Genomic DNA, 493423 nt, shown 5'->3' with positions numbered 1-493423 from the left:
TTGTAAGGCTACAGTGGCGGGATTGAGGTTGTATGTGTTATCCTCTGGAATGAGATCTTTAAGACCGATTGCTCGTTGGCTTTTTTTTTTCTTCTTTTTTCCCAGGGAAAACCTTTTAGGATCAGCTGCCTAGACTGTAAGTGTGAGACGTGAATTAATTCCCGTTATTTGAACTGGATGCATTCATCATTTGGGTCCTCATTACAGGTGATTAAAATGCCAAGGAGCTTGGGCCAGGTTTAGCTTGTTGGCGGGAGCCTGAGGTGTTTGTTAATAATAGATGCTTTTCTGGAGCGGAGACAGCATGGAGAGGCGAAAATGGAAGGTTTTGTGAAACAAATACAGCGAGGAGGGTGGGAGGCTGAGGCACAGGGGTTGTGGATGAAGAAGCAAGAGTGTGGAGAAGATAACTCAGAGATTTACAGAGAGACAAGACAGAATGTAGAGCAGGGGAGGCAGAAAATAGCTGCCTTTTGTGAGGCGGTCCCGCAGCCTCTTAGGTATTCTGCACACCTTCTCTGAGATGGTGAGCATGGGGAGGAGGTTGCAGCGGGGTGAGAGACCTCGACTGGAGGTCAGACGACAAGCATAGCAGAGTGTAAGCCTGCGGCAACATCAAAACCACATGGTTCCCTTCACCAAAGTGCATGAGCCTGACCCACTTTCTAACCCCTGTAATGTGTCTCCAGGCCCGTGTGTGGCCTTTCCCCTCCTGGCATCACCTCATGACCCCGCTCTCTATTCAGCTCACTATTCTGCCTCATGCTGACAGCTGAAAGGTGCCGTCATGTTTCTGGGGAACACTGAAGGCAACTTCCATCACAACTCATAATCTTTGATAGAACACATTCTGGAGTCGTTCCTCGCGTCTTTAAATGTTGCTCAGGATGAGTCAGGTTCATGTTTTCAAGCTTTTTGATGGTGCCAATTTTTCTCTAAATCGTTGATGCCATCAGCTCAGTACTTGACTGAGTTTGTCAACCGGGCTAGGTTCTTTGGTTGAGCCGCTCCAGACTTATAAGAATGGATCTTCTGTTGTGTCTCTGCAAAAAATTATGAAAGAACAAATACCTAAAATTAGGGATGTCCCAATTGGGTTTCTGTCAAGACGCTTTTAAATGATCGATATCAGACTGCCTGACTAAACCCAACTTAAAGTACATCAATGTTTTAAAAAGTTTAATTAGAGAAATTAACATAGCACTGCACTCCTCTCCACCAACTATTAGAATCATTTCTGACTGCAAGCTCTTTATGATCCAATGGCCTAATTGCCCTCATTAGACATAATTAACTAGTTAGTGTCAGCTTGTTTTATCTATAAAAGACAGAATGGCAAATAGGTGTAAAAGTATCCATATTGAGACACTTGAATTGAAGACTACTGCTAATGTTGGCTTGTGTTTATTCTTTGTGTTTGGTTTAGGTCTATGTATCAAAAATCAAAATCACAATAAGTATTATGGAAGGTATTGTCAGAACTGTAAACGTCCACATGTTGATGTAGTTATTTGTGCAGCAGTAGGAATAATTTTGTAATGTCCCTTTTCTTTTTTTTTAATCCAAACAACCAAAACAAAACCGTCATTTTTCACTTCAAATTATGGTGCTAAATGTGGCATCTGTAATGCAGTCCTAAATAAAAGGCTCTTCCACACTGCAATTGATTTATCTGTAACATTCAGACAGGTCAAATGTGATTTGGGTTATTTATCATTAAAAATAGATTTTTGAAACATAGTTTAAGATTCGTGGAAGCTTTATTCTATTCTGCTTTGAAAGAGTCTCTTAAGGTTTTTATGTTTTTTTGCTTGTTTGTTTTAGAATTACCTGACATTGAGACAAACATAAAAAGTCCTATATAGTACTCCATATACAGATTGGTCAAACCTGGACTGAGTTATTCTACTCTGATTATTGGATACATAATTTTTATGAGGTCTAATACCTAGTGTCGTACTGATCAATAGTCTTTCAGTTCCACATTGTTCTGGGGGGGAGGGCTGCCAGAGTGCTGCCAAAAGAAGGCACTTCTCTACAAATCTCCGCTGGTCCCAACAGCCGCTAGTGCTGCTGTAGTGGAGAGCAGCTGAGATGCAAGTTGTTAAATTTTACAACATTCGAAGCGCTTAATTAATGAAGCAAGAGAACAACTTTTTATGCGTTTTGTCTGTACAGAAACAATTTGAGCCGCACGAGATATGTTATAACTGAATCTTAAGCAAGTCATATAACAGAGAGGAGACATGCTAATGTTAGCCAAACACTTCAGCTAGCTGCTACGCAAGAAAACATTGTCAATATAGCTGGAGGAGCAAGATTGTTTGCGAAGAAAAAACTAATTTCATTGGTGTGATGAGGTTATACTGATCAAATTTAGTGTGTTACTGAGATTTAAGGCATATAACATTGATTATGTTTCATATTATACTAGGAGTCAATATTGTGGTGAACAAGCTGCTACTGTAGAGAAGTTATATTGACAAATACCTAATCTTATGTGATTCTGAACAATATCTGCAACAAAAATGTTCTATCTGGGAAGTTAAAAATAGCATTTAAACTCCAACATAAAAAGAAAAGCATTACAAAACACAAAGACTGGCAGTTAATGGTCCATTAGCTGACAGTGTAACTTACAGTATGTTTTTCTATTTATTATACTTTCAGATATCACTTATCTACCACTTTTCTTTTGCCATGTCATCTATTTCGTCTTCCATGTGTTCACAATTGTTCTGAAAACGAGTCTAAAGAAAAGCTTTTAAAAGGTCTGTAGATCAAAGGTTTCATTTCAGTGTTGCTAATTTGGGCTTTTCGTTCCCTAATGGGATTTCCAAGGTTAACTTCCACCAACATGGCGTCTGATAACACAGCTTACTGTCGTTAATGGCAATCGTGTTGTGCAGAAAAATTACGTCGGAGCCCTGATGTGTTCACTTTGCGGTCAATTGCTTTATTTAGAGAGATCATCGCGCTCACTTCAGCGAACTGAAGAGCCTTTTACTGGCCCGGTTCGAGGGGAGTAATGGGAGAACTGAGCTCCTTCAACAAGTGAGTTAGCACGTTCCACTGGCAATGTTTCATTATCTCCAACCCAGCAGGCGGTGTTAGTCAAAGTCACACATGAGACATCATTTCTCTGGCAGGCATTGTTCCTAGGAGAAAAAAAAGGAAACATGAGTGTTGAGCACAACCAAAACATCACCGGTATCGCTCTGGAGGAGGTGGTGCCGTTGAGTAAAATATGCACAGGCAATTCCAAAGACTATGCATTATTGAGAGGAGTAAATGGGTCTGGAATGAGCATCATGGCTCATTAATAGTGAATGTGATTACTGTTTCTGGGAACACAGCAGTCTGGACAAGAAGAAAGATCATTTAAACGGTCAAATCCAAAAACTAAAGGTCTGCATGTTTACTCAGCAACCAACTGTCGGCATCAAACCTATGACTCAAGCCGAAAACTCGTCCCTGCCAAGTGTCCTGTTGTGATTACTAACATCTCACCGTGAAAAGCCACTTGACTGGTGTTTGCCAGGAGAGTTTGGAGACAGGTTGGAGCCGGGTTTTTTTATTTTTTTTATTTTTTTTGACAAAGCTGACTGAAAACGAGCGAGCAGTTTCATAACATGGAGTCGTCGGGCTGAGTGAAGGTGACACTCCGGTTGGTGCCTGCGGAGCGACTCCCCTCCTGGTTGACAAACAGACTAAGTGACACATCGAGATCCGGAGGCACATTCGGAAGATCTGATTTGACGTGAACTCAAATTATCGTGTTGCCCCCCTGAGGGGTTCCCACGCTGAATGAACAGATGCCTTCCTCGCTTACTTCTCCTCTCTCGCAGCCTCCAATCTTTCTGTTACATATGCTTCAGGGTGATGGACGACTGGAGAGGCTGGCTGCAGTTTGCACCAGGCAAACCAGGCACCATTAGGAACCATTTTCTGCCCATTTCCCTGATAGCTGCTATCTCTTATGGAAGTGATTTGCTCTCCTTCTCTGGACTATGTGCTTCTCCGCCAATGATGGATCTCCCATTGATTCCCCGGTGCAGGAGATCACTAAAGGAGCAGTGCAGGCAGCCAAGCAGATGTGCCAGTCGGCTCTCAACTATTTATCAACTGCTGGTGAAGGGGGACGTTTAAAGCTTCAATCACAGTGATTTACTTCGAGTGCTAATCTTGTTATCACTTCAGGCTTATGATACCAGAGAATACGCTGTTATTGGGAGGTCTTGGGTCAATATTATTATCTTAAGTGCCACCAGGCACTTACAGTGTCTTGCAAAAGTATTGACACCCCCACCCTTTTTCCACATTTACAACCATTTACTTCAGTGTATCAGTGTATTTTGGGGTCTTAAATTGGTCAATGACTTTGTTTTGTTTTTTTAAAGTGTGAATTTCCATTCAAGCCTTTAACTCTGATACCACTAAATAAGATCTGAGATGATCTGCAATCTAACTTTAATACAAGAGAGACAAGGGGGTTAAATGAACTAAACAAAGCTATATTAAATCCTGTTTTCAGCACTGTAGAAGACACAAAAAAGAAGATGGCCAAATGAGACTGAACTTAAATTTATTGGCCAATTTTCAAAATACTATTTAAAGGAGCCTGTCTCGCATAAAATATAGTGGCAGTATTGTGTTGAGAGATTGTTTTCTTGGTTAGATTTGCGTGGGTTGAGCTAAACATGAGGGGAAATTTTGAAGAAAATCTGTTCAATTCTGCCAAATACTAGAGGACTGAGCCAGAGTTGATGTTCTAACAAGACAGCAATCCTAAACATACAACCAGAGCTGCCATATTGCTGTTTCGTATAGAGAGGACTCAAATGCAGGCAAGTAGATGGACAGATAGAATGCAGAGTTATTTTATGAATGGCTAAATTTTAAAGACAAAGTCCAAGGTAGAGCAAGAAAATCCAAACCTGAGACTTTGTCCAGTAGTGGAGGATGAGGAAGAGGAGGATGAGGAGGAACAGGAGGTAGAGGAAGAGGAGGAGAAGGCAGCAGTAGAATCCAGCACAAAATGAAAGGAAACAGGAAGAACATACTAAGGGAAGTTGATAACTGGGATAAGGTGTAGGTGAGACTAATTATTGAGAAACTTCAGAAAATAGACAGCAAAGGAAACCTTATGGAACTGATAGCTAAACAGAAATAAACATATGGAAACTAGAAAACAACACAATCGCCAAGCAAAATGAAACTCGGCACAAGAACGAGCCAGAACACTAACCCAACAGGTGACTAACAAGAGCAGAGAAATGATTAAACGAAAAACTTGAAGCAAATTCAATAAAGTTCACAGATGAAGCAAAACATAACAATCCACTTACTGGGAACTGAAACTATAAATGGAAACTTTTAAGGTACAGAACATATAAAATCAACACAGAGTCCTTAACATGATGCCAACATTGGTCCAGTCGTGGCCCAGAGTTCTAAGGGGTACGAATACATTTGAATACATTTCCAAGTCTGTTTACTCTGTGTTTCTCCTGTTAATCCGTGTCTCCGTTTCACTTGCATATTGTTGAATATCCACTCACAGAAATCAGCATGGCTTCAGGCCCTAAATAACCAGCTCATGGGGGGATTATGAAAAGGCCATGTTTCTGAGCGTTAATCTTATTTGTTGCTTCGAGTGGAGTGAGTGTGCCTAATAAGATGATACATGAATCCTCAGCGTGACATTCGACGTGAATTGTGCGCTGATTGGGTTCTGTCCGATCAGCTGATCGAACAGAGCGGCTGCAGATGGTTTGCACGTTTAGGCCTGCGAAGGCATCTTCATTAAACCGGGAGTCTATTTTTCAATATGAAGTCTGCAGGCTGATCGTATCGCTGCACTGCCACACGGTCATTTGAAATGCAGATGCAGAGGCCTTCACTGCCTTTTGATGCAAGTTCACCTTCAGCGACCAGCTAGAATGAGAACGTGACGGGGATGCAGAAATACAGCAATAATCAAACAAAGGTGGATTTGGGAGTGACACATGATTGCCTGATGACAGACTGATAAGGAGAGAGGAAGAAAAACAGAGCGCAGAGATAAGAGCCAGTGTACGGCATGCACATGACATGGATGAACAAGTGCAGAAGACCAGCGGCGTTCAAAATGTTTGCACATCTGCAGCAAATCCATAATGTAATCTAATGGTGCTTGGAAGCGCCGAGCAGCACATAAACAGACAAGTGGCTGTTTCAGGGGTGTGAATAAAACTTTTAATTCAGAGAACAGCTGCCACAATGTTTTCTCTTTCTCTCATCAGGGCTAGAATATCCATAAAACCGCTCTCTGAATCCCATTTAAATAACCTATATCAATTCTACTATAAAGAGTGAGTCAAATATCCAACCAGAATTACACCAGGGCCTTACTCATGGCCCTTGTGCAGATAAGAGAGAATCTGTAATCAATTCAAACTTGTGCCTCCAACTTTTGTTTTTAAACCTCAATGAAGTTGTTTGTTGTCTGTTATTCCACCCTGGAAAAAAATAGCTCAAATTAAATATTAAAAGGTCAGAAAGTTACATGATATGGTGATAACTTGTGACTGAGGCTGTGCTAACAGAGAGAGCAAGGACACAGGATGAGGCAGTGATTGAGGAGAAGCTCCAGCTGAGGCAGGAAGACAGGTAAGCTTTCTATTTTTAGGCTACAGACAGGTTCTGGGAGAACCGATAATGGGACCAAAGGTGAGATATTCAGACAGGACGGGAAAACGAAAGGGTAACTTCACAGCCTCTTCTGTAGGGAGAAGAAGACAACAGCCTAGAAATAAAACTTTTAAGTGGGCTGACATTTTAATTTGACTCAGAGACGTTGATGTTTGCATGTTAGCAAGGTGGAGCGCTGCACTCTAGCATCTGCAGCAGCAGTGCTGGTGTTGAGGGAAGGTGGTGGTGGTAGTGGGGGATGGAGGGCTCACTCTGCCTATTTCTCTCTCTCACTCACACACACATGCTCTCACTCCTCTGTTACCTTGGCAACATACTTTCTGCATAGAAATAGCATCCCTTGCTGTGCCCCACACACACACAAACACAAGTATGTCTTTCTATTTTCACAGGGACTTTGCACTGACTTCCATTCATTTTTTCATTCATTTCTGTAGCCTAAACCAGACCCAAACTCTAAAACTTGCCATTACTGCTACATGTCCAACCATAAACCTAATCCCTAACCAAAAACAGAACTTGTTATGGGGCCCGGGCTTTTGGTCCTATGAGTAGTGGGTCCTCACAACATTGTATGTGTTCAGGAAATGGGTCTTACAATGTATCAAATACAAGACCACAGACACACACACACACACACACACACACACACACACACACACACACACACACACATTCCTGTACTTCTATACAAACTGAGAACTTTGTATTGACTTCCAAACATTTTATTAAAGCGGCAGTATTATGTAAGGTTTACTTTTTTGAGTTTTATATCACATTGTAATGTTATGCCTTCATCAAAAACATATCTGGAGTGTTGGCTTGATTCTTTCATACATGTGTAAGAAATCCTGTAATCTCCCATGGCAACCACTCGACTGTGCAAAACGCCTGGGTGGACCAAGTATCGCCTTAGAGACGCAGCTCCTCATCGGAGCTGCAGTTTCAAGGTTTCTCAGCTTCTGCTTCACAGAGCAGCCCTATAACCCAACTCCTTCACTCAGCTCCTTAAGACTAGTCAGCAGTAATTAGCAAACACCAGGTGGTACTGTGCTTCAGCTGAGCCCATTATATGAGTTACTTCTCAGTGCAATGCTGGTGGAAAACATTGTTAAAGGCTTAATAGAAGAGCCATGTTGTGATGACTTCCTGAAGGCAGAGTTTAAAAAAGAGCAGGATATTTTTAAAAAAAACAGAGGCCAAATTTCAAGACGTTAAAATACAGTCTATTTTTTTTTAAGTCGTATTTGATATGTATATCTTTTTTTATAACAACAAAAGGTAACAGTTACTTGATTGTACTATAAAATGACACAATGTGGCTGGAAAACACATAATACAACATTTATGCCTAACCCACCCAGACATATTCCTTAACCGTAACAAGTACTAGTCTATTCCTAATCCTAACTTTAGCCAAAACTTAATTCACACCAAACCTCTAAACCTAACTAATAGAATACAGTAGCTCTGCAAAAAAAAAAAAAATAAGTGAGGAGTGGAAAAAGGTCCTTGCTTTCCACGAATGACCTCCCTTTGTTGGTAAACATCATTGAAGTGGTGCTCTCCATGCAGTATATACAAGTACACACACATACGCACATACACTGTATGCCTTTTCATCTTCACAAGGACTTTGTGTTGACTTTCATTAATTTTTCTCAAATTTTTATAGCCTAACCTTGACCAATATATATATATATATATATATATATATATATATATATATATATATATATATATATATATATATATATATATGTATTTAAATTAAACTCAATTCACCCCCTAGTCCTAAACCTAACCCTGAACCCATAAATTACACTTCTTCTTATGGGGCCCAGTTAGCAGACACACACACACACACACACACACACACACACACACACACACACACACACACACACAGACACACGCACGCACAAAGCAGACTTCAACAGTTTTAAATGTGTGAACAGATTTGACCTACAGAAATAGAGTTATTACCGTTCAACTTGTCTTACAAGCAATTTGGCTGTGAAGAAGCAATTTAGAAGCTAAGGAGGGATTCTCACTGGCAGCGCCTCATCTTATGTCGAGGAAGGTGTAACCTTCAAAGAAGCTCAGCATTTTAAGAGTGAAGATCTCTCTCTCTGTGTGTGAACCAAGAATCAAGTGTAAATTATTTGAGTGTTAAAACCAGACCGTGTGCAGATGGAAGCTTCAGCTTTACAAGGAGGAGGCAGATCCCTTCAGGGGTGTTATTAGGAAGCGTAAGACAAATGTTAAACCACCGGAGAGAGAGAGCTGCAGTGTCTCCACACCACACAGACAGAAAGAGGTTTAGTCTTATCTCCCTCGCTCGGCTTCGGTGTGATAAACCCGCGTTTGCTCGCCGTCAGAGCGGCACAAGAGAGGCAGAGGAACTAATGAAAGAAGATTCGGGAGCTGAGATTGCTGGCGAGATCCCACTCAGCTGCAAATAAGCCAGGACTTGACCAAATCAGAGGGTGAGAGGGAGAAAGAAAGAAAGAACGAGAGAGAGGCAGAGTGATGGAGATAACAAAAAAGAAAAAGAACAAAGGCCAGGTAAACATGTGGGACAACTTTTTTTTTACCCCTCTCTCTTTAAGAAAAGGATTTGAACTCCTGGGAGAGAGGGAAGCTGTAATGAAATAAGCATCTGAAAGAGAGCAGGTGTTGAAGGCTTGACAGACTTCAGCTGCATAACAAGTAGTGCATTCACTCGTCTCCCCCCGCTTTTGTCAATCAAAACATCCAGTGCTGTAAATAAATGCTCCCTCAGAAGAAGAGGAGAAGAAGAGACAGATATCCCCAAGAGGAATCAGCTTTACATACTCTGACTTGCTTTCTTACTCACGAACGAAAACAAGCGGTGGGAGGAGGGGCTGGGCTCGAACGTCACTTCAGTCAAAAGTTAGTCCCAGGTAGAAAAGAGAGAGAGAATGAAACAAAACAACACTAGGTGTGAATTTAAAGTAGGAACACTGAGCTCAAACTCTGAGGCTAAGAAAGCCAATAAGACATCCCAAATGCGCCAAGGTGAAATTATTTGATTTCCTCACCTGGCAGGCAAAGAGGGACAGGAGTTTTCTAACAGGGAGAAGCTCAGGAGGAAACTCTTCAAATATTAACACTTGCTTTAAAAAAAAAAGTATTCGTAAACCATGAACTTTTTTTCCACAGCTACAGTGCGTTATAGTGGAGTTTAAAGGGATTTTACGTGACACATCGGCACAAAATAAGACGTGAGTGAAGTTAGGTCCCGCCCGCCTCCATTACGTCAAACAAAATCTGTCAAAAGTTTGTGTTTGTGTGGCGCTGTCATTTTAAAGATATTAATGTTTACAGATCCCTTCAGGGGTGTTATTAGGAAAAGTCAACCTGCACCATAGACATTTACAAAATCAAACAAATGTGGCGTCAATCAACTGTGCTACGAAAGTTTTAGCTGCACAAGTAATGTATATCAATTTCTTTTGACTAATCTTCTTTGAAAACAGCTGTCAGACTGGATGGAGAGTGAATGTAAACAGTTTGTTCATGTCTCTCCAATTAGACTAAGATCTGGACCTTGACTAGGCCGTTGTAACTCATCAATATGCTTTGATCCACAACCATAAAACAGGTTTTCTTTCAGGATTACCCTCCCTTTAACTCCAGGTATCTTCTCATTAACTCTGACCACCGTCTCTGTGATGAGCCGAACTTGGTGGTGCTAATTTAGAAATATTTGCAAGGAATTTTGCAGTATTTGCGCTTATGTGCGACGGTAAATGTGACCTTTTGCTACTCGGCACATCGATCACGGACTAGAACTTGACAGAAACCTGTCAATCAGAAACTGATTTGATTGATAAAATAATATGTAAGCACAAAACTGTTATCTTGAAAGTTTGATTTATGTGTCCTTATGGAGTCTGGAGGACCACATAAAAAGCTAGTTGGCTCCTAGGCCTTGAGTTTGACCCATGTGACGTCTACTTTTCATGTCACTTAACCTTCTCCTCGTTTTTCACCTAAAAATCCCAGTGAAATAAACTGAAGTTTTTGCTCGCATCGTGACGAAATGAGAAAAAGGTCGAGAGGCATAAATACTTTTCAAAGCACAGGATGTTTCTCTTTAAACACGCAGAGAGTTGGTGATTAAACATCCAGAGGCTGCAGATCAGCACCACGGATAGTAGCACTGCCGCTGCTGTTTGGGGCCCGAAGGGGGCCATGGGAGCAGGTCTGGAGTCTGCAGCGGGAGGGATCCAAAGAGCGGGATCTTAGCGGGACGCTGACATAGCCTGTTTGTGTTAATCCTGCTGGCTGAGCGGAAAAAGGAATGGACTTATGAGGCGAGTCAGAAAGTGCCAACGGAGCCCCGAGAGAGGAGGATGGAAATCCTCCTGAAGGGATATAGCTTTTAGGACGTTATCCTGAGCTCAAAACGAATTAAAACTGACAGTCTGTCCTTATGGACGGTTAGATTTAGTTTGGCTTGATCCCGAAAAGAAACACACAGATGCAAGATATCGTGCGGTGTTCTACTTCCTGCTAATAACATCTGCTGTTGCACTCTGGAAAAGGCCAGCTTTATAAATTCGTCTGTAAATCTGTTTTCACCCAATGAGGATGAGGTTAGCTCGTTTTTTTTTTTTTTGCCAGCCTTGTATGAACTGAATGTTTAGGATGTACCTGCAGATTCCAAATGATGCCTACATTAGGGGAGAGCTGCTCCAAAGCCTGCAAGATGTTTTTTTTTTTTTTTTTTTAAAGTCAGCCTTCTGGCTTTAATTCTCTCGACTTACTGCGTGACATTTCCATCTCACCACAGCGGGTCTGTCTGCTCCACCTGCTGCAACACATGCAGGAAACTTTGATGGATGCTTTTCACCGACCGGTTGTCTTTTTCTCTCCAAACCTGTGAGGATTCTCGACTTGGCTCCATATTGGTTTAGTACATGTCAGTCTAAAGCATCGACTCCCATTCCATTCCAGAATTTAAGAGCAAAAATACACTCTTAAAAGTTTTTTACAGTTAGCCATTGAGCTAGTTATGAAATAAAATATAATCTTGCAGAGTTTTCATCAGTTCCTGAAGGGTGCCATAACTTTTTCCTCAGATATATTTTGTTAAACAAGGTTATTTTTTTTTTGTGTTTATGTGTAATTAAATCCCCTTCTTCTCTCAACATGCCACATAAATTTTTGAACATCTTTTGTCAAATAACTAAATATTTAATAGACTGTCAGATTAGTTACATAAAAATATGTAAGCTTTATTTAATTTTTTTTTTTTTACATATTTGCTTAAACTACCACTATGTTGTGATAGTATGACATGAGACAGATCATATTAAAAGAAAAAAAAAGCAAACTCCGATTCCACCTCCCTATGGTCATACTCAGTCAAAAACGACCAATCAGAGCCAAGAGGCGGGTCTTAGTGCTGTCAATCAATCTTCTGCTAAATATGGTAATGTTGGGGGAAAAAAAAAAAAACGTTACAAGAAAAGCTGTTCATCCTTTATTAGTAGCCATGCTAACTAGCTGTATATTACTAGAGAGCAAAGGGGAGAGTGTGGGAAACGTGTATACAAGAATGATTGACAGCGCCAAGACACTCCTTTTAGCTCTGACTGGTTGTTTCTGACCAAAGAGAAAAAGGCAGAGGAACTAGATTTTTTACACCTTATCTGTCTCATGTTATTCTGTTACAACATACTGACAGTTTTTCAAAAATGTTACAAACCATATTGTTGACATAAGTTACATACAGCAGTTTTAATGACTTTTTGAAAAATCTTCTTCCTTTGTGACCAAGCCCCTTAGCAATTTGTACCAACACATACTTAGAGACCCCTTGAAGAAGATGCACAGAGAGAAACTGTAGAGTGTAGCTTGCCAGAGTTGGAATGACCCATTTTATTGTGGGCAGTTGAAATACATGGGTGTAAATACCAACAAAAGGAAGATAATGGCTGACCTCTGTACATTACATTCTAACAAAGAAGTGATGGTCTCGCAGTCTTTACCACGTACGCGTCAGAACCTTCAACGTGACCGCCGCTGAGTACGATTATATTACTCATTCATCTGTGTTAAGACAGTTAATATAAAATATAAAGCAACTCATGACTAAAAGTTTAATTGGTTAACACTTTAAATCACACCTCTATCTATGTCTACTTAATTTTAATACAGCCATACAATACAAGTATACAAGGTTATTCTGTGGTTAGAGAAAAGTACAACCAAAGATGGCGGAAATGCAAACATACAGTTGGTTTTTCGACTCCTTCTATGTGTGATTCGGGTGGAACGTGTCATCGGTATGATCTTGTAACGCAGGAAAATAAAAGAGAGAAAAACTGTTTCGCTAAACACGGCCTGAGACAAGTGTACAATATGCACACTTGGAGGGAAATAAAAGCAAAAAATAAAAGTAATAATATATACCACTGTTTCTCTGACTTCTCAGGTAAAAATAAATCTCTGATGTTTGTCCTTGGGTTCCATCTTCTGGTAGCAAAGTGCCAATAGAGAAATGGGGACAGGTGGCTGGGAGGGTCGTCTCTGTGTTCCTCATCCAACGTGACAGCAGGGGGAAAAAAGGAGGATTTGGGGGGGAATAAACAAACAACGTAATTTCAGTGTTTTATGTCTTTTAAACTGTCAGACCTTTTCGTTTTGTGTTTTTTTTTTTTTTGTATAAATCAATGAGTCTCAAGGTTTTCATCACGTCTTGAAAAGACGTTTTTTTTCCGCCTTCGTGGCTCGACGCTGACAAACGGGCTCTCATTGGTTGTTTTTGGCTTTGGCGTGTGTGAGAATGTGAGACTTCAGGTTGGTAGACTGGGCGAATTTCTTATTGCAGCCGTCGAACGGGCACACGTAGGGCCGGTCTCCGGTGTGGATCCTCACATGTGTGCGCAGGTTGAAGTCCAGAGAAAACCTTTTCCCGCACCCTTCGAAGGTACACTGGAGAAAGAAAAACAACACGATTAATCTGTTGATATAGGGAAGTCCCTCGACTCTCATTCAGTTTTTGTTTACTGTAATCTTCTATGCATTCAGTACAAATTGATGTAATAAATTACTGCAATGTAGTTACCATAAAGAATGATCAACATGGTCTTAATGCTCATTAGCTCAAGATAATTTAAACAGTGTTTACTTAAATTAGCTGGGTCATTGCAGGTTTCATCAACTAAACTTCAAGACCATTCTGAAAGAATTTAAGACATGTAACACGACAGAAATGTGCAAACACAATTGCAAATAAAAAGATCATACGGATTGGCAACAGAAGTCAACTAACGGCGAAGACGAACATCTTCCAGCGAACTGACAGTAAATATACGTATACTTACCCATGATCGATGTAAAAAAAAAAAACCCTCACTAGAAAGCTAATTGGCAGCTAATTAGCGGTTGCTGCAACCGCCTCGAGTCACAGAACGCAATGAAGATTGCGTTCTGTGACTCAGAAGATTCAATTCAATTCAAATTCAAAAATAGTTTATTGATCCGAAAGGGAAAATAATGTCTGTCCACGACTCAAACTTTCACATTAAAGCCTTAATTTTAGATACATGAGCTTAAGACGTTTTAAGGATGTTCGGACACCCTTAGTCCTGATACCGACCTGAAAGGGTTTCTCCCCTGTGTGGACAAGCTGGTGGCGCTTGAGTTTGGAGCTCTCGACGAAAGCCTTGCCGCACTCTGCGCAGACGTGAACGCGGGGTCCGTGGGTATGCAGATGCTTCCTCATGGCCGAGTTATCCCTGAACATCTTTGTGCAGCCCTGTGGGGGAAGGACGAATAAAAAGGGAAGCACGGCGCTGAGTTGACAAACAAATAATGGGAGGTTCGTCGCAGCGACAGTGTCGATATTTTATTGATGTGCGAGCGGGGTTACGTTTCCTTTCATACAAATGTCAGCGACAAGTGCTCTCAGCATCTTGTCGAGCTTTCGGAAAGAGGCTCTGAAAAGACTAGAACAACAGATCTATACCGTGCTGAAGAGGCGATGCTCTGCTAACAGCCCGAACGAAAAAGAGCAGACTGCTCGCAGAGCAAAGAAAACCATTACATTAGTGGCCTGATTGTAATTGTGCATCAGAGCACTCAAGTGCTATCAATGCTTTTCAATAGCCTTCAGTAAAAAAAAAAAAAGAGAGAGAGAGAGAGCAACAGGCAGAGCTAAACCTGCGTGAACAGTGAATTTCATTTCAAAAGGGTTCTTGAGAGAGGCAGCATCTTTAGACTCACTTTATGGGGACAGGCTATCGTTCGGGGAGCGTCGTCTTCTTTCACCTTCCTGGGCTTCATTCTGATGAGAGCGGAGGGGGAAATAAACGGTTAGAAAAAATAAACACGGATAAAATCACTCTGTTAACAAAAGGTTTAAACAGAAGTTTAATGCAACCCATTGAAGTAGAGATGCACCAATCAATAGGCCAAAGATCGGGACTGGCCGATTTTCCCCCTGAATCAACTCTGGCCTGTTCAGCAGGTCAAATAAAATCAGATAAAGGGAAGGAATGGATGCTTTGATGCACAAATAAGAATGCTGGTGTGATTCTTTGTTCTTGATGGCTTCAAAACTACTCCCCCTTATCAAAGAATATGCAGTCTATTGAGGAAAACCAGAATTTGGAACTGGGGAAAAAAAAAAAAAAAAGATTGACTATTGTATCTGCTGAGAAATCAGAGTTAAGCCCAAGATTATGCCTGTTAGTAAAGAACCAGTTCAGGAAACTTTCTAAGGAAACTTCAGTCAAGGTGTTTTCAGCTGAGCCAATGCTCAGTTCAAAAAATGAGAACAAACTTTACTTTAGACATGAATTTATTGTGTGTTGATGCGACTCGTTCAAAACTGAAACACAATGGACATTTTTAAATGTTTCTTTTTTTTAACATTACAAAAAAAAAAAAACCCTGAGAAATATCCACTGTGCTTCAGTTTTGAATAAGTGTGCATTTATCTTCCTGTTGGTGAGAATTGTGAACAAAAATATTGGTGCTAAAATGTTGAGATTAAATAATATCAAATATATATTTTAAATATGAATCCCCCTTACACCTTAATTTTGTAAACATGCAGTTGTGGCCTGTTTAAAATTAACTCCACTTGCACCACCTCATTTTTTTTTTTACACATCAACATATTTGGTCTCTGTGTGTGAAAGCAGGGTTTAAATGTGTAGGAGCTGTTGTGTTTAAAAATAAAAACACAAAAATAGACTCTGATCTCTGCCATGTACCACGTTGTGTGCGCCATCAATTTCACTTAACAGGGCTTTTTGCTCGTGTAACCGAAACATTGGATCAAAATTAAAGCGCAAAATAACTCAAACACTTCTAAGTTAATATTTAAAATGCAAGTATTGACATTTAAAACTGAAGCAACAGAAAACAGCGTCTTCAGCAGCTGCCTGCTTATTCACGGGCTCTGTGTTGACAGTGTAAACACGTCTGTTTACCGCCGGGAGCCGCTGACGCAGAGACGCTCTCACCTGGCAAATTCAGCCAGCTGTTTGGGGTCTGAGAGGTCGATCCCCGGGATGCCACCAGGGGGCAGCTTCTTCCCCGTCATGTACTCGGAGTAATCCGGAGGAGAGTTCTCCCCGACGATCTGCTCCTCCACCACTGACTCATGGTCAATGTCTTTATTGTCATCTAGGAACACATTACAGAGACTGAACCGATAACATATTGGTGGAACCCTGGCTACAAGCCTCGGGAGTTGGAGAACATCTGCTACAGCATGCAGGCCACCTGATTATGCTAACAAGCACTTCGGTGCGGCATAATTAGTGAATAACATGAATACGTTTATCACTTCCTCACTCTTGTAGTAATCACAAAATTGCAGTTTGATATTACACAGCAATTATACTTACCACATTGTTATTTTGATTTTTTTTAAACGATTAAACATGATAAAAAAAGTAGGATACATTCCACCATAACATTCAAATGAAAAGTGCTGTAAATGATAACTATATACACATCAAGTTAAGGGGTGATGATTTAAATCAAATGCCTTCATAACCTGCTGAAAACAGGTTATGAAGGTATTGTTTCACTAATTATTTGATTATATATTGATAAAGATTTTTTTGCACAATAAGAAAGGCCAGAGCAACAGTAAAATGCTGTATTTAATGGAATGTCTGAGCAAAAATCAATATTGCTTTCGGTTCAAAATGGTCAGTTTTTAAGTGCACTATTTTATACTTTAAAATACGATCAAACCGAATTTGTTAAAATAAATTAATGACAAAAATGTATCAATTAAATTGCAAAACATCACAAATATTTTACATTCTCTATAATATTTTCTAAAAAAAATAGCTATGTAAGGGTAGTTGTTTCCACTCGAGTCATTAATACAACATATTTTAATACGGGCCTTTAAGCACAAACGTCACAAAGTTTGCAGTCTCTTAATTATATTAATTTTATAAATGACGTTTTACGTTTATTTCCATCCTCAACATTCGACATTTTTAAAAACACTGTTAGGTCAGAAAATGCATTTCTGCTAACATTACTCTTCACCAGCCAGCAGAGAGCACTAAAAATAGAGTAACACATGAAAAAGGTATGGCTCTCACTAAACGGGCTAGACAACTTGTTTTACCAATGTGTTTGATTCACTAATGGACCTGTTAAATACTAGCTCTGGAGTGTTTTTAGAAAGATACTTGTATAATGTTGACTGATTACTGACTGCTGTGTCCCTCCGCTGTGTTGCTTTTAAAGGCTTAAGCCATAAGGAGTGGTTAACTGTCAGCCGCATGAACCAGACAAAGCTAACGGCTAAATAATATACTCAAGAAATAGTTCGTAATTACAAGAATATCGTCTACATAAAAGTTAAACCCGAATTAACACAGTCGCCCGGAGCTACAGTGGCTATAATTGCGCTGAAAGTGCGCCACAGTTTTGAGGCCTGCAGATCTGTTAGACCCAGCTCTCTCCCGACCCGGAGCACGGCCGCCATCTCTGCCCGGCCGCGTCTATCGCCATCTTTTCGGGGCCGCCGCCATACTTACGAGTCTCGGGGAATATGGCGGCGCCCAGCAACACCTAAAACATGGCTTCCCTTCAAAACAAAAACATTTCCATATGGTATAGCAGGGTTTTGCATCGAAAAACCGGACTAAACGTCGATTTTTATAACGGCGCGACGGAGCACTCCAGGAAATAGTCTGGTGCAGCAGGACAACGCCCTGGGAATGAGGCCTCATTGCAACGGAGCTTACAGACACTGTATGGCTAAAGTTACTTACCCGATGCCCACATTGTAACAGAAAATTCTCCCTCCAGAGTCTTTATTTGCACCTGCTTTTGTTCCCATTTCCTCCCACCAGCGTCGGGGCCGCTTAAATAGCTCTTTTTGCCTGCTTTCTTTCCACCGGTGCCGCCTCCTCGCTTCACCCGACCCATCGCGCTTTTTCCAGCCACAGTCACTAAAGTCTGCTCGATGTACTCATCCTCGACCCCAGGTGCTGGCACTGGGATGAGGATCTGATCCTCGAATCCACCCCCGCCGTCCGTGTGCAGGTCCGAATCGTCTCCGCCGACCACCTCCTCCCGGGTCTGGACCAGGATAACCTCCTGGTGGTGGTGGATCGAGCTGGGGTCGTCCGTGACCAGAGGCTGCAGCGCAATCATGGGCTGCCCATCATCATCATCGTCGTCGTCGTCATCCCCGCCGACCACCGTGGTCTCAATAGTCTCCACTGGTATCGTTTCTACTTCTATTTCGTGCAGCTCCACGATTTCGGCCGGCATCTCCGAGCCGTCTGTCTCAATGTACAGCGTATCTCCGGATGCCATATTGAAATCCGCCAGTTTGCCTCTCTCATTCACGCCGTGTTGTGCTCCTTGTTTTTGGACCTCACAAACACTCTCACACACACCCCCTTGGTCCGCTCCTGCCTCCGTCTCCTCTCCCTGTTCTTCGATAACAACTCTCCTCACTGCGTTCCAAGCCAGTTCTCGTCGCCACTATGCTCTGTCATATGCAATAATCGCGAGATTTCAGTGAGCTCAGCGAGAACGGGTTTGCTGTGGCATGGGGATCCAGGGGGGATTCCAAGCTATGTGGCTGTTAAAATATCCGACGAGTTTCACGATGTTCATAATTCATCTAAAAAATATGTGTAAATACAGTTAACTTACTTGGCATACGATGTTGATCACACTTCACATCTTCTCTCATTTAACGCAATAAAAAAAAAAAGTTTTTTATTTTATTTAACTCTTCTGATTGCCCAACATGTCTGGAATATTTTTATGTATTTAATTTTATATATGTAATTTATGCTTATCCGATATATATGCAGCATGTCAATAAAATTATCTCTTTTAATCAAAAAACATAATTATAGTTAAACCTCCAATGATTAAAAAAAATCTTCCTCTAATTAAGTATATGGAAGACCATAAGTGCCACACATTGAATAAAAATAACTAAATGCACATATGTGACAATTTCATGAAATCAGAAATGGATAAATTAAATACACCAATAACATAATTAATAAATATATTTTTGTATTTTAATGTTGAAGTTTATTATATTTTAAAATCACATAATTATCATTTAAGAGTTTCTTTATTACTTTGCAAAATGTGTCTGCACTTTGCACAGTGCTATTATTTAAACTTTTACTGTTCCTTATTAAAGAAACCATAACAATGACTGCACAAGATAACATCAGACCAGTTACATTAACAACCACAGAGTTTGCACCACTCACTTGACCAAATCTAATCAAATTATTCAGGGTCAAAAGTGTCACAGATGAATAAATCACTGATTAATTACTTTATTCTATCTTTAGAGAATAAAAATTTGACATAAATACATACATTTAATTAAAGATATACTCAATAAAATGTTTTTTTAGTTACAAAACAGTCATTTTGTTGCACAGCATCATTTGTCTGCCAGACTAACCCCTGAAAGTCAGTGGGTGGAGCTAAGACTGCTAGTTAAAGGTGATCGGTCTGAAGTGCGCGTTAGCGAATCAGATTTGAGCATTCACTAGTTTACCTTTCTGGTTGTTTAAATAGTTTCATAAACCACTGCACCCACATGCACTGTATAAAATTATCAAATGAATGCTGTGATAACTAACATTAAAATATGTCTTTAACATATTTAATATTCAAATGATTTACGCAATTATTTTCTTATAATAAAGTATGTAAGAAAAATAATGACAGATAAATGATTATGGACACATTTGTTTATTTTTTGTATGTTTCCAGTTTCATTTAAATCACCAAGTCACTTTTGTTCCTCCGTACTGGGTTGAGTGATGTTTGTATTTGACTCACTTAGCCCATTTCTTTATTTATATTTTATGTAAGTTATTTGCATGCTACTGCATTGTAACTGTTTTCAACCTTAAATATTAAAGACATAAATGCGAGTAGCTCAGTTGTTGCCTTCATTCTTGATTTGCACCAGGTGTAATTTTGTGATCCTTGTTTAATCACCAAAACAAAACGCACAAAAAACAAGACACCGATTCATCCAAGACATTGTTCACAGTTTTATTTGAATTCATTTGAAACTCGTTTTGTTTTTTCCCCTCCTCAAACCAGGAAGCACTTTGTCATAAAGGGAGACAATAAAATGAACAATACTGCACCGTATCTTTGCAGCCAATAAACATTTTTTATTAACAACAAGATCACAAAAACTCTGGTGTTTTGTTTTTATTTATTCATTTATTTTTTTTACCTCAGAAGATTGCATTATCAAAAGAAGTTTATTTTTGTTCTTGGTTTCACATTGAAGGCTATTTTTCTTCTCTCTTTTTTTAAAAAAGTTTCTGTGGTGGTTCCAAATGTACTTGATGTTGGTGAAAGGGAAAAATAACAAAAAAAGAAAAATTAAACAATTATAATATTTCAGGTCAGGTGGTGAAAAGCAAAAAAAAAAAAAAAGGGACTGCTTGTGAATGTAACTCAAACGAAACTTAATATAAACAATGTATAAAATACAAAAAAAATCCCCGACTTACATTGATGTGCAAGAAAACATCGTTACTATCATTTTATCATTAGAATGATAGAAATAATAATAATCATGGAAAAATTATATTAACAAAAAATATTTCAAATAAACTCCAAAAAGAAAAAAAAAAGAAAAAACAAAAAAATCCAATAAAATAATTTTGTATTTCATAAATTTCCTTTGGACCAAAGGCAGAGAGGAGAGACGGGCAGACAAACAGACGAAACATGTTAACAAAACGGAGCAATCAGTGCGAGAATGTGGCCCTTTTTCACGGTAGAAACAAACAAACCAAATGTTACGCAGACGCGGCCGAGGCATTACAGTAACGGCGCCGCATCGCTGAACACGACGACTGGATGTCACAGTTTGGGCCTCTGTTCCTGACTTCTCCTCTTCCTCCTCGTCGTCTTCAGGGCCTCAGCAGCGGCTGCAGGGGGCAATGGTTTGAGAAAGCGATTCAGCTCTCAAAGTTTATGTCGTGCTAACTCGACTGAGTTCATTTCTAATGGCTGTGTGGAGAGAGAAGACGGGGAAATAAGTTGGGGTTAAACTGCAGGCAGGTTTCTGTCAAGACAGACACAATCGATTTTAAAGGGACATTTCTCATGTTTTGACGCAGGACGTCATGTGCAGTCAGCATGTTGCGATCTTGCTCTCCGAGAGGCTTCGGTAAAAATAAAACCGTTCCCCTCGCATCTGGAGATGTAGTGAGACTACAGGGAACCTGCCATTTTACTTCCAATCTAAAGAAAAAAAAATCCTACCTGTTTATGCAAACACTCTAATAAACCTCTACGCCACTGTAATCACTGTTTGACTTTAGGCATTTATGGAACAATGTTTCATATGAAAACATGTTGCAACATGGATGCTGATGTGATGGCAAAAATCTGCAAGGCTTGGAGAAGCAGCTAACTTCGGCCTCCGGGTTAAAACAACATCTCTAATTGTTCTTCTTGTTTTTCTCTTTTTTTTTTTTGTGGTCCCACAATTCTTAGCTTCCTTAAAAATCCTTTTAGGACAAATGAAACTGAAGCACTTTTTAAATTTATGCTTTACTACTTTTAGTTTATCAGAAAATTAAAAAAAAACAAAAAAAAAAACTTATGGATTTCTTAACAGAAATCCATATTTCTATTATCGGTAAAGACAAGCGAACGCGCCTTTGAGCTAAAACGCTTATATTGCTCTTCTGGGGACTGGACAATAACAAGATAGTTACTCATCTAAAACTGTCCATATCTGGTGTCGATGTAGTTATTTTCAAAACTTAAAAATGGCTACAAACAAGGCTGGATGAGGCCCTAAGTCTGTGTTGCCATGATGCTCAGTGGGAGGACAATAATCTCGCTTTAGCGAACTGGGCCAGTTTTTCAGTGGAAAATACAGCTGGAATAAAACAAATACCTTTGCGGCTTTTTGCACATCTTTACTAAAATGTGCCAATATAACAGGTTTAAACAATAATTGAACATTATTGCTTAATTGCCCATGTTAAGTTTTGTTTAATTATGTATTTATACAGATTTCTCAAACATGTTATACTAATTATTATTTATTGCTCATTACAAATGCAGATTTTCTATCCAACTACCACAGCTCTGCTCAAAATTACATCTATTTGATTTTATGACATGAACTGGACTTACTGCAAGCATTCAGACCAAGTTATTAAATTGCTACATTTACTTTTCTAAGTATCTAGTGCAACCTAGTGGTTACAAAACCACATAACCAGTTAGACTGGTGCAAACCAACCGGGTGTAACATTCCAGCGGCATGGGTGTAAAAAAGAAACGCACCATCAATGATTTCATCCTTCACTTTGTGCAGTTCGCGGAAAACCTCATCCAAGATTTCCTGTAGAACAAGAAATTGACATTCTTTTTATGTACAGTAGAAACAGAAGTTCACAGAAAACAAATGAGAACACGTCACGTAATCGAGGTGATGCGTGGATTATCATTTGGCTTTAAAAGTAAAAACTGTGGCGAACAGACAGTTTTTACTTTGAATATAAACCAGCGTATTTAGCATCGTGTCGGTTTTCCCTTTGTGCTGCCATGCAGTTTGAGCAGTTTGGTTTTACTCCACCTGCTTCATCCTGTCGAGATCTAACGAGTCTGTGTCGCTGACACTTCCTGCTGTTCGTAACCTGTGGGACAAAAAATGTTTCTTTTTTTAGGAAATCATCTGTTTCGCTGACTGCTGCTGTTTGAGCTTCCCCGGCTCTCACCTCGAAACCATCGACCTGTCTGCAGAGTTCGCTCGGTCCCAGGGCTTCTTCGCACCGTCTGTGTGACAAAAGCAAAATGTGATTATTTCTTTTTTTTTCCCTGCTGCAGGATAATCAGATGATTGGCGAAATAGCAGCTTGTGCAGCTCTAACGTTGTTTCCTACCTGTGGAATTCTGCGCACCCCGAGTGTTGGGCGACGAAGAGTTTGCATCATCCTGGAGTAAAACGTGGGAGGAAAAAAATATGGCTTTTCAGCTTCGTTGCACTGGAATTACATTTATCTTCATTTAACTCAGCAAGCACTGACAAGTGACGCCGTTTTGATTGTGTAATCACCACCATCGTCATCGACTGTATAGCTTTGACTGACATTTAGAACAATTTCAATCCATCACTGCTGCTGCTGCTGGTCCACTTACGTTTTGGCTGTCGTCAGGCTTCTCTGAAGCCGCTTTCCTTCTGGAGGAAAGAAGAAGCCTCAATTAAGAATGACATATTTCACCTAAATAAGTAAATGGCAATTTTATTTGTCAAACAGACCATGGACACAAAAGATAGAAAGAAAGAAAGGAAGGCAGACAGACAGATAGAAGGAAAGAAAGACAGAAAGAAACCTTTAAAAAAAATTAGCTTCTTTTTTTTGTATAGACTGCACCAAATATAAAAGCCACTTGAGACCAATAAACTGAGAAAAAAGAGAGAGAAGTGAAAAAAGAAAGAAAGAAAAGAAAGGAGGATTTTTTTGGGGTTGATTGCTCTGACCTTCGGGCCAGGAGAGCGTTCATCTCCTCCATCAGTCCTCCACTTCCTCCACTCGTTCGATTGGCTTCATTTTTGGTACCTGAAGAGCCGTCCTCAGGCTGACACACAGAACTTACTTTAGACGGCTTCTCGATCATGACCAAAAGAACAATTCATCGTATGTGTCATCAAAAAAAGAAAACAAAAAAACCCCCATGAATAAGTCTTACCCTTTGGACACGGCGAAGTTTGGCTCCAGCGATCATTGCGGCGAGGCCGGTTGGCGCGGGGCCCTCGTCCCCCTGGCTGCCTCCTCCTATAGGCAGCGGAGGAGGAAGAGGAGGGGCCACCGCTGACAGCGGCGGGGGGCCCGGTGGCGGCGGAGGAGGGGGAGGGCCGCCCATGTTTACGGGTGGAGGTACTACAGGTGGGGCTACGGAGAGCACAGCAGGGTGGCCTTGGAAAGGAGAACCTGGAAACATCAAGTCAAAGGTGAAGAAGACGTTTTATTTACCTCCGGATGCTGCTAATGATGGTTTCAATTCACTTGTTTTGTGTGAGTGAGAAAGTAGAAACTTTAAGTGTCTTCGGTGTGTGTGTGTGTGTGTGTGTACCTGAGTTGGAGGACCGTCGTTCCCGCTCCATGTGCGCCTGCAGCTGCTGCTGCTGTTCCATCATCTGCCTGAAGGCAAATGGAGAAAACACAGCTGCTAATTCATCATCCGAAAAAAAACAAAAACATAATCATTGAATATTTGATTCAATTCCAGCACCAAAACAGTTGAGACAACCACTTCACACGAACAGCTGAGGATCTGTAGAGCTGAACTCAAACCTCCTGAATTTTTTTGCTCCAGTACAAAAGAGAGGCATCCCCGTAGCATGATGCCTCCACCACCATGTTCTACTGCGGGGATAGTGTTTTCAGGGTAGGTCTGCAGTTGGGCTAAACTCTACTGAGTTTGATGATGATGATAATAACGGATTGAGCAAAGCTCCACAAGATGTTCCAAATTTGGATTTTTATTTTCTTATCTCAGATTTAAAGTCTCCACTACTTCCTCCCTGACCTGTCCGCTTTGTTTCCTGGCTGCCATGACGCTGCTGTTCTCCAACAAACCTCCGAAAATAATTTCCCGGTCTACCTGTTGTTGATTTTATCCATCTATATCTTTTGATAAGTCGATTTAATGTGAAAATAAAAAATAAAAAAATAATATATATATATATATATATATCTTGCTCAATGCCACATTGTTTTGGCATTGGGATAAATAAACAAGTTAAAGATTAACAACTAATATATAAATTGTGCATTTGAAACAAAACAGACATCATTTAAAGCAGAAGTGTTTTGAGTAAATCCAGGTATTTCTGCAACTTCCTGATTTTGGTGTTTAAATAATAATAATAATAATAAAAAATTTGTTTGCAATTTAAACAAGCAAGATGCCGTCTCGACCATTCTGGAGAAAACATTCGTTTAGATGATTTAAAACGTCCAGTTGACTGGACATTTTGGAAAACATCTGCCAACCAAGGCATCGCTCTCCCCTTCATCTCCACAGTTCTTCCTTATTAAAATCACATTTTCATTCCGTCTTTTTGTGACATGCGCTCTTTTATAATGCACAAAGCATATGTATGTCACACCCTAGGAGGGGAGGGAAGGAGACGGCTCGTGGGGAGGAAGCAGAGTCATCCAGCTGTGAGTTGGACGGGAGACGAGCTGAGACAGCAGAGCATCTGATGTGACAGCGGAGACAATCTCCCGCCACGATCGCAGCTCCGATCCTGGGAATAGTTCAGCAGACATGGAATCTACTCCATTTTCTACAACGTGCGTGTCCCTCTAAAACCTGGGATCTGGCGATCAGATCAGCCAGCGAGCTGGGAAACTGAAACCGAAACGAAAAGAGCCAGTTGTGATTCTGCGAAGGGAGAGAAGAAATCTCTCAGTCGCCCATCCATCTTTTTTCTCAATTGTGATTATTACAAGTCAACGGCGGCGCACGCAGCAGAACCCATGAGCTGCAACTGTTTCAGATGTCGGTGCCTCAAAATGTCACAACGCTGCTGCAGAGCTCTAAATATAGCCAAGAATCCTTTCTTCCTTTCCAGTTTGGTTTTCTCCGTGTCACTCTGACTGTTTTCCTCTCCTCAGGAGACGGCTGCTTCCTATTAGCAGAGCTGAGCTGCAGCATGAACACAAAGCTGAGGAAATGTCAGTGCTGCTCATTTCTGGCAGCAAAATCAGATCTCAACTCATTCAGTTTATGTGATATCAATATTTTTACTAATCATAACGCAAGATAGAGTCACAGGTACAGCTGGAGCGTATTTTAGGTCTTGGTTCAGTGTAACTGTTCACATTTCGTCTTACTTTACTGTGTAAATTTATACATAAGTGACTGACAGGATGACTGTGCATAGAACATGGATGGATAACCTGATCAGGTTTTAAGAAACTAACAGCTGAGGACTGAATGGAAGAATGCACATTTAAAGCTGAATGTCTTTATTGTTAAGAGATTGAAAGTGTTTTATGATTTGATTCTTCTCTGACCAAATAGTGATCAGATGGACCGCTTTCCAGTGGCTTCATGTTTCAGTTTTTCATAGATACAAAAAGATCTGACAAATCTTGAAAGATTTTGAGTCCTTTTCCTGAAATATTTTTTTCAAACCTTTGCCTGACAGAGGCACCAGCTAAATAAACCATCCAAGTTTACTTTTGCACTTAATATAAAAGTTTTTTTTTTTTCTTTTTCTTTTTGCCAAATGTCGTAGCTCAACAGTTTTTGGGACCAGTTGCAAAAAAAAAAAAAAAAAATACTGGAATTCTCTTTATTTTAAATAAAATTTGTATCATGTTTAAGTTTGTAAAGGAATCTTTTTATGTCGCTCCATTGCTTCGTTTGTGTTGTTTTTTTTAAAGGTCTCTCTTTTGGCATATGTAAGTAGTCTAATTCTTGATTAAAAATGGTTAAAATATGGCTGCCAGGTGGTTACGCTGGTGTGGAAGCTATAATCGTGGATGTACTGCAAAATTTTGATTTCAAGCCTCTTTTCTGTCAAATTATAGTTCAAAATAAGGCCACTAGTGCAAATCCCCCTAACCCCCAAAAAAACATACACAAATTGCCTCTCTGATTTCCGAGACTTTAAGTAGAATGTTACGGAAAACTTTAGGAACGCACTAGCATCATCCATTTTTTAATTCAAAAAAGACAAAAAAATGGGGAGGGGGAAAATACATCTGAATTTTTGTGACATATATTTTTGCTCTCTCTTTCTGTCACCTTCCTGTTTTAATAGTGTGAAATGAATCAATCAGCATCTCAAAAAACGACGATAAAACAAGTAAACGCATAAAAAAAAACAGATTCTCCAAGTTTCCTTTTATCAATATAATCCAGTGAAATAATTGGATTGTTTAACAAGATTTCATTTACAGGACAGACCTGTTTTGATTAAACATAGAAAAAAAAACACACAGTAACATTTCATGTAAGTAAGAAATTTGACTCTATTAAACAAGCCAATAAAACAGGACCTAAAAACAAAGTGCAAGTTTTATAAGATGTTTTTTTTTGTTTTTTCAGCCTCAAGTAGCAAGTCCAAACCCAGAGGTGTTATTTTTTGACGCTGCAGCCATCGCTGCGCTGACGTCAGTGTGTGTCCGAGTGAATGTGTTTCACCTCGCTCTCTGAGCGTCGATCTCGTCCGAAGTGGGGCCGTTCTGGACCTGCCGCTGGAGAGCTGGACCTGCAGAATCAAACCAGAGCAAAAAGGCAGAGAGAGAAATACGGATAAGGCAACAACACTGTGCTCAACAATCCATCACCAGCGCCTTGGATGTTCATTATAATTAGTGCCAGTCGAGACAATTAACCACCCAAGTGACAGGGGAATTAAGCAGGAGTTAACCATTATGTCACCTCTTTGTGGGGTACTGACTAATGCCGGGTGAAAAGCATGCTAATCCGCAGTTTAAATGAGCGCAGATTGATTCATCAAGCTCTTGTGAAGGCAAGTTAAACACCAGAGGGATGTGCTCTTTGGCTTTTTGTTCCGCAGCGCGAGACGCCTTGCAGAAGGATTTCGACGTCACACCAACAAAACTTTATTTTGTTCCGCTGGGATTTCTGCGATAGTCCGACACAAAGCGGCAGACGATTGAGAAACGGAAGGAAAACAATCCGTGGTTTCCAGTTCATGTGGAGTATGACAGCAAGGGGTTTGGCACAACTGCAGACTTATGAAGACGCAGCCGTCCACCTAAGCTAACAGGATATTAATCAGAGAGGAGTTTACCATCTACTTTCCATTGTATATAAATGCACAGCCTTGTGTCGGTCCATCACATAAAATCCCACTTGAACACCTTGAGGTTTGTCGTTGTACATTAGTGGAAAAAAAACTTCAAGGGGTATGAATACGTTTGCGATGAGCTGCATCGTAGGATGAAAGTGACTAATAAGTCTGTTTTTCTTTTTACGGTTTGTGCTGCAGGGCCCCTGCAATGTAATCCCTTTAACACCATTAGGGAGATCTACAGATGGAGAACCAGATAGGGTGTGTGATTACTTCAAGTCGCGATAAGACGGGAGCAAAAGCCACTTCAAGCTGAGGGATTACAATAAAATCAGAGGGATTCGTCGTCTTTTTACAATGAAGCCTCCAGTTTGACTGAAGTCCCTCAGCGGTGTTATTAAATGTGTCACCGAAGAATCAAGAAGACATTCGTATATATACGTAAAATGTTTCTTTAAAGAAGTAAGTATTAGGATGAAGTACGATTGTGATCATTGGATCTTTAAAGTGTTTCACAGCTTCTCTTTTGTGATCTCGTGGATTTCTTTTTCGACAGAGGGCTGTGAAACAAAGCAGAACTAAAAAAAAAAAAATGTTCACATTCGCCACGTCCTGTTCTCGTCTAATGAAAAGTGTTGCTTTACATAATAGCGCTACGGCTTTCAGGGTCACTACTCTCTGATGGAAGCGGCTTTGGCTAATGGCTCCCATTGATCAAGTAACACAGATCCGAAAATAACACAGGCCAAATTAAAGGACGCGAGTCAAACCTGGTGTCGGGTGATTTACCCGATTGAAGACATGTGAGCATTGGTAGGTCTGGTGTTTACCTTACAAACAAACAAAGAACTTTGTTTCCATGTATTTATTCATGCGGAGTCATTTTCCTTCTTGTTTTTTAAGACAGAAACACCAAAACATAGCTCTGTCTTTTTTAAAGGAGTCAGTCATGAGCAATACTTTTAATCCCTTAATTTAATGTCCAACAGAATACAGTCGCATCAAACGATTTGAAAGTGACGTGAAAACATCAAACATCTATTGCCACAGTAATCTCAAGCATGTGTCGCATTTTCCCTTAAAATACTCGGGCAAAAATGAGTTGTATCAAAAAGGAGTTTTATCATGCTGGTCGTGGACCCACTGACACCAGGTGAGTCCCACTGCACCAAGACTCAGCTCTTCTCCTCAGCTCTGCATGTTAAGTGCAGCAGTGGGCCAAACTGTTTATTTTTAGATACACATATTCAGTTAAAGGTTAAAGACTTACTATTAAAACACACACAAGAAATGAGTTTCTAACCTTTACTGACATGTTCATCATTTTGACGCCCTGCCTGATGTACTCTGCTCTAGTCTCTTTGGTATCTCTCTCAAAACTATGAAAAAATGAGGCTGTATGCTGATGACATTTCTTGATACAACATTTAGCACTGGGATATTTTAATCTGCCTCCGTTGGTCCCTTCGTCAGCATTTTGATCGAATGCCTGCACATTCTTTGTTACATTTTGAAGGATATAGCTTTCTTCCTACCAGGACAGACTTCTAAATCCAACATGGCTGCCTGTGTTTAGCAACAGCTTATTAATAACTGTATTTAAAAAATATTGACTTGTTTGTATCCCATTTTCACAAACTGTACCGTTTTGTGAACATGTGGGAAGTGTTTCCAAGAACAAAATCCAAAAAATCCAAAGAAATGATGTTGCCTGTATTGTTAATAGTAATTATCCTGCTCCCAGAGCACATCGGTCTTTTAAACAGGAAATTATAATCTAATTAAACTGGGTTTGATGTTATTCTCTGATCCATTTAAGCAGAACTTGTCACCAGCTTTGTCCCAATAGTTTTCTGTTCCCTGCTGCTGTTTTAAACTGGAAGTTCTCGTACTTTTCTCCACCAGACTTCCTTTAATCTTTGTTGAACCAAACATAATTTTTGCAATTTATCTGAGAAATTCATCTTTTTGGCTGTTGAAGCTTACCAACTCTTTATCGTTTTTCTTTTTGTCTTTGTATTCACTTTGCAAATCATTGATAGTAATAATTACTTCTTGCAAGTTTGAGAACCGTAGTTTAACAGATTTAGTTCAGGTTTGAAAATGTTTCTTTTACTCAGTGTCAGTCATGAGAGGCTCAATAAGAAATCGGAGGACTTCAAATTACTACTTTCTAATTAAGTAACTGTAACATTTATCCAAATGTTTTGGCAAATGTCAACTTGGGTCTATTGGCATTTCCCGGTAAATAATTTCTGCTTTGGCTCTTCACAAACCAATGTTGTTGTTTTTTCTCCACACAAACACAAGGAAACTCAAAAACACAAATCAAGCACAGTTTTAACCACAGACAGAAACACAGCAGACACTTTTTTTCTTTTTTTTTTACCTACATGACATGCTGAAGAAGAGGAACCGGCCGTAGCAGAGACAGAGACACTGACAGACACACTCTCCTCTGACCATCTCTTGCCTTAAGCTGCCTTTACTCCTCCTCATCATCATCATCATCGTCCCCATCCATCACCTCCCTCCCCATGTTTCTTCCTCTCCTCACCTGCCCTCCTGTCTACTCCACTGAGTCAACGGTATCGTCTGTCATCTTCATGTAAATGACACCGGCAGCGGCAGCGACAGCAGCAGCCGCGTAGCGAGCAACTCTGGTTAATGTTTCAAAAGGTCGAATTTTCTCTCTGCTGCACAGCGAAGGCGCACAGAGACCCAGCCTCTCTGAAAGATATCGGCTTCATCTCTCACTCATCAGCAAACTACTGCATAATAATGTTAAGAGTGCATCATTTTTTTTGTTTGCAAAATGAAATTCAACCAGCTTAGAGTAAGAAATATAATGTATCAACATCACGATTCTATGCATGCTTGACAAACTCGGTAATATTTCACAGTGGTACAATAAAATGCACATCTTAGCAGATTTGAATGTTAAAAATGCATTAAATAAATTAACATAAGCGTACAGAAAATGTTGAGAACTGAGAAGTGGTGGAAGATTGTTTTATGTCTTTCATCCACAAACAAAAAAACTTTTACAGCTATATTTAGCACACAATACTTTTGTTGTAAGTAATTTTAGAAAAGTCTTAGTCATAACTACCAGTATTATTTTTCTTATATTCTACCAGTCAAATAATTCTTTCAAATTGATTTATAGTCAAATGCATTACATCCATGAAATACACCCAATTTAACTTATATGCTATATTGCAAAGCCCTGACACATTCTCAAAATTTTAAATTGCTTGCTCCATGAAGCGAACTGGTTACTTGATATTTTGTACGGAAGTGACCAGGTCCTTACTGGTTTTATTGAATTACAAATCAGAAATGTAACCTTTAAGTTCCTGGAAAGTACAGGTTTCAATATATTCTGCCATCTTGTTTTTTTTTTCTTAGTTTGAGCTAATTGTTCTATAACATGAAAGAAGAGATCCTAGTTATTTATACAGATAAGCTTATAAAGGACTAGCTGTAATTTAATTAAGATAATTTACATCTTTGTGGTATCTTATTTGAATAAAGTAAAATCAACATCTCTGTGTGGGTTTATTAAACTCCTTAAGTAAATCCATCACAAACTCAGTGAAGACCCGAGGTCACGCTTGAACCCACCTCACCACCAGAGGGCGCAGTAGACACACCTGTTTAAACAGCAAAGAAACATCTTTTTTCTATAACTCTCGTATTATAGCATTCATGCTAGGTCAATGAGTTTATGTCTTTTTATTTATTTATTTATTTTTTTGCTTCCAGTGCAAAAATGTGGCTATAAAAATCAAACTTACTCATATTGTGCTTTCTGTATAGTGTGTAATTTCTATCGGTGGCTGCTGCCACTCAAGCCTCTTTGCGCCGCCGCCCCACGTCATTAGGCAGATGAAAAGGTCCGCTCTCTAGCACGGGACCCAGGGGAGATCTTCTCAATGACTCATTCAAATTAAGAGGCTGGAGGGGGACGACGGGGGACACTCACTGCTGCTACTGCTGCTGGGGAAATGAGTGGCAAGCTGTGAAAGTCACTCTGTCTCCGTCTCGTTCTACTTGCCTCTCTCTCTCTTTGTGACTAACTCAGGCATGAATAGAGAGTTACTGCAGGACAAACTGCACATCTCACATGCTCATGCTATGCTAACGAAGTGTTTTAAAAAATAGGACTTAACTCCAGCTCCAATGAATCCCTGGTGACTCCCAGTGTAACCAAAGCTTGAATTAATGTTATCAATTGCACTCTGTTCTGTTATGTCAATAAGAAAAAACCCATTAGCCAGAGTTTGTTAGACTTAGAGGACACTGTTGCTTAACTTAGCTGCATTTTGACAGCTACTATCACTCTTGAACAGGTTGCTCTGAACTGCTTAGATCAGCATTTATGGCCCATTTGCCGAGGATGCTGTGTCATGATGCAGGCAGCAGTTAGGAGATGGTCTAGGAGTTTCACTGATTTATGCTTAAGGTCTCAGGATATTGCTGATAGCAAATAAAAGAGACTTCAGCTGTTAAAGAGATGCAATAGACTGAAGAACTTGTGTGAACATGAAGGATAAAAGTAGAGCCATGTGCACAAATCAGCATGAATCAGATTTTAAAATATAACTTTTTAGTATTTGTGTCTCCATGACGACGTATGAAATCTTGCAACGACCAAAGCCACATAACTGCAGCATTTTAAGACTAAAAACTATAGCTATACTTCATGCTAGCAAGGAAATAATGGGCTATGCTTTTCTATGTAGGATAGAAGAGTTTTTCCCAATTTAGGGTAATAAAGTTACTGTAGGCAGTTTTAAAATGTATGTTTTATCAGAAAACCAAAACTTCAATGTGGCCCAATAATCAATAAGAGTCTAATATTTCCTAACTTTGTTTTGTCCAAACTACATATTCCTAGAAAAACATCCTCCCTCCAGAATGAAAAGTTCATCTGGGCACCAGCAGCAAACCTATCCGAGTGCAAAGTGCATGTGTGGTGCAGAGAGGGGAGACCACACCTCCATCCTGAGCGCTGAGTACGTTGAGGGCAAAGAGCATGGCGTTGGAGAAGGTGGTGGCCTCCTCCTTGCTGGCAAAATTGAGGCCGTAGACCTGCCTGGCATCCCTCCATTGGTGAAAGGTTGGGGTGGCTTGGTTGTACTTGAGGCCTTTCACTATGGAGTAGTTGATAACTACCTGCAGGGAAAAGAAGAAGAGAAAAGTGGGGAGTTAAAAACCCATCATGTAAACAAACTGGCCTGTACAAGTTTCTAAAATAATTTCAATCTAAGATCAAGAGTCCAGAGCCAAAAAGTCTGACTCGTAAACCTAATGGACTAAAATAAAAATGGTGGACTCCACCACTGCAGAAAAGATACAACAATGTGGATCCATCTTCACAAACACATGTAAATATGCGTTTACGTGTCTACAATGCAAACTGTAGACACGTAAACGCACAGCAATTCAGAGGACTCGCTCGGTGTGAGTCTAGGACGGTCTAAATGTGTTGCGTTCCTCCCGTAGCGTCGAAAACGTCACTCCCCAGGCTACCTGCTGGTCTTGCAGCTTGACGCCCACCACTCTGAAGGTGTTGCTGGCAGTGTTGTGGTAGATGTTGATGCGGCTGAAGCCTTGCTGGCCCGGCTTGATGGGGACCCACTTCTTGCTGGTGTCGTCGTAGACCATGACAGAGGCCCGCGCCTGACAGATACTCTGCTCACTGGCAAGGACAAAAGGACGGAGAGAGGAACGAAAGGCTTAGGAATATTTAAGTGCTTCAGAGTCTCCTTATTAATATGCATGAGGCCGAATCTAATTTGGGAAGATTCAGAGTTCTCAAGGTCTATTTTGGCCAAGTGTTGTCGTAAGTTGTAGTATATCTGCCATGAGTGTAGTGATGCAAAGGGCAACACTTCCTAGTGTTATTTGTGAGCAAATAAAACAGCATCCAATGCTACTAACAGAGATTTAACATTTTTAAATATTTCAATTTTGAAATTAAAGGGGTGTCCTAATCTCATCCTGACCAAAAACTGCATTTTTCTGAAAAAAAGTTTAATTTTAAAAAGTTGGTCGTAACCTTCCAAGCATTGTTGAAGCCAATATTAAATATCCACACGTATCAAATATGTTGGGAAAATTAACAGGCTCTTGAAAGGTGACCAAATTATTTCACATCACTGCGGGTGAAAAGAAAAAAAAAGAAAAAAGAAAAACACTGATTCTCTCAGTGCCGTTTCTTTTCTTCCAGACATAACATCTGCTAAGCAGACATATCAGGGGGATCGGGTCAAACACAGTCACTGCATTAAAAACTCTTAATTTTGACTGTAGGATTTAGTCTCATCTCCACTGCCGAGAGCAGATTTAAAGTCTGTTACGGTTAAAGCTACCAAAATAAATAAATAAATAAAAAAATAGCTGAAACCCATAGTTTACTATTAGAGAGGGAGGACAAAAGCAAAAGTTCTTACAGCCTGTGGTAAAGCTGTATGGAATAAATGTGCCAATAGACTAGCAATAACCACACTTATTTACTTATATTACTATCGCTATATTGGTATCTTTTTCATATCTCTGTGTTTCCATCATGAAAACCATTTTATTGAAAACTATAAAATAGGTTTGAAGCTACCTAAATGATCCAAAGTTTAGATCACGACTGCATTTTGGTTCTAAAAACAGAAAAGAATGTTTAAAAAATACAATAAAAGTGGCAGCTTACAGCTTACTTTCTCCATAAAATGTGAATACGTCAAAAACAGTTCTTATAAATATATGAAACCGGTTAAATATCTGTTAAATATCTGAGCCTGTTTCATTGGATTACTTGCAATACTTCAAGCAATGATTGAAAGTTTCTGCCACCCACAGGTCAGACAGGTTTGGCTTTAGTAATTTGAAATTAAAGTATTGGACCACTTTCAGTACTCCTATAGTCAGAGTCTTCTTTTTTAAAACACATATCTCCCAATGAATCTGTAATAAAGTCTGTTCAATCAAATAGTGAATGCAGTGAAATTTAAGGTCTGGTTTTTAAACGTTTAAATGTAAAAAAAAAGAAAAAAAAAGGCTCGTTTTCACCAATTTTGTACATCTTTACTGGGGTTGCTAATCAATCTGGAATCTAAAATGAAAGCACAAGCTTTAAATCGAGAATAAATTATTTGGTTTTCATCTGTAAATAACAAGGAAAGCAGCTGAAAAACACACAGAACCAGAATCAAGCACAGTTCAACGTCTCCTCGTCAGTGCACTTGAGATCGGCCCCAGCAGGGCAATGATGTGTTTAATTTATTTTGGTTAAGTCGCCGAGTGAGTCCATTCATTTTTTAAACAACGTTCGAGGCAGCTGGCTCTAAAAAAAAAAAAAAAAAAAAAAAAAAGTAGGCGCTGCAGGCCCGGAAGCATGAATAAATGAGGTTCTTGTGCTAAAAGAGACTGGAGGTGAAGAAAAATAGAGACAAAGCAAAACAAGAGAGTTTGATTCTGACTGACAGCTGCAAACACAAACAGGAACGCTTCGTATATCTCTATACGAGTGCGACGTTCGGCAAGCTGATGTGCAGAGCATGAATAATGAATTAAATACTTATGAATTTACCATGACGGCGCACATTTGCGCACTCGCACATGCATGTGAACTCAAGGCACAGCGAGTTTAAACCGCATCATCCGAGATCACTCCGCTGCCAAACGGTGCAACAGTAAAATCGAGCCTACTGGGACAGAATCCTTTCCTCCAGTCCGATATATTCAATAAATTAAAAAAATAAAAATCTCCTTTGCATAACAACAGTTTTGAGAGAGCGTGTTATTTTCCGGTCTGGATTAAAACGTAATCTGCTTCCTCTGAGAGTCTGAACGCCATAACCTTGAGGGCAGAGACGATGATGACACCCACAGGCCACACACACAAAACGATGAAAACAGAAAGCAGCTCCACCAGGGAATACATTCACAGTCTCTAATGCTCGAATCGCTTTCAGATGATCCAGATATAGTAAATGCTCTCCAAAGGGAAAAGTTGATAATCGATCTCCAACGTGCAGCGTCCATCGATCTCTAATATGAGGAATGAATTTCAGCGTACTCTGCCAAATTCACTAGCGAGATTGTGAAATTGACCCACATTCTTTAAACATTTGATTGTTTCAAGACAACAGAAGAAGTTTTTTTAATAGCAATTGCGTACTTATGATTATGTGAAAGCTTAGGCAATGCTGTGCAGATCTTACATATTACAGAGAATAAAGAAATACAGCTAATTTCATCATAATGTTGATTTGCTTCTGAAAGGCACTCAGAGATTTTTGCGCATTTTCTTCCACTCAAAATGAATCCATTAAATACCGGAGCTGCGAGTCTGTGTTTCCACAAAGTATTTAATGAGTAAATAAAATCAACATTTGAATCTGAACTCGTTTTAATGAACCGACAGATTTTTTGAAAAGCATGAAGCAAGTCAACTTGCTTCTCCAGAAGTCTGGAGTTTGGTTAATGAGGGTTTGTGATGATAAATATATGAATTATTCATTCGGATTCCTGAATTTTAAACGATTCCTCAAGTTTGCACATCATTTTCAGGCAGAAGCAGAAAGATTACTATACATGCACGCACAACAGGTCAAGTCAGCTTCTGTTTTCCTCGTTTCAGGGGATTCCAGGTGTTTTGTCAAAACCTTTTTACTTCTTTATATAAATTATTCCTGCTTATGGCAAAACATGTTGGTAAAAATATATATTTTTTCACCCTCAGTCTCTGATTATGCCACCTGGTCCCGCTCTAACCCGTCATGTCAACCCATTAGCTTCTTCCCTGTCTCTTATTTCTGGTGCTTCCTGTCTGGTTGCAGTAAAAATGTCCTCTTCTGGCATCATCTCCTGATTTGAAACGAGCAGCGCAACCATGAGCTGTCAGACTAACAGGGATGTGCTGTTGATTCACAGAAATCACAGGAATGAAAAATAAAGACGTAATTAAAATCTGCATGCATTAAAAAAAAAAGAAAAAAGTAAACCCTGAGGCAGGAGATATAAGTAGCACTTTGATCTTCTCTTCTGTGGATGATTAGGCGGAATTTGAAGTTCCCACAATATCTGGTTGGTAATGGTCTGACTGGAGGCTGATTCTTCTTTCACGTCTGCTTAATTTAGAGACATCGACTGAAATTGCACTCGTCTGTGAGTTGTTTTGAAGCCGAGAGCAGTTCTGTTAATTTTTTTTTTACTATGTGGTCTCGGCTCATACAACTACGGCAACTTGAAAAAGTATTTATACCTTCAAAAATGATAAGATATGGGAGTTTGTATGATAGTAATGCGACTGTAAAGGCCTATAAATTTGTCAGTCATGTTTCTTGCAGTAATCTGCACTGGTAGGAGGCTCGGCCATCCACTGGAGGACTTGCAGCAGATTTTACAGCGCGCTGCCCTGCAGACATCACGGCATCAAAGCCACTCTGTTGTGGCTCCACTCTCCGAGGGACGTGCTGCTCAAGGCAAGCGGCGCGCAGACAACAAAGACAAATTGGACTAAAATAGCAGCACACACCGCTGTATGCTAATTTCTGTTCTCGGCCAAGTTGAGATGCATATCTACGCACTCCGGTTCTGGTGCATTAGGACTGGCAAGGCATGGAAAAGCTGGTAAGTGTCGTTAGCTTAGCTGCGAGTTGAAACAAACTTCCAGACTAAGATAAGAATAGAGACTTAATAATGATTCAAGAAGTAATAATGAGATTCCAAGTATGAAGCAGGTTGACACCTGAAAGGACTTTCAACAGGCAGAACAAGGCAAATCTACGTACAGTTTTAAAGTTAGCAACTTTATTTGAGTCTAGAAAACCCAGAAATGTGCTACCTGCAAATTAAGATAAGAAATAAGATTCAAATTTCAGATGAAAACAAAGCAAATTTTAAAAGACAAAGATTTTTCTGATGTGGTTGCTTTTTTTTTTTAATGTCATCCAAAACGATTGACTGTTTGCCTTATGTTGCAGCCGTTAGCTAAGCTAAAGAAATCAGTGTTGTGTTTCTTTAGAAGAGAGAGGAAACATAAAACTAAACAAAATTAAAAACATGGAGAAAAAAAAAAGAGTAAATACATCATTCAACAAAACCTAAAATCTGAGTCACTGGCCCGAACAAACCCACTGAGTCACTGTCCACAAAACACAGCAACAGTTTGTTAGAAGTGACACGACCTTTACAAATACAAAAACCTTGAGGCCGAGATATTCATAGCCATCATGAACTGCAAAAACTCAGAGGTGAAGAATCGGATCTCCAAGTCTATCCGTTCCAAAAACAGATAGTTGTTTTATGTGTGAACTGCAGATATGAAGCCTTGAGTTGAGCGAAGCTGTTGGAGCGAGCAGCCCGGTGAGTCACTGCAGCACGCTGCTGGGGTTAATGAGTCTTCCACGGCTCAAAACAAGCTTATGCTGCATGGTTATGCGGAGGCCTGTGCAGTTGTGGGATTCATAGACTTTGACCCATTTCACACAAACAGAAAACCAAAAAGATTCCCGTCTCAAACAAAATGGACTTTCAAAGAGATTATTTCACTCCTATATACAAGCATTGAAAGCACTGTGCAAATATATTGAAGGGTAAAATGAAAGTTCAGTCACCCAGATGAGTTTCCTCTCATTCTCAATTCATTGGGTTTAATATGACACCCTTTAAGAGCTTCAAATGTTTTCACTTTCTATAGAGACTGCATTTCTGGAAGGTTCTGAACATCCTCCCGTAAGGGCATTTCTGAGGTCAAACACTGATGTTGGACATGTCCCATAGTGTCTGCTTTACTTCATTCCAAAGGAATCTCCTGCTGAACTTCACTTCAGTGAACATTCAAGAGCTTAATGCTGAAGTCAGATTCAACATATTTGGAGAAGTTGGGATGTCAATATAGAGATGCCCAAGTAGCCATTGTTTGCAGAACTTCTTACAGACATTGCTTTAAGTTTTATTTTCCATCAGCAAACACCACTTTTAATTTGTTCAATTTGGAGTTACAGGCACTACTACGTTTAACATGAGTTTTAGATGCACTCTTACAAGTGTGCCTTGTAAAATGAATAGGTTCCTACCACAGCTTACCAGTGTTGATGCGAGGAGCAGCCATATTGAAACACAAAGTCGGGCCTTACACATCGTAACTTGGGGCAGTCAGAGTTTGATCCAATTTCCGAGTGAGAGGTGTGAAGTTGGAATTTCCAAGTTCCGACTACAAATGGAACGCACCGTAAATACTGGAGAGCTGCAGCAATGACGAAGCGTAATAAATAACCACAAAATGGGCTGAACAGAAACTCAAAGGATCTAAAACCACAGGGGGAAAGTCTGACAAATGTTTTAAGAGAGATAAATACAAAAATAAAAGAATACAGGAAACTAAATACAAAGGAGCAAACATATACGACCTAAAAGGGAATGCTAATGACATAGCAAGACCACCAGTATAGCAATAATAATGGACACAGACACTCTAACACCCTCGATTTGTGAAACTTACCATCACTTTATATGGCCTGCCACATCAAGGCTGAGTTGCTTTTATTCACACTTAGTTGCAACAATCCTAACAACTGACTGGAATATGCAGCAGAGAGAGAAGCTCAAGACTGAACTTATTGCACAACTACGTTGAAACTCACTGAGGTTTGAAAGTGATCCATTCAATTGAATTTATTTATATAATGCCAATAACTTGGATGATTGAGAGAATATCCCAGGCAATATAGTGTAACTTCTTTTATCAATAGCGTTGTCGGTGCATTTTTATTCACTACAGTTAACCTCTATGCATCTAAACGCATTAAAGTTTTTCTTTTTTCCAGAATTTGTGGATGAGGAGAAAAAGCCAGATCACAGAGGGGCCCTTTGTGCTGCCCCCCCACCCCCGGCCGACTGCTTACAGGGAAACAGCGAAATCTCCAGAGTGAGCGGACAGAACAATCGGCACCATAAATTGTTTGTCTCTTTATCTCAGTCCCTCACAGAATGTTCTCTGTTTTTGCAGACGGCAGGACAATGATGAAGAACCCTCTGCGCTGGGAAGCGGCCAGAAAAGTGGCGCAGTGAAACTTCTTCTGCATGCCAGCAAGTATGTATGCGTGTGTGTATTTCTGCGTTTGTGAAGAGCCGACTGCATAAAACATCAAAGCTGCATAAAGCAGGAAGAAGAGCAGCTGACAGCTTAAAGATTTATAAGTGTGCAAAGGCAACAAGACAGAAACCTCAGCTAACTAAACCTGCAGAAAGTGGGATAAATTGTGTCTGCAGTCCTAAACTTTGGGGCAAGTTGGTAACATTTAAAAACGCCTTGATTAACTTCTGAACTGAACGTGAATTTACATGAAAGTTTTTGCAGTTGATGCTAAAGTAGAGCTCACTTTCAGAACCGTTCCTGCATCTGTGGAATGAACAAAGCCTTCACACTCCCAAGTTTTTCACATTTAGAATATTTTAACACGATTTTTACATTACAGGCCAACAGAAGGTGCATAATTGGTCACTTTTAGCTGCACCTCTTCTGGCTTAAGTTTCGACCAGCAAAACAGCTCACACTCAGTCAGAGTGTATGGAGAGCATCTGTCAGTACCAAACATTACACACAGATAGACTTTATTTACTAACTGTGTGACTTCTGATGGCAATTAATTGCTCTAGATTTTCAAGTGAGGGGGAATACAGATGTATGCCATATTTTGTACATTTTATATGTTAGTATTTTTGAAAATTGTGCATTATTTTCCTTCCACAGTTTATTCCCGATCTGGCAATAAAATAAAATCACTGACATTGTTTGAACTAAAAGGCAACAATACCCAAAAACAGCTTCTCAGCCTCTGTGAAACGCATACACAAGCTGATAAATTGGTGCAGCATAACAGCTTGTGTTTACATGTTCCTGTCCTGTGGGACAAAACCATCCCGTTGTTCATGAGGCCAAACTTAAAGAATGTAAACCATCACGCAAAATGGTGGCCTGTAACATAAGCAGTCTGCCTGCTGTGTTGTATTTCTGATGTTTAGGTGGTGGTGCTGATCTGTGGGAATGAGAGCAACACAGAAAACTCCAGAGAGACAGGGGAGAAAAAAAAAAAAATGTGCCAGTGCTGACAGCCTGACTTTTACACAGCCAGTCTGCTCTAGTGCAAACAGTTATAAAACAAACCAAATGGGTCAACTTGCAGAGAAGAAGTCTAAAAATAAACTGGCCCCAGCTGAACCAGGTTCCAGGTCTGCAAATCATGCTGCGTAATTTTCAGAGCTACGACAGGAAAACTCCTGAAACGTGGACAGACTGAAAGAGCGTGACGAAGCAACGTTCATTAATGTTGGATACAATCCCACAGATTACAACAGTGTTTTGAACTGTCTCTTTAAGGTTTGCACGGTTTGGACCACTTTAGAGGACACAGATGTGTCTTTTGGAGTGTCAAATCCATGTTTTAAAAATGGTACCTTGCACATTAATTAACGTTTATATATAAATACATGTTATTAATACTATCCTTAGATTTTCCTGTCTTGTTATGAGTCAGTTTGTAACTATTTTGTCTATATAATATAATTTATTTGTTGGCTCTTTAGCATAGTATGTTGGCACATGGTAGAATAACATGGTTTTAATTATAAATTTTGATAATTATTGAGCCAGTAAGTAATATTTTTCATTAAATTGAGAAAAGGGGTAGGATTTGTGTTCACTTCTTACTCCTTTTCAAACAGAAATGTGGAGGTAAACACATTATTTTGGCCCTGCTTATGTATGAAAGTTTCTCTGTCCTATTGATTGCTTTTTTTCTTGTTGTTAAAAAGCTGTTTGAAATAAATAAATCAAAATTATTATAGGCAAGTTTCAAATTTCCATCTAGTCTAGCAGGCTACCTGCTAACGGGATGGTAGCAGGTTACGGGCTAACTGTTTACATCCGGACTAACCGGATGTAACCGGCTAACTCTTTAAATAATATTTTTTAAAAGCCTCATTATGCAATAAAAAATATTCAAAAAGGAAAAAAAGAGGGTAAACAGTTGGTTGCAATATGTAGTCTCTAATGGTTCGATAATTTTGACTTTAAGTATGTAAGTTGAATAGAGTTAGCATTAGCAGTGCTAAAAATAGAGTTGTAAACAGTTCAGCTATGCTGAGGTAAACAGAAGTAGGAAAAGTAGTTTATGCCCCTAAACCACTGGAACAAACAAATCTACTGCATAGTTTCCGCATGCTAAACAGATCCATGTGTTTTGTTTGGGTAAAATAACAGACATCAGTATTTCCACGGTGCACTGCATGTCAGGCTGAATACGAAAACTCCTTTAACATCAACTTGTGTATTTTTAAAGCCCGGTCCGAACCTTATGATCCAGCGGAGGAGAAACACTCACATTCACGCAGCGTCACATGCTCCCAGTTTCTCCTGCAGCCTAGTGGAACCGCGCTACGGCATGCTAATCTGTTGGCATGACAACTCGAGTGGGATATTAGCTTGGCCTAGAAAATATGGCTATGCAGAAAAGATGAATGAGCAGCGAGACATGAATAAAAGACAGCCTCAGACAGCATACAGCCTAATTATAGACTCCGCTGTGTTTTTCACAACACTGCACATCGTCCTGTCTCAATAAATAACTGTTTCTGCATCTTTGCGTGGCTGTGCTGGATGTGTTGCGGTTCTCCTCTCCGGGTTTTGCTAATTCGCTTAGAGGTTATCTGGGATAGCCAAAAAGGTACAAGAGCCCATTTCGGCGCCATAAAACAGATCTGAATTTATAGTTTAATTCCAGCTGAAAGCTGTGAAGAGTGTGCATCTAGACAGGGTGGGTTTTACTGCTGCTGCGCTTGATTGCATCAGGCATTTGGGAGAGTTCTTACCCCATAGAGCTAACGCTTAGCATCCAAAGAGCAGTGGCAAATTATTTCAAGTAAATGTTTTTTTTATCCTACATGTGGCATATATTCTGCACATTTGGAATCATGCAGGAGGATTCCAGGAGGCTGAACACTAACACAGAGGAAACAAATATTAGTGGTCTTCTACTACATGTGAAAACAATTTACTGTACATCTGGAGTAGGATAGCAAGACAGACACATTTTCTTCCAAATAATAATAAAAAGGCATGGATACATTCTTCCAAAATCTTGTGGTTGCATGGTCTGATGAAAGTTAGCCTTTTTATGACCCTAGACCTATGCAAACCCTGCATGATGCTCTCTGCATATCTACTTGTGGTCCTATGACCAGGTAGTGATAGACAAACATATGGGTAGACTGAATAATGGCAGTGTAGAAGCTGACCAGCAGCTCCTGTGGCAGGTTGTACTTCTTGAGTTGCTGCAGGAAGTTCAGTGTCTATGTGTCAGGACCATCTCAGGCTCCCAGGAAGTGATCCACAGTGTTGCTGAGGATGGTGAGGGGAGGCAGCGTTGGGTTAGTTCTCTGGAAGTCCATTGTCAACATCACCAAGATGGACCAAATATAAAAATCTGACCAAAATGTTCTTCAGAAAAGTATTAACTACTGCTCTTCAGAAAAGTATTAACTACTTTTCTGAAGAACAGAGTGTATTGGCTTAAGCATTGATATTACTACATAGCACGGTTTTCAAATTATTTATCATGGTCTGAGCTGTTTACATCACACAAACTTGGGCTTTTAAAAGAGTTGCATATACTTCCAAGAGCCACTACCCCATTTGGGATTGTTTTTTTTCCACAAACTAAAATACATGTTTTTGTTGTTAAACTGATTTATTTTTATAGTTCTAGTTTTTTTTTTCACGTTCACAAAGGGAACCAAGCTTCTTTGTTAAATAAGGTTCCACTGAAGACAGAACCAGGAAATCTGCTGACAGTTTCACAACAATGGAGGCCTGCTGTGAGCATAAATGCTTCAATAGGAAGACGTCCTGGGGGCGTCGTGAGGTGTGGCGGAGGAGCGGTCTGCCCCCATTCTCTCTTTGCCCAATTCCTGTCTAGTAACTCTGAATGAAGGCTTCTAGTACAATATGTTCTAGAGTTTATTTATGTCCAATACGTTTAGGGTTTAGGGTATCAAAACTTGACTTACAGTAGTCCAGCTGGAGAATTTATTTACTTAAGACTAACAAGAGCAAAGGCAAACGTTGCAATACTGTATGAACTTAAATGCACCAATCTTCTCAGAAACCCTACTTTCAAATGTTAAAGCAAAGCAATTTCTCTTCAAAAATGCTAAATAATACAATACACTTTCATGGAAATTTGAACGCCACTTTTCGTCGTAGACAGACATTCCTCTGGTTTGTTGTCTGTGGCGATTTTGATCTCGTCTGAATTAAATGTCAACAGGACGTTTTATACCATGTCCAGACCCCTCAGGCCATCCTCGTCAGTCCAACTGAAGCAGTGACGTCTTGCTACAAATGCATCACAGAAAAAGAAAAAAAAAAAAAAAATCAAACCTGCCCTGGTGAGGGTGCAGCGCACAAGTCCAGAACGATCAGTCGATTGGTCCCAATCAAGCCACGTATGGGTTAATGAACCAAATGAACGAGCCGACGGATGGAGAATTTTTATTAGTTGAAGCAGAGAGGATAAAACGAATGCATGTGTGTTTTGAAAAGAGAAGAAAACATCCCAACCATGAACATAGCGGGAGCAGTAAACTTGGATTGTTTTTAAGAAAGAACATGAGGAACAAATGTAGAGTGGAAGCAAATAAAGCTGGGAGACACCCTGAGGCCTCGCTCCTCTCTGGGAGGCCATTTAACTGCTACTTTTTATTGTGGAGCCTCACACACACACACACACACACACACACACGCACACACACGCAATGCAGACAGTTCCTATATGGTCTATATTACATCTAAACATTTTCTGACAATTAGATTTAGTGTTTTTCTTCAAGGAGCAAACACACAGTCCTTGAAGGAGGGGTTTCCGACCCGTCCTGCTCTGAGAAGTGCCCCAGTGTTGGACGCGCCGGCCTTCCTGCTGGTGCTACAAACCATCGGTCAGCGCATCGAATGACCCAGAATGTTTCACAGATTCCCAGCTGTGCTCTCTTTATGTTTGACATACATTCACGGCAGCCTTCATCTCTAATCTGTCAGACCACGGCGCAGTGAGGGGTGAGGAATGATAATGCGGAAATTTTGGTCTCCTCTGGGAATCCTAAAAACCCAAAAGCCCCGGCTCTCATCCTAAAACATAATCCTCAAGCAGTAACTCGCATTGTATCGGCTCTTGAGTTTAAGTCAAAAGCTTTTAAGGTGAATGAGCAGAAAAGGCTGCGGAGGGTAAAATCCCAGGAGCAGCGAGGGCGTTTTGTCCTGCAAATATATGAAACGGTTGTGTTTCCATGATGCTAAAGCTAATGTAGCACAAGAAGAAAACAACCCAGAGCAAAATATGACGGAGTATATCAGGAAAGTAGCAGCCAAATAAATAACCAAAACTGAAAATTTGCCCATAAAATAGCCTGCTATGTTGTATGATCTTAATCTTTTTAGACTTTTATGAGTAAATCTGAAATAAGCAGTGAGAAAAAGTTACCTTAACAGGTCAATTCAATTCAGTTTTACTTACATGGCACCAATTCTCAAAAAATGCCGTATCAAAGCACTTTGCAAAGAAAAATCTTTTTAATTCAATCATACAAACATTCCAATTGATCCCAGTTATCAAACAATACAACAAGCTCAATTAATTACTCAAAGTGGCTTAAAAATGCTTCTATCTAAGGAAACCCAGCATATTTTCCTTACAGAGTGCTTGTTAGTTGAAGCAGAACCAACAAAAGGTGCTTTTCGGTCAAGGGAAACTGGATGAAACTAGCTTGCCGAGCCCTAAACCAGTGACTAGCTGGGAAGAAACCATAAAAATCTGATCTTTTTAAAAATTTAAGACCACTCATAATAGCAAGACTGTAAAAATACTACTATTACTATTCTTATTTTGCTAAACAAAGCATAAACAAGAGCCAGTTTGGTGACATCCTATGGAGATTTATATTTACTATCCTGATCTTCTTCAGACAGCAGATTTGGACCTAAAGGGCTTCCATATAAGGAACTAAAATCAACCATTCTTTGTTCAACACGTTTTGACTTAATTATCAACACAATATCAACCTGTTAAAGTGAATCGACCTGTTTGGCAGGAAGCAACATAATGAAGAACATAAAAGCAAATTATGATTATAGATAGTAACACAATGTAGTCATGGTGATGCTTCATTTCTAGACAAAAAGATGAAACCTGGATACAACACCGTGTTATAGTTGGATTGAGCTTTTGTGTGTGTAAATGGATTTAAATCTGATTTCATAAATGGATTCAACTGGAATAAATGGCTTTTATATCTCCATTTATATCTGGAGCTGTTTGAAGATGTGTCATGTTGCTAATTTGTTGAGTAAATTTAATTGATTTAACTTGAAATAAACAGAGTCATTAGCTAGACTAGAACAGAAAAAAAATTTGTTTTATTTAACTAAATTCAACCTAATCAATATAAAATTTCAAATGGACAAGTTTCTTTACTTAATGTGACTCAGTCCGGTCAGAGCCAACACCTTCGCTGCAGCTGGTAGAGTCCCTGTGTGACGTTTTGTACTTAAAGCCACCATATGTTGAGCTGTGGTTGAGTGGATTGGTTGTCATGGTTTTCAAGCTATCATGTGGTGATCCTGTGGTAACCATGGAGCCCCTGGCTGGTGCAAATTTCCCAGCATTCTCCCAAAGCTTTTTCTAAGACAAATGGCACGCCCAAGATCCATGTTTAAACGTCTATTTTTTTTCCCCTCACAGTCGAACCTTCCTCTTTTTTCTTCCTTAATTTCACCTCTGTCTGTCTAACCCAGCAGCGCCTTATAGATGTTCTTTCTCTTCATTTTGCTTTGGTTTTCTCACCATCCAACCCCCTCTCCCTGTTTTCTTCTTCCCCCCTCCTCGCTCTCATGTAATTTCCATCATCTGCTCTTCTCAACCTCCCCGTCTCGTTTGGTTTCTCTAGAGAATTTGCAACCAATCTGAATCCCACAAAAAATAAAACCACCCCAGAAACACATGTTTAAGAAGGAAATCTTGAAAAAGTATTGTATAGCATTAGTCTGAGGTACAATACCGCACTCTTATACAATAATATCAGACAGTTGTGTGAAACATCTCCATAAAAGCAAGATATGAAAAGTTGAGTGGAAGGAAAAAGTGTGGATGATCCATAAGGATTAACAGGTTTTAGTTAGCTGTAAACCATATCAAGTAAATTAACCGAAATTAACACTTGAACAATATCAATATGTGACAGGAATCTTAATAATATATCTGTATTATATTGGTCCTGCTGAATAAAACTGGCCAACTCTTTTTATATTTACACAGCAAAAAAATAAGATCACGTATTTTGCAGATAAAGCACAAATGTGATGAACCTGCCTAAAGGATCCATATGAATTAAAACGTGTCTGCTCCAAATGAGTATCCGTTGCAGTAAATCGGATTTGCTAAACGCGATTGCTTGAATTAGTTTCGTGGAATCAGATATTTAATCTCTGCAGAGGCACACAAATAACTCTCAGTATGTTAGTGTGGTGTGAGGCGCAGCAGGAAATGTGAAAACCTTGAGTCTATATAGTCACACGCTCAACATTGTGATCGTTTGAAAAACTCCACTGAAGGTTACGAATAAGTTCTCAGTAGTCAGTATATTCGATTTTTCTCCTGAGATCGCGCAGATATGGTTAGGTATTGAAAGATGAATTTCCGTCAAACTTACATCCCTCCCCGTTTTTGAAATCCTGACTCATTTTGCAGACGGCTTCCCTCCTCCTGTTGGTCCAGCTGTGACTTCCACATCGCCATCAGGGAACTCTGCCAGGCCGTGACAGTGACACGCTTTAACCCAAAATAGCTGCTTTAGCAGCAATGAGGCCTGGCCACCCTTAAAGCTGCTTAGTGGGGCAAAACTCCGGCTGAGTCCCTTAAAGCTGCACTAATCAGAGCTGTTAGAAGAGGAACAGTCAAATGTATTTCGTATTGGATTACGAGCACATCCCAAAGCTGTCGATGCAAAGATTATTCTCCAAAAATTGTACACAATTGTAAGCGCGGCACCACATCGACATATTTTTACTCGAGACGTCCAAGAAATTACTCAAGTAAGAGTAAAAAAGTATTTGGTAAAATGGCGACTCGAGATCAAAACAAATGACATCATCAGATGAAACGAAATGTAAACCTATGTTGAATTTTTTGGAATTTTAAAGACCAAAATGAAAATTATTCATACAACATAATTACAAAAATAACAAAATCAAACATTTTTCCAAATCAAGTTCTTTCAATATGAAACTAACAAAAATTACAGATGTGTGTGTCTGGTGAATCTTTGGCTAAAACAAGCTTGTTTGTCATTCAGTGAAGTTACTCGCAGAGTGTAGTGTATCCAGAAATTTTTACTCAAGTAACACTAGCTATTCTTCATAATAAAATCACTTAAGTGAAAGTAAAAGGTACTGCAGTAAAATACTTCTACAAGTACAGTTTGTCAAAAAAAGTTACTCAACTAAAAGTAACTAGTCACAACCCAAATCTAGATTTTTGATCAATGCTAACAAAAATATTTTTTTCCAATCAGTAAATTAATGAAAGCTGACAACTTTAACCATTTTCAATCTATAAACACATTGACCATTGTGTACCAAAGTTTTTTTTTTTTTTTAAGTTTCATGAAAATCCCATAAATGTTGAAATTCCCTCATTTTCTGTTGGATTCATAATTAGCATCAATCAGTCATCAATCACTCTGCCAGACCTCAAAGAAAATCATAAACCGGTACCGGTCTGATGAGTGCATCTCTAGATAAAACCACCGAGGGTTTTTTTTGTTTTGTTTTTATTCCCCACTTCATCACAAAGCATGACGTCTCAGCAACACCTGAGCGCAAAGGCACAATTACATCCCGACAAGACAAAGAGAGGGGAAGCTGTTGCTGATCTGAGCATGCGTGTTCAGCAGCCCTGCGAGCATGACGGCAGCCGTCGGACGCAACAAGCCGCCCTGAACACTTCCAGCTTCAATTGGAGAGAAAGACTGACAAAAGAAGAGAGAGAGAGAGGACAAAAGAGCCTCACAGGCTCCCAAAAAAACGGAGGACTGCACGTCCATTAATGGCAAATCTAACCCAATCGCAGCACTATCTGCCTCTCTGTTGTGAACTTGGTCAGCTTCCTCACAGGCGATCAATGGGCCCCCTGGTTCTTCCAGGGCCCTGACACTTTTCTGCACAGCTAGCTTATACATAAGAGCATCAAGCCCCATCCCCCTGCAAGGCCAGTCAGGCACTCACAGCAGCACTCATCATACACAGACCTGCCTTATATGCTGCAGCAGCAGCTGGAGGATCTACTGAAAAAAAAAAAAAAAAAACAATCATGTGGCATTAACTAAATTCTGCATGGAAATGAAAACGGAGCGGCAGCGACGAAAGTCAAAAGGAGGGGAGCATGCAGAGGATTTATCGTTAATAACTGACAGATTTCTCATTCACAGAAAATCAACGTCTTGCGGTTTGGAAGCCTACCTGACTTTGAACTCGGCGAGCTGTGGCTGCACGCCGGGTTCAGCGCAGTAGATCTGGGGGAAGTAAAATCGATGTGACTGAAGGTTGATGTCCATGGCGAAGGATGCAGATAAAGTCCTGTTATGTGCACAACAACCAAAATTAAAAAAAGGAGACAGGAAACGTCCGGTCTCAGGTGTTCTCTTCTTTGTCTGTCCTGAAATCAGTCGCTGACACTCCCACTGAAGGTCGGGAACATTCCAGTCACCTTCTCTGTGAACAGCCGCAGAGTTTGGAGAGTGCTACCGCCAGAAAGGCAACCCCTTCCTCTTCATCTCCTCCGTGTACTGAACACGCAGTCACCTCTGCTGTCTGCCACTGAATAGGCACACTAACCTATTTCCCCACTAGCAGCTACTGTACACTCAGCAGCTGTGAGCGCAAGAACAAAGATAGCTCCTCTACAAGAGGCTGTCTCCCAAAGAATCGAGAGGCAAAACGTCGGATTCCAGTCACCGAGTCATCCTTTAGAGGGTAAAGATGCAACCGTGGGAGGAGACAGGAGGAGGGGGAAAAAAAAGCTGAATTATGGATGAAAGAATTGCCTGAAATAGGAAGGCACTCCTCAGCCACACACAGAAGACTGAATAGGGAATGAGAGTCCTTTGGATTTTTTTACGCTTCATAGGCAGAAGAAAGAGGAGGGTGTAGAGGGAGGGGAAGAAGTGGAAGAGATGGAGACCGAGAGAGAGATTCCCGGTGTTGTGAGGCGTTGCCCTCACTCTGTCTCTCCCCTCTCTGTCTCATTGGATTACCTCCTCCCTTTCTGTGCCCCCTCCCCTCCTCCCATCCCTTGCCCTCCCAGCTGTGACAAGAGGGGGAGAGGGGCTACCAGCCCCGGAGGCTGCTGGCCCCTGATTGGCCGGGGCGTGGATGCGTAAGCCCGGACGGAGAGAAGGAGCAGGGGCGAACAGGACGAGCAACAGATTTTAATTCATCTGATGGGCCCTCGTCACTTCCTCATGTATGATTTGACGAGGCGTGCCAGGCTGGGGTGAAACACACACACACACACACACACACACACACGCACACACGTTCGCATGGCTATGTTTGTGGGGACTTTCCATCGACTTCCATTCATTTCTACAGCCCAAACCTTACCCCTACCCTTATCCTAACCCTATCCATTACATACCTAACACTAATCCTAACCAAACCTCAACTCACAACTCAATCTGACCCCTCACCCAAAAACAGCATTTCCCCTTGTGAGCACCAGGCTTCGGTCCCCACAAGGAGCAGTGGGTCCCCACAACGTAGTGTGGGGAAAATGGTCTCCACAAGGTATTACAAACAAACACACACAGTCACAGACCAGCATGTATGTACACACACTGATCCAGCAGCTTATGCTTGAGGTTCATTAACCTAAAGTGACGCAGGTGGAAAGGGAAAACTAAACGCGTCCATCTGCTCTGCATATATTAAGTGTAAACAATCAAAATCATGTCGGATATCACTTATATTAATACTAAGATACATTAAATTAATCGATAAGAGCTTAAAAAAGAAAAGAGGAACAACGCATACAATATTCTGTTGCGTCTTTCCGGATGAATTCTCTAATCTCCTTGACAGGTTCAACAATAAAAGCAGTTTACCAACAAATCCCTCCCGTATTAACTGTACAGCCCAGAAAGTAGACCCAGCTGAGGTTTGCTTCACATCACCAACATGTGTCCCACTCCGTTCAGCCGGAAGGAGTTTCCATCGATGGCGTGGAATTGCTGGATGACACGTTTTGTGCTGTAATCGATGTGCAGCAGACAGCACAGTTTAATACTATGCCACCGCCGACCCCCACAGCAGTGTCTTAAATTTTCATTTATGTTGGAAATCCTGAGCGCATCAACCAGTCTTGGATTTTTTATTTTTTATTTACATAAACGTAATTGCAAATGCCTGAATGCCAAGAGTTTTGCTGTGAATAAAGTTATTATAGGGCAAGTTCAGAAATTACGAAGCAAGGTCATTTGCTTCGAAAAGTCATTACGATTTGTGTTGGGGGGCTTTTTAACTCAAAATTGTCACAGAAAAAAAAGAAAAACATTAAAACATTTAACCTTTTAGTTACATTTTTTTATTTTTCCCCTCCCCCAATCAAAGGTTCCCACCGGAACTTTTGTGTTCACGTTTCTTGTACGCCAGTGAATGTGACGCACAAGCGACATCCAATGGATGACAAAAGCCGCTTCTTTTCTCTTAATTAATTTTTGCTTCAAAAACTGATCTGATGATACGCTGGAAAACACTATTATGTTTGAATTGTGGTAAAAGGAGTTAGCCTGTCAGCGAAGCTACTACCTAAAACAGAATCTCACTGCTAGCCATGTAACCGCAGCACAGACATCCAACGCTAAAGTCAGCGTCCACAGTCCACATTTCTAAAGACGTATCAAATAAGTTACATGAATAATCTGCAACACTCGAATTAAAACAAAAATCTTGAGCTCATGTCTCTATTCAATAATTTAACAGCAAATGCTAAATTAGTATTACCTGCTAATTTAGCAATTTAGTTTCACACATCCTGGATGCTGAGGTGAGTGGAGCGTTTTTATAGTGCAGCTAGAGATGATAGCTACAGTCATAAGTGGATTGTTGTGATATTTGTGTTTCAACTGTGTGGGTTTTGAAGGAAACTTGTGGGGTATTGATGGTGTGTGTTGAGTTTTCAAATTCTCCAAAACAAATACAGCAGCCTACTTTAGCTTGGAATCAAATTATTTATGCTTCAGCGTCCAAAACACACAGCAAGGCGACGCTGTGGTGTTATTTTTCGCTTTTTTCCGTGGCGTGTCTTCCTACAGTATTGAACAAAATGAGAGGAAGTCGTTATGTGGAAGCCATTTGGTTAAACTGATCTCATAAGTATAAGCTGTGAAGAATATATTTTATATGTGAATTATTTGGGTTTGCCTCCTCTGTTAATGTAAGAAAAAAAATTGTATCAATATTAATGCAATTCTAATTGTGAAGCAATTTGTTGGACTTGATTGCTGAGATAATGGAAATTCATAAAACTCATGAGAAATACTCTTAAAATCCACAAGTTGTTGAGTATTTTCCATACTCACCAAGCAAATTAAATGAATTCTGTTGTAATAGTTTAAATTCTCCAGGTCTTTTTCTATCCCGATCACATGTGACACTTTTTGAGCAGTAAACAAACTCACCAAAAAGCCCACTACCCATTTACGAGGCATCCAATTAAGCTAACAGAAACTCACTCTGGATAGAGGTAACTTCCTCTTCAATCACACAAACTGAACCATTTCTGGCCTTTTTTAGGTTTTTGCCAACAGGGTTGATGCTCTTCAAAATACGATGCTCTCCTGATGGTTCTGTTTCTCCATCGTGTTGACCTCTGGTTTAAGCCAAACGACATGTACATAGATCGCCAGTCACAAATATATTATACAACAGGGTAACCAGAAAGGCAAAAAATACTGTTTTCTTATCCTTTGAAAGACCAGAATAGCACAAGAAAATCAAAAATACAGAAAATAAATTTGAAATTGCTGAAACTTTAATAGCACCAATTCACCTCTATTTATCTTGTAAAATGACCCGACTTTTACAACAGCACACACTTTAAAATCATACGGGCCAGTAAATCATTTTACTTCTTTTCCTCATAAAGCGATCTATATCATATCACAGCCTATGTCTAAGAAGCAGAAAAGCTTCACAGGAAGTTGAGGAAGTGGATGTAAAACGTACTGTTGGCAGACAGAAGAGCAAGCACGTCTGATTTATTATTATTTAAACGTGACGATTAAAACAAACCAAAAAAAAGTGCAGCTTTGGAAGGACAGGTCAGGAGACGGTGTAGCGCCTCAGAGAGGAGGAAGTGAGTCGCGTGGAGAGAAGAAGTGGGGAGGGAGGGTGAGACCAGAAAAATGGAGAAGCAGATGAAGGTAGAAGGGACGTCCGGCTCAACCCGCGCGCGCCCATCCCCCACCGCGCACTGTCAGGTCAGAGCCAGCAGCAGCAGCAGGCTGGGGTCTAATATTAAACTGCACAACTCTGATGGAGTGAGTAAACACAACCCTCTGAGTGACCATGTGTGCACTCCAGCCAGCGACTCTAACCTGCCTATTAGCGCACGGCGGGGGGGGCGGATGGCCTTCTGTCTGACACACAGCGTGGGTGGGATGGTTCCCCACACGAGCAGAACGTGATCGACCTTCAGGTGAATGAATGGATGAATCATAACGAGGTTATGATGCTGCAAAGTAATTAAGACAAATGAAATGGTGTGCAAGACCCTGAAAGGAGATATTTCAGGGTCTGTTAAATGGATTATATGTTTTTTTGGGGGGGCTGGGGGGTTTCCCAAAATTGTTAGCCCCAAAAATTATAGACCTTTTCATTGAGCGCCAGCTGCAGTTGTGCGATGAAACTTTTAACTTGCTAAGAGCTTGTAAAATTAATTCAACCTGAAATTTTTCTCAGGTTGAATTAGTGCGTTAGTTTACGCATAAACTAGGAGGAGTCAGTTGAGAACGAATCATGCAAAGAAGCCATAGGAATCAGTTTAGTCTTGAGAAAATAAAAGAAGTTATTGCTCACAAAGCAGGAGAAGGACATAAATAACGACAGCATTTTCAAGTGTCGCAAATTGGAGTATCGACAAGAAATCGGAAGAGCCTTGCAGAGGTAGGAAGATTTGTCTCTCGAGAGTCCAGAATAACTGCTGACGCTTTTCCAAGCTGGAAATTAAAATATCAATAGACTCTTAATTTCTATCGAGACCGCAGAGATTGGACTCCTCCTTCAAGCCAGACTGAAGGATAGCAACAACAGCCTGGAGAGAGATTATGCAAACTGGAAGAATGTCCTTATGAGACCGACTGAAACGTTGCTCGTGTTTTGAAGGAAAAAATACAAATCTGCAGAACATTGTCTTCCTTGTGAAACACGGTGGTGGTTCCTATGAGGCTGGACTTTTGATCATTAAAAAAACAAGCAGATTTTATAGCTTTTCATAAAAGAGCAGGTTGGTGTGCGTAGCTTTTTCTTTCTCTTAATAAATGAAATCTTCAATTGGAAAACTCCTTACTTAATTTACTCAGTCAATCTTTGAATGACGTTCAAATAAACGCAATGATCTGAAATTGAAGAAATCTGTAGAGGGGCTAATCCTAAACATTTCACATCTCTAGATGTTGTAGCTGATTTGATCAAATATTCTTAACTACCTCCAGCTGCTCTCGATGGAATAGACAACAACTGGTTAACACGGTTAACCAGCAAAACCGAAGCATCTTCTAACCCCAGGCTGTGACTGGGTGACCTTTAGGCTCTAAATTAAATTCCCAATAAACACAAAATATGAATTAAACGACTGGATGCTTTTTCAGGTTCCATGCAATTCGACATGACGTAATCTGCCTTTCATCCCTTCATCTCCGTGAATCCACCCGTAAGCAAAGTGATGAGGAGGAAGAGGCGGATTAAATGATGATGAGAGACGATCTCTGACAATTTCTGTCACATGCACACTCTTCACGTCGCGCCTCGGGACTGAACGCGAGTGCGAGCGAATATAAACTCGGTGTGACTCAGACGAGATGTGTGTTTTTTAATAATTACACCACACACCAACAGGGGGAGAAGCAGAGAGGGTAGATTGCTGCAAAGGAGGTGGGAGAGCTTTCCCTCTCATTCACAAAGATTTGATTATCCCTCTTCGAACATCACAACACACACACACACACACACCCACACACACACACATTTGTGTTGATCAGCCTGCCTCTGGATGCCTCAGCATGCCTAATTATGACTCATAAACTAGGCTGCTATCAGCCAAAATGAGCCGTTTTCATCCAAACAGAGGACAGGCACGTGTACACACACACACACACACACACACACACACACACGCACACACACACACACACACACACACACCTGCCGCCGGATGCAGGGTAATGTGAAGCATCCTTCTCTATTTTTGTGTATGCCAGGCTGATTTCGGACAAATGTAGCTGATGTTCCTCACAGGTGTGTTGTAGCTTCAGATTCATGCCCAGACATCACAGAGAAAGCACAGAAAAAGAACATCTGACACAGTTTGGCCTGATTATCTTTCACAAACAGTTCTTTATGAACAGTAAAACTGGAAGTGTTTAAAGTATTAAATGTTTTAAGTGTTTTTAAAATGTCTAAAAGTGCTGTGTGGGAGATGGAAATGACAATTTTCCTGAGGGATCTATCTACACAGCTAGCTAACTTGATAGGTAGCTACGTTCTGGCTAGCTAGCTAGAAGCTAGCTGTTGATCTATCAAAATTAACAGCTATATTTTGTGAGATATGGTGAATATTAAGACAAACAGCATTATTTCCTGCAATTATTGTTCACATTTTGCCACATTCTAACCACAAATTTTGATTATATTGGTATTTTATGTGATAAACACTAAGTAGAACATAATGCTGTTTGTTCATTAACGGTCAAACGTCTGAGGGATGTTGATCTCACCGGATTTTATTTATGGATATCATGGGGAGGACAGAATACAAGTGAGTGTCACACTTTCCATATTATTATTTTTGCTTAATCCCCACCAAATAATTTTCCATTCTCTTCCCAGTCCTCCTACTGCAATAACTTCTATGTACAGCCGCTCACCTCCAGCCCAGATCCTGTCAGCAGCGTCTTTAACCCGCCTGGTAGAAACGTTAAGGAGAAGCAGAGCGAACAGTCAGCAGGTGGTACCGGGTGGTACCGGGACTTTGAGCTGCGTCGCGACTTGAGGTGACAGTCGGAGTACCGTGTCTTACATCATGATATTTGATATATCGGTGGGACCGACTCAGACTGCCTGTAGAGAACGGGGCATTTAGCAGCCTGATTAAGGTCAGAAGTTTTCTCTGCTGAAGTGTTTCTGTGTTTAGAGGAGAAAGCAGGTTTTTTCCCGCTATTGTGATGACAATTACAAAAATAAACAGACCTACGTTTTTATTCACAAACCAGTGTATAAAAAATATTCTTGCCCATAATTTGATAGAGGGCACAGATCCGCCCCCCTCGTCCTCACCGTGGACCCCGTGTCTAAACAACATGGAGGCTCTGAGAGTCTGAGGGCAGCCAAACTAGTTTATTTTAGCTAAATTATTATATCTAGCTAAATATTATTGCTGAGCGGCGCAAGCAGGCCTCCTGACATACAAATAAAAAAAAATAAATAAAAAAATTGGAAAAAAAAAATGTTGAAAAAAAAAAACTTAAAAAGGGCACTAGGGGCATCAAGGATAAAAGGGGCAGTGGCTCAAGCCCCCAGCAGGGCCGAGCGCAAATCGTGACACCGCACCTACTACTGGCACTTCCGGTGGCAGGTGTGACAGCTGCCACAAGTGCCACTGCGTTCGGGACTAGCTGCCAGTGCTGCCGCTGCGTTCGGCTGACTTCGGCTGACCTCGGCACCTGGTACTGGCACTTCCGCTGACACCTGCCACAAGTGCCACTGCTTTCGGGACTAGCTGCCAGAGTTGCCACTGCGTTCGGCTGACTTCGGCTGACCTCGGCACCTCGTACTGGCACTTCCGCTGACACCTGCCATTAGTGCCACTGTTTTCGGGTCTAGCTGTCAGTGTTGCTACTGACTTCGGCTGACTTCGGCTGACCTCGGCACCTCGTACTGGCACTTCCGCTGACACCTGCCATTAGTGCCACTGTTTTCGGGTCTAGCTGTCAGTGTTGCTACTGACTTCGGCTGACTTCGGCTGACTTCGGCACCTTCCAAGGGTTGCCACGACCTCATACTGGCACCTCCCACGCCTCACGGACCGCTCTCGCCTATTTTTGCTGACGAGATTTAGGGCGGCCATCTTATAGCGTTCGACCGCTCCACTCAGCGTTATATGTTTAACAGGCACAATGACGTATTTGAACATTTAATCTTTCATAATACGCTGTTTTGTTACTGGAAACCTTATACATGCAGCCATATTTATAAACAGTTGTATTTTTAAAGTATTTTAAATTGTATTATACATACTTCAGCATATTTAACCCTCGTGTTATGTTCGTTTCTGATGTACAGCTATAATGTTCGCGGGTCAATTTGACCCGGGAACCTCTATAGTGTCAGAAAAAAAAATCCTCCAAATCTTTTTTGTGTCTGATTATTAACTCCTATACTAACCATTTCAATCAATATTTGTGCAATTATGTTTTTTATTCCTCACAAATAAAGGATCAATGACAACAATTTACTCATTCAGACAAAAAAATGTGATTTACATTTTTTTTATGCCCACTGAAAAACCTAAACACAAAATAACACTAAGTATCTTTGAAAGTGACTTTTTGTAAATTTTTTAATATTACATTTAGATTTTTTTTTTGAAGGGGTCATCTTTATAATTGAACTTGAGACACTATTCTGCCCTGGGTCAAATTGACCCGCTGACTAAAATCAAGATAAATGAGTCCTGAAGATGATCCTCCAGGTGGATTTCCAGTTTAAACCTGCATGTTCAAAACATAACTGGGTTTTTCATCACATGCTGCCCAGATTTTTATGTCATATTTAGCTGGTGTGGAAGGCATATATTGCATAAATGAGCAGCGACCTCTGAATGCCAGCAGTGATCTTTATGAATGCCACAAATCTTCCATCTACTGTGACATTGGAGCCTGTTTTATAGAACAGAGGAAGTTACAACCCACATGTTCCACACTGTTCTATTAGCTGCTAGTTTGTCTTGTCTGTCGATTGTCAAATCAGATTACTCTGGAGAAAAGTCTCCAGAAACATTATGGCCCGAAATATTACCCTGCCTGTCTCTGCATCCCTTAGACTGGCTGTTGATTCATCCTTTGACTTGAAAACTCTGGTCAGAATGAGGACCCCCCTCAAATATGCATGTAAATGCATCTGGTCCAGCTCCTTCCAGTTCTCTCCAAAAACTCGCCTTCCTTTTAGACTTGTCATTTCAACAATGATTTTCTGTATTGCACTAGACACGAGTAGCTCAGACTGACTTGTTGTTTGTGATGTGAGTTACTGCCATCCTGGCATGATCAACAAGAAGTTCCAGAGCTTCCATGGTTGTCATCTTTTTATTTCCCTGCTGCTCATTTCCTGATCTCCGACAGTGATGATATTACATGTACCTTCAGTGTGTAATGCGTTTAGGAATCCCTTGCAGAGAGTATTTATGTCCCCCCCCCCACTTCTGCTGGGTGTCCACTCAGTGTGGGTGGAGTTTGCCCACAGGAACAGAAAAGGTTCCTGTCAAAAGTTGCATGAACACCTGCTTTCTGGCAGCTTCCTAGTGAAGTAAAGAGAATAGTGAAAGAGTGGGTTTGTGTGCATGTTTAGGTGTGTGTGTGGTGTGTGTGTGTGTATGTGTGTGTGTTCATGCATGTGTGGTGTGGTGTTTGTGTGTGTGTGGTGAAATATGTCTCATGTCTCATAGGTGCAAGGAAACAAATAGAATTGGACATTGTTTTAACCTTTTTACCCTTCAACTTGTATGGCGGGTCAAATTGACCCGAACAGTACGTCTGTAACAAATGGACCTAGGGGGGGCTGCAAGTGTGTAAAATGAACTATTTTCATTTTATACATAGAGTGCACCTATTAAGACAAATAGAAAAAGTGTCATGCAGAAAAAATACTTCTATTTTTTTTTATTTTTAAACTTTGAAACGGGTCAAATTGACCCGGAACATAACAGGAGGGTTAAATATGCTTAGTGGGGAAAACAATAGAATAGGAATAGAATATTCTTTGGTGACAGCTTCTGTGTCAGATTTAATATGAATGAATTTATAATTAATGAAAATAATGGTGGATCTGTCACAAAGTATTGCATTTCCTCTTAAGTATTCTGTTCCCTTAAAAAAGCAAATATGCCCTGGTCTATTTTTTATACAGTCTCAAATTTCAGTTTCCAATAAACAGCCTCAGTGAAAACATGTTGACAGTTGCCATAAGCTGTCACTTGTGCCACGGGCTTCTGGGTAAGGTGCCACTTGTGCCACCTTACCACTGGGTAAGGTGGCACAAGTAAGGTGACCATGAGTGCCACAGGCTGCTAACCTCATTCTCTATCTGTTTCAGACAGAATGTAGCATATGAATAACTTTAGTTCAAACAAATAGAAATAAAATATATCTTAATTACAACATAATTCTCATACATATTTAAATATACAGCCGGTGTTCAGACTTAAACAGAGAAAGACAACTCCTGCACTGTCAGATGGGACCTCTTCTGCAACAGCTGATAATAGCTACCACTAGGTACCTACCACTACAACTGACACTCGGTTGCCATGGTATGTCAGTGCTGACAAGCTCCTGTCAATTCCGGATTATAATTATTTTCATACAATGACCTTAATATAATGCTATTGATTATTAAACCGGGTAAGTTCACTAATATTGACTTATTAGTTAATATTTGTGACAGTGGCAACATGAGATATTGACAATTCCAGAGTGACATTATGTTCAGCATGGTTCCATGACGGTGCACAGGATGTCATAAGTTATAGTGGCTGCCTGGTCTATTATCTAATAGACCAGGCAGCCACTATAACTTTCATTGTTTTTTGTTAAGATAATGCAATTTTAAAAAAAAGAAATATGTTATCATAATTTTCCAAAAATGCCTGTTAACCATTTTTAAATAGTTATTACTTGTTTTTATTTATTAAATTTAATCCCCACTATTTTTCATTATTTGTCAAGTTTATTACAGATTTGTGTGGCATAAATGAAGGTTGCTTCTCTGTGTTTGTTTCTGGTTCTGTTCATTGTCTTCAAAGTTTTCTTATTCAAAGATGAGAAAATGACTAAAATCTGAGCTACAAAATGCATTTCAACAGCATTTTCAAGGCAGCAGGAGGACTTTCACTTTCAAGTTAAACCACCTTCAAATTTTTTTTACACCAATATTGAATATTGATAAGTCAAAACACAAAGTATTTACACCTCAAAAAATTTGACAATGTGTGAATCCTAAGCAGCATTAAGAACAAGATTGTTACATATTTTTGGAAATAAAAATTACTTTGGGTTATACTTAAGATGAAAATGCTTTTTTCAAAGAAAATTGTGCTGCTTACATATTATTTTATTTGGCAGATATGTTTCAACATTTTTTCAAGTTTATGTCACAAAGTATATGCATAGTAATTTATTTGTCAATATTTATTAGCCATTGTATGTAAATACTTTAAACAGCAATTTGAAGTCTACTGTAAAATTCATGTTTAGTCAACGTGTGAATTTACTACATCAGGATCAAATAACTTATTATTCCTCCATGAGAAATTATGATCATTAAGCTTAAATTTATTTTTCAAACTTTAATAATTTCTACAATATACGTTATACAGAGTCTGATTATTATTACTATTATCCAGTTGCAACATTTGGCTTCCTGTTGCACTATGTCAGCCACTGTTCTGCGATATAAACATGGGCAAGGGTTGAATGTCATTTTGATTAAGTAAAAAGTCCTATTAACTATCAGTGATGTGTGATTAACCAGATGTGTCCTTGAACATAGTGACAGGTTCCACTGTAATAGTGACACTTTATAGTATATTCAATTGGCCATCTTGCTTGAATTAAACTCAGTCAAAAATATTCAAAGTGTTAAATGGATAAATAACCAATTACCATTGAATTTTTTTTTATAAATACGCATTATAAGTAACACGTTTTCAAAAAACTGTCATTGCCATCCCCCAAAACATCGGCACCAGTTGTGACAGCTCTGAAACATCCTGGACACCTAACGGTAGCTCTAGTGGAAGCCAGACTCAGCTGTTACAAAGGTGCCGAAACCAATGGCATCCCTTATACCTGCTGTGTATTTAATTAATACAAAGACGAAAGGAGTCGGCTGGATTATTCAGATGAACTTTAGTGAATAAATAGGATGAACGAATCATACATGATATACAAAACGTGTAGGAATTCAGCTAACATAAGTATTTCTGCGAAAAAAACCTCTTATTAAATTCTGTCTTCTTCGTCTGTCTTTAAGTTCTTCTTCTACTAGTAATAAAGCATCATGGGATATGTAGTCCATTTGCCTAAGTCAGCGGCAACACTGACAGCTAGACCCGAAAACAGTGGCACTAATGGCAGGTGTCAGCGGAAGTGCCAGTACGAGGTGCCGAGGTCAGCCGAAGTCAGCCGAAGTCAGTAGCAACACTGACAGCTAGACCCGAAAACAGTGGCACTAATGGCAGGTGTCAGCGGAAGTGCCAGTACGAGGTGCCGAGGTCAGCCGAAGTCAGCCGAACGCAGTGGCAACTCTGGCAGCTAGTCCCGAAAGCAGTGGCACTTGTGGCAGGTGTCAGCGGAAGTGCCAGTACCAGGTGCCGAGGTCAGCCGAAGTCAGCCGAACGCAGTGGCAACTCTGGCAGCTAGTCCCGAAAGCAGTGGCACTTGTGGCAGGTGTCAGCGGAAGTGCCAGTAAGAGGTGCCGAGGTCAGCCGAAGTCAGCCGAACGCAGCGGCAGCACTGGCAGCTAGTCCCGAACGCAGTGGCACTTGTGGCAGCTGTCACACCTGCCACCGGAAGTGCCAGTAGTAGGTGCGGTGTCACGATTTGCGCCTGCTGTCTCTCCAAGCCCCCTTCACCTCCCCATCCCCTCTGCATGTGCCTGTGTTTATGAGGATGTACAGATGTTGTCCAAGTATGCCATTCGAAGTCTCCATTTGGCGTCTCCAAATGGCACACTTGGACAACACCTGATATACAAATTTCAAATGACTACCTCCTCAGTGCTTCAACGTACAGTCATCAATGAGGCTCTAATGAAAGATAATGACCAGAGGAATCCTCTGGTAGATACATTACTGTTAGAGGAAATGACTTAGAATTATATAAATAAAATAGCATATCTGGAGGGGTGTTAGTGTACAGTAAAACCTCCTCCCCCTTCTTGCAATACACTGTCCGTCTGCCCAGTGGCGCAACTGCAAATTATTCTGGTGGATGCAAAAACGTAAATCGGCGCCCCCCTTCCCCCTCCAGACAGGGTTTTGGCGCCCCCTCTGCTGCTGCGCCCCTATGCGTTGCATGCGCTGCATACCCACTTTTTGCGCCACTGCGTCTGCCCCCCCACACAACAGCACGCTAAAGAGGCCGGTCCTGACTCGGAGGCAGGTCCTGACTCTGGGGCAGGTCCTGACTCGGAGGCAAGTTTGTAACTGCAACATGACCAAATGTGAAATAAGATAAGGTTTAGGAATATTCCCAAGGCACAGTATTTGTAGCATTATAATGACTGTGATGTGCTTAGTGTTTTCTGGTCCAGTAGAACTGGTCCTGTTAAGTTTGAGTCAGTTAGTCTGATGGGGTGGGATGATGACTGGGAGGCACTTGCCCTCTAATTACCCCCTGTTTCTACCAAACACCTCTTTGTTTACACCCTAAGGAGAGTCAAGTCCAGGGAGTGCTGCTAGCTGTGAACATTTCACTAAAGTACCAGAACCATGCCTGTTTTTGTGCTCAGCTCTTTTATGCTTTTCAGTGTAGTTTATGCCTCCGACCCTGCGGATCCAGTTCTGCTCGGACCTCCTACCATCGGGTTCAGCTCTTCGGTCTGCTCAGTTTGTAAGCCTATCCCCAGCACACTGTTTCTGTGCCACGGCATCAGCTATACCGGCATATGTGGATCCCCAACCTGCTCGGCCACGACTCCCTGAAAGAGACCCAGCAGCAGTCGGCCGCCCGGCTACTTCACTGGTATTTGTGCATCTCTACAGAGCGCAGGCCGGGCTGTCTTTCAGAACAGGTCCGATATCAATTCAGCAAACACTTACCAATTATGGTCGCTGGGCAGTAGGTCACACACACACACAGATACCACCAACTGCTTCCGTCGATACGCATCAAGCACCACCAATGAAACCGGCTCAATACATTTCACACTTTGCTTTTAGTTTCATGAAACCGTCCAGAATGAAACCAGTTGGGGGCATCGACAATGAGAGGAGGCCGCCGCGGGGGAAGCTCGGCTAAATAAAACTGAACGAGGTTTTTTATCTTGGTTATTTAAAAAAGAAACAGACCTGAAAACCATTGCACAACACTTTGTTGATATATACTAATTTGTGAAAGACAAAGCACGCAATAAGGTATAAAGTCAGAGTCATATTAAGTAACAAAACACTGTATAACGCTGACTTATACACCGAAAAAAGGCCTAGCACCTCAAACTAACAGCTCCTTGTGTTCGGCTTGAACTGAACAGGATTTCAGATGACCCACATGAAGCTGTGGTTTGTTTGAAGGCGCAGTCGGTGTTGCCACCTAGAGAACACCTGCATGTAGTACAGACTGCCATAAACCACAGCGGCCTGCTGCATGGAGAAACACTTAGCAATTTGTTGATGGGTTTTATCAATGCATTCTGCCACAACCGGCCCCTTTTGAGAATATTCAAATTGAAAATGAGTTTGACACCCCTGGTTTGACATCCCTTCCTACTTATGAGTTTTCTAAAATGTGAGAAAATTCAAGAGGTTTGGATATTTCTCACGAGGAATATGATACTTTATCCATGACCTTTAGCCTTCAGAGTTTAGGCTCGGGACAAGAATTCAGAAATACGCCTTTGCACGACTAAACACCAACTAAACAGTTCCTTCCTAATTATTCCACACCTCATGGCGACGACTCTTTCGCAGCTAAGCTCTTCAGCCCCACCCAACGTCCGTGCAGCAGCACTGCAGCTGATTGGGTGGAGAATTTGGCTCCCAGTTTTATTCCAGCTGATAGGTTCTCATTGGCAACCAGTAAACCCAGCGCTTGCATCCCAGAGACAGAGGTGTCTCCGTGCACGGAGGAGTTTACTCCGAGCTGATTGGCTGCCAGCCTGGGAGGTGTGTAAGGAGTCCATGCATGCGCACATAATGTTTTTTTTTTTGTTTTTTTTTTTGGGTTGATCAGAAGTGCTGGCGACTGCTTCTGCAAAGCTATAAAATGAAAATGGGCGTGCATGTAAGCAATCCCAGAGCAATCTGCACGTGCTGTCTGATTTTCACGATACTAATTGGTTTCTGTGTGCAGACAGCCTCCATGTGACACACAATAACAGCTGATCTAATAAAAATAATAGTAATATTTAAAAAGAAAAATAATCTCCAGCTTGTTGCTATTTTCTGTTGGCTAAAAGGTCGACGTGCTGATCAATAAATTCCGGTGATGCACCTGTGGCGATGCGGAGACAGGCCTCGGAATAAACCGCACATATATTTCCGCACAGATTTCATCTGATTTATGTTGCGAAACAATCCAAACAATATTTGATGTCTGTGCAGCTGAATTGTGTAACTCCTTACCTCATCTTCCGCCGCTGTCCGACTGAATTACGTTCCTCTGTTTCAAGTTCTTTGAGTCTTTATTTTTGCCTCTAAAAATAATAAATAGTAGTAATAATGATGAAATACGATCCGGATCCAACAACGGCCGCACGTCTGGTTGTTTTGAACAGAAGCCGAGAAGAGGAGCGCAGTGTGTGCACAGATGTTGGAGGATGTCAGGGTGTGGGGAGGGGGGGGAAGCGGCTCTGCGCGGATCTCCACGGGTTTTCTCCTAGAAATGACGGCTCATGGCGCGGGCGTGTGTCAGGAGGCTGCTCGGTCAGTGGGAGCCATTTCTCAGAGGGAGGCGCGCCGCTTTCCCAGAGACAAGAAGCCGGGCGGTGTGGCTGACAGCGGCTTCTGAGGTGCCATCTTTCCCTGCCTCCGACCGCTGGGAGGGAGGCTGGATGGAGAGGGGAGGGTGAGGGTGTGGTGAAGTGGTGTTGTTGGTGATGGTGGTGGAGGTTGAAATGTGGGGGGGGGAAGGAGCTCAGCGTCTGAAATATTCATGGCAGGGTGGGTTTGTGTTGCACGGCAGCGCCCTCTCTCCGCCGACGGAGGAACTGCATGACAGCTGTGGTGCCGCCAATAGGTGGTAGAGGGGGCATGCTAGTTCTCCTCGGCTAGATAATCATATAAAAATATCAATTTCAATATATTTAATATAATGAATTGGTTTCAGCATTTAATTATTTATTTATTTTAAATAGAAAAATATTTTCACATGTAATGCTGTCATATCCTGCCAGTGCATTAGGCTGGCAGTCACCTTTGTGGAAACAAAAAAGTTAATGCTTTTAAATTTTGTTTTTATTTGTTGTTGTTGTGAATCATGTGTCTGTTTTTGTATGTCTATGTGGACCATGAGTCTGTTGAATCAATCAATCATATTTACTAAATATTTTTTAGATTTTTATCTCTACTGCAGATCAGGATTTGTTCTCATTTTCTTTCTCTTCTTCCCGTCTTTCTTTCGAACTTGATGTACTTCAAGGATGAATTATAAACTTCTTACTAAAGCCAACGCAGGACAGGTTTACTCTTCATACATCTGTTTGAAAAAGTGTAATTTTCCACTTTTACTAAAAGATTTTAATTTTCTGTTGGTGGGAAACTCCTTCTCCTTTATTTGTCCTTGGCTTTCATTTGGCTGAGCATACGTCACTTTGCACAACTTCCAAAGGACATATTGGCTTGTTCAGCCGGCTATTGCACTGAACAGTCCAGCTTTAAAAGTAATCAGATATGCATCGAGCAGGCTTTTCTTTTCTGTTTAAGAAGTCGAGTCATTTTGACACATTTCATCAGGCTCTCTAAGAGACACCTCACACAGAGATCAACACTTTTTATTGTCTTTTCTGAGTAAGAACAGACATTTTGAGGTGGAAACTAACATCAAACACACACACGCAAAAAAAAACACATTGGCGCACACAGATAATCCAGTCGTCTTGACAATAAGTTATTTCCTCGTGTACGTCACTGAGAGTGCTCTCATAGAGGAGGCAGAAGTTCAGAAAAACGATGCACAGATCAAAGCACGTGACCAGTGAAGCTATCGCTAGGATGTGGTATGCAGGGAAACTAAAGGCAGAAAAATGTTCAAAAGAAGTAAACATAAATCACAATACTTGATGTAGTCAGATGGGATAGTTACAGGTAAGTGGTTTGGTGAGCCTCTTTAGGAGTTTTATGAATTCAGTTGCAGGGAGATTGCCATAAAATTAGTCGCAGATTTTGAAAACTGAAGTCTCTAACCAGCGTGAACTTCTTTCAAGACAAGTTAGGAGTGTCTGTCTGCGTCAGTAGCAAATCTGAAAGTACTGGCTGGGCGACTTGACCGGGCTGATGTAGCTGGACATTTCCTGCGCTGAGCTCTGGCCCGTTACGGTTTTCTGGAGGTTCAAGGTGAAGGACGGGGTTGACTTCTTCTTCTGCGGCTGGCCGCCCCTCTTGGTCAGCGGGGGCCCGGGGCCGGCCACAGGCCCCCTGTAGGCGGGCATCGCGGACGCCGACTTGGCCTCCTCAGAAGACCCAGTCTTTCTTGCGAGGGGGCTCAGATAGATCTGCATAGTCACTAAGTGAAGTGGTGAAATATGGCGAGGAGGCCCAGAGAACGGACAGAGGTTTGGGATGAAAAAGAAGGAGTTCCAGGGGATGAAAGAGAGAAAATGGGGAAGAAGAGAGACAGAAATGGATGCAAGAAATGGGGTGATGGTGCACACAGTTATGGTATGATGTGAGCAAAAAAATAGGAAAACAAAAAGAAAAGCTCACACACAGTTCTGTTGACTACGACGTTTTCTTCTAAGCTAAAGTCTTTTTGCTCCATGAGACAAAGCCTACCTTTGCAATGTGTCACCCGCCTTGTTCCTGCACCAAAACGCCACAGAAAACAGAAACGTCGTTAATTCTGTGACATGTCTTTTGAGCCAATTCTTCTTCTATTTGTCCATCGGCGCTGTCATTTTATTGGTATTTCTTCTTTCCTGATCAGATTATCAAAAGCACACAGGAGTGTTTCCTTACCTACGCTCACAGCAGGCTCACTGGATTTGTTGCTTCTGGTGTGTTGACATAGAAAAACAAGGAATAGAAGAGAGAATTAGTGAAAAGAACTGAGAATACCAGAAGATAAACTGATTAAAGATTGTCTCATAGACGCGTATGTTATAGAAAGAGACAAGAACAAATTTAAGAAGAGGGAAGAAAATGGTATGCAGAAAATGATGCAAGGTTTCCTAAATTGTTTTTTCAGGAAACAATGAATCCTTTTCCTCCCTTTTCACAATTTAACGCTACTTTGACTTGATCTAAAATCCTAACAATATGCACTGAAGTTTCTGGGTGCAACCTGGCAAAGAATAGGAAAGTTTAAGTAGTACACACGCTTTTGCAAAGACATATTTGGCTGCAACTCAAATTACACAGCCTCATAACGACTGGAACTCTCTTACTCTTCAGGAACTTTCTTGCAGACCGAGGCTGCGGACGCGGGTCGCGGCTTGGTGATCTTACACGGACTGTCCTTCGCACTGCCTGGAGGGCTCTTCACACCGCTGGAGAGAACAGAAAGAAAAGTCCATCAGAAAAGAAGTGACGTGAAATCCCAAGAAGAAGGGATGAAATCAATTTGTGGCTGCTAATAAGTTTTTTCCTCTCTCTTTTTTTTTTCTTCCATCGTAATTAGACACTGAAAGCCTTAATTGAGTGGAGATTTACCTCTCTCTGTGTAATTATTCCAGAACAGCACAGATACAGCGACAGCAGATTAAGGTACCGCGGAGAGAGGCCATCAGGCTTTTCTGACTAACACTATCTAATGTCAGTATCGCTTGAAAGGTAATTGAGAGGAAGAGGTTGCTGCTTGGAATTAAAGGCCAGCGTAGGGGATAATCACCGAGCCTCCGTGTGCGGTGTCTCTGAGATAATGAAGGGTGTCTGCTGATTGCACCTTCCTTAATGAAGAACAAAGCCTCACTCTGATTGGGGTGCTTTCGAATCAGTGATGTATGTTGCAGCTTCCTCTCTCCGCTCTAATTGTGTTCATCATCTGCATCATGCCGCTCTGAAGGAGAGGAAACGAGCGGCTTTACCTCAGAGGTGGCGGCGCGGGGCTGTAATTCCTCGCCGTGGCGCTGGAGGGCACTGTGGAGCTCTTTTTGAGGGAAGTGGAGCTGGAAGTCGACATGGAGGTTCTGGGGGGCAAAGCCAGGGAGACGGGCCTAGCTGTGGAGACACGGACACACAATTATTCATCACAGGTTATCAGTGAGGAATAATTATTCACTTTTCGATTTCAAATTAAAAGTAAATAGTCTGCAGGTAAGAATAACATGTAAAAACAGAAATTTAGAAGAGACCTCAAGGGCAAAGGTACAACATAAGAAAAATGATACAGTACACTTCTTAAAAATGAGTGATGAAAAGAAATCTGCAACTGAAAAAAATGTTACATGTCCATGTGTATTTTGTGCATAAAAAAAGAACAAGAAATTACAAAAAAATAAATAAAAAATGTGAAAAAACACCTCTAGTGTGTCATATTTCAAAAATGATGCCTGGATAAGTTTGGCAAACATTTACAAGTCGATTGATTTAAATGTGAATTAGTTTCAGTGTTCAACTTTCCCCAATAAGTTACAATCATTACTATTAATTATCAGTGTTTATTGCAGCAACAGCATAGAGAAAGATTGTTTTAGAGAAACAATAGAACTTTGCTCAAACTTTAATACTATTTTTACCATGATCTAGTTACAAATACAAACAAAAGTACACATTTTTGCCTCAACATGTATAAATGTCAGCACTTTCGGCACTGCACAGGAGGTAAAGAGATGATGTGTCATATTGAATGGTATGTAGGTTTAAACATTGGTCCTGAACTGTTCCATTGTTTTGGATGAGCAGGGCAATTTGGGGCTTTTATGGAGAGTGGGTCTTAAAGAGACAGGAGTAGAAGTCATGGGTTTTCAATAGTGGACACTTAATATTTCAGGAATGTTTTGTTTTTTAAAAAAAAAAAAAGCAGTGAAGAAACACATTCTTTAATCATGAGGAAATGTAGGAATCTTGCAAATAGATGCTTTAAAAACTAGATCTCGATGCGGTTCAGTCCCACAACAGTTTGTCAATTTCTGACCACCTTTAAAGCCTTCATCTTAAAGACCAAATGCACGTCTCTGCTCACCTTTGGCGCCCGGTGTTTTCCTTCCTGCAGCGGCAGCGGCAGCTGCCTGGTGCTCTTCAGAAATGTTGAGCCTCTTGAGGACGTCAGCCAGCGCCAACTTCAGCAGCTGGATCTCATCCTCCTGCATCTGCATCCTCTGCTCCAAGTAGGTGAGCCGGTCGGCCACGTCCAGGCCGCTGGTTGCCGAGCTGCGGTCATCTGAGAGGGACCAACGGAAATCAGGAAGATGAACACAAGATTTCACGCCCAGAGAGTGTGCAATCTTTAAACTGACTAAATGAGATTCGCGCATTTTCTATCACTTGTTATGTCTCACATAGCAGGACAAGAGAGCGACCGCATTAGAAAGAACATTTGAAAGCATGCAAAATGTTTGTTTAACCAAAATAAAAATCAAACTTGCAGAATTTATCCTGGAGACTTTACCAAATTACTTTGCCAAAAAAAGATCCATAAGGAAAAAGGTTCAAGGCGTAAAATCAATTAGTTCAAAATGGTTGTTTGACTAAAATCTGGACAATGATGTCACAAAACTTTTGTACTGTACAGCTCCTCAACGCTGTCAACACTCAGCAGCACAGAAGCAACAATAACATCAAGCATCAAGCAAAATCTCTTTCCGTCGCCATCATTTTTTTGCTACAAATTCCTGCTCAGGTCAGAGTCGGGTACCATATGAGCTGCTGGATGCCGATGAGAAGCTGGGGTATCTCTGCTGACCGCTGGCTCTGTCCTCAACCAGCCCAGATGTCCTCCTCCTCTTCTTCTCCTCTCTCGAACAAACCCTCTCAGTCCTCTGCACTCCTCTGCCACCCATCAGGCTTCCTTGTTGCTCCTCCATCTTATTGTTTTACCCTCTAAGGTCTCATCTCTCTCACTCCAGTCATGTGGCATTCACAGATTGCTGTTTGTACGGTTTTCAGGTTCCAGCATCCGACTTTCGCTACAGCTAAAAGGACGTCCCGGTGCCTGGCTTACTCTAGGACTCGATGGTGATTTGGTGAGGCTTTAAGCCTCCAGCTCAGGATGTGTGTCTATGAAGGTGGGGGTTGGTAATGCTTAAAAACTAAGAAGTCATCCAATTCGACCTGAATTGTCCCTGCCCATGAGTACACAGATTTGCATGAGTCTGGTTGTGTGTGTGTGTGTATGGGAGTGGAGAGTACAATGTTAATCCCAATCCCAAAGTTAATCTCTTTGACCCCGCCCCCACAGATAATCCCATGTCACTATATGAGGGAGGGACAAAGTAGAAACATCAGAGCTGGACCTGAAGCTACATTGAGGGATGTAAACAACTTGAGATTTCACGTCACAAAGGTTTTTGGAACATTGCATGGTCATGAAGGGGAGCAACATAAACATTTAGAGCATGTTCTCATTGATTTGGGTAAAAAATAAAAATAAAAAAGGAAGCATAATTCCTTTTTCAATTTTCTGAATCAGAGCCAAGTTTTATCTGCAGCTGCTAAACAGCAGTAAATCCACTTTGTCATCAAAGTTCTCAAACTTTGGAACAAAGATCACCCGGTGCTTGATTTACAAGATATTTTTCTTATTAACTGTTTGCAAACTAAGTACATCTAAATTGTGATGAAGAGGACAACGTGGTGATCAAACCCAAATTAACTGTATTCCAGTAGTCTGAAAGGCACTCAGGTGGGCTAATTGTCCTGTGATCACACCAACTACTACAATGGTCCCCCAGTATCCATTAGGCTTATCTGCTGACAAATAGTTAAAATTTATAAATGTCTTAATAGCTCAGACACCAAATACACCTTAATTTGCATTTATACACACAGTGGAAGCGGCGTTAGCGCAGCTGCTGAATGTAAAATCTTCAGTCTTCCATATTTCCGTACTTACGGATACAGCCAATCAGCACCAAGAAAAAATGATTGGCGCTCCTGGATTGGCTGCTTTGCAAACGCCAGCTGGGAGCATCCAGGAAGCTTTGCACCACGCAATCTCGTTCAAATATTTAAAAATATGCGCTACAAAACAGGTGCAGGCTCTAAACAGGTGAATCTGAACAGCAAATATGTGATACAGAATCATAACAATTTATGTCTCCAGTGTAAATTATTATTTATTATTATTATTATTATTATTATTATTAATCTGTACCGCACCTAAGACAAAGTTTTATAATATCAGCTTCGTAAAACGTGGACCTTTCAGTTAATTAACTGAAAAATGTAAGCTTGTCAATATTAATGTAAAGCAGGCTTGTAGTAAGAATATTTTCTTGGTAGTTTTTGAAAAATGTTTGTATTTACCAAGGTGGTACTTGCTATAAAAAAGTTTGACATTATTAAACAGAAAGTTTTGTTTGATAAAAACTACATTATTCAGTCAGCGACGCCGTGAAGGTTGTTAGCTAAAGTAGCTATTTGATGTTTAAACAGAAAGCTAAATATTAAAACTAAAATAAATAATTGGATACATATTTCCAGTAAATGGATAAAAGTTCAGATTATTTTAAAAGCACATGCATACAACAGTAATAAAGAGACAAATGTTAATTAAATAAAAAACATAAAGTTAGTTAAACAGCTAGCTAAAATTGTTAGCTAAAAATCCGCTAAGATTTCAAGTTTAAAGCAAACATCTAAACTTTGATAAAGCGCTACAAGTGGATTTTTTAAAAAACCAATAAATAATTTGTACATAAAAATATTTTTTTTTAAAATAACACTAGCAATAGCACAATAACACTTGAATAAAGTTGTGTGTGCATAATGGTTCATTGCTAATTGAAGAGATTTAATTACTGTATGAATAATGAGAAATATGAAGGGATAGATGTTAGATCGTATTATCCTAAATGTTAGAAGTCTTCCTATCCACCCTCTTGGTGCCTCTTTTTAAACGTAACTTTTTCCTCCTAATAACAATAATCTGCTGCCTTTGAGGACTTCACGTATAATTACTAAAGCATTCAGCCAGCAGTAATCTGCCTCTCACTGTGGGCTGTGATCCTCTGCTGGCCTGTGATCTCCTGTGTCTGTTCCTGCCCTGGCCGTGACTTCATCCTCGTGCCGCGTCCATACTCTCCATATGGGATTGGGATTAGAATAGCACAATAATCCTGCTGCTGTAAAAGAGAATTAGCGAACCCCGAGCTCAAACTCTGCACTATAACTCAGCAACAAATAGCATGTGGTCGGGCTTCTAGGATGCATTTCCTGCAAACGCAATGCATTTAGGAAGAGATGCATGTAAGCATTTGTAGATGTGGGTTTCCTTTAAAACTGAGACATAGTGAGTGTTTTAATCCCCGTTTGCAGATGGTGTCATTTAAATGACAGAACATCTGTCTTCCCACATCAGCTCTGCACAAAAACAGACGTTGTAGGCAGCTTTGCAAAAGCATCCTTCATTTATCATTTCACTGATATGCAATTCCTGGATGTTTTAAAGTCATCTCATCTGACAATTTCTTTGGCTGGGTGTAGCACATGAGACGAGATTTATCACCAACGGATTAATATGCAGAGTATGAAAATGTCAGGTATTTTATGGTTCCTGCTGATATAAATCAATATGCAGGGAACAAATAATATGATTAACCATATTCAAAGTAGAAGTGTTCAATCCTCTCTGTTGAGGACTTGAATTTCAGGAGATTTGAGCTTTTTACTTTTCACCTCTTAAAACTCACATCTCCTTGATTCCTCCTTCTGAAGAATCACAACTGCAATAAACCAACATGAAAACTTTCAGCCACATGCGCGTGCAACTTTTGTCAGTATGAACATGTCATTTCTTGCCCTCTTTGACGATCCTGGAAACAAACCGAAGCGACTGATCTCGCATCCTTCCACGGAGGCCCAGAGGCAGGAACCAAACGGGTTTAATTTATCTGACGGATCTGAACTCCCTCAAACCCTCTCAGTTTTTACCTGTCATGAAATCAGTGTCGCTGTGATAGCTCTCCTTCAGCGAAGGCGTCCTCAGCAGGCCCTGGGCCGTCTCCTCCATCTGCAGGTTGTGGTCGTCCAGCTCCTCCATGCTGGCGTCCTCTTCTGCTATGATTGCCTGCATGTCCCTGACTGAGGATGCAAGATTATTTTGATCTGAACTTGCCTGGAGAGTTGATTCACCTTCCCCAGTCCAGCAGTGGTTCCCACCTCCTGCTTCCCCCCTCTCCTCACTGTCACCTAATATCCTGTAAGGAGTATGAGCACAGGGTGATGTCACTCAAAGGACAGATTAAAGACCTGCTAATCCACCTGAAGCTCAAAGGGAGGATAGGAGTGTGCAAGAGTCTTTATTTTATTAGTAGGTGGAAAATGCTGGTGGGAACGACAAAACAAACTCTCCCATCAAGAGTTCCAGCTGCAAACACACAACCGCTGTGTCAAGGAGGCACCGAAGGGTCCTGACCTCCGTCCTGAAGAATGGCATTCTTCTGACGGAAAAATGAAACGTGTCAGAGTGAGGCTGGAGAATCTGCTGTTGCATGCAAAGTTTCTGACAAGGACACAGTCACACACTCCCCCAAAAAGAGCTTACACAAGGCCACCATCCAGCGTGGTCAGCCTGGGCCTACTGTAAGGATGACGAGATCCAGAGATTAGGGAGCAGAATTTGATTAATTACAGTCATCAGGAGGACAATAAGCCGGATGTGGTGATTAGACTAACAGGGGAAAGAAACAGTGCGAGATGAAAAGCTAGATAGGCGATTAGGTTTGCCCCCCACCCTGGTGTGACATAGGTTTTGGGTTTTTTGTGTCTATTTTGCAGTTTATTGGATTGATTCTTTCTCCAGCAGATGTGTCCGTTTGCTGATGCGTCGAGGCTTTTCGGTCTCACGGAGGAAGTCGTAAGTCATAAGAACGAATGAGAAACTTTAAACGAGAAACAAACACGTTCATCTATTGAGTATAATCCAATAAAGTCTTTGCGTCCTAACACGCTCACGTTTTCTCATCCGCTGTGATGAATATCCATCCCCAGTCATCATTTCTCATCATCAGACTTCCTGTTAAGTCAGCTTGCAATCTGTGGTGACAGAAAACGGTTTCATCGGGAAATATTCCGACAGCATGAGCTTCCCATTTTGACAGAGTCAGACGATGGCTTACAGTTTTACCATTCTGCTTTCAGTCTTCATATGAAGGATTTAACAGACCACTGTGACATAGTCAAAGCTTGGGATCTTGTTTCATCAACCCTTTAAATCTCTTCGCCTGTCTGCTGTGTTCCCTGATTTTCATTATTCTGAACTAATGTTCTCTGGGAAAAATAAAAAACCCTGGGATCTTCAAAGAACATAAGTTTTTACATGATTTTTGTGAAAACCATGTCTTTGTCGACTTCACAATGACTTCTTTCTTTTAGATATACCTTAATAAATAGCAACATAAGGGCCCAGACATTTTAGTCTGAACATAGAAACGTGTGTTTGGAGCCATCTCAGGTCAAAGGGTGTGTCTAGTTGTATTATTAAGTCTAATAAATTAACTGCTCAGGCTGTTCTTCCTGCTCGAAAACTTGGAGGTCAGGAGAGAATTTAACAGCCATCTGCTGCCAATGTCTCACTACTGCCCTCATGTGGACATGATCATTATTACAGCTGATTGGAAGGAAACTTGCCCACTTCCTGTTGATATTCACGCTGTGACCTTTGGTTCCCTTTTCTGTCTTCATCCACAGTCATGTTCCGATAATTACAAAGAGCAGATTTGCTTTTTCAAATAAAAGTAAACTGAATAAACTAAAAACAGGTACTAATTGATCTGATCTGCCAAGTTGGCTGTAGGTTAAACAACAAGCAACATGCAATGATTTAAAAAAAAAACAAAAAAAAAAAACGCAGAGTCACCATTTTCACAAAGGACTTAAATTTTATAAATATTCTCTCAACATTACATTAAATCAGTTGGGATGATATAGTCTTTCAAATAAAATAAAATAATAAAAATCCAAGAAATCTTCAGAGAGCATGACAAAGTGACAGTGATCTGATACACATAACTCTTTCTACTCCAAAAATATCTAAACTGTATATTCCACATTTTCCAAATATATCAAAATATATGCCAACAATAAGCATCAATACAGGCCACAGAGAAAGCTGAATCTCACAGGTTTGTCGGGTGCTTTTGTCTAATGGAGTGAACACACGCACACAAGCGCACGCACGCCCAAACACACACCCACACGCACACACATCAGCGAAGGTTACTCAGTGTTTCACATCATAGTTCGCTGAAACTTCTTATTCCTGAGTGCTCGCCCAACCTTGTTGCCATGGAAATAAAGACACAAATGTCTCCATGCAAAAAGCCTGTGGCTGATTAGGTTATTGAATGACAGCAGGCTATCTAAGTCCATGTGTTTTGCAAGGCTGGCCAGCACTTGGGAGAGGAACACATGGCTGTCTGAGCTTTCCTCGGCTGCTTTTCCAAGAAGCGCCTGCATCTGGCCGGCGAACAGATAAGGGACGTTGGTGTGACAGCATCTGTAATCTTGCTTTGCCTGACCTCTATGAGGCAAAAAGACATCTTTATGATTAATGATTAAGCTAGCATTAGCTTAAATGCTAATTCTCACCTAAAAGCTAAAGCTGACTTGCTGAGTGGACCGAGTTAATGCTAGCCATCCAGCTAGCGAAAGCCAGCGTGATAATGATATAATTTATGCTAACGTTAGCATAATGTTTCCTCTATCCACCAATTGACCTGAACAAGACAGAAAAGGGCAACCGTTTTGAAATACTGTCAGCCTACATCCAATAATACTTTCCATCTTTCGCAAGTGACCTCTAACCTTTTGCACCAGGGTTTCTGGTTTCAGCTTAGGACCTCAGAGGAACTTCCTGTCCCCTGTTTGTCTCATTTTGACTTCAGCTAGTCAATGAAAGCTCAAGTGACCCTTCTCCCAAACTACACGCCTGAAGGGATAGTTCAGGATCAACGCAGAGCGGGTTTGTTGAAGGTCGCAAGATATGAACCGCTTCTAACATTTACAGAACCTCAGTTAGAAAAAGTCCCGACCTGTCCCGTTAAGGTCGGTCCGGTTTTGGGAACCAAATGGAGGTCCTCAAGAGCGAAGGTGCTTTTGGCGAAAATTGCTCAGGTCTCAATGAAGCTAACCTATGGTTACGTTTCTGCTATTAAACCTCACTAAGCTTCTAAGATTACAAATAAACAAAAAAAAAACAACTGCTTTCTATCCTGAAGCACAAATACACAGGATCTACATAATTAGTCCCAAATAACTTAAAACTGACATCTTAATATATTCAATCGTTTTCTCCATTTAAATATACTTTAAATATAATTATTACAGATCTTGGAAGGGAAAAAAATAATAATAATTTCTACACTGTGCATTGGCTGTCTGCTTGTTTAAAGATTGCCCCGTGCTTGCTGGGGTTCAGATATGTTCTCCTTATATTTCTCTTTCGTTTGGTCAAACATCGACTCTAGACCGACCTGATATCTACTGAAAAAAAAGAAAAGAAAAGCAATGCATATACTTTGTCAAGATTTCTTAAGTTCATTCTTCAAAAATAGTAATTCTAAAAAATATATTGCATGTGCCATCTTAGCAAATCGACATAATAAAATATTCTTTAGGAGGAGGAGAAATTGTAAAGTAAGGAGAATATATAGACTTATATCTATTTCCTTTTTGAAGACTCCAGCGGGGAAGAGAGGGGGATGTAGGACTTGATTTAGTTTTGAGTCAGGACTGATGCGCTTCAAACAGAAGAGGGAGAGAGGAGATAAACATGGCTTCAGAGAGTGGGGATCTTTTACAGCTGGAACTCGAACGCACGCAGACGGGGAATAAAGTCGCAGGTTTGGAGGCGATGAGAGGGCGCGTGGTTTGTAATCGGCAAAAGCTTCATCTGAAAGCATGGAACACCCCATCCCTTCAGTCCAGTCACACATCTATCACAGTGCTACAATTGCCTGCACAGCAAGTCAGGTCTAAATCCCGAAGCCTTCTGCACATCTAGTCACATTAACAGTGTGGATACATACATAAATATATACCGAGTATTTATAGGACTATATGTGAGGGGAAAAAGAAAAAGGAATGACTCTAGATCCATACTGATTTCATCCAGTACGAAGAGCGTCAAGTTACAACATGGCAAACATGTCGGCCGACTCGTCTCTGCTCATCAAAACGAACAGTTTGCACAATAATGTCTCCTTCGCAATAAAAACAGCAACGAATGCGCTACAGTAAGCCCCACCGTTCATGTCCCGCCAACGTCTCAGCAGCTCCAATACGAAACAAAGAGGTGATCGTGTGTTTTCATGAGGGGATTGGTTTTAGTGCAACAAAACGTGGGGACAAGTGTTGACGACGAGACGGAGGTTTGGGGTGCTCATCCTCTGGTTCGTCCTGGACGGGCTGCGGGGGTTAGGAATCAGGCGAGAGTTGGCGACATGAAAGCTGTCCTAAACATGGAGACTGGAAAGGAACTGAAATACAGCACGCTGCAAAAGTGTTCGCAAATTTTACGTCTCGTCACAACCACAAACTTGGATGTGCTTAACGCTGATTTTAAGTGGAAGACCAACACGCAGTAGAGCCAAATAAGTCACAATCGAAATCTCAAAAGGTGACAATTTGTATTCACCGCCCTGCAACAAATTGCTTTCAGAACACAGCTGGTTGAACTGAAAGTTACCCAATCCACAAACGAAGGAAGGAAGGAAAAGTGACAAAAAAAAAAAAAAAAAACATTAACAAACATTAAGGAGTAAGTGCTCTGGTTAGATTAATTTAAAATGAAGTTTTTTAGCTTGTTTCAAAAACACTTTGTATTGAGAAAACCTAACACTGCACCATATTTACTGTTGAACACAGTAGCGGAAGCATCACATTAAGCAAAAACTATACATGCCAAAATATTTCATCTGATTTTAGTTCGTAAAAAAACAAAATTTACATGACGGCTTTTCTATCACGCGCAACTTTGTGTTGGTCTAACACATAAAAACCTGCATAAACATTAAAATTCACGGTTGTAACACAGGAACATGCTTAAGGGGAATGAATACTTTTGCGAGGTACTTTTTCTTCTTTCTGGTCTCTTATATTAAGTGCATAAAGTCAAAACATCGGTCGTCATGTTCAGCCTGACATCAGCGTGGTCTCGTCATTTACCTCAAATAAGCACAACACGCTTCCTCTTCAGTCGGTTGATTAACAAACTCGACTGACTGTGATTTTGTTTCTCACCATATAAGTAATAATCATATGTTATCAGGAATACACGGTGATCTTTGCCCTCAAGCCCAATCAGTTGCTTGATGTGAAACTGTTTAATTCAGCGCCAGGAAAAAAAAACAAAAAACAACAAAAAAAAACAAAAAAAAAAAACGCTCCACTTCATCTAAAGCTACTTTCTTACTTGGTTTGATTACAAAAGCCTCCTAAATGTCACTATATTTAACCTCAGTGATAACACTCAACACACAAACACACACACACACACACACACACACAAACATGATGTGTAGAGTCAAATCAGGGGAAAAAGGATGACACTCTCCATTAGCTGCTCTTTCACCCATGCTTGTCGAGCGGCGTTAACGCGGAGCTGACAGGGCCGGCCTCGCGTTTCCCTGGAAGCGCCGGAGCAGCGTGCTGGACCGTCGCTGCACCGGCGGCTCTCAAACGGAACAAACATGATTGTTGCGCTAACGTGCTTCGGGGGGGGAGAGAGACACGGCTCTGACCGGCACGGCGCTCGACCAGGCGCTTGGCTTTTCTGGCAGGGAAGGCGAGGTGGGGAAAAATCTGAGCGGATGGATGGAGTTTAGCTCTCTGAGCTGAGATTCCCTACGACATTCTAACTTCTTGGTATGTAACTAAAGGGATCTGTGCTTCATAATGTGTACATGCAGTCACCCCGCTTTTCACACTGATCGCGAATGGGGGGTTAGGTGGAGGTCTTCAGTCCTTCAGCTGCCCCTCCTCTGCGAAGGCGGACGATTGCAACGACTGATTCAAAGGTGCGACGACGGGGGAGAAGAGACGGGAGGGAGGCTCCCGCTCTACTGCAGGTTCTTCAAGATGCGTCCGTATCGGAAGTCGTAGACGTGCCGGCAGAGGTACACCAGCTCGGGGTCGACGTCCGTGGGCACGCAGCGGTGGGAGGGAGGGGCGAAGTCAGGCCGGAAGGGCACCATGCTGGCCCTGCCAGGCGGGGCGCCTTCGGCACGCCGCTTCACCAAGGCACAAAATCTGCAAACGAAACGGTGGGACGAGACGACGTGAAAGCAAATCTGTGAGAGAGACCCCGAGATTCGACGTGGAACAAATGACTCGAGAGTTTTTTTGTTTTGTTTTGTTTGTTTTTTTTCCACTTACCGACAGTACTGGGCTAGAGGGAGAACGTAGCATCTGTCTTCTATGCAGGCCACACTATTTTCATCCTGATGCCGAGAGGCGAAAATCTCATTCTGAAACCAACAGTGGGTGTTCAGCGTCACATCACCACAAGTGTTTTTTTTATTTTTTATTGCTGTGCCCCGAAAGACGACACGAGAAACTGCAACACTTTGCAGCAGTGAGCACAAAGGAAACTACAACTGTTCATGAGAGATTTGTTGGGGTGTCTCTTTGTTTTACCATGCTAGAAAAAAACAAAAAAAAAACGCTCTAGTGAGCTCACACTGCCGCTGACTTTCACTGGAAACATTTTCAGAGAGTGAAACCGTTCCTCTCCTTGTTCTAGGGTTTCTGCAAGGCTGAGGTCGAAGAGATACCATCGTTTTTTTTTTTTTTTTTTTGTTTTTTTTTGTGGCAGTGTGGTTAAGCTCAGGAACCAAACAGCTATCGACAGTCTCAGGGCTGCCGAGACAAAGATAATGAAGTCTCCAGCAGCAGCCACTGTCCACGCTATTGTGTGTAAACAACATTCCCCCTCCATATCGCTGCTACTTGTAAAATGTATATTGATACACACTTAAAAAAAAACATGTACTGCATTAAGCTCGTCCTGTAACAATAAATGTATTTGTGGCACAGAACAGGTTGCGCAGCCGTCACCGTCCCACTGGGAGAAATTAATTCCTAGCTGCAGTCTGCCGAACGCCTCACCTCACAGTGTGCTCTGGGATCTCGGCCTCCCTGGGTGTGCTCAGGTCTGTAGTACCAGAAAAGGCTCATCATCAGCTCTCCTGAGGAAGACCAACACACACACACACACACACACACGCACACACACACACACACACACACACACACACACACACACACACACACACACACACACACACACACAGACACACACACACACACACACGTCAGCTGAACACACTCTGCCGTACATTCTCGCACAGGACCGATCGAACCGGTCGGTCATCTCTATCTTTGTCCGTCAGATTTGTCTATAAAAAACTAACCTCTTTACAGATGTGACACAGTCAGCTGATCTAAATTAAGATATATGAAAATTTAAATGTATTCACTTTTTGTGTTTTAGAGTTTTTTAGTTACATTTTTCAAAGTGTATGAGAGTAAATGAAGAGAATTTGGTGGAACATCAAGACCAGGCAAGTCTTCTGAATAGTGCAGGTGTGCTGGGATGCAGGATGTGGAGTTCAGTGTTCAGCTGCATCAAAACTCGGTTCAGTTTCTGGTTGTATACGTTTATGTGAGTTGTTCTTTTTGGCTCATGGCCTTTATTTTTTTATCAGCGTCCTGACATTGTTGTTCTGATTAGAATACAAATTCATGGATAACCTGCATCCTGACTTCTTACCCGTTTTGGGGTCCTCCCACAATGCTGATATCTTGGCAACATACGGCAGGGACTTCTTCCTGGGACCGGATCGCAGGAGTACAGTGTCTCTGACATGGATCACTTCGCCGTCCCTCTCGACTCCCTCGTAACACCTCCGCATTGCGGCCTCATCTTCTCCCTGGCATTACAAACACGCAAAGTTTACAATAGAGGAAGAAAGCGGGAAGATTTACAAACTTTTCTCCCGAGAGACAAGCAACCTACCGCAATGAAGACCTCCCTCTCTGTGGGGATGCCAACAGGCCGCCAGCCGTTTGTTGCACGTCTGCGGCTGATCTTCTTCTGCTTGCCGCTGCCGAGGCTTGGCACCGGGGTCGCCTTTTTCGTCAGGAGCCGGGTGTGGCCCACGGAGGAGCCGTTGGAGGCCTTTGTGCTCTGAGGGCATTCCTTAGCTAGCTTTAACATGGCCTGGGGCTGATCTCGGCCAGACAGAGGGGTCAGCAGGCGGCTTTTAGTCTGTGTGGAAGTGGGCACGCTGGACAGCGGACACTGGGCGATTGGCATGGTGGGGGGAACAAGAAGGGAAGGGCTGTGGTCGCCCTGTGGGGTTGTGTAAGCCTCTGGAAAACAGCAAGGAAGCACACATTTATCATCCGTCCAAGTGCTTTTTAATTTCACCTCAGAGTTTTATAATACAGACTTAGCTGGTCTGATATGATCCTAACTCAGACAATGTTAGCAAGAATAACTAACACAGAACCCAGATTAACCTAGAAATCATCAACCATGTTGGGTCTTGACTGAAACCATTTATAGTACCACAGAAACTATCTGCCCCATCACAGATTTCTCCTATGTTTTGGCTCAATTGTTTGACTTTTGTATTTGCTCAGATTATTTATGTTATAATTTTGTTCAATGAGCTGAAACTTTTATGTCCGTGTGAAACTGATGATTTCCCAAATCTACCTGGTCAAGGTTTCCTCCAGAAAACTTGCTAATCCCAGTGGTTGGGCGCTTGGCAGTCAGTCATCCAGCGGCCCGTCGTGTTTTCGAGTTAAAAAATGTTTAAAGTTGACAGGAAATTTGAAAATATCACTTGATAATTATATGTTATTGAAAGACTGGAAGATTAATACCTGAACACCAACTAGAAAGCCTTAAAAAATGCAAACATTTTAAAAAGACTTACATAAATCAGTAATGCTAAGCCTGGTGGGGGCACAAGTAAAGCCTGGTGGCCCGCCAGGCTTATAATACACTGGGGGAAACCCTGCTGGACCTATGTGGGAACATAATTACCCATATTGTTATATCATGATCATTTGTGATTAGCCAAATTTGTTGTGTTGCTTACTAACAGGCCTTTAGATAAAAAGGTAACACTTTATTTGATGGGATGTGCATAAGACTGACATGATCCGTTCATAAACGTGACATAACATCTGTCATGAAGGTGAAAAGTTTTCATGAAGTGTCATTCAGTAATGACACTTTTAATGCAAAGTTGACAATTTTGATGGACTTTTAATACAAGTTTGTATTAATAGTGCCAACCAGGTTTAAAACGACCTAGTCAAAGTCATTGCTGCAATAGACTTAAACAGGCGATTTATGCTTAAAATCTCTTCGATGTGACTGAACTGAAACAGTTCTGGATTCAAGGACTGAGAGTAAATCCCAAAAGTCATGTAAAATTTTCACTGCCAGCTGTTGCCGTTGTTAGGCGTAGTGGGCGGATTGTTCTAGAAAACGTTTTCCCCTTAACTAATTAAATAATAATTGGAAACCTAGTTCTCGCATTTCGAATGTGATCTCCTCTGAAGCATTTAAGAGTAACAAAAAAAAACAAAGGTGGTAATCTTTCATCATACTGTGTACATATTGGCAAAGTGTCATAAAATCACAGTGAATGTTCTTAAGAGATATGCAGATTCAATCTGCATAGTTTTACTTGCAGCTAAAGATAGTTTTAAGAAGGCACTGACTTCTACTTTATGACAAATAAAGCTGCTTTAATGCAATTTTTTTTTTATCCCTGAGCAGCTGAATTGGTTTAACCAATAAAACAAAGCAATCAGTTCTGACCCAGGCTCCGATAAAGACAACCTGCTGTCCAACATCATCAGCTAACAGGAGCACAGCCGTGAATTTGCTCAAGGCTCGACTTCCAACACAAACACGGCCAGTTGAAAGCATCTACAAAAAGGCTGCTTTAGTTTTGAAGTGTGCTAAGATCACATCTTGATTTACTTGGTCGAAAACAAAAAACCCAACCTGACAGATTTAAAGAGAGCTTTTTATTACAAGACGTGGTGGAAAATTTTGCCACCAAGACTGAAGACTTGCAATCATTTTGGGCTCTCATCAACATTTCTTCCATCCATTTAATTTGATTTTCATCCATTAGAGATTTCCTGTCAGATTATTTTGAAGACGTAAAAAAAAGGAAAAAAAAAACACTAGTATTGGGTTTAAATTTATTGTAAGTCTGAAAATTAGACATACAACTTTAAATATATGCCCAACTATTCACTCCCCTCTTTTTTAACTGGCTTGTTAACTTCTCCTCATTGACCACAACTAACAGCAGCTTTCCTTATTTTATAGTGAACAATGTGGTCATGGTCAGAGGCGCAGTAGACAAAAAAAAAAAAATAAAAAGGCTAAAAAGCTGCCAACGTTTAAAGAAAAACCTAGAAGGACTTTCAGGGACCTTGTAGAATTATGGAATAAGATCACTTACTTCGTGTTAAAAACAGAAAGCTAAGATCAAACACATAATAACAAGATATTACCTCTTTATCATACCAGCTTTATTATACTTTCCCTGTTTTGTTTTTTTTTGTTTTACTGCAGTGCCTTTTTCTGGCACTTGACATATAATACAGTAAGATATGGAAATATGGACGTTAAAACTTGGGACCAAATTGGGCTTCCAAACTGTCAAGACCATAAGCACGCCGACAAATTAGCTATAAAAGTCAATCTTTTATAGCGGCCATCACAAAGCCCTGAATGTTGTGAGCAGAGCCGAGACTGGCTCGGTGAGCTACAGGGCCGATAATCAGACTCAATCACAGCCATTCTGTCAAGAGGACCGGGCCAGAATTTCGGTAAACTAATATGAGACGCTTGTGAAACCAAAACATTTTCATTCAAGGCAATTGTAATACATCTTAACTTCTAAATTTAAGAAAAGTTCAGTAAAAGTCTAATAAATTCTGGTCATTCTAATTGGATAAAGCAGGAAAAGTTTAGTTTGCTTTAATGTCACCAATTGCAGTTTTCTGGTCTTTGATCTTTTAAAAGCTTGACATGCTAATCCCAATTTCGCCTGAAAAGTCATTAAGTATAGCGACAAATTTGGCAACAGTGGGGTGACTATTGTTAACCTGGTGAGTGTGTCAGTCAGGCCTTTCTCATTGCAGACCATTGCAGACTAAAAGGGCTGATAAGATCAGTGGACAAGATCGGTTTCACAATTAAGTATTGGCCGATCGCCAACTATTCAAAACTAAGAAAATCCGAGCTGATTTATCGGTTTTCATTTTTCCACTCACCTGTCTTGATGCTGTGCGTACATCCGGTACATCCTGCACTAAAAGAACAACCCCTGCCTGTCACTGGAGGCAGCGCTCTGTAGCTGTAGCCACTGATCCCGCAGGCGTCGCCGTAACAGGGGGAAGCCACAGAGTTGCAGTAGGCGGGGTGGCCTAAACCGGACGGGTGTGACACCTGACCCCCCAGCAGCTTGGATCCGGTAATGCGACTGGGGCACAAGCCGGTGGAGCTGAAGTTGAGAGGCCGCGTGGCCAGGGCTGCTGAAGTCTGTCCAGTGTGCGTTGGGTGGGTGATGTGGACGTAGTACCCGGGGAAGCAGTGGTCAGCGGTGCAGAGGCATGGGTGGGGGGTAAGGGCGAGTGCTCGGTGTGGGTGGGAATGTGTGAGAGACGGCGAGGTTACTAGGCACTCTGGTTTCACGGGGGTCATGGCTGAGTTCAGAGACTGGTCATCGGAGTCTCCGTACGGCTGCTGGCCGAGGAAGCAGGCCAAGCGGTGGCAGTACTCCACAGAACCCTCTGGGGGACAGCAGTAGTATGGGCTCAGTTCGGTTTCCAGTTGCTCCTCCTTCACCTGCTTCAGCGGGAAACCTAGCATGCTACGAGACTGATACCCTGGTTTGGTCAGGCGGTGGGTGCAGCTGCCCGTTTCCCACTCCACCTTGGGTTCAAAGTCCGCTTTCTTCTTGCAGGCAGAGCAACTGCTGGGCGGTGGAGGGGGCTTCTTGCCTTTCTTGTGTAAGTGGTGCTTGTTTTGGAGTTTGACGCTGTGTTGCTGCTTTGGGGTGGAGGCCGCGGCAGGAGCCGTAGAGTTGGACGTAACGGTTGCGGTGGGTGCAGCCTTTACTCTCTGCTTACTGGTGGCTGAGGAGCTTGTTAACTTCAGCAGGGCTGCAGCATTGAGTCCAGCTAGTCGTCTTGGTGCAGGTGCGTCTAAACACTCCTGACTCATCCAGACTCTTTCATCGCCTCGGCTGGTTTTAGCCTTCTTGCTCGGCTTAGGACTTTGGCACAGTTCAACCTTGTTGGGTGGAGAGACTTTACTAATGTTCCCTCGTGAAGCTTTCAGACTTCCAGACAAAGAACTTCTGGCTGGATCCAGAGAAGCCGCTCCGTCCAGAGGATCCTCCTGCCTCCTGGCCTGCTTGGCCGCTGGTTGGGCGTCGGTGGGTCTTTCAAGCAGTAAACTATTCACTGCCTCTGCATTGAGAGACGCCAGTCTGCGCTTGCGGGGCTGTAGATCTCTCAGCTCAGGATAGTCAGCAAGACGTTTGTGTTTTGATTTTAGTTTGGCTTTTGGTAGTGATTTTGCCTTCATCCTGTCTCTGGTTTTTCCCGTTTGGGGTTTGGTTTTGGGCCTGTATTTTCCTCCTTTGCCTTTAGACCTGCCCTTTTCATGTGAGCCTTCTTCCAATCGGGTAAGGAGAACCTGGCAGCTGAGCTCCTCCTCTGGATTCCCACCCCGACCACGCAGCGGGTACAACTTTCGGACCCGTTTCTTGTCCCGTTTCTTGTCCCGCCTTTGGTCAAGCTGTCTGCTCTCGTCTGACTTTCTTTTTCCGTCTCTCTTCTCATTCATCCTCTTGGGCTCTTGGTCTTTCCTTTGTCTTGTGACCCCACTTATCTTCTTTGTCCTGCCGAAACGTAAGGTACGCTCAGGCCAGTCGCCGCCCATAGTGCTACCATGAGGACAGGTGTGGCTGGTGTCCCACCAGTCAGAATTAGTGTGGTTCTGCCGGAGGGAAGCGGTCTGCCTTGCGTGGGTCATCACATGTTTCTCCAAAGTGCCTAAAGAAACGAAGCAGAGGTTAGGTTAAAACGTTTTGCACATACAACTGAACATTAGGCTTAGTTGCAGTTTTAAACATATCTTGAGAAGTTGCTATTTTTCTTAAAGAGAAGACATAAAAGAGTTGCAGCAATACAAAAATAATCAGTCAGAGACTGGATGGACAATTTTTCATATCATACAACTAGTTAAAGTAGTTGTTATTTTTCTCAGAAAAAAATACATCTCTGTTTTAGCTTTAAGCCACAATAATCAAAATAAAATAAAAAATCATTGAAATATACAATTGAATATCACCATGTGTAATGAGTTTATATATGGCTTGAAATACTGATTTTAATTGCTGGAATAAATTAAGTTTCAAAGGATTTTTTAACTTTTTACAGTGCGTCCGTTTTACCGTGACTCCAAAAATATACAAAGCTAGGGGAAAGATCTGTCTTTATTTTGTTGTGACACAGAAAACAAAAGCAAAACAAAGCCCTTTCGTACAGTTTTATGTAAACAGCAGCAGCAAATGACTAAGTGCTTGAAGAGACCTGGTAAATTCTTCACCCCAATGATTTTTTGGACCTGACCGTATAGTGAGCTCCAGCTATTAAAATGTTTCTGATCCTGATCCTGATTTGTATGCTTATGATGCAAAAGCTGACACACTCCCTTCTTATATTTAATTCGTTATCAGCCAGAATACACACACAGCATGTAAAGCAACAGCTTAAGACCAGTTGTTTAGTCTCAAATGTTTATGTTGATAAGTGATCAACCCAAAAAAAATAAATAAAAAAAAATAAAAATAAAAATCCTTCCTCAAATAATTTCTCTCAGTGGAGATAATTGAGACCAACAAACAAGCTGACTAAAAGCAAATTTAAATGGTTTCACATTTCTGGTGTCAACAATCAAAATAAATAACATCCACCAAAAAATTACAAAAGATATATTAAAAAAACAGCTTCAATAACTAAGCAACAGATTTACAAGACAAATTATAAGAGACTTGTTGAAAAACAGACAAATAATGCCCATTCATAAATCAATGCTTGAATATTGGGTAGAAGGTAAATTGAAGTCATAAAGTGGAGGTTGTAAAGGTTGGTTGCCTAGCAACCAAATGGGATGTTTTAAGACGAGTGAAAAGTGTTACAAAACCTGACGTTGTTGGTAATCTAATTTAATCAATACCTTCATTTCCTTTTTCATTTCGTTTAACGTCGTCGTTGTACAAAACACCTTCATGTTAGCAGGCTCACCTACTTTATTCATCTTAAAGGGACAGTTCAGATTTTTCAAGTGAGGCTCTGGGAAGTTGTTACCAGAAGGCAGCGTTCGGCAAGAGTCCAGATGAAGACTGGTCAAATCTGCAAAATGTTGTCTTAGTCATTGAAAATTTTGATTAATTTATTTTACACAACCCTATGTTTACCCAGGAGTCTGTATGCTTAACATGTTTTATTTTCAGCATGAGGACGAACTCAATGTGACGCACACTGACGTACATTTAATCAGGAAAAAAGACAACAAAAAAAATGATAAAATACAGCCATTAGTGCAGTATCTAGCTACTGCACTTTTATAAAAGATTAACTTTTTCCATAGTGTTCAGCTTTTTCACTGTTTTTATCAATTATGAACTGCTTCAGTTTAGGACTGAATGTGAACTGAACTATTCTGCACAAAACAGCGACTTTATATAAGACCACATATAGAAACAATAAGACTTTATTATTATCCACTTCAGCTAAAATTCATGTTTTGCCTGATGTGGTCTGTATAAAAAAAATATAGCACCGAAATGACCGTTTTTGTTTTTTCACAAGAATAAAGAAGAATCCACCTCAGATTTTACTTCTCTTAACCATTTTAGATTTTGAATTAGAATTAGAAGAACTGTATTTCTTATTTTAAATTACTGAGATTTTATACAATATTGTTGATACTGAAGCCTGGAAAAATTAGGTAAAACATGTAACCTCTACCGAAAACAGAAAGCTTGCTCACAGGAAGTAGAAACAAATTAAATATTGTTGAACAATTGACTAATCTTAAACATACTGATAGATGGGTTACTTGAGTACATAGTAGACCTCAGCTGCTTTAATTTTTAATTTCGGGTGACTGAAATCATTTCTAGGGTCGCCTGGAGTAGAGCTACTCTACAAATCTTACCTCCACAGAATCTTATGTTAAAAAACCCAAACATTTATTTTAAAACCAAACCAAACCAAACCAAACCAAACCAGTGTTACTTCAGCCAGTTAAATCCACACATCTACAAGACTATCACCAAAGTTCAGCACCTAAAGCTAAAAACCATAAAGGAAGTCTGGGATATGAAGCAAACAATCAAAAAAATTTATGGCAGCCTGATATTCTTCTTATTTTCATTCAGTTGTCTTTGCTGTAGAGGACAATTACAAAAACTGAAGTTCATCCCTTTCAAGTGACAAACCAGAAATTGAGACAAATCTGCCAGTAAATGAATTTAAAGAGCTTGTCTTGTTTTCCACACGCAGCACTGGAACAGGATTTCATGCTCCGTTGTTCCGAACCCCGACGCCACATTTATTGCCTCTATTTGAAAAGCTTAATTTGAGCCGTGTAAGGTCCGACTCTTATTAAAAGGCCCATCTGCTCTGTGTTATGGTAAAAAGCAGTAGTGGGTGGAGATAGCAGAAAACCAACTGGTTAGTAAGTGCTTTTAATATCTTGAGGAGAGAAATTTCCAACAGCAGAATGAAGAAAAAGCTTCCAGTGAGTTGGTGTGTGAAAGACTGATGTGCTATAAGGATACAGTCACTTACAAACACAGCTGTCAAACAGCAGCGCAGCTTGTTTTCACAGCTCTGTGTGACCCTAACTCTTGTTGTAACGCCACGAGAGAAGCTATATTTTAAAATACCTTCCAGAAACATTCATTCCTCTTCAACCATTCAATTACACTGACTGGGGTTTGATATGACAGAATAGCACATAATTGTGAAATGGAAAGAAAATTATTCATTTGGAAATCTGTAAAGTGCGGCATGTAAATATATTCAGCCCTGAGTAATTATTCAGCTGCGGTTAGAGCTGCAGGTCTCCCGCAGTACGACTCTTTTGGCTTCTTTTTGCCGAGTCCTGCCACCGATTCTCTACTGGAATATGGTCTGGACTTTGACTAGGCCTTTCTAACAGATGAATAAGCAATGATCTAAACTACTCTGATGTAACTGGCAGTTTGCTAAGGTTTGTGGACCAGCTGGATGGTGAACCTCGATGCCAGTCTCAAGTCTTCGGCAGCCGCTAACAGATTTTCTGTAGCTGGACGATAAGACTGATAATAGTTTCATATCAGATGATATCAATAATCATTGATTAGTTTTTTTTGTTTTTTAATAACTGAAATGTTGCAAAAACTGGCTATGTGATTTCCCCCCCCAGTTTTATCCAGTCTCTTCTGGAGCTGCTGTATTAATTTTCTCACTTCACTCCACGTTTTTTTTTTTTTTTTTTTTTTTTGAGAAATTAAGACGTAAAACCTGAAGCAAGTTACTCAACAGGTTGTTGCTAGGTAACCAAAGAGCAAGTGAGTTAATTGATGCCACCAACCTTGCATAGCTGACCAGGAGAGGTTGAGTGGCTAAAGCCTTTCCTCTGCCTACATCCCCCAGAATGCTGTGCAGTTCTGGATCAGCATTCACTGAAATCATCAGAAATCATCAATTGATATTGATCACGTGTTTATCATGATTTACATTGTTATTGATTTATTGCCCAACCCTAAACTCCCCATCTATGGCTTCATTCATCTGTCTTTTTCCACTGTGGAAAAGTTCATCCATACAGAATGATGCTGCCACTACCATGTTTTGACTTTGAGGGGCTTTTTGCATGAAGCCCAAAAGGTTTGACTTTAATTTAACATGCCCAGAGCGTCTTCCTCGTGTTTCACCACTTAAAACCTCAACGAAACACAGCTAACGTAGAGACTGTAACATAATAAATTGTTTAAAAAACTCAACTAGTGTCACTTCTTTTTAATTGTACTGCATATTGACATTGAAAATAATTTTTAAAAATGATTTTATGCAAATATCAACTGTAATTGGAATAGCACCTTCCACTGGACTTTTGCAGACCTTTTACCAGTCCATAAGACACTTTAAGATTTTTGAACCACAAGCAAAAACTTTCTACATGATAAAAATGTACCTTTGTTCTTCTACTTTCTCCTGACTAATTATCTTTTTTTCCCCAACTTACAAGAACTTTTTGTCCTATGTCATTATGTTCCATAATTAGTCTCAATAAGATAATGAAATCCTCCCCCATACAGGCAATTGACATGCATTTTTATCCTCACGCTCGTCTCAGTTCCCCTCTTGTTCAAAATGTGAGCAGACACAAACGCTGCCATTAAAATTTGCTTAAATGAGCTTTAGATCACACTCCCGTTAAGAACTGAAGAGAATCGTGAAGAAGATTTCATTATGTTTCAGGAATTTCATCTGCGGCGGAGCAGGCCGAACGCTGCCGACTGCTCAAAGTTCACAGCGGATCCAGATTTGTCTGCAGTGTAAACACATTACAGGCTAACAACTCCAGCTGAAATGACGGCTCTTTACGAGTCGAGCGCTGGCAGGACGACTCAGACATGTTGGATTCTGTCCGCCCCAATCTGACCGGGCTTGTGCAGCCTGAACAAGAAAGATGAGTCCGGCGTAAAATGTGCAAAGCGAGCAAAAAGCGAGGTGAACATTTAGCTGCGGGGCTTCTGAACCAGGTTGTTTCGGAGGGTTTGAAACTGAACCGGTGAGATCCCAGACCGTCTGCATGGTGCCCCACCTTACTAAATATTTACAAAACCAAAACGGCTTCAGGAAATGATGCCCTCGCAATCTCCTCCCAAAGCTTTTCTTTTGAGTGTTTATGAGTTGAAACAAAAAAACAAACAGGTAGCGTACAGATTTAAGCATTTTTGTAGCAATGACATTTTTACCTCTTGGCCAAGATGTGGAAAAAGTATTCACACCTCATGGGATTTTGAGTGGTTTTGTAATAAAAACTGAAAGTATTTCAACACACAAAGTAGCACATTAACGTGAAGTACAAGGAATAGAGTATGCCAACTTTAAAATCGAAGTTGTTGCAGCTCATTAGGAAAATCTGTTGACAAGACAATTACTAGTTGTGCTCTCGTAAAACCTGGTCTTTATGAAAGAGTGGGAAAAAGAAAGTTGTTGGGGGGCCGGAGGGGAGAACCCCATCAGAAATCTGATTTGCAGTTCCCTACAAGCCATAGGAGAAGCGGAAGTTGAGTCCAATGGCCTTGTATCCTGCATGCAAAACAGGATGAGTAAGAAAACAAACGCTGCGCAACACGCTGAGTGCTCCACAGTGTGAACCACGGTGGTGGGAGCATCATTCTGAGGGGTCCATTTTCTTCAGCAGAGGGAAGACAGTAAAATTAATTCAGTTTATAAGCGAGCAAAGTTACCTGGCTTCTTTAAGAAGGTAGTGCTAAGTAATCATGTGTTTGAAAGGCCTAGTCAAAGTTTTAAGACCTGAAAGTGCTAACCCTTTTAGGACATCAGACACGTAATGTGTGACTTGTGTCAATGAACTACATGCTGTAACTGAACTTATTCAGATTTTCATCTTTATTGATTCTCTCACTGAACAAATGTGGGAGAAAAAAAAGTAAAACTAACAATCCCAACAATATGGACAGCTTTGTTTTTTGATTTATTTTTTACATTATTAACTGGAATTTATTGTGACAATGATAAATCTAAGTTTGTAAAAGACATTTATCATGATAAATGATAAACAATATAATTAATACCCACGTCTGTTTACACTACTTTGTGTTGATTTTTCCACATAAAATCCCAACAACCTGCCTTGAGGTTTGTTGTAAGATGACAAAAAAGTGAAATTATGAGAGCGAGTAAACATTTCTGTAAGGCTCTCTAGTGGTGTGAACCTTGTGGGCTGAAAGTGACAATCAGGTCTCAAAAGACATTTTTTAAGATGCATTTAATTTTCTTTTTCTTGTAAAAATTAATTAAATAACCTGCCAGATAAATGACTCTCAGGACCCGAACAATCAATGCCCCATCAACTTCTGCTATTTCTGAGAGCCTCTCGCATATCAGTCAATCACCAATCTCCAGTGTGAGCTCGGCCCGATCAATCACTCTGTTTTTACACAGCGATCCGCCGTCCAGCAGAGCCAATCAGGATTCATATGCAGCTTAATATTTCATGCTACATCCTCCACCCCCTGCATGGCATTCTCTCTTGTGTGGAGGCTCTCTGACCAAAATGCAATTTAGTTCTTTAAACACAGTTGGGCCTGGTGATCCTCAGGAAGTAATTTCCCTTTTATGGGAAGATCAATGACCCTGTGCTCTGTCTCTAATTGGTTAGAAAGCGGAGCATTAGATGCTCTCAGGGCATCAAACAGCAGACGCACCAGGACTCCTCTGCTGTGCTCAACGCAGTTTCTCAAGACTCCACTTGAGATCTAATGGCCTCGACGATAAATGGACACTCTGTTCGGAAAACGCGCCGATTTCTGATTATTGCAATCATAATGAAAGCCGGCAACTGCTAGAAATTGACCTTGTGCTTCAGAATTGAAACAGAAAGTAACGTGACGGGACGCCAACTGCGCATGAAATGTGATAACATTAGTTCAAGGCGTTATCTGCAGAGGGTCTGAGGACACAACTAAAAAGAATCATAACACGACTTCCACAGGCAGAGATGAAAACGATGCGGCAGAATCCCAACCCACTTTTCATTATGGACCATTATTAACTGTACATCTTCTTATCGTTTTACTGTAACACTACAGTTTATCTGGTACATTCAGAGAATCCATGAATATTTCACGAAGGACAGCACAATATAACGTCATTAATAAATAAGTATGTGGTATTTATATGTGGGTTTCATCACAGATTCGCAGTTATGTTCGGACAGATTGGGAGGTCCAGATTCAATCTTAGTAAAGACCGACTAAGAAATAAAAACAAGTAGGAAATTTGCATATTATGGGGTACAATTACTATAAACTACAAGCATTTCATTTTAACAGAGTAAGGTGTTCTGATCATAAGTTAAAAACATGGTAGAAATAATTATGATAAAGTATTTAGTATATTTTTCAGACATAAAAATCATGTTTTAACTTCTTTCTTACAGCCTGTGACTGACTACAACAGAGTGGGTACTTTAGAGATTTTTCTAATGTCATAAAGTACGTCCCATGTGATGAAATAACAGCCACAAGTAAAACAAAATGTGTAAAAAAAATACTAAGTGAATTTCTAGAGATAAAAATCTTACCAAGGCCTTCTGGTTTTACTGTTAATCCTCATCTTTGCTGTTCCACAAGAACCGTCTTAGGGATTCTTAAACAAGCTGTCGACATTTTTTTGTTCCATTTTTAATATCATAAAGTAACAAGTAGGCAGATAAAAGTGATTAAAATGCAGCCAACAACCGACACGTTTACAAAAGCTTTCCAAAGTTATCCAACTCATTCGGCTTAGTTCTAGAGAGCTGCATAAAGCAGGGAGAAATGGTTTGCAAAACAAGTGATTCGGGAGGTAAATCTGAACACAAAATATTCGTATTTTCTGAAAATAATAGAAATTTGTTTTAAAATGTTGCAGAATATTTTAAAAAATAGCCAGAATGGAAGAGCTTTGGTATGGTTTTGTCAATTAACGTCACATATAAGCAGGTTTAAACAAAAGATACAAGGTTTCCCCCAGAAAACTTGTTAAGCCCGGTGGTGTTTTTAAATTTTTTTTAAAGTTGACATAAAATTTGAAAATATCAGTTGATAGTTATGTGTTATTGAAAGATTAATACCTGAACACCAACTATAAAGTCTTAAAAATGCAAACATTTTAAAAGACTTAAATAAATAAGTAATAGTAAGCCAGGTGGGAGCACAAGTAAAGCCTGGAGGCCCGCCAGGCTTATAATGCACTGGGGGAAACTCTGGGACAGATACAATGAAACCACAGGAACATGGTCGAGGTTGTTTATGTTTAGCAATTCTCTCTTAGCAATTCTGTGCTAATATTTGATAATAAAAATTAACTTAAATCACTTTGTTGATGAAAAGACAAAGTGTATGAGTTATCTCCCAGCTATCACTAAAATCTGTTATTTGGGAAAATTATAGTTGCTTGTTCTGCTATATTGATGATTAGGGTTGGAAATCGATAAACACAGAATTAATCTACTTTCCTGGCTGTCTCAGTCCCTACACACACACAAAAGTAATTATAAAGTTGGATTTTTCTACATTTGTAACTGCGACATTGTCCTTTTATAATGAAATAGTTATTTTAAGCACTTTTACCCATCTGTTCAAGAAGCTCCAATAAATGGTCCTTGAACTACTTTCCTCTAATATTGTGAGTAAAAGCGGTCCCTCTGCATCTCCACCTTGTTTGAAACTCCAAAGCTTGGAGTTTGTCTGACGCGGGTTACTTCAAGACAAACGCCGTCAGACGTTCAAAAGACGATGCTTCAAAACGCTCTGTGATCCGATGATGAGATCTGAAGCCAAACGCCGGCGGCGCGTCAACCATCCCGTCTCCTCATTCAGGTCGGATTGCATTCAGCGAATTAAGAGAAAGTGACGGACATCTGGGCTCCACATCTGTCCAATATTGATTTGAGAGTCACTCCCGCCTGTTGGACTCATGGTAACGCAGCAGGTTGCTGTCAGCTCGTGTAGCCGTCGTTACACTGTACGCGTGATGCACCGCCAGCTCACGCAATAAAAACGAAACTCTGTCATTTCACGGAGGTGAAGAATGAAACCAAATCTGATATTGGCTTTGACATCTATCTGCTGGTTGCTGTATTTAAAATACTAGGTGAGTGTACATTTTCTGGTTTCTATGGTTTATATCTGCGTCATCTGACCTGAATATGACATGTGCACACTGAGCCTACACAGTGCATAACAGAACTCAAGTGCTTACTAGGAAGGAGGATCAACTAAATGACTAGAGCGGAGATGCGCAGTGAAATCACCGTGACTTCAGGAGCAGCTGCTAAAAGGAACAAGAGTCAAGACTTCCTATAAAAAAAAATAAATAAATCAATTTTTTCCCCAATGTGACTAATTTCAACACTTCAAATTGAGATTTTACAGAATTGTACTTGCCCAGCAAACACAAAACACATTAGAACATTATTTTCATCATGTTCTCGGGTTAAATCAGGCTAATCTTTTCTGTTTCAAATCAGTTAGATTTAGCAACATTTAATTCAAGAGCTAAATGACAGAAAAATCCAACTGATACGTTTACATACAATGAGATTAACACAGATAATGACATCATGGCTTTGTAGGGTCAATTCACACACAAAAAACTATTTTTATTTAATGCAGCCCTTCAAACAAACTGCTTCCAGTTTGACATAATGCAAAAGAAAAAAAAAAGATATCAAGCAGAGAACTGTGGACCCCCACAAGTCTTCACATGTCCGGTTTATCAAATTTCGAGATTCCTGAAGGTGCCACCTTCATCTGATCAAAACATAAACAGCATGGGGATTTCCAACTATTGTGCTATTCAGACAGGATTCTGTTCAGAGATTAATGTGTTTTGGTGTGAATTTTGTGTATAATCCCCATTAAAAAAGAAAAACCCTTGTGAAAATACTGACTGAAGCTGGTGAGAGAAGATGATTATCCTCAGCAAAAGGAGTCCAGAGAAAGTTTAGACAGACTTAATGCCAGAATGAAGAACAAAACAAAACTGCATACCAACATCTGGTTTCAACTGGGTTGCATATCGAATTGTAATGTAAAAACTAAAACGACAATATCAACTATCAAACATTTTCCTGACTCTGCTTTCTTTACGGCTTCAAACGCTCTCCCATTAAAAATATACGTTCAGAGTCCATCCGTCTGGAGAAGTATATTATCAATATATCTTGTGTGAATGCCTGACACTTGAAATATAATATCCTAATAAATATTGCAGCCAAGCAGTCGTTTGATATTGCAATATAGCACACACTGAGAAGCGTTGCCGACTCTCGTCCCAGCTGTGAACTGCATCGCCCCACCCAGACAGTCACGGCTTAAAGACACCAACAGAACCAGAAAGCAAAGAGAAACCCTACGGTTCTTGAACAAGGCGCCCCCCTTCTCCATGACTACATCTTGAAATCTCGTTTATAAGCGCCACAAAAAAAAACAGCCTCGCCCTCATGCTGAGCAAGAGTCTTTGGTTCGCCCATAAACGCATCCCCAGGTACATTGACCTCTTGTAGAGCCCCCATGCAAAGTAATTCTAAGTATTGTGTCCTTAGGCTGTAATAGATATAGATAAATCAGTTCTGCTTTGTTAGAAAAGCACAACTGTCTCTTCTGGTTAGTCTGTTCAGAGAAAAATCGATCAAAATAAAAGATCTGCCGATAAAGACGGCTGACCGATCAATCAGCGCACCCCTTTGTTAGTTCTCACTCAACAAAAGAGAAAGCAACAGCAGAGGAAAGGAGAGACTAGAGAGGGTATATGGAGTATAAACCACATAAGAGTTATAGTTAGAAGTCAGAGGGTAGGAGTGGGATAGCAAGAGATGCATCTAATCCCTGACAAGCGAGAGGAGAAACGCGGTCTGTGAGTGTTCGCGCGCTTTTCGCACAGAGCGCACCAGACAACCTCATGGTCACACAGTTTTAATAACGGCAAGTTCTTGAGACAGACAGCAATCAGGGAAAATTTTCTTGTCAGGGTAACAAGTCCTGGTCGAGCCTCGCAGACCCCATCCTGTGTAGGTAGAGGTTGCCAGGCAACGGGGGACGGAAAAGTATGCCGGTGTTTTAAAAAAGCAAAATAAAGATTATCCGCATTTATAAATCAGTGTGGGACAGATTACGCTTGTGACTGGCCCCCCGGCAGAAGCCGCAAGCATTAATGACACTGAGAGTAACAAGTGCTATAGATGGCAGCAGTGGAGCGTTTCCAAAGAAACATGTTGACTTGGTGAAAGTGAATTATTAAATCTAGACTGAGGCAGAGAAATGTTGTACTAGGCAAACGCAGGAAGATGTGATGTGGTATGTTTGGAGTTTTGAACGACAATTTGGACAGTGTTCAACACTGTGACTGAAAAAAAAAAAACTTAAAATACAGCAATTATTCACGTATCGACTCAATGAGAGACGATGTTTAGAGTAACTCTGTTCTTCATAGGACTGAATGAAAAACTTTGAGGTGGCTTTTTAAAGGCCATTTTTCTGAGTTTTTGTTCAATTTCACACCATTTTCAAGACATTTAAGTCTATTGTGATTTAAATTAAGACTGAGTGTCTAATCCAGCTACAGTAATCTGGAAAATTGCACTTTTTTTTTCCCCTAATGGCAGATTTCTGGTCTGAAATCTACATTTATTTTTAAATATCTCAACCACCAACTTTGGTAGCAGATAGTTAGCACAATGATGCCATGGTTTTCAACATTTTTACAGATAAAAATCTGAAAAATATTTGTTAGTGGTTTAATACACAAAATTAAACAAAATCATTAAAGTTACGGATAAATATTTAGAAAAGTTCAAAGCAAAGCTAAGTTGCAAAAGAGTTTCCCAAGTTTAAACCTCTAACAATCAGAGAAGACACAGCCTAGCAGACAGGTTAGACGTTATTATAAATATTTTTATTACACTTCACAATTCTGCACTACATTTTATTTATTCATCCTATATAAAATAAATCAAAACGTTAAAACATTCGAAGGTGACCTTTTACAGTGTAGTATTCCTGAAATCCCTGTATTCAATATAATCTCACAAAAATAAAATTACTGGTAGTAGTGGCTAAGGCGCCAAGAAGATTTCTTTTTTATTTCAATTCCTTAAACAAACTACAATAAGCAACTTTCAAGAGCAGAATACCATCACGGGTTCACAGACAAGGTTAAATACACAGTAATAAATTCCTTCCGATGGAGCTGCTTCCTACCGTGCATCATGGGCCTTGTAGTTTTTTATAGCATAATAACACCGGACTTCTATTTCCATAAATACAAAGCAGAGAGCAAATTAAGGCTGGCAGTGTGTTTCTCACAGTAAGCAAAGCAATGAAAGGCACAATGAAAGAAGAAAGATAGACTGAATGTACTTTAAAGTGTGATATGGAAAAGACTTCTAAATGCCTAAAATTGAAATTGGTAAATGTATTTTGACATTTTAAGTCTGTCCTACTACCAGACATGCTGCTCACTTCCAACATTTTAAAAGCAAATATGAGTTTACTATCCTTCCTACACTTTTGCATGACCAGTGTTCTGCAGGGGATTGCTTGGTGTTGCCCAACCAAGGGTGATGCAGTCCAAGAAAAGCAAAGACGAAGGAAGACAAGCCTGCTCACACTCACACCTCCGCCCAAATCAAATCAAGAGTCGCCGTTTGAGCCCCAGCCTGATTTATGTCTTTGGAGTGGAAATCAGAAACCAAAAGAGTTCAGAGGAAACCAATGCCAAGCCAAGAGATCTAGCAGATTCTTCACAGACAGGCCCCAGCTGGTCGCATGTTCAAGCCTTAAAACCTCTGTCTTGTGAGGCAGCAACACCTAACATCCAGCATTTTAAATGGCAGCCAGTAAATTGCAGTCTAACCTAACAGATGACAGGTTTTCCCAGTGTGAGGCTCAGCTTAAGGAATAGGTTAAAGGTTTGTGATGTGTTGAAGGAGCCTGGATAGATCAGCTTTGGGTTGAGTTCAGAGGCTTTCCAGGAGCGCCTAATTGTGACTTCTGTTTTTCCTGGGATGCAAATACGACAAGACAAAGAGATCCATTCTTAAAAATGGGAAGGACAAGAGAACATGACATTCAGTCAGATGTTTGTGACTGTGAACCTCATATTACTCATTACTCATAATCAGCCCATATTGGAATTGATTTTTGTTTTTAGAAGAGATTTGGCTCTGATTAAATCCTTCTTCTACTACTTATTATTTACTATGAGAGAGAAAAATCTACCTTTCCGTTTATTAAAGACAAAAAAAAAAAAACGTGCAGTAAGCCACCAAATATTCAGAATAGTTTGCATGATTAGAACAATAACCATAAAACAGCTGGTGGCTATCACACCACCCTCATCATCACCTAGTATTACACCTGCAATTAAACCTCATGTACTCGGTTCTGCCTGGAAGTTTCAGGCTTTCATGTGGAGCCACGGCAAACACCCGCAACGCACGCATCCAAAATAAATAACCGGCCAGGTGAGGTTGCTGAGAGCTTCTTACTTCACATTTTTCCATGCCAGGCGAGCTGAACCCGAGCCGCCGCCGCCGCCGCCGCGCTGGCTGGCTCGCCTGGCACACACCGACCGAGCCTGATCCAAGAGGAGGCAAGAACCTGAAACATTAGGTCACCGCTCCTGTTTTCTCCGGGACTGTCTCTGCAGCATTGATCCGGATTGAGCTACCGACACAAACATCCATCCACACGTTTGTATTTAGAGTGTAGAAATTACACAGACGAACAGGGCCCAGTATTACAGCAGGATGGAGAGTACAGTACAGCCTGACGTAGCTGCCCATCTGAAGTAGCCAGCCAGGCTCTAAATACGGGTTAGAGAGAGGACGGTGTGGTGTGGTGGTGGTGGGGAGGGGGAGGAGAGCGCTTTACCCCAACACACACAAACTAAAGGGCACTCACCCCTCTCCTGGTCACACACTTATTATTGTTCGGGTTGAGTATTACTCACACGGCGGCTGGTGCGGTCGCGGTCCTGGCGGAGCTCGGCAGCGGCAGCCCCGTGCGTCGCTTCTGCTGCACGAAGCGGAAAAATGGGCTCCGCTCCTCTCCGCTCCTGGCGGTCGGAGCAACTTCAAACATCCAGACAGCGACGCGATACACCGAGGTGCGTTAACTCCTTCGCCTTTCCTCCTTCTTTTTAACAAGGCAGAGGAGGAGAGTGGGGGGGTAGTGGAGAAAAAAAGCGTCGAGCGAATCCGCAGGGAAGGAGGGAGGCGAGGCGGGGAGGTGGAGGGAGTCGGGACTGGTGCGGCGGCGGAGCTCCGCAAACTGGGAGAGCTGGGGAGGAGTGGAGCGGAGAGGACGGTCGGTGGCGCTGCCTGCGAGATCTTCTCTTTCTCTCTCTCTTTCCCCTGTTTGTGTGTGTGAATGTTTGCTCTTCCTGGTTGGGCTTCCACAGAATGGCAGAAACTTAATCTAAAGGCAACCGCGCCAGCACGGACCGGCCTGGCTTTACGGACCCGACAGCTGTTCCAGGGTCAGGAGGTGCGGGGAAGTAAATATGTGCGGGTTTCTCGGTTCCTCTCCACGATAGCGCTGCGCTACATGATGGGAAGATTGGTGTCAGGCCATTCTTCCCCCCCCCGCACAACTACACAGAGCCTCACCCTGTCATTTCGTCGCGACCAAACCACCGAGAGTCAACCACCAGTGTCGAAAACACGTCCAGAGAAAACACATTTAGTTCTATGTTAACAGTGTCACATGTGGTGGATATATGAAAGATTTAAAGGCGTCTGGTGTCTCAGAGTGTGAAACTCCGCACAGTGCCATTTTACTGAAAGAGTTGATAAAGGTCAATCCGTTCCCTTTAATTTTACCGACAATAAGCTGGCATCGAAAACAAAATCCCACGACTAGATCTCCAAACTAGACGAGTTTCTGTAAAAAGAAAACTCAAGACTGCTGTGTCCATGTGATGAAACTCAAGAGTTCTTTCTTTCCACACTTTTACTAACATGTCTTGCGCTGCAATAATTATCACAAGAGCTGCAACCCCTTCCAGCTCCAAGTAAGAGAGAAAACAAAATGTGCTGCAGCTTCTTTGATGGCAATATCGTTTGAAATCCAACAAAAAAAAGGAGAAGAAGACGACGAAGGGATTGCAAGATCATCTCCATTATTGCATCTAAGCATATGTCTAAACCTTATCCAATTATCATTCAAATAAAAAAGGCACATCAAAGAAAATTCTGCTGTTTGATGTGTTTATAGCCCAAGAATGAAGAGATTTAGTAGTTTTGATGCACTTAGTGGGTAGAAAATAAAATCTGATTTTAGTGTTTGACCTCCCAGTTGGAAGCAGAACAGGGGAACGTTTCAGAATAAGATCTTTGGTAAACTGAGTGGAGCATCTGTTCGTTCCAGAATTTAAACCAATGGAAACTGCATCGCTGTCCTAAACAATAGCAATAGATAATACTTACAGGAGCTATGAATTTAGTTACATTTTCTAAACTTTTCCACACAAACTAAACAGACTAGAACTTTTTCTGACTTTTTCCTATTTTATAAGAAATTCTCCAACAGCTGTTGTTCTTCTGTTTTCTCCCGTTTTCTCATCCACGTGTGAACCTTACACCAACTGTAGACAAAAATGTTCAACAATGTTTTATGTTTGTCCAATGAGCAATTCAAAATGAGTTTTTTCATTAAATTTGCTTTATGCGGACACAAAATTGTAAATGTTTTGCATGAAGTGTCTTTTTCTTTGGGCTCAAATCATTAATTTTAAATTATTTAAAACTGAAAGAACATCTGTAAAATCCAAGACGTGAAAACTATAAAAGATGTTCAAAACTTTTGGAGAGGTGAAACAATGATGGATTACCATTTTCAATTTGCGGCACTTTGGAGGTAAGGACTTTAGAAATTAGGAAAACCATAAACACTATTGATTAAATCTTAGAATTTTATTGTCTATAACATTGTTAGAATCTCAGCCAATCTCATGAAATTATATCACTTTCACTTAAGTTTTTAATCAATATAAAACTTTATAAGTTTAAGTTAAACAGGTTAATTAGTGAAAATTACTATTTGTACAACAGTAAGAGTTGCTGGACTGTCAATATGGATGAAAAGTTTTATTTGTTGATGCAAAGGAAAACATTTATGGATTACCAATTAAAAATGTCAAAAAGTTAAATAAAATAATAATACAAGTTGCATTCGTAGGAATTTTTACAGGTTCAGATAATTGATGCACGAGAATAGAAATAGAGCAGATATACGCTTTAATTTCCCACAGAGGTGAAATTCTGGCGTCACAGCAGCAACAACAATAATACTGTAGCTATTGTCAAATTAAAAGTATTGTGCAGCTGGTTTGGTTAATTTCGAGAAGAAAAAAAATGTACAAGATGTGCATGGACATATAGGTGGATAAAAATCAACAACAGACCATTTACAAGAAACTTTGCAAATAACAGCAGAGTTATGAAGACCCTTTGAGTTTTGTTCTTACAGCTGCTGGGAGGAAGGATCGGAGGTGATGTTTCCTTGTGCACCTAGGATGCAGTTATTTCTGGACATATTTCCACTCCATTTGAATACATTTACAAAGTTAGTCCAGTAAAAGATGAATTTATTTTACATATACTTATCATGACTGGCAAAAATGGACTTTAGAGACTGAGTGGCACTAATCTTTATTGAATCGTCACTTCTTTTTTTTTTTTTTTTATCCCAAATCTTAAATTTAGCCTCTTAAAACATATAGGCATTGATTATATTCCATCCAGCCTGCATGTTGTTTCTGTTTTTATCTTTTACTCCTGCCACAGATGCTTAGAAAGCCATTTTTTTTGTCCACTGGTAAAACTGTTATTTAATCTGAATGAATCGGACCCTGCCATCAACGAAACAGCCACTTTGCCACTTTATGCCGACACCAGACCTCTTTCAAGACTAGAAATGGAAAACATCGTGATGAAAAATCAGACATGCTGAAGGGGCCAAGCTGCATACGCACGCAGCATGAACCTGAACGTATTCAGACTGAATCAATCCAAACTCGATTCACAAAGTATAGGCTGAGCTCTTAGTGCTGTGGGGGGAAGCAGTCTGAATGATTCTGTCATTGTCCAACATCAACGAACCAATATGTCAAATTCTTTACAGGAGCTGATCTAATCAGGCGTTTCATAACATATAAATAGATAAAAACAAAAGTGGCACAGTGGTTTGGGGGCCAGCGGGTTGCCTCGAAGCAAGTAGGTCTCTGAACAGGAACGTTTTAAGATACGGTGCTGTGAAACAGAGTTTGTGACTTTACAAATTTCTTCTGTCTTTGCTTTCTTTTTTGTCACGCACACTTATTTTGTTTCAGGGCATTTAACTAATTTTACGATTAGACAAAAATAATCAGCTACCCAAACCGACCTGGTCCTTTGTGAAAAAGTAACGACTTTACTTCACTGTGGAGAAATTTGCACCCAAATCTGGACTTGGAGTAGGTCACTCCAAAACGTTTGGACCGTTTTTGTTTTTTGTTGGGCACTTTTAGCCATACATTTGTGGACCTGCTATGCAACGCATGTGTTCTTGAGCATAAAGTCAAAAACCGACAGGTATAAACCAGATCTTATTTTGGCGAACATGGAATATTTTTGTCATCAGTAGTTTTGGACTGTAGACTCTCCTGGAAGCACTTTGTCCTGTCTCTACGTCTAACTGATGAAGGATAAACACTGGTCTTAACGAAGGCAAAGAAGGATGCATTGTCAGTGCATTCTTGCAGTAAATCTGGGCCAGTCTCTAATGAGAAGGTTCCCCATGGTTTCATGTTTTCTCCACTTGTGGATAATGATTCTCACTGAGTTTTGCTGGAGTCCCAAAGCCTTAGAAGTGACTTTTCCAAACTGAAAGACGCCAAAGACATTGTTTCATCTGGTTTTTGTGCTGTTTTCGAGATGTTTTAGCCTATGCTACGTTATAAGACTGATTCTTTTTAAAGGGTTTCTTGACTCTACATTTCTGACTGATTATAGAGTTGAATTTGGATTCAGTTTTCCAAAAGTCTGCCATTAATTGTAGTCAAATATCTGACAAAAAACAACTATGTCTAATCTTATCAACTAACTCCGTAAATACTTTTCCTGCAATCTGAATATAAAGAAAGCAATGCAAAAAAAGTAAACTGCAACACATCTCCAGTACTTCTGCATTGTGAAAGAGGTATTCTTTCACAAACACCTTGTCAGATACTAAACAAAAACTATCTAAAGGCTAAGGTTAACTTCTTTAGCAGGGGTGCCAAGAATGTTAGCAAGTACTGTAAACACGTCTCAAACAACCTTGAGTCCCAATCTGGGCGCCGGCGGTACAGCAAACACAAACCTTATCATTGTATCTGTCAGAGGTGATTTTTATTTCATCCAAACATTCTTGTTATCAATTTTAGAGAGTTCATAAGGAAACATTAGTGTCAGTAAACGTGCTCGCTCTTGTAGGCTGCGGCCTCACTGGAAATTAAAATGAACACCACAACATTGCGCTTCCATTAAGGCTGATTGAAACAGTCCACATGGACTCATGAGTTGTGTGATTGAAGCTGAAGCTATCCTTTTGCAGATGATAGTGATTGTTGATGTTAGTTATTGACGACAGAGCTGTTGAAAACATTTTATTTTAAATGCCATCATCTCTGGTCTTCAGCAGTTGCATCATTACACGCAGTCTGGTGTTATATTAATTGTATTCGTAGGCTTCTTTTTTTTGTTGCAACATAAAAACACATGGAGATGTTTTCCGTTTTCTCAGACTATTTTGGTTTATGCTGTACAATAATAATGCATCTGTCTTGTCATAGTTTGTATTCACAATAGTGTCAACTCTGTCTCACTCCCCCTCTTGTTTCACAGAAATACACCCAAATACACACACCTCATTTCATAGCCACTCTCTCACACAGAAACATCTCATTCACCTCAGAATCAGATGCACACACATATACACAGTTGATTTGCTTAGCCTGAGTTGAAATAATACATTTGCTACAAACTTCTCGAGGACACGAGTATTGTACTGCGTTTCATTTCATTCCTTTCCAAATAGTAAATAGTCTATTAAATTTTTAATTGATTTGATCTGCAACACTGGCTGATTTGGAGAAGGAAATAAAATTATCACTGTGGAATTGTAGTTATTTTTCCGACTCTTCATTTGAGTGCTTGTATTAGACTAGGCGATGAAATTTATAGGCACATCAGCCCCACCAAGAATTATTTATTTTTCATGTTTCCCACTAGCCGCCACTAGCGGTTGAAGCTGAACAAAATGCTGAAACTATGGAAACTGGGACAATTTCAACAATTTCCAGCAGAACTTTGTAAGCAGTCTCTCTCTGTGTATCTCTGCACATCCACCGAGTAAATATAGAGATGCCCAAATGCCTCAGAAAACGAACCAAAAAAAGCCAAATAGGAATGTTGACTCTTTTTTTTTTTTTTGCTCGGCTGTACCAGAAAGGCTACATAACTGTTTTAACACTGAGAGAGAAATCCTGAATGATAGGATTCCGACTCGCTCGGTATGTGGAGAAATTCTTATTGCACTAAGTGTTTGCTGAACGGTGTCACCTAAGCTTACCAAACAAACAAACAAAAAGACAAGAGATAACTATCCACTCATTAAAAGCGCAGCTTATTTAGCAATGGACTCGCACAATACTGAACTGGATGTCCAGCTTTGCCAGCCAAAACGCTTCATTACCTTTTCATTACAACAGACACCATCAATTTGTGTCTGGACGCCGTCTTCCGCCCAGATACTGAGCGAGCCGGAATCCTATCATTAGAGGACTATTACACCCTGTCCGATGCTGTAACGTTTCCGAACTGTGCTGCAACAGGAGGAAATAGCATCCAATCAGCCCCCATCCTCAGCTGAACAGGTGAATCCACTCATTTCTTCCTTAAACTGCCACATGTCAAAGATGCTCCTGTCTTCCTTAAACTCGGACCACAAATACGCTGTGCCTAAACCCCTGCTGGGAAAGATGCAGCCGAAAGCAGCTCGAACTTGGAGCCGTGCATTCAAAGGGTTATTAACAACAAGAGGTTATAAAAGAACAGATAATTCACATGAAAAAGTCAACAGAATGTACTTTTTTTTTGCACAGCTCAGTCTGTTTTTTAATATTCAAGTCCACAGAAATGACACTCAGGACTTATTCTGCTACAACAACTCATATTTAGAGGGCTAGAAATAGCTATTGGTTATGTTTTATTAGGAATGTAATGGTGTTGTCACTGCAGGCAGCGACTGTCACGAGGGAGCAGAAGCATGCTACAGATGGGGAAAAATGGTCTTCTAACAGGAAGAGGACACTGTGAAAAGGTCAGCATCACGGCACATTTTCTCTAATAAATTAGAAGCCCGAACTGAAGCGAACATGATCAAACGAAATCAAACCACAATAGTTAGATGTGCGCCCTCAGTGTTGTGGTCCCTGCCACTGAAGAATCCAGCCCTTTTTTCTTCTGAGCTATTTTTTGGGGTAGCCAGCCTATGATATAACTTTCCTACACTGTAGTATTAAAACAGGATTACCTTAATAAGAGAGAATAAATTTTTCTTAAAACTTTGGTAGTACCTCGGTGCCAGTGATCAGCTTCATCAAATTACAGATGAAGAACATGCCAACTACTGCAAGTAATTTCCCTAGAAGAATACCAGCTCAGCTTTTCTGGTGCCATCAGTTTTCTCTAAATCATTCACTTTTTCTGAAAAAGTCTACATTTTTTTGTGTTAATGGATCCAGGTGTTGAAAGAAGCATGTACAAAGTAGACAGCTATTCTTCATTTTTTCCAGCAGTTCCAAGTTTTTACTCGACTCTGGAAAGTTTCTCTTTCATTAAGCCTGTATAGGTACATCCAAAACATTGTTAGAATCTCAATTCTTTTTCCACCACATACAAAATATTGTAAAAACTGATAATTTGGGGAGAAATTTATGTGTTCTTAACCTTTTAAAATTTGGTGTGAAGGTCCAAAAGCAGTTGCTAGGCTAGGCAGGTTTTACTGAGCTGCTTGACCAAAAGGGATTGTGCCTTTTTTTTTCCAGATATCAAGGAATGGTTTCAAAATATAAAAGGTATAAAAACTTATGCTTTTAATTCCCTTAAATGTCAAAGTTCACTCATGTTGTTCAAAGTGCAGATTAATGGAGAGCTGCCTGCATTAATCAACAAGGATCTTGTAAACCAATGATGTAGCTAAGGCAGGAAAAGCAACAGTATTGTCCATATTGGAGAAATAAAAAATGAATGCCCTTTTAAAAACATCATAAAAGCATAAGTTACAGATTATGCACTCAGGTATTTTTTTAAAGTCTGCTGAAATACAGCCGCTGCAGATTTTTAGAGCTACTGATTAAACAGAGTGGTGCAGGATGTTTCATACAGACAAGACAGATTTTGTAAGGAGCAGTCAGTTCAAAGCTGAGTCTTACTTTAGTCTGTCACTGACTCTGATTAACATATTTCCCACCAGTCAGAGCAGCTAATAGAGACAAAGTATGCCGCGCTCCCAACAGCTGCTCAGCCTCCGTAGACATATGCTTTCGTCAAATCCCTTATTCTGAAAATCTGCTCTGAAAAAAATAAAAAAATAAAAATCTACATCTGAGTGTTTGATTATTTCACAATGGCTCATTTAAAACCTGAATTACCATTTCGTATCACAGAACTCCCAAGATTACTCAAACAGAATCAAAACGTAGACGTCATCTTTGATAAGTTGCTCGAGTCCTGGGCCTTCCTAATTGTCCACTTGGCGGAATGAAATACACAAATCAGAGTCCAATTTTAGAGCTTAGCAACAAAAATCCTTTTACAGAGAGGAATAAGAAGAATAGGCAGTCTTTTATTTCCTCCCAAAGGAGAGCAAAGATACATAAGCCTCAAAATGTGACACACCCAGGGACGACTCAAAGGTCTAAGAGAGGGATCTCTGGCCCAACAGACTCAGTTTAACCTCACCTGCAGATCTGAACCTCATCACAGGCGTGACGGCGCCAGAAGCCCCCCGGACCTGGCAGGGCAATGAACATAACTTCAGCTATCAGGGCAGAGCTTTAATACCAGAGAGGCCGCGGGAGGTTAATTACAAAATTACAGCTAAAACACAGCATCGTCCCTGTTAAGAACATGACCGAGAGGGCAGCTGCCAACACTCGCAAGGTAAAAACAGGAGCTGCAAAAGAGGGCTTGACAGATGAAATCAGATTCACTTAATGAGTACGAGGGCAAACAGATAAGAAGAATCTTTTCTCAATGAAATCAGGCAACCGTGACAGTAATCTTGCTCCTCATCAAGAGGTGCCTGTGTACAGAGCTGCAGCAAACAGCTGAAAGAAAATATAAAAGTGGTGTATGAAATATCTGACAGGTACTGAAGAAACCTTAATGTAAAGTTATTTAAGCATAGTTATGTCCTCGAAGCAAAAACCTTGGTGGGTACGGATGGCAGCAATAGATTTCACTGACAGAAAGTCAAGAGAAAGTTAAACAAATCTGCTTCAAAAATGATTCCAGACCATATTTTGTTGCAAACAGTCTATCCACATGACTGCTTAATAAAAAGAGACACCTGGTCCAGTCTCATCATTCTGAACAGAAGAGAACTTCAAAATGACTGAAGAGGTAAAGATTGAACTTTTTTGGTGTGAATGTTTGAACGAATTGCCACCCTACACCCTACAGTGAAGCACCGTGGTGGCAGAATCATACAATGGGAATGTTTTGCAACAGAAGGAAGTGGAAGGTCAGACAAGATGGAGGAAAAGATGAGTGCAACAATGTACTCAGACATCCTGGATGAAAACCTGCTCCGGAGCGCTCTTGTCCTCAGATTGGGGCGACGGTTCAATAACCCAAAGCACATGGACCCGATATTAAAGGACTGGCTCCAGAACCACTCTGTGAATATCCAGAGCCAGAATCCAGCTTTGAATCTGATTGAACATCTCTGGAGAGATCCGATAACGGTTGCACAGACATCTCTCGTCCAACCTGATGGAGGAGGAGAAACACTAAGGAAGAATGGGCGAAATGAGCTAAGCTTGCAACATCACCATTAAAAAAACCTGAGGCTGTAATCTCTTTTTTTTTTTCCCCCACATTGTCTTGAGTGTGACAAATAGGATGTGTGTAGAGTTATGAGGTAACAGATTAATTTGACTAAATTTGATTTGGAATAAGGCTCCAACATAAAATGTGGAAAAAGTGAAGAATGGTGAATACTTTCCAGATGCATTGTGTCGTAGTAAAATCTGAACTATTAATGGAAGCGATGGTGTTTTACTGAAAATTTCCCCTTCCCAAACACAAAGGCTTATTTTTTAACTTAAGAGGAGTCCGTGTTTTCTGAGTCAAATGTTCTACTGCTCACAATCTAAACGTCCCTCGCAGTCTAAAACATCCTTCTAGCTCATAAATATGCACTACTTTTCATCAAAGCTTTCTTCCACTTTTTTTTTTACTTTTCTTGTTGGACTCAAACTTCCTGCCTCTGCAACTTAAATCTGCTCACTCAAGTCCATCATATGCTCACCAATTCCTTTTTGCGCAAATAAGGATGGGAAGGCTAACTTTTAATAGTCACAGCAAATTACTGCCTTCTTTAGGGTGCGTTTGTTTTATTTAATCCAGGTGATGGCAAACAAACAAAGTCCAACCATGAGAACTGCTGACTGACAACAGTTCCACATTGTAAACTTTTTCTTCTTAAATTTGCATGTTTATTTGTTGTAGCTGCCTTTAGAGGGCGGTGTAAATCTGACTCACACCTGGCAGCGACAACATCGACAGACAAGAAGAAGCCGCCTTGGGTTGACGAAACAAAGTCGGTGGGACGTTTCTCTGCACAAGGCAGGTTTTGAGGGAAATTAGAGATTTAAGGAGTGAAATAAGAGACATCTCAAATTGCAATCAACGAATGTTGCATTGAAAATGTAACCTTTTTGTGTGAGACCGTTATATTCAAAGGCTGTGGTACAATCGGCTCTCTTCCAATGGCTGTTTGATCTTCTACATCTATAGAAACATAATACTTCATCGATGTCCTCCAAAGAACACAGAAGTCATTTTCTTTCATATGTTTTATGTATCGTATACAAAATGACAAATTAGTTGGCCTCTTTAAAGACCCCTTTACAAAAAATGCAAGAAACTCCATTTCAGAGCAAAGTAGGAACAACATGAAGGATGACTCGGGACTTTTGCACCATATGTTCTCTACATCTCTCAACCACCTTGTATGGATAAAAATGTGGACAGTTGCCAAATCCAAACTATCATTGAGGTTTAGAAATCTACACGCAAAGCTGGGGGGGAAACGAAATGAAAATAAACCCATGTTAAATACCTTTAACATAAGAAGTCAGAATCGACTTTACACTATTTTGTATTTTATTTGAGATTTGAATTTGTGTGTTGGCAGATTGTCTTTATGGCTCACTCATTAGCACAGTACAGCTATTAAATGGCAGGTCTAGGCGTGAGTCATTAGAGGACTTCCACATTAAATTTTACGACACTTATGACAGCTCAGTAAAATGGGGTGCGGTCTGTTGGCTCAAAGTGAAAATTTGGTAAAGATTCACTATGGGGTGAAGAAAAAGCCAGCAAGCAATACCACTGAAAGATTAATGTTCAACTACAGCAGAGATGTGTGACACAGGGTCGGCCTGCCAAGATCAGTGTAACGCAAAACTGTTTCATGTCGGCTCTGAAAACTACGTTTGGCAGAAAAAAGAGCTTACAAGCTATGGTAAAAGAGCTGAAGCTCTTCAGATTGAAGGGTTTTAATAGCAGGACAACACACACAAAGCAAAGGCTGCCCTGTCATTATTTATTAAACAAAAACAAAGCCAAAAGGAAAAGCCATAATAGCCACCTATAGCAGCAATGACTTAAGTAAGTGGATTTCTGTACAGAAAACCACGTATTTAAGATAACTCTTCCAAATTGTGGTGGAGGAGTTTGGACCCACTCTTGTTTGTGCACAGCTCACTTACGGTCCCACTCCAGGATTTCAATCGGGTTAAGGCTGTTATGCTTGAAATAACTATCCAGCTGCATGACCAAAGTTCAACTGTCACACAGATGGCTTTGCAGGTGACATTAGGAAACTTAAATCTATCCATCCTGGTATTGCATGGCATACCTGACCAGCAACCTAACAAAACTCATGCGTTTATCAAAATCCTCTCTCCTGACGAGTGAGCATTTAATTAATAAGGTGCATTTAACTATTACTAACTAGCTGCTGCTTTTCATTTGAAACCCCAGTGAAAGTAGTTAGGGTGTACATAGTTTTTCCAAACACATTGTTTACATTTTGGCTACTTTTCTTTGTTTATTAAATTACATTGTGGAATCTGATTGAGAAACAAAAAAAAAATCAGAAAAATTCAATTTACAACTGGTAAGTGAGTCCGGCAAGGAGTAGGGAGGGAGAACACTTTTGATATAGCCACAAACTTCATTGTATTTTACTGATTGTTTTGGCATATCAATACAATGTAGCGCATTGACCAATATCCATGCGCTCCAGCAATCTGGAATTTATGGAAGAGTTTCAGAACAATTTAAGAACGAAAGCCAGAAGAGGTGGAAGAAGATGATCTGGTCATATAAGACCAAAAATATTCCTGGTCTAGTGGAAACTAACGCTACAGACTATCCAAAATACACCATCACCATGGCGAAAGATGCTCTTGATGTAGATATAAGAAACTGTGGGGAAAAAGAAGCTGGTCAAAGTGGATGGGAAGATTGGTAGAGCTAACCCAGACCAGTCAGTTACCCCTGGATAATAACCTGCTTTTGTTCAATAACGTCCCAGTCAAACCAAAATCCAAAATAGAAGAAAAGTGACAAAACCTGAAAGGTGTATTTCACAGATGCTCTCCATCAAATCTGATTGATTGCGAAGGTTAAACTGGGGGGAAAAAAATGCAGTTACTAGAAGATAGAAGAGGTCTACTTCATGTTAATCCACCAAAAGAGAGAGGATATAAGTATGACACACAATTCATAAATAAAGTGGTAGATATCACCTCTTCATGGTTTAAGCGATCAAAAAAATAGCGTTTAATAGTTACCCCATCGCAAAATAAGGATTATGCCCAGGTTCTCTTGTTAGCCCCACCAAAAGAAATAATCCTTTTCTAATAAGCCTCTCTAAGGTCTTAATTTAAAAACAGCTAGAGGCCAACAAAAGATTAATTATACATCATTTTAATATAGAAAATGTTCTGCCCCCCACCAAAATAAAGAGCAAATTTCCTTTACAGGTCAAACCCTTTTCTGTAGAACAGACCACAAAATCCACCTCAACACCTTAATCGAGCCACTATTATAGCTAAAAGTGCCACAATTACTCAGAAATGTCAAATTTCGTTGACCATACCCATAAAATTTAATTCCTTTAGTACGTTTTGCCAAACACTTTTGTGTTTTAAAATGAATAAATGTCTGCTAGCTTTAGACAGCTTATACAGAGCGTTCCAGTGTGTAAAACAGGAATCTAAATGCTTCTGGTATTGGTTTGTACTTTAAAATAAAATAATGAAACAGTCAAAATCTTGCCTAATCATCTGCAACTTAAACTATTTGAAAATTAGGAGAATAATTTGACATTGCATTAATGCAATAAGCAGATTTCCATCATATCAAATACATTATTCCCCACATCACAATTTTCTATATGTAATCCTGAGCAGCTGAACAGCTTAAGCGACAATCAGTTCAAACAGGAATTTCAAAGCCTGTTGATTATAAGTTCTGCATGTCTCTGGCCTAAGCAGCTCCACAAAAATCATTTTGTTTCTCAAAATACGTCTTGGCATTTTGTAGTAGTTAAATGTTCAAATGTCCTGACATCAGTCAAAAAAATTGAATTAAAAAGTCCACAATCAGTCTAAACGTGTTGTTTTTTTCTCTCTCTGTACTTTTCTCTCCCATAATTCACTTGTCAGCTTTCTTTACCGAGACTAAAGCTTTTATTCAGTCACACAGTTCTGCTTACAAACTGAAACTTGTCTGGAGTCTTGCAAAGTCACATTGGCTTACATCCCGGTTAGAGACCAAACCGTACCTTGGATTTCAACTCTGTTTTCCCTAATTATGTCTGAGAAAGCCAGACATAATTAACAAAGCAGGTTGAAAATGTAGCTGCAGAGAAAGTTTATGGATGCAATGATTAAGGATACAATATTAATGTGACCGCATTAAGCCATTAAAGGGATCCCACAGGGCTCGATTCTTGGGCCTTTGCTAAGTTTTTGTAAGTTCTGGCTCTCAGTTCCATTCCTTAAGCTCTGCAACAAAACAATTGGGTCAAATACCTGCAAAGACAAACCCCACTCTGGTTTATAGCCGTGTAATCAATCGCAAATCAAGCCAGTGTGTCCTACACATGCGAGCTTTCAAAGAACTGGCAGAAACATGGAGTGAAAGTGAGCATACACCACTCTACATACAGATTTTTCTGTTTCATACGTTTTATTTGTACTCCTTTATTTGCTATATTTGAATTCGCTTTATTAAAAAGAAGCTGGTTGTGCTCGATAGAGGACGGAGACGGAGTGAGAGAGAGGCAGACAATTTGCTGTGGTCACTGCACAAAAGGGAACAGCCAACAAACATTAGACAAAGCATTTTTCTTGCAGGACTAAAGAGTGAGAACACCAGCAGACGTAGTCTTGCGCCGTTTAGATTCGACTGATCTCACAAAGAGCTCTTGGGTCGCATCTCGGTTTTAGTCCGGAAAGAAAACGAAGTGATCAAAAGGAATAACTCCATACATCACTTTCTGCGCTCGGTGCCGAGAAGCAGCCAAGGCCCACGGGAGGTTTTATCTGTCATGTCTCATAACAGCACAACCCGTTTATATAAGCTCACTGGCAGAACAGACAAACTAAAAATGTGGGCTAATTGCTCTGGCATTTATGAAGCCTCTTCATTCACCTGAGTAAAGAGAGCTAAATCAGCATCCAGCTACTCCGGTTTTTGTTCAGTGGATTCACAATAGCTCGTTAAAGGCTCTACCAGGTGAGAGCACACCACACTCTGAAAATGCCTCAAACAAAAACAAAACATTAGCGTCACTTCAAATTCCACCCTAAAATACAGAGTCTATTTGTTTTCCATAATAATGCAGTTTCAAGAAAACCGATAATTAACATGAGGTACATATTTTGTATTTTTATTTTCATTTCTCCCAATTGAACTGAACACGTATTGATGGTTTTTGGGCCTCAATGAATGCGGTTGATTTACCTCGGAACAAGTTTGAGGTTTTTTATTAACCAAATGAGGCGTAATGTTTTCAAATATGTGTATTTCCAAAGATTCCTGTGCAAGGTCATGTTTTTAATGTGTCTCATCAAAACATTGGTGGGATGTTGTAACTCAAGACTCCACCCATTATTCACAATTCGAGAAAGTTATTGATGGAACCACGAGTTTCATCTCCCGATCATTACAGGACAATGACTTGAAGCACACCAGCACGTCTGCTTCTGAATTTCTTTTAGTTTCTCTTAATTACATCATTTGATAACCGTTTTGTGTTTATCAATGTTATATTTAAAGTTTCTTTAAGGATGTGAAACATTTAAGAGTGACAGAAGCCAAAAACAAGAAGAACTCTGAAAGGGAGCAAATACTTTTTTTTTTCTTTTTCACCACTCTGAGTCTCTGACACAACATTTTTGTCTAATTTCATTTGTGAAGGAAACGAATGAATCATTTCCCTTCCACTTCACCATTTTTATGTTGGTCTACCATATAAAAACCTCAATAAAACACGCTGAGGTATGTGGTTGGAGAGGGACAAAATGCGAAAAAGTGCAATACTTCTATACAAACCACTGTATGCACCATAAAGTTTCAATCCCACGTGAACGTGCACCGCCTATCCACGTCAATACTTTCCCACCACCAGCCCACACACCCACCCATCCACCCCCCCTACAGAGACACACATTAAAACTGGAAACACGCCATGCATCCCTTCAGGTGATCAAAACATCAGTCAGAGAAGCTAGGGTCCCAGTAGTTGACCTTGTTGCACTCCTTTTTTTTTTTTTTTTTTTCGGGGATCCAGCGGTACTATTATTGCTTTCTCTTGTGCTGGTGCTGGAAGTGGCAGCAGAGGGTAGGTGGGGGGGTGTGAAGGGGGTAGATTGATAACAAACGCATTCAACTCCCGATTGTGCAACAATTCTGCTCCCTGGGAATCTGCTCCATCATCCTGTATATTATCTGCCCGTGCAATCACTGTTCAGGAAAATACACAAAACTGGCCGCGCAACCCTTATCCTGGCGAATAAAGCAAGCAAATAAATAAATAAAACAGCACAGCCAAGAGGGAAGGTAATGTGGAGCAGTCGCTACTTACCCGAACGTAGGTTTATGTGGCTCCACTACCTCTCCTTGTTTTCGCAGGCGTCAGGGAAAAAAATAAATAAACACCTTATTTATGCCGAAAGGTAACCCTCATCCGACTGATTTACCCACGCAGCTCCGGTAAAGGGAATTAGCTCAGATATCACCGATGTTTCGCAGCTCCACTCGAGAGACAGCCTCAGCTGAAAAGAGCCAGCAACTGAGTTCCCGTAAGAGAAAAGAGAAGAGAAGGCAACACTCCTTTTTTCCCCCTCCTCTCTCTCTCTCTTTCTCTCTCTTCCCCTCCGAGCCGAGCAGAGCTGGTGTTTCCCCCCCTTCACACGTTATCCCGTCCACTCTTCCGACAAAAACCTTTAAAGAGTTCCAGTTTCGGAGGAGGTCGGCACACGTCGCTTCATATCCGCCACTTAGCATTAACACGCAGCTTTCAGTTTGCGCACCAGCTACTGAACAACAACTAGCAGCAGCGGCGGTACAACGCGGCTGGCTGACAGACTGGGTGGGCTGAGTCCCCCTTCCTGCCGCGCGAAGCCCAGAAATCCACAGAAAAGGTCTTCATGCGCTTCTTTTAAAACATAAGTGGCAAGCGAGTTTCATATTGCAACAACCAGAACATCAACATCCTACTTTTTTTTTTTTTTTTTTTCGTCGTGCTGAAGCATGTGATGGCAACATGGTGTGTGTTTTTAAAGGGGAATCGCAGGCGGGTGGGTGTATCATCGGACCCTATAGATTTCCCTCTTTAGTTCCTGGGAAGGATGCGCCGTGTCAATAATTGGAAATGTTTTTGTTTTTTTTGTGTGTGTGTGTGTGTGTGTGTGTGTGTGTGTGTGTGTGTGTGTGTGTGTGTGTGTGTGTGTGTGTGTGTGTGTGTGTGTGTGTGAGGAAGCTCAGCGGCATCAGCGTGCCTCAAACAGAAATGAAAGCCAACTTTACATCAGCTTAGACCCGAAAACCTACAAGCCTAGGGGTCCCCGGTGAGCCTATTCAGGGTATATCAGTGTACCAGATCCAAACAGGTGCAGGTAATATAAATAGTTATTTTCCCCCCCAATATTTCAATTCAGAGAGGGGAACTAGAAAACAGAGCAATATGGAAAAAAAAAATTCAGTCATAGAGACCAAATGTGAGGTTTAAGAAATGATTTTGATATCCTCCATGACTTGAAATCACAAAAGGTCAATATTAAATAACCTGGATGATTACACGATTTTCTCACAAGTCAGAGCTTGGATCTGGGAATTACATCAAGCCCAACTTCAGTGCATTTTTGCTGTAAACCAGTGCGATCGATAACAATAGATTTCCGAGCGTTTTATGGGTTTCGACACTAAAGGAACTCATTAACAAATAAACTTCAGCATACCATGTGAGCGCCTGGTTTACCGCCAGCAGTGCTAACAGATAGCTTATCACTACAACTTTCACTATGACTTATGCGTGTAGCAAAGTAAGTCATACATTATTACTCACTTTCTTGCTTTGTGTCAAGGCACAAAGCAAGAAAACTATAGAGGCCTATATTTAAATGAGTGCAACTGTGGGAAACCGCACTTGTTTTTACATGACATTTTTATCAGCTGTATAAATTAAGATACAGACTTTAAAATCAATCTATGATTTGTCTTTTGAATTTGCAACTGTGATCCATATTGCATGGACATATGGTCTATAAATATGACAGCTTATGAGAATTTGTCTTGGTGAAATTAAAATAAATCATATATTTCATTTATGTCTTTTCTGTAACTCTGTCACAATCCTAATTAACATCAGCAGTGAGCTATTTACTAGCCTCCACAAAGGTAAGAAATAATCACAAGAGTCAAAGACATATTTTATTTTCATTAATCGGTTATTAAAAATGTAATTCTTCCATCAATCAGTGACTTCTTGTACAGAGGCTGAATAGCAAACTATGTATTTAATAATTGCTTTCCAGATTAGCATTTTAATTAAAGTGTGCGTGGCAGTAAAGCAGTTTCAGACCAAATTAAATATTTCAATAGATATTTAGAAAATGTCGTGTTCCTGATTAGCAATGTAAAAAGAGGTACATGTTTCCCATTTGTCAGTAAATGTTTAAGTTGGAGAAAATGAAAAAAAAAATTGAATAGAGTCAAGGAATTACCAAATTTTAGGACGTTATTTTGCTAATTTAGCTTGTTAGCATTGCCAAATTGATCATCTGGATTTTGAATCTTTTTGCCTAAACGCACAAAACTCTGAACATTTTCTCTGCGTTTCAATTTTTACATTAACACCAAATGAGTTTTTGATTGCAACAATTTGTGCAGCCACCTCGTGGCTGTTTGCATTTCTGTCAATACGTCATTTGGTTAAAAAGAAAAAAAAGACACTAAAGCATGATGCAAAATAACAGATACTTTAGCTTATCATTGTAGTAACAAGTTTTTATAACAGTCCAATTGTTTAAATCTGTGTTCAGCAGTTGCTAGATGGTGGTAAAATGATTACAACTTCCTCCACTGTCCAGGCTCATTGTGCAACACACAGATCACCAACTTGCTGCCAGTGTGGAGCTTTTCCTTAGTTACAGGCGCTCTCTGGGATTCACAATCAAGCTGAATCAGGATGCAGGGCTTAGTTAAAGAAAATGAAGACTTAACAAGACAGTACCAAATGCAAAAAGAGACAAGCTGGAACATGAACTGGTCCTGAGCCAGCACCAAGGGTCCAGAAGCCCCTGTCCCATTAAAGTGCTTCCGCCGTTTGTTCACAACAGCACACACAAGGGAACGTGCGGTAAAACTGCCATTCTCTTTTATTCAGTAAAACTTACAAGCTTACATGATAACTTATTGTCTGTTCAAGCTATTATATTGTGGTGTGGAAGTGTGTGTTGTATTCCTATAGGAAGCAAAGAATGCTTCATGTTTCCACTTAGAATAATTGGTTCTTTCAGTTTAAAAATTTAGGAAGAATTACCTGCTTCCATTAAGCTGAATCCATCCATTTCTAATACCTGCTTTATCCAGGCAGTCTGGTAGAGGGACTAGTTTCTATCCCAAATGGTCAAGGGTGGGAGGTGGGATACAACCAGAACAGGTGGCATCTGTGAAATACATGTTCACTCTTTGATAGGTTAAAAGTATGTATAATATATGTAGGGGATGTTTTGTCATGTAAAGTATTATGTGTCACTTTTACAAGAAATGTCAAGCGGTCAAGGTAGTATAAAACGTCAAATGCTACAAAGAAGTTTTTTTAAGACAAGTCAGTTGAAAAAACATGTCACTCTCTAAAGTCAGACATTGGTCTCTAGATGAAGTGTTGAAAAGCTCAGAGGTAAGACTTTAATTACTCCCAGCCTTCTGGTGTTTCCGACTGCCTCTTGTTTCCCTGCCTTCATAATCAACACAGCCAATCACCAACCTAGACTCCTGCCCTCTTTGAGATAACAAGGTTGTGACGAAATTAATTTCATGACTTTGCTTCTCGCAGGAAAGATATTTCGTCGCCTTGTTTCTTTGAGAAGAGCACAGAAGAAAAAGAGAGATTTTGTTGGATCCGGCACACTTTGAGCAATGTCTGACCTTTCTGTTGACCTCCTGGGCCTGAGAATGTTTGTTTCATGCATAGGACTTGTAGGTAACATCTTCCTCATCCTTTCCATCTTCCAGACCAGAGTGTCCAACATTAAATCCTTTGAGCTTTTTCTGCTGGGACTCGCTTCAGTCAACCTAGAGGAAATTGTCATCATAAACGTCTATGATGTTATCATACTTGACACTGTTTCCACCACTACTGGTGCCTGGTGGTGTCGCTTGCTAAAGTTCATGACTACCTTTGGTGAAATAGCCAGCATCCTCTTCACCGTCATCATCTGCATCTTCCGCTACCAGAAGCTGAGAGACGTCGACCACAGGGGCAGCCTCCCGATTTGCCTGGACAGCATTGCATCTGCGTGGATGTTGAGTGGAGTTTGCGTGACGCTCTCCACCCTCCTCAGTCTCCCGATGTTTGCCGTTACCTTTCGAGGATCCGTGGAAAACGTGACGGAAAACAGAGGAGGCTGCCCTACCGATTTCTTTCAGTGTGGTGAGAATTACTGTCCTATCTTCAACCGTGTGTACAAATACCTCATCATGCTGCTGTGCCACCTGCTGCCCTTGATCATCGTCACGGTCACCAGCTGCTTGACCATTGTGGTGCTCCTGGGCCGAACAAATACAGTGACACCGGCCAATGATATCATATCCCCCAATCACCACCATGGGAAGAGTCACAGTCTCTTTCGAAGCACGGTGGCCGTGGTGGCAGCCATGGGATTGTTTCAGGTAGACTGGACTCTCTACCTAATCCTTCAGTGGACTTTTAGCCCAAGTGACTGTCCTATTTGGATTGAAATTGAGTTCTTTATCTCAACTTCCTACATGTCTATTAGTCCATATGTGTATGGCATAGGGGGGCACTTGTTTTCTCTTGAGAAGTGCAAACATTTGCTTAAGCGTTAAATAAGGTTCGCTCTGAAGTGCTTAATCGTTGCTGAGCTCTTCTTTTTTATTATTATTATAAAATGGTAGTGAGCAAATTAGTATTTGCAGCAGCTCAGTAAAAGCTTTAACCTTCAACTTTGAACCATTAATCCAATAAGTGGATAATGAGATAGATTTACATTTACTGCCGAATTATGCCCCTGCTTGAGGAAAATATTTTCTCTGATTTGCTAGAAAGATTCCGGCCCCTATGTAGTGTATTAAATTTAGTCTAAACTGAGCAGCCTTTCCAAACAGCCCAGCAGGTGGATGCGGTGCAGTTTACCTTAAATGAACTGTGTCTGCCTCTTGCTGGAAGATGCTAACTCAAACAGTGCCTGCTCTTTTAATGCAGCGCTCAATACGGTGCAGAGGCTTTCAGTGCTGTGAACAGAACATTGTGACCTTAGCGTAAATGGAGAGAAGCAAATCCTTACATACAAAGACCCAACATCAAACAGCTGGAGACAGCTTGGATGTTTCTGCACATTACTGACTCTTCAGTGCAAATAGCTATAATGTTTTCATCTAATGGTTCCCTGAAAGCATCAGAGATTAGACTCATTTTGGTGAAATTTGCTCTACATAAATGTCCCAGTAGCCCAGTTAACCTGGTCGAAACTTTGCTAATGCAAGTCACACCTAAATCCAGATATGAAGACATTATCAATGTATATTCTGTACTGTTGTGTAATCCCCTGTATATTAAACATGTACCAATGACTAAAAATGCAACTTTTGTTTGAATTTGGTGACTGGATATACATGCACTGAACTAAATCTTTGTAAGCCTGTTCAGCACCTTTACTCCCAGAATCACAAAGCTTTGTGTATATAAACATGGGTGCTTTGTGATATCAGTAACTTGCATTACATTTTTCTGTCTTTAACTAACATAATAGACATCTGTCTATTATGCAAAATAGACAGACGTCTTGAATTTTATATAATGTTATTCCCTCATCAAAAACATCCTGGAGTGTTGCATTTCCAGGGACAACCATTTGGTGGTGCCTGAACACTTAATCTTACAACCCAAAGCTCCACCTTAGAGATGCAGCTTCCCCACTTAACTCCTTCAGACTAGCAGCACCAATAGCAAACACTTAGTGGAACTGCGCGTCTGCTGAGCTCATCATACGAACTACTTTTCAGTCCAACGCTCCGAACAAATGACACAATGAGAAGCATTGTTGTTGTGATGAGTGTCTGAAAGAACAGGAGATTCTTAAAGACACAGAGGCCCAATTTCAAGGCGTTAAATTGCGAAGTCAAATTTCTGTTAAGCTATGCTTGATATACAGCATTTTTATAATAACTGAAGATGACAGTTATTTGATTGTGCTATAAAATTTAACAATGTGCCTGGAAAATACACAATATCCCCCCTTTAATTTCAATTATCCTTGAAAAAAAACCTTGGAGAAAATAAACTTTGAAAAAAACACACGATTCTTATATATAAAGGCTTTTTCTATGAGTAGCATCTCAGATTAAACCAAAATAGAACAAAGTGATCTTATAGGTAATATTTAGCGGAGTAAGTTATTAGTAATATATATAAAAAATGACCTTAAGTCATTGATTGTTAAAGGTAATAAGTGCCATGCCCATGGTTCTACAAATGAGCACGTTCATTATGAAACACTTTCATTAGACGGCACCATTTTGTACCTGGAAAAAGTCTGCATGAAGCAACCAGAGTTGCATTATTTTAGATTAAGAGATAAAGTTATTTCTAACCCTTGTGTGTTGTGTGGTAACCTCATGTTAACAGGGTTGAACCATAACTTTAGGAAAACATTTTATCCATATAAGCACTATATGTGTAAAACCATTAAATTATTATTTTTTTAAATAACCGTTTGAGACCCAGCTGTATCTTACGTAAGGCACCCAACTTGTTTTGCTGGTATAAGTTGCATTTAGACAACATGTGTTGTCGTCCTCCATTGTAATCCCAAGCCCCTTTAGTACAACTAGACTGAGCAAAAACAAAATGGGGCCCACAAACACACACTGGCTGGGTCAGTGTGTGTACCTACCTGATAGCTAAAACATGTTATTGGGGGTTACAAGTAAAATACATGACTGATGCCTGATGAAGTTTTAGAAAAACAAGAACAATCAACAATACTGTATTTAGTTTCATTAAACAAGGCAGCAGCTGCAGAGCTGATATTAATTTTAAAAATGAATTTATTTACACTCAATTTTAATACTACTCTACTAAGCGTTTGGATGAATTCTAAATTATTTTCTGTGCTGTTTGATAGTTACATTTATTGGTAGCCTTTTCCTTTTCTAAACATTGTCTTAATAGAACACCTTCAACTTTTGGAGAATATTTATGTGACTTCCTGTTTGATAAGATGGCACAGAAACAGAACTCATCTTAGAAAGATCATTGGTCAAAGCCCAAATACCTTCTATAACTAAATACATCTATCAGGAAGGTAACAAACACTTCCACACGGAAAACTAAAGATGGTTGAGCTCATGTAAGCTCTACACAGCCTGTTGTTTGCTAAACTATAGCTGACTTGAGGAAATCTTCAAGTCAACACTACTAGAAGGAAGTTTATTTTTTGTGTTTTATTTAATTTATGGATATTGCATTCCAGTAAAATTGCGTAATTTGACGCCTCTGACACAAAGAACAGTGTTTAATAGTGGGATTATTTTTATGGAGTGTGTTAGTATGTCAAAATTAAGACATGCAAAGATAATTCGGTGTTACTCTAGGTGACTGACGGGGTTTTATAATATATTTTATTCTTCTTTAAAATTAACCAAGCAGAAAGAGAATTTGATATTTTCCCAATAAATAAATTAGGTTAATGATTTTTTTAAAATTATTATTTATTTTTGCTGTATCCGCGCGCCGCCATCTTAATAAACCCCCTAGGCCAATCAGCTTTGACGGCATCTTGTTTAGGCTTAATATTTTAAATTTAATTATGGTGCCAAACGCTGACTCTTTGTGGCAGTTAATTTTTCAAGATAGCATGTTAAGGTTTGCGCCTTAGAATTACTTTATAAAATACGTTTGTCTTGTTTTTAGAGGTATTTACACCACGCTACAATGAAGGGACCGGCGGAGTTGTCCAACGGGAGAAGATTGCCCATTGGCTACTGGAGCTCTACTGCTTTGCTGAAAGTGCGACGTCATAGCCCCGGAGCACGGATGTGTGTGTGTGTGTGTGAGTGAGTGAGTGGGGCAGTGAGGATTGTGTGTGTGTGTATGTGACTCACAGAGGGTGAGAATGGAGATGAGATCGAAAAGGTTGAAGAAGTAAAGGAAACCCACAGGAAGAGAGGCGAAGTGTCACGCCTTTTTACAGTAAAACCCGGGAAGCAATCAACGCAACTTGCACAGAGTTGTACGTACCGGCTCGCCGACCGGGGAGCGCGAGGTGAGAGAAAAGGGGAAATAGTAAGAACAACCATAATGAGCTCGTGGATGGCGCTGGACTCCCGCTTTCCTCGCTCTGGCGGGTCGGGAATCACGCGCCATTGGAGGGGGTGATACACACCGTGCATGCGCGTTTGGCTCACAGTGGCGTGCACGGGTCGGTCGATGCGAGCACAGCGGCGTGGCTTTCGGCCTCCATTTGCCAGTTTGTGTTTATGTTCGAGGAATTTACCGAGGCTCGTCTTGGCGGCCAAGGCGACACGCAACAGTTGGGGTTTCGCCGCAGACGTCATTGTTGCACGGTGCTTGTTTGACACGAGGTATCGGGGCTGCGCTGGGAGGTGAGGTTTTGACGAAACGTGCAACTTTTCCAACTCTGTGAGCGGCGGAGCGGGCGGCCTTCCTCCCCGCAGCAGCGTGTGAGAAAGAAAGCGCTGTTGTTTAACTACTGATATTAAAAGCCCGACTTCTTCTTTTTTTTAACGGAAAAATACTAACCCCAATATAATTCGTGAGTAAATGTCGTAACCAAGATGGTAGTAACTTGTGTAATCATATCTTTGCCTTTATTAACACCTTTATTGTGGAGCATTTGCCTGCTGGTGTGATTACACCAGCGTTGGGGGCAGGATAACAACAAGAGCAGGTCACTTTTCTGCTTGATGCCTGCCGTTCACGAAGGTGATTTTATTTTATTTATTTATTTATTTATTTTATTTTTTTTAGGGAATAAAAACAGGCCCGCGTTTTAGCTACGGACTTAGCAGGGTGACACCAACCAGCCGATTGGTTGGCCAAATAAAATACTTTTTGTTGTCTATTTTAAAGTCTGAAATTTTCGGAATGTAAAAAAGAAATTGTCATTGGACACTTAAAGTTTTATTTCACATCCGGTTGATGGATTTTAATGTAAATATTGTAAATGAAAATGTCGCCGTCGGGTGAAACTCGTGGCCAAATGGACTAAGCCTAGCATCAGAACTAGGTTAAGTTCATTTCCTATATGTTAGCTGTTTTACAAATACAGATTTCACAAATCAAATGGTAGAACTAGTTAACACTGGTTAACTAGTGTTAACCAGTGTTAACACTAGTTAACACTGGTTAACAGTGTTAACTAGTGTTAACCAGTTAACACTAGTTAACTGGTTAACTAGTTAACCAGTTAACTTGCACAGAGTTGTGCAAGTTAACTGGTTAACTTGCACAACCAGTGCAAGTTAACCAGTTAGTCCAGAGGACTAACACTAGTTAGTCCTCTGGGACTAACTAGTGTTAGTCCCAGAGGACCCATAGTCCTCTAACTTTGTCGCCGTACAGTATTTTCCGATGGTGTGAACTACTCTCTTGTAATGGCTTTGCTGATATGAATGAGTTTTAAAACTTGCAGTTTGAATATTTTTTCTTGTGGGAACACAGCATCTCCAGTTTTGTGCTTAGTTTTCGGGTGTAATGTCTGCACTCCTTGGCTGTTGGGATGTCAGCCCTATCTACTTCCTGCTTTGTCGTCCACCAACTACCCACCTTGTAGTTAACATTGGCTTATCATGGTAGGGTTGCTAGTTTCAGTGCCTTGCACATTCTTTGTTGCAATTGAGCTTTTCTGCATTTTGCCACAAACGTATGCAATTCATGTCAATGCTTTGTCGAACCAGCTTTTGCTGCAATTGTAGCAGCCAGTCTTAAAACGGTTTCTCTCTAAAGGCTTTGTACTCTGAGAAACTAAACTGTTCTTCAATGCCAGTCAGATTAGATGGAGAGCATCTTGGGACAATAGTCTCCATGGCTTAGCACAAATTTTGAATGTTATTTTGGATTTGGGGTTGGCCATGCTAGCAACTCCATTGATGCTCAGGATGAATGTTTAGGATCGATAACCTTGTTGAAAAATAAAACCTCCTTTCCTGCTGAAGAAAGCATTCCCACAGCATGATGCTACTGTCGCCATGTTTGACAGTGAAGATGGTGTGTTCAGGGTGATGCATTTCTCATCTATTTTGGACTCATTTGCATATGGTCTCATTTGTAAAACATAAAAAGCACAACCCCTAAGTTCGACCCCTAATTTATTATCATATCATATTTCAGGTTAACTTGGGAAATGTGAATGTTTAGTTTGTCAATATGTCCTTCTGCATTTAGATTTTTTTTTTATTAGAAGCCTTATCCCTGCCTAATTTTATGTATTTGTGCTGTTGTGAAAACATGCATTGTGACTTTAGTGTAATATTTTATTCAAAATTTAAATTTCTATTTAACACTGAAACAAATGTATTGAAACTCCGTAACCATACTTTGGCTTCTTCTTTGCTATTCCCAGTTTTTAAACCGCAGCCAGATGCTGCTTCGTTTACAGGTGTCGGCCATATTTGGAGTTTTTGCGACACACTCCCTTCATCACTGTCTACTGACTGAGGTGACAGACAGACAGATTCTCCACCTGACTGTCACGTCTGTCTCTGTTTCCACATAATGGTACGATCCCATATAATCAGGAACCGAAGATAAATGTACGCCACACTTTACTGATTTCTCTTTTTCGTAAAAACTTTGAAAACCATCTTTTCCTGCTGTTCTATTAACTAAAATCATAATAAAACACATTGAAATTTGTTGCTGTCACCTGACAAATTGTGAAAACTATCAAGAAGTGTGTGTCCTGTCGCGTATGTATAACCTCTGAACAAAGCCGTAATATTCCAGTGACTTTATTATCCTTGTTTTGTTTTTTGTTTTTTTCAGGAGCCAGATGCAGTGTGATGATCAAAGCTGTTGGTGATGCCTGCCTCGGACTCTGAACTCGCAGCCATGGAGGTCAACCATGAATTGGAGGAAGAGGAGGGAAACTTGCCCGATGTTCCGCTCGCAGACCCCCCTGCTCCCGTTCCTACTTCTCCTCCCTCCTGTTTAACCACTGAAAAGCCCAATTTCGCCACTGACGCCACAACGGAGGGCAAAGCCATCTCCGTGGCAAGCAATGAATGTAGTTCGACTCTTTCTTCACCTGCTGAAGCTAAGCCTGCTGTTACACCCCCTCCAATACTTGAACAGACTTTCGACCAAAGCCCTGCTACCTCACAGATACTGTCTGCAACAGACCCCGTAAAAAGCCCGGGAGCAAGCCTGCTTTCCATTTCTGATCCTCCACCATGGGTTCCCACGTTGCCGCCTTCCGTGTTCGGCTGCCAAGACCAAGAAGAAGATTTCCCCGCTGTGCTCACCTTCAAGGGTGTTTCTGTCACGTTGGAGAACAACACCATATGGAAGCAGTTCTGCCAGTGCGGAACCGAGATGATTCTCACTAAGCAGGGTCGCCGCATGTTCCCCTACTGCCGCTATCGCCTGGCCGGTCTGGACCCTAATCGGATGTACAGCCTCGTCCTGTCCATCGTTCCGTCAAGCCCGTTCAGGTATCGGTGGAACACGTCCAGATGGGAGGCCAACGGGCCGACGGAGCACCAGTCTCAGGGCCTGATCCGAGCCTTTCCCCACCACTACTCGCCCTGCCTGGGCTCAGACTGGATGAGCTGCTTGGTGTCGTTCTATAAGCTCAAGCTGACAAATTGCTTCCAAGATCAAGAGGGTCACATGATCCTGCACTCCATGCATCGCTACATTCCTAGGCTTCACATCATTCCGGTTCTGGACGGGGCGACGCCGACAGTCGACAAACCCGTCGTCATGGGACCCGAGAGCATCACCTTCACGTTCCCGCAAACGGAATTCATGGCGGTGACAACGTATCAGAACTTTCGGATCACGCAACTGAAGATCAACCATAACCCTTTTGCCAAGGGCTTCAGGGAGGACGGGAACAACTCCCGCCTTCAGAGAATCCATCCACCTGCTGTGAGTCCAGAGACCCGAACGAAGCTCCTGAAACCTGCTGAACCCGCTGAGCAACAGGAGGAGGTGATGGATCTGAGGTGAGTTGGCACGGCTCCTCCTGTTATTTCTCTTTGTTATTAAATTAAACATTTTAGACTACTGAAAATGTTTAGAAGAAAAACAGTCTACATGTTTGTGTAAGTGAAAGAGAAGTGACAATTATAATTCAACTCAAGGAATAGGAGTCGATTACATATTATTTTTGTGTGTGTGTAATTTTGTGTGTTTATTTTTAATTTGGTATGACTTGTGTATATCTTCATTATCTGTTTTGCTTATGGTTTATTCTGAGGACACAAACATAATTACATGTTAAAGAGACACAATACACCTCTGGAGTTGTTCACAATCCATTAATAATGAGAAGAAGTTAGGGGTAGGCCTAACCCCATGTTTAATAAAATGTTTCAGAAGAAAAAGTGTCAGTTTTGGACATATGTAATCCACTGAATGGGGGGGAAATGTAGTTATGATGATGTTTTTGTAAAACCAAGTTTGACTGAAGAGAGTTTCACCCACTATTGTTTAATTTTGTAAACTTATTTTCATGCACTTTTGAGTGTAGTACAAATCAAATAATGCAATTTGATTCCTAAATGGGGACAGTCCTGCCTTTATTTCATTTTACGTTTGATTTTTCTATAGTTGGATTCAAAATCGCAGCTTCTATCAGAGAACCTGCAGGACATCTTTTGCTTTTAACTTTGTGGTAGTCTTTGGATTTCAAATGTTAAAAAACTGGCCTGATCAGTGCATCGCTACAATATATTGAAATGGTGTTGGATGGCTGTGTTATTAGGTAGTAATCGTACAAGTTGTACCTTAAAATACGGCAGCTTATTCTTGCTCTGAGGAACAAGCAATAGCTTCCACTAACAACAATCTGATGCTGAAACTAATTGCTGTGAAGTAGAAAGTGTTGTGATGGTTATTCCACCTGCTTAGTTAACTGAAAGATTAGATAACCATAGCAGATTTTAATCCATTATAACTACAGTCTGGAATGTACTGACAAAACTAGGGACACCTGCATGTCGCATGCTATTAAAGACTTAAAATATTTCATCACATATGTACCAAAAACCTGAAACTGTTGGCAGTTTTAGACTTGATGGTAATCTTTTAATTGGGAGTTTAATGTTGAAAGCGCTCGATGATTTGCAGTGGGTACAACTAATGAAAAATAACAAATCAAGAAAAGGTGGCAGTGACATTTTCTAAACCCGTTCAAACAGCTTCATAACATGTAATTGTATGTGGACGTAGTCAGCGTTCATCAATAGTTTCCCATCATACTTTGCAGGTGTCGTCAACCTGCAGCCAACCCTTTGTACGCACGGCATTTTACGTACCGTTTTATTTGCATGGTGTTCATAACCATCCCTTTGTTTGTGTAGCGCGAAGAGTCAGGATCCCTCCTCTTCATCTGCAAATGCACAAGAGACCAGACTGGTGCTGAAGCCTATAATGTCCCAACCAGTTGGCGATGGTGATGCATATGTGCCCTGCATCCGGGGCAAACATGCCCTGGGTGAGATCGTTCTCCTCCAGAACCAGTCTGCTGTTGAACCCAAGAAAGATGACACGGCCATTGTTCTTCTGAAGGCAAACTCAGGCTTGAGGAGGCCGCCCAAAGCAAGACCCAATAAGTCCAGCTCCTCAACGGGAACCCCAGTACGATCGATTGGGTTTCGCAAGAGGAGAAGGAGGAAGATCAGGAGTCGTTGGACGATGTACTATGCAAGGACTTGGAGAAGGGCGGCCGCGGCTGCCAAACCGGCCCACAGCCCGTCATTGACTCTGGCCATGCAGCCGGAACTGGACGAAATAGAAGGCCTGCTGTTTGTGTCGTTCACATCGAAGGTAAAACTGCTAATAGGCGCGTGTTTAGAAAGAGTGAACAGTGAGTAGATATTAGCTTGTTGGGTTAAGATTATTCTCCTGAAGGCTTAATTGTTTTATTTGACAGGAAGCTCTTGAGGTTCACGTCAAAGACAAGCTATCAAACGCCTCATCTTCAGAAGCCGCCGTTTCCACAGCAGAGCCGATGGAGACGGGTAAGGAATTGAGCAAGCTTTTTTTTTTTTTTACCTATGCAAGAAAGGTATGACTTGCTTGTGTAAATGCACTTTTTGTTTTTTTACGTTTCAGCTGTATGATCTATGATTTTATTGTTGATGTAGGAGACTTGTGTGGCGTTTCTGTGGAGGAGAATCCAGAGACGCAAGGGGAGAAAACGGCTCGGTTGGAGTCTCTCCTCCTGGATGACCTGAGTTCTCTCAGACACAGACAGGTCATCCATCCAGTGCTGCAGGAGGGTGAGTTCATCTAAATGCCTAAACAAGCTAAAGTAAGTCCATGTGAATTTATTCACCAGTTGAATCTCTTAATCTGCATCCAGTGGGCTTGAAGTTGAGTTCCTTAGACCCAACCAAGGCTGTCGACTTGAAGTATCTGGGTGTTTGTCTGCCACCGCCTCCTTCAACTCTGACACGCCAAACCAGCACACCAACTTCATCGCCTGCTGGTAAGTTAGACAGATTCTGGTTTATTTTTATTTAAGCTAAAGCTCCAAATTTGATTAGAGTCATTTGAAATGTAAGAATGTCTATAAGAATGTCCAGTCGCTGCTTAAAGTGAAAGAAAACCTACATTATTTCCAGATGTGCTAACATTATAACAACTTGACTACAGTTTGAAATTTTTAAGTTTTGTCTCTAAATTCTATGGACTCCTTAAATTGTCTCCGAAAGTGGAACATTTTCCTTCCTTACCCTGAATCTTAGAGTTTTTCAGATAAGAAGGAGAACTTCATCTGTCTTTATTTAATCCATAAAACAAAACTCGACAGCTTTGGCAGGTGTTGGTAGTAGACTGACTATGACGGATAGCCGTGCTCAAGGCTGAATGGATTTATGAATGGAGATTTGACCATGGATTCACAAATAGAAATTATAATTACTTCACTGAAGGTAGCAGATTTTTTGTCCACACAGGATGTAACCTGAAATGTGTGGGTGAATAACAGTTTGCCCTGTTAAATTTGTGGCTCCTAAAAGCAGAAACTGACCTTAAATGTCAGCCTATATTTGGATATCATGTAAATTACAGCCAAAGCAAATGTCAGATTCTCAAAAGACCAGTGCTGTTTTTATCACAGTGATTACCTGAAATAAACTTTGTCCACTAGAAGCTGATGAGGTCCATGTGAAAAATAATTTGGAAGGGATTGAAAATAACAAGATTGCAGATGATGTGAACTAGTTTTGTCCTAGGTTTCTTTACTTTTTTGTTTTCTGTAGCGATAACGATGTAGCTAAGCTACCAGAACGCCATCAAGTTCAGCTATCCGGTGCTGTGTCATGCAACACTCAAAATCAGTGAATTATGGTCAAGAAAGCACAAACGTATAAATCTATATGTATATTTTTTTCCTTTTTTGATCTCAAGTGCAGCCTTTATTCGCTGGTACTCCATGCAATCTGCTTTGTGCGTCCAGTGCAGAAACTGGGCTGATAATCTCTGCACAACACGGGCATAAAAAGAGACTGTAAAGAATGAAAATGAAACGCTGAGAACACTTGGCGGATAAATTTATGCCTCACCGAAAACTGCACAGATGTTACAGACAAAAATCTCTCTATAAGCTGTGTGTCCTCTCTAGTTCTTGCAGGAGACACAGATAACATAAACATACCTTTTTCCTGAAAGCTTTTATTTTCACTCTCACTGTCAGTTTTGTGCTTTTTCGAATTGGTTTCCACAGCCTGGCAGTTGTAGGTAGATTACATCTGACGCTGCGGGGGTTTGCTACCGTCTGTGGACACACATCTCGGCCCAAAAAGAAGGGGCCAGTATTCAGCTAAAACTATAAAATAAGACAGCTATTGAATTAATATTGTTTCATTGTGATTCTAGTGGCTCTCTGGAAATACGTACCTAGAATTGATTTCAAATTAGCTGCACTGATGCTCTGGGTGTGTGTGCGTGTGAGAGAGACGAGAGATCCAGTTGAAGGTGAAAAAGAAAAGATTTGTTTTTCAGTCGCAGAGCTACAGCTTGGGTAGTCATTCCAAATCTTACGGAAAAGTGTAACACCAAGAAATTTTAAATGCATTCTGCTGACACAGACTTCTGTGTTTTCACGCCTTTGTAGAGAGAAGGGAGGAAATGGGGCTCGGGTCGGGGCTACGTGCTGCGATGTAAAGACATAAATAAGACGGACTGTTTCATTTACTCTCAAACTGAACTACAACTTCTCCCATCTCAGAGGAAATTTGTAATAATCCGTAGATCTGTAATAATTAAAGCCTGCAAGGTCTGTCTCAAAGGAGCAGTACCTCCACACACACACACACACACACACACACACACACACACACACACACACACACACACACACACACACCAACACACACCTGCAACAGCAGCAGCAGCATGTCGGCTACTTCCAAACCCTTGATCGTCTAATGATGTCCGTTCCTGGGTGGTTGGGGGGGTTTTAATTTGTACCTCGGTATGTAAATACTGTAAAAATAATCGCCAGTTTAAGTCAAGTTTATTTGTGTGGCACGTTTTAGCTAATGGGTAGTTCAAAGTGCTCGACATCATAAAAACATAATACGGTAACCAATTATGAAACGAGCAATAGACATATTTTCTAAAATGCCACCATCAAGCAAACGTAAATAAAATATGTCAGCCAATGTTCCAGCTAGTGGAAATCAAAGGGACTCTAAACAGATGAGTGTTTACCTTTGACTTAAAGCTAAACCCTGCATTTCTTCTACTGAAAAGTCTTCCTCACATTAAAGTTAAGCGCTGCAGCTCTTAAGCCAGTCGTTTGTAGATTTACTGGCGTGTTTTGGTCCACCTGTGCGTCAGATTTTGTTTATGCTATGAATGCTCAAACATGGACAGGAGAGTTCATGGTGGGTCCTGAGCTGACCTGGTCCTGCTGCAGCAAAGCATCCCCAAACCATGACACTTCCACTGCCATGCTTCACAGTCGGTGTGATGCTGTCTTTTTTTTTTTTTTTTTTTTAGACTTGTTTGTCCAGAGTTTGTTTATTTTTCTTTTGTTTTTTTCCCAGAAGCCCTTGTCTTCTGGCAAAGATTCCAACATTATTGCATCAGATGCAAAGACTTGCTGATGATATTTTAGCGTTTGAGACTTTTTTTTCAGCATTGTCCCTTTTCCATCATCGTACAGCCTAACTGGGTCATGTTGGCAGTACTGCTAAATGTCTCTTAGTTATTTACCATTTTCCAGCTCTTTTGAGTTCTCTCTTACTCTTTTCCCAGGCTGATAACCTGCTACAATCTTCTACCTGAAGGTCCCAAGTGACTTTTTGGGTCTGACCACAGTGTTCACTCTCACTTCAACAGTCAGGAGCACAAACCAAGCAAACTGTCCGACACTTAAACTCATAAAAAATGGGGAGTGGCATTTGGTCTTGATGAGTTAAACCCATATGTTGTTTAAACCACAAAATTCTAACCACAAATGTCAGATTTTAGTACCTTTTGGAGGGGGGACCCCCCCAAAAAAAAAAATCTCCAGTTTTTATTCTTTTTTTAATATAGCTGTGTTTCAGACTACTGCTAACGCTGTCTAATTATGTTATAGAATCTCAGATGTCACAGCTTTTTTTTTTCTTCCCCCACATAATTTTGTATGAAACGGGGAGAAAGCCAGCTTAATGCATCACTGTTTCCTGCTGATTCAGTAACCTCCATCCTGTTGTCACCCCCTCAACCAATTAACAGCACACTTAATCTCCTAATTAGTTTTACCATAAAAATCAGCTTTACAACATGTTCAGGGTGTCTTTAGCAACTGATGCCACTGGTTTAAGGAGATTAATGGAGCCACTTATGTTTTTATTTTTTTAACGTCGTGTCTGAAGGACCAAAGATTGCTCGGAGTTGTAACTCGGCGTTTTGTCTTCCGCAGATGAGGAATTGCCCTTTATCTCTAGAACAGGAAAAACAAAGGATGTGACAAAAATAAAAGGATGGAGAAACAAGTTCGCAAGAAGCCAAGAAACATCTGCTGCTAACAGCGAAGGTAAGGCTTGTTTCTCTTGCAGCTTCGGGGGTTTCTTTTATCAAGCAGCGGGATTAGCATAGTCAGTCTAATTACCAAAAGATTAACTGAACTGAAACCAGCAGCTTAATGCGTTTGTGTCTGATTCATTATTCTTCCTAAATAAATTAAAGTGTTGTTGTTTTTTTACTCCCTTCCTGAAGGATTACAAAAGAACATGTCTGCTTTCTGCAGCAACATGTTGGACGAGTACTTGGAGAGCGAAGCTCAGCAAATCAGCGAGCGCGCTGCCGCGTTCTCCACCAACCCAGAGGACGCTGTGGCCTACCAGCTGCCCGCCAGGGGCTCCAGCTACGTCAAGACCCTGGACAGCGCGCTCAGGCATCGGAACGCCGCCTCCAGGGTCTCAGGCGGGACCAGGAGGCCGTGCCCTCTCTCTCGTAAAGCCTTGGCTCAGACGTCTCCGACCACTTCTAAAGCCCCGGGTCCTGCCTCGGATCCAGACGCTGCTGCTGCTGGGGCCGGTTATGCTGACGACTACTCACAAAGGTAGGAAGGAGGCATTTGTCTCCGCCTGATGCTCAATATTTTGGCACATTTTTTCCACTTAGTGTGTCTTGAGAGAGTAGCTCAATTGGTTGTGGTGAGATTTCTCTACTGTCTTTCTTGTTTCTAAATCCTATGAGGGATAATTTATGTCTATGAACTCACAGGTTTGTTTAATACTTGCCATTAAAAAAAAACATACAGGGTAAAGAAAAGGACAGTTTATATTTCTGTTTGCTTTAATAATCAACCTGCTGCAGCAACGAAGCTCTCTACCATATTTCCACCGTAGTTCAAATTATTTAAATATGTTTGTTTCTGAAATAATCAAAATCAGAAATTGACGTTAAATTTAGACTGAAAAGAATCCTGTTTTCTTTTGTTTTACATCTCGATCCCTTTTCTGTTATTTAAGTCGTTAATTGGTACATTTAGTATTAATTTTTTAATAATACTAAGGCTGTAAAAAGTTGTGGGTTCAAAACTTAAAATTTCAAACAAACATATGTTTGCGATTCGAAGCTCATTTCATGAGCTGCTGGTGAACGGCTCAGAGGAAGTCTTGGCTAACGTAACTCTTAGCTGCACACTGCCAGTCAGCTGGCTAATGACTACTTTGACTTTTTCTCTCTAACAAAAAGACACATTTCTAATTTCAGCTTCTACCTTTTTACTTCTTAACTTAACAGATTCCAGTGTTTTGTTGGAGCTTACTTTAGCAAGCTTGGTTTATATTTTTCCAGCAATTGGCGTTTTAATTTTTTTTTTCTTCACTTCAGATGTTTATTTTACATCAAACTTTGTTCTTGCTGTACCAGTGGAACACGTTAGAAAGTGAAAAGCTGTAACTTGTTGTCTCTCTCTCTCTCTGCCTCAGGCTGCCGTCCAGCCAGTCGGCAGCCAATCAGAGAGCTGCAACGGGGTTCGGCCAGAGCCAGGGTCCGACCCACAGAGCTGCAGGCTTCACAAAGATCCAGCTCAGGCTGCTGCAGATGGAAGACGCAGCATTTAACCAGGGCCTGGGCAGAACACATCTGACTCCAGAAAGACTCTCGACGGCTCTGTCTGTTATCATGAGCAAAGAGGTAACAAAGACCAGGCAGAAAGATGTTTGACCTCAGGGATAGAAGAGCCTCTTCTTACCGTCTCTTTCTCTCCTTCAAAGAGGGGATTGCCCAGTGAGCTCCCGTTTCGAGACGACTCTGTAGGACCAAAGTGTGGTCAGGACTTCTGCAGGCTGGGCTGTGTGTGTCACAGTGTGAAGCAGCTGAACACACACCCCGACCACTGCAGACAGCCTGAGTGCATGTTTACCTGCAGCTGCCTCAGACGTAAGATCCTCCAGATGTTAAATCAAACCCGCTCTGATTACTGCAGGGTTTTTATTTATTTATTGTTCTGACCGTCAGAGTAATGGGCGGCGTGGATACGCCTTAAACATTTTCAGATTGTGTCACAATCACAAACTTTAACATGTTTCAATGTTAGTGGGATGTACAAACACAAACTGGTGCAAAATTGGGAAGTGGAAGAAGGCTGCATTGTTTTTATAATTTCAGACGTAGCTCAGGTGTCATATATAAACAGAATGCCAGGCTAGGAGTAGCTTCTGTGAAGCGTAAAAAAAACAAAGGAAACATAAAGTTAAAAGCTGAAATAACGGTAAACACTTGGCGTACGGTCACAGACCTTTTCTCTGCTAGCGCTACATCTCTAGTGATCAAAATATTTTCCCTTTCTCAGAAAACAGTCAGATGGGATAGAAAGTGTCTAAGCATGACTTTCAGAGCTGTGCCACAGATTTTTTTATTAGCATTCAGCTCTGGACTTTGACTGGGGCATTCTAACTCTAGAAAATTCTCCCATCTGAACCTTTCCTTTGTTGTTCCGCCTGCCTTCTCTGTTCCTTTCATGAGGAGTTTTGTTCACTCTTGTTCTCTTAACAAACCTCTGAACGTCTGGGTTTATACTGAGAATAAATCACACACAGATTGATCAGTTTTCAGTATTTTAGGTTCTAAAAAAAATCTTTATTTTAGATGAAGTTGTATAAAATCTTCAGCAAACAGTTTCTAAAGTAAATGCTTTTATTTAAAATGTCACATTTTCCCCTCCTTCAGATATTTACAACCTGCATTTGATTCTCTTCCTGCTCATAATCCAAATTTAGTAAAAGTTCATTTAATTCTTTTTTCTTTTGTGCCTTGTCATCCAGCTCTGATGGACACAGGACAACCGACCCAGAATCGCTGTGGCTCCTCTGCTGCCAAACTGTGGAACCGCAACATTCATGACGAGGATCTAGAGCCGCTTTACACTCCCAAGGTGGCTTCGCCTCCCGCCCCAGTGAAGTCCAGCAAAACCTGGACATTTTGCCCGGCACCTCCGGTAAAATAATGTTTGTTCTTTTTTCTTCTCTTGAAGCCGATTGAGTTCCACCAATTATTCTTCATATATTTAGTAGTAATAAAAAAAAAAGTTAATTAAAATAATTATGAATTCAGATGCGTGAAGAGGACAAGGATCCCGTTTATAAGTATCTGGAGAGCAAGTTGACGTGCGCACGCGTCAGGGCATACAACAGCCTGCCGCCTCCGGTCGTCACCCTGAGCACCGCGCTTTTCGATCAACGGGACAAACCGGCGCAGAACGTCGATAAGCCCGTCCTGAATCAGGAGAAAGCTGCTGACCTGACCCATCAAAAGCCAGGTAAGGAAGTTAAATTAATACTTGGACACTTAAAGATTGCTCTGTGACTTAGTATTTCACCACCCACTGTTATATTTGAGATATTAAACGTACAAGTCGGTGCATATTTCTGTGTTTATGCAGCAGATGTGGATACAAGGCCTGTTGCAGCAAAAGTGAAGCAGCAGATCCAGATCCAGTCCATGTGTCTGTGGAAGAACGACCGCAAAATGGTGCTGGAGGGTTTGTGCGACCGCATGAACCAGAACCGGCTCCACCGGCGTTTCTACATCGGGCCCTACCGCGTCAGCCCTTTGACCAGAGTCACTTTGAGGAAACCCAGCGGCACCATCATCACCTACAGGGTGGGTTTGTGTTGTCGCGTTCCGTCAAATGGAAAAGCAAGCTGAGCGTCTTGCTGTTGTTTCTATGGATGTTTTATTGGCTAAAGGCTAAAAAGATCTTCTTTTTTTTTTAATCCAAATGCTTTTAGATGAAGATCAGTAAACCAGAAAAAGTGAGCGACTGTGAGGATGAAAGCGAGGAGGAAGAGAAGTGTGATGGAGATGCTGAGGAAGAGGTAGCAAAGGACCATGAGAATCAGTGTGGGGAGACCCGGGCTGGGAGGCTGAGGGCCCGGAGAAAACAGCCGGGCCACCAACCGTCCGGACTCATCCAGGTACGCCTACAACGAACGCTGTGTTTTGATTTATTTCCCATCATCCTCTTTTCACGGAAAGATACCTCTTGAACCTTGTTTAATCAAGCTCTGAGATAAATGTTAATGTTGAGTCAGAATAAAATCTCAGCCATCTTATAATAAAACATGGACATTTCCAATTCATACCCTATTTTATTTTTAGAAGAAAAAAAAGCAGTTTATAATGTGTGAAACATCTGTGTTATTTTCACAGGAGTGACATGTATTTCTTTTGTTTATTTAGAATTTTTCAGCATATAATAATCTAAATATTCACCTAATCAAACCCTTTATCTAAAAGGTAACAGAGACTGTAAAATACAGCTGTAAAAAGATGTGAGGAATAATTGTTTCTTTTTAGAGTTTTACAGAACTAAATTTATGTACATTTATATTTATAAAGGTGCGTACATTTCCTTGGATTTAAATGATTTATTAGGATTTTGTCATGATGCTTTAAAATGCATCCGCCCATGTTCTTCCATTTAACCTTTAGCTGTAATGAAAGCCTTATTTTATAAGAAATTGTAAAACAAAAATCTCTCATATTAATCTGGCATTTATGAAAGAAATTATTTTGGTGATCCTGACTGCTCCAAATATGAGTAATGGTTAGTCTGCCAGTGACTTTTATTGGTGGATGTTTAAACTGTACCATCTGTATGTAGTAGGTAATGAGTTTGGTAGGTTATTTATGGATTATTATCAATTTCTGCATAGTTAGTTGTGTTAACAGCTTAATAAATTTATGCCATGGGTTATAGCAACCATCCCTGATGGATAAATTATTTAAATATGTGTATCTGTTTTGTTTTGTTTTCAGGTAAATGATAAGTACTACAATCGGGCCATGCTGTCACTTGGCAGCATCGGGTCTCTGCATCCAGCCAATCGTCTTGCAGCCCATGTCACAGGTCGACTGTGGACCGATAAAATCTCTCAGGTGAAAAAATCAGAGGACTTCAGCTCCACACCAGAATCCCTTCATGTAAAAGCCGCAAAGATATTTGTTCCTCCGGTTGTGGATGAGAAGACGACACAGCAGACCAAAGGTGAGATCGGTCCCAACAAAAGCACTTTACTGTGATGAGTACAGGAAGTCAGCAGTTCAGAAAGCATCAGGCTGCTGTCAAGTTTTTTTTTTTTGTTTGTTTTTTTTTTCTTGCGTCTTGTGAGTCAGGAGTGTCCAACTCATTTTCATGTTGGACCACATATCAACATTATGAACGTTCCCATGGGCCACTGCTGCCAGACTGTAGCGATGAAGCTCATTAACAAACTGTTTAAAATATTAACAAATAACGGTCTCTGCATTCGATGAGTACTTCTTAAATAAAAATATTGAGCATCTTGTCAAATGTTTTTTGGGGGGTTTTGCTATCAAAATTATGGATTTTGTTCTGTTAAGAAATATTTTCAATTTTGCAGTATTTTAATGACATTTAATGCGACTTTTTGATGCTCGCCATATTGATCGTGAACTAACTTGAAATAAAAGGCAGCAGTGTCAAATGTAAAAAGTGCTGCCACCTACAGGTGGAAGTTAGTAGTCACTTAAACCCACTATTTTTGACATTTTTTGTAGAAAATGTGCAATAAAATTACAATTATAATTTTAATTTTATAATTGCTCAAATTATAAAAAAAACTCTAGGTAACTGTTTATTTTTACGTGAATACCTCAAAAAAATTGCGAAAAACTGTAGAGACTGATTGGTGTAATTTGCCATTCCGAGTGAAGAGGGCGACATAAAAAGCTATGGCAGGTCTTGAGTTTGACACCTGTGTTGTAAATTATCTTGTGGTTATTTCCCTAACTGCTGCTCCATGTTCTTTGCTTCCTCAGCCGATTTACACAAACCGAGTAATGGCTCCCCGGCGGAGGGTTCTCAGACGTCCCAGCCTGTCCAGTCGTTTGGCCCAATCCAGCAGAACATCCACAGCAGCTCCACGTCCTCGCCCGTCTCCCTCACCGTCTCCCCCTCGCTGAAAAGCCCCAGCTTCTTGGCTAAGAGCGGGACGTACTCCTTCAGAATCTGCCCTCCGTCCACCCATGCCAGCGGAGGCCAGAGCTCCGCGGGCGTGGCCCTGCCAGGGGGCTTCACCCTCATCCAGCTTCTGAAACCCAGAGCTGACAAGGCCGGAGGGCAGGCGAAGCCCCCCGACGTCACCAGGAGAGCTCCAGCTGAGGACAAAGTTTCTAACCTGAGCCATTTGGCCAAGGAGTGGGTTGGTTTTGACACCTTCAACAAAGTCAGGACCTTACTGAGCAGCAACGTGCCAGAGCCCGACTCCTCCTCTGAGAGGAAGATGTTGTCGGGTGGGAACGATGAAGAGGACGACCTGAAGAATCAGCAGGGATCGTTCCATACCTTATCCTCAGAAGAAATGAGCTCCGACTTCTCAGACTCTGATGAATGCCAAGAAGACGTAAGCCCTTTTGTTCCTCGCAGTAAATGTTTAATGTTTGGTATTGTCGATGGAACAGCTCTGAAATCTGTTTCTTCAGGAGGAGATGGTGGACATTGAAACTGTCGAAGGGAAACAAGGAGAGGTCATTTCTAAAATGAGGAAAAATGCTTCTGCGATATCACAACAAGCAATGTAATGGGTTTGGATGTTTTCTCATTGAAGTTTCAAATACTGATAAAAGTTTAATCGGGCTGATCTGTGTTTGTCTTCAGGGATTCTGGAGATGAATGTCGAGAAGGAAAGGATCTCAACGAACTGGTAACGATTATATACTGCTAACTAACCCTTATCTATCCTATCAGATAGCAAATATTCACAAATACTTACATTTCCTCTGAAAGTAAAGCATATCCATTGTCTTACGTGCATTTATTATCTCCTTTGTGTCAGATTTTAAAGTATAACACTGATTCTGAAAACCAAAGGCCGAGGACACGCAAGAACCACTCGGCGCTGGAGAAGCTGAGGCGCTGTGAACAGCGAGTTCTGTTCGACAGACTGCAGAGTCTCCTCAAGCTGGAGTCCAGATCTTCCAGGCATCAGGTTCTTAATCTGGTCAGTAGTCATTCAGCAGTCCAGGTGGAAACCTGAGTTTTGCCGGCGTTTGTTTTAAAATGATGCCTTCAGTGGCCAGTAGTTGGAGGTTTGATTCATTCATGCATGTTTAAGAATCCTTGAATCTCCAGTGGGAACCATTTGAGAGTGTTTTACCATTTCAGTCTCGAAATTGCCTTGAAATTGGGCCTCTGTCTCTTTAAGAAGCTCCTGCTCTTTCCCACGTCGTTTTCAACACGTCATGACAATGCTTCTCATTGGGTCATTAACAACCATTCTTACGAGTGTTGGATTGAGAAATAGTTTGTTTGATGAGCTCAGCAGACTCTCAGTTCTACTGGATGTTTGCTAATTGCTGCTGCCGCTAGTCTGGAGGAGCGAAATGGGGGAAACTGTGGGGTGGAAACTCAGCTGGACACTGCTGCTCTGAGGTGGAGCTTTGTGAGAGCAAGCGTTTATGCACCCCTGAATGGTTGCCATGGGAGATTCAAGGATTTCTCAAACATAGATGAAAGAATCAGGTATGTTTTTGATGAGGGAATAACATTATAACACAATATAGAGCTCAAAAGAGACAATTTTACATAATGTTTTTCATTTTAAAGACAATTTCAAGACGTCAATTCAAAAAGTCAAATTTCTTTTAAGGCATATTTGATGTATAACAACTGAAGGCAACATCATTACTGGATTGTGCCATAAAATAACACTATATGCATAGAAAATACATAACACCCCCCATTTAAAGCCCACCCTATGGAATATGTAATACATATAAAAAAATTATTTACTATTCCAAGGATTTTTGCTTGCGACACGTACTCTTGGAAAGATCGTCAATATCTGAATATCTTCCTCCTTCGTTTTCTTTTTGCTGTTTCTAGGCTGTAAAAGAAATTGAAAATCTGGGCAAGACATCCAGATATTTTCAAGCGGAGAGAACGAGGCTGCTTCAAGCTCAGTCTGTCTATTTGAAGAAGCTGTCTGTGCTGGCCGGTAAATACACCGTGTTTGATGATTTGAGTACATGTGCAGGTATTAGTCGGTTCGTCAGTAACTAGCTTTCTGTTGTTCAGGGAAGCCCGAAAGCCTGATTGAGAGCAAGCTAAAGGAGATCTTTGAGCGGCAGAAGCAGCGCGAGAAGAACATGAAATGGAAGCCTTTCTTTTCCCAACTTCTGCAGAGCAAGGCTGCTCTTCTTCAAGCCACCGCCCCTTCTTCTGCCCCCCAGCCCTCGTCACCGCCGAAGCCCGACCCGAGCCCCCCGGGTCAAGCCCATCTGTCTGAGGCGGCAAAAAGAAATCTACAAAAGCTGATGTCTCTGTACCATCCTTCAAAAAAGTCGGAGAAGGCCCCAGAGCAGTCCGTCAATAACATATTCAAGCAAGACGTTCCGACTAAAGTGTCCATCATCGTTCCACGGCAGTTTGTCAAAACGGCGCCGAAGACGGAGGCTCAGCAGAAAGAACCCGGAGCTTCGGATCAACCGGTTTCGAAGTCCGAGGAGAACCAGAAAGCGTCTGAAAATCCAGATCAGAACTCCGTACCCACTTCTGTAGCAAACGACCCACAGCTCCAGGACAAAATGGCCGTTGAGGAAGCGTCCACCAAGCCTGAAACGTCAGGAGCTAAAAGAACAACCATAGTCGTCCCTTCAGGGCCGCTTGCTCTTCCTCTGATTCGCTCCAAAACCGGCAGACTCATACTTCCCTCCTCCCTGAAACCACGTAAGCTAACAATAACATTTTATACTCGTACTCTAATAATATGTCTGCCTCTCTTTTAATTGCAATATTCCTAAAGTTATTTTATTTCAGTCTTTCAACAAAGTGAAACTCTTCATACATAAACACAAAGAAATATATCCTGTTTATTTATGTTTGTTTTGATGACTGTTGCTTTTGCTGCTAATAAAATAACAAAATTCAGTTGAAGGTTGCTATGAAAGCAATCTGGATTTAGTTAACACCACAGCAGGGCTGCAAATAATCACCTCAGATCTGATGCAGCAATTCAAACAAAAGCTGACTGCTGTTGAACTGATTTGGTTAGCCTGTGTGAACTGTAGCATCAGGCTACATTTACATCAGACGTCTGTCTGGAAGCTGACGATTGGGAAAAAGTTTTACGTTTAGACGGAGAGGACAGACACCTTGAATCCGTTGTAGTTGTCATGCCAGGCCACTGAATGGCGCTGTGGCTTTAGCATGTTGTCAAAAAGCTCATGTGCCGTTGACAATTAGCTTCCGCTTAATTTAAAAAAAACAGAATAACCATTTGATATGCTGGATAAGGCCAACATATCAAATGCTAATGCTAGCCTATTCATGCTAATGACCAGCAGAGTAAGAATGCAACCCAGAGGGTGACCAACGTAGACTTGTTAGTCACTAGCCTCTCCAAAGTTAACACAAGTGAGTATTCTCCTTCTCATTTGCCTGCGCAATGTGCTCAGTTACCACCGCTTGCCTATCATTAATCAGATCATCATGCCATAGATTGGACAATTGGATCCCATGATTAGTGTAACTTACTTCAGTAAACACACAATGGAATAGGTGTACTTCTGTACAGTTATTGTGAACTATTCAGATTTTCTGATTAGACTGAATTTTGGGATTCTATTAGCAGCAAGTTAGAATTCAAAAAAGCTGATTTGAACTATAGATGGCAATCTTGTTTATTAAAATGTACTTGTTCCATCATTTTCATAAATCGTATTGCATCTTCTCCCAGTTGGTCAAGGTTACTACACCGTGATGTTCATGGATTCCAAGATGAAGGGGGAGGGAGACGAGGCCGGCACTTCAGCCAATACAGAGCAGTCTCTGGTTGACCCTTCCAAGAGTTTTGAGAAAGCCTCCCCTGATTCTGACCAGCCGTCAGATTCTGATCCAAAGAGTTCAGGCTCAGTGAGCCCCCTCGCTGATCTGACCTTCCTCAACAAAGCGATCGCGTTACCGCCACTCGACCTACAAGTCAGTGAGGCGAACCAAGGAAAGCCTGTTCCAATCTTGGTTAGAACCTCATCGGGTCACATATGTTTGAAGCCGGTAGGTCAGATCCGTCGTCCTCCTCCTGCCAACCCCGAGCAAGATTCCAACCACGACAAAAGCCGGCCGTCGAAGAGCCAGGTGTCCCGTCTGACTACAGACGCTACCGAAACCAGGTTGGCACAGACCAAGAGGAGTGACGCTTTTATTAACAGGCTAGCTGAACTGAAGCAAGGAGACGTTACTGTGGAGGACATGAAGGTCAAACGAGGCAGAGGAAGGCCTCCGGGAAAGAAAACGGCACAGGGACGAGGTGCTGGTGTAAAGCGAGGAAGAAGTCAAGACTCCGACGACGACTCCCCGGTTAAATTCGCCATTGCGTCTCTCAAAAGATCCAATTCACCGAACTCGCAAGGGGAGGGGTTCACTTCCCGACCGCAAACGCGTGGTTCTCTGGGAAAGGACTTCCCCAGCGAAAAGAAACGCTCGTGGATAGACGTGGAAAAGGAGTTGGAACCGGACCTCGATCTGGTATAGTCTCTAGAGGGTAAAGTTGGACTCATTCCTTTTGGTACCAAACAAGCTCTCTGTTGCAGCAGCGTGATCGAACCTGACACTTTTACCTCCTTTACTGTTTATTGGTGTCGACATGACATGCAAGCTTCACCACATGTGCCTGTTTAAAACAAAAAAAGGGCCTAGAAAGGTACCTAATGCTGCTGCTGCTATTGTTGCTGTAGAGAAAAGTCGAATTCAAAGAGCATTACCTGACCTGCTGAATGTATGAAGTCTGTACTTAAACTACCGCAGGCAGCTTTCATCAGGCTGTTTTCTAAAATGAAATTGTCTGTAAATGTGATGTTTTTTTTTGTTTGTTTTTTTTTAACCGCCTTACTGACTCGATTACGTTGTACTTGAACTTGTTTGTTGGCGTCATGCAGAAGAGAATCAAAACTGAATAAAGCCTTAGGAGGGGAAATCGTACCAAACCATGAACTGCTACAATGACTTCTCATTTTTTACACTTCAAAAAATAAAAATCCTTTTTTTAGTTGCACTTTATATTTCTGGTAGAACTCAAGCAATAAGACATTTATTATTCAGCTCGTACAGAAACGCTACTGATCTCTACTGTGGGATGTTAGTGGTATTCCTTATTATGTATAAAGTTGATCTATAAGAAATAGTCTTTGTGAATATTTTGTTTCTTTTTGCTGTTTTTTATGGAAGACTTTGGGTGTGATTTTTTTTTTTTTTTTTTTTTTTTTTTTTGAAACGCTGGTTAACCTGACTGAATAATAAAATATCTGATATCAAAAATGGGGGAAAAACTATGCTTACTCTTTTTTAATTTGACAAACACTTGCTCAAAAATAGTCCATGTTCAAAGAGACACTATCTTATAATATTTAGAACCCTGTTCAATTGGCAAGTTAATATGAAAAGAAATAACACTATCGTAAATAATTGGTAAAGTTTTTTTTTACTCATTACATTTATGCAATAGTTCAACTGTAAGACAGAAGGAAAACATAAAGATGGTTGAACGTGGTTGTTTCTGTCATCTTTTGTTCTTTTTAAAATGGCGGCCAAAGCTTCAGGTTTACTTTTATCAAACTGGAACGGAGTGAGTTTGAAAACCAATCAGTGAGATAGCATTTTATGCGGAATCATTGAAACAACCTCTGAATACATCCGCCAGGAAGTTCAAGCTTTCAAATAGACGATGAACCAAAGTAAACAACGTGTCCATTGTTCTGGCGTGATCAACACAAAGTCTCAAAATCTGCGCCGAGATTTAAAAAAAAGTGTGTAAGGCTAAGCTAAAGTTAGCTAAGGTTCAAAGTAGCTAGGTCTTCGAACCCTACACCTGGTATGTCAGGAGGAATGGGCCAAAGTTGTAGAAAAGTACATTTGTAACACCATGAAGTCATATCAATCAAAAGCCAAATATTAAATAAATTCAGAATTTAAATAACTTTGGTCAACCTCCTCACATGAAAGCTTTAATTGGATGCAAATATGCTAGCTACAAGCATTTTCTGTATGTTCAGATACTTTTACGCTCGAGTGCAGGTTATTCACAAAACCACATCCACCAGTTTAATCGTTTCACAATGAATAATGATAGCTTTTAAACTCTAATACCCTTTATGCTCCCTCGGCTTATAGAGAATGGCACGTAGCCTTTGATTTCTGAAGGAAGTGCAAACATCGTGACCCAGAAAAGATCTTTACTAATCCTGAAAGGTGGTCCAACATGCCAAGCATTAAAACTGGCCTAAATTCCTTTGATTGGGTCCAAACATATTGAGTGGGTCATTACAATCGTTGTGCAACTATACAGGGAACTAATTTACTTTAGTCAATTAAGGACGGACTGATGTGTGAGAGATTAGAGAATCTTTTTCTGGCCAAAAAACCCACAAAAAAAACATCCGCCAATCAGCAGCAGAAGTGACCCCACTACCACCCTCTACTTCCCAATAACCCCGTTAAACCAACAGTAGGAATCATTGACGTAATCACGGGACCTGCAGTTTTGATTGAAGCTGTGATGTGATGCCTTACGGCTCTCCATTCAAAACGCAGCGCGGAAGAGAGAGACGCGGCTCGGGCAGAAGTGAGCGCTGTAGAGCAGCTTCGGAGATTTAGTGACCACACGTCCCTGCAGCAGCAGTAGAGCTGTCCGACTTTGTAAAGATCTACAGATTGTTGCTGGAGGAGGATCTGTCGCTTGGTGTTGCATTTATTACCTGCGCAAGGACCCAGAGAGCCGCGCTCAAAATGCCCGGCGACGGCTTCGCCATCACAAGTCGCATCAGGAATTTACTGCGGTCGCCGTCAATCAAGAACAAGAAGAAATGCAAGGAAAGCCTCACCAGCAAGGTGAGAAGGACTACGGGGGGAAAAAAAGTTGTGTAAAGTTGCAGATTTAGGACACACACATTAATTGCATAGGATAAGTGTTCAAATCAAAGATATTTTCTTGTTACTGTAGTGTCAAAAGTGTGGCCCGAGGTCCCTTCATGGCCCCTGGAATGATTCTCTGCGCCCCCTTAACATGTGAGGTGCAAGACAAAGGATTTATAGTTTATTAATAACGTTTTATTCATTTTATTAGTCTGTATATACAAGCATAAACAATCGTTTTTTTGTTGTTTGTTTTTGTTTTTACTTTAAAAGCAGACTTTAGTGCTCCCACTCATTAAACCGAACCAAATTCAGAGTGTTTTATTACAGGATGAGTGACAAATATGAGTTTGTCATATTTATGGACAAACTAAAATATGGATGAGTATTTGTTGTTGTTGAGATACATTTTTTGTTAAAAAAAAAGAAACCTTTTAAACCACAAGAACAAATTATTAACTTATCACACCTCCAAACTCTCAAAAAACAAATGAACAAAAAAAAAATACAAAAGTTAGGAAAATGTAAGTTCTTTATAGATAAGCAAACATGTTTTAATTCTGAAACGATTTGAAGATCTTTTTTAATTTAATTTTATAATGTTACATATTTAGTTCATTATTAAATAGGAAAAAATTAGAAGTTGACAAAGTATTTTTTTGTGTTTGGGAAAGAATTTTGTTTGTGCACCCCTAGTATACGTCCAGCAAGTAGTTTTAGATGTGTATAAAGTCACATCTGAACCTGTGATTTGTTACTTAAAATGAATCATTAATCTCCAAGATACTGCTGTCAATTAAATTTAAATTTTATTGTTTTTTAAATCTGTTGCAAAGAAAAAAAAATCACATTTTCTGTCTAGAGCGTAGTTCTATGAAAAAGTTAATTTATGTCAATCTTATGGCAATCTGTTGTGTAAAAAGGTTTTAAACTGAGCCGCCACATGACAGCTGTACAAAAACCATAAACAAACATCAGGATTATGAGGTGTTTTTATGGGTTCCTGTTATTGTCCAGATTAGTTTGTTGAGTTTATTATGAATGCATGTGTGTTAGTAGGACGCCATAAACTCGTCGAGACAGAGCAGGTTTGGAGCCAGCCGACTCGTCCTCTACTGATAGAACGTCAACATCACACTTTTATACACGAAAGAAAAACTAAAATAATGTTTTCTCATTTAAAACATCAAAAGAAAGTGTCACAATGGTGCTACCGTACCAAATTCAGCATTTGACGCAACCGTCTCTTGAGTCAGAGACGGTTCTTTACTGTTTCTAAAAGTGAAACATCAGAGAAGCTCAATGAAATTAAAAGTTGTTTAGACATCCGAAATGCTTTCTCGATTTCTGCTGACTTTGAAGAGGGTCTTTGTGTTTCGCTCAGCGTTTTTGCACCTCAGTCCTGCCGCACTAACTCCCATCTGCACACGTGTTGTGACATGCCTCCCTCCTCTTGTGTTTCATTCATTAACACAGATGCTTAGTTACATCACTGTTGGCTGGGCTCGCATCTGCCTGTCCACCAGCTGTTCTCAGAGATCTGTAGAACAGAAAAAAAAAAGGTCTTTGTTATGTGTCTCTACAGGTGACTTTGGAGAAGGTCCTGGGGATCACCGCTGCAGGAAACAGCGGCCTGACCTGCGATCCCAGATCTGGACTTGTGGCCTATCCAGCGGGGTAAAGACCCTTATCCCGACATCTGCTCTTTGTCTTATCAGCGGCGCACGCTTGGCCTCTTATCATATCTGCCCCTTGCAGACGTTTAGTGTGCAAATTTCTGTGATCAAGCATCATCTGTCAACTATCTGAAGAGGAGGAGGAAGAAGAGGAGAGCCCGGTGGGCCTCCTCAATCAGAGAAAGTTCAAATCTTATTTGTGCCATCCTCAGGGAGGCTTTTTATATCCGTCTGTGATCTACAAAAGGCTCCGATTCTGGCAAGCTGGAAGGGCTTAGCTTTAGCTGATGTAAAATTGAGCCGTTTAAGCACGGTTTCTGATAATTGCTTCACATCTGCGCTGCACAAAGTCAACCAACCTGTTCCTTAAAAACAAACTACATATTATTCAATTGTGTAACTTTTTGTCAGTTTGAGAAGTGTACGTGTGTCCAGATATTTGTACATGACCCACAGTGTCTGTCAAATTAAGCACAAATTTCCTAAATTGAGCCCCAATCTGGCATTCCACCTGCTGTCCCAGTTTAAAGCCGTACAAGCTGCGGTACCAGGAATGTAGTTTCCTGGCACGCATCTCAAGAACTTGCTGTTCTGCAACAGGAGGAGCGCTAATCTGCGTGCTGCCAATGAACAAAGTGCAGAGAGAGGAAGTGCTTCTCACAGGAGGCATTGTTTCTGTCTGAGCGATTTGAATATGGAAGAGAGCATTTATGAGGGTATGAAAATTACTGATGGATTAGGCTACATTGTTTAGCTACTTAGCGTGGTTTCAGTTCAATAGACTTGATTTTACATAGCCTAAAAAAAATCTATATACATGACTGATCTCAGAGGGAAATTTACTAAGAGGTTCTTATTTGATTAGTAACATAAATTTTTTGTTAGCTATTATATTAGCAGGCTCTCTCAAGAACTAGAAAGGTAACTTTGCTTTCCATCTACAGGTGAAATATGCTACGCATTGTTGTCTACAGATAGCTGAGCAGCATTTTTATGTTGATAAAATGAACCAAAACATGGCTGTTTGTGGCTAATAAAGACCTCTTGTCCTTTCGTTTCTACTTTCTAGTCTGAAGCTTTTTTGAAGCTAGCATAGCGTTGTACTAGAAAAAGTCACCACTTATGCTTCAACATAAGTGGTGATTTAAGACACTTTGTCTGGCTTTGCAGACTCCAACATCGCTTCACAACTTTGAGACACAGTAATTACGTGAATTCAGTGACAATAGTTAATATTACTGTCTGAACAGAACGACCTGCAATTAGCTAACGGTTGTAGCTTATAGTTAGCATCCAAGAGATTTTTATGCTCATCACCTGGTGGGAAATTATCAAGTACCTACATTTTCTAAATCAATATTCAGCATTCACATAGCAAGTCCTTTCTAATTTTATAACTGACCATTGGTTATATTTGTGTCTGTACGGTTTTAATGGTAGCTGGAATGGGAAGCTACATTGTCAATATGACTCTTTAAACCATCTATTCACCTGGATTTCTTACTTTGTCTTGAATTCAAATTTTAATATAAGTAAATCCTCAGATATGCAGCTGTCCTAACTTGAGACAGGTCTTGTTTTAATTTGAGGAAAGTGTTTTATCCAGATTTTCATGTAACTCAATTTATTTTACTTTAAGTGTGTATGTTATCAAGTTCTCTTTCACATAACATTTAGTTCTGTTAGGTAAAGCCAAACGGGTTTAACTATGTCAGCAAACTATGTGAAACGAGCGTGTGTGTTTGAATAATACGCACATAATATTAAACTTCTAATAAATATACTTCTTTAAAACCATTTTTTTACTGAATGGTCAATCTGTAATGGTTTATAGTTTCACTTGACTTTATTTCAGTGAGAAATATTAGACTTTCTATATCTCTTATTTGTCCTTTTTCTTGTGATGGAAAAGAAAGTGTTGATGCACATTTTCCTTGTGTCTCTCCTTTCTTTCTGAAGGTGCGTCGTCGTCTTGCTGAACCCCAAAAAGGACAGACAGCACCACATTATCAACACTTCCAGGTGAGCTGTACAGAAATTTGACCCGCATTCACAAAGGAGCTTAATAAACTTTAGACATCTCCCAGAATATTGAATGAAACTAAATTCTCTGCCTCACTTTCACAGGAAAACTATCACAGCTCTCTCATTTTCCCCCGATGGAAAGCACCTGGTGACGGGAGAGGTCAGTTTCCTTCTTGTCGATATTTTATAATGAACATGATTCATTTTGCAGTAGAAACGTGTCCGCTTTTTTTAGCTTAAATCAAACAGACTTCAGTTCTACTCAGAGTTGGTGGTTTGTATGCTTCACTCCCTGCCAGACACAGGCTCGTTACTGAATACAAATTCGCGGATGTCGACCCATCTGTCTCCGCGGGCGGGTACGAAGTGAGCTAAAGCCTCCCCACTTTTAAGGCGTCCAGGTTGCTGTTGTTGTTGCGTCTCGGCCCCACATGTCCCATCACTGAAACGTCTTCAGCCCTCTGTGTCGCTGCTACAACGTGGGCCTCGGCTCAGCGCGCCACCTTAATCCTTCCCTGCCTACCAAAGCCGATTACAGACTTCGCCGTGCAAGTGGCTGGACACGCGGTGGTTGCTATGACTACAGGAATCAAAGTTCAAATGACCAAAATGTGCCAACTGTTGGCACCTTTTTTAAACATTTTGGCACCGTTTTAATCTGGAACACCTGAAGGCTGCTTCGCTTTGCTTTGCTTTGAGGAATTCAATCTGAGAATCTGTTTGATTTTAGGTCAAAGCCGCACAGAAGCATCACAGCTTTATTACGGGATTTGATTTAAGCATTTAAAAAGGACAAAAAAAGACCCTGAGTCAATTATCTGATGTCTGTGACATGCTCATTCATCAAACAGAGCTTCATTTGCATACAGGGAACAGCTGCCAGCAGATGGGCTATCTGTCTCGCTTTTTCCTTGTTTTCTGTCTCTTTCAGCTCAGACTTACTGGTTGTCTCAATTCCCATTGATTGCAGCCTTAATAAAAACAAAAAAGGACAACACAAATAGTCTGCTGACCTTATGATCCCTTGGAGGCAAAGTAACTATTCTCAGTCAGAGGACAGGGAGGATTAGCTCTTAGCGAGACAGGATAGACAGGTGAGCACTGGGGTTAAGCTAGTGAAGTCAACTTGATTTCCACAGTGGAGATACCGTATAAAATGTTATATTAACGACCACATACTGTTGTTTTTTCCTTTCTTTTTTTGCATCAGAGCGGTCATCTACCAGCAGTGAGACTGTGGGACGTCGCCGAGCGCAGGCAGGTGGCCGAGCTGCAGAAGCACAAATACGGCGTCTCGTGTGTGGCCTTTTCTCCCAACAACAAATACATAGTCAGCGTGGGAAACCAGCATGACATGATGGTCAACGTCTGGGCCTGGAAGGTCTGTGTCATTTGCAGTAATCCTGCTTCCGTGCGAACGTTTTCCGTGTCGGTCTAAAACGGTTTTATCGGAGTAATAGTGGGTTAGATTTCTTCATTTACCCAAATGTAATGAAAAGGACCAGGAGGGTTATGTTCATGCTGCAACATCCAGCTGAAAAAGAAACCAGCAGCTATAGGGGAAGAATAAACAAAACATACTACAAAATGGCAACTGCATGTTTCACACGTAAAACAGACATTTAAACTGGCAGCAAACTGATTCAGCTTTGATTCGATGACAGCGCCGAGTCTTTCCTGGTACAAGGCTAACAGCATGCCGCGTCTTGACTTGACATTTGCTCACTCTGACGTGCCAAAGCTCTTGAAATCTGTTAGATTCTGAGGAAAACCAGATTGTTGTCACAGGCAGAACCCCGCAGATGTTAAAACCCCATTTCACTTAACTTTTTGCTTCTGAAGAAGCACAATTTATATTTTTTTTTTTGGTTTGATTCGGAGGTAGCGGGACTTTGAAACAATCGGTCTGAAACCGACCCATTTCCTCCTACTTCCAGTCTTTGTGCCAAAAGGCCAAGTGCTTGCTGACTGCCTTATTGTTTGACACAAACACTAAGCGGGGGCCGATCTCCCATGAATTGCTAAACAAGCACGGCGACGTCAAGTTCGACCTTTCAACCAACTGCCAAATTTGACGTAAAAAACAACAACTTGGGTTTTACAGTCAATGTGTGCTTTAAAGTCGTGTCTGTGCTCTTCTCTTGCAGAAAGACGCCGTTGTTGCGGCGAACAAAGTGTCCAGCAAGGTGACAGGCGTGTCTTTCTCTGAGGACAGCTCTTACTTTGTGACTGTGGGCAACAGACACGTCAAGTTCTGGTATTTGGACAACTGTAAGGCCAACAAGGTACGGAAGGGTGTTTTTAGTTCAACTAAAGAGAAAGTGAGCCTGTCCTAGCATTACCCCTCTCTGTGGCGTACAGACCACGACCCCCATGCCCCTGCTGGGCCGCTCGGGACTCCTGGGAGAGCTGAGGAACAACTTCTTCTCTGACGTGGCCTGTGGGCGGGGCTCCAAGTCCGACTCCACCTTCTGCATCACCTCCTCTGGTCTGCTGTGTGAGTTTAACAGCAGCAGGATGCTGGACAAGTGGGTGGATCTGCGGGTGAGTGACACCAGCGCAGGCTCGTTTGGGCCCAGTAGGTCCAAACACAGAGAATATCAGTGGTACTCTGTTAATCTGTTCGGCTAAATACGACATACTGGGGATATTTCTTATTATTTTTAAAATGATGGCAGATGCATCATTTTTTATTGATGTCTGTGACGTCTTTTTCTTCCAGTGGCGGTAAACCGCGTTTGCCCGTCATAGATCAATTTCTTCTCATTTTGCTTTCTTGTTATGTGTTTAGTTTGATTTAACTGTTTGATGGATCATTTTACTTGTTTTCTGCCCTCTGGTGGAAGATCTAAGTACAACAATTTCAATCAAGAGCCAAAAATGGCTGTGCACATTTGAAGAAGCAATTATTATGGAATGCCAAGTCCCACTTTTGTTGTTGTTGTTTTTTTTTTACCACCAGTAAATATATATTTTCCATATCAGTTTAAAGTTATAGAGTAATATGATGTACAGAAGGAAATAATTTTATGTTTTCTCGTATAAACTGCTTAAAATGATGATTGGAATTTGTAATGCTGTTGGATTTCAAATATATATATATATATATATATATATATATATATATTTATATATATATATATATATGTATATATATATATAATTTTTTTTTTTTTTTTTCTTTTTTTTTGTGTGTAGCAGACTATACAGGTTTAAGCAGAGACAGTTGCCAGCTTCAGGATTTTGCAACCCTGGATCTCCAATAGCTTGTTCACATTTGTGCTCATTTATTCAGCAGCAGTGCTCCGACCGCACACAAAGCTGAGTATTGAGTTTTTCTCCCTCTCAGACCGGCGCGGCTCAGTCCCTGTCTCTGTCCGAAGACGCCATCTTCTGCGGCTGCGCCGACGGAACGGTGCGGGCCTTCAGACCTGCCGACCTGCACTTCGTCTGCACGCTGCCGCGGCCCCATCCCCTCGGCGCTGACGTCTCGGCCGTCACCGAGGCCAGGTGAGGACCGGTTCAGGAGTGGCGCTGCGCTCTCTTGGTAGCGATCCACTGCAGGGTCGAAATCGAAGGATCTATTTATAGAGCTTCCTGTCTCGAGTGGCATCTGTCGGCTGTCAGACGTGCACCCAAACGCCTCCTGTTTGTGTTGGAGAAGTCTAAGCTGAAATCTAGTCTATTGCTTCTAATTTTCAGTCTTTTTTTTTAACGCTCCCCCCAACTTTTCTCATTACAGCGCTCTGTTTCACACCAAAACAGAAGACAGATACCCAGACGTCATTGCGGTCACCTATGATCCCGTGAGCCGCTGGCTCAGCTGTGTGTATAGTGACCACAGTTTGTATGTGTGGGACGTTAGAGAGGTTCACCGGGTCGGGAAGGTGAACTCTGCCCTCTTCCATGCTGGGTCTGTTTGGGACCTGGAGGTAAACACATTCATCGTTAAGCGATTGTGTAAACAAAAAAAAAACACTCTTCTAACACAATGATGAATAGAAAAACAGAGTGAATGATTAGGTTATTGATGGATAACTGATAAATAGGTCGATATTGACACATCACATCACTTCCAGAAACTTTAGGAGACTTTTCACATTTTGCCACATTTCAGCCACAAGAATAAATGTCTTTTTTTTCATCTTTAATTTTGACAAAACCTATAGTCACAGTATCATAAAGCCAATTTCGACACTTGAGAAGAAAATATAAGTAAAATGGTGAATTGTGATGAATAAAACACCTTTATTTCCCAGAGGTTTACAACGATCAGAAAGAAAAATAGGATAAAGCAAAAGAAAAAGAATTAAATAGTAAGAAATACAACGAAACAAATAAAACTACACAAACTAAAACCATAGCATTAAATGATGACCACGCAGTTTCACGTGATCTACCCGACTTTGCCACCATAAACAAAATTGTTGAGTCGTGTGATTGAGACAGGCTGTTATTTTTTTCCTTTTTTTATACACGTTAAGTGTTACATCCATCCAGTCTGTATTGGGATTTTACGTCATAGACCAGAGGAATACAAACTTCCTGTCGAATCTGAAGTAATCCCGTCATCGTTTCTCAGGTGTTTCCTGACGTTCCCCGAGGTTTGGCTGCAGATTTGTCATCAGACTCGTTCTTCACTTGCTCAGCAGACGGCACCATCAGAATATGGAGGATGGGAGACTCGACGCAGAACATCCTCAGCAACGTGAGTTCGCATTTTTACACTACAAATCTCTTTCCTTTCTTCTTTTCTGAGTGGGCATTTATCATGTGATTTATCGTTTATTTTTGATAGATTTCTTATCAGGATAAGAATTAGGATTTATCTGTGTTGATTAACGATGCGTAAAATCACAAATCACGTCATTCCTTTTTGTGACTGATGTTCTATAGAAGCGCACTATAAATGGGAATGTTTTTTTCAGCAATATTTGTGATAATGAGACTATAATTGCTGTGACACGCAGTTGCCTGAAAAAAAGAAGTCAGAAAAGGCTCTTATTGTCACTTTTATCGTAATCGCAACGGCACCACTAAATATCGTGATAAAACATTAAGTCCGCCCTCCATTACCTCTGACGTACTGAAACTTTGAGGTAAATCCCTATCCCTCTCAATGATTGATTGACTCTGTTCTCATCGTTTTCTCTGCAGGACCTCTTGAAGATAATCTACGCAGATGGAAACGCGGGGACAGTGCTGGATCCAGAGTGTAACGCGAACGCGGACAAATCGGGGGACGGGCAGACGGCAGAAACCAGAGCAGGCGTCAGAACCATCTGCGTGAGTCCAGACGGCAAACACCTGGCGTCCGGAGACCGCAGCGGGATGCTGAGGTGATTTACGGCCGGGGACCGAACTGGCAGACCTCGAGCGTTCGTCTGTCTGTAACGTGATGCCGCTGTCCTGCAGGGTTCATGACCTCGGCAGCATGGAGGAGGTTCTTAAAGTGGAAGCCCATGACGCCGAGATCCTCTGTCTGGAGTACAGTAAACCAGAAACAGGTCAGCTTGTGTGTGTGTGTGTGTGTGTGTGTGTGTGTGTGCACGTGTGACTGCGACGGCAATGTGTTTTAGTCTAATCTGCCGTGCATTAACACGGTTCCGTTGCTCTCAGGCCTGAAGCTGCTCGCCACGGCCAGCAGGGACCGTCTGATCCACGTCTTGGACGCGGACGACGGCTACAGCCTGGTGCAGACGCTCGACGAACACTCCTCATCCATAACAGCCGTCCGCTTCGCCGGTGAGCCACTCGAGACACCGCCGACATCTGACTGCTAATCTTCTCCTAATCCCCGCTATTATCGTCGCTCAGTCACACACACACGCACACACACAAAAGTCCCGCTTCTGTGAGCTTATTTACATAATTAATGAAATGTACACGTGTTGTCGATTTGGGTTTTTATTTGTTTGCCGGAGCAAAGTCCTTCTTTTCTCTCATATGCCTAACATATGCCCATCGGTCGCTATCGTTGATTTATTATTTAATCAGTAATTTACGATGTGCTTTACGATGCGCCCCGCTTTAGATTTTTTCTTTTTTTTCCCCCATTGGTTGTAAATCAGGATTAAACACTAATAAGACCTTTTTGATAAGACCATCCACGTTTGTTTGTTTTTTTTATTTTTGGCAATCGTAAAACTTTGACCATAAATAAATCATTAAGTAATGTTTTTTTTTTTTTTTTCCTCAAGCCAATGACAACAAGGTGAGGATGATTAGCTGCGGAGCAGACAAGAGCATCTACTTCCGCACGGCGCACAAGGTAACATCATTACTTTTTATCTGACGTTTACCGTGGAACACGCAACAGGCGCTCTCGTAAATGTGATGCTGAAAGTGTGTTTGCTCAGCAAGCTCAGGATAATTATGCTTACACAAACACTTAGCAACAGTATTTAAGAAGGGACATTTTCTCGGGAACTTTAAGTTTGTGCTGAAAACCTTCGAAAGCCCCAAAGCTCCCCGGGATAAATCAGAGATTTTTCGTTTTTTTAAACAATGTGCATTGTTCTTGTCACTCCGCCATAAATGCAACACTTTTGTAATGTACAACCAATACTACAACCAATACAACACAAAGCCTCACTTACTGTCTTCGGTCTAGGTTCTTATCTACGAATAAGATAAAAATGACTCACGAGTGACTTTTCAGAAGGATATAGGAGCTTGTTTTAAGTCAATAATTTCTTAATATCGATCAAAGAGTACTTCTTCGCTGACATATTATTTCATTTATAACATGGGAAAACGTCTTGTTGTAAGTGGAATAAAATGCAAATGAAACTAGTACTTTTTTCTATCCATGTTAAGAAATTATTTATTTAAAACACACTCCTGTATCTTGCTAAAAAGTTACTCGTTTTGTCTTATTTCAAGTGTACCAAAACATTTACAATAGTAACTGGAGCAAAAATACTTAGTAAGATTTTGTGTTTTTTGCAGTGTAGCTTTTCCCACCTGAGCTGCGGATTTCTGCAGTTCATCTAAAGCTTGGATAGAAGCTGTTTTATAACCTCATTCTTTGAGCTTCTCCACAAACTTGCCTCTGACCTGCTTGGTACTCTCTGGGTGTGAATACTTTCGTAAGGCACGGTAAAGCGAGGCTCCAAGTCGACATGTTTTGGTGGTAAAAGCAGCTGGTTGCTCTTTTCAATCAAACATCTGAACATTTGTGAAATATTTATGTTAGTAGGTGATCTAGAGTTTACACAGTGCAGAGTTTTATTCAGTGTGGGGGGAAAAAACTGTGCTCCTTTCTTTCTTTCTTTTTTTCTTTTTGACTTTTGCAGACCGACAAAGGCACAGAGTTCAGGCGCTCCCACCACACTGTGAGGAAAACCACACTTTACGACATGAGCGTCGACGCCACCTGCAAGTACGCAGCTGTTGGCTGTCAGGACCGCTGCATCAGGTGCGTGCATGAGTGCGAGCGTTAGGCTGCTTCGCTTAAGGCTCGCACGGTTGGCAGTTTGAAACATCCTGAGGCCTGCTCTTCTTCCCAATGCAGGATTTTCAACATCAGCAGCGGCAAACAGAGAAAGCTCTACAAAGGATCGCTGAGTGAAGATGGCAGTCTCCTCAGGGTGACATTTCCTCTTTCAGTTCACACTGCAGTGGTTGTTTTTATATATATATATATATATATATATATATATATATATATAGACACTTCAGGAAATAAGGAACTGTTTTTATTTGCTCTAAAAGGTTCAGATCGATCCTTCGGGTCAATACGTGGCCACCAGCTGCTCCGATAAAAACATCAGCATCTTTGACTTCTGCACTGGAGAGTGTGTGGCCACAATGTTTGGACACTCGGGTAACAGAGCCAGACTGAAGATGATCTACGTTAGTTTCTGTATGAAAATGAATACTGTTAGCCCAGGTACCATGGTGCTAATGACTGACTTTTGTTTTGCAGAGATTATCACTGGGATGAAGTTCACCAACGACTGCAAGCATTTGATCTCTGTATCAAGAGACAGGTGAGAGGATGATCTTTACTTGAGCTCACACAGGATAGTGACACAGATCCTGTTGACACTTAATATTAACAGCGACCTGATATTTCACAATGTCTCTTTACTAAAAAGGCTGTTTGTGACTTTAGGTGTCTGACTCGCTGAGAGATATGACGCCGATTTTGATCTACGGGAAACAAGTCAACCCTTTGTTCTGGAAGTTATGCCCCACAGATTATCTTCTTTTGATTTTTCTATAACGCCCTAAAATACATCAAAAGGTTTTTCTCCATTTATGTTTTCAAAGTCATGACATCATCATCTGTATGTAGATAATCTCGGTGTATGTAAACTTTTGATCTGGTAATCCAATTTACCTTAAAAGGAAAAAAGTTTTGTCTGATTCAATGTCAGATTAAGACTTTAAAAGATTCTGGATATTTTTGTTCAGTGTATATTAATTTCTGGTTTTGGTTGTATTTAAAAGTAGATAAACCACAAAGTAAACATTTTTTTGCAGATAAATTATAAACTTAACAGATGCTATCTTTTGTTACTGCGCAAGTTGTGACATTTTCATGCAAATTTATGTAATTTGACCTAAAACTGTCTCAGTGCTGCCCTCTGTGGGCTGAAGTTTAATTTTCCAGATGCTTACAAATGGAAAGCGAACGGCTTCGTTCACATCCGGGTATTTGCTTGTAATGTGGCACTGCTGCTGTTCGCTCAGGACAGTTAATGAAAAGCGATTGGTTCCTTCACAAGCCTCCAAAAACACTGAAAAACGTCGCTAGATTTGTCGCTAGCGGGATTTTTGAACCCCTCAACAAACTGGCGACGGCGCTTTCCCTTTTGGCTCCGCCCACTTTGGTGGATGTGTTTTCAAAATGGCTCCGGGAGCGGAGTTGTGCTTTCGCAATCGGGTTTGGTTCCACTTTAAAGTAGCGTGGATAAATAATTATTGCAGTCATGCGTTACATTAGACCGTTGTTTCACATCTGAACAAAAACAAAAGCCTCGTGGGTGTTAATCCCGTAACCTAAGCAAAACAACATAAATTGGAAAACATTATTAGTGGTCTCCTAGCACGTCGTCGTTGTGTTTAGTTGATAACAAAATGTCTTCAGTCTTACATACTTTATTGAAGGTTTTTGTGAGTGCCCATTAATACTATATAAATCTGAATTGTAGTACATGGAGCCAAAACAAAATGAATGTTTACACATGAAGAAGGATTTGTGTGCATCAGCCTGCCTTGCTGCTCTTCCTAACAGGATGTGATTTTCATATTTCCCACCATGCCAAAGATTTATTCTTTTGTCCACCTAAAACAGAAAAAAGAAAAAACATTCAGAGCGAGAGTGTTAGTGCAACTCACCTTCAGTCGCTTCATGTACTTAGAAAATTATTTAAATACAAATTGCAACAACCTGCCACGTGGTAGACTGATGTGCAAGATTTAATGAGAGCTTTGCTTTTGGATCATCTACTGCAAAGAATGATAAAAATACATCCAGCAGTCGCGTGGAATCAATTTCCAGCTCCTCGCACGAGAGGAAATGACTCCGGGAATGTGTTTGAAGACGGTTTCCTCGGTTGTTACAATGAGATGAAAACCTAAATATTTAATGCTTGTATGCTTTTTCTTCCCCCAGCTGTGTCTTTGTCTGGCGCCTTGCTCCAGAACTTACAATGGCCATGAAGGAGAGGCGGTACCAGCTGGGAGAACACCAGGACTCACCTCGCTGTGGGACCTCTGGAATCAGGTGCACGCACGCACGCACACACACACACGCACACACACACACGCGCGCACACACACGCGCACACACGCACACACACACACACACACACACCTACACACATGCTCATTTTTAACATCTACAGCAGAGCCAGCGACTCTTTATAATGAGTTCTGTGCTTCACATGCTGACGCTCCGCAGAGCCTCATCATTATGAATCTTTTTACCACAGGCGGGAGGCGTACAGCGCTCCGGCTCTGGTTGGCCTGTCTTCTGACAGCGACCAAGACAACGAGGCGGAGGAGAACGAAGACACTAATGATGCGGACGACAGCAAAAGCACCGGCTCCTCCAACAGCTGCCACGGAGAGGAGGACACAGGTAGTTGTCTTAATGTCAGGAGAGCAGCTTTAATAATGAACGCGTCGGCTAATAAAAGGACATGAGAGAAGCTGATCAGCTCTTGTTTTGACCTGATCCATGTGGAGGTAATTTTTTTTAACCTAATAATTGGTTTTTTTTTTGTTTTTTTTTATCCAATATTAGGTTCAGATGAAGAACAGGACTGGGAGCAGAGAAAGGTAAGAAAATCAGAGGCTTTAAAGACGCCAACAGCCACGCAGTTAAAAAAAATACCTTAGCATTTTGTTCGTACCTTAGCTATTAATTTGCACAAACGTTAAAAAAATAGGATGCATTCATACCAATAAAACGTTTCCACCTTTAATCAACTCGCAACCAGAAACATCGGTGCATTTTATTTGGATTTTCTGCAACACAAAGTGGAGTGCAGCTGTGCAGTAGAAGGAAACGGCGTTGTTTTCTACGTTTTATTGTACGTAAAACCATGGAAAGTGTTGTATATGTTTCTATTCTCCTTTTCTTCTCTCTGAAAAGAGAGAAGACATTCTGAAATCCACTGACTTCAGAATGTCAATAGTCAAATTTATTAATATGTATTAAAAACAATTCATGTAGACCAAAGAGCTTCCTCAGCAAACTATAATAAAACAGAATGCATAACAAAGAAGTAATTAGAATTTGACAGTGTATTTAAAAGACAAAATTATGAACAATGATTACTTTTAAAATTATCTTACGATGAAGTATTAGGGCCTTACTAGAAAAAAAGATTAAAGTCTTAATATTACGAGATTAAAGATACAATATTATGACTCTATTCCCGTAATTTTATCTTTTTAATCTTAGCATGGCCCCCAAGACTCTACACGACATTTACAGGACTCTGCTATCTGAGAGGTGCAGACATGTACAGACTTTAAAGTGTGTTTTGACAACATGTCGGTGTGTGAAGCAGCTGCTGCGAAGCCCCGTTTGTTTCCTGGTTCCTTTCTAGTACGGAGCGGTCAGCCAGGTCCTTCCTGACCCCACCAAGCGTCCGCGGAGACGTTGGTCCCGTCGGATCGGTTCGCTGGAGCTGATGGTGAAATCCATGCTGGACCTGAGGCAACTTGAGACCTTTGGTCAAAAGAAGAACCTCAACTTCCCCACACAGAGCATCTCCAGCCTCCATGACCCCGAGGTGAGCAGATTGGGTTTTTAGTTTTTCTCTTTTGTTTTGGTAGTGGTAGGAATTTGGATGTATTTTTATTTTATTTTTTTTTAAGAAAAGAACAACTTTAATTTCCAGGAGCAGCAAGTGGAAGAGAGATCCAGGAGGCGTCTGGCTTGGTTGCCCTCGGCAACGTCCAACTGTGCCGCGGCGACGGATGGACCGGTGTTCTTCCCCGAGGAAAACAAAGACAACACGAGTCCAGTGGATGGGTAACTCATCAACTCCTCCACACTGTCTCACCCAAGGGAAAGACATTTTCTCTTTTTTTTTTTTTTTATTAATTTTTAGGAGTTTGACCGTTTCTCTCGCCCTGCAGCGATGATTACGTGGTGACGGAGCAGCCCTGCAGCCCGCAGAGCCAGAGGACGCGCGCAGAGAGCCAGGACAGCCGCAGCCCAGACAGCGCCTGCTCGCTGGGCTACGACAGCAGGGAGTCCAGCCCGGATCGCGTCCCGGACGGTGAGAAACTGCCGAGGAGGTTCAGCAGTTTCCCACATCGCAAACACAAACTACAGAGCAGAGTAGAAATGTTCTGTGTTGGCCCACAATGGGAACATTTCTGTGCTGAGTGACAGGCAATCACAGCAAATTGACTGACGCGAAGATAGAATACAGACTACATATAAAAACAGTAATAAGAGTAAAAATACTGTCCATTAAGGGCAAAATTTCAACATAAATATACTGTGCAGTTATAAAGAAAATAGGATACTTCAGTCTAAATGAATGTGCAACTGAGTTGGTTAATTTAAAAAAAATGAACAAAATGTTTAAAATGAACAAAATGCCCCAGCTGAAAAGTTAGTTAAAAACTTTGGTTAGTTTGCCTATTTGAGCCATTAAAAGACCAATTAGTGACAGTAAAAGACAAACAGCGTTGCTTGCGCAGACACCAGCAGGGAGGTAAACACACTCCTTGACGGTTATTCACTGTATTTTACTGAGGTCCGATGTGATAAATGAGCTTTGTTAGGAAGTGGAAGGACGCCGTAACTCTCGAGGAAAAGTGGCGAGAGGACGGCCGTAAATCACGTCCGCGGTTTGCCAAAAGTTATGCGGGGAGCGCCGTAAAAATTCTGAAGAAGTTGTTCCAGTCGGCTGGTGCCGACGTTTATTTTAGCTTAGATTTGCTTCGCGTTTTTGTTGTTTTGTTTGTCGAAGCACTTTTGTGATTTGTATCTTGAAAGGTGCCAGATAAATAAAAATCACTTACTTACTTTTTGGCCTACATGCAAAAACTCTTTTCAAAAAGAACAATCCACATTTCAAAGTGAAACCTGGTGATGGCAGCATCATGCTGTGGGGTTGGTTTTCTCTACACTTACAGGAAGAGTTGATGGATGGCTGGGGAATCAATAGAAAGAGTTTATAACTCTGCTTTTGTGTGTTCAATTTTACACCATTCAAATGAAACGCATCAAATTTTTTTTATCTAACGTGACACGATATGGAAAGGTTATAGCAATATAAAAGCCGTCTTTTACCCAAATACCAAAGGCGATGCGTGCACCAAAGTTAGTTTTTCCCTTTGTGCTTCGCTCTCAGTCCATTCCTGGTTTTGCTCTCATTTCCAGCAGATGTGGAATCTCTGAGTCGGTGCAGCTCTGACGAGGAGGAAGAGCGAGCTGCGAGGAAGACGCCGTTGGTAACGAGCATGGACGAAGCTCTGAGGACGGTAAACGACTCCCAAGAGCCCGGTGAGGAGGACTTCCTGCGGCAGAACTTTGAGGCACTGGCTGTAAGCTGCAGCTCAGGTGACGCTGCCGAATTAGCCACGGCTCGGCCGATTCCCCTTTAACGCTCATTTATCAGAAGAAGGTGGATTCAAAGATTTCTGTTTTTGTTCTTTGTTCCGCCGTAAGAAAAGTAATCTAGATATAAACCGCAACGTTCTTCTTTTCACCCCTCAAACACTTCCAGATATCAAACAGAAAATCCCGGCTCAGGCTCAGCCTTGGGGCTTTTGTGCCTCAGAATGCCTCCGTGTTGCTTTCAATGACCCCACAGTCAAGCTCAGACAGACATCATTGATTCTTTTTTTTTTTTTTTTTTTTACTCCTTTCTGCAGCCGAGCAGAGCAAAGTCCCGGGGCTCAGCATGTCTTCACGCTTCCTGGCCAAAGGACATAATAACAGGTAGTGCTGACCACCTCAGGCCGGCGCCGGCCCTCGACTATAATTATAAACCCTTGTGGACGCCGGCAGGCTGCTCTGTTAAACCATCTGCGTTCCCTCCTCATCCAGCTAGCTGTCAGTTTGATGTTTGTCTTTACATGGAAGCGAAGAACAAACAACAACAAAAAAACTGGTTTAACAGTTTAGTATAGAAAAGGAAAGAGTGCTTTTTGAATAAGAGAAGCAGAGTGTTGCGTTTTGTTACAGTAAAAGTACAAACTTTTATGTTTTTTTTTATTATTATTTTCTCTGATAGATTACACATAAAAGTGAAATTTGTGAAGTGGAATAAATATATATGTGTTTCCATTTTTCTTTTTTTAAATATATTTTTTTATAAATAAGGAAAAAATCTATTCAAACAGAATTAAATTTACCATCAGCATGATGCTGCCACCACCGTGCTTCATTCTGGGGATTATCTGTTTGTTCAGAACGATATAAAATGTTAGTCCTTTTTTGTCAGAGAATATTTTTACATGTTACATTTTACATGTTCATATGTTTCATTAAATATTCTAAAAAAAGCTTCTAAAAATTTAAAGCTTCAATTTGCTCAGTTTTTATTATGATGTTTCATCCTTAATGTTCTCTATTATTTGTTAAAAAAAACATAAAAATTTTACTTCCATTTTACAATATTGCACTACTTTGTGTAAAAAACAAAAACAAATGAAATACACCGCAGTTTGCAGTTGCAACATGACAAATATCGGAACTTATCAAATCATCCGTAGCAGATCCGACTTTAATGGAGCTCCTTCTGCTATCCCATAATCAGTCACGATGCAGGAAGTCGTTTTAATTTGGGGGTGACTTAAAACTGTCTGCCTATTAACAGCTGCCATGAATAAAAGCATAGCAGCTGTTCAAGGGGCAACTTTTTTTTTTTTAACCTGGTACTTGTTACCGCCCTGGGCAACTGCCATTATACTCTGTCAGAAACTGCAAGAGAAGCTCTAAATTTCAAGAACTAACACACAATGACCTTAACATTACTTCATATAGTGTGGTATAGTCAGCTTTGCTACCAAAATGTGCACAAGGAAAATAAATGTTTGCCTCCACTGCTCGCTGTGTAGACCAGTAGCTCCACTGGCCAGAATGACTGAGTCGGGAGAAGGACAGAAATCCGCCAAGCCTCCGGTGTCGAAGGTTCTGCCCATGATGGACGAGAGGAGAAAGACGGAGGACAGGACCGCTGTCAGAACTGAGAGGTAACGAGAAAACCCAGACTTTTTTTTTGTTCCTCTTAGAAATTCTTCAAGCTGTGACAGAAAGATGTACATTTTTCTCTGTCATTTAAAACTATAGAATCAAACGTGCTAGTTTTGAAATGCTTTTACTCAGAGCTGCTGTTTATCGTCTCTGCAGGGCTCCGGAGAGAAGTTCTCCCCCTAAGCTCCGGCCGCTGAAGAAGAAGACGTCCTGGTCCCCTGAGTGGAGGAAGTCCAACCCGACATCGACGACCTCCTCCATGCTGGACATACCGGCTGCTTTCCAGAAGTCCTGCTCTGCACAGAACTTATCTTCAGACTGTATGTTTTTCTTATTTGATCCCATTTCTTAAATTTCTTTGCATTGACACTTACTGTTTCCTCCAGGTTGCATATTTTTGGTATAGATTTCTTCATCTTTAAGCTGAATTTGTTCAGATGTCATCGTGTTAATGTTTTGATCATTTTGTTTGAAGTCTAAACATATTTCCTTTATGTCTCAATTTTTACACATTAGTCTTTATTGAGAAAAAAAATGTACTAAATGAATCAACATACAAATTTTAAATCCTCTCCACCAGCATGTAAAATAAAACATTTTTTCTTAGAAGAATTCATTTTATCTTTCCATCCCTCCTTTTCTAGCGTCTCACTCCCCGGTGCCCCCTAGTGTCCAAAGGGAGCAGCAGAAGAGACCTCAGCAGCTGCTTTGGACAACCTCCACCTCCAGGCCTTCCTTTTACTTCTCGTCCCCGTCCTCCGGGTCACCACACACCTCGCCATCCCCCCCGCCATGGGAGAGTCCCAAACTAAAGCCCACCCACTCCTACATGAACCCCACAGCCAGCTCCAATGCCAAACGCAGCCGCTCCACCTCTCCAAGGGACGGTGTCCAGCCTTGCCAGTCGCCGCCTCGCTCCCCGGGCTTCCCCGAAGACAGGAGGTCACCCGGTGAGGCGGAGGCGGAGCCAAGCCTCTGTTTCCCGTCCTCTGTCTTGTGTGAGTCGTCCATGTCATCCAGAAGCTCCCCTCTGGGTCATCAGGCAGCCGGGCGGCTGACCCAGAACGCCGCGGCCTCGCGCATCCCGCTCCCAAAGCAGCCTCTGAGCTCGCAGCGCAGCCTGTACCTGGACGCCGAGCCGACTCCAGGCTGCTCCGCGTCCAGGCTCAGGGCTTCTGCTTCCACCATGGATGTTCGCTGTGATGTTCCAGATAAAACACAAGGTTAGACAAGAAGAGAGGCACACACTGTGGAAACTACACACACGGCTGAGGGGTTGAATGTGTAATAATATGTCTGCATCTCTCCTGGTTTCAGCGCGATGCAGACAACTCTCCTTATGTCTGGATTCTCCGTTACCGAGTTCACTGCCAGTGAGGCAGAAAAGAGACGCGTTTCCTGAGAGGTAAAGTTAAACTGGATTTTAAAGAAGCATAAGTATTTACGCCTCTTTTGCTTTTACATGTTTTGTCACATTACAACGGCAAACTTCCACGTTTCTTACTTGTTTATCGTACGAGGCAAACACAAAGTGGACTGGTACATAATTGTGAAATTCAAGACAAAAATATTCATGGTTTCAAAAATCCAAGAAGTGTTGAGTGCTTTTGGTTTGAACAGGAATGCCGCAGGGTTGATGTGTTCAAGGTGACAAACACACCAAGCCAATGATACAAAATGTTGAAAACTATGTATCATTTCACAGTTTTGACCCACTTTCTGAAGGTCTGTCACATAAAATCCCAATAAAAAGAGGTCTGTGGCTGTAAAGTGACACCATGTGAGAAAATCTCCCTTTTTTGGGGCGGGGTATGCTATTTCCCACCAACATCCCGTCTGTAAGTAACATACATTTTTAACGTTTGTTCCCAGTGTTGAGGGAGGTCAGGTGGCTAAAGAGCGCCCTCTGGTGTTGGGAGAAGACCGCACATCGAGCCCGCAGCCAGGTTTGACATTTCATGCCTCCTCTTTGTTTAGGTGAAAAATTTAAGCGAGAGAAATACGTTTGTGTTTGGTTTCAGATCTCTTAAGTGCCACTAATAGTGCTGGATTTTACTGTAAAAAATATTTTAAGTGTGGATACAGGCATAAAAATGTGCGTGTTCTCCCCTCGTGATGGCCACCATTTTTGAGCCTTTCAAACCGATTACTGCCATAAAATGTTTCCCATTTTCACGACATGGACGAACTTTATGTCGCGTCATGTTTTCGACTTGGGTCATCCTGTTCATACAACTTTAAAGTAATAAGTAGTAAAATCAGACGTCAAAACTGAAACTGAGGATTGTTAGAGTTTCACACCAGTCGTCCTAGTGGTTAGCGTTAGCTTTCGCTACATTTTTCTGCTAATTATTTTACAGCTTAGCGAAAGCGGACCTAAGATTCTTGCTTAGCAAATTAGTGGTTAGTGAACCTAACATAATAAATGCTGCCGATTTTAGTGCAAACATATATTCTCCATCACAAGCATGGCGTCCATTTTGAAAAATGTCCACCAGAAAAATGTATATATATGATTTCTGTGGTTCAAAGATATGTATGTGGCACCAAATACATTAATCTAATTTGTGATTTTAGTGCAAAAAAGTACTTTGCATGTCAACTGAGAATCTTTTGAAAAAATATTACCTTTATGGGTCCAAGTATGAATGATTTCACCACAAAAACATTAATCTATGATACATTGGCAAAATTAGAAAAAAGAAATTTTCCTTGACGATCATGGCGGCCATCTTGAAAAACGGCTGCCCTCTTGAATTTTTCGGCAGGTAACATCCATGCCACGTTACGTTCTTCCATCCACACGTGAACCAATCAAGCTGGAACATTGAATTATCTGCTGCGCTGTCAGTGATAACTGTATCCTTCTGGAGGATATTGGGTGAATAATCAATTGTTCTCACCCTTTGCACCGTTCACACAGCCACTTCCCTCTTCAATGCACTGCAGGCTCTCTGTTTTCTCTGCTTTGCTCAGCGGCAGAGCGTGCCTCGGTGCGTGTGCGCTCGCTCTGACTCGCAGGCACGCTGTGATGAACTTGAAAGTCATTCTCTCCATCTCCTCGCTGCAGATCACTCCGTCACCTTAGAGACGTGCAGGCAAGCCGTCACCGATCTTCGACAGAGTCTGAGGGGAGCCGTCGTTTTGTACACTGCGGTGAGTAAGACGGTCGGAGAGACCGAGCAAAGAAACCGAACACACGAAGAAAGGAAAAAGCGAGTGAAAACCTCAGAGATGGCTTGTTTTCTTAAAGAAACAAAGTTGAATTTATCTGATCTTCTCTACCTGAGTTTTATTTGCATCTTTGAATGGTAGAAGCTGATGCGCTCACTTCCTGTATTGAACCCACTGCAGGAAAGTTGCTTTTGAAAACAGCTCACTTAAGGTTTTCAAGCTGCCAAATTTCATTGTCTCGAATCAGATTTTTGCAAACACATCTCAGCTGATTTCTATACATTTAAAAATATTACTGTCAGCTTTATTATCTCTTTCATCAGAGATTTCTCTTGGAGCTTGCCTGCAACTTTAACACTTGTAGAGATGTACTTTGTTTTTTAAAAAAATGACTTTTTTTATTTGCAGATTTCTGGCTATGTCTTGTTGTTTTTGGGGTTTTTTAAATGTCATTTTTTTCTTATTTACACTGTTTGTAAAATTGTGCTTTGAGGGGTCTCTGTTTTCTGAATCTTAGACATTTTCACAAACCATTTTCACACTCAAAAGACGCTTTTATTTTTCTGCCATCGCACGTTGCTGCAAGATTTAATAAGTTAAGGTGTTCTACCACACTGAGTTTTTATTCAAGATGTTTTTCATCTGAATTCATGAACACACTGTAATCTATAAAACAAAATAAAGAAAAAACAAAACCAGAAGATCTAAAAAATATTCCACCCGATTGACTGGTTTAATGTGTTTTCCTGACACAGTTACTGAAAAGCAACCAGCCTCAGCGCTCAGACCACCACGAGATGAGGCGCCTCCTGTCCGAGGCCCTGTTCAGGGTCAAGGCCGAGCTGGACTCGCTGCCCCTCGGCTCCTCGGGGCCCCAAGCGGCCCCCGTGATAAACTGCGACGGAGACAAGGCCCTGGCTCTGCTGGAGCAGTACGCCGAGCTGCTGCTGAAATCTGTGGAGAGAAGGCTGGACACCAAGACCTGAGCGGATGGCATCGCCGTTTTCAGTAGCCGCCTGACGAGACCGACGCGTGCAGGAGCAACAGAACGTGAACGGCACCTTTTTCTATTTGCACATTTGCACAAAAAAAAAAATATATATATATATAAACAATTCACGCAAACTCGGGAACGCCGTCGTGATTAGAGGAGCTGGTAGAACGATAGCTGAATATTAAGCACTGAAATAGTATTTAGTTTTAGTTTTCTTCCGTAAAAGTGCCTTGCTTTTTATTCAACTATAATTTGTCTTTTGTATGTGTTGACTTAATGACGGATGGTTTGATTTTTACTGAGGGTAAATATGAGACGTTTAAATCTTTAAAGCGTCATTGAAAAAGGTTTTTGGGATAAACTGAAAGAAAATTAGTTTATCGGGATGTCACTGTAATTTACAGTACTGTAAATGTTTCTGCTTGTTTTTTTGTTGTTTTTTTCAGGAAAAAAAAAGTTTTATTGACTTGGAATGGATTTATGAAAAATTATTAATGATTTCTGATTCATTTGGCAGAAATCCCTCTAGAGCAAATGAAGTGTACGTCAATTTAATATTTTTTTGTGCCAACAGGATATTTAATATTACTGAAATATGTGTAGTCTCATTAGTATTTAATGTCTACTTTTATTCGTCAAAATCCTGGTTATACTTTTGTTTAGATTTATTTTTTTTTATGCTCTGAGATTTTGTATTTTTCTGAGAGACTTTGTTCTCTTCAAAATAAACTGAAAACTGAACAATTTCCTACTCAAACCTTTATTTAAGATTCACTTTACAGAAACATCGTAGTTAGTGACATTTTATTTAATAAACAAAATAATGTTAACAATTAGGACAAACTCTTCAAACTGAAAAATAAAGATGCAATAAATGGTTAAATCCATTTCAAAGGCTGTAATTTGTGCTTATTTTAGCTATATGTAACACAAATGTACATAATCATTATTTAATCATCACTGTAAAAAAGTAAACATTGCATGGACATGCACATTTTGATGCTTTCCTCTTGATTTTTGCAACAAATATCCAGGAAAAAACTCGTTTTTTACAGTTATTCTGCGACATCATTTCAACTTTCATTTACATTTTTTATGGTTAACTGGATTTTATTTTAGCTAGTGTTTGTCCAGGATTGTTATCTGTAAAAAAACAACAAAAAATGTTTTATAAAACATGATCAAGTTTGTATTATTTGCGTCATAAAAACTGGAAAAAGACCTGGATATGTGAATCATTAAAAAGCAATGCTACCATTAGTTCATGCTGACCCCTAGAAGTAAACACAGGCAACGCTATTAGATTTTTTTTTCCTCCCAAGAGATAAGTTAAAGCTCATTCTGAAAACAATCTAAGTTGTTCACCATTTCTTTAGTCGGTTGTTTCAGGAAACTGCAATAAAAATGTTTAGATTTAAGCTCTTTTCTTAAACTTAGCCGATAATCTGTGCTTTATTTCGGAGTGAAAAGTTGCACAAGAATCTAAGGAAGCGTCTCCACGTTGACGTAGGTGAGGACGACGTCGTTCAGGATGTTGATCCGGTCGATCTGGTTCAGCTCTCGGATGCGGTGGCGGAACTCGAACAGCGGGATGTTGTTCACCGCCACCCTGAACGTCTCGGGAGTGCACAGGATCTTCATCTGGGGGAGGAGGAAGACAAAGCAACAACAGAGCCGTGTTTTTTTTTTTTTTCGTGAACTCGGTGAAAGCAAAAACATCTAAAGACATCTGAGCCACTGCTTCAGTGTGTCTCTCAACACCACAAACCGACACGGCGTCCGTCAGGTCAGACGGCTCCTGGTTGTTACGTGTGATTAATATTCATGTTTCGCGTTACGCGAGAGCCCCACTGACCTGCAGGAGCCTCCCTGCAGTAAAGCAGCACTCTTATCTAGGATCCGGCTGCACAAACGGCCTTCCAACCTTTTCCACCTTTTCCAAACGTTAGCCTGACGTTAACCATGAAAAAGTGACCTGGAGTCAGTTACATGCTGTTCAGCACTGATAGCCTGCTGCAACTTTAAGCGATAAACTCTTGCACGTTCTGCTGGCAGTTAAGAGATGAGAAGTGTATCGTTGAGTTAGATTGCCATATTTTGTTTTACGTAAGCAGCGTCTCATTCAGTTTGGTATAGCTTCACAAAACAAACCCTTTTAGAGGAGTAAAATAAATGATCTATAAATGATCTATAGCCGCTTAAATCCCCTGACTTTAATTTTCTCACCTCAAACGGGCTCCCAGGAGCGAAAGGGAAGGGTCCCTTAAGCTCCCTCTCCTCTGGGCCCCAGCGATCTCCCAATTTGTGGTTCCTGACGACCACCTGCTTGCCCCCCTCGTTAAAGCGTGGGTTGATGTGAAAGGCAATGTCGTTGCCTCTCAGGAAGTTGACTGTGAACCTAAAGGGGGGGAACCAGGCCGCTCATATTCATTCCCTACATTTACATTTAAACGTTGTTGCACAACAGTCATGCATGTCGTCTGTTGTCAAGTCAACCACGCATGCTCTTGTGTTTTACATTTGGGATTTAATGAGGTAGACCAACACGTACTAATCCAGAGGCGCAGATGAAAAGTGGAATAAATGCCTTCAAAATTAGATAAATTAGTAGTGGGACTGTTGGAAGACGGGAGGCTCTAAATAGAAGACACCCATTTTTGAAAGAAAGCCATGAGAACTCTAGTTTACAGTTTGCCATAACTCATGCAGGGGACGAAACAAACAGAGGAAGGTGCTCCGGTCACGTGAGACCAACATTTAACTTGTTGGGATTTCTGGAAACAGCTGGAGAAATATTGCACATCCCGCCAAACATACCATCCTCCTCTGAGAAACACGGTGGTGGCACCGTCATGTTGCGGGCATGAGTTTCATTAACACAACTTTTCCTGCGAACGGGTGCCAAGTTTGGATTTTAAAGAGTGCAAATATAGATGTGGTTAAAAGGGAATGAAAACTGATTAACGTGACGAGAAAAATTGGGTGGCACCAGATCTATTTTCAGCATATTTCTCTGGGCCAAATGAAGAAGCAGTCAGCCTGAAATAGCCATTAGACGTCATCCACACAGGTTTAAGTTGAATGTACATCCTGTGTTTGGGTGGCTGTGTTGGTCCATCACATAAAATCCCAACAAAATACATTGAAATGTGTTTGTAACATGACAAAATGAGCTGTGAACACTAATCATCAGATAGAGGCTCACATTTTGGCATTGGCTTTGACATAACCCAGGATTGTCATCATCATTTTGTCATATACTCCTCGAGCCAGGTTTAAGTTGTACGGCACACTCTGCACAGTGAGAGAGAAGCATAAGAAAGCATCATGACAGCACAACAGTAGTATGTTCGCTGGACCCCTTGTATTCACTGACCATAGGTCCAGATGTGGGGGGAAGCCAGTGGGGCGCCATCATAGACGGATTCTGTCCGGGCCATCCTGACTGTCCTGGGTTATAAGGCCAGCCAGGGTGAGCAGGCCAGCCGGGTAAGCCCGGGTGGATGGTGGTGGCGCCCGGAGCTGGAGCAGGCACCTGGGTTTGAATCGGAGCCGGCTGCTGGGACGGCTGGTACTGCGTGGCTGGCCAACATGGCTGACAGGGCTGCTGGACTGCGGGAGTCGGAACCTGAACTGGCGCTGGGACCAAGGTTGCGGTCGGTGCTGGTGGTGTTATAACTTGAGTCGGTGCGGAAACTGAAATAGGAGCGGGAACTGAAACCGGAGCCGGTTGGGGAGCGGGCCAGCACGCGGTGTTTGGTTGGCCGGTCCAGCACGGCACGGGCTGGGTGGGCTGCCCGGGCCACGCGGGGAACCCGGCTCCGGACGGCGGCAGAGTGGGCCAGAGGCCGCCGGACTGCGGAGCAGAACCAGAGGGCGGGCAGCCGCCACACAGAGCGTCCGCATGCTGAGACGGAGGAGAGGGGGGAGACGGAGAGAGAGGAGGTTCAGGAGCCAGCAGGGAAATACGGGGAAGAGACAGAGTGGACAAGATGGAGGAAACCTACTTGGAAATGCAAACAATTAAGCATTTATTCACAGGGGGAAATATGAAAAAAGAAAAAAACGTCATTCTTACCAGTGTGGGGATCTGAGAGTTTGATGTACTGCTTACATCCATGCTGCCTGTCAGAAAAAGACTGGGTTCAGTTTATTTATTTTAGCTTGGGTTAGCTCTCACAACCAAAAAGAAAGAAAAAAAATGAAGAAGTCAGTGAAGTATATGGAAAAATCAATTTCTTAGGTTTTTTTCTGGTCGTTACATCATGGTAAAAAAAAAATTCTGTCTCAATATTCTGTTATTTATGAAATAGAAATTGGTAATATTACCTGACCTAAACAGGAAGAGCTTTGTCTGTAGGAGAAAAAAAAGGCTTGGTTGTGTGTCTTTTTATACATTGCATGTAAATAGTTGGTTTCATCTGTGCTATATTTGTTAAGTCTGTCTCTTAAGTTTTATATTTTTGCCATTCATATGCTTTGATTTAGCTGTTTTCCATTTTCACTCTCACTGTAATTATCTCAGTTGCTTAGATTTATGTCGCCACTGCTTTCCATTAGTTGAACCTTTCTTCTCTGGCAGCAGTATAAAGGTAAATACTTCTCTGCGTATGCTTACACAGCTTATTCAAGACCGACACATCGATAAAAATTTCCGTTTTGCTGGAGAATTTAAATACAACAGATGTAAAGTTATCTTCCAGACTTGTAGGAAATCTGCAACAGAACCAGATAAGAACGTTGGTTACCTTCGTTTGGGTAGTCCTCAGGTCCAGACGGGAGCAGGATCTGCTGTGGTTCAGGATGTTTGGCTGTGGCCAAAGAAAAAGCCTTTTATAGCCCCTGATTCTCACAGCAGCCGACTCCTCCTCACCCCATCGTCCAACTATTAGACTACAACAGCATGCTGTGAGTACAAACACACCTTTCCTGTTGTCTTACACAAGTTTTACAGCCTAACAGTTGTCACATTTTACTCAAGCTTAACACAGATGAAAGAAAAAAGAAGGCAGCAAAGTAGAATCTGTACAACTTTCTATGTCTTGATGTGAATCATATAAACATGACAAAATTGAACTGTTCTTCCAGAAGGTTTCTCTTTCTTTCACCAAACCAAGTCTGAAAACAAAACAATGGATTGTTTTTTTCATGCTGACGATGGTCCGTTTCTCCGTTGAGCAGTCATGGGACTGTGCAACGCTCGAAAAGTAACGTAATTACCGAAGATAGACGAGGAAGTCAGGACCCGGCGCTGGATGCTCGACGGTCACGTGGTTCACGCACACACACACACACACACACACACACACACACACACACACGCACACACACACGCACACACACACTGATGACTGAAAAGGTCACACAGTACCTCCTGTTTCACCTCCACATTCATTTCATAGTTTCCCTTCTGGTAAAACTCCCACTTCTGCTTTAATATTTCCCCCCCACCCTCCTCTCTCCACCATGCAGCGCCGCTCTTCTCTTCATAAACATGAGCGATTGCAGGGTCAGACTCAACCAGGTACATTTTTCCTGTGATTATCCAATAAGTCCCCATGGCAACGGCATCACAACAACACATGTGGATTCACACAGTTTAATATGCTTTGCATCACCTCGTTATTAGATTACCTGTCATCTGAGCTGAAAAATGTCTGAAACTGCAAATGCTCGGAGAATGACATAATCTGGAAGCCAGCGGGTCTTGCTGCTGGTTTTATGGGTTTTTTTTCCAGCTATAGACGGAGAGCTTTACGTTACGTTTACCGCAACCCTTTTCTGTCGCTGATGGCCATAATCTCTGAGTCTAAAAGCCTTTTGGCTTCATGTCAACAGCTGAAACTTATAGTGCCGCGACAATGGCCGTTTGCTAAGCAATGAGAGTAATGCACTTTTACATTGATTTGCCTGTTGAGGCAAATGGAAATTTATAGTCCCCTGAATGAGTATTCATGAAATTTCATCATGTTGCAACAAGGAAATTCACTCGATTTTAGTGGGATTTTATGTGAAAGATATTTTGCAAAATGGTTCAAGGCAGGATAGTTAAATTGGAGGAAGAGGTTTGGGGTTAGCTCTGTGTTTAGCTGATTTAGAATGAGATGTTTTGTGAAAAGCAGTCCTCAGGTGAGCGAATCACGGTGAAGATATACCAAATCCGCAGCGGTCACTCCGCTAAAAAGTTGTTTCCAAAGTGTTTCCCTCAGTGACTCCAGACACACGCACCAAACCTTTCAGATGTTGAACCAATAAAAATGTAAAAACCACAAATATTTGTTTTTCTCTGTGTTGATTTGCCTCGAGAAATGACACCGACGTTCTCAAGATGTGTTGCAAAATTTGTCAAACGTTTTACACGGTACTGACACTGACTTTGCTGGCCGACATCGTCCAGAATGTTCCTTTCTTCTTAAGCATATTGTTGGCACCATGTGGCCTCCGTAGAGCCCAAACCGACAACACCAACATCCTCAACCCATCTAAGGACTCAATTTGGCCTCAGCTGCACGACTAATTTGATGAACAGCTGACACACACACACACACACAATAAATATAGCTCAGTTTCAACTTGAGAGCAAATTACAGTGCTCCACTCCGGTGGATGTTTGCCATGTGGTCCTGACATGTTCCTGTCGGCGAGAGGCAGAGAGTAATGATGTCACTCGCAGGAGATGTTCTTTTGTCGCTTCAGCCAATGGGAGAAAAAGGAGGGAACCGCGAGGCACGCTGCTGTGAGGCAGAAGACGGCTCTCTGGCAGGAGGAGGGCTCTCCAAAGTGACGACGGAGGCTTTAGCCTCTGATAAGCTCTGGGCCTCGTTCCAGAAAACCCGTAAGCCCCAAACTCCTCACACCCTGACGCCTTCTATCCTATCTCTTCATCGCGTCTATCTCTCTTCCTAAACGCACAATAACTGAATGAGTGAAGCGCAAACAGGCAATCCCCCGCTGCGACTGGCGTTTGTGATTTGTTGTCTTTTTTTTTTCTTTTTGCTTTTGTGCGCTCAAAGACTGAGTGAAAGATGAAATCAGAGGGAGCGTGCGTGTAAGAGATAGTAAGCGAGAGGGAGATACAATATTGCTAGTTGCCATGGGGACACAGCGACGTGTGTTTCTTTCTTTCGCTCTTCTTGTCGTTGCAAAAACCTGAGTGTTTACGTGTGTTTGTGGGAGTGTGTGTTTCTGGAGGCAGATTACTATCACAAATTACAACACTGTTGTTCTCCACACATGAGCTTTTGTTGACGTTTCACCCATAAACCATCAGCATGGTAAATTTGTTTAAAAAGCCATGCACCTCCATAGTCCACCACTAGATGGAGACAGTAAAAGTTCCCCTGAGGTGGGAGAGAGATTAACACTCTTACTGTTGGCACAATGAAATGTTCTGTTTCTTCTGCACGGCTGACATCTACAAGGCAAACATTGACACGTATGTATAATTCACTAAGATGCTCGGCGATCACAATCAGTAAAAATGCGTTTTCACTTCCTAAATCGTTCTGGCAGTTTTGCTACCGCCTCTGTGCAACCCGTTTCTCCTTTCATCACCCTTCACAAAGCTTTAAAGGAACCTGGAGCTTTTGCTTTGTTTGATCTCAGTTCAGAGCTCTTCTGTGCCAGGCTTTTGCACTGGATTTCGCTCCTTAAATGTTTATTTCTTTTTCTTATTTTGCAGCCACAAGCTACCATATGTTTTACTGGGATCTTATGGGAGGCGTGTTGGAGCGTGTGCGAAGGTCAGTTTTCAGGTTTGGTCAACTGGATTTAACTGTGGATTTAAAGGCCGCTGTAGCATATAAATGCAGTTTGAGTTTAATCATTGGGTTGTTGCTCTGGTTGCAGGTTCTAGGTCGCTGTTTTGCGTTGAGGTGAACCTCCTCTTCAGGTTTGAGTCCTCTGCAGTCCTCTGACAGGTTTTCTTCCAGGTCCGTCCCATATTTTGATCCTTCCGTCGACTTTTGAGATGTTTCCATTTTACTGCTGAAGAAAAGTTTTCCATCACGCAGCATTTTGCATGTAAGTCAGGAAACAATAAAAGACGAAAAAAGAAAATCACACCCACCTTTTTCTTTTTTTTAAAGTACAAATGTATGCCACACTTTTCAGATGAAGCAAAAAGCAATACCTTCCATCCTTTTTGCTTTCTCTTATAACCAAGCTGTACTTTCGGTTGCTCATATCTAACAATCCTAATAAATTACGCCAAGGCCGGTAGTTTCAGCGTGATTAAAACTGCTGCTGCTGCAGCCAAAACCGATCCCACTCTGTAACTCATGCACAGTGTGGGTGAGAGAACACTATCTGCTCCCCCTGACGACTCCCCCTGCGCCCAAATGTGAAAAATAGATGTGGGCGTCAAGAAAGCCCATGATAAGTTAGGCTTCAGCTTTAAATAGTCCTGAGCCAGAGGGGTGTTCCCTTTGCTAGCAGGGGTTCGCGTTTCCCAGGAGATTTTTTTTTAGGCGGATAAAAGAGGAAGGAAGACGGTGTCCGTTTTCAAGTTGCTTCAGCGTTCACACCACAGGTTTAGGAGAGAAGCTTGAATTTGAAAACACGACGATAACTTTCAATGTCTACCAACAAGACGAAAAGATCCCAGAGTGTGTTTCACCTGGAGGTCATTGCCATTTACAGAAGGAGAGATCACACGCATACAGTGCATACAGTATCTGGATTTGGCAAATGCCGATCGAAACCATTTTATCGCGTAGAAACCTGAAAAATGCAGGCGGCAGCTGTTTTTAGCATCAACACTTTCATGCCCTAAACAACTTCCAATGGAAACAAACCATCTTTGATTTTGTTATAAACACAGCCAAGATCCAATTGGTGGATTTTTAGGTTTTGTCTTCACTTGTATTGGTGTTTTTTTTTTAATCATTTTATTATTCCGAGTTCGGTTCCTATCTCTGTGTTCATTAGTGCTGTTTAGGTCTTGCCATATTTGTTCATTCCTTTGTGTTTTGCTATTTATTTCTTGTGTTCTGTTTATTTAATTTCTTAAAATATATTTTGAAGTGATTTTTATTTTTTTTTTAAAAAGAAGAAAGAAAGCAAGAAATAAGGAAAGAAAGGAAGAAAGAAAACACCATGCCTTTCTTACCAAATATTGATTTTGGCAAAAAAAACAAAAAAAACCCCACTTTTCTCAAAAAAAAAAAAAAATTGCCATTATTTCAGGAAAGTCTCGATATTTTCTGTAAGTTCGGACCTATATACTTTCAAGGAATTAAAACAAAATAAACACTTGGGATATCCAATTCCTGTTTTTTTTTTTATACTTTCTTACTCTAGTAAGAATTACCACATGGTTAGCAGTTTGAACCTCTAGTGTCTGCCTTGTTGCGCTGTATCCATGAGTGGAAAGTGTCCGTGGTGCTGCACAGTACAGGTGCTCCACATACCCAGCCAGCTCTCCGCCCCGCTCTGCGCTCATTCGCTCTCCCCAGCAGCCCGGATGTAGCGCACAGGACCGCACAGTCCTCCACTCCAAAGAGATAATAACATGGCGCTGGCAGACACATAACGGTGCTCATCCCTCTAATAACATCAACAGGAACAGACCAAATACAAGCCGACGGGACATGTGAGCTCTTCGACCCCCAACACAAGCAGGTAGGTGCGGAGGTGGACGTTGGAAAGACGCCGTTTGACGGTTAAATCAATCAAACAAACAAACAAAAAAAAAAAATAAATGAATGTGTCTGCCTGCTTGCTGCTGCTGCTGCTATCTCCATGCACAGGAGGGTTTAAAAAAAAAAGAAGAAGCAGCAGCAGCTTTTGCTGAGGTGAAATTCTTGTCTGATGGTTTAGTTTTGTGTCTCCGGTTCTTGTTTCCGCGGGGTTAGGGTTAACCCTCCGCTCCACGCTGAAAACAGCAGTGTCATACTGGGCTGGTTTGCGTCGCTGCTTACGACGCGTCCGTGCAGAAATAAATCTGTCATTTTCTTTCTTTTTTTCTTCCTAGTGCATGTGTGTGATCATGGCTGTCAGGCGCTCCGTGCGTCGGCCGCTGTCCTTGGTGTTGAAACTGGTGGATAGCACACCTTAAATGCACGATGCAAACACTTCCTTCGACGCTCTCCTTTAAAAAACAACCTCACTAATGCTCACACACCAAGAGGAATTGCTGTCAGTGTTTGGAGGTCGAAGGTAAAAAAACAAAACAAAAAATTATAGTACATGTGTACGTCTGTCCTTGCTGCTATATGCGTTTATTTAATCATAAGAGCGTCTCCTATCCTTATTCACTCTGCAGGTGGATATGACGGTGTAAGGCAGTTGATTTTTTTTTTCTTTTTTTTTTAGTGCTAAATCTCGCAGACAGCCTTGGTTTGACTGTGCTGTGGCTAATGCAGGCCAGGTAGGAGCAGGAACAGATGGCCTGTTTTTTCCAACTTCAGCCCGGATAAGAATGTGTAGACGAAAATTAAAAGTGGTGGCTTGGCACTCTGAGCAGGGGTTCCTCTCCCTAAGCTCCTAATTGCCCTAATAGCAGCACTGATCATAGGGGAGACAATAACAGGCTGTCACGAGCCCCTAAACACAGCGGAGAGATCACTGACAGTGATGTAAATATAAAGGAGGCTAACTCAGACCTCCAGTCAGGGCTCTGACTGGAGGTCTTTACCAGGAGATGATAGTACTGTGAATTAATGCAAAACTGCTGTTGCTAGGCATCCTTAAGCTCAAAAAGTTCAAGTGTTTTGTTTTTGTGGCTTTTCCGGGACCCGATAGTGGAACATATTAGCCAAATTCCCGCACAAATTAGTCAACCAGAAATAAGAAATTACATTATATTGGTTCTGATAAAGGGGCTGGATTATTTCCCCCCTCCCCTCATTCACTAAATGGGTCCAAACAGAATCAACAAGAAATAGGAAGTTATTTTATGCATTTTTAATATATATATATTTTTAAAAATCATGTAAAAGCCTTGGTGTATAATTGGGGAGAAGGTTTCCCCCAGTGTATAGTAAGCCTAGTGGACCACCAGGCTTTTCTTGAGCCCCCACCAGGCTAAGCATTGCTTATTTATTTAAGTCTTTTTAAAATGTTTGCATTTTAAAAATACTTTATAGTTGGCATTTAGGTATTAATCTTCCAATCGTTTAATAACACATAATTATCAAGTGACATTTTAACATTTCCTGTCAACCTTAAATATTTTTTAACTCAAAAACATGACGCGCCGCTGGATGAATGACTGCCCTAGCGCCCAACCACCGGGATTAGCAGGATTTCTGGGGAAACTTTGGGGGGCATCATGTTGCAAATCTGTTGACGTTAAACTAACTACCTTTATTGCAGTGAATTGTTTCTGGTCAATGTTGCTGTCTTTAGACACAAATTGGAATCAACACGTCAAGGGCAAACTCGCATTGCAAAAGTCAGATTCCCCCCAAATTCACCATTAAACAACCTCACCCACTGCTAGCCAAACCTCCAAATGTATGAAAAGCTTTCCTTCTGGTTTAGTTTCCTTTATGTTTTTTTTTTTATTATTTTATCTTTCAATGCCCTTCTTCTCTTTGTTAGATTTCTGAACAGTAATGCTTTTTTTTTTTCCAACGTGTGATTAAAATGATCCATAGCAAAATTCCAGTAAGTAATCTGTTCTGTTCGGCAGGATGCATCCAGAATGCGCGTCAGTTGACGGGACGCGCCGCTGCTCTCCCTTCACACCTAAAAGAACAGAAAGTGGCATTAATAGATCAGAAAAAGCCTGATCAGGTCATCTTTAATTAAGGATAGGATGTGATTAGTCAAATTTGTCCCACAATAAACCAAAAACATCCGTCTCTGAAAGCATCCAACACTGGCAAATTTCAAGTGTTTCCAGAGATTAAAAAAAAAAAAAAAGAAATCATTGAATGAACATGGCGTGGACAAAAAAAAATAAAATAAAGATGCTATATTTAATGCACGGTTTTGTGGCAGCGCAAACACATGATATCTGGTCTTCGTTGTGAGATGTTCGCATTTGCCAACAGGTAGTTTGAGAAAACCATTCAGGGTTTTCCTGGGATTGAAGGTCGCCAATTTCTACACAACATTGTTTTCAGATTTTTCCAAAGTCGTTCAATAGGATTCTGCAGAGATTGAACATCAGCATCCTGTGGTCACAGGAAGATGAAGGAGCTCGGAGATACTATTACTGTTGTACGTTTTGACGCGCGTGGCTATAATTTTCTTGCCGAGTTCTCTCTGACCCATTCCGTATGGATCACACATTGATACAAAACTACCCAGAAGCCTTCTTGTTCCCTCCAAAATGGGCTGAATGGATGACGGAAAACTCGAGGAAGCAAAGTTGAGCACTTCTAACACGAGAAGCAAGAATCGAAGGTGTTTGTAGGAGTGCAGGCAAATCATTCTACAGCATAGTTTTGGAAAACAAATTCTATTTCCACGTTTTCTTTGCTTTACTGTGTCACAGTACTCTTAACGCAAGTAACATTTTTAATTTCTTTTCTTGCAAAGGAAGAAAAAAAGTACCAACAAACGTGACTTGTTTATGTGCCACATTAAAAAAAAAAAGTAACATCGAACTGATAGAAATGGCGTCGGGACGAAACTCGTCGATTTGGCTGCGTGCCTCTTTAAGTGCACGGTTTGCCGTCGCTCTCGCCCTGCTGACACGCCAAAGAGGGATTTAAGGGCGCTCTTTGCGTATCCTTCAGAAAACGATTGGGTGTGTTTACTGTAAAAAAAAAACCAACAACAACCTGAAGACGCTTATGAGCTGAGTCAATGTGTTGGTCTGCGTTCGTTCGCCTGCTCGCCACCTTCCCCGTTGAACCGCTCTGTAATGTATTCATCCCCGAACGCTGAGCACAACAGCTTTACATAATGATCAAAGCTAGAGGGATGCCAGAGCATGGCTTCAGCCTGCAGTTATAATAATAATAACCTTTGAAGTTATCACAATCCCACAACCTCACCCTCATCATACATCATACTCTTCTTCTCCGTTTGCACCCGTCGTTCTCCCTCCCTCTCTCTCTATCCGTTTCTCGCGCGCACACCCACACATGCGTGCTCGCATGGACCCACTCGACGGGCCTCTTGTGTTGAATGCTTCTGGATGTGGGGTGAGCACTTGAAAGAGGAAAGTGATAATGAACACATGACAAACTATTTTAGTCCCTATGGTTCGGCACTAGACTGCTCCGCCGGCGTCTGTGAGGAGGCAGCCTCTGCTGTTTCCACAGATTTACAATTACATAAGAGTCAGAAGGAGTCGTACATTCAGTCATCTAGCCAGGAGAATATGAGCTAATGCTGTTATTTTTTTTTTTCTGTGCAAGTACGGTGGTTTCCACTGACTGACAATTATGTTTTGCTCTATATATCCTTGCACAACTTTTACATGCAAAGTAGTGCGCAGTTGCGAAGTGGAAGCAATGCTATGCATGTTTTTTTTGTTTTCACAAATAAGTCTAAAAGTGTGCATTTGATTTAATAAAGTAATTTTGCTTTTAGATCGTTAACAGAGAAATGCAGAAATGTCACACTGTCTCCACATGTCACAACCGAGCAGAGTTGCAGCTGGGATTGAATCAGGGCATCTGAATGAAACTGAGTCACGCATTTTTTTCCAAACATTTTGGTTGTAAATAGTTTTATGAAATGAAATATTTTAATTCAGCACCGTGTCCTACTTTGCGCTGGCCTATCATAAACAATCATTACCAAGCAGATGGGGAAAGGGGGGCGGGTTGCATTTTAAGTTGCGCCAATACTGACGTGTTGATCAAAAATGGACGTCCAAACCTATGCGACAAACGTTTCGGTAACGTGTAGGAGAGCATTAAGGAGAGGACTGTTAAAAAAGAGAAGAAGGAAAACACAAGGAAGAAAAACAAGAGAGGCAGTCGAACATGAGCACTGATGGTTGGATAAGATAGCTCAGGAGGTTAAAGGAAAGCAAAGATGGATGAACAGAGAGAGAACTAAAGTATTTTACTGTGTGTGTGTGTGTTGCGTTTGTTTGTAATACCTTGTGGGGACGATTTTCCTGACACATACTACGTTGTGGGGATCAACTGCTCCTTGTGGGGACCGGAGCCTGGTTCCCACAAGGGGAAACCCTATTTTAGGGTCAGGGGTCAGAGTTAGGACTAAGGTGTGAATTAAGTTTTAGGGTTTTAGGGGTTAGGGTTAGGTATGTGATGGTTAGGGTTAGGAAAAGGGTAAAGGTAAGGTTTAGGCTGTAGAAATGAATGGAAGTCAATGGAAAGTCCCCACAAAGATACCCACGCAAAAATGTGTGTGTGTGCGTGTGCGTGTGTGTGTGGCGGATGATGATCAGGAAAACGGAAATGGGAAATAAGAGCATCAGAGGGCCAAAGAATAACAAAAAGAGAGTCGTCCACAGTAGGGAGCCGCTGCCTGTTTTTCTTCGCGGAGGGACTCGCTGTGTCCCACTTCAGGTGCAAGCAAGTAGTCTGAATGCCAAACTCTTCCTCAGATGTCAGCACTTTTGTCAAAGGTTATTGCACCCTGCTGTTTTTTCATGTCTAAAAAAGAAGCTCATGTTAATTTTTCTGGCAGAAACAAAATGGTGCATATATTTCTGTCTGCTACTATAGACAGACACAAAGTGTAGATATTAGCATCGCATTTTACGTGGTTTTCAAAAAAAAAAAAAGTAGACACATTTTCTTCGCTCATCTTGTGAGTTTTTACACTCAAACGACGGTTTGAAACCTCCATCTCTGTTCGTTTTGTTGTTTACGACTGGAAGAGAAGTGATTGGCACTTTGCTGGAAGTGCGTGTGTGTGTCTGTGTGTGTGTGTGTGTGTGTGTGTGTGTGTGTGTGCGCCGGTCATAAGGTTAAAGCTTCAGAGGGCGTTGATGAAGAGGCCTAGTTAAGCTTGATTACCCGTTGATGCCCGGCGGCAGCAGAGTGCTGCATCTGCCCCTTCTGCTGTGAGGCCCACAACGCTGCGCCTCACAGTTTTGTCATCCGCCCTCCAGGCTGAGGGAGCTGCTGCGTTTCGGTGGCCATTGTGTTTAGGGAATTTTTGTGCTTCATCTCTGTTTTTTTTTTTGTTTTTTTAATAATAATTATTAACATTAGAGATGTTCCATTCAGGATTTTCTTGTCCCAGATACAGTCATTAAAAAAATTAGGACAACCCCATTAAACATCCACTTCTTCATTTATTTCTGGGAAGGAAAATTAATTAATCGCAATCAAACAAAAAATAACATCCTTTTTAGTCATTGGCCAAAAATATGCCATTCTCCAGAATGAACAATCTATCTTAGTCTAACCCTGGTTGGTTTAAGTATTTTTGGTCAAGTCCTTCTTGTAGCCATCTACCAATCTCACCCAACAGCGGCGTTTCTGTTACAAATGTGTGCAAAACTTAGTCGATGTTCTGCTCATGGTGAAAAAAAAAACACAATTTCGCAATTGCTGTGATTCCGTTAAACAAGAAACTCAATTAAAATCACACATGGTGATCCTCCTGCCACTTTCCTGTCATCTTTGTCTTTTCCGCCAGAAGTAACGTCCATTTCTTCTGGCACATGTGACTGGTGCGACATGGAAAACCTTTTTCACTCATACTACTTATCCACATTCTGACAAACGTTAGAAAGATGCAGTTTGCTGTAGGGTGTCCTAATTTGTTAAGCATAACTGCGTTTGGCTCGAGGAGATTTTCTGCTCATCTGATTTCCGTTTCTGAACATACATCTCTCTCGGCAACGTTTTCATTCTGAAAAATTAGCTGACGTGCTAATGCTAACATGCAACGCTAGTTTTTCATCTTCATTGTTTTGTTTTATTTTTCATATCTACCACAGATTTTTTTCCTTGCACTTAAAGGAAAATTGTTGTCAGCCCTTCTCTTTTTTTCCTGTTATATTCTCTGCGACGCACTGCGCAGTGAGCGACAGAGGACGCTGCGATCAGCAACACGACACAATAAAATACTTTTTTCACAATGAGCTTAGGCAGTGCAGGTAGTTTGACTTATTTATAAGATTTGATAAACCTCAACTCCTGTTCCAGATGGTATCTGGCTACAACAGACTGATTACATCCCTGGGTTTGATTTAAAACCCTCAAAAAGTTTAGATATTCTGAATTAGCAGATTTTAAAATCCTTATACTTCAAAAATGAGAAAAAAATATCAGAAATATGAAGATACACAAATTTGCTCATTGACATTGGGCTCAGACATCAAGTCAAATATTACAAATTAAGTAAGTGCTACAATTTTTGTGATTCTTTAATGCTTGTATGTTGCACATTTTAACAGCTGCACAGGGACTTCCTGTTACTGCCTGAAATTTTGTCAAGTCCAGGTTGCCAGGCAACCAGATATCATCTACACCTGGGCATCCTGACAAAGAAGCATAATTCTCATGATGCTGAACTTCTGATTGAATAAAACAGGACTGTAGTTTAAGGAACTTTGTAAAAAAAAAAAAAAAAAAGACAAACTTCTTGTAAGCACACTCCTTATTTTGTAAAACCTCAACTTAATGTTTTCTTAACCTACTATTTTTTATTTATAAGCTGAGTTTTGTCCTCACAGCACTGTTATTATTTATTTACTGATACTGTTCTGGTAAAAACCCAAAAGCTGCATGTCAAGTTGAAACCTAAAGGAGCAGGACGGCTCATGGGTGGTATACTTTGTCTACATAAATTCCTAAAAATCACTTAAATTACTTGTATATAAAGAAACACTCCATGTTGGTAACTCAGGGCAACATAATGTGTTCACAGCTTATTCAACCTAATGCGGAAAAGTGAAATTTCCCTCATTTCCCTAGCAAACTCATCCCTCTGGGAGTTTGTTTTGCATTTGGTTGCTGCATTTGTAATGATTAACGGCTGCAAAAGCATTCATGTCCCTTAAACGTTTTTACAGTTCGTGACATAAGAATCTCAAACCTCAACGTAACCTGATGGGATTTTATGTGATAGACCAACAGAATGTGACGTGATATGAAAAGAGAATCGTATAAGCCTCACTAACATTCCTACAATTTAGATTCATAAATAAATGCTGTTCGTCTGTCTTCAGCAATATTTGTTCACTTCACGTAGGCGTGTCACAATAACAAATTTTACTGGACGATAAGTTGTTCCAGAAGTTATCGCAATAAACGATTATATTGTTGTTTTGAGACCATTTTTAAGTAATACAATGGTAACAATGCAAGAACATATTCTAAAAGATCAATAAACTTTAAATTATAATTGACATTTAATGGAACTGGAAGACATTTTAAATATCCAAAATAAACAAGCAAAACAAGAAATAAAAATGAATAATAACGACTCTGTAAACAAAACTGTCCTTCAAAAGAAGGGCTGGGTGAGACAAAAACACCAAACTGAAGAGTTTAGTCATCCAGTTTTAGGTAGAAAAAGAGAAAAGTGATGAAACATGCAAATAAAAATAATTGAGTTTGTTCTAATTTATCACGTGATTACTTGATTTATTGCTTATTGTGACAGCCGAAGTGCTCTATTTACGACAAGTATTCGCATCGCTTGTTATAGGGAGAGAGTAGGGTTGTGTTTGTTTTAACATACGTCACAATTATGCACAACTCTGTGTGGGTCTATCACATCCTGCTATTGGATGAGTTCAAGGACACTACGTGAATTGGTTTTGCTTTGTCAAATGAATACAATGGCTAAGCTATTGTAAGAAGGATCACTCCCCAAATGACTTCTCCTTCTGAACGACACTATGTTGCAGTTTAGCAATGTGTCATCAATTATTCATGTTATGTTCAGGGTGTACTCTGAAAAACAAATCAGTCTGGCCATTTATTGCCTTTATTTAATGTCTAGTCATTTAGAGCCACACCGACTACATTATCTGGCCAAATTGATGGTCGTCTGTGCGTCGAGCAATGTTCTTTCAGCTCCAGACTGTCAGATGATCAAAAGGATACAAAGAGATAAGAAGCGCCACTCTCGAATGAGACGTGTAAATTCCCACCTTTTAGTGGACAAACCACGAGTCACTTTTGCTCACTTTTTTGTTACGGGTGACAATCGGGATTAGCTGCTGCGAGTGCAGCGCGGCGTGCGCTGAAGAAGCAAGCCGTCTGAAGCTTTTACTTTGAAATGCCAATCCAAAACCAAAGACAAAGCCTCTGATTTTAGCTTCAAAAGTGATAACAGAGGAAGAGCGGAAGACGCCAGGATGAAGCTGAGAGAAAAACGGAGAAAAGTGTCCTGGGGGGATCTTTGGAGTCGCTCGGTGTTCTCCGTCGGGTTGTGAGTCAGCACGGCGTTGTCAGCGGCCTCTCACTGTTTTGTTCTGTGATTTGAGATCAGTCAGGTGGAATTGTATCAAAGCAGACATGAATAGGGACATTCATTATGGCTCAGCTTGATTCATCACTGACACCCATATCCTCACACCCCCATCGGGAGACTTCAAAGCTTGATGATGCAGGCTGCAGTTGCAGGAAAGTTTGCATCACAGCATCCTCTTCGCATCAACACGGCATCTGCCATCTGGGAGGTAATCATGAAAAAAACATGCAGCAGCAGTGGGTCAGTGTGGCCATCATGTATCTGATCCTGTTCAAACCAACCTTTGGCCAGGACGATTTTGAAAGCTTAGAAGTGACTATTAATTTCAAATGGATGTAAAAAAAAAAAAAAAGAGTAAGAATAGCAAGAGTGAGTCACTTCAGTCACATTTTAAATAGAACTGAAAAGACATTGATGGAGCAGCAGTGGGCTTTCACTGTTTTATTCAGTGATCTCCAGTCACAGAGCGAAATAGTTGCATGCTCTGATTTTGTTGCACAGAAATCTGTGAACCCATTACAGACGTCTAGTCTGTAATCGGGTTTTGGGGTGTAGAATTCACAGTGGTTCACTTTTGTTGCTTGCTCCCCATTTCCTTTTTTCTTTTTTTCATATTTCAGGATGAAATATCTGATGGTGAAAGTTCACAATGTTTTCTGAGTATCCAAATTGGATCAGCTGACATAATCAGGAAGTACGGCCGCTCTCAGTAGGAGCCCCTTCAAGCACTCCAGCTTTTGGGGGAAATCTTCATCAGCGCAGACAGAGTGTTTGCATATCTTAGCATGAGTGTAAATTTTGTTATTATTGGGTCACTGCTTTGACATTTGAACTGAACTCATACAGTTTATCTTGCAGCAGTGGCAAATATGGCTTCTCTGAATGTTTCAACATGTCCAAAGATTTATGACTGCCCTGCTTAGCTGGATGTCAAAGTTCAGTTTCACGTGTAGAAAACCAATGTTTTAACAATATTGACCCAATGGTCTGTCTTCCTAAATGCCTGAAATCCAGGACATTTATATTTTTTTGATTTTACACAAAGGAAATATCCCAATTACATTATTCTAGATTTGACTTAATTGTAAACTAAAGCAATATTGTGTCCTCTGATATGATGCTGGTATTAAATAAGCAGTCATCAGTAGATATTTCCATATCTACTGATGGTATAATTTGCTGTATCTTCAAGCACAGATACAGTTATGGATTTTGCATATATTGAGAAACCTCTTTTGCAAAACAACAGCTGAGACTCGACAAAAGCCAAACATTGCTCTCACACTCACCAGAAAGCTCTTGGAATCCCATTTGTACAGACCAATAGACTAAAATCCTTACAATCAGCATTACAGGCACCTCAGAGCTCCATTTCGGTAAACTAATTATGCAGGATAGATTACCCTCTGACTAGATTAGGTCAGTGGACAATAATTTATTTGAGGAAAAGTAATCAAATCTGCCCCATCATTTGATTTGTGGCTCCATAAAAACGAGTTCCATTCAATTCCCAGTTTGAGCTTTCAATCAGGATTCCTGCCATGCTTCTGGTCAAACACAGAGAGGACGGGTTCACATGTCAACACCGAGTTGGCCTACTGGACAAATGCTCTGACACATTAATGATGTCGGTATTTGGCGGTGGAGAATGTCGCAACTTGGATGGGACTCATCTCTCGCTTGCAAGATGAAGAACGAATGTCTTGATTTAGTGTTTAGCCTGGAAGTCAGGGGACATAAAAGTCCCCCACTGGAATGTTTTGTCATCATTTCTGTGAACATTTTTGTGTGCTGCATAATTGCTGCACAAGTAGACGCATAAACTCACAGGCCAGTGTTGGAAGCGTTGCAAGACTAAATAAATATGCACCAACATGACACGCACACACTTTTAGGCAGGCGGCTTATGGCGTTCTGTAAGAACAGAGCTCTCGTATGCACTTGCTCAGTTGATTAAAGCACTCAACCAATGGCACGGCAATGCACTCCGACGTTTTCATAGAAACCTTCAGGTAATTTCTCAGGGCTAAAGATTAAAGCAGGGCTAGGTTATGAGAGAATATACCACCCTTTGAACATCTCAAAGGACATCTTCGAAGCTATCAGATACAGGAAGAGTGCGAAACAAGAACAAACCTTGAGATGTGTGGCAGTTCGCCTAACCTGACAGAGGCAGGTAACTTTGAAGAGCTGCAGAGATAAACAGCCGAGGTGAACAATGTCACTTTTAGGGATACGCTCCACAAATCTCAGTGACGTACTGGCGAGAAGAGACGAGGTGGACAAAGATGTAAACATACAGCCGTGTATACAGATCATAGATAACGTATGTTGAAATGGCACCTGAGTGAAGTTGACCCCTCCACCTTCTTCAAGTCAGACAAAATTGTGCTACGTTTTCGTTTTGTACCAGTATCATTTTAAAGATATTAAGAAAGGTGGTGCGGGTTAAAAACACAGATCACCCAGACACAGATCAGATTTAAATCTTAAAATATGTTGCCAGATTTGAAATATACAACTTACAGGCAGCCTTTGTGCCATCTGGTATAACTTGAGCTATTTTGCACAGAATTGACAAACCTTTTAGTTTATTAGCAGACAGTTTGAAGAAATACCTACACTTATAAAATATCATTTTGCCCCCCATTAGATCCTAACAAACTGCATTCAAGTTATTGATTGTAACTTTACAAAAACATAAAATCCATGTTATTGTCTGAAGCAGGACAGTCCAGGTGAGATGGTGTCACACTGACTGCCCATGTTGACTTACACCAGCTCTCTGGAAGTGTGTTTTAACAGGTTTATTCACTTGTTAGCTATTTGTACTCCAGGGGAGATTGTTTTACACCGGCTTTTGGTTTCATTGAAGCTGCTTCATTGTTGAGCAGCTTTAGTTGTTGAACACTCACATGTAGCTCCAATTAATCCTGGCAAGAGCTTCCTTTGAACCCCCTGGTGTGTTTAAGAGGCGCAAGTCCTCAATCAGCATTAGAGAGGAGAAGTGAAGGAGGAAGGAGGAAGGGGAAAGTGTATGCCGCTGTAATATAAATGGGCTGCTTTTCTTTGTTTTACTTCTTTGGCTGCCTGTTAACTGCTAATGAGAGAGAATCTACTGAGAATTGGAATAAATCACTGGAAAGATGCATCGCCGGAAAGTTGATTCAGATGGTTTGGGTGTGGTTCGTTCTGTTGTACCAACAATTTATCAGTTTTACAGCAAACTAAGGCTTTTTTTTTTTTTTTTTTTTTTTTTAATCAAAAAAGTTCATAGCAGGATCAAGGTCTCTTGCCCTCGTAAGCCTTGCAGGGAACCGTCTTACTTCTTTTGCTGTGCTCCATTTATAAAACAGTTCTCCTAATTGTGTGTTTATGCAGCACGCTACAATGCAATGTGAATTATTTGGGTTTGTTTTTCCCCTTGAAGTACTATTACCATTCCATCTAAGCCTCTTTATTTCCTCTGCCTCGTACGACTGTGCCACAGAGTATTTCATTCCCTATAATTTATCCATCTGCAGAAATGGATCATGCGTCAATGGATGTGTGCGTGTGAGTGTATGTGAACTCAGTAATGGGAAACATTCTGTTTAAGGGGGGCGATTACTCTGCCCCTTCTGGTTCACAGGCAGACGAGGCAAATATGGCTGCTACTTTGTCAGCTATCTTCACTCGGTCCTCTTGGTGTGAGTCGGTGTGTGTGTGTGTGTTAGTGTGTATGTTTGTGTCTCTAAGTAGTGCAAAATGAATTTCAAAGCTTGCGGGTGTTGGTTCGCGTCTTCACAAGCAAACATTGTCTCTGAATGACAATAAATGACTAAGCCCATTCAGTGGCTCAGCGATCTACAATCATTTGTTTTGCTGACTGACTATTAATTTACATCCTCGCTTATTAGTTAGATACATCCCAATCACAATACCAAGCCAACTCATTTAGGAATAGGTGATGCCAAATTCCACTGCTTTACTTTATTCCAATGCCGTGTATTTACTGTATACTAACATTACATTCCAGCAGTATTCATTGGACCACTCTATGACTCCAAAACTGCGGCACTTAAGCTGCTTGTTGCATGCAGACTCTCCAATCGTTTTTTTTTTTTTTTTTTTGTTCTAGATGACAGGTGTTTTGTCCCAACCAGCCAAGTCCCAACATCCAAGGTGTTTTCACATCTGATAGTCAGGTAAACTCTGTTCGATTGGTCACCAATTGCTTTAACACTGCACTGTTTCAAACGACCTGGACCACTTGGAAAAACCCTGTTCTGCACCAAAAACCACTGAGGGAAACAACGTGAAGAAATCTCCAAACTGTGTGTGCCGGCAAAACTGAGGGAAAAAATATTTCTGCTTTATAAGTATATTGGTTTAAACGTTATAATTTTTAACAACTGGTGTTTCAGCTGCTCTCTGAAAAAGCCTACATGACACCTGGGCAGCAAGCAGGTGCAGTCTCTCTGTTTTTCATCATTTGTCCTTGTGGTAACCCCTGTGGCCCGATCTAGGATCCAATAGAGAATCTAGTTGACCTGATCTATGATGCGGTTTGGCAAGGCGTGCACTGAGGAGCAATCACATATAGTAGACGATAAACTGGTATCTGGAGTTTCTAGAGGGACCATCATGCTGATGATTTCAAAAGATTTGGAACTATGATGAATCCAAACTTCACCCCCAATACGTAAAAAAACCCATCTATTTCAGCATGAAATCTCAATGACAATTTTTCAAGCACGGTGACACTTTCTGATACCTTGTAGAGCTTGTTATCAATGGCAAAGCAGAGTCTTTTGAAAATGATCTTTCTCAACGTATTGAGTTTGAGATATAGGTGGCTGAACTGCAAAGTATTTACAGCTTTCACGTTCAAGTATCTGATGAGCAATAAGGATCAATGAGTGTGAAATGAATGGACATAAATGGAAGGATAAGAGGCAGCATTTGAAAAAGAGATTGTACATTGGTGTGCAAGTTAAGCTGCAGAGATGGCTCGAGAAAGTGTTTCACAATGTCAATGAAGGAAAAAAAGAAATACGATTACATTTCAAGAGTTCTTGGAGTTTCCGATCTGGGGTAGAAATGTTTGGGATTGAGAACAGACTCGTTCTTTCTGCACCCCTCACATCCAGACCCACCGTGGTCCTAATTCCGGTACGTTATCAGCAAACATCAGCGTGGGAAGTCATGCGGACTGGTATGAGTCTGCGGCTGAGCCTCAAACGCCGCGCAGCTCCGATTCGCTGATGGGAGCATCTCCGCTGGACGCACGTCCTCTTTTCACACCAAGGCCCACCACTGCCTTGCGGCCCACATTAGCTCAGAAGTTGCGTGCTGAAGAGAGAAGAAAGGCTATATTTAGTTGTGCATGTAGTCAAGAGTCTGTGTTGTGAAAAGACCAGTGAGGAGTCAGTTGTAGCGTTCCAGCAACACTCTGCAGCTGGAGTTTCATCTCAGAATTTTTTCTTCAGCTAAACGTGCCGCGTATGTTTTCCGTCCAGAGCGGAGATGTCTGGAAAACCTGGAAAAAAAAAAAAGTTCTTATCTTTAGAGGTTTGGGGGAAAGAAATCCCTGCGTGTCTGTATTGATTTATATTAATGACATCAAGCGAGGGGTTGACGCGTTACCTACCACAGTTCTCCATTATCTTACTGTGTGTAGTTTTAAATTATTCATCACGGGAAACAGCAGATCTAACTCAACTTGTTGTCTCTGCCTCTTGGACGTAGATTGGTTGTGAAAAACATGACCTACCTCTATTACAAGGTGTTGTTTGTTTAAGATGGCAGTGTTTAATGTTGTATTTGTGCCAAATTTCTTCTATGTTTAAATTTTTTTATGAATTACCATCGAAAGGTTTGTGGTTAGTTTCATCAGACCATATAGCCCGAAGTGGATGGTTTCATTCTGTCTTTCTTATTTATTCTATTTTCTGGAAGTGTGAAGATTACAGAAGTTTGTTTCCACATGAGTATTTGACAGGAATTTATTTATGCTGCTTCTTCAACACTACATGCAGCTCCAGGTTACTCCACCAATTATTGATTTCTGAACTCTTCCTGAGTTAAAACATTAGCATTGTTGTTTCTAAGTGAATATGAACGTAGATGCAGAAGCGATGCATCTTTTTAGTTTGATCATTTCTCGTTTATTTTCTGCAGATTAAAACAAAATTTTTACTTGAAATTTTGTTTACTTGACATTTTGTCAGTAGTTCACAGAATAAAAGAACAATGTTTATTTTACTCAAAAATATACCTATAAGAAGTCAAATCAGAGAACCTGATCACTTTAAGTGGTCTCAGTTTTTTCTAGAGCTGTAGATATTTGAGATTCTAGTTTGGAAGTTCCTGCTTGGCTTCATATGGACATAGACTGCTCATGTTGGCAGCATTTGGGAACGCTGCTATATGCTGTATGCTAGCTGCTAACGACACTTGAATTCTTTTCTGCACAGCATGTGATCGTCTACTGTATTTTTTTTTACGTTGGGAGCGTTGTGTATCGTATCATCTTCTCTTGTGAACAGGACGTGTCATTGCTGTGTGAAAACGTCTCTGACTAAATGGATGTTTGTTTTTTTTTTACATTTTAACCCCCAAACATATTTGTTTGCTGTTCAGCAAAACTGTGCAAGACATATTGAAGGTGGTAAATTCGGGGTGTCGTTTGGCGTAGCGGTAGAGCAGACGCCCCGGAATCGTCCGGTGATCATTTCCTGCATGTCTTCCTTCTTCTGTCTCTACCCATTTTCTGTCTAATATATTGCAAATAAAGGCCACTTTTACCACAAAAAACTTTATTTATTTATTTATTTTTAAAAAAAAGAAGGTTGAAAATCCGCTGTAAATGCAATCTGCAGAGTCCTGCTGAGTCAGGGGTTTTTGCTTGTTTGGACAGCTTGAGTTTAGATGTAGATTGTTGACCATCTACTGTATATTGTTTTTGGGCCTGTGCCTAAATTGAATTGCCATTTGTCAGATCAATACGACTGTCACTCCTAACCATTCGGTACTGTTTTTCTCTGCCTCGTTTAGTACAGTACTTGCCTCATGCATTGTGCGTGAGACACAGCGTCGAGGGACCGCAGATATTACCGCCTGCAGAAAGTTTAATATTGGCCTATATGCATTCTGAATCCCTTTGTATCGTTTGTCCTGTGCAAAAGCTGCAAGAGGACCTCGCAGAAGCCAGTAATATTGTATAAAAAGTGCACTTTAGTCAGATTTCAGATCCAGCCTGTGGGGAACACTGTTTATACTCAACCGAAAGCAACGAGCATCGATTATCTGCACATAAATGGCAGTGAAGCCTGTTTTCTCACAGGTCTGAGGGATAGTTTCCCCCTCTGTTGTTACCAGTGAGATACGCATGGCCTTTTCATTTCCTCACAATTTTTCATGTTACAACCACAAACTTCAATGCATGTTGGATTTATTAGTGGTGGATATAAAAAGATACATGTTTGTTTTTTTTCCCCTAACAAACAAAAGTCTGGATATAGTGGCAAGCATTTGTAATTAGCAACCCCTTTACTCGAAGATCAATAAAAGAAATCTATGCCACAAATTGCCTCTGGAAGTTACCTAATCACCTGTTTTGTAATTTAATCTCAGTATAAATTCAGCTGTTCACTGAAGGTTTGTTGGACACCATTATTAACTTCTAAGGACAGGAAATTTGGGTCGTTGTAAATAATGTCCAAATAAGAATATGGACGTAACTAAATACTGGCCGATACCTGTCAGCCTTCAAAAGGTTTGAGACTGGGGTCAGAGTTCACCTCCCATCGTGACGACAACTGCTAAGCGTAAAGTCCAATCTACAATGAAATGGTTTAGATCAAAGCATATTCATTTCATATCCATTTGAAAATACATGGCAATATTAAAAGATTGCGGTTCAGATTTACTCTGAAGCCAAGTCTGGCTGAACTTGAGCTTTGTTTTAAAGAGAAAGTGCCATCAAATCTACCTAATGGTATAAATATAGCTGACTGACTGATTGAAGTATTTATCTGGAGTTGCTGAAGTAAGTTCATGCCAAGCTTTTCTGATTTCTGTTTGTATTTTCTGTTTGCATCTATTTTAGAAGCGTGAACTGCATTGGCGGCCTGCCACATTAAAGTTCAGTAAGATATATTAAAGACGTACGACAAAGTCCGAGGCAATATTTTTTCATTGCAATGTAGATCACATTTTGCACCATCCTTCGTCTTATTAGAGGCGTCGTTCCATCACAGGAAATCTGTGACAGAGCAGGCTTATGACCTGCTTGATTTACCTTCATTCAGTCAAAAATAGCTTATCTGCGTCCTTTTTGCCCTGAACCTTTGACACCTTGCTGTTTTACATAATCAACACAATCCTTTGAACGCAACACTATTCAGACCTTCTAACAGAACTGCATGCATTTTACAGCTAGCCTCTGTTCCCGTCTCTCAAGTCTAGCCAAGGGCTGCTTTCTACACCATATTGTGCGTAAAAGTGACCAGCGGCAATGTAGGTCACCAGGTACACGCTTCCATCTACTATCTGTAGCCACAGACAAATGGAGGGGAAGTGAAAGTAGTCAGATGTTGGCTCTGAGTAACTGGTTTAAAAGTGTGCAGCAGGGTGGATGATGGCACGTGATTGGTCCACTGCAGCGCTACTAAATCAATGTTTTATAAGTATCACTGCTCCGTTTGTAGGTTAGACTTATCTCTCTGCTCCCATGTGTGGTCTATTGTTGGAGCCGTGAGTCACAGTGGGCTGTCTTACGGAGATAACCCCCCTGCCCCCCAAACTGCATTGTGTCTGCGCTGCTGTTTGTTTCCACTGCAATTACCGAGCAATGCTATTAGCAAGCCTCGCTTTTAATTTGGAGCATGAAACTATTGTGCTTGCTGAAATTTAAGGCAAGAACGGCAATCGTTGCTGGCAGATTCGTTTACGCCGATATGCTTGGAGTTCAGCTGTGATGTAGAGCACGCATACATGGGTTTTACTCATGCCTTCCTGCTCTCATGTTTCTATTTTTTGCCTTTTTTTTGGCATTAGCTTTTAATTCATTTTGAGAAATAGTTCAAACCTTTGCAAGCGAACATGGCACACGTCGGCGGCTTTCGCAAAACCAAACACGTCTGACCCGGTTACTGGACTTTCTCATCCCTTTTCCTTTCTGTCCATGAGTGCAGGGTCACATGGCCTTTTGCTCTTTAAAACGAGGCCACACTTTGCTCCATCACTGCGTGCGTGCTTCCTCTGGATTAGTTGTGACACTTGAGGTGGCTCCAAGCAGTGGCATAAACAGCACAGTCTACTGCTGTTATCTCGAAATATTCCGACCAGTATTATCTGCCAAAATCTCACATCCCCCCCCAATGCCCTTGACTGATTTCATGACCAACAGCAGGCCTTGTCACAGCTTGACCTGGATGAAGACGTTTTCACACACCTTTATGCGTGGCTTTGCAAAGATGTTGTTAAGTGATGGTAACATCTCCATGCTGCTAATCAGAGCACCGTGTCCCAACGCCGTCATTGTACAGCAAGTTTTCACTGGATTTAGACACACATACACACACAAAACACTGAAAATGTGAATTTAGAAATGTGGAGTGTCTCTGCTTTTGGTTAACACAGGATGCCAACAGCAGAATCATTCATGTGTTTGGAATAAGCAAGAAAAACAAAACAACACCTTTTCAGATTGGCTGGTGTACAACATGGAGTACTTCTCTGTTTTGTGGAGTCTACTCTGTAAAAGCTCTCAGTAATTAGCAACCTGGTTAGTTTACATTCCTGCAACCAATCCAAACATTGCCTCCAAACAGCGTGTAATTTACCAGACTCGGCGCTTTCTCCTGCTGAAGGGCATTTTTACTGTAACGGCTAGGCTAAAGCTCAGTACTTGTCTGTTTTGAGTGATGTCATTTTCATTTTTTCACTTAAAATATAAAGGCTTCATAGATCTAGAAAGATTTGAAACCTTCACAATGGCGTGTGGATATTTTTTCCATCTAGATCTTCATCCTTGCGATAAAGATGGAAAAAAATACAATCTGAAATAGTTGACTGTTGTCTTGGTGTATCTCAGGGATCTACACGGGGTTCTCTGTACTTTAGCATTAATATTAATGATGTATTAATACATTCATGTCAGGTGAACGCAGGTGGCTGTTTTCATAAAAATAAAATAGCCGCTGGCTGCAGAAGAACTGTCTGTCGTGATGGTTGTGATATCTGACTGGTTGCATAATGCAGTGTTGATGTTGCTGTGTGTGTGTCTTCTTAAAGTCTGTAAATAGAGACCAGATCTATACATAACGTTGGAAGGGAAACACTGTCAATAGTACAAGGTGATAAGTGTTTTGGTGTAACAATAGATCAATGGATTCCTTTTAAAACACATGAACAAATAAGAATTAAGTTTATTTTGATTGATTAAACCAGTTCTGCAAATGATTTCCTGAAGCAAAATTGAAACTTTTCCATGAAAAGGGACATGCAGAAAATGTCCAAAGTGCAGCAGAGAGATTTTTTATTTATTTTTTTTTACTGCACCTTATATACTACAATATAAAAAAGATACTAATTTGGCCCCACGGCACAGATGGTGGATGCAGATGTGGAGTTTTTATTTTTAATCAATGCTTTTTGCGTTCTTTTTCATTTCATAGTAAATGGGATCATGTATCTATTCAGTGATTTTTCTCAAAGGCAGACTTTGGTGCACACAAATGTTAGTTTATTAATTATTAATTAAAATTGTTTCCTTTCTTCTAGTAAGACAAACGTATTAAAAAAACTTTAAAAATGTGTTTACAGAGATTTAAACATACGTTTCCCACACAAAACTGACTTATTTATTGCTTGATTACAATATTTCAGGCTTAGTTTAATGTTGAGCAGGTAATAATTTATTGTCTTGCTAATATAGTTATTTAAAAATATATGTATTTTTATGGCCTACATGTATTTTTGACTTGACAAATTTAACCAATGTGACAAAAGGTTTGAGCAACACTGTGTATGGGAAACTTTCCGAATACTGTACCAACAGAATGAAGGAACATTGTCACGTTATTACTTTTTTTTTTTAGATTTATCCTTTAAAACCTCAGTTATTATTCTATAATTTTACAAATTGAATCTTTTTATGTAATTTATGCACCACATTTTGTGGAGTAAACATGAAAATTAGCGTCTGTGACCAATTTCCTACCTTGAAGGGTCTAATTTCCTTAATACCCATAGTGACTTTTCAATAAGTTCTTGATATTGATTTCTCTGCGTGGACTTTCACCACTATTTACAGCTGTAAAACACACATTCCCACTCCCACTTTGGAGCGGCGACGTCTCCTTTAAGGCACCGCTGTCCCAGCCTGCTGCGGCTTCGCCCTCTTAAATTCAGCCACACCACAGAGCGGCTGACTTGACAAATCCTTAACCTACATTTTTACATCTCACCATGAACCATTTTCCCATAACACCAGGAGGAAAGGCTTCTTGCTGAGTTTTCAATAATGAACGATTAAGTCAAGGGTTTAACATGCTTTGGTGGATAATGGCCTGCAAAGGAGAAGGCTTTTAAGCCATTGAGTGCTTTCAGCCTAGAAAAGCACCAGTATAAGAGCTGAACACTGTTGGGTCCGGTCTATTGTCCAAGAGACATCCGTCACGTTACGGTTAAAGAACAGTTTTCATTTTATGATAATTATGTTCAATTTACATTTTTCTAACGAACTGCGTTTCTTTAAAACTTCACTTTTAATTTGTTTCTATAACTTGTGGCCTTAAAGGGAGCATTTTCTGTGTACTGTGTGTATCTTCCAGGCACGTAATCCCGTTTTATAGCACAATCAAGTAACTGTTACCTTCAGTTGTATAAAAATGCTGCATATATCAAGCATGACTTGGCTCCAAGGTGGAGCTTTGTGGAAACAGACGGTGCTTTGTGAGAGAAACCCCAGAATGGTTGCCACGGGAGATTCAAGGATTCCTTAAACAAGCATAAAAGCAACATCTATTTTACATAATGCCCCATAATACCCATTTTAAAAATTTGGATCAAGATGAGGAACATACAGCAGTGGTTGTATTGTCAACGCCACTGACAATACAGTCACACACACATACAGCTGATAACACAAAATTGTCAATGTTTGCCCTCCAGTGCTGTCTATCAATCTCTTTTTTTATCAGGCTTGTACTCTGAAAAACCTGCCCTTCGATTCAAAAGAAGAAACATTTGTCTCTGCAATCTGGCAGCTGACGGTGTCTGCATACAGATGTTAGCCCTGGAGCGCTGAAACTAACACCATGCGGCTCAGGCTTTGTTTGACATGCAAGTTAGCTTTTGCTATATGCTTTTATCCCCCACTACTGTTCACGTTCCATTGTTTAGGTCTGACTGTCCACTCCTACCGCATAAGGGATGCCAGTTCTTTTGTTTTTTTATTTAAACGTGGGGTTTTCTGTTGGAGTTCTTGCTTTTCAAGAACAAAATGCTTTGCAAATCCACTGGCTAATGTTTGCAAATGACTGCTAAGGGAGGCAAATATTGCCAACTGTCATACACTGCATATTGTTTTTGGACTTTCAAACAAATACGTCCAGGTAGTTGGGTTGAAGTTTGCAGATTTCTATGATATTGATTCGTTTGTTTATTTATTTGGTTTTGCAAGCAGAACTAATGTGTAGTCTTCCAATGTTGCAACATGGACTACATATATATATACGTGGTGGTAGACGTGTGGCTTGTAATGATTCTCTCGAAGTGGAGGGGAGGAGGTTTGCAGAGCCAAATCAGCCTCAGCTGCCATAATTCTAGATGTCTCTTTCTGTATTTAGTCTGCAGCTCTCCACCTCCACACTGCTTATCTAAGTCCTCTGCATGTGTGTTTCTGCTCACTTAGAGAGGGAGAGAAACCCTTAGAAGTGGTGTGTGTGTGTTTTTTTTTGTGTTATTTTTTAAAGGGTGTCTCCCAATCATTTCATTTCCAAGAGATACCCTGACTAAATTCAACTCCAGTAGTTGTTGTGTGACCAACTTTCTGTGATATTATTTTGAATTGTTTATTCACATTTTAAAATGAGTGCACTATTTCAATGTGCAAAAATCTAACAAATCTGGATTTCCATGACAAAGTATTTTACAGTGATCTTCATAGTGAAAGAGAGAATACGTTCTCTCTGAAACGCCTCGTATTCAATGTTACGACACTCGTACCGAAACATATTCTGAAAGTTTACGAAGCAGAAAGTCAACTGTTTATGTGAAATGTGTCCACAGCAGCTGGAGCGACACTGAAACGAGGTTTCAAAACGGGGAAGAAACTTGCTAAATGTAGCTTAGCACTTCAGCTAACTGGCCGAGACACAAACTCTGGTATATGTGCTGTGTGTGTGTTTTACCCGACACTTTATCAAAACTTTATCATAGCTTTCTTAACTTTGTTGAGAGTGAGTGAACTGTGTTACCTTAGTGCACTTTAAAACTGTGCCGTTTATATTTGCACTGACTTTCCTGAAGTATCTGGGACTTGGTATGTGTAAGTGCTTCTTGTTAAGTGGCTGATGAGCATTTTGTGTTGTTATTAATACTGGGTCAGTACAGAGTTACATAATAATTGCCTCACACTGTAGACAAGAGTGATGCATTTAGGGCTGTTGTAAACGAATATTTTAGTAATCGAGTAATCTATCGATTATTCTTACGATTAATCGAGTAATCGGATAAAAAAAATATATAAAATGAAATATTGGTAAATCTGGCATAATACCGGTGTTACTATCAGATATCAATATCAGTCCAATTTTTCATATTTGAGCATCCCTAACAGTTGCTTTTTTTGTAGTTTAGAAAACTAACCTGTAACAATAATAGCTCACTTTCTAAGTTAACCAGAAGAAAAGTTATAGAAAAATCTGAAATTATATTGAATTTAATAACAAAGAGGCAGGCTCACAAATATGCTTATAAAAAATGTCTACAATCCAGCTTTTAATTTATGTATTCATCTTCAGTGAGTTTAATAGATTAATTAAACTCACCTTGCCACCTAACCTGTCACGCTTTGGGTTTGAAAATACGGGAAATGCCGCCTGGAGTGGGAGGAGAGGGCGAATGAACGAACGTAAGATGGGGTGGAGGGGAGGAAATAGACCAGCGGACTGACGAACCGTTAGACCGGGGGACGAACACGGGGGGAAGCAATACGGGATATTTACGACACCTTCACTGGTCACACTCAGAAACTCATCTACCAGCCATGTACGATGCGCTCCGCCACCCGTTTCTTCAGACCGGGATATGAAATTTATTGTGCGGTTCGTCGGTAAAGCTACATTTACACGGTAAGCATCAGCTACTCAGCCGCCCGCCCTGCTCAGGCTATCCGCTCACCTCAGCGCTCTTCCCGCCGTTCGCTTTCAACCAGCAGCCCCGGAGGAGAAATGCTGCCGTACTCCAGGCATTCCCCCAGTCATTTTAAGGTCGGGCATTATCATCAATCAATAAAATCCCCACGGGCCAATCTTGAAAATTGGACTTTATGCCGCTGAGACTTAGCTTTTGTCAACAACTCAGAGGCGGAAGTGAGAGCTTCGCGCAACGCAAATGAAGTCCCGGCCGGAACACGGTGCGCTAACTAATAAAACATAAATTAACGAAGCTTCGAGGCAGGTAAATTTTCCTCGAGGAATTTTAGTAATCGAGGTACTCGAATCATTCGAGGAATCGTTTCAGCCCTAGATGCATTTCTTGTGGTTTTAATTTAGACTCTGTGCTCCAATGAGCTGAAGACTGTTTAATGTAAGGTTTAATATCTCATTTACTTTCTTAACTCAGAAGTTTGCGTCTCCTTTTAGCTGAATAATTGAGAGGATCTGTTTGAACTGAATAAATGATAAATGTTTTCACCCTCATACATTTAATATTTCAAATGATTTAATAATTTACTCCTTTTGTTCCCATGAACCTAGTGGCCACTTGAACCTTTCACGCTCTGCTTCTGTGCTAACTGGACCTCTGGCTTCATCAGCTGGAGAAATGCGCGATTCTGAAAGTCTTTTTCTGCTTTTTGTTGGAGTGTTTGTCCTCAGCTCAAGGCCTGTCTCTGGCTGTCCTCTCAACGTGGGCAAAAGGCCAGACTGCACCAGCTGTTTCTTTCTCTTTCTTCCACTTTATCTTCTCTCTCACACTTCCCGTCACCTTGCCTTGTGAAACAGGCTGTGATACCTCGACCCGGTGGCGCAGCTTGTGACACTAGAGTTGATATCCACACATGTTGGCATCTGAGGAAGACCGTTTTTATTTATTTATTTTTGTGTAGTGTGTGTGTTTGACAAGAAACGAGGTCTTATATACTGTCCTATAGATTGAGCAGCACATATTGTAGTGCTGCTCAAATTCATATACATATAGTTATATCAGCAAATTGTCATTTCATTGTGTGTCAAATTACAAACAAATTAAGTAAAACAGCATTTCTGCTGGATGTAAAAAAAAAAAAAACAGTGGACGATATAAGCATTTCGATAACAATAATTATTCATTAGTTTTTTGTTTTTATTATCTGAAATACCACCAAACTGATGACATGCTCCTGTTTTATCCACAGTTTTCACTCAGTGTTGTTCGTTTTTATGCAGTTATGAGGCGCAGTGGCAAAATCTGAAACTGCTGCTGCACCACTTACTCAACGGGTTGTTGCTAGGTAACCACGGAGTGAGTGAGTTGCTAGGTAACCAAATAGTGAGTGAGTTAGTAGCTGCCAACAACCTTGCTTAGTTTGCCGTGACTGATTGAGCATCTAAAGCCTGTCCTCTGCCTACATCTCCCAGAGTGCTGTGCGGTTCCAGAGCTCAGTGAAATTATTGAATATTTTATCAGACATTTTATCTATTGATATTAATCATGTGTCTGAATTTACTGTCCAGCCCCTAAAAGTAAATAAAAGATACATCAATAAAACACAAATAGATAAAACAAATAAGTCCAAAAATAACGTTGCTTCTGGTAAATAATTTAATTTAGTCTTCTAAATAAAATAAAAATAATGGCTAAAAGTAACATAATAAAGTTAACAGAAATAAAATAATAAGTTAAACCTAAATGATGAAAAGAAAAACAAATACAAGCTCTTATCAGTTCTAATATTGATCCTGTGACAGACTCATAAGTGAATAGTGAAGGTCTGACCGGGTGTGGGTCACAGCCGGTCAGACCCAGTTAGCCAGTGAAAACAAAACGGGCTGGGTCCAGGCTTAAGCCGCCTGGCTCTGCGTCGGCACGGGCTGCTGGCGTAGGCAATTTTTATTTATTTTTTTCCCCCCTTTCTGTGAGGCTCACATTGGGAATTATCAGAGCATGCAAGCAGGGTAGTAGTGGCAGCAGTAGCAGCTAACATTGGGGATTGCAGCGGGTCGTGGACTTGACCCGATTTGTCAGTTTGATGACTTTAAACAACCGTCACTCCTCCGGGGATTTTATTGGCTCGCAATTCAAGGAAAGGACAGTTTCCTTGTTTGGCCGAATGAAAATCAAGATGCGTAATTGCTTTATCAAAGGAGACGTTTGACATCAAAGTGCAACATCTGTGGAGGCTCTAATTATCCCAGGCTCACCATGGACAATCTAGAGCACTTTGATACATCAAAAGAAGCAGGCAGTTTGTTTCCAGGTAAGAACAGTGAATGTGTTTTTAAAAAAAAAATTAAATTAAATAAAAAGAGCGAGATTATACACATTCATCATCAGGGCCTAAATCTAGGATGCTAAAGCTCCCTGATCATGTCAAGTCTTCAAATATAATTTAAATACGGGATGCTGCAAACCTCCCAGCGTGTTGTGGAAATTGTGCGAGAATGATAAAAAGCCTCTTCATCTGCTAAAGTTGTTTACGACTCTGCGGATCGACTACAGGGAGCGAGGGGTGAAAACGCGTTTCTGTGTAAACAGTTTTCAGCCAATTAAATCATCTGAAGGAACGGGGTCTGGAGCGAGCGAATGCAAATGGGGGGAGATACGAGCTGACGATTAAGCTTGGAGTAACAGGGGATACAAAGAGCTCACCTGATGATGATAGAGAGACAAATAGGTGCATGTTCTGTTGCTCAAACCAAATTAAGTTGCCGTAAACGAGCGCTGACCCAAAACTCTTGACCTTTATGGTTCCCATTCTTCTCTCTTCAAAGGAAGACGACAGCCTTCCCCCGGCTCGTTTGCTAGAACTATTTCACTTTCATTCCGCTTCCCGAATTATCCAGGAAACCTGTTTTGTTTTTTTGTTTTTTTTTGTGCTTCTCAACGCCAAAATCATCCCTCTAAATCACAACGCCAGGCGTACAAAATGAATATGCCATGCCATGGCGTGTTAACATGCGTGTAGCAACCAGAAATAGACAACACAGATAACCGGAGCACACACATGTGCAGAGTTCATGTTCTTACTGCGGAGTGTGTGTCGAGGTGTTGTCGCACACAGAAGGGGAAGTGCCTGTGGAGGCTCAGATGGTGACAGATGGTTTGGAGACAAATCAGCCTGGGAGTCAGGATCTCTGTCCTGGGACCAGTAGCCCCTTTAAGTATCTTTGGAACAGCGTTTATTATTATCTATAGAAAACATGACTGTTTAATAATCCCTTTGTATAAACTCCCTTAGCGGGCGAATGTTTGCTTTGTGTGTGCACAGGGTGTTAAATGTTACGTAAGGGCAGAATATTATACAAGTGAAGAGAGAAAGGTTTTTTTTTTCTTGCTCCATGTTGTACAACACAATGCATTTTTAGCTCTTCAAGCTGTACTTAGTGCCAAGGCCCTACAGCTGTGATTTATGACTTAATACGTGTACGGTTCAAAGATCTGCAGGATTTTTCCAGCGCATGTTGGTTTGCTTGAGCTGTACTGTGAAGAACCAAAATGACATGTATTTCCTCTGCAGCCTAATTGGAGCTGTGCAGGGAAAAAAGGGCATATTTTACTGCATAGGGACTTTTTAAAAAAGTTTTTAAATTCTTTTTACCCATTAAACAACAGAAAGTTACGACATCCTACAGCTAGTGTTAGTCCTTTAGGTTGAAACAGGTTTAGTGAAATACTTCTCGTAGACATCCACCAGTCGAAGGTTATATGGATCCAAAAGGGAAGTTTGGTCCACTTCTCTCATTCAGCAATGAGATATTTAGGGGTTTCTTGCATATAAAGCTTAATTCAAATTACCCAGTAGCATCTGAACTCTTGACCCATGAGTTTCCACTCATCAATTCTCAGCCAGTCCCTTAATCCGGCTGACATTTTTGGAGACTTCATGTGGTCTGCTTTCAGGGTAAACGTCCATGGAAAGCCAAACATGAGCATTTTGCAAAGTCCTCCACTTGTTAGCTATTGTTAGTCAAATAGAATGATGAATATGGTATTTTTCAAACACCTCTTCACGTTGTTTATCAGACTCATGAGCTGCTGAAGTCCTAGGCCTACCGGGGCTCTGTTCTCAGTGGGACATGAAGAGAAAACCTCAAAAACGAGCTATTGTTGCACAGAATATCCTTTTTTTCATGTTCTGTTCTGTATTAAGTATCAGGAAACGTTTATGTTAGCTAGTTAATTAGCATGCTATCTGCTTGAGTTGCCAGTTTGGAGTTGGCTATTCAATAGACATGCTACTAAAAGTATCAACTTTTAGCCTTGACTGATACTCTTGCATTTTCCATGTGACGACTGTCTGTGTTTTACATGACTGGACATATCATATTTACAAACGGCCTATGTTTTCTTCTTTGCAACAAAGTGTAGAAGCAATACAATGTCTAGCATCTCATTAAAAGGCTTTTCAACTTTTAAGGACTACGATAGGACATTTCCACCGTCTTTTTGTTAATTATGTCTGTTTCAAGTGTTGCTTTTTGGTGCATTCTTGAATTTTCTTTTTGTTGCTTAATTAATTTGTTGATTTATTGAAGTAGTTTTTATGAAACAGCAACAACTTTATAGCTTTCAGTATATGCAACATATAAACATTTTTAAACATTTTATGAATCCTGGTGTGAACCTGCAGACTTTTAATAGCTTACTTACTTTGATTATTAAGAAAATAAGTTATAAAATGTTTTCCAAATTGAAACATGTTGGGGGTTTTTTTTTATTTCCGTGCTGCTCAATAGAAACTGCCTGACTAATCATTACAGTTTCCTGACGCTGTCACAGCTCACTCCAGCTACACGCCCATAATTATGGGTTCGCAAATCTCTAATCCCGTCCACGTATGTCCAGACGCAGTGTTATCAATGAAGTGACATTGTTACTCTTCCGTAGAAACACCTCTCAGGCATTAGTCTGAACTTTGCAAAAGTGTTTCTTACGGTCCAAACATAAACTTAACCTCGAGAGGTGCTTGTGTGGCAGAAGCTGTGGAGTAAGCAGCTCCTCTGGCACGAGCTCCCAGAGGCCTGCGCAGTCAAAGTACCGCCCGACAAATGTTTGGACTGGTGTGAAAGAGGAGCTGCTAAAAGCTCTGCGGGAGTAAATTTGGACCGGGCACGTAAACAGGATCACCAGTTGTGTTACCAACACTCAGATGTACATTTGTTGTTGTGTCTCCTTGCAGCTGAGCTTGGACAACAAGACTTAAGCTTTTAATAATCTCATCCTCATGTAGGTCAGGGGTCACATTCTCACTCCGGATGCTTACAGACCACAATCAAATCTTGTTGCGCTGAAAGCAAGGTGTTGTACGGTTTGTAGGTTCTGGTGTAACATGAAAGTTTTCTGAAAGTCTTCCTTGTTTTGGTCCAAGGCTCCTACCTTTTTATATGATTTTATCTCACCTTATGCCATGTTGCTTGACTAAGAGACTGCAGAATACGCCATCTGATTCAGATGAAAATATATGAAATCTGCTGGTCTATCCTCCTCTCATCCTATCTCGTATCTCCCCAACACCCTGCACGCTCACTCCTTGCTACGACCTTTCAACTTTAGCTGTGGCAGTGCCGCATCGCCGCTCACCTTTACGTTCCTGCTGGGCATTACCAATCTGCAGACATAGATCCCTCAATCTAACAAGACAATATAGATCTAGCTTCTTTTCTGCCATTATAAAGTTTTACTTATGGTTCCTTTTCTGCATTTTTGTCTCACTTTAAGATTGCAGATTGTTCAGGGTTTTTTTTATATTGAACTTACATAACCTAATACAAAAAACAGGAAGCACAGTCTTTAAATAGGTAGGTAACTTTTGTAAAAAAAATTTAAAAAGTGTTTGTTACATGTACACAAGCATTATTGATAGCAGTAAAACACTCCTCCTGGCTCTGATTGGTTGTTTATGACCGAGCGGTGTATTTCTGCAGATGGCAGTAGGATGACAGGGAGGAGTCGGAGGAGATTGATCTTTTTACATCTTATAAAGCCATGACACGAATAAATAAAGAACATATTGATTATATAATTTGCGTACTATGGCTTTAAGAGAAAACTGCAAAAAAAAGTGTCTCAAACGTTCTTCACGGCGCTTATAAGCAACATAGTTAGTTATCATAAACTAAACCAGTTGTTTCTTTATTGATCGTCATACATTTTTTCCCCTGTTATAAAACTGTGTGTGACACTAGTGTGACTTCAAAGCAAAAATAGAAGAAGAGAGCGAATACTTTGACAGCACTGCGCATGCAGAATGAAAATCTATCCCCGGCTGAAGGTTTCGTCTTTCTAGAACATAATCTTCATGCACAAGGCCTCCATCACGTTCATTGTTAATACTCACACATCCTCACTAGGATCTGGCAGTCACTGCAGCCGCAGGTTATTTTGGACCATTTGGTCCCCAGAGCTTAATTTTTGCCTGCCGCGGTCCGTCTCACCCAACTTCTCACCTTATGATCTGGACTATTTTAATAACCATCACTTATCACTCGAGAATCTTCTTTAAACATGACCGTTCACACTGCTGACGCCTTCATATTCACACTGTCAAGGTGAGCTAATCTACAACTTCCATCTTTACTCTGCTTCTTGCTTGAGTTCACATCCTCAAATGGTTGTCTTTGAGATCTTATTTGATGCAGGAATTTGACAAATGCTAGTGGTATTAACATTTTTATTCCCCCCCCCACAGAATTCTTTAAGTTTATAGCGTAAGTGTTTTATCACTGTGCCAAAGCCACGGGTGTGATGAGGAATTAAGCCTTCAGTTTGCTGATCATCTCACATTCATCGGACGTAGCATTGCATTTTGAAACATTTAGAAATTTTAAAACCATAAAAAAATTTTTATAGGCTTTCCTGAAGTCTTTTGAAGGAGATGCTATAGAAGTGACTGTATTGAGCTCAGAGTAGCTCAGTGCTGCCCCTTCCTGGTCTGTTGCTATCATATGGTTAATAGCAGCCTATTGTACTTTTCATTCAGTTAAAAGAAAGGATAATAAAGCTGTTTGGAAATACTAAATATTGTGAGAAACATAGACAGCCATGAAGCTAAAAAAAAAAAAAAAATGCCAGCCATAAATTATTGAAGCAAAACTCTAGCAGGTACACTACACCAGCTTTTACTGCTGAGCAGCCAAGTTCTCGCTGCTCAGTTGTCTTACATCTTCTAAAATCCATTTTTCACTCCTGAATCTTTAGCGATTGTAAATTGTGATGGTTGGTTTTTATTTTAATGCACACGTCCCAAAATGCCACCGGATGATCCTCAACCTTAAATCTATCCATCCCTTCATTTATTCCAGGTGTGTGTGACCCACTCAAGACTCGATTTTGTCCTTTAGACTCGAGTCGTACTTGAGTTGCAAAAAACGAGTTGCTGCGTCTCAGACTTTTGCATGTCTTGACTGTTCAAATTCAAGTCCTTGCGTCCAACCTTTACCTGGTGTAACCAAGAGGACGTCGGTATGTAAGCAACAGATGCAGGTCTAACTGCATGTTTTACTGTGAAGGGACTTGATTACAAGCCTTATTGTTTTAATGCACTGACTACTGAAGGGATGTTTGCAGAAGACTCCTAGCTTAAATCACAGCAGTGTCTAAATGTCTGTATTTTATTTAGCACAGTACACCTCAAGCACAGGCTCTGAAAATAATGAGAAGGTCAAAAACTCTGTGGATTTCAGCCAACAGCCGAAACGCCTGCATATGTGTCTATATCACATTTTTCATGGCTAAATGGATTGAATTAATTTTAAAAAGTGTCACATTTCTTTCTGTTTTTGGAGCTACAGTTAAATCAGCTTCCAATATAAGTTCTCTTATGCTAACGACCACTTTTCACACGGATGATTTGAAATTATAAGTAATTTTCTTATGACTCAAATTTATGGTTAAAAGTGGCTCATTGTTTAAATGAACCCTAATGGATTTTTAAAAATTTGAACTAAAATAGCTAATTTTTACTTTAAAATTATGATTTTACTGTATTGAAACCGAGCATATGTAAACATGCCTGTGTGATAAAAGGTATCTCCGTATTAAAAACCCTTTTTAAATCTGAAGCAATGTTCTGCATATTCATTTGTTGCCGCTCTGTTTTGTCTCCTCATTTTCTTTTTCTTCTTTAACCTCCTGCTTATGTTCCTCCTCAGTTCTCATGTTCTGTCCTCATCAAACCCCCACATCCTGGTGCTTTCCCATCAATTTATCTCTCCGTCTTTCCTGTTTGAGACCACTAATTTAGCCTGGCTGGCTCTCCTCCCCCGGCAGCAAAGGAAACGATTTACATGATTGCATTTTTGCCACGTCTGTTTAAAGTTGCTCTGAGAACTTTACTCGGGTGACTCTGCAGTGTGTGCATCTGTAAGAGAGTCCCTGCCAAGGCAGAAGAGTTAGTCATTCTCTCAAAGCAGATTTAATTAACACTTCGCAGCGAGTGACCCCTCTGTTACTAAGAAGCTTGTTGCTAAACTCTGTTTACACTCAATCGTTTCCTGGGTCTGCATATGTTTTAGTAAGGTTTTATAAAAGCGTAGATGTTTTTAAAAAAATGTAATTTTTGTAATGTTTGTTTGAACAGTCGTGCAGTTATTATCGGTGTCCAAGAACTTCCTGGGACTGTTTGGAGCTTTAATGAATGCTGCCTGCAACAGCAACAAGTGGATGCTGTCAAAACTATAACAATTAAAGATTAAAATAATTGACCCTAATGGTATTGTAACCTTGAAATGCCATTAAAACAAAACAGACATATGAAAAGTACACTTTTCTCCTGCCAGTGTAAATGTTTCTGGCCATTTTTTCTGTCTCTTCATAACTCAAAGTTATGAGGAGAGGCAGGAAAAAAATGGAATATTTTCAATAAGTATATATATTTTATGTCAGATGCTAATCTAACAAATAAATTATGAAAGATTTATTTGTTTTCATTTAAATACTGTAAGCTAGTGACAGAGGGGGCTGAAGTTTTCTATGAGGATTAAATTCAAGCGATACCGCTTTAATTTATATTTTAAAAAACTGCGCACAGCAGACATGAGCTGTGCCAAAGCCGTAGCAGAGAGCGAGAGGAAAAACAAGAAGGTGGGGTGGAGGACTGTTGTCAGAAGACAGGGCTTCCTTGACCAGACTGGCACAATAGTTTTCTTTCACAGCTGCAACAACAGAGTCATGACATTTTGTTCTTGTGACCGGGCACTGCACAAATTCCCAAACCAACAGAATCACAATAGGGCACAGACATAGGTCCCAATCACAGACAGGACGCTCTGAGAGCAGTGTACTTTCAACCTCAAGCTGGGTGCAAACGTGAATGGTGGAAAATGTTATCATTTGGTGGCTGCATTCGCCCATATGTGAAGAGACGGTAAATCTATTTCCACTTGGGGATTCGTTAGTTTCAGGTGTTTTTTCATTGAGTCAAGCAGTGGTGGTTCTAGCATCCATCTGTCCTAGTGCCGCCCTGGGCAACCGCCCACATGACCTGCCACTAGAGCTGAGTATAAAACTTTTACAGATTTGTTGATGAAGGACGCAGGTTTTACCTTTTACCGTCTGTTGTTATTTCTGTGCCGTGCTAATGTGAGTTTCCTCTGGGTTGCCAGGTTTGCCAGGGTTTTCCAGCATGTTTGGGAAGAAGAAGAAACGGCTGGAGATCTCAGCCCCGTCTAACTTTGAGCACCGGGTCCACACGGGGTTCGACCCGCGGGAGCAGAAGTTCACCGGGTTGCCACAGCAATGGCAGAGCCTGCTGGCCGACACCGCCAACCGGCCCAAGCCCATGGTGGACCCCTCCTACATCACCCCCATCCAGCTGGCGCCAATGAAGGTACAACACAAATGTGCAGAGGGCATCTGGCCTGGGCGCCGAGGACAAGTCATTATCAATGTCTCCGTCTGTTGCTGTCATCGTTTGTCCGGCGTCATCGCCGTCTCCACTCACCCACGTCCCTCCTCTTTCTGTCTCTATACGCTTTTCTTTTTTGCTGTGTTTTCTTGTTCCTGTCTTGAATCTTTGCTCTCTCTCTTTGTGTAGGTGTCGGTCTCTTCTCACCTCTTCTCTTCCCACCTGTTACCGTCTTCCATTAGAGAAACAAAATGGATACTCCTCCAATCTGGCCACCATAACCAAATATCTGAAATTGTAGCAGCGTTGTCTCCATTTTAATGCTTTAAACCTTCACTAAGTAGTTTCCTCTGACATTATACGATGCACATTTACAAATCCACAAAGCTAACGTACCAAATATTTATTAAAACGTGTGATAAAACTCCTGCTAAAACTTAATTCTTGATTCGATATTGACGGAAACAATTTCCCTGCCTCTCAGTGTTGATCTAAAACAATTTTTATCTCTTCGATTTAGGGAGCTGTTACTCATAGAAAATTACTGATGTTTTCAAAAGTCTTTTAAAGAGATATTGCCATTAGAGTGCCTTGCAAAACGCCTAATCGTAAAGTAGAGTAGAATTAGAAAAGCTGTGGTGGAGACTCTTCTTCCTATATCAGCTCAAGCTCATTCAGATTAAGTGTGGCGTGACGGTGAGCAACAGTCTTGTCTTGCCACAGATCCTCAGTTTGACTCTGAGCTGGACTTTGACTGGGCCATTTCATTATTGCCTCTGTTCCCACCAAGTCTAACCAGTTTCCCAAAACTGGGAAAACAAAAACCAAACATGCATAATTAAATAAAAAAAAAAACAAAACGAAAGCAACGGCAAAATATTCCAACAACAAGAATAAAGTCAACGTAACATGTCCGAAAGGGAGTAGAAAGAAGCACGTACTTAGTTGTTCTTATTTTCTAAACTACCAGTTACTAGTTGACATCAATATCCTGTCTCTTGTGCAGTTTTACTTCAGCCTTCACAATTATACGCTGCCTTATTGATTTTATACAAACAAATCTGTTTTAAAGAAGTTTGCGGTTGGCAAGGCACTGCACATGGCAGACGACGCAGCGCTAAATCCGGTGGGACTTTTGTCCCAAAACATCTTAATAAAACCACTCTCTAAAAAAACAGATTTTCTGGAATTTATCTGATTTACTTCTTTTTTCCATCTAACATTTAAACCTGCCGTCATGTGAAATCATCTTGCATGCCGATGCTCCTCTTCAGTCTGTGCAACTCCTCTGTGAACGTGTGTTTCCTCTCCTCTCTCTGAGTGTCTCCTCTGATGTGTTGTTGTTCATTGGTTTTCCGCTTAATACGTCACTTTGACACGTTCAGTCCATTGAAAACAGTCAGTGACTATTTATGCCTCCCCCGCCCTCCCGTCTTACACATGGGAAGATTTCTCAAATTGCACCTTGATGCTTGTGCTCAACTTTCAGTCGGTTGCACCAGAACAAGGTTTTTGTTTGCTCAAATTGAGCCACAGTTTCTCTGCTAATGTAAATCTTGTGCCGTTTGTAACTGAGTGCTCATACAGGAGCCCGTATTGCTTAGAAGCACTTCCCCCCACCACATTGTCTGTTAGTCCTAGAGGAACCGCTTTCGGGTCCTCCTGACAAGAACACCTGAACTCAGTGAAAATTCAGTAACGGAGAACAGCAATATGCCACAGGAGATATCTCTGAAGAGGGGGAAACAAGAAAAAATAATTCTCTTGCTCTCTTCACAGATATCTCCCCAGAAAGTCCGGTCGTCTGAAACGCCGTTGCCCAAAGTATGACCTCCTCTTTCCTTTCTGTTTTCAACCCCTACTTCCCTCCTGCCCCTCCCCTCCTTTTCTTTTCTTTTCTTTTTTTCCTTTCCTAACGGCCACCTTCACACAGTCCAAACTCAGCCGTTTTGTTCCCACATGTCTTCCCCTGCTGCCATGCATTTTCAGGTGGAGGTGGGATGTCAGCAGGGACAGGGAAGAAACGGAGAACGACTCCACACATGACATAACCACATCGCTGTGCCGAAAGTCTTTTCTTAGAACTCCATCCCCACTCCTCCTGTGTTGTCTTGCGCATGAAAACCTCCGTAGGAAAGATAAGACTTAAACTCCGGCGGCATGCTTCCCTTTTGTTTTCCCAATTGCTGCAGAGCACCATTGAAAATGATGATAAAGATAATCATGATGATGATGATGATAATGATGGTTGCTGTGATGTGAAGTGCATGTTGTCATGGCAGCTGATTCTGCTCTGACGGAGGCCAGCGCTCTGTAGAAAATGGGTCACGGAGGGTTTGCATGTGTTAGAGGAACCCTTCGTTTCATGTCGTCTTTGAACTCGAGCTGCTCAAGCTTGGGGCGGGCGGAGGGACATTTCCTGTCCTCTTCTTTCCCTCTTTAGCGCTGCTTCTCTGCTGTTTCCAACGCATTAAAACACAGTTAGCATGCCGGATCATGACGGCACACGACTGTGTGCAAGTTGAGGGAACCATCGGCAAATTTGTAAAAGGGGGGGAAAAAAAAGAAAAAAATCAGAGATAGAAATGTTTTTTTTCTTTTTTTGTCAGGCTCCACTTTCTTTTCGGCATCTTCAGGTGATGATCACACTGACCCTAACTCCTAAAACCGAATGAACAGGTTAGGATGAAATCAGAGCAAAGCATTGCTTACTCCAAGCAGATGGTTTGCTGAGACATTAATTGTTGTCCAAGCTGTTGAAGGAATTAGTTTTAGTCCAAAATATTCTCCAAAATCTTGCAAGTCTTTGGAGCTACTAAACTTCAAATGTGCCCCGAGATGAGCTTACTTGTCTTTTCTTTTCTCCAGTAAAAAAATTAATGTTTTATGTATTTATTTATTTAGTAACACTTTATTTGAAGGGGGTTGAATAAGACTGACATGACACTGTCATAAACACCTGTCATGAACATGAATAAGCCTTCATGAATATTTATGACTGTTGTCATAAAGCGTCATTCAGTAAATTATGACACTTTTAATACAAAGTTGACATTATTCAAAATGTCTTTGTTATGACAACTTGACATTAACCAAGAAATCATTACTGATATAAATTTGTTATAAAAGCATTACTGATTGCACTTTAAAAATTAGGTAACTTTATGTTATTAAAGGTAAAGTTTAAACAGTAATGATTTCTTGGTTAATGTCAAGTTGTCATAACAAAGACATTTTGAATAATGTCAACTTTGTATTAAAAGTGTCATAATTTACCGAATGATGCTTTATGACAACAGTCATAAATATTCATGAAGACTTATTCATGTTCATGACAGGTGTTATGTCATGTTTATGACAGTGTCATGTCAGTCTTATTCAACCCCCTTCAAATAAAGTGTTACCTTTTATTTTTATTTTTGCACCTTCACTGTAAATTTGGGAGTTGGATGTTTGCAGTTGTAAAGCAAATCAAGATAAAGTAACATCATTCCTGTGACGTAAACTCATTTTAATCAGATTCCAGAGAAAGTGCTGGAAGTTCTAACCAGCTTGATGGACCACACGGTAATGAATAACTGCCTTACTTCTCACCTGTCGCTGTGCACTACTGGTCAGCTGGCTGAAATAAGGCTACCACAATATTCCCCGCCTTAAGTCTGTTTGGGTGGTTAGGAAATATGTCTAGTTGCGAAAAATATGGAAAGGTCTTGGTGTGGAAACCTCAGTGCTTCAATAGTGACAAATGTGAAAAGCTTATTTTTTAAACAGTTCTAAAATTTGGAGTAAAATTACACTGGACCGACAGTTTTCACTGTAAAATAGTTGCTTTTGAATTGGATTCAAAAATGCTCATCGGAAATTTCCAAAATTCTCAAAAAAATTACTTATTTTTTTGCCTCAAGTGAGGCAAAATAAAATTTCTTCATTAAAATAACTTATTAGGATGTTTAAAGTAAAACATCAAGTGATGATGTCAAACCATATCTCAATTGATTTAGCTGAGACTAAAGATAAAGACTTGCGACTTGGAAAGCTAGCATTCAGAACTTTCTCTTTCCAAACCACAAAAAAAGATAGCAAACAGCTGTCCTTGCCCTGTATTTGTGGTTTTTTATTCCTTGCACTTGTCATTTATTTCCCAGTCTTGCCTCTTGAATTTCATTAGTGTTTTTTTTTTATTTTACTGTTGTTTGTTAGTTGTTTTTTTTTTTTTGGGTGGGGGGGTGGGCTCAGTGTTTTCAAGGTTATCACTTACCTTACTTTGTTTTTCTCTTCCAGGTACAACGATCTTATTATATGAAGTAGTCCCAAAAAAGATATTTCATTCATGCTTTTGTTCTTCAGGGCGATTTATGCTTCATTTTTTTTACATTTAGTCATTATTGCATCATGTTGGTTTTCAGGAAGTAATTATGTGTAATCCTGTAAAATCTATGTGATTAATATCTATCGTTTAATGTGTTCATCGTCATCTTTAGTCAGTTGGTTGGATGGTTAAACTCCTGGCTTGATAACAGTTGCTTAAAAACTGTTATCAAGCCAGGAGCGACTTATCTCTTAAGCAGCAGACAGCAGGTTTGCCATCAGCTTTTTATACTTGTTGCTCTGTTAAAGTTAGAAAAACAAACAGGTGTGAAATGCAATTATAAAAACTACTAAAAAAAACTAAATTCAGCAATGAGTTATTTTATATTTTTGCTCTCATACCACAAAATAAGGTCAATATTATTAGAGCAGTTGTAATCAATATGTCACAAATTAACAACAGTTGGAAATACATTAGATTTTTTGTTTTAAATAAAAACTATCATATCATGTTTGAGTTGATGGCTGTTACAGCCTGATGGCTACACGATTCAATTTCACTTAACTTGCTAACGGCTGAAAAAAGAAACCAGCAAATGCTAGAAACAAAATACTATATCATGTCATCATTAAAGAAGTGCCAACCAAAATGACAATGGGGATCAACAAAATCCTCAACGGAAAACCCTTAGTGGACTTACTCTAAAAATGGTGAAATGTATGCTCACATTGCGCCCTGACGATTAAAAAAAATCTGGAGAAATATTCTGATCCTCCCAAAAATCTTGAAGAAACAAGGAACAGTAAATGTGAAAAGATGCATTTGTTGGGTGGGGAAAATGGTCAGAGGGAAATAACAAAATAACTTACAAGCTGTGAGATTTGCCAAGGTTATTCCTTTTATAAGTACTAATTATTGACTTTCCCTTTCCCAACTTTTCTTTTTTACATTTTTTCATTTCAGAATTGTAAACAAGGGGAACATAAATGCAATCTCTCAGGAAGCATCAGAAATACATACTCTTCAGTTTAATGTTGTCATGGTTGGATTTTGTTCTCCTGGTTTGACAGGTTTTAACCCTTAAAATATTAAACCTGGGTCACTCGCGTCTATAACCACCTGCTCTTCCTCACACATATGGAAACTAACAGATTCGTGGGTCAGTGTACAAGCTTCATCCATTTGGAAGATTAATTCTTGATCTATATTTTCGAGATTTGTATTATTAGATGTACGGACAGTTTTCAGGAAATCAGTACTGGTGTGTGTGTGTGTGTGTGTGTGTGTGTGTGTATGTGCGTTTGTTTGTAATACCTTGTGGGGACGATTTTCCTGACATATACTACGTTGTGGGGACCAATTGCTCCTTGTGGGGACCAGACGCTGGTCCCCACAAGGGGAAACCCTGTTTTTGGGTCAGGGGTCAGAGTTAGGGCTAAGGTATGAATTGAGTTTTGGTTAGGGTTAGGGTTAGGTATGTGATGGTTAGGGTTAGGAAAGGGGTAAAGGTAAGGTTTAGGCTGTAGAATGAATGGAAGTCAATGGAAAGTCCCCACAAAGTTAGCAACACAAACGTGTGTGTGTGTGTGTGTGTGTGTGTGTGTGACCATGGCTTCCAAGGTGGGCTCTGTTATTTATAGTGTCCCACCCATGTCTCCATATCTTCCTCTCCTGGATGCTGTGACACTTAATGCTAGCTTGTTCTTCGTGGCAGACTCTCTCCCCCCACTGCCTCCAGCTCTTTCTACGACGGCTGTGTGTGAAAGTGTTTATGCTCACCCCAGGAGGGCGTGAATAACGCCGCCTCAAGTCTGGCACACCTCCGGAGATGTCTTCATTCAGACAAGGTGCCGTAAAAGGCTGGCATATTGAATACGCGTGTTAACCTGTCGGCGTGTAGATGCTACTGTTAGACGATACCTAATGAGCATGTAAACACGGTCAGTGTGGCCTCAGGCTCTGTCGCTCGTTGTTTATTCGCAGGTTTGTAGTTTTTGTCGCCGGACTGCTCACCTCAGCCGATAATTTGTATCGCTTAAAGGCCTCACTCTCTCGCATCTACTTTGTTTCACCCAGTCTCCGCAAGCCGTTAGCACACATGCTAATCCAGAACTCGGCAAACTAACCATATAACCATATAACCATATAAGGGCCCCCCTCAGTGGAGCTGATTTTTTATTTAGTAACGATTTCTGTCATTATAATAACAAAAACACACAATTTCACCATGAAGTGATTTGTTTTACAATAACATATGTTTGATAATGTATGCAGTAATCCTTATTTTATGGACAAATGGAAAACAAATAAATTGCTCTTGGGGGCCATCTGGTGGCCGCGGTAGGTACCCCACGCTTTGCCTGTAACATGAACTTTCGTGCATCCAAACGTCCAAAGCTCCGGTCAGAAGTTCAGTTAGCAAAACATTGCTTCAAAAAAGGATTTATCCTTCAGGGAGGGAGAAAAGAGGAAGAATAGAAAAAAGCCAAGATAAAGGTTTGTTTTAATATGTCTTTGTAATGTTTATAAAGAAATTTGTGTAGCTGCTAATAGAAAATTAGCTTTATAACTACCTTGAACGGTTCAATTCAACAGCCAAACATTTAAGTCAGCGTCTTTGTGTGAAGCTGAGTTTTAACTTGAAATGAGTTGATTCTCATGGTTGGCTCAGCTTTTTTTTTTTTCTTTTGCTTCAAAACGGCATGTTTGATAACGTTTGATAAGAACAATTAAAACTTCTCAATGTTTGACATTGTCTAGCAAAATGTTAGCAAAATGTAACGAAAAAAATTAGATCAGGGGATAAGATGGGTGTAAGTATCGGCCAATCACGATTCCCCAAAATGAAGGAAATCAGTGGCCAAAAATCAACTGGCCGATAAATGTAACCTATATTATGCATGCATAGGATATAATGTAAACAGCAATGGCAGAAATGTAATAAGTTTATAGCAGGTGTGTGAATGATCTAATGATCGGACTGCAGATTGCAGCCAGTCCACATTGTTAGCAGAACTAGAGGGCCCCAAAACCAAATTTCACTTAGGGCCTCATGGAGGCTTGGGCCAGCCCTGGAAACAATGCCTTAGCAACGTCTCAGTGTGTCTCTAAAAGTGTCAGCAAATGTTTAGTTAGTGCAAAAAACAAACAAAAAAAACACAAAAACAAAAACACTTTACTGCATAGTGTGATTTGGTGTTGAACACAAACACCAAATCACAATCACCAAATTGTTTGTGTTCAACACCAAGTGTTATCACTTAAATGTACTTGAGCTAAAGGTCTGAAGCAGATGTCCACACACTTTTTCATCAGGACTTTCTGGTGAAAAGCAAAATGTTTGGCTATGTCAATTTTAAAGTTTGTTTGTTAAACCATAAACACTGATCTCACTAGCAAGGGAGAACTTCAGTGAATTCAGTGTTTTCTGACCACCTATAAGTCGTTGATGGGCACTAAAAATAGTTTTGGTTAGCTGTCTACTCCTGCGAGAGCTCACAAGTGTGCCAATGTGCATTACAGCTCTCAATTTGGCACAAATGCATCCTAATGCCTTAGAAATTGCTTGGTAGTCCATTCCATTGTTATACATGTCAATAATTGTGCTGCTTGATTCTTCAGCCTGGCAGAAAAATTATGCCTAGTTATGGCTAGTGAAACTGAACAAATAAATGCGGTCAAAAACATTTAATTTCTGAAATAATAACAGCAGAGGGGATTGCTTTTTCCACATAAGGTCAAGCTGGTCAGGTTTTTTTCTTCTTGGTAATAAAAAATAATTAATTAAAGACCTCAGTATGATCTTTGCCTGATATTAACACTTTAAAGGAACAGCACCGTAGCGGGCCTGTAGGTGTGTGCGTAGGTAGCTGCGTTAATTCATTGCATTCATTAGCACTGCAAGTGAAGAGCAGTGTCTTATATCAATATCAGGTTTGTGTTACGCTTTGGCTTTGGCACCTGTAACTCGCAGGGTCCTTTGGAGCTGATGAGGCATTTACCACATTGACATCTGTGTTAGTGTTTGTCTGTGCTGGTAGATTGATGTGTTTGTTCATGTCTGCATGGACATTTAGGGCTATTGGCTTGTTAATGCCGTCTGCTGGACCCTGGTATCTCGTGTTTCCTCAACACTAAGCCTGTATTACATTTCTTGGTTCGTTTAGGCCAGTGTTTCCCCAACCCTAGCCCTCAAGACACACTGCCCTGCTTGTTTTATTTATATATATATATATATCTGTGTGTGTGTGTGTGTTTTTCTGCTTCTGCGCACTTGATTTGAATTGATGGCTGATTAACAGGCTTTTGTGGAATTGCATTCATCTGAATCAGGTGTGTTAAAGCAGGCAAACGTCAAGAATATACAGTGACTTAAGAGACTTAAAGATGGGTAATCAGTTTAATACAACTGACTAGTCACGTTTGAATAAATCTTTTGGTTAAAATCCTCTCAGACCTCAAGATGCACCAATCAGCATTCTCTTACTTACTTTTTAACTTATTCTGTTTGAAGTTTCAACCTGCTGATGCCACTGTGAGCTGATCAGTTCAGCTGGTCGTTAAGAACCGTAGTATAAAATTATAAAAACAGCATTTTAAATAGTCCTTATAGTGTAGCGTCCAGTCTGTAATTAACTGTAGATGTAGACCTGTAGAGAAATGCAGTGTGTACAGTATATTACCTAGCATTTTTTTGATTTGCAGTAATGTCATTGTGAGTATGTGAAAGCTGCGCTTTCAGACTTAGAGCGAGATCATAACAGGTAATTTTCTTTGAAGGTCATGTTGGCACAGCTTGAATGAGGTGGTATTCTCAGCTGGTGCTGCGTAGCGCTTATGACAGTAAAGGAATGAGACCGATTGTCGGCGATTCACGTGGATTTTTTTCTTGTAGTAGAAAATAAAAAGTTATTCTTAATTTGACACATCAAGACAGAGACCGTCTCCTGGAAGTGCTTACTTGATTTCCTTACGGACGCCTGCTCTTTCCTTATATTCCCTACTCTATGTGCAATCTTTTAATATTTTTTAAACAGTCTGCTGCTGCTCCCCAGATATCTGAGCTGTAGGTTTACATGTAGTGCAGGTAGAGTGTAGGTGGAGATGGTGGGGATATTTTAGGGAGCTGAACAGCTTGCTGCAGTAAGACCCATTATAGCTCCACTGAAAATATCTTGACTTGCATCACGTCAGAAATATGCACTCGAATGCAGAATTTTGAGGCAAATGTGCAGAAGGTCTTGTTTAGGTGACATATTGCTGTCTGTTTTATTTTAACAATGTAAAAGTATGAAAGGAACAAGTCATTTCCTTGTTGATGATCTCACAACCAAGGCTTTTAAAAATGATTTGTGGCTGAGTCCGTGCCTGAGTGAGTTCTTCTTACCTGTTAGGTCTACTGTTTGCCAATTTTGTCAAATGTCTTTCTGCTTATTGCACAACCGTTTTCAAAACCACATCCTATTTTGAAGTGCAGGAGCACCGTACACGGCTGCACTAAGTTAGAAAAAAGAAAAATGCAATATGTGAAAATAATTGTGACTGTTATGACTGATCACAAATGTCTGGAATATTCCGCAACAGTCAGTTAACTCGACATGTGAAGGTATCTTTGGTGCTGCTCTAAATGTCAGTGGGTCAGTCGTCCAGCTTCCCCCACCAGTTTACTGGCAGGTTATGGAGAGGGGAAACTTGATCATTAGGTTCCTCAGCAGATAGTTTCAGTGGGCTTGGGGCCCGGTTTACAGTAAGCTCATGCAGCTGCAGACAGGCTTGGGGACTTATTAGGGCAGGTGGGCCAGGGGTGCCAGTTTTTTGGGGCTGTGGCATGCAGGGGGACTCAGTGGTTGAGGGGAGCAGTGGAGGTCTGGTGAAGCTTTAAGACTCGAGACGAGGACAAGGTAAAGGAAGGATGAAGACCGAAGAGGCATCAGTGTTAAAACGCCGGGTCCACAGGCAGCTACAGGTGGGCTGTTTGACGTGCCAGATTTCCACTGATTCCAAACTGCATGTAGGCGTGGAGGCTATACATAGCAACAGGTGCTCACTGCTAGCAGCTATGTGCACACCTCAAGCCAAACGGTAGCTGCAATAGTGAACGTTTCTATTTGCATTTGCTTCGAAAGGTTATTTGTTTTTTGTGGTTGAACACAAATGTTGCTCTTCATCTTGGCATTTTTTGATTTACGGTTTCTTGTTCTCATGTTTCACGATGCAGTGCAGGCTTGAGCCCAGAGCAAAAGCAGCGCAGATGTACGTATGGCTAGAGAAAGGGGAGCTTCTAAAAATAGCCTTCCTGATTTCCGAGGGTCACCCAGTCCTTGCTTCAGAGGTGAAAATGCAAACCTTTGTCTCTACAGAATAAGGAAGGAAGAATGAAGTCGCTGATGTGGACATCTGCTAAGCATTTTGTTGGAGTCTGTGTTGCAAACTTTGGGAGAGCTCCAAGATGGTACTCTGTCCTGAATGAGAATATGAGAATAGACTGAGCTGAGTGAAGTCCAGAATCTCCTTATACATCTTGATGCAAGGTTTGATTAAAAAAAACAAAACAAAAAAACACATCTTTTTTTCTTGAACACAGCATTAGGCACATTTAATAACGTATGTGCTAATTATTGTATTTTAAAGAATAACATTATAAGTTAGTACATTTAATTAACATCATTATAAAATAATAAGTATATTTTTTCACAACATAAGGCCTTTGGATACAACAATCTGTGCAAGTTAGAACAGTGTAAAGACTTTTAGTGAAGTAAGTAAAAATGGGTAGAGTAGCCAGAGATTGGACTCAGTTTGAGAAATAATATTACTCAAGCAGACAAAAATGTAGTAAAATCACTCATGGGAGACAGGTAATCTTTTTTTTTTTTCAAAACCTTACTCCAGTAAACGAATCAAGATTTGCTAAAGGCATCTTTTGTTGCTGTACCTTCATCTCACACAAAAAACTACAGGAAAACACAGTCCTTAAATTATCTGTATTTATTTGGTGGGAAGGGAAACAAATCTGTTAAAAAATAATAGTTTTCAATAAAACCAGCAGTGGCATTTTTGCCTGGATGCCTAATTATTCTCAAAAAAGGTGATTGCATACTTGAATAATCAGACTTTCTAGGAACTTTTAATTAGTCATACATGACTTTGTGTTTCCCTGGGGTAAGTAAATAAAGTGACATAAAGGCCATTGCTCTTATACACAGGCCACCAGGCTGGACTTATCTTGCCACCACTTGACTACTGAGCATGATGGTGAAGTAGGTCAAAGCTCAGTGCTTGTTGTCAACGAGTCTCCATGACGACCATTACAGGCTATCTGCATGGCAACTGCGAGTTTCTTTTTCTGTCCTACCGACACAAAAACAAGCATGTTCCCAACACCATCTCTACTGGGACTATAACCGGACTCATGCAGTTTGGCCAGATTGAGCAGCAAAACACTCCAAGTGGCGTTGGCATTGAACTAAAGGAGTATAGTGGAGGATGTGTGATGCTGTGGGCCTGATTCTTTAACAGGTTACTGGGGAACATTGTTAGAGTCATTGAAACAAACGAAGATGTTGTAAATAAAACATCTGCCGGTCTCCGTCAGACAACTGGAAATGGGTACTCTCCGGGTCTTTCAGCCGCACAATGGTTTTTGTTTATTTTTAGTGTGGGATTATGCTGCTGCACTAGACTATGAGCTTATTATTTATTTAATTATTTTTTACATCTTTACCAGAGGAGCTGAGGAATGTGACCAGTGCTTTACATAAGAATGTAATTCTTGGTACTTCTTTGCTCCAGATCTGTCAAACACACCGACTCTTTCAGCCACTGAACTTTTGTATTTGACCGAACTTTGGGGGGAGTGGGTGGGGTTTGTGATTAATGTGCGTTTCATTTCACGTTTAATTCGATTTGGTCTCCCTATGTATCGCTTTCCCCGCTCGCATTGATCCGGGATTAAATTGGTCGTAGCAGAAATAGACTAGAAGAAGGAAAATAACTCCTGAGTGATGTGTGTGTGTGTGTGTGTGTGTGTGTGTGTGTGTGTGTGTGCGTGTGTGTGTGATGTCCCCTCACACAGACAGAGAGAGCATCTGTCTCGCTTGGCACTGAGCCGCAGTGGATGGCGTTGATTTAGACCTCGCTTGTTCCTTTCTCCGCTTCTCTCCACTCGTCTCTTCCTCTTCCTCCTCCTCCTCCTCTTCTGCTCCGTCTCTCAGTGTTGACGCGCGTCTGCCACTCATGGTCACATTGTACCAAAAAAAAAAATTAAAATGCCTTCACAGAGGCTTCAGAGCCAAAGTTGGCAGTGAGGCTTTTGGCTTGCAGCGACGTGCGCTGCACTTTGCCAGGGGAGCTCAAACTGTCCTGGCACTAATGCCATCCCTCAGTGTCTCTGTGCAGACTTTTTGGAAGGGCATTTAGGCGGTGAATTTTAAACAAGCAAAAGTGTTGCTTAAGATGATGTGTCAAGAGTTTAAGCACTGCAATTTGGTAGCGGCTTTACGGCGCAGCCCAAATTTCTTTTTTGATGAGAAACTGCAAAGTAACTGCTAATCCTCTTGAACGCGTGACGGCAGCTGCTCAGACAGTTCGGAGGAAGGAAGCTTTTAATGGCCGAACCTGTGGTATCCTCATGTGGCCACACTGCAAAGTGCAGCTCTTGAAATGTAGAAGACTTAAACGTGACCAGTTGACTAACGGCTGTTGCATAAATGTACTTCTTCTTGCAAAAACCTACAATTTATCTGCTCTCTCTTTCACGTTAGATTAGTGCAGCTTTGACAGCACGACTGCAGCAGGTTGTTGGATCATTATATAACATATTCAGGATGTGTAAAGCAGGAATGAACTTGCGTTAAAATGTTTGATTTGAAGAGAAGCAACTTAAGAAGTGTGGTATTTTCTAGATTTGAAAAAAAAACAGCTTCCTCTCTATTTAATGAAACATGTTTTCTGTCTCGCAGGAAACAGGCAATATTCTAGTTATGAATAAACAACAGGTGATTGTCATGGTCTATATCTACAAGTATTTTTTGGTTACAGCATTGAATCATAAAATACAATTAAAAAACAGCACTGCAGGTGGGCAAAATATTAAAAACATTAATTAAAAAAAATCATAGTAAGAGAAGAATCTATGAATTGCCTATTCCCAGGTACATATTCCAAGTTTATCTGTTGGAAGAAAAAAGTAAAACAGTCATGCGTTTTATTTATTTAAAATTAAGAATTATATTAATACATGTTATATTATTACATTTAATTTGTGCCCAGCTCATTCTATTACCCAATATTTCAGAGTATTAATGACATTTCTGAGATTAATCTAAATATTTTATTTTCTACAAAATATTTAAACTTTTCAAACTCAGAAATTTCCAAGTCATTTCTATAAAATCTCTGAGATTAATCTCAAAATGTCTGAGTTTTTTGCTGGAAATTTTCTCCTCCTTTTTTTTTCTATCTATAATGACCCTAATACACCGTCATACAAAAACTGCCCTTGTTGGCTTCAGGCAAAAATAACTTTATTCTTTCTTTTTGATTATTTTCTTCTTTTGTGAGTAGAGTCAAAATCAGTGCTTTATTGACCCTATGAGATTAGTGGTAATTGCATGTCTCTGAGTGGAAATTTGTTGGTTCAGATGAGCAAAAAACAGTAACAAGTACAGGTTATTTTGTGTTGGAGTAGATTCATTTATTTTTTTAGATTTCTGACCATGAGAGTAAAATACGACTCTACGTACAATGTGTGTAAAACTGTTATGCGATAGTCGGGAAACGGAGTCGAAGCTGAGAAGCGGGTGACGGTTTTCTGTAGGGGCTGACAGGACTCAGATTAATGAGCTCTGCTGTGTAATTAATCTTTGGGCAGCTGTCTGTCTATCTGTCTCTAAGTTGACAAGAAGATAAGTGCAGGACAGACAGTTTGATCCCCACCTATCCCTTCCAGCTTTCTTCTTCCTCTCCCACTTTTAGATCTAAAACTTTCTCTGACAGTAACACACTTAGAGCCTCCTCAGAGAAGGATAATCTCTCTGACTCATTGGGATCATACACATGCTCATACTGTCACAGCAGATGAACTCCTTGGCTATTATTTCTAGTAATTTCTGGAGGCTGCGCAGTGTGAGTCTGCTTGTGCTCAGACGACCAGATCAAACGACTCGTAGTCCGAGATTTGCTGCAGTGATGAACTAAAGCAGGATTTGGTTAGACTCTGTGTTTTATTTTGCTTTTTCCGCTAATCCTTTTTGCTGGAAATCGCTGGTGATTCCAGCTGCTGCCCTCCGTGCGACTCGTTCACCGTAGCCTTGTAGCTGAGCCACTGCCCGACTGAGGTCAAAGGGGACTGGGTCACGCTCCTCTAAATGAATCATATAGCTGGAGGAAACTTGCTCAGCTTCCAGCAGCATGATACATATAGCATTCTCTATCCAAACTATAATATCTAAGAGGATTACTGCATGAAATCTATCTATTTTCTGATTAAGTGTGAGCAAATGCCACATCCTGCAACCAAATATGGATGTAAAAGATGTAAAGCACGATAAATGTGTTGAGACAAAGATGATGAAAGAGGCATAAATAGTAACCTTGAACCTCTGAATCATACTTTAGTGAATTAATAAATAAATGTTACCTGTAATGTCACATATTGCTTTTAGTTAAATTCTCAGAACATTGACCTTTTCAGGTCTAAGCAGCCTGTACAATTCCTGCAATGCTGGTGTGCTACGAGCTAGTTAGCTCTTTTTCTGTTTCTGCTTTGTTCATGATGTGACCCAACAAAAGATTAGCCAAAAATAACATGAAAACACGACACCCTAAGAGAGCAGATAAAGTTGTAACCCTTTCTTTAGACATAAGAGGTCGCTGTTGTCTTAGCTACAAGACTGCAAGATGCTGATTTATCTTTTAACAACCCCTCTTAATCACTTTATTTCTTATGTTTATGATTATTTTTCAAACATATATTCTTATTAAGCTTTGCAGACTTCTCTATAGTTAAACCTATCTGTTAGAATTAGTAGTGTTTGGTTTACAGCAGGATGCCGTTGTTTAGTATTGTAGCTAACAGCTGTTAGCGGGACAACCTGAGGAAACGGGTCAGCAGCTCGAAGCCTGTTAATCATGAACATGTAGCTAAAACCTCTTCTGTGTGTTGGGTAATAACATTTAAAGAAATCTGACTTTGTAAGTCTCTTTCAAAATATTACAGGCGAGCATCGTTATCAGGCAGTATTGTGATCCAAAGTCTCTATTTTACTGGGTCTGGACTAGGACTTTTATTAATAATTTTAATGTAGGGCATGAGCTCCAGAAATCTGGCTGTCCTGTATTCCTTTGTCAGTAAAGTTATTTCACCCTATTTTTTTATTTTATTTTCAGCTGTTAACTTTTATATATATTTTATTGTAGTAGATTATGTTTTTATTTGAATTCGACAGAATATATGTGTTTGTGGAAAAAGACTGGAAGTGATTCAAGCTATTGTGTTACATTACAAAAACCTGAGATTTTAACGAGGAGTCGTAACTTCAATCCGGGCAAACAATTAAGGAAATACTGCGCTTGACCAGCAGAGGGCAGCAAAACACAAAACATCGGGTAACAAGTCAATGGTCTAACCTCTGTAATTTTGCCTTTTAAAATTTTAAGAAGACTTTTGATTTATATTTGGCAAATTTCTCTGGTTTGTTTGCTGATGATCAGAAATATAAAAAATTCCTCTGCTTTGTAGTTAAACAACAGAAAACATGTTACTTTCCCTTGATTTTAGGTTAAGAATAAGCTTTATATATACATAAAAAATAAACTTTTTTTAGTAGTACAAGAGTAACTTCTGTATTATATTTTAATATATGAGCTTCTAAGAAAAGAAAGTATAAAGTATAGAAATGTGGGTTTTTGCAGCACGTTGCAGTACAATTTCTGTTCAGCAGAGGGAGCTAGAGTACATCTTAAATCTTTTGAAATGAGTCAAGTTTTCATCTTAATCTCGTGTTTTTTGTCAAGTCATGCATAAGAGTCATTTTACTATCTAAAACTCCTTAAAGTCTAATACACATTTGCTTCTGACATGATTTTTCTTCTGTTTGTGTATAATCACAGTTTGATCTTGTATAATTCCTTCTTAATCAGCAGTGTAATATGTCTGCTCCCGTACATTTTCTCTCTGATATTGTCTTAGTCATGAGGCAGTCATTGAGCTTCATAAAACGTTCACTGGTGCAGTAGGATCGTACACTGCAGGAAGAGCACAGCATAGTAGCACACTAGTGTTGTTTGTGTGCGAGTAAAACCCCATGCGTGCCTTTCCTTTCTTTCTTTTTTTTTTTTTTTTTCCTCTGCAGCCTGAGTCGTGACAGAGAGCCACAGACTTGTGCCTGCGCTGGGTTTAATACACAAAGACTGGGAGAGAGAGGCAGTGAGTTGAGATGCAGATGGTGGTGGATGAATATTTTTGTTGCACCAACGTTCACTTGTTCCGCTTAAGTGCATCAGATAATGTAAAAAAAAAAAAAAAAAAAACATGGTGTGTGCAGCTACTGCTCCAGCAGTAGCTGTACTGAGTGGGCGATGTTCCTGCGGTGTATGTGTGTGTGTGTGTGTGTGTGTGTGTGTGTGTGTGTGTGAAGCAGAGATAAAGGCTTGAGGTGGGGTAGGTGATGAGCTTTAAGAGCATGATCACACGCTAAAAAATATCTAGCCACTGAATCTGATTAAAGCGAAGCACAGGCATTGTTGTAATCCAGTTTAGAGGTGCAATATTACACAGATTTGTGGTGCTTATAAATGTATTTAGCTTTGGAAGCTAGTACTTTAGATTCACTGTGTTGAAAACTGCAGCCCTAATGACTCAATGCAGTAAGAACCAGGTCATCAAATTATATTACAATTAACTTTCTTTTTATGTCCCGAGTATGGTCAGCTGGATGTTGATTTCATAAAATATATTGCTTTTTTAACCTTTAAACCCACAAAAAAGGTTTATGATACAATAATATTATGTAATAAAATGACAGCAACTTAAGGATTTTTAAACAAAGTTCCTTGTTTTGGAAAAAGTAATTTGCGAAGTGCTGTTTGGTTCGTACATTGTGACAATTTTTAATAGTCAATCACTCAATCTGTACCTCCTGCAAATTATTTAAGCTGATTTTTTTTAAGTATCATCTGCTATTACTGTAATTATTCTAGTTTGTGAGTCTTTTTTTTAAACTATTTGTACAGATAAAAGTACATATTTATTCTAGTATCAGTCATCACAGCTTCTGTTACTTCAGTGCAAGGATTTATATTTGATGTATGTTTAATACGTATTAAATTCACAATCTAGGTCAGTACTTCTTAATGTCCACTTTTTAACTCTTTAAGCAAACAAAATGTTTCCCCCACACATTTATCACATCTAGGAGCACAAAGTGAAAAATAAATAGGAATAAAAATGAACTAGTTAGCAAAAGAATAACAAAAATAAACAGAGTTATAAATAAAATTAAATAAATGTGAAAATATAAATTCAACATTTTAAGCTCAAAGGACACAAAGTGAATGGATCTTTATTGTTGGAAAGACGATCCATAAAACAGGAAATAGACGCCAAAGTCTATTTTTTTTTTCAGTTTGGATGAAATAAATATTTTCCCAATAGTATATGTGTAAGTAAAACAATCACAAAGTTCTTCTGCATCATGTCTGGTTTGTAAGAAAATCCAAAGTAAATGCTTTGAAGTAAAGCAAACTAAATGATTAATGTACACTCATAAACTTAGATTTTAATCAGACGCTTCTTAATATTCACCTCCCGTATTCATTTCCGTCGTACTGAAAGACTTTGGAGCAAATTGAACAAGGCGTGAGTGAATCTTCATCCGTAAATGGCCTCCAGATCTTTTGGCGGTGGACTGGGTCGCTTTAGAAGCTCAAACAAAAGCTGCAGTGCGGAGGATCCGAGCAGCAGCTCTGCTGATCGGCTCCTCAGTTGTCCCGGGACCCTGCTGGCCAGTCAGGCGCGTCCGCCCAACCCGGGTTCTTGGAAGGAGTCACGGGAAGGGCAAGCTCATTAATTATCTCCCCCTCTCTGCCTCCCTCCATCTTCTCACCACACCCTCCCTTCATTACCAGCAAGGTTAATCCCCCTCTTATCTCTCAACGAGCCTCATTTTTCATGCTCTCTTTCTACGTCACTCCCTCCCCTCACCTCCATCCTTTCCTATATTTCTTTCTTTCTTTTTTTTTATTATTTAAGCTGACTCAGTTTCTTCCAACATCTCCTCTCTTTGTATGATTACCTTCCAAAAGAAAGCCAGTATTTTCCCTTCTTTTTCCTTTCTGCCTTTCCTCTCCGTTCCCGTGAAAAGGCCGTGCTGAGTTGAGAGAGTAGATCTATTACAGCTTATCACTAAAGGACAGGCCAACGGCGCACGCTGGTGAAATATAGCCGCTGTCACCGCCGCCGCTGAAGGCGACCCGTGCACAAGCCTCGCCAAGCTGTAAGGACGACGGAAGACGGCGGTGGCGGAGGAGGAGGAGGAGGAGGGAGGGCGAGCCGAGCACAGGAGCCAATATCAGACCCTTAATTCAAATTAATGGGAAGATTTCCAAGCTTGATGCCGGCCGTTTGACAGTGATTCGGCACACAATTAACCTTGTCTCTCCCTCTCGCCTTTGCACCTCTGTCCTCCTCTCGGTTTTAGTCTGCCTTGTTCATCTCGACTCTTTCCTCCCCCCGTTTGCCACCCCGTACTTGTCATGCTCCTTTGACACGGTTCTTTTGATTACGAACCAAATGGGGATGATTATGTCTTATGAGATAACCGGCACTCCCTGATCTTGTTTGCCAATTGAATTAGTTCTGAATCACCAACATCCTCAAGTAGCGTGACTCGATGCGGGAGCCTCATTTTGGAGATTTTCACCTAAGTAGAGTTGAGGCGAGACTCTTGGTGTGACAAAATTTTAAGAAGCACTTTTTGATCTCTGACCTTTGTGACTTCAGTCCTTATAATGCATGTAGTAACACCACAATATGTAATAACATAATACAATTTGGTTTTAAAATGTAATGAAACTGTATTTTGTAATATCTGACGTAAAATGCACTAAAATCCTTTGAATCTTTTTGCCTTGAATGGCATGTAGGTTTAACACCCAGGGTTCTGGCTATGAGTGTGAAAAGGCAACTCAATGACCAAAAGTTCAGCATTTGATTTAATTGTGTTTAGAATCTACATCATGATTGTTGTGATCACAGTATGATGGCTAAGATGAACACAAACCGTTTGTGATTGTTTATTACATAATGTGCTACATTATTACATTACATTACATTCATTTCTAAATAATAATAAAAAAAAGAGTTGCCTCTGAATTTTGTAATAATCGATGCAAAATGTGATGATGTTATTGGATTTGTTGCAGAAAGTATCGCGCAATGCGTTCAAGGATTTTAATGATTTTTATGTTTTATCTTTACTACGTTATTACATAACTTGACGCTACAGACCCGTGTTTACCCTGTGTGCTCCCTGCAACATCTGTACCCAGCATAATAGATTTCCATTCGGTGACCTGTCTTAAAGACCGTCCGCCCTGCGGCTAGGTTTTACTCTCTGCTTTTATGGCCCTTTTCACCTTGGGTTGCAGTTTACGGCATCAGGCAGCCTACAGCTGTCAGGCAGGAGAGAACAACTGGACTGTTAAAGTGAGGGAGCGAGGTTTGCAAAAACAATGAAGCCAAAGGGAGGGGAGGGTGTGTGGAAGCACAATTTCTGTTGGATAAATAATGACTTCTGAATATCGAATCCCCTGTTTGGCTCGTACCTAGAAGAATAAAGCACATGAATTCTCCCCGATGTCTAAAAACTACACTTCCATGGACATTTTTAAACTTAAGTGTCCTTGAGCTCAGGAAACATATGCTGAAAATTAGATATTTTCAACCCAGAGGTCTCGTCCAAATTGACTAAACAAAAATGCTGAACTCCAACCCCCTTTAAACCACTTTTAGACTTGAATATAGACGTCTTCATGTTTATACCGTTTCCTTTCAACCACAATTTCACGTTATTTGTACATAAAGCAGTCCAGTTTTCTAGAATTTGTTGTCTTATTTCAAGACAGATACTGAAATTTGATGAGCTTCTTGTTTCATTAGTACTACTCTTTGCTTATCTGTATAAGCCTTATTGTTGTCTGCTGATGCATATGATCCTCAAAAAGCTTCAAATTAATGTATCTGAAATCAAGGCCTTAAAATGTCTTAAATCCATTTTTAAAAAGTAAGTTGGCCTGAAATATGTCAATCAGTGGTCTTAAGATTATTTAATCGTTTATTCTATGTTTGTTTTTTTGTTTTTTTCTTGCGGGACTTTTCTGTCAGGCAAAAGCTTGAGTCAAACTCAGACATCTACGCTGCGGAAACTCACTGCTAACATACTCTTGCTAGCCAGCTACACACAATTCATTACTACTGATTTGCATTGCTGCCAAAGTAAATTGTAAATCCTGTCGTATTTCTGACTTACATGTAGAATTTTTTTTTTATTTGTTTTTTTGCCATCGCAATTAATATGACAGACATGAGTTTGTGAGCTCAGAGTCGAAACCATCCCGTCACGGACGAATGAGACGAGGAGAGCGGTGTGCGTTTGCCATGATCACTTGCCAGTATTCTGTGCCAGCAGAATACTGTTGAGGAATCGTCGTCTGGGGTTTTCTAACACTCTTCCTCGGCACATGTGACACGAGACGCCACAGAGTGACAGCTGCGTGACTGTCAAAGAGTAAAAACTTGCTGATGCGACGCTCCTGCACTGAGAGTTGGGTTTAACAAACACCTGCATTAGAGGAAATGATTGACAAACATCCAGGCAAACAGTTTTAGGCTGGTTTGTCGCCGTAAGCAAGATTACGGTTGCTGTCCAAGGAAAAATAACTTGGTTTAAGTTTAGTTGGTGTTGAAGTTTTCTTTCCAAAGACGGAGTATTTCAACGATTATGAAATGTCGAATATAAATCAGGACGCTAATTATTTTGACAGCTCTGATGATTAAGCCTCAGTCTATTTATAGTTTAGTTGGCTGAACTTTTAAATCTGCACTGCAATCACATCAAGGAGAAATGATTTGGGGGATTCTGGTGATTAATGGGGAGATTTAAAGTTTCGTGTGGTTGTAGATACTCAAAAAGAGAAAAATTGAAAATCTCGTGACATGTATAGAATTTTGAAGTCACAGTTAAATAAATACTTTTGATTAAATACAATTGAAAGTATAGTGCTGTGAACTAATGTGGATATCCTGTTTTCCCTTTTTTTTGCATGCTTGTCACACTTATGTTTTTTCAGAACATCAGATTTATTTAAATATTAACCAAAGACAACACAAGAAAACACTAAAAGCAGTTTTTAAATGAATGTGTTTATTATTAAGAGAGACAAAAATCCAAACCTACATTTTCAGTTTCATGGCAAGTTTCCACTTGTGCCACACTTTTTGCATTTCTGAGTAGCAGTTTGAACAGTTCTCTTTGAAATGTTTCATTTTTGGGATACTGTTTCATAATCTTACCCCTATTTGAGCTTGTCCTCATCTGTGTCTTCACTGAAGTTCTCTAATAAATATCTGGGGTCTTCAAAGAACATTAACGTTTTTACTAATTTTGTGATTATGACTCTCAATAGATGATATAGCAGTTTAAATTTTTTAATAATCCCCACGGCTCAATGATTCCCTCGTAATTTGTTGTTCAAACTTACTATTTCATGAAATATTGAGACAAATTGAGAGAAGTGTGTGAACAGGTTGATTTCATGAAGTGAAAGTACTGAGACTCAGCATCCTCACTGTATAAACTGTGTACAGGCTACAGGCACACACACACACACACACACACACACACACACACACACACACACACACACACACACACCATGCATGCACGCAGATTACATTCATAGGTGCAAGGCTGCAGCTTCGGTCCCCACATGACTCACAGCACAGCCTTGTAAAAAAGGCTTAGCAAGGTAGGAGGGGATAAGCAGCACTCTTCCTGCGCTTTGAAGCAGATGCAAGCATGTCGGCCCTTTCTCCGCTCTCTCCCTGACTTACTCATTTCTTTGTAGGTGCATGTTGGTGTGCTCATTTGACTCGTAAGCATGAAACCCCACTTCACGATTATTAATGTAACCTGATCAGCCCACTGGAAATGAAGCTAATCTGTTGCGAGGGAAATGGAGCAGGAATTAGCTCCTTTAATCCACAGAGCTGTTTTTTTTTTTTTTTTAGCTCATGAGGTATTTCGCCATTTATCTTAATGCACTTCTTAGCATGCTATTTTTTTATTTTTTTTTTTTTACATTTTTTATGTTTTTATTTCTTACAATTAGTGGTTCCATAAACTGATGCCTGCCGTTCTTTGAGATGACATTTACTGCAAGTGATGATTCATTTCATACTTGTTACAAAGCCCCGATACAGATGAATTGAAATTCCGTCCTGAAAAATGTTTGCTGTAACGAAGGTTGATTGAACAAGGATTTCAATTCATTTTATTCACTTTCCAGCTTGGAATGAATTAATTATAACTTTATCTACCAACCCAATGGCTGTGTCCCTCTGTGCTTTTAGGTTTCAGGCTCTCTTGTGTGTTAAATGTAAATGTCTTTGTTCTTCCTTTAGACCATTGTTCGAGGGAACCGGCCACCCAAAGATGCATCTATTAACGGCCTGCTAGAGGAGTTTGACAACATTTCAGTGACACGCTCCAACTCCCTGCGAAAAGAGAGCCCACCGGGCGTCCAGCAGGCTGGAATCAGCTCCAAACCTCTAGGCAGCGGACATCTCGCTGCTCTAGAGGAGAATGGATTCAACCACTACTACTCCCGCTACTCGTGCGATCTGGATACCTCCAGCAGGGACTTTTCCCTGGAAGCCGGCAAGCCAAGCTTCTCCATAGATGGAGACTGGGCTGTTGGGAGGCATTACCGGTTCACCAAGCAGAACGGCCATTCCCACCCCATCCGCAGCCCCTTCTACCCCGACGCCATGCCTCAAAAATCAGAGTATGGGAAGCTCCCGCCAGACTACCACACCTATTTGGAGAGCAAAGGGCGCTCAGCCGATGAGGTGGCCTCCACGGTTGGTAGCGGAGTGGGCTCCAGCGGCTACTACCGAGCGTCAGTTGGGGGCTCGTCCAGTCAGGACTACCGGGACACTTCGGTCGGCACGCCTTCCCGGGCCTCTCTCCACAGCGAGCAGATCAACTACCCGGACAGCGAGTGGAGCTACGGCGGCTTGAGGGACGAATATGACAAGAGACCCAAGAGCTCCTACGTGACCCAGACGAGCCCGACACCAGCTATCAGGCAGCGATCTCGGTCAGGGTCCGGGTTGCAGGAGCAAAATGTTCCCTATGCCGCCAGCGGGGCTTTGAGGAACCCTCCTCAGGCCCACCCGTACAGCTCCTACACCTACCCTCGCCTCTCTGAGAGTCTCGCCAACTCGCAAACGATAGGCAAGGTGAGCGTTTAAAAACACAAAAGCTGAAGATTCTCTTAGTGAAAATCTTAAACATTGACAGGGATTTTTTTTATTTATTTTTTGTTTATGGCGTTCGCTTTAAATTGTCCAGCGATCAAATTATAGGAAACACTTTTCATCACGCCCCCTGACGAGCCTGTCGCAACATTTCAGAGAAAATTACACAGCAGTATCCCTACAGTTAGTTCCATCTCTCACCCACCTCCAGTTCTTTTGAAAATCCACTCCTTCTCACTTTCCTCATTGTGATCCTTAACTGTAGTCCCTAGGCCTGATAGATGGTGTCAGCTTTAATTTACTCTTCCCTGAAGGAGGCAGGAACTGCCACATAAAGAATTACTCCTCTGCAGTGGCCGCTGTCGCTGCAAACAGATCAATTAATGCTGATATTGACTGATTGGACAGGAACATAGAACAAAAGGAGTGGAGGAGAGTCGTTGTTCTGGACGGAATCAGACAGACATGAATGTACGAAAGGAGAAATCTCAATACAGAGAGTAAGACTGATCTTTCTATTCTTGTCCAGTTACATTTGGAAGACTGTAATAAGTTCAATAATGCTGCATGATGGGCCTAAAGGAAAAATAATTCCTCTCAGCACCGAGTAGAAAGAACTGAGATTGACAACTTGCAGAAAAACTTTAGATTAGGTCGATTGTTTTTTGGTCCATTCACACCAGCATGTCATCTGCAAAGATGTGGCACAATAGCAATGCAGTTATACCAATGTCATGTTGAGAATACACAGAATTAGAGATAGAGCAGATATGTATTGCAGTGAATATAATTGTCAATAGGAAATGTCCACTCATGTCTGAGTACATGGTAGGTGTGACAAGACAACTGGCTCACAAGACCAGACTATACAGGATGTTAGATTCAGGAGAACAAGGCCAGACAAGAATTTAACAATATTATTTAAACAACAAAAAACAAAGAATACATTTTTTTTCTTCCCTACAAATATTCAGTGTTTGTCAAGCTGTTTGTCAAAAGTAATTAGTTACTAGTTACTTAAAAAAAAAAAAAAAACTGGTAACGAGAACTAATTTGCCCACTTAGTAACTGAGTTACTATACTGTAAAAGAGTAACTATTGCATTGCTTAAAACGAGAAGAACATGTTTAGATATGTAAAAGCATTTTGGGTGCTATCTTACTAGAACTTGAAAATATATACCGTATGTTCAAATGTTTCTCATAAAGCCGAATCAATTAAAAGGACACTGAAGAGAAGGGACTAAAATAGAAAACTCTGCTTGGACTGCGTCGCCCATTCTGCTTCCTACACCGAGCTTATGGCAGGCAGTTTTAACATAAAATTTGTTTCAACTCACTACACGTAATAACATTTTGAAGCCACACTTTGACTCTCTCAAATGGTGACTTAAGGTATCTCCATTCACAGTCTGACTAGTAGGAATAATAATTTAAGATATCAGTTATGTTTTGGCGAGTCAAAATCGGATTCTTCATTTGAAAGGTAACTCATCCATTATTAATATTCAAAATCTCTTGAACATAATTATGATGAATCAAAATAACCATTTTTAGACATTTGAGCTTACTACCTTCATATCCATGATAATAATAGCTTGAACTTACAAGAAAAGGTCACCTGCTGAGAACAACAGGATAGCGCTTTGCTACACAGACTTCACTTTGACAAAGAAGTATTCTTGCGTGTTTTTTATACTTCTAAAAATAATGGTTGTAAACTGCAGCAGCAAATCTAAAAATCGCCTTTCACAAATAAAGTATCTCAATATTGGGTCCTAAAATAACCGTCTTTTCCTTGAATGAACTGTGGTAAGCCAATCTCTTGAGGAGTTATGTTTTCCTTTAGTAGAAAACAGTCAAATAGCTGCAACATCAGGGGGTGAAATATGATTATGAGCGAGAGAAAAGTGGTCATTTCGTAAGGTGTGTGAAGTCTCCGCATCACTCTTTCGGAGCCATCGAAGCCTCATTAAGCTCATTATTATCGTTATCACAGCTCACCACTTCGCTTCCTTCCTCACAGTAAGTCGGGCGGCGGAGAGGGAAAACTGGGTTTGCTGATGTAGATCCCAGGGTGCCGCAGTGAAAACCCATTTAACCTGCGCGCCTCAGTAAATAGCCACTCTGAGAAAAAACAGCCAGAGAGAATGCAAGAGTAGCAGAAAAGTGATTCGGGAGAAGGTCATTTTTCAGTTTTTTTTTTTGTTTGTTTTGTATCGACGCAACGCAAGTTTGGCCATTTGTATTTATCTAGTTATTTTTGCACAGACTCACAAACTGTGCAGCAAAGGAGTAATGTTTCTAATTTCATTTGAAAGCACAAAATAATGTTTAAAAGGTTCCATAGATATAAAGGCTTATTATAAAACTGCTGACATGGCATTTTCCTATTTAGAGCATTACAGCAGCAGCATTTTTAGTTCTTCTCCAAATGATGACAACGTGAGAGTTAATGCGCTTAATGCTTTCTTAGATTGTTTAAGATCGTGCTCAAAAAGGAATAAAGAGGTAAAAAAAAAAAGGAGTAGCGCAGCCCACCCTTCTCTTCCCTCTGCAACCATTTCTTCTTTTTCTCTCCGTCAGCCCACTCACACACCCCCACACACCCTTAAAGTAAATCCTTCTCTTTCCCTGCTATTGTTGGGAGCTGTTTGGGATGTAATCGTAGACAGCATGGAGTCTCCTCTCCCCTCTCTCTCTGCCTCCGTGTTTCGTGCCGGAGTGCGAGAGCGCGGTGCGGCAGCTCTCGGTGACAAATTGATGTTGCGGCACTTTCCCTTTCTGCAGCCTTAGCATAAAACTGGCCGAACGATGTTCCACCGCGGAATTCAATTTCACAGTTGAGTTGGGTTGTTGATTACCCTGCCAAACTCAGATTAATGTGCGTTTAACCAACATGGATCAGGAGACCCTTGGCTGACAGCCAGCTTACAGCGCCGGCCGACTCCGGGTGAGGCTGGGGAGGAGACCGAGGGGGGCAAATAAGTAACGGGGGGCTCCCGGCTCCCCCTCCAACACCTGCCTCGCACTGATTGATTGAAAGAGTCCAAACCATGTAATTATACACCATCCCAACACATCAGGACTCCTCCTCCTGCCCTGTCTGTACACATGTGGGAGTGTATATGTGTCAGGGTAAAGACAAATGGCACAGAAGGAAGCCAATAAAGGGGAGGATAAAGGGGTTTTTAATTTACCCTCAGGATACTTGTGAAGAATAAAAAAAAGAAAAGAAAAATGCTGGTCGAGCATCATTCCTGGAAGGTTTGGCGTAAGTAATTTAATTTAGTCTGAGACTCGCAGCGCCTTCATTTTTTTCCACAGTGCGGTTTTTACGGATGATATTTGTCATATGAATTCCTAGATTTTTTCTTTAAACTCGTACATGAATGTTTAAAACACATCACACTTTTATATATGCTTTACATTTTCTCCATCTATCCATATGCTTACATTTATTAGGTAAATTACAATAAAAAAAAAAACATTTCATTCTACCTCAGGCTCCAATGAAATGCTTGTAAGTCACGTAATCTGCATCGGTTTGTAACTCCATGTGACACTTCTATTCCAATACTCATTTCCACATTTTTTAAATTTAATATTTAAACATGTCTGACTGAGTCAGTCAAACATCATGAAGATCCCGGCTATGAATTGTCTTTTCACCTGTATGTTAGGTTTAAATCACCAACACTGGCCCTTTTCTTTCAGGGGGATTATGAGCGTTCATTGCGTGACGAAAGTCCCCAAGTCGCAGGTGGCGACACCTACCTTCGAGGGCCTCTCAAGCTACCTCAGAGCCACACCAAACCACCTGGCTACCCACCAGCACACCTCCCTTATCTCCCCATGTTTCACCATTACAAGCCCTCTCCGTACCATCATCCCCCCTCCCAGCCCAGCCCACCGTACACCCCGCAGGTACAGTAAGCTCCGGTCTTCAAAAACATGCCTTTTTAAATAACATTTACTGACTGTATTATAATAATAACAGCGTAAACTGAAATAACTTTTTCCCTTTTTTTATGTGATGATCATTTTCTGCCAAATTAGCACCGGAAATGAGTTTTTATTGGGGTGTCCACACACTTCCTTGAGGAGTTTTTAAAAGTCTTAAAATTGTGTATCTAAAATGAAGACCTTAAGATTCAAATTCAGTTCAAATTCACAAATGCTTTATTGATCGTAAAGGGAAATTAAATATTGTTTTAACTCATGTCGATTCAGATTCTTCAAAGAGGGTGATGGCTGTTTGTTTAAAGATTAAAGACACTCTGTTCCTCAGATAATCTCATGAAAAGGATCAGGGTTGCTCATAATTTTCTTGATTTTAATCTATATAAAATCATCTCCAGAGGTTTCACATTTAAATTTTTTTAATTCATAAAGAAAAGCAAGTTAGCCTTTACTATGTCAATTACAGGCCCTAGGTTTTGTCTTGACAGAGGTATTTGATTTGTATATGTTTTTCTGTCTCGAAAAAAAAATTTGAGTCACGGTCAGACATCTTCATTGCATTCTTCTGACTCGACACAGTTGAGGCAAAAACATTAGCATTAATGGTTTTGCATCTACCATCGCTAAGTGTAAATTTGCCAGATGTTGTCTGGGCAAAGTTTGTACATTTCTGTGAAAATATATGTTTTAAATTTAATTCATAATGATCTAAAAAATGCCTTTAAAGACACTTAAAAGTGAGTTAGCGAAACCTACCAAAGCCCCTTTTTTTTCTGTGCTCAACTTTTTTTAAAAAGAGAATCCCACCAAAATTACAAAAGCGAAACGTCTTTATTCTTTCTGTTTTGTCTCGATTTGCATGTGAATGCGTCTGCGTTCATCCAGGGGGCCTACTCGCAGCCTTCATCCCCTTACATACCCCCAGGGGCTTATCCTCCTCCTTCGTGGGGGTCAAGCTCCGACACGCAGCCTTCCAGAGTCTCCCATGAGCAGTTCAGAGCTGCACTCCAGCTGGTGGTCAACCCAGGTGAGAACGGCAGAAAAGAAGCACGGAAGCACAGATGGATGCTGTGGCTTCCTTCGGAGTGGGATTTTTTTTTTTTTTTAAAGAAAAGGCTTTACTCGCCAACAGGCGACCCTCGGGAATACCTGGACAACTTCATCAAGATTGGCGAGGGCTCCACAGGGATCGTGTGCATCGCCAGCGAGAAGCACAGCGGCAAGCAGGTGGCGGTCAAGAAGATGGACCTTAGAAAACAGCAGAGGAGAGAGCTGCTCTTTAACGAGGTGAGGGGAAAAAACAAAAAAAAAAACAAATACTGATGCAGCTCAACCTTCCTGCTAACTTTTTAATGTTCATGAGGGATTATCCCGGTAGATTTGTTTCCAGGAGGAATTTAATGGTTTCACTTTGGATTCCTGTACGGATATTATTTGTCACAGATTGTTGACGTCTTCAATAAGCAGCAGCAGAACAGGAGCTGGTCTGTGTAGCATCATTAAACATGCTACTTTGTGTGGAACACACAAAATAAATCTCTTTTGTCAGGTAATAAAAAAAATAGTTAATCTTGCCACTGTTTTTTTTTTTTTTTAAATATAGCGAAGGCAATTCAATTACTAAGACATTTTTGCATCTGTAATTGCATTTATTTGCAAATTGAGCAAGTGTTTACTCCAAAAGCCTTAAGCGAGTAATTTATTCAGAGATGTGCATGCACACAGTAGACTTAACTGGAAATTTTAGTTAGTTTTTTTTTTTTTTTCTTTCTTGCTTATATACGTACAAATCGTCACAAACTGCTCAGTGGTTCTAATGTTACATGGAGGCTGAAGTGGACCTCGGTTCTGGTTTCTGTGTTTTGGATAGACAAAAAGAGGCCGGGTGCATGGATAAGCACTGCTTTGAGGCAGCGGTTGTTCACTTCACTTTCAATTTGCCTCATGTAATCCTATTATTTCCGAATGTAATCCCATTAAGGTTAAACCTGCATCAAAAGGGAAACGTTACATTTTATCCAATAAATTACAAGTTATAGTTATTAAAAGGCAAAACTGTAAGATGTTTTGTAGAACATATTTTATTTTCACTCGTGAAAATTCAAACAGATTTTTCGTTTAACGCAATGGATTTGACATTGATTGTTGAATATGTGACTTCTTGAGTGTTGTAAATTGGATTTCTTTTTATTTCTACAAACCTTTGTACAAACAAGCAATTTCTGAAACGGTAATTTACATTCAGCTTTTCCCATCCTTCTCTGTTGAAGGTGGTGATCATGAGGGACTATCATCATGAAAACGTCGTGGACATGTACAACAGTTACCTGGTGGGAGACGAGCTGTGGGTCGTCATGGAGTTCCTGGAGGGCGGGGCGCTCACCGACATTGTGACTCACACCAGGTGACCGAACACGCTTCACAAACACGGCTTAAAAAACACTGCTGACATGTGAAAAGCTTTGGTCTGAGGCTTAATATCAGTAAAGACTCATGGGTTTTAAATGTACTCCACAATCATTTTATTTCTTTATTTATTTTTGGGGGGGTTTTGGAGCCAGAAAAGCGAAATATTTTGAGTAAAGCCAACAGAATAATTGGTTTATCTGCACCTATAATGCTATTAGTAATAGTTGTAATAGAATAGTAGTAGAAGTTGCATCTTGACTTTCCAACCAACGGTGGCATTTTTAGGTTTAAAGAAATCTTTTTATTTCTATATCATGTTTATTTTACCTGGAAGTTTGCCTTGAGAATAAGGATATGAAAATAGAGGAGGTAATATGTACATATATGTACAAATATATATCTGTACACACACACACACATATACATATATATATATATATATATATATATATATATATATATATATATATATATATATATATATATATATATATATATATATATATATATATATAATTAAACATATTATTTAGTATTTTTGCTGTCCCACTATAAGCAGATAGTCCTGAAAATCAAAGTCCTTAGACATCTGGCTAATGGTTAACTGACTCCAGGAGTTATTAGAGTAGCTGAAAAGCAGATTATGTTACATATTTCATTTCATTTCCATTGCAATTTTCTTTAATTTGGCAATAATAACTACTGGAAATTTGATTATGGTTTTCAAACAAATTGGTACAACAATTTGGAAAAAAAATAATATAACTGAACTCTAAAAGAAACTGTAAAACAAATGACCAGCTCAAACCATAGAAACCTGGAAACGTCCATCCAAATCCATAACCAGCTCAACAGTTTAAGATGATTCTTTTTTTCCCCCACTCACCAACTTTCTAAATAGTGATAGTGTAGCTGAGTTGTGTTTCTAAGCGGCTCTTCCTCATTGTTTTAAGCTTACTTTGTGCTCGGTGTGTAATTACAGTCATTTGCGTTGAGTGTCAGCAGTAACGCTGCGCGGTGTCGGCTGCTAATAACACGCTTTGTTGGGGCCGAGCGCCGCTGCTGCCGTGAAGGACTTTGAACGCTCTCCCACGCAGATGTTTGCCTGTTTGTGTGTCGTGTGTGTCGTGTGTGTGTGTGTGTGTGTGTGTGTGTGTGTGTGTGTGTGTGTGTGGGTGTGCGTGTGTGTGTGTGTAAGGGAGAAAGTTTAGGCACACATGAATGCTTCTGGAAATACTGATGGAGAGATTGGCAAAAAAAAAAAAAAAATTACCTCACTCTCTCTGAACTTTATTTTTGGATGTTGTTTCAGTGAACCAAAACGAAAATCTCAACAAATCTCATATATCTGAGGAATTATTTATCATTCTTTGATTTACTGTTCTCTCTGGAATACTGAATGATTTCGCCTAATGGAGTTTTGATGAAAACTATGAGTAAATTAAAAAATATATGTATATTATATAGGGCTGAAACGATTCCTCGAATGATTCGAGTACCTCGATTACTAAAATTCCTCGAGGAAAATTTACCTGCCTCGAAGCTTCGTTAATTTATGTTTTATTATTTAGCGCACCGTGTTCCGGCCGGGACTTCATTTGCGTTGCGCGGAGCTCTCACTTCCGCCTCTGAGTTGTTGACAAAAGCTAAGTCTCAGCGGCATAAAGTCCAATCTTCAAGATTGGCCCGTGGGGATTTTATTGATTGATGATAATGCCCGACTTTTTATCGTTTTTTGGGGAACCAATAAGCATCCTTAAAATGACTGGGGGATGCCTGGAGTACGGCAGCATTTCTCCTCCGGGGCTGCTGGTTGAAAGCGAACGGCGGGAAGAGCGCTGAGGTGAGCGGATAGACTGAACAGGGCGGGCGGCTGAGTAGCTGATGCTTACCGTGTAAATGTAGCTTTACCGACGAACCGCACAATAAATTTCATATCCCGGTCAGAAGAAACGGGTGGCGGAGCGCATCGTACATGGCTGGTAGATGAGTTTCTGAGTGTGACCAGTGAAGGTGTCGTAAATATCCCGTATTGCTTCCCCCCGTGTTCGTCCCCCGGTCTAACGGTTCGTCAGTCCGCTGGTCTATTTCCTCCCCTCCACCCCATGTTCGTTCATTCGCCCTCTCCTCCCACTCCAGGCGGCATTTCCCGTATTTTCAAACCCAAAGCGTGACAGGTTAGGTGGCAAGGTGAGTTTAATTAATCTATTAAACTCACTGAAGATGAATACATAAACTAAAAGCTGGATTGTAGACATTTTTTATAAGCATATTTGTGAGCCTGCCTCTTTGTTATTAAATTCAATATAATTTCAGATTTTTCTATAACTTTTCTTCTGGTTAACTTAGAAAGTGAACTATTATTGTTACAGGTTAGTTTTCTAAACTACAAAAAAGCAACTGTTAGGGATGCTCAAATATGAAAAATTGGACTGATATTGATATCTGATAGTAACACCGGTATTATGCCAGATTTACCAATATTTCATTTTATAATTTTTTTTAATCCGATTATTCGATTAATCGTAAGAATAATCGATAGATTACTCGATTACTAAAATATTCGTTTACAACAGCCCTAATATTATAGTGTATTTTCGGTCCAGCTGAAATCTTCCCAGTGTTTCTGTGAAGCTCTTTGTTGCTTTAATAACAGCTGCAGGTTGCACATTGTGGCCTCATCAGTTTCTTCTGCTCTTGGCAGCCAGCTTACACACTCAAGTGTAACACACGCACACACACATTCTTTCAGTCATGTTGCCAGTGGCACAATTAAATGTCATAGTGTAGATTTCAATCAGAATGTACCTCATTTAATGAGATTAAAAAAAAAAAAATCTGTATAATAAGCTGCATTTTTTTCATCCATGTGTTATTCTCTTTCCCCTTGACAACCTTTCTAGGCTCATTAAAGTTGTTTTCCACATTGTCAAACAATTTCCTTTTTCAGTGAACATGTTTTTCCACTGATCACCTGTGTGTGTGTGTGTGTGTGTGTGTGCGTGTGTGTGTGTGTGTGCTAAAGAGGGAGCGTATGAGTGGAGGCTGGGGGGAAGATTGCAGAGGTGATTTGTTTTTGCGTACTCCTCTCAATCCTGTTCATTTTAAAGTTAACCAGATGGTGTTTTTTTTCCCCCTCTATTTGCTGAGAGCTCATTAAACTCCTGTGATTGGAAAAGCTTACATGTGTGACTAAAATAAAATAACAACAAAAAAAAAGAATTAAGAAGAAGGAAAAAAATCTGCACCAAGCGATGATATATGTGTGTGTCTGTGCATGTTTTTGTCACAACGAAACTTTTTGTTTTTTGAGTAAGTCCTCTTATAGTTGGAGGAGAAGAGTGCGCACTGAATGGTTCGCTGCATTTGCACGCACAAACATGCAGGCGCAACGCATCTGCGTGTCCCTCCGTGGAGTTTTCCACAAATATAAACGAGGAGAGATCAGCACGCAGTCTCTCAAAAAATGCACAGGATGGCCAGGCCAGCTGGGTCTGGATGTTAATGTTCAGTGAGGCTGTGTGGGCTCAGTCAGATGAACTGCATCGCCCTGTCTCTCCATATGGGACCCTCCTGCCTGCTTGAACATCATGGCTGCAGCCGCTCTAGGCTACAGGGGGTATGTTTAGCAAACTGCATCTCTAAACCGCATCTCTTTGTTCGGCTAACGTTCGGTTTTTACAGGGCTTTAAAATTTAGACTTTCAAGTCTGAAGATGTGTTCTACTAGTCACTAATTCAAAGAATGGATAAAATGTTTGTTTTGTTATAACAAATGTAATTTTTCTGATGGATTAGGCAATGTGAGATTCTAAGGGTATGGTCTGACTTGAGTAAAATACAACAAAATTGTTGCAAAATTGTTGTTTTGCAAACTCTACGCAGACCAAAACGAAACCTGGTTTCAAATCTACGACCTTTTTCCTACGAGGCAACATTATATGCAGCCTGGTATTTCACACAGTTATGCCCAAAATTACTTTTACAGGGTTTTGTTCTCAAGAGAAAATCCATACACTCAACCCATGGCAGATTATTTTTATTCGACAAAGACGCTTCTTTTGGAAAATCAGGCATTTCTCAAAAAAATAATAGTGATAATATTCATATTATGTCACAATGCATGTCAAAACTGATTGACACCCATCTCAGTAACCAATATAAAAATATTTGTTGATTTTATAGCATTAGATTAATTTCTCAAAACAAAAAAAAACATTAATATTACTTTGAGTCAAAAAAAAGTAATGATTTCCTTGGTAGATTTTAGATTAGCTGTATTGATCAATAAAGTTAGTACCTCTGCAAGAGGTGTGGAAGTTATTTGTTACTAAAGATGCCAAGACCAAGTTCATTCAAGCTCAAAACATGACAACTTTTCAGCTTCTGCGCATGCAGCATGCCCACTTCAAACGTCTGACCCATTATAGCTGTCCGACACCACAAAACAAAACAAAAATGACTTGATGAAATGTTCTGCTTTCTATGGAATACATAAAAGTATAAGAAGATGACATTAGCAGGTATTGGCTCACGTAGCCAGCCTTCAGTCACCTGTGTAGCAGAAATGTAGATGGTGGCTTTGTCAACTGAATCACTTGGCATCTGATTCAAAGGGCTGAAATCTGCGGAAGTATGATGTAAAACCGTTACAGTATTGAATGCGTAGCTTTTTTCTTTTACCTTTGTGGTCTGGTTGGTTACCGACCCGCGCCTACAGCTGCGTTTGCTTCCTGCAGGATGAACGAGGAGCAGATTGCCACGGTGTGTCTGTCGGTGCTGAGAGCTCTGTCCTACCTGCACACACAGGGCGTCATTCACCGAGACATAAAGAGCGACTCCATCCTGCTGACCAGCGACGGCAGGGTAAGTGCAGTGCACACGATCTTTTTAGGCAATCAGTTTGTCCTTAAAGGTACTCCAGGCTTTGGCCACTTATTGACATTAATGCACTCTGACCCTTCTTCGTGGGTGCAGTACAGGCAGTGTGAAAAACTCACTCATTCATCAATTACAACTCGTGCCCGAGTAATTAAATCCTACATAATGCCTCCTAACTACTTGATAAGACATGATTAACTGAGGCATAATTAACTGCTAATAGGAGAGATTAGTGTCTTCTCTCGAAGCTCTTCATCACATGGGGTCAGGATAATTCTGATCTAATATTTCCCACTACATGTCCTGATGGGATATCTGCATGTGTGCGTGTGTGTGTTTTGCAGATCAAGCTGTCAGACTTCGGCTTTTGTGCCCAAGTTTCCAAAGAGGTGCCGAAGAGGAAATCTCTTGTGGGCACTCCCTACTGGATGGCACCGGAGGTCATCTCAAGAATACCTTACGGGACTGAGGTCAGAACATGAGCACCCGTGTCCCCACAGAGGTGGTCGGTTGTGGGAGGGTTTGGTGACCAGTAACGCATCGGTCTCTTTGGGTGTCCAGGTGGACATCTGGTCTTTAGGCATTATGGTGATCGAGATGGTAGACGGAGAACCCCCTTACTTTAACGAGCCCCCTCTGCAGGCCATGAGGAGGATACGAGACAACCTTCCCCCACGGCTAAAGGAATCCCACAAGGTACGGAAAGAAACAGTTCAGGGCTATTCAAGAAAAGATGGAAGTACGTGGTGATAAGTTCAATGGTTGGTTGTTTTGTTTACAGCTTTATTCGGCAACATTTAGCAATTGGGTTTGCAGAATTTGACTCAGACTCAACAAAATTGGGAATAACAGTAACTGAAGTATGGTAATGGTAATCAATATGAAAGTGATTAGGAGAAAATGGAAAGTGACACAAGAATATGCTAATCAGTGCAGAATGGAATTATTTAGCTGCATTTATAAACCTTTATAAATGCTTTTGCAACCTTTAGGTCATATTGGATGTCGTCATCGCAAATTGTAATGTAAAGTCTACCTTAAATTGTGCAGCCCTAGTTTTTAGGTGAATGATTGAAACTAGAACTTCATCCACATTCAAATGAATCTTTCATTAGCTCTACAGTTTGTTCCCTACTTGTTGAGCTAAAACAAATCTAAACAGCTCTTTTCTAGTCACTGAACATTCTCTCGCAAGTGTTTCTAACTTTTGAAAAACGTAATTAGCCTACTGCAGTTTACTTTGCAGTAACTCAAAAAGCTAAGAATAAACACAAGCGTGTCGCATCCTGCAGGTATCGTCGGTGCTGCGGTCCTTCCTGGACATGATGCTGGTGAGGGAGCCATCGCAGAGAGCCACTGCCCAGGAGCTCATCCAGCACCCGTTCCTCAAGTTGTCTGGACCGCCGTCCTGCATCGTTCCCCTCATGAGACACTACCGCCATCGTTGATCTCCTGGCCTAATCGCGTCCTCTTCCACACTAAAAAAAACAGCAAAAAATCACATGCTTACTCACCCCCCTTAAGGGTGGCACCGCCTTCACCCAGTCAAAACAACCTACTGCGTGATGGCCCGCCACTAACACCTGTAACCGTAAACGTAGATTAGCTCGAGGAATATTTAAGAAGTATGTTTAAAAAACACATGCACACAGAAAAGAAGAAGAAGGAGAAGGAGAAGGAGCTATCGGGACGTTCTGTTGAAGCGTGAGCCGGTTCGCGACGCTGCACTCTTCTTTCTTCCTAGACTCAAGAGTCTCCAGCTGCACGTAGACTCATAGTAGCCATCAGCCTTCCACAGCTTCTAAAGGGTGCGCTGAGTTGCTGGCGAGGCAGAAGGACCTAAGTGACCCCCGCTGCTTCAAAGCAGAGCAGCAGAGGGCCAAACAATCAGTGTGAAGAGAGAGGCTTCTGACCGCCATCGGTCCATCATTTAGAGAGGGACAGGCTGCGTCCTAGCAGCCGAGGCTAGCTCCGACAAGGTCACTCGCATCCCTCTCTCTTCTCTCTCTCTTCTCTCTCTCTCTCTCTTTCTCTCTCTCTCTCACACACACACACACACACACGTCAAAACGTGAAAATGTATTTTAGAAAAACCTGTAACATTTTCTGTACAGTTTTGATAATTTGCAGTATTTTATCGTGTCGTAACTATTGTGATATGAGCAGTATTAAATAGAATTTCTGCAGAGATCTTTCCTACTGTTTATAATCCAGTTTTTGCTTAAAGATATAAGAGATATTCCAAATAAATCCAGCTAAACCTAACTGTTACTAAAAGTACTTAATATATTTATGATTTCAACATTTGTAGACAGAACTTCCATTAAATGTTTGAAAAAAAAGGGTAATGTCAGAATTTTCTATGACATTTTGAAGTATTTATTTATTTATTTATTGGATATGGGGTGATATTTTTATTTGTAGTGTGGCCTTTTTTTCTTTTTTTTTTCCCTGTTTTTTTATTTTCTTTTTATTTTATTCATGTTTTCTCCACGATTCTTAATGCACTTGGGCAAAAACAGTGATATCAGTTGTTATGTAATCCAAGCAATACCCCAAATCTATTTGTAAAACCATCAAGCCCAGCTTTTATGATACTGTAACACCATGCATTTCAATGTAGCACAGATTGTATGGATTTGGCAACAAAAAAACTGAAAAAGAAGGATATTCCTTGCCTTTTCTTATTTTATTTTTCTTTCATATTAGCTTAATGGGTTTCCTTAACTACTACTTCGAGTTAGCTTCACACAGAGATCAGGATGCTGACAAAAAAAAAAAAAAAAAGTCTTATTTTTCACTCGCATCCTCACCCCACCTCCGTCTCTTGTCGTCACTGGAACCGTGCTGCCATTCTCATCTCCAGTCGAACCAGAGCAACAGTGTAATCCTCCTCCCTACATCCTCTTTACCCATCAGTCACTGTGATATGTACATATGACTGTGAGCGTGAGTCTGTGTTTGTCGGAGAGCAAAAGAGTCGGAGCGTACGTGTCTCTGTACAGCATCTGAAAGCGTGTGCCTGCGTGTCGTGCGCCCGCCCACTAATCCTCGACACTGGGTCAACATCTGAATGAGTATACACTTATTTGTGGTTTTGGCTTGTACAGTGATATTGCATGTTTGTTTTCAGTGAAGCTGGTTTCAATTAAAAAAAAAGAAACGCACATAAAAAAAAACATCAAGTTGTGTTGCATGGATTTTTCTTTCATCGCCTTTTCCGATCTACCGTACTTCTCTCTCGGTGTCTCATATCAATCAGAGATGATTTTTGTTGTCGTTTATCAGCACACTGTCGGTTTGCTCCGGGGGAGCTTTGTTCAGTCATCATCAGTTTTTCCTCTTTTTTTTTTTTTTTTTTTAAGTCTTTCATGTTCTCTAAATTCAAAAGTTCTCATTTTAAACGACTCCACCCCAACTTGGCCGCTTAGGAGAGAAGCAAAACGACACATCCATGGATTGGGGTTGCTATAATATATTATGTTTTTGGTCTTTCTTTCCTATAAGCCATTTCCCACCGAAACACAGTAATGGGATATTGATTTAGTTCAGACAAAGAATGAAGCTTCTTTTTCAGTGAGGAAAGCCTGAGCCCAGTGAGCGAAAAGATGAAAAGTATGTGGGAAAGGGCGGCCACAGTGAACCTTTTTAGATGTTAAACACGTTTAAATTTTTAATTAGGATAAAGCCAGATTGGATTCAGAAACCATTAGTACGCTCCGAATCAATCAAAAGAGTGAATTGTTTTCCTTTTCAGGGAGCTATCTATGTTAGACTGAAAAGAAATTACTATGGGAACTCTGTTTACGCTTCATGATTCAGAACTGATGAAAATCAACTAAAAAATTTGACAGTTTCATTAAAAAATAAGTCATAAATCCACAAACAAACTTCATTAAAACACTACTTTTAACCCAACAATTTACGTATTAAAATAATACTGTATGAAACTTATGGGTTACTCTGAAGCTCGTAAGAGTACCTAAAATGAAGTAAAGAATGACGATTAAAAACCCAAGCTGACAGGCTGGGCAAAGACTCTAACTCTTGAAGAGCTGCAGAGATTCGTATTTCTGGGTTCTGGATTTAACAGAAGAACTACTTGAATGGAGGAGCGGCAAGAGGAAAGCCATTTCCAACCTGGAAATCTCCTGTTAAGGTGCTTTGGTCATACGAAACCACAAGGAAACTTTCTGGCCCTCATGCAAAACACTTTGTGGAGGAGAATTAACATTACACCTCAACTGTGAGACATCACCTCTGTAAAACACGGTTGTGGCAGCAGCAGGCTGTGGGAAAGCTTTTCTTCAGCAGGTAAAAGGAAGCTGGTTGGAGTTGATACAAAGTCGGATGGTGCTAAATATACAGCACAATAATGGAGAGATAATAAACTCTTTAAGGGTCCTAAAGGCTTGAGACTGGGGCAAGGTTTACCTCTACATCTTTCCAGAACATACAGCCAAAGATACAATAGATCAAAGCATGCATTAAAAATGAACAATCCAACCAAGAACTTTTGTCATAAATATTAAAACTGAGAGTCATACATGATTTCTGTCCATTCTAATCTTGAGATATTGTACAAAGAATGATAGTAGAGAGCCACGTTATTCTCGTATCACTTTACAATTAAGTTATTTGTTTTTAGGGTTTAAAGAACTCATGGTTCTCATGAAGGCGTATCATTTCGACGCGGGAGGTCAAATTTTCAGACGAAGAACTGCTGGTTATCGGCGCAGTGCAATGACGTCATATTAATGAGATGACGCCTGTGAAGTTCACTGTGAGCGAGTCAGACGGAAAACACCCAATATGTCGACATATGAATTGCAGCAATATTCTTTTAGCAAAAACTATTTAATATACAGTATCTGCAGCTTCATTAATATACTTTTGAGTGTAAAGATTTTACGTGTTTTTCAAGAGAACCAACTCAAGGTGAAGTAAGTTGAAGGTGAGGCTCTTGTCTCTGTTAACATGTTTAACTTTTTTTTTTTTTTTCTAATCCAGTAATTGACGGCAGGACCGTGCTGTCTCTCGTAATTGACGCAGTTTTGTATTCTGGACACATTTACAGTGGGTTAAACAAACGGAACGTCAATTGGAGGCTAGGCTACTGGGTGAAACCCGTCTGCTGGACCACAGGTGAGGTTAATTGCTCTAAGGAATGTGTAGTTTTGTTTTTAGTTTTTGCTAATTATGGCTACATAAGAAGGGCGCGAAGCTTGTTTTTTGTTATCGGGTGACGGTGGTGGCTGAATTAATTTGGGTTGTGTTTGTTTGTGTCTGTCTCATTGTGTACGTAGAGCAGCAGTGGTGTTTAGCGCAGTGGGTTTACTGTACCTTTAAATGTTGCCATAGCAATATTTTCGTTTTTTAACTATAAAAACGTCAATTAGACTTTATGTTCTTTCATATCTATTACAGTATCATTTTTAGTTCTTTTTTTTTTTAAATGTTTTCTTTTGCATGAAAGACTTGTACTCTGTTAGAACAGGGACATTTATTATTTTATTCGATAAAGCAATGCTAAAGTTCTCATGTCAGAATTTACAAGATTATGAAATTTTATAGAAGGTCAGGCACCTCTCATGTAAAGATGGCTATTTGTAATTTGTGTTTCCAATAGTAAAATATTCAGTGAGTTAAAAACTTTAGTAAATGGCTTGGTGGATATGTTGCATGTGGTTTATGAAATGTTGAATAAGTCTTGGTGATATACATGGTGTTTTCAGTTAGACTTTTCGTGGCTTATATTTTCTCTCAAGACACAGATTTAGAGGAAATCAATACTTCATCCTGGCAGAGTCTTCTCTGATATATGTATCAGTCAACGATTCCAGTTAACCTGCATTATTTATTAGCTAGTTGTGTCAAAGATCTCGATCTGATAGCTGGACTTTCTCTCTCGTGGTTTTCTGCTTGATGGAAGAATTCATGGATTCATTAATTACATTAAGCAGCAAAGAAGCGCCAAAAACATCACTCTACCACCACCATGTTTGGCTGGTGGAGTAAAGTTGTTTTTCTGAAATGTCAGATTTATGCCAAGTTTAACATGACGCACAACTGATAGGAAGTTTCACTTTGTTTTCAAGAAGTCTTTAGCAAATGTGAAGTGGGTCAGCAGTGGTTTTGGCCTTTGAACTCTCCCATGGTTGCCATGTTTACACAATCTCTTTGTTACTGTTGAGTCATAAACACTGACCTTAACTAAAGAAGTGAAGGCTGCCGTGGTGATGATGCTGTTTTGTGAGTAATTTTGATGCTGGTAATTCTTGGGAAGGTTTTACAACTGCTCCATGTTTTCTCCTGTTTTTTATAATGACTTTCACCATGGTCAGGTGTAATCCCACAGCTTAATTGCTACGTAAATTTTAATAGACTGATGGATGTAATTGACTTTGTGTCTCAGATCGGAACATCATGGGATCTATCAGCCTGGTTAATGTTGTCTGTCTGGACTCTAGTAAAGTCCAGGCAGAAAATTTGAAATTGGAAAAATGTGAATCGAAAAAAAGTCATAACTTAAAAAGAAAGTTATGACTTTCTTTTACATATTGTGGTATTGTTTTGGACAGCTTTGTCCCCTTAGTTAAAAAGGCATGATTTGAAAACTTTCTGTAACTACTCAGGTTAACTTTGTCTGAAAATAAGTTATTTGATGTGAAACTACAAGCGAAAACTGTAAAGGGAGAAATCCTTTTTTTTTTTTTTTTTTTTTACAACATTCCATTGAATTAAAATATATTCTATGCAATAGATGATAGTTTGTGTAGTGTGATAAATGCTGAAATAGAATAATTTGGTAATTGTGTATCCAGCAATTTATTTCAAACAGAACAGAGTACTGCACATGATTGCATCAGCAGAGATTTATGCATAGACTTTCACTCTAAAAATAATATACACACATTTTTATTAACCTCTCCACATTTCCATAAATACTTATTCTGACTTTTTTTCTCAAGTTTTGTATGACATTTTGTATTTGACTTTTTTGTTTTTTATATACATCTTCCTTTCGTTGATCTGTGCCAAGAATAGGGTCTGATGCCCAGGCAAAACTGCACTGTACACTACAAGACAGTCCACTGTCAACACTATGGCTGCATTCTGGATGTATGAGCACAGAGATGGGAACCAAAAGAAAGGAACAAAGTTTACAAATACAGATGGATTCCAATAGCAGCAAATTCAAACAGAGAAAGAGGGAACAGGGGAACAAGGAATTTAGAAATGTTTTGAAAGACAAGTTAGATCAAACATTGTGCAAGTTACAAACCATCTTCGTTAAAGTTTTTTTTGGGGAAAAAAATCCAGAAAATTCAATTCACTTTATTTGAAACTACGTATGGCACAATCTAGCAGTCAATTTAACTAGATTTGGGTGGGTTTACTCTCCAATTACACTCATGCTATGTCCCAAACTGTCTAAATAACTTGTAATTTTAACAGTTCAAAAGCATCGGAAAGTGCAGACTATTCGCTTTTTCCAATCAAGGACGTAGTCCAGTGTGGGGGACGCAATCCTCAGGCCCAGGACTTTGAGGAGACAAATCTGTCATGAGGAGAGCTTTGTAGGGAGTCGGGGGCGCCGCCGATGCGTCACGTGACTACATATTCTTGTACATAGAGCGATCTCTTGGGAGCTGTGGCTGATTCGCTGTCAGTTTGAGGTGGAAGTGGTAGATGGTGAGTGTGATGATGATTATTAGACCAAGAATGAGGCCCAGGATAAGGGGGAGGATCTCCTCTAGGTGCTCCCGCTGGTCTGTGATGCACTTATAGGCTGCAAAGAGAGGAAAACACAGGAGCAAAATGTAGAGACGGCAATATTTGTAGAAATCTAGTGCTTTGAAAGCTTGTTTGGATTTTCTTTGTGAGGGTTAGAGTTGGGCCAGGTTTTGGTCTGTGTTTTTTCACACGTTGAAACAAATTTGTTTGAATTGCAATTTTTTTTAAATTGGTATTGAAATATTGTATCCCTATAAATGATTCAGAAACTTCAAGTTTCTTTTAATTGAACCAAACTGTTAAGACATAAAGCTTGTTAGTTAAAGGATGCTTAATTGCTGCTGTATTGACCAAAGTAGTAGGCCTGTCACGATAAACAATAAATCAATTAATGGCATGATGAATGAAAATTATCGACCTCATTTTAATTTATCGGCTTTATCGTTTCTTCCTGCCTTTTTCTCTTTCTGTTGATGACATTGAATGAAAAAGGGCTCAACTCCGGTGCTCTCCACTGACCCCTTCCTTCCTAATTTTCTGAGTGTAATGTCCAGTTCACACTACACGATTTTGGAATTGTCGGCTGATCGTCTGCCCATTTTCAAAACCTGAGACACACTAGCTGACAAAAAAAATTGTAAGCATAATGGGTTCGATCGTGCCGAGTGTGGTGTCCAACCACAAAACAAGAGCAGCACACCCACACATGAACCGATTTCTCTCACCGACATTCAGATTTCAGACAGAAAATTCTGTAAAAACCCACTATATCACACGTGAATTGAATTGTCTTATTATTATAACCTATTATACACGTTATTATAACCTATTATACACGTTAACGATGAACAGCTGAAAAGTTACCGGGTATATCAACCGCGGTAACAATTTCGCTCCATCTCCTCTCCTTGTCATTTCTGTGGCTATTCCCCTCACGAAATGTTAAATAACATTGTTTCCAATGTCCGCTGGACTGTTGTGCCGCGTCAGCTGTTTGGGATTCCCCTCCGTGTTTTCCCTTCAGAAAGCACGGAGGGGATTCCACGCTTTCTGATTGGCTACCTGTCACATTGAACAGGCTGTGTTCTCGCTCCCTATCGGAAAAGCCACACATGCCGCAGTGATAAACTGGCCAAGACAATCCAACATGTTGAATTTGCCTGACTTAGATCGGAGCGGTCCCGACATTCTACCTACTGGACCCGATCAGTCGTAACACACCACGACTGATCGTGGTGTGTTACGATCGAACACACTATGGGATGATCGGTTACGATCGTTGGACGTTCTAAGATTGTCGAAAGCGGAAAATCGGGGCAATAAATAAATAAAATCTTGTAGTGTGAACTGGGCTTAAGGGAGGAGTGAACTATTGCATCAGGCAGTGGGATGTGCCCATCTTCTGATAACTGAAGGGCAAGATAGTGTACAGACTTTATAATCTGTACTTTTTTGGTTGAATGTAGTTTTTATTTCCACTTTGGTTTTATGTTGTGTTTAGTTTTTATTCAAGTGCATTTTTTGTTAACAGAGACGGAGACCATTTTACTTTAGTTTTTGGTTGTTTTGTTTATTTAGTTTACAGACGGACAGTTCCACTGTTTAGTGTACTTTTGAAAATAAAGTGCATCTATTTTTGGCAGGATATTTCTTGCATTATTATGTCATTACCATTACATCAGTTAAAAATGGTCTTCAAACAATATTATCGTTTATCTCAATAATTTTTGAGACAATTAATCGCCCAGCAAAATTGGTTATCGTGACAGACCTAATTCATAGTACTTGAACTTTTCTACTTTGTCATGTTGCAACCAATGACTTTTTAATTTTAATTATATTGTAATTATGTGAAAGATGAGGATAAGTACATAATGGAATGCACATGGCTGTGGATCTCGGTACCTCCTTCAATTACCACAAGCCTCTTGGGTGCTTCTCTGATTAATGTTTCCAATATTTAGGTGGAGGTCACCAAATTTTTGTTTTTAAAAGAATTTGAAAACCTTTATGTTGATCTGTCACATAAAATCCCAATAAAATACATTAAATTAGTTTGTGCTCAGAAAAAGCTAAAGGGTTATTTTGCAACAATATAAAGCATTTTCTCCTTTACACAGTGCATTTTTAAGAACTGCTAGGTGGTTCAGAGTAAGGAGGACACTTAAGCTCTGCTGAGAATAGAGTACAGTATGCATATGGGGTCTGAAGTTGAAGGTGTTTCTCCCCGTGGACAGCTGTAATGCACACAAGGAGAAAGGCAGTGAAGCTTAGCCCAGTACAGTTTACTGCAGCTGAGGCCACATGATTCCTCCAAGGTGATTGGACAATGAAATGCACGCAGTGTTCCTAAAAGCTGCATCCAGGGCACAGATACCATAAAGTCCTAATGACCTCAACCTCTTTCCTTTCAGTCGTCCTCCCGCTGCGCCTATTGTCTCTTGTGCATCCCCAGCCTGTTCTTTTTCTCATTTCACCCTACATGCTCCCCATACTGCAGCAATAACCTGCCTCTCCCCTGAGATTTGGACGTTGGGAAGAGACGTACAGCTCACCCCCCAGGATTTCTCATTACCGTCTTCATCTGTTGTTTGTCTACAACACGAGCAAACAAAAAGCTGCTGAATGTCTTTGTCTGTCCTTACGTGCGCTGAAGATGAAGTCTGAGGCGATGTCAAAGGGCTGGATCTGGATGTCGTACATGGAGAACGTGATGCCCTTCTGGTGATCGCTGGAGATGAGGGTGACGGTCTGCTGAGCCGTGCACACATAGGAGCGCCCGGCTGGGGTCACCAGGGCCGAGAGCTTGTGGGTGCTGGCTGTGTGCTTTCCGGCTATAGACCCAGAGAGATGAAGGACTTTTTAATAAAACGAAACAAATGGCACTGTTGCGTGTTTTAAAAGTGTTTGTTTCAAAAGAATGTTGAAATAAAGTTGTAATAGTTTAATGTCAAGGGGAAAACACAACAAAACGATTCAAATAAGATTTTTTTTATATTAAAATTACTACTTAGATTTTTCTGTTAGACATTTTGATAAAAACAACGATGATGATACGGCCAGCACTAACTGTAAAATATAAATTAATACAAAGAAAATTGTTAAAAATTTATGTTTCACATTCAAAAGCTTTGATTAAAGGTTTTTATGTTCTGAAACCTTCCAGTGGTATGTAAATAAATGTCTGAGAACTTCCTAAATCTCCGCATGAGTCCGTCCTTAACTCCACCCGATGGACTGCAGAATAAATGCGGCCAAGCTGCGATCACAGCAGTGGGGCCGGAGGCTGTGAAGGAGCCGCTGTGTTGTGCTGCTGCGGAAGGGACACTCACGGTTGTATGCGTTGATGAAGTGCGAGGTCTCCGAGGTGTCGTAGACGAACTGGATTTTGTTGATCTTCCACACCTCAATACCCTTTTCGCGGAACTCCTAGATAAAAACATGCCAGAGTGGATTGTGTCATCCAGGACCTGACATTCCCAAGTGCTCAAGAATACAAGTCCAGTTGCTTCCTGCTCAAGCACTCAGGAATGCAGGAGTCGAGGTTGGCGTGTGGAGATTTCTCTACATGTTTATCGTCAGGAAATTATTAAAAAAGTAACTTTTCTATTTTTAATCATCATAAAAAAAGTTCACTACTCGGTTTTATAGTGTATTTTCTGTTTGCCGTTGATGCACCTTGGAGAAGTAAATGCGGAGGATGTAGGCGTTGTTTTTCCAGGAGATGTGGATCTCTGAGTCGGTGCTCCCACATTTCCCCTCGATCTCTGCCCCACGGGGCAGCGTGAAAGAAGCCTGCTCTGTGATGAGCTATAAATAAATAAATAAAATAAAGACAAGTTGCACGCTGTATTAATAAAATTGGTCTGTAATCTCCAAGTGGCATAAGTAACCTTTTTTTTTTAGTTCAGCATTTTATGCACTGCTGCAAAAACTGCTTTTCATGGTTGCAATTTAAATGTATCCACAAATTTATCGTAACATGAATTAAGATAAATTTGAATATATCATTTTAAAATATAATTTACTCTAGGTTTCAGTGCGTCAGGCTTATTTTAAGCACAACTTGATCCAGAAAAAAAAAGAATCTTGAACAGTTTTATGCAGCGTTCATGTTGTTTTTCTCTTATTTTGAGAAGCTAAAACGAGAATTAAAATGCACGCGAGGGAAATCCTTACGTCTATCCCATTAAGCGCGAGCACGTCATATGGCACGAGGAATTTGGCGGCGAACTCCACCATCAGGCACGTCGTTCCGTTCTCGCGGACCGCGAAAATGGCTTTGTCCGGGTTATCCGAGAGCCCGGACAGGTTCTCCCCCTCCTGCTCTGCCAGCGCCGCGGGCAGCGCTAGCACACCTGATAACAGCAGAAACACACCCGGTGGAGAAAAGAGCCTGGTGTCTTGCCGGGCAATAAATGGTTGGCACACACTCATGCGCACAAGCAGCTGCAAAACATGCAGAATCAGCAGAAAACAGAAGGACTGATCAGAGGTTAGTAGAGGGGTGAAGTCAACATCTACATAACGCTAAAAGTAAAACCTGCAACGTCAGGGGAGCAACAGCTCACCCCTCAAACGTCAGTTTGCAACACTTTAGCAAAAAAAAAAAAAAAAAATTGCCAACTCATGAAGATGAAAGAACACATGCACCTTATGAGGCACGCATACATGCAGTTGTTGCATGCGCGTGCACGTGTCCGCTCCGCAGAGAGTAGTCACGACATTCCGACAGACACTCAACACACTCACGCTCTTACCACACACACAGAGCAGCAAAAGTCCAGCGCTCTCCTTGGTGCTGAAACTGAGCCGCCCCATTGCTACCAGCTTCCCCGGCGCTGGGAAAAAAAAAAGGGGGGCTGACTGACTGGGCAGTCTGGGCTGAACCCGCGAAAAGAAAAGAGAAACGCGGACAGGGAGGGGAGACTGAGAAAGAAAGAAAGAAAAAAAGACAGGGGGGTGGGGAGGAGAAGGAGAGGAAGTGAGGGAGAAGGGCTGTCTCTTCTTAGCGCCAAGAAGTGACGCTCAGATGATCGTGAATGCACCAAACGATGCCCCGAGATTGGCTGCGAGATCCGGCACCAACGAGTTCCATCTGTCCGAACCGACCTCCTCACTCCTTCAAGGTGGACAGGTGTCAACCCGGTGACAACTGCAAGTCCGAACCACCTCTACATGTCATCAGCCACAAATAAGGATCCTTCTTCGTTGAAAGTCAGAAACTTATCTCCTGCGAGGCGGTGGTGGCAGCTACTCCTGCAGTGCCGTAGTCTCCATCTCTGCGATAGCAGCTGGAGGTTCAGCTGAAATGATGCATGTCTAGAGGGAAACGCCGACAACTCCCCCTCTCTCCCTCCCCTCCACTGAAAACCTCCACTCCCTCAAGGTTGCAGCTCGGTGTGTTAGTGAGGGCTGACACCAGATGGTTAGACTTGCATTAAAAAAAATAAAAGAACACTAAAGCCTGATGTTTCAATGAAGGCAAACGACTAGTTTTGTATTTTTTAAATCACACCATATTGTACCATTACTGACTGCTAACACAGATCAGATCTTTATTTTAGCTCTTTACTACAGTTGCACTAATCCATCTCGGAGACCGGAACCGACCTATTTTCCGTAAATTTGCTCTGATTGACAATCCACTGATCAGATCCAGACAAATACCAACTTTGCGCTTTTTTTTTTAGTTCAGTTAAAAATTAGAGGTGGTCGGCACGTTTTGATGAATAAATGTAAATTATGTAAATCATAAATGTATTCCTCTATCAAGTAACCAGCCGCTCATATTTCCGCTGTTATGCATTACAGTTCTTCAAATGTAAAGACTTTAGACTGGATGAAATCACAATCATACCAGAATTAAAAGAAAAAACTCCACAGTGACTGACGTGTCCCTATGGGTTTTCAGTAACTACTAGTATCGATCACTATTATACATTTATTGAACACCCTAAGAACACGAAGTTACCAATTTTTACTAAAGTTTTTTTTTTTTTTTTTAAACACAAACTTTTCCGCCACTTACAGTTAAGCAAAAAAACATCATTACGTAACATAGCAGTCCTTTGCCCCCCTTTTGCACATGGCGCTCAGTCTTAAGAGTTTGTCTGTCTGAACTGAAAGTCAAACTCGCACTTAACGGAGCTGATGCTGTCGATGCTGGGCGTACTGTCCACCTGCGGATGCCTCGTCTCCTGAGGGAAAGTTTCTGATCGCGGGATGCGGCCTAAAGACCGCAACGGACTCTGTTCCAGATCTCCAACGACTTTCTTGAACTCCGGGGAGGTAAATCTTCGGAAGAGTTTATTAGTCAATGCTGAGAAAGTTGTTGGAGTTGAGGCAGAAGCTGTTGTGGCAAACTGAAGCGGTTCGGTGAAGCTCATCGACTCTTTGCGCCTCCTCACCGTCCTGGATTTTCGCACAGGCACCAGAGTGCGCTCTGGAGGTGTGGGGCTAAGCATACTGGTTGGCAGACTGCATCTTTTCCTGTAGTAGCACTCGTTAAATCTTCCCACGCGGAAAGATTTCTCCCTTCCCCTCTCAGCCTCACATTTGTTGGGAAGAATGGGAGTCAGTAAGATGCCAAGAGTGGATGGCGCACAGGGATGCGGCATGTTTCTGTTTGGCTGGGGGGAGAAGAAAATTGGCTTTTCAGCATCACGTCCGTTTAAGAGAGGGGGCAAGTGATGAGTAGAGGAGGGCATCTTTTCCAGGGAGGTGCATTGTTTAGAAATGGGTTGATTGTAAATCCCTGGTCGGGGCACAGGAGTGCGTGCTCCAGAGAAGATCATATCCTGTAGACCCAAAGAGGATTTATTATTTTCTCTTTCAAACTCCATCGGTGGCAAACGACTGGGCTTTATCTGAGACATTTCTGCACGGCCACTCATTTTGAGGACTTCAAGTTTACTGGCCAAACTATCAACTTTTCCCTCAAACTTGCCTTCATCAACCTCACGGCTCCTCTTGGAGTTATTGGTAAGCGCAAAAATGCACTCTGTGTGACCGAGGAACTTTGCCACTTCAACAGCAGAGTTGCCAGCTTTGTTCTGCCTGTCTATCTGCAAACCTAACCTCTTGAAGGCTCTCACCAAAAACTCAACAACTAAGGTGTGATCCGCTACAGCCGCGTACATCAACGGGGTGTTCCCCCACGAGTCCAGGATCTCTGGATCTGCGCCGTTCTGGACCAGGATCTTAACCGCGTCCAGGTAGCCTTTCTCGCAGGCGTAGCTGAGCGCTGTGCGTCCGTTCCCATCTTGATAGTTGACGCTGGCCCCCCTGTGCAGCAGAAGCTCTATGAACTTACATCGGGTCTGGCTGTCGGGCAGCAGAACGGAAGAGATGAGGGGCGTCTGCGCGCCGTCCGCTGTGGAGTCAACGATTTCTCCATCCAGCGCGTCCAGAACAAACCTGGCCAAGTGGACTTTATCCTTGGACATCGCATCCAGGAGGATTTTTGTGCCTGTCTGCCCAGTAGTTTTGAGCATGTTTCTTCAACAAGACGAAGATTTAACTAAGAAAACTCATGTCTGCTTGTCTGCTTCCGAGGAAAGCGTCCCGACAGACCCAGCGATCCTAATATATAGGCTAGAGAAAGCGAGATTTCCGGGGGCAACTCGAGCATAATTATCGGGCTTTGTTCTGCTTTCTAATGGAAATACGATGTTTATAATAATAAAGAGACTCTGCGATGGAGCGGACGGTGCTTGTGAGAGGCGCTGGCATATAAATTCACTCCACACTTGTTGAATGAGATGAAGGAACATAAATTTGGAAAGTAAATTGGAGCGTGTGCTGTCCACTCACCGCGTTTGGGTCTGGAGACATCAGGTCACCATCAGCTTGAACTGTTACAAAACAAACTTCGGCATTTATGTTTTCCATTTTACTTGATGCAAAGTAGTGCATAGCTGAAGTGGAAAATGAGACACTGTACAAATATTTTTATACTACATACTAATCTGAAGTGTGGCGTGCATTTTTTTTAAACTGCTCTATTTCAGATAATTTTGCAATTGCAATTTTGTCATGTCTATACCAGCTTTTCACAACATTTTTGTTTGAAGATAGTTCAGGTTCAGTTAGATAAGATGGATTTTCTGACATGAAACGTCCACATCTTCCTACAGATTCAGACTTAGAATAAATCAAACGTAAATATGCACACTCAAATTCTGCAGAGTTAAATCAACACTATGCCGAGTTTATTTTTTAAATTTCGGCAGGAAATCTGTTTTTGATTGCTGATTCAATGTTGCATGACTCTGTGCTTTTGTGTTTAATGATGTACAGCACTTTGAAATGCTTTGCTGCTGAAATGTGCTATACAAATAAAATTTGATTGATTTATTTGGTCCTTCTCAGAATTAGCATTAATTTAACTCTTACAGAATTATTTCAACAATAGTTTGAAAAGTTATAACTATTTCAACTGTTCAAAATTACTCTTTCTTGTTGAATGAACTCTGAGTTAAATTGACACCAATTCTGATAAGGACCAAATAGATTTGGCATAGTGTTGATTTAACTCTGCAGAATTCCAGCATTTTATTGTTTCTTTGAGGTGGGGGTTCCTTTCCTTTGTGGGTCTGTAATGGTTTTTCTGTCATTATGTTCTCCTTTCTGACTCGTGAATCTCTGCAGCTCCTCGAGTTACCACTGGCCTCTTGGCTGCTTGTCTTGGTTTATAGGTTTGTGGTTGAGCTGTTTTCAGATGATTTGTTTAACACCGCTCCATGAAATCCTCAAAGATTGGATATTGCTATATGCTTAGCCTGATTTTCACATCTTACCCTTTTCTCTGACCTGTTCAAACCTCTGAGGGCTTCACACAAGATCTGTTTTTATAAGATTAAATTAGACACAGATGAACTCTATTTAATGTAATTAGGTGACCTCTGACTTGCAATTTTCTTGCATTGAATTTATTTTAGGGCTATTGGAGAAAGGGGAGTTTGATTACAAATGCATTCCGCAGTTCTCAGTTGTAATTAGAAAATGTATGTGTTAGTTACATAAAATCCTCACATTGCAGTTTGTAACTTAAGTGTGATAAAATGTGCAAAAGTTAGAGTGTGATTACTTTATCAAGGCCCTGTAAAATAGACGGACACAAATCAGCCAAAGGTAATCGTCTCGTTTTTACACCTGGATTTATTGATACACGTACTATAAAACAGTATTAAAGGAGCTGGATAACAACAGTATTGTTAATGCTATAAGTCCAACAGTACAATATAAATACAAAAACACACACAGAATGTCTGTTGACAAGCTACAGTTCAAATAGAAAACAAAGAGATACAGTAGAAACTAAGGGAATGAAATCAGGGATGTTGCTCTGCAAAAATAATGTTTTTTTTTCTTTTAGGACAAACTCAAAATCCAAGGTTACAAGTTTTCACACAACAGAAACAACTAGTGCAAAAAAAGCCTCTAACATAATAATCTTAAACTACACATTATCTAATATATATATAATATATATTTATTTATATATACCTTCATACAAATAACCCCTTAATTTGGCATTTTATCATTCATAAAATAATTTAAACATCCTAGCAGACACTGAGTGGCACATCTGAAAGCGATGGAATAAACTTTAAAAGCACTTTTTACTCATTTTTATCTCTGTTCTAGATATGTGGTGAGCTTTAGATTGTGTGGTGTGGTGCAGTGAAGGGAAACAAAACAAAAGGATAAAAAAAAAAAAAAGAAAAGAGGCCAGTGCTTGATAAATGTCCTTCCCAAACATGACAGTCTGTCCCCAAGCTCTTAAAAGAAAGAACACTGGTCAGAAAGACAAGTCATTTAATTACATTCCAGCAGAATATATACATAAACACCTCTTCTACCATTATTTATTACAGCAGAATAAAACAGGAAAAAAAAAAAAAAACACATTCTCTATAAAAGGCCAAAATCCCAACAAGTGCTTTTATCCCCCTTTAACATGTTATATTAAGTCTTTGTATTATTTGGGTAAACATTTGGATGCCGTCTCTTTTCTGTATTCATGTTAGTCAGGGTTGTAGATAAAAGCCATCTAAAAACCCACAAACAGTATTCTGGTGCAATTCAGCTCAATTTTAAAGGGAGTTTTAAGTCTACAAACTAAAACAAGTGTGTAATGCAAAACAAAGTTCCCCTTTATCTTGAAATAGCTTTTATTGCCTCTGGTCATGTAAAAACAAGTATAAAAACACCCCACTTTTTGGTTACTTCTTTCTGTATTTGACCCTCTGTTTGGGTCACCTTTAGTCAAAACTATCATTAGATCTTTTTTTGGGGGGAAAGATGAATTTACTTTTGCATAGTACGTATGATCCTGTGGCCCCAAAGGATTTATACAGTTGTACTCAAATTAGAATCTGTGATACAGCGAACCTCATTTGACAGATTGAAAGTAGCTTTAGAAAATTAGCAACCTTTTAAGCAGGTGTTAAATTATTCTTTTCATTAAGCCCACATTTCTGGATTAAAGTTCCTTTATTGGTCCAATGTGATATTCTAATCTTAAATGTCATGTTTTGATTAGCCGCAGGTGGAAAATCATCATAATTAACAAAGGTTTAAGCTTTAGTGCGTCTCACTTGGTGAACTGAGTTACTAAAATAAATGAGCTTTTCGATAACATTCTGATTTATTGAATACGAGAGAGATGCATTCAGCTGGAATCTGATAAATGAAGTCTGTGCGAAAGTTATTGCACTATCCATTTGACTTTCTGTATCAAATAGTAAATCAACATAAAAATCTGACTGAATATTAGTAACAACTGATTACCCGTCATCCCTTTACAGGTATCCAACTCAACAAGACATCAATATTGGTGAGAAAGGGGTCCTCTCTCTAAGAGTTACCTTTTAATAGTTTGGTTTTTTAAGATACATTCTTACTGAAAGACAGAGAATCATACAGTAGTGCACTGCTACATTTCCCACATTGAACAACCTATCATATACAAAGTGCTCAGGACAGGACTGGTGGTGTGTGTACAGTGTATTTCACAAAGTTTATTCACTTGTGCTGGAGTAACAGAGTCAAACACCTCCTCTCCCCTCTTTACACACTGAAACTGTGAGTTTATTGGGTGCCAATTAAAACAAAACAGGAAGAGATATCTGCTGTGTGTGAACCATGATGTGTGTGTGTGTGTGTGCTTGATTCTACCAACAGCTGAAGCTTTTGCCGTGTAGAAAACTCACTGAAGTCAAGGTGCTGCGGAGGAGGAAGGGATGTGTCTGTTTTTGTTGCTCAATCCGCAAAGTAACGTTTCCTTTCCCCGATAGAAGTGGTCGCGCCCCCGGTGGAACAGCGACAAGCAGCGATGGCTCAGTGGTACAAAGTTGATTGGCAGGATAAAAGGTGCAGAAGACACGGGGCGTGGCTGGAGTGAACAAAGGAAAAAAAGCTTCCACGTGTTTGAGTCAAGATTAGATTAACATTAGACTGTTTAGAGAGAATGATCTCTGCACTGTAGAGGATGTCCTGCAGGGGGAGTGTTTCTGCACCGCTCTGTGTGTGTGTGCGCGTGAGTACGAGTGTGCGTCAGTGTACATGTGTGGGCCCGTGACGCGGTCAGTCGCTCAGACCACCGTGGCAGGTCTGCGGTCCATCTCCTCCTCCAACTTCACCATCTGCTGGATGTCCTTGGCCTTTGGGGAGATAGAAAACAGTGACTCAGACGCAGATGTGACTGGAATGTGGAAGCTCAAACATTTTGCAGAGAATTCATCCGTCTTTTCCTACAAATTCCCGTTTACAATCTCAGTCTGCCATTTATGACTCTCGCATAAGTTGTTTCGCTGTGCAGATTATCAGAGTAAAACAAATCCTTTCATGCTGGTGATGGTTGTCACAAAATGTCAACAGATGGATGTTGTCACATGCTATGAATGTAAATGATTGTGAGCTGGAATGAAAACGCATCACATCAGGTTGTGAGCTGGCTTTTTTTTGCTTCGTAATGGCTGGTGAGTCATGGTGATAAATGAGTCAAGCTGCTAGTTGGCATGCCTGACACCTTCAAGTGCTGCAGACTGAAAAGACAGGATTGGATTTTACAATAGAGAAGTTTCTTTTAAGCCGTACCACTTTTCTGCTTTAATTTGTAAAGTCATTTCAAATACTTGGGAGAAACAAAAGCTTTATCAATAAAAACAAAGTCAAATTTTGAGAAGGCTCTCCAGATATCACCACAGAGAGACAAAAGAGATGCACAAAGGGAAACATGCCCATGAAATGAAGCACAAAGCTGGTATCAGAGGTAGAGCCAACAGATGATGCCTACCTTGAACCTGTTTGTTTGCATGGTGTGATTTCAAAAGCTGTGACAGAAGAAGCAAATCATAAAGCAAAAAATGAGCATACATGTTAGACATGTACAGATATTGTGACAGATGGTGAAAGAAAATGGGACATGACCTCACACAGCATCCCTCACATTTTTGCACAACCATGGTAAAAATGTATAAAAAGATTAAATCTTGACATGCAGTAGCACAATTTCACACTCAAATTACGAAAATCCAATCTCTTATATCACATTTATTATTTGGACAAGTGTTAATGTTTTTAATCACTGCTTCCAAAAACAATGACAATAATTCTTACAAAATTGATGTAGCTGTAGTATTTTTATGTCGCCTTTATAAACTGATTAGATTGAGAATCTTAGATTGACATGACAAAATCTGGAAGATTTATAGTAATCATCTAACTTAACCAAAATGTTTCTTCTGACAATAAGTAAAGCTAAAATAGGGTTATACCAGCAGAAGCATGCAAAACTAGGTAGTAAGCACTTATTAGAGGAGTTTAATTGCAAATATAAAAGCCTTGTTACTGAAAACACACTGTTGATATCCTATAAGGAAGTTTGGTTTTCCACTTAAATCTACAGTTTGTGAAATTCAGGCTCCTTTAGTTCATCATCATCTGCTTACCTGCTCGTTGTGCTTCTCCAGTTTATCCAACTGCTCCTTCTGATTTTTCTCCAGCTGCTCCATCTCCTTCTGATGTTTCATAGCCAACTGGAAGCGAATCAGAACACGAACATTTCATGACTGGAATACAAAATAATCTAGAGACTTACTTGATAGCACTGCTTTAACTTGTTAGTTACTTATGAACATTTCCCATGATGCTATAAATGTATATAATGTATTTTTTACTACTGTTGTTAAGAAAGTAGTTTATGTACATCATAGCAAACATACCCTCTTCCTCTCATCCAAAAACTTCTTGGTGTTGCTGCAGTTTAACTCCCGCACTCTCCTGAATAACAAAAGCATTCACCTCATAAGAAAAACAAGTAAATATTTCTACTCCAGATAATACTTTTATAAGGCTTTGTATTGTGACCCACCTCTCTCGCTCTGCCTTGTTTTTGATACTTTTGTCTTGGCTGATTGCTTTACTGTTCTCCATGGACATCTTAGCCTGGTTGGCACGCATCTCTTTGCTTTGCCTGAGTTGCACATTTCCAGGAAAAAAAAGACTAAATGCCACTGTTGCTCCTCTACTGAGTAGAATTATGAGACTATAGCAAGTGAATACGGAGTGCGTGTGTGCGCGCACGCGTGTGTGTGTGTGTCTCTCTTACCTTTCATGAATGAGTTTGAGCTGCAGGGTCTGCTGCTCCTGGACACTAGAAAGGAGTTTCTTGAGGTGCTCACACTGCTGGGTAACATGACTGTCCTTCATCTCGCGCTCTTCGCTGCTGTGACTACTGATGAGCTCCGACCACTCCTTGGTGTGTTGTGCTGTGATGTCTTTCACCTGCCCCCCCACACACACACACAGACACACAGGCAGACAGACAGCACGGTTGAGTATTGATTGTTTTCCAAGTACGACCATCTCTAGGAGACATATTAGTTTTTGATACCTTTGCTTTATGATCTGTGGTGAGAGTTTGGATCTTATCTTCTGTCTCCTTCTTCAGCTCTTGACAGTTGTTCTCCCTGTCAGTAAACACAGAAGTGAGAATCAAACTCATCTTGCAGGTTCCAGAGTGTGAATCTGGAACCTGCACATAACAATGTTTTTATTATGTGAAAACATTATTATATTATGTTTTCACATAATAATGATCTTGCTTGTCTCATGGTTGTTTTCTTACCCTCGTTTCTTGATGGCTTTCTCCAACAGTTTCTCCAGATTAGTCTTTTCCTTTTCATGGAGGGACACCAGCTTATCCACCTGAGTGCAATGGGCTTTCTGCATTGCATTTTGATCCTGTTGTGTACACAGAGTAAAACCCTAAGTGGATGGATGTTTGCCTTTTGCACCACTATAGCTTTGATTTAACAGCAACATTTGAAGCAAAACAGGCAAGTTGTCATTGTCTTTCAGTCAACAGATGTTGCTAATATTCATATGTTACACAACAAGAGTAATACCGTGATAATAATTAATGAGGTAGGGTGACTGAGCGAGCATCCACCATGGTCTCTATGGAGATAGCTGGTCAAAACAGAACTTTAGCAAGTCTAATTTCTTCCTAAGCATTCGTCACGTGGTCGTCTTCTGTTTGTTTACAAAGGACTGTCTGTGTTTATGTGAGCAGGCATAAAATGATGAGGCAGAAGATGAAAGGTTGCAGCATTTCCCTTGTTGTGCTTCTGGTTTTCTGAGCTTCAATCGCCATCAGGAATAAGCAGCAGCCACTTTGCATTACCAACAAACTCCCACCTACCTTTGAGTGTTTCTTCTTTAAAGCGTTGAGCTCCTTCTGCTGCTTTTTAATCAGCTTTAGGTAGCTCTGCAGAGAGAAACACAGATGTAAGGTCGTCTTATGCTGGCCATAATGAGGGCTGACACTGAACAGCGTGTACAAGGCCTTGCAAAAATATTCCTACCCCTTAATCTTTCCCACATTATAACCTAAAAGTGTTAAAAAATGTTTTCCACTTAACACTTTTTAAAAATGTATTTTCACTTTTACCCTCTCATACCCTTTTAACTAGTAAAGCTTGAATACTTTTAAGATACAAATTTAGTCCATCACAACCTCCCAGGTTTAACTTTCAGTGATTTTAACTGCAGCTTCTTTAGGTATTTTTATGACAAGACACATCTGGTAGGCTCTAATTATTAGAGTTTATCACAAACGTAATTTGAGTTGAGCGATTTTATTCCCATTTTAGTGTTCAACCACTATAAAATTGTCAAAAGATGTCTATAGATAGTATATGGTATTTGAGCTATGAAACACTGAGATAAAATTAAGTATGGATGATTTGATTCCAGTTTTTTAAATCACATTCTGTACTCCTACATAATAACCTGGGTTTCATACCAAACTATGGAAACTCGACCCAGGCAGATTAAATATTCAAGTTAGTTAAGCTGTGGAGAACAAATCCCTCATTAACCCAAAGCACAAATGCTTCATAAGCAATAAACTAACACAAAGTAGGACATAATTGCTGGCTCTTAAATTTTTTGTTGTACTAGAAGATCTAAAATGTGAGACATAAATATGTAATTTTCTCCTTTTATTCTAACACTCCTTCATAAAATCCAATGCATCTAATTGCCTTCAGAAATCAGCTGTGTGTAACTTGATAAGTGCAGATGGTTCTGTGAAGGCATCTGAGGTTTATTGAGAACAAACAGATTGGGTTATAAATCAATAGTCTAACAAAACACTTTGAAGTTTGAGGTAACGTGGAAAAGGTTAAGGAGCAAAAATCCTTTTGTAAGGTATTTTATTATTTAATTAGGCTTTTTTTTTTATCTTAAACCCTGAAATCCACATTAATCACAAATCTTTCAAAAGTGAAGCAAAACAATACAAACCTTCATTTGCTTTAAGTCATCAATGCTCACATTAGGCACAAGCGCAGCATCTACAACAGCAGCAAAAAAACCTCAGTGTTTAGAATAAAAACAGGATGAGTATGTTTAAAAAATCTATAAGAATTCAGCATTTACCCTTCTTGTTCTCGTTTGTGTTGTTCTGGACAGAGTTGGAGGTCTGGGCCATATCTGAGCTGGCTTGTTGTGTCACACTGGCTTTCCCTGTGTCTCCTTTTCCCTTTCCCTTCTTGTCGTTCTTTGAGCTTCCATTGGGAACATCTGCTATGTCATTCTGTGAGACGAAGGGTAAAGTTAAAATAGGAAGGTGTTTTTATTGTGAAAAGGCAGTTACTCTTTCCATTTGTTGTGGGTACCGTGTCAATCCCCAGGGCCTTCATCTGGTCGGCTCTCTTCTCCGCTATGGTCAAAAACTTCTTTGGATCTGATAGAGCATCCACAATTGCTGCATGCAAAAATATTGGAAAAAAAAAAAATACAGTTGTAAAAGTTCAATATCCTTCAGATAAAACAAGTGAATAAACAGGGTGGGGGTACAATCATATCAAATGAAGAGGATTCAATTTTGAGCAGTGCTGTACTGGATAGGGAGAGAAGCTAATAGTCTCAGTAATGGCTCTACACTCAAAGCCTCTTGGCTTTATTTAATGGCAACTCCAATTGTCCAACTCATTTGTATGCTTGTGCCCGTATGAAGCAGTCTGCAGATTTACTGTCGTCATCATTTGTGCCGTGCCATTACTGCAAATGTTAAAGCTAAGCCACCCGGGGCACAGGATGAGAAGAGACTTGCTAAACTTTCCATTTCTCCCCTGCTCTCCCTGTAGGCTACAGACGCCTTTTTATTATCAGCCATGAATAATCTGAGGGGAGTTAAATATTGCAAGACAGAATGAGAGCCACCTGTAGTTCTCTGTTCAAAAATAAAAAACTTCAAGTGAATAAATGCACGTGTCGCTGCGAGTGTGTGTGTAGTCCTGCTGCCCTCACCTCCGAAGCCGTCGGGCACGTACGTCTTGAGGATGATTTGGCAGAAGACGGTCGGCAACGACAGAGGGTTGTTGCCTTCGTTCCTCAGGGAGATGTGACGGTAGCCAGCCTGCAGCCCGTCCAGAGGCAGGATGCGCTGGCCAATCAGCTTGTTGTTGTCGTCGTACACCGCGATGCGCAGCACCGCCAGATCTGGTAAGATTACCTAGAGGTAGGGATGTTAGGAGAAAGGTTGGGAGGGAGGAAAACGTTTCTTTATTTAAATAACAGTGTGAGAAACATGTAGAGCAAATAGTGAATAAAATAAAGCAGCCAAATTTCATTTAAAGTAGTGAGTCAAGGATGAAACAGGGGGCATTACATGAAGAGATGGAGAGCAGTGTGCTACCGATGAGGCCATGTGTTGTGATCAGTGTGGCTTTAGAAAAAAAACTAGGGAATAAATGTGTTAACTGGTTCCGTGTTGGGAGATAACTGCACATAAAGGGAGGATAAATGGATACAAAGGAGATGAAGCTGGAGATCAGTGGTTGGAGGCACCGTGTGTGTGTGTGTGTGTGTGTGCGCGCGCTTGCATTTCCATTGACACAGTATGAGTACTGCTGATGTGTACCGTTTGCTCAGTCATCTTGACAGCAGTATGTAAGCACTGAATGTACAGCAGCATCTGCAGGCATTTGTAAGCATGGACGTGAAACGAGAGACCCGGCAGCAGCTCCGGGTATGATGGCCCTGCTTTGATAGTGTGTGTGTGTGTGTGTGAGAAGGAGAGAATAAAGCAGCACTGCGGCAGGGTTTGATGGATGGTGTGTGTTAGAAAGCTGGAGTCACAGTCATGGCTGAGAGACTTCCTATTCTGCTGAGAGCAGCACTATTATCTACACATGGCTTTCTGTCTCAGGTCTTTCAGTTTCTTGTTTCTCTTCTTTATCTGTAATTATTTTTTTCTTTCCTTGTTTCTACGTCATTTATTTTATCCTCATTTCCATCTTCATCTTTGCTCAGACACAAACTAACGTACACCTCACAATTTGCTCCACGTTGCCCGGCGTTGCTTTAGGATACTAGAAATAAAGACTGTTGAAGCCTGCAAAAGGCTCGCTAATGGGACAGGAGGACAACCCAGATCGGGATCAGCTCAAGCTTTTAGGAAGTTTATTTGCAAAAAATACTTTTGAAAACCCATGCGCGGATTCCTTCTACTACAAAATTATGAACCATTTTGTGTTGGTTTATCACAAAATCCCCCAAAAATTCATTGAAGATTGCCCTGAGAATTGGAGGATTTTCAAGGTCTGGATATGGACTATCTGTATTTATGCCCTCTCTCGTTGCATAAATGTTGTATTCATAAGTAAACCAATCCTTTCTTCATTCTTCCCCTCCTTTCAATTTGTAATAATACCACTAATACATGGTTGTGATATATTTTCTAGTAAAGATCACAACTAGACAAGTCTGCATGCTTAAGGTGCTGGATTTTGTGTACTAGTGGGAGATGAAGAGTTTGCAAAAGCTGAATTCATGGATGTAGTGGATCAGGAGTAAATTGGTAGTAAACTTTTTGATTTTTATTTTAAAAATGGACAGAAAAAGTTTATATTTTTGCAAGAGCAGTGCAGTCTAATTCGAGAATGACATCATCTAGTCTTGCTTCATACCTTTCTGAAAACAAAGGGCTCTTCGTTGTAGGCTGGATTCAGTCCATTGTTCATCACCATGCGTGTGCGGAACTCTTTCCGGATTGTATCCGTAGGCAAGCCGTACATATCAACTTCAACGTACGTGCCAATTTTTTTGTCAGACAGAAACTGTCCTGAGAACACCTGAAATTTAGCAGGAAAACGCAACTTAATGCAGATTTTACAAAGAAATGTTAGTGAGGATAAAAATGATAAACATGCTGCTGTTCCTGTTGTAATAACAGCCGCCGGTATTCTGATGGGCTAACCTGGACGCTGCAGGTTGCTGCAATGACGCCATCCACCGGCGTCTCAGAGAACGGGTCAAACGTCCTGTCTGACCGACGCATGAAATCTGGCTTCAGCAGGTACCTGAGCACAGGAACAACTCAATGAATGCTAATATTTTGAAAATCACACATTTCTACCAATATCAGAGAGAGAAAAACCATTAGACACTCCACATTAGAAAATATTAATAATGATGGTTGTCTGCAAATGCCCTGCTCTCCTCACAGATGACATTCCTAGTATTAGCAGTACAATCCCTGCCCTCAGGGACAGTATTAGCCGAGGAATGGAGACAGCAATGGGAGGAGGAAGATGTAAATGAATTCAGAGAATAGTGAAAGGGAGCGTCCTTTTCCAAAGCACTTATTGGCTCTCAGGGGCAAGTAGTAGCTACTGGCAATAAGTAATGAGATGTGACAAGTTGTAATTGATGAGCCTTAGAGAGAGGGAGATGGAGGTGGAGGGGGTCTTCTCTGCTCTCACCCACAACAGCCGTTGTACTCAAACTTTCCTTGGTTCAGCTGCATGGCCAGATCTGAAAGAGCATTGGGGAGAAAGAATAGATTTTAATAGCTTTAGAACCACAACAAATCTAAAATTATGAAGGCAAAAACCCAATATGAAAACAATACATTAGAGTACTGGCAAATGTTTTAGGTTTTTGGCTGAAAAGCAGAGAGAGATTTATTTCTTTAACATCTTTGCTCTTAAATAATCTACTTCCAGAGCTCCACCTCCTTTGTAAAAGGCCTCCAGCTCTGCACATGCCCTGCGCACAGCGGACCATATGGTCAAGCCGCTTTTGCTTCCAGATACAGAGCAGCAGCTGCTGTTCAGTAGGCATAGCACAATATATATGTTTGTGCACAAATTAAAAATGTTAGTTTCATAAGAGACTTGCACAGTCAAAAGCTGAAAAATAAACAGGAGCAACTGTGGAGATGAGACTAATATATAAAGTGTCAGCAGGTTGGTTGTGTTAATATTTGCACAAGAGACTCAAACAAAACGCTGCTTGTTCTTCCTAGCTAGGAATGTAAACCTGAAAATAAGTACTGCATATCGATTCATGCAACAAGAAAATGAAAAACTTGACAGTATGATGCAAAGACAAATGCTCCTCTTGCACTTTTTCACATTTTCTCATGTAACAAGTACAAACTTCAGGAATTTCAGCAGGGTTTTTTGTAGTAGACTGAAACAAATTAACATGTAATTGTGAAGTGGAAGTAAAATTATACATTTTTAACCATGGACTCGACAGCATCTATTTGTATTCACCCTCCCTGAGTGACTATTTTGAAGGAACACATTTTACTGCAATTACAGTGAAGCTTTGCACATCGAGACATAAATTTGAGGATCATTGACCTGCTGGAAAATTAACTTCCACCCCAGTTTTAAGTTTTGTGCATCATCACTTTTTCCCATGTTAGTTCTGTTTATTAACTGACCAGGTCCTCTGTTGCATGTATAGACAAGCATCCCCACAGCATGATACTGCCACCACTAGGAGTGAAACAGAACTTCTTAAGGTTTTCTTCAAAACAATTTACTTTTCCCCACTCTTTCATAAATAGATTTTATTCATGGGTATCAAAGTATAGTGGGCTTATGCTGCACCTTTTAACTTTTTTTTTTATGAATAAGGATCAGAAATCTTGTCATTTTTCTTCCATTTTACAGTTATTCACTGTATTGTCCAAGTTTGTGGTTGTAATGCAGCAAAATGAAAAGTCAAGGCACTGAACATCAAGTAATGTGATTTTTGTGTAAGTGATAATATTGACAGTACATATAATAAATAACATGCAGCATAAAACATTAGGTCGTCTGAACAAAAAGTGTTATCAAACAGATTTTAATTCAAACTGGGTGCATATCATGCTCTTATTCCTTTCCATCATCTTTAGCAGCTGATTAGCGTGTCCTCCTTCAACCACATCATGTGCATAAGATACCATAAGATCAGAGGTGCTTTTCTATATTTCGGGAACACATTAAATACACACGTGTGTGTAAGAGAGGGAGAGGTCAGAAGTCCCATGTTGGATGCTGTGGTACCTGGGGTCTGGAAGTTGAGGGAGACCATCTGGCAGCCTGCGTTCCAGAAGATCTGAGGCATATAATTACTGGAGTCCACCCTGCCTCCTTTGGGGTAGATACGGCTCATCTGACGCTTGTTGTAGCTGCACTGATGCTCAGGAAAATTTCAAAAGGGATTAAAAAAAAGAAGGAGAGCATGTGTGTTTCTGCACATGTGTGTGATTAAAAATGTGTGCATGTCTGTAACAGCAATGGAAAATGCAGATGGTCGAACAAACCAACATGACTTAGCAAAGACATAAAGCTAGAGACGCTGCATGTTCTGTTTGAACAGAAAGCACAGAAAAATATGCAGCTGTAGTAACCAATGATTTACGAGATCTCTATTTAGTTTAAAGAATGAAGGTGTACTTAGTAGTGCTGATCATGATATCATAAGGTGTGTCCATTAAGTTTTTCAAATCTAAAGGAGCAGTAATCTCAGTGGCTCAAAGGATACTTGACAAACTCGATGGCGTTGGTCTTCAGATAGCCCAGGCCCACTGACTCGTTGAAGGATGACATGTTGTGGTGGATATTCCTCTCTGAAACACACAAAATAGGACCAGAAATGGTAAAATCAGGCTCTTTGCCTTGGAAGCTGTTTTTCTGCTCTCCACATCAGTGTACAGAAAACAGACAACTAACCTGCAGAACAGGGAAAAACTGTAATGATCCTCACCTTCTGCAACATCAAAACCCTGGAACTTCACCGGCTGTGCATAGTTGACCATGGCTGAGAGATACGGGTGGATATTTGTGGTGGCTGATTCATATTTATATTGCGCTATCAGAGCCTCCTCAGAATCCTCCGCCACGTCTCCGCCCTGCACACAACACAGCAATGGTTACATAAATATCTTCCAAAGAACTCTACACAGTAAGGAGAAGCATCGGCGGGTTCTTGCCTTCTTGTTGTTGTCTTGATCAGATGCCTCAGAAATATCTGTGGCGTCTGTTGCTTCAGAAATCTCCGTGACCTCATCATCAGGTACCTGGGGGGAAAAAAAAGGTCCAATCATGAGGAGCCCTGTGATTTTTACAAATATGGCTAATCTGACTTCATTAAAAATATTTATCAACATCAGTTGCTGTAACTTCATGTAATGTTTACCGGAACTAAAACTGAGGAAGTCGGAGGCAGGAAACATTTCAATGACATTTTCAAGATGCAGTCAATGGATTTTTTTTTCTTTTTGTACCTCATGAATAATTTAACATAAATGTGATTTCCTTCCCCCTATTGGCTACTATTCTGCAGCGAAATGTGAACAACTCCAGCTTTCAAAATAAGAATTTGAGAAATTAAACTGGAAAAAACGGCGTAAAGTATAATCCGTCTATCATTTGTTCTTTCCATTTTGACAAATATAAATAAAAAATTAAGTGATCTGTTCATGAATTGTATGCACAAAGTAATTCAGTTGGCGTTTAAATGAAGTCAATATATTTAACAAATTTTTTCTCCCAAATTTTAGACAATTTTATTGAATTTGATTTTGAAGTGTTTGATAAATGCAAAAGCTTACTGTGAGAAATTTGAAAATAATTATAAAATTGAGAAAAATGTTTTCAAATCAATTGAGGAATCAAAAACTTTGACAGAAAACCAAATCAATATTTCAAAAAGTTGATTCTACAAGAAATTTGTCTACATTCAGGTGAGGAAGAAAAAATAGCTTACCTAAACATTGTTTAATGCTATGAACTTAGTATGCATTATTTTCTAAATCAGTCAAAAGCACACAAATCTTGAGACAAGCATGTTATACAATAGTTGCAGATATATTAAAAAAAATCCAAGAGTAACATCATAAATGTTTAAGCTAATTGCTTTTGCTTCTGTAAGATTTAATTTTGGTCTATGAAATGATCTGAAAAGTGCAAACTACAAACAGCTTTTTGCCCAAATCTGATCCTCAAACTACAGACTGACCTTTTTGATGCTGTTGCTGCGCTCTTCCTCTTTTCCAGAGCTGATGGCGTTGCTCTGGGAAACACTGTTCGTCTCTTTGTCACTGGTGACTTCTGACAGAATGCTGGGAGCCTCTGAATTCAAGTCTTTATCTTCAGCTTCTTTTTCCCCTAAACCAAGACACATAGTATGAAAAGAAACTTAGTTACTCAAATGTATGTCAGTCCCTTTTCTTTTAATAAACAAATTAGCTATATGGAGTTTTTCTTTTACACAGAATCATACATTTTTCTTGGAGAACAATGCTGGTCAGAAGGGAACATATAATTAACATGGCTATAAATGTATTAATTCAATTTCAGTATAACTTGTTGTATAACTCCAAAAAATGAAAATTTAAAAAAGCTAAACTGATATAAATACATTCTGGAGAAGCATTTTTTACTCCGACAAGACAAATATTTTTTAAGAGCAATGTGAGGCTATAAGCCTTAGAATACTTTAACAAGCATGGAAGGGGAAGCATGATGCTGTGGGGCAGACTTGCTACATGTGGTATTGGTATATTGCACAAAAGAATTATTGCATTTGTATCATTATGGGACTGAAACAACTACTCAACTACATAATTAGAAGCTGAATATAACATTTATAACCAAGATAATCACAGTTGTATCCAACATATTGACTATGCCTGTCCAATTGGTCAGTTTACACAAAAACAGTTAAAGTTGTATTCAGCTGACCGTTCTCTGCATCGTCCTCATTCTCCTCTCCCATAATAATAGCAGGAGTGTTGGTCTCGCCGGCCTCCATGTGCTTCTTTAAAGCTTCAAGTTGCCCTGTGTCACACATTCACAATGTTTGTAGTTTCCAAACTTAACGTCACATGATGATGAAGTTAAGCATCTGCACTTTATACGTACTCTGCTCCACTTCAGGTTTTAATCGCTTATTCTTTATTAGGATTTTTCTCTTCAGGTCGTTTGGTGAAGGTAAAGGATGCCCAGGATCCATCTGAAGACAGGCAGAGAGAGACATGACACAATCCCAATTCCGTGACTGCTTGTTTTATGTAGTGGGAAGAAATTTCAGTGAGAGAAAGAGGAAAACTTTACTGGGTAGTTCTCCAGAGGCTGTCTGAGAAGGAGGTCACCAAAGAGCTCCTCACAGTACTTGGCCATCTTATACTGCTGTAGTTTACTGGAAATAAACAAAAATAAAATACAGTGAACAAAATGACATGTTATTACAGTAGATATGTTAAAAACATTAATGGAAAATGTACCTGCAATGATTTTCAAATGATAAAATAACAGGATAATCAGATGTGACAAACGCCGTCTCCTTGATTGCTTGGATCACATCCTGTGGGGATGAAAACAGACAAAGGAGTTAGGATATGCAGTTTCAAAGTATGAGCACCAGGTGGCAGACAGCTATAATAAGAGAAAACAGCAGCACTCATTTCTCTCGTCTCCACTGTGTGCACATCATTTGAAAGTCTTTTTGAGCTTGGCGGGCTTGATACATTCTTTTATGTTGGTTAAAACCAGATATTTGTAAAGACTTTTATTTATCAAACAGAATATGTTTGGTAATCCTAACTTAAAGCAAGAAAAGTTTAATCTGATATGTCAATGAGTAAAAAGGTTGTTCATAGTTTTACATAAGTAGAAGTAGTTATCTGGTTATGCATGTGACAAAAGTGGATCCCTATGTTTGGTCCCTAAACCATCTGGAGGATACAGTAAACAAACTTTCTGAAGAAATTTAAACGGGGCCTGCCAAAGTGTGCCCGTCGGTTAGAACCCAGCCTACTGATGCTAATAATTAGCATCAATGCTAAAGTAAGCTACAATGTACTCAATAGCATGTGGAGAGTCACAAACATATTGAAAAAAATATGGACTTAGTCCATTCAGTATGTTAAAATTAGTGTAGAAGCTAAAATTAGCCAAAATGTTAATGTTAGCCTAAATGCTGCCAGTGACATGTGGGTTATAACTAGCATGTTGTCTCCATTCGGTATAATAAACATGGCAAATAATAGCTAAAAAGCTTATTTTAGGGAAAAGGATACTGCTAATGTGGGCAGTAGCTACTGCTAATGTTTGTGCTGATGTTAAAGCACTGCCTTCGGATTTTTACTTTTGGAAAAGTAAAAATCAGATGTTTACTTCGTGGCACTTGGTTACCAGAAAACACGCTAATCTCTTAGCAACAGATTAACAACAAATACTGTTATTGTAAAAAAACAACATAGGATTTCTTCTGCTCTTTTGAAATACTACTCATCAGTAATTGTGCAGTTGGTGAATTTTTCAGAAAAGTGAAAGTCTTTTTTTGTCATTGGTGGTAAACATATTATAAAACAGACATTCAACACAAAAGTAAAATTCGGATTTATAATTCGTGGCAGTTCGTTACCAGAAAAACAAAACAAAACAAAAAAAACGCTCATCTCTCAATACTAAATTATCGTTTATAAAACAAACTATTTTGAAATACTGATTATCTGCTTAGACACAAGAAATTTACAGTCTGTTGGATAAAGAAAGCAGAACCCATCTATGAACAGAACTGACTCTTGAATATATTAGCAGGTTCTCCACTGCTGTGGTGATTTACCTTGAACAGGATGTCTGTGCACATGGCCTTGCCATGAGTAATGATGGGTTCCTGGTCCTCCCCTTTGCCATCCCAGCAGTCCAGCTCCACACATCTGATGAATAAGCAAGTGGAAATCTTCCTGAAGTACTCAAATTCCACAATGGGCCCATTACAAATTATAAACAGGACATTATGTACATGCATAACCACATTTTAGCTTATTTTACATCAATGCAGTTTATGAAGAACAATAACTTTTTCTGCAAGTTGTGTTTATGAATGACTGACTGGAGCTTTATAAAATATGGCCCATTAGTCTAGCATTTCAGCAAACTGTTGTCCATATTTAGTGTGTATCTTACACTGCTTTAAAGTTCAGCTCTGGAAAAAATTAAGAGGCCACTTAACATGATCAGTTTCTCTGAATTTATTTTTATTCCATGAATTACTGAAGTATCTGTGAAATTCCAAGCCAAAATTTAGTATTTATTTGCAGAAAATGAGAAATGACCAAAATAACAAAAAAGATGCAATGTTTTCAGACCTCAAAGAAAACAAGTTCATATTAACTTAGAAACGATTTTAATGTTTTAACTTGGGAATAGCTCAGAAATCAATATTTGGTGGAATAACCATGGGGATTTTAATGGGGTTCAGTGCAGTGGACTCTTAATTTTTCAAAGCTAAGGTAAAATCAATACATGGCATTGATTTTAATGCGTCAGATTGAGACTCTGAATCAGAAAATGTTTATTCTTAAATTTTATAGGCAGAGAAAGATGCCTATTCATTATGCTTAGACTGTGTCACTGTATAATACCTGCATCCGGACAGCAGGACCTGGCGGTACATCTCCACTGATGACTTCCCTCCAAACTGTCTTCCTGTCAGGTATGTATTGTGGGAGGAGCTGATAAAGTAATGAGCCAAAGGCTGATCCATATCTTGGTACAGCTCTAGTCTGTCCAGGAACACCGGAGCATTTTCGTCTGACATTAGGTACCGACAGAACCCGTCACTCGACATGCGGCCTAAGAGGAGGAAGACGAGATGAAGATGACTTTGTGATTATAATAAATTAGCCAGGTTTAAATTAAATAAATACCCGTTTCTGTAGCTTCCAGACTACACAGGCAGATGGCAGCAGAGGCAAAGAAAAGCCTGTCTCCAGATTTCATTCATACATTGCTTTTACCTTTTTTCTTCAGCTCTTCGTCCCTTTCATATTTCTCGATGATTTGCATGGCTCTTTTGGGGTCGTAAAATGGAAACAGAATCTCATTTAACCTCGGGTCACGTTGGTTCTGCAGAGCAAGACACGAGCACAGGTGTACATCACATGTACGTTACGTCCAGGTCCTCCCAACATAAACGCTACTTAAAAAAACCATGCATGTCAACACTTTCGGTAGAATTTAAAACTCAATTCATATCAAGGATTAATTTTGTGCAAATGCTTGGAGAACTTCTGACTTTAATTTCAGATATTTCTAACACTAGCATGTCTTCAACAGGATGGCATTTAGATCGCAGGGCAAAACCAATCACTACAAAAATAAGTGCAGAGTTAAAAATGATTCATAACAAGGCAGTCATATGTGCTGGAAGGGTTGAAAGCAGCTCTAACAAGACGTTACAGTGATGGAGCACATTCTTGTAGGCAAAGCAGGAATGAATCCAGCTGAGTCCAGAGCATGGAGCAGCACAGACATGACTGGACAGCAGATGCAACAAGCAGGTATTCAGCCACACACAGGAGGACGGCCGCAAAACACAGACACACAGCAGGAAGCAAGATGAACCAAGCCAGATGCAACAGGATGGAAACCTCTCCTCCTGTTGTCATGACAACACCAATCAGACAATGGGAGGCAAACCTCGCTAAGGGAGAGCGGGAGGAACGGGACGAGAGGGGGCATGCAGAGTTTGGTAGCTGGTGGAAGTTGCCGCTCCAGGCAAGCTGAATGTTGTTTAATTGTGTTTCAATTATGGCTGTCGTGTCGGAGGGCAACTTCTATCCACAGCAGGAAGGGAAGAGGAGGCAGGGTAGGGGGGGCAGCAGAGAGGGGCTGGCTGAAGCCAAATACACAAAGAAGTTAATGAATGATAAAGAGCTTACTTCATTCAGAAAGCTGACTAACTGGTCTACAGTTAAATAATCTGTTTTGTTCCCATTGCTGCAAAGGAATTATTGGAAAAGAAAAAAAAATATTGTTATAACTCTTAAAACGGACATCCACACACTCATCCACACAGTCAGTTAAAATGAGAAAGTGTTTTGTGTTACACTTTTTAGTCCAAATTTGTTAAACATATCTCCTTTATGTTCGAATGTTGCCAGTAGGTTGATCCTAATTCAGTGCTGAACTGAAAGCAGGTTAGGCTGTCCAGGCGTAGTTAGTGCAGCAGGAGCAGAAACATTTATCCAAATCAAACCCAATGTCACCCAACAGTTCTCACTTTTATTTCAGAGTAGATTATTGAAACAACAAAGTGTTATGTTTTATTTTTTTGTTGATCCATTCTATTCCTGGTTATGCTCAAAGCCGGTGAACTTATCGGCTACACAAACAAGCATGCAGGAGAGTTTAAAGCAGGACAGCTTACATTTTCTTGAAGAGCTCCTCTATATCTGTGCGAGGGCAGATCTTCTGTGTCAGCGCGTAGAAAATGTCAAAGGTGAAGTCTGAGGGTTCAATCTCGTCATTCTGCAACCATGTACAGAAACACCACAGACTTTAAGATTCATTGCATAAGAAGTGATCAAATGGAAGTACCTGGCTCTCGCTTTTACCTTTCCACTGGGAAGACCTAGATCCTTCAGAGCCTGAAAGATCCCTTTCTCTGTCTTCCCTGATGCAAAGGTTCTTGTGATACTAAAAAGGAGATGAGAAAGTTAAAAGTAGCAAATCAAAGAACCAGTTCTCAGACACAAGAGATGTAAAACTGTGGCAGAGATTTGTTGGCAAAGTTCAAACCCTCCAAAAGATCTTAGGGAACAAATGCTCTATAACATAAACGATGTTTAGATTAAGCTATTCTACAAATAATTGGCAATCATCTACTTTTTTTTATAAAACAGTTTGAAATACAAAAACAACCTTCCTTCACCTTTACAATTTTGCACTATTATATTAGTCCATCACATGAATTCCCAATAAAATAATCATTAGGGCTGCAGTGATACAAAAGGTAAAAATAGCTAAAAGTTTAATAAAAAATACTTAAGCAAGGCATTGGAAACATGTTGAGAAATGCATAAAAATTATTCTTACCCTCTAACAGGGATCTTCCCGTTGACATTGGTCAGGAAACACATCCTCATCCAACTAAATAAGTAAATTTAAAAGCACACAAAAACAAAACCAATCAAAGAAAAGTTCAAAAAGAAGTCATGGGTATAATCCCATAGACTTTGCAGGCAGATCAATTTCTCTATAAACACTCCAGTGTAAAGGGTTTACAGTGTTTCCCAGTATTTGGAGCAGCATAAATACACTCACTGTTTCTTGAGGCATGTCATTGGACACACGTTGTTGGCCTTAAAGTTGTGGATCACCGACCTCAAACCCTCAATCCATTTCTGAAAACAGCCAAGCATAAGTATTAAAAATTACACATGAGCACACTGCTGCCCCCTACAGACAGCGACCTGCAAATAGAAGACACTAAAGGTCCTAATTGAATTGTGTTGAGAAAAACTGTAAATAAAAAAAACTCAATTTACACAACATGGGCAAAACATCCTAGAAATGTACTAAATAGTTGAAATTAAATCAGACAATTTTCTCATTATTAGCTACTTTTCACAGGTTGAATACTGAAAAATAACAGTATGTAACGTCACACTTATCCTGAGTTGAGTAAAAATCAGATTAATGTTTAGGATTTATACTTTGATGTTTCATGATTCTCTGGTGGATTCAAAAATCACTTTCTCTGTTAAGGAACCCACATTGCTTTTTTCTGTGCTACAGTCCAGAGAACAAAAAATGAGAACCAGTCCAATTGGATTTAGCATGCCAGACTTTTAAAAAAAGATTATATAGTGGCACCTCTTCTTCATGTACAATAATTTCCAAATCACGAAATACTTAGGCGACAGTTGGCGCTCATCTAAAATCTAAAACATGGCAATAACAAAAAGTGAGAACTATCAGCAGATAGTTTGGTGGAAGTTGCTCCTCCAGGCTCTTCTGTATCTCGTCTCAACAAGATACAGAAGAGAAGCGACAGAGAAAACGATTCATTCAAATGCGTCTCTTTATCACAATGACTCAAGGCCGTGTGTAGGAGGGGGAATATACATCACCCTGCATTCCCTTTCCTTTCATTTTTAATGAAATAGTTACTCTGTGTGGGTGCTGCTTTGGCCTTTATGTACAGTAGATTATTGAATTAATTTTGGCTACACTCCAACTGCTGAAAAGCCTTTAGGATGTTTTTTTTTTTTTTTTTGCCTTTTTGCAACATGCTTTGTGACCCTTAGATATTTCTGGCTTTGTGCATTATTAACCAAAGTGCCATGCAAAACAGATCAGGTGGGATCCCAAATATATTTTCTAATTGACTGAGACAGGATTATATCGTTTCCTGTTCACTCCTGTATCGGCACCATTTGTGTAATACGAAGGTTTTGAAAACAACTGCGTGCATTTACCCTGGCTGTGTCGGGGCTCTCTGCCACCATGAACATGAAGCTCAGGTTGACCAGGTCAGTGCCGCTGCAGATGCAGATGATGCATCCCTCCAGGTCGGCCTCAGTCTTTCCTATGGCCTCGAATGAGGACAGGATCTTTGGGTCCTGGGAAAATAAGGAAAGATCAGCAAACTGAATACTGAACACGTCATCGAAGGTAAGCAAATTTGCGTGTTCAGTGTGGAATGTGACAAAGAGGGGCATAGAAATATCCTTAAAAAGTAATTTAATGTGCTTATTTACACATTCTAAATAATAATAAATTACGAAATGCTAAACAAAATGCATACAGGCAGTCTATCTCATTTTTACGTCATTGTGATGATTTTCTTAAGTTTCTTTTAACTGCCTCCTAATTTTATGACAAGGTTGCAATGTAGCTCATAAGTTTACATGTACTTATGGGAATGAATGCCACTAATTGTGGGCCTTTAATGATGACTTTGAACAGTCATTTTATTGGGTTGTTGATAACATCACATTTCAACACATTAAAAGTTGCTACACCAGGTTGAATTTTATGTATATTTTCCTCTACACCAAAAGTTATGCACACAACCTCAAGTATATACATGCACCTCCACTAATGTCTACATAAATATTACATCTTGAAAGCTATACTTTTTGTAGCAAACATCAGGTTTCTGCCATAATTCTGGCTGGACATCCAACCCTGACTTTTAGCAGAATTGGTAGAGCTAATATAAACTGGTTATGAACTCAATACGATATTGACGTTCGGACCAATTTAGAATCTTAATGTTGGTCTGAAGTATGCATTCCACTAGCCAGTTTCGATGCATTTCAGTCATTGTCCTGTTGGAAACACTCAGCTACATCCAAGTTTCCACAATCTAATTTCCACCAGTTCCTGGAAAGTACAATCTCCAGCCAGAATTATACGAGGCAGCATGTGGTTTCTCTGCACCCAGCAAAGAGACATTTATCCAAATTGTGCAGGGGTATGCCTATATTTCTATGCATGATTTTCAACCTGAGTAGACAAAAAACTGGATTAAATTCAAATATTAGCAACCAATTTTACCTCACTGTGTACAACAACGCCAAAATTAAATAGCTAAAATATATAATTAAACTGCCAAATGATGAGTGTAAATACACCAACAGGCTGGGAATGACTATTCTTCCAGTGGAGAGTAAAATCCATCCACAAAAAAGAGGGAAGAAAATCACAGCGTCAGTTGTCCTCCTCTCATGGTTTTAATCAGACATCAGCTTTGTCACCGCAGGAGAAACTAATGTGTATTTGTTGTATGATTGAATTAACAGCAACAGGCGTTGCAGCTTTAAAATCCCAGCCGGCTATCTCATCCATCTCCTCTTCCTCATTGGATTATTTGAAACAGCTGTGCCGTCCTTTGTGGAGAAGCCCTGCTATCGCCTTCCTGCCACTTATGAAACACCGTGCAGCGTTTGAACAAACACAAGATGCTATCGAACTGCAGCATCTGCATACGTGTCCACACATATACGCACGGTGACCGTGGCCCAAACAAACAGGTTAACATCAAAACATCTGCACCCGATCGGTAACGTTTGCAGCACTTCTCTACGCAGTCTTTTGCAGACTTTGAGCTGCTTGATGAGTTTGTATACAGATATTGATATAAAGCAGGAACCCTACCCCTAAGTTTAGAAGCATCTAATAACAGCGTCCATAATTCATACAGTTGGAATCGAGTCAATATTACATTTGATAGTGCAGCGAATGAATCAATATTTAATATACAGAGAGACCCTAAAGGTTTATATTTGTGTGTGTCTGGCTTGCTGATTGGTTGCCAGATGCAGTGAAGAAGCCGACTCCTGGTCAGAATGTCTCTTCAAAATCACCTCCTGGACGAGGACGAGGATGTTTTTTCTTTTTTTCGTCCTGACAGAGACAGAACGTCTTATACCTGTGAGCTGTTGATCTCCTTAACCCACAGGTTCTCTGGCAGCGTATTATTACAGAGGCATCATTATCTATTTTTCCTCTGAGGGTCAAACAAACACAATAAAACATGATTCAAATACAGCCGGTGGCTGAACTCGTCCAGGGTTGTATCAATATTGAGGTGTTAAATATTTAATGTTTATGTATAAGTCATCAGTGAGAAGTCAGTCAGGATTATTAGGCAATGCTGAAATGCGCCACTGAAGCATTGGCTAATTTTAGACATGAATTATGACGCTTAAAAAACGGCCTCCCCAGATTTGTTGTTTTAAACAGGAGAGTCGCAGTGAGAAAATAAGCCTGTGTTGTGGGATGAGAGTGCAAGTTTCAGTGAAAGCAGAAGTGAGAAGCTTGTCTTTCCAAAAAGTCTCACCTTAGGGACGGCACCAACACGGATACTGTTGATAAGAGAACACTCGAGAACCTGGCCCTCCTGCGGGACACAAACATCGTAGGAGGGTTAAGAAAAAAACAAAATAACTGCATTCCGATATTTTAGCTTCAAATGTAAGGTAACAGAAAGTTACTGCCTAAAATTTAAATTAAAACTGTCAGAGGAAACGAGACCTACAAATGTATTTAGCTAAGCTTAGCATCATCTTGCTGTGCCAATGGCAATGTTAGTGACGCCTAGATTTCACAGGTATTACAATATTTTTGACAGGAATCCAACTGGCAATTTAAATTGATTTTTTTCTAAACTCGAAGAAAAAACTTTTAAAATTAGGATAAGTCAAATTTTGATTATTTTTTTTAAACAATACCCAGAGTAGTGTAGAGTCATAGAACAAGAAAATTGTTTATTTATAAGTGATCATATAGGACTGTGTAACATTAAGAAATAAATTGTAGTAAAAGTAAGGATTTACTGTGGATTTTGTTTATTTCTGTAAAATATAAGTCATACCTTTATCGTATTAGTAAAGGCTGTAACTTTCTGCACTTTGCCAGCTTTTCTATGCTTTTGACTTATTTTTTTCAGGAACCAAAGTGCGGTCTGCTTCAGGAGGCTAGACCATTTCTTGAAACATAATATAAGAAGCTTTATGACTGAGGACAGAGTCTGGAGTGTCTCCTGACATAAAAAATGATAGTTGAAAGACAGATAAGAGGAATATTGTACCTTTCCCTCACTCTTCCATGTGATAAAGAAGCCATATTCATCCACCTTCATCTGACAGTTGGGCTCAAAGAGGTATGGGTCCTGAGAAGGAGAATTGCATTTTCATATTAGAGGCTTCATTGATCAAAGAGTTTCATTTGATGTAGCCTCACATTACACAACCTGCAAGGATTATACAATCAGACAAGAGGATGAAGCCCTAATATATTCTATAAGGCAAAAACCTTACACACACAGACACGTTTGCGTGGCTATCTGTTTGGGGACTTTCCATTGACCTCCATTCATTTCTACAGCCTAAACCTTACCCCTATCCTAACCATTACATACCTAACCCCAACCAAAACTCAACTCACACCTTAGTCTTAAATCTAACCCCTGACCCAAAAACAGCAGCCTGGTCCACACAAAGAGCAGTGGGTCCCCATAACGCAGTGTTAGAAAAATAATCCCCACAAGGTGGTATAAACAAACGCGTACACACGCGCGCACACGCACACACACACACACACACACACACACACACACACACACACACACACGTACACATGTAGAAACTTTTCCTTCTAAAATAATGCACAAAAGCATTCAATTTGTATGAATAGATAGTTTAATCTAGATAAAAATGATCAGTACAGTAAGTGAGATGTACAAATGTAAACATTTGGTATATAGGATTAGTGTTCCACTTCACAAAGGAAATATAAATAGGAGTATACCTGTATATGAATAACTTCAATACTGAATATCAAAGGCAGAGCATATTATGAACATTTTTATTCCCTTCCCCTCTGATCTGAGATAGCCAAACAGATTAAAAGGGGAAAAAAACAGAAGGGGGTTGATGCTGAGAGGTCACTCTTTCTCTAATATTAGCAATGGGGAACAATGCCACACACAAGCGTACACGCACATCTACATGTAATGCATTATTTTAGGATGCCTGCTGCCGCCATTAGATACATTGCCACAAATGGGGCGACGCTGGCCTGTTTAGCTGACGCGTGTCATCTGAAACCACAAGAAAATGAAGAAAACATTCAATCTTCCATCCAGGAAGCAGCCAGGCCTCTGAGAGCTCGGCTAAAAGCTTCCAATTCACTTTCATCTGAATTAAGGCTGACAGGGACTTAATTTTACAACCTAGCCAGTTCTTTGAGGGAGATGGCAAAAGGGTGCGCTACTGCAGTAAGACTGGAAAACTAAATCTTATAATGACAAAGGAATCAAATATTCAAGGGTTTGACTTTCATCTCTAAATGGATGGATTCTGTCTTTCCCGTCCAAGATGCCACATCAATGTGTGTGTGTGTGTGTACACACAAAACTACATTTAAAATGGAAAGCACAAATCTAGAAAGTGTGGCATGCACTTGTATCCAGTCCCTATCCTTTCTTCTGTGTTTCTTGGTCTCCATGATGCCGTTTGTTCACTAATGTTCTCCAGCAAACCTCTGAGGCCATGATAGGATCAAGCATTCGCCAGAAACCCATGCTTATGAGTGTTCAGCGTCTTGCAGTTCTGGCCCGTCACTCTCTGCCTCCAGCAGCTGTCAATATGAGGCTACCTGGTCCCATAGAAACCAAACACCAGCCGCATCTTCAGCGATTGATTTCCTATCAGCGAGATAATGAAAGAAATACACAGAGGAAGAAGCGCTTTGGCTCTTAGCATGATGAATTGCACTCCATCTCTTTAACCTTTCATTTCCATGGCTGTAGACTGTCAGAGAGGGGAAAATACATTTGAAATGTCTCTCATAGACAAACACATTGTAATTACTGCAGATCTATAACCCATTTATAACCTTTCCACTGTACTTCAGAACACTTAAATGTTGTCGAAACAGGGAGGCAGAACCTCTATTAAAGTGGTGGAACCGCATTCTAACTGGAGTGAACGTTTGATTAAAATTCAACAGGCCACTTAGAACATGTGCGCATTACCTGCCTCCACCATCTGTCGCTCAGTGAGGTTTCAGTCAGTGGGGAATGTTTTTGTGTGGAAACATACAAAAAAGAAAACAATCTTTGCTGTTTAGCGTGGTTCTGTGCCCTCATAAGTGACATGTTTATGTTGTTTCAGTCGACCTAAGATGTACCCTGCAATCTTTACAAAGTTCAACTTTCATCAGTTTTGTTTTTTCAGATATAAAGAATCCCATTCTAGAATTTAATTAGTCCTTAAGGAAAAAGAAAAAAAAAAGCAGAGGTGAGATGAAAAGCTGACCTTATTAACATTCAGGCCGGTTCCATCATGTTCTGCCTCTGCTTGGCTCAAAGTTCACAGCAGCAACACATTGAGGACGCTCATCAAAAGTACAGCGACCCAGTTTTAATTGCTCTCTTTGACGTGACCGTGGATATGATCATGGCTCTCCACGCACGCCTTCATGTTTTCCACTGTGCTCTGAGAGGGATCCTCCTCCCCTCTCTGACAGCTGCATGGATGGAGAGGACTGAGGGGATTTCCTGGTGCATGCAGGGCGACACGCGTGTCTTTCTGCCGGGTGGGTGACACACTTTCCCTTTGCCTGTCAAATGTCCTACCTAAGTGCCCTCATTAAGTTAATCAGAGGAAATAGGAGCCAAAACAAGATGTTTTTTTTAAGTCCGCTGTTATAATTAAACTCGGAGAATGTTTTCATCCAACTAGAATTATTTGCAGATAACAAACGCGCAGTTTACCTCATCAAACCTGTCGAAGGAGGCACCTTCTTGCATGAACTCAGGCAGGTGCTTCTGCCAGTTGAACTCATAGGACTTTGTCATGGTTGCTCACAATCCTGAGACACAAAAGAAAAGAGAAAGAACAGGTTAGTCTAAAAACAAAATGTGCCTGACAACTGGTAGTTCTATCTTGCCCCTTTGACTGACACAATCTGTCCAAGGTGAACCTCTCCTCTTGCTCAATTACTGCTGGAGGACAGTAAAAAGAAAAAAAAAAAAAAAACATCTTTAAGGACTTTGAAATTCCACTAAAACCAGTCCCTGCAGGTTTCACCAACTCAAATTTAAGACTTTTTAAGACCAATTTAAGCCTTGTATTTCCACAGAAAAGTATGTATAGCAAACTGCCGATACTTCTGCACTTACTATAGCAGACACAAAAAAGCTATCTAGCTAACTAGCAGTGAGCAGTGAGCTACCAATAGCATCAACTGTCCAGAGTCACATGCAATGTCTGAGTGCGACTCAAACGTTTGAAGTCCTGCAAGAAAAACAATACATATGATTATATGAGTCCTGTCAAGACAAAATTTAATACCTGAGATAAACGTATTTAATGCAAACTTACGTTTTTAAAAATAAATTTAAGACATATTAAGGCCTTAATTTTAGATAGACGAATTTAAAACACTTTAAGGATGGGCGGACACCCAGTAAAAGTCCAGACCAAGATGCACACAGTACAAACATCTGCTCAGGAGATACGGCTTTATAATGTCAATTGTTTGCTTAAGGTTAGTTTATTAACATCCAATCAGGAGTTTAGCTGCACCACGCTCAACAGCAGCAACGTTATGGCCCGACTGTTAGTACAAGGCCTACAAAGGTTATAAAGTAGCTGAGAATCGATAACACCAAGGATTGACTAGTACATCCATATTGTTTCTATGTGAATGACCCAACTGGGTTTACTTATGCAGTTAGTCTGAGAGGGGGCTTATTTGAAACCATGCATATTGAAAAACAAGAACAGCACTCATGATTCCTGCAGCAATTCATCAGGTCAATATAGAGCAATTAGGGAGCCTTTTTTCAGTCTATCAGGCACATAGATCTATTGTTGGGTAATGACAGAAGCAGGTTGAGGAAGCAACACTCTACATCTTAATCTAACTCCTGGATGGGATTTGAACATCATGGTTTATAGCTTTTTTAAAATCTTATTTTAAATGTCTGCATTTTAAAACGGCAACAAAAAAAGCATCAAAAAGCCATTTGTTTCTTGTTTTTAATACCCATTTATAACAGGAAACTCAAATGACCTGGGTCACTGTGAAAAGACACAGTGACCCTGAACACACACCATGCCCTTTTCCAAACACAAATCAAGTCAGTTTTGATTCAAAAGACCACAACTCGTGTGCTAGTTCACAGGATATTGTAATATTGTGGATGACACCACCCAAATGTGGCTTTGTCTTACATAAGCCTTAAATGTGTCAGGCAAAACTGTGAGGGAGCCATTCACATGAGGACGTGACATGCTATGTATAGTCTGAGAGCTCAGCTAATATTAAATTATTATAAGAATACTGTGAGGTTTGGTTATATTTTGATCAACTGTACACCAGTATCATTTACCAGAAAAGATACTGCACTACTGTTTATTGAACAGTCATACAGAGTGATTTCTATAATTTAACATTATGCCTTCACAATTTGTTCTAGAAGTGTAATATGTGTCCACTTGGTTGAGTGTGGATCTGTTGGACTTGTATACATGCATATAATGCAACATCGCTTTGCTAATTTAAACGAGAAATTAATGGAAACTGAGTTCAAGAAATACATAAGAGAAGGCAAAACATCAGAGATGAGAGATAAAGCTTCTGAAAATAAAGTGTTGTTCAGTTTAAGAAAATGTCTATTCAGTTGTTTCTCAATGCACAGAATGAATGAGCAAAAAAAGACAAATTTTATAAGAGAGTACTTTATTGCATCTCGTGTTTTTTTTAAATCACAGCACAACTTATGGCTAACTCTTGAAAAGATGATTTTCAGAGACAGAATATCCAAGATAGATCCTTTTCATGGACTGTTTTCTCACCATGTCATTAAGTTAGCATGCCTTTATTATGGATTATTTTAATGGCCTGTGATAAAATACATACTCATCTGGAAAAACAATTACAATCCCTGAATCAATGTTTCATTTTTGCCTGTGCATGTGCTCTGAAAGTCAGAACAGCCAACTCTCCGGGTCTTTGACATTACAAACCCTGATGGCCAGGCACTTTGGAAATTAGCCAAGGAGTTATCCAGAAGAGGTCGTCCTCAAGTGTGTCATGCACCAAATGTAGGGTGAGGCAAAATCATATACGTTTTTCAAGCTTGAGAAATCAGCTTTTTTGAAACATACTCTACTCAGGGTAGTGAGGAAAAGACAGACAGGAGATAAACAAGAAGACTGAACAAATTACAACTCTGTAATCTGCTCTATCCTATTCTTTTGAATGTCTTTTGTAAAACATTTTTCTTCCTTTCATTGTGGCTTTTACATTTTTATGGCATTTTACTTTCCGACTTCCAAAATCTGTGAAACCCTCTGAAGTCTTTCTTGGATCGTCTGGAGAAAATGTTCATGTTTGCTTGTTCCCGTAAGAAATTTTAAACGGACACAACAGCTTTGTTTTTGCTGCCCTCCAGTTTGCCTCACCTTTTTTAAGTGGTTACATGATCTGCTCAACAGCTCCAGCTGACAACTCCTATTGTAACCACGTTTCCAGTCAGTCAACAGACAGCAAGCTGTCTGTAACAGCTGACTATCAATCTATTTCGTCCTCTACCTTAGCTAAGATGATGGCAAAAACAAACATTGCTTTTTTAAGTAGACAGCAAAATTCTTAATGACCCCAAAGAAACATATTTTTCTGAATTTATGGCATTACGGAGAGATACAAATCTCTCCGCTGGAAAATGAATAGAGAGAAAACAGCTTTTTGAGAGTGGAGAGGCTGTGGCTGAAGGTAGTAGGGGGGCATCTGGTTTTGATGTGTGAACACTGATCAGACAACAACAACGAAAGTCAGAGAAAATACCTGCTGGGTGGGCTATGGCCTCCCCCACCGGCAGATGAACTGAGAATGCTGAAACGTCTGAGTGCCGTCATGATGAAAACACTGAATAAATCTGAAAGGCTGAACAACTGGACAGCGGGTAGTAAGAGCTGATCTCACACCTACATCATGGCTCCAGACATAAAAAAATAAAATAAAATAAAATCTGCATTGGAAATGTTCAATCCTCCAGTGAACTAGAATCCAAGTTTAATACGCCCACTGATTACCAACGAGTGAGACTGAACGTTAAGGCCACAAGAAACAGCCGCCGCATGAAGGGAATGGAAAGACTGGGGACAAAATGTCGCTGATCCCAAATACAGACAGAAAGCTGGTATGAATAGGCTGCATGCTGTTGAATATTACTGAATAAACAAACTTCAAATAAGTCTTAATTGAAAAATGTTATGAGTTTGATTGCCAAATTCATCAACTGCGGCATGTTTTGTTTTGTTTTTGTCCCGCAGTCCATGTTTTCTATAACCATCTGAATTTGAATCTTGTCCAACAGGCATAAGACAAAACTTTAAGCCTCTGGCTGCAATCTTGTATATTTATCTTCTAAATGTTTATCAGTATACCCCGTCCCCATTTTAAATACATAAACTTAAAAGAATCTCCATCATTTCGTCAGTTTCTTTGTGTTCTGCGAAAATCATCAGAAGTAAATTGCCGGAACCATCACTAATTCTTATCACAACAATTTATTTTTTTTTGCCCCTTGGTGGACTATATAAACAATCCCATAGAGCCCAACCCTGCTTGTTTCCCATCCACACAGTAACAACTCCAAAACCAGATGACACGACTGAAGGAGCTTTAACAGCTGCTCAGTGCTACGGAAACAAAAACAGACAAAACGCAAGAAAGTTTGAGTCATAAGACCCAAAGACAAATGCAATGAAAATACATGAAAACGTTTTTATTGTGAAATGAAATTATAGTAATATAATTACAGTAATATAAACATTATTGAAATGTTAGCTACATAATCAGTTTTTTTTTTTTTTTTAGATTTGCTTCCTTGCTTCTCTGACAACATTTTACAATACTGATGCTGAGAGATAATTCCCGTCTCTAATTCAAACTAATTGGGTTGTGCTGTCCTGTCTGCCGTTAGCCTAGATCTCACCATGCTGCATAGTATGCGTTAGGTAACATTTTACTCAGCGGGATCAAATCCGTCCAATGGCAGTGCAGCGACTGAGCCTCTGCCAGGCTAGTCTGCGCGCCGGGGCCTCCGAGCGCCTCGATGTGCGAGTGCGCACGTGAGGAGCCAAGGGAAGCTGGAAGAAGTCGCTGAGGTCCGAGCCCCCTGTCCAACCCCTGACAATGAGATAATTACGACAGATCGGAGCCCCGCGAGGACCTCGCCTAAAATTGCAGCTAGGGTAACACCCAGCGGTCCCACACCTCATAAACTAAAATTAGGTTATAGCTACATCAGTTAGTCAGTGGTGGAGGGGTTGACTGGGGACATGCTCAAATGGACACATGTGTTCAACAGAAAGAGAGCGCCAAGTGATGGGGCTATCACAATAACCAAATGTGTGTGGATATCATACAGTAAAATACAGATAAATTAGTCATTAAGCACAAACTCAGAATAAAGGAGCAAGATAAGTCTGCTGTTGTAATACACTCCAAGTCTGCTCCTTGTTTATCTTTTCTCATCTCTGTGAGTCTGAAGGAAAGTGGTTTCCATGTTTGCGGCTCACGTCGCCTTTTGCTGTGACATTAATGAGCGACTGAAAAGTATCAGCTCTAAGTTTTACAGACTGTAAATCTATTTTGGGAGTGTAGAGTATGGTGAGATTAGATGAAAGCAGATGTGTTTCAGAAGCCTCTGCACACTCACATGAGTATTTTTAGTTACACTGACTCATTAGACATCTCTTCAAGTTTGGCTTGAATGTAGGATTCAACGAGGCATTCATAGTCAATGAATTTACAAACCATGTGTGAAGTTGGACTTAAATAGATTTTGATAGAAAGTTGGGCCTAAAAATAACCTTCTCAAGAACACGTTAAATTATTTCTCATCGCTGCCAAAATTCACCTCATATGACCTATGACCTTAATACATGCTTAAGGGATTTCCTTGACTCAGTAATGCAAAATCACACATTTTATACACTGACCACAGATTTCTTTAAGGTCTTCTTTGTAAGTGAAGCTTATTTCTTGAAAAATATATTTTATCTTCAAACCTTATAGCTAGTTCCCACATGATGTCACACTTCCAACATCCGGGTTCGCTGTCGCCATCTTGATAGAATGGAAGCAGCATTACTTTACTGATTGAACGTAAGAGAACTGTGTTGGTTGGATATTGTGGGATTCAAGGACGTAAAAACAAAGGTGATAAAACAGTACAGAGAAATGTTCATTCCATCCCGGGAATGTGAGCTAATTTTTATTATTTTTGTTTTGTGGGTTTGTTTTTATTGATCTGTACAGCACTTTGAGCTGCTTTTAGTATGAAGGGTGCTTTGTAAATAAAATTGATTGATTGATACTAAGCATTGAACGTCGACGACTGTGGCTGGCTGATATCCAGAAGAGACAAAAGCCATCTAATACAGAACAGATTTGCTCTGATCACTTCATGAGAGGTAAGGATATTTCAAATGTTTTGAAAAATAAACTGAAGCTGTCAGTCAATTTTGTAGGCAAACCTGCAGGCATGGCAGACAGATCAATTTGCACAAAGTATGAAACTATGAAATGTAGATGTGTAAATATACATTTCTTCTTTCTGCAACACCTGTGCTGGAACAAAAAACAAAAATCTAGATTAAATTCAGTTGCTGTTATACTTCAGCATGTAGCCATATTTATCACCCAATGTTAATAAGCAGTAGCTGTTTAAACGTACATGTCCATTGTTTATTATGCGTCACACAAAGCCAGTAGTAGAGAAGGAGGCAGTAGATGCCACGGCACATTCTCTTGTTAAATACATAATATACGCTATTGCTGGACTCTGTACTGGTTCTCCCTAACAACAGAAAAAGCCTAAAGAATTTAAAACTTTGGTAATGTTGCTCCTTTATAATGTTGTTTACTGGCTGCCTATCAAGATGGCGCATTTGAGTTGTAATTTACTTCCAGACGGGTGGGAACTGTCTATACACACAAATACTGCTATTTGTGTGTATAGTAATGCTAACCATGCTAACAATTAAGCCAATATACCAAACATGGTTTAAAATGTTAACTCCCCCAATTATTTTCACCTTGTTTTGAATAATAGTCAAAGCACCTCTTAAACACTTAATGACAAAAAGGAAACTATTCAAAATCGTTTTATGCCACACTTCCTAAAGAACAATTGAGTGTTCACAAAAATGAGAAATCAGTCCTAAAATGACTGATCTATTGCTAAATCAAAGGTAAAGTAAAATGAGGTATTATTTATATAACATGTAATAACCCCCTTTTACTCTTGTGTTTACAAATGGGGTCCAACTGACCCCACACCCGTAAAACTTGTATCATTTGCCTCAGTATTCGCACGCACAAGGGTTAAGGATTCAGTCCTATGATACATTTTTATTTTTTCTAAAAGCATTTTTTGTGATTAAATAAAAAAGACTAATTATTAATTTTATCATTAAAACCTATTGTTACACAAGCTGCATTTTAAAGAGAGCAGTATTGAACAATATTTTGAATATTATAACAGATAGCGGGAATATTTTGGCACACTTAAAATGGAGGAGTGTAAGAAAATTAGAAAAGCAATAAAAGTCTTAAAAAGAGTTAAGATAGAACAATGTGTTCTACAAAAAAAGCATTGTTTGGAAGTAAGCTGTGTTTAGCTAAAACAACCACTTGTTTTGATGGTTACAGATTAAAATTTTTAATTATAATTTCTGGCATTTAAGAAAGGCGGGCTATTCCGATTTAGTCGGAAAGTCTATAACACCACTAACCAGGACACAAAGAAAAAAGAACACAGTGCTCCATGTCCTACGAGGAAGCTGCTGCCCTGAACAAACAGCTTCAACATTCAAAATCACAAGCAGGTTATAGGGCCTTTATTCAAATCAATTACCATGAATTAGATTAAACCCTAACATCCACTTTAGGACAGAATCCATTGAGTATTCACTTGTTTTCACAAAGTTTTCTGGACACATCAACGACATTGCTTCAAGTACAATAGCATAAAATTGGAGTGTTCACACTGGATAAATGGCAGTCTTAAATTCAATGCCAGACTTAGAAGACTTGTTTTTTTTTACTACACCTGCTCCCTGAGCAAACAGCACAAATGAAGGTGAGATCATTGCAAATATCACTCGAGTATATTTTTACATCGACTTTTAAGGGATTGGATATGAGGTTGGTGTAGAGAGAACAGTGTAAATAAAGACTTCATCAGGATGGACATCCTGTCTGGTTTGTGTATGCACTGCAGAAGATATCTAATTTCACAGGCTATCACGTCTCGCAGAGCCTAACAAAACTCAATGAAGCATGCAGACCTAGGAACATTTACTCAGAGTCAGGTAGTGAAAATGCTGAAGCAAACATCATTTACTGTAAAAATGGACAGCAGGATCATCTTTAATACATAATAGCGGATCAACAGATTAACCAGCAGGATCTGATTGTACAACACTCTAACAAAACTTTTAAAACCACCTGAAGTTTTCCATAAATTTAACCAGTCAAGCAAGAAGATTAATTATCAGAAACGTAACCAAGAGGCCCAATGTGTGCAGAAAAACTGATACTACACATGTGCGGGGATTCAAGGGATTTGCAGAAAGACTTAAAAATGTATGTTCCTACAGTCTCAATTCAATACGTTTAAACATAAGGGATTCTGCAAAGACAAAGAAAGGCAAAATATCATGTTTCTAGGCGTGTAAAGCTGGCAGAAACATTCTGAAAGATTTGCAGCAAATGGAACCTCTCTAGCCCTGGAACACTTTTCAGATTCGTCTTCTTCGTTTGACCACCAACTTATGTCCAATAGCAAGTTGGATAACTTTATCTGCTGTTAAAAGACAGCCAACGTAAAATTAGCAAATTTTGGGAAAAACAAACATTTATGAAACCAAGAAACAAGAATGACTCTGTATAACTTAAACCTTGCTTCAAATTTGTGAGCAACTTATTGTGAGATGTGAACATAAATTGTTTAATTATTGAAGTCATTGACTCAACATAATTAAATTGTGCAAAAATAAATCTAAAGTAAAACCAACTTGCAGATCATTTGATTCAAATTAGAGCAACATGCTCTACATCCCAACTTTGGTTACATCCTCACTTTCATCTCACTCTGTTTCATTTCAAATAAACTCCACTGCTCAACTGCTTTTCATAAATGTTGGGCTTTATTTAACCTATCCTAATTTTCCACATGATTTGAAATTAGTTTAAATTGCTTGTAAATGGCCAAAAATCAGCACAATTGGATGATGAACATCAGTCTCCTACAGTGATACCCAGCTCAGTTGTGCAATTTGCAGTAAAAATGTAAAATTATAAATTGATGTTTGCAACACAAAATGCTCTGTCGAAAGCAGCTTTTAGTCAGATAATCTGTCTGCAAATTATTCTGAAATTTAAATTTGACGGAAAGTTTAATTCTGAGGATTTTGCTACGACATACAATATAATCGCTAAATAACTGGATTCTTCTGGCTTCGGGCTGTGTTTTCACTCGGCTACATGGACATGAAAAATATATTAGTTTCTCTGGTCAGAAGGCTAAAGTAATATCAAACAGCTGAAAGCAAAGAATGTGTTTTCTCCAAAGTCCAACGACCCTCTTCTACCATCTTCTTTCCCTTTTATAGTTGAGGATCACTGTGCTCACTCACGCTCTGCGGCCACAGGTTACATAATTAGCTTAAGCCAGAGATGGAAACTCGCAGCACCCAGACTGCAGCGCCCAGCTGTGGCCTGACACAACACATATGCACTAACAAGCATTTGGATATGAATGTCAGTGGTGGTATATGATTTTCCTGAGGCAAATATTTCTCATTACTTTCAGCTAAATTGTTTCTAGTTCACTTTCCAAAGTTAGCAATGAAGGACTGCCATCTCCAACAAAGTCGACAGGCTGTTTAACAGGTACAAATGTATTTTCCTGCAAACTGTTTAAACTTACATAGGGTTAGATGTCGGCCAAGTTTCTTGTTTTAACATTTCTGATGCTTGCAACACTTTTCAAAATGGGACAGAACCAACAAAAAGACAGGATAAGTTATGTAAAATAATAATGTTACACTTGATCAAACATCTTACAGCTTATTAAATCAAGGACTAGTTTGTAAACTTTGTGATGAAGAACTACAGATGAAAAGTTTGAACATAAAAAAAAATGCTTCTCTTAATAAAATGGCAAAGAATGTAAGCACCCTTTGAATGTTGTGCCCTGCCTGCATACAGAGGCACAAAACGTGGGTATGCAGCGTATGCAACGCATAGGGGCGCAGCACCAGAGGGGGCGCCAAAACCCCGTCTGGAGGGGCCGACGCACCAATTATGTTTTCCCATACACTTCAGGGTGCCTCACGCTCCTTCACCTCTCGCACATAACGAGGTAAATGTAGCGATTTTTACACTTCACATATCGTCGCCTCAGGAGGAGGGGGAGGGAGGGGGGCAATTTATGTTTTCGCATCCACCTGAATAATGTGTAGTTGCGCCACTCCCTGCATAGCTCAATACTTTCACTCTTTCTTGGGGACTTTCCTGTCGACCACAGCAATCAGCGGCTTCTTTGTAAACTTCCACAAATAGTGAAGCTTAATTAAATCGACTTTTAAGGAATCTGAGATTAATCTAAATCAAAACATTGCTTAAACAGTTTACTTCTGTGCAATGGCGAATAATGCTAAATAATAACAGTGTCATAAACGTCCTAACTAGGACTTAGTCCCAGTCAAAAATTTGCTCTTTCACTCAGAGGCAAATTACAGTATGAAAACATTTAACTCAAAAATTTATTGTATTGTTGAGTTGCTAACTTTTACAATCAGGATGCTTTCAGTAATATTGCAGTTCAGAACTGTCCCACCAGCTAATGGGCAGGTTTAGTTAATTTGACTTTCACTCCACTCATTATTTACCTAAAACCATCATCTCTTTCCTCAGTTTTCTTCTGACACGAAGCAGAAGGTTGTCTGATTTATTTCAGATGTGAAGTAATCTCATTACTCAATGAGACTAAAGAACTTCCCTACTGTAAACATATGAATAATAACTTATTTGTGCCAAGACACAGACACACACCTCCAAAAAGCAACAGCTTTGGTAGCACAAATGTGGAAGGAGACAGATTTAGGGATTAAATCTAGATGCAATAGGTTTCATGTCTTTGCAAATGCTAATGTTCATCCCATATAACAATGAAGCACTCTAAATCTTTATGTTGAAACATGCTCTGCCCATTTATTTCATCTTGTGAGCCAATTGTCTTGCTAACTGATATTCTTTGTTAAAAAGCAGTGAGTGCCTCAGGAAGCACGGGTAAGACAAACAACAAGCTGAAGATGATGGAGGCAGGAGAAATACACACACTATCCAACTGTAAATTAACATAAGTAACCTTATCACACACTTCAGACTGGGACATGCTGTGAATGTGGAGGAGTTCATCAACCTCGGGTTCAAGCGTGTCGAGCAAGGAGCACTAATGGAGAGCAAAGTATTTACACCGTTATGATGCCCTCCTTTCTAACAGCTTTGTTGTTCATAATATAGAAAATGGATTTTGCCTAATGAGTGATAAGCACATTGCACAAAGCCTCGTTAGTTCTGACAAAAGTAAGTCAGGAGTTACACAATTAGACAAGACCTGTTTGTGGAAGGTAGTTATTTTATTTGATTATTAATTAGGTTTACTGAACTACAGTCTATGAATTAAACATTTGTATTCAGTTTGAACTAAAACATGCCCAATATGTGTATTTGAAACATTTTTGATTGATTGAAATGACTCCTGATGTTATGAGAGTAATTCAAAACACAAAAATGACAAGGAGTGTTTATTTTAATTTTTTTGGAATTAAATTTCATGCAAAGCACAGTAAAGAACACAATAAGTTCTCCCTAAATACTAATTACTAACATTACCGCTCACCTATTGGGACTTAATTAGAGGTTGGGGCCACATATTTAGCTCCTAGTGGGATGTATAAATCCCTGTTGCTGTAATTAACCTCTATATTAGGCGACGCACAGCAGGAAAACAGGATAACCTGCCGTATATCTCCCACATCAAAAGCCAGAAATGTCTGCAAACTACTAAACCTTTAAACTCTTGCATGCCACAATGAGCAGCAAGTCTTGCATTGGTGCTATTATGAAAAGTAATTTCATCTGAAAATGTTGTTATTGCTTTTAGCACAATGCAATAGAGAGCAGCAAAGATGTACCATTACATCTTTCCATCTAGCACGCTGGCTTATATCGCTATATTGGTCAGCCATCTTATATATCGGCTGATCTAGAGCTGTTAGCAACAGAGAATCACAGTGGAGGTATAATCCTCCCCATCTTTTCTGTCGGATGTGTTGTCATGATTTCATTTGCATCTTCTAATATAACAGATTAGTCATGGAACGGTGACAAACAGTGATGACGTGTTTGTTCAGAGACCCAACTAGTTACGAGGAGAAATAATAGTAAAACAATTTTTTATGAACTTTTATATGGTCATCTATCCTGTGGTAGCAGTGGTTGAAGCTGCCTTTAGTTACACATTGTAATTTCTCGGATTACTCTGATGTGCACAAGAGGGAGAAGTGGACCTGTGTCACCACAATATGATGAAGGCAGGCAGTGATCAAGCAAGTCTGATTTTTCGCCACTTAGTCCATGTTTCACTCATGACATCTTAAATACAACATTGTCTCGTTATCAAAACGTTATAAGGACGCGATATGCTACATTACTAAAACACTATGCGTTTGTCTACAGTTTAGTTGCTTCACGTTAATGCTCCAAATGCTGGTTGGAAGAGAAGTTAAAATTATCAGACAATCAGATCTCTTCTTTATTTGGATCAGATGCAGAGATAAAAACGATGCTGCTAGAGCCAATAAACAAGCAGGACAAAAGCTTAAACAAAACAGCTATTAATCTGTTTTTCAAAGTGATTTGTGGACATCAGCAGATGCTTTCTACTAACATATAAAAAGTTAAACCAAAGGAAAGAAAACGCTTGAGAAACATTATGTTCACAAACAACACCGGTGGTTCCTCACTGCTGTGGCTGCCAACTCACCGCTTGAGGCATTTTGTCAAAGTTGTGGCATACACTGTGTTGTGTCCTCTTCCTCGGTCTTCTTTAAATCTAAAATCCTAATTTCTAAATAATAAATCTGAGACAAAGTGCTTCCAACAGAGAAACTGTTTTTACCGTGTAGATTATCTTTGTAGCAAAAGATGCCTAAAAAGGTCTTGGTTTCAGAACATTACAAATTAAAAATTACTTGAGAAACAATAAACCACCCATGATCGTGATTTATTTATGCTCATACCTTAAATATTTTTACGATCTCCAGCTATGATTTTAGCTGAACTTCAATGGTAACGTTTGCTGCTTGCGGAAAGTGGGGACACAAGCACTAAAGCTTTTCCTAATTTTGGAATAAATGTGGCTTGAGATGATGACGGAAAATGCGGAATAAGCTGGGAAACACGAGTTAATTTTTGGACGAAGTTAGGTAACTGGCATTTAGGAAGAGATGCTTGCAGAGTGAAAATAAATTATTTCAAAATGACTAAGTTACATCATGGGGTCAGAGATGCACTGCTCCGTGCACCACTGTGCTGTGACAGGATTAAGAGGTTAGGGTTCATTTTACCGGGACACACATGCACCACACAAGGCTGGTTGAGGTAAGGTATACCCAAATATGGTAAAAAAAAAAATACTAGGATACATATACACACACAGTAGGCTACAGAAGGTTCAGAAATCTATCTACAAATTATATAGGGTAAACTAAGATATGCTTAAGTTTCTGCAAATAAGTATTAAAGAGAGCTAGACAGAATACCTTAACATGAAAAAAATCATTCAAAGCAAATGAAAATTAAGAGATGGACCTCAGAGTGATAATATGGGACATTTCTAATTTAGATTTAGTTTTCTAATCAGGATATCTATCCATAAAGGGGTTCCACCAGCAGATAATTTAACCAAAACAAAAATATGTGCAAAATAAAAAACTAAAAAAAAAACAAAACAGAAGGTTGAACCAGACAGTAGGAGGACAGACAAAGAGAGAGTGGGGGCTGCTGAAAATTAAGAGAGTTTGCTCATTGCCCAAATAAGTACCTATCAACAGAAAATCTGTGCCCCGCTGAGTTGTGGATAAGCAGCCAGAAGAAAGAAGCTGTGGAAATAGAACATGTCCATATAGAGGGAAGCCAAGGAGAGAGGAAAAGAGAAGGCCAAGGGGTTAAATGCTTCCCCAGAATGTGAGCTTTCCACTAGCATGAACCCAGTGAAGAGCGTCCCCTCCAGTCCCAGATGACTTACACCCTGAGGGTCCGCTGTGAGTATGACTGAGCACAGGCAGCTGAAAAACTGCCCAAAAATAATACAGTTTTCCATGATCCAACTGCCATGTTTACAAGTGATCTAAGCACTAACGACAGCAGACATGGGAGTTTTATGAACCCTAATACAGAATTAGTTTTTTTTTTTGTTTTTTTTTTTCGTCAGAAGTAGTGACTTTTTAAGTACTGGTCAAACACTGAAAGGCAAGAGGGGAAAGGAGGGAAACCTGTCTTGACAAACAAAACACCCCACAGATGTTGCGCTCCTCTTCGATGCCCCTGGTCTCCATAGCAACCCTGCCGACCAGTAATAGCCTCCAGCCCGACCGACTGCAGTGGCGTCACGAAGACGCGCACTCACATTAATCCTCTGAATGGGATCCCAGTGTGTATTTATAGCGACACAGGGACTCGCGAGGACCCGCAGGGGACCCACCCAGTCCCACCACCCTCCCTGAGGCATTACCAGAGAACATCCATGTCTAAAAAACGGACTCTGAACTCCTGTCATTAAACAGCTTGGACCAAAGAGACAGACACACACAGACACACAAACAGAAACACACCCTTAAAAACAGATCTACCAACTCCCATGGTTCAAGTAAACAAGCTCTGTAATTGGCAATAACAGATAGCGGGAATTAAATATTAAAGCTGGCTTGTGTTTTGTCCAGTACGTGCAAAGAACACCGATCGAAAGGGCTTAAGAAACCTCTACTCTAATCCAAGGCTCTAGCTCGTTTTTCCAAGTCAACATTTCATGCTTTCCCTATCTTACATTTCCAGTATTCTCAGGCAATTTTTAGCCAACGTTAATGTAATAAGCAGAAAAGCTAACAATGAATTCATGGCAGATTTTCTTTTTTAGCTAGTTATTTTGGTCACTAGACTTTAAATGTGGACCCTTCAAAAAACATTAACAATGATGAATGGATGGATGGCTCAGGAAACAATATATCATCACTGCAATATCAGTGTGTACAATATCGATATCGCAAATGAATGTTTGGAGAGCAGTAATTTTTGTAATATATTCTAAATGTAATAAGCACACAATTTTCTCATGCAAATGTAATATTTAGCCAGTTGGACAGTCCCAAATGATATTGCCCTAAATCAGTGGTTCTTAACCTGGGTTCGATCAAACCCCAGGGGTTCGATGAGTTGGTCTCAGGAGTTCGGCGGAGCCTCTGCCGCGGAGGTAAAGACATACTTGTGTAAAGTCGTGATGACGCCCCGCTTTGCCATCACTTGCTGCAGAGGATCACGTTACATTGCTTAGCAATGATTGGCTAAGCTCACCGTTTTTACCAAATTCTGTAGCTTTCGGTGTACTTCTAAATCTGCTCCTTAGTCGCATCTTTTCGGTGTTGGTACTGCCTCTAGTGGCGTGGGGGTGGTAACACAACTAATATAATTACATTACTAAATCAGAATACCGCAAAGTCTTTATTATTTATTATAAATTTTTCATTATCTTAAGAATGTAGAGCTAATTAAATTACCTAAAGACCTTAAAGTGATTCCAGTTTGTCTCGATGGCCAACCTGTTGAAACTGTGGCAAATTTTAAATTCCTTGGGTCGTTCCGGACAGTCAGCTCAACTTTGCTGAAAACACTAACTATATTTTGAAGAACTGTTCTCAGAGACTCTACCTTTTAAGAAGACTTAGTGATCTTGGGGTGACCCAACTAGACTCTAGTTGGGGCACCCCTATGTCTTGAATTTGGGGGGGAGGGGAATCATATTTTATTTATCACTACAGAAGGGTTCAGTGAATGCACATATGAAACTGGTGGGTTCGGTACCTCAAAAAAGGTTAAGAACCACTGCCCTAAATGCTAAAGGTCACAGAGTGACTAAGGCACAAAACATGAAAATAGGCTTATATTGATTAATTAATCACAATTTTTAATATTATCACCATAACGCTCTAAAATCACACAGTCCTAAATAAGCTATATACCTTATTTTCAAAACTTTTTCAGATAAGGACAGCTCCTTTTGACCTATAATCCATCAGAAATACCAAACAATCAGTTACTTCCTTAAATCCATAAAATCTGTTTTATTATAAGACATGTTGCATTACGTTCCAACCACAGACCTCCATATACCTTCTCCACCGTCGTTTGCTATAATAACCACTTTATATCACGGCCTTTCATGGACATTAGCAAGAAATTCTGCTCCATTTTGTAAAGGTGAGAGCAATTTGCAGTTCAAGCCAGGCAGTGAGATGATGATTACGTAAAAGACTGAAATACACTGAGAGCATCTGCGATGGAAGCAGGAGGTGAATCCAAGAGTACTTACCAGGTGACAGACAGTGGGACAGAACACTGAGGGGAGGGGAAACACTGGAAGAGAGCACCGGTCCACTCTAAAGAAAAGAGAGAGAAAAAAGGAACGCGTCAAGTCATTTGCAAGAATCTGATGTGCTAACTTCTTTATTAAGCTTCACTTTATACACTTACAAGAATATTACAAACAGTTGCTACGCCCTCAGGGGAGAGACTCTTACACACAAGCACACTCGCAGCATTGTAATCACTGGCTCAGAGAGATTCTCCTCATCCTATTTGGCCAGAGCAGATTTTTTTATTATTCTTCTGGCCTCTCCTAAATAAACCTTTAATAGGAGGCTGGTTTCCTTAAGAAAGGCAGTCTTCATCAAACCGAGAGCTGGAAATGAGCTGGCAAATTACACAAACCGCGTCCGCCTCCGCATCTGGCCTGCTGTAACTTCTGAGCGACAGGTACGCGAAGCGAGAAATACAGAGTCTGTTAAGAGCTTAATAAGCAAAGGCGAAGGCAAAGTGGGGGGCATAAGGAGGGGAAGAGACACAATGTGGTTAGGCAAAGAGTGGAACAGTACAAATGGAAAAAAAAAAAAAGAACGACACAATCTTCTTCTTAGCAGGACAAGGATTTTCTCAATATTTCCGTTAATTTGCAGAGATCTGGATTTGGCTCTCCTGAACTCATCGTCACTGTTCTGCCTGGGTTTACAAAAAGCAGGACCGGAACAAGTCAGTTATGGTTTTGTTATACAATTGCTTTGCAAGATAAACTTACTGTAATTTTTTTGTCTTGAAATAACCTTCCTTATTATCATTAAAAGTGAGAAAACAGTTCTGTGCCTCATTATTATTTGATCAAATCAAAGTAGTTTTTATTTGAACACTGCCAAATTACATAAATGTGACAAGATGCTCAATATCATTTAATTTTAAGAAGTACTAACTGAATTTGTTTATATTTTAACTGTTTAATGGGTAATTTTAACAATACATTTTGCCACAACTGGCCCTTTGAGTGCATTTATGACCTGGAAGAAAAATGACAAAGCATTTTCCAGCGGACTGCTGAGAGAAGTACTTTATAATGACCAGATTCATTCAAAAGCTGCACGATATATTTTATGTAAATAATGTCATTAATAACTGCTACTTTTTTAACATGCTTTCAGATGAAAAAAACATGTTTAGGCCAATTGACAGGGTTGGGAACCACTACGAAACGTATAACTTAAATCGTACACTGTACAGCAACCTGAACTGAAACTGTTAACACAAGTTAACAGCAGATGGTAAAAAATGGTAAAGCTTAATAAGACTGGTTTGTTTTTTCTGGTATAAACACATCTTTTAAGCATAATGCATAAATTTGTCACAGGGTTGAGACTGGGATCGTTTCAGAAACTTAATCTCTTTCCTAATGTATGTTTGGGAACACTGTTATGTAGGTGCCAACTACCATGATGACAAACTTGTCAATTGAGAAGCATGTGCATTTGAGTGTGAATTTAGGAGAATGAAAAATATTTTATGGAAAATAAACTGCAACTGAAAGCATTTATTTTGCAGCAACACCCATTAATACCGACATAAGGTTACTCCCACCTCTGCACACATAACACCATGAAAAACAAATCCTGCACTGTCATTAGGATCCATCATTGTAACAACAAAACTGTGATATTTTCTACTGCAAACACTGCGAAACCTAAACAACTTGGACTTGTTCTGGATGCTGAATGTAATTTAGGAAAACAGACCTATAAAAAGCAGGTTTCTTTTGTGAAGAAAACAAAGCTAAAAATGAAGCTGATTTTTATCATGTTCGCCTGCTCCTACTGCCCCTCCATTTCCTTTTTGTCTGGACCTGTCTCTCCCACAGCTCATGCAGATCAAGTATTCCACATGTCAAGTGGTCCCCACTAGATGAGAACTGTTCACAGGCCTCTCCAGCCAGAGCAGAGCATGGCTGGGTGTACTACTCTGCGCCAAAAAAGGTAAGCCAAGTCTTGTGTACACGTAAACATAGAAAAATATACTCAAATAGTGATACAAATGCTATTCTGTTGCTCTGAAGGGACCAAACCGGAGTGAGGAGGGGACCACTACCTCACCAAAAATACATCTGGTGGGTTGGAGCTTGCTTATTTAAACAGTAATGCATGTTCTGCATCCAGTAACCTGGCAAATTGTTTGCAAACAATCTGCAGAAAAAATTGGGGGTTTTTCTGTTGCCACAAAAAAAAAGCCAATCACACAGATTTCTAGTGCTGAGGATTCATCATTTTTCTATCTTTTATGTAGTTCTGGATAGAATTTTAAATACATACACGAGCCAGGTCGTATTAGTCATACTAATTTTGGACTTCAGCTGTGCAGTGATTAGTCTATCAAGTAAGAGGGGGGAGGGGGAAAACACTTATTCATTATTTCACTCTCAACAACATGGTTTCTGGCTACATCTGCTGCTTTGACAATGAAACAACTTAGTTGGAGTTTCTTACTGACGTCACCAGAACATCTTAATGCCCCATTAAACAAGACTTTCCTTATATTACCAATACAGAAAGAATAAAAGCATGGTACTTACACAAATGGGTTCATATTTATTGCAATTTAAGCAGTTATTTGTCTGGTATAATTCACCTCCATAAGTTTGTTTTCTTGCACAAACTCAGCTTTATCCATAGACATTAATTCTCACAAGGTCTTAATAGCAGCTAAATATCTGCTTTATCTAAAAAAACTGAGTTTTAATGAGTTTTGGGGTGAATATCATCTTGTAAAACCAACTTTGAAATCTCTGACTCACCCTCACAGTAAAGGAAGCTGGTTGAATTCAGGTAACCAAGTGACCACCAAGGCACACAATTATCACCGGAAGATGCTGGAAGATCCGCATCACAGGTTTGACATAAACATGAACTGAGAGGTTGATAACCAAGAAAAAAAGCTCATGCTCCAAGACAGACACCTTCAAGATTGACCTGAAGGTTTGCTTTATCCGACCTGGATAAAGCAAACATCTTCTGGTGAAATGCTTTATACTTACACAAAACAAAGTCTGAGGTATTGGACCAAAACAAGAGGAAGAATGTGTGCAGGATACCAAAATAGAGCGCTGCACCAACAGTTCATGCTGAAGGTCTTGCAGATAGTAGATGGCATATTAAGTCAGGATGACAACTCCCAATTCTTCAACTTCACCTCAAACACAGTTGGATCATTCAACAAGACAATTATCCCAAATAAAGTTCTTAACCAGTAGCATAGCTAAGTAAGTAAACTTTATTTATATAGCACCTTTCACAGACATAAAAATCACAAAGTGCTTTACAAAAAAGTAAACATAATAAAAGAATCTAAAATCAATTAACAAAATTAACCAAAAGCCAGTCTGAAGATTTAAATCTTGAGACTTTAGCTAAACCAGGCCAACACTAAACCTCTGGAATGGCACAAAACTTAACCCAAATGAAAATTCATGCATATGCCTACAAACAAGTCTGTGAAAGGAAACAATCCAATTGAAATTCAAAATATCCAGTCCTGCTGAAAAGAGCAGTCAAATCTTAAGTCAGAACTATCAAAATGTTGTGGTTTCTCTGCCTATTGGTAGACGCTTCTATCCAAAAATTACTGATGATCAAGATATATATTTGAGCCTATATGTGCAGTTATCATCATGAGTGGATATGAGCAGAGATCCTTGTCCTCAGGGCTTGTCGTCCTGTATGTTTTAGATCAGGAAAACTACAGAACAGTGGCCTTTGGGGACTAGAATAAACTCTGAATTAGTGAAACTCCTGAATTAAATTCAAAAACACTACAACTGTATGTTATGTCATCATTCTACCACCCATAAAAGGAAAGTCAAATTAATTAAAACCCCCAAATTATTGTATTTTCACCTAGGATGAATGTGTGCACAACATTCTCATCTAAACTATATCTAACCTTTCAAGCCAAATTAGGCTTTAAGCACCGTGTCTATAGCCATCTTATAAATGTAGTTCATGGGAACTCATAAAATGTCTTCATATTTCAACAATTACTATTCAGTAGCAAATAAAAATCCAAAGATTTAGCTACCCGATAGAATTGGCCCCTTTTCTATTGTCTGTTGTGCATTTTTAGAAGGTTCTATTCCCGGTAACACCCAGCAGTGTTGTAATAATACCTTTTGATCAGAGCAAGAGGTAACAGTCTAGTAATCTCCCCCCTACCTTTCACAGGATTTAAATGGCACAAACAGTGGCAGGTCCACCTTCGTCACTCAGCTCAGTAGGGGTAATGTACAGGGGGGCCTGATTAAAAGGATAGCAAGTACACACAAACCCTGAAGTATCACAAGATGGTATATGGCAAGGGAACATACACAATGCATGTTGGGTAAAAATATCCTTTATAAACAAACCAATGGCCAAATGTAGGGCTGAAACGATTCCTCGAATGATTCGAGTACCTCGATTACTAAAATTCCTCGAGGAAAATTTACCTGCCTCGAAGCTTCGTTAATTTATGTTTTATTAGTTAGCGCACCGTGTTCCGGCCGGGACTTCATTTACGTTGCGCGGAGCTCTCACTTCCGCCTCTAGTTGTTGACAAAAGCTAAGTCTCAGCGGCATAAAGTCCAATCTTCAAGATTGGCCCGTGGGGATTTTATTGATTGATGATAATGCCCGACTTTTTATCGTTTTTGGGGAACCAATAAGCATCCTTAAAATGACTGGGGGAATGCCTGGAGTACGGCAGCATTTCTCCTCCGGGGCTGCTGGTTGAAAGCGAACGGCGGGAAGAGCGCTGAGGTGAGCGGATAGACTGAACAGGGCGGGCGGCTGAGTAGCTGATGCTTACCGTGTAAATGTAGCTTTACCGACGAACCGCACAATAAATTTCATATCCCGGTCTGAAGAAACGGGTGGCGGAGCGCATCGTACATGGCTGGTAGATGAGTTTCTGAGTGTGACCAGTGAAGGTGTCGTAAATATCCCGTATTGCTTCCCCCCGTGTTCGTCCCCCGGTCTAACGGTTCGTCAGTCCGCTGGTCTATTTCCTCCCCTCCACCCCATCTTACGTTCGTTCATTCGCCCTCTCCTCCCACTCCAGGCGGCATTTCCCGTATTTTCAAACCCAAAGCGTGACAGGTTAGGTGGCGAGGTGAGTTTAATTAATCTATTAAACTCACTGAAGATGAATACATAAACTAAAAGCTGGATTGTAGACATTTTTTATAAGCATATTTGTGAGCCTGCCTCTTTGTTATTAAATTCAATATAATTTCAGATTTTTCTATAACTTTTCTTCTGGTTAACTTAGAAAGTGAGCTATTATTGTTACAGGTTAGTTTTCTAAACTACAAAAAAGCAACTGTTAGGGATGCTCAAATATGAAAAATTGGACTGATATTGATATCTGATAGTAACACCGGTATTATGCCAGATTTACCAATATTTCATTTTAGAATTTTTTTTTATCCGATTACTCGATTAATCGTAAGAATAATCGATAGATTACTCGATTACTAAAATATTCGTTTACAACAGCCCTAGCCAAATGTTTCATATGCAAGATTACTGAGTGACGTTTGGCTTGAATCTGGAGTGGTTGGACTTATCGATTAAGACTTTTGACACAATAAAGAACAAGCTAATCACATGAGCATATAGTTTACTGTATCAGTGAAACAAAACTATTTTGGTGGATGTTTTCAGCAAATCCCCTAAATATATTGGTTGAGAGTTCCCTCCAATCGAGCTTAGGGGTAAAACCAGTTTTCAGATTTGCAGAAACTTTTTTTTTTCAGGCAAACGCATTGCTCAGCTGTCTAGACTACACTGTTCACACAAATCTTATAAGTTCTTCCTCAAAGTTTCTATGAACATGAGCTCAGGAATTTGTGATAATCCCTCCCAAATATATTCTTTATATCCCTAAGCCACTTGTAACCATCTGGATGGCATGCTTTACGTCATCTTCCATTTGGAAGACCCATTTTTTGCCCAAGCTTCAACTTGGTTTCAATACGGTCTTTTCCTTTTTTCTCGGACCAATACACACATTTCATATAAAAACACTAAAAGTCTGACTCTATTTAACAGAAATGTGGTGAAATTACATAATAGAAGCTGACAAACCATCAGAGCTCTCCCGAATGGTTTAAAGGGCTAGTGATCTTACTGTTTGCAAATTTCTGACTTTGAAATAATAATCTTTAAAATAAAGTGAAAAAGCTTTCTGGCTTCATTCTGCAGACATTTTTTTTTAAAATTAATCCAAACTAATCCAAAATGAAAACAAAATATTTCATCTTCATATATTATAAATGTTAAGATGTTATTTCAACTGTATAGAAGAGAAAAATGTTTATTGTGAAAAAGCAACACATGGTGAGCTACTATGTGCCATAAAAACATCTATTTTCATGTTATAAAGTCAAAGTGACTGGAATTTTCACAGTTTCCAGGATGTGTTTTATAGGCTGTTTTTGAAGTGAAGAAAATGACAGTTCAAGTGCTAACAGCATATGTTCCCTCCTCAGGAAATCGACCCAACCCAAAGTCTGACGCTCGGCTCTCTGTGGGTTTCACCATGAGCTGCTCTGCTGCCATCAGCGGCACCTGCCAAGGTACAGAGAGGACATGATCATTTTGTCCCCCACGTCAGCTATGTTCATCCTCAATATTGCTCCTTTGAGAGTCTCAGTGAAAGCACATCAAACAACATCAACTCCCTGAGCAGTGGAGCACTATGAGAAAACCCCTCCCCTTGTTTATCATGCAGCTGTGTCCCACTGAGTGGAGGGGGTCTGGCTGGAAACTGAAGGACAAACACCATAGGAAGCTCTGCCCACAAATTACTAAATTATCCTATTTGAATCTCTTGAATTCATGTTTTTTTTAAAAAAATATTTATACCAAAGCTACCATAAGGAGTTTTACGTTTGACTACATCCAACTATTGGTTTTATAACACCAGTTTTTCAGCCAAACCCTTTTCTATGCAAATAGTTTTTATTCAAAGCTAAAAGACAACTTAAAATAGCTTAAAATTTAGTGCCAAAAAGCAGTATTTGTTTCAAAGTTGTTTTATTAGAATGTTTCTTAAATGAAACCAAATTGGATTGAATACAATAAGGATCAAAAATACTTGACAGATGATTGGATGAGTTATCTGCCTTTTGTTGTCAATCGTATTTGAATTGTGCAATGCAATCGGACCCATTTTTATCTATACCTACGAGTGTTATTCACTAAGGAAATGGCACCCAATGCACGCAGGAATAATTCCACCAATTGTTTTGGAAGCAACAATTTTTGCATCAGATTGCGGTTGTTGTCACTATAGCAATAAGCAATAAACACAACATTAGCAGAAGTAACAAAAGAGAGGACAATTGTTTGAAAGAAATATTGTTTTAAATTAATGACTGCAAAGCAGGTACAAAGAAGCTTTACTAGTCTACCCCCGACTGGGCTAAAACTAGTTTTATGGCTGATGCATCAGCTCCATTTCCCAGTTCTTTGTAATATCGCCTGGTTGTGCACCTCTAAATTTATTTTGCAACTCTACATGAATAAAATACGCCACTTTTTCCTCAAAATGGTCCACTTGGAAAGTGGTCTTGCAAAGCAGGTTCTTTTGCACCAGCAATTATACGACGCCTCTATGAAAGCTGTCTTTTTGAATAGAACTTCTCAAACGTCCTAGTCAAAAATAAAACCTTCACCACTTGCTCAGCTCGCACGCGATCAATGCAAACTTTTAAAAGCATGGCTATAATTCAGCCTTTAAATGTTTGTGTTGAGCATGCAGTGAGACTGAAGTGAGCTTATATCTGTGTGAACAAAAAAATAATGTGGGGCTTGTATTCTGGCACTTGCTTGGCTCTGAGCATACACTTGCAACTTTATAAAGTGCATTTAAATTAACCCCACCACCAGCCAATTGCAGACAGCTCTTTTTCATCCACAATATTCCTGTGAAATAACAGCCAATCAAAGCCAGCTAAGCAAAATATTGCACCGAACGGCAGACATTACTAAACAAAATGCTAGGTTTTAAGGAAAGAAAATGTAATATTACTTTAATTTTGTACCCTGTGAATATTTAGTTAAGCATACAAATATGCCGACTCATCATTGTCCATTTTAGTGTCTACTTCTTTTATTTTAATAAAGCTTGTTCTATGAGCCAAGACTGATGGATTACTGAACTTGGATTTAAATGAAGTGCATAAAATGTTTTTTTTTTTTTACTTTAATTGTACTATTTTTTGACATTTTTCAGACCCTGTCATTGGTGTTTAAGTGCTATCAATAATTTCTTCCAGCAACACATATTTTCCAAGTCATGTTTACAAATTTTCTGTCAACTATACAAATTTTTTAAACACAAAAATGTGGGAGCCTGCTGGTGGTTTACCGGGTAATCGGTAAATCCTAGTTTAGAGCATTCATTTTATGCAGGCAACAGTAGGGAACCCTTCAACATACTATAAACATGTACAACTAAGTATTCAAAACTGAGTACTGGATTAATTAAATCACCAATCACTTGAAAGCTGCAGCTTACAGAGGTCACACAGGTTAAAGCCTGACAAGAAACATTCTCTTATGACGTTGATCTCACACATTTTCCAGGAATCTAGCTATATCTCACAGGGTTGAATGAAAAGTACGCTGCGAGACCAAAGAACGTGGGAGAAATTGAAACAGAGGCAGAGTCAAGCGCGAGGTATCCTAAGCGACGCAGACAACAATGCACGAAGAACGAAAAGCAGTCGAACAATGAGAGAGACGCACAGACAGCAAAACATTTCACATACACTTTGACTTTTCAATTTTATCCTTTCTGTGTGATGCTGTCAGGAGCCAGCTCCCCCGAGGGCTAAAGAGAGACAGGCAGCCAGAGAGAGTAAAAATGCAGGCAGAGAGAAAAGGTGAGAGGGAGATTTTTTTCTGCTTAGTGAGTCATAGAGAGAGAGCTCAAGAGAGAATATTGCTTCTTTCGCCTTGGAGAATGATGGACGACTGTCCTTAACGAGGACAAAATTAGGTCAGGGTCTCTTAGGACATGCACATCTCTCACACACGGGGAGAGCACTTCTCCCTTTCCACCATTATTCTGGCTAATTAGAGGATTACATTAGCAGGAACCAATAACAGGAAGCCATTCAACCCCAGCTAATACTTGTAGCCATTAGAAGGTATAATTTGTGCTGGTATGACATGAACACTGTAGAGATGTAGCCTCTGAACAGAGCTGCAGACATGCACTACTTTAATGTTACTTAAACCCTTTGCAGACCTTGAATCTCTAACACAGGATGCCACCAGTAATTTCATTTTGGACGAGTGCGCTATATACATATTCCAGTTATGACTCTTTGTGTACATGACATGATGGCTGTACAGCAACAACATTTTCTGTTATATTTATGATCTGGATTTATTTTCCCAGCATCTGATGTCATTGCATTTACAGTAATGGGCAACAAATAGTTTATTTAAAAAGGTTTTAAATCCATTAAGGAAGACTATTGCTTAAAGGCTTGAGTTTTATACAGAGGCAGGAGTTTTGGTGAGACACTTGAATAATATTTGCCGTTTGTCATTTCAGCTGCTCAACGTCGGTGCTCTGCTGTTGTGCAGTAACCTTTTCATGCTGTGTGCAGAACGAAATCAGATTGCAGATGCAATTATTTTTCACTCACTATTCAATCCCAATAACATGCGGTTCGTTACTCCAGATTTAACGCTTTAGTTAAACCGAGAAACAAGTTGCTTGTTGAATATTTCCTATGGCATAACAGAATTGTAATTTCACCACCCTAAAATCCACCATCATTATAAGATAAATGTTTTTTTTTTTACAACTTTACAAGATATTCATAAAACGGAAATAGATCTCCAGGCTGATTCCACATCTTTTTATCCAAATCAAGTCTGACGGCTTTCTATTGCTATGCATTGATTGGGTTAGGAGTTCTAATCAATACTCTTTATTCTTAGGCCCAATTCAACACCTGAACGATGGCAGATATATTTTTATCTTTCCATATTGTCAAGTATCCATCAACAATTTTCTTAAAATTTCTGAAAAAATAACTCTGGTGCAAACAATTACTCCATTAGTAACATAAATAGGAATCTACGTTCAAAACAAAAATGATAAAACAAGATTTAAACCTGACAATGTCTTATAGATTTAAAAATAACAGTAAGGTTAATAGTAAAATATTCAAAGTGAGGCGCAGAGAAGAACAGACAACACATTTTGATTGTAATAATCCTTTCACAGCTTTGCTGTGTGACAGGCTAATCATCAAGGGCAATAAAACTTGCGAGTCTGAGGTCTTTGTTTTTGCGACTTAAGTGTGACTCAAGTCTGATTCACGAGTCACTTCCTGTAGTCACTATTTATTTATTCGTTTTAGGTGCAGAGATTAGTGATTGTAGTCAACTGTATTTTTGTGAATTCAGAGAAGAACGTAGATCCATTAAAAAATATATATATATTTGACTTTTCAACTGTTTGGTCGCCAGACAGGGACAATCAATTGAACAGCATCGATCAATTTCTCAGGGCATATATAACATTTAGATTAACTGTCCCCACAAAAAAGGTAAAAAGTACAGAAACGTAAATTGTGGTTTGAGCTGTAAAGGAGAAAGTTGGGGTCAGTCCTGTACACCTCCTAAGTCCTGAGTATAAACAGTTGATGACGTACTATATCTGTATATCTAATTTTATACGACATTATAATGTCTCTGTAGGAATAACGTCCTGCAGCATCTGGCAAAGTAAGATTTAAAGCACTCCTCTTATGATATACTTAGACTGTGACACTTTTCTAAACTTTGCCTTACTCCCACAGTTTGTTATGATAGCCATCTAATGGATGTCAATGAAAAGCCAAGAGGACTGTTGACCGGTATGTGAGAAGAAGTTTTGCGAACTGTGAAAGGAGTCCTATTGCGACTATCAGATGGTGGTTAGAAACATGTGTGTGCCTGGTTTTTCTGCATGTTTATTCTCTCTAAGCGGTTGTTTGTTTCTTCTGTGTGCAATTTTTACTTTATGAAGTGTAAACGTTAAAGAACGTCTGACAAAAACAACATTAAAACTCACTTTGTCTTTCAAGAAATAAAACAAATAAGACCATAAATAAAATCCAGTGTAAATACTCAAGCACATTCCGCCCGGCGATTTCTGCAGGAACTCCTCTCGGGGTTATTAGATATTGTATTGAGAAAAGTGTACAATGCCTCGTACTCATCACTTTAACTTTGCCGAGCAAAACTGTATGGCGTAATTATCGTCTTGTACAGCAGTTGGCTCATTGCAAGTGCTGCTTTGACAGACGTGCACAGACTCATGTTGCTTTCTTTTTAGCAGATGTTACATGCAAACGCTCATTTCTGCAATCAAAACTGGATCTGGGGCTCGACTTCCCCCAAACGTCACCCATCCAGCCTTGAAAATGCCAAAGCATAATCGATCCAATTTCACAAAGACACACACCGTCTCTCTCTGCCTTCCCAAACAGATGGGAACAATGCTGCAGAGAGAGGAAGAAGCAACATTCCTGCTGTTTATCTAGTCATCTGATCTGGCCAGCGAGTCATGTGTCGGAGCAGAGTTAGAGGCTTGGCAGGACGCTTTGGGCCAACTCTGGCCAACGTATTCTGTTATGTTTTCAGCATCCAAGCTTATTTTTTAATAGCACCCTTTGTCATAATTTGAATTGGGTGCTCAGATTCATAAAGTTGTCAAAAATATCTCCCTTAAATTTAGACAATGTACAAAAATGCTGTAAATGTGCTGACTTCAATGATCCGTTGTTTTGTAAAACTGCTATTTATACGTCTTGCTGTGCATTAATAGCTATCCCACAGAGGATAGTACCAAGTCAAGTATCGTATTCTGGAGCGAAGGTCAACAGTTTAATTGGAAGTGCAAATTATGTTCACAAGTAATCCCAAAGTGGATTGAGCCACGGGTAAAGTGAATGTGCACATTGCAAGAGTGTGTGCATTTAGCAAAAGGCAAGGGAAGAGTTCCGATGTATTTTTAGACCTGCACGTGTAGCCAAGCTCCGACTTTTATTACCACAGCATTGTTTTTGGTCCTCAAAGCCTTTTTCAGTCACACCAGGCTACTTCAGCGGTATGCTTGTGATTCAGCTAAACTATCACTGCCAATTTTTTTCGTAAGAAAAGAGTAAACATTGATTTGATGACTATGGCTCCCATCTGTTGCCTTAACAGTGAGCATTTCCCCCCCTCTTTCTGTCCATGCTGCTTTCATTCGTTGTCTCTCTCTCTCTGTCTCTTCCCTTGTTATCCCAAATCTGCTGCAGGCTGATAGTCTGCAAAGAGTACCCTGTCACTGTATTCCCCTTGCAGCCACACTTACCCTTGCAGAGCAGACACAAGCTCTCATCATTGATCTTTCTCTGCGTCTCTGAGAGGCAAAAAGTGATGCTGCATATCTTATAATCGTCAACATCCGAACGAGTCAGGGTTGGAGCCGGATTTGGTGCAGAGGCTGCTAAGTGGAGTCGAATGGAGTGGGTTATCGGTGCAAAGAGCAGGGGGCGAAACTGAACCTTTTAGCTGTGTCACGGGCCAGTGGAACTACACATCCACAATGACACAGTGTTCGTATCTTAGATACATGTCAGTTTGAGTTCACAAGCCAAATGACCCCGTTAGCTATGCCTGATATTTCTTGGCATGGATAAAACTAAGCCTACATTCAGGCATTGTTAAAAATAATTTATCCTCATTGTAGAGACTGTAATAATTCAATATGCTTGATGTAATACTTTCATAAACGTATAATACTAACCGTTCAATTCAATAGTGTCACAATAAAAGCTGTTCAGCAAGACGTGTTCTTGATCCTGTCTGCTTGCACCCTTAAGAGAGACTCACAAACACATTTTCTGCCAATGTCAAGGTCTGGAAATGTATCTGCGGGTGGGACAGAGTTCCAGGGTGTTGGATCTATGCAAATATTTGCAGTGCAAGATTAGGTGTGTTGACTCTGTGGCAGGTCCAGCCAACACTGATGCAACATTGCAGCTGCTGCAGATAGGACTGGCATCTCAACTGTTCAGAACGTCCTCAAGTTGTCTGTTTTTATATGAAGGACTGACCTTCATTAGTGTTTTTATCCCCTATTTCTTGAAAGTAGGGATATGCCAATTGGGCTTTTCTATTTTTCTATGGTTTTAAAGAATACAAGATGTTCAGGAGTTTGTTTTTTTCGATAGAGAAGTAGATTTGGTTCAAACAGAAAAGGAAGGAATTAGATGGTTCTTTCTATTTCTACATAAAAGCGTGTTTGCCAAAGCTTTATCTGATTTTTGTTAGTCAAAAAATTTGCATTAAAGTAGATAGTGGTGGTTGATTTGTTTATATATTGAAAATTGAGAGTTCTCGGCATCCGTGCATTGAAGTGAAGATTCCTTAATGATCCAAAATGTTTGCTTTTTCGCTTTTTCCAACAAAAAATATATAATTCCATTTATTTTGACAAATGATTTTTGAATAATTATGCTGCACAAAAATGTGATACTCCACTCAGACTTTTCTCTTCAAGAGTGCTGCATTGCAGAAGGATTGAGTTGGTTGTTCAGTGGATTTCAATAATAAATTGAGCTGGTCAAAGAAGCTTACAAGACTAGCAATCACCTTTTACATCGATTCTAAAAATGCACCAGTCAGGCTTTTAACAGCCAATACTGACACTTTTTTTTTTTCTTTTCCTAATGTATGGAAAAGAAAAAAATATGCAGTGGAAACAGAAGCAACGACCAACCAACCAAAAATAAAAGCGGATCAAGATAAGATTTGCATAGTATGCAACAGAACAACATACTGCTTGTTTTCTGGAGGTGGATGTGTTGATGTTTTTCATAAAATTGGTATTGAACCTGGTTAAATTTTCATAGCGACCTGTGCCGTGTTAACTTCACCTCTGGCAAGTGATTACAAAATTTAAAAACAACAGAAATAAATTCATACACAAGAAGTCGTCCAAATGTCTAGTTGACTTTGTCAAGTTGGATCTGCTGACACTAACACACTAGAGCAACCAATAGGTTTTCAATTTTTAAAAAGGGATAACCACTTCTATATTTGTTACCACTTGAAACAGGAAATGCAAAAAGGAAAAACATTCACAAGATGTATTTTATGTATTTTTCATATTATGTAAAATCACATCTTTGGAGCTTTGTATCAAGTTATATAATGTTATTCCCTCATCAAAGACATGCCCAACGTGTTGCTTTAATTCTTTCATGCATGTTTGAGAAATCCTAGACTCTCCTATGGCAACCATTCAGGTGTGCCTCAGTGTTTGCTCCCACAATGCACCACCTATTTTCACAAAGCTCATCCTTGGAGTGGCAATCTCAAGCCGAGCTTCCTACTCACTGAGTGCCAGAAAGAGCAGGAGCTCCTTAAAGAGACTGAGGCCCAATTTCAAGCCGTCAAATTTCAAAGTCAAATTTCTTTAAAGTTGTGTTTGATTTATACAGTATTTTTTATAACTGAAGGTAATTGATTGTTCAATAGAAAACATATAATACCTCTCATTTAACAAAAAAAAGAAAAAAAAACTGTATTGCCTAATTAAATGGGCATTTCAGAACACAACAGATTTGAATTGAATTTGGATTGATTTGTATTCAGTATAACTGGATATAAATTGAACCACTTTGTCTTGTAAAGTGCTCTGCAATTAAATTAGTTGTAATTTTGTGTTATATGAGCAAATCGAATTGAAAATCATTAACTAAACGGTGTTTTTGAAGCAAACCAACATAAAAACAATCCCATTCCATTTAAAGAAAAAAGAAAGAAAGATAAAAACATAAAACACATCTAATGTCAAGTTAGTATTGGGACTACTATTGATTTTTTTCTAAGGTTTATTAGATAAACATCTAACCCATTAGACCATAAGAAGATCCGAGCTACTTTCTCAAACAACTAGTTGGAACAGGGAGCTCATGCAGCTGATTGAAGCTGCTACTGAAGGAGACCATTCCTTCTCTGAAAGGTTCTCTGGGTTCTGCTTATAGCCGTTTGTCCAACGAGAGGCTGTATCAGCCCATATTTCAAACAAACCTCATAGTACTTTATCAGGATTTTATCTGCTAGACCAACACAAGGTAGCACATAACTGTTAACAGGGGGAAATGGGACAATTCTTCACAAGAACATGAACAGTTCAGTGTGTTTATTTAGCCCCCCTTATTCTGATGATGTTCCTAAATAAAAGCTAGTGCAGTCAATTTATAATCACAAAATAAATAGTCAACTTATGTAATTTACATAGTGACGCTCTGTAAAGGCCGAAGGTTTCTCCTACAAAATTAAAGGAACAAACATCATGAAGAAGAAGAAGAAGAAATATAGCAGACAGGTTATTTGTACCTTAAGCATGCTTAAGGTACAAATAAAAATTACTCCAAATATGAAAGACATTATGGAGCACTGGCCAGTTCAGCATCTTTATGCAGCCCTACCAAGATATAAATGTCTACCAAGCTGACAGGCCAAGCAAAGAGATCTTTAGTCAGAGAAACAGCCAACATGCTTTCAGTAACTCTGGGGGAGCTGCAGAGATCCATAGATCAATTAGTTCTGCCCTCCATGATTCAGGTCTTTACGAAAGAGCGGCACAAATAAAAGTAATCAGCAAACGTAAGGAAGAAGATGCTACAGTAGTCAAATGGACACAGATTGCACATTTCCAAAACACTGTAAATCCCACTTAAGACTCCATGTCTACAAGGCATGAACCGATTGCAGTATTCTGTCCAACTTGCCAATTCGTATTTTGGCCTATACCTATTTATTTCATAACTCAAGACCTCATGGGTAGTCAAATGGGTTTGAGGTGTCTATAAATATAGTTGGCAACAGCGGGGTGAGTATTGTTAACTGCACACGTGCAGCTATGATCTAGAGGGCAGGTTTGTCAATCAGTTTTCTCTCATAGCAGAGCAAAAAGAGACTGGCTGATTTTTTGTGGAGCTAGATAAGATCAGTACCGATCACACAACGTTAAGAAAATTGGGACCAATTGATCGGTGCATCCCTAAAATCAACAGAGAAACATGGGGCAGCAATATGCTATGGAGATGCTATTCTTTGGATAGTTTAGTTGGTCAGAACATCAATAGAAGTAACCCTGGGAGAAAATCATTTTGAGGCTGAAAGCACTTTCATAAGTGCCCAAAAACCTTGCAAAAGTTTGCACAATTTTACCAAATGATGTCAGCAAAATTGACATTTACTACTTTGGCATATTTAAGTACAACATGCCTCAAACATGTTTTAAATATTTATCAACTCAAGTGATTTACCCTTTCTACGTTAGAAGTAACAATATTAAACTTTTGTGTTTGCAAAGACGTCCAAGTTATAAGCACAAACATTTACAGTCAGAATGTCTAAGATGATCTGTTCACTACACAAGCAAAACACGTAAATGAAAATGGTATACATTATAATTATATTCATTTTATTTATTCACCCACCCTCAGGACAGAGTTTCACCTCCATAAATACCCATTTCAATGCACTGTGTGCTCAGGGAGAAAATATTGGCCTAATTTATCAACAGGCCAATATATTGACCCACCTCCAGAGGAGATACTTCTTTAATATATGAAGATTAAAAAAAAAAAAAACAAACACTGATGCAGTCACATTTCCCTCATTCATTGCCTTATTGTAGTAAAAAGGCCACTTTCCACTAACCCAGCACGATATTATTCCCTGCTTAAAATAAATAAACACTCAAAGCATGTAACAATTAATCAGAAATAGCATTCATGCTACACACCATTAATGTAGATTACATCATTAATTCCAAACGCATTACAGAGTGCAATCACATCTCAACTTCAGCACACTGAGCTTGGCATGGGGGAGTATACAGAGGCATACAGCAGCAACAGCTCTCATGCAACCTACTTATCAGTGAGTAATGTCTGCCAGTGGATCAACAAATGCTGCACATCACCCTCACATGAATGAGACTGAAAAAAATTAGCTTTGTTGCTTTCATCATTCAGGACAAATGTAATAAACAGTGTGTCATCTCCAGCATGTTTAATGCTGGAGAGCAAAAAGCACAATAATTAGTTAATGGGGCCTCTGCAAAAGAGCGAGTAAGACAGGATGAAGATCTATGTTACATCTATATTATGCATATGTTTTAATCAGATGATGACTGATGCAGACTGGGTTCTATGCTAAGCCATAGTAGAAGAAATGAATGTTGCAGAAGTGGAAATGAGTCCTTTAGTCAATTGTTACCAGATGGCTTGAAGCTTTAACCAGGGCTGAGGGGAAATAAAACAAGTTCTCACCAGTTCAGCATTAATATTCTTCAGCGGGAGAGGTTCATGTCTCAGCCTGCAAGAGACAAAAAAAAAGGGACATACTGTAAGATTCGGAGGGACTTTCACAAATCGTATTAACCTAAATCTGGTCAGGCTTACGACCGCACTATGCAATGATAGATAGGTGGTGCGTCCTGGTATTATCCCTTGCCAAAGAAAACACAAAGGGCAGACCTGACAGACTCAAAGTCTGTAATTCAACGTGTTTTTAACCTACTACTCCAACACTGAGTATGTTAGTCGGCATGCCAGGCTGCTCGTCTGCCGGCCTTTTCCTCCAGCTGGCTGTCGGAGCTTCTACAGTCCCAGATCCTTCAGCGAGGTGTTAACACATCCATAAGGACGACTGGCAAATTTTTCAAGCTTCTGCTGAGGAAAAACTACGCTGATGATGCACTATGCTGGATTTGGGCCAGTGTGCGGCATGCCAAGATTTTCACACTTATTGTGGACTGGAACCAATGTTTATACTGATACATGGGCATACTTTTACAACATGATGAAAACAGAATCACGTCCACGATTATGCGAGCTCTTACTGTAAAAGTAATGTCATATTTCCTGGGCAAAGACCCAGTTTTGAAGCACAATCCATACATTTCCAATAGGTTATTCTGGACCCATTGACTTGGCCTGCTCTGTCCGATATTAAATCAGATTTGATGTGTTTGGGATCACAGTCATGTTTGGAACACCCAAGTTGGTCCAAGTTTCAACCATCCAGCCGATTTAAATATATGCTAAAAAAAAAAATCCACTTTTGTGAAGCAGAAAATACTGGCATGTGAGTGAGCAGTGATCTAAGGTGCAAAATCCATATCGCTTGATTCCTTCACATAGTTTCTGAGATTGCTGCCAAACATCTTTTGTCTTATTTGGCGTATCCATGTTTGTAGCTACAAATTGTATCTATTAACGTCTTGAAAATCCAAGCTCCAACTTCCTGGCTGATTTGTTAGTTTTCTGTGTAGGGCTGAAGTTAAACCTTATAGAAGATTCCCCAAGCTTCAGTTTGGGGAATGATCTTCCGTATAAAAGCCTGCTTCTATGCGTTTTTATAATCTTTTGAACTATAAGGATGGAAAGAAAAGATGATTAAGAAGTTCAAGCACAACCACTAAGGCTCAAATATGAAAATTCAAGTGTAAATCTCTGACATCCTTTGACTCATTGTGGCATTTAGCAAATAGAAATAAGTTTGGTGATGACCTAAAACAAGAGTAGTTTGGCTTCCTTTATCTTCAGATAGTGAGAAAAAAAGTATGTATTTTTATTCAGTGTATGTATTTCTTTGTTTTCAACTATATCTGAGATTTCATATTATAAATTTGACTTGGATGGTTAACCAAAAAAAACAACCAAACACTCAACTTTTGCATTATCTTTAAAGCCAAATCTAATATGACATTCATGTGTATGGCAAGATTCTGACCATAACTATAATTTGGTTAAAATGTATATTATTTATACATATATATTCATATGCATACTTAGACATTCACAAAATGCAAATTGGGAAGGCTAGATAAAACGGCACAGGATAAATATTGAAATCAACCAATAGGAGTTGTCAAAGGAGAGCCTGTTTTGACTGAGCGCTCCAACTCATAAAAGAAGCAGTGCAATATAAAAACAAGGAGAGGAAATGAGCAATAGAGCATCTCCTGTAAAGTAAACTGCCATGAAGTGGAATTCAATTTAAGTGCCACCAGTAGAAAAACCTCCTGGCGAGCAAATCAATAAAATGTTGGCAAGCTCACCATAGAGTAACCACGGGAAAAAAATGATTTCTCATCTTTTGCAGAGCGTATCCCTTAAAGCCATTTTATAGTACAAACTCTAAAATATCTTTAAATATTTCTCAGCTGTCTTTTCATCAGTAAAACCCAGCCTCTAAGTCGTACCGTTTGGCTTGTAGGCGACTCAGACGATAAGTATTGTTAATATGATTGGCTCAGTGGAGACGGAAACAACCAAACTGCAATAATTGTTCAATCTGTACTGCTGTAAATTAGGTTAGATTGCATCACCGCCTACTTTGTTGCGCTCCAATTTGATATATCTCTACCCTGATGTGCTGGGGTTATTACTTTCTCTTTACTGTATAGACACAAGATGCATATCTGTAATCACATCAGTCAGATGGAAATTGACAACAACAACAAAAACAAAACAAAACAGGAAACATTTACACTAACAAAAAGTTGTCTGCTTCCAGACCATATTGCAAGCTGGAAAAAAAATTAAATAATCAAATCTAGAGAAGGTCTAAAGTGAGCAAGACTTTCAGCAGATAACAAGAAGGCTGAATGGAGCAAAGCAAATTTGAGGTTTCATCCTTTTGAGTTGTAAACCTCAGTCTTTGCAGCCATTTGGAAATCTCAGGATTAAAGTAAAAATCGACATTCTTCAAGGGAGAAATAAAGTTAGCTGCGCTAATAATGCTGCTTGCTAATATAAGATGCTAACGGCTAGTTTAAAAGGTCAACATTGTTGCCATTTTAGCATTGTTTCACAATGTTAAAATCCCGGTTTTCCTCCGACTTCTCCCTCTCCCTCTCTCTCTCACGCACACACAGATTGTGACGTCAACTCTGCTTATGATATAAATAATTAATCAGCGCTCACATCAAGTGAAGCAAAGTATATTAAAATCCAAAACACATGGAACAGGATGTTCAGTAAATCCAAAACACTCTCAAAAGGCATTATGTACATTAAGGAGAAAAAAACCCAATTATAATGGCATCTCCTCTGAACAATAAAAGAATATAATAAAAACACATGAATGCCCTCAGCTAGCTTTTAAGCTCCTTAGTCCACCTCTATTCATCAAAATGCCTCCCAGTCTGGTTTTAAGCCACAGGTAAGGGATTGGGATTGTGTGTGTGAGAGCGTAATGTTTGCCTCTGTAATCACCGGCGAAACGTTCCTGTGGCAAAGTCAATATCTCTGAGAACAATTTGTTTTCCTTCATATAATCATGCCAGGCTTCCACAGTTGGAGGAGGACGCACGCGCTTTTGGAGGCTGGCAAACGGGAGACCGTTTTCAATTTTACAATAATGGCTACTGACACGCTCTGCGCCACTTGATTAAAAGCCTGTTGCCGAAAACGACATTTACGACGCTCTGTAGCGCACCTGTGAGCTGTGGTTTACGAGCGTTGAACCGGTTCCCTCTGCAAATATGGCTTATGGCTCGTAATATATAGGTGGGCACAGCAAATTGGACACAACATGTGGAGAAGTCCTTTAGGTGTCCTCTGCGCTCGTTCATCAGTTAATTTTAGGAGTTGCCAAGCCGGGTCAAAATGACGCAGTGTGCTCTATTTGCTCTGCAAATAGACAAATGGAGTTACCTGCTACGCATTTCTGGACAAATAGGACTGTACCTTCAGCATGCATGTGATGGAGCTTATATGGAGAGAAGAACTCTGTTTTCTCATTAACTGAAAATTAAAAACAGGGATGACTATGGTTCTGGCATCAATAAATAAATTAATCTTCCCTGAAATAAAAATGCTTCAAATAATAATATGAAACCAAATGAAGATAAATCCTAATCATTTAATTAATGCAGAAAGAATAAAGATAAAAGTTAGGGCCATGTAGTGTGACGTATACATGGAAAGAATCAAACCTACATCTGAACCAGAAAAGAGAAAATCTAATCTGCAGCACATTTTTCTGTTGTATGTTTGTATAGTCATTAAAAAAAAAGATAAGAATCAGGTGGTCAGACCTTAAAAAAGTCGGTATGGGCCAAGGCCAAGAAAAAAATTATTTCTAATCATCTCTATTGTGTGTGTATAATTAAAGTGAGCAAAGTCCTCTTGTTCCGTCATCCTCCCTCAGGATGATAAAAGATGTGGCAGACAATAGTTTTAGTTTTTTCAGCTATATGGAGTGTAGAGCACAGTGCTGCCTCTACACCACCTGTTCTTGTGCACTGACTGTAAGATGGCAAAAGCAGAAAAAAGAAGGCTCGTACATTTTTGTCTCACTTACAAAAAAACAAAAAACAATTAATTTGGAAATATTTACCTTTGCAAAATCCATGGAGTCATGACTTGAAAACTAAAGGTTGTTGTTTTTAAATTGAGTGTTGAGTGTTGTTTTTAAATTGCATCTGGCTAAAAGCTCCATGCAACTGCAGTGATTAATGTTGCAGTATTTTTAAAGATTTAGGAATAAGTGTTTCTTTTCTGTTTCAAAAATAGAAGCATTTCTCTTTAAAGTTTACACGTAAATGAGTATTTTCACTCAAGATTACCAAACAAGCCAATACATCCCAAAAAATTGACATTAGAACATGTTATCAGGAGGCTGATGTGAAATAAGCTGAAAATACAGCACAAATTCACAACAATCTTTAAACCCTGGAGGAAAACAGGAACATTTAGGAAATGTGTAACCTGTTGTTCCTCAACTTTATAATTTCACACCAGTAGCTTGCTGATTAAACACAGCCTAAAAATAGCCACCAACATGTGTTCAAAATAAAATAAGGAACCTCTTCTTGTAGTTGCAGCAGCAGCAGCAGCACGGAACAGCATGCAGCCTGGGATGGATGCACAGCAGCTGCACAGTCCTGACTCATTAAGCAGTCTTGGGACAATTTCTGCAGGTTATATTATTATTTAATCATATTTGTAACGGCTGGACTGACATTAAACCCTGAGAGGAAGCAAAGTATGAGTTTTATATGTGTGTACATGTAAGAAGTAACCCGGGCTCTGTATGTCCATTAGTTGTCCATGCCTGAGTGCGCTGTGCTTGTCGTCCCTCTGCTCTGTCCCGCTACAGCTAGCATCTCTGGCTAGCCTCCCAGGGCGCTGGAAACATCAATAAACCCCTGCATTTCATTTCAATTTCAACCCGCAGCGGCTCTCTGTCGTATTTACCTGGAAGAGGGGCCATTTCCGCTGAGCACAACCAGAGTAAATTCGACATGTCCCAGCTAAATGTCCATTTTAATGCGTCTGGCTAGCTAGCTGTGCGATGCTACAGTCTCCAGCGGTGTATGTGACAGAGTTAGACAGACAGAGGATGAGCGGTGTCTGAATGAGGAGAGCAGGATTTGGAGGGAGCCTCGCGCAGCCAGTGTGATGGAGTTCAAATGAAGGATACATCATTCGCCTCGTATTTAAATTCAACAGTTTAACGAAGCAGACGACACACCATAACTCTGAGTGTTATAGTAACAGCCTCGAAATACATTTCGGAAAGCCTCATTTGTTCCTTACGTGATTTCGGCGGTAGACGTTGGGTTTTAATCCGTCGGCGGACAGAGATGTTGCGTGGCAGAGTCCTGCTGGGGATTTCTCTCTCCCTCCCTCTGTGCCTGTCTGCCAGTGCGTCCTCCAGCTGCTGCTCTATCCCGTCTCTCCAGCCTGCCGGAGAGTCCCGGTGCTCTTGTAGCACTCGCCCTCCAGTGGAGAACGCTTTGACTAGGGGAGCCTCTTCTGATAGGCAGCGCGCTCCCCCCCCTGCACCCACAACCGACACCGAAAGACTGAATGAGTGTGTCTCTGTTTGACAGAAGAGTGAGTCATCCAGCAGAACCACATCCAGCTCCTCCCACTGTTTCTAACAGCTGACTACTGTAGCCTCCATGCGCTGATAAAAGACAAACAGTGCCTCCCTCTCCTCCCTTTGTAAAGTCAGTAACACGCTACACACTAGTGAAGCCACTAGTGTGGCTGAATGCACATAAATCTACGAACTGTTCTTTTCAGCATATAACTTCATTACTTTATTCCAGTTATAAAAAAATTAGATGGAGGGGGCTGACATCTTCAATCCCCTCTACACAGCAACACCCCAAACTCATTCTGGGAAAACGTAAGGTGTCCCTAGCCATAAAGGATATATAATAGTGTCACGTTATGCCATCAGTGCTACTGGTGGAGTCATGAAATAGGACTGTATCCAATTGTTTAACATCACCCTGATGGTTCAGTGCCTTATTTCACTGCAACTTACTGATAGAGATTTATCCAAATCCTATATTTTGGATGAATATTTGGAATATTGATTGTGCATGTAAATTACCTTTGTGGTTTTCATTTATTATCTACAGACCATCTCACCCAATGCTCCATGTCAACAAGAGAACATGTTTACCTGTAGATGAGGTATAAATAAAAAAGCAATTCTGAGACAAAGTTTTCAGAATTTCAATTTTCTCTCATTTGCAGATCAGAGAAAATTCACAAGAAATTCAAACTTGTGGTTCCACAATCTTGCTTTAAGAAAATTAAATCCAGTTGTATGTTGCTATCAGTCTATCCTGAAAAAGAGAGCTGATTAAATAATCTACAAGATTAATAACGTTCAGGGACAAGATGACTATGTAAGCTTCTGACCCGATCTGTCACTACTGTAACACAGAATCTCTGTCTACAACAAAGGCAGCCTTCACACTGAGCCCCTGGCAATGGAAATGACATCACTGCTGATTTCTTCCAGAGCTTCACAAACCACCAGTTTAAATACTAAACTTGAAAGGTATTAACTAATTTGTTACTGTTTAAAATCTAAATTGACCAACAAACAAAAAATGTATGTTAAGCTGTAAATATACTAATGAAGTCTGTATATTAAATAATAATGTTCCATATTATTTAATAGTCCTGTATTGTCAGAAATAATGTGAGTGTTATGGTTTGAGTTTTGTCCAACACAGATTAGGGATTTCTACGTTGGCATTCTTGGCTTTAAGATTAAGGCTAGATTAAATTCACGTCTGTGGTTTGGGCAAAGATTGCATTTAGGGACCAAAGGCTGGACCACTCACATTTCCGTGTCTCCCTCTGTGTGTAAGTGTGTGCGTGTTTGCTTAGTGTACCTTCCCAGTAGCACTCTGCGGTCCTCTCCTCTTCTGCTGCCCTGATGTGCCTCATTAAAGCTCGGTTACAGGACGCCTCCTCCTCTTCATCCCCACAACAGATGGATAGACACGGGGCGACAATATTCCACGGAGTTCCGTGGAGGGGCGTCACTGCTTATATAACTCGGCGAATCTTATTAAAAAGCCACTCTCCTTCCGTTCTGAACTCGAGGTTAATTAGCTCACTTCCTAGTTGCCGGCGTGCACAGAGGCCCTCTGACTGGACACGGCGGTTGCTACGGGCGACTGGGCTCGCCCTTATCTCCTGTTGCCTGTTGGGATTCGAGTGAGGAGCTGCGACTGAGAAGGAGATAGTGTTTATGAAGTCTGAAAAATGGCAAACGGCATGCAGTGATAGACACAGCTGAGGAGCATGAAGGACATGAGCTGCAGGTGCAGGCAGACCTACTGGGAGAGACTTCTCTCACCTAACAAAGATAACGTGTTTAACTCTATCCTGGTATCCGTGTAAAGATGGCGGATTTGCGTAAATAAGTGTTTAAGAAGGTCCCCAAAATCAGAAATGTACTGCTTCTCAGTTTTTCATAGCTCTGGCACTTAGTCCTCATATTGTTACCTTGGAGTTAATAGAAAAGTAGGTTGTGAAGACTGTCCCCTGCTCCTCATTGCCCTTGAATGTGACACACATGTATCACAGACATGGAAACACTACATGCAGAGTCTATTTGCCTCAGACTGGGTACTGCCAAACTCTCCATAACTGGGTTGCTTACTGCTTCATGAATGCCCTGCTTTCTTTAAATGTGGCCCAACTATTTCATCATTTCCAGCACATACTTTAATGTGTTGGAGACATGTTCCAAACAGAAGTGCATCATCTTTGCCGCACTGCAAAGACTGAAGAAGTACATTTTATGCCCAACAATATTTTAAAGGGATAGTTTTGGATTTTTGAGTGTTATGAGGTTGTAAGCAGTAGTATCTTTTTCTGCGGTAGATACCAGCATCTTTGTTTTGTATAAACCCACGTTAGTTTTACTTCTGGCTTATTTCGTATTTGGTTTAAAAACTATAATATTTTTGCATTTTACACCACTTTACTTTTAGTTACTCTGAACAGTAAATACATTATGTTCTGGGTACTTGTTTCAGACAGGGAAATAATTGCTGGTGCAATACCTCCGGCCTCCATTTCCTGTGTCAATAAACCATGATGTCTGTGTAAATTAAAAGCCAATTCAAAAGTGATAATTGTTTCATAGTTTAGAAAACTGCATTTTCTTAAACTGTTATATTTTAGGTGTTGGAGTTGGTGTAGGATGGTACAACTCCGCCTCGCTCTGCACCATCTAATCTGGATTTATCCTAAATAAAGATGCCAAGAGAGTTATCTACTGCAGATAAGATTAGCTGCTTCTAATTTTTTTTTTAGCAGAACCTCTCTTCAAAAACGCCGATCTATCCCTTTAAAGCACACAAAATGAAAACTCTAGATCTGTTTCTCAATTGAAATCAGAATGTAAATTTATGTATGCAACTGAAGCACAAATTGCATACATAAAACACACGGCTTTAGCATAAAAAGGAAATCACAATACTGAATTGACAAACTCAAAAAGACACACAAGTCCATTCCGGCAAAGTACGATAAAAGCCACATTTATTTTAATTACAAGCAACTTCCCTTTACACTATATATTTTTTTCTCAATTCCATGTTTATCCTGAAAGTCATATACATTTACATTTTCTGAGTGCATACATTTAAGTTAATATGGGCCCTGTCAAATAAAGTGGTTCAAGGCTTTAAAAGAAAAATGTCTCTCCTTTCTTTTGAGACACTGGTCAAATACTGCTCATCACAAGCATCATCAGTAGTGGTACTTTACTAAAAAGTGCACACGGTCTATTCAACACAGCTTCATATGGTATAATAAAATGTCAGTTTAAACAGTGATGCATGTCATACATTCAACATCAAACATGACAACCCCATTCAAAGGCACAGGACTCTCACGCTAATCATCTTTTAAAAACTGAATCAGATGTTTGATATTTCCTCACTATCAGTTCGTTTTATTTTCAGCTGGAGAAAAAAAACAAATCATTTAATATCACATGACACACTTGAGAGCTGAATGGCACCGGGCAGATGGGAAGTCAAAAGATACTTCCTCCATGTGTACTGAATGTGCATACTTTACATGTGAAATAGGAGGAAGCTGAGCCTTACAGAACAGGTTCAGGAGGTTTTTTTTTTTTTAAGTGAGGTTCTGGCAAATAATTGTCATCTATTCTTATTTTAACTGCATTTGGCAATTCTTACTTCAATTCCATCTTCATTAGTATAGGTCCATATTGCTAGCTCTCAAAGGCTGAAGCTAATGTCTAACTTAACAGGAGCCAAAAAAAAAAAAACAACAGTAGATTTTGTACCATCTTAAAGTAACTCCAATCTCAAAACTGTGTTTTTGTTTTTGTTTTTCTTTAAAGATTACGATAAGATGATACGGAAAAAAATTATCTGGGAAAAAATTGTTTTCAAGTCGTTATGAAGTGATCGCCTGGCGGGCATGAACTGAGGCATGGTTGATAAAAGATGTCTCCAAATTTAGCAGAAGCTGACAAATATTTTCAAGGCAAATGGAAGTGCGACACCAGTGATCTTCCTGTGTGAAACACGTCAAGAATAGAATGCGTAACGCGTTTCAGATCAGAGTAGCCACCAAACGGAAAAGGTTGTGTAAAAAAAAAAAATCAATAAAAAATTTCTACTAAAACCACAAAAATAGATTTTCCAGTTTCTCTGACTATTAATAAATATTCAGCTCTTGATCTGTGTTTCACACAGGACGATTACCGGCGCACAGTAACCCACCTCCACCTGCTTCCAGGTGGAGCGATTAGTCGCTGGCTGCTGTCTATTAACTCTTCTATTGCAAACCTTATGACAGTTTAGAGGTTCAGAAAATAGCAATTGCACAAACTTCGACAAGTTTTTGACATTAAAGTTATTTTAAGACCGCAAAAGTCTGCTTTGTTGCAGGTCACTCTCTAACGTGCTTCAGCCACTTCAGTCATTTCATGGAATTTGGTGTATATCAGGGAGAGAGTCATGCTCATGTGATCCGGATGGTTTTGCTTGGAGTTCCCAGCCCAATAGCGTAGCACCATTACATAATTAACTAAATGTTCTGATGTTATTGGATTTAAAAACTGTAATACATTATAGCCAAGTTACTATGTTGTTTGCTGCATTCCATTTAAAATGGCCAAATGTCATTTGTTATTGGCAGGCGTCACGTTACTGACCGTTTTTACGTTACTGATTGCTACGTCGTCTGTTGGGACAAAATGAAGCCATTTCCCTACTGTTTCCTTATTCCCAGATAAAACCCCTCAAACTGGGTGAAGATTAAGAACGGAGGCAAAGGCAGGGGGGTTGACATGTTCTCTGTAGTCTGAGGCATCCGCTCTGAGTTTTGAGTAAATACAGCCACAGCACCAAATTATAGGAAGATCACTTCCTATAATCTGGCTAAAACTGAATCTTCTTGTGATTATTTTTTCCTTGGTTTAACAGCTTTAACTGAAGGGGGGGGGGGGGGTTTAAAGAAAACAATAAGGAATCTGTTTACTTGAAAACTGCAGCCGTTGGATTTTAGACACAGTCCCATTTCCACAGTGTTAAAGCCACAGCTATTTTGCAAGTTCAATCAAAAACGTACCAGAAAAAAAGGTTGATATACATAAATAAACATCTGTGCTACACCGCTATTGTAACATTTACAGTTGTTCAAATGCATGCACACACTGTACAACATCCTATCCCTTCTCATCCTGGTGCGACAGAGTTGGCAGTAAACAATGTAAAACTCATTAAAAACTGGCCAAAACATAAAAAAAGAATAAGAAATGACTGCATCGTATTAAGCAAAAGTTTACATTACACAAATAGTAGCTAAAATGCTGAGTAAAAAAGAAAAACAAAACATAAATCATAGCAGCAACACAAAGACTTAGTTCTGTGAGAACAAAACAGCAAACCAGAACGCCACCAGTGCTTCTGGGTTAAAGTAGAGTTATGTAGTTTTATACAGGGAGGCGTCAGTGCAAACATGAAAGGATGAAATTCAACCTTCTAAAGATAGAAACTTTAAAGGCTATGTAAAGTTGTTTTTTTATGTTTTTTTTTTGTTTTTTTTTTACAGTGCAAGTTGACTTAACTGAAATCCACCGTAAGACAAAGCAGATCTTGGCACACCAAACCTCTCTGACTGTCACAGCATCATGATAACATAAAAGATAACAAAAAAAAGGAAACTACTCTGTCTGTGCAATAGTTCAAGTAAGTTATTTCCTGCAAATAATTAGTGTCCAGTAACACGTCCTGTGGCCGTACCGAAAGAGAGAACAACGTACAGGGTTAACATACAAATACACAAAAAGAGATATTTACATGAAACAGTTTTCTGGACAGGACTTCACGGTAAGCTGAGAGGACCTCTCTACTCACCCGTTCAGGCTTAGATTTGATCTAATCCTCCCATTGGTTACAAGTTGGACCAAAGCTGGGGCAGTCTCATCCTAAGCCTGTGGTCACAAACCTCAGCGACCAAACAATGTCCCGGTGTGAAGCAAGACGTCAGATCCCTAAAGGGCGGTGTCGAAAGCGTGTTCTGACGAGCCCTCCTCCATGTCGTCCTCGGACTGTGACGCCTTGTGGTTGAGCCTCTCCGTTGTCGAGGACGAAACGAGGTTTCCAGGGAGGCTGTCGTCGCAAAGCTTGGTCTTGCTGCTGTCCTGAACAAACTCCTGGATCTCCACAGGCAGTCTGCGAAACTTGTCCTGGTACTCCTGGTCCAGATCACTCTGCAGCTGCAGAGGAAGAAAATGAACGTCAGGTACGAATCTGTGCAGAAAAATGTATTTTGTCAGAGGACAGCATGTCTGTGGCTTTACTTTGGTGAGGCAACCAAACCCTTTTCATCCATCTGAAGTTATTGCCAACATCACAGCTGCAGAACGTTGCTAAAGTATTCACACTGCTTAATCTTTTCCTAATGCAACCACAGACTTTCAGGGATTTTATCCAAACAGAGCAGCACAGCACAGTGATTAATGGTACGTTCAAGTCATGACTGGAAGTCGTAGGCCACCAGCCTTTTCGAAAAGACAATCTAATGATGCTGACCTGTGTTACCGATGCACCAATCTGCCACACATTCCTTCCTCTCTCCGAGTAATAGAAAGATGTTTTCTCCGAGGCATAGACGCCCCAAATGATTACAGATGACAAGATTGTATTCATTTCATTGTGAGCCAATAATTGCCTTAATGCTGATTTCTGTTTAACTACCCACCAAGCTCCCTGGGGAGGGCAGTAATTAAAAGAAAAAAAAGAGGAAAAAAAAAGCTCCTAACGTGAATGGTGTCAGCGTCTTCCAGTTCACACCAGCATTCTGAGGAATTGAAAATACCTGGATGTCCTCAGAGGAGTTTTACCGAACCCTCGAACTAAACTCTGACTGTCAGCAGAGTTTAGTCCCTGCTTGAAAGAAAAAGCTGCTTCTCAAAGATCCAGACATGAACATAAAACTCTGACAGAGAAACAATTATCACAAATAATCGCAAAATGCTTAGTGAAATGCTTTTTCACAAGACAAACCTGAATCTGTACCACGGGTTCCCAATCCTGGTGCCCAGGATCCATAAATCTGCATGTTTCAGGTACTTCCCTGCCGCCACACATCCAAATTAAATAAATGAATGATCAACAGGCATCAGTGTCGTGATATTTTTTCTTAGCTTTTTCTAAAAATACGTGAAGGACTGCCAACAAAAAGAAAATCCTTTTTATTCAATGTGCTGGTGGGTAGGTGGCATAAAGTTAATCCAAACACACCAAATTAGATTTAACAGGATATTTTTTTATTTTTTTTCCTTTAATGAGTCAGTATGCTAAACCAAGATGGGTATTTTAAAAGTCAAATGATGACAGCAGAAACCGGCTCTCTGCCCTCCACTGTCACCTGTCTCACATGCCATCTGACCTCATTGCCCCTCGCCGACGGTGATGGGCTCACGTACTTGTGCAAAGCTGCAAGGGTGACGGCGGGCTTTTCTAATTCTGAGGCCACTGTTCTTTTGTTCTGGGTTTAGATCAAGTGTAAAATTGGGGTCCTGTCTGATAATATGGGTGACGCTCCTGCCAGTCGGACGTTAAAACAGGATACTTGATTTATTGGTCTGGCTGCTTTCATACTTTCGCTTTTAGTCTTTAGTTATAGATTGTGACGCACAGAATGAGATCCCAGATACAAGCGCATTCGCCGTATATACAGCGAGGCTCACCCTTACAGATCACAGGAAAAGCTCCACGATCTGAGGAGCCTCTCCTGATATTTTGAGTTTTTATGGCATGCCCCATTAGGAGTATAGTTTATGTGCAGTCAAACAAGAACATTCACTAAAAATTAAGGGAGAGTAGTGTGAGGATGTTTCTCTAGTTTTTGAGCACCTTAGTTTAAGTACAAATAATTTTTCCTCAGCACACCAAAACATTTTGTATTCTAACATTTTGGACAGTGATTGCTTCTTATTGTCCGAACATAACTGGGCTGGAGTGCATAAACATGGATGGATGAGTCTGATGTTGGCCTGACCTTGAAAACTGCCAGCCAGGCCTTCTCGTCCAACATTAGTGTCTGGCCTCACAAATGTTTTTCTGGGAAAAATGGTGCGAAATTCCTTTGAACACAATCTACATTAAAACATTGTGGAAAAACACATCTTTAAGCACTGCAGTAGGGCAAAAAAATGTAGCAGGAAGGTTGGGCCCCTATCATCTTAAACCTTGTGAATTAATTAATAACAGGTAAAAAGGTCACTCCAGTTCATGTGACTGAAGGCAGACAGGCAAAAATAACTTTTTGGCTATATGGAGTACTTCCATAATTTTAATTGGAAGATCAAATGGTGCAGCAAAGCTTAAATACTGCTGTGCACTGCCTGTTGGAAATTCTATTAAAACCAAACGGTAATTAGTAGTAATGGGTAAATTTCCCATTTTGCTGGCAGAGAGTCAAATTTTAGTGAAATTTCCTCACTTTGCATAAAAAAAGAGATGCTATAACAACATTCCTTAAAGCTCCATTGGGTATTTTCACATTAGTTTGATACACTAATCTGTCTGAGAAAAAAAAAAAACCCTGATGCATCATTAATACAACATTTTTAAGCACAGGCAGTCAAATGTAATCAGGCAGATGAGTCAAACGTCTATGATATACGTAGTGCAGATTGGCTTTAAATCAAGGCAGCTCTTGACTGGAGTCTCCCTGATGTTTTGGAGTGGCTGCTCAAACTCCCACCAAGCACTCCATTTCAAGGTCACCTTCTCCATTTCCTCCTCCTTCCACGCTTCTTTAACTCTCTCTTTCTTTCTGTCTTTGTTACTCTCTCTGCGGGTCTCACGGACCGGACATACATCATGTCAAAACCAGATGGGCTAATCGCGCATTGCAGAGACACACGGCTTCCCTGCTCTGCAACGTGTGTGACCTACTTGAGCGTGGGACTGTGCGCGCACACACACACAAAACCTGGAGTCTTTTACCTTTTTCTGATGAGGCACAAACAGCGTCTGATTAAAAGCCGTCACCTTCCTCCCAGCTGATTCCACCCTGCCTTATTAGAAGGAGCCGGAAAGGAGAGGCTGGAGAAGTCTGGGAATATCTCTTTAAAAAAAAATGCCAGTGCTCGTCTTCTTCGTGTAATCAACAACTCAAGGGGAAAAAAAAAAATTGAGAGTCTTCTGTTGGAGTTCGGGTGCTGAGTGATGAAGACAGCACTTTTCTTTTTCCAAAGCAACAGCTTGAGTTAAAAATAGTCTCACTGAATGACACGGAGACGGCTGGAGCAGGAAACAAGCAACAAGAGCAGCAATATTTAGAGTGTTCTCATGATGTGCCTAAGCTTTCTAACTGACATCTTCTCAGTTTGGTGCTAGTATAGATAAGGAAAAAGACAAAGTGAGCATGTGAAACATAATCTTTGATATATATTTTTTGAAAGGTCCGGCCTTTTTTAAAACTGGAAACAACTTACAACATCAGAAATGTTTGTTTATGCATAAATTATGCATATTGAAAATGTACAAAATATGGTGGCTAGCAAAAGCTGTCATACTATTTAACTTTGTCCACCACCGGTCTCGTTTTAATGATTTATCTTGTGAGACATCAACACCAAAACTTTAGCAGGAAGAAAGCCCTAAGAAATCCCATTTTCAGTTTGCCAGAAGCCACTCATGTGGAACATGTGGAAGAAATGAGACAGCAAACAGAGAGCAGGAGTCACAACAGCAGTCGTTTCCATTTAAAGCACGCTGAATTGTTTGTCGTCAGAATTTAAAAGGCTGAACGTGCTTTCAACTAACAATAGCTTAATCATTGGCTTCATCAGCTCACACGGGTTGAAACTTTTGTTGCTTTAATGTGTTATTCATCATCTGCTGTTTTTTTTTTTTTTATTTTAAAAAAAATCTATTTTATGGGTTAGTAGTTCTAACTGTTTCACTTTTGAAAGGTCCAATCAGGAACTAAAGCTCCAAAATATAGGCCAATGTAGAGAAAAATAAATGAAATTGGTGGCAGAATGTTGTTTGGTGGCATGATAACCTCCAGAGGTCATACCATTACTTTCATGCTGAAGATTCTAGTTCAGCAGTAAAACCATAACGTTTGAAGGAGTAGGGACTGCATGCTGGAATCTGAGCAGGGATAAAACATAAAACAACGTTGCATGTAAAAGAAACCGGTGTCCCATATGCAGGCTCTGTAGTGAAGGACTAATTTGCAGAACCAGCCTCTGATGAGGCTTTTATAAGTTAACCTTTAAATACAAAGAACCTCCAGCAGTATAAGACTTCACTGAGGTTTTGTCTTATTTTCTTCCTCTATCTAATCAAGAAGAAGTCATAGTCAAAGGAAAATTGTAATGATGGAAAGTGTAAACTGTAGGCAGTAAAAGAAAGATGATTTTTTTATGTATAATTGTGGGGAACTAATCATTACAAATATCAAAAATGAATAATGATGAACAACGGTTATTCTTGAGGCAAGTCTGTGATTTAAATGATTATTCAATTAGAAATGTTTAAAATGTATTAATCAGTAAGATAGGGACAGGATGTGACTCATGTGGTCAAAAAGAAGAAGTCAACTGAGTCAGAGGGGAATGAGGGAGTGGATAGCAAGGTAAAGACAGGTTGTGTTAAGTTATATGCAGTTCATAAAGAAGAAGTTCAGCTGATGTCAGGGATAATGCACCTGAGAGCAACAGGAAGGCAACAGCGAGATCTTGCAATGATGTGCAGAACAGTTCTAGTGTGATGCAAAGGTGGGCAAACAGGCAGAAGGTTGCACAACCACAAAAGAAGAAGCTAACAACGGTTGAGCTAAAGCAGAAACAAGGTTCCAGTAAAACAGGTGCATGCTTTACGGTCACAATTATTTGTGAAGGGGTTAGAGATTGCAAACAGCAAAGACTGTCACGTATGCAACAAACCCCAACCTTTTGAATCATCTTGATTCAAAAGGTATTGAATTGAGGTAAAGTAGCATTTACATAGCTTTCAGAGAAGAAAGAACCTCGGCCAGACTGGAGTTGTGAAGTTTTGAGAGGCGAACCTCTGGGCTTCTGAATCTGGACTGGTGCTCACACTGGGATAACTCTCTTTTGTTGGATCTAGGAACTTTACGGTTTCCTGTAGAGGACAAATTGAAGGATTTTTTATTTTGTTTTGTTGGTTTGCTGGATTTACAACCAGCAGTTGCGGGACGCTGGATTTCCACGCATTTTCCAACCAATGTTTAGACGGGTGATCAAAGGACGGGACGAATCCCTGTCTCTGCCTCGGATTAAATTTAATACATCCAAAGTTAAGTGAGCCCCGGTTTTAGGAAAAAAAAATGCTTAAAGTAAGTCTGGACTCTTTAAATGGAGAGCTGGTTTGGACTGTGCAGTGAGGTAAGCTCACCAACAACGAAATGCTGTGATGGAGATTCAGTCTGTTTATATTGAAATGTGACACGATGTGAAAATCTTCAAAGTGTGTAACACTGATATAGTAGCTTTAAATATACGGTAATAAAAAATAATAATTTTAGAATATTTAGGAGGTGTATAAAGCAAGCTTTAAAATGTTACTAATACTTAATGAAGAAACCCTAATTACATGGATTTAAAGAGAAAAAAGTCTTGGTTTACCCCTGACGAGTGAGTTAAAAAAAAAAAAAAGGAACAGATCACATTTTCATGAACAGAAGGGAATTAGGCAAGCAAATGGCAAATAAATACCAGAAGCCCCCCTTAACTCCCTTACCATCTCCAGTTTATCCAAACCCCAACTCGCAGACGTCATGTCAGTGATGTGTGCAATAGTTGTCTGAAACTTTGCCGAGCTATTATAAGGACAATGCATTTACTCTGTGCATGTGCACAGCGTATTTTGACCACTTTGCACATGCTTATGTGATCGAGATGCTACAGTTTGCTGAAAAAATGGCAGAGTGAGAGGGTTAATCGCAACAACTGACATAGAAAAATAACCAGCAATAATATTATGTTCGAGTGCACTGAAAAATCTCACGAGACTGGTAATCATTTGCAAAATGACTAAGCAATTATCATTTGAACAATAACTAAACTAACTAAACTAGACCCATTGGCGGGAACAATAAAGATTTAACTGCCCACCAAGTCGCCCCAATATCTCATGTAGTAGGTTTTTTTTCTTTGGAAATGAGGTCATCATCAAAGCTTTTCCCAGGAACAGAAATTTTGACCAAACTTTTCTGTTTTGCTGCAGCGGCGCCTTCGGGTCAGTTTCCATCTGGACGCCGACCAGCAGCTACAACTATTCAGCCCGCTTTTTTGAATCTGTATCTCGTCTCTGGAGACTCGTCATCTGTCAACAAGCCGTGTGCACACCCTCACAAACACACGTCTGTGCACGCGCGTGCGCGTGCATTTCTAGTTTTCTTAAAATACAACACTCAGTGACCTTCTTCACCAGCTGTCCTCATTCTGAGAAGCTATCGAGGGAAGCAGGGAAGGCCTCCGAAGAGCCATATTAATTCTTTGCTTTGAGCGGCGACATGTCGCCTGCTGTAGCACCAGTTAAAAAAAAAAAAAAAAAAAAAAGTTGTTATAGTTAAACTGTGTTAACTATGCTTTGTCTCAGGCAAATCAGCTCACATTCAGTCTTAAAGGTCTTTAGAGACATAAATTAAAATGTTTAGGCTGAGAATTATCCAATGAGATGTATAAAGGCGTGAGCTCTCTGACCTGGAGACGAACTAAGAAACCTAAACAGAGTCCAATTAAGCTGAACACATGTCCAAGTGAACAGACGTGGTCACAACCTTGTCAACGTTACAGGCTTTTTAAAGAAAGAAAGAAAGAAAAAAGGACACTTTGGGACGGTTGCAATTAGGAGATGTGTGAGAGACCAGCACAGGCAGAGAGCACCATCTTTTCATTTATATCGTCCTCCTGTAGTGGTGATTACTCAGAGGTTGCAATAAAAACAAGTTGGATTCTCCTTTTTAAACTCTTGTGTCTTGCCTTTTGTACGTGTGTGTGAGACACTGACCTTTCCTGACACTTTTCAGATATTTTATCTGCAGCTCTGCAGGCGTTTTTCTTAGGTCCCGCTCTTCAGGTCCAAGAATGTCAAAAACACTCTGCCACGTAGGTGCAATAACGAGCGTTTCCCCTAAAAGGTTTCCTTCCAAAGGGAGGCTCAGCTATAAAAATCTGCTCCTCGGTATTTCAATGTTTTTACTTCAGATTTTAAACGTATGACGTTTTCATCTTTACTTACTCAACTTATTCTTAAATGTTTTAATATATTTTAACATGTTGCATGCCTGCAATCCTAAATAATATTCTGGTAAAACTCCTAACACATTTATTTACAACTTCAGTAACTCAAGCTGCTCTTGATTACAGGGTTTATGCAGGTGGATTGTGAAATAATTTCTCCTCCCTGACAATGTCCAGGTCTTTGAAGTATTCCAGGCATCTGATTTTTAATTCCTTGATAAGAGTCTGGCAGAGATTCAAGCTATTCATTTTGCCGCATGTTTCTTATCACTGTTTGATTATAGTAAGCCAGTGCTGCAAAGTGTCTCCTTGAGACAGCTCATCCAGAATCATAATATATTCCTTTTTTTCCTCATCACAACAATAACTCGGGTGCCTGGATTAATGGCTGACAAAAAAACAAAACCATAAGTTGAAGGTCGCAAGCTGAACACGTTTAACTGTAACTTGCCACACCCATAGGATCAAATAATGTGGAACGTCTGCTACAGTGTCTGCCTTTATGAAGGCCGATCCATCGCAGCGGCCTTGACGATGTACCTCAAAGCTTAAACGGCTGGGAGTTCACGAGATTTCTTTTTAATTTTTATTGAGAATAATTATATATTACAGCAGGAAGAGAAGATGTTGACACACAGTGTCTTTCAAAAGTACTCATCGGCCCTAAACCTTTTTCACAATTTGACAACTCGCAACAACAAACTTCAGTGTATTTCAAAGGAATTTTATGTGACAGACCAAAACAAAATAGGACATTATGAAGTAGATGAAATATTGTGATTCTCAAGATGTTTTATAAACCAAAAATTTAAAAGAATGACATTCATATTTAGAACTTGTCCAACAAGGTTTCTGGTTGTACTGTGATGAAATGTGAAACAGTTTCAGGTAGATTAGCATTTTTTTTGCAGACACTGTGTAGACGTGAACTGAAGAAGTAAAAGTAGAGTCAAAAAAACTAAGTATTGCTAAAATGAATGTATAACACTCATTTCTTACAACTTACAGACATAATAGGTTTATTATATGATGGTTCATCAATTGCAGTGTTTCACAGTATTTGTTGTGTTTAAAGTTAAGAAAAAGCCTGAGCTGTCTTGTTTGACTGGCAGGTCAAAATATCTATCACCACTTTTTGTGATTTTTTTTTTTTTGCTGCTTCGAGTCCGTCTGCCATCCATTTTCTTTCTATTTACCGCTTCATCCTCACAGGCGAGGATTGTTAAGTGCTCTTATCTTTTCATCACCCTCTCTCTGCTGGTGCACTGAGAGCAAAAACCGTCTCTACGAGCTGGTGGCAGAATTCTCAGAACCAAACTGTGTTTTGGGGGACGGATTTCAGCAGGAGTTCAGCGGCGGCTGTTTCTTAGATGGAGCGCAGCCCAGGAGAGTGTCATTAGCACATGTGGGCATACATAATGAACACTCATGCACGGATCTAAAATAGCAGCTAGCATAATAGAGCAGAGGAGCAACCAAGCGTGCAACATGCACGCGCGCTCGCACACGCACAATGGATTTCACCTCGCCGCCTCTGGTTTGTACTCGGTGTTCCCTGTGGCTAGTCGGTGTGCGCGTGTGCAGCACAAGTGCATTATTGATGCAATTGCACACTGGGGAGCGCTGATGCAGATCAAAGTCTGTGATGAGGGAACATGGTGGCTACCTCTACAGCATCCAGTGAAGGAGATGCGGGGAGAAGGTCATATACCTGCTCTGTAGGGGTTCCACTTGAGACCCCTGCCCCTCGTCCGCTCCAACCTGTTTGAGCTCCTTCTGCTCCTCCTCGTACTTCGGGTTTTCTCTACTACCAGTAACCGTCCCGAAATTGCGTCACAAGGACTCGGCTCCAAATTAACAGATTGCAGAGAATCGTGAAGGAGAGAGGAGAATGTGAGAGGTGGTGGTGGGGGGGGAGATCAGAGTTTCCATGACGACAGCACAGGACTCCTGCTTGACGAATGAGGCGGTGTGTGCGCACCTATATGAGTGTTGATTTGAGGCTTTCTCAGCAGGGAGACACCATGTTTGCCTTTTTACTGTTACGACAAAAACACAGGTGAACCCACTGCAACGCCACATGCATTCAGACAACACACACAGCAGGGTGTGAGACCCAGTGGCGTGTCACTGCTACGTTTTACACCTTTGTCAAAAATCTATAAAGATATGTAAGGAAACTATTTACAAATAACTTCCTCTAGTGAATTCACAGTTTTGTTTTTTCTTAAGATTCTAGCATGTATTTTTCAGTAAATGTTTAGATTGGATTTCCACCTCGTCTGAAAAAACTGACTTATTAGGTAATCCAACCTTTAAAATTTGGCCTGAAATGAGGCTTAAGGAGAACAACACACCCTGACATATGGTCTTCAGGTACAGCTTGCATCATCATGCTGTGCTCTGTTGATTCCTACGGGGTGTTTTGATTGGCTTATTAACAGGACCAGAGATCACATCCTGTGAGTGACAACCGGCCGTGCCATCTCTCTTTCTCTCGAGCTCAGCTTATCGAAAGATAGATAGAAAGATAGACTTCTAGAAAGTAGAAGTTGTGGAAAGTGATAAGCTTTCTCAAGATCAACGGTGCTTTGCAAAAGTATTCCTACCTATTAAACTGTAACATATTGTCTTTTGGGGGTGTTTTACTACCAGAAAGCGAAGTGGTTGTCTATCACTATTTGAAAGATAGTTCTACCTCAGTCGGACTGAATGGAAATTGTTGGTAGACATCAATTTGTTTTGTCACAGAATCTCAACTGGATTTAGTACTAGAATTTGACTGGCCCAGTCATTTGTGAAATGGCCCATTTAGAGAATTTAAACGTGGCATGCTTGTTGGTCGCAGATTGGCTATGTTGAGTATTTTTAGAAACTGATCTACTGGGATTTTTATGCACAATAATCACTCAGGTTAAAAGAGAATGGGCCAAAAAAAAGAGAAGATATTGAGTAAGCAGCAGCAGCAGCAGCAGCAGCTGTGTGGACAAAAGTGTCCTGCTGAAACCAGAGGATAACGGGACAGAGTGATTTGACATGGTAGAAAGGTAACAGCTGCTCGAATAACCACTTTGTTACAACCAAGGAATGCGGAGTACAATCTCTGAATGCACCGCATGTAGAACCTTGAAGCAGAGGAGCTGCAGCAACAGAAAATTACACCTGAAGCCAATCCTGTCGGCTGAGATGAGGAAACTGGGACAGTTCACACAAGCTGAGCAAAAACAACGCTGCCTGTCCCAATATACAGATGGTATGTTGATAAACTCCACAAAATAAAATGAATTTGTGGACCCACTCAGCTTTGTATCAGTGATTCAGGATGGGGTGGTGTAATTGTGTGAGGAATATTGTTTTGGGACAATCTGGGCCTTTTACTGAGAATTGTGTAAATGTCACAACCACTTGAGCAACGTTGCTGACCATGTCCAACCCCTTAGGAGCACAGTGTACTTACGTCTGATAGATAGTTTCAGCAAGGTAATGCAACAGATAACAGAGTTTTAAACATTTCAAACTATTTTCTCAAACCAAATCTCACATAGCACAAACTTTTGCATGTGGTGAACTGGGAGATTCTCGGCATAGATGCGCATCTGACAAATCTGCACCAACAGTGTGACGTCATCATGAAATTTCCAAGCTGTGTTTCTGAAACATAACTTGGAAATATCTATTTTATAAAGAGTTAAGGCAGTTCTAAAGGTTAAAAAAAAAAAAAAAAAAAAAAAAGGCCTGCGAGTGTGTATCATATGTTTCTGAATGCTAGTTTGTGCACACACAGACTATGCTGCAAAGGGTGGTGCCAGACTCAGCTTCCACCAGTAGTCCATTAGTGGCCGCTATGAGTTCAGAGAAGAAAATGGGTCAGAACTTTATGTTAAACAGAGTTAATCTGTTATGCTATTTAGAAAAACTAATACATGACAGAACATTTTAAATCAGTGCAGCAGCTTAAATCATAAAATTTACTATTCGCTAAAACTCCCAAAAAATCTACATCTGTGAATTTTTACACTAATCTAAGAATAACATGACAAATATGTTCTTTCCCACTGTCAATTAATTAGAAGATATAGTGTTGATAAGATTAGATTGTTCCCTTGGACAGATGTTGCTGTATCTTAAGAGGCTCTTTTTGAATAACAGCAAAGCTTTCCATGATGCATCTTGCTCTCTGTTGCCCCACATTCATAAACAGAAGGAGAAGTCAATGAAGCTCCTCAAAGAAAATGGTTTTGGACTCTCAAAAACACATTCACGTCAATATAAAGCAGGACTGAAAACACTAGAAATAAAGTTAGCACGGCTAAAAGAAATAAACAACAAGCATATGAACAACCGGTAAGAAAACAAATTGGGAAATTAGGTCAGGCAAAAAAGGAGCATAATGTGAGTGACGGTGGCAAAATGCAAAATATATTAATAAGTGCTGTAAGTGATATTATGACGTAAAAATGAAAACTGACACTAGTGTCTACACTGGGGGGCATTTGAGCTCATTAATGAGAAGGTTATTATATATATTATATATAATATAATATAATATATATATATATATATATTATATGCATTCAATCTAAATTTATTTCGGACGTTAGTTTGTACCGAATTTAAGTTCTACCCTGTTAAAGTTTTTTAAATGCAACTTTAAGAAACCAAAGAGCGATCCTGGATGGACAACTGGATTTTTTTTTTTAAATATAAAGACGAACATAAAAAACAATCTAATTGGAGCAAACTATGTTTTCTTTTTCCTTTTTAATATAGATAAATGCCATGTAGATGTAGACACAGAATAAGGAGTTCAAGAGACAGAACATTTTGCCAATCTGGTTTTATAGTTTTCCATACATTTCCTGATCTGGAAAATTTAATTCTAGAATTTTCCAGTCTTTTCAAACTCTACAGGAACCTGCCTTTAGGCAAAATACTTCTACCACAAACGCTTGCTTCCCCGCGGCTGCGGCTCTCACGCTGTGGACAGCATTCTGAGCTTCATATTAACATAACCGCAGGATATCTTTGCTTGCCGTCTCCAGAGTTGTGTCCTCTGACACCTGCCCATTTTGCATGCTGATGACTGCCGTTCTGCGAAAGCTGGAGAGACGGTCGATTACTATAACAGCCCGAGTCAGGTGATTTAAATTCGCAACGGCCTAGTTTTTGATTAAAAACTGTCTGAGACAGATGGCTAGGTGATGGGTAATCAATTCAGTGGGGAAACAAGAAATGCAAACAGGTTGGAATTCCTCTCCCCGATGAAAGTTACAAGACTGGGTTGAGTAGATTTTTATAACTTTGATTTATACAATTTATTGCCAGTAAAGAGAGTGCCATTAAAGCACTACAGCAGTCATAGTAAGATTACGACCAACAGGAAATCAATAAAAACAGTTAAATAGCTTCATTCATTAACGGTTGACATCAAAAATCAGTCAAAAGAAATCCATGATCACTTCATCCTACCACTTTCTGTAGAACACTTTATTCCTCTCCAGTGCACTTTTATGGAAAGACAGAGACAACTGAATGTATGTGAATTATTGGACTGGATGTCTACTCTTCACCTCCCACACTCGAGTCCAGGTGGTTTCAAAGAAATGAGGAGCTGTCACTTGGAGTGTGGGAGTTTATGAAGCTGTCTTCAGCAGAAGATCTGAGATTTAAGATTCTCTTTAAAGAGAAGGAGGCGGAGAGGGGAGAGCAATAACTCACGAGTTGAAGTGGTAAGCATGCACTCTGCATCACATCACGTCTCCAGTCTGTTGTAACAGAGCTTTATGAAGTGCTTGAACGAGCACTTTTTAGAGCAAATAAATCAAAAAGGGCAAAGGAGAGGAGAACAATGCAACAATCCTTACATATTTAAACAAAAGTGAAAATTACGTGTTTGACTTTGGTTTTTTATGTTTGCTGCATTTCTAATTTAAAATATGCTGCAATACTAAGATCCTTTATTCTGTTCTTATGACAGATATTGAGCTTGACCTCAGTCTCCATACATTGTTTCTACACAGTCCAGCACTGTTTACAAGAGTTAATACTTTGTAGAACCACCTTTTGGTTATTTCTTTACCAGCACTGCATGTGAAAGATCAAGTGCACAATGATAGAGTTTTTATAGGATAAAAGGCTCAACTTTAACCCTATAGTTCCAGTGGTACCTTCAGGGTTGTTAACAAAACCCTTAACAGGTTTTGTTCCTCCATCCATACTCTAATTAACTCTACTCTTCGCAATTTTCCAGTCTTTTCCAGCTGAGGAAAAGCAACCCAACAGTATGATGCTGCCACACCCATGTTTTACTGTGGGGGTGTGTGGGCGGGGGGGTGGTATGTTCAGCAGGATGATCAATGCTGGCTTCTAGCAACAAATGGTGCTGCACTTGTATAGACAAAAAGTTAAAGCCTGGTCTCAACTCATCATGTTTGCTGTGTTTCCTGCATGAGTTAAACTTAACAAAACCTCCTGCAGCTTGCTTTCCAGAATGCTCCATAAAGTGTGCAGTTAATAGTTGTCCTGTCTACATATCTGCCAACCTGATTTATTTTGTCAGGGCTGTAAAGAAACAAATCTACACTGTAAAAGATTTTAGGATAGAAATTACATTGATACCATTATTCTTATTCCAGTAAAAACAACAAAAAAAGGACTGACAAGTGATTTAAAATGTTAGAAAAAAACCCGTCTTAAAATACAATCTATGCCTTTTTAAATGTAATGTCCTGATTCGGTTTCCCCGAGCAGACGTACTGGTAGAACCTGATGAACTGGTTCTACCATAAACATCCGGAATGCTAATGCCCAATACCTTCCAGATCTGGATGCTGGAATTGAAGCTGTTATTGTAATAACACAGCTTCAATTCCAGCATCCAGATCTGGAAGGTATTGGGCATTAGCATTCCGGATGTTTATGGAAATGTGTACAGAACAAAAAAATATATGGTCAAAATGATTTGACTAAAGGATTTTTCTGCCAAAGTAGTGTGAAGGATGTTGCCAAAGGAATCATTAACAGGGGCCACTGAATCCAGGCACTCTGCTGGGTTGTGATCTCACAATACACAGACCAGTCTGCTGGTCCTTATGGTGCAAATCTGCCATGATATCCACTACAAATGCTGCAATTAATAATAACTCGTAATAGCTCATAGAATATTGGCAAGAAAAGTCAAAGTTGTAGTTGCAATTTAACTGTTGTTTGTTTGCAACTTGTTAATGCCACAATTATGCTGAATTAGTGCTCAATACCAGAATGCACGGATGTTGTTACCATGCTCTGCAGAAGCACAACCGTCCTACAAGGAAGGTCACAACAACAAGTGAAACTGACATGTATGAACCAGAGTAACAAACCCAAACACACAGAGAGTAAATCAATAAGTATCACAGCATTAATAACCGAATGCTTTCATAACAAGGGCCACAGACGGATACAGCTACTGCAGGGAAGTGGATGTTGTAAAGCAATAACCCAGTTTTCAGCAAACATGAATGGAACATTTACAGCCCAACAATAAAACATTCACATACATAATCTGATGCTAACAATGTAGCATAAAACAAATCAGCAGTGGTTATTAAATGCCCTGCCTGGGCTCACTTAAGGTACAGTGCAGAGTGAAGCAGGAAAATGTCTTACTCAGATCGCCACCTAGTGGTTGAAAGGTTGAACCACCTTTTATTTAATTGGGTAGAGTCACATATGAGATAAATACTACACAATACTGAGTTTTTATTCATATATTTTTAATCTATATAACAAATAAAGAAAGCCAAACAAAATAAAACTTTTGATTGGATTATTTACATGTTATGTTCTTTTTAGAAGGTTAAAGACTATTTGTAAGTACTCCACAGCCATATTTGATATATTAGGGATTCATTTTTTTTTTTACTTATGGAATACCTACATATTTGCTCCACAAAGTAACCAAGCACAGAGGAAATCCTGATGAGTGTTCATGCTGTCCAAGAGTTTTGTCCATCAAACTCTACTTTGCTACTGTTAATTAAAAAATTCATATATATATATATTAGGGATGTGCCGATCAGGTTTTTTCCTGCCGATACCGATACCGATCACCCATGAGGGCCGATACACCGATACCGATCACCGATACCGATCACATAATTATTATTTATTTATTTTTTATCATAAACACTACCGGTTACATTATGTGGAAAAAGGAACCATGAATTCACCTTAATTTAGACAAAAACTTGTTTTTAATAACTTTTTCCAAGAAGAAAACTAAACAAAACAGGCTTTGTGCAAATTGTACTGGTATTGATAATACTGTCTTTAACAGACTGAAAACATATGAAGGCTCTGAAGAGGCTAAATAATGCAAAGAGCCAAAATAAAACCTCTCAACATTGCCAAGAAGTTCAAGTATAAAACTTAACATTCAAAGGCAAAAACAGGATCCATTACAATAAACAATCCAGAGTTACTGAATGAAAACTTCCTGATAGCATGGCGGCTAGCTGATTACTGCTAGCTCTGATTGGCTGTTTCTGACTGAGCGGAGTAATTATACAGAACAGGGATCGATTATTTTTTTAGAGATTATCTGTCTCATGTTAGGACAGCGAAAGTTTTAATATGTAGGTAAAATGTATTTTTTTAAGTTAGATGCTGCAGCTTTAAGCAGAGGTTCGGTGAGAGAGTCACTACCAGGTGGAGCAGAAGCGAAGCTCCATCTGTCAAATATTACTACCTGTAGCGTAGCAGCGGTTCAACAGGAGAGCAGAACCAGCGTCTTACATCGCAGCTCGAAGACTTAAATAATTTTGCGGGTTATTTGTTTAGCTTTCTGACCGTCATGCTAATCCGGGTGAGTGTTTGTAGCTGTGCGCTGCTTTACCTGCTATCTGATCCTCCGTATGTCTTTTTTACTGCAGTGAGCCTCGATGTAGCCAAACTCCGTCAAGTATGGCATTGTTTTTGTGTCGTATTAGCTTCGTTGTGTTGATGCATTTTTGACATGCTTCAATTTTCCCCACAACACGCAAACTTCCCCATTCACTCAGTGCGTTATAGTTCCACATCGCTTAGGATTTGTTGTTGCGCGTTTGCACAGAGTGAAGGAAAGAGGAGACCAGCTGCACAAGCAGGCTGCGAAATGAGAAGCAGGTGATCGGTATCGGTAAAAGAGACAATGATCGCCGATCACCGATCATGCACGTTTTCACGAAAATCGGCCCGATTATGATCGGTGACCGATCGATCGGCACACCTCTAATATATATATATATATATATATATATATATATATATATATATATATATATATATATATATATACACACACACACACACCAAACCTTTTTTTTCTTTTACCGAAGTAGAATCTTTAACCAAAAGTATAATTTAATTTCTAGGGACATCTGTACTTTATTTGGCGTCCTTGTAAAACAAACAAAAAACAAAAAACAAAAATTCCAAAGCTGATTCATCTCTTTTTAAAGACACAAGTGTACTATGATAAGAAAATATTTCTGACAAGCTCACCTTTGGTTTTTCATCCAAGATTTGCTGCCGAATGTCCTTGTGCTTCTCTTGTAGCCTCTCTTGTCGTTTACACTGAGCATCTTCCATCTACAAATGCAAACACACAGTTTGAGATCTTTTACCTACAGTACATTGCAAAAATTACAGATTCTGCAAAAAAAGAAAAATAAAATCTGTAAAGTGTGGCATAAATTTGTATTCAGCCTCTTTATTCAATACTTTGTATAACCACCTTTTTCAGCAATTATTACAGTTTTTGGGTAATGATCTACCAACTTTGCACATCTAGAGTCTGAAATCTTGGCCATTTTTGTTTGGAAAAAGCTTCAGCTCAGTCACACTGGACAAACATGATCTGGGAAAATCGCTATTTAAGTCTTGCCCCAGATTCTCCACTTTGGCTTTGAATGAGCCATTCTAACACACATATGCACACTAAACCATTTCCATGTTGAAAGATAAATGGATGAATAAAAACGTGAATCAGAAATAACTGGAGGATATTGACTGTAACATGCCTGCTTACCCGTTTAATGTACTGTACCACCTCGTTGACAAAAGATCTGTTGATCTCTAACTTCTCTCTGTAGGGGACAAAAGATTTATTAACACATTTAGTCTACAGCGACATCTAGTGGTCAATAAATGATTACATCCCGTTTTAAAAAAACGTCGAAAAACGTACTCTTCTGTTAAATTCTTGTCTTTGGCTTTCGCCTCGTTGATCTTCTCTTGCCTTTTCTTGTCCATTTTCTTTTTCAGATCCTTCTTCTCTCTGTCGGTGTTGGAATACAGTCGAGAGACGTCAAAAAGCGAAAGGGGTTGTTCTGTATTTGTTTAAGCACGAGTGATAAACCCAGTCTTACTTTTCACAGATGTCTTTGATCTTTTTAAGCTGAGCGCTCTGGCACTCCTCTGCTATAGTCGTCAGCTTCTCGACCAGCTGGGGACAAACAAACACATCCATTCTGCGACACTAAGAAAGCGCTAAAACATCAGATTTGATTCTTTCAGATGAAGCTGCACATGTTGCGTTTCTGATTATAATCAAGCAGCAGAACAAGTAAACAACTGCTGTTAGACTTGTTGCTCATCCTCTTCACTTGGCATAACCGTTCCTGTCAAACACCTCAGCTGTGTTCACCGCGCAGATGCACCGGACCTGAACACATTCGGTTTTCCACATCATCCAACAGAACACGAGCAGAAGCAGCAAAGTGATGTCTGTCAAACCCTTCAGGGGGATGACCTGGAGCTGATTGCAGCGTTCGTTTATTCACTTGTCTGTGCTTGCTTTTTCCAAAGCTTCGGGACAGCAGGAGGCTGTCAGCACATCGTCCGTCAGCACATCATCCGTCGACGGCAAGTCAGGACAGGATGCGGTCTGAGTGTGGCGCATCTGTTCATGCCAAAGAAAGTAGCCGCATGTTCGAGTTCACGCTCTGCATGTCATTGCTATGTGGGAGCAACGACTTAAAAACGCTGCTATTATCCACCTTAAGAGACATGAGAACATATTGGTATGCGTTTTATATATGGCTTTGTTTTAATCTACAACAGCCTGATGAGAAAAGCCACCAAGCTGATCATTTTACACAAGTTTAGATGCTTCTTACAATGTCTATGGTTGAAGAGCGGCCTAACAAGATGGAGTTGTAGCCCAGGTCTTTATGTGGAACTACAGCTGAAATCTCCTTAAAACTCATGAAGAACTTTAGCTTTGTAACATTAAGGCTTCTCGTATTCGTGATGCTTGTGTAACTTTTTCTACCTTATATTGTTTTTTATCACTCATCTTTCCATTACTATTCTTTCTTACGGGACTAGAATGATCTTTTGAGGCTTATCTTTCTCATACAGGGTGTTAATGACTTTGCTGTAACAAAGCAGTCTTTGTTATGAAAACTCCAACAATTCTGGGTTTGATTAGACATAATCATTAAACACGAAAGGAATAAATACTTAGAATATATTACTCTGTGTTTAATCTATCATGTTCGCCTTTTGAACTGAATTACTGGAATAAAGTACTCTTAGATAATATTCAGATTTGCTGAGATGTACCTGTATGTGTGTGTGTGTGTGTGTGTGTGTGTGTGAGTGTGTGTGTGTGTGTGTGTGTGTGTTCTGCGGGGTGCGTACCTGTTTTATGTGTTCTCGTTTCAGGTATTTCTCGCTGTAGTATTGCTCTTGGCGGAGTTTAAGCAGCTGCTGCTGTTGCTGCTCCTTCAGCTCTGCCAGTTTCTGGCCGCACTCCTGGTCCAGCTCACACAGTTCTTGGTCCAGAGTCGACAGCGAGTTTTCAGACCGACTTCGTGACAAACATAAAACAGAGTGAGACACATAAACAGACTCTAATTAGAGCCCCTGCAAAAATCCTTCAAGGGGGGATTTTATTGGTAAAACTAGAGAGAGCAATTGAATGTATGCAAACATACAAAATCAAATTATTGATTTTGACTACAGTATTAGCAATATTAACAACAACAACAAAAAAGCCCAAATAGCTGCATTAGGAAAAAGTCAAGAAAAATTGTATATTTCTTCTGGAAGTGCCTTAAAAAACATTTATGAGAATAAACTGATTCAAACATTTATAAAACTGAAAAAAGTTCATCCATAAATCTTTATAATTTCTAAAGGAAATAATATTTCAACGTTATTTTTAATACACACAGTGTATTCAAAATAATACAGTTTACCAGTTGTTTACTAAATGCATCACATCTTTTTTTATGCTGAGATCTTACAAATTATTGAATTGGGTAACAATTCAGAAAATAATTTCTTTAAATTAAAAACGTCCATCATTATGAACTTGAAGTCAAAGGTTAGAATGGGTCAGAAATTCAGCTATTGGACGTTTAAATCAACTTGATCGTAACTTAATCAAGTTTACATGAATTCAGACATCAAAGCAACTAGGAAGTAAAGCAGAAGGAGAGCGTCACCTACCTTTTCTTACCGTCACGTTTGTGGCTCTTCTGCAGGGTGGAGCGTCGCCTCTGATGCTGGCTCTGCAGCTCAGAGACGCGGGCCGTTTGCTCCTTGATCAGCTCGCTTGTTTTGCGGTGGTGTTTTTTGACCAGCTCCTTCATCTCCTTGTACTGCTTCCGCTGCTCCCGGACAAACCCCTTCTGCTGCTTCAACTCCTCCACTGTCTGAGCCTCCAGCTCTGGAACACCGCCAGAACGGTGACGGTGAAAATAAAAGTAGAGATTATAATTTGTACGTTCGTGATGACGTTTTCGGAAGAGTCAAGGAAGGCTTACTTACACAAAAATAACAGGAATAGCATTGATTACAGATTTAAGCTGAGAAGTTACTCGTGAGCAGCGTAGATCGTTTTGAACCCTACCAGTGAGGACGCTCTGTATGATGTCTTCTGTCTTCACTGATGGTTTTAGTGAACCTGTTCCCCCAAGCATATTAAGTAAGTGGCAGAAGATCTGGACCTTCGATTATTTGCAAAGGGCTGAGGAAGTCTCGTACCTGCAGACTGAGGCTGATGCCCAACAAGTGAAGGAGGTTTGGGGGCGATAATGGGAGTGTGACTCACTCCGTTCTCCGCAGGTACTGCTGCCCTCTGGTCCACTTTAGATTCCGCGGGCGCATCACTTCCTGCCTCCACCTGTTCATCAAATTAAGCACAAACATGCAGATCCGCTTCATTTCAAAAGAGTCAACTGGTTTCAACAGAAAACTACACACGGATAGCAGTGAACCTAAAAACAGCTTTAGAAATTTTTTATTTTTTTTCTATCTTCAGAGTTCACTTGTTTACCAGTGCTGTGTGGGCCAGTCTGTAAACATAGCGTTGGTAGCCCACTCTTAGCATTGCAGATGGTATCGAGTGCCAGCAGGTCTTACTTTCTCTCCTCACACTGAGAACGCTCGTACCACTTAAACTTTGATGCAAATCACTCAAGCCCGATCTTTGCTCTCTTTCTGTTCTCTCGCCACATTTATGCCCTCCCTTTCCACGCTCTAGATCATAAGGTCCCTGTTGCCATGGTCACAGCATGAAACAAGAAATCCTCTCGGGTAATCATATCAGCTGGCAAAGCAGATGAAAGAGGACCCTCAGGGACAGGCGTCCGTTGCGGTTCCCTTTGCTAATAACCTGGGTCCTGCCTCATCTCGCATGATAAATGTGTCCCCATTTTAATATTTTAAATTCTCACGTTTCTCTCAGAGATAATCCCCCTTTTTCTGTCTTTTCCCCATTGCTCTGCTTCTGCAGCTTTAAAATTTCAGAGCTTGAGCTTTAAACTACAAAGGCAGATGTTACAAAGCTGCACATATTTCTACAGTCCTGAGATACATGGTGAAACAAAGAAGCAAATCTAGTTGAATAAGTCACTTGCTATGTGCGAGCTATGCTAACACAGAATTTGCACATGAGCAGCAGCCTCAACAATCCCTGGCTGCTTATCCCCATTATGTCAGTTCAAACAAACTACATCTACACACCGACTGCCACTTGTTTCTACCTGCACGTTATGCTAAGTGCCTGATTTAATAGTTACCACTTTTAGTTTAGTTCCAGAATACAGAGACACGTCTTTGGTTCAGCTGGACAAATTAACACATTTTGTCAAATGTGCACATCTAAAGTGTTTTCAAACTACTCATCACATGAGGTTATTTGACACAAACAATCAAGGGATCCATTAATAACACCAGAATTCAATATACGTACAACTTAAATTACACTTAAATTCAGGTTTAAAGTTTTAAACTAGACGATCTTGTAAGATTTTATATAAAAATCACAACATCGCTGCTACACAGCTGGCTAAAGTTCAATTTATCATGGATGGCCTGGAATTAAAGTGGGGCAGACAGCCGGCTGATAGTATCCATAGGTATTTGTGGCAGGAATAAGATTAAGATTAATTAATTTATTCTTTCATTACATGGTTTAGAACAGCTTAAACTCTCCTGGTGATAATAAAACACTTCCTACATCATTTCGATCTAAACTGCATCTTAACAGTGCTTATTTGAAGAGGAAATCCGTTCTCTCTATAGCAAATTTCCAAAACTGTGCTATTTGCAGAGGGAGAGATAAATATTACTTTGTAGCAGACTCGAGTTCCCAACAAGATCAAAGTACTCCTCAAAGACTGTGAGAATAAAACCTCTCTGTGGGAATCTTGATCAGGATGGCAAGGATGTGAATGACGACATTTAAGTCAGTCTTAAATATGAAAGAATAGAGATTGTGTTTGAGGGTTTTTATCTGACCCTCAATTAAAATCATACAGGAAAGAATTTAGAAAATTTACTTTAACGTGTGACCAGCTTCACTCTGAGCTGTTTGCTATGCATATACAAAATTTCAAAAGAAGTTTAGAAAGCTAAAACGTCACCTAAATGTTTCCTGTGCATCCTAAATTTATTATGAGGAGGACGGTGGATTAGAGCGTTAACGGCGTCACCTGGAAGAAAACATTTGAAGTACCTCTATATATTTTATCAAGCTAAAATTTAGCATATAAAGGTTGGATGTCACGTGAACTGTCTAACAAGTGAAAAACACAACTTTATATCTCCTTTCTAGCTTATCTCAAATTGTTATCAAAATAGTAAATTGCATAAAAACCTACATAAATCCCAAAATATCAATTAGACATTTATGTAAAATGAGTTATACTTGAGGTAAAGCGTTTTTTTTTGTTGTTTTTTTTAATATTCACGTACCTCTTTGTCACCCTCCTCTTCTCCTCCTTCCTCTAAGGTGAGAGCAGCCAGCTGATTGGCTCTCTGCTCCATCAGGTTGACATAGCGGATGGGATTGGACAAGGCTTCAATGACGTCTAAGGAGCAGGGAGGAAAAAAAACAAAAAACATTTGGTACTCCCAGATGACAAAACAGGATTTCTATTTCCTTTCTCTCCCAATGACTTACCTGCAAACGTGTCTGGGACGTAGTCCTTCACTTCAACGTGAACAAAGAGGGCGGGCAGCATCAGCGACTGGTTCTTCTCGTTCCTTAGACTGATATATCGATAACCTGAAACACAAATGAGAGATGTTACATTTCTGCAAAGGAAGAAAATGATGCGCTTTAATGTCTTGTAAAATGTAACATTCTTACGCATGTTAATATGTAATGTTTACTTTAAAAAAAAAAAAAAAAAAACAGCAGCATTTAATATGGTTTTAAATTACATTGAGAAGAAATGAGTTTTGTCACCTGGACGGATGGCTGAAACAGGCATGATGCGGTGGCCAATAAACTTTCCTCCTTCTTCAAACACTGCTATCCTCAGTGAAGCCAGTGTAGGAAGGACGACCTAAACATAACAGCATATACAGCATCAGATGACATCATAGGAATAATAAAAGGTGATTTTTTAATTTTTTTATAATGTTCTAGTCCAGTTTATATTAAGATCCAGCTCATAATCTGGTTTTTCACTGTTTACTTTGATGCATTTGCCAGTATTTCTAAACAGAAAGCACTGTACTGTGCTAAATTAAATGATTTCCCCAAACAAAAAATATGCTATTCTGGGATATTTTAAATGACCCTCTAAAAGTACACGTTATAGGAGTGAAAAAAAAAGAAGAAAAAAGATAAAACTGAGTTGTAAAGGTGATGATGAAGAGCTTTATGAAAGAAGTCTTACCAAATACGTGTATGGTACTTAGAACATTTCAGTAAATAAATACATAAATAAAAATAATAATAATAAAAAAGAGTATTATTAAGCATTATTAAGCACGATCTATTATTTAGCATTGCAGATTAATAAGACCCAATTCAGTTCCATACACTCATCATATTTTACATCAAGGTATCTATAATTTTATCCTTGAGTAAATTTGTACTTTGTGATTTTGTACATGTCAGGAAAATCAACTTTATTAAATTTCTTACACATGAAGTGAAGTTTTAACACAAAGTTCACCTTTTTGAAAACAATGGCCTCTTCTTCCCAGAGAGGGTTGATGGCATTGCCCTGAGATGTCTTGGTCTTGAACGCTTTCCTCTTGGTGTCCACTGGCAGGCCAAACATGTCGATCTCCACGTATGTGCCTACTTTCTTATCGGTCAGGAACTGACCTGAGATGATCTGCAATAAATAAATGAAAATGAAGTCACTGCGTGACTGAGCGAAGGACATTCTGGATCCAGAACCAGATCAGAAACATAATCGCATTTTGCAAACCAGTCGTGCAACTAGGGCTGTTGTAAACGAATATTTTAGTAATCGAGTAATCTATCGATTATTCTTACGATTAATCGAGTAATCGGATAAAAAAAAATTATAAAATGAAATATTGGTAAATCTGGCATAATACCGGTGTTACTATCAGATATCAATATCAGTCCAATTTTTCATATTTGAGCATCCCTAACAGTTGCTTTTTTTTGTAGTTTAGAAAACTAACCTGTAACAATAATAGCTCACTTTCTAAGTTAACCAGAAGAAAAGTTATAGAAAAATCTGAAATTATATTGAATTTAATAACAAAGAGGCAGGCTCACAAATATGCTTATAAAAAATGTCTACAATCCAGCTTTTAGTTTATGTATTCATCTTCAGTGAGTTTAATAGATTAATTAAACTCACCTTGCCACCTAACCTGTCACGCTTTGGGTTTGAAAATACGGGAAATGCCGCCTGGAGTGGGAGGAGAGGGCGAATGAACGAACGTAAGATGGGGTGGAGGGGAGGAAATAGACCAGCGGACTGACGAACCGTTAGACCGGGGGACGAACACGGGGGGAAGCAATACGGGATATTTACGACACCTTCACTGGTCACACTCAGAAACTCATCTACCAGCCATGTACGATGCGCTCCGCCACCCGTTTCTTCAGACCGGGATATGAAATTTATTGTGCGGTTCGTCGGTAAAGCTACATTTACACGGTAAGCATCAGCTACTCAGCCGCCCGCCCTGTTCAGGCTATCCGCTCACCTCAGCGCTCTTCCCGCCGTTCGCTTTCAACCAGCAGCCCCGGAGGAGAAATGCTGCCGTACTCCAGGCATTCCCCCAGTCATTTTAAGGATGCTTATTGGTTCCCCAAAAACGATAAAAAGTCGGGCATTATCATCAATCAATAAAATCCCCACGGGCCAATCTTGAAGATTGGACTTTATGCCGCTGAGACTTAGCTTTTGTCAACAACTCAGAGGCGGAAGTGAGAGCTCCGCGCAACGCAAATGAAGTCCTGGTCGGAACACGGTGCGCTAACTAATAAAACATAAATTAACGAAGCTTCGAGGCGGGTAAATTTTCCTCGAGGAATTTTAGTAATCGAGGTACTCGAATCATTCGAGGAATCGTTTCAGCCCTACGTGCAACGTTTTCATTGAACCCTGACCTGATTTCGAGTGACACACGCTCTGATAAATAAAACGCCCTCTGCCACATGCTATTCTAGCAGGTAAGCAAACACAGACAAACCTACAGAGGCTGAATGGGATCAATATGAACATACACACACCTTGACAGACAGCGTGTTGGCGACTATCCCGTCTACTGTGCTCTCAGTAAAAGGATCGAAGTGTTTATCCGGCCGTCTCATGAACTCTGGTTTCAGCCTGTAGCCACATTTCCCATTGTACTCGTACATGCCCAGGTTCAGCTGCATCGATAAGTCTGAGGACGACAGACAGGATTTTTTTTTTTTCTGCACGCTGTAGACGAATAAAGCTTTTAGCCAATTAGATTTATTAAAAAAGATGTTGCCGTCTTCCCTCACCGATAGTTTGGAAGTTGAGAGCCACCAGCTGACAGCCGGCGTTCCAGAAGAGCTGCGGATTGTAGTTGGATGAATCTACTCGAGTACCTTTAGGGTAGATCCTGCTCAGCTGCAGCTTGTTGTATCTGAGCACAGTCGGTTAAGTAAAGAACAGCTGCATGTAAGTGCACAGCTTAGTCATCAAACTACAAAGCACTCCACTTTGAATTGTAGGAATAAGTTAAAATAATAATAAAGGAGGAGGAATCCCATCAAAGTCCTCAGCTTCACCTCAAAACAACAACTAGACCTTTAAAACCTAGATCCCAAAACCTCATCCGAATGCCGAGTCTCTGTGATGGCTTCAATGTAAACTGCGACAAAAGATTTTGGACTGTGAGACACAAATTTAACCACACACTTGTTCATATCTGGAAACGGCACGTGGTCAAAGAGACATATGTTCACATAACAGTGAGGTATGTAGATATTTGAGCCTATATGTGTCATTTTGACCTTCTTTAAAGTGAATCCATCATAAAAATCAGACTTCTGCACCCAGTTTGTATTTAAAAATAATTAAAGTTGTATTTTGCATCATCGGCGCTCTCCAAAAAGAACTGCTAAAATGAATAATTCAAAAGCTAAATGATTATGACTATCGCGTCACAGATGCACACATGACCTAAACTGTTGTTGTTGCTGCTGCTGATGTCACTGTTGCTGTTATGGAGTGAAACCGCAACACAGAATAAACGGGAGATGAAAAAGCACAGAAGCAGAGCGAAGCTGGCCTCTATCTGCTTCAAGTCATTACCGTCAGAGCGGAAACCAGACGAGCAAAACTACAAATGTTTTCCAGACGGTAAAAAGCAGAACGCTGTGCTTAAAGAAGGATACTCCACAAACTCGACTGGAGACTTTGTCAGTTGCTCCAAAGCTTTGGTCTCTACGAAGGAGGACATCTGGAAGCTCCGGTTGATCTCTGCAGGTCAACGTGGGAACATTAAATAAAGCAGCAGCTGTTTTTAAACACAATTAACTTCTTATTGTGAGAATAGGCATTTAAACTGCATTATTTCCACACTTCTTACAAGAAACCTTCATTTTTATTTAATTATCTTCTACTAAAGCAAAACATATCACTGTTTACAGTTATATAACACAGAATACACGAAAAGTTAACATGGGTGGTTTTTCTCAGTATGCCTAAGTAAAGGCATACTAAGAAAATAGTTCCCATTCACTATTACACTTGTGAAATGTTGATGGATCTTGCTTACTTTTGGACGTCTCGAAGCAGTAAAACTTGACAGGCTGGATGTAGATGACCAGGTTGGACATTTCCTCTGTGGCGAACGCCTCACTGCCTGCTGTGCCCTGTGCATGAACAGACACGACATCTTTAAGCTGTTCTCACACTCTTTCGTGTTTGCCAAGTACAACAGAATATTGAAAATGTTGTTTTAAGTGAATTATTCGCAAAGTTGGTCTGGCTGCCACATCAGCATGCTGAGGTGACAAGATCCTCATCGCTGCAGACAGAGCAGCTGCATAGTGTAGCGTTAGATTAAGTTGTGTTCTGATAAAAAGTATTTATAATCCAACTTTGCGGCAAAATTTTGGAAGTACATGTGCTAATTCTGAAGCAGTGGCGCTTATGTGTAGATATGGCATACTCTGGCTTAATGTTGGAGAGGTAGGAGGGCAACTCTTGAGTGCTGGAGAAGCATCCAGCTAAGGGAGTATATGGTCGCCATGGAAACACAAGGTATAAAGTAGTGTGACGAAGGTCAGGAAAAAATAGAAAAAAAGCAAATCTGCTCTAAGCAACAGGGGACCAGTAGTTCACTTCAATTCAAATAGGTAAGCAAAATAACACTCTTTATCAACTGGAGTTTAGCTTACATTGACTCAGTTTGCTGTCATTTTAAAGGATTGAAATCCAGCTAAACAACATTTCTATCTAGGTAAACAGACAGTTTTTAAAAGTACAGCTACACTGGTGTTCACCTGTACAACAGATTGAACTGGAAATAAAACAGATCCCCCCCCCACCCAAGTCGGCTTTATGGAGATATGGAGGGTGAAACAGCAAAGGCAGTGGTTCAAAGAAAGTGAAGAATCCAATGAAAAGAAGGGTGGCTTTGAGTTAGGGACCCCTCTGAAGCCCCCAAAGCTGTTAGCAGAAAATTGCTCAGATACTTCTTCAAGTCCAGTGGGGTAAAGACCAATAGAGAAGGTCACTGTTGCACATTGCAATAACCTTCAACAAAGCCTCTGCGACAGAAGAGGAGACCCTGATGCTGAAATGCATCGCCTCCCTGCTTTGGACACAATCTTTTATTTGCTTTTCCTTTTGGTTAACAATAACCTGCACAAATCTTTTTCCACTTTGGAATTATTGAAGTATTTTTCAAGCTCAGTTTGAAGCGTCTTTTAAATACAACAATGACTGATTAAAAGGGTTTTTACTCATATAAATATATATATATATATATATATATATATATATATATATATATATATATATATATATATATATATATATATATATATATATATCTAACATTTGAGGACTTCCTCAGATGTGCAAAAAAAAACCTATTCAAACAATTATAAATCATTAGCACTATTTAAAAACTGATACAGTGGCTTGTAGAAAGATTTACACTCCTTGAAACTTTTCATGTTCAGTCACATCCCGACCATACATATTTACATCCTGGTAAATATTCTTGAAATTTTGTAGCTGAATGTAAATTAGAGCAAACATTTTTAGAAATTAAAATCTGAAAAGTTTGGCAATGCTATGCATCTAGCCGATAACCTCAATAAAATTCAGTACAAATAAAATAGTAAGTAACTAAATAGAAGCTACATGTGTATAATTAAGTCTCTATGACAATACAGGAACAGTATCATGAAGTTTTTTTTAAAGATAGAGTTAGATTATAAAACATCTACATGCAAAACAAAGTGTGTTGCAGAAAATCAACACTGCACACAGTTTCATCCAGATACTTGAAAAAAATAAATTAATTACTTTCATCTCAATGAAAGTAATGAGGTGCTTTTATATTTGCTGATAATTAAAAGTATCAGCAAATATACTACAGGCAAAGAGAGCCTGAATGCAAGGTAATTAAATGAATAGTTAATATTAATTGCAGTATCTTTGCTATAAAGACATTGCTGAATCACTCCATCCAGTCAGGCTGAGCTTGAGCTGTTTAGCAAAGAAGAATGAGCAGAAGTGTTCCTCCATCAAAGTGCAAAGATGTAGAAACGTCACCTCGAAGAGCCGGTTGTGATTCAGTTGGAGATGAACGCAAAAAGTCAGGACAATTTTAAGATTTTTATTTGTGACGTGTGTGCCACGTCCCCCCATACACACCTCATCCATGGAGCCCTTTTTACAGTCATCATCGTCGTCATCCTCATCGTCGCTTTCGGCCTCCACCTCACCTAAAATACGAGTTACCGTTAAATTAAAATGAATTGCTTAAGTTTGTTTGACATTTCCACAAAGACGAGGCAAATGCCTCACTGACCTTTTTAAGTATTGATCATGTTTTCGTAGCTTTATTTAGTAAGAAGTTCTATCCATTAACCTTAAAATAACAAGGCGAGTCTTCCACCAAGAAGCTGTAACTGATGGAGCTCAGTGACAGATATTTATTTTAATATTAAGCTGAAACTCACCCAGCCTCTCTGCATGCACAATGAGAGACCGACTCGGTATCTTCATCCATATCTTAGCTCACACTGACACAGGAAATTATGTGCAAGACAATGATCAAAGTGACCTACAGCTCCTGCCTAATGAGGACCACACAAATGATTTTAAGCTTAGGTCATCACTCACCAATAGACTTCCTGCCATGTGGTCTCAGGTTGAGCTCAGCGCCGTCAGAGGGTTGTGACGAATCGGCCATCTCTTCTTTAGTTGAACCTTTGGAGGAAATAAAAAAAAACAAACAAAAAAAACAATTTTCATTTTTGTTGCTGTTTTTTCAAACTCCATTTACTGTTTGCACTTTATTTTTGATTCACTTGCTAAAATAGATAAAAACTGAGTTCTTTTATTCTTTCAATGCCACTACACAGATAAAAATATTTGTAGTCTGTACAGATTCACCTAATTATTGCTTCTGAATGTACTGGTTAAAATGATTTGGGATTAGGCGCTGAGGTGCCACAGGAGTAAAGCACAACCCATGTGTGGAAAGTCCTCAATGTGACCATCACAGGTTCGAGTCCTGGATGACCCCTGATGACCTTTGTCGCATATCTTACCCCTCCCTCATTATCCACTTTCCTGTCTGACCACTCTCAAATAAAGACTCAATATTAAAAAAAAAAAAAAAAAAAAAAAAAAAAAGATTTGGTGCTGGCATACTCATGTTCTATCACTAGGGGGCAGTGTGTGCAAGAAATACAGCATGAATTCTAGGAATAAGAGGTGGACTTTACAACAAGGCACACGCACACAAATACACACACACATTTGAAAGACCAAATAAAATGTGCGGCACACTACAGCCTGGCTGTTAACAGATCTGAGAAAACTCAAGCCAGGGAGCAGCTGTGATACAGTTACAACATAATGCACACACAGCTGCACGCACACACACACGCAAACACACACACCGACAAGTTGACGGCTGCCACTGGCTAGTATTTAAGGAGCCCCAGAAGGTGTGTGCAGCAGCCAATAATATTCTGGACTGATGGAAAGAGCCATAAAAATGATAAAATGCAGAACAACAGTAGGGTTTTGCTTCGCTGCTTCAGTCTCTGGGCGCCAGAGAAGTTTTGGTCCACAGCACATTTTGAGCCAGATGGTTACATTTTACATCATAAAACATATCCGACAGTGTCTCTTGCTAAGATCTTTTTTTTTGTGATAATCTGAAAGCGTGTGCGCGATATCAGGTGTGCCGTACCTGCGCTGGGGGAGGACGGCTCACATACGCTGGAGGAATCACTGTAAGTGTTGGAAACCTGTTCAGAGAGCTTTTTCTTGGTGCTTCCTTCGGCTTTCTGATGTTTCTTTTTATTCTTCACCAGGATCTTCCCCATCAGCTCCATGGGGCTGGGAAGTGGGACTCCAGCGTCAAGCTGAAAGGAGCGGAGACGAAGATGGAGAGACAGAGAGATAACTGTGAAAACGGGGGAATGTGTTTCAGTTCAGAATGCCTAAAAATCACCTTGAAAACCTGAAAACGTAAACAAAGTGCAAAAATCGCTTATGATGTCTTATTTGAGGTTGTTCAAAAATGTAAATTTATGTTAGTGAGAAGAAAAAAAAAAAGTTCTCTGGAGATCCTAAGAAGCTGTGCTGATCATTACAGATCAACACCTCAATCAGCGTCTTGGGAGGAAACTGAGCATTAAACCCAAACTCATAAGAGAGCGAGCCTGAAGTCGGCAGAGTTTTGAATTATTAATGGGATGCACTGCTTTAGGATCACTGTGTTTAGCCTTATCAATAATTCATTTCTTAAAAAAAAAGAAGTTTGCAGTAATGATGAGTACATATACACATGCACAGCTGCAGTGTTAACAACTTATCAGTCATGAACATATTCTTGTTTCCTCTGTCTTTCTGAATGTTTACAACAAAGGGGAGTTTAGTGATTCACGCAGCAGATTAAGACAAGATTTAACAGCCTAATAACCTACTTTCTACACAAAACCTCTCTGCTGTTGTTGCAGGGAAATGATGCTAAAACGATTAGACATCCTGTTTGCATCGGCTTCAAATGGTTCTACTCACACCACTGGAAGATGCATTAAATCTTGACTCCAAGCAGATGCAATAAAAACATACAAAAAATATAGCTTTATTGAAGTAAAGCTCATCTGTAATCAGGTCAGCTTTCTCTAGAATCCATAAACAGTTGTTTGTGCACTTTACTGGACGGTTCTCTCCTATTGCCAGACACTTTTTGCTTTAAAACGTCATAAGCTGCATCTCTTGAGCGACTGTTGCCTACTAGCTTTCACCTGTCACAACATGCCACGAATAATCGTTGCCACAGTCATGAAAAATGCTGTAATTACACTGTGTAGGATGAAATAAAATAAATATTAGGTTTCGGTTTTGCTGCTCTAGGTTACTGTTTTTCTGGCTGAAAAATTGGAATCAATACTTTTGCACAGGTTTGAACTTCTGCAGTTGCAGACTCTGCAAGTAACAATTTACATAAACCAATTAAAAAAGGCAATCTCACTATATAGATTTGTTTGACAATTGTAACACAAAGTGATATAAGTTACAGAAAAATTTAAAACCCAAATTCTTACTTTGGACAAATAAAGAAGGATTTTTAGGATGGAAATGGCAATCGAGTGAAATCATGGTTGGGTTTCCTTTTGCATGAATGACTGGATCATTGCAGTGTGGCGGTCAGGCTCTGGCTCTGCTGACGGGTTAAAGAAGCTCAGGTTGCTTTGATAGGAGCCTTAAGCTCGTCTACATTGTTTGCATATCTTCCTCTCGAGGAAACCCTTTCTTCATGGGTTTTAGTTCAAGAGTTTGTTGGCCAGTCAAGCATAGTGATACCATTCTCATCCAACCGGTTTATGGTACCTTTGGCAGTGTGGGCAGCTGGCAGGTCTTGCTCAAAAAATGAAATCAGTATTTTCAAAAAGCTCATCAGCTTTTCCTGGTTGAACCCCAGCAGACGACACGTCGCCACAAATCATCACCGACTGAGGAAACATCGCACTGGACCTTCAAGCAAAGTGAAATCTGGGCCCCTCTGCTCTTCTCCACTTAATTTGGACCTTGATTTCCAAATTAAGAGAAAAATTTATTGTAAAGAAGAACTTAGGACCACTCATCCAGAGTCTAATGCCATCTCTAAGTGATTTAACACAGTGGATGGGACAGTCTGTGTTTGGTAACTCCTACAGCAGCGACTCCAGCAGCAGTCCATGCATCATCAATCCCCTTCAAGCTCTTGAATGGTATTTGGTTTATGATTCTCCCAAGGATGTTATTATCTCTGAAGCTTCTGGACCATTTTTTTTACCCTACGTCAACATTCTATTGATGTACTCGGCTACATCCTTAGCCGAACAACCAGCAAATCCCTTTTGAGGCTCACAATCTTAGTAGAGAGCGTCACAGACTGTCAGCAGAACAACTCTTAAGGTGCCATTCTTCCTCTTGATTGTGAAGACTATATGACACATTTGTTCTGTATTTAAAGGCGTTTTAAAATTTGCCTTCTGTTGTATTCAGACTTTCTGAGAACCTGAATTTTGAATTTAAAATATCTCTCTCTCTCTATGTAATGGCTCTATATAATAAACAGGTTACTTTCTGACCCGGATCACAAAAATAAAATTAAACTTTTAACAATAGTCGCTTATATTAATTTTTCACCTGGAGTTTAACCTTAATTTCATTTTTCTGACATAACCTTTATACTGAAAAACAAGTTCCATTTTAACTCTTATAACAAAACTAATGTCAGATTCTACCTTTATGTCGTTAGACTTTGTAGGAAAACAAATAATTCAATCAAAAGCCAGGTGATATACAATGTGACGAGTCAGACCAGTGGCAGTGATGGAGAGCTGACATTTCAGCTTGAAGCTGCGTCGTCTTCCTCTTCGGTGGGTGGAATATTGTTTTGCAGTCTTCTGTCTGCACTCGCTTCCACGTATTATCCTCAGTCCTGTCTGCTTTCTGCCTGAGTGCATTGCTGCTTGCCAATTCTGGTTTGTCAGCTGCTTCCATCAACAGGATTGAAAAGAACTTCAAGACAAACATTTCATTTCTAAAACAACGAGGTATATTTTTTGGTTATTGTGACGAAGATATCTGCACTTCACGACCTTCACGAGTATTGTAGCTAAAGTAATGAAGCACCATTGTTGTTTACTGAACAGATTGCTTATAGCTCCGGTGTAAAAAACCCCCAAATAAATAAAACTAATAGACAGTGATGAATTTGTTGGAGTTCATTGAAAAGATGTAGAATTTCTTCTGAAAAGTGATTCAAATGTAAGTAATTTTCTCATGCGTATCTAAAAGTCTTTGATATGTTAGATGCATCTACTAAAATACACTGTAAAATGAGATTGCTTGTTTTAAAAATATGCTGAATAATATATTTTGACATTGTGTCACATGTTCTTATCCAGAGTTTCAAAGGACTTGACAAGCTGCTGGGTAGCTTACGCCACACTGAACATGGATAAGAGAAGGCAAAGCCGAGAGCTGTTTGAGCATGACGCTGTTCTCCAAGTAGCTTCATGTTCGTGTGGCCATAGCGGCTAATATAATTAAAATCTTTAAGATTCATGGAGCTATAGCCAATCTCCTAGAGTGGACCGAAGAGGAAATGCGACCCAGAATGATTACATAGATAGTGCGGATGATAGAAAAACCACACCACTAATGGCTCCACGGAGGAAGACCATGGAAATCTAACCCTAACAGGTTTTAACAACCCCCAGAAGAAAATGGATGGAAAATGGAAATCTAAAGCAAAGTTTAATTTGTGTTAAATACTGAATAATCCACAAAGGATACAAATCAGCTTTAAGTTTTCAGCAGTACAGAGATAATTGTGCTTTTTTTTCTCTCCTGCTTTTGTTCATCGTGGAAGGAAACCAACAAATTAGTCTGCATCCGTAAATGTCGTGAAAAAGATCTTTGCAAAGAGGAGATGAAGGAGGAACTTCAGTTCTACGAAATCTTAATCCTCTTTATCCTCACCCTTGGTTGAGCTGGAACCAATCTAGCTACATTACCCTATCTGACAGTGTGCCTACGGACTCACAGAGCTGATACTCTATTCGATATGCAGTATACATGGCTGCCTCATGCCAGAGGGGAGTGGTTGTCATTGCTCTCACCTTTCCCAGTTATTACAAGCTCAGTGGTAAAAAAAATCTCATTCTTCAAAGGTACCTTCGCTCTCTGTTCCTCCGGCTCCACCCTCGGTGTGCCTCTCGTTTTCTCCCTCCCCTTCACTTTCCCTCCTCCGCCACTCTATTCAAAAGGCTTCTCCCTGATAATACTTCAATGTCAAACCCTGTCAGAGGGCTGTAATTCTCAGATGGATGCATCTTTGGCAGGCGGCAGGACTGGTGGAACTCCCTGCGTGTGTGAGATACTGCTGCCTCAGAGTGGTGGGAACTTTCGCTCCTCCACGGTGTTATACCAACAGGGACAGCAATTTCCCCGCTGAAAAATGCGAGGGGGATAACTTCTGTGCTAAAGTGTGTGTGCTGCATGTGTGTGTGTGTGTGTGTTTTCAAGTTCGGAGAACGTGTGTGTGAGAGTTTGTACGACAAGTGTCTATATTTGCCTCGCGCGGGATGCCTGCGTCATCACACACACACAAAGACGTCTTTTGGGTGGAGGGGGTATTGGAGGGAGGGTTGAGCATTTGGCCACAAAGGGACAATGCAAGCTTTTCTCCTGTAGCCATGGCAACAGAGGAAAGGCTGATAAAGGGCTGCCAAGGAAAGCCATGTTGTGATTACAGCATAAAACACTTTCATTTAATCTTAAACGCCTGTCATTTCCAGTCTCAGTGATGGCACAGAGGTGATGCAGTCGAATAGGAGTGATTCTGCGATGAGTCATCTGAAGTTGGCGTCTTTGGCATGTAAACAGTCGCTGGTGTGTGTGTGAGCGAAAGAGACAGACGTTCTGGAGAGGCTATGAGAATTTGCAGTAATTTCTATATTTCTGCTTAAATAGATCGATCTACATGTAAACACCTGTTGCTTGAGTTCCTTTCACAATAATACTCATTTTGCAAGCTCTCACCTTGATTACATGTAATACTTGGAATAACCGTTTATACTTATTTACATTTGTCACATTTCAACGACAAATATTGAAGGACTTTGCGGCGATTTTATTTATTATGCTAATCCAGAACAGCTCTTAATTATGAAGTGGAATTCAAGGAGATTGCATAAAAGGCTTCTGCGGACATTCATTTTTGATCTTTGCTGCAGATTCGCAATTAGATTTTATGTCTGAACTTTGACTGGGCCATTGTTTTTATTTTTTATTGTATCATTTTTTTAATTTTCATTTGTACCTCTAAATAAAACTGGTCTTTTGCAACAAAATGTCCAGCAGATACATCTGTGTGCGATTGTGGGGGTCAGAAACGTAATAGTTTGCTTTTGTTTATTTGCTGACTGGTACGTTTTTCATAAGCTAGAGGTAATCTGCATGGTTGAGTGAAACTTTGCTCTCATTTTATCTTGATCTAAAGTAACGCGTTAACGAAACCGATTTGAAGGAGTTGAGAATCACTCTAGCAGGGATGCATTCAATCACCATTTCCATGTTTTCTTTCAGTTACTTTGAGTTGAAAACAGTCAGCTCTTACTTTTCACCTCAAAATGCCACCTTCTAAGAACCACATGCAGACACTCCTCTGGCTCCTGAGTGCACTCTTCCATGGGTTAATACCTTCTGAACACTTCGCTGCATGCCATGTTTTATGTATCGGGGTGCGTGTTAAGAAGAAAAGGAGCTGCCGAAAGTGTGAATGTCAGAGTGAGAATGTGCACATGTAGAGTGTGTTCGAGCATCCTGTGTACTCACAGGATATTTCTCCAGTGGTTCCATCAGTAATGCGTCTCCAAATATTGACCGGCAGTACTCTGCCATCTTCGCCTGCTGCTTTGGCCTGGGATTCATCCACACACACACACACACACACACACACACACACACACACACACACACACACACACACACACACACACACACACGGAAACAAGCACAGAGAAACAATCATGATTTCTCTGCTAAATGTCAATACACTGAATATGTATGTTCCTTCCCTGACATCCCTTAGGAGATATTAAAGATAGAGCAACCAATCAAAACGTTCTCCTCATCCCGGTAACTGACAGCTGGCAAATGCTCTGCGCTCATCAAAAAGGTCAAAACCGGTAGGTGCCGACTCGAAGCAGATCGCCGACTTACGAGTCCACGTGGTTCTCGAAAGACAGGATGACAGGAAACGGCGAGGTCTTGAAGGCACACTCTGCAATCGCCTCGATCACTTCCTGAACACAAAAGAGGAAAAAAACAGCAATGTGTCAATTTACCCAGGTTTACATGTGACTTTATTTTATAGCATTCTTGACAGTAAGATCAATACTGTAAAAGGGAATCAGTATCAATAAAATCATTTTAACTGCTGCACTGTTTTGATTTCCCAATCATTAATGCCTGTTTTATATGACTGATGAGGTTCTGTCACATTCAGAGGAACCAGGTCTGAAATCAGACTTCTGAACCACTGATCGTCTAAATCAATTACACCGTTGTTAACAACAGTGTCAGTTAAGCTAATGCCTTCATTTCCATTTGCACCATGTCTTTCAATAAAATCAGCAGCCTTCTTTATCTTTAGCTCTCCTCCATCTTTCTCGGCTCCCCTCTTTTTGCATTCCTCTTTAATTCCATTAGGCTCCTTCTCTTAGTCAAATTAGATTTGGATTTCCAGTATCAATCAATTCACCCATTTATTTATTTTTTCTTCCTCTTGACATCTACTCAATTCTTAAGAGTTTAAAGCTATATTTTTCCTCCTTTGAAGAATTGTTCCTTATTGTACTCTTCCCCCTCTTAAGACCTTGATAAATTGCCCCCTGGCTCTTCTCTTTAGGACGATTCAGTGCATCTGTGTCTCATGCAATTTGCAGCATGCATGTCCCACTTTTTGTTTTTCTTCATTTTTTATCCAACTCTGCCTTTCTTTGTCTACTCTTGACCCTTATAGAGTTTGTTTATGCTGTCAGTCTTTGAATACCAGCTGTATACGGCCAAATGGCAGAATAAACATTTCTTAAAAATAACATTAAGATATGGATTTACTGCATTTTCCAATTTAAAAGTGTTTTGGTCACATAGTTGGTATATTTGGAGTTGGGAGTATTTTACATTTTCAGATTCAGACAACTAAACTACAAATAAGATTCCATGGATGTTGCCAAAAAAATGGTTTTACAGACAAGTGTTCAGAATTTACACTTCCACAAATCACAAAATGTGTTTTATTACTGTGTATTATTTCTAACAGAACGTATTTACTTAAATCTATATTTAAAGATATTCAAATAATACAACTAGACATCACAAAAATGTTTACAGATTCTTAAAATGTACAGAACTGTGAAAACGTATTTACTGTGTTAGAGATTTAATCAGATTTTTTTGTTGCACCTAAAAGATTCACATTATCAAATTATTTTTACTATCGGATGAAGTTAACTTGAGTAAATACAAAAAGACTTTTGAGATGGCCTAGTTAAAGTGGCTAAAGTCGCTATGTGGCTATGTGCCACATAGCGATTAAAAACGTGTATTTGTTTAGGGAGGTGGGTCAATAACATTTTTAATAAATGAACACTGGATTTAATAGATTTTTTTTATGAATAAATTCAACTGTCATTTTAAAACTGCATTTGTATTTCCAGTAATCCTCTGCTCACACAAACTGTGCAGCGCCGCTCTCGCAGCAGGAGTAGTGCTTGAGGTGGAAAGAAAGAAATGCACGGACAAATTGTGTTCGAGTTTGGTACTTGTTGCTTGGAGACCAGAGGAAGTGGTGTGTTTTTAAGACTGCGGATTGATGCCGCATATATCTGTCAGATGGTCAAAGAAAAGCCTTGAGATTGCATTTACAGATGATGATGAGGAGGAGGAAGAGCAGCCTGCTGCCAGAAGGAAAGCAGGTTCATAAAATGTTCTGATTTAACAGAGTTTAGTGTCATTCAGAAGGGTCGTTGACACAAATGCTTCATTTCTCAGAATAAGTAAAAAGGGATTTGAAAGCTGCAGAGCCTTTGAACTGATCAGCTCATAGTGACCAGTCAGCAAACTGATATTTATTTACTCTGTCCACAGCTTACTTTCAGTCCACTTTCTCAGAAAGTCAAGTCAGTTCCTATAAAAGTTAATATTAATTTAATTAATAATACAGGATTGTTTTGTTTAAAGAAATAACACCAAATAACAGGACCTGAACATACTGATCCTAAAATTATGGAAAAACTGATGAGGTGCAGCAGTAAGGATGAAGTTTGGACTATTTTACTCTTTTAGTTCAGTTGATTTTGATGTTTTTCTTATCACTCTGTCTGTGTACTTTCTCTGTGCACTTTGTAACATATGATTGTGAAATAGACATAAAACTCACCAATGGTATATCAGTAGTGGATGTCATAAAGAGTCATTGTACAAATTTAAAAAGGTGTTTTCTTTGTTCTTCAGTTCATAATAATTAATCATTAAAAGACTGTGCATGCAAGCATGAAATAAGTAATTTTTAGGGCCTCAAGCAGTGCTTAGAAACATACATGAGTCTGTAGTGAAAAGCACAGCAGGGGGGCTTCAGACTCAAAAGAACATGAATCATACAACTTCTTAGGAGGCACATTAGTGCAGAAGGCAAAGTTTGCTTGAACTTCTGTGAAGGCAGCATTAATAAGGAATGATAAAATGGGCTGCCTATGTTGCTGTTGCCCTTTTCTAGCAAAGCTCATTTAATGCTTTTCAGCACAAAACACAAAAAGCAAACGTTTTTCACAGCCGAGACCACAGATTGATTTAAAAAAAAGAAAAAAAAGAAATTCACATTATGAATATGTTTCACAAAGCAACTCGGATCAGATCAATCCAACTCAACACATTTGTAGTCCTTTAGCAAATATAAAATTGGACACAACTTGTATTTTCAAATCTCAATAATTGATCTGAATGGCATTGCAATAATTGATAATGCAGCACAGTAGTGCCCTGAAGTACAAGCTGAGGATGGAGGAGCTCTAAAAGGTTTCTCCATGTTAAAATGACACCATGATAAAAAAGTTTAACTCGTTTTTTATATATTTTTTTCAAATATCATAAGAATATTCTGTACAGATCAACAGAAAACAAATTTGTTGGATGGAAAATACTACAATAACTAAGTTACACTGATTTAACCTTGAAGCAAATTTTGGGGCTTCATAACACCAGCCATCAGTTATAGTCAATTTGACGAACAAGAAAGTCAGTATAGGATTTTGACCAGTTCTCATTAGATAAAGCTATTGTTTAAGCACAGAAACAATCTCACTGGACAAAGGTATGAGACAGGATAAGGTTGCACAAATCCATAATGATATACAGTGGTGGATGCCAGCCTTTTTGTGGTTGCCACCAAAAAAAGGTCACAATCTAATGTTTCATTGGACGATCACCGAATTTGCCTTACAGCAATCATTGGATTGGTTGGGGTGAAATAAATTGGTAACGATGCTTGTTCCTATTTTCTTAGTTAAATCCAGGTGGTGACTCTGATTCCAGGTATTGTCAACTTAAACACAGAGTATCTTCTAGTAAAAAAGCGTTTAGGTAACCCAAACTGCACTGACAGGAACACATTTCAAAATCATCTTCTGCTCCTACCCCTGCATTAAAGGTTCCAGCTTTTTTTTTTTTTTTGTCCGTACCTTAAAAGAGATTTCAGTTGTCATTGTAAACCCATGAGTGATGACAGGCTCTTCCTCTGTGGTGCGTCCTTTCCAGCAATCCAGTTCAATACAGCGGCACCCAGACAGGAGGACCTGTTTGTACATCTCAACCGAGGAGTTTCCTGCGAGTTGGCCCGCTGCACAACACACACAAACACACACAAACACACACACCGGCTCATTAATCCTTTCAGTTCCTGGCAAGCAGTAAAAAACAGGAAAAAAAAAACAAACAAACAAAAAAAAAAACAGTAGAAGAGTCTAATGCAGGCAAATCTCTTTAACATGTCGCCATTAGTGAAGCAATTATCACTTTGCATTAGCGGTTTGCTTTCCTGCAACATTAAAAGCAGCTATGTGAAAGCGAGAGGCTCTCACTTCGTTATGCTGATCTTTTCAGAAGCTTTTTCTTTTCCTCAATTGTATTTTTTTTTTTTCTTTTTGGTTAATATCCTTTTAAAACCAGCAAGGGAGGTTTACCAAAACGTTATTGCGTTAGTCACTATCAAACACATGATTAAGATGCCTCTGCAGCAATGACACAAACCTGCCCTTTATAGGTGCACCTCCATGCTCCCCACTTAAAAACAGCAAAACTTGTTTCGCTTTGAAAAGAAGTAAAGGAAGCTGTGTTCATGAGAAGAAAGCCAAACAGCCCTTGTTTGTTTTTCTCATTTCTCTATTTTGCAGCCTATGGGGTTGGGGCATTACAGCAATTCCATTTTTTTTTTTTCCCACTGCTCGAGAGGTCTGATTCACTTGAAAGATTCAATGCACTTCGGTTTCCTCTCAGAATAGATTTGAATAGATGAATTCTAATATCCATTGAGGAGAAAATGGCCCCCCCGTATTACAAATGCCTCCCATGGCACGCTGCCAAGAAGCAGCTACTGTGACTACCAGTCGGCAGAAATATTTAACTCATGAATGACAATCAAAGGAGTCTCGGGCTATGACTTGATTGGATAACCTCTTGAGTGGTAACGCGGGAAAGGAAGGCTTTAGCTGCACCACCAGATTTGATTGACTGACCTGCGAGGTATAAAGCTGAACGTTCTCGCTCGCGGCACTTTAATTTTGCTTCTCAATGCATGACTGATCCGCTCATTTGTGGAGAAGAATAAAGGATGCACCTGCTGCAATTAGGCCGACTGAGCGTCTTGCTTTCTGACTCGCGTCTCCGCGCACGTACCTGTGAGGTATGTGTTGTGTGAGGAGTTGATGAAATAGTGAGAGAGTGGAAAGGTCATGTCTTCACTCTGGTCCAGCTTCTCTGGGGGAATGATGCTGTTCTCTTCCCCGTTCAGATACCGGGCAAAGCCATCCATCGAGATCTGACCTGCATGAGAACAATACATTGGAAGTAGTCAGGGTGATGCATTTCAATCATTTTCTCTCTTTCGTCTAAATAACGTCATAGATCCCAGAGTACAAACTGTATACGTAAAATTTTAGAAAGTGATTTAGATGATAATATATTTAATGAATTTGCAAAGGAATTTACACTCTTTGAATTTTTATAAATTTGTCCCATAACCACCACAAACTGCACATGATGTAATCCAGGTCAAGTGGACTAAATCTACAGTGAGACATGAAAATGGTTGTACGAAGCACTGACACGCAAAGGGAGATTGGAAATCTCGTCACTCTGACAACCAAATTTAATTAGCTTTTTAATTCTCAATTGTCGCAAAAAATGTTGCAATAAAAACATTTTAAAAAGAAGAAAATCAAGTAGTATGAGTGATTTTGCAAGGAAATGCATCTATTCTTAGACAAGTTACCCAAAAGGCCCAACTCATGCATTTTACTTCAACTTCTTTGGACTTTGAGTGGGTATTATTCTTAATTAGGAGAACGTTCACCTGTTCAAATGTGTGAAATGGCCTCTTTTTCTAGCCGTAGATCAGAGCACAAATGTATCTTTCTGTATTTCAAGCTCCACTGACTTAAACAAACATTATTACAGGTTGTAGGTAACACAAGGATCTGTCACAGAGAAACTCCCCCCCTGACTGTTCTTTCTTTGCTTTGAATCACTGTCGACGACGTGATTCTTCATTGAGCTGAAGAAAGCACATAAAAGCGAATCTGAGATTAAGTGCAAACCAGCTGTTGTCATCCACTGGAAAGACGGTGATCTGCAGCTACATGACCACAAACTCCACACACAGAACTTGCACTGATTCAATGCCGAATTCAAAGCGACCGCTACGGCCAACATGCCTACTCCACCTACACACTCGCTCTCCCATAACGTTATTCCAAATATGCTAAGTAATGCGAGTCTGATGGGTGCAGCAGGTCCCTCTGGCCACTTTATGCTAATTAATGCGGTACCGCCCTCTGCAGAGTTGCTGAGCTAATTAACGCTGGCTGCTGTGCGTGACATCTAAGCTCGGTTGCACTGGGTGTCTCACTCCTCTGTCGACTGCAGGGATGTCTCTGTGCATGACTAAGGTCTGACCTGCGTCACACCGACAGTCCCAGTCAAAGGGTTTCTTCAGCTCTCAGGACATTTGTAGACCACAGAGTGGAAAAATATGTTAACATAGCTGGGACCACGTCTGTAGTAGAGTGAGACTCTACTGGGGTTACAGCAAAGGTGAGACTTAAAGGTGAAACTACACCTGGGTGGACAGGGATACTGCTATTAGACTGAAATAATGACTTGAAAGACTCATCTTTCAACATCTGAAAATGTGACAACGGGCCAGCGATGCTCTGTGAATGGATAATACTTTAAGAGTCTCCTCACATTATATTCAGCATTCTGATCGTAGTGTTAAAGTCAGCATAAACTGAAGAAGTACAAAATAATGAGAGGACTGAAAAGCTGAATGAAGGATGCAAAATTCAAACGCATATTCATTAGTTTTAGATCATCTGCAATGAGCATACACATCTTTATACAATATCTTGCAAACATAGTCGTCCCAGGATAATGGCGTACAAATAAAGTGGTGAAAAGTGGAGGGCGTGTCCTTTGACCAGGGAAAACACCAGACAGCACAGTGATAAATCTGTAAAAATGCTTAAACGGGGTTAAGTTATAAAACAATATCCAAGCTTCGAATATCAGAACTGTTCGCTCCGTTCCCTAAAAATGGGAAGCAGCTGCAATTTTCCACATCTCAGGTGGGGAAGAGCAGTTTTGGTCAAAATGAGATCAAAACTAAACTTTTTACCTACATAGGAAATGTTCATGTGTACCACCATATTAGCTAGTGCTTTTTGTCAGCTGTGGCAGTGAAACTGGTCAGAGTTGATGGGAAGATGGATGGAGGTAAAAATGGATGGAGACTAGAATGACTTCATCTTCTGTAAACCAGATCACTTGGGTATGATTTTTCTGTACTGCTTAAGTAATTCGATATTTTGTGTTTTATATGTTATCAACATCTTTTGTCCAACAGTTTAAACTCATTTCCTGGTCTGTTACTTTACTTAAAGCTAAATTCTGCTCCAGTAGTCGAACCTAGTTGAACCGAACTGGATATTAGCATGTCACTACCAAACTTAGGTATTACTCTTTCAACTGGACAACGACTCTAAACATTTAGTCAAAGCTACAAAGGAACACTTTAGATGAAAACACATTCATGTGTTGAAGTCCAGACCTAAATCAGAGTTGAGAATATTTGGTGTTAGCCTGCATTTATGACTAAGCTTTAGCCTGTTTGCTAAGATGAATGGGCAAACCTCTTAGTCTCTAGACGGCAAACATATTAGAGATGTATCCCAAAAATTTTAAGATTTGATTGCAGGTTCAAGAAAGTATTAACTCAGGGACTGAACACATATGCATGCTGCACTTTTTGTTTGTTAAATGAAATATAGAAAGTCACGCATAATTTCCTTTCCACTTCTTAATAAGCACTACTTTATGTTGGCGTTTTAAATAAAACCCATGTAAAATGTATTGCAATTTATAGTTAAAACATGCTAAATTTGAAAGAGCCGACAAGTTGTGAACACTTTAACAAGCCACTATATTAGCTTTAAATCCTAATGCTTATGACACACACACACACACATGGATATATATATCTCACTGAATAAACAGTTTTAAAAATGCAAATGACCTTAAGAGCGATAAAACCATGTGGACGAGTCCATGAAAGTGAATGTGAAGGTAACATGTGGAGTCCTGGACGCGTCTGCAGAGCAGATGGCAGCACTTCCTCCGGCTAGATAAATACTTCACAAGGGGAAATCTGTCACGAGGAAGGGGAAGGGCACGCTTCCAGAGAGCCCAGGACAGGATGAGCACACAGCCGCGATCAGAGTCGCTAGCTGGGCAATGAAGCTACAAATTCAAGTATAGTTAAAAAAAAAAAAAAAAAAAGGATTTCCTGTAGTTTCAGCCTCAATTATGTTGGAATAAATGTAAAGTAGGTACTTTACTCTGGAGAGATTATTAAAATCACACCCAATTCTCTGCCTCAGACAATTAGGGCCAATTTATATTCAGCGAAATCCGAAAGAGAACATGCACATCAGATTAACATAATGATGGAACGGTGGAGAGATTTGTAGCTAAACAGCCTCTTCTGGACAGATTAGCATTTTTTACATCCTGAAACAGAAACACCATGTTTTAATGGAAGAAAATGAAATAGTTTGTTCTTTAAATATAACCAAAAATGAATAAAGCCGTGTAAATGGGAGAGGACACGGCAGAATTACTACTTTCAGAAATGAATTAAGGATAAAATGAAGAGGCAGGACAGAGTAAGACGACCAATTCAATTGAACATGATGTCTTTAGAGTCTTAATAGGAAAATCGACTGTAAAAAACTCCATCACAAATAAATGATATGCAGTATTATTTGGTGAATGTAAAAATAAATAAATAAAAATGCAGGAATGATTTGCTCGACAATAAACAGAACATGGTGTAAAATAAGTCCCTCGTTTTGGCACAGCTACGCAGCATACTTTCCAGCAGAGATAAAATTTGAATTGGCATGCATCCGAGCTTGTTGCCTGATATCTGGGGTGGGATGTTCTCCAGTTCTGGCAGCGACTGGTCCACTGACACCTCAGAGGACATGAAAGCACAGCATGTCCATGAATGTTGGATCCTCGAGACTCATCCGGCCCTACATGAAACATTCTGCAACTCCTGATGTTTTCATTTTAAAATCTGCGCAATAGTAAATTGTAGTTTAGTGAAATTTGTGCAGCAAAACAGGTGATATACAGCAGCTTTAGAAGAGTTTTAAATTCTGTGGGGGATATTTACTGAAGTATTTGAAATAGCATGTGTGCATTGATGCTGTCTGCCCACAGTTAAACGATATGAAGGCCCACATGCTCACACTGAAAATGTTCGATGCGGGAGTCTGTCACATATTCTTGTGGTACCCTACATTTGTGGAGATGGTATCTAATTGTTGTATATATTGATTAAGTTTAAGCTTCAATCAATGTTTGTTTGTTTGTTTATCTCTGAATGAATCGGTTAAAGAAATGCATCACATTTATTGTCTCATACATATCATGGCCTGGAGTTTTACCTTTATGACTAAAATAGCCACAGAAGGAAAAAAAAATAGTGAAAAATATGAATTCAGTGCAGCTATAAGGCAAACAGTGGAAGCAAAACAACTGCAAGAAATGGAGGACATTGCAACGTGTGTTGAATTCCTGTTGGTGTAATCCTAACGAGTTACGTAGATCTTTTCAGAAAGACGTTAAAAATATATTTTGCACTCACGAAGAAGGCAAAGCCCTGAGATGAGTGATGGGCGTGTAGATTCCCCCCCTCCGCCCCAGGCCTTAAGCCATGTAAACAAAGAGATGGATTCGATGTTTATTAAGGATTTGTTTCACACTCGTGTATGCAACACCAGGAAATTTCCTTCACCGTGATTACTTTGGGCACCTAAAGAGCTGGTGAAATATTCTGGTGATAAGGATTTCCTTGGGTGTATCCCTATGATTATGAGGTATGTATAGAGAACATTTTGGTGTTGAACACGATGGACAACATGAAAAGATAAGAAGAGATTTAAATCAGCAAATGCAGTTTTTAAAGCAATTTAGTAATTATCTAAATAACTGACTTTTAAAAGTAGGAAATGTGTGACCTTTCTGTGCAAGCGACATGTTGGGTTCATATTTGTCCACCAGCAGCTGAACTTGCTCTGGTTTGAGCGGAGGGTAGAGGATCTCGTTCAGACGAGGGTCTCGCTGCTTGCTGTTAATGAACTCTGTCATCTGCTCCACTGTGAGGTACGGCCGACTCTTTGCTCCACTGTGGACAGGAAGTCATCAAGAAATGTTACAAAAAGTTGTGCTTGGGCAAAATGCAACAAAAAAAAGAATTAAAAAAAAAATAGAGATGTGAGCAAAGGACAAAAGGGAACATCATGAAGGGCAGGAGCAGCTATAGCAAAGACAAAAGGTGCTTATATCTTGATTAAATTGTTATTCATATCTAAGAGTGTGAAAGTACTTTGTGTTCCCCGTCTCCTTCTGTCTCCTGTCCCCTCACTCTTAGGGGCAATTAAAACCTAGATTAAGTGACACTGTTATACTGGTTCATCTCATGCTCTGACTAACTCAAGGTTAAGGGTCAATTCACAGTCCTCAGCCTAACAGTAAGCCTTAAATTGTAAGACACTCCCGGCGTGGGACTGGTTGTACGCATTTCATTTAGTAAAATAATGAAACACATGTTTTATTAATGTATGAATATTGGTAAAAAGAAATGTCTAAGATATTCAATTATTAAAATGAAGTGAATAGGAAGGTAGGAATACAATAATAGAAGATCATTTATGCAGATATAAGCCCTTTAAAGCCTGATAAATAATTGGCAGAAAATTTATTATTGGATGTTTTCCTGCTTTGCATCCTAAGTGATACTAAAGGCTTCTTTGGCCATCTACTGTAGCTATCATAAGCAAAGCTAACTTTTTTTTTTCGTGTAAAGAAATAGCAACATATTAGAGTAACTTTGAGAAAAACTGAGATCTCAAAAACATGGATAACAAATTAAACATTCGGTATTGATTGGTAAAGATTTTTTTTTTCCTCAACTGTGAATTAGAAACAATAAAGTTCTTACACTTCAGAGAAGATGTTGTCCAGCTCTGGTCGAGAGCAGATGTTACTCAGGAACATGCTGTAAACCTCCGGAGTGAAATCCTCCTGGGGGATGGAGTCATTCTGCAGACGACAGCAGCAGCAGGGTCACATGAATGACATGCACATGTCGTTGAAGGTTAGTTTTCATAGAAAGACCAGCAGATGTTTATTTAAAATACTCTGGATTTTCTAAGAATTCATGATGCCGTAAAAAGCAGAAAACAGGTTTTCTGAGCCTTAGGAAACGAAACATGCATCACTGATCACTAAGAGCAGCCATGAGTTGCTTTTCACATTTTCTTTCTACTCCTGATCCACCTGAAGTGTTTGTGGCCTCTGTTTTAATCTGTTTTCTTATCTGACTAAAGCACACAAACTCAGTAAAAGTGCCAGTAGAGTCCAGCCAGTTCACGTGTTTACATTGGTGATAGTAGTAGAGGCTTTAGTTTTGCCTGTTATCACTGCCGAAAAACCAATTGGCATTAGATAGCGTCTAGTGGTAGTAATGGCAAGCATGTTTGAACATTCAGTGAATTATTTACACAGCCAATCGGCAGCAAGGAAAATGAATGGCGCTCCTAGATTGGCTGCTTTGTAAACATAATTTGAATTTACGCTTCACAGAAAAAAATGGGTAAATCCCTGAATACTAAACTGTGAATAGTCAGGGGTCCACTGAAGTGCTAATAGTAAAAGGCAACAGGGAAATAGATGAGTTATTAAAGGACACTAATATCTGCTTCAAACTGAAACTCCTCAAAAGAGAGGGGAGGTGGAGAAAATTCAAGAACTCCCGTTCGTCGAATTGGAGCAACTCCCGTTCCAAGTTGGGAAACCAGTGGATTTTAATACATTTATAAACAAATGTGTTAGAAATGTATACTGAAATGTATATGTACAATTCAGCCATGTTGGAGTTTTAGGTCAGGGTTGGTAAGAGAACAAACAAATCTTAAATTGTCTTTCTTGGAATTTCAAGCTGTAGGAAGCTTTCGGTCAATTCTTCTCAGTCAAGCAATATCAATGAAAAAAAATGTTTTTCTTTTATACTCTGTGTTTGTTTTGTGATAAAAACAAAAGTCTTGTTCCAATTCTGTATTGAAATGTCTGAACATGGACGTACCTTACTTGGAAACTTTCCAGAATGGCTGCTACACACAACTAAAATCCTTTTAACATCTACTACGTAATGTCTGTTTTTATTTTTGCTTGAAGTCCATTGAGTAATAAAGAAAAACTTTCAAACAGAACAAATCCTCCGTGTGCCGATCGTCAACCGCCTCCGCAAATGAATGAGTACATTCTGTATGAGTCATGCTGTGTGGACGTGCCAACTACTTACTGTACTGTTTAAATAAAATTCTTGCGTCCAACTCCCTGATGTGTCTGCGGGAAATGCTGCTCTCTTACTCATCCATTCAGTTTTCTTTAGAGGATCATCTCCACGTGGTCACAGCTTTGAGAATTCAAAACATCAACAGAACCGCTTCCAGTTTGCACCCACAGAGCGGGCGCCTTACCGAGCTATCGCAGTCGAGCAGGTACGATAGAGACGGAGTGCGCTCGGCTCTGTCTGTTGGCAGGCGTGCCAACAGGAACCGGAGCAGAACCGGAGGGTATTAGGAAAGAGTGGGAGAGGAGGGAAGATGCACAGAGAGAGGGGGTGGAGGTCAAGCCTTGCTAAAACTCACTGAGTCATTCAGGAGACCTTGGTGTGAACCATGTTGTGAACGCACCCCTGCCTGTCGGGGGTGTGTGTGTTTGAGGGATTAACAGCGATACCATTTAGCTGTAATTACTTGCGCTGTGGAATAACAGCAAATCCCAGCAGACCTGCACTCAGCAAAACACTCCCCCCCCCACCCCGTCTTGATGCCGTTCATTGTGCTAATTATGTATAGCTTTTGGTGTGTGGGTGCGTGTCTGTGTGTACGTGCTTTTGTTTTCACTTTACATTCAGAAGCCAATTATTACAGCCTTAATGTCTGCTCTCCTGTGTGTCCATATGTTTCTGCATGTGTTCAGAACTTCATTAAACAGCATTTTGCCACTTTCAAGCATGAAAATTGCTCGCTGTTGCACCGTCGGAGGGCAGAGCTGGTGCTGTGGGACGGCTTGCCTGAGAGGGCAGCTTTTGTCGTGCGAAGTCTGAAAACGGGTGGAAAGAAAGCAGCTTTTGTCGTCTTTATTGCTCCCGCTGGGTCCATTTGTTGCATTACAACGATCGGTTTAAGAAAGTATGACTCCAAACAAATGAGCGACGCAACAATCGGTTACTGTTTCGGGAGAAAGTGGGCTAAATAGTGACAGACTGGTAAATGAGGAGGAGAAGATTAAAGAGCGTGTGGCTAAAAACAAGCAGGAGGGGACATAGAGAAGAAGCAACACACAGATTCGTGTGACAGAGGAAATGCGTGGACCCAGTCATAAAAAAAAGAGGAAACTCGTGTATTTTGCCGTCTTACTCTGCCAGCAGGGAGGTTGCAGTTTTCCAGTGCTGTCTCCACTCGCTTCCTGTCTGCTGAGAACATCCTGAAGATACTGCAGGCGGACAGAAACAGCCTCTTATGAGTAAAAACAGAAAGTGTCACGCTGACAGAGAGGCTTCCTCTCTGATCAGCTGCATGTCAAATCCCAACACTTTCAACCAACGCTCATTCAGGACATCCTTCGAGAGACTCCCATTGTCCTGCGGGGAGCTTCCACTGCAAGAATAAGTCGCAGTAAAAAACAAACAAACTAGAGAGTAGAAAAAAATATAAATAAAGATAAGCAAAGAGAAATAAAAATTCCAATGAGAGTCTGCAAACTGGAGGGGAAAAAGTGGGGCACAGATAACACCTGAATAAAAAATGCAGAAGAAGATGTAGAAGAATATGAGAGGAAGGAGAATAAGAAAAGCTGTGAGCTTTCCTGAGTGCAGCCTTGCAGTAAAGTTGTTATTTTTGTTACTGATTCAGTTTTTACCCCACTAGGGAAAGGGGTGTACAGAAAATGGATGGATGGATTCAGTTTTTGAAGCATAAGAGAAATTTCACCAAGCTGCTCTTTAAAAGGCATTTAGTAGATCTCCAGCACATATAGCAGATTGAAGACTACTGCCATTTCAATTCAAGATCTCACGAATTACACACGTCTTACTGTCAAAAACAACTCTGAACAAAGACTTAAAATGTTTGTTCCTGATGTTATAATAGCACAGTGACCAACTTGTAACACCAATAACGAGAAATTAACTAATAAGTAACTACACTGAATCAGCTCTTCAGAAATGTTCCTGATCAAAACAAAAATAACTATGAATGACCTCCTGCTGGTAGAGTTTATATATCGGAGGGATATAGCCACATTTTCTTTAGCGGACGAGGGGCAAATGATAGCTCTTTGAAAAAAAAAAAGATTAGAAAATTGCTAGAAATTACATATACCCACTACAGACGTTGTATTGCCTTGTTGCGGAAAATGTCCTATATATTTACCTTTACAGACATATTTTTATTTTTCCACAACACAACAAGCATCACACACAAACAGAGATAATAAAAAATAACATTTCCTAATTCATTTATCTCTCTAACAGCACATATCAGCCATCTGTGACTGAATTAGTTTTTATCAACGCTGTTGACTTCTTGCCTTCAGTTTCTTTCACACAGACAATAAATATGATTTACCGCAGTGAAGTCTGGTCCATTACAGGTGGCACATGAGTGTTTAGACAGGTTTTCATATGCCATAGTGTGTTTTATTTATTGTTTGATGTATGCCTGTGCAGATCTATGAGGACACGCTGCATGCTCAGTGGGAGAGCACTGTCAAGCTGACATTACTCAAGCAGACATGCCTCCCCAGCCAGGAGGTTAATTCCCTAAACGGTGAGGAGTGTGTCGCTGGCTCTGTGTTTTGACACCCGCCGCTTTTCCACGGCGGCTCTGAGGGAGGTTATCACAGAAGTTCACCGTTGCTGCCTGAGAGCTCGACTTGAGTAATGGGAATGGAGGGAGTTCGTTTTTCAACGAGCTGATGACAAAGTCACAGACGAATGAAACTGACCAGACAGACACACAAAAGATTTGTTTCCCACACTCAAAATTGTGGTTGTGTGAATATAGAAGATAATATGAGTTGCGTTAAAATATCAGGAAATATCGCAACGGAAAAGGATAGGGATAATATAGTCCAATATATGCAGGCATCCACAGTAAGGCTGTGGATGTTGAAGTGCACTAATGCCCAGAGTAAAGTGTAGAGGCAGAGCAAGCTACAGTGTGCACTGATCAAAAGAGCTGAAAGGTGCCAGGGGAGAGGAGGATGAGTCAGAAAGACTTACTTCTTGACAGGAATTCGTCCCTCCGGGTTGAGCTGCAGCTTCAGTCGAGTGTATCTGCAACGGACAGAGAACACGTTTCAAAACCAGTTGCAAAAGCAGTTTCTCTGTGTGAAATTTCTGCACTGGTGTGTTGTCTTTCACTGTGTGCTTGTTTTGTCACCAAGTGTTTGACAGCGTGGTTTTAGCTTGATGTGCAGTGGAGCTTTCCATCAGACACGGTTAGATTTGGGTCTAATCTGACCAAAGAATCTTCTTCATTGTGTCGTTTGGTAGATTCCTTCATATTGTAGCAGTCAGGCTTGCACTGAATCTGAGGGGACCTCTGACTGAAGACTGTTGCTGAATGACAGTATTATGGCTGTCATCACATGTTAAAAGGGCATCAGAGACAATATTCCACAGTAACATGTCCTGGGTTTTTGGTAAGCACTGCTAATCCACCTCTTTAAATCTTAGTCCGGCCGCGTGGTTAGAAAGCCAGACAGAGAGATGTTGGAGTCGAGGTTATGATGCTTGCCCATTATGACTGACAGAAGGGACAATTTGATCTTCCTTCTTCTCTCTCTGCTCTGGTCTGCATCCTTTTAACCCTACCCTAGTTCAGGTATTATTTGAACTTTTGAGATGCTAACCAGCTACTCCCAGTTGTAAACACAATACCCTGATGCCACGGTTACACATAATCATGAGCACAAAGAGAAGAAAAAGAAAATCCCAACACCTGGACAGCATCCAAAACCATAATTTTCTAAACACGCAATGCTTCAAGAACAAAAAAGCAAAAGTCTGCAAAAAGAAAAAAAATAGGCTCTAATGTAACAGAGAGAGCTACTTTAACATGCTGTAACCATAAGCGGTGCAATTCAAACAAACAAAATAAAACCACGTCAAAAAACATACTCTACAAACACCGTTTGTGTGCACATACAAGCTCTTCTATCAGCACAGCCCCCAGTGAGTGCACTTTGCATGCCATGAATGTCTGCCTATGTTTACACTGCAGGTTTGAAACGTGGTTAATTCCTGGAAGTCTCAAGAGTTGGCAGTGCAGAGCAGTGCAGCGGCAGCAGCCACGCGGGGCAGAGTAACCTGGGCTATAAATAGCTCAGCAGCAACAGGAGCTATCATTACAGGTCGGGCTTTAAGTGGCTGCTGGCTAATAATTAATATCCATTATAGTGTCCACATCTTAGGGCAGACTGGCTGCCTGAGGGAAAGTCACAGATGCCTTTAATGGTTAATAAGGGACAGACTTGTTTACTCATGCATTTTTTTTTCTAGAAAAAAAAAAAAAACAGGAACAAAAACGTCAACTGAGAATAAACTTTATCCAAATAGCTAGAAATGGCTGGCATAAGAGGAGAAACAACAGAGACAACTAAATAAAACAGGAGGAAAATATTTATACGTATAGTTCAAGTTTCCTCGTGACTGTCCAGTTTTCATCAGATGTGATCCAACACGCCGCTCACGATGTGATTAAGTCGTTCTCTTTGTGCTGTACAGAGCACAAAAAGAAAATGAAGGAAACGCTCATTTAAAAATCTGCTGGATCCTGCAGTTTCCTGCTGCTTGTAACATGTCTTAGTCCCACTATTAAAAAGACAACCTCTCACAACCTTGAGAGCTGGAGAGGATTGACCACATGCAGAGAAACATCAACATCATTTCAGGGATAAAGCCTCCACATGCTGAAGGAGTGGGAGTAAAAACTATTGCCCGATTTGTAAGCAAGCGGTGCACAACAGCCGCTGCTGTGAGCAGCCGTCGTGACTGCAAAAGCCGCTCTCCTCAATTTTATTCAACTCTCTCCATGCTATGTGGTCGATGGCCACCTTTATTGTCTCATAAGTCAATTAGCCTCCTCAGGGGTGCCAGTTAATGGCTTCCATTCGCTGATAAACATCTGACAGCAGGGAGATGTCACCAAACACAGCTCTGCGTATTTTACTAAAAGCCGTGCCTCACATTTATGTTTAAGCTCACTTTGCATGAACATCGCTCAGTCTCGCACCATGCACATAAATCAGCGTGAGTGTGTGTGTGTGTGTCTCGCGGAGACAACCGTGATGTAGTGAGCCGTTTGACACAAATAATCTGCAAACATTGGTCAGTGTGGGGATAACTGATTATGAGTCTGTCGTACTGGAGGCGCAAACATTTACAAGGTCAAGTGGTTATTTTTCTACCATTTCAACTTCAAACTAAAGCCCAGATGCTCCACAATATTTATTGTGTGTGTTTTATGCACATGGTGTTTTATTAACGCCTTCCTTTCTGGTGACTATGTGATAAATAACTTTCAGAAGTTTTAACAAAAAAAAAAAAAAACCTAACTAGAGTCATGCTGCATAAATTATTGTGATATAATATAGATAATGGGGGGAGGGGATAACAATAAATAAGGTCTGAGAATAATGACGATGGAAGAGATAGAAAAATAATGTAAATTAAATATTTTTTTCAACAATAAACTAAGTGAAAACTTCATTAAGTAAATCAAAACCAAAATGGGTTAGGGTTACTCAATAAGAAGTGGATTGTTGAAAGAAAACTTTAAGAAGTTAAATTTCTTCTTAACCACAAGTCATATAGAGGACACAGCAAACAGGTGGTAAGAAGAAGCTCTGTGTCGCCTACAAATACATGCCGCAATTTCCAGATTTTTATTTGGAAATTGCTTTGAAAACGACGTTTCTCGTTCCTTCCACATCAGAATTGTCCAATAAATTGTATGTGTGGCTGTATAGTAACAAAACATGCAAATGTTCAATTGATATGAAAACTTTTACGTCGCATTTTACGCAAGTAATAAAAATGCAAGCGTAAAGACCGTTTAAATACTATTTACTCTTCTCCACTGCACAGCTCATAACTTGAGTGGCATTAGAAATGTCTGGCATCTTTGTGGCACCAGAAAACCTAATTTTCATGTCTGTATTGGGAGACACAAGCTTTTACATTTTCTCTGAGGCATGCTTGCGGGTTCAAATGACATACGCTTTCTCAAGGCAGGCCTCTCTGGACATGTTCTGTGCCAAAAGGTTCGACGCCAGGCTGAATAATTCCTCTGCCCATTCCTGCAGAGAGTAAACCAACAACACATCACGTTAGCATATTTGTATCTCGTAATTTTGCTGTTTCTTCAGTCGTTTCATTTGAAAAAAAAAATAGCAACCTTTGCAATCTCCTCTTGAAAGGCCATGAAGTTCATGTAGGTGATGTTGACCATGTCAGTGCCGCTAACCACAGTCAGCATCCTGTTCTCCAACTTCCCTGGCAGTGTGCTGACATCCAGCAGTTCACGCAGCTTTGCATCCTTTGGAGAAGAAACACACAAGGAAGCAGAAAAAAAAATTGTTACAAAGACTTAAGAGAAAAAAGAAAACCAAATCAATGTTTTAAGGTGTAAAATGCATTTTTATTATCACATATATATATATTTTTTTTTTCAGACACTGTGGGGGAACCGGTCAGCCAAACATGCATCCAAAGTCCAGCAGGGATAAACAAACCTTCAGTGGAAAAGAAAATGATGCTAAGCAGAACACGGAAAAGGACCAGGAATGTTCTGTTGAGGAAGTGAGAGGCAGTCCTGTGCTCTGTCATAAGATTTTGGATTCCAGAGTAAAAAACCCAAACGCTGAAAAAGAAGACCTGTCAGCGTTTGGAGTATTCGCCTCATCTGAAGCTGATTTGGCTGATTAATGAGAGCTCTGCTATACACACTGACACTGTGGCAAGGTGGGAGGCATGGAAGTACAAGAAGCAATCATTTGATGTTTCAAAGCACTGAAACCAACAAAAAGCTAGAGCAAATACTCTAGCTTTACTCTAGCTAGTAAATGAAGAATAGTACAACATTTTCAATCGGTCAGCAAGGATTGAGCTCCCGTGATACTATTTTCCTATGATTGGCTTAGATTGGTATCTGGCTGGTCAAGAAATGAAAATCATTTTTCTTTCTCTGTAGTCAATAACTGGATCAACACAAAGAACTCATAACATTTTCAGTTCTTTTAAGGCACTTTTTTGGGGGTTTAATGAAAGTCTGATACATATACATATAATATTTTGATGCATGAACAAGGGTAATCTTGTAACGTCTTTCCTTTTTGCTTGGATTCAAAACTTCAAGACCTATCAAATAATCACGGTTTTCTCTTACCTCTCATAGAAGTTGAAAAAAAAAATCAGATTACTTAAAATCTGAAAAACAAAAAACAACGAATCTAAAAAATCTGGGGCATCTTTTCCAGTTTTTTTTCTGTCATTCATTCATTCATTCATTCGGATTCATGGACAGACAGAAAAATATTTCTCTGCACTTTGAGAAAAAGCAGCACAACACTTCCCCGTGACCAGCAGAGCAATACGTTTTCTCACAACTCTTTTATTTTTTTTTTTAAACAAAATCTTCAAGCTCATGAGAACAGACAGTCTCCACCTTCAGCAAAGCAAAGTCCAGACTTAATTCGCCTCCACATTTATCATATGACAAATTCAGCAGCTTGTTTCAAGAAATCTCCTCTCTGCCAAAACAAAACAGAGGCTGATGGCAGCAGTCCAACTCGCAGAGACAAATACTCAGAAGGTTTGTTTTTTTTTTTCCCTCTAAGAAGAGAAAAACTAATTTTAGCAAATATACATTTAGGTACCTAATCTACGGTGCAAATCCTAAAATACAATCTACAATGCCTTAGAGGCACAAGAGACGAGAATAACAACCTTCTTCCTCTCCCCTTTGTGGCTTAGTACGCAAGAGGCATGCATACTGGGTGCTCTGGCTTAATTAACACAACAAAAAGCTTTGTAAAGGATTCTGCAGAGAAAGCAAATGAGCTCCCATTAATTTAAGCAATCAAAAAATGAGCATTGAGTCCTGTTGATAAATGTCCTCTACATGTCCCTCACGTCCGCAAATCAAAATGTCCCAGAATCACCCCCACCCCATTCAGTCCATTATTACATTTTAAGACAAAGCATTTCTCGATTCGCAGTTAAAAAAAACAAACAAAAATACAAATATTTTCTACGGCTACCTCTCGTTTCTAAGCAAACCACTGCTGCTCACAAAATATTTGTTGTGCATTATTTTGCTTGCTCGAATTGCATGGTGTTAAAGTGTTAAAGTGATAAAACAAACACATGTTCTCAGTCAAATAAGAATCCATCAACTTCCACTTAGATATTCTGGAAGCCACCAGCTGCATGCGACTGTGTAAAACCCACTTGCAATTTGCTTCAGCAAACAATGCTAAAGCACACATTGAGGAGCGCCGTGGACGGCTGCCAAGGATGAACGGCTTCTGAGAACAGACAAGATGACAGTAAGATGCATATTTCATTTGTTACGGCACTCGAATGTCAATACAAGGCGATTCTGTTTTAAATCTACTTGTAGCCATTAGCCGGACATGCTGCCCGTCTCGCGGCATGTGCAGTCAGTGCAGAGCTAGACTGGCAGGAAGCTGCAGGCACTTAAGGCAACCTGAGAAACCTCAGCAACCGTGATGGAAAAGATGAAGTCAGGCAGGTGGACCATGCAGGGGAGGAGTGAGGCAATGCAGAAAACCTCGGATAACGCTGTGCTATGAAAGCAGCAAAAGGAGAGAAGGGAGGGGGGGCTCATTCATGTGAACGAAATGTAATTTCCTACTGGTGCATTCGTAGAGACTGTAGAGGCAGGCCTCAGGTCCCAGTTACCACAAGACTGGAAGTTTGGATCAAGCAGAGGGGGGAGTGGGTTGGGTTGGGAAAATTTCTTTGAGCGCTTTTTAAGACGCATCCATAAAGCTTCAAATGTCCCCAGTCTCCAGAGTGCATGTGTACGAGTACGTTTGGTGCGTCTGTGTGTCCGTGGACGCTGCAGCGCGATCCATCAGGCGCTCGTGACGCGGGTTAGCAGCTGCTGCGCTTCAGCGTGTGAACTCCTTTCAGAAGAAAACAGACTTCTTCCGCCTGCATTAGTTTGTCACAAGGCCCCACCTGTCGCCCGGTATGCACTCAAACTGTGTCACGCTCTACCGAACACAAGGAAGGGATTCAGACCAGTAACGGGAAATCGGGAACACAACAGGTCATTAAGTCCAGAGCGCGGCACTTGTCTAAACTCACAGCAGCTCTGACACACACACACACACACGCACACACACACGCATACACACGCACGCACACACACACACACACATACAGTAACAGTCACACATTTTCAAAAGACTAAAACTGTAACTTCAGAGAAAGTCAGTCTCACACACACACACACACACACACACACACACACACACACACACGCACACACGCACACACACACACACACAACTGAGGATGCTGTTTGTGTTGCTAAATATACACACAAAGACATCAGATCAAAGGAAATGTCAACATGAATGATTGATTGACCCATCTAAGAATACATATGGCACATCAACAAGAGGAGCACGCGTATAAAATGGCACCGATTTCAAGTTTTCGTGTTAAACTTTACAGCATTTTTTTCAGAAAATATGGGGTTATGGAGTGTTATTTTGAAGTGCATCGAAAATATATTGCTCTCCTCGTAGCAGGAACGCCTGTTTAAGGCATGAACAAAATGTGATCACTGTGGTTTATTATTGCAGGGTCTTGATTGGTCATGCTGACCGGTGGTAAAATGAAAATCCAATTTTTTTTCTCTTAAAAAAAAGAAGAAGCTCCACATGGTTACCACTAGAAAGGAAGAGAATATACTTCCAAATTGCAAATAATTTAATTGCTGGGTTTTTCAAGCTGCAACACAAATGCAAAAACATTTTTTGACATGCTGTCACCAAGAAAACCAGAGCTGATATTTAGTGATGAGAATGGAAGAAAACTACGAGGAGGAATAAAGGGAAAAAGCACAAGCAGCAGCTACCAGGGTTTAGAATTATGCAGAAATTGGAGCGCGCCTCAAAGCACAACAGACCTCGAGGCGTGGTGAGATCAACTCAGAGTGATCAGCACGCAGATAGGGATTTTGTGTTCATGATTCTGACTACTCTATCCAATATGCACACTGTGCAGGATGAAATTAATCACATGCTGCATTCTCCTTGTGCTGCTGGAAACCTAATAAAAAGCTGGTAGAAATACAAATGTGCAAATATTTACTCGGAACATTCCTCGACTGCATGAAAAAATGTTTTCATGCAGATGTGATGCCAGTGGTGATACCACTGCTGACCAGGAAAGCAGCAGAAGATAAATTGAAATTCTGAATGCTGTGAGTGGGGTCACAGTGATCTCCATAAATTTGCCACAATCGAGCATTGCTCAAACAACTTTGGAGGTCCTGCAGGCTGGAGGCTGGCTGGGATCTGGGGTCAACGGGGCCTCAGCATGTTCAGCGTAAGTAAAGCTGATCATTTTTCCTGGAAGTTTTTCCCAGAAGGTGTTAGTTTTGATTATTTGCAGTGAGGTTCTAAAAATTACCTTCCTACTAATAGGAAGATGTCATCTCTCAGTGAGGGAGCTGAAAGGAAGGAAATCCTCAGAGAGGTGCAAAGATATTCAAAAACTCTCCGTTTTTTTGTCAAATTAAACTGTTCATATTACTAGAGAATAACCATATGTCAGTGAACACGAGCAATTTATGGTTCCGCAAGAGCTTGGTACTACTTGTTTATCCAGCTGATGAAATTAAGCTGGATAAACAATCGAGCCTGCCATTGGTTGCCATCCAGATCAGCTGCAACTTGCCAAGAACAGAGGAAACTTTTGGATTTTAAGTCAGCTGTACGGCAGCATCGAAAACATATTCCCGACTGCTAGATGTCATGACAGCTGATTCGGCAAATTAGCATTATGGTAAAAACCAGGTCTGACTTGCAAATTGGCTACTAGTCCGTGAATGTACTTATGTTCTCCAGATGGTTAACAGACATGACGTCGTCCTAAAACGGGTAACAGAGCAAAACAGTATGAGTTCTACAAAACTGTTTTTTTAAAGAAATATTTTAATTTGATTACCTTCCACAAAAAATAACAATCTTAAATGACAAGAAAGCGAAGCTGCTGTCATGCATCTGTGTGGCGTTTTGCATTGCTTGTTAACCAGCCTGCGTGACTCACAGAGACTACAGAGCGTTTTGCACTCGGTAAGGCTAATCCTAAAATGACTCCCTCTCTTGGTGATGCAGTCATTTATTTAAGAGGGTTATGCTGCATCTGCAGAGCATGTTTTAAACATTAGCCACATCATAACTTACACAGACAGAAAGCACTGAAACACTAATCCCATTAAAAAGACAGAGCCCCCGTTTCTGCCACCATACCGAAGCCGGCCTTCCTTGTCATGCACATGAAGTCACATGGATGACCAGACGTGTGTGTGTGTCCAGTCAATGACTTCGCAATGTCCATGCACGCGAGATGCAAATTGCTGCATGCGAACTGCTTCATGTGCTGCTTTGAGTACTCTGCTAAAAAGCAGAGCTTAGCAATAAAAGATCAGCGGCATGTCGCATGTCAGGAATTTGCCTAAAACGTTAAATAAATAAATAAATAAATAAAAGCCTAAATGCACACAAGTTGCTCGCACAAAATTGGGCTCATATGTTAAAATTAGGCAAAACAAGACAGCACTGAGCGTTTCAGCTGCGAAAGGACACCATGTATCTTAGCTTTAAAGCATTTTGCTGAACAAACAACTCTGCGGTTCAGCCTCCGTAGTAGCAGGATTTTGTACCAGAACGCTGCACTTTTCCTACTGTAAACTTTCTCAGTGTGAAAATCACTTCGCTAACTTTTTGTGTGTCAGGGGTGGAACTCGGGCATAAAAAGCTGCCTAAGGATAAAACACAGATGAGAGCCTCACAAACAGCTGTGTTGTAAACACGATCAAAGAATATGCATGAGAAAGAGAAGGGGGTGCAAGGGAATCAGAGGGAACCGAATCAAAGACTGCCTGTCTTTGATTCCAGGGCTTTCACCTCGTTCTCTCCTTTGCCGCCTGAGTCCTGTATTCAGTCCCAGCGCCTTATCTCTGAGGCAAATTGTTTCTGCTTCTTTTCATTATTCGCGTGTATTCATAATTCATTTGAGCCCTCAAGAGTCAGCGGAGGCTGACCACCGCAGTTTTATGAGGCGGAGAATTACCCAGAGGGCCAGGAGTAAAAGGTCAGAGCCAGTCAAGTCATCAGTCAGTTTCTCTGGTGATGCATTGCTGACCACAGAAGCGGCCACTGGCCGGCTACGTGGCCGGCTTTGTGCGCGAGTGCTCTGCAGACTTAAATCACAAAACGTCTTTTCTTTTCAGATTTTTGGAGTTTTTCAGATGTGTTTTTGTTTAGCAACATTGTGCAATTTGAAGTAAAATCTGCTTTGAAGTAGTAAATTACTGAATTTTGCAGAGAAGAACAAACAAGGCTATTTAAATTACCCATCATGGAGCTACAGCGCCCGGAAAAACTATCCAAGCTCCCTGATGAGTCTTTTCAGGAATTTAGTGCAATGTGCCAACACAAATTACTGCAAAATTATAGAGTGGAGATTTTCTTTTTTTTTTTTTTTTTTGCAAGTAAAAACCTTAACAGTGTTCAATACATTTGTATTTGCTGTTTTTATTCAGTTCTTTGTCAAGCTGCACACGTTTTAAGGCCTGCCTGTGAAATTTGCACACTAGGGGCTGAAGGTTTTGCACATTTTTTGTCACAAATTATCAACCTTCTTTGTCGCTGTTGAGGAAAATCGCTCCCCACAGTATGAGACTTTCACCACCATATTTCACAGATATGTTCAATTTTGGTCTGAACCAACTAAAACAGTTTCTTCCGCTGCTTTTCTGAGCCCATATGAGTTATGGCAAGCTGCACAATCTTTCTTTCAACAGTGCTTTTCTTCCTGCCAGTTATCCAAAAATGATAGATTAAACACAAGGACAGCTGTTATGTCAAGAGATTTCGCCACCTGAGCTATGGATGTCGCCTCTCTTTTCCTGGACGGCAGATTGAACAGTACTCATTGAAAATCTCAAAACTGTTATTATTTCCTGATAATTTAAGCCCGTTTTAAACTTCTCAACTAATTTCTCTGTGACCTGTCTGGTGTGTTCTTCGGTCTACATGTCACTATTTGCTATTTGCTCAGCAATACTAGATAGAATCCCAGTAAAATATACTTGAAACTTGTGTTTGCAATGTGACAAAAATCTAAAAGCACTGCACATACTTCCTCTTTCTTTGCACATTAACTTGAAAGGCAAAATGAGTAAGGAGGCATTTAAAATAACATTAACCCAATCATAATTAAAGTTACTCTCTGTCTCATCATGAGCACTAAAGTTGAATGCATTTGCTCACTGTGGTGTGTTAGTGGTGCTCAGTCAAGCATCGATGCACAGGTTGAGGAAACGCGTGGGAGGCGGCTGGAAGCTCATATAGACTTAACAATCCCTCATTGCGGCTCTTCAATCGGGACATTTCATTAACCCTGGTGCACCGAGACATGAAACATGAGATGGAGGGGCGGACAGACGGGGCGCTGGGGGCAGATAAGCACACTATTTTCAAAATGACAGAGTATCAGTAATAAGTTGTCCTGACAGCCACTCATCTACATGTGTTGGGGAAAGATGCCTAATGTTCTCCTCCTATGATAATCAACTCGTGGCGCAGCAGAGCCGAGCATCGCAGACTTTGATGTTACAGTGGAAAGCTAATTTTTAAAAAAAAAAAGACAAGTTAAAAAGCTCAGTATATCTTCCGCTATCACGAATATTTCAATAACAAACTCGGCGAACTTATTACAGTCATCTCTCTTGCAGATCAGACTTCATTCGAATGTACCACCAGGCTTCGGTCCCACTTTCATTACATCTGCAGTGCGGCTGGACCAAACACTCTAGGTAATAAAAGAACTGGTGTCGTGGCTCCAAAGTTTTACTCCAGGTGCTTATGAATTTGTAAATCCACTTATTATTCCACTCTGCGACAGAGGGAAAGAATTTATTGCACGATCATGATAGGATCATTCATCCGTTTGAAGCTCACTTCTCCTTTCAGATTCCTCTTAGAAGATGTTGTGAAGCAGATTTATCTGCTTTGAGTGACTAAAATAGTAAATATCATACTTAGTGTTACTACAAATGCAAACATTATGACCTCAAAGGATCAATGAAGATCATTAAGCAAAAGAAAAATGTAGTAACAGGGGATAAAAACATAGCTTATCAATTAAAACCAGGAGTTGACCTTAAGAATGTTAGAAATATTGATGTGATGCATAAAAAAAGAAATAACTGATAATTTACTTGAATGGCATTCCTGTATAAATAAATAAATAATTAAATTTATAAATTACTAAATAAAATTCCTTATCTGTATTTCTGAAGATCAAGTCTATGAAACAGGCAGTAATATGAGGCTTAATTTGGAGAACATGTAACATCAGTATGAGTGCAAAATGCAGAGAAATGCGTTGCTGTTTGCGGTTAATTTGGAGCCAACTTCAAAGGTAAATGATCAGAGCACAAGCAGCTGCTTCTCGGGTTGCATGAGGAGCTGTTCTGTTACAACTTCTCAGTGAATTTCAGTAGAAAAATGCAAAGACCGCAAAAAAAAAAAAAAAATCCATGCAGACAGCCCCGGACCCGGATACAGAAAATGGACGGTTTAACAAGAAGCATAAAGATGAACAGTCTTAAGTTCAAAACAGTGTAAACACACAGCAGCACAGAGAAGAATGGGAAGTTTGAAAAGGAATCCAGAAGTCACCTGGCTTGCTATCAAAGTGTTTCAGTGGACTCAGACGGCTCACGTCTGACAGCCGCTGACAGCTGAGTGTGCAGCCTTGGCAGAAACTCTCAATTCAGACTGCCGCCTCACATAGGAAAACCCTGACGTCTCATTCAGCCAGCTTTGTCACAGAAGAGAAACACATTCTTTAATGGAAGCACAGAGAGACGCCTGACAGCGTCTGATTGCAAATCACGTCCCCCTCAGTAACTAACATATCTGACTGAACTGTCAACCAATGAATGCTGCTGAGACAAGATGGCCAGGATGGACTTTATCTCTTTGTTTGCATGTATCAGTACCAAGGTAAACCCACAGTGAGATCTAACCCCATCATTCGCACTGTTTTGTAAATATGTGTGACTGATTCTTAAAATTGTATTATAATTTAGTTTTTTTAGCAGAAGGAATATCTCCTGCTTTTCTTCTTAAAAAAAAAAACAGGCCATTAAATCATGTTTTACACTTTTAATTTATAATTCTATAAAACACTGGTACTGTGAATCTGTGTTTTTATATTCAAAGCCATCACACTATGAGAATTTCATGCCTACTTTAATTCAATCCATCTGTACGTGCAGCTCTACAGCAAATTAGCATTTCAAGATTGTAGCTGGTAGAGCTCCAGAGATCTGTAGGAAATCAGGCTGCCAGCTCACATTAAGACACAAGCTTGGAAGTCAAGGCGTAAAAATAATCAAACAGAGGAGAAAACTGTCATATAGGTGACAATGAATCCCGAAGCTCTTCTGTTCTCGGGAATGCCACCTGCATACAAAAAAAAAAAAAAGCTGTGACAATGCTTCTTGAGTGCCGCAGCAGACCAAAGGCTTTCTTTACACACACTCAAGCATATGTTCACATAAAAAGCTGCAATTATGTAGGTTTGTGTTCACGGCGATTCGCAGGAGAGAGAATAAACAGAACAAAAGCTGGAGGACGACTCCCACTGCGTGCAAATCTCTTTGAGGGAAAGACAGAGAGACAGGAGGGGGCAAGGGGCGAGCTTGATGAGGTGGAAGAAGTCTACCTGGCATGCACTCTTCCTCTATCTGACTGAGCTCACATGAGGCGGACAGGAAGGGAAAGGCAAAGACAGGAGAGAGCGGACCTCAGACACGCATGCCACACAAACTCCAGCAGGAAAAAAAAAAATCAGCTGCTGCGATTCACAAGTGGAGCGCTCCTCATTAGAACAAGCGCAGAGCAGAACTCGGAGTGCAAGCAGCACACAAGTCAAACAGCCAAAAGAAAAAAGAGAAAACTCTTACTGCTCACTTGGGTTAAATTTTTAATGAGGTATGAAAAGTATAATGTGCAATCAAATCCGGTTATTGCCAGAAAATTGTGAGACCTTTAAAAAGACAGAATGGATGCTGAAGTGAGGGAATGTTTAAAACAGCTATAATGAGTTTCTCCGCAATAAAAGACAAAAACGAGGGGGAAAAAAACTTGAGTTTTTAATTGCGTCTTATCCTTTTTTTTAAATTTGTGTTTTGCTCAAATGTATGTTTTGCACGTCATTTCTTTCACCCACTCTGTCGGATTCAGTGCCATCACTTTGTAAGGTGGACGAACCCCATTCTGTTCAGGCTGTCCAGGGCGCGCCGCTCCATCAGCAGGGGCGCCAAAAACGTTTCCCAGGTGCCAGAAACCGACAGGTATGTAAATATGGCAATTATCCTGTAGTCACACAGAAGCTCTAATTTTGTGAAAGCAGACTTCAGTGAAGGTAGGGGAACGCTAACTGCTGGTGAGATTACATACGGTGCCTACACACGGGGAACGACACATGAATGGCGTTCAAGAAGACGCAGATTCACGCCCACACGAAGACTAATGAACACGCTCGCTGCAGAAATAGATATGCAGCAGAAGCAGCCAAGACGCTGGTGAAAAAAAATCCACATTTCTGCTGCCTCGTTTAGCCCTCCTCAGAAAAACAAAATGTTCACACACAGAATGTTATGATACAGAAAACTACTGAAATTCAACATTAGTAGATGAAAACCATTTTTGTGCATCCAAATCTAGAAATTTGCCTGCTGTTACAGGGATCCAATTTTCCCTTTAGAACATCTACTACAATAAGTACATACTCTTTTCACGCTTCTAGAGTTTTGAAGAATTATAAGCACTTTTGTTTATGGCCTAATAAAGAAAAACAAGACTTAAATCGTAAATCATATTTGACTTTGACACAAGGATCTTTCCCGGAGAAGTTAAAATAATCCATAATCCACCCAACCAGTGTGCATTACAGTTGTCCTGATAAAATCCCTATTATGTTCTTTTTTTTTTTTTTTTACATAATTTGTATCAGTATGCTTACACCTGAGAGAACTTGCGTTCTGGTTAAAGAATCTGTTTTTTCACTGTTTTTAATGACTCTAATAGTGACTCTTAAGACAAAATGATACACAATATTTGATTTATGAGAACAAGATGAGATTTTTGACATTTCTGAGGGACTACCAGCTAATGTTTTTGACAATTGAGCTATTTTTACAGTTGTTAATCATTCTTACCCTGTATTAAAGATAAAAAGCCCTAACTGGAATAATCTGTATATTACAACGCTACACTGGGAAAGTAATGAAGTGATTTAGGTGTACAAAACAGAATTTTCAGAGTTGTGAAGAGAAAAAAACCCCACAAACATCTGCACAACAAAGACCAACATCACAGTTTTGAGAAATGAAGCCAGCAGGCTCTGTTTAAAGAGCATCTCTGGCTTGTGTTAATGTTATTGAAACAAGTCAAGTGTCATCACACTCCTCCATCTAAAATACCTTCTATTCTGCTGAGTGTCCTGGGAAAAAAAGGGGCTTTTGCAGCATTTGTTCCTCCCTCTAGGGGCCCTACCACACAGGGGTCATGTAGAGTCAGTCCCATCAGGGAAAATGTACACAGGGAGGTTGGGGAATTAATAATTCATGAGTCCCTTGCGCTTCGGTTCAGCCTTAAGGCTATGAATGTTCTGCCATTGTTGCTGCAGTGACAAGGCGGCATATGTTCTCCCCCTTTCCTCGTTTCTTTGAGCTACACTTCTCCATTTTGCTCCATCTTACCAACAGCACACCATGAGCTGTGCCCTTACTATGCAGAGGACACTAAGCAGATTCCAGACCCAATGACAACTTCAGTAAGTCTGGCCAGAGCCAATTGGGTTTATTTGGAAACATTCCTGCAGGGATCTAGTGGAGGGCTGCGCAGCATCAGGAAGAGTCAGCTTACTGTTTAAAGTAATAGTGGAGCTGAAGAGATGGAGCTGTGCTTCGTCTTTCTGCTGACGGTGAATTTGGAGGTTTCCTCTGACTTGTACTATTGTACACAGTAGTGCAATAAAAGACCAGTAATTAATTTAAGATATATTTCAGTAATGGACAAGTTGATTACCAGTATGAAGATATACAAAGACTTTTTTATCGAGTTATTGTTTTGAAACGGCAAAAAAAATGTTTATTTCCACGGCCCCTACATTTTAAAGGCCTTATAATCAAATGAGAAAGAGCCAGAGCGAATAAAATGGTTTATGAATCAAAGAGTCATACAGCACTGACAGTCAGCTGGCTGAAAGAAGACCAGTACATTTTCCCCTTAATTAAAAAAAACAAGAAAAAGCGCAAAGTGTCCCAGTATTCAAGGTATAAAACACAGACTGATAATCATGCAACATTCTGCATAACAAGCACTGAAAAACCATTAAATTCATGAGATCAAGTCTATGTTAAAAATGCAATAAATAAATTCTAGTGACATTAATAGCAAGTAAAATAAACACTATGTCATATTTTATAGAAGTAAAAACAAAATTGTCTTCAGATTATATTAAACAATTTTATTTTAATTTTCAGTTTTATTATAGTACTGTGCAATGTTGGTATTTTCATATAAGTTTATCATAATTTCACACAGATAATTGCACTCATGCAGGCCTGTAATTTCATACAAGCTCATGGATTTTGTTTCCATTACTGGAAACAAAATTGTGTGTTTCCTGGTGTAAAGTTTCATTTTAACAATGTCTGCCAAGCATTTAAAGTGGTAATTATTGTATTGCACTTTTTTCAAAGGACATGAGTGAAAAGGGGAACTTTAATCAAAGCTTTTACATTTCTAAATGGAAATGTGGACATGTGGACTCAGAGGACGACTCGGTGCCATGTTGATGTCCACACATCTTCGGCGTTGTTAAAATGAGACAGTCACTGCAGGCTTTTGTAATATGAAGTTCAATTTACAGAATGACGAGCTGCAATATCACCAGGGCACATACAACCTCCGCAAGACAACTCAATTCGATTCAATTTAATACTATTGGCAGCGTACACTTCTGCTCGTAGTCGTTCGACACCGAAGACAAATCCTTCACTCAGAACTTTGACAAAGTCGGCAAATCTCCGAATCTGATTTCTAGTCGCTGTTTTTCTAACAAATCCTGCTGAAATTGTTTTATGTCAGAAACTGACCCGTAGGTATAAAAAAAAGGGCAGTTTAGAAACGCACAAGCCAGCTTACCCACTACGGTTCCACGTACTGGTGAAGACATTTATGATGGGATATGCACTAGCTCTACTAATTTGTCTTCAAAATCCCTGACTAAACATTTGAGAGTCCTAGCTGAGAAATGTGCAGCTGTAATTGTAGTCCTTTGTCTATAGTCATCGTTTAGCCTCTTGCCATCATTAGCTCCCCTGTGACACAAAGAGCCTGCTGTCCCGATATCCTCAGACCATCTGCCAGCCCAGGCCATGCCAGCCGCAAACCAACCAGCCACCTTCCACCCTCACATAATGCTCCATTTGGTGTGGCATCTGTGTGCTCCACTGATGCGCCAACAAGGACTTACTGAATGTTTAAACAAGCCTTTGGATATTTTTACGACACTCAAGTGGTCACTTTATCTGTGGTCACTTTATCTGTGGTCTGCGTTTGGGGGAAATCCTGTCGTGACGACGCATTCCATGTTGAAGAATCTGCCATGTCTCATTGGTCACGATGCTGGGAGTGATCTTTGATAAAATATGATTATATTATGTGTTATATGTGTTTGTTCTCTGTGAGACACAAGAGAAACTCATGGCACCAGTGTGAAAGTCTCAAGAAGCCGACATGGTCATTCTTTGGTGCGTTCCCTTATAAAAGTGCCTTGGGGAAAGTCATTTCGTTGTGAGAAATAGTTTCTCACACGGTGGAATAAAATGCTTTCACTCCTATTTCTCAGTTTCACTGATATACGTGGAAATAGTTGGTCTAGTACTGGATAATGGAACAGATGCCGACAAAAAAAGGAAAAAAAGAAACACTAAAGAGAGAAAAGAAAAATCCTTTTTGGCGTGTTGGCTTTTCTGAACAAAATAGGAGCTTAAATTTGCAGGAAGTAATCATGTTTTTTTCCCCCCTTTCTTTACAAAAGAAAGCTGTCAGACTTTCTGCAAAGTGCTACATTTCAGATAAAGAATCTTCAGTCTTTCAGCTTCCAAAACACGTGCTGTCCACAATGGAAATGGAGCTATTCCAACAAAACAAATGGCTGCACAAAAAACTGCCAGAGCTTTCAAGAAAAAAAAAAAGAAGAAAAAAAACATCCCCAGAAAGTAAAATCACTCAGAAGAAAAACAACCCAGCATTGAAGTTCTTGGACTCAAAACTTACTTAACTCGTTAAACTAGTTTTAAAATGAGAAATTCACAAAAAAAGGCAAATGCTTTTCCACCTTCGCTTACCGTGGACCTCCAGAGAGGAAATAGTTCAAGAGAGTTTTGTGGTCTCTGGGGCAGCAGCGTTAAAAGCCAGACATTTTCTTTACAAACCCTTTTGAGATTTACTATTGAAAACCAATTAAGTCTTTGGCATGCTAATGTGGTTGGAAGGGACTGTTGGTGGGAGTGAGAAAGGTCACCTGTCGCTATACGTCTTGGAACCAGAGAGGTTCTTTCTAATTACACACACGCACATTCCTTCACATTTGTGGGTAAAGCCAGACAATTATTATACAAGAACTCCTTCCCATGTGTGCTACATCTAAAAGTCTGACTTGTGTGATTGATGAAGTTAGGGAATGACCTGTGCGACAGAGGCAGCAATTAAAAATATTCCCCCAAGCTCCTTTCTCATCTCTTCCACAGTTCATTATCTGTGCACATATCTGTAATTCAGAGATGGAAGATAAGAGTATAGATGAAGCCGTGGCAAAGATATTGATCATTGCAATTAAATCTGAACAAATTAGAGGGGAAAAGAACGAGAGTAACCTGCTTTTGCTTGCAATATTACGTTATCTGCCATTGTTTTCAAAAAACAATGAGATATTTGCAATTTTACTGGTTGCAAATATTCTTTCATTAAAGCTGCCTTAATAGTATTCGTAATCATTGCCAGAATAATTTAGATTAAAATTCTCAGATAAAGATTTAAATCGTTTAAGTTGTTTGCTTCTCAACACTACTAACATCTAGAGATTATGTTTGGAAACATGAGACAAAATGGAAATGAAAAAGTTCAGTCTGGAGAGGGCTGGAGAGTTACACAGACCTGCATAATAATGATCCAGAGTGACCAGTGGTTTTTGTGGGGAGAAGCTGGAGTACCCAGAAAGAACCCAGGCACAGGTGGAGAGAGCATGCAAAGTCTCTGCAGAAAGACTGCAATGAACTAAACCCAGGCAATGAACTAAACCCTGTTGCCATGCAACAGTGCGACCACCCAGGATAGAAAAACATAATAATGCACATAGAGTTAGTCACGTGACATTTTGTCTTTAAATTTCTGCTATAAGCATAGCTTGCTAAAATCAAAATTCGCATTATTTGAAGTTTTTTTTTATTATTCTAATTTTCCTTAAACCAAGAAGTTTGCCTCTAACAGCTAATGATAATAAAATTATCTGAAAGAAACTTGAATTAAAAATGCACATTTGACGTCTTTAAAAATGACTTTCAACCTAAAAGATTCAGGGGAGATGCCGTTTAATTAGATGAAAAAATGACAACATTACAGAGTATTGAAGGAACATTTCTTTCTGCTCCTTTAAGGGCGAACCTTTGGGTGTTAGGATCTGTGTTTTCTGTGTAGTTTCTGTCTGTCTAGTCCTGTTTTCCCCTGAGTCTCTGTCTTGATTGATCCCAGCTGTGTGTCGTTCCTGTGATTACCCTCCCTGTGTATTTAGTCCCTCCTGTTGTCAGTGTTCCTTGTCGGATCCTCGTCGTGTCTCACGTCTGTGTCTGTTCCTGTGCTGCCAGAGATTTTCAGTTGTTCCTCCTGGTTTTTTCATTAAATTATTACTTTTCATCATGACTACCTGGGTTCCCCGGCGTCTCCCTCACCACTCACAACCACGAATTTTGACAGTAGGATCCGACCAGAAAAGAGGTGAGGACGCCAGCGTGTGGGGGAGCGAGGCTTGGTTCCAGCAGCAGTTGGAGTTGGCTCAACGGGATCTCTACAAAGACGTAGAGATCTTGCCTTCTCCGCTGCTGCTGGAGGAACTTGGTCTCGCCTCGGACCTCGACGCACCCAGGCAACGCGGGCCGCGACGGAGGCGGCGGCGGGGACCTAGAGCGGAGGAGTTCTGTGGCGGAGCTCCAGCCAGCCAGAATCCCTGGGTGGGAACTCGGCTGGCGTTCTGTCCGCCGGGAGTCGGACCCCGCCGTTACTGCTGCCCTGAGCCGCCGGAGATCCCGGCCCCTGGGTCACGCCGTTTCCGCCGCCCTGAGCCGCCGAAGATCCCGGTCCCGCGGTCACGCCGTCGACGCCGTCCTGAGCCGCCGGAGGTCCCGGCCCCTGGGCAAAGCCATCACCGCAGCCCTGAGCCGCCGGAGGTCCCGGCCCCTGGGCCCCGCCTGCAGCTGCCTCCGGTCCCCGCACCGAGGCAGCGTCTGTCCCCGCTGCCTCCGGTTCCCGCACCGAGGCAGCGTCTGTCCCCGCTGCCTCCGGTGCCCGCGCCGAGGCGGCGTTTGCTTCAGCCCCCCGAGTTTCCAGAGTCTGCTCCCCCCGAGTTTCCAGAGTCTGCTCCCCCCGAGTTTCCAGAGTCTGCTCCCCCCGAGTTTCCAGAGTCTGCTCCCCCCGAGTTTCCAGAGTCTGCTCCCCCCGAGTTTCCAGAGTCTGCTCCCCCCGAGTTTCCAGAGTCTGCTCCCCCCGAGTTTCCAGAGTCTGCTCCCCCCGAGTTTCCAGAGTCTGCTCCCCCCGAGACTCCGCCCCTTGAGCCGGCAGAGTTTCTAGTGCCCCCTCCTCCCGAGTTTGCTGACTTGGTCCCTTCTCCCGAGTCTCCGGAGCCTGCAGCCGGCCCTCCAGCCGGCCTTCCAGCCGGCCCACCTGAGCCTCCGAGGGTCCTCGTCATGCGTGGGCGGAAGAGACCGCCGGACCCGGCTCCACGTCTCTGGTTCCTGCGCCGGCGGAAGAGACCGCCGGACCCGGCTCCACGTCTCTGGTTCCTGCGCCGGCGGAAGAGACCGCCGGACCCGGCTCCACGTCTCTGGTTCCTGCGCCGGCGGAAGAGACCGCCGGACCCGGCTCCACGTCTCTGGTTCCTGCGCCGGCGGAAGAGACCGCCGGACCCGGCTCCACGTCTCTGGTTCCTGCGCCGGCGGAAGAGACCGCCGGACCCGGCTCCACGTCTCTGGTTCCTGCGCCGGCGGAAGAGACCGCCGGACCCGCTTCCACGTCTCTGGTTCCTGCGCCGGCGACGCCCGCCGGACCCGCCTCCGGGACTCCGCTTCCTGCGCCGGCGGAGGAGACCGCCGGACCCGCCTCCTCGCTTCCTGCGCCGGCGGAGGAGACCGCCGGACCCGCCTCCTCGCTTCCTGCGCCGGCGGAGGAGACCGCCGGACCCGCCTCCTCGCTTCCTGCGCCGGCGGAGGAGACCGCCGGACCCGCCTCCTCGCTTCCTGCGTCGAAGAGGCCGCCCACCGCGGCCCAAGCTTCGCCCCCTGTGCCGTGGGCGGCCCCCGGACTGTTTTCTGTTCCTGTTTTGGACTGTTTTCTGGACTCTGGCCCTCCTGCCGTCGCCCCTCCGCCCACCCTGCTGGGTTGTTTTGGTTTTTGGACTTTTCTGTTAGGGCGTCTGGTAGCCGCCCCTTGAGGGGGGGGTACTGTTAGGATCTGTGTTTTCTGTGTAGTTTCTGTCTGTCTAGTCCTGTTTTCCCCTGAGTCTCTGTCTTGATTGATCCCAGCTGTGTGTCGTTCCTGTGATTACCCTCCCTGTGTATTTAGTCCCTCCTGTTGTCAGTGTTCCTTGTCGGATCCTCGTCGTGTCTCACGTCTGTGTCTGTTCCTGTGCTGCCAGAGATTTTCAGTTGTTCCTCCTGGTTTTTTCATTAAATTATTACTTTTCATCATGACTACCTGGGTTCCCCGGCGTCTCCCTCACCACTCACAACCACGAATCATGACATTGGGCACAAACCCACTTTTAAACTCTTTCTAATACTCTCCTTAGACAAGATCAATAAATCCACCAAATGTCAATACTGTATACTGTCAATCTTATTTGATTTTTCTCAATGCTAATATTTACTGATGTGCAGCAGCTGCTGAAAATTTTAACCTGTTCAAGGATGGCTGACAAATTCATTTTGATTTTAGATGTCAGTGCATAAAAGATCCTGAGATGACATAAACGTTTACGTAGAAACAAAGAGTGTAGAGATTTGTACGCGAGTTCGTCTTAGAGGTTAATCCTCTCTTTTCGAAGGAAGAGCTCCCTTTTTCCTCTAGCTAGCTCCCATAAGATCAGGTCCAACAACACAACAGACTATGCTGTGAATAATGATGCGCCCATTGTTGTTTTGGTGTAATTTTATCGGCTGTTATTACAGAGGGATAATTATCCAACATAATTACATTGATTGACCTTTTGAGAAGCTCATTTAAAATCAGGTCCTCCCAGTCACAATGTGGCCATAATAAAAACCAACAGCACAGAGCTGAGAGTGTTATTTATCCAAAGTTTGTAAGGTTAAATCACTTGGCATTCACATAATCAATTAGGAGCCCCATCTGACTTAGAAAACACTCAGATGTTCAATATATTGATGATGATCGAACTGCATGGAAGAACAGTCGCATCGAGACCAGTCAATGAAATGTCCCCCAAATGCCACTGATGGTGTATTTTTAGAATATCAGCTGTCTGAAGACAAGATCACACAAATGAATGGTAAGATTAATGTCTGCTCTAGTCTGCAGGACTGACAACCCAAAGAGATAACTAACCTAACTTATCTGAGGTTTGTTAAAATGAAAGGAACCGTGTTTGAACCTGGTGACTAGAATGAATAATAACAAAACAACATGACCGGGTTTGTTCCATCTAGACACCGAGTGTGGACCGAAATGTTCCTGCCACCTGGAATTTAACGAAGCATGGATTTATGTCTGTATTAGTTTCTTTTTATGAAACAAAACGCCGACTTTCAACTGGCATCAAACTTCACGGGCTAGTCTGAGAGCTGCTGCCTTTGCTGGTTCTTATTTGATCAGCTCCTCTTCCACTGGGATGACTGTTTGCTGGGTTAACAAAATGTCACATCTGATTTCACTGCAGGCATCAAGTGACTTGAAGAAGGGTGCCAAGTCCCACTAGAACAGACTGACGCCAGCATGGTGACTAAAGAAAAGAACGACGGCGTGCCAGGAGCCCAACAGACCGGCGCTGCATTTGTTTAAACCTTAATATTGCACAGCTATGTTCAATAATCGACTACGTGAGCTGATAGATGCTCAAAGAAAAATAAAAAAATGAATCATTTAATTGTAAATAAAACTTTTTTTTGTGTGTGAAAATAAAAATGCACTCTAAGATCATGTAAATTATTGCATATAAGGTGTTTGTTCAATAATGTTCCCCCAAAAACTTCTAAGGCCTTCACACACACAGCTGCAGTTAAATTATACACATGTAATCTCTTTACTAATTTGTTTCACTTCTGAAGACAGCTACATGCCTTGGTTTTTATTTGGGGGTATCAGAGTGAAGGAGACTGATCTGTGTATCATTTCTGTTCCACTTTGAAAGGCATTTCTTTTCTATTAGAGGCAGCCAGAGTGCAGAGTTGGAAAAAAAATTCTCAATGTGGTTAACAAAGACAAAATCAAACACACTTGTGAGAAAATCTTAAAATTACCTCTCATTTCTGGATGTTACTGCACATTTGTAAGGTTATACATTTTTTTTTTTTTAAATCAATGCAAAACAAAGAATACAGATTTGCAGAAGACTTCTTTCCATGCTGCTTCTGGAGTTTTTGCAGTAAATATCTGGCTTCATATGTGATACCAGCCTCCTTTTTCATCCTCCTCAACTCTATTTCAACTGCTCATTCATTCAGTCAAGATTTTGCTCATTCATCTTGATCCACCAGCTCACTGTTGTGTTTTGCTGGGAACAGAACAGCTCCTTCAGAGGTCCAAAGAGAGGCTGCAGACGTCGCCTTCGATTTCTCAGTGGGTGATAATGAGATGGCCTGCTTCACACTTGGGGGAATTCATCTGTGTGTGGGAATTACCTATGTAATTGACTGAAGAATCAAACCCAAACCCATCAGGCTCCATCACGTTCGCCGCTTCTTTTCTTCTTTGCAACATTGCCCCTGCTCTTATCCTCTGCTCACCGGGAGCCGACATCATTCCGTGAAGCTGATCAATTTCCTGCCCATGGCTGATGACGAATGGATGCAGTTTCTTTAATGAAAGTCCATCAGTCAATGTGCCCGTTTACTTTAATCACCTCTTACCGCAACCTGCCATTTGCCCTGTGGCCAGACCCGCAGATGGAAACGATGGCAAAGAGCGATTATATCCAATCTCTTCTTCACATATTGGCACCGACTGAACTAACTCGTGTGTCAGATTGAAAGTGACAGACTAACTATGAAGCAGTAAAGACAGCCAAATGGGATGAGACGATACATATTTTTACAATGCGACGCATGCTTGTGATAGTGACCCTCACCGCCAAGAGAAGTAAGTAGGGTTGTGTCTGTGCCGCCTCGTGTGTAGTTAGAGCAGAGCATGCAGACTTGCAAACTCTCAGAACGTTTAGTGTGTTTATCTCCTAAAGTGTTTCGTGGCTAAACACACAAGTTGAAAAACAATAAATGATCTATTATTCATTCATATCCCCCACAATTTCTTTCCCTCGTCATAACCTTGGTGGCCTTAAAGTCTTAATATTTTTTTATATCTTAATATGATTTTAATTTAAGCAGCCACCAATATTTTCTCATCTTAAAAACTGTATTCATTGGCTAATGTTGTATTTGTTGCACTTGTGATAAAAAAAAAAAATTAAAAAAAAAAAATGGACGGATGGCTTTCTTTAAAGAATCGTTTAAAAATTTAATATCACAGTGTTTACCATAGGGAACATTTGTAAAAGGCTTCTTACAAAATATAATAATTACACTGAGTTACCTTGTAATTATTTATGAAGATAAAGAGAAGCAAGCATGTTCAAACTAAGGTGTACAAATATTTGAAATATAAAAGTGTACAGAAACAGAAAATTTGCGGCATAAGAAAAAAGTTATCTAACATTCAAAAAAAGATGTGCATATTTGTGCACAGAGAACAGCAACACTATTTACAAGAAATGTAAAAACTATGCAAATATCAGCAAGGTTGTGCAAACAACAGCAGCAATGTTACTTGAAATGGGTATAAAGTCTAACAGCTGTGGGGAGGAAGGTTGTGCGATGATAACGCTCTTTTTACACCTAGGATGCAGCAGTCTGCCACTAAAAATGGAGAAGGGGGAGGAGAAGAGCAACCCTCATTACTCCTCTATTGAGTACTAGATGAATTACTAGTAATTCATCTAGTATTAGTAGAGGAAATGCTATAGAATCTCTTATTTTTTTTTGTAGACTCAAACTGATGTTGATGAGCATTAACCAAAAGTCTATCCAAAACTCAGCAAAGAAAACATGACACAACATGACCGGAAACACGGAACCTGAACCAGGCTGTTGCTGAATGCATCTGAATTGACTAGATCCTTTTGCCAAACCTGTTTTCCAATTAATTATTGAAATTATACCAAGATACAGACTTCTATCAGGGATATCAACAGTTCTACAAAGTATTATGTTATCTACTAGCTTGCTATGCAGGAAACTCTTTTTAAATCTAAATAGATGCCTACTACTCATTAGTTTAGCCTTCATTAAGACAAAACTATCTCTTGCTGTTGTTGCTTATATTTATCTGATTTTTAACAGGAAGAACCCAATGCCTTGAATAATATTATATCTGTTTTATTGAAAATAGTTCTGGCTGTCAGATATTTTTTTCTTTGGTTGTGTTTTAAAATTTAAGACAGTCCTAATACAAATATAAAGATAACCTCATCACTGCCGGTAGAAAGGATCTTATATAACTGTGTGTCTGCTGTGTGAATGACACCAGGGACTGAACTGGTAGATGTGACAGTGGGAAGGTTTACATTTATATTAGTGCTACACATTACACTACATTTTTGGCATATACTGAAAATAACACCGTCACCAGATAGCTTTATGCACATGCACAGATACAGAGAGCAGTAAATCAATTGACATCTGAGTGGCTGGTCTGTAATATGGCCCTAATGGATTTGGTAAAAATCCATCATATCGTATAATTTGGCATCAGCAGCACAGGCATAATTTTATAGCAAGAGGAAAAAAAGCATGATTTTTTTTTCTTCTTATGACAGGCTGTTGCAAAGCATATCTCCCCTTTTCCCTATCAACTACACAACAACGCTCATTTTTTCACACATTTTCATGCAGTTTGAATTTTTTTTTTTTACAGTGCGGTCTTGTCCAGGGTCACACAGAGGACCTGCCCACTCTTTAAATCAATGAATATGAGAGGCTGTGATTGTTGCAGCTGAGGCTCGTGCTGTGACCCTCTTCCCGGTCAATACACACTGGACTGATTAGATGATGGAATAAACAGGCACACAGAGAGCTTTGTGAATCTTAAAAACACAAAACAAAGAGATTAAAAGCATTCATGTGCTCGTTATTGAACATGAAAAGGAAAATAATTATTTGATCTTGTTGCAAAACACGGGTCTCTGAGAGGTCGACGGTCCAAAAAGGAAATGCCAGGACAACGCCGTTTCACCGTTGCATGGTTACTGCGAGTATGTTTTAATCACTATTCAAACATTTGATAAAAACAGCTGCTTTGGATGTGAAATGAATCGGCCTGTTAGCTGCAAACCCAACAGAAGCTTTTTGTATTTTCAATAAGCTCCCTGGTACTTGTTGCTGTGGTGGATTGAGCTTTAGTTGGCTGGCCATACAGAGCAGGAGTGATAAAGACTTGCTGGCCTCTCCCAGATCCTGTTACATTCTCAGGGACACACAAGCTGCTCTCTGTTAAGAAGCAACCCTTGCTGTTGTAAGGTTAGACTGCAACAAAGGTAGCAGCTACTTTCTCTCACCTCACAGTCAGAGACGAAGGAAACTAACAGCTTATTAGAGGAGGAGGCTTTCCTGCGTGGCATGGCATGCGTCTTTAAAAAGGAATAAAGAACGGCATTACTCATTTTGGATGTTTTTAAGTTTTTCTTCAAAGAAAGCACTTTTCATCCTTATTTGCTCAACAGTTTTTCACCAGAACTTAATTTCTAGAAAGATTCGACTTTACGCTAACCAGTTTTTATATTTGTCTGCACTGTGTGGGGTGAAAATCTGAGCTGTCAATGTATTTTACCAGTAATGCTAAGAGGGTACCTCCTCCTTCTGCAGAGCTTTTACTGATCTTAAAACTTGGAGGTAAAGTATTAGTCCTATGCCCCCATGCAATTAGCATAAATGTGTGCCCTAAAGAACTACTGTACCCAAGATATTCAAATGTTTATTGTCTTTTTATCCTCAATTCATGCAGCAGAACGTCTCCTGAAAGCAGAAGGGTAACAATACCCTCACACATGTGTAAAATACCACACTGAGATAGCAAAGCTAAGCTAGCTCTAATGTAAGAAGTTCATAAAAGCTCGGAGATGTACTTTATGGTTAGTGCTCAAGAGAAGGGAACATGTTGTGCAGGAACAGACTAATTTGTTGATTTAATGTAACGTCACATAACCTCTCGGGCATTTGCAGACTTTTATGAGCTCTCACCCTGACTTTAACATTATGGCCTGAAATCATTTGGAAAATACAGAGGAGATGCAACAACAGCTTTTCTAAGATCAATGCTAAAGGTTTATATTTCTGGCATTAAAATCAACACACTGTTAAAAGCTGCCAGTATGGAGGTGCTAATAGAAAACTTCTTTAATTGGCTACTTTAGTGAGAGTGTAATTAGTTGACAGAAAGGTGCTTAATTAAGATTTTCATGTCCTAAAAAGCTAACATCAAAAACCAAATTTTCAGCATTTTTTAGAATATTTTCTGTCAACACTTTGCGTCTACATGAAATTAATGACGGGTGGTGCTGTGCTTTGATCAACCAACGTAAGCATGTGTGATTTATTTAGGAAGCTATCAAATATAAAGCTCCTCTCTTTTTGAAACTGGCTTTTTAATCAGTCTTATTGAAGACAGAGGGAGGACACATGCTAATTAGCAGCCACAGCCACTGCTTTGTTAAACAAAGAACTCCAATTTTCTCCCAATTTATTATTTTCCCCAGCCCACATATTTCTGCTCCCTGTGTAGGATGCGCTTCTGGAAGCGTAATCGGAGTGGGAATAACAGAGAGCATTTCCTGCCGCGGAGTGCGTTTGCGTCGTTTGCCCGTCTTCATGTGGCGAACGCATGAATCACAACGGAGCCGGAGCAGCCGGTGGGCAGGGTGGCGGGAGTTCATGTGAGGTCAGGCGAGATTTTCACACACTGCGACAAGCCAGTGAACACACTAGTGCATTCCAAAGCGCGATGGTGCTCAGGCAGAAATTCGGATGTTGCTCAAAAATAATACGTGACGACTTGAGCCTCTGGAGACGAAGCTCCAGAAGACAGAAGATCGATATAAAGAGATGTAAACAAAGCAAGCCTTTTCATGTGGAGCTCATTTCAGGTTCATCTGTTGGTAATAACGGTGCCCAAGACTGGCGGCAGTCAGCTGAGACACAGGACCCTCGAGAGGCACAATAAAAGCACTTCTGAAGCTTTCTGTCGACATGCCATCATAAGTCAAACCTCTCATCTCGCTCCAGTGAGTGTGGTCCTTTTCTGTAATTTGCATAAATAAACGAATGCTGCTACAGCAGCTCCTAAGTGAAATCAGAGAGAAGCAGATGGTGACAACAGAGCAGGGGAAAGAAAAAAAAGCTCCAGTCTCTTAGTTTCTAATTTGTCTATTTTTTTTTATTTCAGCAGCCTTTTCTATGCCTAATATCTGTTTTTATTGGAAGGAATGGGTAATCATTTTCTCTTTCTTTCTATCTATACTATTTTTGCTGCTTTGTAATTTAATATTTGGGATATTTGACAAATTGGGAGAGTGTTAGCTTGGCAGATGTGAATAATTAGGGATAATCTACAATACGATTTTTATTCCGCTCAAGAATGAATTGGGTAAGTCAGCAATTTGTAATCTTTGCCATATGGTTAAAAATAAAGAGAAAACAACAAAGGTGTAAGAGGGTCCAAACTGGAAAATGGAGTCTGTATCTTTTCTTCCTAAATGACACTTTGGACACCAGGACAGTTTATGTCAAACTGACTTGTTGCAGAAAAAAAGGGATTTTCCTTTTAACTGTTGCAGTTTCATCTTATGAAGTCAGCAGTCAGAGCACTATATATAATATAAATGAGATGCAATGTTTTTGTTTTTCAACCATATTTTTAAATATCTATGCCTATATCTATATCTGTGCTTTTTCTGACACTAGTGGCTTCTATTTGCAGAAGAAAAGAAATAAATAGGCAGAGAAAAAAGGGGAGAGACAAGTAGCAAAGGTCCTACCATCAGATCTGATTTAAGGCCCCACTTCTATGTGCTGATGATGATGATGATGGTGTCTTTGGTCTGTTAACTAAAAAACTGAATAATCACAGGACTCTGTCAAAGTCCCTGATTTAGGCCTCTGGCCGAGAAACTGATGAGTTGTTCAAGGGAAAGTCATGTGAAGATAAACATTGTCCGTGCTCCTCAGCTGCCAAACAAATCTGTTCCAGTTCTGTTTCCAAATGACTGACTGAAGCTCTGCAGTCCTCATTAGTGTGTCTCTGATGAAAGCTAAAAGCTGTAGCATGGAATTGACAATGATGTTAAGAAGGAGACTCATTCTTTTACGGTACTTGTTACTCCTGCAATACAAGTGTGAAGTTCAGCAAAGCTGGATAATGTGCACCTATGTGACGACCAGTGAGAGCATTAGGGTAAGATATTGATGGAAGATGAGTGAAGTGGTTCATTGTGCCTCTGTATCTACCGGAAGTGTTGATTCTAGGTCTTCTAGAGAAATCACAATCTTGAAAAAAAGCAGAAATGAAATAAGTTAAGCTTACCTTCAAAATATCTGAAATATCTGTGATATTTGTGCATCTTCTAGTGTCTTAAATTTCACTGTTTCACTTTTCTAATATGTAATATTGTACAACTAATAGGACCCACTTCAAAAGGAAAATGTGTAAAGGGGTCAGTCTCTCCAGTAATCCTCTCACAACCTTCATTTTAACATGATTTTTAAGAAGTGTGAAGGAGACGTTTAAAAAAAAAAACATGAAAGTGTGCCATATGTGTCTCACTCACATCTGTTTTTGACCTCACATAATCTCTTTGTGTCCGTCCTTCATTCCTATAATCCTTCCTATAGCCTTCTGCTGAACCGGCACCCAAAGGAAAAATCTCTCAGCCTTTGCTTTGACTCTTTTGAAATTGCCTTCATCTTCAACAATCTCCTCAAAAGCCCCCCTTTTCTTCCCCCTCCTCCTCTCATGAACTCCTGAGACACTGTCTCATCGGTGCTCCCATTTCAATGGGTCCACAACTGCTTCATCTCCTAGTAATGGATTTCCAATGCTTCGACAGTGAAACATGTCACATGGTCATGCCTTCTCTCTTGCAGTATCTCTCCGTAAGCTGTTTAGAAATGCATGAATCGTCTCATTCCCTCAAACTTCCCTTTCACAAAGTGCTTTCCGATCAACCTCCACTCACCTCACTTTCATGCAGAGTCAACCTTATAAAGCTGCTGCCATCCAGACTCAACCTATGAATGCAACATCCAAAAGCTTTCTGCAACTTCATTTTTTGGGAGGTGGGGATTAAGTGTTGTGAATTGTCATGCTACGCCTCTACAAAATGGGTTTGTATAGGTTTGTGGTACTTACCATCTACACACAAAGCTATGAACATAGCGGGAAGATTCAAAATGTATTTATTTTTTTCATTATGCACTCCAGGATGTCACAATCTTTAGTTTCATTTCAACACCACCACCAGCAGAGTAGCGCTATTTCCTGATTTAAACCAGGAGCTCCTTGTTAAATATCAGTTATTACATCCGCTTGAACCTATTTGAGCCTCATCTTCTTATAACTCTTTGCTAGATATAGATGCAGACAGTGTGTGATTCATGGTCAGACTGACACCTACACATGAAATTCATTTTCTCTGCAAAAATAACCATGTTAACAATGTGATTTCACAGGGAGACATTGGAAAAAAGTTTTAATCTCTACACCATCATCACTGTAACATTTGCACCCCTGATAAAGAAGTCTGCAAAAGTCTTAAAATAAGTGGTTGTTATGGCGACTGTGCAACTTGAAGATGCTATTTTTTGCTGCAGTTTGTAAGTTTTGGAGAGCTACTCACTGACAAGATAAATTGAGATTTTCATGTACTTTTGTTTTAAAAAAAAGATTTAATAGTTTTCAAGTTTTTAATTAATGCTCTATAACAGAAGTTTAAGTTGGTACCTATTTTCCCACACTAATAAAATGGCATTTTCACTTGTCTTTCCTATTTTGTCCTTCAGAAAAGAAGAACAATTACATCTCAATAGATGTAATCAAACTGCTTGTTTTTTCTAAAACTTTCATTGTGCAGCCATCTTACTACACTGAAGGATTGGTCAATTTTGAAGGCTTTTTACAAAGGGTTTTTGGGGTTATTTTTCTGGCTTTATTTAGTAGTTTAGTGCAAAACAAAAATACACAGACATGGTAAACAACAGAAATCATTTATCTTACCTTTGGTGTTTTAGTGCACTTTCCATTTCTGGCATCTTTTATGTACGTAATATCCAGCAGGTCTGTATCCTGAAAAGCAGCAGAAAACAGATTTATACTTTAAATACGGATTTTTAAAGGTTTCAAAGCTGTTTTAGAGTAAAAGGAAAATGTAATATGTATTAACGATACTATGGATGGTTAAAATGATTTGAGGAACCCTTCTCAAATTCACCAACCACCTGTGCATGGTGTCCGTGATATTAGCGTGTCCGTGCATAAGTAAAGAAGGCGGTTGTATTAATCACATAGCTTCAAAATCCTAGGACATATGACAGGAATTCAGTGAAGACAGACACTGCTCAGCAAATGCATAAAACAAAAATAGAATAAGCTTCCCAAGTTCTGCAAATACTCCCAAGTGCAGATACAATGACGTGCAATAAATATTCCCGTTAACTATGCAGAAATATAGATAGATGCAAAATATTTTAAACAAACAATGTTCAGCTGCTGCATGAGGCTTTGATGTAGCGACAGCTTGGTTGGACTCAGCTGTGCGAGTGGTTGTTGACACTCGAACCTTAACGAAGTCCGCTTTAAACATAAACCATAAGATGAAATTAAAAAAGGTCACTCATGGTCCCATCTTGGGCCCTCTGAAGCCTCACTCTTTCATCTCTCAGAGTTTCTTAAGGACCCTTCTCACACAGCTTTTCAAAGAAACAAACCCTGGTCCACTGCAGCAGTTAAGAGTTAAATAACTTCCATATTATTTAAAAATAACTTTTTAAGCAGGTGGCTTTTTGTTGGGAAAGCAGTGTGTCTCTTGTTTTGATCTACACAACTTTTTTTTCTCCAATACATTTTTAGCTGACGACAAGTCAGGTTTCCATTTTTCATCTCAACATTGACCCCACATGTAATTAAATTACATATTTTAAAGCAATGTACTAATAAAAGATAGTCTTACCATTCTCTCACATTAAATAAGACTAAATCTTTCCTGCCACTTTAGACCACTACTTGTTTTAAATTTGGTCCTTAGCAACACTGGTGCACAATTTATTGCATTGGGATAATGGTTTTGAACGAACTCGAGCTTTAACTTTAATTTGAAGACCATCCCTCCATAAATTAGCTACCAAGCTTTGAAAGAGTAAATGTTAATATCTCTTTTAATGCACCATTGATCTATCTATTCAGCCATACTCTAAATTTGTTGGCATTTTTTTCTGGCACTGAAAATACCCAAAGTGCAACCGCCCTGACTGCAGTGTGTACCTTCCTTCTGTAACCACTTCCTAAATCAGTCTGAATTATCATAGTCTCCATCTCTCCAAAAGGAAACCAGGACATGAGGTGGAAAATTAACCAGAGTCAACCATGAGTTCCCTTAGCATTATCTGACGAGTCAAGAGCCAACGGAGGGGCGCCTGACTCTATTTCAAGCCACAACATGTTTATCTGATCAACTGTGTGAGGTGGGTGGAAAATTGCACCTGACCATACTTCCTTATCTGCAGATGCATATATAGTGCGAGTCCTCAGCACATAAGTTCACGTTTCTATCTTTTTCACATATGAAAGTGCCTGGAAGATATGAAAAACACAAATAGTTGCAGGTATAACAAACGTCACTTAATCCTTTTTCTTGTTACAATATCACAAATATAATAAATCCTGAAGTAATATTGAATAAATCCTGAAGTAAAATAATAATAATAATAATATTATTATTTTTTATCTGCACAACAGACATACAGAGGCAACAAGGTTTCTCAGGAAAAGTTTCCAGTTGGCCCATTTTAGATGCAGATATTTAAGATGATGTGAATATTTGCTTCAAATGATGCGATGTACAAGCTCTCCCTTTACTGCAGCATGTTTAGCATCAATTAATCTGTTCCCGTTTGACCAGAAAGAGCCTTTGAGTCAAAGGTTAACACCTACACTGGGCCTGCCTTTGAAGTCTCTTTAGAGAGATGAAGCTCCACAGGGGGTCTTGGTGCAACCGTGGAGCTTCAGGAAGTATCTTGCTGATAGAGTTGTTTTTTTGTGCTTTCTAGCCCTGCAGAGTTAACACAGCCTTTAATCTGGTTAAACGTCATCTGTTAGCCTCTAAAGTTGACTTTAAAAATAACGGTAAACAGCCTGTATGGGTCACAAACATCTTATGTGGGTGACCACAATTATATTCTTTGCACCATTTCCAGGATATCAAGCTCTGATTTTTGATTAAGGGTGTGAACTCTCACTGATGTCATTAAAAACTGAATCTTTTTACTTTGTAGTAGGTTAGTTAAAGCCAAACTTGATTAAAATCAAACAAGTTCAAACTTTGATTCTCGGAGATGGATTTATTATTATTTTGTTTTCCAATTTCTTGGACATGTGTTCTTTATGTTTTCATTGAAGTCATCTCTATTCATCACTCTCCCTCTTGTGGCACGGTCTCTGATTTCCTTCCAGCTCTCTGGGCCTTTCTGTGTGTAACAAAAATTGTGAGCGCAGTTCGAAAGCCTATTAGGAACCACGGCACGTCCAAGAAGCGAAGCAAGGCCAGCGGGGAGAGAAACAACAGAAATTAATGAACATGCTTAACCTGCACTGGCCTTAGGCGCTGTTTTCTACGCCTGTTTGTGTCTGCAGCGGTACGCACCGTTTGCAACGAGCTTCCTCCGAAAATGAAACGCACAACAAGTGGCAAGACCGTTTCCACTGACCCGTTTTGAGACAGAACGTTCCTTCTATTCGAACTCTTTGTGTATGTTTTCTCTTCGTCGGCATGAATGTCATACTAATTTTTTTTTTTACTTTAAAATACTGCATTTTTTTTTTTTTTGTCTTTGAGGAAGGAACAACTTAATGAACAGACATGGACCTTTAATGCGCACAAGATTAAAATTTTCGGCTAAAATATGCACACACACAAATTACAGTGATACCGTATACACTTTGTAGTCATTAACACAAGCCAGGCATGACTCACACTTAATTTTTTTTGTACTCTTCTCATCAGATAAATTGGTTGGTTTTCTGGCATAGACAAAGCTTTTAAGAAGGGCTGTGGTCAGTGCTATTCCAGAAACTTATTGTTATTACAGTATCTATTCCAGAGACACTGTTGATGTGCATATGAGGTCATTCTCATGCTGAAAAACACCCAAGTGTGTCCAAGCATGTAACCATAGCTGTCCCACTTTGATGAAAGGAAATGGATGTCAAGCTGTCTCACTATACTGTACAACATTATGAACCGAGAGGGAGAACAAACCCTGGCTCCAACATCGACAGATTAAATCTTGATTAAATCTTAGTCTTAAAAGTTTCAGCTCTCTCCATGGATAAGCAGCTGCACTGCGGATGAAGGTGAGAGGAAAATTAAGCTATTTAACCACAATGAGAGGATGCAGGGCCACTGTATCATTTATCTGCCACGGTGGTGGCAGCATAATGCTACAGAACTGATTTGCTGCCAATGATGCTGGTGAATTGGGCAGAGCAAGGGAAATAATAAATTGAGAGGACTACCTCCAAATTTTCTATAGTCACTTCAATTCAATAACTAGATTGTTGGAACTTGTCTACTGATTGTCTACTGGAGCAAGGATCCCAAAAACATACACATACAGCAAAAGTTGTAAAATAGATATAATTAGATCAAAACAGACAGTTTCTTTACAGTTTGTTGAAGAGTGTTGAACCAAACAGCAGTGAGGGTGTATGTTGATATTTGAGCTTAAATTAAACATTTTCACCTTGTTAAAAGTATTCATATTTTTTCTGAAAAACGAACCGAATCTAAAGAAATTTGGTGTAATTTATTTGTCTCCATGCAAAAACTACAGCCGATCACTTTACATAAATCTTGTCTGACAATATACAGTGGTCGTGCAAGCTTGATAGTTGGATGACAAAAGGTTTATCAGCCCTATGAAGCTAAAATTGTTCACAGCTTTACTGGTACAAGTGGTGAGTGCATGAACTGATGGTACAGAAAAGGGTAGAAAACGTCAAGAAAACATGGGGTGGACGTCTAAGATTTAGAGAATTATACCAGAAAAGTAGGGAGGATGACATCTACAGGTCAGCTTGCTCATTTGCCAACAGCAAGCCTGACAGCCTGCTGGTTCAGAATGTGCTGAACAGAGATCTAAAGCTCTGCCGAGAAAAGAAACAGACAAGACACAAATGCAGCAAGGGCAGAAGGAAGGCAAAGGTGAAAATACGTACAGAAAATAAAGGGTTAGATGTCTGCTCCAGAGTCGGTGAGCCCAACAGTACACACAGCTGTCACACCGCCTGATGTCAAAACATAGCAAATCAATGTGCATCGCTTTAATTGCATTTCTAATTAAAAAAACGTTATTATCCATCAGCTGATGAATGTTCAGGCCTTGAATTAAATAAATGCACTAACTACTTTATGCAAACTGGTATAACATGAAGAGGACCCCTAATGCCCTCATGCTGTGGCTGGGAACATAACTTGTAAATGAATTATTCAGACAGGGACTGCGTTACACAGGCAAGAATATATCCTACAACCATATTTCAATATAGATTCTTTTCACAGCTTCTTAGTCAAAAGGTCAAAAGATCCTTGCCATGGAAGTGACGCCCGTTATCATAAACAGAGCTATTACTTTTATATAACAAAAGACACTAAAGCTGTGCAGGTGCTGTGCCCGTCTCTGTAAGTGGTCCTCCACTGACACTCAGCTGCCTGGAAACATCCAGTTATGAGGGGAAGTGGCTCATGGAGAGTTGTACTTGAACTTGTTTAAGAGTTGCATCCTCTCTGCTACACCACTCATAGGTTCCTATAGAAGTGGGCTTTGCAAACTTTATGGTCAGAGATCAAAATGTGATTTCTGGGTGAGGCTAAAAGTCCCAGAACCCTGGGGATGAGCAAATCTTTTTATTATATTTGTTTACAGCTCACAAGCAAAGCAAAAATGGTGCTTGCCTGAGCTGTTTAGTAGTAACTCAAAGCTGCTCTTATTTCTGGCAGGAAAATGCAATGAGAACTCTTAACTTTCTAAGAAATTTGAACTTAAAATTGACCACCATTTTCATTCCTCAACATATAAAAGTGTATTGCTTTGCAAAAAAAGAGAACATAAATAAGTAAATAAATTGAACTTAAAGAGCAGCAAGACCAAGTTATAGCTAAACAACTGAGGTAAACCAAGAAATAAATAAGTTAACAGCTAACGTGAGTTGTATATTTCTTTAAACAGGACATATTATTTAGTAAATTCCATTTTTATATTCAATAATTCCATGCACTACAAAATAAACGCCAATGCCTTCTGCACATAAAAGTGGCAAAGACAGTGGATGGATGGTTTAAAAATTAACCCCAATTCATTGGGAATTTAATAATTTTGTAAAGCTCCCCAAAACACCCATCACTTATCCCTAAGGATTTTGTTATAAAAGTTTTACATGAAAGGAATGAAAAAAGTTATTCTCATAAAACACAAACTGTCTACACAATGTAACGTGATCCACAGTTGTTTAATAAATCTATTATAATTTGCAGACAAACAACAGTAACAAGTACGAGGGTTTTCTTTTCCCTTGTCCTTTTATTTCTTCAAAGTTTCTGGACGTTGTTCTTTGCTCAGGTAACCAACACACGGTTAACTCTGTGTCACAAAGCTGTTGTAATGTTTCAGCATTTTTATGTCAAATTCCACGATTCAGCTCAGTTTCTGCACCGTCAGCTGGGTTTGGATTGACATGCTGTTCAGAGCGGACCCAGACCAAAGTCTTGACTTTGAGAAATGCTGCAATAGAGCAACTCCAACAACCTGTCAGTGATAAAGTTACATACCTGATGTGCTTGAGTAAAACAGACGAAAGAGCATCTATCTTGTTTACTTTAAATGTCCTCTATTTTGCCTCAGGTTTTGGTTTCCTGACTTTTGAAAAAAAAAAAATATATGTACTGCTTTTTATTTTCAGGTAGGGAATATGTGCTGTATTCAGACTACGTACATGTGAAAGCAATGAGACATCACAAGCCAGTTTTATCTGCCTCCGCTGATTCTGTGACATTTAAAGAGGTGGGAAAGGAAAGCTGCTACTGTCTTATTAAAAGAAAACAGAACTCACATAATCTTAAGCAACCTTAAGCATAAGGCAATGATCAAGAGCAATGTGCATTTAGCATAAATATGCTTTTTTTACCTGCTTCTACTTATAGTTGTACAATACAAAAAGTCTCTTTCCTTGGAAGGATTTTCAGTTTAAGTTTTAACTTTTACATCACACTTTTTTTTCTTAAGAAGCTTTTAAAAATTCATATCCTTGATTTCCTTCTATTGACAAAATATTAAGATGACATTTCATCTACAAGAAGAGCTACTAACTTGACTGTATGAAAATAAGTCAGCTTTGTTCTGAATATTGTAGCTGCAAGTACTTGTGGGAGTTATCAATGTCCCTTTAATGGTTGACTGTTTTGTGTGTAAAATGCTAAAGTAATTTAATCAAAAAGGAACACTGTGACTCATTTTCATAATATCTTGACAATTTAAAAAGCTTTTACTGTGTCTCTCACTTGGATCCGTCAGGGTCATTTCATTTAACTTGAACTGTTTCGACCTAGAAACAGTTATGCAGCTTAATAATCATCCTGATTCTTGTTTTCAATAGCTTATGATTCTGAAGTAATTGGAAATGGCTTCTTAGCAAAAATAGACATTCGTGATGTTAAAAGATCATTATCTGCAAATTTAAATAGAAGTGCTAATAAAAGTATTCATTGAATGTTTTTTTTTGTTTTTTTTTTTCCAGCCAATCACAAAGCTCGATCAATCAATTGTCACTATTACTACATTTGGGCATTGTCTGATATAGGCACAGTGCATAATCTCAAAAGTGTGGAGAGCAATCCCATGAATGCAATGATATTAATATTTGACTAATATGGATGCAGTCTTACAACCTTAACGTACTTTAACAAAATTTTATGTCACAGATCATCACGACGTCATTCATAACTGTGAATTGATTTAAAATGTTTAACACTGAGAAGCCAGAAATCTCTGGAGAATAGCTCAAACTCAGTCAGAGAGTGTTTGAAGAGGAATTTGTAAGGTTTTTCTATAAGAATCAGGTCTGGACTTTGACTGGGCCATTTTAACACCCATAAATGCTTTGATGTAAATCATTTCCTTGTAGCTGTGGTTGTTTGCGCAAGGTTGCTGTCCTTTTGGAGGAAAACCTGCGACAAATATCTCGAGCCTTTTGCGGCATCTACCATAAACTTCCAGTGCAGTTCCCACAGAAAAGCCTCCTCTCAGCGTGATGCAGCTACCAAAACGCATTCACTTAAAGGAACAACGTGTTCATTGAGGCTATGCAGCTTTTGTTTTCCACAACGCAGTGACATAAAAGTTTGATTTTGGTCTAACCTCGCAAGAACACCTCCATCCAAATGTTTGTTCTGTCTTCCACATATTAAGGATTTCATTCAACAATGGCTTTCTTCTTGCCACTCTTTCCTAAAGGTTAGATTTCTGAAGATTGTTCTTTCACTGCCTGTGTGTGTACCCTCAAACTCTAACAAACCACATTTCAGGCATTTTTCATGTATTAATATTCCCCAGAACAGATTTATAAAAAATATTAAAATGTTTTTTCACCACATCTCCATTGTTTCTACTGTCACATCATATCCTGTTATTTAACAGCAGCACACTAGTTGTTAGCAGGAAACAAAGGCAGCGCACACTGCTATGCCACTCATTCGCTTCATCAGCAAGAGAATCTTCATTTACAGACAGCAGAAATAATGAAGTTATTAGAAAATTTATCTTGGTGGAATTGCAGCAACTCAGTTCCATTACAGTCTAATTGTTATGAAACTTGCATATAAATGTAGATTAAATTTTGCCGTTCTATGATGTGGTTCAGTGCAGATAAAAAGACTTGGGTAGAAAATAAGGCATGGAAAGGTAGGCTCGCTTGACTTTGCTAATCAGTTTGAGCTTTTACTTTCTTAAGAGAGATGAGAACAGGACAAAGAGATTAGGGGTCAGAAGAAATGAAGACCAAAATGAGAAAACCTGGAGAGGAGGGACTGAAAAGGGGAATGGTAGAAATAACAGAGAGGCTGAGCAAAACAAGAGCATGGCCACAGCTGATAATGGCTATCAGCAGCCAACACGCTCCGCAAAACAAACCAGCGTGAAGATAAAGGCTGCAGGAATCTTTGTTCCATACATAAGAGTACAAATTCCCGCTCTCACACACACATTCACCTTGGTAGGTATGCTTGAACTGCACATACACACACACACACACACACACACACACACACACACACACACACACACACACACACACACACACACACACACACACACCCACACACACAGATCCCACCTTATCTCCATCATTAATCTGCAGTGTCCTCAGTGCTCAGTCACTGGAAACACCTGAAGACTGAGAGCGATGATGTGAGCGGCTCCTGGGCTCGCTCTGGTCACACTTTTCCTTACTTACCAATCAAATCTTGGACACACACTTGTATGCGCAGTGATGGATGGAGTGTACTGAGGTATGCAGGATGGATTGTGCTCCACTGACAGATAAAACTGGGATCGAGAGTGGGACGACAAAGAAAGCAAAGCCGTTTGATTCATCTGCCCGTCATCGCTCGCTGTTCTCTCCTGTCCAGCCTTTGTTATGATTTTAGCTGGATTTTGGCTTCCTCCTCCTTCCATGGGTTCCATCATATTGTTTGTCACATTTCTGCTTCCACTGTCTTTGAACGTTTGCCTCTCTTCCTCATTTGGCTCACCTTTCCTCTTCATGGATACGAACCTGCTCAGCTTCTTCTCATTTTCTCTCCCTCCTGTCTTCTCACATCTTAACAGCAACTTTCTAGTCTGCAGATGGCAGTTTAGATAACACACACACATACACACGATTTCTCCCTCCATCTCCCTCCATCAGTCTCCAGTGCATCGTTTAATTCTGCTCCTCATCTCCTCGGCATCCTCCAGGCACAACGGGGGACGCTCTTATCTGCTGCAGTGGAACAAACATCTGACATCCCACCTCCCCGGTTCAATAGTGGGTGACACATGCAGGAATGTATAAGCTGAAAATACATGCACAAAGTCCCCAGAGAAAATCAATCAGAATAATTGAATAACAGATCAGATACAAAGACAGTAGGTCCTCATGTAGGCCGTTTCATTCATAAGTGCTGAAGCAGTTTCTACTTTGTTTCTTTCATTATAAAAAAAACAAAAACAAAACAAAAACAAAAAAAAAACAGAAGATCCTGGTGGCATCTGCACAGCGTAGCCTGATCTTTCTTCCTATACCTGAATATTTTACTCTCCACAGTAAAAGATCACAAATAAATGAAAATGTCCAGATATTTGTAATTCTACCACATATATAGTCACTCTATAAGCTGAAAGTGAGCAATGTGTCAATGTGTTGCTCTGCTCGAATCCAGTGGCATGTACAGTACAGTGTTGGCTCTCATCCTTCACGTAACCTCATTTAGATGTGTTTTAAGTGCAAAATGCAGGGCCTTTGAAGTCAGGACAAAAGCAGGCTGCTAAAAAAAATGCATTCTTATTTTCTTTCTACAGGCAAATCTGTCTGTCTTTCTCTTTCTCTCTGCGACTCTTAAACATTTTTCTTCTGATCCTTCCCTTCTCCTTGCACTTGCCTTTTCTCTTTTTTAAATCAGCACCACACTGCTGGAAGGATAAAGACAGAGAGCAGAAGACAGCGCGTTGACTCAGTGAAAAGAAATAAGACATTTCTTACAGCACCAGAAATGCAGTCGTGTTATACTGTTTCTGATAGAGGCCTGTCTACATTTATGACAGCAAGACTGAGGAAAAACAGTGGAAACATACATAAAAACCTAAATATAAAGTGTATAACATAACCTAATAGCTTTTACAACAATTAATTGTATTGTTGCGAATGGTTAGTTTCAAACAAATGTATTTACTGTGGACACCCAGTGAGTAATCAAAACTCATGCTTGTTGTGAAAGAGATTATTTACAGTTCTAGTAGAAATGTAGTCTTTTATAACAATATATTAAAGAAGATGAATTCTGACAAGGCTATTAAAATGATATGAGGGAGAATCTTCCTTCGGTTCAGGAAGCTAAGGTTCTTATTTTAGAATTACTCTGACCATTAAACAGACATGGTTACGGACACCTATAAGAAAATTGGATATATTACCTTATTGAAAGAAAAAAGGGAATGACATTGGATGCTTTCTTCACATTTACCCTGCCTCTTATGGCTGATGTTGACAGGACTGTGAGTTTGCCAAGCGGCTACAGAGGTAGTGATGAGCAGATGGTTAAACTAACCTGCCAAAAATCTCTTGAAAGTCATTCAACAAAATGTGGTAGAGCAGCAGACCGTCTGGCATGACAGGATATACACAAACGGCAAAGACGGCTGCTTTAGTCAGCACATCAAATCATTTTAAAATTGCTTAAGGTTCTGTAATAAACACATCTATGATGAGGCAAAAATATTCCTAATGTTGGCTGCATAAACAAAATAACTAGAGCAGCACCAGTGGAACCAAATACTTCCAGTGTGGTATTACTTATTCAAAAGAAAAAAAAACATTTAAGTTATCTTTATAAGGTGTGCTGTAGTGGCGCAGGGATTAAGCACAACCCACATATGGAGGCCTTAGTCCTCGACGCGGCTGTAGCAGGTTTGATTGCCAGCCTTGGCGACCTTTGCTGCATGTCTTTCCCCTTCTCTCATTGCCCACTTTCCTGTCGATTAACTATCAAATAAAGGCCACTAGGGCAAAAAGAATCTTAAAAAAATGAAAAAGTTATCCTTATAATTACTAACTCATCAAAAAACCTTTGCAAAGAGAAGATATCATTCTGTTAACTTTTAGCAGAGAAACTGAAGAACGCTGGCTTAAGAATGGATGCTAAAATTGAAAAACAAATAAAATTTCAATAAATCAGAATGCACATTAGTCTCTAATAATCCCTATGCTGATGTAGTGGCCGTGCTTCATAGTCCGCTTACCGCCACTCGGAAGCCGGATAAAGTTTATTTGTTTTCCTGTCAGAGAAACCATAGATAATTATGTGTGTTTGTCATCGGATTCATAGGAGACAGAAACCTCTGATGCACACAGAGTAATTATTAGAAAACCATGATGTGGTTATAAAGTGAAATCTGCTTGAAAGGTTTTAATGGCCCTTTCGTATTTTGCTGATGAACAATTAAAAATGGGTTTGTCCAAATCCGTCTCTGTCTCCGCTGTAAGGGGGCAGGTGTTGTTCCTCTTCCTCCTGTTATGCATCTGTCGAGGAAGGCTCTCAGGGAGGAGCTGGTATTTTAAGTGTGGCCGTCTGCTGTGCCTTTCGTCTTGCCCCTGAGCACCTCAAAGCTGTTTAAATTTGATACCTTCATATCAGTTCACCAAATTGAATTGACTTTAGTGAGGAGTGAAGACAAGTGACCCACATTTGTGACACACTTAGCTGCTCAAGCGGAAATGGAGCCGCGCTCGGAAAAGAGGGGCATCCAAACGAAAAAATAATATAGAGATGGACAACAGCGTTATTGACAGACATAATTACTATGTCAACCAACACTGAACCGAAACGTCAAATCTTGCAGAGCAGGCGTAAGTAAGAACTTTTGCACATTTTGTGACAGTACAACCACAAGCTCCAATGTATAAATACAGTTATGTGCAACAGGTTTCAAAAGTCAATCTGTGTTTAATTTAAAGGGAAAGCTAAATAAAATTCACCGAAGTTTGAAGTGTAACATGACAAAATGTGAAAATGTTCAAGGGCTTTGATTACTTCTGCGAGATGATGTATGACTTCAGTGTTCTTTAGTACAAAGCCTAGTACACATTTAATTATTTTCAATAAATTTGGTAATATATCAAGGTTTGTAGATGCTATATTTCTCTGTGGCATTAAATGCAAAAAAGAGGATTCTGGGAAGTTATTCAGCATTTTAAAAATGAGAAACTGCATATATATGATTTTATTGAATTTTTCTTCAAATGGAAACAGCAGATGTGTGTAGCGAGAGGACATTATGGCCCCATTTGTTATCTGTGGTTTTCTGTTCTAGCAATCCAATTGACCACTCTAGGTCTTTGCAATGCAGTTAAAACCTCTTTTCCTTGTCGCTCATTAGAGCAATTGGTCATTCCTTTATGTGCAGGAAGCCCTGAACATTGTTCAAAAGCAAAAAGCCTGTAATTGCCTTATTAACAAATTGGGACTTGAGTGTAAGCCATCAATTGTACTGATGCCTCCAGCAGAATGAATTCACTGAGGCCTTGCAACGAATGTGGAAAAGCATGTCTTACGCATCAGTTAAGAGTGGAAAACGTTAGAAAAGAGAAGGGCAAAGAGGCTAAACAACAATAGCACCAAGGGTAACGAATCAGTGCAGTGTGATCATCTGCACGACAAATAGGACAGCGAGAATAAAGTGAAACTCAGAAAGGCTAAACATGTTCATCTAAAATTATTTAAGACTTTTTTCATTTTCCGGATGAAGCTTTTGAACTTAATGAAATCTTCATGTTGACTAACAAGACACTTTATCCGTCTCATTTTGCTCATATAATAAGGTTTACGCTGTCCCTTGTAAATCAACAAAAGGGAAATTTTGTCATTAAGGAAGGAAGTAGTAAATGAAAACCACTGGGCCCCTAGAAGTGAAAATAAAAATGGAAGTCAGACAAAAATGCAAAAATGCTGCTCACTTCTTCGCAACTATTACTTATTATATCCAATATATAGTTACTCTATTTAATATCAGATTGCCCATTATTCAAGTTTAATTAATTTTGAATTTTTCCCTCCATTTTAACTCCGAAACAAACAAGGAAGTTATTGGAAATCCCCAATGATTTACAAAAAAAGCATCTTCAATTTAATCAGAACAAAATTACACAAAATTGTAGCTTCCAATTTAAGACTTTGATATGAGACATAAATGTGATTTTGCTGATGCGACAGGACACAGACGATACAGAATATTAAAGTCAGCTGTAAACATTCCCTATAATGTGTTAAGCAATTCCTGCCACTGATTATCCTGTGTTGGATGTTTCCCTGCTTGAATCCACTTGATTTAAAAGGATTGGTCATTAGCAGACTCCTGCAGTGCTTAGTGACAAACTGCAAGAATAATGCAACCATTTACATCTGGAGTATTTAAGCATAAACAGATCTAAAGCACGTATGAAGGTCGGACTCCTATGATTGGTTTACTCTCGTTAAATAAAACATCTGTGCAAAATTATTGCAAATCTATGTTTGCAATAATAACACGCTGCTAGAGTGTCTGAGGTTTTGTCTCCTAGACGTTGATGAGGTCTGTGGAAAAGAGTCTTAAAAAATAAAACAGTTTGAACTATATCGACAAACTGAACTGACCAAAAGCTCATTTTCCATCCCCACAAGAGAATGAAGGGAACTATTCTTTGGGAGGGACTGGTATCTTCAGGGATATCTAGATTATTTTCAAGCAAATATCCATCCATCTGATGATTTTACTATGTTCAAAAACCCATCAGAAAAAGCTTGTGGGTCACAACACTCACGTTCACTCCTCTGGTCAAATGCTGTTCCCAAAAGTCATTTAAGCGAGTGATCAGACAAAAAGATAAATGAAGATAAAACACAGAAACAGCTCGTGAAGGGGTACACAATAGATCACAAAAATATCATCATCGCAATGTCAGTGTGCGCAGTATTCATATTGCAAAGGACTGTTTTGATGGCTAATAAATTCAAAGTGTTATGAACTTGGATTTTTCATGCTAATGTAATATTTAGCCAGGTGGGAAGACTCATACAGACACTTGAGTCATCTGAAGATGCGCCCAGATTAATGTGCAACACCATTTATAGAAACTCTGGAATTTTACATGCATTAGTGTTGCATCTAAACGCTCCTAAAAATTGGGTTTCTTCTTCTTTATTAGATCCTTCAAGTAGCACAAAGACAAAAACAGCAAAATTATTTATACTGGTATGAAACAGTAGTAACATTATTGATGAATTTCCCCAAGGCTTCCTGCAGAAGAAGTGTGGATAATTTAAAGTATAAGGTTCTGACGACAATACTCCTTCAATTCAATTTTTCATATTTTTCCCTGTGACAGCGCAGATGAAAAACTGAGGAAAAAAAAAAATAATGGAAGAAATTAATTACTGAGACGGAAGTGTGGTCCACACTGCATAGTTTCAATTACAACAAAGGAAAACCGAATTGCGTAACAAAACGGGGAACATTTGCTTCTCTGCTTAGTTTAAAACCCGTGAAGAAAAAGGGAAAGAACATTGATACTTGCTTTAATTGAAAAATGAGCAGGATACGCATTTAAAGTTTCCTTTTAAGTTTTAAGAGCCACATTAACACAAAAACAAACTGATGAGCAACGGAAGCCATTAAAGGTCTCCATCAAAGCGTCAGATAAGAGAGAATGGAAGTTTGATCTGGGCTTTAAAGTCTTTCCACTGAATGCTTTAATTTGAAAGGGCTCTCAGAGGAAAGCAGCCACCTGGTTTGGAGCAGGGATGGCAGTAAAATCCTTGCCGGGAGGGGGGTGTTACGAAAAACAAGCTGTTGGATTGTCATGGCAACTGGGCTTGGTTATTGCTTTAAGTAGATAGGAGGAGAAGGACGATGGAACAATTAAACCTTACAGGATTCTTGTATCTTTTAGCTAAATGCATTGAGACGTATGGGCTGCACAATATATTTAAAACATATTGTCATCGCAATGTCAGTGTGTGCAGTCATCATATTGGAAAGGACAGTTGGTTGCAGGGACACAAAGATAGAGAGGACAAACAACCATGCACACACACTCCTAGGGAAAATTTAGAGAGACCAATTAACCTGACAGTCATGTTTTTGGACTGTGGGAGGAAGCTGGAGTACCCGGAGAGAACCCATGCATGCACAGGGAGAACATGCAAGCTCCTTGCAGAAAGACCCCAGGCTGGGAATTGAACCCAGAACCTTCTTGCTGCAAGGCAACAGCTCTACCAACTGCACCACAGCACCACAGCCCACAGACTAACCATTAATGAGTAAGTTAATCTTAGTATAAATCCAGAAAAGGCCTCAGGTTTGTAAGAAAACAGTGAAAACCAAGATATGCATCAGACGTGTCAGGGTCTTCAGTACACACTTTTCCAGGCTCAGCTGTGTAATTCGCTGAGTGAGAGAGCGGTACACTCTGAATGGGTCATTGCAGGGCAACACAGAACAAAAGACCCAGCGTCCACACACAAAGCTGAAAATCCTTCTCCATTTCTGAGGTGCAGATCACACAGATCCCTATATTTACAATACATCTACATGTGTTTTGCATCATGCCTTCAGACATAGCTTGAAGACAAGTTGAAACATCAGATAAGGATTAGCGTGAGACTTTTTCAGGAAAAATTTAACAGCTGCAGTAATTTAAGTTATTATTTATAACTACTCCTGTATTTATAATATTAGCTGGGTTAAACCTGTAAGACAACAGCCACAGAAGGACAATAAAGCAAAGAGGAAGCAAAGAGGAAACGACCCCACACAGGCTGACGTTGACAGGTAATGTAGGACTCTGCTCACAGATCAGTTCTGTCTCTGCCATGCAAATTTATAATCAACAGAGACAGGAGCAGCTTGGGCTCCGTTGCACATTTAAATCTATTCAAATCAAGCTTGGTTTGGGGAATTTTTTTTTTCAATGTGAAAGCTACAAACTTGGGCACAGCTATTACATGGATGTGGTTTGAAAGTTTATGTTGGTTTAATTTATTTACTTTCTACAGGGTTTCTAGAACCCTGTAGGCTTTTAACTTAAGTAGTTGTATTCCTGTAACACTGTATTCACACAACCAAACAAGTTTGCTTAAGTGTTGGCAAATATTTAACAGTTTTTAATAAAAGCTGACGCGGTAATCAGCTTTTATTAGACAATAATAAGAAACTAAAACAAAAAAAAAATAGAGTCAGACAGAAAGAAAGAGTGGAACAGAAATAGACAAAATGAAAGTGTATCAGACCTGATTCAATTTAACGTAATCACTTTTAACCATGCATTTCAGGGAGCAAGATCAAAAAGTCTTTACAGTGCAAACAGTGAGGCATCCTTATTTTATGTTACAAGAGAGGATTTTCTACAGATTAAGATGCTATAATCCAGAAAAGACATGGTTTATGAGAGTTGTTTGCATCTGAATCAAGTCATACTTTCTCATTTAATTCTTTCTTTTCCATTCCCTTCCTTGCCTCACAGTGGGCTTTTCTGTCATCATAGAGCGTCAGTTTTTAGCAGACAAAGTCAAACTGCAATCGTTGTGAAGAGAGATGGCTGACATAAATCCACATACCAGAAATTATGCATGAATAAGTGGTGAAAAACAGGCCAGTGTAAATGTTATAAATACCTGGACTCATGAGATATTGAGAGGATTAATCAACCTCTTCATTCTTCTGTCGTTTTTAAACAAGCAGCCAAATACGTTATGCCTGATTAGACTAACACAAGCTGTTGTCTTACAACAAACAGGCCTCTAATCCAGAAATATGATCTATTTATGTAATAAACCTGTAAAATGGCTTGGCTGATTTAATTTTAGGAGTCTAATTTTGTTTGTCTGGAAAAGGGTTGATTTTTATTATGCACGACAAGAAGGAAGGTTTCTCCTGCAGCTTGTGCTTTACAGCTACAGGTTATTGTGATGGAGAATTTCTGGATCAATTCAGACCCCACATGGAAATGCCTAATATGAAAGTCAAAATATTCTTTTTGTTCCATCTCACCTTTTAAATCCCTAATTATCAACACTAAACTCCATAAATGTTAGAGGCAAAAACAATATCAGTAATTTCGAGTTGGGAGATAGCAGACTCCTGTTGTTACTTGGATTTGGTGTCTTACTGTTGGTGCTGTTCTTTGCTGCCAAGTCTGAGCTGCTTGACTGCTGCAACACCTTTGTTTCTGTTACCGTGGCAGACTCTGCTGAAGCTTTGGGAATCACATTGAACAACTTTGGCAATGGGAACCGTTTAATCAGCCAAAGGACTCTAAGACGGCACAGAAAAAAGACTCCCTTATGCAGCTGCAGCAAAAGGTTTTGCGAACAAACTCTCGTCCTTCTCTAAAGTGTTTCTGTGTGGCTGCCTGTTTGAGCATGAATTGTTCAACAACCCAGTAGAGGAGAAAGCTCCTAATCTGCATCCAGGGAGAAGTTGTGATGCAAACAAAGCTTGCTTGAGGCACTCAGGAAGTGTTCGGTCTAAAACGTTTGATAATGTTTTCCTGCTTTTGATTCTGCATTTTTCAAAATGGCTTCTCACTCATCACAGCCAGCAATATGACGAGCTATCTAAATATACAGCTCTTCACTGCAAAGACATTAAATGACATTTTCTTTTAGAATGTTTTTGTTCAGAAAACTAAACCCAACACTAAACATTAAGACATAAAATCTTAATCTTACACTTAATTTTTTTTTTTAAGTTCAAGATTGAATACTTTTCATCCAGCATTGGGTGTAAGTATTGTCTCAGTTTGTAAACACAGCAACTCGATGGACAGCTTGTTACTTAATGTTTGGGTGTGGTTAATATCAACTACGCAACAGCAAAATAATAATGTCATCACAAACAAGGAAAAAAACAACCACAGCCTGTTATTTCAAATAATATAACTACAAGCTTTAGTAACTAATTACTGAGCTACAAAAGACAGAGGAGGTTTTAAATGTAGTCCTGGTAGCTTTAAACTACCTGATCCAGTCATTCTGAAAATAAAATGTCAGACTAACCGACGTCACCAAAATGTGAAATATGATAACGTTTCTTATCCATGAGCTTTGTCATATTCATTTCCCTAATATTTCTCATCCACACTCACTCCCTTTCGCTCACGACTGATACAGGTGAAATATGGCCTTTGTGTGCCCAGCTATAACTTGGCAGAGGCCGCAATTCACTTTCAGTCGATTGGCTGCAGATTTATACCTTGTCTCTCCACCCCATATAGTTGCTGACGGAGGTGGAGGAGCAGCAGCCTCTGTAATCACGGAAAATTGCTGTGTGGGTAAAAAACAGACGTGTGAGTTCTGCTATGACAGAGCTGGGAGGAAAAGGTGTGTGGTTTTGTTCAAGTGTGCATTAAAGGGCTGGACTCTTGCTGTGCATTAGCTCAATTGGAGCTTCATTCAAGAGTCGGCCGTCGCATACCAGCTGCCAACTGTGTAAGTCTGGTTTTGGCCCGGGGTGGCCTGTGCTTCACCTCTGAACATCATTCAGTGCCATACGCTGAGTGCTTGTCAAGGGAACGTCCTGAAATTGGCACACTCCCGAAACATAAATCTCCCGAGAGAAAGTGTTTAACCTTTTGTTACAACCACAGCCTGCTTAGCGGGATATACACACTCGCATACACGCGCGCGCGCACACAAACACACGTAGACGGAAACAATGATATCAGTTTCCAAGTGGCAATGTTCCTCAGAATATGAGCGGGGCGACGAGAGAGAGAGAGAATGTGACATTTCCAAGGTGTATGCTGTCACAAGGCAACCATGGCAACTAAACTAAAAGGGTGTTAATTTAACTGAGTCACTCCACCTCTCGGTGTTGTACTGCTCCATTGCTCCTCCCACTAAAAGCAGCCACAACCACTAGACGTCCGAGTGTATTTTTAACCTGTGCAGCCACCTGTTCGTGCCTGACATTACCACAGCATGATTCCAAACAAGTGGAGGACTTCGGGTTTACAGCAGCCTCCGTCAAGTGTTAAGCTAAATATAAGTGTCCATCTTAAAAATGGTGCGTATAAATGTGGTCATCTGAGTTGAATCAGAATATCTAAGAAAAGACTTCCTCTTGTTACTATGACTGTAACTGCAACAAAGTAATAAAACAATAAAAGAAATCGAATGCAGCTTCAAATGCAGATAAAAGTGCGGGGATTTTGTTCTTTGCAAATTTTCACTGGTTTTGGATGAATGCTTTATCCACCTTTTAGAGCTGCACAATAAATCAAACTAAAATCCTCGTCACAATGGCAATGTGTGCAACATCAAAGACACAAAAGACAATCCTGATGCAATTTGTGGCACAACAACATATTGTGAACACCATGCATTTACATTTTATATGGTGATAATATATTTGGCCAGATGAATGGATTTGGCCAAGATGTCATCCAACATAGAAAATAGCAACTTCTGGATAGTGCTGGCTGAGCAGGTAAAAAAAAATAATGCGATCTATTTCCTTCTCTAGGTAAAAACCTTTTTTTTTTCAGTCACAGAAGCAGAAAGGCCAAAACATGGGAGGAAGTATTTTATTAAGTTCTTAACACTGGCCCCCAAAATATTCCTGTTCCTGGTTTTCCAACTTAAAACGGCTTCTTTATGAGGAAAAAAAAATCATGAGTTTTATTAATAACTGAGAAAACTATTATCTGTGATTACACACAATGCTGTTAATACATTCCTGATGTGTGACGGGACATCATCTATTTGTTTTTTCCACTTGTGAATTTGTGAAAAATGTTTACTGAAGCCAGTCTTTCAAAAGAAGAAAGAGAACCTGCAGAAACTAGAAAGAAGCCGTCCGGATGAACTATGAACCAAAACACATGCAAACGTGGGAAATTTATTACAGCAATAATTTACATAGCCGTGTCCTGAGTGAGAATGTAGCAGTGTGAAGCATAACAACACAGCTAGCACCTCTAAACAGTTTACACCTGTTACCAAGCAGAGAAAGTGAAACACCTTGGAGCTACACCAGACTGCTGCATTTGAATTCTCCGCAACAGAACCAGCTTTGTCAGAGGTTTTGCTTTGGCAAGAGTCCAATAGCGAAGGGAGGGACGTGAAAAATCAAATTAAGCTTATCATTAGATCCAGGCTCTTTAAGCTCATGTGGTGAGTTGCTGCCATTGACAGGTTACCTACATTTCCTTTACAGTTCCCTGAAAAGTCACATAATGGCTGGATAAATGTGTGTTTTTACACTTCGACAGGATTTACCACAGGACACTTGAATACCACAGTACTAGAGAGAAAAAAAAGAAACGCTGAAGATCAGAGACGGGAAAAGACGTAACAAAAATGAAGAAACATTTAACACCTATTGCAAATCTATTTCACGATCAGTATCATCAGGAACATGTTGTATAAAAACTGAAAAGTGAATCTAAAGCTCCTTTCTTGCACAAGTGGGTGAAGCTATGATGCTGTCGTCTGGTACAATTGCAGCACCAACACAGTTATATAATATTATATTGTTTAAAATCAATCTGCAAACAATCATGTTTTCAGAGCTGTGTTTTTTTTCTTGTTTTTGTTTAATGAAAAGTTTAGATTAATTACTCATTTAGATTGCCACACCTGTTAATCATGGAAGGACTCAATTACTGTGAGACCATAGGAACAGAAATATTCTTTTTTTTTTGTTTAAAATCTTGTGGCCTTGTTCTGGCAAGTGTCCATTACTAATATTCCATGTTTCATTAATATATTAATTAACTAAAAAGGGGTTTTCTCTCACAGGACGGAACAAGTATTCAAATATTTAAACAATTCTGTAGTTTGGGAATGGGACTTTTTTTTTCCTGCCAAACTGATTCTAGTACTGGTTTAGAAAAGTAACCATCAAACATTCACTTGCATTGATGTATTAATCTACCAATCAAGATTTTAAACAACCTTCAAAACCACTGACTAGGTCCTCAAATCTAGGATTGAGGATCCCACGTATGACTGCAAATCATGCTAAATGACAAAAGTAATAGCAGCAGCCCATATTCTAAATGTTAGAATGGGTGAAGCATAGTACCTACATTACTTACGTTGTCTATTTAATTAAGTCATGACCACTAGAAGAAAGATTTTTAGTGACAAAATGGTCTAGTACCAAGCTGGTTATCTAGCAGTGGGAAACTTTTTTTTTTTTTCACACTCTAGCATCAGGTTTGGTTTAGCACTGGAACCACTTTGCTTGCCCTAAATGAGTGCTGCTTCAAGAAGTTCATTACACAGTAAAACATTAAGTACAGGAAATGCCTAAATCCATCAGCGGTAATGACAGTTTAAAAGTCAGCACAGTTGGCACACTGAGTACAGTTCTGCTTTGCTTCTGAAGAATCCAAGGAATGCTTTTACTCTGCAGGCCACCACAAACACCCGTAACAACTGGACAAAGCGTTACAGCTTGCTCAAATCGGTCTGCTGCACAGATGTCTAATACCATAATGAATAAATGTTAGCAAACACATGGGACAAGGCATCTTCACAAATGCATACGAACACACAGTGGCGCAAAGCAAGATAGTGGATGTCTTTCTTTATGCCCTAACAGAGTTTTGCCTAGGCTTTGCTTGGTATCAGCTTGAGTTATTATGTGCGAGCTGCAGGATTGTTCTCAGTGCTGGGAGACAGAGCAGACATCCACATCCATAAATACACACAAGCAGATCCAGACACATTGATGCAAAAGCCTCATCATTCCAACTCCCTGCCTCATAATGGAGGGACAGGAAATAATAGTGAACTAATGCCAACCTGTCCCAGACTCTCTCAATTTTCTTAGCGAGTAACACTCGCAGTTTATCTCTCACTTGCTCTCTTCCCTTGTTAATTGCTTAATAGAACCGTTCACTTTCCCTGCAGACACTGCCTCTTTTTCCACAGACAGTGTATTATTTACATTAGGCTGGCAACTTAATCACATCCTTAGCCTGTTACAAAGCAGGAGTTGGAAGACTCCTTGTGTGCCGAGGTTAAGTCTCGGTCAGCACTCCTGTCTGTGCTCTGCCATCACAGCAGTAAAATATGCTCATCTAGGAAAGCATCAAATCAATTCTTGCTATTAATTAGTCTCCGCCAGACTAACACTGCTGATAAAGTTCTACGCATAAATAGAACAGGAACACATTATGTCTATCAAGCTGTTTGGAGGCGTTGGACAAGCAGATCTATGTTCAAATCACTAAAGTCCCTGAGCTCAACCGCTGTACTGCATATCCAAATAAACAGAACAAACTGGAAGTAGTGCAAATTATGCCCACTTTTACCAAAGTAAGCTAGGAGGAAGTGCTTTGTCACATCAGAGGTACTGCTAAAAAGCCCATCGAGGGACAAGTGCTGCGAATTAGCTGTTGCTATTGCACTATGACGCAGACATGGGACTGATGTTCTGTTCAGTTTGTCTATGTGTGTCTGTCCCTAGCAAATAAACTTAATAATCAACATTAGCATGATCAGACAGAGGTAATTTCACAACATTGCTCCTGGTGTCTTTCGGTAATAACTGAAGGCACAAAACAACAGAGTATTCTCACAGGTGTCATGTTAAGCACTCCGGGTGAAACAGTTTTCTCAACACAGTTCTTTTACTGCTTAAGCCACACCTTCCTTTGTGGGAACGGATCAATTTGGCCAAGCACAAAATGGCAGGCAACTGGAAGGTATAACGATAGAAAGTGCAGTTTAGTCTGGATCTGGGTGTGTGTGTGTGTGTGTGTGTTTCTTTTTCAATATAAGCACAATAAAGTTACCCTGTGTTCGTAGTAAACATAGCCCAAGAGTTTGTAACAGATCTCCAACAAATAAAAGTGTCCGACGAGATAGATTAATGAGGCCACAACGACAACAGAGGGCCACCACACAGTTCACTTTTCAGTACTGCATTCAACATAATGGCCGGACAGTGGAATAGCTGAAGTTATTGCTTGTTACAACCAGGTCATGATTTTTGATTTGGTAATGTTTCAAAGAATGAAGCACACTACCATGGTACAAAAAGGTTTCTGAAATTATGGTTTCATGCTGCTGTTTTCATACAGTTGTGACGGTTTAAGGCCACAAAAAGTGCAAAAAGGACCAGTGTGTGGATTACAGTGCAACACATTTTTGCCACTCCCCCACATGTTGCTGCACGCTACCGGCCAGATGGCTGAAAAAAGAATCCTGCACTTTTCTTTCCTCACTTAAAAGACAAATATAGTTGTTTGTAAAGACTTCCCATAGCAAAAAACACCGGCACTCGTACACAAACAAAAACAACACAATTGATCACTCTTATTAAGGCAGCTTAGACCAACTGATTAAAGAGCTATTATCCACTTCTTGTTACTCTTTAAAGAGCAAAATACTGAAAAGGTATAGACCGTCCTTCTTAACTGAAATGGTAGTTTGTCCATATGTCTTCTTATGCATGCAAATCAAAAGAATTAAATGCTTTGTACAACAGCAATGTTTTGATAAACAGCAATGATCATTACGTTAAAAATAGTTTAGCAATAGGAGAATTTGTTTCTTTATAGTTTAAAGAAAAGCAATGAAAACATAATATACTCTGATGTTTACATTTTTCAGATGAAAGTTTTATAACGTCAAAGAAATATGGCGTGTCTACCTTTTTTTTATCATATTGTGAGAATCTCATGACAGCCACCTATTATTTAACCTGCATCATGCAAGACTACATTATAGATTGTTTGTAAGCACAAAGAGCTATCTTATTTTTGTAACCTGCAGATAAATGTTTATATTACTTCCTAACTTTGACACTTGTTCAAATTTAAGCCTGTGAGTCTGATTTTTTTTTAAAGCAACTGCAACAACTACAATATGTTCTTCACAATTTTGCAGTTTTGCCTGTAGTCAGATTGTTAACATAGTAACAAATGCCTGTGATAGTTTGTCCTTGCTTTGCATCCATCAAAGCACACACAAAGCCTTCAGACTAGCAATAACACAAAGAATACACAAGATTCCAACCTAATTGTAAGTTTTGATCATTTCACAACAGAAATGCGGAAAACAACTGTTTATGCCGCTGCTGCAACAACAACTAAATGTTATATAAACCTAATAGAAGAATGTTGTTGTCTTGCAGCTTTGTAAGCATGTAGTCCAAAATTCAGACTAAAAACCCTTCGACAGACTTAAAAGCTTGGTGTTTTTACCTTGTTCTGGTCAATCCAGTACAGGAAGTAGCCTTTGGGGTCAACTGTTAGAGTCACAGGGGTCACAGTGGTGGAATCCTGTAGTAAGAAAGACAAGACATCTGGAGTCAATTAGCGTGTCACCATGTAACACTGCATCCCTCTTGTGGCTTATACGCACGTACATATGACGGAATATTCCCTGGGGTAAACCGGTTAATTTTCCTGTCAGCATCAAAGCATACTTCCCCCCCCCAACAACACTTGCATTCCAGAGTCTGAAATGACATTAAAACCTCTGTTTATGTTGCACTTTACGCACAATCCTTTCCTTATAGGGTACTTTTCAATTCATGACGAGGCACTGCCACAAATGACCAGCTCCCTGGCGTGTGAGTGTAATTGCCGCGGCTGCACTCATGGCTGCAGGTTGTTTTAAAGCTGATGTTACCATTTTCCCGTCTTGCAAAAGGGGAAATGCTTTCCCACAGCTTCTACAGAAAGACGGTCCCATGTTTCACAGACACAGTTTGACCCTGAGGCGCACATAGCAACGTCAGATATTATTGGATGCCACTATAAAAAGAAAGAGGCTTTGCCCTTTTTTTCTTTTTCTTTTTTTCCCCAGCATCGCATTGTGGCAGCAGTTCAGCTGAACAGCAGCATATTGTCCTCTTCAATCAGACATATCTGTGATATCAGGGAAATCAAACCATATTTGCTGCACGGAGCAACAAAATCTTCAAAGTGTCTCCATGAGGCAACTAATGAGGTCCCTAACACAGCATTTGGAGGCAGAGCTAATGGCGAGACTGGATCTATTTGTGTGACCCCATGGCACTTAATGTTCAACATATCATGAAACCATTCGACTTGGAGCTTGTAGACCTCGGATCCAACTGTACTGTGGTGCAGAGAACAATAATAAATCATTTTATTGTGTTGAAATAAAATTGCTTCAACAGAATAAAACATCGTAGAAAAAAAATCACACACTTACTCCGTGACTGAGCAATACTAAGATCCATGTGGACACTGAAGAGGTTAGAGGGGAAAGCGAATACAGGAAGAAAAGAACTGAGTGAAAAGTGAATGAATGACATGTTCTGAGAAGCATTTGCTATAGGGATGCTCACTATGGCAACTCAACATTCATTTGAAATCTAATAAAGACTCGCAAGTATCAGTTTTGGTTGTGCACACATGATTGCACAATCTTTGTAGGCTTGACTGAGTGAGAAAAACCTGCATGGGGTGATAGTAGAACACCCCGCTTTATGCTAGTGCTTAGTAAGGGGCATGCAAACCTATTCATACTTTTTCTTTCATTTGTTGGTGCGTCACATCCACCAGCCCAAATAATTTGAAATTGCAGGTGATAGAAAAAAATACAGAGAAGCAGAAAATTGTGAATTGTGGAAGAAAATTATAAATAGGAAAGTGCAAATTTATATTTCTTGTTCATATGGATATATGTTTTGTGGGGCATCAGGATAAAAGAACCATCACTATTTAGATTTTCATTCTCCCGATATGCTCATGTACTCTATTACATAAAATCTTCATAAAAGTCACTGTCTGCCTTTAAGTTACTCCAACTCCACTTTTACTGATAAATATAAATTTCCCGCACTCAATAAACACATCAGTGATTCCTAGGAAATGAATTAGTAATGAAGTGGATCAACAACTTTTCGTCAAAACGTTCGCATTTCCATTAAACCAGTTCAAGCATTTATGCAGTGGGACAGGATGTGGCATTTGATGGATTGGTTCTGATGTTAGTGGAAGGAATAAAGGATGGTTTGTGAGCTCTGGGAATCAACCTAATGATGTGAGAGCAGTCATTTTCACCAGCTTCTTAATGTCTTAACTCTCCACAGCCACCATAACAAACACATTAAGCTATTATGGGCTCTAAGTGAAGATTTTCTCTTGGGACTGAAAAAAAAAACCACACAGAAACTTCCAGTGGTTTGTATTATTGCGTTTCATTTTTCTAAGAAAAACCAACTGTTTGTGTGTTCCTTTTGTTTTCAACAAATGTCTATTGTTTCTGGTGAGCCAAGAATGAACATTTCCCATCTGCTTTTAGTTTAGCTTTTTTTTTTTCTTATTAATGTCATTTGTCTGGAGAACCTTAGCAAGCTGTGGTCTTATTTTTGTCAAACGAAGGGCAGAATGAATGACAAAAGTACACACCCTGAGGTCACTGGTCCCTGCCAAGAAAGACTGTCATTATTATTATTTTTTATTTTTTTAGCAAAGCATCTGTGCCATTAGCGCTCACCTAAGGGGGAATGTTACTGAGGAGATTTGAGTTCTGCACATTTCTGGTCTGTCTCCTAATGACATATCCTGCTACTTTCACTGGATTTTAAGCTCCCTTGTGCAGACAGATAAGATCTCTTTCAGAGTGCATCATACAAAAAATGGGGATGATTCCAAAGTAACCTTTTTATAGATCCAGTAGTATATATATATATATATATATATATATATATATATATATTCCACAAATCATAATGACAAAGTAGGTTTTGCCTTAGCCTCCATTTATCAATAGAGACGTACCTAGAAATCAACTAGTTTTTAGCATTTGTCATTTATTGATAATCCTGCTCAAATGACAAATCAGATATTGATTACTGATTAGTAAATGCATCAAGGCAGTATCATGTCCTGATGACAAAAATGCTTTAAAATGTGAAAGACTTTACTAAGGGAAGTGCGGTGTTTAAAAGTTGCTAGATAAAAGAAGCTTTTTGAAATAAAACTTTTTTTTTTGCAAAATGTCTTCAGTTCATTCAGGCAATGGGATGGTGTGACTAATACTTCCAGCAGATAACAGGAAGGCTGAATTTATCACAGGAAAGTCGCTCCATTTGATCATGTTGAGCTTTCAGCTTTTGTCTGAACTACTGACAGCTTTTTGAAAGTTGTTACAGTCAACAGTTTAATTTGAAATGACTGAAACAGTTCAATAGAAATGCAAAGTGTCTGACTGACTTAGTAAAAACAAATAATATGCAACCGCCTTTCTGTGGGACTTCGGCAAACATTTAGAGGCGATCAGATTGTCCTTTCTTTCCCCAACAGTCTTGTGCTGGAGTTTACCTCCGTTTCTCATACTGCCTGCTTTTCCATAAAATCATAGCTGCTGTTCATATATAATATTATTGTATGTGATTTCTGCACCATGAACAAATTTTACATCATTCGTGCACCTCGCGAGAAGCACAAAATTTAATTTTCGGCAAAGTAGAAGCATAGATAAGTAAAACCCACATCAGAGGAAAGCATGAATGAAAGAGGCATATCCATATCTTGTTTCTTGTGACCTACACAATTTCGTGTGGGGGGGAAAAAACCCCAAACCCAAAGCTGTTATAAAAAAAAATAATAATAATTTAATATAATTCTTCTCCACTTTCTATTCGTTATAGTTCCCCTCTCTTAATTGGTCTTCCTATTCCGCTGTGATTCTTTCCACGAAATGACACGGGAAGGAAATGGGAAGGACCTGGATGGGAAATGACCCAGAGAAAGTATCTGAGGGTATGTCTGTATTTCACAGGAAAGGCCTGGCAGGCATTTGGGTCTGGAGATACAGCTGCATGTGCCAAAGACTGCAAACATGGCCGTTTGAGGAAACGACTCACACTTGACGCCCCGTTTTACAACAAAGACAAAGCTGATGGAATGACCACTCTTTGGCAATTAAATTAAAGTGTTTCACAAGTCCTCTGATGATTGACAGAATGGAATGTTTGCGAATGTGCACGATTTCCTCACTGCCGTCTGGACTGACTGTATTCGCACTTCTGCAACCCTCATCCATCTGTGCTGTGCTTGGCTCACCTGGAGTCAAATAAAATAACATGCATTTTCACCAAAAGGCTTGTGAATTTATATTTCAAGATGGCCATAAATTAAAAGCAAGATCATTTATTAAGGCCACTATAAAGTATACAAGAACTGTGAATTAAACAAATTTCAGATTTCTTTCACTAATAATTAGAGTACCCCCACCACTTAAAGCTCATTTCCAGGTGTTGTTAGTAGAGGGAAAAATATTCCAGGAAAAAGGGAAAAACATGTTTCAAATATAAATAATCACATGCAAATCCTCACACTGTGCACAGGCCTGCACCCAGGTTGAGGAAAGAAGAGAAAAGCACAGTTATTCAAATTGGTTGTAACTGGATCACAACAAAAGTCCCTTTCAATTTCTACTTTTGATGTCAGCAACTTGAACTTAATCTGAAGAGTGGCAGCTTTGTCTGAAGTCAGTGCAAGATTAGTAGAGGTGAGTGTTCATCTATTTCTTGAGAAAGGTGATTCAGTTTGAAATTTTACTGAACTTAAGTCTTTTCATGTCAACTACAGTGCTGGTGTTCATATAAACCCATAAAAATAAAGGGAACAAGCAGAAGTAAGATGAGCTGTGAAATGTCAATTTCATTGACGCACGAGCTTTGGAAAAGGCACGTGCACTCACTCGCGTGTACTCCTACAAATACTCTGCATTAAGATGTAAACAAAGCGCATGTCAGGGTGCTGCATTCTTGCAGCATTCCTAGATTAAAGCATGAAGGTAAAGCACTGAGCCCCTGTCACTGCAGTCCCCACTGCAAATACATACTCGATGTGTTGTTGCATGAGTCGCTTATAGATTGTGTAACATGTTACATTGGACCATGTGCATGCAAATAAAGCGCATAGAAATTATGCAGAGATGTCGTCATAATTAGAAATAAAAATATAAAAAAATACTGCTGGTTTGTCTATCCATTACTTACATCATCCCATTTCATAAATTTGCTGCCCTTTCGGAGGCACTCCGGAACGGACACTGGTTTGAGCTGCAACGCATGAACTCCAGGCTGTGCCCCAGCCATTGACTCATCCACTCCTCTCGACGCACGGCACGGCCAGAAATGTATCTCTTCCCTCTGTTCTTCTTTTATGTCTCCACGTCTCCCTCCTTTTTTTTTTTTTTTTTTGTTAAATCCTCTCAAAAGCCGGGAGATGGAAACCCACTATCACTACTGCTTGTAGTATGTCATGCCCGCAGTGGCGGCGGCGGCGGCGGTAGCGGTGGCGCGTTTCGGTTTTGGAGAGCTGGAGAGACAGGCGCAGGCGCAGCGGAGCGGAGCCACTGACTGACTGACTGAACGACTGAATGACATGCAGCTAAAAACGAGCTTCCAGAGAGAGACAGAGCAGTGGAGAAAGAGGGAGGCATCTGAATGAGTTTCACGTCTGGTTTGAAATTGGAGCTACAAGTCAATATCAGGACAGGATCGATGCTTTAAGTGTTCTGGCGCCTCCGTGTGTCCGTGGCAGTACGATGCGCGCGCACTGGCCCCAAGCTGATAAATTAGATGTTATAGTAGCAGGTGCACACAAGGCTGACACTGTAATAACGCTATAGTACCAGGAATATTATTCCTGTTTTGGTAGATGGCAGGATGTGCTTTTATGATGAGGACTGTCGAGGGGGAAATGAAAAATGAAAATTTTCCTCCAAATTTTCATCAAAAATTAGATAATGAAAAACTTAATTTATTTCAGTAATTCAAAAAGTCAAACTCAGATATAACATATGCATTTATCACAAATGTAATGAAATGTTTCAATGAAAAATAACAAACCCAAAATGTACTGCAGAGTGTTTGCACTTAATGCCTGGTTGGTGAATATAAGGCATGGAGGCAGTCGACCTCTGCTGAGGTGTTGGGAAAAATCGGGTTGTTTTCAGCTCGCCTACATTGTGGTCTCTGAGATTTACATCAGAGCAGATTGAAGTCTACCAAAGCACAGTGGTACCACCATGGTAATTAAAGCAGACACAGGTACCTTGGGCATCATGAGCAGGTGGCAAGTCTCCCACTAGCAGCTGCACCAACTTTGAACTTGATGAAACACGGTGGACCAACACCAGTAGGTGACAACGTTCCATCCTCTACACTCCAGACTCTCGGGCCTTTATTTAGCATGACATGCAAATTTGTCTTTATCTGTATAAAGACAAATTTATCAACCCAACCTGCATGCTTTGTGCACTTTTCAATCATTTTTTCCCTTTCATTCAACTTTCCATTAATAGTTGCCACCTTCATTAGCGTAGCCCTTTGTGGTTTTGTGTCATTTGTCAACTGTCTCCTGGATAACTATGAAAGCAGAAGTTTTGCCCTTGATTATGTGGGCCATGTTATGAACATAGGTTTTCTATTTTTTACATCATTCATCAGAGAGAGTGTATTTTCATCCAATATTCTGATTACGTTGGGGCTCTCATTGACTGTAACCCATCCATAATTGTCGAAATTTCAACCAAAATAAATGCTTCAAATATATCAAAAATGTACTGTGTGAAAAGGAAATACAAGAAATCCACACATTCAAAGACATTAAGACAATTAAGCCCATCAATTAAGTTCCAAATAAAAATGGGAAGGTATAGTAATGAACATGCTTTCTAAAATGTATTAGAAGGAGAACTAGCGTCGCCCTTGAGTGATTCTTGCCCAGTTTTTCACACATATTGTCTTCAGATATTTATCTTCTGTCCTCTCTGAACTTCAATTCTTCTCATAAATTTCCCAAAACATTTACAAGGATTATGTGGTTCTGGATGACTTATAGTGAATTTATTTTTCTTTCCACTTATATTTATTGGCTCCAGTGGTGCTCACTGGAATATTCCAAAGGTTTATGTATCTTCTAGCCAAAGCCATTTGTATGCAAATCAGCTTGGGAAGGCCTTCTGTCATTGTCAGATGCTTTTTTTGGGGTCACCATGAGAAATAATACCAAACACCATCAATTATATAGGTTTGCTAATTAAATGCAAACCTATATTTTAGCTATCTTCTATGCCTCTTTGATGCCACTTTTCCAAGAATCATTTCACTTTATTACACATTCATGTTAAAATTATTTAATATTTCTTTTCATGTGTTGAATGCTTGGGTTTGTTACCAGTATCTGGTGTGAATTTGAGGTCAGCAGCCCCATATTGACTGAGTAAAACACTACCATGTTCAAAACGTTTTGAGCTGTTTTGAGTATTTTCTTAGCAGAGCTTGGCATCCTTATGATTTTTCATTCTGCATCAGCACTAAAGTGCAAGAAAATCACGCTCCCTCTTAATTGAAGAAGTCACTCTGCCCCCATTAGACAGAACACACACTGACTTTTGTTTCAGTGCCCACACACTGCTCTGAGCATCTTTATTTTTTCATGACTGACTTCTTCAAAGTTGTGCGAGTCAAGCCAGTCTAACTGCCTTCGAGACTTTTTTTTTGGGCTGTAACGCTCTTTTTAAATAAAACATTAAAGTCCTTGAGGCTTTGCACCACCAACTGTTTTTTTCCCCTTTCTTTTCTTTTTGCTATTTGAATAAGGAGAGAAAAAAATGACATTTTACTTCATGTATGTTGCTCTCCCTTTGTGTCGTTCTGGTCAATCACTGCCTGACTGTGAAACGGCAGCCAGTTCAGCCCTGCTGAAAACAAACTTTTTACACTAAGTCAAATCCTTCATTACCTGAATGTAAATGAATGTGACAAGGCAAATTAGATACTGAAGAAAAACATCTGGACAGCAGCACAAGAAAGCAGGAGACTGATGTGGAGAGAAATGGAAGAAAGCAATGTCACGACTACGATATTCAAATGCTTTTGTACCGCAAATGATTCAGTATTCTTCCTGCATCAAAAATTGATATGGAAGATGTGTTTTCTTTTCAGCCTTGAGGTTCTGAGAAACTTTAAAATCCACTGCAGCATTCACACACACACAAAAAATCTAAAGAGAAAAACTACAAAAGACATCTAAGAAATTCCCAATGTATTAGTTCTGATTTTCACATCGACTTGAATACTTTCATTCTATTTCATCCTTTGGATTGAAGAAAAAATGTAGTCTGGGCAGTTTTTATGTATGACTTAACAAAACACTTATTTTAGACAGTGTATGTAAACATCTGGTATCCGTGGTATTTCTAATCTGCCTTTACTTCAAAATATACCTACCGTACACACTTGTCTGTTAGAAGGGAAACTTCACTAAGAAGAGGTTTGCAGCCTTCAAATAGGGGAGAACAAACAAGATTTCCAACATTATAGGGCCTTCAAGCAACTCTTGCTGATCAGGCAAAGGCCTTTACTGCCCATCCAGAACATTTGAGTGTTTGTACAAAGCAAATCATAATTACAATTGGCAAAGACTATAGTCTGGAGCCATGAAGCATGCAGCTGAATAATGTTGTTTTCTGTAGGGCTTGTGTTAATAAAAAACTCCTTTTTGTGTGTACAAATCAGAAAGTGCTGATTTCTGACTTCTGTTTGAAGTAAAAGAAAGAAGTTTTGACTGAACAGAAGTAATTTGGAGCAAATAGAAAAGACTGATGACCATGACAAATAATATGAATGCTATTACATTTTTATAGAGTAAGTAACTTTTCAGCTTGCTTCTTATTAACCCCCCCACTGTTATGCATTTAAGTCAAGGTTCAATCTTTTAGGTTCACGTGTGTCAGATTCTCCACACTGTGAAGGCTGCAGACAGTGAATCTCCGCCTGAGCAGATCCTTGGAATAGAGAGCTAATGTGATGAGTGATTAGTTTCATATTTGGAGACAAAAAAAAGATGAGCAGTGACAGTGTGCTATTGTTGCACAAACACAAAGAAGCAGGTGTTCTCAGACAAGCAGCTTTCAGCACTTTCAGTATCAATATTATCTCAGGAAGCTGCCCATTTAGCATTCCTTTAACTAATGGGGATTATAAATTCATCATGCAAACCCATCATATTACACATATGGTCTAAGCTGCTGTCTCTTTAGATTCAAAGTATTTGGATCTATGCAAGAACAATGCAGTGTTTAATTTTCCTACAAAGCATTGCTTTCAGTACAACAACATTTCTCCATCAGCTACACTGTAAAAATCAATCAAAATAATCCATTCAACCATTTGTTATTTCTGTTGTTTCCTACAGGGGGTCGTGGAAGGGGCCTGAAGCCAATCACTGCCGACACAGAGGGAGAAGAAGAGCAGTCCCAACATAGTTTGACAGTCAACCAGGGTTGACCCAGCACCATACATGTAAGCACAATGTATGAATAATGCTTTATTTTACATTGTTTTAAGAAGAATAGACCAAAATACCTTCAACATCCAGTAAAAGACGCTTAAAAAATGCTTGTTGGGCTTTGGCACGGCTAAGTGTGACACATCAGCAATGTTTGCTAATCTGAGGTAGTATTTCTATTTGCCATTTACTGAAGAAAATGTATTTGCATGAAATATCTGTGCTTGGTGTTTGAGTTTCACAAAAGCAAGAGCTCATTCATTGTTACTGAATGAAACAGTTGAATGAATGTTTCAGAAATGTATCTCAGTAAAACGTTTACATTCAGGAAATAAAGAAAAGAGACAAATATATTTTTGAAACGCTTATCTGACAGGAGTTTGAAGCAGATCCATGGAGAACAAACAAACCTGGCACAAAAAGTCCAAGCCAAATTAAAAGCAGATTTAATCTATCTTTAAATTTCTCTAAGAAGTGAGAGTGGGCATATGAGGCTGTTTATCTCTGCGCTGTCCTGTGGTGGACTGGAGACCTGACTAGTGTGGCCCACCTCTTGCCTAATTATACAGTCCAGCCCTTCGCCCCTACAACCCTGCAATGACAGGTGGGAGTAGAGAGGAGAGGGACGGATGGATAACGGATGTGGCATAAGTAATCTTTCACTATTTTATTGACTAACTGAAGTATTTTAAAGGAAGAGCAAGACGGGTCTGTTTGTGCTGAAACCCACAGTGCCCTCATTCTGAACCCAAACACAAAGACACAGAACAAAAAAAACATGTTAGCAACATCTACTGGCCAATGCATGGCACTGCACCTTAAACTGGATTCGGCACATTTGCAGCAATTACAAACAGCACATTATTTGGATCCCTTTTCAGTGCAGTTGCCTCAACTTTCACTTTAATTACAACAAAATTTATCTGAGGCAACCCATTTTTGCTCGACAGTAGTTGCATAACTTGATAAGTGGGGGGTCTTGACTAACACACAGTTTAGATTGACTCTTAAGTAGAAATACATACATTTTGAAAAACATTTAAGCAAAACTATTGGTTTACACACTAAATAGTTTGTTTTAGTCAAAGCTTTCATTATGTTTGTAGTAATCTGTGTGTCTATGTGAAATTTGCCTTTATGTAATGTAATGGCAAACTGACCCTGACTGTGTTGTTTTGTTCTTTAAGTGCCTTGGGGTCCAATTGACATGGCACCACCTGTCACTCAATCCAGTGGGTTTGTCAGCCACCGACCAATTGGTGGTCACAATTTGTTCTGAAGTAAAATGCTCCTTGTCTGGAGAAACTGAACCTGCTTTACCTCAGACGACGTTATTGGTGGTTCATCATTACTATCACACTGATTGTGGTCATAAAGATTTGGAGAAAAATGAGCAGAAAACATGGTTGTTAAACATTGTCAATGGGGAAATAATAATAATAATAACTAGAAAATTCCGCAGAAATTTTAAGGGGCATGCCAAAGTGTGCCCGTCGGTTTTTAATCAAGCGTTCTGATGCAAAAAATTAGCATTAATGCTAAAGAAAGCTTCAATGTAGTCAATAACCTGTGGTGAGTCAGAAACATGTTGACTAAACTGCACCTGTACCATTCAGTATGTTGAAATTAATGCATAAGCCAAAATGCTAATATTAGCGTGAAGACTAATATTCATGTAGGATGTTAGGATGTTAGGATGTGCACTGCCTTGCTGCGCAAGGCAGTGCACTAGTGGGGGCAGTAAAATGCTAAAGTTTGTGCTAATGTTGTGCACAATCTTGTGCTAATGTTAATGAACTGCCTTGCTGCGCAAGGCAGTTCACTATCCTGAGGAAAAAAAATGCGAAAAAAGCTTAATATTATTGCAACGCCTAGGGCGTTGCACTAGCATGAGAGGAGTGCAGCAACTCTTTGAAGCAGTTAGTTTTTCTGATCAAAGCGGCTTACTGTTCAGCATCCATAAGAGCAATCCGAAAACTTTTTGAAGCATATAAGAGGGCAATTTCTTGTCTCCGATGGAACCGCGATTTAAATCTGTAGTTCTCTCTGCACTAACCTGAGAGAAAAACATAATAAAGGCCTGAGAGGAATAGTCAGGCTTTTATTTTGAAATTTTCAGTAAGCTTCATTTTAAATGGCCACACTAATCCCATGTCTAACAGTGGTTGGGTTAAACCAGTTCATATATAATGCCCAGAACATTCTGCCCTGTCTGTAGTTATAACATTCTGCTCACCTTCTTTCTGTAATAAGTCAGAGTTCCACCATTATGTACTTCTTAACTGCCAGCTCAGCCCTCCTTTGTAATGATTGAGGGTTCCACCATGTTGACCTTCCGACCTTCTGCTCAGGCCTCTGTAGTAAAGTGTTCCATCGTGTTTAGAACTACAAAGATGGTGTTTTTGTAGTCCTAAGGAGCAGTTTGGCTTTTGTCTGTGTTCTGTTGCTATAGTGATCAAGCCTCCCCCTGTGTTTCTCCAGACAGGGGGAGAAACAATTCTATGTGTTTGAGCCAGCCAGTTTCACTCCAAAAAGCTGTCCGAACAACTCCTTTCCATTCGGGAACCGTGATACGTATTCGAAAACCGTTTGAAGCGTATGAGAGGGCTATTTGTCGTCTCATTTAGTACCGCGATTCATATCTGTAGCTCATTCACAGTAATTGCAGTGATGAGAGAAAAATGGTGTGCGCTGAGCTCAGAACTTTTTGCAGAAATGTATGTAAAAAGAGCAATTACATGATGTAAAAATTGTCAAGGCTTTTATTTTGAAAATTTTCAATAAGCTTCATTTGAAATTGCCACACTAATTTCATGTGTAATAGTGATCAGGTTAAATCAGTTATATAATGCTCAAAGCACAAGTTGTTTATAATACCAGCCAACTCCTCCTCTGTAATAACTGAGTGTTCCGCCATGTTGTAGTTCTGACATGCTGCTCAGGCCTCTGTTTTAACTGAGTCTTGGCCATAGATAGAACTACAGTTATGGCAGTTATGGCTGCTGGTTTGTAGTCCAAACCAGCAGATTTGCCTTTCTCTGGATTCTGTTGCTATAGCGATTGGCCCTCAGCCAACTGCTGTGTGTGTGAGACAGAAAGCTGGGGAAGGATTTCAATCTTTGAGACAACCATGAAATGCTAATGTTAATGAACTGCCTTGCTGCGCAAGGCAGTTCACTATCCTGAGAAAAAAAACATAAAAAAAAGATTTTCATTTTTGCATCGCCTACGGCGATGCACTTTTGTCAGTGCAATTTTCAGAGTTTTATTTTGAAACTTTCAGTAAACTTAATTTTCATAACCACACTAATCCAATGTGTAACAGTGGTTTGGTTAATCCACCTGTATAATGCCCAAAACAGGAAGTAGTTCTAACTGCCAGCTCAGCCCTCCTCTGTAATCATTGAGTGTTCCGCCATGTTGTAGTTCTGACCTTCTGCTCTGCCCTCAGTATTAAAGTGTTCCGCCATATTTAGAACTACAGAGTCTTTGTAGTCCAAACCCCAGCAGTTCTCCCTCTCTGCATTCTGTTGCTATAGTGATGAAAGTGCCCTGTGTGTGTCAGACTTATCTATCTTTATGAGACACCCAGTCAGTTTTAATGGAAAAAGCAGTCCGAACGACTGCTTCCCGTTCGGGTTCCGTAAGTCCGATCTAAAAACCGTTTGAAGCATATGAGAGGGCTATTTCTCATCTCATCTATTACCGCGATTCATATCTGTAGCTCAATCACAGTAATTGCAGTGATGAGAGAAAAATGGTGTGCGCTGAGCTCAGAGATTTTTCAGAAATGTATGTAAAACACTGGGGAGGAACGTCAGTTATCCTGTCCCAAAACTTTGCTCTGAAGCACCTGGACAGAAAACCGTAAGCCCTAGGGAAATTTTGAAAACATTTTACCAGAGCAGGCATTCGTATCAATGTCATGACCGACTTTCATACCAATAGAGCAATTTTTGCACCCATGAGAGCAATTTCAAAATTATTTTGGGGTCAAAATTCCACTCTTTTTCTCACTCTAAAAAGCGGCAGTTGGTTTCAGTTACACTCTAAGGTTTCGGCAGTTGGAAATTTCGCTCGTTTTTCGCTTTTTACGTCGCCGTCGTAACTCCGATCCCCAATAAAAGTAATAGCTCCAATGCCGGGATCGAGACACACGTTTTGATACCACTTTTGTGGGTGGGCACGCAGCGGTACGAGCCGCATTAACGGTAATGGAAGAAGTTGTTATAATAACTAGAAAATTCCGCAGAAATTTTGAGGGGCATGCCAAAGTGTGCCCGTCGCTTTTTAATCAAGCCTTCTGATGCAAAAAATTAGCATTAATGCTAAAGAAAGCTGCAATGTAGTCAATAACCTGTGGTGAGTCAGAAACATGTTGACTAAACTGTACCTGTACCATTCAGTATGTTGAAATTAATGCATAAGCCAAAATGCTAATATTAGCATGAAGACTAATATTCATGTAGGATGTGTGGCATCACTAGCATGTTTTCTGTCATTGATTTACTCCATTCAGTATACTGAACATCGCTAATAAGTAAGAAAATTATCTAATAGCTACCTTTAGGGAAAAGGCTAATGCTAATGCTAATGCACTGCCTTGCTGCGCAAGGCAGTGCACTAGTGGGGGCAGTAAAATGCTAAACTTGTGCTAATGTTAATGAACTGCCTTGCTGCGCAAGGCAGTTCACTATCCTGAGGAAAAAAAATGCGAAAAAAGCTTAATATTATTGCAACGCCTACGGCGTTGCACTAGCATGAGAGGAATATGCAGACTTTTATTTTGAAACTTTCAGTAGGCTTCATTTTAACCACCACACCAATTCAATGTGTAAAAGTAGTTTGTTTAAACATTTCACATAAAGCCCAAAGCTGATGTGAAAAATATCAAGGCTTTTATTTTGAAATTTTCATTAAGCTTCATTTTAATTGACCACAGCAATAAAATGTGTAACAGTGGTTGGGTTAATCCAACTATATAATGCCCAAAACAGCAAGTAGTTCTAAATGCCAGTTCAGCCCTAATCTGTGGTATCTGAAAGTTCCGCCATGTTGTAGTTCTGACCTTCAGTCATTGTAGTTCTAAAGAGCAGCTCAACTATCATGTTAGTGAGACACACAGGGAGAGAGAATTCTAACTGTTTGAAGCAGTTAGTTTTTCTGATCAAAGCGGCTTACTGTTCAGCATCCATAAGAGCAATCCGAAAACTTTTTGAAGCATATAAGAGGGCAATTTCTTGTCTCCGATGGAAACACGATTTAAATCTGTAGTTGTCTCTGCACTAACCTGAGAGAAAAACATAATAAAGGCCCAAGAGGAATATTCAGGCTTTTATTTTGAAATTTTCAGTAAGCTTCATTTTAAATGGCCACACTAATCCAATATCTAACAGTGGTTGGGTTAAACCAGTTTATATATAATGCCCAGAACATTCTGCCCTGTCTGTAGTTATAACATTCTGCTCACCTTCTTTCTGTAATAAGTCAGAGTTCCACCATTATGTACTTCTTAACTGCCAGCTCAGCCCTCCTTTGTAATGATTGAGGGTTCCACCATGTTGACCTTCCGACCTTCTGCTCAGGCCTCTGTAGTAAAGTGTTCCATCGTGTTTAGAACTACAAAGATGGTGTTTTTGTAGTCCTAAGGAGCAGTTTGGCTTTTGTCTGTGTTCTGTTGCTATAGTGATCAAGCCTCCCCCTGTGTTTCTCCAGACAGGGGGAGAAACAATTCTATCTGTTTGAGCCAGCCAGTTTCACTCCAAAAAGCTGTTCGAACAACTCCTTTCCATTCGGGAACCGTGATACGTATTCGAAAACCGTTTGAAGCGTATGAGAGGGCTATTTGTCGTCTCATTTAGTACCGCGATTCATATCTGTAGCTCATTCACAGTAATTGCAGTGATGAGAGAAAAATGGTGTGCGCTGAGCTCAGAACTTTTTGCAGAAATGTATGTAAAAAGAGCAATTACATGATGTAAAAATTGTCAAGGCTTTTATTTTGAAAAATTTCAATAAGCTTCATTTGAAATTGCCACACTAATTTCATGTGTAATAGTGATCAGGTTAAATCAGTTATATAATGCTCAAAGCACAAGTTGTTTATAATACCAGCCAACTCCTCCTCTGTAATAATTGAGTGTTCCGCCATGTTGTAGTTCTGACATGCTGGTCAGGCCTCTATTTTAACTGAGTCTTGGCCATAGATAGAACTACAGTTATGGCAGTTATGGCTGCTGGTTTGTAGTCCAAACCAGCAGCCTTTCTCTGGATTCTGTTGCTCTAGCGATTGGCCCTCAGCCAACTGCTGTGTGTGTGAGACAGAAAGCTGGGGAAGGATTTCAATCTTTAAGACAACCATGAAATGCTAATGTTAATGAACTGCCTTGCTGCGCAAGGCAGTTCACTATCCTGAGAAAAAAAACATAAAAAAAAGATTTTCATTTTTGCATCGCCTACGGCGATGCACTTTTGTCAGTGCAATTTTCAGAGTTTTATTTTGAAACTTTCAGTAAACTTAATTTTCATAACCACACTAATCCAATGTGTAACAGTGGTTTGGTTAATCCACCTGTATAATGCCCAAAACAGGAAGTAGTTCTAACTGCCAGCTCAGGCCTCCTCTGTAATAATTGAGTGTTCCGCCATGTTGTAGTTCTGACCTTCTGCTCTGCCCTCTGCATTAAAGTGTTCCGCCATATTTAGAACTACAGAGTCTTTGTAGTCCAAACCCCAGCAGTTCTCCCTCTCTGCATTCTGTTGCTATAGTGATGAAAGTGCCCTGTGTGTGTCAGACTTATCTATCTTTATGAGACACCCAGTCAGTTTTAATGGAAAAAGCAGTCCGAACGACTGCTTCCCGTTCGGGTTCCGTAAGTCCGATCCAAAAACCGTTTGAAGCATATGAGAGGGCTATTTCTCATCTCATCTATTACCGCGATTCATATCTGTAGCTCAATCACAGTAATTGCAGTGATGAGAGAAAAATGGTGTGCGCTGAGCTCAGAGATTTTTCAGAAATGTATGTAAAACACTGGAGAGGAGCGTCAGTTATCCTGTCCCAAAACTTTGCTCTGAAGCACCTGGACCGAAAACCATAAGCCCTAGGGAAATTTTGAAAACATTTTACCGGAGCAGGCATTCGTATCAATGTCATGACCGACTTTCATACCAATAGAGCAATTTTTGCACCCATGAGAGCGATTTCAAAATTATTTTGGGGTCAAAATTCCACTCTTTTTCTCACTCTAAAAAGCGGCAGTTGGTTTCAGTTACACTCTAAGGTTTCGGCAGTTGGAAATTTCGCTCGTTTTTCGCTTTTTACGTCGCCGTCGTAACTCCGATCCCCAATAAAAGTAATAGCTCCAATGCCGGGATCGAGACACACGTTTTGATACCACTTTTGTGGGTGGGCACGCAGCGGTACGAGCCGCATTAACGGTAATGGAAGAAGTTGTTATAATAATAATAATATCCAGGCGTTCTATTGGGTGTAGAACAATAGGTGCCTGCCATGCAATGCATGGAGGCAGTGACTGACCTGCTTCGCAGGTCAGTCACTGCTCTCCTTATGCATTGCTAATGGCATGCCCCAATAATAATATCCAGGCGTTCTATTGGGTGTAGAACAATAGGTGCCTGCCATGCAATGCATGGAGGCAGTGACTGACCTGCTTCGCAGGTCAGTCACTGCTCTCCTTATGCATTGCTAATGGCATGCCCCAATAATAATAATAATACAAAATTAAAAACACCATGATTAAACTCTCATTTAGTGCCATGTTATTTAACAAACAAAAATGAATTTCAACAGCCACCAGGGAGCAGAAAAACCCATCAAAGAGCCATTGGGGTATTGAAGATAAAACAACTAAGACGAATCCCTCCTTGACAAGCTCGTATGAAACGCATTCATGTTTTTGGACAAGCAATTCCTTATTTGGAATATTTTAATACAGGACATAAAATGTCATATCTTCTTTGCCTTAATGTTGGCTAATGAGGAAGAAATACCTCACCAAATGTCTAAGTTAGTGATGCTGTGGGCATCACTAACTTCACCATTATAATGGTGTTGGTTTGTCTGATGAATGTTCAAATGGAGTTACATCTGCTTTAGTGGCGCAAACTTGCTTATAGTGTCAGATCATATTTTTCTTATTTACTTCTCTCATTACCTCTTCAGCTGCCCATTGCTAGCTCTGAGTCCTGGAGGCAGCTGCTGAACACAGCTGACAAAAATGTGAATTTTAGCAGCCAGGATAAACTTTGGTTTCGCTTATTAAACAGAGGAAAGTCCAAAAAGACATATGGTCTAAGCAATGTTAACGAGTACCATAATGACAGAGCGTTTCTGTCAAGGCTGGGCCTCAGAAAGCCCAGAGCTAATTTAACCTGTGGTACAAATTTCACTAAGAGCGGGCGGTTTATTGGATTAAAAGTTAATTGTTCATGTAGACTTTCTGAAACACTTTTAGAGATCCAACAGTGCCTTGTCCTACTCAGACTACACTGAACAACCAAAAGTAAGTATGCTCTTATATAAATTGCCTAACAGCGAATGTATACACTTAAACTTTTTTGTTGGGGTTTAGGAGTAAATGGTGCTTACAGTAAATGCAGGCCACACATTTCAGATTTGTATTAGTAAGAAATACAGAAAGTCATATACCGCATCTTGTTCTTCTTCATAGTTATGTTACCTTCTTTGGTCCTCCACATAAAATCCCAATAAAAACTTGTCACTTACAGTTGTAATGTGACTACATGTTAAAGAGAAATTTTTAAAAAGTACTCTGCTGGTTTCTGTGCATTATGACAGCAAATTAAACATTTTCCATGTTGTGTGCCAGTTACAAATGCATGCTATATAGCATACACAGTTAAACTGAGTGCATTTAACCATTTCTGTGATCTATCTGTGTGAGAGAAACCAATAAACAGCTTTTCATGATCAACACTGCTAATTATCCAACTATAGTTTATTTTCCTCCGAATTATAAAGTCTTCAAGTCAGGGGAACCTAAATGGCTGCAGTTCAAAGGCTTCCTCCACCACTCATACTTATAAAATAGTGAGTATGTGCTGGCAGCTCTAGCTACTACTTAGTGAGGACAGCTTCTTCAAACACACCAGGGATGTGGTTTTTGCCTATAAAAAGACCAAAGCCTTCCTGAGACTTTCAAGGCTTTAAATGGAGCAGTAATTCAAGTTCGCCAACAGAGAGTGCTGTGGGATAACCTTACGGTTACCTGGGGGTTCTCCTCTGCTTATAATTAGGAATAATCCTCCCAAGGTTTAGGAACGTTATTGTCTATTCTATTGAAATTCTTGGTAACTAACATAACACGGAACATATGCAGTGAAAAATTATATGTTAAAAATTTAACAGCTTGCAGAGGGGCCCCAGGACTTGCAACTCAGGTCAAATTATGAGTCCAGAGAAAAACGCTGAAACTCTTTTCTTCCCCCAATGTGTCTCCACTCACATGCATGTGCGTGAGTGGGGTTTCTTTTTCTTTCTTCTTTCTCTCTTTTTTCCCCGGACATGATTCACACCTGGAGTTTGCTGTGACCAGAGGAGGTTGTTTTTTTTTTTTAATGTGTCCCGTTCCGTGGTCTGTTTCTGTGTGTAACCAAACACCTCTACTCTACTGCATCTATTGTCTTATTTCAGATTGAAGAGGGAAAAATCTGGCAGGTGTTCCTCCCCTCAGGCTACAGACTTCAGAGTTCGAGGAAAATAGAGAGCGCAAGCTGAAATGAAATGAAAGGGAACATGCATATAAGTGTACACACACAAATACGAAAAAAAAAATTATAAAAATTGCAAGCATAGGTTGACACGCATGTTTAAGTGTGTCACAAGATCACACAACCAGTGCTGTTACATGCAGTGTAAACATGTCTGAGGGTGTGTATTAAATACTCATTACAGAGGACTGGGCAAGCTCTGGGAGAGACTGGGAGAGAAAACAAACAAACCCCACAGGGTGGCTGAGAGGGTTGGTGAAGGCTCGAGGGAGGCCTCTCCCAGAGTAATTCAAGTTCAATAACTGACCCTTAACCTCACTCTAACTCAGGTTACACTTCTGGTGAGACAGATTATAGGCACAGTTTCCTCGCAGCTGTGGATACTATACCTCTACAGAAGCTTTACGCACACAGCGCAGACGCAGCACCAATAACAAAAAAGGTCAGTTGGTAATGTCAACAATCAAGCGAGTATTCTTGAATATCAAATGGCAACACGGATGACAGGTTTCCAGGCTGCACACATGTTGGTATGATGTAAAGAAACTTGGGACCACACAAAGGCCTTTCACAGCCAGGAAGCAGACGACATCATTCACCTGCAGAGCCGCAGCTGGGCCAGTTTCACTCTGTCAGAAAGGACTCATTACGTGAATGTCAAAATTATCAGAGAAGGAAAACATGGCCTCCTCGAACTACTGATCGACACAAGGGATGCTTCAGGTTTGCACTGGTGTGAAGCGAGGAGGATCTGTGGAGGCCCATTACGTCAGGAAAGTCACCAGATTAAAGTTTTAAACAACAGAAGTAACATTTACATGTGATTGACATAACTTGCAAGAATATTCATAGCTCTTGAGTTTCATTAGCAAAAAGACTATCTGTATAGAAAGTTTCAAGTCTTGGGTAACACTTTATTCGAAGGGGGTGAATAAGACTGACATGACACTGTCATAAACATGACATAACACCTGTCATGAACATGAATAAGCCTTCATGAATATTTATGACTGTTGTCATAAAGTGTCATTCGGTAAATTATGACACTTTTGATACAAAGTTGACATTATTCAAAATGTCTTTGTTATGACAACTTGACATTAACCAGGAAATCATTACTGTTTAAACTTTACCTTTAATAACATAAAGTTACCTAATTTTTAAAGTGCAATCAGTAATGCTTTTATAACAAATTTATATCAGTAATGATTTCTTGGTTAATGTCAAGTTGTCATAACAAAGACATTTTCAATAATGTCAACTTTGTATTAAAAGTGTCATAATTTACCGAATGACGCTTTATGACAACAGTCATAAATATTCATGAAGGCTTATTCATGTTCATGACAGGTGTTTATGACAGTGTCATGTCAGTCTTATTCACCCCCCTTCAAATAAAGTGTTACCAAGTCTTGCAACATTTTCTATTGATATATCTAAATTACAGCATAGTAGTTATGCTCTACAGATGCGGTTATTGTCCAGCTGTTATGTGAATTGGTGCCCTAGTCTGACATCTTTAGTAATGCTGACTTTTTTTTTTTCTTCGAGGACTGTCCCGTTTGTAGCTGCATCCGTCTTCCAATCAAATCTCACCAGCTCCCCTCTTCCTGCTGAATCAAAGTATTCCCAAAGCATCCATCACCATGACATCACCATGTTTCACTGTATGGTTGGTGTCCTCAGAGTATCAGAGTTACTTTTCGACCATTGAGTTCTTCATATAGAACTGAAAGTCAGATGTTTTGCTCTCATCGGACTAGGTCACCCTTTCAACATGTTTGTTGTTTCCCTTACATAGACACGCCATACTGTGAACCACCCATCTTATGGCTTTCTTTCAACAATGACTTTATTCAGGTCACCTTTCATAAGGCGCAGTTTGTGGATTTCATGCGCAATAGCTGGCATTTTTTTCCCCCCATGGAGTTACCATGGGCCTCCTTGAATAATTTAGCAAGACGTTATAACTGTGCATACTACTAAGGCAGCTTCCTAGTCACAAAAGTTATCACGACGCATCAGACATTCCATTTCCAGAGCAACTAAGAGGTTTTCCTGTGTTCGAATGAATATTTGCTCAACAGTATATGTCTGTTGCATGAATATAGAGTTTGCAACTTGGAGAAGAGGCCAGCAGAAGGGTTGCAGATGCCACGGTTGTGGCTGCAGCCTAAAAATGGTTCACATCCCATGCTGTGTTAGCATAACCACTGTCACGTGTTTGAGGCGGACACAGGGAGGGAAAAAGAGATGGTGCTATTTAAACTTAGCCTTCACAACTGAATAATGAGCAACAAATACTAAATGAGAAGAAAAAAATGACTGTGCAAATCAATTGTCATTCTTTTCATCTGCTTCCCTCCCAGGTAATGTTTTGACTGAGAGACAAAGTCATCCCAGACATCTGTGCCTCAGGCCGTCTTTGGATCCATTGTGAGGCATAACAGCAGATGGGGCTGCAGGCCTGTCACAATGCCTTTATTTTATCTTTTCTTTTTTATTTAACCGCTGCCAGTACAGGATGACATAAAAAACTGACTGAAATGTTGGGTTGACAAATCAGCCAGGGTGCAGATATTGTCAAATTAGGATGATCAAATCTCATCCACTATGAAGATGATACATTAATTCGAATCATTCAGAGTAGCTGGTGATATACAACGTCAACAAAAATGTGTTTGAAGTCTCTCGTGTCTGCTGATTTCAGTCCCTATAGAGATTTTGCATTCATCTACAAGTTATGCAATATCCAAATATAAACAGGCAAAAAAGAAACTGGTATACTTGTGTAATAAAAAAAATGAGACATGGATTGATTTAACCCTTTCTCTCCTCTCTGTGACTTTGTTATTTAGAGAGTTTGTTATGAACAGATCTGCTAATCAGGATTGCACAGTGCATCTATTGTCCATCGCCTGCTGTGGCACAATTCTAGCAAGGGCATAAAACTCCTGTCTGCTCCGATAGCAATCTGTAGAAGCAACTCAGCACTGGGCAAAAAACAAGAAGCTGGTTTACGGCCAGTTTTTCTTTTTTTTTTTTCACCCCGAAACAGTTTTAAATAAGGATTAGTTTGGGCTAAGCTGGACATAGGTGTGTGCCTAGGGCCAGGTGCTAAGGATCAGGCTTTGTGCTGCGGTAGAGCTTTTTTCCCCCCTTCAAGAGGAGCTAAATCCTTTTAAGAGACAAAATGTTGATGTTTACATCCTTGCTGTGACCCTATCTTGGCCTTTTCACTCAAGCATTCCTGCCATAGCTGTGACATCTAGCTAAGCTTCGGGACACTGGAGGGATACTGAAAACAGCGCTTAATCACAGCCACAGGGCAGCTCCCCCATGATAACAATGAGACCCTTTAACCTCCCTGTGTTTGTGTGTGTTCCCTAATGTAAGTTTGCATGCATTTGTTTCATTGTTGCAGAAAACGGATTTCCAGAGAGGCACCCTCATCCTCAACACTCAGATTATGCGGTCGTTCACTGTGGGAAAAAAAAAAAAAGTCACCTTCTGTTTCTCAGACTCGGCATGGAGGTTGGGCAGAATCCTGTCCAGATAATCACATTTTCAACACATATCCACGGATTTTCTGCAGAAAGGCGTACTTGGTGAAGGGGAGCGCTTACTCAGTATGCCATTATTTAACAGGCTCTGAATTAAAAGGCACAGTTCCAATTTTAAAACTTTAAAAAATTTTAGGTTAACCTGTAATGTAAAAGAATTATCTTATATTCATTTCTTTTTAATGACGTCAGAAGAGCTTTGCAGTATCTGCACGTTCTTAGAGGTAAATTCTATTTTTAAAGATTGTATATACACTTTTTGTGGTGTGATGTGAGGGGAACAGCTTGAGCTTTATCTAAATCTGTGTTGCCAAAAAAGTTGTAAACTTTAGCGAAGAATGGATGACTGTTGGTGCAAGCTGAGGGAGGACCGTGGCTGCAGAGTGCTGAACTTGAGAAGACAGGTCAACACAGGTCAACCAAGTGCAGCTTAACAAACATGTGCTATCAAAGAGGAAATTTCCTGTCTGATCTGCAAGTTTTTGTTTCACAGTTAGAGTACGTTCACTAGAAGGTCCCAAGGGACTTGTGCAAAGGCGTGTCTAGTTAGGGGAACGTCATTAACTAGTGATAATGTCTGAAGATAAAAAAGAAGGTATTATCACGTTAAATAATTGTAATTAACACAAATATCAACACTTGCTGTACATTTCATTCCAATTGCACTTTGCATGAGTATTATATTTTAATTTCATGCAAAGTTAGACCCAGCAAAATAGCTGCATGCAGCTTTGTCACACAGCAATTAACTAGCAGTGAGGTTTTGGCTCGAAGTCCATGCAACGTCTCATCTGCTTTGCAGCCATAATTCATCCATCCTCTTTGACTCCATTACCTGTCAGCCTGCCAGACAAAGGACATATTCTGAGGCACAACTGTGGTTATCTTGACATGCACATGCGAATGTGCGTATACACGTGTGCACTTTCACATGCCTCTCACACCTGGTCCTGCATCACAGAATGATTCTTATAGTTACTTTTGTAATTTACTATGTTACAACACAGTAGAACTGGCAGCACAGCACCACTGTGATGATGTGATAAGAAATTGCTTAGAGGGACATGAATAGTCCTTTCCACTCAGGTGGGGTAAAGCTAACAGTTAAATGCTGTGTGTCTGTTTGGCATATAAAGTAAAAAAAAAAAAAATAAAGTAGGAAGGGGTTTTTTTGTCTTAAGAAAGGTTGAAAAAAATGGTACAAAATCTCATTTCAAGTGGAAAAACAGCAATATAAATTTTGAGAGTTGAAACTGCCAGCTATAATAAATATTTAATATTTTCCTCATTCATTTTTCAAATCTTAAACTACACTCGTTTTGCACGGTGCGTGCATCTCGGAAACCCCGGCTAATGTTTTAAAAGCATATGTGTTTGGTAAATCACTGCTACGTCTCAGTGGTTGTGTACAAAAGTTACTCAAACTACAAAAGCATGTGTTCATGCTGTATTAACATGAACAAGAATGGTTTATGAGTGCTTCGCTGAAAGAACCTCCCCCACCATATTGTAAAGATTTTTCATCACATGAAAACCAACAGGGGGTGGTATGCATACAGGGCGAGTCGCTTCCATGTGCCATGTCCACCTAAATTAGTTGGGCCTCGCATCAAGCAGCATCTGGTTCCAATATGGAGCCAGGCGGAAGGGAGGGTGCCTCACTGTGCAGCGGAAAATACAGCCTACTGTACCTTTAAATAGCCCTCAGGAGGCTAGGGATACAGGCGCTATCGGCCTGTCCCAAGAATCTTTCTATCTGGCTTTACACTTCTTCCCTTTGAAAGAGGACAAATGTACAATTAGGCAGGAATGCCTGCAATGCTGTTTTCCAAGCCTATGTTCGCAGAGCTGGCTTGAGCGAATGGCAGATTGAATAGTAGGAGGCTACGTGCCATAAACCTCCTTCACTGTTTCGTGGTGAGATGCACCATCGAAGTTGAGCCAGGATGGGTTTCTCCAGCTCTACTGGTCCATGTTTGGGTTAGCCTCTTGTTGTTCTGGTCCTGCAGCAGCTCACCGAGCCAGGTCTCTGTCTACGCTGATCTGTGGCTCGAGTCTGTGAAGATCCTTCCTCCTCCTCCTCGTCTTTCCCTGGACAAGAGGTACTTTAGAGCTTACCCATAATTCAAAGGTTTCCATCTCAACCATAATTCACACTGCACTCTACCCTAACTAAAGGGGCTGTCTGTGACTATGGTGATTGCATGTTTGTCAAGCGAATTGTCAGTGCAGCAGTCTCTGTAGGAGGAGGAGGTAGGATCAAAAGCTTGACGACACACTGTAAGAATAAGTACAGCAGTATCATCCTCTCTACATATAGCCGATCCAAAGAATAGGAGATGTGCAACAAAATAGATACAATTGTTAAATAAATTACTAAAAAGTAATTTTCGACTCAAAGGGTGGAGCTCATGAGATGCAGTTTAGAGAATGTGACGGAAGATCAGATTCAGTTCCCTGCAAATGTATTAAGAAATCTTCCATCACATTTTGCCACATTACAAACTCGAACCTTAATGCATTTTTATGGCAAAATATGCAACCTGCTTTTCTAACCTGAAAACTGTGAGATATATCTGTATTCAGTATTCTAGCTACTGAGATACTTCTAAATAAAATCCAGTATCCAATCGGAGTCTACCTTTGTGTAACTTGGCCTCAGCTCAGCATACATAAGGCTACTTTGTGTTACGCAACTACAAACCTATCAAAAAATGCCCATGAATGCAAAGAAAGCCTGTTTTCAGCTGGCAACAAGCTGACAGGGACACAGTAACCATGTGGGAGAAGGTGCTCTGGTCAGACATGACCAAAATATATCTATATTTTTAGCCTAAATGCAAAGTATTATGTGTGGTAGAAAACTACCTGAATGCACCATACCTATAGCAAAATGTGGTTGTGGAGAAGATTTATTCAGGGAAAACTGATAAAATGTGATAAAGTTATGAATACTTCAGCTAGGCACTGTGTACTTTCTTCCCTTTTCTTTTGTATAAAATTACTTAACTTAGCATATTGTTTTTAAACAGCTAAAAATGGCCGACCATGGGTTTCAATGCATACTGATGAATTTCATCAGTCAGCATGGGAAGTTTGTTTATGTGTGCACCAATCTTGGTTTATCTGAAACTTCATTGACAGACCAAGTCTTCTCTGTTCAAAGCACATTTAAAAAATTATTAGCATTCAAAAAAAAGGAAGAAGCAAAGAGATAGTTGACTAATATTTTAGCATTCTAATACACATTAAGCTTTTTCTGTAAAGCATTGATAAAAATATGCTAAGAAATAAGCCATGTTCAAACTCTTCTGGAGGGCAATCATAGGAAATCTTGAGCACAGCCAGACTGTGTTTCTATCTGAGATGAGTGCAGAGAGTCTAGAGCGAGTGACACAGTGGGATCAGATAAGACAGATGACAAGGCAGAGGGAATCGATGACAAACTTTTGACAGTTTTGGCCCATGTCTCCAGGCCAAGCCCTCCTGCTGACATATAGATCGCAGCACAGCTCTGCAGATATCTGGGTAATGTGTAAGTGATTAGCCTGAGCGTCCGAAGGGAAAAAGCAAGCAAGAGACAGTCATCTGAAATATCTGGTATTTTTTTGCTGAAGACGCACATAGATAAAACGTGAAAAATTGACTCTGCGTATCTTGTTTTCACTCTCGCTTCTGTTATGAAATCCTTGCTTTTAATCTTACATTTTGGAATAAAACAGATGCAAATGGAACAAAAATCCAAGGACACATCCGAAACAGCAGGCAGTCAAACGTTGTCCTAGTGCTATTTAACTGGAGCTGTGACAGAGGCTCGCCAACACACAGTGAAACGAGTGATAACCAGTAAAAGTAATTTTATTAAGTTGTGACTTCCTCCCTTTTCTTCTCCTACATCAGAAGTTCAGAGGTCAAGAGGATCTGTCAGCAGTGACAGAAAGGATTATGGGTGAAGGCATTCCATTTGCAGTCATTACTGCTCTCCATCAGCACCTGGTACTCTGTCTACCCCCTTTTTTCATCCTCTGTCTCTCTGTCTGTTCTCTGTCATGTCCTCTGACAGACCAAGAAGCAATTAGTGTCACATTAGCAATTTCCAGTGTACAATTTGTTACTCCTGTCAAAGTTGCAAATCCTAATTGATTTTTTTTTCACAGGTAAGCTAATTTTATCAGCTGTTCTGATTTTGTTTAAATCCTAAAGCTTGCATGAAGATCAGGCTGCAGTGCCCCTGTGAAATTTATGAGCAAAGTCTCAACCTTGTCCACAGCTATTCAAAGTGTTACTCCAAATTCCTGGTACATTACAATCACCTATCCAAATGCAATACCATAAGAGAGAAGGAAAATGAGTAAAAGCAGCAATGTGAGGTTTGGACCCCTGCACTAGAACCCCAGCCCAGTGGGATTCTTCACATTCCAGGCTGTGCTGGAGCTGGAGCTGGTAATAGATCTGAGCAGGCCTGTTGGGCTCAGCGCACTGTGGCCTGTCCTCTTCTCCGCAGTTTTAAAACTTTGGAACAAGACGGCTTCTCTCATCGAAACACACGGTTCTGTGAAAAACTTTCTTCCCCGTGTCATCAAAAAAAAAAAAAAAAAAAAAAAGCACCCGTGAGCACATTTCAACCCTTCCTTCTCCCCAGCTTCCTCTCCTGCAACTGTACCGGGATTGTGGGAGTTTACATCACGGCTGAGCAAGAGGCTGGGTCTTTTTGACAGTAATGTAAGGGACACTTGTTTACCTAACCTTATGGGTCACGGTGCAGTTTAGGAGGGAATGAATGACTTCATTTCAGGGTTTAAATTAAAGGGTTCCTCCTCTCTTGAACTTAAAACAGATTTGTGCATACTTTGGAATGAAGCAAAGTACTCACTCTGTACACATGGCTTTCTTTCTGTGGTTCCAACTATAAAACAAAAAGTGGCAAATGATTCCACTGGTGGCAACAGGGTCATATACTGCATCTGTTTAGGCTCCTTACCTCAGTGTAGAATTGCAATCGCATATTTTTTTAAAAATATATATTTTAAATATACAGTGCCTTCCAAAAATATTTACATTAAAGGAATGCCTACATATTTATACACCTAAATTTACATGTTATTTTCTATGGGCTTTATGTGAAACAGAGCAGAATTTGACAGGAAAAGAAAAAGAAACCTGGCTTTTAATAATCTTTGCAAACAAAATCTGATGAACTCTGGTATGCTTTCTAGAACCAACTCTTGCAATTTTATCAGCAAGTGTTTAAGGGAATAATTCTAACGTCATAACTATTTTCCTCAAATAGCGATCTGGACTTTGGTTGTATTGTAACTTTGTTATTGTCGTTGTCCTGCTAGAAGGATAATCTGTATTCCAATCTCATGGTTCTATTGTAAATTCATGTTAAATAAAAGCATTCCCTCATCATAATGCTGCCACCACCACCACTAGTGTTTTCTGACAAACCCTTGAGGTCCATCACTAACCACTGTATTAATACTGGGAATAGATTACATGGACAGGATTTTATTTTAGGCTTTTCGACTAAATGAGGCTAAATACATATGCACACCACACTTTTCAGATTTAAATTTTAAAAAATTTAAAACCATATATGAGTTTCTTTTGACTCATGATTATCTAGGCCTCGCTTTGTGGCGCTGTATTACATAAGTGGAGAGGGAAGCTAGTCAAGCTAAATACAAAACAATCCAGGAGGAAAACTTGATCCAAAAATATGATGAGATCAAAGTGTGTACATTTGTTAGAATTGCCTAATAAAAAAAAGAAATGTAGAAAATAAGAAAATGCCAAAAAAAAACAAAAAAAACAACTCAATGTATAAATTAAGTTAGAAAGTAGCTGCAGCAGGCTGACAGTGAAAGGTTTCAGTTTTTATTTAGAAGCAAAATATGAAAACAATGTATTCTTTTTCTTCCACCTCACAACTAGGCCCTACAGTGTTCTGACTTATTACCTAAAAATTTCAGTAAAGTATAATAAAATTTGGTGTTCATATACTGTGGTTGTGATATAATAAAATGTGATAAAGAGGTATCCAGTGCTCTAACATGGTGCCATAGCTAAGCTCCACAGAGATAGTACCACATTTCTTTCATTCACTCTGACATGGTGTCAGTTACTCCAACAGCTATTGGGCAACACCATATTTGAAGAAAATTGCTACCTCATGTGCCTTAAAAAAAAAAAAAAAAACCCACAGAGTTTTGAATGGGGCCTTTTAAGAAGAACGTAGTGTTTCATTTAGAGTTGGTGGTCATTTTGGTAATGAGATTTTACCACCAAGGAGCCTTGGAAGCATTTACACTCACACATGGCATCAAGGCCTACTGTGGTGGTGATCAAGTGCTTTTGGAGATGCCTGGACACCATGAGGACACAAATTAGAGCTCATCTATGCCGTGCTTCCCCCCGCGCCAAAATGTTCAGAGCTCCAGGAGAACGCTCTCCGTCTTACTATAGCCTTTTACACCACTTGCACGCTAAAAAGGAATTGATTAAAGGCCATTTTAAATAACCTCCTTTTCAGGGCTATTATTTCTCAGTAACCAAAGGGGAGCAGATTGAGATCAGCGGTCTAATCTGTTGTTTCCCTCTCTATCTTATTGGTGTTTTTGTTAGAGCCTAGCAAAAGAGCTCACCCCGTTTTTCCTGTCAGTCATCAGGTTGTAATACTGGGGCTCACGGCTGTAACTTAAGACTGCTAAAGAACTCACGCATGGGCCTTTTTTAGGGAGCAGAGTGAAACAAGTCACTCTACAAAACCCTCTGACAAATAACTCATGCCACAAAGAGCCTGTAACTCTGCCGCATAGGAAAAAAAATGCTTTGAAGCTCAAACAGAAAGGAGGACTTCTTCACTGCAAACAGTGCTGTGCCTAAAACAGAGGTAGGAACAGATTTAGGTAAAATAAAAATCCTTGAGTTGTTTATCAAAGTAAAAGAAGCAGCCTCTGATATGGAATATGGCGTGACGGATGGCTTAATCAAAAACAACGCAGTAATGATTTGATGAATAGCAACGTATAATGCTTGGCTAATGCAAAGTGACTAGAAAGTCCAACTTGGTGATAAAAAACACACATCAGGATGGGAGGAAGGCATGAAAAACTAAGGAGGGATGAGAACTTTTCTGTCTGTGTCAGCAGAAACACAAAGAGTGTCGCCCCTTCCTCAGGGCTCTAATCAGAGCACACCATCTCCGCTCCTCTTCAAACGCTCCTGCAAACACCTGCTTGTATCTCACCTTTGCATCTGTGTGGATAAAGACCACCCGTTTTTGCACTCCGACTGCCACCTCTGGACAGTCATCTCTTCTACAGCTGTGCATCACATCTCCTCTCAAGATGAAGAGCTTGACAAGATGAAAAGCAGACTGTCTGACTCTCGGGGAGGGGGAAACCCGTTGTAAAGTAGAGGCCTTCAGGTGAGAAATGTGCGGTTTGGAAGAAAACAAAAGTTGCATTCTTCCAGGTGGTCCCAGACACCCTGTCACAACAGAGCTCTCAGATTGAGCGCCATCGAGACTGCGTTAAAAACAATGCGGCAGTATGCTCGTATCTCTCGAGCTTTAATGATTAATCTGATCAAACTGACTTTTCATGTGTTGACATCAATGTTCTCTGAGATCTTTTTGCCTGTCACACGGACAAGTAATAACAAGAAGTGTTATGTCTCGCTGCAGTCTCACGATCCCTCCGAAGGCTGAGCCGTCTGGTCTCTCAGGATTGTTGTAATATACGTTAGGCCAGATACATGACTGAAGCATATAATCTTCTGCAAGATCATCAACATAAAAACATCTCATGTTTGGAAATACGGCTTCAAAAGTTACAGGAAGAGTGACCGAAAGGCTGAACGTTCGTTTTGGATGGGAAATCATGCGTTCAGTTAATATGTTGCAATACCTTGTAAGCATATTTATGCATGTTGTAATCTTTCACATTTTGCGACATCACTTCCTTGGATTTTATGTGATAGATCAGTATAAAGTGCAGAATTGTGAAGCGGAAGGAAAAAGCAACAAGGATTTCAACTTTTCTTTTTTTTTTTTAAATCAGAGAAAAATGTGAGAAGTATGTTTTTATTTTGTCTCCTTTACTTTAATATCTATTAATAAAGTTCCATTCAGAGGTTATCTTTTACATACAAATATCTGTGTGTAATCTAATCTCAGTTCATACTGAGATCAAGTTGTTCTGTGGACGCCTCAGAGGTTTGTTAAAAATTAGTGAGCAAAGAGCATCAAACCAGGAAACAGCATATAAATACAGTTCTGGAGAGGTTTAAAGCAGAGTGAGATTATAAAATATATCCCACTTTTTTGGACATCTCAAGTCTCTGCTTAATTCATCATCGGAAAATGGAAAGTGTTTGACACAAGTGCAAACCTGAGAAAGTATGACTATCCATCTAAACTAAAGGCCAGAAGGAGCCAGGAGGTCAACAGTGACTCTGGAGGAGCTCCAAAGATTCACAGCTCAGGAGAGCCTGTTGACAAGAAAACAATTAGCTTTTGCACTTAGAAAAAAAAAAATCAGGCCTTTTTAGATTAGTGGCAAAAAGAAAACCAAAAATGAAGGAAAGTCATAAAAAGTGCCATTTGCTATTTTTCATGAGCCATATATCAGAAAGCTGAACGAGATGTGCGTGTCGGATAAGATCAAAGTTTATATTTTTAATCGTACATTTTTCTTGTCTATATACTTTTATTTTTATTTAAACACTCCATGTCACCCTGGAAGCTCCTCACCACAGTAAAACATGATGTTGGCAGCAACATAATTTTCTTCAGCAGGAATTAAAGGTAGTACGGTTTGATGAGGTTGTGAAAATTGCAACATATTGAACAATTCTGGAAGAACAGACCCTGTAAAACACTGGGATGAAGGTTCTCCTTCCAGCTGCATAACATCCCCAACCTACAGCTAGTTACAAAGCAATGGTTCTGATCAAAGGATATGCATAGCCTAGTTGGCCTAGTCAAAGCACAGCACTAAATCCCTCTGAAGCGGCGTCACGAATTGAAAGTTAACGATTACGTTGCTCTACATCCGATCTGACTGAGTTGGAGCTGCTTTGCAAAAAGAATTGAATACTTTCAGTCTTTACATCTGCAAAAAACTAATCTAATACCATGCGCTAATTCCTTTCACTGCACCAAAAGAAGCAACTTTTATTTGGTCTATCATGTAAAATCCCTATGAAACGTGAAACATGAAATTTGTGGTTGAAATGCATCAACATGGAAAAGTTAAATGGGAACAATAAAGATTTGAAAGGCATTACATGTTGCTTTGAGGATAGTTACATAATTTATAAGCCCTACTTCTAAAAATCAAAATTTTTTTAACACATTTTGCATCATATGATGGATTGTCAACTTATCACTCACATTTTCACTTGGCCCTCTGCAGGCTCTGGTCCCGCTTTCATTCATGTTTTGTGCCACGCTATCAAACATCTCCTGCTCGCTCCAAGAGTCATCACCTCATTGAACGGAAATGTAAACGCTGAGCCCACTGTGTCGATAGGGAGCAAGATGTGACTTTTCTCCCCAAAGTGCTGCTTTCAGCGTCGATTTCAAGTGTCAAAGACCTAGCCAGTTTTCAACCAGAACCCACAGATGACTTTTCTAATGGGGAAACAAAGCTGGCTTTTGTGCCTTGGTTCTGGGAGACTGTTCAGTCTTGTCATGTACATGTGAAATTAATTAGGAGGAAATACTAAAACACTTGGGTGGAAATTGCTTTTCACCAGATGTTCTGCATATGAGGATCAATTTAGTGTTCTTAGCATAGCAAAATGACTATATAACTTCTGTGCTCGCCTCTTTGATGAAAGCCAATCTGTCACTCAAGGCACATAAAAAGAAGTTAGAGTTGTATGCTACTGTTTGTTCCACTTTATGGAGTCTTAGGTAATGTGATTATTTAACCAGGTTAGAAAAACACAATGTTTCATTCTGGGGCAAAATCTGACATCCTGACAAGAGGCCCAGTGTTCTTCGGTGATCCATGCATAAACCAACGAGTGGCCCTTTCCTTTTCCCTCACCCCAAACATAAAGAGGCCAAATAATCACAGATAAATCATTGTCGGATGTGAGATAGCCATCATGACGGAGGTGTTTATGCAATTCTGCAGCTAACATCTCGTATGTCATGCATATGTTCTAGCGTGCTTTTGGAAAAGAACCAGACTTCACACACTTCTGTGGATGTTGGGGTAAAATGTACAGGCCACACTGACTAGAGAAAATTAATTGGGAGATCAGAAGCACAAATGTCTTACACGCTGCTTGCATTGTCACCATTGCTGCACAATGTCAAAATGGGAAAACACCAAGTTACCGTCAGAGCCTTGCAAAAGAATTTAATTTTGCAATGTCAGAACCAGTAATATCAGTATATTTTTTGCCATTTTTTATAACATAACAAGACAAAGGAGTGTATGATACTAAAGTCAAATTATTTTCAAAGTAGCACAAGGTCAGCAGGACTTGAGTAAGAATATCTTTGAAAAACCAATTGACCATTCTTGAAATTTCATCTCAACTAGATCAGTGTAGATCAGTGCCAGTATGTTTAGCGTTAACATCTTGGTGAAGCACACAGTCTCAAGTTGTTTAAATCTTCTAATGGCTTTCTTTCAGGATTACCCTTCCTTTAGGTGCATCCTTTGGCTTGTTTTCATCTTATTCGACTTGGCTCAATTAGCTTTGGCTTTGCTCGTCTCTCCTGAGCTCGATTCTAAGGATTTTCCACTAGTAATGGTTTTACATGCTCCTTTTTTAGAGCATACTTTGTAGGGGTTCCAAGCAGGCTAAGTTGGGCTGAAAATGCTAAAGACTGCCAGCCACTGATTGGCTAAGGGGTTACAAGAATCTGACCCGCCATTGGAAAAACTTCTCTAGAGTTTGGTTTTTCTGGTTCCTGGTTTTTTTTTTTGTTGAGTCTGACAAAAAGCCACAGACTGAGCTGAATCTTCATCACAGCTTCCCTGTCCTCCGTAGTTGCGTTGTCATGTGTTTGTCACATACAGAATGAGATTAAATGTAGAAATTCAGTCACATCTGAAGGCAACTGGTTGCACTGGGTTTTATTTAAGAGCACCAGAGTGAAGGGGATGAAGGCAAAACATGCACATCTTTAAAATTTCCGTTAGTGAAAATACTTTTAAAAAGTGCTCCTTCTCCTCTGAATTCACAGTGCTATTTTGCATTAGCCTAGCATAAAATCCCAATTAAATTACATTTAAACTTCAATGTATCACAACTTGTGGAAAAAGTTACAATGAGACAACTAGAGTTATTGCAACTGACAAAACACACACTAATCTCTCCAATTTCCAAACCTTATTAAAATTCTCGTGCCCGTTTCCACGTCTGACTTTATGAGTTTGTGTTACCGATTTGTCAGAAAACATACATGGCAGCTGAAAGGGAGCTGGCCAGAACGTCAGAGGTAGGTGACTTTACTGAAAAATAAAGCAGCTCTACTCGTAGCTTCTGTTGCTCTGTGTGTACTTGAGAGAAACCAAGCCATCTGGAGTCTGTTTATCATATTACAAATGACACATAATGGTAATCTGGCATGTGATGAGAGAATCTGAATTACAGACAGGCAGCATGAAACAGGTATTAACCTTCATTTGATTTTCTTTAAGGAGAGCATTTAATTTAAGGCTAGATTTTGTCTACCTGATTATTCATTACAGTAAGCTTGCCTATAACCGTATGAAACAGGATAAACAGAGGAAACCGCCAATTAAATCACATTCCAAGGAAGATTGGGGGGCTTACTGTATACAGAAGAGTTAGTTTAGAGGCATAAATATTTACACAAACTGCCACGAATTAAGACAAATGTTACCAGGAAATAGTCTACATTGTGAGAGGCCAGAGCAAGGGTTTGTCTAAATTTATTGGCGTGTGTTGAATCCTACATTTTGTAAAACTCCCTTCCCCCCCACCCCCAACGACTGGGTGAAATAAGAAAACTGCTGTAAATTATTCCTCTTCTAACAATTCAACCAACTATGTTGTGCTTTTCTTTTTCAAATGATTGAATCTTAATGCAATTTGAACATTACTTTCCTTTGATATTTACAGCAGCCTCTAACATGCAGAACGTATCACAAGTAGAGAGAAAGAGAGAGAGAGAGAGAGAGAGAGAGAGAGAGAGAAAACGCGAGACAGAGATGGGCGGAGATATGAATAGTTGCATCAGACTGGCTCTTGTAGAAAAGTTAAAGATATATACTGCATGCCCAGGGAGTGGATGTCAGTTAAATGTTTATACAGCTGCTGGGAAGATTATTATTATCATGAAACCACACAGCTATAATGTCATTCTGTGGATGCCAGAGCACAATCAGGTCCTCCCTATAGCCTACCAGGCTTCTCTCTGCCTCTGTTGGACATGCTGGCCCTCTCTGCTTCCTCAAAACTCAACGACTGGGATCAGACGCAGCACGACACCAGGATAATCAAACGAGACAGTGAAATGGATATGCACTAGAATAAATTCAACTAGCGTTTGAATTGTTCCTATAACTGTATACAGTATTTTTTTTTCTCCTAAAAAAGTAAGAGACAAGTCATATGTTACACTTTGACATTTTGCTATACCTTCTTTAACTTTGAATGTTTTGATACAGTGTCTTAAGTTTTCGACAGACTCTCAGAAGGATTACGATCTGTTAGTGATCAGTACCATGACAGAAAATGATGCCTTCTGCTCACTGAACCAGTGTGAGATGGTTGATCTCAAAGAATCAGTCCGGCTCAAATAACTTGCAGCCAGCTGGAGCACATCACGTCTGTCTATATTATCTTGGTCATATGTCTTGGCTTAGTCGGATCCAGACTCTTTCATTACACAACAGCAATAAAAACATGACTAAATCTTTAAAGATACTCTTTGAGAATAGCAGGAGAAAAGGTTGGATATCCCTAGTTGCATATGGTGATGATGGTAATTACTCAGACATAGACAAGCCTGCAAAGGCAGACAGTAAAATTAAGTGGGGAAATATTGCGCAAGAACTGTGCTGACGAATGCTAGGTTTATTAGAAATCATGTAAACATAAGGAATAAACATGGAGCAATGACAAAGAACAACCTATAAACTGACTTTTGTGGTGGTAACCTAAACCAGTCCTTACGGCTGTTAGATATCTGATACAGTCTCTATTCAGCATCACAGGTTCTGCAGAGGCTCGGCAATGACCCATTCATTTCATGCAGGTGTTCTGGAGCTGGAGCATATCTATAACCTTTAGGGACTGGACAACTGATTTAAACCATGCATACACAGGAAGATAAGGATTCAGATGCTTCAGTCACCTGATTCTGTTTTATGTGGAGGAGCAGCAACTCTACTCATTACTCACCTTACTTAGAAGCAGAGCCTAGACAATCAACATAGGAGCAAAGTTCTCTTATGTCTGAGAGATCATGTTCTCTCAGAGATGATTCATAGTTCATAATCAGAGGAGAGTATTGGAACATGGATGGACTAGAAAATCCTTCACATTTTCTTATGATTGCTCAACTTTGCACCAAGTTCAATAGCTTAAATATGCCAACAGAACAGATAAATCCCTGGATGATTAAATCCCAGTAAGCTCCATACTGTAGTCCCTGTTTGCTGTGTGCTCTGCGTAACAGAAAAAAACTCCAAATGCTAGATTATTTTGGTATTTAAGGGATCATTGTGCCACGCTAGTAAGGCCTGGCATCTGTTTAACTATAATTGATGCTACTAGTAAGTTGACATCAAAATTATCTCAAAATGTTTCATCAGATGTGACTTTTCAAGAGCCAACACAAAATAGAAAAGAAGAACAGTTAAGTAGCTTACTTATTACAGTGCTGTTATTTACTTAAAAGTGAGTTAATAGTACATGCATCAAACTCTGTTTGGTCTCTCTGAGCCCATCAATTTATTTTTGACAGCCTCAGAAAATCTGTCATCTTTCCTCTTAGAAATTTTTCTTTAAAAATGAATCAACTTGATGATCATCCCAGCTGAGACTCTACAATGAAACATGAAGAGAATCCTTTTATAAGATGAGAACACATATTTTATCTTTATTTTGCTTATCGTTTGTCGTCTTTCTAACTCTGTGCTCCAGTTATTCCAGTTATGAATGTTTGGTGTTGATTACAACTAACATATATTTATCTCACTGCAGGAGCTGGACTGTGACATACTCACATGGTTCAGTATAGATGCATGTATGGATGTAAAAATCTGATAAAAGACTGAGGTTTCCAAACTAGTCGCTTCTCTTTCCATAACTCTTCCTGGAGGTCCTGGGCATGAACAAAGCAAGTTGGCTTTGTGATGAGTCCCACTGGTCCCACCATGAATTGTGCTGGCAGACTCAAAGCTCACTGGAGGAACCATATTTCACTAGAACTGCTTTGAGAACTGAGCAGATTTTTATGGAGCCCAGATCAGTCTTTTTCAGTAGTGAAATGTGCCACCATGAACCCTCCGCTTGCCAAATGAAACACAGTGTATCATGGTCATTTAAGCAGGTAGTGGTAGTGTGGGCATGTGCCAGATCCTGTTGGAAAATGATAGTAGAATTGCACACATTTTGGACTTTATGAAGCAGAGAGGTCCACGATCAGCTAGATTACTCCCCAAACCATCAATGACTGTGGAAACATAAAACTGGACCTTCATGCAAAAGAGGTTATGTCCTTCTCCACTTTTTATCTGCACTCTGGAGCCTTGATTCCCAAATGAAAGGCAAAATCTATGATGACCTGAAAGAAAGGACTTTGGATCTGAGCAAAAGCCCAGATCCAGAGTCGATGTGCGTTAAGTAAGAAGCCTCTTCAAGCACCGACTCCAGCGGTTGTCAATGTCTTGTGCATCTAGTCCGAACTCTTGAATGAGCTTTGCTGCACAATGCTCTCAGGGCAGTGTTTATACGCATTTCTATTGCATATTTTCTGTCTGCTTATTTAGCATTTACTTCCATCTAGAGGGTACCAATGAGTGTCTGCTGGAAAATTGTTAACTAAGCAGTGTACAATATTTTTGTATTAAAAATCCTTTTCTGAGAAGCTTAGCTTCACTGGCAGTAACCATAATCACAGAAAAAATTTAAAAACTCTGCAAGGAATTAATGTGGGTTACAGTTTTTCAACTAAAGTACTGAAATAACAGAAATCACATGAACCATTATTTTCTTCAATTTAGAAACTACTGAATTTACAACGTAATGATGCTTGCTTATTATACATTAGCTACATCTATAGTTACAGTTACAATGCAGGAAGCAGGGCTGCTGAAGTATTAAAACCACATAAGCAAACTTTTATGGAACAAACTGGCAAAAGTGCCAATACAAGCCCTGTTCAATATCTGCTTGCATTTGATAAGATGAGAAAGGAATTTGCTCTGATGTATGAGATCCATGTGAGCAACAATATTGTTTGTTAAAGAAAAGTCGAAAGATGTTATTGGTACATGCCTTTTTATCCTGACAAATATAGATATATGTTACATGCTACACACAATAGTGATGATGAACCTTATTATATTTAGCTGTTCATTGACCGACCTTGCTCTTTATGATACGAGATGTTTTACTTATCTAACCTTCACCATATCTCACACAGAAGCAATATCCAACGTCATCCCTAATCTCCTATTATGTAGCTAAAATGTTTTTTTTTTTTTTTTTGTGAAATTGAAGAACAGATGGAGCTACATTGCGTAGTATTACGTACCCCAAATGAAGCATGTGAAGACTGCTGCTCTTTCATCTTGGATGATATGTGTTTAAAAATGGGGAAGGACACGAGGCTTCAATCATAAAGTTTCTATGCGTCAATTTGACTTCCTAAACATTTATAGAGCATCAAATTCCAAATGAGTCACTTTTATTTTAAGCCACAGTTTAACAAAAATCCAATCCCATATTAACATGTTTCAAACCAACAAGCATCAGCGCTGGGAGTTTAAAAAGCAATCTAGGTCTCCAGCCAAGTGTTGCATTAGAGTGGCATAAACAACTATTAATTGAAAACATCTTCGTTGGCTTTGTTAGGCCTTGGTGCTGTCTCATGTATGGGTACTTCCGCAGTGCTTTCCCTCCTTCCTTAGCCTGTAAACAGCTGCTTGTGCTTAAGTGGTAAAATGTAAATCTTGACGTTGGTTGTTTACATAGTACAAGCTTCTAATCATGCAGAGGTATAATTGAGTGACACGTGGTGTCTTTATGAGTCGAGCTGCAGTCAAACGAACATGTCCCTTTATTTAACAGTTTGTTTTGTTTCTTCTTTAAAATGTATGTGACTGCTTCTCATCCAAATTAACCTGCTAACTGGAGACGTATAAATGATTCAGATAAACTGTATTGCCTAAACTTTACAGTCAGAGAAGAAGGCATTTTATATGGACAAAGGACACCATAGTAGCATCTGATTTTATGAAATGCAACATGAAAGGGAAAAAAACCATCACACAATAATGATGATTACCACTATACTAGTTACACTGATAATTACAAATGTAAGTTCTGGATAAAGGAGGTACATGGGCTGTCTGATCAAAGCTATATTGTCCCTTATTTACACCAAAAATTGGAACACAAACAAATAAACACTGAGCCAATTTGCTAAATTATTCACAGCTTCTCGTCGGCGACCAACCTCAGTGCAGCTCTCAGCCATGCGAGCAAGGTTTAGACCCTCGCTTGTGATCTCTGAGGGCCCATATAATCTGGAGGTGGACTTGTTGCTCAAATTAGTGGGTAGAGAAGTGTGCCACATGTTCGGTATCCATAAATATTGACTCTGGCTTTCTTGTTGCCCATCTTTGACCTTGGTGGGTTTCCATTTTGGGACAAACCTATAAGAAATGTGTCCCGTTTGGCCACAATCTCTTTCATGCACCATGTGCACACGTGCTTGCCGTAGTCCAGCAGTCGTGCTTCTGCTGTCAAACACATGTGGATTGATGAAGATTTTATTGGTTCCTAAATTAAAAAGGCAAGTTTGCTCAGTGGCTGAATTAGAAGTGATCCGATGAGGCAAAGTGTTTCCTGCTTTCAAGCTATATTTCTGAAGATCGTCTTTCTGACTGCATGTTACGCCGTGTATTAAGACTACTTTTGGGTCGAGGTAGAGGAATGCAGGCTCTATGTCTGGCCAAGCAACTGTTAGCAGCAGGTGAAAGGCTAATGGTTGGATCTGCAGTGTCATCTCAGGGCTTTGTCTGGCCACTGACTCAGGGAATGCATGTGATGACAAGAGGGGTCTTCGCTCTCCACATCTAACTCAACATGAACACATTTACAAAGCACATACTGTGGCATACAAAGAAATAGGCTTGTGCAGGGCACTGCTGAGGGCAAGGAGCTGTTTTTCACCAGAATCTACAATACTATACAATACATTTGAAACGTTGAGAGGTCTTAGAAACTGATCTTTGAAAGGTTTGAGCGTACAAAAGCAGGTTCAAACTTGATAGCAGGTGCAAAGTTGATTGAATGTCAGCTTTGCATGTGCAAACAACATGCAAACAGGATTGTGTCAGCAAAATGAGGATGACAGCAGGCGCAGTCCATTTAGGATATCTGCCTTCATGAATATGCTAAACAAATGCCGATCATCAGAGAGCAAAAAAACACTGGGAAGAGGATATGCAAATGTCTTGACTATCCATAATGCGGTTTATTAAACTAGAACAAGAATGAGGCATAAATACATTGACAGGAGACATTACTTGTCAAATATTTGGGAAATTTAAAGAATATAAAATTAAATGAATAAAAAAAAATGTGGAACTTTCATTTGATTAATTGTATTTAAAACTCTTTACTGTTGTGTTGTACCACTTTCACATACTTATTTCAAAAAAGTATATTATTGTTAAAATTTTTATTGTTATTAAACCTCCAGCATACTGATTTTCTACTTAATTTTTTCTTTTATGGCCACTCAGCTCTGTGGCACTTCTCCACAATGACAGCCAGTAGCACACGCATAAATATTCATGTGCTACTGGCTCACTAGAAAAGCATACCACACTTTTAAGATTTGATTTGTGAAACCTCTGAAAACTGATGTTTTCAGAGTTTCCAGTCTAGCACATGGAAGTTCAGTAAGATACACTAACGTTTGTAGATGTATCATGACAAAATATGAACAAGTTCAAGGGGAGTGAATACTTCTAGAAGCCACTAGATGTGTTAAAGCAACAACATGTCCTCTTCTCTGATAATCTGCCTTGACTGACCTCAAGTATTTGCTCTTCAATGGATTCTTTATACTTTTGTCAGAAATTTATGTGTTACACATTGTTCTCCAGCGAGGGGGTTTCCATACAAAAAGAGGAGATTCATGCATTTGATGAAGCATTCGTACATGACGGTGACTTGACTGTATATTATTCTTTTGGTTTAGTGCAGAGGATTTCCCATGGTGAAGGCTGTTTGGAACACACTGTGCAAGGGAAAAAAGGTTGATTCATATTTCAATTAAAAATGTGTGATCGACACAAAGGGTCCTGTGTGCTTCATCATGCAAGGTCTGGAGTGGTGCAGGTCCTCACTACGTCACTGACCTCAGTTTTGCTTATTATTCTTTTCAAGTTGTCAATGAAAAGTGGTAAAGTATAATGACAAATGTCAGAACATCACATTTAGGAACACAGGTACTAAATACAAAAAATAGAGCAGAAAACCCCCCACTATGTACATTCAGAATGTTTTTGGCTTAACGAATGTCAGTTTGTCATTTCTCAATGTGGATTGTCTATAGATTGTACCTTAGAAATTGACTTCATGGCCCATATTGTTAACAGCATTAGTTTATCTGATAACTATAGAGCTAGGTAAATGATTGTTATGAGAAGGTCCAGTCGCTCCGCAGCACCTGTGGGTCCAGAAACGAAGAAAAAAAAAAAAAAAAAAAAAAAAAAGGCAAAGGGCTAACAAAAAACAAAAAAATAAAAGAATTAATTTATAATAAAAAATGTTTTTCTTCTGGGTAAATCTGGAAGCTAAATTATAACAAAATAACAAAAATATAAAAAGTGTCATTTATGCTGATGTACTGACATTTTCTAAATTCTAAGGCTGTATATATTTGTCAAGACTAAATTAAACTATGTGTGCAATAAGGGGATGCCTGTTTGGAGATGGATGCACCGGAATTTATTTTGGCATATCAGAATATACGGGATTGAAAACAAACACAGACTGAATCTGAAATGGTTCTGTGGGATGCACATGCTTTTTAAAGCAACTACAATTGATCTTACATCTTACACTTTAATTATGTTTTTCAGTTAAAACATTGTTTCTATTCATATCAGTACTGAGCCAGTTTTTGGAAATACTGCTAAAAATCTTTGTAAACAATTGTACAATTGACCAGGTATGTCCCACAGACATGTCTGTCACAGTGTCTGAGTTTCCTGCCATGGCTCTTAAAGGCTGTTTACAAATATCACTAACAAACACATACTTCTTCTGTTTGTGGTGAGTTAATACTGTCTGGTTTAGTCATAATCTATCCCCTTAGAAATCCCCACATCCCCCCGAACAAGTCGCTCATTTATGCCTCTGACAGCGTATCTCTACCTGCCCTCTCTGGCCACAAGGGTTTCACTCTGTCATGTTGTCTTTTCAATCAGCATGTAATTGGATCAGCAGCAGGGAAGTGATAAGTGTGATGTATCGGACCGAAAACAATGATTTATTACAGTATCAGGACCGCGTGATCTGATCAAATCCTTCAGAACATTCCTCAGTGCCAGCCTGACACAAGCTGTGCCAAATAAAGCACACACACACACACGCACGCACGCACACGCACACACACAAATATTACAGAGATGTCTGTGCTCTCTGAACCCTCTCATGTTCACATGGTCATTCATTAAAACCGCACACACACATACACACACGAACAAACAGAGAAAAGATGGGAGAGAGCATCAGATAAATCCCTCTCTTTCTAATCCTCTCACTTCTGTAATTAAAGATGCTCACAGCTTGCTGTGTGAGGGCTTATCCTTCAATCTAAAGTATCTAAATGCCGTGCAGCTTTTACCTGGGCTTGGGTTTAGAGCGCTAGGTTCACCGAGTGGTGTTTTGGCAACAGCACAGACGCAGCTATCACTGCCAAGAGATTAACAAGACAATGAGGTAGATCTTTATGAATGAATTAGCTGTCGTTGAATTAAGTTGAATGGAAAATATAGGGCAGGTTATGTATATTTTATTCTAGATAACATTTATTTTAACTGTGATTAAAAGAAAGCATACGAGAAACAGAGAAGCATGTTGAATCATTCTATAGTAGTACTGAGGAAAAAAAGCACAATGAACACTGTGATGCTTGTAATGGCACGCACCCAAGAACCTCTCTGTATTTTAATTGCCAAGGGGATGATCTGGGATTATCCCTCATATAATCATATTGTACTGACACAAGACAATGATATCTTGTGATTTATGTGGGATTAAATGTGTGGCTATCTTTTGAAGAAAACATACTGTCTTCCCCACCATCATCACCTAATAGATGCCACAAGAGGAAATCAATGAAGCATTTTCTTATGGAGATAACAAACAGGAATGCTGCTTACTTTAAATAATGAGGTCTTTAATAGCATGTACTGCGAAACCTACCGTTTCATCTTGACCAGAATTACCATAAGCAGTAAATATTGTGTATTTCAAGGCCTTGTGCTTAAAATATTTGACAAAAATATTTCCTATTATTCTTGAGGCTTTCTCATTTATAGCTTTTTAAGTTTCATAGTTATGAAACAACCATTAATACAGCAAAAAAAAAAAATCTGCTGATTTCTCTTTAGGAAATATAAATAGTAATTTTTTCAATGCTTTCTCAATAAATTTAAAATCAATTGTGCAAACAATAGAATGTGAAATAAAGCAGTTATGCTTCAAAAACAGCATGAAGATGTGATCCTTTCTCTGAATCAGTAAAAATCTACATATAATACATATATTATACAAGATCTATTCAAAATAAATATCAGCAGTGTCTACTTTGATTTTTTTAGGGAAAAAACTACTATAATTTACTGTTGTGGTAACACTGTTAAAACATTGTAACTGTAAAGGAGATTTCAGCAGCCACTCAATCATGAATGACTGTTAAATACTACCAAAGGAGACGTCACACTGTGTGTGGGAGAGAGAACAGTCAGTGAAACACGGCTCAGGAATTAAACATAATTGAATAAATATTCAAAAACAAAATGGATTTTATGTGCTGGGCTATCTTTTGCAACTTTTGTTTACATTTAGCAAGTGTTTTTCTGTTGTTTTTTTGCAATTAGCCTAATTATCATTAGTAATGAGACAGGTCAAGTGTAAATAAGAGTGATTCAAGTCTTTTCTGTGCATCTCTAATCAATATTAATTGATTACAGTTGACACACTTTCCTTAGCTTGTTTTATTGGCTTTTAGAGCTATAACGACTATTCATATGAGTAGCACAATTAGGGTAATTTGCTTTATTACCCGTTCTACCTGGGTAAGTTAGGTGTAAAATTGGGAATGTAGTCAAGAGAAAAATATGCTACCCATTGTATCTAAAATCACACATACTACTGGCATTGATGGACGTGTTAATTTAAAAGAGCAAAGGAAAAGCTTTGATGAGTGCATTCATTATGTTGATATGATCTAATTTTTCCTGTAAAATTCCCATATTTTGAAAGCTTTCCCTTCACTCCTGACTCTGCCCTGAAATAATAAACATATTTGGGTCAGAAATGAGTGAAAGTGAAAGAATGTTTTAAAATCAGGGATACTCTTTGTGCTTTTTGGTATGTTGGTGCCAGACATAAACTCACACGACCTTGTTGATTATTAGGTTATTAATAATAATTTTTAAAAAATCCTAAAGTAGATCCCCCCCCCCCCTTTTTTTTGGCACAGTTTTGAATTCTGGCATAACAACATAGTTCAAAAAAGCTGTTATGGCTTTTTGGTTTTGCTGTGCCACCTCAAGGTTATTAGTGACCCCAATTTGGCCAAGATTTATGGAAATCTTTGGAGATACCCCTGCCAACTCCTCTTTGTGCTTTTATCAGTTTACCAAAGTCCTAAAAATAAAGAAAATTACTTTTGGACAATTTATTTTATTTGTAAGTGATTAAACTAGAAAACTATGCATATTTAAAATCATGTTGCAGATGGGTAAAACTGAATATTTCACATTTAAAGGGTAACTATTACTTTCAGTAACAGTTCTCTGCAGAGTTATTGTTTTTCTTTTTTCCAACAATGATGTTTCAGTCACGAAAATTACTATAACACTGATGCTCAGTGGGGGTTTCAAAAACGTAGGTGGGTGGGTACTTGATGTGTGACATCATTATAGGACAAAAAGAGTCGCTGGAGGAAGAGAAGGCACCAATCAATAGAAGCACTGCGGTGCGGCGCTCTCCCACAACTTGTAGAGGGCTGACACTTCAGTGCGCTTCTCTCTCAAACTTTCAGCGCCGCTTCACTTTGACTTCAGCGAGCTCTTCTTCTCTCTAAGATGTGCAGACAAGATTCCTTAGACTTTCATCGATTATGCCAACGAGTTTCCCCATAGACTTAACATAGACTATTTCCCCCCCACCTCTACGTATATAACTGAACACGACCTAACTCAACTCACAGCTGGTGAGAATATGTGGCAATCGGTGAACGGCATGGGCTGTCTTTGGTCCCCCAAGGATAAACAGCGTGGATTAAACACGAATTAATGTGGAATTTATCGGAGCTCAAAGGTGGAACGACGACCGGACACAGCGCTTTCTCGTCAGGTAAGGAAGAACCGGTGAATTTGTCAAACTACTAAAATAACAGTTTTGAGAAGTTTTTAAATAATTCCATGAAGAAAATTCCTCTTTACAATTTGTACTTTGCTCCCTTTTTCCTAGAAAAGTTACAGGGCGTTTTTATTGAACAATAAACAGTAAAGGGGCAGATGACAAAAAATGTTAATGTAAAAATTGTGCTGCTCGGATAGTATTCAGTTTTTGAAGTTTTTCAAGAGCTTTACCAGGATACATCTGGCTTTGGTACGGACGTCAGATCTAACACCTGCAAGCCTCTTGAAGTAACTCTATCTATTATGATTACATGACCGTCAAAGCCTCTGCAAACAATGCCGTCTGACTGTAATGCTGCTGTTGCTGTGGATATTGTAATCTCTTTTCCCTAATACTCCTTGTGATCTTTCGCTCTGCACGTTTTTCCTTTTCTATTCAAATCACATCATCGAACATGGTTTCTTATCTCTCCTATCTGGAGACCGTATGTCTGCAGCCTCCTCCCGCCTCCCCCCATCTAAAGAGCTTTGAATTTGGTTTGTCCACCCCTGTCATTAATTTTTCGCCTTGATATTTTTATGAATGAGTTCGTGTTAAGCCCAAACTCCCGCGGCGCAGTACAGCCGGTGGGGTTTGTCTCTGTTCTACATCAAAGTGGAAAAAGGTGTCTCCCATTCAAATTGTATGGAGATCACAAAGTGTTTGGGAAGCCCCAGCATGTCAATACTTCCGTGCCAGTGTGCTGACAGAAACCAACTCTTTCCACAGGGACTGACTGATCATGGTCGCCGTGGTCCGCTCTCTCATGGTACTGCTGCTCGCTCAGGTGTTGCTGGAAGGTGCTGCGGGACTCATCCCCGAGGTCGGCCGGAGGAAGTACAACGAATCTGGGAAGCAGAGCCCGGAGCGGTCGGAGAGCTTCCTCAACGAGTTCGAGCTTCGGCTTCTCAACATGTTCGGGTTGGGGCGCAGACCCACCCCCAGCAAGCACGCCGTGGTGCCACAATACATGGTGGACCTTTACCACATGCACTCTGCGAACGGAGACCACAGCACTAAACGACCCAAGAGCATGGGGAAGCACGCAGAGAGGGCCGCCAGCAAGGCCAACACGATTAGAAGCTTTCACCATGAAGGTACGTATTACTGACATACCTTCACCTGTCAGACAGCCCAAACCCATATTTAAACATGACTCAGTGCGTCAAGCTGAGCTTCAGAGTCTTCGCTGTTTTATGAAGGTTTAGTCATTTACGCACGACATGCATTCAAGTTATTTGTAACTCTTAAGAAGAAGAAGGAAAAAAAAACTGTTAAAGTGACTCGATTTATAAACAAGCACCTCACGCACAATTTAACCAGCTCTCTTACATGCAGTGATGCAACGGCAAAGCAAACACGCCTTTAGCAGCTGTCACAGGCTTCACAAACATCAAGAGGCAGCGGTATCCCTAGGGTAATTTGTTTCTTAATAATTGATGGTGTTTGCGTGGGCTGTGAAAACAGTTTTTCCAGACACGCACCACAGGAACGGGATAAAGGGCGGTGTACTTTTTGCGCAGGTGATAGACATCACCCTGTAACTTCAAAAACAGCTCGCATTAAAGCAGCATGAACCGGGACAAAGTCATCGTGTCAGACTGAGTCATTTTTAACAAGACTGAAATTATTTGTTTGAAACGGTGGGAAGGAGGGGGGTTGCCTCCTTTTTCTTTCCAAATCGGCTCTCTCCGTCTCCCTCTCTCTCCGTGATGTGCGCAATTACGCACCTTCCTGTATCACCATAACTGCTCTCTCAGTCTAGGGGACACGTGGTGATTTCTGGAGTGAATCTTTCAGTTTAACTCCATAATAAAAGGGCTGCTAAGATGAAAAAAAAATGGAATAAAGCAATAATTTTGTTACATTCTTAAAGTAGTTTTTATTTAACTATCTTTTCATGAAATTTAAACAAAAATATTTTTAAAAATATTATTACATATTGTTTTGTGTACATCAACTAAAGCCTGGAGTAGCTTTGTAGGACTATTCCACTTCCTATGATCCAAGTAGTTCTTTGTGCAGCATACACGTTACTAAGTCTATTGGGGCCCTACACAGAGTCCTCATACAGAGTCCTGTGTTTGACTGGAGAAGTTTCCATCAGGGGTGAGTCAGAGGGGTGGTTGAGTGGTTGCTTAAGTGCTCTCCAAAGCCCTAGTGCAATGACACCAAGTGGCTAAACTGACACACTACAAACAATCCTGGCCTGAGCTGCAGGGCTGAGTGACTGCTCCCAGCCGACTTCTGGAAACATCTGCTCTCAGCCAATACACCTTGACACCAATGGTCATTACAAATGAGTTTAGACTGTATTTACACAATGCAGCCTCTAGATTTTTTTTTTTTTACCTCAACTTTCAAGGCGACATGGTTCCTACTTTTCTCATATCATGTCAGTGACATTGTCGTGTTTGTTGTGCCATATAATAAGCATGCATGTACAAATGTTAATGCAACACATCGAAGCAAACACGAGCTGTTCATCTCATCTGCCATTCGACATTCATTTCTCTTGGATAATGAGACTCGCTGCTATCAGTTTTCAAAATGTAACCAATTTCCATGCCAAATAGAACATTTTCACTATTACAAGAGAAGCGATTGCCAGCAACAGATCTTAAATGAATGACCTGACGTTAGCTTTTATCTCGTATTTTGGCACACAGCACAAAAAGAAATTAGGAATGCCGACACACTCATATCTGCGGTTCACACACTTTTGACAAGCCTAAGCATGTTCACAAAGCAGTCTCAGGGAGACTGAAAATACTGTAGCAGAACCAAACAGAGAAAACAGTGACAAAAGAAGAGACAGCAAGAAAAGAGGATTTGGAGGCTAAGAGAACAGAAGGAAAATGGGATTTGGGTGCTGATGAAGGAAAGGAAGAGCCGGATCGAAAACCCGAAGAGAGGGAACGAGACACAGGGGGTTTTCCCACATCAAATGAGAAGTGATGGGTCTAATTGAGCTCTTTGTGCCTTTGGAGGGAGGTTTAGGATGAGATGGTGGAATTTCCTAAATGCCTCCTTTGAAAAGCTAATAGTTTTAAGGTTTGTGTTTACTTTGCCACACCAAACAGATTAAAATGATGGCCTATACATTTTCTATGATCTTTATAAAGTAAGAGTTCAAAGCAGGGCTGCCTGACAGAAAATTGCAGCTTTTACTAACACTTCTGTCATTTACCGTATCCCATTGAGGGGAATGCCAGTTAACTTAAGTATAAGTGTTACTTTCATTTGCCTCAGGACTGTTAAGAGCAGATATATAAACGATAGAACAAAGAATTTGCAAGTTTATGGACAATTTGTTTGTAAATTCCTCCCCAGAGCAACAATCACATAAAAAGGTCATAAGGATACTGGCAGCTTCAGCTTCTTTTGCATTTTTAAGAATCATTTTTACATAGACTAATTCCTAAGATGATAGATGAGCTATCATCTTTGCGTACGCAGGAGGAAGTTTTCTACAGTGACCAATTGTCTATGCAAATGACCCGTATAACGGCTGGCTATCCGTTCTGATCTTATCCAAAAATGTTGGCACACTGCTTTCATTCTTTGACATTTAGCCAGATGATCTCAAAAGCTTGACTTTAATGATTGTTTTACATCATAATTGTCATTTGCCTGAGTCATACCTGATAGACTGATTCCACGCCCACACCGTTTAATCGCTTGGCATAGCTTGAATCTACTGATCTAACAGTGAGATCTTCATCAGTGTATATCTGGAATGTGAGGAAAATAATTATTTTCATGCCAATTTACTTGTTGATTTCACTTTTGTTTGCATAATCTTACACTATGGCTTTCTATGTTGTTTCCCGTAGAATCAATGGAGGCACTGGCCAGCCTGAAAAGCAAAACAACCCAGCAATTCTACTTCAATCTCACGTCTATCCCTAAAGAGGAGCTCATAACCTCCGCAGAGCTCCGCATTTACAGGGATCAGGTCATTGGAGCTGCACCTCCTAAGAACAGCAGCTCTACTAGTGGTGCTCTTGCTGGAGGCCTCCATCGTATCAACATTTACGAGATCTTCGGAGTTCCAATAGGTTCCAACAGCACAGAACCTCTGGTTCGTCTGCTAGACACCAGGCTGGTTCAGGACTCTTTGAGCCGCTGGGAGAGTTTTGACGTGAGTCCTGCTGTATCTGAATGGACTTCAGGGAATGGCCAGAATCATGGCTTCATGGTGGAGGTGCTTCATCCAGAGCCGACAGACAAGGATGCAGGCCATTTCCGGAGAAGAAACGGGCATGTCAGAGTGAGCCGGTCCCTGCACCAGGACCAGGACTCATGGCCTCAGGCTCGGCCCCTGCTGGTAACATATGGTCACGACGGCCGTGGGGACTCGGTACTCCATACACGGGGGAAAAGGCAGGCAGCAGTCCGGAAACAACGCAGGAAGCATCAGTCAAAGGCAAGCTGCAAAAGGCATACCTTGTACGTAGACTTCAGCGACGTGCAATGGAACGAGTGGATAGTGGCACCCCCAGGCTACCATGCCTACTACTGCCACGGGGAATGTCCCTTTCCATTACCAGACCACCTTAATGCAACTAATCACGCCATTGTGCAGACACTTGTCAACTCAGTAAACTCAAACATCCCCAGAGCTTGTTGTGTGCCCACCGAACTCAGCCCCATTTCGTTGCTTTACTTGGACGAATACGAGAAGGTGATTCTGAAAAACTACCAGGATATGGTGGTGGAGGGCTGTGGCTGCAGATGAGAAACAGGTTGTGTGGACACAAAGCGTGAGTGAGCAAGAGAGAGAGAGAGAGAGAGAGAGAGAGAGACACTAAGTGTTTAAGCTCTACTATGGACACCCAGTTTCCCAATGAAGACATTTATTTATATGAAAGAAACAAAGTAATAGAGATATTGAGAAAGAAGTGAAAGTATATATGAATATATTTATGTCTACATAAAGTTGGGAAAAATAAATGTTTTAATCAAAGGAATATTCCTTTACTGGTTCTGAAAAAGCATTTCTGTTGTACATTTTGAAATGGGTGCAATACCACATGAAGTATAATGCTCAGATGTTTATTTTGTATTTATTTCTATTATAACCACTTTATTTGTAAATAAATAATGTGTATTTATCATAAAAAAACATGCAATTAGTCCAGTTTTGTAAGATCAGCAGCAGCTCTGTACGAGCGAGGGACTGTAAGGCGAAGACGTAAAGATGGGTTTTAAATTCTAACACTACACTAATTGCAACGAAAGCAATGAAATATTTAGGTAAATGTAATCAGAAACTAAAAGCAAAGATCACTAGCGTAACCAGCTGCAGCATAGTGCAGGATCACACGACAATTTACATGCCCACAAATGTAATAGACTCCCATGGGACGATTATGAAAACAGCCAAGCATGTTTTTATACATTACATGTCACTGCAAAGATTCCTGGGAACAATCTTCCGAGAGCTAGCTCTAGTGTTTATTCTTCTCCAAACCAATATTATCAAAGGAAAAAAGTGTAACTGCAGCGCTTCTGTGGAAGCTCTGACAGGGTTTATTTACAGTACAATTTGACATTGAAAGACTGCACACTGTGTTGAGACAGGGACAGCAACAAGGACAAATTTTACCAGCATTTTAATTAATTTGGATAAACATACACCTGCACCTGTCTATATGCGGCACATGCTCAGACAAATTGCCACCACGATGTCCCTCTCTCTTTCCTTTGACATGTTTAAATCATGAGGTTTTAATTAGTTTAAGCTTTCAAGGAAATCTATTGCTTCCAAAACAACACAACTGAAGCACATAAGGCACAGCAACAGCGAGAGACTCGTGTTTTATATGAAGTATCTGAAAACTTATAATGGGCATTTGACTACATGAAAGAACAAATATACAATCTGAATGAAAGAGAACGGCTCAGAACTGCTCCAAATAACACAGAGGAGATATCTTGTGCTGCCATAACATCACATCAGATAATAAGAGACAAAAGAGAAACCCAAAAGAGTTTTGCGGAGTAAGAATGAGTGCGCTGGCTGCTCTGTTTGCATTAGAAAGGGTTTTGAGGGATCACAGTGCAGCTCAAAATACTTTAAATAGAATGTTTTAATGTGAGTGCACGTTGGGACCATGGAATGTTGGTTTTCAATCTCAGACACATGCATATGCTTGCATGGAAAACCAACGTGGTTGTTTTTCCAATCATCTATTCAAGGATTTCCTGGTGGGCTTTTTCTCTTCGAAAACAAATGTGCATTAAACAAAGATATGCTTGTTACTTATGTGGGGAACATACATGAAAACATTAAGAAGCCCCGGTGCTTCATACAAAAGATGCAGAAACTCAAACAAACAAACAAACAAAAAAGAGTTACAGTCTACATGAGTTCACGTTTCCTTCGAGTAA

At 40.1% G+C, this 493423-nt stretch overlaps 14 protein-coding genes and 1 long non-coding RNA gene across 27 annotated transcripts in view; 6 read left to right on the top strand and 9 right to left on the bottom strand.

Moving 5' to 3' along the window:
* Positions 1–12591: 12591 nt before the first annotated feature.
* On the bottom strand, positions 12592–18697 carry yy1b (YY1 transcription factor b). 2 transcript variants are annotated; one of them, XM_014994316.2, is made up of 5 exons: positions 17985–18697; positions 16203–16365; positions 14956–15016; positions 14330–14488; positions 12592–13662 (listed from the first exon to the last, which is right to left on the bottom strand). In XM_014994316.2, the coding sequence occupies exons 1-5, from the start codon at positions 18532–18534 to the stop codon at positions 13480–13482; spliced, it is 1116 nt and encodes a 371-aa protein (XP_014849802.1). In that variant the 5' UTR covers positions 18535–18697; the 3' UTR covers positions 12592–13479. The 2 variants fall into 2 exon arrangements, with proteins under 2 accessions (XP_014849802.1, XP_014849803.1); XM_014994317.2 differs by having other exon boundaries at positions 16203–16353; positions 17985–18696.
* A 1551-nt stretch (positions 18698–20248) lies between these two features.
* On the bottom strand, positions 20249–56928 carry evlb (Enah/Vasp-like b). Of its 3 annotated transcripts, none has more exons than XM_088001788.1 (13): positions 56285–56928; positions 33566–33734; positions 33031–33208; positions 27412–27478; positions 24325–24392; positions 23941–24182; positions 23732–23829; positions 23389–23428; positions 23133–23184; positions 22968–23025; positions 22826–22886; positions 22534–22591; positions 20249–21240 (listed from the first exon to the last, which is right to left on the bottom strand). In XM_088001788.1, exons 2-13 carry the CDS (start codon positions 33698–33700, stop codon positions 21203–21205), a joined length of 1095 nt encoding a protein of 364 aa, XP_087857914.1. In that variant the 5' UTR covers positions 33701–33734; positions 56285–56928; the 3' UTR covers positions 20249–21202. The 3 variants fall into 3 exon arrangements, with proteins under 3 accessions (XP_087857914.1, XP_087857913.1, XP_087857915.1); XM_088001787.1 differs by lacking the exon at positions 56285–56928 and adding an exon at positions 42418–42661; XM_088001789.1 differs by lacking the exon at positions 56285–56928 and adding an exon at positions 42418–42661 and having other exon boundaries at positions 23389–23425.
* Positions 56929–65962: 9034 nt separating this feature from the next.
* LOC106922125 (uncharacterized) lies at positions 65963–71804 on the bottom strand. The gene is made up of 7 exons (XM_014994308.2): positions 70361–71804; positions 69689–69886; positions 68592–68724; positions 67953–68054; positions 67525–67559; positions 67342–67368; positions 65963–67072 (listed from the first exon to the last, which is right to left on the bottom strand). Exons 1-7 carry the CDS (start codon positions 70527–70529, stop codon positions 66798–66800), a joined length of 939 nt encoding a protein of 312 aa, XP_014849794.1. The 5' UTR covers positions 70530–71804; the 3' UTR covers positions 65963–66797.
* Positions 71805–75525: 3721 nt separating this feature from the next.
* On the bottom strand, positions 75526–117218 carry LOC106922123 (bromo adjacent homology domain-containing 1 protein). 3 transcript variants are annotated; one of them, XM_014994298.2, is made up of 7 exons: positions 115986–117218; positions 84982–86769; positions 81683–82038; positions 81437–81596; positions 80773–80852; positions 80041–80132; positions 75526–79914 (listed from the first exon to the last, which is right to left on the bottom strand). In XM_014994298.2, exons 2-7 carry the CDS (start codon positions 86747–86749, stop codon positions 79725–79727), a joined length of 2646 nt encoding a protein of 881 aa, XP_014849784.2. In that variant the 5' UTR covers positions 86750–86769; positions 115986–117218; the 3' UTR covers positions 75526–79724. The 3 variants fall into 3 exon arrangements, with proteins under 3 accessions (XP_014849784.2, XP_087857813.1, XP_087857812.1); XM_088001687.1 differs by lacking the exon at positions 115986–117218 and adding an exon at positions 100522–101042; XM_088001686.1 differs by lacking the exon at positions 115986–117218 and adding an exon at positions 90362–91650.
* A 2324-nt stretch (positions 117219–119542) lies between these two features.
* On the top strand, positions 119543–122276 carry ora6 (olfactory receptor class A related 6). Its single transcript, XM_015002859.2, has 2 exons — positions 119543–120295; positions 122271–122276. Exons 1-2 carry the CDS (start codon positions 119543–119545, stop codon positions 122274–122276), a joined length of 759 nt encoding a protein of 252 aa, XP_014858345.2.
* A 1271-nt stretch (positions 122277–123547) lies between these two features.
* mgab (MAX dimerization protein MGA b) lies at positions 123548–144983 on the top strand. Of its 3 annotated transcripts, none has more exons than XM_015002880.2 (22): positions 123548–123909; positions 126651–127834; positions 129194–129659; positions 129766–129853; positions 129980–130114; positions 130198–130323; positions 133753–133866; positions 134049–134394; positions 135269–135476; positions 135557–135722; positions 136607–136779; positions 136896–137100; positions 137227–137444; positions 137573–137758; positions 138603–138831; positions 139626–140209; positions 140289–140383; positions 140464–140509; positions 140642–140806; positions 141691–141802; positions 141883–142533; positions 143543–144983. In XM_015002880.2, the coding sequence occupies exons 2-22, from the start codon at positions 126687–126689 to the stop codon at positions 144334–144336; spliced, it is 6255 nt and encodes a 2084-aa protein (XP_014858366.2). In that variant the 5' UTR covers positions 123548–123909; positions 126651–126686; the 3' UTR covers positions 144337–144983. The 3 variants fall into 3 exon arrangements, with proteins under 3 accessions (XP_014858366.2, XP_014858362.2, XP_014858364.2); XM_015002876.2 differs by having other exon boundaries at positions 137224–137444; XM_015002878.2 differs by lacking the exon at positions 123548–123909 and adding an exon at positions 123939–124249 and having other exon boundaries at positions 137224–137444.
* Positions 144984–146332: 1349 nt separating this feature from the next.
* LOC106927352 (mitogen-activated protein kinase-binding protein 1-like) lies at positions 146333–170005 on the top strand. Of its 2 annotated transcripts, none has more exons than XM_088001728.1 (33): positions 146333–146688; positions 148298–148389; positions 150348–150410; positions 150516–150573; positions 151624–151794; positions 152561–152698; positions 152775–152957; positions 153763–153923; positions 154156–154345; positions 154996–155121; positions 155571–155752; positions 155829–155920; positions 156033–156158; positions 156614–156684; positions 157712–157833; positions 157930–158005; positions 158130–158241; positions 158344–158407; positions 160039–160149; positions 160358–160506; positions 160672–160706; positions 161483–161668; positions 161777–161910; positions 162018–162160; positions 163279–163398; positions 163770–163836; positions 164958–165092; positions 165250–165413; positions 165738–166316; positions 166411–166498; positions 166966–167039; positions 168164–168249; positions 169023–170005. In XM_088001728.1, exons 1-33 carry the CDS (start codon positions 146587–146589, stop codon positions 169251–169253), a joined length of 4431 nt encoding a protein of 1476 aa, XP_087857854.1. In that variant the 5' UTR covers positions 146333–146586; the 3' UTR covers positions 169254–170005. The 2 variants fall into 2 exon arrangements, with proteins under 2 accessions (XP_087857854.1, XP_014858358.2); XM_015002872.2 differs by having other exon boundaries at positions 163279–163455.
* On the bottom strand, positions 170006–174083 carry LOC106927354 (galectin-3). Of its 2 annotated transcripts, none has more exons than XM_015002874.2 (7): positions 174010–174083; positions 173591–173615; positions 173340–173386; positions 172638–173168; positions 172467–172555; positions 171488–171659; positions 170006–170902 (listed from the first exon to the last, which is right to left on the bottom strand). In XM_015002874.2, exons 3-7 carry the CDS (start codon positions 173379–173381, stop codon positions 170744–170746), a joined length of 993 nt encoding a protein of 330 aa, XP_014858360.2. In that variant the 5' UTR covers positions 173382–173386; positions 173591–173615; positions 174010–174083; the 3' UTR covers positions 170006–170743. The 2 variants fall into 2 exon arrangements, with proteins under 2 accessions (XP_014858360.2, XP_014858361.1); XM_015002875.2 differs by having other exon boundaries at positions 173596–173615; positions 174010–174077.
* A 1675-nt stretch (positions 174084–175758) lies between these two features.
* On the top strand, positions 175759–250111 carry pak5 (p21 protein (Cdc42/Rac)-activated kinase 5). Of its 3 annotated transcripts, XM_088001847.1 has the most exons (12): positions 175759–177003; positions 177110–178882; positions 211591–211814; positions 234824–235663; positions 239398–239607; positions 240529–240670; positions 240776–240930; positions 241914–242047; positions 246791–246917; positions 247277–247402; positions 247494–247628; positions 248225–250111. In XM_088001847.1, the coding sequence occupies exons 3-12, from the start codon at positions 211611–211613 to the stop codon at positions 248378–248380; spliced, it is 2229 nt and encodes a 742-aa protein (XP_087857973.1). In that variant the 5' UTR covers positions 175759–177003; positions 177110–178882; positions 211591–211610; the 3' UTR covers positions 248381–250111. The 3 variants fall into 3 exon arrangements, with proteins under 3 accessions (XP_087857973.1, XP_087857971.1, XP_087857972.1); XM_088001845.1 differs by having other exon boundaries at positions 240529–240930; XM_088001846.1 differs by lacking the exon at positions 175759–177003 and having other exon boundaries at positions 177024–178882; positions 240529–240930.
* A 1520-nt stretch (positions 250112–251631) lies between these two features.
* Positions 251632–257263, top strand: LOC106927351 (uncharacterized). Its single transcript, XR_001420276.2, has 3 exons — positions 251632–251886; positions 252010–252077; positions 257084–257263. It is a non-coding gene; the product is annotated as an uncharacterized LOC106927351 (long non-coding RNA).
* lamp5 (lysosome associated membrane protein 5) lies at positions 254333–260172 on the bottom strand. Its single transcript, XM_015002870.2, has 6 exons — positions 259430–260172; positions 258849–259027; positions 258348–258479; positions 258002–258098; positions 257315–257503; positions 254333–254724 (listed from the first exon to the last, which is right to left on the bottom strand). Exons 1-6 carry the CDS (start codon positions 259488–259490, stop codon positions 254549–254551), a joined length of 834 nt encoding a protein of 277 aa, XP_014858356.1. The 5' UTR covers positions 259491–260172; the 3' UTR covers positions 254333–254548.
* Positions 260173–260685: 513 nt separating this feature from the next.
* On the bottom strand, positions 260686–262234 carry LOC106927349 (uncharacterized). Its single transcript, XM_015002869.2, has one exon. The coding sequence runs from the start codon at positions 262163–262165 to the stop codon at positions 260771–260773; it is 1395 nt and encodes a 464-aa protein (XP_014858355.1). The 5' UTR covers positions 262166–262234; the 3' UTR covers positions 260686–260770.
* A 1579-nt stretch (positions 262235–263813) lies between these two features.
* On the bottom strand, positions 263814–329491 carry plcb4b (phospholipase C, beta 4b). 2 transcript variants are annotated; one of them, XM_015002860.2, is made up of 40 exons: positions 329175–329491; positions 323895–323940; positions 306510–306576; positions 290550–290647; positions 287862–287942; positions 287112–287171; positions 284743–284886; positions 283586–283665; positions 283358–283411; positions 282877–282958; positions 282690–282790; positions 282202–282259; positions 281278–281386; positions 280903–281113; positions 280101–280194; positions 278758–278837; positions 278588–278672; positions 278396–278486; positions 278216–278311; positions 277491–277639; positions 276463–276549; positions 276237–276381; positions 276015–276099; positions 275534–275658; positions 273953–274004; positions 273448–273550; positions 273158–273322; positions 271497–271701; positions 270863–270951; positions 270624–270780; positions 270489–270538; positions 269383–269448; positions 268807–268922; positions 268573–268648; positions 268288–268463; positions 268051–268152; positions 267902–267959; positions 267629–267715; positions 266974–267010; positions 263814–266338 (listed from the first exon to the last, which is right to left on the bottom strand). In XM_015002860.2, exons 4-40 carry the CDS (start codon positions 290631–290633, stop codon positions 266262–266264), a joined length of 3717 nt encoding a protein of 1238 aa, XP_014858346.1. In that variant the 5' UTR covers positions 290634–290647; positions 306510–306576; positions 323895–323940; positions 329175–329491; the 3' UTR covers positions 263814–266261. The 2 variants fall into 2 exon arrangements, with proteins under 2 accessions (XP_014858346.1, XP_087858020.1); XM_088001894.1 differs by lacking the exons at positions 306510–306576; positions 323895–323940; positions 329175–329491 and having other exon boundaries at positions 290550–291003.
* Positions 329492–332424: 2933 nt separating this feature from the next.
* Positions 332425–447118, bottom strand: plcb1l (phospholipase C beta 1-like). Its single transcript, XM_015001910.2, has 33 exons — positions 446531–447118; positions 441750–441827; positions 417750–417818; positions 390032–390172; positions 389854–389933; positions 386854–386907; positions 384989–385064; positions 382504–382604; positions 381521–381687; positions 376614–376760; positions 375401–375558; positions 371883–371965; positions 371496–371580; positions 365848–366022; positions 364767–364853; positions 364296–364366; positions 362182–362278; positions 361799–361883; positions 360920–361044; positions 360662–360816; positions 359115–359279; positions 358397–358496; positions 358109–358213; positions 357901–358016; positions 355687–355825; positions 355553–355606; positions 355150–355369; positions 354337–354505; positions 353061–353137; positions 352880–352969; positions 352721–352778; positions 352195–352281; positions 332425–335658 (listed from the first exon to the last, which is right to left on the bottom strand). The coding sequence occupies exons 1-33, from the start codon at positions 446627–446629 to the stop codon at positions 335434–335436; spliced, it is 3738 nt and encodes a 1245-aa protein (XP_014857396.2). The 5' UTR covers positions 446630–447118; the 3' UTR covers positions 332425–335433.
* A 39451-nt stretch (positions 447119–486569) lies between these two features.
* bmp2b (bone morphogenetic protein 2b) overlaps positions 486570–493423 on the top strand; it is a 7018-nt gene continuing 164 nt past the window's right edge. Inside the window, exons 1-3 of the mRNA XM_015001915.2 lie at positions 486570–486979; positions 487757–488124; positions 490864–493423. The exon at positions 490864–493423 is cut by the window's right edge and continues 164 nt beyond it. Of these exons, the coding sequence (XP_014857401.1) occupies positions 487770–488124; positions 490864–491768 (1260 nt within the window). The 5' untranslated portion in view covers positions 486570–486979; positions 487757–487769 and the 3' untranslated portion in view covers positions 491769–493423. The remainder of the gene's footprint in view (positions 486980–487756; positions 488125–490863) is intronic.

This window comes from Poecilia mexicana, unplaced genomic scaffold, assembly GCF_051168715.1.
Source record: "Poecilia mexicana isolate PSO_F unplaced genomic scaffold, ASM5116871v1 scaffold_21, whole genome shotgun sequence".
NCBI classification, from domain to species: domain Eukaryota; kingdom Metazoa; phylum Chordata; class Actinopteri; order Cyprinodontiformes; family Poeciliidae; genus Poecilia; species Poecilia mexicana.
This window is presented reverse-complemented; position numbering and strand designations above follow the sequence as displayed.

Coding starts and splice junctions, on each gene's coding strand:
- yy1b (XM_014994316.2), bottom strand. CDS start 18,534: ATGGCATCCGGAGATACGCTGTACATTGAGACAGACGGCTCGGAGATG. Junction 14,489..14,955: donor CGATAGCCTGTCCCCATAAA/GTGAGTCTAAAG, acceptor CTTCCCCCACAG/GGCTGCACAAAGATGTTCAG. Junction 13,663..14,329: donor CAGGGGAGAAACCCTTTCAG/GTCGGTATCAGG, acceptor TTCTTTCTCCAG/TGTACCTTCGAAGGGTGCGG.
- evlb (XM_088001788.1), bottom strand. CDS start 33,700: ATGGTCTACGACGACACCAGCAAGAAGTGGGTCCCCATCAAGCCGGGC. Junction 27,479..33,030: donor ACTCAGCGCTCAGGATGGAG/GTGTGGTCTCCC, acceptor TTGATTCTGCAG/GTCCAGCTCTCCAGCGGCAG. Junction 22,592..22,825: donor ATCTCGACAGGATGAAGCAG/GTGGAGTAAAAC, acceptor CTTGTTCTACAG/GAAATCTTGGATGAGGTTTT.
- LOC106922125 (XM_014994308.2), bottom strand. CDS start 70,529: ATGGAGGAGCAACAAGGAAGCCTGATGGGTGGCAGAGGAGTGCAGAGG. Junction 67,369..67,524: donor TGAGCCTGCTGTGAGCGTAG/GTAAGGAAACAC, acceptor GTTTTGGTGCAG/GAACAAGGCGGGTGACACAT. Junction 67,073..67,341: donor GCGGGTGACACATTGCAAAG/GTAGGCTTTGTC, acceptor CACTTCACTTAG/TGACTATGCAGATCTATCTG.
- LOC106922123 (XM_088001686.1), bottom strand. Junction 82,039..84,981: donor TACGCACAGCATCAAGACAG/GTGAGTGGAAAA, acceptor GCTGTTTTCCAG/AGGCTTACACAACCCCACAG. Junction 80,853..81,436: donor GTGGGAGGACCCCAAAACGG/GTAAGAAGTCAG, acceptor GGTCTTCCTCAG/GAGAGCTGATGATGAGCCTT.
- ora6 (XM_015002859.2), top strand. CDS start 119,543: ATGTCTGACCTTTCTGTTGACCTCCTGGGCCTGAGAATGTTTGTTTCA.
- mgab (XM_015002876.2), top strand. CDS start 126,687: ATGCCTGCCTCGGACTCTGAACTCGCAGCCATGGAGGTCAACCATGAA. Junction 127,835..129,193: donor GAGGAGGTGATGGATCTGAG/GTGAGTTGGCAC, acceptor TTGTTTGTGTAG/CGCGAAGAGTCAGGATCCCT. Junction 129,854..129,979: donor AGCAGAGCCGATGGAGACGG/GTAAGGAATTGA, acceptor TTGTTGATGTAG/GAGACTTGTGTGGCGTTTCT.
- LOC106927352 (XM_015002872.2), top strand. CDS start 146,587: ATGCCCGGCGACGGCTTCGCCATCACAAGTCGCATCAGGAATTTACTG. Junction 155,753..155,828: donor GACCGCAGCGGGATGCTGAG/GTGATTTACGGC, acceptor GCTGTCCTGCAG/GGTTCATGACCTCGGCAGCA. Junction 161,669..161,776: donor CCAGCCTCCATGACCCCGAG/GTGAGCAGATTG, acceptor TTTAATTTCCAG/GAGCAGCAAGTGGAAGAGAG.
- LOC106927354 (XM_015002874.2), bottom strand. CDS start 173,381: ATGGATGTAAGCAGTACATCAAACTCTCAGATCCCCACACTG. Junction 172,556..172,637: donor CCCCCACATCTGGACCTATG/GTCAGTGAATAC, acceptor CTCACTGTGCAG/AGTGTGCCGTACAACTTAAA. Junction 170,903..171,487: donor CTCCTGGGAGCCCGTTTGAG/GTGAGAAAATTA, acceptor CTCCTCCCCCAG/ATGAAGATCCTGTGCACTCC.
- pak5 (XM_088001845.1), top strand. CDS start 211,611: ATGTTTGGGAAGAAGAAGAAACGGCTGGAGATCTCAGCCCCGTCTAAC. Junction 211,815..234,823: donor TCCAGCTGGCGCCAATGAAG/GTACAACACAAA, acceptor TTCTTCCTTTAG/ACCATTGTTCGAGGGAACCG. Junction 235,664..239,397: donor ACTCGCAAACGATAGGCAAG/GTGAGCGTTTAA, acceptor CTTTTCTTTCAG/GGGGATTATGAGCGTTCATT.
- lamp5 (XM_015002870.2), bottom strand. CDS start 259,490: ATGGGGCGGCTCAGTTTCAGCACCAAGGAGAGCGCTGGACTTTTGCTG. Junction 258,480..258,848: donor TCGCGCTTAATGGGATAGAC/GTAAGGATTTCC, acceptor ATTTATTTATAG/CTCATCACAGAGCAGGCTTC. Junction 257,504..258,001: donor CTTCATCAACGCATACAACC/GTGAGTGTCCCT, acceptor CTGGGTCTATAG/CCGGAAAGCACACAGCCAGC.
- LOC106927349 (XM_015002869.2), bottom strand. CDS start 262,165: ATGCTCAAAACTACTGGGCAGACAGGCACAAAAATCCTCCTGGATGCG.
- plcb4b (XM_015002860.2), bottom strand. CDS start 290,633: ATGACAAAGTCCTATGAGTTCAACTGGCAGAAGCACCTGCCTGAGTTC. Junction 278,312..278,395: donor AAAACCTGAAGTGGAGCAGA/GTACGTATAAAG, acceptor TGTGTGACACAG/GGCAACTTGAAGCTTTAAAG. Junction 266,339..266,973: donor TGCAAACAAACAGGTTCAAG/GTAGGCATCATC, acceptor ATCTCCCCAAAG/GCCAAGGACATCCAGCAGAT.
- plcb1l (XM_015001910.2), bottom strand. CDS start 446,629: ATGGCTGGGGCACAGCCTGGAGTTCATGCGTTGCAGCTCAAACCAGTG. Junction 385,065..386,853: donor GGACGAATTCCTGTCAAGAA/GTAAGTCTTTCT, acceptor GTCCGCCTGCAG/TATCTTCAGGATGTTCTCAG. Junction 381,688..382,503: donor GACAACATCTTCTCTGAAGT/GTAAGAACTTTA, acceptor TCCTGTCCACAG/TGGAGCAAAGAGTCGGCCGT.